Consider the following 576716-nt stretch of genomic DNA (forward strand, 5'->3'; position numbering starts at 1 on the left):
TGGTGCCTATCTTCAAGAAAGGGAGGAAAGTGGATCCGGCTAACTGTAGGCCCATAAGCCTGACTTCTATCCCAGGGAAGATCTTAGAAAAGTTTATTAAAGAGGCCATCCTTAATGGACTGGCCAACGCCAACATCCTAAGGGATAGCCAGCATGGGTTTGTTGTGGGTAGGTGTTGCTTGACCAATCTCATTTCCCTCTATGACCAGGTGACCTATCACCTGGACAAGGGAGAAGAGATTGATGTCATATATCTTGACTTCAAAAAAGCCTTTGATTTGGTATCCCGTGATCACCTCTTGGCAAAACTGGCCAGTTGTGGCCTTGGGTTTACCACGATCCTCTGGCTGGGCAATTGGCTCTGTGGTCGGACTCAGAGGGTAGTAATTGATGGCAGTGACTCATCATGGTGTCCTGTGACCAGTGGGATCCCCCAAGGCTCTGTCCTTGGACCCATATCGTTCAACAGCTTCATTAACGATGTGGACGTTGGAGTCAAGAGCGGACTGACCAAGGTTGCCGATGACACCAAACTTTGGGGTAAAGCATCCATGCCAGAAGACAGGCGGGTGATCCAGGCTGACCTAGACAGGCTCAGCAAATAGGCAGATGAGAACCTGATAGTGTTTAACACCGAAAAATGCAAGATTCTCCAGGTTGGGAAGAAAAACCTGCAGCATCCTTATAGGCTCGGCAGTGCTATGCTGGCTAGCACTACAGAAGAAAGAGATTTGGGGGTCATTATTGACCACAAGATGAACATGAGCCTTCAATGCGATGCTGTGGCTACTAAAGCAACCAAAATGCTGGCTTGCATCCATAGATGCTTTTCAAGCAAATCCCGGGATGTCATTCTCCCCTTTATACTCAGCCTTGGTGAAACCGTAGCTGGAGTATTGCGTCCATTTTTGGGTTCCACAATTCAAAAAGGATGTGGAGAAGCTTGAGAGAGTCCAGAGAAGAGCCACGTGCATGATCAGAGGTCAGGAAAACGGACCTTATGACCATAGGGTGGGAGCTATGGGGCTCTTTAGCCTGGAAAAGCGCAGGCTCAGGGGTGATCTGATGGCCACCTATAAATTTAACGGGGGTGAGCACCAGGATCTGGGGGAACGTTTGTTCACCAGAGTGCCCCAAGGGATGATGAGGTTGAATGGTCATAAACTACTACGAGACCGTTTCAGACTAGACATAAGGAAGAATTTCTTTACTGTCCAAGACTGCCACCGGAGGTGGTTGAAGCACCTACATTGATGCTTCAAGAGCAAATTGGCCTGCTTATCTTGCTGGGATCCTATGACCCCAGCTGACTTCCTGTCCTTTGGGTGGGGGGCTGGACTCAATGGTCTTCCGAGGTCCCTTCCTGCCCAAATGTCTATGAAATCTATGAAACCCGAGGGGTGGAAGAAATTGTAGCAGAACTCTGACAGAGATTCACAGGCAATGGCTATGCACAGTTACGTATTCAGGCAAATAGCATGGCAAACTGTTTATATTCACGAGCTATTAATTTAAACAATTTGATCCCAGAGCTGTTTTTAGAGTGGTTCAGTAACCTGTTACAAAGCCAGAGAGAAATATTGCTCGATTTGACATTTTGGCTGTTTGTGGTTGTTGTGAAAGGCTGGGGAGGCGGAAGCCATAGAGTTATAAGCTCTATCCCCTATTCCCAGATCATTACTAAAAAGAGGAAGTATTTAATTGACTTGAATACCTATGATACTAACCTGTGTTTTTCAGGCAGTCTATTGGCTGTTACAAAACATAGAGGGGCCAGAGATGTCGAGCTGCTAGATGGTGCCAAAGAATTGCATAGGAAATTAGGCATGTCTATATATCAAAAGGTTATGCTCCATCAAGTACCTTTGTTTGAAGACCTTGAACAGGTTAACATTCACATAGTGATGCATAAGAAAAAAATGGGTGGAGTTTATTTAAAACACAGGACACACCCAGATACCCTAATACCTGTTTTCTTCTGCTACATGGTGAACATTATTGTGGTATTTTGGATGTGAAAAGGGCGTTTAGCATGAGAAATTATTGCGATCTTTGTCAGACGTTGTACAGCCATAGCCACACGTGCAGATTCCAATGTCATCTTCGTCTGAGCCCAAGTTGCTCTGAAAACGTGGGCAGGACACAGAGGTGCCCTAATTGTAAGCTGTTCTGTCATTCCAAAGAGTGCTTAAAAAGGCACGTGGCTCTGGCCTCTGAAAAATGGATTGAATGTCTGACTAAAACTCTGTGCGATGAGTGTAAATCTTACGTGGACAAAAAGCACGAGTGCAAGGGGCAGCAGTGCAAACAGTGTTATGGGAAAATCACAGATTTAAACAAACACTGGTGCTTTATGCATCAGATTAAAGAGCCTGAAGAAGGCGAGGGGTACGTTTTTTATAATTTTGAATGTGTGCAGGAAACGGGGATGCATGTGCCCAACTACATTTTTGCAATGGAGCTTAAGACAGTGGAAAAAACCCGCAGAAAGCCGCAGGCAAAACCCCCAAAAAGGCTTGTAAAGCTAAGCCCAAAAAGCCAGTAATCACTTGGGAGTTGAAGGATGAAGAGTGCCTGTCTGGTTTTATTAAGGTCTTTATGGATAAAAATTTCAAGGAGTACACCTTCATAGCTCACAACATCAAAGGCTATGATGGTTACTTCATTGTCAGCCAGTTATTGAAGGAAAAAATGGGCGTGAAACTAATCACTCAAGGTGGTAAACTCATGTGTATTGAACTGATCAGGCTAGGCATCCGTTTCATAGATTCTTTAAACTTTTTGCCAATGAAACTTAGCAGGCTTCCACAAGCGATGGATGCAAAGGTTATTTCCCACATTTTTTTAACACAGCAGAAAACCAAAATTATGTGACACCTCCCCAAAGATGGAGTATTATGGCGCTGAAAATACGATGTCCGGTGAGAAAGGACAGTTTTTAGAATGGTATCAGAATAACCGTGATAAGACCTTTGACATGCAAAAGAAGCTGGCCTATTATTGCCAGCAGGACGTAAAAATTTTGAAAGAGGCCTGCTGCCTCTACAGGGATAAGATTATGAAAATGACACGGCTGGTAGACCAAGTGAAAGTAGATGGTGAACTCCAAAATGTAGTATGCTGCATAGATCCTTTCTAATACATCACGATGGCCTCCGTCTGTATGGCCATGTACAAGTTTATGTTTTTGGAACCGCAGACCGTAGCGCTTCTCTCCCCAGACAACTATCACTGCCAGAAAAAGAGGTTTTCAACCCCATCTATTCAGTGGCTAATGTCATTTCAGATAAAGAAAATATTCAAATTTGACATGCTTTACAGGGTGGGGAATTTCAGGTAGGCCCCTATTTTTTAGATGGCTATGCCAACATTGATGGGGAGCCTACAGCATTTGAATTTAAAGGGTGCTTTTCCACGATTGTGTCACTTGCTATAATGAGAAAGACCAGAACCCATTGATGGGGACCACCTTTGGGTTTTTGAATTGTCAGGCATTGCACAAGACCGATTATCTCAAGAGAGAGGGGTTTACCGTTAGGACCATTTGGGAGCATGAGTGGAGGACTCTGCTAGAAACGGATGGGGAGCTGGCAGATTTTTTAAACAGAACCCTGCTGCCTTCTCCACTGGTGCCTAGGGAGCTCTTTTGGGGGGGAGAGCTAATGCCATCTGTCTATATTACCAAACTAAACCTGGTGAACAAATACACTACTATGATTTTACCAGTCTTTACCCCTTTATAAACAAAACAGAGGAATACACAACCGGACACCCTGAAATCATTCGTGACAATTTCGAACCCCTGTTGAGCTATTTTAGACTAGCCAGGGTAAAACTGTACCCACTGCAAAACCTTTTTTCCCTGTGTTACCCACCAGGGTGAACGGGAAACTTATGTTCATGCTGTGCCGCCTCTGTGTGGAAACAAGACAACAAAAGTGCAACCACACTGATGAAGAGAGGGCCCTCCTGGGTACATGGTGCACACCAGAATTGAATAAAGGTATTGCCAAAGGGTACAGAGTAGCTCAAATCTATGAAGTCTGGCATTTTGCCAAGAAGTCTACCACTCTTTTTTCACAGTACATAAAAATGCACTTCCGACAGAAGCAGGAAGCCTTGGGCTACCCCGCCTGGTATGCCAACCAAGAAAAACAAAAGAGATTCATGGACAATTTCTTGCAAAAAGAAGGCGTAACCTTACGCCCAGAGTATATCAAATCCAACCCTGCAAAGCATCAAATAGCAAAATTGTTTGTAAATTCTTTGTGGGGTAAATTCGGTCAGAGAACCAACTTGCCCAACACCAGCATCGTTAGAGACCCCGAAGAACTCTTTGGCTAGCTCTTTTCTCCTGCCTATGAAATTTCATCTTGTGATTTTATTGATGATGAGGCAGCCTGCGTGTCTTGGAAACACACCAAAGAGCATTACATGGTCTCTGGTAACACAAACATCTTTATGTCCGAAAACCTATGGGTACAAGTTGTCCGGGGGAAAGGTTTGCTTGAGGGTCAAAGGGATTACCTGAATGTGGCCAACAGTGAAAAAGTCAACTTTGAAACTTTGAGAGATCTTGTTCTAGATTATGGGGCAAACCCTGCTGTGGACACCCCTAAAACAAATGTGATACAACAGTGCTCTATTGTCAAGAACAAAAGCAAGTGGACGATAGAAACCAAAACCTTGAGAAAAACGCAGAAAGTCTTTATGACAAAAGGGTCCTCACAGAAAACTTTAACAGCCTCCCTTATGGTTTTTAAAGATGGATATGCATTAGAAGCACCCCTTTTCTGTGATTTTGGCAGGCCCTAGCAACTGGGGTAAAAGTTACTTTATAAAAAACCTTTTGGATCATGCTGATAAAATGTTATGCCTGAGAATATTGTATGGTGCTATAGCTGTTGGCAGCCTTTGTATAAAGAACTGCTTTGTAAATATCCTTTTATCAAGTTTGTGGAGGGTCTACTGGACAGTCTCAATGACAACTGTTTTTTTTCCTCCTAATAAAATAAATATGGTTGTAGTAGATGATTTGATGGACTGCCTGTGACAGCAGCGAAATCAAGAAAGCCTTTACCAAGTACATGCACCATCGGAATCTTAGCATTATGTATATAGTTCAAAATGCTTTCGGTCAAGGGAAAAGGAACTGCACCATTGCCTTTAACACAAAATACATGGTTTTGTTTAAAAACTCCAGATAGTGTCCCTGGCATGGTAGAAGTATCCAGGTAAAGTCCAGTTCTTTCCAAAAGCTTTTGAGTATGCCACTAAAACACCTTACAGCTATCTGGTGGTTGATTTAAATGCTTCTACCCCAGATGCTTTTAGATTAAGAACAGGGCTTTTTCCTCCTGATCAACTGGTTGCTTACACTTTTAAAAAAACAGCAGGTGGGAATAAAAAGAGATGAGGTAGCGGTGGCCTCTTCTTAGCTCTTGAGATGGTGGAAGGGGAACATATCTAGCCGTGTAAATTCGGGGTAAATTCGGCTCTCTTAAAACTGCTTCTTCAATCCTCCCCACAGCAGAGAAAAGCTCTGCTTGGCCTCTGATGATTTAGTAGCAGCCATTTCAGAAATTGCTTTGAACACCTTAAAAGGTAACATCCTTTTTGACACCAGATCAAATTCATGTTAAAAAACCTAAGTAACAAAAGATTGCCTCTTAAAAAAAAAAGAAACAGGTGATGAAACAGTCTGGGAGATTTATCGGACCTCTGTTAAGTTTTGCTCTTTCTCTGATTACAGGGCTTTTGGCTAGCGGTGATGGAGCGCACAGAAAAAATGTACCTGGTGCCCAAACATGAGCTGGAACAATTAAGGGCTCCCCCACCGCCTCAGGAAAATATTAGAACTGAGGCAACCTGCTTATTGGATGTTGAAATGAGGGATATTTTCCAAAGACTGGGGTTAGCAGAATATGATAAGACTAAACTGTATGCATCCGTGCTTTAGAAATACCCGACCTATGTAAAACAGGGTGATCTGGACAGAGGGAAATTAACCCTATTTCTGCCGGAACAGACCCTGCTAGAAGCTGGATTACCCCCTAAAAACCCCAACAAAACCTGACACAGTTGTTCAGGAAGTATTGGATAACGTACATGCCCGATACAGGAAAAATGCTAAAGTACTGCTCACTCAGCTGAGCCAGCACAAGGATATTTCTTCTTAGGATGATCAAGGGAGTTTTATCTACAAAGGGAAGCTTGTCAAGGGAGCTAACATGGTCAGCTTGGTCCGGAGAACCCTTCAGACTCATGCCGGGACTACTAAAAGTCTGTCTAAAGGCTGGGACATCTTTATGAAAGCCATGACTGAGCTGAATGTACTATCTTCTGTTATGGGCAACGTCATGAATCGTGAATATCTGGAACACCTGAAAGTATCTGCCTCAGACCAACAAACACCAACAACACCGCCTAAGCGAAAAACTGTCTCTAAAAGCCATTGGCTCTCCATGTAAAGTTTTATGCTTTGAAATAAACTATTCTATACTGCTATAAAGTTTTTGTCTACAGAGGATTTTTTGAATGAAAACACATACACTCACACATTTAAATAACAACAGCTTTTTTTATACAACATCAGCCGAGTGTTTTATTTAGACAAAGCATTCATGAAAGTCATAGCAAGAAATACATGTCTGGTCATGTTGAAACAGGTTTTGAGCAGGCCCAGTCGCATGGAAATTTTTATATTTACTTTTTACAAAATGCATCACCACCCTATCATTTTATGCTAAATTGTTGGAATAATACAATTTTAAAATTTGTTCAAACAATAGCCCCTTGCTACAGTGGTGTAGGAAAAACACACAATGGTATCTGCAGGCGACAGACTGGGGGCCTTGTAACTGTTTCGTCTGAAAAACAGTGTTGGTAGCATTCTTGTTTAAAAACAACATAATGCTTTGAGGAAAGAGAGGTGACCGTACGAGTCGAAAAATTCTCTGCACTTCTGATCCTCCAAGTAAACGATGACGATGAGTTTGGGCAGCTGCCCCAGAAACAGATTCTCCTGGTTGCTGATGCGGCTGCCAGCAGGAATTCTAAACACTTTCATACCCACATGGTCTACGAGGTGTTTAGCATTGGCCATAAGCAAGGCCTCCGTGTGGCCCAGTCGGATGCCCAGTGCTACCTTCACTTTTTTCACAAAAAGTGAGGCAGATGTGACTTTTAGTTTACAGGGGCCAGCCGCTGCATTACCCATCAAACAGAAGGCATCTTTGCTGCATGTCAGCTTAATTTTCACATCCATGCCATTCAGCAACAGTTTTTCTTGAAAAACAAATCGCTACAGAGATGACCAAGCAGCTCTATCTTTTTGCTCCAGTCTGTCAGGTTTGCTGGTCTCCACAACCCCGATTATCACCATTTCATGCAACCATTTCATGATGGCCGGGGGTACCTTTGTAAAACAGGCCAGCAGAAAATTGTGCGGTGAGAGTGTCATCGCTGTAGTTGAGAATCGATTAGATGAAAGCTCGGTAGGGGTAACAGTTGTTGCTCTGACTTTTGAGACGGTCTCCCAGAGTGACATCCAGCTGACTGAAGACAGAGGCTATTGAGTAATTCACCAAACCCACCGCTGCCCCAGGATCAAGATCTGTTCCATCACCTTTTACAATCTTGCAGCAAAGGTACAGCAGCGTATTGTTCAAATCCATGTAATCTTTGCCATTCCCAGCTATGAAAAAGTCAAGGGGGCTGGACTCGGTAATAGCTGAGAGTGGGGGGATCTCAACATACAGGCTTTTCTCAATGCAGGTCTGCGTAGAGGCTATTTGAAATACATCCAATTCAGATTTGGCGCATTCTTCAGATCCGCAGTGAACATAGGCCATGGCAGTTAAAATATATTTCTGTTTCCTCCAGGACAGTGCCCCTTCTTTCTCCCAGGCTGCTTCTTGGTTTTTCATGTCTGGCTGCCTCGTCGACTTACCTTCTTCTTTTTAAGGGGTTGAGAGGTCCTGCACGTCCGTAGTCTGATGTATATTCAAAGAAAGAGCCTTAAAAGAGAGACACATGAGGCCAGACCCCTCCTGCCTTGCCGGCTTGGCCACCTTATCTAGGACAGCTCAGGAGACATGATCAATCACATCTTTGCCTACATTTTGCCCTGCATTTTTAGCTTGGGGCTTAATAATCTCCAGACCCCTTCTCAAAAGCGGAATGGCTTTTCTAAAGAGGCTGCAAAATATGCCTCCCACACCAGCCCCGTACATCATGGGCACCCCCGATATCCGGGAAGACCGTAACCGGCCTGGGCTTTATAATAATTTCTGTACAAATTAGGGTCCCCATAGTTTTTTACCATCACCATCGTACTTTTACTTATTTTAAAATCTTGAAGTCTTCTGGGGGGCGTAGGTGAAGCTTAATGATCACTGTACCAAAGTGAAATGAGACATGTTTGTTCTGATCCGTCTTTATTTCAATGCTGATTGTGTTGATCTGGTGCTGGCTGATGGGGACATAATGCAGGTTGTCGTATGTGATGGTGACAAACTCGTTGTTGCTCCCACGGATAGGGGGAAAGGTACCGAAAACTCCCCAACAAGCTGATGTTCCACAATGTCCGTGTAGACATACAGCAAATTGAACCCACCAGTAATATCAGCATGGAAGGGTGTTTTTTTAGCAGAGACTCCAGGTAGCATTCCCAAAATATAGGCTAGCTCACCATGCGTATAAAAACCGTAAGAGTTACCTTTGGATTTAAGTCTCACTTTCCCGAATGCTCGGTCATAGTGCATAACTAGTTCGGGCTGAGCAGGATTGGTGGTAATTGTATTGTTTATAAGATCCAGTAATTCTGTGATGGTTGTATAATACCCCCAAGGAAGGCTGTACCCCCATTTTTTAGTCCCAGAAATTATTTTGAAAGGCGTGTCTTCGTTGATGTTGTTCCAGCTGTGCAGGCATTGTTTTTCTATCTCCCAGTTCCCCAGCAGATCCAGAGATTTAACCAGTTGTATGGTAAAGCTCGAGTTGGTGTTCTGCGGGAAAATGCTGACACATGCGTTGCTCGGCAAAGTAACGTAAAAGTTGCCATCACACATCTTGGTCTTCTGACTGAGGTACCACTATAAGTTACAGTCACAGGGCGGGGACCCAGGAGCGGCCATGATCTCTCTTGGTGCCCCCTACAGTGCCAAGTTGGTGATCGAGCACCCTCGTTCTCGCCTGCCATGTTTTGATGACCAAAATATTATAAGGGAGGCTGCCTTTCTTTTACCCCTTGGACACGGTGCTCTTATTTATCCTGGCCCTTGTTCCACGTAGATTGATTTGGTGCACCCAGCCTTATGGGCTATGCGTGGCTCCTACCACCCCTTATACCACACCCCAAACCTCTCAGATGTACCAGACATTGGTGAGTCAGTTATTAGTGCCTGTGCCCTCGCAGACGTCCTCCGGGCTCCCCTCTGTACGATCACCTGCTCTGGGCTTCTCTCTGCCTGTGCCCTCTCCGGGCCTTCTCCCAGTACTCGCACCCCCTCTGGGGCTTCTATTCATGCACGCCTTCACTGGACTTCTATTCTTGTGCGCTCCCTTGGCTATTTGCCTGTGCACTCTCACGGGCACTCCCTAGCTTCTCCCACGGCTGCTGCCTGCCCTGGGCCTTTCCCCCATGATCTGTGTACAATTGCCACCCTGGGGCTTTTCCCGCACAACACTGCCCCACTGGGCCTTGCTCATGCTCATGCCCGCACTGGGGCCTGTCTCCGTGATCCCGCCACCCGCACTGGGGCCTTGCCTCACGGCTCCCGCAATTGAGGCTCAGGTGGCCGTAGACGTGCCTGGCCCCCAGACCCCTTCTCGGGTCCTATGCCCCACTGGAGCTTCCCACCATTGGGCTCAGGCGGCCTTGGCCTTACCTGGCCCTCTATTGACTGAACCGCCTTCTCAGAGTTGGGGTCAGTGTACCCCCTAACTACTGTACCCTCTCTGGCACCAGACTGCTGTGCCCTCGCTGGCACCAGGAACCCCCCCGCTACTGGGGAGCTCCTATGAGGCCTCCTCCAACCCCTTATAGCCTCACCCGGTCCTCCAGTGTAACAACAAACAAAATCATCAGCCGCTCAGCCCCAACTCAAACTCAAGCCTCCTGGCCAAAACATAAACCCTAAGCCCTCTGGCTAATCATCATTTCCATCCCTGCCAGGGGCTCCTCTGCCTGGTATCCTCATCCATAAGCTGCTTAGGCCATCAGGCTCCTCACCTCAGCCTGCTCCCGGAGATCTCCATCTTCCGCAACTGCCAGAGGGTAACTGCCTGCTTGGTCTCAGCTTAGGCTGTTTATATAAGCCAGGCCCTACCCGCTTCCGGTCAGCTGACCGACTGCAGTTGCCCCGGCAACCAGCACCTGTCCTTCCCTCTAGGAGCAGGCACTTCAGTTCACTGCGACACACCTCCCTTCCTAAATTCATAAACCTCACAAGGAGCGGGGCGTGTAAGTGCCCTGCGACAGTTACAAACTTGGTTGGATTCCACCCAGCTGTTAAATTTACATGGCCACCTCAAACATTTCACCAACAATAGCTTCTTTCTTCCCTTTCGTTTCGTTGCTAGAACTTTTTCCACCCAGCAAACTCTGTCCTATTTGGGGTTCACTTTTTGTAGTTCTTCAGGGTAGAAACAACCCTCGATAGGTTCGTCTTCATAATCTTTTAGGCAGTATACAGGTGTCTGCACACATCTAAGGACTTCATCCACTATGAAAATCTCATCGGTGAATGTTTGTTCATAACCTTTTTCAAACCTCCCTTTAGTCCTAGACACTCTCACGTGGTCTTCTTTCCTAAACACGGGTGCTGCTGGTTTTGTTTTGAAATAGTCCCCGTACACGGTTTTCCACACCCTTTGAGAGTTTGAGAAGTTCACGTCAACAGCCCTGGTGCGGATAGTTCTGTGAAAACTGTGGTTGTAGCTCTTTATAAAGTCTGGTAACACATCAATGTAGCGAAAGATGTTGCGGGCTGTAAAATACTTCCACATCTTTGATTTTAATGTTCTGTTAAACCTCTCTACCACTGCCGCTTTCACTTCACTATTCATCACAAAATGGTGAATATTATACTGTTTTAACAGCTTGCTTAAAGACTTATTTAAAAATTCTTTTTCCCGATCAGTCTATAATTTTCAAGGTACATGGCCCTCTGTAAAAATGGTTTTAAAGGCCCGAGCTATTTCACCACCTGAAGTCTTTTAGACCCACAGCACAAGCATACTTTGATAATATGTCTATTGCTGTTAAGATGAACTTAACCCCACCATTGTGCTTGGAAAACTGCTGCTTATCCACCAAATCTGCCTGCCATTGGGCATCAATATCTGAAATAACAGTCTTGGTTCTTTTAAAATGTCTGCTTGCCGGTTTATGTAGGGTGTAGGAATCCTGATCTGAAAGCCAGGCAGCCACCCCACTTCTGTTTAGAATCTTATTCTGCCTTTTGGTGGCTTCAAAAAGCATGTTCACCAAAACTGCCAGCTTCACCAGGAGAGTAATAAACTTCCTTTAACATAGCCTCCTGTGTAGACATGTCTGGTAACCGCTTCCTTCAACACCCACCTCCACACTAACACCCATGTGATGTATTCAAACACTTGAGGACAAATTTAAACCATGGCACAAAGATACCATCTTCCAAATTCTCAATGTCTCCTTTGGGGGCCTGGGCACTAGGTCATAACTGTACCACATGATCTAGGGTGGTTCTTGCAGCATGATGGGTTGGGCTTTGGGGGTCTGCATGGGCTGTCCTTCTGATGTCATGGACCATGTGGTGCTGATGTCACACACCATGTGACTGGGGTGGGAGCAGAGTTGCTGATGTCACATACCACGTGACTGGGGTGGGGCAGAGTTGCTGATGTTACATACCACATGACTGGGGTCAGGGGGCGGAGTCGATGATGTCACACACCACGTGACTGGGGTCAGGGGCAGGGCTGGTGATGTAATACACCACGTGACTGGGGTCAGGGGGCAGGGCTGGTGACCATACAAGGGGAAAGGGGCTGGGCTAAGGGGGGCTTCTGGTCCTGCCCACCTGTTAGAAATGGAGTGTTGTTAGAAATGCACAGTTTGCATCTCGTACCTGATAAGAAAAAAACACTGCCAAGGACTTTTTTCCTTGGCCAGCCTTGCCACAGTTCTTCTTATACTAAATCACACTCTCCCCCAGCCTCCCCCTAGCTTTTCTCATGCAGATTACAGAAGCTGGAATTCAACTGACTGTGTCCTTGAAAGGGGGGGGATTTAAACTCTTGGTAACCTAAAGAACTTTCTGAGCATGCGCAATTAGCTGATGCATATTTACTTCTCTGCCCTGCACACTTAAGTAGTTAATTATAATGTACATGCGATGGATGTAGTGATGTAACCACACATATGTTTGTATGAAACGGAAATGAGCTGTAAGAGTTCCTGTTTCTGCACACGTGCCCAGGAGGGAAAAGATAAATACAGGCTGCAAAAATTCCTCAGGGGTTCGGAGTAATCTGAGTCTTTGACTCTGCTCTGACCCTATTTGCAAATACACCTTTTGTGCTGCGAATAAGTGTGTGTCTGTGATTTTGGTGGCCTCCAAGAAACGGACCGCAATCTTTTGCAACAGAATTGGTGACTGCGGCAGGACATTCCTTGGACTACCCCAAAATTCAGTGACAAAACAGTCTCTGCTACCACGGGGAGTGCGCACCGAGCCGCCTTTTTGGGCTCGCCCAGGGGTTTGAGACGTGAGTCAGAATATTCGGGAAGTTAAAGGCTCCTGTGCAAATTTTTGGTTTCTGAGGACGCCAGACACACACTCCGGCATTCTGATCGAGATCTCTGGGTATCTGAGTGAGTATATGAATTCCCTTGCCCAATTTGGTCTGGGTCCAGGAACAAAGATGTGTACGATTACCGGAAAAAATTTTGGCCGGGTTTTTGTTATAAATTGCCTGCTGTAAGGACCTTTTGGTATTTGGTGTGCGTTGAGCTCACTCTTGTGGGCATATGGGTACGGGTCGCTCCCATGTAGAGAGCCCAGATACGCCTTTAGGATGTATATTATGGAACTTCAGTAAATTTGGAAAGCAGGCAGATTATGGAGTGAAGATGAAAAAGGGTGATTTAATTAAGTTTTGTCAACTCGAGTGGCCAACATTTGGGGTCCACTGGACCCCGAAAGGATCCTTTGTAGTAAAAGAAGTGATAGCTATCCATGAAATAGTTATGCAGAACGGATATTGGAATCAATTTCCTTATATTGATTGTTGGTTGTGGGTGGTTCAAAATCAGCTACCTTGGATTAAGAAATGCTTAGTAAAGTCTCCTGTGATGGTTGTTAAAGGAAAGACTCAAGGAGGACCGCCTGTACTCCCTGAGTCTAATGAGGGGGGGAATTCTGAATTGACTGAGTATTGGATCCGGTCGCCGGTCGCCCTGTCAGGTAGCGAGGATGAATCAGACACCTCTTCGGGATCCAGTCCCTCTGCACCACTGCTCCCTCCCTCAGGGAAACCACCACCGGCGTATCAAAGCATACCTAATGATTCAGAGCGTGAGCCTCAGCCAAGTGCCCCATCTGAATCAGGGAATAAGGGCTATTATTTGCGCAAGACTGTAGAATCACAGCCGGTGCTGAATTGCCCGATGCGAGACGTTATCGGAGAGGGGGGCAATGCAACTTTTGTCTACACCCCATTTAGTACTTCAGATTTCTTTAACTGGAAGAATCAGAGCCCCCTTTTCGTGAAGACCCTGAAAAGATGAGGGACCTGTTTCGATCTATTGGGCAAACCCATCGACCCACTTGGGCTGATGTCCAGATGATGCTCCAAACCCTCCTGACCCCGGAGGAAAGGAGATTAGTGTTGGGGACGGCAGAGCGCATTGCAGCAGCCAGGGTAGAAGCGGAGGGAGCTGCTGGTCGTACCTTGCGTGATACCTGCCCTGTTGAGGAACCGAGATGGGATAATCATACTGCAGAAGGAAGAAAGCTGAGTGCACGGTATCTGGGGATTATAGTGGAAGCAATGGGGAAGGCAGTGCCTCGGGTTACTAATCTGTCTAAATTGTATGAAGTGAGACAGGGAAGAGAAGAGGATCCCTCAGCTTTCCCCGGGAGGCTGTATGAGGCGTTCCGCAGGTTTTCGGACCTAGATCCAGAAGCCCCAGATAATCAACGCATGGTAAATCTTATGTTTATTGGTCAATCCGCTGCTGATATTCATAAGAAGTTACAGAAAACTGAGGGAGGTGCTGGGAAACTGATTTCAGAGCTGGTGGAAATTGCATATAAGGTATATGGGAATCGTGAGCAAGTGCAGGAGCGCAAGGAGGATAAAAAGGCTCAGCAACAGATGGCAGCACTAGCAGCTGCTATAACTGGAGGTAACCCTGGAAAGGCTGGGATGCAGAAAGGGAAAGGAGAAAGAGTGGGAGCAGACGTTTGTGCTTATTGCAAAGAGAAAGGACACTGGAAGAGGGAATGCCCAAAGTTGAAGGAGAAGAGAGAGGGTGAACCAAAAGGTCACCTCATGCGGGCAGAGGAAAAGGGTGAGGACACAGAATGAAGGGGACAGGGATCTAAGACCACTACCCTTCGGGTTGGAGCCCGAGAAGATCCCATGGTAACCATTAGGGTTGGTGGCAAAAACTTTGAAGCCTTGGTGGATACTGGGGCTACATTTTCAATGATTCCAGAAAAAAACCCCTGTGCAGGAACTAGTGAACAGCATGTTCTTGTGGAAGGGACTGAGGGAACGCAATCCCGACTCCCTGTTTGTAAACCACTCCTCACCAAAGTGGGGAACCATTTGCTTGAGCACTCCTTTGTATATTCTCCAAGTTGCCCGGCTGCACTACTTGGGCGGGACCTACTCACAAAATTGCAAGCTGAGATCTTTTTCAGAGACGACCAGATGGTGGTCCAGCTACCTGTCAAGCAGAGCTCGAACTATCAGATGGCTCTCCTGGAGGACTGACGCCCTGTAGTAAGTTCTGAAGATCACATGACTGGAGTAGACCCTTCGGTATGGGCTGATGGAACCCCTGCACTAGCTAAGTCGGTCTCCCCGGTAAGGATCATACTCAAGGACGGGGAGGGGCCCGTTCGGGTAAAGCAGTATCCACTCAGCCGAGCGGCCAGAGCTGGACTCAAGCCATTAATAGAGAAATACAAGAGGTGCAGATGGCTAGTGGAAGGGTCCTCACCCTATAACACCCCCATTCTTGGAGTGCCGAAAGCAGATGGGGTCACATACAGACTGGTCCAAGACCTGCGAGCAGTAAATAAGAAGGTCCTTTCAGACCATCCTGTAGTCCTGAACCCACACACGATTTTGACACAAGTGGCGGGGGAAGCTGAAATATTTTCAGTGCTAGATTTGAAAGATGCTTTCTTCTCCATTCCCCTTCACCGAGAGAGTCAAAAATTGTTTGCTTTTGAATGGGAGGATCCAGATACTTTCCATAAAGCCCAACTCATGTGGACAGTTCTTCCACAAGGATTCATAGCAGCCCCCCATATTTTCGGACTTGCCCTTCAGAAGGACTTGGAGGAGTGGAAGGGATCACACCCCGCAGTGACTCTCCTCCAGTATGTGGATGACTTGCTAGTTGCAAGCCCAAATTTGCAACTCTGCGAGGAAGCCACCAGGTCACTGTTAAACACCCTAGGGGAAAAAGGATATAAAGTCTCTAGAGAGAAAGCCCAAATATGTCAGCCTCAAGTTACATTTTTGGGATATAAGCTCTCAAAAGGAGTCAGAGCCCTGAGTGCAGATCGCATACAGGCGATCCAAGGTCTAACCCCACCTAAGTCACCCAAGGAGCTGCGGGCATTCCTAGGGCTAACTGGGTTCTGTCGACTATGGATACCAGATTATGGTGGGAAGGCTAGACCACTGTATGACTCACTGACTAAGGAGAGTCTCACTAAATAGAAATGGAATAAAGAAATGCAGCATGCCTTTGATCTGCTTAAGGCAGCATTAATCCAGCCCCTTGCCCTGGCCATCCCAAATAGTAAAAAGCCATATTGACTGTATGTTCATGAGAATAGAGGGGTTGCATTAGGGGTGCTGACACAGCCATCAGGCCCAACCTGGAGACCCATAGGATATTACTCAAAGGTTCTAGATCCAGTTGCACTCGGGTGGCCAGCCTGTCTTCAGGCTGTGGCAGCCACAGCAGTGGTTGTTGAAGAAGCCCAGAAGATAGTCATGGGTGTGGATATGGAAATACGCACCCCACATGGAGTTCCCCAGATTCTAGGAACTGAGGGAGGAAAGTTTCTCAACCCCTCCAGACAATCACAGTATGAGATATTTTTGCTCTCTAATCCAGGACTTACTTTCAAACATACTACAGCCTTGAACCCTGCAACCTTGCTGCCGGAGCCAGGGAAACCGACGCATGACTGCCTTGAGGTCCTGAATCAAACCACACAGGTGCGGCCTGATCTTGCTGAGGACCCAATTGAAGACCCAGATGCTGAATACTTCGTAGACGGCTCCAGCTCTGTCATCGATGGAAAAAGACGAACAGGATGTGCAGTGGTAACCTTGGATAAGGTAGTATGGAGGGAGTCATTGCCGAGCTCATGGTCGGCACAGGCCGCGGAACTCACTGCGCTCACCCGAGCATTCCAGCTGGGGACAGGCCAGCGGGTTAATGTATACACTGATTCTCGCTATGCTTTTTCTACGGTCCATGCGCACGGACTATTGTAGAAAGAAAGGGGTTTCATTACGGCTTCTGGGAATAAAATTGCTAACGGCCCCCAGATTATCAAGCTACTAGAGGCACTCCACCAGCCTAAAGAGGTAGCAGTCATTCATGTGCAGGCCCGTGGGAAGGCTGCTGAGGAAAAGCATAAGCTTGGAAATGCAAAGGCTGATGCGGCAGCAAAGGAAGCCGCATTTACTGGGGGAGAAGCGGAGGAAGTATCCAGGCAGGCCTTGTCCCATGCCTTATGGCCATATGTCCAGGATTTAGTCTCGCAGTATTCCCCTGAAGAAGATAAATTTGCACAGAAAGCTTGTGCAAAAAAGAACTCCCAGGGGTGGTGGATAGTACTGGGAGGAAAGGTCATGATACCCAGGCCATTGCTTCGGGAGGTGCTGCAACAGCTCCATGCAAGAACCCATATGGGAGGCTTGGCTATGGGTGATCTAGTGATCCACCAAGCAGTAGCCCCAGGGCTATATGTAGAAGCTCAGCGTATTGCTACCGGGTGCATTACATGCCAGAAAGTAAACCCTCGAAGGAAACCCCCTGTGCCAATGGGAGGTCGACCCTGGGCAGCGTACCCTGAACAAGCATGGCAGATTGATTTTGCCGAGCTCCCACGGTCCGGACATCATGGGTTTTCACTTGTCATGGTAGACCAGCTCTCTGGTTGGGTCAAGGCATGGCCCACCAGGACTGCCACTGCGGCTACAGTAGTGAAGTATTTGTTGCAGGAGATCATTCCCCGGTATTCCCTGCCTGAATCCATCGAGTCGGATCAAGGACAACACTTTGTGGGAAAAGTAGTTCAAGAAGTTGCACAAGCTCTCAAGATCACTTGGAAACTGCACACACCATGGAGACCACAGAGTTCAGGACAAGTGGAACGCATGAATAGGACCTTAAAGACTCTACTCACCAAAATCTGTATTGAAACACGCCTTAAGTGGCCTCAAGCATTGCCGCTAGCTCTTACTTGCATTCGAAACACTCCCCGATGGGGTCTTAAATTATCCCCATATGAAATTATGTTTGGCAAACCCCCTCAAGTCTTACCCCCTGGGATGCGAGAAAATGTAACTTTTGAATTAGGTAATAGCGAGCTTCATATGTACGTTATTGCTTTGCAGTCTGTCTTGTCTTCTCTTCACAGGTATGCAGCCTCCTTTCAGCGTCTGCCTTTAGACGTACCGGTACATGACTTCTGCCCGGGAGACTGGGTCTTGGTGCAGCGGTGGAAAAAGGAACCTTTGACTGAGAGGTGGAGTGGCCCTTTCCAGGTACTTCTAACAACCCACACCGCTGTAAAGATTGCTGGCCATGACCGTTGGATACACCATACCCGTGTGAAACGACATCCACGAGCGTCAGAGGACACCAACTCCCTAGACGAACTCACTCCGGAAGCTGAGTCGTCTTCAGAACAAGAAGCCAGCAAGTGGAGCTGTGAACCTACTGGTGATCTCCAAGTGCGCCTGAGATGGCTTAATCAAAGTTCAGAAAATTAGACAAGAAAGTAAAAAGGGAAAAGTTTAGGCTGTATTTGATCTCAAGAAAGGGAGAATATGGTGGGAATCTTAATATGCCTTGTTGTTATCTATTTAGTAAGAGAAGCAGGATTGAGCAGCCCTAGCCGCCAGCCTATATCCCCGCTTCCCCCAATTGCTCCCCCAGGGACAAATTTGTATGTTGACATGATGGAAAGAATTGCAGGTACCTTCAATCCTACCAACTACTGGGCCTGTGGGGGACTCTGAGAGGCCGGAGAACAGTGGCCTTGGAGGGCTTTTCCTTTGGCCCCAAAATGGTTGGTAAGTGATAAGGTGGATGTTAAGAGTACTGGTCAAGAATGGGATGAGAACCGCAGCTGGGATCTTTCCCAAGTGGCATTAGGAGAGTACTGTATTAGCAATAATGGTACAGAGAGGAGTTTGGGACATAGCCAGTGTACATGGACATTGAAATGGGTCCGAACATGCACTACTTGTTATGCCCTTAATTGCAGCAAGTATGCAGGTCAATGGAATTCTACTGCTGTTAAGCTCCCAAACTCCACGTGGATGAAATGTAACCCATCCACTCCACAATCATCCCCGTATGATGAAGAGTCCTGCTTCAAAAAGATTGGTAACCACAGTTGAAGGGATGCAAGTTGCAGCAGTCCCCCTCAAAGCGCAGACTGTAGCAAAAGTCATGGTACTCAGAAAAATTCCTCGTAATTATCTTGATTTGCCTAAATGAAAATGGGGAGCAGAAAGCATCTTGAGCGGGGAATATTGTTAGAAATGGAGTGTTGTTAGAAATGCACAGTTTGCATCTCGTACCTGATAAGAAAAAAACACTGCCAAGGACTTTTTTCCTTGGCCAGCCTTGCCACAGTTCTTCTTATACTAAATCACACTCTCCCCCAGCCTCCCCCTAGCTTTTCTCATGCAGATTACAGAAGCTGGAATTCAACTGACTGTGTCCTTGAAAGGGGGGGGATTTAAACTCTTGGTAACCTAAAGAACTTTCTGAGCATGCGCAATTAGCTGATGCATATTTACTTCTCTGCCCTGCACACTTAAGTAGTTAATTATAATGTACATGCGATGGATGTAGTGATGTAACCACACATATGTTTGTATGAAACGGAAATGAGCTGTAAGAGTTCCTGTTTCTGCACACGTGCCCAGGAGGGAAAAGATAAATACAGGCTGCAAAAATTCCTCAGGGGTTCGGAGTAATCTGAGTCTTTGACTCTGCTCTGACCCTATTTGCAAATACACCTTTTGTGCTGCGAATAAGTGTGTGTCTGTGATTTTGGTGGCCTCCAAGAAACAGACCACAATCTTTTGCAACACACCTGTCATATTTGCACTGAAGGGCAGTAGGCCTATATACTACTCCCTTGTAACTGATAATGCGAGTAACATGAAAGCTGCATGGCAAATATTAATTGCAAAATATCCTCATTTAATAGTATATGGCTGTCTTGCTCATGGTTTGAATTTTTTGGCAAAGTGTGAATACAATGAAGACAATATTGGCAAACTGCAAAGTTTTTGTGAAGGTATTCAACAATCATTATGTTGCTAATCAGACTTTGAAGAAATTACAGAAAGAGAAGCAAGAGAAGGAAAGTGTACTTTTATTGCCAAGGGAAACTAGATGGGACTTGGCTACAAAGTGTTTACATAGTTGGCTGCGCACAAATAACTGTTTGCAATGTGCTTCAATAAATGACACAGTATCCCAGATTATTCCTGTGAATATTCAGAAGCAGATTCTCAACAACAATGTGTTCTGGATTCAAGTTCAAGAACATTCAATTTGCTACTACCAGTTTAAGTGGCTATCAAGAAACTTGAAGGAGATACACCAAGCCTTTCAAATATTCCAGAGATATTCAGACAACTGAATGAAAATGTAATTGAGCTTTTGCCTTCTTCATCTCTATCCAAAAAAAGAAGAAGAAGTAAAGCACATCTTTACTAAGAGATCTGAGTTTTGCTCTCATTCAGTTCATCTCGAAGTAAACCTTTTGGATTCTCAACAGAGGAGAACATTTATCACAAGATAAATTATCTACTGCTCTCGATACAATTATGGAAGTAGCAAAGAATGTCCCCAACATTGAGGAAATACCCATGATGGCAGACATTGCTAAGTACCATGGAAAAGAAAGACTTTGGAGCTAAGACATCATTTGATAGGCAGCAAAGAATACGTCTCCTCTCACATGATGGAAGGGATACTATAACACCCGACTATTGTCCAGGATTGCTCTAAGGATCCCAAGCATTCCACCACCAGCAGCTTCTTGTGAACGGAACCGGAAGGCTTTCAGCTCAATTAAAACAAAAAAAGAGTAATTGACTAACAAATGAATGCACTGCTAAGCTTGTTTCTATTTCTCAAAATCTCTTGCTTCTGGAGAATCAGTCAGAAGCACAATTAATGAAGAAGATGCAACGTGATGATAAGTTGCCCTTGCCCATAGACTCATTGGTAAAACCATCCTTCAGTGAAAAAGAATGTGGTTCAAGTAGTTCTGAATCAGATTTGCCTCAATCTGATTTTGAAATGGAACTAATAAGTAGTGCAAGTGATTAAACAGATAGTGACTGTGAAACTGGAGGGGCCATAATGACCTCAGTGGAAGAGAGTTAAACTCTGTTGAAGTAGATGAGTGGACAACCATGGCATATCATACACAGTTCTTTGAGGGTGCTAAAATTAGTGTGTCAACAGTTTTCAGTGCCTTCAGTTTTTTCTTAAATTTAAACAAACAATGTAAGGGAAGTACATGTTCTTGTGTATTGTCTTTATATTTTTACAAGTATTCCAATAAAAGTAATTCTTTGCACATAAAGCTTTGAATGTGTGAGAATATAACATTTAAACCACATTAAGTGTGCTATATTTAATTTTTTTTCCTAATCAATTATTTCAGTTCAAATACTTGTGGCTATCAGGACATAAAATTAAAGTCGGGGTACTTTTTTAGTTTTGTTTATTAAATATAAGTCAAATAAACATGCGAAATCAGATCACGCTCTATTAAGACATTGGAAAATATTCCATAAAATTTTCCAGTTAAAAACTTTCTAGAAAGCACACATCATCATATATCAAGACTGAATGGCCCAATGTATTTTTGAACTCTTTTGACATGGGGCCAAATCCTAAGTCTTTACTCTGAGTACATTCATTCTTTATTTATTTCAGTGTGAGTTTTGTTCAAGTAATGACTGAGAACCTTATTAAATCTCCCTTCTAAATGAGGAACACATCTCTTCATTGTGAAGAGAGATTGTCAGAATCATTCATGGCAAACTATGGCAACAGCTCTACTTATTGCTTTAAACTGTGCTGTCAGCCCTCTGTGGGTACGTCCACACATGCAACCACGTGTGCTTGCAGCATCTCAAATAGAAGCGGTGCAAATTTGAGCTGGGGCTTTTCACTTCAGCACACGTGCTTGGACATGCACTTCATTGTGGAACAAATTGTGCCACTTGGGGCAAAATAACCCTGCCTGGCTCCTCCCGGAACTTCAGCCAGGGGGAACTAGAACCTGGGACCAGCACCTGTGCTGTTCCCAGCAGTATAAAAAGCTGCCCTGTGCTGTCTCCAGCAGTATAAAAAGCTGCCCTGGCAAGTAGCTCAGGGCTACTAGCCCTCAGGAGCTTCTGGAGCCCGTCAATTGGTACCTGGGGACACTACCCCTTGTGCTAGCTGGACTGCTGAAGCAGCCCTGAGAGTTCCCTGAACTCTCTACCCACTGCAGCAGTCTGGCAGTGGGGGCTGCTGCCTGGCTGTGACCTGCTGTGCACCTGCCAGACTCGGATGGGAACTGCAGAGCCAGTAGGGGCATCTGCCCTTCTAGGCTAGCTGCCAGTGGACTGTGGTTGCAGGGTTGGTCTTTGTGCGGCACTACTCCCCTGCCCGGCCAGCTGGGCAGTTATCACCCAGAAGATGTTTCGAGTGTGGGGGCCAGGAGGCCAGGCACAGCCAGATGGGTCCAAGGTGCCAGCTCTGAATAGGCAGGGTCTTGCCACTGGCTTCCCTAGCAGGAATTCTGGTGTTCCCTATTGGAAAACTGAAAAATCCTGATAAAAAAAATCCCAAAGTCACTCTCTAAAATACTCCCAAATCCGTGTTCCTCTACCAGTAAGAAAAAAAGGGCACTATAAAGAGAGAGAGAGTGTGAGACAGAGACAGCGATCAGTTGGACAATGTTTTATTGATATATCTACAGTGTTAAAGCAAGTCTCTTATCATAATAATAAAGTGTACTCTAAATACAGGTTTACCACCCCTCTTGCAAGGCCCACATGCCCCCCCCAACCCCCTTGATTGCTGCCCTACCTGGCCCCAGCCCCCACTGGCTGCTGCAGCCCCTACTATGGCTGCCCCACCCAGCCCCAACTTGCACTCCCAGGCCCCTAAGGCAACCCCCACAACCCCAGGCACCATCACTTTAAAAAAAAAAAAAACCAGAAAAGCGCTGGGGAAGGGGGAAAAAGCCTCTGCTTACCATAGAAGCATAGTTGGGGGGCTCCAGGGCCTCCTGGCAGAACCCCCCAGGCAGCACAGGGCAGCGGAGGGGCAGGAGGGCTCAGGCTGGGGCCACTGGGGCTGTCACCCTGCCCCTCACTGTGCAGGCGGGGCCACAGTCACAGTCACATGGCAGCCAGACTGCAGGTAAGTGCCTGTTTTTTGGGTTTTTTTTAAAAGTATGGGGTGGAGGCAGGGATGGGGGTCTTGGGGGGATGATGTGGGCCAGGGCAGGGGTCAGGGGCCTCAGAGAGGCTGGTGGGGGGAGGGGCTGGCCACGGCAGGGATCGGGGGTCTTGGGGCGGCTGTTGGGGGGAGAGGCCGGCTTTGGCAGGGGTCAGGGCTTCAGGGGTGCTGGTGGGGGAGGGGCCAGCCGCAGCAGGAGTAAGGGACCTCGGGGAGGCTGGCGGGATGGCCCTCACAGAAGGGGTCAGCCCTCACACAAGAGCTATGGCTTCCCAACAGTGGGTTTGTCCACCACTCAAAGGGTTCAGCCCCCAAAAGGGGATTCAACCCCCACACAAGGGGTTTGGCTCCCAACAGGGGGTTTAGACTCCCAACAGGGTGTTCATCCCCCACACAAAAGGTTTGCCCCCCCCAAAAGGGAGTTCAGCCCTCACACAAGGGGTTCAGACCCCCAACAGCGGGTTTGTCTCCCACACAAAGGGTTTGGCCCCCCCAACAGCGGATTTGGCCCCCACACAAGGGGTACAGCCCCCCAATGGGGACTAAATGGACCCTGCAGGGGTTAGCAACCCCCCTGCAAGGCCCACATGCCCCACCCCAGCCCCCCGATTGCTGCCTCACCTGGCTACAGCCCCAACCAGCTGCTGCAGCCCCCCAATGGCTGCCCCACCCAGCCCCACACCCTGCTCCCCCAGACCTCCCAATGGGTGCCCCACCCAGCCTCACCCCCCACCTTGCACCTCAGGTCCCCAAGGCAACCCCCACAACCCTGGGCACCAGCAGTTAAAAAAAAACAAAACAGAAAAAGAATAGGAAAAAAATGGAAAAAAAGGCTGCTGCTTACCTTAGGAGTAGGGGCTGGGGGAGCTTCAGGGCCCCAGTCAGCCACAGGTAAGTGCTGGGTTTTGTTGGGTTGTTTTTTAAGTATGGGGTTGGGGGGCAAGGATGGAGGGGCATGGGGGATGGGGCCAGCCAGGGCAGGAGTCAGGAGCCTCAGGGGGCTTTTGGTAGGAGGAGCTGGCCATGGCAGGGGTCGGGGCCTCAAGCGGGGCTGGTGGGGGGCAGGACCAGCCGCAGCAGGGGTTTGGAGGGCTGGGGGAGTAGGCAAAGCCATTGGGGGTCCCCCCCATGGTCCCACCCCCCCCCCTCCAGCTCTCCAACCCCTTACTCACCGGCACTGAAGCCCTGGTGCTGAAACATGCAGCCTGGCCCACCGCATGTTTCAGCACCAGTGCGAGGGGCCAAACATAGAGGTGCTCTGGCAGCCAGAGCATCTGTATGGAGGACCCAGCCTCTGGTTGCCTGAGGGCATGGCTTTTTTCAGCTTTGATTATTTTAGGCTTCTGGATATCCAGGGGTCTAATTTTTTTCCTTGCACTGCAAAATTGAAGAGGGGAAAGAGGCACATGCGTGCTCGTGTGGATGCACCCTGTAGTATCTGCACCTAAGGAGGGAAAGACTGGAGGGAGAAGCAGAATATCCAGAGGCAAAGAAGATGTATATAAGCTTCCCAACAGCCTTTAGAGACTCTCCAGAAATGTTAGTACAGCTTCCAGGCTGTGTTAATTCTCTCTATAATGTGGATCCCATGAAGGGAAACCTAGGGGCACTCACTAGTTTCACTGGAGCCACTCTACCGTGGACCAGGGGCTTTGTTTGCTGTTGAGGGCACAAACTCACTGTGTGTGGTCTCAGAGCTTCTATTTAGGACCTAGAACCTGGGTAGTTGCCTCTGCCCCCCAGAATTACTACATTTTGCATTAGATAGTCACTGTAAAAAATGCATAATTAACTCTGAAAATAGGGACCAATCCAAGGACATCCCTTCCCAGCTCAGTGATCTGACCACTAGGCAACTAACAGGCTCCTTGCTTTTTCTCCTACTTGTCCATTGGCTCATGGCACACAATGACAGCTGTTCTCTTTCTGCAACTTTGAAGGCAGTCTCCTGAGAAGGAGGAACTATATGTTTGATTTCCCTCATGCTGAGGCAAATCTGGAGTCCAGGTGTCTTACTTCCTAAGTGGTCTAAGCACTAGGCTATTATATAAAACAGGGCTGTCCAACTAGCAATCTGTAAGCCATGTGGTCCTCAAGGGTTTAAACTGTGGCCCCAGGCTGTCACCTGGCTGTCACTCCAGCATTTGCTCTATCTTCAGCAGCAACTGGGGTTTCCAGGCTCCCCCTCTTGACTTCTACTTCCTGCCCCTGCCCTCACCCCTGGCCCTGCCCTAGAGACTAAGGCTGTGTAACACAGTACAGCCTTCAGTGGTAGGGGAACCTCAATGGCATGCTTCGGGCGGGAAGTTTATAGTCAGGAAGCTAAGGATGAGTTGGGGTGCCTCAGTGTGCAATGCAGAAACAGCCTCCTGGTTGCACAGAGCAATGGGGTGTGGGAGGGGTGGGAACAGTGGCAGGGTGGTGCATGGTACAGCAGGGACTGCTGGAAGTAGCAGTGGGGTGGTACATGGTGTAGTGTGGAAGAACTGGGAGCACAGGAAGGGGATACATGGTGTAGTAGGGAGGTGTTAGAAGTAGCAGTGGGGGAGATATAAGGTACAGTGGTGGTGTCTAGGTGCCCAGTCCAGCAGGAGAACATAGGGAGCAGCGGCAGGGGTGGGGCTGGGTGTGGGTTACAACAGCAGGGGGATGTGTGGAGCAGCAGGGGAGGTGCCTAGGCACTCAGTTCAGTAGCGGGGCATGCAGCCCCCAGGGCCCATAGTATCCTGTGGTGTGACCCCTGTTATCACAGCCTGAGTGACATCTGGCCCCTGGCCACTGAGAAGTTGAACAGCCCTGATATAAGCTTGTATTGCTCCATGTTGAATGTCATCAGGTTTTGATCTGCCCACCTTGCAAGCCTTTCCAGGTCGGCCTGAATTGCGATCCTATCCTTTAGAGTGACCACACTTCCCCATAATTTGGTGTCATCCACAAATTTAGCCAGTCCACTTCTGACACCCGACTCCAGATAATTTATGAATATATTAAGTATCATTGGTTCTAGTATGCAGCCCTGGGGGATGCCACTGGTCACCATGTGCCATGTTGACTTGGTTCCATCAACTATCATTCTCTGGGTCAAACTACAGAGCCAGTTCCCCAGACGTTGGACTGTAGGTTATCGAGGTTGCAGTTCTCCAATTTTACTATGAGGACATCGTGGGAGACCAAGTCAAAGGCTTTTGAAACCTAAATATATGACATCAACCTCTTCTACTTTGTCCAGGTGATGTGTTACCTGGTCATAGAAGGAAATGAGGTTGGTCAGTCAAAACCAACCCACAATGAAGACATGTTGGCTCTCTCTCAGAACATTACATTCCATCAGCCTGTTGTTGATGGTTTCTTTGATGATTTTTTCCCAGATCTTCCTAGGGATTGAGGTCAAACTAATTGGTCTGTAGTTCCCTGGATTTTCCTTCCTTCCTTTCTTGAAGATAGGCACCACATTGGCCTTCTTCCAATCTTCAGGGACCTCTCCTGAGCACCACAAATTCTCAACTATCCTCGCCATTGATTGTGCTATGATGTCAGCCAACTCTTTTAGCACTCCTGGGTGAATTCCATCCAGGCCAACTGACTTGTGGCTATCCAGTCTCTCAAGCTGTTCCCTCATAAGATCTTCACCAATTACAGGCATATAATCGCCCTTACCCTGGTAGTCCTGTGTCCTGTCAGGCAGGGTGATCCCTTTGGGCTGGTGGAAAACCAACACAAAATAACTGCTGAGGGGATTAGTTTTTTCCTGGGTGTCAGTTGTCAGCTGCCCCATTTGGTTCAGCAAGGGTCCAATATTGCCCTTGTTTTTTTTCTGACTTCCCATGTATTTGAAGAAGGACTTTTTATTGTCCTTGATTCCTGTAGCCAGTCTGAGTTTGGTTTCAGCCCTGGCTTTTCTGGTCTGCTCCCTACAGGTTCAGGCCAGTGCTGCATAATCTTCCTTAGTGATAGTTCCTGACTTCCATCCCTTCTAAGTTTCTCTTTTCAGATGCAGGAGGTCCATGAGTTCCTTACTGAGCCAAAGGGGTCTCCCAGCCCTTTTGCTACCTTTCCTATGGGCCAGAATGGACTTCCCTTGTGCTTTTAGAATCATGTCCATCATGGGCTCCCTTCCCTGTCAGATCATGGTCTCTCAGGGCCTCAACAACCAACCTCCTGAGCTTGTGAAAGTCATCTTTCCTAAAGGTGAGGATTTCTGCATTGCTGACTAATTTGCCAGTTTTCCGATGGATAGAGAAAGTGATCAACTCGTGATCACTGTCACCAAGCTTCCCTTTCATTCTCATGATCTCTTCTTTGTCTATATTAATTTTATTAAACATATGCTTAACTTTCTCTTCATTATTAATAATATTGACTGCATGTGTTAGATTGAGCACAAGAAATAACTGAACAAAACAATGAAGAATTGTGTATTGGAAACTAGAGACCCATCAGAAGACATCACTGAATATTGGGCAGTGGGCAAGATTACACAATGTGTGTCAGGACTGGAATTCCATCCTGCACACCTTAGGACACACACGTGGCCAGGAAGTTTTACTGCTGATTTTAGGAAGCCTAAGAAAGTAACTTCCTTCAATGACCCTTATTGTCAGAGAGGTTCAGGAGAAGATGGAGAATGAGCGAAGGTCTTTTTTGATAGTTTATCTGTTAAACATATTGAATCCTTTAACAAATATGAGCTGTAAAAATATTTGTTTGAAAATGAGGGCTTTCTTCCCCAGCCTCCTTTGGTGTATATCAAAAAACAGTTACAGATATTAATAAGAACAGTGCTTTCCTTTTGCGATGACTGGTTTTAGATCTGCATGAGTAAGATACCTAATGAAGGGGGATGAATGCGCAAAGTTTGACATGTCTGAGTGTTGTGAGTCGTATGCCCTAGGGGGATCTAAGAAGACATTAGGAAATCATTCCTACCATTTGAAAGGAAGTGATTTTAAAATGTTTACAATGGGGCCAATTTAATAACATGATCATTTAAAAAAACAGTTTGCATCTGCAGAAGACATACTCTAAGTAGGGTGATAAAAAGGTGTTGATTTTCATGGGAAATAAAGAAATGAAATCCCACTTTAGGTGAAAAAATGGATGCAACCTTAACTAGGGAGTTGCTAGAAATGTCTCTACAATATATGAAATATAATAATGATAATAAAGATAATAATACCATAAAGCCTTGTTAATTCATACTAACGATGCAGAGGCTGCTTACTAATTACTGAATTCTGTTGCTAAACAAACCATAATAATGCATCAAAAATATATTTGTTTTTGTTATTTTGACAGCTTTAGTTTAGTTTTAATTATTTATGCTTCATAATATACTAGTTAGGGTACTTGGAAAGATTTTTCAAAAGTAACATAGCCTTAGTAATATGGCACCTCACTACAGCATCTGTTGAAAAGTAGAGACAGCAATTTTTTCATACATGAGAATTACAAAGTGCGCAGATTAGGAAGGGTAGAGTAATGAAGTACTTTGTAGAGTATTATACACTTCTATAGTGCCTTTTACTGAAAGATCTCAAAGCACTTTACAAACACAAAGTAAGTTTTTAAACAAGGCAGAGGTGGGGCTGAGCAGAGTATTGCCATCCATAAGCATTTAAAAACAACAAAGCAGGCCCCAAAATTATAAGATTGACAAAAAAATAGTACGTTTGAAGTTTTTTTTGTCTGCCCTGTGGATTTTAAGTCTATGGTTTGCACTTAGAACACATTTTCTAATGTTCCTCTGCAATGATTAGGGCTACTAGAAACTTACTAATTTTTTTTTTTTTTTTAATGAAAGCCGAGCTCCTCCTTGAATTATCCGATCCAGGAGCTCGGCTCATTTTCTGTGCCACCTGCAGTAATGCTAGCCACAGGAGCAGCTCCCACATACTAATGTGCAGACCCAGGCAATGGTGTATATGCAGAAGCTACTCTTCTCTGCACCATGGTAGTGCTCAGTTCAGCTTTAGATGACTCTAGTAGATATTCTCCTGTCAGTAGCTTTTTGCAGGGGAGGGAAATCAGAACATTTGGGGAGGAATGAAACAAAGAAGAGAAGAGAAAAAAGAACAGGAAAATTTATGGCAATGAGAAAATAAATAGAAATGGTAAAAGGAGAAAAAATAGTAAAATGGGAAGATGGCACTTGCTGTGTCAGAGACCAAGTGTGCCCATGTGGCAGTTCATCTCAAGTCTTGGTTTTATAAAGCGAGCCCCACTCTACATCATAGTCTGTATGCACAACCTCGCTTCCGAGGGAATAACTTGTTTATGTACAGTACATGTCCTCTATAAATGTTCCTCTCTCTCTCTCTCTTTCTGGTCTAGCTGCCTCATACGGCCCACCCCTGTAGGGCCTGAAACTTGAACAGGGTTTGAATTACATTTTGACTCTTGGCAGGGCTCTGCAAAAAATTGGACTGCCCATCATGATGCCCTAATGAAACTGGAGACCCCTCAGGTTATGATTTTCTAAGTTTACAGTGGGGCTCTCAGAACTTATTGGGGAGGGGGGTCAGCCTCCCTGAGCTCCCCTATAATTCAAACCCTGAACTTGAAGGCACTGTACAATCTTCTCTGTGAACAGTCCATTCCTGAAGGACCCATCCCTATGGTATACTAAAGGTAAGAGATGGCTCTTTCTAAAGAGGGGGAGGATTGCCAGAAAACAGGTACAAACACCTGTGATGGTTGCAGGAGACCTGCAGGATAACCTTACCTTTCTGAAAGACTGCCTCTGTCAGACAGAAATATCTAGGAACCAGTTTAATGGCTTGGAGTAAGCTGGGAGATCACATAACCATTCCTGTTCTCTGGTAAGCCAGACAAATGAGAGGTCCTCTTTCCCTCTCCCACTCTTATAAGTGGTTCCTACATTTTGAAGGGTGAGTTTAGACCAGTGGTTCCCAACCTTCTTTTGCTGCAACCCAAAATTGGCCACCAACAGTACGTCTTGACCTGGCACTGTGGGGGCTGCTGGGAGTGGAGTACAGCAGTGGTGGTGGCCTGGGGGCAGGAGCGGGGGAGCCACCATTACCCCTTTTGTGTGCAGCAGCCCCACCTGCTGCTCCCAGCCTACATGTATGAGTGTACGTGTGCGTGTGGGCCCTTCACAACCCTACTGAGGACCCCCCGTGACCCTGATTTGAGTTGCGCCCTGAGGTTGGGAACCAATGGTCTAGACACTTGTTGAGGCCTGACTTTCAGAAGATAGGGTAACACCCAGACCGAGGTGGGGGGAAAGAGGGGCAACACTGGGCCTCTGGACATCAAGCTCCTCATGGAGGTTGTTGGTGGGGCAAGAAGAAAACTGCCCCGTTGAGGGAAGTGGATAGGGCAGAGGCTCAGGGCAGTCCATGGGGCTGGAAGAAGAAACTCCAGCACCTGTTCAGGAGCTGGGGAGGAGTGAGGGCAAAAAAGTGGGAAGTGGATCCTCTACCTGGGGAGATGGCAAGCAGGGACCCTGCACCCAGGCACTCTCATGGCCCTTTCTGGGGGCAGGAGGTGGAGGAGGATTCCCACGTCCTTTGGGGGCCAGAGAAATCCAACTTTTTCACTCCAGCAGGAACGGGATGGAGGGGGGGAGACCCTGCCCCTGTGGTGCCGCCGAGGAGGGCGCTGCGGGGCGCAGGAGTGCCAGCCCCTTGCTGCGGGCTCACCCGGCCCACGGGAGACCCGACCCCCTCCCCTCTGGGCGGGGGAGTCCCAAGCCCCGCTCTCCGCTCCGAGCGGGCCCCTTGTGTAGCGGGGGGCTGCAGACGAGGCTGTCCCGCTGCCTCTCCTCCAGGGGGGCCCGGAGGTCGTCCCAGCGCGTCGGTGCGACTCGGGGGAGCTGGGGTCCCAGCCGGTCTGCAGCTGGGGGCGCCGGGGCGGGGCGGCCGGGTCCCAACCGCACTGTGCAGCCCGGACTGAGCTGCTGAGCGGGGCAGGGGCATCCCGGCCCCGCGCCCGCCCCCTCCTCTCGCGCCTGGAACAATAGAGCCGAGAGGAGCCGGCTCTGGGTTATGCTCCCTCCCTCTCCCCGCCCCCTCCCTCCCTCCCCGCCCGCACGCCCGGAGCTAGAGGCAGAGCCGCCGCCGGAGGAGCCGGTTCTATGCCCGCTAGAGCCTCCTGCCGCCGCCGCCTCGTCTCGCAGCTCAGGCATGGACGTTAGGTTTTATTCCTCCGCCCCCACCGCCGTAGGCTCCCTGCCCGGGGCCGACCCCACTTGCCTCGGCCCCCTGGACTATTACCACTGCAACAAGGTAACCGGCTGCGGGAGGGGAGGGAGGGCAGCCCGGGCACGCAGCGGGCCACACGCCCCGGGTCATCCGCAGCCCCCGGCCCGGCGGAGGCAAACTTCCCGAGCGAGCGAGCGCAGCGCTGCCAGGCTGGCGGAGCTGGGGACCTGTCAGCTGCAGCGCCGGGTGGGGTGGGGCGGGGCGGGCGCCGGGACGCGGGAGCTCCCGGCCAACAATGAGGCGGCAGCCGGCGCGCGGCGGTCCCGCGCGGAGCCCGGGCAGGGCTCGGTCCCTGCGCGCAGGGCCTTGGCCGGAGCCCCACGGCGCGCGCTCCGGTCCCGTGCCGATTCCGGCAGCTCCGAAACCGGGCGGCTCTCGCTGCAGCTCGTTGCCGCTCGAAACGCCGGAAACTTCCCTGTTTGTGGGACAAGAAGTGTTAAACCCGCGGAGGCTGCGTCCTGTGGGAGGGAATTTCAAACCGGGTTGAGGAGACGGCGCAGGCTGCGGGCACATCGGTGGCCCCTGCCAGGCAGCCGGCATCGCACGGAGGTCGGGGCAGTTCCATGGGGCGAGGAGACTTTGTGGGCTTGGCAGTGGGTCAAGTTGAAAAATGTATAGGCTAGGACACAAATGCTTTAGGGTGAGTATGTTATTCTTGTTTGTGTGATTTATTTATTTAATATTTCTCTTCCCTAATGTTTCTCCCAAAAGGATTTACATTTTCTTTTCTTTTGTCAAGGCCACACAAACCTGGCTCTGGCCTCGTGTTTACCTGCTGGGCTATGGCTATTTGTACACGTGTTTTCATTCTTCTGAACTCTGACTTTGGGTTGTTGTCCCTCCATTGGAGGGATCTACTTCATGTACTCATCCCCACAATACAGTTACTTCTGTTAAATACAGCAGGCAGCCCTGGATTATGTATATTTCATAAGATCTACAGTGCAGCGTGAAAATCTTTCTAACCTAGATTTCTCTGCTTGCTGCTGCTGAATGGAAAAACACCCTTTTTGTAATGAGAGAGGAATTCACTTGGGAATATCTGAGAGTGCCAGAGGTGTTTTAGGAAATGATATTTCATCCAAGAGCAATGAGAGGGTAAAGCCATAATATGTTCAGTAGTAAATAGTTCTTTACTGGTGCTACCCGCCTTGCATTTGAGGAACCTTTTAGTAACAAAACAGTTTGGAGTAAAACTATTTGGAGTATGATTCATTTGGTTAAGTTTGAATGCACCTGTGTCTAGGTTTCATGGTCCAAAATTCTGGTGATTTTATTTTTAAAAGTTAATGTAGGTATTGAAAGTTCTAATATTGCCAAACTATAGTTAGGATGGCCATACATTTTGCTGTTGTAACATGCTGAATATAATTTTGTGTTTAGAAAATAGAAGAAGAGAAAGAAGCATGGTTTCAGAGACTCGGTGAATTGATTTGATATATTTAAATATGATCTATGTTTGGTTCATTTACATACCTTGACTTGTATGCAACAAACTTGATGATTGATTTTTTTTAATATGGCTAGTTATTCCAAAACCGAAACTGATAAAATGGGAAATTATTGTTTTCCAAGCTCCACTTTTATTAGTTGCACTTTGCTTTATTAACATCTGGGTCACTTTATAAAGTACTGAAAAAATGACCAGGCCTTTGGAAGAGAAGAGAGAATTTTTTAATACCTATCGATCAATTGATTAAGATGTATGTATGTGTGTGTGTGTATATATATATATGTATATATATGTATATAACTATATGTATGTATATAAAATCCTTACTAGCGTCAATTGCTAAGGTACGTGAGAGCTTGAGGTAAAAGAGTCTGTAAACAGACACAGTGGAAAATTGCAGCAGTCTAAAACTCTGCTTATTTTAATTATCTTAAGTCTTGCTGCTTTTCCTAGCTTTTGATGTAAAAGATGTTCAGGTAGAGTGTCACATCCTGAGGTCTAATTGGGGTACATGCCATTTTTTTCTGTAACTTGGCTGTCATGTTTTCTCTATGACATCTTAAGAGCAGGGAGTGCCTTGCAATGGAAAGTCAAGTCACAACATAAAAGTTAACTTGTACTTCCAAAACCTTTGACATGAGAATACTTTCAGGTCCATTTTTGTGGAGTTGTCCATGGTTTGAGTCCCTGATATTAGCCCTGTTGTGACTAGTTGGCAGCTACTTGCTGTTAATCGGTTTCTGGGGGAAATGCTTGTTTGGTGCAATACACTGAAAACAGAAAGATCTGGAGGAGATGTTTGCTTCATTTTTTAATGAATAAAATAAGACAGTTTTTAATCTTCAAGCTGAAAAGGCTGTGTGGGATGTTGCAGAGGAGCATACAAGGTACTGACCACTGCCACCAGGTGCTGCTGTTGTCACTGCTACTGAAGATCTTAAGGAAGGGAGAGTAAGAAGGGAAAATACTAGCCTTTTCCCTGATGTTTAAGAATTTCTTTGTAGTATCAAACACCATTTGCTTAAGTAACATGGGTCAGATTTACTCTTGGTATGAAGCCACTTGAGGCAGGCCAGGAATAAAATTGGTTCAGTTTGTTTTAGACACTAAATGCAGATGCCGTGCGATTAATTTTAATAAAAGATTGGCAAAGTGCACAGAGGGGAATGTGCATCATCAAGTACAACCGTGGGATATATTTTAGAAGGACAGAGTCGACACTATCAGTATCTCCTACTCTGTTCAACAGGAAATTCAAGATTAGGTGTGGGCTTCTGCCCTACTCTCCTCTGCAGGTCCACTTTGTCTTGAATGAACACCATGAAAATAAATTACTTATATGGTTTTATTTCTGTGGGAACTTCTTATTTGAGGGGTCTGTGGGAAACCCTTCCTCTTCATGAGATTTTTTTTTTTTTCACTTACAGATTCTATCCCTCATCCATGCCTATTATATGTCTAATGCTGGCAATGTGTGAGATGCTGAATAAGATATAAAATAAAGACAGTCACAACAAGCTCCAAAAAGCCCAGACAAAGTTGGATGCAGTGGAAGAATCTGGAGGAGGAGGGTTGCCTTAGAAAAGTTCCCTTGACCATGTTAGGATAGATCTAAACGAGGAGAGCGCTGGTGCTTTGGGGGACCATTCCATCTGTTGTTCCTTTTGCACTGAGCTGAGACCCAGAACAGTTGAGGTGGGGAGGAGGTTTGGGTTCTTTCTTCTTCTGCCAGAGACCTTTGTCATAGTTGAAGTCAGAGAAGCTGTCAACACTTCACCCAAGGGAATACTACCAAATGCATAATACAGATAAGGAGACACTTAAAAATGAGTTTTAAACTCTTTGACTTAAAGTTTTTTCCATTTAAGATGGCTTTTTTTTCAGTAGGCAGAGAAACACCAAGATAGAAAGGTATGCACAATGTTACTGTGTATAAATAGCATGAGCTGAGAACATAACAATAGCTCTGCCTGTACTATCACTGAGCCAATAGGCACTTTTAGTACAGCCAGTGAGCTTGCTGAGGAAACACTCTTTAGCCTAAAGCATCCTGAAATGCTAATGTAATTGTTCTGTGCACTTAGTGAACATGATATTGTTATCATGAGACTTCCAATCTCATTTGTGCACCACAGTAAGTTTCAATTTCTCCTTCTAGCTACTGAGGTACCTGCCATGCATCAGCATTTCCATTTTAGGAAGAACAAGAACATTTAAAAGTATAATAAAACGGGTGTCATACGTTCAGTACTACCTGCAAAAATTTGTGAAGCTGTCCTATACGGTGTCACAGACAGGGTTTTCTGTTAGCTGTGCAAAGTGATGAATGCTGACTCAAGGTCAAATACAGTAAGATCCCTGTAATCTGGCACGAGTGGGAAATGGGGGGTGCTGGTAAGCTAAAAGTGCCAGTTACCTGAGGCACAGGGTTTCTGGCTAGATGCGGAGCAGCGGCAGGAGAGGGGGTGGTGGCAGCTGCATGCAGAGCAACGGCAGCACGGGGTGGTGGGTGGTGGTGACAGCGGTCGATGCATGTGAGCTTTCCCTCCTGTTCCCCCGCGCGGCAGGAGGCAACATGGTGCGGTGCAGCACCGTGTGCGTCCTGCCGCTTTCGGTGCAGCGCCAAAATTCCGGTTAATAAGGTATTCCAGTTGATGAAGTACCAGATAACAGAGATTTTACTGTACCAGTATTTGTCCATGGCACCTTTCTTTCCCCAACAGTGGGAGCTGAATGATTAGTGGATCTACAGCTATCTCCCTATCCAGGGTCTCTTATTGATGCTCATTATTATAGAGAGAGGTAGTTGGCTGTTTTATTAATCAGATATTAGCATATTATGAAGGAAGCTGCCCTTTATGAAAACTTAGACATGTCTGATTTAGTTAGTCTATAAGGTACAAATCTACTCTGTCTTCTACTCATTACTGTTGTTTTTGAGGGCTAGATTCCAGAAAGAACTGAGATGCCAAAAAGGCAAGAACCCATAACTTTTTTAGCTTGTCTCCCAGAGTGGAATCCAGGATCCTGAAGGAGGCAGGTGGACTCCCTATATACTGGATGTATCTACATGAGATGCTTAATGTGCAGTGGGCTAATTCTATTGAGTATTAGCGCATCAAAGCAAAAGCCATGCTAATGCGCTAATGTGCAGTAGAATTAGTCTACTGTTCATTAAGCATCATGAAAAGACCATGTTCCTTTGCTACGGTGTACAACATTTAATTAGTACCTCATATTAGAGGTACTAAATTTAATGCACAGTAGCAATGGCCCATTAATGCACATGTAGATCTGCCCAGTATATAGAGAGAATTAGGCATCTCAGTACATGATCCGCAAGAATCAGCCTGATGAGCAGGGAGCCAATAAAAATCAGCCCACTCTGCTGTCTAAAGGTATCCAAGAGAGGAAACACTGAGTGCACCTACACGTGCTATTAGTGTGACACAATAAACTCTGAGGCAGTTCGTGCTAGAGTTTATTGCTCCTGGGTGCCGTGTTTACATGTGTACTCAGGACCCCAGCACATTCAGCTGGGTCAGACCAACCCTGGCTGGTAGAGGGCCCAAGGTGGGGGGGGCTGTCGGCCTGCCAGCCTGGGGCTGCTCAGACCCAGCTCACTGTGCTGCAGAGGGGCTGGCTGGGGTGCAAGGGTCTGTGGGGCTAGCTGACTGCCAGCCCCCGCACTGAATCACCTGCATCCCCAACCACCCCTATCAGAATTTACACGAGCATTGTGGTGCACTAAACACTGCCATAGCATAGTACTTGTGTTTACAAGTCCTAACCTATGGTGGTGTTTATTAGTTTATCGTGCCCTAATAGGGGCACACGTCTAGATGCTGAGAGTTAGCTCTGCAGTGAATGTTTCCTGTAGATGTATCAACTGATTCTTAAATCCCACTCCCAAGAACCTCATTTCTTCTAAATGTCACAGTTCTGAGCCCTCTGCTGAGTGTAGGAGCCCTCTCCTATGCCCTTTCTTTGAAGTATCAAGTGGAGTCCACTGTTTCCTTTTAGGACATGGGAGGAGAAAGGTAGTGTTGGTGCCTGTGCCTGTGATATAGCATAGCTGCGATACCACCAAGATGTGGGTAAACCAGATTTAGTACCCTCCTTTAATTGCTTGAATTCAAGCCTGCATTTCTACCTCCCTGGAGCATCTGCAACCCCCATGATATTGCCCATTCTTGCTGAGTGCACATCTTCACTCCTGCTGGAGTTTTCCCCCTCTGTAGAAAAAAGGTTAAGACTCAGTGGATCAGAGACACAGAGCACAAGACCAATGTGATTCCCTGGACAAAGTGGGATTGTTCATGAGGTAGAATGGGAGGGAACAGTCTCTCCTGCTGGACTGTTTTTGAATATCAGCCAGCAACTGTTTCAATTAAAACATAGAAACAGTGCTGAGAACAAGGATTAGAATCAAGGTCTCTGCACCCTGAGATGAGTATCATAACTGCTAAGCTACAGTCCAACCCCCCTTGTGTACTCTTTTTTTCTTTGAATCTTGAATTCTTTTCTTCACAGTGGCCCACCTTCAGCAGAAGCAGTCCAAACTTCCCTCTCAATAGTATATAGTCTGGTTGTTAGAGTGCCTTTCTTAGGAAGCTGGTGATAATAAGATTCAAACTCACAGGCAGAGGAGGTACTTTAGAGTTTCCCACTTCCTGGGTGAGTACTCTAAGCACTACACTATTATGTAATAGTGGCTCCTCCTATGACCGCTTTTTTAAAGAAGCTGGTTGCCGTGGCATTTTGTGAAGAGCCTGATCTATTGGTGCGTGTTAGACAAATTCTGACAGCCAGTACTACCAGATTTACTCAAGTATAAGACAAGGGTTTTTTTCTCCCAATCAGCATTGGGAAAATGCTGTCTATCATTAAACTGATGCCAGAAGCAGCATGTGCTCAATAAAAGAAATCAACTATAAAGTTGATTTAAATGCAGCCAACAACTGAACAAGACTATAAGGCTAGGGACAGACATTCAAAAAGCCTGAGCCCGAATTGATTCAATCTTTGCAGGTTAGTCTAACCTGACTAGGATGAACTGGTTTGCAAGTGCACAGACATTCCCTCTGGACTGAGAAAATGTGAGCATGTGCCTGCAGTGGCTCAGGCTAGAAGCTGGAGTGTGCTAGAGCAGCCCTCTTACCCTTCTACAGTGCTGAGCTGAGTGGGGGTGTGACCAGGCCCTGGCAGGACACTCTGATTAGGGGGGGGTCCATTCCCACCTTCCCCCCTTCTGCTTCTCCTGACCAGCTGGGAGCCAGCAGGAACTTGATAACACAGCATTTAGCACCCCAGCAAGAAAATAAAAGCCCTTCTCATTAGTTCAAGCTCTTCTTAAACAACTTTTTCCAAGGAAGGAATGGAAGGATATTACTGGATGATCTGTTGATTAGCTCCAAAAAACCCTAAGCAGACACTGTCCTGTCTGTCTTTGTCCTGTCTGCCTCACACAGACACCTCTGAGCGTTAGCTAGCATACCACATGCTAGCTACAGTCTGTGTTTTAGGAGATGGATGGTGGGGAATCCCTGCTTAAGCAGGGAGTGGTGGAACGGTGGGACAGGGGGAAGCCAGGCAGACACTACTATGCCTGCTGTCTCTGCTGGAGCTCCAACTGTGTAGCAGAGAGGTGGGGCCAGTGCTTCTCTGGAGCAAACAGCCCATCCCAGGGCTGCAAAGCATCTGGGATGCTGGGGGACTGTGGTTTAAGTTAAACCAGGAAGGGGACATTGCATAAATCAGTTTTATCCAAATCAGTTCAGTCTGATAATACATTCAACCAGGTTTATCTCAAACCAGTTTCAGCCATTTTCAAACTAGTTTATGTGCACGGGACATCTGTTCTGTTACAGGTTTAAAACAGCTTCTCATCACTTAAACTGGTTTATGTGTAATGTCTGTCCCTAGCCCTAAGGAGCCAGTAGAGCAATATTGCACAGCCTAAGGAGACAGCTCCTGGAACATCTGAAGGTTAGGGTAGGAACTATGGGGATAGAGGTGGTTCTTTTTGGTTCTGTGCAAGACCTGAAAATGCACCCTGCTGGGGCTGGATTGTGTGGTGGGCCTGCCTGTGGCAGGGTAGTCTCCAGGAAATGCCACACCTGTGTATCCCCATTGAAAGGCAAGGGTGGGGTGCCATAAAGCCTCAGCCCCTGCTGTCTTGTGGGTACCCTGTGGAGGAGAGAGGCTAGGGGAGCACACACTGACAGAAAAGCACAGGGTCCAGGTCCACTGAGGCCTGAGGCAGGGTCCACACCCATTGAGTAGGACCTGAGGTCCAAGGGGCATAAGGCCCAGGGGACGGAGTAGTGGCCCTAGTGAGGAGGCGGAGAGGCCAAAGCGTATCTGAAGACACTTGAGGCAGGATGGACTGTCCTAAACAGGTGGGTGGGCTGATGTCATGACTGGTCTCAAGACAGCTCCCTGTCACTGACCATATTAGTCAAACATACTAATGAGAACCTACCAGAAAGTTAGATTAGTATAGCCCATCTGAATAAGATATAGGGTATTGGCTATTGAGTTCAGTCCCCCTCCATTCTGACTCTTTTTCAAGTCATGGAATATACTGCATTGTATATATTTCAACTTGATCTTCACTCCCACAGCTGACGTGTGCCTTTCTTTCCAATTATTCCTGTTTCTTTACCAGCCTTAAATGTCTGGCAAACATCACCAAATGGGGTCCCAATAATTTCACCCAGAATCAGTGACGATGTGTAGGGGGTGCATGCGGGTGCATGTGCACCCCCTGAGATTGGCGGTGCACTTCCTGAGAGAAGTACTACCAATGCTGCTGGCACTACTTGTGGGCAGTCGTCACTCGCCACCACCCCGCCTCCCACCAAGACCACCGGCGGTGTCTGTGGGTGGTCGCTGACCACCGGTTGGTGCTTGCCACCCCCTCCCCACTGCCGACACCTCTGTGGCTGCCTGCGGGAGCTCCCCACTCGCTGCCACCATTCCCTCGCCAGTGCTGCCACCTGTAGGTGGTCACTGTGCCCCGTCAGCCTCCAGGGGCCCGTTCATGCCCAGAATTCCTCTGTTGCCCCCTCTCTCAGCCTGTCACTCTCAGCCTGTCACACATGATTAGTGTGGCCCTGCTTTGAGGTGGAGCTGGATCAGGGTGCTGTGTGCCTCATCTGCATATACAGAATGCCTGGTTCCAGGCATGAATGGGGGCTACATGGATCCTTTGTGGGGGGTATCTGGAGTACACACACATATTGAGCATTGTTGAGCTATGGGGTCACTGTAGCTTGATACAGGGGTCAGCTCAATGAACTATTTGGTAAATCATGAGCTTTTTGGCTTTGGAATAACGTCATGCAGACTTAATGCTTTAGTTAAGTAGGTACAAAAGTGGTTGTGTTTATGGCATACCTATGCTAAAACTTGCAGCCATTTCAGAAAAGTTAAAGTCTATCAATTCTGGATGAACTAAGTCTATGGGTACTCATAGTAACCTGCTTATTTCAGAGTTACTGTTTTTAAATTTGCTCCTCACATCTGCGTGTTTAAAGAGTGCAGGATCTGAAAATAAGGGGAGGGGAGAAGGGACCACAGAAGAAAGAAGTTGCAGGGGGCAGAGGTCAAGAATGCCACCTGATCCCATGAAAAATTATGACAAATCTATACATTTTCCATATTATAGAATCTAATGGGGGGTCTTCTTATATTTGAGTAAACACAGTAAAGTAAATCCTTCTGGGATTTAGGAAGTGGAATGCACACTGTCCTTGGCCCCCTTTGGGCCCCAGTGAACCCTTAGTGAAGATGTGCGTTATGTTGGCTGAAATGTTAGTGTGCGATGACTCATCCAGATACTTAAAATAGGTAGTGTACAATGTAAGGGTCCAGCAAAACTGCTAGTCATGGAGTAAAATAGTGGTAAGAGTGGTGGATTAGAACTATTCTTTGTTTTAGGGGCTGAACTTGGTAGTGTAATTTGTAATGTTCTGCATGTATTGGTGGACTGCCTATGTCTTGCTCTCCTATCTGTAGAGGTAAATTGGATAATGAATTAATGTTTTTGCTTTTCCTGCATAAACAAAGTTACATACAGATCTTTCTGTGGGCATTTAAAAAGTTCTTAATACATTTTCAGGCATTCTGATCATAATCACTGATTGCAATCCAAAGTACTCAGTTAAGGATATAGTTGTAGTGTCTTAATTCAAACTACATTTCAGTCACTTATAGAGAGAAATTCTCTCTGAAACATTATGTGCATATTCTGTCCTTAATTGATATCCTCCCATTTTTAATGGGAATGATGTACAGATATCAAGGTAAGTCTGTAAACCCCTCAACATTACTAACATTTTTGGAACTCAAAAGCATGATCAAAATCTAGGCTATAAGCCTTCCTAATAGAGCTCTATTACTTTTTCACTTTAGATACATGGTAACTTCCTTGTATCTTGCATTCTCAGTTTATCAAATGGATAAAAATTATTTTACTAATGCATAAATTACTTGCATAAATCATAGACAACTAAAATCCACTAGTCATGAGACAGGTATTAATTTGTATGAAAGTTTTCTTTTTTTAAGAGCTAATCACAAATTGAATGTGACCTACTAGGATAAAGCAGGGTCAATCTTATGAATACATTTTTATGGAACATTCTATTTTGTTTTGACTTTTATTGTACATTGTAAATTGTAGTGATAAACACTGGCCTTTTTCAGTGTTTTATTGCTTTGCCATCCTGGAAGATAAAATATTTTCTTTTCCATTTTACTTTCTAAGCCAATTTTGCTTTGAAGAAACATAAATCTTTCTTTTGGGGGAGGGGGAGGGAGAGCAAGAGTGAGAGAGAGAGGGAGAAAAGGAGTAAGGAAGGGATTGAAAAAGAAAATTGAATGGGAAACAAAATGCCCAGTAAAATTATAATTTTAGGGCCTCTTTTACTCTCATTGATGCAGGAAACTCTTGTTGATAACAAATGTTGAATAATGCCCTGAAGGTGGGCAAGAACTTAGTCTTAGAAAATCTTTAAGTCACTCAATGGGCCTTCTCTGCTTCCTAAACCGTATTTTTTTGATGGTGTATGCATTCTGTCTGCATAGTACAAAGTGTTTGAAGCTCCATTTTGCCTTGGGCTTTATTAAATCAGAGATTCAAATAATGAATGATCATCCATTCATAGAAAGTGTTATCCTAGCTATATGTGCAGAGAAGAAGCTTTATTCCAGTAGCTTTTGGAATAATAGAGGTATTTTGAAGACTAGCCTGATTTATATAACAATGTGGTTGTAAAGGTCAGTTTTGATTAATTCCCTTAAAGGCCTAATCTACAAAAGTTCTTTGCACATGTGAAGAAGTTGGCAGAGTGAAGATAATGGATCAAAATCTTTCAAGTTTCTTTAACTTATTTATGATGCTTCATACTGACTATGAACATCTTCCTTGAAATCACTGGGCTGGAGCTGGAGCTGTATTATGCTGCTTTAAATGTAGCATAACTCCACTGTCCTCCATAAAGTTAGTTTTCACTGACAGGGGTGTAACAGAGATCAGGATTTGTTTAGTTCATTGACACTCTAAAAAGCATTACTGGTGACAAACTGTATTTTAGTTCATATTTATAATGGAGAGCTATATAGTGGTTTTAAATGTATAGTGCACACATTATTTCTGCTTGAAGGATTATTATATTATTAATGCAGAAAACACCTGTGACCCATGAAATGCTCTTTATTCCTGTTCTTTTAGTGTCCTACTTTTTCTGCCTTTTTAAGAAAATGACTATAGATAAAGTAGGGTTGCTTTGTTTTCAGGGGTATTTTTGCAATAAGAATCTCTGTTCCCTCTGTCTCATTATTAATCTGTATATAATGGATGGGTCACTCCAGATCTAGATACAGATATTTAAGCAGCAGCAGTTTGGAATTAATTTTTTTCCCAGTTACCTTCATATTCATCCTGTCTTTACGAATTGAGATCTAAATGCTTTTACCATAACTTGGGTTATATCTTTCAGTATAAATGAAGCATATAATTGTGTTTTCCTAACAGTTCTACATTAAAAATAAGTTATTATGCTGCTAATGTGTTTTCCTAGACAATTTTCCATCCAGTGAGTGACTATCAGGCTTCTGTTTTTACCTGCTGTGTACAACATTTTCTCTGTCTTCTTTCTGTTCTATTTTGCATTTCTAAAGTATGTGTAAAATGGGGCCATGATTCCAGTTCTGCTAACGTTGACTCCTAAGTGGATGTTTGAGCTCTGATGTTCCATTTTTGTGATTTTACATACACCTTTTTATATAATTAAGGCTTATATTTTGGGATGCATAATTTGTTTTTTGTAAGGAGGGGGAATCCCTACAACACAACTTAACGGAGACAAGCAATAATCAACTCACTGTAAAGAAGATGTAACCGAAAGTGGTTTTAAATCACGTGTTTGCTTCACTTAGATGACTAGATTTAAATATTTTAATCATGTGCATCCCCCTTTTTGTTGTTTATTTCTGGCATTTTTGTTCTGATGGATGCCATTTCAACTTTGAAAAATGGGATTTATGGCTGCTTAGCCTGAAGGCTAAATCTTTGCATTACGCCATCCTCTGTTGTAATCTTTTTCATAGATTGGTTGACCTCTGTAGATATAATTAAATCTCTTATTGTCTACTGTGTGATTTCAGTTCAGTTCTATAGCATATGTATCTATTAGGTAAGTGTTAATTTAGGGTTCTATATCAGTCATTGTTATTGTGGAAAGATTATTTGAAAATTAGTTTGTACTGGTTATTGTGAGCTGTTTCTGAGGAGTCTTATCTGAGGAAACCAGGTGACTCTTAGTCTGAGGCAGCTTCTTGACTGCTAATGATAGCATGGGTACAAGAAAGCTGGATTGTGTAAATGCATAATGTAAAATGTAGATATTTTGTATTACCTTTAAAAATTCAGTCTCTCGCTGTCAGCAATGTGATTGTTTGGAGTTCATAAGGATCTGATAACCTCTGAAGATCAAGCAAATTAAAGTGGAAAAATCAGGTGAGGTTCTTAGTAGGTGTAACTCACTGTCAGTGGAACACTGTTCATGTACACAAGATAAGGATCTGGCCCCCTCAACTTATGAGAGACAACCGTACGACCATCTCATGTACTTGCATCACTTCTACTCCATTGGAGGCATTACTCTTGCACAAATGGCTATGTTACTTCACATTTCTAAATTCATAGCTGTGCTACTTTTGTGTTTTGGGGAAACAAAAATATTCCAAAATTCCAATATAGGGCACACTTTTGGCCCTGTGTACATATCTACTGCTTACATCAGGTAAAAGTCAGCTCTGGTGAAATGTCATCGCATTCATTTATATCAGGGTTTGATATAAATCCAAAGATCTACAGGTCTCAATGGAAGTTGCACATATGTATATGAAAGCAGATTTCTGTCTCGCTTTTTATGGGCTCAAGCTTTCAGGAGGTGGCAAGCACTTTTTAATCCTATTAAATACATCACTTCAACATAGTTTTTCTTCCTACAAAATACACAAAATTGTCTGATTCACGGTTTCTGTTTGGATTGCTCAGGGAGTCTTTGTCTCTTAACTTTCATGACCTGTCCCTGTTCATAAAGATGAAGTTCTCCTTTTTCTCTTCTTTAATTACCTTTTTCTGACTTGGCTGTCAAAGCTCAGCTCTTCTATACCTTTGTGTTCCAGGTCCCTATGCTGTCAGAATTGGGAGTTGTGGATTTTATCCCTGGCCCTGCCATTTACTTGTTACATGACCTTAGCACATCTTGTAGGCCAACGTGTTTAGACGTAACAAACGACTTTTTATTGCCTCAGTTTTTTGGCTGCCCGTCTCGGATACCATCATGAGACTGGATTAGCAGGAAGCGCTAAGTATCTGGTTTTAGAAAATCAGAGTTTTTTCAAAGCTTCAGCATGAACATCTAGAAGCTGAGGGTTTTGAAATGGCTAGTCATTGATGAAAACCTCAGCTGTGCCTCTGCTTTTCTGACTGTAAAATGGAAAGAGTATTTCCCTTCCTCACTCTGAAGTTAAGAGTTTGGGAAGTCCTTTAAAAGTCTTTAAAGTAAAGTAAAGCATTATCGTTTGGTACTAACCCCTCTTTTAATCACCTTTCAAGGCTTGTTCTTTTAATCTCCACTCTCTTTTTTATGTCTTCTAGATCCTGTCTTATTACCTGTTTCTTGTACTTTCTCTTCTTCTGTAGAAACCACCTACTTGTATTCAGCAGCAATATACACCCACACTGACCCAACAGTTCAGTTTCATTCCAACTAGCATTAACCCAAAGAAAGTAGGAAGTATAACATGGGATATCTATCACACTTTTAAGAAGAAGCAGAGCCATTTAACAACTCAGCCTTCCAAAATTTAAAAAGACTAAATGTGTAGAAGATGGTGTTGAAAAGATGCTGTGAACACTACTTCCAGGTCACCCATTCAAATCCAGATCAGGCTGCTACTGACTGAAAACTGTTCCTGTTTAATGTATTCCCATTAGCTAGCCTGAAAGGAGTTAGTGGGCCTCAATCCAGTCCTCAACAAATTGGTATGTGTATTAAGACCACTATTGGTTTTAATTTGGCAGCCATTGTGGCTATCTTAGTGGAAGGGCGAGGGGCTGACTGAACTGTTCACAGCCTGAACTACCCTCTTTCCACTAAATATGGTCCCTTCAGATCAATGATTAACCTGACTTTATTCTTGCCTTGGCCCCACCTTTATTTGTCCAATTAACTAAATGTTACATTTTGTGTAATCCTAGATTGTGCAGGCTCAGTGCCTGGATCTTTGACTGGTAGGCTTTAGACACTACACCAGTACAAATAAATAAGGGGTGAGGTTCACTGGTGAGTCAGGTTTGTGTATGTGTGTGTGAGACTTGCGTTGTTATTACCTGTGCTGAACCTGTTGTCTGCATAGATATTCTCAGGTCCAGAGCTATCAGTCTAGCATGATTTGCCAGCACTTGATTAATAGACTTCACCTTTTTTATTTTTTTACATGAAATCACCACTCCTTAATTTACAGATAAAATGTTTCTCTGTCAAAAGTAAAATAATAGAGCAATATGAAGTGATTCTGTTCTTTTGCTGACATTGCATTTAAGGTGAGCCATTTTAACACAGCCAGTCAGGAGTAAAATAGTGATTTCATAGCATGTTTCATAGACTATCCCATGAGCAACTGAATTTGAAGGCCTGTTATCTAAAGGGGACAGGGTACACAAGAGTCCTTAATCAGCAGGAAAGGAACTTTATCAATGTGGAAGTTATTATAATTTTATGAAACCTTAAAAGAAAATTCTTGGTTGATAACTGGATTGGAATTTAACCAAATTATTTTGCTCTGTCTCCGTATTCAGAATGTATTGGTGAAGTATTTGGATGTAATTAAAAAAAAGTGTTACTAGTTTAAGAATGAAAAGAATAAGAAATGTGACAAAAATATGACTTGTAACAGTTCAGGGAACTAATTACCACTTCCGTTATTTCTGATAAAATCCTTCTTTATTTGCCCACGTTAAATTCAGAAAGGTAACTTTTCTTTCTCCCCCTTCTATTATCTTTTCAGTAAATATTAGAATTAAAAAAGAGAAGAATGTAATGTTAAAAATATGGTATCAAGCTTTTAAAAGTGGCTGGCAGACCTTATCACTGACAAGAATTGTTGACTGAAGATCAAACAGCCCTCAAATGCAGAAGAAATTTATTTCAATACGAGCCATGTACTAAACCCTGTAGCCAGATAGTGAGGTCACCCTAGCTTCAATCTGTGTATATTTAAGAACCTGCACTGGAATTATGGTTTTGTCTCTTCAAGCTTAGATGGACATTGGTGACATTTTTTTGTTTTAACATTACAAATCTGTTAAAACCAAAGGCAGCATTTATGGGAAGCCAAGAAAACCAAAGCAGTGTAAGCATTACAACTTTTTAAAGATAAAGAGCCTGTTCAGAAGGAAAGGTTATAGGTCAAAGTAAACTGAAGACTAATTCCATATTTATTATTAATAATTTGGTAACACATGTTTTTCCATCAAGGTGGCAAAATAATTGTGGAAGGGCATCTATTTGCATATTTGGTAGTTCTATCATTGCCTGTCGAAAGAAGGTAGTTAACTGTGTTAGTCTGAAGTCAGGCAGAAGGCAGAGCAGGGTGACACCTTAAGGCTAGGGACAGACAGTACACATAAATCAGTTTAAGTGATCAGAAACTGATTTAAACCTGTAACAGAATAGATGTTCAGTGTACATAAACCTGTTTGAAAATGGCTGAAACCGGTTTGAGATAAACCTGGTTGAATACAGTATTAGACTTAACGATTTGAGTCAAACCACTTTATGCAATGTCTGTTCCAGACCCCTTGCTGGGGTCTGAGTCTAAACCAGGCTCCCCCAGCATCCCAACATTTTTTCTGGGCTGGTTGGCGCTCTCTTATCCACAGCAGGGCTGGCCCCTCTCCTCTGCTCCTTGGCTGCAGCTCTCACAGAGACTTGCAGGCACAGAGTGTCTGCCTGACTTCTCCCTGCTAAGCAGGGATTATTCCCCCCATATGCATTATTTAGACACCCCAGCATTAGCTAGCAGATTACATGCTGGCTACAGTCTATGCTGTGGAAGGTGACATCAACAAGTAGCTTAATGTCCTTCTTTGCAAGATCTGTTTCAGAAGAGCTCCATTAGTTAATGGAGAGAGGCTTTGTTTTCTTAATGGGCTGATAAACACTGAGTTAAGAGTGATAAACATTAGGGCTGTGTGAAGCCTCTGGTGGTGATTAGATTTGGAGGAGAGTTGGCCCAATTCAGTGGCCGGATCTCCGAATCTGAATTGAATCAGGGGACCAATTTAAAGGTCTGAATCGATTCAAAGCTCTCCAAAGCTCTGGTAAAGGTTCAGAGAACTTTAATGATTTGGGCAGTCCCTGGTAACTGCAGCAGGGAGCTGCAGCCACTCCGAGCTGGTAAGTACAATGGGCGGGGGAAAGGAGACTGGGGGAGGGGACCATGTGGGGACCCCTGCCTGCTCCCCCAGATCTGCCCCATGGCTGCCCCTGCCCACGCCAGCTCCCGGTACTTTAAAGAAAAACCCCGGTGCTCACTGGGTGCTGCCAGGTAGAGGGTCATCCCCACTGTCCCCCACTGTCCCATGCTGCAGGAGGGGCTCTGCATGAGCCCCCTCAACCCACCCCCTGCTGCCCCAGACCCTCCATGGCTGCCCTGCCTGCTGGGGCTCTGGCCCTTTAAGGAAAAAAAAAAGCTGAGAGAAGCCCTGGGACTTACCGCTCCTGGTGCAGCCTCAGGGCTTTGGGGGCTCATGCAGAGCCGCCATGTGGTGCAGGGCAGCATAGATCTCCCCCACCAGCAGGAGCAGTGAGTCCTGGGGTTTCTTCAGGTTTTTTTTTTTCTTAAAGGGCTGGAGCTGGCCTATGCAGGGCACCCATGAGGGGGTTGGGGGAGAAGGGGGCAGGTCAGGGGCTTGTGCGGAGCCCCCCATGCAGCATGGGGCAGCAGGGATCACCCCCCACCCAGCAGCACCCACTGATCTGGGTTCCCCAAGTGCTAGGAGCTGGGGCAGGCTGGGCAGCAATTGCCAGGCTGAGAGAGAGGCAGGGGATAGGCCTGGGCTGGCTGATTCAGAGATTTGCCTGCTGCCAAATCTCTGAATCAGATTTAGCCGAATCAAATCAGGACAGCGATTCAGATCACCAGATTGAATCCCTGTCCCCTGAATCGGCCGAATCCGAAGCAAATACTAGCTGCTTCACACAGGCCTAATAAACATGCTTGGCTGGGCTGCTCAGGAGGAGGGCAGCAGGGAGAACATCAGAGCATCCTGCTGGGGCTTTGCCATGTCCCCCTCAGTTCAGATCAGTGGAAGGAAAGGGAAAGGAAGGGAAGGTAGGGCTCCTCTAGCACCCCCCGGCTTCTAGCCTAAGCCACATGTGCCTGCATTTTCTCAGTCCAGCGGGGATGTTTGTGTGGTTACAAAGCGGTTCAGCCTAGCCACGTAAGACTAACCTGCAAAGACTGAATCAATTCAGGCTCAGGCTTTTTTGAATGTCTGTCCCTAGCTTAGGAGACTAACTCATTTAGAAAGCCATAAGATTTCATAGGTGACAGCCTACTTCATCAGATAAGAGTAGCACCTGGTAAAGTAAGCTGATGCATATGATGAAAGCATATGCCTTTCTGAATGAGTTCGTTTCTAAGGGGTGCATCCAGACGAGCATGGATGTGCAGTATGTGGTATCACAGCCCCATTTGCAGTGCCACATTCCACATACACTGCACATGCAAGTGTCCCCCACACTACTACTTTGTCGGGGGGGAGGTGAGGGGGTTAACCCCAGGAGATCTTGGGGTCGAAAAACCCTGTACCTAAAAGAAGTGGGGTAGCACATGTGACAGCAGTGCATATTGTCCAAAACCAGAGCTCAGGCAGCTGGATCCACTCTCTGGCTTCCAACCAGGCTTCCTGCTGCAGGAGCACAGTGGCTACAGCTTCCAGAGGCCCCCAGGAACCCAGATAAGGCTGCTGGGGCCAGAACAGTTGCTGACCCCAGCCTCCTCTACCCCACCCAGGGCATCGTGCCGTGTGCCAGAGTGCATGTGGCATGGATGCTCCCTGGGGACAAGTACCAGTGGCACAAGATGTACTGCTGCTACTTGTACCTGGGGAAAGGCATGTTCCTGTTCATGGGGATGCACACTAAGGTACCATCATGCCTTGCCTTGTGCCTATCCAGAGAGTGTGTTATAATTTTTATTATTTTATTTAAATCAGATCAAAATGTGGACTTCTGAACATTATTTTCAGTCACTTTTTTACTTCAGTATTGGGCTTTGAGGCAGGAAAAATACCATCTATATAGTCTTTACAGGGCTTGGACAAAATGACCAGGAGTTGACCTGATGAACTCCCAAGGTCCCTTCCAGCTCTACTCTTCTACGATTCTTATTTTTATGATTCTTTGGATTCTGACTTTGTTGTTAGAATGACTGTTACTTGACCTTATCTTCCCCAAGGTTAATAAGAATAAAGCAGATGGAATTTTCTTTTTCATTTTAATAATTTATGAAAGCAAAGTACACAGTCATCTCCTGTGGAGGCAAACTAAACAGACATCATTATTTGATCAGAATCTTCTCTGAGCAGCATCAACCAATCCTTCATCTACTGGATCTAAAATCTCCGCTGCAGTTGATTTACCGGCAGGTTCTAGTCCGCAATTAGCTTTTCATGAGCAGATGTCTGATTCATATTTTCTTTAGTGGAGCTCAGGGTGGGTACAAGATTCTGTCTGTAGAGTCAGATATAGCTCTTACAAATGTGAGGTGGTCCAAATACTTGCATTGCTAGTACAGCTTGGCTGTTGAGTATCTCTGCTTCTGTGACATGTCTCAGTATGTGCACAACAAAGCTGCTTTTAAAATGGTTTCATTGGAACATTCTAGGTATGACACACAGGAGGGAAATTGTTATTATGCAGAGTATATTATTCATGAGTATTGAATGTGCAGTTCTGATACAATACAAGCACTGATAGTGAGGGCTTCAATCAGATGGTAGATAGGAAATTTGGTAAGAAAAATAACATGAGTTTGAATTAAAGGTAAAAAAAAAAAATCACTTTTGTGGAAAATATTCATTGTTGACTAAGATTTGCAAACATATCCTGTATATGCAGGAATACAGACTGTAGGCTCCAGATCTGGCTCAATGGTCCTCTCCCTACATATAACATTTCCTATTTTGCTTTATTTTCTTTGTGAAGTCATGGAGTGAAAGTCTGAGAAGATAATTTCAGAACTGATAATGACTGTCAGCGGTGTAAAGTTCAATGTAAAATGTTTATCAGCTTCTACAAACCTTGTAGCCTTCTAACTCCTTCCAAAGTAGTATGATGCTATTCAGAGCACATAACTTCCTTGTTCTTAAGCTCCAGTCCAAGCCAGCAGCTCACAATTTTGCCTTTCAAATACTTTTTAAAGATGTTCAGATGAACAGAAAACCTGTAGTTTATGTTTTGCTGGTGGACATAACTAAACAATGTCCCAAAATTCAGGGTACACACTTCTATACTTGCAAAAAATCAGTATTTTTATCTTTGAGACCTGTTATTTATTACTTCTTCTAAGGCCTTGCACAGGCCCTTAGTTTTTACTATCAGAGGGAATTATGTGATGGACAAATCAAAGGTTTACGTGGGAACTCCCTATGTCTCACTAAACTGATTAATTTAGATTACTTTATTTTTAGAATATTTCTCTTTGCAACCAGCGGGCCTCGAACATTAGGTCTCGTGCTGCTCAGCCTCTAGTGTATGGGCTTTTCTGTTGCCTCATCCCTGGAATTGTCTATTCCAGATAGGTCTTGGAAGTAGTCCCCGCCCCTATCTTGCCTGCCATGACTTTGCTCAAACACTTCAGTGGAGGGGCCGACTACCTAAACTTATCCAGAGTCGGGACTCTTGGGGTGATGGTGTTCTGTGAGGCTCCGTCCTCCCCTACACCTCACCCTAATACCAAGCCACACCGAGTTGCTGATGATTCCCGGGCCTGACCCTCGCCTTGCGATGCCAAGAGATTTGGGGCGAATCCGTTGGCTTGTTCTGACTCTAGACCCTGTTGGTCAGGAGTCCTTCTGAGGTTCCTCCCTGGACCTCCAAACATGGGCCACTCAGCACAAAACTCCAAAAGGAAAAAAACACTACCCGCAAGTCTCTTGGGCTTTCCAAATTAAAGTCTGGACTCCCTGTCTGGAGAGAAGCCTCTCCTTACTTAATCCTCTCCGCAGTACACCTCTGGCTGGATGCTGTGTTTCCCTAATGGCCACTCAGAACTGCTTCCCGATACTCTGGTTCCCCTTTTTCCTTGGTCCCTCGCCAAGTGGTTCCACCTGGCAGAATCCAGGACTCTGCAGCCCCTCCCGCTGCTTGTATTATGGTCCCCTGTTGGGATGGACTCTGGGGTGCTCCCCTAGCTCATGCCGCTCCCACCTGGACTCCCGGGTCTTCCTCTGATCCCTACTCTTCTGGGTGTCTCTTAGCACCAGGCTCTGTCCCTGGACCCTTGTGCCTGGCTCTGCCATTGCAAGCCCAGGCACCTGCTGTTTTTCTCTGGGCATTCTCCTTCCCACCATGGGGGAATGTGTTCCAGCCTTAGTGCTGGCTTCTGGCCTCTCCCTTGCCTCCGAGTGAGGTCTCAGGCTTGTCTCCCCTCCTGGCTGGTCTCCAGCTCTCCTTCCCTTCTTCTTATCTTGGGGCACTCTTTATGCTCCCGTGCTGGCTCCAATCGTTATTGATCGCAGCTGGCTGCAGTTTGAAAAAGACGCGGCTAATCAGCCATGTAGGTCCCACTGCTGCTTCTGGTTATCCCGTGTCGTCTGCTGCAGGTAAGGAGCTCGTTGTTTTTCTTTCTTCTCCCCTCCTCTCCCCAGCCTTGTTTTGGGTCCCGGGGTTCCCCTTTTGCCCTTCGGGGCTATCCTGTGCTGTCACCCTGTGGCACTCTGCATATGAGAATTTAAAACAAGACAATCAGTGTCCATCAGCTGGAAAGCACTACTTCAGATTGCCTTAACTATACAGGACACCTAGATCCTAACTCTTTCCTTTCCTTTAAGTTTTATAAAAATTGTTGAGTTGCTTCATTTACCTTAAGTTTGAACACATTTGACTCTTCTGCTGTGAACCTGGTCTGCATTTTAGAAAAAAACCCCAGGGCTCTAACTATATTCACCTGGAGTCTGGGGAACTGTTTTTGCAGTCATTTCATAGATTTTCATAGGTTTCATAGACATCAGGGCTGGAAGGGACCTCGGGAGATCATCGAGTCCAGCCCCCTGCCCAAAGGGCAGGAAGTCAGCTGGGGTCATAGGATCCCAGCAAGATAAGCATCCAATTTACTCTTGAAGGTGTTCAATGTAGGTGCTTGAACCACCTCCGCTGGCAGACTGTTCCAGACCTTGGGGGCTCGGACAGTAAAGAAATTCTTCCTTATGTCCAGCCTGAAACAGTCTAGATCAGTCATGGTCTAGATCAGTGTTTTTCAAACTGTTCCACAGAACCCTGGGGTTCCACAATAGGTCATCAGGGATTTCACAAAGAGGAGTAATGGTGGAGTGGGGCAGGAGTTGGTGTGTTGCCGTCGGTGGGCTGGGACACACAACTCCATAGTTATGGGTATGGGTTCCATAGCAGAAGAAGAAATATGAAAGGGTTCTGTGACTTTAGGAAGTTTGAAAACTGCTGGTCTAGGTCCTCAACATGTGTACAATGTCACAGGCCATTAACACCAGTTCCATGTGTTAGTTTGGAAATTAGCTCCACTTAGAAAAGATGGGTTCAGGAAGCCAGGTAGGTCCCCAATAAATGCAAATGTTCCAGTGTGGGCTGGAGAGGTTAGGGAGTTCTTAAGATTTATTATGGAACTCTCTGTCACTACATCATTGTTTTTAAACTTTTCCCATGTGAGCAATGATGAAATGTCATTTCTGTTTCATGGAAGCTTGGCAGCTTGTGTGAAACAACTCTGGTGGTTCTCTGTGAACAGGTATTCATGGCACAAATAAATCCCATCCCTGTGGTGCTAGTGGCATTTTTGTTAGGGCAAGGATTAAATGGGCTACATGCAATAAGCTGCCTCATCCCTATGTTGTCTCATCTGAGCCTGAACTGAAACCATTAATGACACAGTGAGGAAGCTTGCATTCGAGGCTGCCTCTGTTGCATCTGTTCTTGTATAAACAAGGTTTCCAGTTCTGTCAGTCCAGCATCTTTTGTACTCACTAAATCTGCTTAAAAATAATACGCTTGTGTGATTACACAGTTAATATTACCAGATGCTGCTCTTGTAGTTGTGTTTTTTTAAACAAATTTATCTAAGCCTGATGGTTCTCTGGCAGTTGCTGCAATTAAGTGCTATAACCTCCTAGCGCAATGTTATAAAACATTACCACTAGATCTGAACTCTTACAGGACACTCTGTCGGAGTGGTGAGCACACTCAATTAGAATGAACTTCAGTTGGAGCTGAGACTGGTTTGCATCTCACAAGACATGCTCAGTGGCCTTGAGTCCTAAAGCAAAAATTGTACTTTGTTATATTTCATGTCCCTGTTTGTAACTGACTGCTGCTTGGTTACAGTGTGTAACTAAACAGTGTGGAATTCAAAGCCTGGACCCAAATAGGTCAGGTCATCTTTCTAGCAACTTAGATTACATTTCCCTTAAAATTATTTCACACTTTTTCCTTTGTTGTCTAAGATTGCTTTTTATGTACTTAGTTCTTGCTCTGAGAGTGGTACATCAGGTTTCTTTTTGCTATGGCTGCTGTTCCTGATATTTAGTTCTTCCTTGTTAACATCAGGTGCTTCTACAGAAGTTTCTGGTGGTGTTATGTAAGCCTAGAATTGCAACCTAACACTTCACATTAGGCGCTGCTAGGTATACTTGGTCAGATTCATCCATGTACTAACTCCATTAACTTTGGTGCAATTGTGCCATGAGTGAATTTGGCTCAGATTTAATTGGGTGCAAAGAAATACTGAGAGTGTCTTTCAGAGGAAGTGGACACTGTCCTGTCTGCTTGTCCCAGTAAAATTGGAGACACACACAGAGACACCTCTCAGCATTAGCTAGCATACCGCATGCCACCCCATGGGGCTGGGATCTGTGCTGTGGGAGATAGGAGGGAGGGAGTGGGGATCCCTGCTTGAGCAATGAGGTGGCAGGGCAGGAGGAAGTTAGGCATATGCTGTTGTGCCTGCAGTCTCCTCAGGAGCTCTGGCTAGGAAGCAGAGGGATGGAGCCAGCCCTGTTCTCTGGAGCAGGCAGCTCAGCCCAGCCCAGGGCTGCAAAGCATCTGGGATGCTGGGGGACTCTAGTTTAACTTAAAGTAGAAAGGGTTCTGGGACAGACATTGAATAAATTGGTTTGACCTAAATCAGTTAACTCTGATAATACATTCAACAAGGTTTATCTTAAACCCATTTTGGCCATTTTGAAACTGGTTTATATGCACTGAACTTATCTTGTTACAGGTGTAAACCAGTTTTTGATCACTTAAACCAGTTTATGTGTAATGTCTGTCGCTAGTCACTAGGCCAGGATTTAAAGTGCTTCTGTATCACAGATGTGACTCATTAGAAATGCCAGTGCACCTATATCAGTTTGGTTATTCACATAGTACGTTTTAACCCACTCCATGAACCATGGACCTCAGTGTAAGGACTTCTGGTGCTGCTCATAAATTAAATATTCTGCCTACATACAGCCCACAGAGTGACTTCATCATATGCCATTGGGGAGGAAGAAACTCTTCTGTTGGTGTTCAGAAGCATTGTTTGATATAATGCTCAGCACCGGATTCATTTACAGAAACGAGCGACAGACTCAGAAACAAGCAAAAGAAAGTATTATCATTTTTATTTCTGCTTCTCTGTACCTTGCATAATCAAATTAAGTTCTTCAGAAGCAAAAGATTTATTGGGGGAAAATATCCAAAGTATACATTAGCTTAGTAAGGGCTTTTATAAACTAGGGACATTCACAGTGGTTTCACCTGTTGCATTGCTAACTCTTAGATAGATATATTGTGCTGGATTTATCAAGGCAGAAGTAAAAAAAAGACCTCATTTGCAGTGGCACTAATTGGGCTAGGGACAGACATGCAAAGCCAGAGCCTGATTTGATTCACTCTTTGAAGGTTAGTTTAACCTGCCTAGGTTGAACCAGTTTGTAACACCACAGACATTTCTTGTGGACTGAGGAAATGCAGGCGCATGCCTGCAGTTGCTCTGGCCAGGTGCTGGGGTGTGCTAGAGCATGCCCCCAACCACAGGGAAACTGCTGGAGGGATGTGGTCAGCTTGGCCTGAACTGGCCACAGAGGGGTTTCATTTCCCCCACCCTGTCCCACTGGCAGGGACCCAAACCAGGTCTGCCAGGCGCTCCCAGCATGGTCCCTGAGGAAAAGGGGGCAGGGAGGGGGGTTATTCCCCCCCTCTACCTCCATTGCCTCCGGAGGACCGCTGATGGGTCTGCCCACTCTGACTGCCAGCACCTGGGCTCTGCTTGGGGCAAGTGGTGCAATAAGCCCACTGCTTCCCCTTCTGTCGGATGCCAGAAGGAGGGAGAATAACCCTGTCTCTGCCCTCTGCCTAAGGGGCCCCAGTGGCTGGCCTCTGGCCATGCCCCTGCCTGGCTGCTGCAGCAGTGAGAGGGCAGGGCACTTGATGGGGGCAGCAGCCCCTGTTATAGTGTTGGGGAACATGAGGCCCTTCCCAGTGAGGGGGCCCCACTGCAGGATAGGCAGAGCTGTGGCAGACTGCGTGCAGCAGCACCAGGGCTCAGAGTGAGACAGAGCCTACCCCCAGCACCAACACCAGTGCTGCTGTGGTGCACAACAGCTTTCACAGCTCTGCAGTACAGTTCCCCCCAGAAAGAGGCTTGTGCTCAGAAAAACCATGGCAAGGGCTTCTGTACCCAACATGGTCACTACCCCCTTGTGGCTCCTGCAGCTGGGTGGGAGTGGGGCCAGATGCTGGCCAGCATAGCCCCTTAGGCAGGAGACAGTGAGTGAGGAAATATCCCCACCTCTGACTCCAGGGTACAACAGTGGGGTCTGCCTGGCCCGGCCACTCACCGCTCACTCTATGCCTGGGGAAAGCGGCAAAATAAAGCCCCTTTCACCGGATCCTGGAGGGAGGGGGGCAGAAAGGCTTGCTCCAGGCACCAAGTGAGCAGTGGTGGCAGTGGCTGGGTAGACTGCTGTGGTGCCCCACAGACAGAGGGGGACATAACTCTGATCCCTGCTCCCTCCCCCCAAGGGGCCCTTCTGGCTGGCATCTGGCCCTGTCCCCACCTGTCTGCTGGAGTGGCAAGAAGGGAGTGATCATGTTGGGGGCTGTGGCAGAATGCTACCTTTGTCTCTTCCCAAAAACTCTGCTATGTGACAACTTGGTTAACATGGTTACTGCAAAGGGTAGACTCCTCTGTCCCATCTCTTCATGTAACTCTGAGTGATAAACCTGAGTTGGATATATTCCTGAGGGATGGGGGAAACTTGCTCCCTCTGCCTGTGTGACTGGCATCACATACCTGGGTGGGGGGCTTAGGCTCCCTCTTGTTCTAAGCAGTGCTAGTCTACCTGGCAACTAGTGATGCATTTCAAATTGGTTGGCTGGCAGCCAGTAAGTGCTGGCCTTCTTTGGACCAGGTAAATGAGGTCATAAGGTCTATATAAGTTAAGGACTGCCCAGGAGAAGGGGCAGTATTCATGATGAAAAAACTCAGAGAGAGAAGCTGGACTATCTGACACTTGTTCTTTGTATTGAAACTCATGATCAATGAACTGCCTACCTCCAGAAGGAATCTCCACCTGCCTCTGGATGATACTCATGAGTAAGCTGCCTAAGATCTAACTAAATATATACCTTGCAGTAACTCATATGCATGATCAAAGGCTATCCAGCCACCCTACTTGCTCTGTGGCATTTCTCTGACATTGCTCTACCTTGTACCCTATCCCAAACCTACTCCTTGTAACCAATGAAGTTCTCCTTTTTACCTAGCGTGGGAAACTTATTGGGAGAGGGGCTAGATTATGCCTTGGGTTCCCCTTGGTTCGGCTGACCAAGGGAGACCACTATTTGTGCTTCAGACTAGGGGAAGCACCCCAAGTTCTTCAAGTGGGTCAAGTACCCTCAAGGACTACTAGGCCTGTGTTTCTCAGGGGGCACAGAGCCAGGATCTGTCCAGACCCTGGGTGGTGGTGGCGTTTCCCCCAGACTAGCAGGTGTGCTCCAGGAAAGGGGTCAGTCAGATGTGAGGCACCCCCAGGGAGACACTCAGAGCCTGGAAGGTGGTCAGGTGCAGTAAGGTGAGTGGTTCAGAGCAGGAACACCCCTAATGGCTTGCCACATGGGCAGCAACCCCTGTCGTGGTTTCCCCAAGCGCAAACCTCTTTCTGGCTGGGGGGCTGCACTGCAGGGCTAGGAAAGCTGCTGCAGACCATGCCAGTGACAGCATTAGCAGGGTTCTGGTCCCCTCCAAGCCCCAGTGCTGCCACGTCCAGTCTGCTGCAGCTCTGCTGCCCTGCAGAGGAGCCCCTTTTCTGGGAAGGGGCTCATGCTCCCCAACACTATGACAGGGCTATGTTTCCTCACTGCTGTAGTGTCTGGGCCTCTTAGGTGGGGGGCAGGGACGGAGGTTATTTCCCCTCCTCTGGCATCTGGTGGAGGGGGCTAATTCCACCACTTGCCTCAAGCAGGGAGTGAGCAGTGGCAGTCGGGTGGGCAGACCCAGCTGCAGTCTTCCGGGGATGGTGGGGGTAGATGGGAAATAACCTCTCCCCTACGCCCTCTGCCTCAGGGGCCATGCCAGCCCAATGCCACAGTGACAGAGGAGCACCTGGCAGACCCAGCTCAGGTTCTTCCCAGTGGGGCAGGGAAGGGGGAATTAAACCCCTCTCTGGCCAGACGCCTGCCCCTGCCGGTCCATGCTTCAGCTGGGGAGCAGAGAGGTGGGGCCAGCTCCACTGTGCTGGAGCAGAGTACCCAGCCCAGAGAACATGCTGGAATGCTGGGGGACTCTGGTTTAAGTTAAATCAGGAAGGGCTCTGGGACAGACGTTGAATAAGCCAGTTTGAGCTCAACCAGGTTTATCTCAAATTGGTTTTGGTCATTTTGAAACTGGTTTATGCGCACCGAACATCTGTTCTGTTACAGGTTTAAACCAGTTTGTGATCACTTAAACCGGTTTTATGTGTAATGTCTGTCCCTAGCCCTGGGGTCTTTGTTGATAGTCTCAGGAGAGGGTCCTAGGCTTGGATGAGCCATAGAGGCTGCTCCATCCATAGTGGCTTGTCTAAGTCAGGGTTAAAATACTTTTGCAAGATACTTAGTATATGTTGAATAGTCTGACCTGCTGTTGCACTTAATAATGTATCTATTCTGTGGACAAATACATATTGCTGTGACAGGCCATACAAACGAAAGGTGGGGGGCAGCAATTTAAAATGTGTATTACTCAATTTTGCACAGAAGATGTCCTCCTTCCAGAAACAAGGACAGTGGGTGGTAGTGAGTGGAAGGCAGGATTGGTATTATACAGCAGATACTGCATTTCGTGTGCCTTGGGGCAAATATACCCACCCCCACATCCACAATTGCTGAAGATTTTCTGTCAAAGAACTGGGAAGGAGTGAAGGTGACTGGCTTTTGGGGAGTTTTAAAAGGGGTGAGCTGACCCCTTAAAGGATGCTTATCTTTGCTGTGCGGAGAATCTGTGTGGCAGAGGTGGATGAAGGTGGAGACAGAGTCTTCATCTTTTGTGGCTTTGAAACACAGGAGAAGTGAAGCTGGATGCAGGACTGTCCAGAGCCACTTTACAACTAGATGATGGTTTCTCACTCTTTTGGACATTTCTCCATACCATGCCCAACTATTTTAGCCTCTCAAGAGGGGAACAGCTGCTTATGTATTGTAAAATGGTAAGTGTGGGGACATTTCAGTGGAGCAATTTTCCCACCTGTTAAGAAAGCTACACTTAAATTATTTGTAGGCAATCTTTTCCTGATCAACTTACCATGAAAAGATAAATCTTCTTGACCAAAAACAAAAGGATTCGTGGTAAAGATATGTGCTCATGCAAAAGCTTTCTTGCAAATATGAAATACCATGAAGCAAATAGAATCAGTATATCAATGCATAATTGACAGCAAACTTCTCAATAAATTTCACAATAACTCTGTAGGTACATGAAACAGCTGGTGAGTGTCTTCTCTGTTGAGTCACTTCAATGCCAGTTATATTGAAGCTGCTAAGGGAATCCGGCAAAAGTTGGCTATTGCTACTATGTTCCTTGCTTTCTATAATTTGATGACTTCTATTGCTCACAAATAAGAGAGCTAGAGCCAGGTGCAGTTATCCTGAATGTAATGTGAAATTACAGGTGCTGTAAAATAGGACTTAAATCACAGATTGCTTCAGCCTGAAGGATTCTGGCGTACTGGATTTAAAGGGCCAGTTACAAAGCTGTTACACCAGCGTATAGGTACAGTAGCACTTACTTTATTTGAGATACTTTAGATTTACACTGGTAAAACTGTATTTGCAGTTGGGTTCAGATAATTTTAGACAATTGTGGGATGGGCAGGAGGAATAAAGGGCTAGAAGTAAGAGTACTTTCAAGTACATCCTGCTTAGAAATAATTTAGAGCTATCGCTATTTTTAGAAGGCCATTAGAATGTTGCTTTTCTAGAAAATAGGGAAAGGAGAGCTTGGAATGAAGCATATCTGTGTAAAAGAGTCTTCTGTGGTTTTAAAGCAAAGGGCTTTAAAAAAACAGGTATTAAAATATTTTCAATAGACAGCATCCCATATAGAATACTTTCTATATGGCAAGAATCTGTGAATACACATAGTATATCAAAGAGAGAGAAAAAGAAAATGAATTTTTGTCAGTGAGTGTCCAGTTTCCATTTTTCATTCTTGATGCTAGTTTGTTTAAAATAAGTAAGCTTTTATTTAATTTATAAATATTAATCCCAAACAGGAAAAATAATGGATGTTTTAACATCTTTGTCAGGGAATGTTGTTTTAAAGGAGGTACATTAGTTGACTGCATAATGAATTCATTCTCTGAAGCAGCTAAACTATCAGATTGTATGCTAGAAGCTGACAGTTTGATATGAGGATGTGCATCACACATTGGTCTCCAAGGGTTAGATGAACTATTTGGTCCTTGATGTAATTTTTTATGCTTCCTTTCTTTCCTTCTCCCTTCTCCCACCTCTGAAGGGAAGAGGCATATCACCATATCAAATTGGTTAAAACACTTATATTCAATATGGGAATTAACTGGAGCATCATTACAAAGAAACTTGAAATTCTGTTTGCCTTGTTGTTGATCTTTTGTGAGAGTGGCAATGCACCCCCTACAAAAAGGTGCTGCCAATACTGTTGGTGGCACCTGTGGGCAGTCCCCCACCCCCCTGAAGGATGCAGACCCCCCCCTCAGAGCTCACTGACAGTCCCCCCACCCTGGGCAGACATTCCCCCCTGGTGCACATGTGCCCCCTTACAGGACACACATGGACAGGGCACACATGCACCCCCACAGGGTACACAGGCCTCCTGCAACAGCAGCAGTCATTGGGGCACTCGGGGTCTTCCTGGCACAGTCTCCTGTGGCACAGGGCAGTGCAGTGCAGTGCCAGCCACCTGGCACCTAGTGTCAACTGTAACACATTGTGCAGGCCCGGCCTGACTCGGCACAGGGCCCTGTGCCTTTGGGCAGGACCAGGCTGCTTGGGCTGTCACCCAGGGGCCCAGCATTGCTTGCAGGGACTACACATCATGCTGGCCCAGGTCCTGGCTTCATGTGCCACATGTGCTGTCAGGCTGGGCTGGTTCTATGGAGGCAGGACCTGGCCCAGCACCACACACGGTCCCTGTGAGTGGTGCTAGGACCCCAAGTGAGAGCCCAAACAGCCTGGCCTTGCCTGAAGGTGCATGGGCTTGGGCTGGGCTGGACTGGGCCTGCACAATGTGGCAAAGGTGGTACCAGCTGCCAGGCGGCCAGGGCCATGCCGTGTTGCCCCATTCTGTGCCACAGGGGGCTGTGCCAGGGGGGCCCTGAGTACCCTGATGGCCACTGCTGCTACAGGTGGCCTGTGGGCCATGCAGGAGGAAGGTGGGAGACTTACCCCTCTCGAGCAGCCCCGATTCATAGTCCCCTGCATCCACGCAGTCCTCCCTCTTCAGTCCCCTGCAGTCCCTACTTATGTGGGACAGAGGCCAGGTCCAGGTCACTGCAGCATTGCTCTTTGCCCCACATGGGGAGGCAGCATGCTGTTGGATCAGGGCAGGGGGCAGCTATAAAAATGCTCTGTCCGGCTACCAGAGTATCTCTTTGGAGGACCACCCTCTGGTTTCTTCAGGGGTACAAGAATGTGTGTTGCCCCATTTTTTTCCTGTGGGCTTTTTTTTATACCTGGATTTCCAGGTATCAAATTTAGAGCCCATGGTGCAAATATGTAGCGCAGGGAACATTTTTGTTTCCAGTATGCCTCTTACAGCATCTCAAACTGTAAGAGGCATGTGCACGCTCGTCTAGACATGCTCCATGGGGGCATCTACACAAGATACTTTACTACTCAATAGAGCTAATTACTCCATAGTAAGTGTCATCATTTACATGTGCTGACCCTTGCTGCTCAGTAATTTGCTCTGCTTGGCAGTTAATTTGCTACCTGCAAATGCAAGTATATCAGAACTTGTCTCTAAAACCTAATGAAAGTTGAAGTAATGCAACATCAAAGTGGTTTTCACTCTGGTTCATGTATTGGAAGAACAACTACATTCCTGGAAGAAAAGAGATGCTATGGGCTATTTTCCCTGATCCTTCAAGCACTTATGTACACACTTTGGTACTTGTAGACCTACTTGTGTGCCTGACCTACTTGTGGCTAGTTACAGACAGTCAAAAAGCTTGAGGCTGAATTGATTTAGTCATTGCAGGTTAGTCTAAACCAGGGGTGGGCAAAATGCGGTCTAGGGGTTGGATGCAGCTCACCAGGCCATTCTATCCAGTCCATGGGGCACCTAAAAAATTTAAGCAGGCCTCTGCCCAAAATAATTGCCCACCCCTGGTCTAACTGCACAGATTAAATTGAAACAGATGTGAACAGATATGTACCTTTCATTCAGGAAATGCAGCCACAAGGTTTCAGTGGCTTAAGCCAAAAACTCAGGGGCACCAAAGCATGGCTCTCTGACACAAAACCAGCATGGGCTGTGTATCTGCTTCCTCTTCCTGCTGCCCCTGAGGTCTCCAGGATTTGCAGTCCAGAATTACAGCAGCAGGACTATGCAGGGTTGCTCATGACTTCCTCTTTCTGCTTCCAGGTTCCTTTGGGATTTGTAGCCCAAAGTTGCAGCCACCAGTAAGTTTAAGTTTTTAACCCCCATCCCTGGCCCCAGACCCCAGTCAGGTTTTGCCTGGGGGGAGGGAGGGCACCCCCCCCCACACACCTTATCAGCCAGCCCTCACCGCTCCAGATAGATCTGACAGCACAGCCCAGGCCAGGGCTGGTAAGCATGCTGGGGGACTGTGATTTACTTTGAATCAGGACAGGGTCTAGGACAGAAGTTGTATAAACTGATTTGACCCAAATCAGTTAAGTCTGATCATACATTCAACAAGACTTATACCAGTTTCATTCATTTTGAAACAGGTTTAATGTGCGCTGAACTTATGTTCTGTTAGAGGCTTAAACTAGTTTCTCATCACTTAAACTGATTTATCAGTGTGGTGTAGATTTTAGATTCTCTGCAGGTGTTATGTCTCCACAGAGTAGAGCAATGACTGTATAACCCCGCTGTATTCTGGAGAAAAGGAAGAGATTGAAATTTAGATGAAAGTTCATCATGTAAATGTCTTCTATAAAATTCGTATACAATTCTATACAATTCCTGTTGGCTAGGGATAAACATTCAAAAAGCCGGAGCCTTAACTGATGTAATCTTTGCAGGTTATTCTAACCTGCAAAGCCTGAACTGATTTGGAGGTGGATAGACATTCACTTTTCATTCCAGAAATGCAGGCACATGCCTGCAGTGGCTCAGGCTAGAAGCCAGGGGGTGCTAGAGCATCCCTCCCTTCCTATCTACAGTACTGAACTGGAGGGGGGTGGGGAGAGGTGTGGCTAGGCCCCGGCTGGTTCCTCTGATTAGGGAGTGGTTTAAATACCCACCCTTCCTGCACGGTCTCCAGCCTGGGTGGGGGTGAAGGGAGTAGTAGGCTTCTCCTGCCATACCTTGCTGCTCAAGGGGTGAGGAGTGTTGCTAGACCCTGGCCCGCAGCTAGCACTCTGAGGCAAGGTGTAGGGAGGACTGCTTGTGTTGTCTGCTGATGGTACTGAGCTTTTCAATCTCCCTCTCCCTGCTTTTTCATACTGTCTGCAAATCAGGTCATTTCTAATACCTTTCTCTGTCCCCTCTTGAAGACTGACAGATTGCAGCCAGCAGGTTGCTTATCAGAACAAAGTTTATCAGCCCATCAAGCCCTACAAAAGACAGCATCTCTCTCATTACTTTCAAGCTCTTATCTGCAGGGCGCATTTGTGTTTGCAAGACACTAGCTCCAGTGAAATTGGAGACACACACAGATACCTCTCAGCATTAACTAGAATGGGTGGCGGGGAGCAGGGTATGGCCAGATGCTGGTGCATTTGCGTCCCTGCCATAGGAGATGGCCGGAAGGGGAGATCCCTGCTTCAGCAGCCAGCAGTGAGGAGGGGGGTCTGGTGCAGGGGGAAGGCTGGCAGAGCTGCAATCGCTCAGTCAGCTGGAGCAGTGATAGTGCTCCGGCTAGGGAGCCCAGGTCTGGAAAGTGTCTGGGTTGCCGGGGGGCTCTGGTTTAACTTAAACCAGGAAGGGGTCTGGGACAGACATTGCATAAATTGGTTGGCCTCAAATCAGTTAAGTTTGATACACTACATTCAACCAGGTTTATCTTAAACCTGTTTTGGCCATTTTGAAACTAGTTATGGCACTGAACTTATGTTCTGTTACAGGTTTAAACAAGTTTCTGATCACTTAAACCAGTTCATGTGTAACTTGTGTCCCTAGCCATTCTGTTTATTGTTCTAAAGTTGTTCACATTCTGTTTATCTCAGACCCCTTTGTCACACCAAAATGTAGCGTGTTCTTGAATAATTTCTTCACCAAAAATACGATGAAGGGCAGCATACTCCTGGATGTTCCTAGTGAAAAATAAATAAATAAATACAAATCAACCAGCTCTCCTCATTTATGCCCTGATCTGGATGGAGATAATATCCATATGCATAACTTTGAGGGGTCATAGTAAGATATGTCTCTTCATTAAGTATACTTCTGAATTGTTGAGACTTGTCATTTTTAGGCTGTTAGCTTTGTAAATGTTTTTATCTCTTACTTTCACTTCATCTTTCATATACTGTAGTGAAGGCATCTGTGCTACACTTAAAGCCTTCATATAAGTCTTGTTAAAACTAATAGCAGTTATGTTGATGGAGAAAGTAGAGAACAAATCCCCAAATGTTCAGAGTATCTTCTAGTTAGGTAGATTGCAAACAGGTGCAGTATGTAAAACTGGCCAAACAATTATGTTGCTTTTGGCTTGGAAGGCCCATTCTTTCATCAGCAAGAAGCAATTCAGTCAGCTTGCTCAGTTCAGCAATTATTCAGCATTAAATTATACCGATTACAGATAATGATTCTCTTTTCTCCATTTCACTCTTTGCTGGCTGAAGACTTTCTTGGCTCTGAAGACCAAGCTCCAAATATTGTCTTTAAAAGAAGAGCTACTGGGACTGGGATTGGGTGTCTCTGAAACTATGCAACTGGCTTTGAAACAGTAATTTCTAAATTGCCAGTTTGAATCTAACCCACGTAGATTGTACTGTTAAAGTTGTTACCATTTTGGTGGTCTATGTGCTTTCCTGATGGAAAGAAATCCTTCCCTCTAATCCTGAGCACCATTCTTGCATGTTGTACAGTACCTTGAATATCAAGGATCAGTACTAGCCTTTCTAATAAGTTCTCCTGATGGCTGCACAGAGCAGAAACTTGTCAGAGTAAAGAATCTAGACTGTAGTAAAAAAAAAGTGTGTGTACATGTACACCAATTAAAGTGGCTAGAAAATCAGTTTTCAACATGAATTACCCACATACGTATGTGGGTAAGAAACAGGTCCTAATTTGAAAGTCTTTGTTAAATTTAATAGTAACAGGCTTTGTTTAAAAAAATTCACAAAATAAAGCAGTAAAAAGAGTTTAAGTGCTACGAAGAGATTTCAGCTAACATACAGAGAAATGCCTGCATGTATTGATTCAGCTGAAGAGGTATTGCAGAGATTGTGGCAGCTCTAAAGACCCCCTCATTCATCTTTTTTGCAAATATACCTCCCAATGCTTGCACCAACAGGGTAGTTTACTTTGTCTAGCATTATTTGCCCTAGATTTTCTAACCTAATTATCCCACTTTTGCTAGCACTTGCTCAGTCCAAATGGCAGCAGCCATGATGAGAGTTGATTTTTATCATATAAAGTTGTTTTAAGTGGGGTTAGATGACATAAAGAAACATGCCAGCACTTGATCTGTATTAGTATTTCGTTCATTCCTGCCAGTAGTGCAGCTGCATTGTTGATAGCAGTTGTGGGGAGTGCTAAGGAGACGAAGACTAGCCTACTTTTGATTAATCAGTTGATTGGCTGTTGAGGGTGCCAGTTGGGATGGCAGTTTCTATACAGTGGAAGCATTTATATTGGGAAGTGAACTGAGAACCACTTATAGTTCATTCAGGCTACTATATAGCCAAGAATACATTTGACTATATCTGGATTTGAATCAGTGATGCAGAAGATAGAGCAATCCTGTTCCACCCTGCTCTAGGCCATGAAAAACTGTTAATATGCAAAGTGGGTGGGTCCTCCTCCTCCTCACTGCTTTTTTATGACTCAGCCTTAAGCGTAAGATGACACTGGGTGTGTCTATATGTGCACTTTAATGCACAATAGACTATTTTACTGGACTTTAAAGCATCATGTAAAAAACCATGACATTACACTAATGTGCAGTGAAGTAGTCTACTACTCATTGTCACTAAAAAGTGTGTAAATGCCCTACTGCACTTTAGCAAAGCCTAATTCACTTTAATACAGTACCTCAGGGTACCTGTACATGAGCACAGAGGCTGCTCTGATGCACTATAATTACAGCGTGTCAGACCAGACTTAATTAACTGAGTCTGCTGCACCATGGTAACTACCATGCTCCAGCCAGCCTCCGTATCTCATGTGTCAGCGTCCTCATGCTTCAAAATGGTGGTGGGGATGCTTTATCTGAAGCTCATTCAATGAGCTTCAGATAAAGCATCCCCACCACCATTTTGAACCATGGGGACAGTGATACACAGTGCTCTGGGTGCTTTAAAGTAGCTCTCAGAGCTACTCCAATTAAAGTGCCTCCCCTTCCCCTTGGAACACATGTAAAAACACCCTTACACTGGAGGTACTAAATTTAATGCCCATTAGAAAAGGTGCATTAATAAATGAATTAGAAAAGGGTCACCCTGTGAGATAGGATGCAAAACATCCAGGGGGCAGAAGATGGGCCCACAATTGACATAGATCAAGTAAGGGAACACCTCAAGGGGCTCAACATCCTCAAGGCTGTGGACTCAGATGGAATGCTCCCGAGAGTCTTGAAGGAGCTGGTGGTTATCATAGCACGCCCTATGACAAAGATATTTGAAAACTTATGGTGCTTAGGAGAGGTAGTGGAGGACTGGAAAAGAGCCAAAGTGGTCCCAATCTTTAAGAAAGGAAGGAGGGAAGACCCAGGGAATTACAGACCAATCAGCCTGACATCCATCCCTGGAAAGATCCTGGAAAAAATTATCAAGGGTTCTATTGGCAGCAGGCTAACAGAAAGCAACTTTCTGAGTGCTAGCCAACATGGCTTTATTGCTGGACGGTCCTGCCTGACCATCTTCATTTCTTTCTATGACCAGGTGACGCAGGTGATAAGGGAGACCAGATGACAAGGATGTCAAGGTTGATGTCATATATCTGGATTTCAAGAAGGCCTTAGACTTTGTCTCCTATGATGTTCTCATGGCTAAGCTGGAGAACTGTAGTCTCAACCATCTCATGGTTCGATGGCTGTGGAACTGGCTCCAGGGTCGGACCTAAAGAGTATTAGTTGATGTGATCAAATCAACTTGACGCAAGGTGACCAGTGGTGTCCCTCAGGGCTCAGTGCTTTGGCCAATACTTTCCAACATCTTCATAAATGATCTGGATTTGGGCATCAGATGCGGACTAGCAAAGTTCATGGATGACACTAAACTATGGGGGAAGGTGGTCACGCTGGAGGATAGGCTGGCGATACAGGTTGACCTGGACATGCTTGCAAGGTGGGCAGACCAAAACCTGATGGCCGTTAATGCAGAGAAATGTAGGGTGCTCCATCTTGCAAGGAAGAACCACAGTGCTACACTTGCTAACACCACAACCAAAAGATACTTGGGGGTCTTGATTGACCACAAGATTAACATGAGCCATCAACACGATGCTGTAGCTAGCAAAGTAAACCAAACTTTGGCATGCATCCATTGGTTCATCTCAAGCAAAACCTCCCACTCTACTTAGCCTTAGTAAGGCCGCTGCTAGAGTACTGTGTCCAGTTTTGGGCCCCGCTTCAGGAAGGACTTGGATTAGCTTGTGAGAGTCCAAAGGAGAGCCACCCACATGATCAAAGGCCAAGAGAGCAAGCCTTACAGGGAGAGACTCAGGGACATGGAAAAAAGAAGGCCTGGGGGGACTTGGTGGCAACCTATAAGTATACAAGAAGGGGCATGCACCAAGACCTGGGAGAACAGCTGTTCTCCAGGGCTGCTCAAGGGATAACTGAGTCTAAAAGCCACATACTTCTGGAAGGCTGATTTAGACTAGACATAAGGAAAAACTCATTTACAGTCCGAGTGTCCAGGGTCTGGAACAGACTCCCCCCAGGGTGGTGCAAGCACCTACTCTGGACTCATTCAAAAAGCATTTGGATGCATATCTTGGCCCTGCTTCTTGGAGGCGGTGGTGACAGGGGGTGCTGGTGGAGGGGGCCAGAGGGTACAATGGGGCAAGCTTTCCCCGCCTATCCCCCGATCCTGGGAGGTGGCAGCAGTGCGTGGTGGTGGGGAGTTATGGTTAGCAAACTTCTCCCCTCTTCGTCCCTGCCCCCCCATCATTCTTGATGGGCAATTTGCAGAGTATGTTATAAAAGTAGATGTATTCATGGATTTTCAGGGACTTGAACAGAGCGGACTAGAAACACGCTTAGATATCAAAGTCCACTTGGATGCCTGATAGGTGGATTAAGATCTTACTGTGCAGATAAAACAAATTAAGTTCAGAGTCAGTAATATCTGTACAGATACCAAGTAAGCAGCAAAGTAGAAAAATGATAGTTGGACAAAAGTATCAGCAGAGATCATGCTGAAACCTATGTGAGCAGAATTGGGCTTTAGGACTCCAACAAAACAGTGGTGTTTTGGTTGCTTTTTACCTGAAAACCATCTATAACTCCCATGTAAAATATTCCCGTCTTCCATTCAGATACCATAGGATAGTACTGCCCAATGCAATGCACGTATAGACACTGATGTGGGACTGGCTTTGGCACAAGGTGATTCCACAGTGCAGGGTTGCTTGCCAGCTGGTCCTGCACTATGGTACCCTTGTGCCCCAGCCAGCTCCTCTGCAACATGTTGAGCCAGGTTGGAGCAGCCCCAGGCTGGCAAGCTGATCCCAGGCTCCCTTGCCAATTAGGGCTGCTCCACTCTGACTCAATGTGCTGCGGTCCCAGGTACACGTATAAACTGCAATAAACTATGGTGTGAACTTCACTGGAGTTTATTGTGTCAAATTAATTTCACATGTAGATGCACCCAGATCCTCATAATTCCTACTCAAAGTCTCTTAAACTAGGTTAGATTTTCATCTGCTGTAAATCCAGTGAGGTCTATGGAGAATCTAGTCTAGGATTGCCTGTGCTATACTGATTTGCTTAACACTTCATCATGAAGTCTTGCCTTAGATGTTTGATTGAACCACATTATTGTTTTGATTCATTTGCCACTTCTGCCCAAATTTCTTGATTAATGTATCCCCCCTGGCATGTACTTCTTCATTTTTGATGGTGAATTAAATCATTAAATTAAAAGCTTGCAATGTTCAGTGTACAGCTTAGGCAAGTTAAAATAATAAATATCTTTTCAATCCTTTATCTTTATAAAGTATTTAGTTAATAGGTGTTGCATAACTCACAACGTTTGCCAGGTTCTGACATGCAGTATCATAATATTATGATATTAAACAGTGAAACCTATTGCATTATCAACTTACCTCTATAGCATGGAGGAAGCAACAGCTAAAGCATAAAAACTAATGCTTCAGTATGACGGAGCTAAATTAGAACTTGGCAATTACTGCATGCATGATTCACAGCATTGTGAAGTAAAGCTACTATATAAATCAGCCCCAATAATCATAGGGTTTAAAATTAGTCAGTTACTATTAACTCTGCCAGCGTTAGCATATATTGAAGAATTATAAAAGTAAGAAAGGTGTGAATCCAGGTCTAAAGTAAACCTCTTGAGTAAGCGCCCAACAGGAGAACATTAAGTTCACACAGAAATAAGGTTTTGGGTGTCTTGACAAAGGTGTATAGAACGCATTTAATTGCACACTGTAGTCCAATCTTTTGAATGTTTAATATCTTTTATAAAGCACTGTTTCTTAACATCCTGAAACTTTCATATTTTGCAGAGTCGAGGTATGATTGAATTTAATTTTTCCTCTTTACAGTAGCCTTTTTTCCAAGTGAAGCACTTTTTAAATAGTTGGCAAAGCACTTCAATGCTAGAAGTAGAGAAAAGAAAATGGCAGGAAAAATATTTTCAAATTATTATGGGAGGTAAAAGGATGGTCCTGAGCATATTGTGGAAATTAACAGCTGAGATGGTTGCTAAATACCCTTATACAATGCAAAAATAGCTCATAGAACATACTTCTGAAAGAAAATATTGAAGTCAAAGAGCATGACAAAATTCAGAAAAGGGTTGGACATGTATGTGAATAACAACATCCATTGTTAAATGAGATGGGATAAAAATGTTTTATCTGGGATATAAAACTTCATGCACTGAGGTAAAAGACATACCGACTGCCTGGGATTCAGAAAACTCCCTTGTTATCAGACGATTGCTCCCTTGACCTGCTCTGTGACACAGCAATAGGTACTGTCAGGAACAGGATGCTAGACTAGAATAATTTTTGGTTTAGTTGGTGGTAGCAATTCTTATGTCTCTACTGCTGTATGTCATGTTGCAGGGTAGTTTCTGTTGTGTCTTATGCGGGTGAATTATGGTATGAAAAAATACTCTTTGCTCTTCTTTCATTGTGTGTGAGCAAGAACACGGCAAAATATAGAGTAGGCTGAGGACATGTCTCACAACTTCAATGAGATGTGATCAGCTGGTCTGTTGGCATGGCTAGATCTCTGACCACCTGCACAGCTGCTTTTGCAGCCTGTATTCCCTGCTGATTCCCTTTGGTGTAGGGGTAAGGTGTGCTGATCAGAACAATGCCTCTTACTCTTGGGAATGTCCTGTCCTGAGCAGACAGTAAAGTTCAGGGATGTCTGCTCAGTTGAAAATGTTCCACCCCAGTTCCTGTCCTGTAGCTTATCCCACACACATAAGGTCTGAACTTAGACCTCTGCATTTAGAAGCAAAAGCCATTTTCTCAAATAAAGTTGTTTTAATCTTGGTGATGCACCAGGTTTCAAAGAGTATGTTGGTTTGGAAGCTTTTACAGCTTTCAAAGAAGGGGGAAGTGTGCCAATTGCCAGTTGCTCCTATGGACTTCTTACCTCTTCTGTAGGATGCACCGTTATTTTGGTACTTTGCATATATACTGTGTAAGGTCCTTGAGATGCATGTGGTACTTGTTACCAACAATCTAGTGCCTCTGAGTTATTTCAGCTGATTCACATACAACATTAGACTGATAGGAGTTGGAAAAACCCTATTACATCATTCAGTCTCTCTCTGGGGCCTGTGTAAAATTATGGGATAATTTCAAGAGCCTTGGGTTAGTCTAATTTGAAATGTCCCTATCAGTGGAACTTCTGTCTCTTCAGCAGAGACACTGTTTCATATTCTAGTAGAGTTTGCTATCTTCATATCTTTCCTCCTATTTAGTTAAATTTTCCCTTACTTAATTGAATCTATTACTTCCAGTTGTGCTCTCTAAAGTCCTCTCTATCCATAGCATGTTATACTATTCAAAAGTGTGTAGAAATGTTAGTATCTCTCTCTTCACTTTAAATTGAGCTAACCACTGTGATATCTGAGGACCTTGCAAATGTTAAAATAAACACATCAAAGGTGTTTTTTTCTTCACCACCCTCCTCTTTTCCCTTGTACCTATTTTGACCTTAATTACTTAATAGCCAAATTCTGTGCTGACTTACTGTTTTTGCAATCCCACTAAAGTTGGTATGGCACACAGTGGATGCATCTACACATGCAATTAGTTGCCTCCCATCGCTGCTTGCTCCCCTGGGGCCAGTGGCCCACTGGGTGCTGGCCACAGGCAGCCTCTCTTTGCTGTGTTCCCAGCTAACCAGACCGCTGTATTCCTACCCAGCCCACAGTACCTGGGTTTGGGGCACATAGGGCTCCTACACAACTGGGGTGAGGGGCTAGCTGTGCCCCCACCCTCCCTGCTGGTGGCCACTCTAGGGAGGCGCTCCAGGGCTGGCTCCCCCTTGTGCCACCACGGTGCCCTGAGTGTGCCCCTGCTGCATGTGCCCTAGGCAGTTTGTGATGAACTGTTTGTGCAGGCTGAGGGGTGCCCAAGCCACTACGCCCTGGTGCTGCTGATCCTCCTGGTGCCCCAGGCATACCTGCACTCCTGGTTTGGGGCCCTGAGCTATGATGGCATGGGGGGCAAGCCTGGGCTGCCCTGCAACCTCCATTGCTGCCTGGAGGACTACCTGTGATGGTGCTACATGTCCCTGCTTGTTGCTGCCAAGGAGGGCATCACAGCTGGTATCAATGCCTTCCTCGGGATGTGAGAGGCCTGTGCCCACCTAGAAGCAGGGCCACGGGCTGCTCAGTAAAGTTTTGAGCTGTTTCCCGTCCCTCTGCATGCTGTGGAGGTGGGAACCTGGGGTCAGGGGAGTGTGGGTGGGCTGGGTGGAGGGGCAGGTCAGGGGCCAAGGATGGGGACAGGGGCAGGAGTGGGGGGCTAGGGCTGGGATGACCCTTCCCCTAGTGCAGGACTTATCATGTGGCTGGGCCTGGGGTGGCTGATGGCTCGGTGTGGGCCTCCCTGTCACTGATGGTGTCTGGCTGCGCTTGATGTCCTTGGCCTGTGATGTACGGTAGTCTGGTGCTCAGCCAGGCCCCACCGCCCTGGGAGGAGCTGGTGATGCTGGCAGCTGGCAGTGTCATGGCCAGCTGCTCCTCATGGCTGTGTCCGGAGCTCTGGAGCTGTCAAGGCAGCCACTAGCCAGGGCTCCCCAAGCTGCTAGTGGATGCAGAAGCTGGGTTTGTGGGTAGGGCACTGAACACCTGAGGTCCCCTCCTTCAACGACATGGGTCCCAGGCTGCCAGAATTCTGGTCATTTCCCTCATAAAGGGCATATTCTTGCAGGCATAACTGAACCTATGATTGTGGTCAGTCACGGACACCCACTGTGCTTGCAAGCCCTTGATCTTTATGCAGCACTTCTGCGCTGATGAGGAGTGCCCTTGCCCCTGCATGTTGCCTAACAGAGGCTCATAAATATGGGTGTTCGAGCACCTGCCCCACATGAATTGTCTCTGCACCTCTGCATCACCCCAGAGCACCATGAGGTCTCCAATCTCCTCCTGGCTTCATTTGGGGTCCCGGTTGGGAGGCTGGGGTGTGCGCACACTGGTGGAGCCAGGCCTCAATGGGGAGGACAGTCTAGTGGTGCGTACTGCTATGGCTCCCTCGGCCCTCATACGGATGTCCCTGTGTGGCTGGCCTTGGACAGCAGCCAGCAGTGTTGAGCACAGGGGCACAGCCAGGGACTGGGAGCTGTGCAGCAGAAGCACTTCACCACAGGATCTGCAAAGACAGGACAGACACCTGGGGGTGAGCAGCAGCAGGGAGCAAGTGCTGTCACTGTTGGCAGAGACAGCCAGGCTACAGCCCTTTGCTACATTAATATTGAGAACTAGAAATCAAGGCTGCTTTGGTGCTGCACTTGATCAGTGCTCAGACTTGATTACAAGAAGTTAGTTGCTGTGTTGTTTGATTATGGTTCAAGATTTTGAAGATCATTTACACAGACATGTCTATTTGTCATTATATTAGGAACTTTGTATTTTGAAAGTGTGCCTTGCTGTTTGCATACTAGTAACAAGGCATACCTTATCAGTCAGAGATAAATGTTGCTATGTTCTGGCAAACTGTTTGAAAATGTTACTGTCTATTGGCCAAATACTGGTCCACTTGCTGCTACTCTCCCTGTCAATAACTTTAAGCAAGGTTTAAAAAAAGGTTGATCAATACATTTAACAGTATTGAAAATATCTTTTTTTGAGGTTATGGAAACAGGCTACAAATGAAAAGTTGCAACTTAAAAAGCAGGAAACATGCCTATAGTGAGGAAAAAGCTGTCACCAGCATTATGAAAAAAGAGAGGTAAAAATAGGGTATTGGTTTAGAAAGCAGGAAACCTGTGTGCTGTGGGTTTTACTTGGAATTTCTTCTGGTAGTCTAAGATAAGATTATTAACCCTTTTCTGTGTAGACAGTTGTATATGCTCATTTATAGACTCTGTTTTGACTTGTAGGACAATTTGAACAATTTCACTGTTTGAAAATGTGACTGTTCCATCAATCATTTGCTTGTTATAGTTTTCATGTTTGAGAAGGGACTTTTGTTGCAAAGAAGGTTGCATTTCCTAATATTCTCTCTATTTTATCTTTTAGCCCTGTCTACATACTGTGCATTCTGGAGGGAAAAAAATGTACAGGGTCAGTTTTATAAACAGGACCATTGTTCTTCATAGATATAATGACAGTTTATATTGTGGATGCATAGAAAAGTATGGATAATCAAAACTTAAGGGGCCATCTTATGTTTCTCCATACACAAAGAACAAATAAAGACTTTCAGTCAGAGTGAGCTTTTTATATAAGTAGTAAACATACATAATAATATAAATAGTAGAAACAACGAGGAAAATAATACATGTTTTCTATGAAAATGCACACCAAATGCATGAATCCTTAATAATGGTCTACACAGAACCAAATCCAAAATGGCTTCCAACAGTGCCCTGAGAGGCTTAAAGTGACAGTTCCATGTAAATGGAGGTATAACAGTTGGTATGTGAAAAACACAAGGGCTAGGAACAGACATTCAAAAAGCCAGAGTTTGAACTGATTCAATCTTTGCATGTTAGTCTAATCTGAAAAGATTGAACTGATTTGCAAGTGAACAGACATTCATGTTTAATTCTAGAAATGCAGGCACATGTCTGCAGTGGCTCAGGCTAGAAGCTGGTGGGGTGTTAGAGCACCCCTGCCTTCCCATTGCAGCAGCCACAAGGTTGGAAGGAGGCTGACCTGGGGAGGAGGTGGAGAGTGTGGCCAGGCCCCTGGAGGGGCTAAATATGAATAAACCCCCAGAGGAGTTTAAGCCCCTACCCTGGCCTGTAGGGACACCAGCTAGGGTGTGATTAGAGGGGGAGGGGGGAAGAAACCCTTGCTAGGCTTGTCCCTGAGGCCGGATATCACCTGTGGCAGTGCCTCAGGCAAAGGAAGGCGGGGGGCGGGGATTAAACTCTCCTGTCTCTGGGCAGGCATGGGACCTGAGTCAAGGTCTGCCTGGCTTTTCCACCTGCTGTTGCTTGGGTGGCAGGGAACCTGGACAGAGCCATCCAGCATGGCCCTGCTATCCTATCCACCCAGGTCTGGGGCTGCAGCTGGAGCTGTGGGGCTAAGTTGAGCTGGCCTGCGGATGCTGCTGAGGGTAGAGGCAGAGGGGCAGCCTGGCTGGGGCTGCGTGGCCAGATAGGTCCCAGCTCCCAATGTCTAAGCCGGGTAGGTCTGTTGTGGAGCTACAGCTGGTTGGGAAGGACCCCACAGGGCCGGCCCTTGGGGGTAGGGCCCTAACTACCCTACAGCCTGGCCTGGCAGCATGGGCAGGGGCTGGCTGGGGAGAAGGCTTCTTGGGTCAGCTCAGAAGTGCTGGTGGGCCCTGAGCCCAGCATCTGCCGCACCCTCAGCCCGGCAGCTGCCACTGGGCCCCCTGTCCTGTGCTGCACCCAAGGCTAAAGGTGCACAACCAGCTGTCGACCACCCAGGGCTGGTGGGGCTGTTCTTCTGCCTTGCCTTCAGCTGCCACGGTCACACCATGTTGCTTGGGTGCGGGAGGCAGGAAACTTCAGCCCTTCAGCTTCTGTCCAGTGCGTGGAGCTCTGGCTCCAGCTCCCAGATGCTTTGGAAGGCAGAAGGTGTCTGGGTGGAAAGCATCTGGGAGCTTCAACTGGAGCCACACGCATGGGGCAAAAGCTGTTGGGCTGAAGCTCTCACCACCTGTCCCACCACCACCCGCAATGGTGCAGCAGTGTCAGGAGTGGGAGTGGGGGGAGCCGCTGGAGGCAAAAAGAAGCTGGCTTGGCTTGGCAAGGCTGTTTTACTTCCATCACCTCCCGCTACAGCACCTGCTCCTGATGCATTGTGCCATACCGCTTGGGGTGGGGGGGAGTTGGCTTCAGTCCAGCTAATGGAGTTCCGAGTGCTTTCAAACCACTCCCTGCTTCCTTTGCCTCAGGGGCCAAATGGCCACACCCCCGCCCCTGCTTGGGCTAGAGGGAAGAGGGGAGAGGGCAGCCCTCTTCTCTTGAGCAGAGAGCACAGCTCAGCTGGGGATGCTGGAGGGCTGTAGTTTAACTTAAACAAGGAAGGGCTCTGGGACAGATGCTGCATAAACTGTTTGACACAAATCAGTTAAGTCTGATACTACATTCAGCCAGGTTTATCTTAAACCAGTTTCGGCCATTTTGAAACTGGTTTATGTGCACTGAACTCATGTTTAGGTTTAAACCAGGTTTAAACCAGTTTCTGATCACTTAAACCAATTTATGAATTACTTCTGTCCCTAACCTCAAGGAGTGTGTTACATATTAGCAAACATTCAGGTATTATTTGTTGTGCTAAAACAAAGGCCCCCTTTTTTGGCATTCTAATGGGCCTTTAGGCACACCAAATAAGGAGATACAGAAGTACTCACCTTGCATTTGCAAATCCAACATTTTTGCACATAGCCTTTGAAAACTGGGCTTGTGTGGGAAGGAGCAAAATTTGCTGAGATGCTCATTTATTGCTCCAGTGAGGAAAATGCATGTATATGAATAGAGTGCTGCAACTGGACTTGTAAATTTGTATTATGAAAAAGGAAAAACTATTCTGAAAGCATAATGTCAAATGATTTTTCTAAATATAGTTTCAGACATTTTGTTCAGAGGAGCCTACTGGTTGGTGAGATTATAATTTTTAGCTCCGTAATACTGTACTGTTTCTTGGTTGGTTTTTGCAGTGTTGCAAGCATCACAATTGTATTTGGTAATATAAAAGCAGGTTGTTTTTGGAATGACTAGTACTGCTCTTCCCTGTCATTCAGGCATCACCCTTTCCTTTAGGTTTTATGATGGTTCCCAGTTTCTAGAAGTGACACCAGCATTGCTTTGTCAATTAGCCGGTGGGGATGATAAAAAAGTGAGACATCTGGCATTGTTCCTATAATACAGGGGTTGTCAACTGGGGGTATATGTACCCCTGAGGGTACTTGGACTGGTCCTAGGGGCCATGTGCAGGTGGGCGAGGATGGAGTGCTACTATCTCCCAGGAGCAGGGTTGGGGTGGGGCGAGGGCAGTGGCTCTCCCCTCTGTGGGGTGGGGAAGCTCGCACTCAGCCACTGCCACCACACACCAGCCTAGTGAGCTTCCCCGCACCAGCCCTGGTCCTGGGAGGTGGCAGCGCTCCATCCCTCTCACCCACCTGTGCACCGACCCTGCCTCCCTGTTCCATGACTGGCCACATGCTACCTCCCTCCTTCCCTCCCCTCCGCTTGGCATCCAGCTGCACACTACCGCCCCTCTTGCTCGGTGTCTGCCCGGTTGAAAATCCTTGCTATAATGCATTATCTCTTTAATGTCCTAGCTTGCCTGGGGCTTGAGATTTCTGGTCTGCTTTCTACTAAGGCCTTCCCAGGAGGCAGTACTATGCATTGTGATTGTGCCAACTGTCCAGATAAATTAAACTGGGGATGACAACTAAACTTAATTATCCAATAATGTAATTAAAAAATGATACCACAAGATGTGTTTAGGATTTTTTTTTAAAGTAACTATTTGTTTTTTATCTTGGTTTTTAGTATGTAAGTAGTATACATTTCTGGTTAGCTTTAATAACCAAACCATCAGACAACATCTCTCTCTTGCCAAAGGAGGCAGCCCTCACTGATGTTAGTACTTTCAGTTCCTCAAGCTTCCAAATCACCCATTCAATGCTAAAATAAGTCATTGATGTGTTTGGCCTTATGGATACAGATAATATATTTGTTCTGAACTACCACATTCTGTTTTCAGTTACAGCATGTGTAAATTTGGTCTGTGGAGTTATTCCATATTTGCATAGATATAAACAAGAGCTAAATTTAGCTCAGAGTCAGAAATCGCTTAAGTTAAAAAGAAACAAAATCTACATTCTCTTTGTGTCCAGCTTGCTTTATAATAAACAAATACTAGCTAAATTTGAGGTGCTATTCACATTACCTTTGTACTGGATTAACTGAGGTATGGGAGGATGTGTGATGCCAAGGAGACTTATAGTTAAAATGCAGGAATGGGAATCAGGATACGTGTTTTGTTCCCTGCTTTGTCACTGATTCTGGCGGATGTGGTGCAGGTCACTTACCTTCTCTCTACCTCACTCCTCTTAAGTGTAAAAGGGAAAGAAGAACAATTACCTTCCTCAAGTTAATGTGTATTAAGTTGCTCTTGTAAAGTGAATTTAGATTCTTCAATGGAAAATGCTCATTATTCTTATTTTCTACTTTTGTGAGTTTTTCCCCTGCAGTGATTTTTAATCAGGGTGCTGTGACATTCTGGGGTGCTTTGAGATCCTTTCAAACATGCTGCAGAGAAGGGGTGTGCAAAATGGGCCATATTTGATTTGGATTTGGATTTGGCCCAAATCGGAGACAGTGATTTGATTCGTTGATTTGGATCGCTGTCCCTGATTCGGTTCGGCTGAATCCGAATCTGAAGATACGATGCTGATTAGGAGAATCAGCGATTCAGCCATAGAAACAGATTTAAATTTTTTTTTGTACGTATCTCAAGGTTCCCAGCATGGCTTGTGAATGCTGTGATGCTGGGGCAGATGGAGTGTCCCATGGTAGCAGAAGGGGCCTTCCCACATGCTTGACAGTGAACCTGGAAGTGGACCAGAAGTACTTCCACACTTGACAGCAGCCTCCCTCACCACGCACTCCCGGCTCGGTGATCAGCCCAGGTACCCCCCCAGACTCTCCCAGTCTGCTGGGGAGCCCTCCATGCACTCCCCAGCAGACCCAGAACTGGATCAAAAGTACTTCTGGTGCACTTCTGGGTTCACCGCCATGCATGCGGGAGGCTTCTGGTCCACTTCCAGGTGCTTCTGGTCCACTTCCAGGTCTGCTGCCAAGCATGCGTGGGGACTCCCCCACCACTGGGCTCCTGTGGGATGTTCCATCTGCCCGATCATTGCAGCATTCATGAACCACCTGGTACCTTGAGGTATACAGAAAAAACATTTAAAGCTGTGTCTATGTCCAAATTGCTGAATCTTTCTGAATCTCTCGGAATCGATACTGAGGGTTCTGATTCAAGCTGAAGAGATTAAAGGGTCTCCTGGTTTGATTTAGATTCAGAGATTTGGGCACTGAAATGGGCCGAATCTCCACTGAATCGTATCAGGGACTGAACCTTCACACAACCCTACTGCAGAGTATCATTCACTGTTAAGTGTACAAACAGGATTCATAAGATATTCACAGAGATTTCAAAGTGGAATCAATCATGTTAACAACATGCTGACTTATTGTGATCCTCCTAAATTCTGTCAACAGAAAAAAAGTTGTATTATATTTCCATAGTCAAAAAACAAGTAAAAATTAAGAGTTAGTTTTTTTTCAGGGGTAGCTTGAGTCCTCCAAAGGTTGAGGACCTCTGTCCTAGTGTAATAATGAGTAACCTGTTATTTTAGAGATTCCAAGTGGCAACTCAGAAACCTTGTAATTGGTTTATTCCAGTGAAAAGGGGTCTATGTGTGCTGCTGTTATTTTAACTCCCCCCCACCCCGAAGTTTATTCTTGAAGCTGGCATGGACCTTGGGCTATTTGCTGGGCTTCTCCCCAGTAGTTATAATAGTTTCATAGTTGGTAGGGTCGGAAGGGACCTGAGCAGATCATCAGGTCCAACCCCCTGCCATGGCAGGAAAGAGTACTGGAAGGAATGCTCAGTGCTACTGTCCTATTGACCTCTGTGGTGATACTACAACTACATAACTAGTATATCGAACAAAATTTTGAATTTACTGAAGGTTCACGAGTATTTTCTCTGTAGGCTTTGTTGAAGAACATCATTCTAATCTTACAAGTTGTTTTGTTTCCTGTGGTGTGTGTGCTGCTGTTAAGTCAGTTCTCTGAAACTTGTTTCTCTCAGGGCTGTTTGCATGCCAGGTGTTTGTTAAACATAGATGCAATACTGAAGTAGAGGAACAAATAAATTCCTCTCCTTTCCTTTCTTCCCCTTATCTCTTCTCTCTTGCAAACTAAATGTTTTTGTTTTGTTTCAGTCACAATTTTTGATATAGCAAATACAGGAAGAACAGCAGTATAGCAGATACTGAAGTTTCTTGATTCAGAATCAGCTAAGGTCAGGATGCCAGACTAGTAGAAATTGGAGAATCTGAATATTTCCAAGTATACCTTTGTTTTGAAAAAAATCACTGAGTGTCTGGATAAGCACAAAGTTACACAATTGTTATTTCATAGATTTCATAGACATTAGGGCTGGAAGGGACCTCGGGAGATCATCGAGTCCAGCCCCCTGCCCAAAGGGCAGGAAGTCAGCTGGGGTCATAGGATCCCAGCAAGATAAGCATCCAATTTACTCTTGAAGGTGTTCAATGTAGGTGCTTGAACCACCTCCAATGGCAGACTGTTCCAGACCTTGGGGGCTCGGACAGTAAAGAAATTCTTCCTTATGTCCAGCCTGAAACGGTCTTGCAGGAGTTTGTGACCGTTCAACCTCGTCATCCCTTGGGGCGCTCTGGTGAACAGATGTTCCCCCAGATCCTGGTGGTCACCCCTGATGAACTTATAGGTGGCCATCAGATCACCCCTGAGCCTGCGCTTTTCCAGGCTAAAGAGTCCCGTGGCTCTCAGCCTGTCATCGTAAGATCTGTTTTCCTGACCTCTGATCATGCGCGTGGCTCTCCTCTGGACTCTCTCAAGTCAGGTTATGGATGTCACTGATGTCAGCATTGGGTTTAGAGAGCCTAAGTCATAGGATAGAGAGGGAAAATAAGGGAAAGATGCACCAGGTACCAGGTTCGAAGAAGTACAACTTTAGACCTTCCCATTGTAGGAATGACAGAGCAGCCAGTGCAGGGCTTCTCCATAAGAGAGCGAGCTGCAGGCACAGTGCAGAACTGCCGGAATAGAAGCAGCCAGGTAGGCTGCACAGGGCTGTGCTCCTTGCCCCCAGTACAGCGCTGCCTGCCTCTATCCCCGGGGGAGCCTCTATCCCCAGTGCGGAGCTGCAGGTGTGGTGTGAAGCCCCGGAGATTGAGGCAGCTAGTGCTGTGCTGGGGTGAGGAGCACAACCCCATGCCGTCTGCCAGGCCACTTCATCTTCATAGCTCTACACTGCACCTACAGCTCGCTCTCTGATGGAGAAGTCCCACCAGTGGGGAAGCAGGGGCAGGGCTCCTTCTAGTTTCGTCAGAGTGGAGTGTAGGGGAAGCACCTGGCTCCAGTGCTGGATCTGCATGGTCAGGCTTAAGCTCAGAGCCCTGGTGGGGGACAAGGCAGGCTCCACTCTCTCTCCCAGCACAGTGCTGGCCAGAGCTGCACCTGCACTGGCCCCGAGCGCCTTGACCTCCCCGCCTGCTGTTGCTGACAGGCAGTGGGGGTTGCAGCCATGCGGGGAGTCCCCTACACCCCCACCCCCACCCTGCCCAGCTGATCTCCATGCTTCTACTGCCCCTTTGGGGGTGGGGAGGAGTGGGGGCAAAAGCCCCCCTCTAGGGCTGGGTAGCCTCACAGAGTCTCCCTCCCCACCCCATGGTGCTGGCAGGGAAGGAGGAGGGAGAAGAGCCCCCCCAGCACCAAACAGGGCCCCCCTCCTGGTCCCAAGGTGTTGGAGGAGAGGGAGAATGGGGAAGAGTTCTCCTCTGGGGCCGGGCAGCCCTGTGTGCCAGGATTTCTTCCAGCTGTCAGGGAGCCACTGGGCCTGGACGTGCCCCCCTCCTCAGCTCAGCTTCCCTGTGGAAGGGAAGGAAGGGCTGCTTTAGCACCCTCCAGCTTGTGGCTTGAGCCACTCCAGACATGTGCTGAACATCTATCCACTTGTAAACCGATACACTCTCTGCAGGTTAGACTAACCTGCAAAGACTGAATCAATTCAGGCCTGGACTTTTTGAATGTCTGTCCCTAGTCTTGAAGTCCACATGCATTTTACATTGTTTATCCTTTTCATTTCATGGTGGGTATCTGTGCCACTGTGTCCCCATTGTGGGGTTAGCTATCCATAGGAATTGGTCTTAACAATTGGCAAATTAATCTTTTTGTATAATTGAGATGAAATCATTGGAGTTACATCAAGGATGAAATTGGCAGAATATCGTTTATTGAGTTCAAAGTAACATGACTTCAGATACAAACATTATCAATTCAGTATCAGTGTAACAACAACAGAAAAATTGTAGAAGAGATTCGAATCTGATAAAATCATTATTTCTGCTGGGATCTCCCAAGTGTGACCTGTTTTCCTTTGGTTTATGCCTAGAAAGTTTTTGCTTGCTAAAACAGAGCAACAAAATCAATGCGGTTAGCTCAGCTGAACTGCTCAGCACCATACCAAACAGCATCCAGAGAACTGTAGAGAAGGAAAATAACACCACCCCCCCAATCCCAAAGGTGAAAACTGCTTTGAAAGGGCAGCTTTAAAGACACAAAAGTAGGGGGAGTGTGTGCTTGGCTCCAGTGTTTGTAGCAGTAAAGATTTGGAAAGACTATATTCACTCAAGTGGAATGGTCTTCCTTCAGATCAGTAAGTCAGCTGCATGGGCTGATTTTTTCTGAAGGCCAGTGAAACTGCAGTGGTATAAAATCAGTATGAGTTGAATATATTGTTTGGGGGTCTCCTCTGAAATGGGGAGTTTCTCTGATGAATGTTGTATCAGATACAATACCAACACAGCTTCATTAAGGGATTATATTTGGGAAGACCTGTAAATTTTATACATACTTGTTCAGTAGATAGGGCTGGACGTGCAGTGAGGTCAGTACAGTACACCTGGAATGAATCCATCTTACTATTCCTAATGTATCATCAGTATAAGTTGGTTACGGGCTTCTGTATAACATTAAGGTCAGTTGTGTAGCTCTTATTGCAGTAAGTAGTGCTTGCATAAGTAGTGCTAAGGAGGGTGGCACATGATAGACTGGCCTTCAATAATTATCCCTCCAATTTTTCATAAGGAAAGATGGGCTTTCACTTAAGAACTCATAGCCTTTAAGATTTGCAGAGCCAAATCTCTGGAGTTGCACTTCAGGGGCAGCCATGTTTATATTGCAGCTGGTAGTTGTTGAACTCACCCCCAACCTTGAAAAAATTAGCAGAACCAAGTGATCTTCATACACAAACACACATACTGCAAAAATCTAATGTTATGACTCAACTGAAACAAAAAAAAAGATGTATGCCCCAGAAACTCCACTGTGGTTTTTGTTCCTAACTAGCTGCATCTATCTGATGATCCATTTTTCTAAAGCTTAAGTTTCTATTTCATACTGGAAACCCAATTGTTGGCATAGGTGCAGTCAGTTGCATACTACTGATTTATGTGAGGTTAAATGGGATCTTTTCTCCTTGCTCTGAGGTCATCTTGTTCTCCAGCTTTTGACATTAGTGCCTAAATCTGGACTTGCTATAAGGAAACACAGCTCTACTGACTTTAAGTGGAACTGAATGTTCATACATATGCTACATCTGAATTTGCCCTGGATTGTAACTATAGAATCATTAAGAAGACTTTCTCTTTTTAGTGCACAGGAAAATAAAATTTGAGGCTGGGAAATATATTATGGGATTCTTAAGAGAAGGGTTGTTGCCGTTCTGTAATTGGAATCTAGTTACAAAGAAACTTACTTTCCAGTTATCAGATAGGAACAGTTTTCTGATCAGAATATAAATGTAACATCCTTAAATAAGACTTATCTGAAGTAAAAGACTCCTACAAAAATGCCTCATTCTTATAGATTTCCAACTGCTGGCTTGAGTCAGACCAATAACATACCAGAGGACGCAACTATGGACTCCACAAGAGCTTGCCAAAGTATCATATTTTCTTAATTAGAGTTTTATATTGAAAATTTATAAATTTGATACAATTTACCAGGTGTAGGATATAAATATTGAAGATTTGTCTTGAACTTGTCCCCCTCCCACTGTTAAAGCAGGGAAAATAAATCTGGAGGGTCAGGTAGCCTTTGCTTTCTACCCCAACAACTTCATCTGCCTACAAACCTTTCTCCTCTTCCTTACTGTCAATGGAAGTGAGGAATAAATTTGAAAAAAATGACCTTGAATTAAACATAGCTGTCTCAGTTTGTCGATAGTTATCTATAGACTTAATTCATCTAGAAGTGATGCATTTTACCATCTATGAAACTGCCGCAAGTTTTAGCACAAATAATCCATAAACACACTTTTATGCTTCATGTTTGTACCTGCTTACATGTAGTACAAACTGGGCGTGGCTACACGAGCAATTAAGGCGCAATGTGTTCTGGAGTTTATTCACACACAGCATGGTGAGCAGAGTTGGAACAGCCCCAGGGGCTGGCAAGGGGTCCTAGGGGTCAGCTTGCCAGCCTAGGGCTGCTCCCCCTGGCTCAGCGTGCTGCAGAGGTGTTGGCTAGGGCATGAGAATGCTTCAGTGAGGGGCCAGCAACCAGACAGTCCCTGCACTGAAGCACACTTGTGCCCCAGCCAGCCAGTGCAGCATCTACACGTGTGTTCCTGTGGAGTTTTTTACTGCAGAGTAAATTAGTTTACTCTGGCCTAATAGGGGTGTATAAGTAGATGCTCATTGTTTACTGTGCAGCTCATTTATCAACTGCATAGTAAACATCCCATGTAGACATGCCCACTATGTATGATATTAATCCAAAACTAAAAGGCTTATGAATTACCATATAGTTTATTGGGCTGAGCCTTAACACAGCATTTCAAGCCATGGTGACTCCACATCGCAACACTTCGCAGTATATGTGTGTATTCCAGATACCCGCAACAACGGATCAACGTACTAATAGCCCCCCACTCATGACTGGAACCAGGAGTCCTGAGATCCTCCAAAAATATATATGCAGATTGGGCATATAGCAACCTAGTCTGGCTTTACCGCATGGAGGGTGGGCCACACTAATCATAGTTTCATAGTTGGTAGGGTTGGAAGGGACCTGAGCAGATCATCAAGTCCAAGCCCCTGCCATGGCAGGACAGAGTACTGGGGTCAAACAACCCCAGTGAGGTGATTGTCAAGCCTTGTCTTAAAGACCCCCAGGGTAGGAGCCAGCACCACTTCACTTGGAAGTTAGTTCCAGATCCTAGCCCCCCTGACAGTCCTGATATGTAGCCTAAATCTACCCTCTGCCAGCTTGTGACCGTTATTTGTTGTCACTCCTGGTACTGCTCGGGGGAACAGGGACTCCCCCAATGCCTGCTAGTCCCCCCGACCACTTTGTAAACGGCCATTATATCCCCCTCAGCCTTCTCTTGCGGAGGCTGAACAGCTTCAGATCCCTTAACCTCTCCTCGTAGGGCCTGCCCTGTTGACTCCTGATCATGTGGGTGGCCCTCCTCTGGACCCTCTCCATGTTGTCCACATCCCTTCTGAAGTGCAGCACTCAGAACTGGATGCAGTACTCCAACTGCGGCCTGACCAGTGTCGCATAGAGGGGGAGGATCACCTCCTTAGACCTGCTTGAAATGCATCTGTGGATGCATGACAAGGTACGGTTAGTCTTCCTGAATGCTTCCCCACACGGTCGGCCCATGTTCATTTTGGCATCAATAATGACTCCAAAATCCTTTTCTGCCTCTGCACTGAGAAGAAGGGACTTCCCCAGCCTATAGGTATGCTGCTGGTTCTTCCCCCCCAGTGCAGCAACTTGCACTTGTCAGTGTTGAAACCCATTCTGTTCTCATCCGCCCACCCCTGTACCCTGTCCAGATCTGATTACAGCCTATTCCTCCCATCTAGCATGCCCACTTGTCCCCACATCTTAGTGTCGTCTGCGAATTTGAACAGGGTGCTTTTTACCCCCTCATTCAAGTCGCTGATGAAGATGTTGAACAGTGCAGTCCCAAGGACCATGCTCTGCAGAACCCCACTACCCCCATCCCTCCAGGCCAAAAATGACCCATCTACCACCACTCTCTGGGTGTGGACCTCCGGCCAAATAGTGACCCATTTGACTGTGTAGGTGTCGATGCCACAGTCCCGTAGTTTTTTAATGAGAATGGGGTGAGAGACACTGTCAAAGGCCTTCCTAAAGTCCAGAAAGACTGTGTCTACCGTGACACCTGCATCCAAGGATTTTGTAACCTGGTCATAGAAGGCCACCAGGTTGGTCTGACAGGACCTGCCTCTAATGAATCTGTGTTGGTTGCCCTTAAGCATAATCTACTCTGCTGGACCCTCGCAGACATGTGCCAAGATAACTCTCTCAAAAAGTTTACCCAGGGCCGATGTAAGACTAACTAGCCTATAGTTTCCTGGGTCCTCCTTCCTCCCTTTTTTGAAAATGGGAACCACATTGGCCCTTTTCCAGTCCTCTGGCACCATGCCAGAGCACCATGAGTGCTCGTAAAGCCATGCCAGGGGTCCCGCAATGACCTCTGCTAATTCCCTCAGCACTTTGGGGTGGAGATCGTCAGGACCTGCTGATTTAAATATAGCCAGTCCCTCCAGAAGTTCCCTGACTCGGTCCTCACTGACCATAGGCCTGGATGCGCCTCCCCTGGGACGTACAAGGGACCCGGTGGGGGGGGTTACCCAGTCCTTGCTTAGAAAAATGGAGGCAAAGAAATTGTTAAATAGGTTAGCTTTGCTGTCTGATGTGACAACCAGATTTCCTAGCGTGTCCTGCAGAGGCCCCACATTATGTGGTACCTTCTTTTTACCCATTATGTATTTAAAAAGGACTTCTTGTTATCCTTGATCTGGGTAGCTAGTCCCAGTTCCATCTCCACCTTGGCCTTCCTGACCGCCCCCCTACAGCCGCAAGCAACCAAGGTATAGTCCTCCCTGGTGATGGCTCCTCCCTCCCATTGGGTGTACACCTCCTTTTTAGCTAGGAGACATTCCCGTATGCTTTTGGTGAGCTATGAGGGCTTTTGTGCCCTCTTGCCCCCTTTGATCTGCAATGGGATTATCTCCCTTTGGGCTTGGAGAATCATCTCCTTAAGGAATGACCACTCTTCCTGGACATGTGACTCCCCTCCCCTCTGGGACCTCAGTGCTTCCCCAACTATTCTCCTTACTTCATTGAAATCTGCCCTCTTGAAGTCCAGGGCTGCTGCCTTGCTGCAGGCCTTTGCCACCTTGAGCTGGATGGTGAATTCCAGCAGGTGATGATCACTGTCGCCCAGGTGGTCGAGCACCCTCAGACCCCTCACCAGGTCCATCGCCTGTGCCACGACCAGATCCAACAAGGCGTTGTCTCCCCTGGTGGGGCTGTGCACCTCCTGGGTTAGATGGAGGTCCTGTATCTCAGCTAGGAACCTACGTGGGCAGTCAGACCTGGCTGACTGCTCTTCCCAGAAAATGTCTGGAAAGTTCAGGTCACCCATGATGACCACATCCTTTGACCTAACTACCTCCATGAGCTGACTTCAGAATTCCCGGTCTAGCTCTCCTCCTTGGTTGGGTGGTCTGAACTAGACCACCAATCATATACACCAGGGTGAGAGAAGGGGCAACAGAGGGATTCTAGGTGATCTCTTTGGGGCCCTGCTTGGTGATGGTTGCAAGACATTTAAGGCTGGTGAAAAGCAGAAATATTTGAAAATGGGAAAGAAGGGTTGGCTGTGAGAGTGAAATGCATTTATATGGTGACTCACCATGACTTGAAACCAAGTAGGTGCTGAGGGTGACTGCACTCAGTGGGCACTAAAATATAATCTATTCAGGTAGGTTGTACTAACCTAGCCTTATGGTACATTCCCATCAACATTTTTGCCTAATATGGGCTAGGTACTTTATAGTCAACCTCAGTGTTGGCTTCATTTAATAAGCTTCATAGTTAGTTTTCACTGCTAAGCATGTGCTGTATTCATCTGCAGTTCAAAGACAGGCAATGCATTTAATGCAGCTTTGTTGCAGGTTAATGTAAAACTCTTTTTTTCCCCCAGTGGTGATTTAAGGAAAAAAAGCCCTCATCTTCTATTCAAGCTAATATGGTATTTATTGTGAGCGCTCTTCCTTTTAAACTCTTCTTTGTTCTATTCATGAATTGTTACACACGCTTTTTTTTTTTTTTTTTAATCTCTGTGTTATGGGTAGTTGTTCAAGGTTGCAGGGGGAAGAAGTGAATCATAGAATCACAGAGAAGTAGGGTAGGAAGGGACCTTAGGAGGTAACCTAGTTCAGCCCCTTGGTCAAATAAGATCATCCCCAACTATATCACTCCAGTCAAGGCTTTGTCTACCTGGGTCTTAGAAGCCTTTAAGGACTGAGATGCCACAACCTCTCTGGGTAGCTGTTCCAGTGCGTTATTACCCTCCTTGTGAGAGAGATTTTCCTAATATCTAACTGAAGCTTCCCTTGCTGCAACTTGAGACCATTGCTCCTTATTCTGTTACTTTCCACCACTGAGAATGGTCTGGCCTCATTCTCCTTGTAACCACCCTTCAGGTAGCTGAAGGCTGTTCTTAAATCCCCTCTTCGTCTTCTCATCTCCAGACTAAATGAGCTTAGTTCTTGCAGCATCACCTCATAAGTCCTGCTCCCCAGCTCCCTAACCATTGCGGTGCCCTCTACTGGACTCTCTCCTATTTGTTCACATCCTTTAACTAGTGGGGGGCCTAAAATTGGACACAGTACTCCAGATGTGGTGTCACCTGTGCCAAATAGTAGGGAATAATCACATCCCTCGATTGACTGACAATGCTCCTACTAATGCAGCCCAGTATGCTGTTAGCCTTCTTTGCAAGAAGGGCACACAGTTATCTCATATTCATCTTATTGCCCACTGTAACTCCCAGGTATTTTTCTGAAGACCTGGGGACTGGTTAAGTCAGTCGATCACCAGCCTGTACTAGTGCATGGTATTGTTCCTTTCTAAGTGCAAGACTTTACCTTTGTCCTTATTGAACTTCATAAGCTTTCTTATGGTTCAGTCCACTAATTTGTCTAGGTCTCTCTGAATCCTATGCCTACCCTCCAGTGTATCTACTACTTCCCTTAGCTTGGTGTCAGCCACAAACTTTCTGAGGGTGCAGTCCATCCAATCATAGTTTCATAGTTTTTGTGGTCGGAAGGGACCTGAACAGATCATCAAGTTCAACCCCCTGCCCTGGGCAGGAATGAGTGCTAGGATCATAATACCCCAGCCAGATATCTATCCAACCTCCTCTTTAAGAACCCCAAGGTAGGGGAGAGTACTACCTCCCTTGGGATCCCATTCCAGAGCCTGGCAGCTGTAACCATAAAGTAATGCCTCCTGATATCAAGCCTGAACCTGTTGTCAAACAATTTGTGGCCGTTATTCCTTGCTATCCCAGGTGGTGTTTGGGGGAATGGAGCCTCACCTATCCTCCAGGTCACTGATGGAGATATTGAACGAAACCATCTCCGACTGACCCATGGGGCACTCCACCTGATGTTGAATGCCAACTAGACATTGAGACATTGATTGCTACTCTTTCAGCCCAATGATCCAGCTAATTTTCTATCTACCTTACAGGCCATTCATACAACCTGTACTTCCTTAGCTTGACTGTGAGAATGTTGTAGGAGACTGTATCAAAAGCCTTGCTGAAGTCAAGGTATATCACATCCACCGTACTCCCCACATCCACAGAGCCAGTCATCTTGTCATAGAAGTCAATCAGCTTGGTCGGGCATAACTTGCCTTTGGTGAATCCATGCTGACTGTTCCTGATTGCTTTCTTCTCTTCCAAGTATTTAAAAATCCTTGAAGACCTGCTTCATGATTTTTCCAAGGACTGAGGTGAGGCTGACCAGTCTGTAGTTCCCTGGATCCTTCTTCTTCCCTTTCTTAAAGATGGGTACTGTATTTTCCCTTTTCCAATTGTCTAGGATCTCTCCTGATCACCACAAGTTTTCAAAGCTAATGGCCAGTGGCTGTGCAATGAACTTGGCCAATGCCTTCAACAACCTTGAGTACATTGTGTCCAGACCTATGGACTTGTACACATCCAGCTTTTCTAAATAGTCTCTAAACTATTCTTTTGCCAGTTGGCTGCTCACCTCTTCCCCAAACTGTGCTGCCAGGTACAGTAGTCTGGTGGCTGACCTTGCCTGTGAACACTGAGGTGAAAAAGGCATCGAGTCTTTAGGTTGCCTCCCTCATTCAGTAAGGGACCCACACTTTCCCTGACTTTTCTCTTGTTGCTGATATACTTGTAGAAACCTTTCTTGTTACCCTTTATGTTCCTTGCTAGCTGCAACTCCGTTTGTGCATTGGCTATCCTAATCTCATCCCTGCATGTCCGGGCAATGCTCTTATACTCTTCTCTAGTTATTTGCTTAAGTTTCCACTTCTTGTAAGCTTTCTTTTTGTGTTTTAACCCACTGAAGAGTGAGCCAAGCTGGTCTTCTGCCATGCTGGCTAGTCTTCCTGCACATCAGGATGGTTCATTCTTGGGCCCTCAGTAAGATTTCTTTAAGGTACAACCATGTCTCCTGGACTCCTTTCCTGCTCAGAATAGCCTGCCAATAAGTTGTCTGAGTGAGCTGAAGTCTGCCTTGCTGCAATCCCAAGTCCTTACTCTGCTGCTCTCCTTCCTTCCTTTCCTCAGGATTCTGAACTCAATCATCTTATGGTTGCTGCTGTCCAAACTGCTATCCATTTCTACCTCCTCCACTGTAGTAGGACTGGGCCCCGGGGTGGCCATAATGCCCCCTGGTGACTGTGCAGCTCTTTAACCCACTCCAGCTTCCTGAGTTTCCTTCCTTCCCTCTTGTCTGCCACACCTTCTTAAATTGATGGAAAGGGAGGCTGCCTTAAGATCCCAGAGTAAGCACTCTGTGCTCTTAACCAGCAAGTCCCTTCCAGACTCCATGGGTCTCAAATTCACCCCTTGGGTGCTAGGAGTGCCCTTCTGGCCCATCTGTGCTCCAGCACAATAATCACCTTAATGGCTAGTTCTGTGTCCTCCAACCTCCCTCACAGCCATGGCCATGCCTCACAGGAATTACCTGTTGTTATTCAGGTGTGGCCTTTGCTCCCCTGTCAATACTTAGCCACTACAGGTCTTTATGCCCTTGTTGGAGCTTCAGCCTGCTTGGCCTCTGCCCCTTGTTTCTAATTTGTCCCTTTTTGTCTAGGCTAATGGTACAGGACCTTGCTGCTGGGTTCCAGCCCCTGTCTTGCCCTGATGGGCTCCCTTCCACCCTCCTTAGGCTTCTTGGGCTTTGGAGCCCTGGCCCTAGCTCTACCCCTTGCAGTGTTGTGGTCTGGCCCTCTTGGCCTCAGGCCTATTTTCCCCGTCACTCTGGTCCTCTTGGCCTCAGGCCTGACCACCCCGATCCCCTGCTTTGGTCAGGACTCAAAGTTGCCATGTGCCTCTTGGGCACCACTGGGACCTTCCTCCTTACCCCTCCCCTGATACTCCCTTTCAGTCCACTGGTCTAACTTAACCAAATAGCAAGCCCTTTGGCTACAAAACAAACCTTTGTGTGTGGGCAAACAAATACTACAAAAGGAAAAGCATGCTACTACTTTAAGAAGAACATCAGAGTATCCTCTGGGAGTAGCCTTTACCTGGGCTCTCACCACTCTCTGATGCTCTGTTCTGGTTCAGGTAGCTTTTCCCCTCCATGGAGCTCCTTTCCATGGAAACAGCAGGGCCAGACTGCACTTCTGGCTCTGGCCCCTGTGTTTATAAGCCTCTGTCCCTTCTAGTCAGGTGGCTCCCCAGCCACCCAAAGGGGCTTCTAATCAAAGGCTGATGGAAAGCTCTCTGAGCAGCCTGCAACCAGTGTTCTGGCACCTTTGGTAGTGTCCTTGCTGCCTGTAGCAGGGCTCTGCCCTATTACCCTATTGTAGAACAGATAGTGTATATATTGTATATTAATAGTCTCTGGCCCCACGGATGCCTGTTCCCTGCAGTCAGCTCATCAGAGCAGTGTTTTCCTCTGGATGGGGAGCGCGCTGATACAACTTTCCCCTTAAAGGGAGGGGGAACCACTGGTTCCCTGTTACACCCACTAATTCTTCTCTGTTTGAGGGTCAAGAAGAAACTAGCCCCTAATTGGCCTCTCCAACACTTGCTCCAGGAAGGTGTTCCCAACACTCTCCAAAAACTTCCAGGATTGCCTATATACTGCTGTATTGCTCTCCCAGCAGATGTCAGGGTGATTTGAACAACCTTTAAGAACTAGGGCCTGTCACCTGGAATCTTCCATTAGCTGTTTGAAGAAAACCTCATCCATCTCATCCTCCTGGTCTGGTGGTCACACACCCACCATGACATCACTCTTGTTGCTTGCCCCTCTGACCCCAACCTGGAGACTTTCAACAGGCCTATCTCCAGTTTCATACTGGAGCTCTAAACCTTCAAATAGCTATTTTACATAAAGCACAAGTCCTCATGCTGTTTTCCCCTGCCTGTCCTTCTTGAACAGTTTATCTCCCTCCATGACTACTCCAGTCATGCAAGCTATCCCACCAAATCTCTGTTACTCCAATCACATCATAATTCTGTGATTGTGCGAGGACCTCCAATTATTTTTGCTTGTTTCCCAGTCTCTGTGCATCATGTGCATACATCTGACATAAGTAGCTGATGAAAGCCCTGCTTTCTCAGGAAGAATGAGAAGGCCTCCCCTGTTGTCCCCTCCTCCTTGTGTTTCCTCCAGGTCATCCACTTCCCTACTGCTTATCTCAGGGCTTTGGTGTCCATGCCCCTGCGAACCTAGTTTAAAGCCCTCCTCACTAGGTTAGCAAGCCTGTCTGTGAAGATGCTTTTCACCAGACCCTCCCCTGGTGTAGCAGTGTGGGGAGGGGGAGGGGTGGAATTCAAGACAGCTCTCCAATACTTAGATTCTGTCCCTGGAAAATTATAAAACAATTTATAAATATTCCCTATACTGAATCTAATTATTATGGGGATTTGTATATACAGTATTTGCAGTCCTTTCAACAGTTAGGTAACAGCATTGGTGCAGCAGCTACATCACTTCAGCCTGAGGCCTGGAAGCACGCCATTGTCCTTTTAATTGTCATCTTTGTTTCTTTCCACTGTTTCCTATTAAGCTGAAATGATACATTTATGCCAGAAAGTTTTATAACCCAAGTTGCAATAACATCATTCCATTGGCCAGGTCACATATAATGTTTATAGTCTTACATATAAATATCCTTAAATCAGTGGTTCTCAACCTCATTAGACTCAAAGCACCTCCTGTTAGGTTCCAGGCACCCCTCCTTAGAGTCAAGGAGCCCCTTGGAAAGTACCTGCTTCTAATTTTCATTTTTTTTTTTAAACTATAGAATAATAATGGCAGAATTCTCCTATTGCAAAGAACTCTGAAAGACCACAACAGGTCAGATTTTTTTTCAACACTATACATTTTTATTTGAATCATATTTGTACATTGTATGGCATCCTACAGCTTACCTGAAAGGATCTCAATGCACCCTAGGGTGCCATGGCACCCTGGTTGAGTACCACTGCCCTAGCTGCCTTTTTCTGCTGCTGATGAATAAACTGACCATCTAGGGTTGTCAGTTTGCATTCTCAAAGGTCCATAAACTGTGACTAGGGAGATTGCCTCCCATGTTGTTGTGACTGTATGTTGGTATAGTTAAATAAGTACAGCATTTAGTACAGACTACTGATATACATAATACATGCTGATATTAGGGATACCATATTTCCAGTTTCAAAAAAAGGACACCTGTTGGGGGCAGTGATATGCCAGTGCCTTGCCCGTGCCATTGCCCCTCCCCAGGTCACAGTTCCTCCTTCCTTCAACTAATATATCATTTAGTTACACCTCACTATGAGTACCTTTATACTGTTGTACCTGTATCCATTCTAGGGGACTATAATTAAAGTGGTATATCCATTTCTAAATAAACAAGGTGTAAGGGGTATAAAATCTGTGTGTAGTGCATGAGCATGGAGATTCCCATTTCTGTGGGATCTGGCATTGGCTTGGTATTCTTCCTTATTGGACAGCAGGAAGCCTCCAGTCAGTCTGGCTGGACAGGGATGTCGGCAGTACCTAATAATCATTACGTTTCTAAGAGCATCCTAGCCATTAAAGCATATGAAGGCCATTTATTTTTTGTAGCCCTGATCATGGTGTGACTGACTGCTATAACTACACTATGACAATAGTGTTCACAATAATGACAAAAATGACAATACTTCTAACAACCAGGTTCTGTGGCCCTGAAGAAGGCGAAAACTGACATAGAAACCATGAGTTAAAAAGATCAACAAAGTGAAAATCATATTTGGTATTCAAAATTGGGATTTTTAACACAAAGTTATTCCTAAAGTGATGGCAATCACATTTACACCAACAAAAAGGCAACTGTAGCGTTTTTGGAATGCCATAACCAATACCTGTTTTATGTAAGAACCCAGAACTAATCCCATTTTTGTTGGCAAATGCTGCCTGCTTCCCTGATTCAGGTGGGCTATTAATACACTTAAAAACACTTACTTTCATTTCAGTGCTAACAGTTACAATATTCTCTGTGGTCTGAGATTATTGTACATCTGTCTCTTAACAACAGCAAACTACAGGATGTTATCTCCGCTCTTGGAACAACAGCTCTGAGGATAACCCACATTCTTGGTTTTAGAAATGATAGATTAAAGAGGCATTCTTTTGTATTTATAAGGCTTCTGCTTCTGTAGTGGGCTAGCTCCAGTGAACTGATGATTGAATTTTACTTTTCACTACGTGAATTTTACTTTTGACTTTTCACACTATTCCATTCCATTTATTTCAATAGGACTGCACAAGTTTAAACTGTTTTTTGAACCAGGACCTTGTATTAAGAACCCCATTTAATAATTTGAACCTAGAGTACAAAGTTCCATGGTGCAGATCTTTTAGAATGAGTACTCTTCAGGGAAGGGGCTGCCTTGATACCTATATTTTGTACAGCATTTGATACACTGTTGTTACTTCATAAATAATCATAGAAATAAAACGAGAGAAACATTTGCTAATCAAAAAGAGTTGGAAGAACCAGGCCTGTGTTTGAAGTGGGTCAAGCCTAAGGTCTATGTAGAGCATTCTGCCTGGCTGTGACCTTTGGGTGGGTAATCAGAAATGAACAGAATTCCTGTCTCCCTTGGGACACACATGAGTCTGCCTTGATTTGGAAGTATATTAAAAGTCATGTCCAAAGGCAGGGTTGGGTTGTTTGGGGGGGGGGGTTGCTACAGATCGCAGAACAACCAGCTATGGTGATTATTGGGTGAAATGAGAGGACAGAAATGGTTTTGAGAATGGATAAAAAATCTGTCTTTGGCTCCATGTGAGTTGAGAAGATTAACTGTTGCATTCACAAACAAAACTTTGACCCACACACAGCTCTGATCAATTTGCTGTTTCCAGGACAGACCATTGTATCTAGTCCAGCCTGAGAGGTCAGGGTACAGGAGAGGCCTCCATGATATTGTCTGCATAATCATAGTTAAACTATCATTCTGATGACAAACTTATTCATTGTGAAAGGCAGAAGCAGGGGATTTACAAGAATTCTCAACTAGTATTGTTGTGTACATTTATCTTTTTGCATATTAGGTTGCTGCATCTCTGTTGAGTTCTGCAGATTCTGTGAGTACTAGTGCTGGTGCTACTACTTTGGCTTATGGAAGACTGAAGACTTGGTTTGATATCTTCTTAAGCAGATATGAAAATCATGTCTTCAGGTACTAGATGCCATGTGGCTATAACTGAGCATGGAAAAAATTACAGGATTAAGTACTTATGCAGATTTGGTATTATCCTGAATTAAACTAAAATGGTATGCTCTTCCTGTGCTTTGCTGTAGTATATTTTCATGCATAAAGAAAAAATAGTCTTGTTCTAAAATCTCTAAACACCACCAGAGATTACTGATATGGCACTATCACAATTTTTGCATCTGCCACAACTTTCCAAAGCCAATATCTAGACATCTGCTTGAGTTGTTGTATTGCTATTAGCAAACTCTGGAAGAAGCAGTGCAGGTTTGCCCTTAAGTTGAATGAGTACTTGCTTCTTGTGTTCTACAGCCTGAAAAATAAGGAGAGAATTTAAACAGTTTCAAATGCCTTCTTGGTGGTTCATGTGTTGGCTTCTGCAGGAGACTCTGGAGTTTACGCATCAAAGTCAAATCAGAGTTTGTTTCTGCTAGGTATCAAAAGGAATGTTGCCTGTTTTAATGTACCCAAAGTAGAGAGACATTCAAACATGTTTACACGTGCTTTAGGAAAATATGAATGTTTACAGAAATTTCTTAGATTTTGAAGATACTTTATTTTACGGGGTCAGACAGATAGCTTTTTGACAAATGGAGATGACGTGCACTGCAGCTCTGTCATTCATAATGAGTGACTAGTGCAGTTCTGTTGAGGGTTTCCTGACTGACAAGGAAAAAGTTGAAGAGATATTAGCTCTGCTGTGCTTCTGTGGAGTCGCCGCTCACATTATATGCTAATTCTTAAGCAAACAATCATTGTCTAATAAAACATTGGAAATAGCAGATTGGAAAGCATTTTAAAGAAATAAACTATGATCACTGTCACATTGAAGAGACGAAATTGTCTCTATCATATCATATCAGCCATGAAGTATCATGCAGTCTTTGCCACTGAAGCTAGTATACCTTGGACAGCTCTAGGGAAGTTCACTGTTGAGAAGGCTACTGACACGGAAGAAACTCAGAAAGGGGCAACAGAAATGATAAAGGGCCTGAATTAATTGACTTATAAGAAAATATTAAAATAATAAGAATGCATACATGGGTGATGGAGGCAAAAGGATTGTATAATAGTTTACAAGGACTTCATGAATGTATACATGAAGGATCATTTAAATGGAACTTAATAATAGCAAATAGAGAAAAAGTCTACACTAGAAGCAGACACAGGAGATGGACAAGATTACCTGATAGGTCTTTTTCATTCTTTAAAGTTTAATGGGCCATATCCTAAAGTCTGCTTAGGCCTTATTGGAATGAGAACCCCCATAATTTTTTAACAAGAACTTTTTCTGAAAAAGGACTTAAAGATTTGTCATTTTCATTCTAGTTTCTCATAGATGAAAGTGCTTCAAATAGAGCTGATTGCATGGAGATAGCACTACCATTTTGTCTCATGTTTCATAATATGTGAACATCAAGCTAAGTTGGACGAAATCCTTGTTTCACTTCACTAGTGTTAAGTTAATAGCAAGACTTTAAAAAAATACATAAAATATGTTAAATTCCTGCAGGTTCCTGCAGGATTTTGCAAGCACAGAAGAAAGAAGTGTTTCAGAGAGAGATCCTTCTCTCCAGCCTGGCTCACAGCCCTGTGTACTGGTTTATTTTTGGTGTCATTATTCATGAATGCTTAGACAGTAGGACTGTGCGAAACAGCACTGTTTAGTTTTGACTTGTGTTTTGCCATTTTGAAGGGACAGTATTTCGTTTTGTCATTTCAAAACACTGTTTTGTTTCATTTCATTGAAACTGTTCCGCTGTTTTGATGTGTTTCAACGTTTTACCCATAGGCTTTAAAGGGGAATCATGAAAATAATTTTGTCATTTCGCCTGATTCAGATAAAAATTGCAGGGCATGAAGCATGCCAAGTTTCAAGGAGATAGGTACAGAGGTTTTTGGGAAACTGTACCTCAAGGTGCTGAAAGGAAAACTCATGTCACTTGCTGGCAGTGGCAGCCTCCTGTCATCCTGCATACAGATCTAGGGGCCTGCACCCCTGGGAGGGCTGTGAGGCTGTGCCAGACTCAGAGCTTCTCCGAGCACAGCCCTGGCTCTGAACCCACCTCCTGCCACTGGACTCAGCTCCATGAGGCTGTGGAGCCTCCTGTTGCTGGGCTGTGCTCACCAGGGCTGCACTCTGAGTGACTCCACCACTTGCTCTCCTGCCACCTCCCACCTCTGGGCTGAGCTCCATGGGGCTGGTGGAGCTGCTTGGAGCACAGCCATGGTTCCGAGTGCAGCCCTGGCAAGCACAACCCAATGGCAGGAGCTGAGCCTGGTAGCTGAAGGCAGGGCAGAGCCACTGGCCAGGGCTGCGCTCAGAGCCAGGGCTGTATTTCTAGTGGCTCCAGCACTGGCTCTCCCGTGGCCTTCCACCACCAGCCTGAGTTCCATGGGGCTGGTGAATCCACTTGGAGTGCAGCCCTGGCTCTCCCACACTTCCCGCCACTGGGCTAAGTTCTGTGGGGCTTGTGAAGCTGCTCATAGTGCAGCCCTGGTGAGTACAGCCCAGTGGCTGGAGGCTCCACAGCCCCATGGAGCAGAGCCTGGTGGCAAGAGGTGAGGGAGAGCCACTGGTCAGAGCTGCACTCCAAGCAGCTTTGCCACTGGGTCTCTGCCACTTCCCACGACCTCCTGCTGCCAGACTCAGCTCTGTGGAGCTGCAGAGCCTCCAGCCACCAGGCTGTGCTCACCAGGGCTGTGCTCAGAGCCAGGCTGTTCTCCAAGTGGCTCCACCAGCCCCATGGAGCTCAGCCTGGTGGTGGGAGAGCCAGTGGCGGAGCCACTCAGAGTGCAGCTCTGGTCACAGCCCAGTGGTAGGAGGCTCTGTAGCCCCATGGAGCTGAGTCTGGTAGCAGGAAGCAGGGGGGAGCCACTGTCCAGGGCTGTGCTCTGAACTGTTCCATGTAACAGGAGACCTTCTTGGGGCTGATCTACCATCAGTCTTCCCACCTGTTTCTGGACCAACTGCCCCCCTTCTCTCCTGACACACCTTGATGATATAATTAGGATATTAATTAGGTGGGAGGCTGCCCATTTCTTGCCCTGATGCCAGGGGGCACTATCTGTGACTCCATTCCTCCCCTACACCGCAGCCCAAGCCTCACAGATGGCATCCAGGTGGTAACCTCACTGGCCCCACACTGGGCCCCCAAATCCTCCAATCAGAATCCCAACCAGATCCTTCCAGTCAGGTGGCCTACTCCACCCTCATTCTGGGCTGCCTAGCTCCCTGAACTCTTTCCCCTCTCAGGCATGGAACCCCCGGGATCTTTGGCCACACAGGCCCTGGCCCCGCCTCTGAGGCCAGTTGGAAACCCCAGACCTTCAGCTCTGGGTGTCCCTCATGGTGGGCTCCTGGCCCTTTTGACCGTTCTGGTCCTGGCTCCAGCATTGACCAGTCAAGGGTATTCTAAGTCAGGCTTCTGAGTCTATAGTCCACTCTTTAGCCTGGGTCCACCTTTTTGGCCCTATTATGGGGTGACCTACCCAGTTGTGGGAGCTGTGGTTTCCCTGACCCACCTTTCACTGGCCTGATATCTCCTGGGAACTCCTATGGCACTGGGAGCCTCACCAGACCACCCACTCCCAGCAGGGTGCAGTTTTAGGTCATGCCCAGGACTGTCCTTAGCTCCAAGATGTTGCATGCAGCCTTGCAGCCAGGCAGTATTACTGCCTGGCCTGCCAGCAGTGAACTGCTCTGTTTATATAGGCAGCCAGAGATCTAAAATGGCCACCGCGATCAAGCACCTGCTGGCTGCTTGGCTCAGTCCTTAAAGTGGCAGGCACCAACACTGCCCTGCCACACTTTGCCACTGGCTGTCCTGCTGCCTCCCACCACCAGGCTGAGATCTGTGGGGCTGTCAGAGCTTCTCAGAGTGCAGCATGGCTCTCCCCTGCCTCCTTCCACTGAGCTACTTCAAAACTTGAAACGTTTTGAAACTTTTGAAATTTTTTGAGTGCTCTCATTTAGTTTTGAAACTGTTTTGAAGCCTTTAGTTTTGTTTTGATTTTGCTGTTTCAATCTCAAAACACACTGAAACAGCTTCAAAATGAAACACTCGTCAAAATTTCACACAGCCCTACTAGGCAGTAGCTTACTTTTACCCCCTCTGCTTTGTGAAGCTCATTGAGTGACTTGTTAGTGGTTTCAGTTAATTCTGGTGACATATTTATAGCATTGAGATCTACAGCACAGATTTGCTACAGGGCACATCATGGATTGACATCTGATTTAGTTATAGAGAACAGAGTTCCTTGGCTAAAGCAAAGAATACATTAGGCTTGTCTACCTGTAGACTTGGAGGATTAGATTTAAATCAGCAAATGCTGGTAATTGCCCACCAAGAAGAAGAGATGGGGAAAATTTCCATCATTAATAATTGAAATTTACAGAGAAAGAAAATGAAGAACATATCATATGTCACCTCTTGCTGATAACGGGTGCCCACTTTTGCTGATAATTCTGTCTGGCAGACAAGCACTGAGAAATTATGATGATTAGAGTTGTTTTTTAAATCTCTTATGAATCCTCTGCCATCATGAATTTTTTTAACAAATATTCATTGGTATCAGAGATAAAAATAATCTTGGTAATGCAAAAAATGTGTGTTGAAAAATACTGAGAAAATGCGTGGAAATGAGAATTAATATTATCTGCCAAACTCATAAAAATATAGATTTCTTGTACATCTTTCTTAAGACAGGTTGATTAGAATGAAACACTGTGGGTACATCTACACGAAATGCTTTACTGCACAGTAAAGCTAATTACTGAGCGGTAAGCAGCTGCGTCTACACATGCAGATGCTTACTGGGCACTACACAGTGACATAGCAATCGTGTGGGTCTACTCATGGTCAGCAGCTCTGTTACCATTGTGGTGTGCTCTCCCATTTTAGCATGCTACTGTGGTGATGTAGCAGTGAAATCTAATTGTGTGCCATGTACATGGCGCAGTATGGGCAGTTACTGCTCCGCGCTTTAGTACTTCCAAAAGGAAGTACTAAAGCATGGTGTCATAGCAGTGCCATGGCATGGTGCCATAGCAGTGTCATCATATGGTGACATGTAGACATACCCACCGTGCAGTAATTGGCTCTAATTGCAAGTAAATTTGCTACCTGCAAGTGCAAATAGCAAGTTTACTTGAGATTACTTACTGTGCGGTAGCACATGTGTAAACTTCTGACCAGGAGCAAATGTGCTCTTGGTCAGCTGGGCAGCAGGGGGCAAGAGATTGCTCAGGCAATGTCCCCCTGCCCTGGTAGCAGGGAACTTCCAGCCCCCACTCCACGATTGTAAGGCCCAGGCTGGGGAGATCCTTACATCCCAGCCCAAGTCCTGTGGCTGTAGGGCCTAGGCTGGGAGATCCTTCTTTCCCAGCACCACTCCATGGTTATAGAACTGGGACTGGGAGATTCTCCTACCATAACCTAGTAGTCTGCTGCTAGGAGCAGCAAATCTGGTCCCACATTTCTGCACATGAACTGCACGTGCCTGGGGGAGTTTACTCTTGAGTTCTTAATTCAAGAGTAAACTGCTTCCACATTATTTGCACATATAGGTGCACCCAATACTTTACAAAGGACAGCACCATTAGTATGGCATATAAGTGGCATGATAATATTTTACATATTATTTTCTAGTCTATATATATATATAATGATTCTGTTTGTGGTACATGCTGAGTAGCGGCTGTCACTGAGCTGTCCACAGTAATCCCCAGCACCTTTTTCTGAGCATTAACTGTTACTTTTAAACTCATCAGCAAGTATGAGCATAGTTCACATGATTTATTCTTTATGCATTCCCATGCATCTGTCAGCAGTGATTTTTTTCTAACAAAGTGCTGATCACTAGCCACACTTCTTAGGGTCCCCCAAGCTCCTTACAATCTTTCCTACTCCTGACTAATCTAACAAACTTTGAGAACTGCAAAAATTAAACATATTACTCTTAAATATGTTATACAATGCTCCTCATAATGCAGACGTTAAGGCACACTGCTATTGACCTTTAGCAATGCTGAAAATTGATGACTTGTTCCTGGATTAAAAAAAATAGAACTAAAGTAATAGAGCCCTGTGCTATCTAGGGTATGCCCTTGGAAACCCTCCTTGGCACTGCATTGTGACACAAGTATCTTCTTCTATGTCTGTTTGGCATGCCAGATTTTCTGTACTGCAAGATGAAAGACTGAATGCTTTTACTTATGTCTTTTACTTTTTAATTGTTTGCCCTTCATTTGCAGTTTTCAGGTTTTAAACATGTTGGTTCTATTCACTGGTGAATATTTGTATTCCTTCCCATTGCCACAGAAAGAGTCCCCTTGACTCCAGTTGACTTTGGATCAGGCCTTTATTTCATTTATCTTCAAAGTATTTTTATAACCATTAACTCATCAACAACTTCCCTATGTGGTAAATAAGTAGAATTATTCCTCTGCACTGGTGGGGAAGTCAAAGGAAACAGTCTTGAGATTTTATTAAACTGATTAACTGAAAAGAAGCACAGATACTAATAGAAACTTCAATTTGCATGTTCTGCTATTTTTTAAGTCTCTGCATTTCTGTGATTAAAACAGTAGACACACCACTGGCAAACATTATAAGATAAATAGAGTATGATGCTGAAAGCTATTCTACAGTATAGTGTGGCAACAGGTGCTGCTCTGCTATTATATTTATCCAAAAGAAGCTTTTAGCCATTGTTAGCATGATTCAGGCAGAAAGCAAGGTAGGTTTGCACCTTACAGCTAACTAAATCAAAGGTGTATAGCATAAGCTTTTGTAAGCAGTGGGATTACTTCATCAGAGGCTGTGAAAGGACTGTCTACATTATATTTATCGATTAGAAAAAGACAGATCCCATTGCTCAACCTAGTTCAGATCTAACGCCCATTGGGAGTCACTGGATACTCCCCATTAATTTTTCTAGGTTTTTTGGATTAGGTCCAGAATGGCAACTCATATACAAGCAAAACTCCCACAGTCAGGAATTAAAAAAAAATGCAGGAAGCTCACAATGAGGCCCTGATATAAGCTGGTAGTTTCAAGTGTTTTTGTGATGCTGTATGCAGTTTCCCAAATGGAAAAGTAAATGAACAAACAGTTTAGTTACAAATAAAAATACTTTCATTGGTAGCTGTTGTTGTAGGGATGACAGTGGGCAGCTGCAATACACAGAACCCAAATGGGCTCAAGTATCCTTGTTTGCTGTCCCACATCAATGAAGCTACTTTTCCATAAATAATCCTCTGGGAATAGCTTTTGATAAGGAGGGTCTCTTAGCAATCTGTATTACAAAGTACTGTCTTTGTTCTGTAGGTTTCTGACAGACCCTTACAACTAATTGGCTAGTTTTTAACTGTCTTCAGTCCAAACACCGAAAATATAAATTGCTATGATTGGAACATTTGCCTTAGCTTAGAGATGTGCCACTTCTGCATTTGCCATAGCCGTATTGTTTCTGAATTGTGGTGCCCTTAGACACATACTTTTCTATCTGGGGACTAACAGGCAGAAATAAGGCATATGCACTGAGGGTTGGAATTTGCCATCCTTGCTTGTGCTGTGAAACGTCTGAGTGAGTTGTGTCTTTGTTTTAGAGATGACAAATGGACAATTCTGCTTGATTCTTCCTAGGGTGACTTAGGGCTAAATTTGATCCGAGGCTAATAAAATTAAAATATTAAATCAAAATTTGCTCTTTTTAAAAGTAAAATTCAGTAGAAGCAAAGAGAACCTAGGGTCTTTCTTTGAATAAAGGAAACAAATAGACAGCATATATAGGAGGCCTCTGTTCTGGTTGCAAACAGCCAAATATGCATCAATTCCAAAACAGTGCTGGAGTTGGTTAACAGGTTTCACAGTGATTAAATGCAATGGCCCTGGGTATGGGCAAACTTATATGAGCAGTAGCTTCAAATAGGAAGGGAGTCTTGCTGTTCAGGACTGTGTGCATTATCCTGCAGCAATACAAGTATAGCAGAACTGCTCCAATTTTAACTCTGCTAACCTACAGCTGGGGAAACGTAGCTAACATGGGACACATCTATATGTGAACTTTACTGAGGAATACAGGCAGTCCTCGACTTATGACTATTTGAGCTACGACAAACGGCACTTGCAACCTTTGGAGATTATGACACTATTTCAAAGTTCTGATAGGGTTTTGACTTTACGATGCTGGACACAGCTGCCTCCAGCTGGTAAGTCTGTTGTGGTGGGGTGTGGAGGGGCAGACAAATGCTCCCCACAGCGAGGAAGGGATTGGGACTGGGGCTGGGATAGGGGCTGCCCAGCAGGTGGGGATGGGTGCGGGGAGGGGGTGGGGTGGCTCTCACTGCTGTGCACCACTGGTCCGGGAGAGCATGGGGGAGGCATGTGCTCCTGCATCTGGGCAGGGCAGGTGGGGCTCGGGCTAGGGCTGTGCCAAGCTGCTGTCTGCGGAAGCCACAGGGAGCAGGGACTATGCCCTCCTGCTGCTTGCCCAGCCAAGGTGGGCACAGGGTGGAGCCACTATGCTGCCTCCAGACAAGTGGTGCACAGCAGCCAGAGCTGCCCTGGCCTCCTCACACCTCCTGGCCCGGCCCCACTCTGCCTCAGTTGGGTGAGTGGTGGCAGGGCATGGGGGGGGGGCTGGGGCAGCATTGGGCTGCACTCCAGGCAGGTGATGGCAGCTATGGCAAAGTTTAGGGTGGCTGTAGCCCCCACATAGTCCCCAGTCTGCTGCCCACCCTGCCTCAATCCAGAGGCACACACCCCATTATGCCCTCCCAGTCCGGCAGTGGAAGCAGTGGCGAAAGCCACTGGACAAGCCACTGGATGAGCAACTCCCGGACCAGTGTCCCACACCCACCCCCTCCCTGCGTCCCCCACCCTGGCTGGGCAGTCTTTGCCCCAGCCCCTGTCTTAGCCCCAGCCCCAATCCCTCCCTCACTGCAGGGGCAGTGTTCTGCCCCCACACCACAATAGATTTACCAGCTGGAGGAAGCTATGTCCCTCATTTATAACATTGTTCCTATGGGAAAACTGGTTCCAAGTTGCAACATTTTCATTTAAGATGTGGTTTTCAGTAACCAATTACATTGTAAGTCTGAGGAGTGCCTGTAGGCCAATTAGCTGCAAAGTAAAGCATCACCATCTACACGTGTGATGGTATTAGACCATGGCAAACTAATTAACACCTTTATAAGATAGTGTGGTCCAGGACAGATAGGACTGTCCCTGACAGTACTATTTTACGGTGGAGTAATTAACTGAAATTAAATGCATGCGTAGATGCTGACAATGGGTATAAATTGTACCCAGTTAGCCCAGCCAGCAAGGGAACAGACTTCTGCCTGCCATTTAGCCACATGCCTCCACACTTTCAGCACCCTTGTGCTCCAGCCAGCCCCTCTGCTGCGTGATGCCACCACCTGGAGCCTGGGACAGAGCAGGATAGGAGCAGCCCTAGTGTAAACTACTCCACCCTGGCTCAAATTGATGCTGTCTTGGGCACATATATAGATATGTAATTTACTCCAGCTCAAAGTGCTCCAGAGTTTATTGCTTCAAATTAATTTAATGTGTAGGTGCACCCATGCATTGCTAAAGGATCATGCACATTTAATATTTCCAGCATAACAACTGCTGCACAGTTCAAGGCTGCATTCTCCTCCCCCCCGCCCCCCCAACCCCTCTTGAAGTGACTACAAATATGTTTTTACATTAGTCCCTGTCACCCACTGTGGATGTATGGAGTAGTAGCAACCACTGTTTCAGCATTTGATTCAGATAATGGCCACAGGGAGCTTGTAACAACCTCATCACCTTCCTTTGAAGGGGTAAAATTCACCCCCAGACCTTAGGCAGCCTGTGTACTTCCCTGCTGCAATAGGGTGAAATCATTGATTTAAATGATCTGGCTATATTTTTAAAGATCTACGTACTTTATTGCGTAGAGTAACTTTTTATTGTTACGTAGGTCAAGATGAATAGGTTGTAAAGGCTAAGAGGGAAATTCCTACTGCCCTTCTTGTTTTCAGCATTGCAAAATTGAGGGATGTTACCTTTTGGAAAGCTATGGAACTCAGTTGGTAGAATGACTGGCTATGGACTGAAAGAACCTGGGTCTAATCCTAGGTGAGGGTAGTGAGTTTCCACTTCTAGCATAGCTCTGAGGCCTAACCAGCCTCCTATCCACTGGGTACCGGGTGCTGCCTGGGGTAAAGTGTGGTGCTGACCATGGTACCTCCTTCTTTTGCCAAGCTTTGCCTCCACTACCCCAGTGAGCCTCAATGGCTTGCAAAGAGGACAGCTTTACATTTATATTGTCAGTTACTGCTGAAGGATGTTACTTTGAAGGATCAAATGTTGTTCTTGGCAGAAGCCAAGCTTCTGGGCTTGATACACCAATAAACATGTGATATCCAGTCTGTGTTTCTGCAGGCAGGTTGCTCAAAAAAAAATTTTGACAACTGCAGTGAAAAACCCCACACTTAAATGTAGGCAGAATTTCTCCTTCATTTTCCATCGGTAACACTGGGGCTACCATTTAGTTTCATGCAAACAATATTTTCTTCCTTGCATGGTGAGCTTAGAGGAGAACACTTTCTTATGTCAGTGAAACATTTTCATGACCCTCAGCTGGTTGCAGGATAGCTACTGAGCCTTTCTCTACACAGCAGATAATTTCTCCTGACTAAAGCATTGGAGGACTTGGTGCTGACCAGTGAAGTTCTATGTGCATGTTAAACATCTGAGGGACTCAATCCTGAGAAGTATTTAAATATGACAGCTCATATAAATCAACTGGTAAATAATACATAAAAAGAAGAGAGCATGAATGTCTAATTAACTAAATTTGCAGCTGATACACACAAATCAAAGGGCATGTGATTTATCACTTGTCGGTAAAAATATTGGTTATAGCTATTGCCTTTAGTGTTGCAGTGTGTGCAGCTGTGATACACAAGTTAAAGGGCATCTGATTTATCATCTGACTTGAACCATATTTGGGTAGAGAGATCATGCCCAAATATTGCAGAGTATGTTGTAGTTTTGTTTTAACCAAATAACTGTTGGCTCTGCTATTTTTTTTGAGGCAGAAGATAACATAAAAACAAGAACATGAGCAGTGCCTTACTAGGTCAGACCAATGAACCATCTAGCTTAGTATCTTGCCTGTGACAGTGGCAGAATTGGATGCTTTAGAGGGAGAATGGATGAATAGGGTATATCTAAAGCAGTGATTCTCAACTGGGATGCCATGGCATCCTCGGGTGCTTTGAGATCCTTTCAAGGATGATGTGGGATGCCACGTAATGTTATCACTGTTGGGTTCACAAGCAGGATTCACAAGATAAATTCATGAATTTAAAATAGGCATCCATAGTGTTAAAAACATTCTGGCTTGTTGTGGTCTTTCTGAGTTCCTTACAACAGAAGAATTGTTCTATCATTTTTCTTGGTAAAAAAAGAGTGAAAACTGATACCTGGCATTTTCCAAGTGGTGCCTCATATTTATCAGAATACCTCAAGTCGAAAAAGGTTGAGAATCATTGGTTTAGAGATGGATCTATTGTCCATGAATTTGTCTAGTCCCTTTTTGAATCTGGCTTTACTATCTACTTCTAAAACATCTTATGGCAATGAGTACTACAAGTTAACTATGCATATACAGGACTTTCTTTTGTTAGTTTTAAACCTGTCTCCCACTAATTTCAATGAGTGCCCCCTCTAGTATTCTGTGACTTGGTGAACAACAGTTCCAGATGAGCCTTTTCTAATTTTGCTGCATCCTTTTTGAGATGCTGAAACATGAACTACAGATAGGATTCAAGATGTGGACACCCCATGGATTTTTAGAGTGGCATGGTGATGTTTTCCTTTTTGTTTTCAATCCATTTCTAATGATGCTCCTGATATTTTATTAATTTGTTTTGGTCACTGCTGCACATTGAGCTGATGTTTGTAGAAAAAGTTGCCAAGAGCAGTTTGACTGCTTACAAAAGACAGGAAAAATATAATTACAGTTGCCACTCTCCCTATCTTAAGTCTGGATTAGAGGTTGGAAACAGGGATGGGAAATTAGAACTTCTGGATTTGCCTTAAGATGTTGCCTCTAACTTATATTGTACCATTAGGCCATTCACTTGAAATCTCTGTTTCATTTTTGCAGCCTGTAAAATGGGCCTGCTAATGCGTAGCTCAGTTATCAAATGTCAATTAACACAAGTCAGTTACCTACTGAATAATGTTACCTTGAGCCTTAACATAATTTAATGTTCATAGGATGCTTTGCTTTTCATCAACTGAAAGAGTGTGGTAAATAATGCAAGATTTTATTGCAGCACAGTGTGCTGTACTGTTTATACTAAAAATCTGATTTTTAAAGGTGCCTTCCCTTGTAGTACCACAGATATTTATAGGCATAATTAACATCCATTAACTGAGTACTGATTTGCAGTGGCAGCCAGGTACTCACATGACTAAATAGTATTAATGGGATCAGCAAATAATCACGGTTATAAAACTGACTTCAGAATGTGCAAACATAAGAATAATGGAGATCAGGGCTAATCTGAGACCACCTTCTTAGTTAGCCCATAAAAGTTCTTGTTAAGTATTGGGTTGATTTCCAGAGATGACAAGCCCTTGCAGCTCCCATTGACTTTTGTTGGCATGTAGGTGTTCATTGCTTCTGAAAATAAGGACCTATATTTTTGCAACTCAGCTGAAGTCTCATTTTTATGTCAGCCAGATATTGATTTCGAGTAGATTTAGTCCTGTAGTTTATCCTGTGGCCATTCAGGCAGCAATGTTACTATCTGAAATTAAAATTAGAAATGACATCCCCAAGTGATCAAACTCTTGCCGCGTGTCATGAGTTTCAAACTCAGGTTCAGGTACCTGAATATATTTGGTCAGTTTTTGAAAGGTGTGGAGTCAGTGGGAGTTGCATGTTTTCAGCATCTGTGAAAATCTGGCTGAAACAAGATCAGTCCTTAGTATGTATCTTGGTTCCAAATCTGAGACCCCAAATATGAAAATATTGGCTTGCAGATTTAAGTTACACACATTACCTCGGTTTGCAATCTGCACAGCTCTGAAGGAAAAGTAGGTTTGAGACATAAATGAGAGACCTTTGAGGAAAACCCAGCTGCAGCCCCAAGTGGTGTTCATGCTTTCATACTCTTCCTGTGAGTTGGTACTGAAATACTGCCCCTGCACATTAGGGACACTGTTATATTTCAGCTTACACAGAACTGATTTTCTCATGCCTTGTGACCATTGAAGACCTCCTGGTACTGACTGTAGCTGTGTTATCTCTATGATTCCACCAAAATTCCAGCTGGGGAAATGCAGTCTGTCTCCCTAAGTTCACCTGTGTTTCTTCCCTTCTGCCTACCCTGCCCACCCCATTATGTAGTTCATGAGATTTTGAACAGCTGCTGCTATGCCTGATAAAAACTGTACTTAACTAATGGGTGAAATGACTCTTACATATAATTCATAAAATTGATATCCTTCAGAAGGCAAGATTATTATTCTGAGTACATTTTAAGGTAGGGCTCGTAGTTGCCATTGGTAGAGTATATTGTGATGTGACAGTTTTTGTGGTACATGAAGAAACATATTCAAAACTCTACTAAAAGCATTTGCACTTGTGATTTTTGCTGTTGCTTGTATCAATAAAAAGATCAGTAAAGAATAGCTCTATGGACCACAAAAACCTCATTACATAATGTCTGGAAGTACAAGTTTATGCACTCAATTCAAGTAACCAATACAGTAAATCTTAAGACTCAGAGGAAACTGTATTCTAAAGGTATTTTAATTACCAAGTTTGAAAAATATACTCACCAATGCGTAGTAGGAAACTTTCCCTGGTGACTAGTGTGGCTGAAGTCATCATTTTCAGTAGAATTTAAGCTTTCATTAAATACATGTATATATTTTCTAGCTCTTCCTGTGATGGGAAGATAATATTGCAAATAAGCACTGAATATGAACCCATGGAGTCCTGTTTCCAAAGTCTTTAAACTAAAACCTCTGCCTTTTATTCTTCAAACATTTCCAGAGTAAAACTGATAAGATCTTAGTCAATTTCATGGCTATCTGTTTAGAACCGTGTGGACAGCATCAGCAGCAGATGTTTCACCCTGCAGTTTCTAGAGAAAGATCTGATTCACGTCAGACAATTGGGAAGGTGTGCAGGATTGTCAAAGATAAGGCCTGTGGGCTGGACCTAGCCTACAGAGCCCTATCATCTACACCCCCCGCCCCCCCCCCCCCCCCCCCAGTGTTGCCTCTGGGTCTGGAGTCAACCTGCACATGATGCATGGTGGACCATACCTGGCACCTGCTTCATCTAGCTTGGGACTTGTGCTGTACACATTGCCTACCCTAACTGGGCAGCACCCATCCAACTGGTCCAGGACCTATGCTATACATAATGTGCCCCACCTCAGACAGCTTTGGGGCCTGGGCTGTGTTCAGTGTGGGTACTGGACTTGAGCGTGCAGTACATGGGGCATGTGTCCTAAACTGGCCAGAGTGAGTGCTGTATGTACTGGAACCAGCAGGCTGGGAAAAGTGGGAGAAACATGGCAGTTGAAGTGCAGTCTGTGGATCCAGTCTGGTCTGTGGAGCCAACCATGCACCGTTCATTTGGGGCCAGATGAATATGATGCCCCTGGTGTAGACGGTCATAGTCCCCCACCTTGGCACCTCTGAGGAGGATGGTAGAGGAGCACAACAGCAGATATTGTAACCTTGGCAGTCAGGAGGCCTCAGGGTGGGGTAAGGAAGTAAATAAAAGTTATTTCCTTCTTTCTAGTGCCCAGAAGGTTCTAGGTTTACTATATATCAAATATCCAGAGGTTCTTAAGAGTATTGGACTCTCAGAGGATGTTCAAATCTCAGCGCACTGGTTGAAATCCCTTGTACAATTCACCAGATAAGTGTTTAGGAAGGCGGGGATTTACTGCTTGGCTACCATACTTGTCTGGCCTGTAGATTTAGTCTACCAGCTACGCTGTGCTGGTGATATTCAATTAGGAATAAATTTTCATAACATTTCTTCTTTCTTTTCCTGTCTTTTTTTTTTTTTCACCTGTGTTGGATACACTGTACTGGTTGGTCACTGATCGGTGGAACCAAAGGGTTCTCCTTTCAGAGAAAATACTGTAGAAACTACTTACATGGTAAGTAAAAACAGTTCCATGAGACTCGCACTGAATTTTAAAGGCAGTGGAGAATGTTGTGCCATTTTTTATTAAATTGGTGTAGGATTGGGATCAAAGTTTTGCATTCACTGGGCCTGGAATGTTGAAGTTTTTATCTTATTTATAGACATCAAAATTAAATCTTTTTCTTCTGCTCCATATAAGTGATTTTTCAGTCATCAGTGAAAAAATACAAAACATTACACTGAAAAGTACTGATCCCTTGTAAGAAAAGCAAGAAGACTATTCCCCAGCAGATATTTCTGTTTATATGAAGTTAGAAAGTAGAGGTGAGGAGGGGGTACAGGGAGAAAGGGAGCTAAGCCAAAAGTCCCCCTTTTCTATTAAAAGCATCCTAAAACCCTCAGAATAGACCAATTTTAAACTGCTGTGGTACACCAGATGGCAGCATGCTATGATTGTTGTTGAAGGGAACTGGGCGCTTTTGAGTTGACTATTTATTTGTGGTACTGGTAGTGAATTTTATGGCTGCACTTCAGTTATAATTTTAGATATGGAGGGATGGCTAGTGCATGTTAATTGGTGCCTTTGTGAGTGTGCATGTGTGAATCTAAATAAATAAATAAATAGGTTTCATCTGGGCAGGTACTGTAATTATTGTACTGCCATATGGCACCATTTGTATAAACCACTCAAATCTGGTGCACATCTGTTTGTATTATACACTGAAGTTATCCTGGCATTCAGTTCTGAAATGCGGTACAGGAACTTTGGCTTGTTGTACCACTTTAAATCTGAAAGTGCTCACATTCCCCAAAGGTTAATTTCCCTGAGGGTTTTCAGAACATTTTTGAAGCCACTAATTTAAGCCCATTTGGCATAAATTACGTCTCACAGGCAAGGTCTATTCTTCCACTCCTGTGCCAGTGTGCAACGTTGTAAGCCTTATTGATTTAAGTGGGAAACTGCAAAGATGGAGGACTCTTCCTGTGCAGTTGAGATAGTGGCAGGATCTCACTTCAGAAGCCTACAGGTTTTCTGAAATGTCACTAAGTTGTGTGTTCAGAAGGAGAGAGAAATAGATTCTTAAAACACTTTAGCATTGTATAAAAAGAAACAAACAAGATTAAGTGTGTGTGTGTGTAGGCATGTGCATGTGTTTATATGAGAGTATATAGAGTGGTAAATATTTTTTCCCAACATTTATACTTCACTGCTATGGAAAATGCTAGTTAATAACACTTAATTGATATTACGTTATGATTACAAAGAATAACTTAACAAAAACTATATTTATTTTCTTTTTTTAATTAAAAAAGAAACTGCTTTCTAGAAGGAAGCAATATTAGTCCATCAGTCAGCTTTTTCACTGTGCAGTGATATTCCCCTTCTAAGCCTATCCCCGAGGTAGGCAAAGGCTGCTGCTGTGAGACATAATTTGGAAACGTCTAGGGATAGAAGTTCCACATAAACTGGTTTAAATGATCAGAAACTGGTTTAAACCTATAACAGAACAGAAGGTAGTGCACATCAACTAGTTTCAAAATGGCTGAAACTGGTTTAATATAAACCTGGTTGAATGGAGTATCAGACTAAAATAATTTGGCTCAAAATGTTTTATGAAACTTCTGTCCCAGACCCATTCCTGGTTCAAGTTAAATCACAGTCCCCCAGCATCCCACCATGCTTTGCAGCCCTGGGCTGGGATATGATATGCTGTCTGCTCCAGCAGAACAGGGCTGGTCCCACTCCTCTGCTCTCTAGCTGGAGTAGCGAGGGCTAGCTTACAAGGGGTTGTGGGGGGCTAGCCCAGCTGGGGATGTAGCACAGTCTGCAGGGGGGCTGGGGGAAGACTGCCCCCTCTCCCCGAGGCAAATCCCAGCTGGGGCCTGGGGCCAGGGAGGGGAGCTAAACACTCCTTCCCCTGGTCAAATTTACTTCTGGCTGCAACTGTGGACTACAAATCCTAGAGGCACCTGGAAGCAGGAAGTAGAAATGATGAGCAAACCTGCAGAGTCTTGCTGCTGTAATTCTGGACTGCAAATCCCAGAGAATTTGGGGGCAGTAGGAAGAGGAAGTGAACACACAGTCCATGCTGACTACATACCAGAGAGCCATGCTTTTAGCACCCCCAGCTTCTGGACTGAGCATTTTTTGAATCAAAGGTCTGTTGAGTTTGATCTCAGTTTAATCTCTGCATTTTAGACTAACCTGCAAAGACTGAATCAATTCAGCCTCAGGATTTTTGCTGTCTGTGCTTAGCCGTAGAGTGCTGGTGTTACACAGTACACATGAACTATGCAGCAGCCCTTTACACAAGGTGACTATGGTTTGCAAGCCTGGAGTGCTCTGTGTTTTTTAATGGTTTTCTCACTGAGAGCCCCTTCGTTGCCAGTTAACACAGTACAGTTTCCTCTTGATTTCTGCTGGATTTGGTTTGGGCCTTTGGAGTGCCGTGCAACCCTTTGCAAAAGTGATGCTCCAGGTGGGAGAGTTAGCTGCAGAAGGAAACTTATTAACCTTAAATCAGTTTCGTTTTGAAGCCAACCCTGCACAGAAAGTGCTAGCTGTAAAAAGGTGAAGAGTAACCTATGACTACAGATCTTCACTTCTGACAGTTAAAGAACCATTCCTGGTATTCATTTTTGTTTGTTTGTTTGTTTGGTTTGGTTTTGCTTTTTTGCTTCCCCTACAGTGGTCATTTAGAACAGGGTCTTCCTGTATTGATTTGTGCCTTTAGTTCAAAATAACATAAGAAATGGGTAGCAAGTTTTCTTCCATGTGAAGGCACAGCATGGTATTGGAGACAGAAGTAAAGGAAAGAAAGGAACTCATGCTGATATTGAATAGCATTAGATATTGTGACCCTGCTGCAAACATTAGAAAATGTAGGGCTTTCCTGTAATGAGAGAACACAGAATATCTCCTCCATTGACACAATTTTATTTAATTGCTTTATATGCTCAAATGCCATGCCCTAAACAGTACAGAGTCCAAACTCACTCCCTTCCTAATATTTGGCTTTATTAGCAGAAAAGAAATAAGAAAAGGCCTTCTCACATCTTCACCTCACTCCCACCTTCTCCTTAGTTCCTTTACCCGCACCTTCCTTATGTCCAAGCTGGGCAACAAGCTACTTGCACCAGAGTCCACAGGAATCACTTAACATTTGCTAGCAGGAGCAACACCTGCCAATGGGGTAGGGGTGTTTCAGGCAGACATTTACACTTCATTATAAATCTTTTCCCATAGAATGTCTAATTTATGCAAATCAGATTGCTTTATTTGTCAAGGTCATTCAAACAGCTGTGGAAGGGGTGTTTCTTTTTCACTGTTACCATGTTCCTGTACCTTACCTTTGGTTTCCCTATTTTAGAAAAGTGCTTGGTAAACAGAAACACAAGCTTGAATCCAAATCCATGCTAATATCAATTAATTAATAGAATTACAGTAAAACTTAATGCTGCTAGTAAATGTGAATTCAGTTGTCATCATATCCATGACTACCCATCTCCCACCTCCGTGTGGAATAATGAGAACAAGGGCTGCAGGAAACAACAATATTTTTACACATGCTGTAATTTTAGATTCAGTTTCATATTTCATTAATTATTGTTTTGTCATGTTGGGAGCACAGGGAGGAAAATATTAATCATAGGTTCTGCTAAGTGGTGTTTCAGTAAGTAAATTAATTTTAAACAAGGATTTTATTTGTGCAGATTTTACATTTTCTTTTTTATTTTCAACCTAACTTCATAAAGATTTTTCTGACAGCCTGGGCCAAAGCTTTTGTTGGTGCAGTTCCACACCCACCATGCATTTGGTCCCTGTTTGTGTTTGTGAGAGTGCACATCCTTCCGTCTGTGGTAAGCAAAGCATGCAACTCCTTATATAAATGCCAACCCCTACAGTTGCAGGTTCCCTTTGTTTTCAGATATGTTTTCTCCATCTGCCTTTTCAGTGTAGCATGAGTCCTCCGAAGCTGAAATAAGGTGTGAAGTGTTAGTGAATGTAATGGCTTCCCAATACACTTCATTCAGCACATATAATTTGTTTTCCATTCCATTTTCCTCTTTCCTTTTCTTGTAGTCAGCTTTCCTCTCCTCTCCTCTTCTCTTTCCTGGCTACATTCTTTCTAGGTTGCAGATACTACAAGGAATAATGGTGCACTCTATATTTTAGGAGTCCCCATCCTGGCCTACCATAAGGGTCAGACGTTGGACATTATTGGTGATTCTCTAAGAATGTCTTTGAAATGAAAAAGGAGGTGCAATAACCTGATTATATCAATTTCCTTGCCTGCCAGGGTTTCTTTAACTCAGCTAGTATGATAGGCTGCCCTTTCTTGCTAAACCTAATGTTCATTGTATAAGAATAGTTTAAACAATTGATGCCTAATTCCTCTGGCCCCACAGGCTGGATGATTGGCATGGGGCTAGTCCACAGGTTGGGTGTGGCTTATGGGGCTGGGTCATGGGCCCAGTCTGGCCCAGGAGCCAGACTGTGGACCAGATCTGGCATACAGAGCCCCATTATCTGGCCCATGGGCCTCCCTTTGGGTCTGGAAATTTGGCAGCATGAGAAGTGGTAGCAGTATTAATTGTTGTGGCTCCCAGATCTACATCAATTAACACTGTCTACATTCCCCTGCTATCAGTTTCCTGGATCTTAGGGGAGCCCCAAACCAGATGACATGGTTCTGTTCACTGAATCTAGCCTGTGAGCCATATCTTAGTCACTCCTGGGTTAAATGGTAACTGTAACAGATTACCTATATTGGGAGGCAACCTATTCTGCTCTGTACATTCTTATACTCTGCTTAGTACCAAAGCATCTGAGCACATTTCAGTGGTGTCTTAAGCAATGTAACTAAGGCCCCCTCTATACGTTATACTTAAGGTGTGATTAACCAGGTCATCATGCCCTAAGCTGTAAGCCAGCTACATGTTCCAATTAATGGTGTGATAAAACAAGGAATGAGCTACAAAGCTATTCCACAAAAAACGTGTAACAACTTTTTAGGTTCTAATCATGCTATTAATTAAACTTATGGCCAAGTGCTCCCCTGTGGCTGGGAGCTCCATCAACTGAGGGGCTCCCAGTCACAAGGGTGCACCACCTGCTGCCATCCCTGCAGCTGACAGGGCTTGCAGTGGTGGCAATGTTGTCATCTGCGGGGCCTGAAGCAGGGAGAATGCTGCCCCCCCTTGAGCCTTCTTGGCTGCGGAGCTCCCAGCAGGGGCAGTGTATTTGACTGCAGGGCTTGCAGCAGAAAGAACCCTGTCACCACAGGGCACTGTCTGAGGCGTGGGGCTTTCAGCAGTGACAGCATTACCTGCGCTGCCCCTGCTGTGAGCCTTGTACCTCAGGAAGCTCAGAATGGCAGCAGGGTTCTCCTTGCCGCTGCCACTGTGAGCCCCACAGTGATGTGAGCTGTGGGGCTCAGTGGCAGCAGAATAAGGAATACTGCTGCTCTTGTGAGCCCCACACCTTACAAGGCTTGTGGTAGGGGCAGTAGTCTCCCTGCTAGTGCCACTGAGAGCCATACTGCTGGCAATGCCTGCAACAGGGGCAGCAATCCTGGTGCTGCACTTGTTGCGAGCCCCTCTGAGCCCCATCAACTGCAGGGTTTGCAGCCCTTGGGAGCTGGTGCAGGGGAAGCTCAGGATCATGATTCTAGGTTTCCCCTGCATCAGTGATAAGGCATGATGGGATGTAACATACAATCCCACAGTCACACCTCCTGCCATGCATGTATGGTATGGCAGGAGGCATGATTGAATTGTGCATTATATCCCACTGCGCCTTTATTTCCACGTGTAGAGAGGCCCTAATTCTATCCCATATGGTTTGTTTCTTTTTTCTCTCCCCAAAGGAGGAACATGTATACAATAGTGTCTTGCTTTTGGTGGGGTTTTAGATTTTGGTTTAACTGTCTGTGTTGTTATTTATGTCTGAGAAGGCCAGATCAAAGAAATGTAACTTGTACTTGGAGTGGACAGTGATGAAGTTTGTAATACTTCTGGGGGCTTCATTCCAATCTTGAACTGGCTCAAACAAAATTTCTCTCTCTTGTACAGATTAGTTTTACCCTTGCTGTAGAAAGTTCAAAGGAATATGGTTGCTGACTACAGTCATTCACCTCGTATTAGGTGGTCTTTTTAATATCTTAGGCCCAGGCCATAAAATACTTTGACAATAAACTGGCCCTTGACCTTGGTACAGTATTCTCAGGAAAGATCAGGTATGTCTACACATGCATTTAAGCATACCTAAATGTAATGCACATTAGCTTAATGTGCATTAAGCTGATTTAGGCAGGTGTCTACATGTGCAGGCATTAAAATGCATTAACAGTGTGTGTGGACTGACTTGGGACTAAAGTTAGGGAGGGAGAGAGGGGAGGGGAAGGAGTTCCATCTGGGGTTTGCTCAGGCCAAGGTGGGGGGGTTCTAATCCACCTATCCCACTCTCCAGCACAGGCTGGGCAAACCTATGTAATGAGGGTTTAGATTGTCGTGTGACTGGGCACTTTTAAAGTGTTCTGCAGCCATGCACTTCTGTCAGGGCATGGCTGTAGAGCGCTTCAGGAAGCTGACTGAGCAACAAAACGTGAGTTCTGTCAGTGCCCGTAGTGTTCCCTCATACCAACTGAGTACTTTAATATGTTGCCCAACCAATATAAGTGTGCATCCATATCTTCACTAATACCACCCCTGTGCACACTTCCCTTGTCCACTGTAATCCTACGAAGAGTAGGAATAGTTTGCAGGAGTGGGAAGGTATGACTATACATATGGGCCACAGTTAGGTTTGAGTAGCTACATGTATAGGCTAACTATTTCAGGAGTTCCTTTTTCCCCAGACTCCAGCTAGCCTTGATTTATCTTGTATGGGATATACACTGTATGGTGCCAACCGGAATATTCCCAAATACAAATCCTTACTTCCATTTACCTATTCAGAAGTGTGGGTGGGGTAGAGTCTAGTTTTCAATCAAAGCATTTGTAATCAGTGTCAGTATTAAGATATTTCAAGCACATTCTTTTTACTGTTTTCTCTTTCTCATGGAGGAACTTCTATAGTTTTGTCTAGTAATTTCCAGCCATTAAATTGACTCCTTCCCCCCTGCCTCCCCTGCACACCTCCTCTTCCCTCTGATCTATGCTTTCTGAATTATGCCAGCATGTGGGTCTCTGATTTCAATATGTATTTCAAAGGTCTTTCCAGAAGTGCAGTATCTGGAATAAAAGTTGAGTTTTTATGTGAGTATGAGTAGCTTTTAGTAGTTGTTTAAAAACCAGCCACCTGGGGGCTGTCAAGAGAGGAGGCTGGTCACTGACCCACTCCTATAATCTCATTTTGGCTCTCTTTAGCACAGAATGGGTGAGAACATTTTTGCACCTCTGTTAGAAATGTGAGGCAAGCCCATCAAGAGATGTGTGTTATTGTCTGATACACCAGCAAGTGACAGTGCATTTTTTTCCCTCTGGGAGCTGCTCTTGAGAGTGTGAGCTGCTATCTGTTGACAAGTAAAGGGGTTTTCCCTTGCTCCAAGTCTATAGCATCGGGCATTTGATACACACCTCTCTAGTACTCATTCCAGGATGGCAGTCTGTATCTCTGTGACCAAGGGCCTGGATCAACTTGGATTAGTGTAGGGGTTTCTGTAATAGTTTGTGCTTTGAAATCCCCCTTTCTCAGGCTGTAGTGCATTAGGAGAGTTGGTCTGTTGGCAGCTGTACAGACCTCTACAAGGGAAGCTGAATGGCAGATCATGGATTTGCATTTTCTTTCCCTCCCTTTGCTCATTTTCCTCCTCAAATCCTGCTGTAGTGTAGTGGTTAAAGTTGGCTGGCCATATCCTAACCCTCTCCAGTATAAGAGTACATCCTGGGGCTCTTAACTTTCAGGAGGACACAGAAGGAATTAAAAGGAGCATCCATTGTACCTTTCCAGCTCTTGCATGCTGGTCACATTCCACTAACACATTCGCATCTTGTTTGGAAATCAGAGACGGAATTTTTTTGTCAAGGAACAAATCCCTCCCGTGATTTGATTACTGGAGTGAACCATGCAACACTCACTCAAGGGAACACACTTTTTGTGTCTTTAAAAAAACCCCTCAGTGATATCTGCTGATCTGGATCAGAGCAAATACATGTCAGAAAAAAAAAGGCTCCCAGATGTTTATTTCAGGTGATGGCTTTGCATCATGTCTCAGCCTCTGAACCAAAACAAACACCATCCGGCTGCCATTGCTTCATGTTATTTCTGGCACCATCACCAAGTAACTGAACTTTAGGTTTCATGTGTGTATGTGAAAAACTGTAGATTGTATTAAGATAATCAATTATATGTGAGAGGAAACCAGAACTTTTTCCATTGGTTTTATCAGATATTGTGGTCAGTTAAGGCAATTCAAAGAAACTCAGAACCCTATTACATTCACTCTTGCTATAATCACTCCATCTCTGTTTACCATATTCAGTTAAAGTGGCTTGTTTGCTACATCCGCTCTGCTGCCAAAATAACCTCATTTACTTTTGCAAGGGCTTCTGTTGCTGCTGCAGTGTTTCTGCATTGCAAATATATTCTTGGCTACAGCACTGAGGTTTGGAATATATTGTTCTTTGAATCCTGCAGTGGAGTTCAGCGGTTGGCATTTTCATTCACTCTTAAATAGCATTTGAATGGCAGCCTTTTTGGAAATGAGTGCTTGGCAGGGATTTGCTTTAATCTGCTACAGAGTTGGATGCTCTCTTTACTTAGGGCTTCTTCATTCCGATTATTATTATTACTTTGTAAATTCAGATTCAAATAGAGCCTAATAAAAATTCAAGAAACTGCTTAAATCAAGGACTTTGTGGATCTCCAAACAAAACAAATGAGGAAGGTGACTCTTAGTACTTATTTAGCCATCCAGTTTATTTCTTGCTCTCCCAAAATGTTATTTTTCTTCTGCTTAGAGCTGTGTAAGTGTAGCTTAACTGTACATTGTACAAGGTGTTGGTGGAGGTTTTATTAGATACAGAGGGGATAGGTGTGTGTTTGATACACAGGAACGTCTGAGGGGTGATTGGGATTTTGGCTCTCAGGACCTGTTCTTGTCTTTTATCAGTAGGGCATCACTGTGTCTCCTTTTCCCTTTGGCAAGCAAAATTACTGCTATCTAGACATTTGGTTTTTAAACAGGGCTAGAATTTCTTGCTCCTCAACAACCATTGGCAGCAAGTAGCTTTCAGTGTCCTCTAATGGCCACAATAGCTGAATGTGTCTGGTAAAATGATCAGTAGCTAACAATGTTGACACTTAAATTGTCATTAGACTTCAGTATCAACTTCCCAATAAGATAAATAAGGAGGTTGCCCTTAGCTATTACTTCAAACTATCTGTAGTACTTTGCATTAGCTTACCTTTACTTCATATTTTGATGTTATCCTTTTTGGTCACAGTGACCAGTGATGCATTTTTCCATGGAAATTGATATGTTACTTCACAATACTAATCCAGTGGTGGAAAACGCTGAAGGCCAGAATACCATGATACACAAATTGGCCAATGCAAGCCTTTGTATATCATGGTATTCTGGGCTTCAGAGTTTACAGTGAAAGAAGAGTTTGTGTAAAAAATAAATAAATAAATAAATACTTCTAATAACTATAAGAAAATGATTCTCGACCTTTTGGGACTCAAGGCACTCCTAACTGTACTCAAGGTAGCCTCCATAACTGTGAATTGAGCAGCACTATAATTAAAAAACTAATTTATATATTACAGTGCTGTTTCCTTGCAGAGGGACCAGGCAGTGAGGGTGGGGCATCATTCAAGTACAGACAAATCTGAGCCTGCGCTTACCTCCTTAGCTTATCTGCTTAGCTCTTCACATTTTGCTTATCTCTTCTCACCTTGCACCCTTAAAAGGATTTGGCAGCATTGCACAGTGCCACAATGCCCTGGCTGAGACTCACTGTTATAAGACCTTTCAAATTAAGATTGAGTAATATTGGACAATACTCTGACCCCTGTCCTGCTTGCATGGTGGGGGTCATGGGAGCCAGAAAGGCCGTCAGTCCCTGCAGCATGCAGTCTATGAAATGTGTGGCCCTGGGCCAAAGTGCAGTGCAGTCTGTGGCCCCTCTGAAATTGGACAGTCCTGTTTTAGGTGATACTGTAATGCAAACAATAATATTACCTATTTCATTGGCAAAAACAAACAGGCAATACAACAAAGCAAACGGTCTGATAAAACCAGGGAAGCTTCACAAGCAGGGTTCCTAGAATAGAGCTTGTAGTTGCCCAACAGGGGAAAGTAATAGCCTATCCAAAATGAACACTGATAGCTTATACTACATTACTGAATATATTGACAGTCTCAGAAAAAAGGGATGTGTAAGACAGGCATCTCTTACTTGCTTGGTCAGTACTTAGCAGGACTGCACACTGCCCATCATCATTTTGGGTAGTCCAGGATGTGGACTTGTTGAACTTCCCCTTCCTTGAGGGGTCCCCATTATCTTTTGGAAACTCCAAACATTCCCCATTGCTTTCTAACGTAATTTTGTTTATAATAAATGGAATACTTAAAGTGCTTAGGGCTGCACTTTTCTATTTCACCATAGAACAGATAATGCTTAGCACATGGAGAATTTTTGGTTTTGTTGTTTTTCTGCCAAGAACATGGTCCATGCAGAATCCACCAGCTCATCACACAAGGCAGGGGAAAGCTGTTTTGTGAGGCACACTGGTATTTTGAGGCAAAAAGGAGGATCCCTGTTTGCTGAATTTCCAGGTGAGAGCTGTAGGTCCATAGGTCCAATGATGACTGCAGCTGGATACAAATAAGGCTTGTGATAATTAATTGTTTTACTATGTTTTGGTCCAGTGCATGTTTTTATTGTACTTATTAAAGATATTGTCTTCCTTTGAGGAAAAAGCTATGGACTAAATCCATGAATAACTGTAACAACAGAAATGAATTTGTCCTCTGATTTCCAACTGGCATTATTTTCCATTTTGAGATTTCTTAAGGTGACATAGCATTCAGTTCTGTTTTCAGTGATCAAAGCTTTGATTTGCTTCACTATCAACCAGAATGGGTTTGACCCAGCCTGGTGTGAACAAAGCATCTAAATTATTGAACTGATTATTTGGTGGTGGTGTGAAACTGAACTGGTAGGACTTCAAAGGGCATGAGTTTGTTTTCAGATGACAATTTTCAATTCAGTAGGATACATAAGCTTGTATCCTTAGATGAGAATCTCAGAGTATTTTGTATGGGTAACCAGGTATGATCATCCCTATTTTGCAGGTGGGAAAGATTGATTTAGAGAAGGTATTTGGCTTCTGTAAGGATACAGAGCATGTCCATGTCATATTTTGGAATAGATTGTAGATCTTAGGGTTTCCAGCACACTAAGATCATTATCAAATGTTATGCTGTATGTGTTATCGGCCAGTTTTGAAACATAGAGGGTTTGACAAAATGTTTGAATGGGTTTTTCACATAATGGGCAAGGAAAACATCCTGTTGATTCAGAAGAGGCAGAAATGCAAATCTTTTCATAAAAAGAAAGTGAAAGGCAAGGATTTCTCTCACTGAATTCCTAAACAATCACTGCTACAACATCTCTATAATACTACCATAAAAGGAATGACTTCTTAAATGCAATATAGAACCTCTGTCCAGTTGTGACTATTATCAAATGCTTCAGAGGATAACAAAGGGCAAGATCATAGGGAAAGTTACTTCATATTTTTGTCTGCTAATGGTGGGTTTGTGCCATGAAAAATGAAAATGTATATACCCTTATGCTATTTTAATTTTTCTATTTATAGGAAGGGTGGGCAAAACATGGCCCACGGGCCACATCCAGCCTGCCAGACACTTCCATTTGGCCTGCAGTGCCCCCCAACGAACTGTGCCCCACCTAGTCCTTCCCTGCCATGAGGCTGGGAGTGTGTATGCGCCCCCCCCCCCAAACATACCCTATTGCACCTTCTCCAACCCCTTCCGGGCTGGGCTCCTCCTGCAGCCCTCCCATGGGAACCTGCTTAGCTTCCTGGAAGTCCAACTTACTCAGGGCAGCAGGTAGGGAAGTGGCAGGGCTGATGGGTGGGGTGGAGTTGCAGCTGGGTGGAAGCACAGAGCACAGCCCAGAGCCTGCACCCAGGGGGCAGTAGAAGTGCAGAGCTTGTTTGGGCAGGGTGTGGGTGTGAGGGTGGAGAGACCCTCCCCTCCCCCCCCCCAACATTTCCCACATGGCTTACAGCCCCTGCTGCTTGGCAGAAGGAGCAGGTGGGGAGGTCAGGACTCTGGTCCCCAGTGCAGGCACCCAGTGGGGCATGACTCTGGCTGTGTGCGGGGAGAGGAGGGAGGGAAGCACAGCCTGCCTGGCTATCTCTATCAGTGGGACTTTGCTCTGCATGCCTGCGGTTCCTGCACTCACAGTGGGGAAAGCCTCATGCTGGAGCCAGCTGCCTTCCCTGCTCCATGCCGTGCAGGTCCCTGCACTTGGCCAGGAGTGGAGGGAACCCTGCCCCCCGCTTCCCCGTGGAGTCCATCGCAGGGCTTCCATGCTGCGAGTGCAGGATCTGCAGGCATACCACACTGAGCCCCTGTGATAGAGGCAGCAGGGCAGGCTGCGCTCCTCACTCCCAGTGCTTCCTGCCTCTATCTCAGGGGCTCTGCGCCGCATACCTGCAGCTCCTGTACTCACAGTGGGGAAGCCCCATTCTGGACTCCACAGGAAAGCAGGGGAAGGGGCTCTCACCACTCCTAGTGGTATGTGGGGACCTGCATCTGCCTTCCCCAGCCCCTTGTACTCAGGTCCCCACACACCACTGGGAGTGGCAGGAGCCCCTCCCCCTGCTTCCCTGCAGAGTCCAGCACAGGGCTTCCTCTCCTGCAAGTGCAGGAGTTGCAGGCACATGATGTGGAGCCCCAGCAATAGAGGCAGCTGGGAAGGCTGCATTCAACCCCCCACGGGCAGCCGGAGCAGTGCCCCACTGGGCCCCTGCACCAGGCACAACCACCCTGACCTCCCTGCCTGCTGCTACTGCTAGCAGCAGGGGCTGCATGCCTTTGAGAGAGTGTGTGGGGGTTTCCGACAACCCCCACTTCACATCCACACCCTGTCCCCATAACCCCCACTGACATACATACACCCCAACATACCCTATGTCCCCCTACACCCCCACACTCTCTCGCAACCCACCCCCACACCTCACCATACACACATACACACACCCCTATCCCTAGCCATACCCACAGCCCACCATACACACACAATATGAGTGAAACTTTTTTTGAGTTCTTATGGAATCCCTTCTATATACCGTACACAATCACAAATTATGGCAAATATTTTTTTTTTGTAATAAAATTCAAATATATTATAGTAGGTATTTGACTTCTATCGTAAGATTTGTTTTTTTTTCTCGTTCTAAGATGGCAGCCCCACTCTCCCCCCTGAAAAGGAGCGTTTGCGGGGGCACAGCAAGGTGAAGGACTTCCAGTGGCACAGGTCAGGAGTTAGGAGGACAGGACTTCCAGTCCCAATATAATGATCAGGCAGCAGGGCAACTGTCAAGGTGTGGGGCTATCTATGTGGCCCCTGACAGCTCACCAAAACTTTTTAAGCAGCCCTCCACCTGAAATACTTGCCTGCTCCTGGTTTATAGTGATAGACATTTTCATTATCCATCTAATCGTTGTTTGAATTGTCCCCTGTTATAGGCCCCAGTGAGGTTGCAGAGCAGTGAGTTCCATAGACTAAATATATATTTTTTCCTTTTTATGCAATTTTCTTTTATTATTTTTAGATATGTTAATTTTTATTTACTTTAATGTTCTCTAGTTTGGTACTGTGTGAAAAGTGGGTGAATTGGAGCTCTTGATTCGCCTTTTCTCTACCTGTTTTCTGAGCTAAAAAGCTCCGTTCTGCTTCTTTTTGCTCATATTTGTTCCGAGACTTCTAGGTCTTTTAGTGTCCTTTTCCGGACCTTCTGTATTTCTTCTATATCTTCTTGAGATGGAATTCATAGATTTCGTAGACGTTTGGGCTGGAAGGGACCCCGGAGGACCATTGAGTCCAGCCCCCTTCCTCAGGAGCAGGAAATAAGCAGGGATCAGAGGATTCCACCAAGATAAGCATCCAAACGTGTCTTGAAGGCAGCAGTCTATTCCAAACCTTGGGGGCTCGGACAGTGAAGAAGTTCTTTCTTTTGTCCAGCCTGAATCAGTCGCAGCTGAGTTTGTGACTGTTTGATCTTGTCATCCCTTTGGGGCTCTCTGGTGAACAGATATTCCCCCAGATAAACTTATAGGTGGCCACCAGATCACCCCTGAGCCTGCGCTTTTCCAGGCTGAAGAGTCCCATGGCTCTCAGCCTCTCATCATAAGGTCTGTTTTCCTGACCTCTGATCATGCTCATGGCTCTCCTCTGCACCCTCTCAAGCTTCTCCACATCTTTTTTGAATTGTGGAGCCCAAAACTGGACTCTATTCCAGCTGTGGCCTCACTAAGGCTGAATACAATAGGAGAATGATGCCCCAGGATTTGTTTGAGAAGCATCTATGGATGCAAGCCAGCATTTTGCTCGCTTTACTAGCCGCAGCATCACGTTGAAGGCTCATGTTCATCTTGCGGTCAATCATGACCCTCAAGTCCCTTTCATCTGTAGTGCTAACCAGTGTAGCCCTGCTGAGCCTATAAGCATGCTGCAGGTTTTTCCTCCCAAGGTGGAGAACCTTGCATTTTTCAGTGTTGAACACCATGAGGTTCTCATCCGCCCATTTCATGAGCCTGTCCAGATCTGCCTGGATCACCCCTCTGTCCTCAGGTGTGGATGCCTTACCCCAGAGTTTGCTGTCATTGGCAAACCTGGCCAGTCCACTTCTGACACCAATGTCCATGTCATTGATGAAGATGTTAAATAGTATAGGCCCTAGGACAGAGCCTTGAGGGATCCCGCTGGTGACTGCACACCAAGATGACTGGCTCCCATCAACCACCGCTCTCTGGGTCCTACTGCAGAGTCAATTCCCGAGCCAGTGGATTGTGGTGAGGCCAAGGCTGCTGTTAGCTAGTTTTGCCAAGAGGTGATCATGGGATACCAGATTGAAGGCTTTTTTAAAGTCAAGATATACAACGTCAATCTCTTCCCCTTTGTCCAGGTGATAGGCCACCTGGTCATAAAAGGAAATGAGATTGGTCAAGTAAGACCTACTCGCAACATACCCATGCTGGGTATCCCTCAGGATATTGCCTTCAGCTCGTTTGTTAAGAATGGCCTCTTTGATAATCTTTTCCAAGACCTTCCCCAGGATAGAGATCAGGCTGATGGGCCTGTAGTTTGCCAGATCTACTTTCCTCCCTTTCTTGAAGATAGGCATGCCATTGGCCCTCTTACAATCTTTGGGCACTTCACCAGAGTGCCAAGAGCTCTCAAAGATCCATGCCAGGGGCTGAGCTATGATGCTTGCCAGCTTCTTGAGTACCCTTGGGTGTAACCCATTAGGGCCAACTGACTTGAAGGTATCCAGCGTGTCAAGGTGTTCCTTCATGAGGTCAGCTTTGATGGAGGGCAAGGAATCTCCCTTACCCAGGCCTCCCTGACCCACAGTGGGTAGCAGCGTCCCATGGGACTGATGGAAAACTGATGCAAAGTACCTATTTAGCAAGTTCACTTTTTTCCTGGGCATCGCTTGGAATGAGCAGACCTGAAGACAGTATTTCAGGTGATAGTATTTGCAGATCAAACAACATTGTTTAAGTTAGTAGTTTCATCTGCAAACTTATTGACTAATTGCTTAGCCCTGTTTCCACGTCATTGGTAAGTGTACTAAACATCGGTTCAAACAGAGAACCTTTGAGTACCCAGCTGTTAAACTTTTTCCACCTTGAAAATCATCCACTGATTACCTCTTGCCCTATGATCAGTTTAGGCCTTGTCTAGGCTTTGTCGTGCACTGTTAAAATTGGTTTAAAAACTAATTTTGTTAAAACAATGCAAAATGTAGCATAGAAACAAGTCATTCCATTTAAATCAAGCATATATGGATAAAAAATTCAGCTGTTTTAACCAAATTACCAAACCAAATTACCTAAGCAAATTAAGCTATATCAGTAAAAAAAATTAAATTGGATTACAAGCATCCACACTTCAGTGTGAGTTGGTTTAACCAAATCAGTTCACAAATATACCCGTGTTTGTGCATATCTGGATTGAAAATGATAACACTTTTGTTGAGAGAGATTGGCAAGCTCTAAAAGAGACCATCCATAAGACTTGCATGGAATCAATTGGTTTTATCACCCGCCATCATTGGAGTGGTTTGACGAAAACAGCACTGAGATAAAAGCCTTTCACGATCAGAAGAGGAAAGCTTTCTGTCACAGGCAAAACTACCCTACATCCAGTCAGAAGCAAGGAACATTCTGATGACTGAAAGCTGAAGCTCAGAGGAAGATTTGAAAAATCAAAAACAAATGGTGGGATAAGAAGGAGAAAGAAATCTAACAATTTGTTGACAATCATAAAGTGGAGTTTCTTCAGTACAATCAAGGCTGTGTAAGGACCAAATTCTTGCAGACTCACCCCACTTAGATCTGAAGATGGCAGCATACTCCTCAAAGACCCTGGATCCATCAAAAACTGCTGGAAGGAGTAGTACCAAAAGCTCCTGAGAATTGATGGTGACTGATGAAACAGTTGAATCCATCCTGTAGCATCCAGTAAGGGAAGCACCTGCCAGTCTACCGGCCTCTGAAGAAGTCCACCAGGTGATAAGACATATGTTGAACAACAAAGCACCTGGCCCTGATGGCATACCAGCTAAGGTCTTCAGAGTTGGTGAGGAAACTATGACCAAGAAGCTCCACACAATTTCTTAAAATATGGAGCACTAAGGAAATTCAAGCTGACCTAAGAAATGCTAATATTGTCACCATTTTTTAAAAGGGAAATATGGCTGACTGGAAACTATCAAGGTATCTCCATCCTTTCCATCATTGGAAAGACCTTTGCTCGAATTCTGCTGAACTGACTGCTCCCTTTTGCTGAGGAAATCCTTCCCAACTCCATGTGGCTTCAGACCATTCAGAGGCACAAGGGACACGATTTTTGTGGCCCAGCAGATCCAGGACAAATGCTGAGAATAGCACCAGGCCTTTATCGATTTGAGCAAAGTGCTCAACACTGTTATCCTGAGACTGTGGAAAATCTTGTCAAAGTTTGACTGCCCAGGGCAATCAATCACCGTGCTAAGACTCCTTCATGACTAGATCACTGCCTCCATCCTAGGTAGTAACTCTGCTACTGAGCTCTTTGCCATTTGAACTGGCATCAAGCAGTCAAGGTGACTGCACCAGTTTTCTTTTTCATTATTCTTGCAGTCATCAAGATGCTCATCTGTGACCATCTGCCACATGGCATTGGCATCAAGTACAGAATGGATGGGAACCTTTCAATCTTTCCTGCCCTAATGCCAAAACCAAAGTTACATCAGCATTGATTGTGGAACTTCAGTATGCTGTTGTTCCACATATTGAGGAGAACCTACAGAAAGCCTTTAATTGCTTTTCTCAAGCATACCTGTGCCTGGGACTGACCCTTAACATTGCAAAAAAACAAAGATGCTTCACTGGCCTTCTCCAAGTCAATTAACTCCCCTGGCAAAAATCCTCATTGACAGACAGGAACTGGAAAATGTTGAACGCTTTGCATACTTTGGCAGCCATCTATCAAAGAAGGCTAACATCAACAAAGAGATCCAATATAGGAACTCGATGTGTCAGCTCTGCCTTCTGAAGACTTTATTATCATGTGTTCAATGATCATGAGATCAGGACTCTTACAAAACTCCTATTATATAAGGCTGTGGTAACCCCAGCTTTTCTCTATGATTGTGAAGCTTAGGGGACCTACAGGGACCACCTGAAAAGCCTAGATTGCCTTCCTCAGCATTACCTCCAGAAGATCCTTGGCATAAAGTGGGAGGATCACTGCACAAATGCCAGTGTCCTCATCAACATTAACACCATCACTATGGAAGTGTTGATTATTCAACATTAGCTGCATTGGACAGGGCATTGTGTGCACATGCCTGATGTACATTTACCAAAACACCTCCCAACTCAGCCAAGGACAAAAGACATGAGGGGACTAGAGCAAATGCATCAAGGACACCCTCAAGGCAAACATAAAGAAGTGTGGCATTGACCTCACAAACTGGGAAAAACTAGCCCAGGACAAGGCTACATGATGACGCCTTGTGAGAGAAGGTACATCTTACACTGAGGAGAACCATGCCACATGGGAGCGAGAAAATGACAGAAATGGAAGGAAGGGAAACAAGACTGAGAAAACCATGGTCCAACCTTCCCTTTAACCACAACCTGTGATATCTGCCGGAGAGTCTGTGGCTCTAGAATTTGCCTTCTTAGCCATCAATGGACTTATTTACAACCCTTTACTTGACCCATGGGAGTGATCATCCTCAACTGTGAGGGATTGCCACCACCACCAGTACCTGTGTTTAAGTAGATGCCATTCTGAATATTGATCTGTTTGGGAAGTATGTTATGAAAGATCCATTGAAAGTATCTAAAAGTTACAAGACCTAATTCACTTTTTTTTATCCAGTCTGGTACTGATTTCTAAAGACATAAAAGGTAATTTTTTCCTTTCTAGAAGCTGTGCTTTAGTTGGGACTGTAATGATCTTCCAGGTGTCTTAGTGTTCTGTTCTTAATGAACACTTCCACCAGTTTTTTTAGCATTGATATAAGGCTCAATGGGTGTTTAATTCTCAAGAATTTTGGAAATGTTGAGCCTCCCAGAGATAATTGTAACACCTGCTATCTAGAGGCTTCTACTATAGTTTCTAATTTAGTAGGAAATTGTATATCAGTTACTTTGGTCTTAAAAGATTATAAAAACCTTGGACAATAACAGTTGTATATTATAAGTCCAAAAGGAACTCATACGACCATGTGGTCTAACTCCTATAGAATGTAAGCTGTAGGACTTTCTGCATTTGTTCTTGTTTGAAGTAGAGCTTATCTTTAAGAAAAACTTACAACTTGATTTTAGAATTGCAATGATAGCAAATCCATCAAAACCCTTGGTAAAAATTTCCAAGGGTTAGGTACACTCACTGTTAAAAATGTATACCATCTTCCTCCTCTAAATTTTTTTTAGCTTCAGTTTCTAGCCACTACATAGTATTGTTCCTCATGTAGGTATATAGACTGTAATCAAATCTTCCCTTAACTTTCTCTCATTTTAAAATAAATGGATATAGCTCCTTGAGTCTTTAACTGTAAGGACTGTTTTCTAATCCCTTAATAATTCTTGAAGCTCTGTTTTTGAACTGCCTTTAATTGGTCATCAATCCTCCATGAGTTTTACACAGCATAACTGGGTGTGGGATTTAACAAATAACCACACCTGGACTGAATGCAGAGATAATATAAATTCCTCCTCTTTGCTAGATATTTGCTCTATGTGCATTCAAGGGTTTCAGGAGCTCTTTGTGCTGCAGTAATGCACTGGGGATTCATACCGAGTGCTGATTATGCACCATGAACCCGCCAAGTCCTAGTGTCTTGTTACTCTTTGTTATATGTTCCAGCACTATTACTTTTAAGGCTACATCTCTGACAGTCTCTTGTCTCTGTTACTTTGGATGAAGTGGATTGTTGGGATTCATCTCCTTAGCATCCTAAGTGCAAAGAAGTCATTTCTTTCTCCAAAAAAAACATACCCTCTTTAAATGCATGCTTTCCCCCCACTTTTTTCCCCTGGTGTCAAGAAGTCTCACCAATTTTATTTTACAGGTTTCAGGCTTTACTCTTAAAAAATTTCTGGTCTGTTTTTATCTTTGCTTTCTTACTCTTCAGATTTCTTCTTAGTCTCCCTAGTTTATGCTTACATTTTGACTGCCATAGTTTATGCTCTTTCCTGCTAACTTCATTTGAACTAATTTCTGCATTCTGCAAGATCCTGGATAGCTTGAATATTTCTTGAAATATAACCATACTGTTTTTGTCTTGCTACCTCCTCCCCTGTTCTGCTTCAGGTTATTTATGCCTTAAATGACTTGGTTCTTTACTTTTGATTTCAGGTTCTTTGGCAATATTCCTACTTTGAAGCTCCCCTTTCTGAATTTTAATGATATGGTCTTAGATTTTGGCATACAGGTTCTCCTGAAAATATTGCAATTAATTATGTCACTGTTGCTATTACTAGTTCAGGTATACTTCTATATGTTATATAGGAATAAATTGAGATTAGACTCTTCATTTGTGTACTAGAATGATTTAATATGTAGTCATTTAAAATACCGATAAATTGCTTCTTCAGATCTTATCTGGATTTGACATTTGAGTCCACTCCGTTAAGAAATTCTGCCTCATTATATTGGAAGGAGTCTATGCAAAGTGCTACTGCCCTCTTTGGGCAGAGCCTGCTGAGAACTGTGGATAGAGGCTAGGGACAGACATTCAAAAGGCCTGAGGCTGAATTGATTCAATCTTTACAGGTTAGTCTAACCTGGCTAGGGACCTCCTGGTGGGACTAGACGTGTCCAAATCAACAGGTCCTGATGATCTCCACCACAGAGTGCTGAGAGAATTAGCAGAGGTTGCTGCGGGTCCCCTGGCACGGCTTTACGAGCACTCATGGTGCTCTGGCGAGGTGCCAGAGGACTGGAAGAGGGCCAATGTCGCCCCCATTTTCAAAAAAGGGAGGAGGGAGGATGCAGGAAACTATAGGCCTGTTAGTTTTACCTTGGTCCTGGGGATGCTCTTTGAGAAAATTTATGCAGGAGCTCATCTGCGAGGGACCAGGAGGGGAGTGTATGCTTAGGGGCAACCAACATGGGTTCATCAGAGGCAGGTCCTGTCAGACCAACCTGGTGGCTTTCTATAACCAGGTCACAAAATTCTTGGACGCAGGTGTTGCGGTAGATGTAGTCTTTCTGGACTTTAGAAAAGCCTTCGACACTGTCTCTCACCCCATTCTCATTAAAAAATTAGGTGACTATGGTGTTGATCTCTACATGGTCAGATGGGTCACCAATTGGCTGGAGGGCCATACCCAGAGAGTGGTGATGGATGGGTCTTTTTCAGCCTGGAAGGTTGTGGGCAGTGGGGTTCCGCAGGGCTCGGTCCTGGGGCCTGCACTGTTCAACATCTTCATCAGTGACTTGGACAAGGGGGTGAATAGTACCTTGTTCAAATTTGCAGATGACATGAAGATGTGGGGGGAGATGGGCATGCTAGACGGAAGGGACAAGCTGCAATGAGATCTGGACAAGTTACAGGGGTGGGCGGATGAGAACAGGATGGGTTTCAACATGGACAAGTGCAAGGTGCTGCACCTGGGGAGGAAGAACCAGCAGCATACCTACAGGCTGGGAAACTCCCCTCTCACCAGCACAGAGTTAGAAAAGGATCTTGGAGTCATTATTGACTCAAAGATGAACATGGGCCGCCAATGTGGGGATGCAGTCAGAAAGGCTAACTGCACCTTGTCATGCATCCACAGATGCATCACAAGCAGGTCCAAGGAGGTGATAATCCCCCTCTATGCAACCTTGGTCAGGCTGCAGTTGGAAGACTACATCCAGTTCTGGGCACTGCACTTCAGGAGGGATGTGGACAACATGGAGAGGGTCCAGAGGAGGGCCACTCACATGATCAGGGGGCAGCAGGGCAGGTCCTATGAAGATAGGCTGTGGGATCTGAACCTGTTCAGCCTCCACAAGAGGAGGCTGAGAGGGGATCTTGTGACTGTCTATAAACTGGCCAAGGGAGACCAGCAGGCAATGGGAGATCCCTTGTTCTTCTAAGCACTACCGGGAGTAACAAGGAACAATGACCATAAGCTGACAGAGAGCATATTCAGGCTGGATATCAGGAGGCGCTACTTCACAGTCAGGGCAGCTAGGATCTGGAACCAACTTCCAAGGGAAGTGATCCTCGCTTCTACCCTGGGGGTCTTTAAGAGGAGGCTAGATAGACACCTTGCCGGGGCTGTCTTACCCCAGCATTCTTTCCTGCCTGTGGCAGGGGGTTGGACTTGATGATCTGCTCAGGTCCCTTCTCACCCTACTAACTATGAAACTATGAACTGGTTTTCAACTGAACTGACATCCTCTCTGGAGTGAGAAGATGCAGACACATGCCTGCAGTTGCTCAGGCTAGAAGCTGGGGGGTGCTACAGCAGCCCTGCCTTCCCTTCCAATGCTGAGCTGAGGGGGGGCATGGCCAGACCCTAGCAGACCTTTGATTAAGGAAGGGTTGCCCCCCCCCAAAGCAGCCCAGCAGGGAATTGATAACAGTATTTATCACCCCATGAAGAAAACAAGAGACATTACCAGCTACCTGTTGATTCTCCCTTTGTCCTCACACAGCACTGTGGTCTGCTAGCTAATTCTGAGGTGTCTATAAGCCAGAGGGGATGGGGGAGGTGCCAGATACTTGCAGTCTGTGCTGGAGCTCTGCCCAGGGAGCAGGGGAATGGGTCAGCTCTGGTGTAGAGCAGAGAGCCCCGCCCAGCCCAGAGAGCGTGCTGGGGGTCTCTAGTTTATCTTAAACCAGCAAGGGATCTGGAACAGATGTTGCATAAACTGGTTTGACCCAAATCTGTTAAGTCTGATACTACATTCAACCTGGTTTATTTCAAACCAGTTTCAGCCATTTTCAAAGTGGTTTATGTGCACTGAACATCTGTTTTGTTACTGGTTTAAACCAGTTTTTGATCACTTAAACCGGTTTATATGTAATGTCTGTCCCTAGCCAGAAAGTGCAATAGATGTGTAAACTGCTGTTAGTTGTGAAGTCACTTTTACTGCCTTATCTTTCTGCCTGACTGAAAGTACAAGGGAGAGAGTGAGTCTAATTTCAAGGTTCAGCAGATGGTAATTAAACATAGTTGCTGCTGCTTGATAGTGGTAGCCTGTCAAATACTGCCACAGGTTATTTATTATTCGGCATTTATCCTGTGTTGCATTCAGGCTCTGGGATGCTAAAAATGGAAAGCAGGGATGGATCTTGGACAGAAATGGAGGCAGAGTGAGATGAGATGATGGTTGCTGTAGTAGTTGCAGTAATTGTTTCAGCAAAAAATGTGGAACAGGAACTGAGGCTATGGTCCCAGCTGGTTTTGAAGGTAAACACAATGTGCATAGCTGGTGTTCAGTCTGGGGATGTGTGCATCAGTGCTAGTTGCATCATCCAAGCCTGAGCATAGATATTACATGTCATTTCTAGTAGAGTTCATAGGGGCTATGTTTTTTTTCAAGTAGGTGCTGCAGGCTTTCTTCTGCTTTAGAGCTTTGCTGTGTTTCATTTTTAGAACCTAACTTGCTTTCTTTTCATGTGATCACTGAAATATTCCATCTCACAGAAAAAAAGATGAAAATTAATTTTTTTGTTTTGTAGTCAACAGCACACCATAATCTGGTGGTACATAGCTCTCCTTTCAGCTTCACTTGTGCTGAATTATCAAGCATAAGGAGTTCCCAATTAGGGCTGGAGTGGATGTCCTGCATGCGTAACTTCAAAGCAGTGGCGTGCAATCTTTAGGCCTCATGGACCAGATGAGTAATGCAGAACTGGTCCATGGGCCAGATTGGGCCCCATGCCTCAAGAATCAGACCCTTGGGTTTGGTACTGCCCTAGCACTGGGATTCGCCCCTAGGAGCCTGTGAGTGTCAACTGCCACCCCTGCATGCCCAGTGCTGGAATTGGGTCTTCAGAGCCTGCTGCTACTTACGCCCAGAATGCACACTGGGGTGGGCATCTGATCTAGTGCACAGAGCCTGTGGGTCTCTGCAGGTCTGCATATTTAGCAACAGAGAAGTGGACCCATGGGAAGCCCCACAGGCCAAATAACATGGCATTGCAGGCTGGATATGGCTTGTGGGAAATAGAGTAAATACTTCATTTAGAATGAGAGAGCGCAGTCAGGCAGGAAAAATTAGGCAGCATTACCTCTCTAGGGTGCATCTACATGTGCTGCTATAGCAGCATTGTTACTCTGGTGTGATTTAGTACTTCCACACAGCACAATTATTTTTAGCACCTACTTTGCTGTAGCGGTGTGCTATACCAGGCAAGTGTGTCACTATGGCAATGTCTAGAGGTCCCTGCTAGTCACGTATAGACGCTGGTGGACTACATCGCTGTATCATGTTGCTATGGTGACATACCGTTATGTGTAGATGCATCCCAGGACACTTACTTTTTGAAAATGCAAGTTCAAATAAGAAACTTCTTTGTCCATGTGCTAGAATTTAAATGAAAGAGAGTCTAATCCTGTTGTACCATATGGCATGCACAGTTAGAATGATTTCTGCTGCTCCATCTAGATTCAGCCTGTGGGGAATTCTATCTCTTAACTGTTTATGAAAAAATTGGGAAGACAATTAGTTTTTTGAATAGGCATCATCAAAATAGAGATTTAAAAAATGCATACTGGAAGGCCCGTAATCCTGGTATAAATTCCAAAACTGGATCAGAGGGAAAAATTAAAATCTCCTTTTCCCAGAAACATTTTCAGACCATGAGAATAATCTTATTTACATGTAAATCTGATCGTTAAGGAATTGGATTGGACTTTCCAAGACACCTGACAAATATATCTGCTTTCCAGAACTTGATGGTCCAGAAGTTGTCACCTTCCTGCTATTTTTGCATACAGAATGAATTGTCCACCTGAAGCCTGAAGTCTTTGTGATGGATTTTACAGTATCCCATTCATTTTTAGTACCAAACCTGAACTTAAAACATTGCTTTAATTAAAACTACTGCTTTTTTGGGATTTCATATCTTCATCCTTTGAGCTGTGGAGCCTGGCAGTGCACCATGCGCTTCCTCTCTGTATTAAAAAGCTGTAAAATGGGCAATCAGAGATGACCTATTATACCAGTGGTCCTTGTGAGGACAGCTGCACTGGGGTCAGGGAAAGAAAGGATAGCAAGCTCTGTACATGAGTGATGGCATGGAGCAATTTTGTGCTAGAGGCAGTATAAGGAATATGGTACGTTGTTCTCCTACTGGCATGATTCTCTCTCGCGCTCTCTCTCTCTCTCTCTCTCTCTCTCTCTTCCCTCCCTCTTTCTCCCTCCCCCTCACACCTTTGGGTAAGCATGGACATAAGTCTAGCTCTTGATAACCCTTTTGACTGGCTGGCCAAATACTCAGGATAATGTGCAACATGGCAGAGAACGCCTCTCTCCCTCTACCAAGCAGGTGTATTTCCTTGTCTCCAGCAAAGGAAAGAATGTAAGGATCCATTCAATGGCACTGTTCAGAGCCAGATCACCTAGAGCAGTCCACATGCCACTGCGCATGGGGCGTATCCAAAACAGAACTCCCCACAACAACCTCTCAGTTCCTTGTGTGTGAACTAGAGCTGTGGAGAAGGAAGGAGATGGCTTCATTGTCCAGTGGCAAGTCCATAGAATGAAGGTGTTTTAGGAGCACACAAACTGCAGGAGATGAAAAGGGAAAAAATGCTGGCATGGATGAAATGTATGGGGCAGGGGAATTTAGATCATTTCTCCTTCCTACCTCCAACTCCTTTTTTTCTAGCATCCAGATTTCTAAATGAAGGCAATCTCTGTAGATTCACAGAGTCATAGATGCAAGGGTCGGAGGCGACCTCAACGAATCATCGAGTCTGACCCCCTACCCGTGGCAGGAAAAAGTGATGGGGTCATGTGACCCCAGCCAGGTGCTTGTCCAGTCTCCTCTTGAAGACCCCCAGGGTAGGGGAGAGTGCCACCTCTCTTGGAAGCCTGTTCCAGATTCTGGAAGCCCTAACTGTGAAGAAGTTCTTTCTGATATCCAACCTAAATCTAGTATGTAAACATTTTCAGTCTTGTCTTCCTCATCATTCAGCTTCTCCCTGGTCTTTCGTTAGTGAAAGCAAAATGCCTGTAGGTTACCTCCTCCCTTTCCTTACTGTAGTGGAAATGATATCGTTACAATTTTATCCTTCTTGGTTGTTTTCCCATGTGGCATCACCTTGGAGCAGAGGGTTGACTGGGCTTGACCCAGTATCACTAAAAATGATAGATAATTAGCCAAGGTAGAGAGGATCAGAATGGAAACATATAGGGCTTTGGCTTAACATTTAACAGTGATGTATTTTAAAGTGTTTAGAAATGTTGTTTTTGGAGGGAGAGAGGAGGGGAGGAGGAGGAAGTTTGAATGACCTGTCTTTCAGGTCATGATGATTTGACACTGACAGACTGAAATGAACTCTATAATTTTACTGTGTTAGATTTAGTAGGTCGGACACACAATTGCCAAGTGCAAGTGACCTAGAAAACCTTTCTAGGTCAGACTGTAGCTTTAATAGTAGCCTTTTTAATTTTTTTTTTTAAGCAAGGCCATATAATTTTATGCTTACTCTGACACATTTTCCTTCTAATAATGCAGCCCAACTCTTTAAAACATGGCAAAGAATGTGTTGTGTCTCATACTTGAAAATAACTAGGAAAACAACGAAATATTCATTTTTAATGTAATTAATTAAATGGCTGTTAATGCTGCTCCTTGTATTTTACAATCAGTATATTAGACTAATTCCATATTTAGGAACCTGGCTGATTTTTTCAAAAGTGTTAAGTACCTAAGTGATCTTGTTGACCTGGAACTGTTGGGAACTCAGCACTTTTGAAAAGTAGACAGGGGTGTGAATATAGCATAGGAGTGTAAGTCTCAGGTTCCTACTTTTGAACTTGTTAGCCTTAATTAGTTTTCTACAGTAAAATTGCTTGCATGCACAAATTCCATCAAAAGTTCAGAAAAATAGACAAGATCTACACACACTGTCCATAACAGCTCTATTCAAGGAAATGCTAACATCTGCTAACCCACTAATATCCATTAACATTGAGGCAGGAGATGAAACTAGCTTATAGCCTCTTCATCCCTGGGCTTCTTACATGCTTCCTGGAACCATGCACCTCTAGCTCAGCCACAGAGGCTTGCTCTTGCAGACTTTTCAGTTGGTTTTTCTAATAATGCACAAGTAGCCAGGATGAAAACCCAGGATGAGTATTACCTAGGCAGCTATGAAAGAAGCCTTAGAAGATGAAACCCCTTTAAAAACCTTATGTGCATCCTGCTCTTGGCTGAGTAGAGAATATTACAGTTAACATTTGAAAATAAATGCAGAGCAAGTAAAAGTGCCCAGCTGACAGTCCTGGAAACTGAAATCCTCTGTTAGAAAGGGCCTCAGATACTCAGTGCTTGGGAGGTCCATGTAAAAGCCTCTGAAAAAATACATCTTCAGAATAAAGGTCTGATCAATTAGATGGTTTAATTAAATATGGAACTATATAGACCCGTTGGCCATGTGTAGATGAAACAAGACGTGTGTGTGCACGACATTATAAAGTGGGCTAAATGCTTTTGCACGCTTACATGGTTGCATGCCTCAGTGGCATATTGCTCATTAATTCCAGCCACTCTAGGAAATTTGGCTGCGTAATGTGCCTTAAATGACTTGGGCCTCAGGAAACTAAACTGCTTTGCAGAGTTTTAGTTTGCTGCCCCTACAGCCGTGGAGTGAAGCACTGGGCTCCGTGCAGCTCTGCAGAAAGCCCTGCAGGCAACCTGGCAGCAGCCTGGGAAAGCAGGCTCTGCCCAAGAAAAGCCATGAGCCTGATCTTCTCTCCCCCCCACCCCCAGGAGCCTGCCTGCCCGCCAGAGCTGCACGGGGGCCTGGTGCTTCCCTCCACGGCTGCGGTGCCTCCTGGGACTGCCTGAGCTGGGTGCTTGCTGCTGCGGAGGGAAGCACCGGCCCTGCCCCCGCAACCCAGTGACTGATCTACCTGCCAGCAGCTTGCCCTCCCTTCTCCGCCAGAAAGGCAAGTAAGTCAGTGGGGTGTGTGCACAACATCAGGTTTTTAATCAGCCCTAAATTGAAGCAATATTTCATCTACACATGCCCATTGACTTCAGTGGCATTATTCACATGGTAAAGTCAGGCATAGGTTTGAGTGCTTTCTGTCATATAGAGAGTGCATCTATACGTGGCTGTACGGCACCTTTGTTAATGTGCTGTCATTTAATATTTCCTTTTGGAAGTACTAGAAGACAGTGCAATAACAGCCCATAGTGCGCCGTGCTGGCCATGAATGGTTATTTTTGGCTGCTACGTCACCTTAGCAACATGTTCTAATGAGGGAGTGTGTTGCTACAGCAATGCAGTGGCGGCATCACAGTTTTTGCCAACAGATGCTACGGTGCCGTAGTGTCTTATATAGATGCGCTCAGAGAGAAGCACTGTAAGGTATTCACCCCACCCTATCTATGTTACACCGTTTTGTCTAGAGGGCCCCCATGGTGAGGGCAGCCATGACCGCGGCACAGGAAGGACCACTATCTTATTTACATGGTGGTCCCTTGCTTGGTTCAGCAATATTTAGAGAGATTTGGGGGGTCTGAAAACTTTTCATGTTGCTTCTGGGTTCCTCAGATAAGGCATATATATACCTTGTCTTCTTGCCATTTAAACCTGTTATGTTAATGATCAAGCAGTTTCAATTTGTATGATTTTCCAGTCATAAAGCATGTATTCTGCTGAGGTTAAAAGCTCGTCTTTCCCATGTGGGTATCTCCTGAAGATTGTAGACATTACATGTGTTTTTATTAGTATTTCTTTCAATCTGTCCCTGTTCTTTTTTGTTAGTGTCTCCCAAGCAAAATACAAATATAGTAACCTTGGCAGTGCTGAACTTCCAAGCCTACAATGATTTTGTGGGTCTGAAAATCGGTAACTACTGTTAGGTAGAGCCAAAGTTAGAGGAAAAGCTGTGAAATAGAAATAGGCTGAAGCTGTGAAACTGTGGTGAGATGACTGTCATGGCCATTGGTTTAAATTGTGCCATTGGATTACAGCTGGACCTTGGTTTATAAGAAATGTGTACTTGTTTACTGTGGATGGTAGCCTCAAAATAGGCACAACTTCTTGTTCAGGGTTTCCATCCAGGAAACATTTGAGAGAGTTCTGCTTTCCGGGACAAAATTCCTTCCTGAGGTCCCCAGTATGTGGTAGAGGGAGTGTGAATGCTGCCACTGCTTTTATGGAGTGCGATTTGTCTTTCCTGATATGCTGGTTTAAGCTCCATAAACTGCAGAAAGGCATGTCACTGTAGTTGTTAGCAACTCCCCTGTCCCTTTCTAGGAAAGTGGAAGGCAGGGTTGACTGAAACTCACTTCATCAGATGATCTTCTAGGCAGCATAGGCTTCCAGTGGAGGAGGGAGGGGTAGGTCCTTGCAACTGGTTCTTGTGCCTTCCCCTGCCTCTTTGCATCTGTGCAAGAGCCAGAAACAGTCTGGCTCTGAAAATGGAACTCAGAGGCTAGGGACAGACATTACACATAAACCAGTTTAAGTGATTAGAAACTGGTTTAAACTTGTAACAGAACAGACATTCAGTGCACATAAACCAGTTTGAAAATGGCTGAAACTGGTTTGAGATAAACCTGGTTGTATGTAGTATCAAACTTAACTGATTTAGGTCAAACTGGTTTATGCAATCTCTGTCCCAGACCTCTTACTGGTTTAAGTTAAATCAGAGTCCGCCAGCATCTTGGCATGTTCTCTGGGCTGGTCTGGGCTCTCTGCTCCAGAGCTGGGCTGGCTCCTCCCCTCTTCTCCCTGGCAGAGACTGCACATACAGGGTGCCTGCTTGGCTTCCTCCTGCTCCCTCCTCCCCCCCGATGACTTCCTGCTGAAGCAGGGTTTCCCCCCTCCCCTCTGCCTTATATAGACACCTCAGCATTAGCTAGCAGACCGCATGCTGGCTACAGTCCGTACTATGGAAGATAGGACAAAGGCAGACAGCACAGTGGCTTAGAGCTCTTTGAAGCTAATCAACAGATAGGTGGTAATGTCCCTGCATTCCTTCTTTGGAACAAGTTGTTTAAGAAGAGCTTGAACTAATGAGAGATCCTTTTTTTTTGCTGATGAGGTAATAAATGCTGTATATATCCCTGGCTTTCTCACTGACCAGCGAGGGGGGCGATCCCTCTCTAATCAAAGCGTCCTACTGGGGCGTGACCATGCCCCCCTCAGCTCAGCTCAGCTCAGCTCTGTGGAAGGGATGGGAGGGCTGCTCTAGCACCTCCTGGGTCCTAGCCTGAGCCATTGCAGGCATGTGCCTGCATTTTTTCAGTTCAGACAGGATATCTGTTCAGTTACAAACTGATTCAGCTTAGGCAGGTTAGACTAACCTGCAAAGATTGAATCAATTTAGGCTCAGACTTTTTGAATGTCTGTCCCTAGCCAGAGGGTTGGTAGGTAACAAAATCAGAGATCTTAGTTTGCACTTTTCCAGTTCATTTAGGGAATATAGAAGTGGCTTGTCTTGATTGCCGAAGAAGATGCTTAACCAAAACTCTACAGGTTTCACATTGTTTATTCATCTAAACCATGACCTACTTCAAAGTAGCTTCTGCAGTTCCAGCAAAGTGTGTAATCTGAGGCTGCAGTGCCTTCTGAACAATTACAGCTCACAGCAGTCCAAATGAAAATGTTTGTTGAAAACAACATGTGCATAATTAAGGTTTAATGAGTCCTTGTCTGTTTGGAATCTGCAATTAGATTTATAATAGAAAATACTAGCAAATGCCAAATAGCTTTAAAAGAAGCTGAACTAAAAGATAATTTTGCTGTAAATCTATAGTAATGCCATAATTTAATGATCTGGAAGTGGTGCAGAGAAAGACTGTAAAAGCATTGGATAAGTTTGTATTGTGCGTGTTTATCTTAAAAGCTGTCAGTCTTACTTGTAACTGTTTAGAAAAAGGCATGACTTCTATGAAATCAGTGAGGATTCAATTTGTGGGTTTTTTTTCTTTAAGCCGTGAATTAGGCAAAGCTGCTTTTCCACTATCTCATCAATGTACTTTAAACTTTTTGTTGGTGGTAATAATAATAATAATAATAATAATGTAATATCTGTGGTTATTAATTATTTCAGGCAAGGCTTGTACAGTAATTATTAGAAATCAGAAGGAAACTATGTTCTTAGGTTAAGATTTGATGGGTTCACAATAGCTATTATAAGCAAGGATTAAAACCTTATATTAACCTCTTAGTTAATTCTGATGAGTCACCTTTCACAGGTAGAGCAAATCCCAAATTAATTAGCATGGGATTTCCAAAGGCATTGAAAGTCATTAGATATACAACCTCCAATAAAATTAATGGAATACAGGCCCTAAATCTCACAGGTTCCTCTGCAAATATCACTCTTAGATTCTATTTAAAATTCCTGCTAAGTCTTCATTCATAGATGTGAATCAATACTGTACAATTATCTTCACAACTGAGTTATGTAGAAATAGTAGTAGTAATAATAATGTGGATCCTTATTTTTATTAAACTAATTTATTTTGTTAACTTTAGTCAGGTTTCAGCTACCTTTTTGCCTATTTAACATCACTTTAATGCTGACACACTTTTTTAGTACTAATCTTGCTTTAAATTTTGTTGGAGTTTTCTCAAAGTAGTGAACTATATTCTTATTATCACAGAGTTAAACAACAGCTGAATCATTCCAGAATGTTACACATGAATAAATACAAACATGTATCCAGAAGAAAGTGTTCAGATTGGACGTTTTCTAAAAGAAGTACTAAAATTAGACATAAAATTGCACCAATTTTGGTAAAAAATACTGGATAATGATTTTAAAAATGAGGCAATGGAATGTTATGGTTTAAACTTTATAATGCATAAAAGTTGGGAATTTTAAAATAATGGTTTTGTTCAGCAAATTTAGCCTATCCTGTTAATGCAACCTTGTCTGTAATATTTTATATAAGTGTATATGGAGATTAACTTTCATTCTGATTCTACTGTTTGAAATATGTCTGAACTACAGCTCTGTAAGAACTGTAACTGAATTTTTGCAGCTTATATATAGAAAATCTCAAGCTTGGTGCTACATTAACAACTTTTTTGCACCTACAAGTCATCTGCAAAACTGCTGTTAGCCACATGCAACTGATAGAATTTTCTCCTCATTTTCATTTTGTATATAAATGTATGTGTACGTGTATGTTTGTATAAATACACTCAGAAGAATCACTGAGTGGTTTCACATTGAAATAAATGTGCATTGTGGGATTTTCATGGTTTCAGTGTTCTCATGTATGTGGGATCCCACATTTAAATAAATACACTGGACTTGATTCTGAAACAGACTCTCAAAATAGGTTGTTAAGGTGTGGGTGTAGTGGGACTTACCTATACTGAAGTGGTGCCAAGGCATTGTGCTGGTTCATTTAACTGGGTGAATCTCACTCTGAAGGACTCTCTCCCTTGGAGATTAAATCATTTATCTGCTTTGGACTTTGCTAGACTCAGGCAAGTCTCAACAATTTGTGGAGCAGAATAAACTGCTTCTCACACCAAACTTGCTGCAAAATATTGCTTTTCAGAGGGGTACCAAAGAATTGTATCATTCCATATGTGGCTTTCAAGTGCTCTTCAAAGTAACCATATACATTTTTCTCTGAGAAATGTCTGAATATTTATGTGCTGCCTCCTGAAAAACAAAGAGCTCTATCCATGGCTGTGTTGCTCCAGCGACATAGAACTACCTTACACCAGACTGTCTGCCCAGTGGAGGAGACCATGGGGAAATAGTTCAGTGATGTAGAGCCACCATAATCCCCTACTCCTGGTACTGGAGATGCTGGTGACTTCATAAACCCCAAGGCTAGGGACACATTCAGAAAGCCCAAGCCTGAATTTATTCAGTCTTTTCAGGTTCACCTAACCTGCATAGATTGAACCAATTTGCAAGTGAATAGACATTCACAGGCCAGAAGCTGAGGGGCCCTAGAGCAAACCCCTGGATGGAGGAAAACTAAACTGAGGGAAGGAGTGTAGCCAGGCCTGCAAGTCTGTTTGGAGAGGGAAAGTAGCCCCTGTCAGGGGTCCCCAGCCCCCCGACCTCTGCTCACTCACTGGCTGGTGGCCCGGAGTGGGGACAGGGCCAGACCTTGGCAGCTTGAAGGGAAGCAGGGATTTAATCCCTGCATTGTGTTGGGGGTGGAGTGGCAGTGCAGGCACCAATAAGCTCTGCTCGTGCACACAGGGCCGTGGTGGCCAGACACCAGTAGCCTGATGGGAAAGGGGGTTTAATTCCTCCATTGCAGGCAGCAGTGGCAGGGGCACCAATACAGCATCCTGGACTCAGTCCTTCTGAGGAGCAGCCGGTCAGCCACAGGGTAAGGGTGGAGAGGGGGGATGTGACCTGGCTGCGGGATGGGGGAGCTGGAGCTAGTTATGGAGCGTAACTCACTGCCTGACCTGGGGTGGCTCCAGGGGGCCAGAGTGAGTGCCTGCTGCCTCCTGCCTCCAACCCAGCATGGGCACTATGGTTTGCAAGTGGGATGCAGCTATATTATAGCTCCCTGCCTCCCTCCCACTCCCAGCGGCAGAGTAAACTATTGCAACAGGTGGAGGTGAAGCACCTGTCACCTGCTGCCTGCTTGCAGTGGTGCCAGGTGCTTGGGGCAGGCTGTTGTGGGCCAGGGGCAAGGGCAGTGGCAGGGGGAGGCAATGGACCGTTTCAGCCTGGTCCAGGCTCGCCCTGCGGCCAAGAGGCATAGGCAGTGACTGGCCCATGGCAGCCTATCCCAAATGCCCAGTGCTGCCACGAGCAGGAAGCAGTTAACAAGTGCCTCACTTGCACCTGCTGCAATGGTTCACTCCACCACCACTGCCAGGAGAGGGAGGGGGGTGGGAAGCAGTGCTCCAGCTGCAGCCTGCCTGCAAAACATAGCCACCATGTGGGGTTGAAGGCGGGAGACAGCAGGCACTGACTGCGGCATCCTGGGACTGTCCCACCCTGAGTGGTGCTGCTGCAGCAGGAGGCAGTGGTAGTTAGGTTCCATAACTAGCCCCAGCTCCCCCACCCTACCCTGCAGTCAGGTCATATTCCCCCTCCCTGACCCATCCCTGTGGCTGGCTGGCTGCTCCTTGGAGGAACACAGCACAGGGTGCCATGTCAGTGCCCCCACCACTGCTGCCTGCAACAGGGGAGATTGTCATGCATCCACAGATGCATCTCGAGCAGGTCCAAAGAGGTGATCCTCCCCCTCTATGCGGCACTAGTCAGGCTGCAGTTGGAGTACTGCATCCAGTTCTGGGCACCGCACTTCAGGAGGGATGTGGACAACATGGAGAGGGTCCAGAGGAGGGCCACTCGCATGATCGGGGGCAGCAGGGAAGGCCTTATGAGGAGAGGCTACGGGACCTGAACCTGTTCAGCCTCTGCAAGAGAAGGCTGAGGGGGGATCTAGTAGCCTGTTACAAACTAGTCAGGGGGATCAGCAGGCACTGGGGGAGTCCTTGTTCCCTCGAGCACTGCCAGGAGTGACCAGGAATAACGGTCAGAAGCTGGTAGAGGGAAGATTTAGGCTAGATATCAGGAGGCGCTACTTCACAGTCAGGGCGGCTAGGGTCTGGAACCAACTTCCAAGAGAAGTGGTACTGGCTCCTACCCTGAGGATCTTTAAGAGGAAGTTAGATGAACATCTTGCTGGGGTCTTTTGACCCCAGTAGTCTTTCCTGCCATGGCAGGGGGTCGAACTAGATGATATACTCAGGTCCCTTCCGACCCTAGAAACTATGAAACCCACAACTTCCCCTGAGGCTATTGGGGTCTAGCTGCTGTGGCCCTGGGTGTGTAAGCGAAGCCTATCCATGTCTGCATCCCCCCCTTGCAATGGGGCGATTAAACCACCACTTCCCCTCAGGTTACTGGGGTCAGGACCAGCCCCTGCTCCGACCACTGGAGCAGCAAGTGGGGTGAGGAGCTGGGGATGTCAGGCAAGGGCTGCTGCTCCCTTTCCAGGAAGACCTGGCAGCACTCCAGAGCAGGGTTTCCCACCCCCACTCCTTTCTTAGCCAGTCAGAGCAGTGTTAGTGCTTCAGCTAGGAAAGAGACTACCCTGCTTGGCTGAAACAGACAGCCCAGTCCAACCCAGCCCGGAGCTGCAGAGCATGCTGGGATGCTGGAGGATTCTGATTAAACCAGGAAGGGGTCTGGAACACAAGTTCTATAATGTGGTTTTACCTCAATCGGTTAGGTCTGATACTGCATTCAACCAGGTCTTTCTGAAAACAGTTTTGGCCATTTTGAAATGGGTTTATGTAACAGGACATAGGTTCAATGCACACGTTTAAACCAGTTTCTGATCACTTACATGTAAACCAATTTAATTTCTGTCCTTAGCCCAAATGCCACAATATTACCATAGGGATGTTGGTTGCAGGTACTATTTGGAGGCTGATCTATTGTCTCTTGAAGTACCAATGCAGTTGCCTGTTTTCAAGATGGTACAAATGGTGTATTTGTAGCAGCCCTTCCTGAGTGTTTCAAGGCAGTACCTAGTTTTTAAAATGAGTTTAGGCAGTTGTTCATTCTGAACACAGATGAAAAAGGTGAAGGAACCTGTGTGATGAGCTTAAGATTTGGCCAGAGAGAATAGGCTGGGGTTTTTTTTCTCTTTGCAAGAGGGGAGTAATTACCATCCTCCTTAGAAGCAGCAGACACACTGGAATAAGGAGGTTTTATGTGTTGTCATCATTGCTAGGGCCATCCCAGGGGAGGGGGGGCACGAATCGGGGTGACTGACCTGGGTCCTACACCTTAGGGGGCCCTGCGGAGCTAGGCAGAGCAGTGTGGTGACTGCTCTGCCGCCGGCTTCACATCTGGCCACTCGCCACCCCACCCCATTACTGCATCTGCCGCTGAATCCGGCACCTCCCGCCACTCGCCACCCCCTCCTTCCCCCCAGTGAATCTGCTGCCAGCTTCCTTGTGTCCTGGGATGGGGCCCCGCACATCCTGACTTGCCCCGGTCCTTGCACCCTGCTGGGATTGTCTCTGACCATGGCACATGGAACTGTAACATGAAACTCTGAATTCTGTGCACTTACTTTCAGATTAGGTGCAGGGAAGTGTTTCATAAAAAAGCAATCTTGACAATGTCCATAACATTGCCTCTGCTTCTTGATAGTTATGGCATGTTGTTCTCATCTCCCATATCCATCTTTTACAGGTGTGTGTATGAAAGAGCGAGAGAGAGATTACAACCACAGAATTTATCACTGGCATCACACTTATTTAAAAATACACGTTTGGATTATGATGTCTAGAAGTGCAGTCTAAGTGGTCTTGAAAAAAAATGGATATGTGAAATTACATTTCAGCATTACTCATGTTTATTTCTTAGAAACATCCAACTCTTTTCTTTCTTTCGTTTGGTCAGAATGGCTCTTTTGAAAATATGCTTCAAGAGTTGTAGTGTAAAATTTTCCAAGTAATTTTGTTCAGTGTGTTTTGTGCCTATAAAAGCCTCATTTGCATGCAGAAGTGAGTGAAATCTAGATTACATAAACTTTTCACACATGCTTATGATCATTTCTATGTGCAGCAACACAAAAGTTGTCAATGCAAATGACATGTAAACAAATTTTTTCAAATGTGAAAAAGAAGCTGCTGGGCTGTTGCTTCATTAACACTTCAGTATTTAAAATTAAAGGTCAGCTCTGAACCTTCTGCAACTTTTGTTTTGTTTTGTTTTTGTTTTATACTTTGTTAGAAAGAGGTTTTGTAGAATATTTACCGTTCTGATTAAACTTATTCTAAAATCATGTGTTAACTTGAGCTAGCCATAGGAACTACTGTTTTTACTAACCATGACAGAACCCTGATAGAAGAACATTTGCAAAATAATTTATAGAAAAGTATTTTATTCTGCCGTGTGCTCACTAATTCTATGTAACACCATTGTCTTTCAAGTTTGGGGATGGAATTGTGGTTTTCTTATGCTGCCTGGTACAATCTTCAAATACCATAAGCATTAGGCAGTGTTTGGCTGTGCATGTTATGTGGATAGAATGTGCTTAAAGTTCCAGACTTTAAGACTGATTAACAGATAGTCAGAAAGTAGCCCCAATTTTTGCCAAAAAATGCTAGTGGCTATAGGCAAACCATTAATGGCTAGAGGGTGATTACTTACAAAGTATATAGCACCCATGTGGGCTAGAGTCCATAAACTTAAATAAATGGACAAAGTTCTTATCCTGAACAATTTACAATATCAAAACTCAACAAGCCAACAAAATAGAAGGCTTAATCTGTTTTAAGAATCTACTCATTTTAGTGCTTTTGCTTTCCTAATTCCAGAGTTCCAGTTCTCTTAGAATTAGAATTTGGAATGCTGATTTTCAATATGCATTACTAAAATTATAACTTAATCTTTCAGTTTGTATCTGTAAAAAAACACAGCAGATTTTCAGCATAGTATGCATGTAAAAATAGTATGCCAAAGTCATGTGGAATCCTACATGATGGTGGCTAGTTAGTCATAAAATGGGTGATTTGCTTTTGCAGTCAGCACAGTTTTGCATAGAATTACATTCTCCAATCAAGCGTGCAAAATGCACATATTTTAAGGCACATAATTTTGAAAAATTGGGCCTGTATAGGTGCACACATCTATCATTAAACATTCTAACAAATTATTTTGTCTTGGCAAGCTTTTTGGAACAGGGCACAGTTCTTTTATTTGTACGTAACATCCAGTGAGTGCTCAGTGAAGAACTTCAACAAATGCACCAAAAAATGAGGCAAGTGAACCTTGTAGACTCAGAAGTACTTTTTTTTTCTTGCACTCTCTCTGATGTTCAGTCTGAGTATTTGGCTCCGGTGGCTACATTCAGTATATATTGTATATTTGGTTGCAGTGAGAGCTCTTGTTTTTGTATCAAAACCAGCATCTCCTTGAAAGACTTCCACAGTAGAACCACACTTGTAGCAGGTTAGAATTGGACAGATATAGTCTCTATTTTTATCTCAAACCCAAGGTTTTATCTTACAAAAAATAAGGTTTCTAGATATGTTTGACTCATATAAACTCTGTGGGTTCTTTTAAAACATTGCACATTTTCTGTCTCTCTAGTTTCCTGTGAATTACAAAATGTGTTACTGGTTAAATAGGAAACACAGTTATTCTCATTATCACTTACTGTATTTCTTTCAGCTTGCATACATGCTAACCCAGTGCCAGTAAATGTGCTGCATCAGTGTGCAGGGCACAAGACATTTAGAATGCAAGCTTAGGTCCACAAACCTTATGGTTATTTGCTTCCTGGCTGCTTGATGGGAGAAGGAGCAATTTACCAGGAGCACTCTTGTTGCAGATAAACTCTTTTAGCACGTATGTAAGTGTGATAAACAATGTGGATGCGTTTGTTGCTTGGTAGCAAAAAGGAAACAGTGCAAGTAAGACTTATAGGTATATCAGTTTGTGCTATGATCAGGTCTTGCAAGTTAAACAGTGTCTAGTCCCATTAATGGCCTAACTGGAGGTCCCTAAAGCAAACTTGCAGTGCTTTTGGAAGATACGTTGTTAGTAGAAGGTGCTCTTCCCTGTAGTCAGTAGCAAACCAATACGGCATGGCTTGTGAGGGTGTGGGGCTGCTGAAAATAATGGCTCTTGGAGAAGACAATCTTATTCTTTATGGTCATTGCAGATCCGTATGTCCAAAGGTGAAAGTGTCAACCCTGCTATGCTGGCCAGATTGCAGTTGGGTAATCATATTCTGCCTGTTATTATCTGACTGTCGTTTCAGTTGGATAAACAGTTTTCATTCACTTGCTATTCTAAGGTAATGAAGAGTTGCTATGTCCTCTCACCAGTGTTTCAGAGATGATTGCATGTCAGTGGCAGATGAAGTGATTCCTCTACAGATATTAAGTCTAATTGTATTTCCATTGTCCATTCCCAGACTCCCAGAAAATAGCTTGAGCTTGGATTTAAATTTAAAACTGAAGTAATAGTATTAACTTTCCTGTAACTGTGCTAGATGATACTTGTATAGGCAAAGACAGAATCACAGTCATAGTTTGCAAAGTACCGCATGATCTGCATAAGCTCCTGTCTTGACAGTGTCACACTAGAATGTTGTGCTGGAGTGTTTGGCAGACTGAAAACAGGAATACAAACTTGATCATGTAAAGTGTATTTTAATATATTTGACCACAGTCTGGCCTCAGTGACAACCTTGCAATCTTCCCCAGTCTGGTAAGAGGAAAGGCAAATTCTGGGTTGGGCAAAAGAAGATGCAATTATTTGATTCACCACTTTGTTTTTTTGCCATTTTCTTTTCTCCTCACAGTTGGGCAAGAAAGGGTTAGCTCAGAATTTTGATCTCTGCAATATTTTCATTCTTATGCATTCTGTTTCTCATTTCCATGACAAAGATTGTAGGAAGAGCAGAATAAAGTACAACATTCACAGAGCAATTTTAAGACTGTAATGAGAACAGAAAAGGCGGGGGGGAGAAGGATTGTAATTAGAATATAAAATGGGAAAAAAAATAATCTATTTCCATGTCAGTCTTAAGACTAAATTCTCTTGCTGCCTATAGCTTTGAGTGGACAGGTTTTATTTGTGAAGAACTCAAACTCCTTTGCAGATTTTGAAAGATCCATGTAAATGAATTTCAGTTATCCTTCCTGCCAAGTAATGTAATAAACACAATAAAAATAGTGTACAGCAAAAACCCTGAAAAACTTACCACTTTACCTAGATAACTAAAACTGTTGTTTGAGTATTTGCTGCATTCAAAATTGTTTTAAGCAATAAGAGAGAGTACTGTAGATTATGAAAAGTGTAATTCTACCACCACAGCATTTAGTGCTGAATCTAAGGTAAAACAAGGAAGTCTGTAAAAAGGTTGCTGGGATTTTTTTTTTTTTTGATGCTTTTGTGGCCTTATAAAAAATGCAACATCAGAAACTACTGAAAAATCAATCCTCATCTATACATACATCCCATTTTTACCTTTTGCCCACTGTCTGGTTTTTCCTATGCTCTTTCAGCCCCTCAACCATACTATATGGCTCCTATATGCTACCATAACCTGGTCTCAGATCATAATTTCTATTACAGTTCCAGTCCTTGTGAACAGGGACCTCTCAATCCTGGCAAGGTCCCAGAAAAAAGCAGGAAGAAGATAGGACCACAATACTCCCCCTTTCTTACAGCTAAACAGGTACCGTTCACACCCTTGTCCCTACCTGTTTAGCAGCCTACGCCATCTTCTTTTCTGGTTCATGCTGTTTCCTCCGTTGGACTCTGTAAGAGTTATATAACTGACATATGGTCATGCAGTTGTGAGCCAATGATACACACACAATTTTTGGTCAAAATTGTGTCCTGTTCTCTCTTCATTGCAAACAATATGAGTGTTCTAGACTTAAACAGTCTCAGTGTATGGCTGCAATTGTCCCTCTGATTTCTGACTCCCAAACTCCTCCTCTAAACTGAACATTATAAATTTTCTAAAAAATGCTAATATCAGATACCCTTGGTAATGCTGTACCAAGGCAGTCCTGTGCTTCAGGTGCTGTACATATAGTCCTCAGACTTACAATGCAACTGGTTCCTGAAAACTACGTCTTAAGTCAAAATGTTCTAACTTGGAACTAATTTTCCTCATAGGAACAGTGTTACAAATGGAGGACTGGTTCCTTTACAGTGGCCAATACAGCTGTGTGAAGCTGGTATGTGTGTTATAGTGGAAGGGAAAGGGAAGGGACGTGGAGGGGCAGATCAACACCCCCCGTGGTGAGGGAGGGACTGGGACTGGTGTTGTAGCTGGAGCAAGTCTCCCCCGCCATGTCCTCCCAGACCAGCGGTGGAAGCAGTGGTGGGAATCGCCATTCAAGCTGCCAGACAAGGAGCAGTGCACAGTGACGGGAGCTACTGGCCCCACCTCCCCGCACCCACCCAAGTGCTTGACCCAGCCCCAACCCTAGTTCCTCCCTCACTGTGGGGGGTGGTGATCTGCTCCTGCCATGCCCCTTCTCTTCCTCCTCCCCTTCCACCACAATACCCTTACCAGCTGCATGCAGCTGTATCGACTGTCGTAAAGATGAAACCCACATCAGAACATTGAAACAGGATGTCAGTTTATAAACGTTGTAAGTGATGTTCATTGCAACTCAAAAAGTCATGACTCAAGGACTGTCTGTATTCACAACAGGGTAGGCATGATTATAATGATTATTTTCATGTTCTTCTCCACATTAAAAGTAAAAACCCAGTCATGCATTTGTCATCCAGCTCCTCCCCATCCTCTCTGCCCCTTACAGTCATTATGGAATTCAGCTCCTCTGTGGATGTGTTCAACTTTGTCTCCATGCCTTGGTGCAAGTCATTGGGCACATTCATTAATCAGATATCTAAGACCACTCTCAAGCCACAGGACTTCAATTGCTTTTTCATTTAGGTCTTCAGCTTTATACCTTCAATGTAACATAAGTTCAACATAATAGTCATGCCCCTTGCAAGTAACCCAGGGTCTTCTCCCTGATCCCAACTACTCCTTGTGGAATTCCATGGAATAGGTTATCTGCGCCCCATCTCTTAGCTTGCTCTCTGCAGACCATCTGTCTGATACTTGTATAAAAACTGAGTTTTCTTCCCTGGCCCAGGGCCTCTTGTAGGAACCTTCCTTCTTCTTGAACTTGGAATGCCCTTTTGAGGCCAGATAATTTCCAACTATCATCTGATCTCTGACATCACAGACTTAGCTGGAGAGCTGCTGATTGGTCACAGATGATGCTAGACCCACCTCCCTTGAGAGCCAGCCACCCTAGAACATGCATTGAGATACCAGAGCATGTGTCCTCACTTTACTGAAGCTGGTCCCAAAAAATTTGTTCGGTGCAGTGAAGAGTTAAGGGCAGGGGGGCGGGGATGGGTATGCAGTTTAAATAGGTAAACACTAGATGTTTTAAAAGAGGTTAAAAATAAAAGATCTTGAATCATCATTCCCCTTGGTTGTTAACATGATTTAAAATACTGAGTCCTGGTTTTTCCATGTATTTTGAATCTAAAATGATAATTCTTCCCTTCTGAGCCACTTTCAATTTAATCCCCCCCCCCCCCCCGTAGGACCAACAATCGGTCTTAGATCTGCATTTTAAGACAAGAAAAACTGAAAATTGGACCCAGATAGTCCTACAAGTCCATACGTGTGATATCTTAAAAAATATGTTCTCAGAGTTTTGATCCTTTCTAAGGATGGGTTTGTAATCTGGTGTCTTTTAGACCATAATGATCAAAAGTTATTTTAAAATCATACATAGTATTTTTTATTTTTTTTTACAGCTGTGAGTAAAATTCTCTATAAATAAAAGCCAAATTACTTTTGTAGCAGCTTGGTTTGTATAACCATGTGAGGAACATGTGACTTCTAATACATGATGTACTATTAGACACTGATTCACAGTATTTCTCTAACAGCATATTTGTAGGTGGCGAGGCTGTGGGTGGATGTGCTGTAGATACAGATGGAAGTGTCATTGCTTCCTTGTAGGAGTATTCTGGAGGCTTAAGTAAATCTGTTTCTGAACTTTTGACCCCATTTAAGAGGACCAACTGAGGGGAAGTCCAAGTATTTATGTGGAAAAATAAATAATGCTAAGTAGATCATTGTGGGCCAGAGGCTGTGTAAAGACTTTAATGGAGAAATTGCAGTTAAAGAGATTAAGCTAATCCCAGTGGTATATTCCCTGAAGAAGTCAGATGCAAAATTATTCCTGTAGGAAATCACACTAGTGGTTCTGCATATAGCAGAGTCTAGTGGGGGTAGGGAAGAAGCAAATATTTCGCATTCCTGTGACTTGACAGAAATCTGTGTTGACAATATGGATTCTTGAAAACATTTTGAGATATTTGTTTTTTGTGTTAGCATTCCAGCATATCCATAAGACTTTAGCCTCTATGTCCTCCTGTAAGATGACTTCCATAGTATGGGATATAAATATTATGGCAGAAATTGCATCTGAGGAAGAAAAAAGTTTTGCACTGCATAAAAGGTTTTGATTTTTAGATAGAAACAGCTTTACTTAATATACCATCAGCAAAAATAATCTGGATTAGAGGTGTGATCTGATTGGATACAGCCAAGTAAACCTCAACAGCAGTTACGCTGAAATGTTAAGTAATTGTAACCATGATGGTCCAGAAATGATGAGAGATAGTAATTTCTTAGGGTGATATCTTATTGGGCCAACTGTGTAGTTGGGATAAAGTTAGGCATTACATTTGATAGTTCATCTGACTTTATTCCAACTATATAATTGATCCACTAAAAGATATCACCCTAAGAAGTCCTTACCTCTGACATGATCTGATCAATTTTTGTTAAGCAACAGAAGGGTTTTTTAATGGGCTATTATGGACCATGGGCTATTATGTATATAGGGTTTCTCATGTATATGCTTAATCATAGATGTTTAAAGGAATTCACTGCAGTATTACTTTTATTCATTCTTTTAGTGATGGTAATGTAGTTAGGTTGGCCTTGCTGGAAAAAGAAGCTCAGGGGCAACTCGAAGAATTGTAATTCAAGATTCTTTCACCAATACCCTCCATTTTGTCTCAGGGCAACGAGGAAAATTCACTACCTGCCCTTCTCTCCTAAGACAGACAGAGTTGTGATGCTGGTTCTTATGATGCTGATACCAGGATTTTATAAACTACCTGAACCACACAGCTTATTCCTCAGGAAGTACTAAGCAGCTGCCTAATAATGATAACTTTTAGTCAGTGAAGACCTGGGCAGGGTGTACTTCGGTGGTCTAGTTGTGAAAGGCTCTGTATCCCTGGTTATTTTGTAGTCAGAGGCTGCGTCTACATGAGTGGCGGACTGCACAGCTGTTACTGCGCAGTCATTTAGTACTTGCTTATGTAACTGGTGTTACTGCACAGTATTGTCCCTGCACAGTTTATTTCAGACGCTGTTGCACAGTAGCGGTGTGTCATGGTTAGTGTCCGCCAGTGTTATTGCACAGTAGTGTCTCATGTAGATGCACCCAGACTGTTTTTAGACTTTTCATGCTAAGTATTAAAAAAGCATAAGTCAGGCTGCAAAGAACTGTGACATTTTTAAACATGTGGAATTCTGTTGAGTTTTTAGATATCATGTTTTGATTCATTTATCTGAAAGCCTGAGAGTTAGAAACTTCTTTTCTTATAAATGAAAGATGTCACCCATGACTCCAGGACCTGGAGCTTGAAAAACATCAGCTGTAGCTTGAAAAACATCAATAATATGATGAAACTCGCAATAAAATTGTGAGAGCTGACAACACTGTCTACTGGAAGTTAACACCTTCCCACAAACTTGAACAAATACTATTTCTTACTTTTCTGCCTTTTATAGTCAACAAATATTTATATACTATTTACATGGAACAAAAGTTCTATACTTGCTTTGGTTTAGTTTCTGCTTCAGTGTGAAAGCAACATTTCTGAGCATTTGAATTCACTTGTGTCTTATTATCCATGCACATTTTACAAGTAAAAAATAATCACCTTCCAAACAACAAGGACAAAAACAACAACACAAAAAAATAAACAAAATCCAGCTTTTAAAAAGAAAGATTAAAATAAAGTCTCTTTTAAAAAGTCAGCAGTGTCTGGTGCATGATGTGTTAATTAACATGTTCCCTTTGCCTTTTTCTACTGTAAGAATTGAATTGTAGAATCAGCATTTTTAGAAATTCTCCCTGACAAAGGGAAATTTGAAAAAGCTTGGAGGTCATTTCTCAATAGTCTGGAACATTTCTCAATAGTCTGGAACAGGGTTGTCCAACTAGTGGCCAGTGGACTGCATGCACCCTGCAAGTGCTTGAACTTGCAGCCAGTGGGCATCTGCTGCCTTTATATCCTCAGCTCCCTGTACGTTCCCCATGGGTACTGGTGCCATTTCCTCCAGCCATTGCCACCACACTTCATTGCCTATTTTTGCTTGTTCTATTATCACTACCTCTGCCTCTGAATTATTCTGGTCTCTGGATTCACTCTCTGTCCTCCAGCTTCTATTTCCTGCCATTAATCTGGAGGAAGTGTTGGGGAGGCAGCAATGGGGCAGTGCAATTCAGGGCAGAGGTAGTGATGTGGCAGTGTGGCCTGTGAGAGAAGTGATGATGAAGCAGTGTGCCCTGCAGCTGCTCAGAACTTAGACAGTGCTGGTCTACAACTGTTCTCAGTTGTGTTGAGTTCTGCCCCTCCTTCCCTGGGAAGGTGGAAAGCAGTAGGAGATGGAGGCAAAGCTCCAGACACTGGGCAGAAGTTGCTAGGCTGAAGCTCCCACCACCCCGAGTGGTGCTGCATGGCAGGGCAGGAGCAAGAGTACAAGACATACCGGACGTGAGGGGAGCAGAACAGGTCTGCTGGGCCTAGGCAGTACTCAGCTTCCCCTCACCTCCAGGAACTACTCCTCCTTCTACTCCTGCCACTGCTGTGCTGCTCCAGGAGGTGAGGGGGAGAGGGGTTGCTTCAGCCCAGAGCATGGAGCTCTAGCTTCAGCTCCGGCTCCTTTCCTCTGCCTGCCCAGCATGATGAGCAGTTCCTGTGGGTGGAGTGGGTGGAAAGCAGCTGGAGCAGAAGCCAGATCTGCATGCTCTGAGAAGAAGCTGTTGGGCTAAAGCTATGCCCTCCCACCATCCCCCACCACCTGGAACAGTGCAGCAATGGCAGGAGGGGGAGGGGGAGAAGGAGGGGAGGTGGGACGAGAAGTAGCTGCTGAAGGCAAGGGGAAGCTGAGTGCTCGGTGGGCTTGGCAGGGCTTTTCTGCTCCTTTCACCTCCAGCTGTGGCTCTTGGTTCTGATCCACCATGCAGTACTGCTTGAAGCAGGGGGAGCTTCAGCCTGGTGGCTTCTGCCCAGTGCCTGGAGCTCTGGCTCCAGCTCTGCCTGCTTGGCAGAGCTCTGTGAGCTGGGTAGAAGCTGTGGGGCTAAAGCTTCCAACCAACCCCTTAAAAGATGCATGGCAGCAACAAAAGCTGGAGGTTAGAGAGGCAGAAGAACCCCACTGGCCCTGGCCAGCTCACACTCTGGCAAGGACAGGGTTGCAGTGGGGACTGCTGGGCTCTGGACCCACCAGCAGCTCTGAGCTGGCTGAGGCAGCCTGATGCTCAGCCAGCTGCAGCCCATGCCCCCCAGACCAGGCCAAAGGCCATGCCCTCATGGGCTGGCACCTCTGTGTCTGTCCTCAGCAGCACCTGCGGGTCAACCCAGCTCAGTCCTACAGCCCCAGCCCCGCAGCTGCAGGTGAGGCAAGTGGATGGCAGTGGGCTCTGGCCATGCCCCTGCCCCCACTGCTGGAGTGGGGAGGGAGGCTAATGATTGATGGGCTGCTACACCCTTTGCCTGAGGGGACCATTGCAGCTGGCATCTGAATGCACCCCCACCCCTAGCTAGAGAGAAGAGGGGTGGAGCCAGCCCAGCCCAGGGCTGAAAAGCATGCTGGGATGGTGGGGGACTCTGGTTTAACTTAAATCAGGAAGGGGTCTGGGACAGAAGTTGCATAAACCGGTTGGACATGAATCAGTTAAGTCTGATATTATTTTCATAGATTGTAAGGGGCTGGAAGGGACCTCAGAAGATCATTGGGTCTACCCTCCTGCACCAAGCAGGGAAGACAACCCGGGTCAGGTGACCCCAGCAAGGTGATGGTCCAGTCTCCTCTTGAAGATTTCTATGGTAGATGATTGCACCACTTCTGGAGGAAGTTTATTCCACAGTCTGGGCACCCTGACTGAAGTTTTCCTAGTGTTAAGCCTGAAATGGTCTTCCAGGTGTTTGTGGTTATTACTCCTGGTTTTCCCCAGGGGTGCCCTGGTGAACAGCTGTTTACCAAGCCCTTGATGTATTCGCTTGATGTAGCAGTAGGCAGCTGCCAAGTCCTCTCTCAACCTTCTCTTTTTTTGGCTGAAGAGGCCCAAGTCCCTCAGCCTTTCCTTGTATGGTTTGCCTTGCAAGTCTCTGATCATGTGGGTGGCTCTTCTCTGGACTCTCTCACGCTCAACCAGCTTTACCTTAAATCAGTTTCAGCCTTTTTGAAATTGGGTTATGTGTACTCAATGTCTGTTCTGTTACAGGTTTAAACCAGTTTCTGATCACATAAACCGGTTTATGTGCAACTTCTGGCCCTAGCCGTGGAGTCAATGTGGGCAGTGTAACTATGGTACCTGCTAGATGTTCATTTATTTGTGTATGTTTTATTTCAGAGCTCATGGGTATCTGGACTTTCTTCTGAATTTTTTTATTGGGTTTGTGTAGAAGTGGGGAGATTGAGTTGTGTTGATGTAGGGGCCCTGTTTCTGATCTCACTGGGACTAGTATAGTCCCATTCATTTCCATGGAGTCACTCCTAATTTAATTGAGACTAAAAATCAGACCCATAGTATTTTAAAAAGAAAGAAAGAGAAACACTCGTCCAAGTTTAGAGATATATAGCTTTACACTCTGCAGCTAGGGACAGACATTCAACAAGCCTGAGCTAACCTGCAGGGTAATCTAACGTGGCTAGACTGAATTGGTTTGAAACTGGACAGATTCTCTCAGGACTGAGGAAATTCAAGCACATGACTGCCGTGGCTTAAGCTAGAAGCTAGGGGGTGCTAGAGCAGACCTCCCTTCCCTTCTGCAGAGAGCTGAGCTGAGGGGGGCATGGCCAGGCCAGGCCCCGACAGGACATTTTTATTAGGGAGGTCTGCCTGCACAGTCGCAGACTTTTCCCTGCTGGCTGCTCAAGGGGCGGGAGTGTTGCCAGTCCTCCTTGCTGGGCTAGCACTTTGAGGCAAGTAGGGATGTGCAGTGTTTGCATCTGTTGATGATACAGAGCTTTTCAGTCTCCCTCCCTGCTTTGTCATACTGTCTGCAGCAAACTGACAGGCGAGCAAGCCAGCCAGGGCGGGGTGGGGGTAGGGAGGGTTATAACAGTTTTTATTACCCGATTAGAAAAACAATAGCCTCTCTCCATATTATTTCAAACTTGTTAAACAGCTCACTGGCTGACCTGTTGATTAGCTCCAAAAGCCCTAAGCGGTCACTGTTCTGTCTGCTTGCCTCAGTGAAACTGGAGAGAGACACCCACACCGGCACCTGTTGACCTTAGCTTCCATACCACATGCTGGCTACAGTCCCTGCTGTGGCAGAGAGGAGGAAGGGATCTCTGCTTAAGCAGGGAGTGGTGAGATGGGGGAGAGGGGGGAATAGGGAAGCCAGCAGATCCTGCTGTGCCTGTAAGTCTGTGCCAAACTCCAGCCGGGGAGCAGAGGCAAAGGGTCAGTCCTGCTGTGGAGTAGAGAGCCCTGCCCAGCCTAGAGCGTGCCGGGATGCTGGGGGACTCTGATTTAACTTAAACCAACAAGGGGTCTGGGACAGACATTGCATAAACTGGTTCGACCCAAATCACTTAATTCTGATACTACATTCAACCAGGTTTATCTTACACCAGTTTCATTAATTTTGAAACTGGTTTAATGTGCACTGAACATCCTATTACAGGTTTAAACTAATTTCTGATCAGTTAAGCCAGTCTGTCCCTGCATCTTAATCTGTATCTTTGGCGTGAAATATTTCTTAACCACAATGGCAACCATTTTGTCTCCTTTATAGTTTATTCAGAAGTAAAAAACCAAAGAAGGTAAGAATCAGATCAGACCACAGATTTATTAAATAGTTTTTTCCAAAGTATGACTAAAATGAAATAATTTCAAAAGAGCAGAAGAATGATTAAGACAACAGCACAAGACTAAATTTCTTTCAAATTAAAGAGGACTAAAAGAAAATTATATCCTCTACTCAGCATGCCCAAATCATTAAAAATGAGCCAGATCAATTTTTATCGGAGATGGAATATGATGAATATATGCTCTCAGATCTGGAAATGGATTTGAATACTGACATGCATGAGGAGTTACACAAAAGCGAAAAGGATGAAAACCACTATAACAATAGGGAAATATTAAAATGTTTGTTTCTGCTGTAAATCAATGTAGACTGATGGGACTGGTTGTTTTGAAGAGCATTCTGTAGTAAAATGATAATAAGAATAGAGAGAGAAAGAGAGCACACATTACTTATCTACTGTACCTGGCTAGTGTATAAGTGCCAAACATCTAATTGAAAAAAAAAACTCCTGATGGGAAAATATCTTGACAAATTTTTAATAATTTTTTTTGCACCCTTATAGCCTGGAGGAAGAAAAAAAAACTAGCAGTGAGGAAGTTCTGAAGTTTCTGCTGCATTTTGAGGGTTGATTTTCAGCCTGGCTGCTCAGGTTGGCAGTCAGTGGCACAGTAATTTGGAGGACAGGATTCATTAGAGTTGTTATGAAGGAGTGAGGGGAATGTTTTCGTGTGAGGGAGAAATGATAGGAAGCAATAAAACAAATTTGTTTTGACAAATAAAATGATCCAAAAGCCTTTGCTGTTTTGATTTTGCTCCAACGGAAGACTTTTTAAAACTATGCCCTTCTAGACGAGCTCATTTGGTATAGCAGAGAGCAGACTTTGTCTTCAGCATTCTGAGAGCTGACTTCAGCCATGCTGTGAATGGGTCCTATTCTAGTAGGACAGACCCTGCTGTTAGTTGCAGTACTGTAAGTTAGTTGTGAATGGTGCATGCCCCCAGCAACTGTGGGGGCACGGCAGCGGTGGCATGAGCCCAGCGGTGGTGACATGGGAGTTCCTGCAGATGTCGCTGGCAGTGGCGGGTGGCAAGCTCTGTCCATAGGTCGGCAACCACCCACAGGTGCTGTTGACAGTGGCCAGGGGCGATTGTGGAGCAGGGTGGCGAATGGCGACTGCCCTCAGGTGCCACCAACAGTTTTGGTGGTGCCTTTTTGCAGGGGGTACATCGTCACATGCACCCCCTAAGTATCACCCCTGAAGTTAGTGTTACTAAACCAGATGTACACTTGTGGGATGGAAATTCATAGAATCAGAGAATCAATGAGTTGGACGGGACCTAGACAGATCATCTAGTCTGATCTCCTGCCATGGGCAGGAAGGAGCACTGGGGGTGGGAGGGGTCATAAGATTCCAGCCAGGTGCCCATCCAGTCTCCTCTTGAAATTGGAATATGGTCCAGTGACTTCAGTGAGGTTTTTCGCGTTAAACCTAAACTCATCCTGCAGTCAGTAGCAGTCAGACATGGCCAGACCTGGGAGCTATTAGCCCTGTGACTGTGGCAGTGTACACAGAGCAGAAGAAGGTGGGTGGGCGACACTCTCATGTGAGTGAAAATCTAGGTAAAATTTTGCATTGTGCTTTGTTTTCTCTAAATGATTGAGGAATTCAGTATTATTCACTTCAAAAACTTTGGATCTCTGAACAATGGTTGTTCTGGTGATAACAGTGAAAGTAGCTTAGCAGCCCAGGGCAGTGACTCTCAAACATCTACAAGCTGCTCCAGCCTTTGGGAAAATTAAGCCAGTTACAGTTGCATGTAAATCGAATGAATGAATAGTCCCAGCACTTTTGTTACAGTCTCACTAAAATGAGTAGTCCCTCAGTGCAGATTGCATGGAACTCCCTAATATTATTTCCTTTTTTTCCTATGCTTAGAGAAACAGTGAAGATTGTTGGCATTTAAGATAGCAAGGATTTGTGGGATCTCTTTTATTGGACAAACTGTATAGCTGGGAGAGCTTGTTGAACAGGTTTTTGGGCAACAAGTGCCCTTCCTCAGGTTGTACTTGATTCCAGAAAGCTTGTCCAACAGCTCTTCCAACTATAAATATGGTCCAATAAAAGAGATTGCAAAGAAGCCTTGCCTCTTGGACACTTCTTGAACCATCATAGCTACAACAACACTGCAACCCTCCTATGACGTTTAAAACATCATAATTGGCATTGGAGTTTGGCACCATAGAAGCAAATTAGTTATTTTTCACCTGTGGATTATTATTTCAGGCTCTCTTCAAGTTCAGGCAGATGTCATTACATGTATTTGATTTTGGTTATATTTGCAAGGTTTACTTTGCAACCATAAAATCTAGAAATGAAAATTCTTTCTTTAAAATGCCATCTGGAGGGCAGTTGAAGATATACCCCTTCATATCCCTTGTGAATTGTTTCTCTTGAAGGTATACCAACACTCATTTAGGAAGTTATTGCAGGCGTGATGTACAGGAAATACTTGTAGGTAGTGATTTCCAGAGGTGTTTAAATGATTCAGAAAGGATAAAACTATCCCTAGGCTGAGGCAACTCAGAACCATGCACTAAAATTCTCAAAGTGGGGTTTGAGTGGAACTGCAGAATTCCATAGGTGCTGCCACTTACCACAGGGGGAGTCTCACTGAAAGATATCTCATTACCTGGGCAATCAATAGTCTGTAGCTGTGCTACTGTTCTCATACTTGTGCAAATTGAAACAAACACTGTGTTAAATGTTATGTAAATGAGCATAGTCTTCAGCCCAAGAGCAGACTGCATTTCCTCTGAGAAATGTTTGGCACTTGTTCAGTGCTTTTCATCTGCAGGACTTGCTTTACAAGAGGTGTGAGATCCCTATTTTATAGATGAGGCACAGAATTGAAAAGTGACTGTATTACGAACTGAACCTAGCTCTCCAAATTCCAAGACCAATGATCAGCCCAATGAAGAAGTCACCTCTGATAGTCTCTTCTCATGAGTATTAAGAATTGCCAGCCTTATAGTCTGCACCCTCTGAGAGAGGCCCACTGTTGCTTTCCATTAATTAAATATTCTCTGCCAGGTTTGACACTTGTCCTACAGAATTTTTTTCTGTCTGCCTATTAATGGCCCACTGTAGTAGGGGGAGGATGGAATATTTGGGCAACATGGTTGCTTGGCAGCCCTCGTATTTGGGAATTGTAACTCCTTTTAATCTGAATCATACTAAAAGTAGAAGGATATGAAGCTGAGTGCTTTACAAATGTTCATAGTGGTACCAATTAAACAGTAAAAGGCCAGCTTCTGAGAAGCGCTGAATACCCACAACTCCAATGGAAATCTCATTGCCTGCTGTGACTGACCATAGGGCATAGCCATAGTTAATCTGGGAAACACTCAGTCATGCCCATGGTGCCTGTACTCCAGGGGTGGGCAGTTATTTCTGACAGAGGGCCACTTATTGAGTTTTAGCAAGCTGTCAAGGGCCGCATGGGTAGTCCCACCCCCTGGTCACCCGCCCCTTAGTCACCAACTTGGGACCAGATGTCCTGCCCCCTAACCCCCGACCCTTGCCATCTGAAGTCTCTCCCCTTGCCCCCAGAAACACTCTTTTCAGAAAGGGGTTTTGCCATCTCAGAACCAGAAAAATACCAAATTATATTCTAAAAAGTAAACATCTACAACATTCATTAATTTGATTAAAAAATATTTTTGCCTTGATTTACATGTATTTGTATAGTGTATATAAAGGTGATTGCACAATAGCTTAAAATGAAGTCTTACTCTTGTATATTATAGGGGGCATGGAGGGTGGGTATAGATTTGTGGGAGCCTGTGGGTATGTGGCTACATGGGGGAGGGTGTGGGTGTGTCTATGGAGGGGCGGATAGGTGTGGAAGGGTGGGTTTGGAGTTAGGGAGCATGTGGGGGGGGTGTGGGGGGGGTGGGTAAGGGGATTATGGGGGAAGGGTGCCTGAGGTATGTGAGGGGGTGTGGGTGTGGGGGTCTGCATGTATGGCAGTGTGAGGGGGGGTGCATTTGTATGGTGGGTATGCTTGTGGGACTTGCCCTATGAACACATATACACACACACACACTCCCTCTCCCTCCATTCCTCATTGCACACACATTCTGTGCATTTCTCACTACACACACACGCTCTGTGACTCCCTCACTACACACATGCGCGCACACACACACACACACACTGTGCTTCCCTTACTACACACACATATTCTCTGTGCTTCCCTCACTACACACTCACTCACTCACTCTCTCTCTCTCCCCCCCCCCCCCCCACCCCCGCTGGGTCCTACTGCTCCTGGCTCTTGCCAGCTTTAACAGGCAGTCAGGAGCAGATAAATATTTATCTTCTCAACTTTTTAGGTGCCCCGCTGGCCAGATAGGATGGCCTGGTGGACCGAATGCAGCCTGTGGGCCGTATTTTGCCCACCCCTGCTGTACTCCAACATTAGGTCTAAAGTCCTTCCCAAGTTTGCCCAGAGATTACCTTTTAGCTGTGAGGAATCTGTTTCAGTTGGACTTAATATTAGTTAACAGTTGTCACACAATCTAGTGAAATTTGGCTTCTTTTAATTGGTTTGTTCTCCTATCCCAGAGGATAATTTGGCAATTAGAAAGTGTTTCTCCATTCTGAAACTGAGCTGTGGTATGACTTCACTACTCCCACTGGCTTTATGAACTCCATTGACTTTAATGGCTAAATCCTGTGAGAAACTAAAGTGTAATTAATAGTGTGTGGTGAGAATGAAAATCTTCATCTGGCTTTGTGTATATTCATTTTTTATTGTTCTTATGTGAGCCATTCACTAGGTTTTTGCCAATCTGTTAATGCACAAGTGGTATTGTTTTCATGTCAGGGAGCAGAAGAAACACACAAGGGGTGGAGAATCTCTAATTCATCAGCTGACTTGTAAGGGCAATAGGGCATTATCTTCCTCTTGTTAAATATACAACGTAGTTTACACCTGGTACCTCTGTCCCTATCTCAGAAGTGTTTATGGCATATTCCATTTTATTGCTACAATTAATTTGTGAACTTAGCTTCAAGAACTGCCCTAGCTATATACTTTGAGCCAGAAACAGTTTTGGAGGGGGTTTTTCCCCCCATTCTCATTCTGAGAATATAAAGCTCCCATTCTATGTACTTAACAGTAAGAGTTTTCTGGCTCTCCACAGAGGTTTTGTAGTCTAATAACTGGATTAGTAGTCTGAAAATGGCTGGAAAGGAGGCCAGGAGGAGACATGTAAATTCTGTTTGATTTGATTGTACAGGCTTACCTGTTCTCAAGCTGTCTCTGCACTAGATTTGTTCTTCACCAGCAGTTGCCTGCAGCCACAGACAGGACACCTGCTGCAGCCAGAGCTGAGAATGGGAAGAGAATGGCTTCTTGAGCCAGAGTTTCCAAACGCTATAGGAAAAAGGCTTTCTGTAGTTCTGGGATCTGATTTTTCACTGGACTGTACTAGTGTGAAATTGAAGTAGCACAGAGGTGAGTCAGTTTCAGAGCTGTTTCAACAGAAAAGGAGAGAGAAGTTCTTCATGCCATTAAGAGCTTTTCTTACTCTAGGATAATTGAGGTTTCTTCCAGCCAAATAGGCTGAGAGAACATAGGCCTATCTAGGGCTTCTTCCATGTTTCATGAAAACACTCTTCCATGTGCTGGCTACTTTGCCCCATCACCAGTCCCATTGCCTCTTGGCTAGCTTCCTTAGAAGCCCAGAAGTGAACGCAGAGATGTGTGGTAACATTTCTGTTTAGGACTCATTTGTTAATCTCCCTCTGTTCTGTAGGGTTTTCCCATTACAGTCAGGATTTTAAACAAGGATCTTACCAGGGATCTCTTCATTACACAGAAGAGTAGGTAAAGGTTGCACACATTCATTCAGACAAGGATCAGTATGGTTAAATAACTGTTCAGACTGGGTTCAAGGGAGAGTAGCACTTCCTTTGCCGCATGCTCTGCACTAGGAGGTGTTGGTGGTATAAATTGTGTGGCTGAGCCTATGCAGAGCTAAGGGATAAGCCTAGAGGGAATGGTCCTCTTCCAGCCATTGTCCTTGGGGAAGCCAATGAAGATTAATTTATTTATCATGTTGACCAAATTAACTGTATTTTACAGTGATGGAGCTCTGCGGTAAATGTAAACAGGAAAGGTACAGCAGCATGGTACCAGCAGGAATTACTGCTGAGTTCCTTACCCCCACTGTGAGTCTTCAAATATACAAGATTCCCTGGTCTGTTTGGAGCTGAGTAGGCTGAACCCTTTGTTTCCTGAGCAGATCAGAGGAAAGCGTTTGTCACGGTGGAGCAGCTTGAAAAATGTGTGTGTAACTGTGTAGCTTGATGTCCCCGGCAAGGGCCTTTCCTGCCTAAGGATGAGAGGGTCAAGTGTAAGTCCAATTAAGGACTGGAGTAGGCCCGGCTGGCCTTTTAGCTCCTGTTTTGTTAATTTGTTTAAGCAAACCTAGCGTGCCCTGTGATTTGCATGGCATGTCAAATCTTCCAACTTAAAGAACCTTTGAATACTGTTCTCTTGCAAACTTTCAAACTGAATACTCCATAAATACTCCTTTAAACAGCTATTCTTACAGTTGTGTTTCTAGCAGTTATTTATTCCTGGATTTATATTTTACATGACAGCCTTCATTACTGATGCACCGATACATTGGTCCGATATTGGATCGGCATTGATATAAAGAAAATAGTTCATATCAGAAATTGCCCTGATGTGGCCGATAATTTGGCCAATAAATGCCCTCCTGGTCAAGTGGTGGGAGCAGCTACAGGAGCCGCCAGACCAGTGGCTTCCAGACCAGCGGCATGCAGCGGTGAGAGCCATGCACCCCAGACAAGCGGCTGCTCCATCCTGCTCCTGCCCCACCCAGGTTGGGCAGCACTTGCTCTAGCCCCAGGCCCAGCCCCGCTCCTCCCTCACTGCAGGGGGCCTTGATCTGTCCCACCCCCCCTTCCACCACACCAGGCCTACTAGCTGCATGCAGCTCTTCAAGCTGCTGAGCTGGTATGGAAATCAGATCAGTATCAGCTGATATGCCTCCTTAAAAATTGTCTCTTGGTATCGGCCTCAAAAATCTCTATCGCTGCACTTCTAGTCTTCATTCATGCCATGTGTATTTTCTGCATTCCTTTCCCCTTCATTGTGGGCTACAGTTTGTCAGTGATAAAATGTATTGTTCCCTTTATAACCTACCTTTTTCTGGATTGCTTCCTACATAGTGATGATGGTCTCCCAGTCTACAAACATGGGGTCAAGTGTGACAACAAGAGTTACTGATTATGATGTTGCAAGTAATTCAAACAGCCCCCAAAGTGCAAGGAATTTACTTAAATAATGCACATATAGTACAGTGGTTTAGTGTACATGCTCCTGAGTAGCAGGTCCTTGCAACTTATATTCCACTAAAGAAACTCCCCTTTAACTCAAGTAGCAGAGGCCTGTAATATTGCCACTCAGGAGACTGTGTTCCCTGCTAGTGACAAGTGTCTGTACATGCGTGGTCTTGTAATGGAGGGGTCATCAAGGAAAATACAGGAATCAAATATAGCCCTTGCATACTCTTGCATGCATGATCCTTGTATCAACATGCCTCGTTGATGCAGTTTTGCCAGAAAAAGGAATGTGAAGAAGTTGACTGGGAAACAGTGACTTTGACCTACTCCTCTCAGAAACTAGCAGTGATAGTGAAAAAGGATGAAACAAAAGGGCCTTATAGTTTGGTGGAATTGGTTAAAATTTTGCTTCAGGGGGTATATTTATGGTTTTGAATGGTTTGTTTTATATGGTGATGATTGGAATGGGTAATTAATGATTTTGCTGAAAAATTAGTACAGCAGTTTTGGTAGGGTTGGAGTGTTATTGTAGCTTGTTGGACCAGGGAATTTATAAGAGGCAAGGACTTTTTCTGATGTCTTTTATTGGACCCGTTCAGTATAGATGGACAAGCTGTTGGACAAGCTTGTGGACATCAAAGCCACATCCAGACGAGTGAGGTTGTGCAGTATGTGGTGTCCTAGACATGTCTGCGGTGCCACATACCACACATTCAGCTGCTCTCCACACTGCAAGGTAGCATCAGGGGTTGGGGGGTTGACTCCAGGAGATCCCAGGGTCAAAAAAACCCAATGCAAAAAAAAAACGGGCAGTGCATGCAGGGACATCACACGCTGCCCAAAACTGTAGCCTGGCTGGCCTGGCTCTGAGTGGCAGGATTGTTACTGCTGTAGCCCCAGGAGTCCCACAAGAGGCACCCAGGATCCCAGGTAAGGCTGCTGGAGCCAGGCCAGTGTTGGCCCAAGCCTTCCCTACCCCACCTGGGGTAATCTGCACACAAGTTAGGGTGTGTGGCACAGGCCTTCCCCAGGGACAAGTAACTGTGGCACAAGGTATGCTATTGCTGCTTGTCTGCAGGAAAACAAATGTTCACACTCATGTGGATGCAGCCCAAGTGGAGTTAGCACATGACCTGAAGAAGGGCACTAGATGCCTGTAAGCTTGTCCAGCTGCTTTTCCAGACACACAGTTTGTCCAGTAAAACAAATCACAAAATCCTTGCCTCTCACAGCAGTTTTATTATGTTAATGTATCTCTCTATACTAATATTGTTTGTACAGTCTGCAGCTGGACTAGCAGCTCCACATTATGGGTAGAACTGTCCTTTCACTATGTTATAAATACAATTTTTATCCTTTTATTTTCCTTCCTACAAAACCAAACCATTCTGCCTCAAATTTTCTTGTGTTCCCTTTCTGGAGGACATTTTATGAGTGTTGGGGAGTTGTGGGGGAGGGGGTAACTGAACAGCACAAGATAAGAGATTTGGAAAAGTGAGTACTTTTCTGTACATTTAAATATTATAGACTAGTCTTGATTACTTTTGGAGTGGTCATTTTGGGTGATTCTCAGGTAGCTGATTGTGTAACCTGTTATGAGCCTCAGGCACCTCTGATTATTAAAACTGAGTAGACAGTTATTATAAACTGCTAACTGTTTTGTTCCTGAGACTGTGCTTCTCTGATATTGAAGGGTAAGAAAATATGTGGGATCCAAAATGGTCCTCAGTGGCAGAGGAAGGCAACACATTCTGTCTTTCATTTGCCATTGTTTCTTTCTGCCTTTGCAGTTTGATGGGGAGAACATGTATATGGGAATGAATGACAATAACCAGGAATTCCTATCAGCAAATCAGGTAAGTGTCACTTTACTTATTTGGGCTGCGCCTAAGTGGAGGCCTGAGTGATTTAAGAGCACAAATACTGTTGACTTCCTGTTAGCTTATGCTTCTCAATAATGTAGATGCTTTCAAAAGGTTCTAACACAAGATCAGATTTACATATGCATCACACTCTTGATGCCAACGTGTTAACATGAGTGCAACAAAGGACAGACTGAGCCAGGTTATGATAAAATGGAAATATTGTGGGTGGAGGCTGAAGGGGAGGTGGTGGCAAATGGAAAGTAGGTAAACAAAAATGTATTTCAGAGCCCATTTCACCTTAAAGAAAGATTTCATGGTCTTTTCCATTCAGCAAGTGCTTGTCACAGAGATTAAGAATAGGACCATATTGTGTGTTAGCTCAGATCTCATAGTTACTCTCCTTTATGCACTTGGATATGTTTTGAAAATAAATATATGGACCTGTAGGTGTTGGTGGGAGAAAATGGAATTAAGCATTTTCTGTTTTGGAATTATTAATCCCCTAATAAGCAACCAGAATAGAGGAGTTCATAAAATCATAGAAAATTAGAGTTGGAAATAACCTCAGGGCTAGGGACAGCCATTACACATAAACCAGTTTAACTGATCAGAAACTGGTTTAAACCTGTAACAGAACAGATGTTCAGTACACATAAACCAGTTTGAAAATAGCTGAAACTGGTTTGGGATAAACCTGGTCGAATATAGTATCAGACTTAACTGATTCAGGTCAAACTAGATGGGAACTAATGGGAAAGACTTTTGTTTTCTTCATGGGGTGCTAAATGCTGTGTTATCAACTCCCTGTTGGCTCCCTTACTGGTGAGGAGCAGTGAGAGGGGAATGGAATCCCTCCCTAATCAGAGTATCCTGCGAGGGCCTGACCACACCCCTCCTCAGCTTAGCACTGTGGAAGGTAAGGGAGGGCTGCTCTAGCATCCTGCTCCCCATCCCATCTTCTAGCCACTGCAAGCATGTACCCGCATTTCTTCAGTCCGGAGGGAATGTCTATGCTGTTGCAAACCAGTTCAGTGTAGCCAGATTTGACTAACCTGCAAAGAGTGAATCCGTTTGAGCTCCAGCTTTTTGAATGTCTGTCCCTAGCCCAGGAGGTCATCTAATCCAACCCCATGCTCCAAGTAGGACAGTCCCCAGCTAAATCATCCCAGCCAAGGCTTTGTCTAGCCAGGTCTTAGAGAGTCCACACCTCTCTGAGTAACCTGTTCCAGTGTCTAACTAGCCCCCTAGTAAGAAAAAATGTCCTAATATCTAACCTAAACTTCCCTTTGTTACAACTTGAGACCATTGGTCCTTGTTCTATCATCTGTCACTACTGAGAACAGTCTAGCTCCATCTTTTTGAGCCAGCGGTGCAACACTGTAGCCAGCAGGGCTAACAATACCCTGGCATGCATCAATTGATGCATCTCCAGCAAAACCAACAAAGTGATTCTCCCACTCTACTCAGCATTGGTGAGACCACAGCTGTAATACTGCATCCAGTTTTGGGCACCATGCTTTAACAGGGATGTAGTAAAGCTTGAGAGAGTCAGGAGAAGGGCTACTTGTATGATCAGAGACTTGCATGGCAAGCCATATGAGGAAAGGCTGAGGGAACTGGGACTCTTCAACCTGACAAAAAAAAGGCTGAGAGGGGACTTGGTAGCAGCTTACCGCTACATCACAGGCGTACATCAAGGGCTCGGTGAACAACTGTTTACTAGGGCACCCTTGGGCAAAACTAGGAGTAATGGTCAAAAACTGCTGGAAGACCATTTCAGGCTCAACATTAGGAAAAACAACTTCGCAACTAGAGTGTCCAGACTGTGGTACAGTAGCCTACCCTGGAAATCTTCAAGAGGAGACTGAACAGTCACCTTGCTGGGGTCACTTGACCCCAATTGTCTTTCCTGCTTAGTGCAGGGGGACGCACCTGATGATCTTGTGAGGTTCCTTCCAGCCTTACAATCTATGAATCTATTAATCTTTCAAACCCCCCTTCAGGTAGTTGAACGCTGCTATTAAATCCCCTTTCAGTCTTCTCTTCTCTAGACTAAATAATCCCAGTTCCCTCAGCCTCTCCTCAGGAGTCATGTGCCCCAGCCTCCTCACCATTTTTGTTGCCCTCCACTGGACTGTCTCCAATTTGTACACATTCTGTCTGTGCTGGGGCTCAAAACTGAACTTGGTACTCCATATGTGGCCTCACCAGTGCTGAATAGAGAGGAACAATCACTTCTTTTGCCCTGCTGGCAACACTAAGTGCAGGACTTTGCACTTGTCCTTGTTGAACCTCATTAGATTTCTTTTGGCCCAATCTTCCAATTTGTATAGGGCTCATGCCGTGTAGCAAGGAATGTCTGGGCCTTCAAAACTCCATCTGACCTTAGACATGAAGGGATGGACACTGATTCAGCAGAGGAGGAGAAAGGAGAAGTAAGAGGAGAAGAAAACAGGAGGTTCCATTTGCATAACTTGTAGGCTAGAGACCTAAATCACACACAAACTGGTATAAGTGATGAGAAACTGGTTCAAATCTGTAACACAACAGAAGTTCAGTGCACATAACCCACTTCCAAAATGGCCAAAGCAGATTTAAGATAAGCCTGCATGGATATAGTATCAGACTTAACTGATTTAGGTTAAATCAATTTATTGAGCTTCTGTCCCAGATCCCCTCCAGATTCAAGTTAACTCACAGTCCACCAGGATACCAGGATGCTTTGCACCTCCCCCGCCCCACAGGGTGGAGAGGGTATCCTTTACCCAAGCTGTCTGCCCCAGCTGAGTGGGAGGTGTTCTCTAGTCCCCGCAGATTCTGGCCTGAGCCACTGCAGGCATGTGGCTGCATTTCTGGAATCAAAAGTGAATGTCTGTTCACTTATTCCTCGGTTCAATCTATGCATCTTAGACTAACTTGAAAAGGTTGAAACAATTCAGCCTTGGGATTTTGACTGTTTGTACTTAACCCTATAGATCCTGTCTCTAATAAACTAAGGTCTTGGGGCAGTGCAACAATGGTTCTCAATGCTTCTGGAAAGGTGGCTGACACTATATTCTTATTGCTGAAAATGTATCATTAGATCCTGTTAACTTTTGAGAAAAAATACAAGTCTGTTAATAGTATTTCTGAAATTTAAAAAACCTTCATCAACATATCACTTTATTGGCCTAGCAAAATGAACCCATGTCCATTTTGAATTACATGTATTATGTTGCTGCATCACAAATATGAGGTTACAGTCTTGAGAAGATTTTTATCCAGGCACAAAATATTATGATTTTTTTATATTTCTGGAAACTGGTGTCTGCTCTCTGGAGTGATGTTACAATATATTCCTGCTACTGAGGCTTGTCAGGTACCTTACCACCAGTATAAATTCTGAGGTTAGTGAATCATTTGTTTCATATATAAATCAGATATTGAAAATAATGTAGAACAAATGTTAAACTGGAGACAAGCAAAACTGTTGTTTACCTTCTTGGAAATAGAGTACACGAGCTTGCTGGATCTTTGCCAGCCAAGACAGACATTTTTCTATAAGTTCTCAGAGATGACAGTGGATGTGTCTACGTGTTAATTAATGTGCCGTAGTTACTGTGTGTTAAGTGTAGTGCTTGTACATCAAGTACTAAATCAATGTGCAGTAACCAGCATTACTCCACAATAGTGCCAGCACATGCCTTTTTAGTGATGCTACTGCACAGTAACTTAATAATACTGCACGGTAATGTATTAGTACCATTTGTGCTGTGACGCATTACTATGCAGTATTATTAGACTACTGCATAGTTAGCATCTGGTGTAGATGCACCCCAGTGTACCATCAAAGCAAAGCACTGAAGGAGAGGGATGCTTTTCACCTGAGATTTCTGAGAAGTTTATATTGTGAACCTCCAGTTGTAGAATGATTCAGAAGTTATAAATGCACAGGCAGTCACAGAGCAAACAGGAGCAAATTGTTTAGAGCAAATAGGCAGAAACAATTTAAGAAACAAAACACAAAAAAAGTTGAACTAGTAACCCAGAACTTGGTATATACAGTGTGAGCTCCCTAAAAGTATTCTTCCACCTTAGGCTTCCAAGTACTTCTTACTGGGTGTGACTGCACAAGATGCTTTACTGTGGAGTAGAGCTAATTACTGTGCAGTAAGCATCTGCATCTACATGTACAGATGCTTACTGCACAGTAATTGGCATTAATCACAAGTAAATTTGCTACCTGAAAATGCAAGTAGCAAATTTACTCATGATTAGTGACTGCACATATGTAGGCCTCTGACGGGGAGCACATGTGCTGCTGGTCAGCTGGGAAGCAGGGAGAGGGAAAATGCTCCCTGGCCTGGGAGCTGCCTGCTGCTGGGATGCAGGGGCAATATTCCCCTGCTCTGGCAGCAGGGAGCTCCCAGCCCCCACTCTGTGATCCTGAAGCCAGGGCTAGGAGATCCTTATCTCCCAGCCCAAGTCCCATGGTCATGGGACCTGGGCTGGGACATCCTTATCTCTCAGCCCCAGTTTTGCAGTTAAGGGGCCAATACTGGGAGATCCTTTTCTCTCAGCCCGAGTCCTGCAGTTGTGGTACCGAGACTGAGGGATCCTTCTTTCCCAGTACCAGCTCCTTTCAGATCCATGATCACAGAGCTGGGTGAGGAACAGGTTCTCCAGCCTGTTCCCTGCAGAGCTGGGCAGTCAACGGGTTCTCCAGCCCCAGGGAGTCTGGGAACTGTCCCAGGGAGGGACAGGTCCCAGTTCCAGTCCCATGCCCCGATTTGACTAGATGGGGAATTCCCAACCAGCTGGGGGCTCACTGCTAGCTGCCCCACTGGTGGATCGAGGCAGGGCACTGGGACTAGCCCGTCCCCTGCATCTCTTTCCACTCTTTCCAAGTCCCCTGCTCCTAGTCGGGGAGCTGGGGCCAGGAGCTGCCTGCTGCCAGGGCAGGGGGACATTGCCCCTGCCCCAATAGGCAGTTCCCTGGGGGCAAGAAGCAATGTCTTAGCCCCTACCAGGAGTCAGCTGTCTCCTGGCCAGGTACTCCCTGTCAGCCCCTGGGATAGCACCTAGGGAGAGCGTAGATCTCCCCCTAGCTGCTGCAAGGGGTTGGTGCAGGGCCGGCAGGGGCAGGAGCATATTTCTGGCATGAGCAGCAAATCTGCTCCCAAGACCCTGCACACATAGACATTTGCCTGGGAGCATTTACTTGTGAGTAGTTTACTCATAAGTTATTGACTCCTAGATGAAATGCACACCCACTGCATGGGCAAGGGGCAGAGAGAACTGAATTTAACTTCATAGTTTCATAGTTTCTAGGGTCGGAAGGGACCTGAGCAGATCATCAAGTCCAGCCCCCTGCCATGGCAGGAAAGAGTACTGGGGTTAAACGACCCCAGCAAGGTGTACATCTAGCCTCCTCTTAAAGACCCCCAGGGTAGGAGCCAACACCACGTCTCTTGGAAGTTGGTTCCAGATCCTAGCCACCCTGACCGTGAAGTAGTGCCTCCTGATATCTAACCTAAATCTACCCTCCACCAGCTTGTGACCATTATTCCTGGTCACTCCTGGTAGTGCTCGGGGGAACAGGGACTCCCCCAATGCCTGCTGGTCCCCTCTGACTAGTTTGTAACAGGCCACTAGATCCCCCCTCAGCCTACTCTTGTGGAGGCTGAACAGGTTCAGGTCCCATAGCCTCTCCACATAGGGCCTGCCCTGCTACCCCCTGATCATACGAGTGGCCCTCCTCTGGATGCTCTCCATGTTTTCCACATCCCTCTTGAAGTGTGGCGCCCAGAACTGGACGCAGTACTCCAGCTGCAGCCTGACCAGTGCTGCATAGAGGGGGAGGATCACATCCTTGGACCTGCTTGAGATGCATCTGTGGCTGCCTTCCCACACTGCCAGCCCATGTTCATCTTGAAGTCAATGATGACTCCAAGATCCTTTTCTGCCTCTGTACTGACAAGAGGGGAGTTCCCCAACCTGTAGGTATGGTGCTGGTTGTTCCTCCCCAGGTGCATCACTTTGTACTTGTCTGTGTTAAATCCCATCCTATTCTCATCCGCCCACCCCTGTAACATGTCTAGGTCCAATTGCAGCTTATTCCTCCTTTCTAGTGTGCCCACATCCACCCACATCTTAGTGTCATCAGCAAATTTGAACAGGGTGCTTTTTACCCCCTTGTCCAAGTCATTGATGAAGATGTTGAACAGTGCGGGCCCGAGGACCGAGCCCTGCGGAACCCCACTGCCCACGTCCTTCCAGGTCAAAAATGACCCATCCACCACCACTCTCTGGGTGCGGCCCTCCAGCCACTTGGTGACCCATTTGACTGTGTGGGTGTCGACACCACAGTCCCCCAGTTTCTTAATGAGAACAGGGTGAGAGACAGTGTCAAAGGCCTTTCGAAAGTCCAGGAAAACTATGTCCACTGCTACCCTTGCATCTAAGGATTTGGTGATCTGGTCATAGAAGGCCACCAGGTTGGTCTGACAGGACCTGCTGCTAATGAACTCGTGTTGATTGCCCCTAAGCATAATCTCCCCTGCTGGCCCCTCGTGGATATGCACCAGAATAATTTTCTCAAAAAGCTTGCCCAGGATCGAGGTAAGACTAACTGACCTATAGTTTCCAAGGTCCTTCTTCCTCCCCTTTTTGAAGAGTGGTGCCTTATTGTCTAGGTGGTGGCTTTAGGTGGTGCCTCTGATGCAGGTCAGATTTTCTAGATACCTTTTCTAAAAAAGCTTGATCCTGCCAGGCACTGAGTATTTGTGCTCCAATTCAACAATATAATTTGAAATATATTTAACATGTGCAAGATCATGTTGACTTCAGTCAGATCTTAATTGCACTGCAGCTGGCAGGTTAGCTGCCCAACACCAGAGTGTAACTGTGGAGAGAGAGGTAGTTAGCCACCTTACTCTGAAGTTAGGCAGAAGGCAGGGTAGAGATATATCTTATCAGTAGATGAGCTGGGGGCAAGCCTTTAAAAAAATCACTTGATTTTATTAGAAATTACAAAATAATTTCTACAATGAGGACCTGATCAAGAATTGCTAAGCACCCGCAATGCCACCCATGGGCAATTATTTGTTGCTTATCAAGGTTAGTGCAGAAGAATCAATGATTTTGAAGTGTGTAAACTGAAGCCATCATGGTCAATAGGACTGCTGGTACTCAGCATCTTTCAGGATTAAGGCCAAAGCACATGAACTAATGCTGAATGCTAAGAGGGGCTAAGAATGCTTGATAATCTATGCTATAAAAATTCAGCAGGAGTAGTAATTTTACTTAGTAGTAATTTAATCAACAGTGGTCTGAAGGTCTAATTGTTGTGGGTAATCTGACTCACCTCGCCATTTTTTTAATATAAATTCTAATGCATTGGAATGGGTTATATTAGGACCTGTAATCCAGCCAAAAGGAACAATTTATATTTCCTGTTTTATATAGATGCAGTCATCTCTCAGACCCTGTGACATCTTGCTTCCTTATTGTGTGAGCAGCTTGAGGGAAACCAGAATAAGAACCATTGCTAGGAGGTGACAAGTAGATTTCTGTTCCAGGGTTCAGGAGGAGATGACTTTTTAACAAGAAAATGAAACAACATGCACTTGGGGATTAATATGAAATTTTTATCTGGATGTAGGTTAAATTAAAAACCATATAAAAGTCTAGTAACTGATTAATGCAAGTAGAGATTGATTCCTGGTTATTAAGCATAAAATATTAAAAAAATAAAATTATCAATAAAAGGAGGAAGTAATTATTATGAGGCAGAGAGTCTTCTGAGGATAACAAATATGTGAAATTTACAAAACATCCCAGTCTGGGACATAACCGTCTTTGTAACTTAAAGGGAGTTGTGCTTCTAAGTCAATTAAATTATTTTGAAAATCTTGCTTTATGTGGATACATGTTTATAATAAAAGTAGTAGGCTGCGTGCCTTACATCATCCCTTATCACACTGGTCATGTTAGTTCTTTGATGCATCCTTTTCCATTGCCAATCACCACTCTTTATCTGTTTTATCTATAAGCTCTTTAAACATGTATCCTCTTATGTTTCTGACATACCTACCACTTCCTTGGATGCCACTGCAGTCTAACAATGGCAAAGTACTTCCCAGTGTACCTTTTAAATTTTATGTTGTATTTAATTACATTGTAAATTTCCAAAAACCATAATCGATGCATGGAAGGATCCACACAATATCTATTAAAGTCTTCCCTTAATCTCTTATGAAAAGAACCTTGAGGAGGCAACAAGCTTAATCTTAATAAGGGAGACCTTAGAGTTCCAGCCCTCTCTGATCCTACCTTGCCACTCAGTATGTTGTTTTTCAAGGGTAGAGATACCTTTTAAAGCTGTTTGATGCTGAAGGTTGCAGAAGACTAGGAATGATTGAAAACATCACAGAAATTATCAAAATAGACATGTTGGTTGGGAGAGCTTTGAGGAGACCAGTATAAGAAGAAGGACTACTGTACACAAGGTGAAGTTAATGGATGTTCAGTTATGGAAGCAGGAAAGAAACTGCCAATTCTTGGGATCCTCTAGCTGTTTTCTTCTCCTTCCTCTGTGCCATGCTGTATGCATATTTTACCACTCTGTATTGCTTTCTGTCAGCCCAGTCCTAGGCCTCACAGTCTGACTTGCATGACAGTTTAGCTGCCTTCTCTACTCTCCATTCTTTTTTTGTGGGAATATTTCTGCTGTCTGGGACCCTCTGGCTGTTAATTAATCTGTGAGAAAGCTCAGGGTTTCTTTTTCTCTTCACTTCTTGTTTTGCCAGCAGTCCTCTGTCAGCTGCCCTACCTGTACACCTGCTGGGACAGTTTTGTGGTTTTTATTTGCTTTCCTGTTATTGCTTCTTATCTTTGCTTCTTTTTATTGCAGTCCTATAAACTATCTTTATAGTCAATTTTACATGGAAAGGTGGGGGCCATGTTTGGTGCCTCTACTGAATGAATATGCAGTATCATTTTGTGCTCCTACTCCGTGATGTCTAGAACAGTAGTTCTCAAATACTTTTTTTGCAGACCACTTGAAAATTGTGAAGGGTCTTGGCAGACCACTTAATAAACGTTTTTTGTTCTGCAAATCAAAGTACACAACTCATATTTTAATATCAGTAGTCTTACCTTTCTAATGCGATGGATGTGCCTGGTTTTTTGAGCAAAGTTCTGGGAAGCCAGGTGAAATGTTAGTCAGCTTTAGCCTTAGGTCACCTTTCTGTGAACCACCTGAATGGAACTCGTGGACCAGTGGTGCTCTGTGGACCACAGTTTGAGAACCTCTGATCTAGAGGGTAGCATATTGTCTGCAAAGCACACTCTTGTGTTATAGCATCCTGTTGGGGCCTCCTCTACTGTTTATTACGTGCGGGCCTCAGCACAAAGGATTTGAGGAAGCTTGGAAGTACCTTATTGAGATAATGAGAGGCAAACAGAGACAACAGGGAAAGAGTGAGTGAAGGGAGACAAAGTGGAAAAAAAAGAAAATATTCTGGGAGACAAAAGATGGAAATTGAAGGAATGGCAGAGTGCTGCAGGGCTTACCTTTTGACCAGACAATCGGATCAACTGGAGGCTTGAATAGAATCTGGTAAAGCTACATCAGGGAACGTGTAAACTATATTGGGTCCAATGTAATTGTCACTGCTCATCCATAACTCGCATCTGACCAGGGTTCTGCAGCTCATGGCCCAGAAGTCATATTCCAGATTGTATAAACTCAATACAAAACCTGGGATGGGTTACTGTATTTTCTTCTGGATACTTCAAAATCCTGGTTGACCATCTAGAATTTAAGGATTTATATCCTCCATGAGAGAACAGTTCATGCATGAGACAGTATGCAGATCTCTGCAGTTGGGGACATTGTGAGAAGTATTCCCTAGAAAAGGAAAGTATGGCTTCTTGAGGAGAGTGTGAACATTTGCTGGATAGGAAAATGGTAAGAAGCTGTTTGGAGATCAAGAGGCAACATGAGAAAATGTGGAGGAGCTAGGGGAAGACACAAAGGTCTTATTTTGATAAGCATCTCAAGGAGCATTGTTTAGTGATGCTAGCTAGTTAACTTCATTTGATGCCAAATCTTTACATTCTTATAGTTTCATAGTTTCTAGGGCCGGAAGGGACCTGAGTAGATCATCTAGTCCGACCCCCTGCCATGGCAGGAAAGAGTACTGGGGTCAAACGACCCCAGCAAGGTGTTCATCTAACCTCCTCTTAAAAACCCCCAGGGTAGGAGCCTGCACCACTTCTCTTGGAAGTTGGTTCCAGATCCTAGCCACCCTGACCGTGAAGTAACGCCTCCTGATATCCAGCCTAAATCTACCCTCCACCAGCTTGTGACCATTATTCCTGGTCACTCCTGGCGGTGCTCGGGGGAACAGGGACTCCCCCAATGCCCACTGATCCCCTCTGACTAATTTGTAACAGGCCACTAGATCCCCCCTCAGCCTTCTCTTTTGGAGGCTGAACAGGTTCAGGTCCTGTAGCCTCTCCTCATAGGGCCTGCCCTGCTGCCCCCTGATTATATGAGTGGCCCTCCTCTGGACCCTCTCCATGCTGTCCACATCCCTCCTGAAGTGCAGCACCCAGAACTGGACGCAGTACTCCAGCTGCGGCCTGACCAGTGCCGCATAGAGGGGGAGAATCACCTCCTTGGACCTGCTCGAGATGCATCTATGGATGCATGACAAGGTACGGTTGGCCTTCCTGACTGCCTCCCCACACTGCCGGCCCATGTTCATCTTGGAGTCAATGATGACCCCCAGATCCCTTTCCACCTCTGTACTGACAAGAGGGGAGTTCCCCAACCTGTAGGTATGGTACTGGTTGTTCCTCCCGAGGTGTATCACTTTGTACTTGTCTGTGTTGAATCCCATCCTATTCTCGTCCGCCCACCCTTGTAACTTGTCTAGGTCTGATTGTAGTCTGTTGCTTCCTTCTAGCGTGCCCACATCCCCCCACATCTTAGTGTCATTCTTGTCTATGTATACTGAAGGGATGGGGTTAGGAATGTAGATGTGGAGAGAGGAAAGGCTTTTTACATATGCAAGCTCAAGATATGAAGTGAAAGGCACCATGCTAATGTTGGCATTATGCCTCTTATATGCCCATTTACAGCCTACATATTTCCAGCCTCATGAATGGACTTAGGCTGACTTGGATACCCATCCAGGCACAGAACTGTGATTCTCTCCTGCCTAACCTGGCATTCAGTACATAACTAATTGTAACTAAGGGAGAGATGAGATCACTGGTTCCAGCAGGAAGGAAGAGCAGAGAGCTCTGAAGGGAGTATGAGGAATTCACTGCATGCCCTGAGAGGATACCAGTAGTATCATTAGATTTTGTAACATATTTCATACCTAGGATTGCCAGAAGGAGGTTTACCTGATGTAATGACAGTAGTCTGTGGGGGTGTTTGGTTTGTATTACCAGCTTCCTCACCCTCACTAGTCTGTAACCCTGCCACTGTTTACTTTCATGTTATTGCTTGTTTACGAAAGAGCATTTTATTGCACTGGTCATGACTTCATTGCTAATAACACAACTGTTGTATTAAAATGAGTGCTTCAGACATTATTTATTGTTTGCTAACCCTTGTTTAGCTCTAAATGAGTATATTAAATGGCAGCAGCACAGCTTCAGAATCTCATTTGAGAGACAGGTAGATCACCAGAACAAATATGCCTTTAAAGTACACCTTGGGATCCATTAAAAACTCTGTTCCATAGCAGTAAATACAAATCATATGTACTAATTATAATAGCCATTATAAGTAATAGATGTGGTATTCCGCAGTTTTTGTCCTAAACTGATACATTGGGCCACTGCATTGTTACATCTTTGGGGACAGTGTTTCACTCCAGAGATGAGCACATTTCAGTGGTGGGCAGAGTATGTATTTTGAGTCAAACAGCATTAATGGCTGAGAAGTTTAAACTTGTTAATGGGTAATCAGCTTTACAGCTCACAAGCTGTTTAAAGCAATCTAAAAATCCATAGTAAAACTTTAGTTAAGAAATATTGTGTGGATTTTTCATGAGTCACATGAATTTGATGTTGATATCACTCTGGGTACAGACAAACAGTTATACTGATGTCAGGGGATACAGTACTGATAACAGCTGTTACAATGAACTCTTATATCCACGTAGTATGTGTGGTTTAGGAAAACTGCTCCAACCTTAACCCTGCTTCACTGAAGGTTAAAGTTATGGTGATTTTAGCTCATTTGACTCACTAATAGATCATGCAGTAGCTGTTGTGTGGTCCCCTAGCAGCACCCCTTTTCCTTTTATAGCATCTAAAATGTACATTTGTCTGTACCTTCAAATGTGTGTTTATCCACACCCTCTGTTAACTTCTTTAAACTTAGGTAAATTACACCAATGTGTGACTACAGTCGTGTAATGCCTAGGAGAATCTGCCCTTATCTCTCTATAAGATTTAAGAAATAACTGTCTTACTTATCCCTTGGAGCTGTTTATCTCCCAGAGCTGATGTTTATAAGTGCAATGCTGCATTTGCTTGCATTTTTGTTTCAAACTACCAAAAGGGGATTAGATTGACTGAATCAAAGTGTTTTATGTAATGGCTTTTACCCTTTTGGATTTAAATGGCTGCCTTGAATCTTGTGTGTAACTGAAATTTGATGATAACAATACTTTGCACGTTCTTAGCACCTTCTATCCAGGGATTTGTGAGTACTTTACCAACAATTAATTAAGTTTCTTGACCCTTCCACTTTCTGTCAGGAAAATAAAGATTATCTTTATTTTACAAATGCGGTTGTTGAGGCACAGGAGGTTAAATCTTTATGTACCTAAGTGACACTTGCATAGCTGTTTAAGCACAGTTCTGGGAACTTCTGCACAGTTTGCATTCTGTTTCTACCAGTGATGGATTAGGATCACTGAACATATTTGCCAGGAGGAAGGCAGCCCTTCCTGCTGCATAGCCCAGTAGTCTGGTGGTTAGGACACTTGCCCAAGGAGAAGGAGACTCAGGTTTTAGGTCTTTGTTTTGCCAAGAGGGGCTTTGAACCTATATCACCTGCTTCCCAGGTGCAAACCCCAGCTGGTTAGGGCTGTGTACTTATAGAATTCCAGAAAACTAGGGGTCACCTAGTTCAACTCCCATTCAAGGCAAGGTCATTTCTATCTAAGCTATCCTAGACAAGTGTTTGTTTGTAATGTTCTTAAAAACTCTGGGAACAACCTTCATACAAAACTACCATAATGCCAGAAACATCAAAAACATGCTTTAATTTGCCACAGGTAAAGTAGGAGGACAAGGGCATGGTTCATGTCCTTTTCTTCTGTTGTCCTCTTGAAGTTGTCCATTGGGCAGCCAAGAGGGGAAGATATTTGTGTTCAGCATGTTAGGAAGACAATGGGAGGATTCTCCCCCAGAAAGAAGGCGGCTCTAGACAAACCTCCAGTGAGGTAGAACAGAGGTTCCCAGTCACTGACCTGTGGCCTGGTACCGAGCTGCAAAGGGTTGGCTGCCAGGTTGTGGCACAAGCCCCCTGCTCAGACCCTGGTTTGTCCACCTGGGAGCGTGGCTTCCACCGCTGGCAGTTGTGTGGGATTAAAGCTGGGCAATGGGGCAGCCCCAGGAGGGTGACAGCTGGCTCTGTGCATCCCATCCTGCTCTCATGCCGGTCTGCAGTATAAAAAAGGTTGGGAACCACTGAGGTAAAGAGTATCTTACTGCTGTTTGTCCCTTTTATAAATATAAAATTCAAGGGGTAGAAAATCCACTAGGCCCAGGAACTAGGGCAGTCCTCCCTTCCAAATAGCATTAGTTTCATTGAACTGCCCTTCTAGCTTGCCCACATTCTTCTGGCTCCACACGTCTTCCCCTCCTGACTGCCCAGCTTTCAAGAGGAGAGCTGGAAAGTGCTCTAGGTAATGCCTAGCTAACAGTATGGTGATTAGGAAGCTTTGCTTTGCAACTCCATCTGCTGCTTTTAACCCCTCTAGTTAAGAGCACCCAGGAATGGGGGGCTCCCATTCCCTGGACATGAGCATAACCTACAAGGCTATTGGGCTAAGAAGTGGTCAGGCTGCAGTTGCTCCTTTTTCCTGCTGGTTGGAACTTGCACAGCATCACATATATGCCAAGATGATTCTGTTCTGCCTTAGAACCTGCATGGCCACTGTCTTCTGACATTGCTCAGGTGAAAGCAAGTAGAATTCAAACTTTCTGTAACTGCCAAAAAATGTCACTTACATGGATATCTGAGTGACACATAGAGGTTAAATTGGATTTAGCCCAGGCTGATGGAGAGCCTGATCCTGCAATAAGCATCCCTTCCAAACAAGCCTTCAACTTATAGTTTCATAGTTAGTAGAGTTGGAAGGGACATGAGCAGATCATCAAGTCTGACCCCCTGCCATGGCAGGAAAGATTACTGGGGTCAAATGACCCTAGCAAAGTGATTGTCAAGCTTTGTCTTAAAGACCCCCAGGGTAGGAGCCAGCACCACTTCACTTGGAAGTTGGTTCCAGATCCTAGCCGCCCTGACAGTGAAGTAGCACCTCCCGATATCTAGCCTAAATCTACCCTCTGCTAGCTTGTGAACGTTATTTCTAGTCACTCCTGGTAGTGCTCCAGGGAACAGGGACTCCCCCAATGCCTACTAGTCCCCTCTAACTAGTTTTGGTTTCCTTGACAACGACCCGCACATCACAATGAGAGACATGCTCAAGACACCATTCCTGAAGCCTCCAGTTGGTCTCTGTGATGCACATCTCATGCCGTCTACCATGTCTGCTCACTGGTAGAACAGAAGAATACCACCTGTGCACCTATCCTCAGCATGCCCCTCCTGAGCGCAGTAGTCTGCCATCAGGTGATCAGGGCTTCTCCTGACCGCATCGTTAGTACCCACATGGATTAGGACCATGGGGCAGTAATCGGTGGGCTGGATCACAGCCTGGATCATCCCCGTCATGTCATGAATCTTTGCTCTGGGTAGGCAGTAGACCTCACGTGTCGAGGGGTCCTGGCGACAGATGGGGCCCTCTGTACCTCTCAGGATGGAGTTGCCTATGACGATCACTTGACACTTTCTCCTCTGGGACTGCTTAGCTCCTTCAGCCTGTTCGGAGTGTGGAGTTGCCTCCTCTCTGGTTGCCTCCTCTCCCTCCTTCTCCTCCAGTGTTGCCAGGGCCTCGTACCTGTTCTCCAGCTGGATTGGAGGAACTGGTACTGCTGTGTTACGAGAAGCCCTAGTTCTGGAGGTGACCATCTGCCACTCTGCAGTGGAGGGAACTTCCCGAGGTGCTTCTTCCTTGGGTGTGTGGCCCTGCAGGGAAAGGAAATAGTCATCAATTTCTTCCTCCACCTGCCTGATTCCCCTCAGCCTGCTAACCTCCTCCTGGAGCTCCCTCACATGCACCTCCAGAGCCCTAAGGCAGGCGCCTGCAGGACAGGTGTGGGGGTCCCCAATCCCTGGCCCCCGGGCCTTGCTGGGCAACCCCAGCATGCCAGAGGGTGGGGGGATGCCAGCTCCCCCATGGGCTCTGTCTGGGTGGAGGCCTCAGACAAGCCCTGGGTAGGCTGCTCCCCCTGGGCAGGGGCCCTGGCAGCACTCCATGTCAACACCATCCATCATAGGAGTTGCTGCTTGTTTTTAGCTTAGTGCAATGCCTTTGCCCTGCCCTAGTAGGAGTCTTCCTCCTGGCCCTTCCTGCTCACCCGCTGGCGCGAACGCCGACTCAAATGCCGACGCGCTCTTCCTGCTCTGTTCATGCAGCGTGGCTTGGGAGTGCGGCTCCCTACTGGCTCAGCTAAGAGGGATCTGGGGGGCTTCCTGTCCAGATCCAGCTCAACTGCGTCTGGTCCCTCTGCCCACTTACCTTAGGGGGATCAGCTGCTGCTGCCCCCGTTGCTGGCTCTGCTGCTGCTCATTCGCCTCCACCTCAGGTCTGGTAAGGGGGCACAAGTGTGTGTGGGACACCTGTGTGCCTGGATCCCTCTTCTCCCCGCTGCTCCTGGCTCCCGAGTGCTGGCTCAACTCCCTTGATGTCAGCCCATCATAGCACCTTGCATAATTATGTCCTAAGCAGCTTTTGCAGGATCTTACTCTGAAACAGAGGACCTCATTGAACCTGCTTTCTTTCTCTTATTGCATACACTTAACTCCTTATGTAATAGAGCTGTTACTGTATATAAAAAACAAAAATAACAATATAACTTGTAAAGCCAGACAGTCTGACATTTCTCCTGATCTTGCTTTAAACAGTTTTGGTCCTGGCTATACGTTGTGTCATGCTTTGTCAGAAAGAGTCTGTCACAACTGAGGACTAAACCTCTGAATATAGAAGCCTAGAATATAATGAAAATGCTGACAGATGCTTAACCACAGTGGCATAAACTTCTTTCTGAAAATAATTCCTGTTGTTCAATCAAATAAGAGAGACATTTGACCCCAGAAATGAGTCAGATGTGCAATGTAATTCAACCCTTAACAGGAGCCATGGTATTAATACAGTTTGACATTTGATTAAATGACTGTGGACATTTGACCCCCAGAATGAGTGAGGGATTTGTTGTGTCTAATAAAATTGGCAGAATGCCTTCTTCACCTTTGTCATTTTTTAAAAAACAATGATAAGGAGTTAAATAATGTAAAATCCTGATGAATATAGATTCAGTGTCTGGTATAACATCAGACAGATGTGGGACTGTACCTTCAAAAAATATTACTCTCTTCTGAATAAGAAAGGTCTTTAATGAAGATCTAGTCCCATTAACATTCAGCAATTCAAAACATGCAGCAACATGAATTTCTGTGAAGGAAAAGTTAAGAAAATTGAGAGTGTAATCTGAAATGCATAGTAGACTGTTATATTTTCCATTTAAAGTGAGAATGTAAATGTACTTTACAAACATTAATTAACTAAGCCTCACAGTACCCTTTAAGTAGTTATTATTCCTATGTTAGAGATGAGTAAACACGCACAGAGAATAACTTGCCAACTATCACAAGGCGAGGCATGGTATTCAAGCAGGGATCAGTCATGACTCCTAGACCTTCCTGTATCCACAGAGGCAGTGCCTTCCCACTTAGGTACTGTAGTCAGAGCAGTACAATGTAATTTGTACAGTGAATGAGATACACAGTGCAGAACAATGGAAAGGGTCATTTAAGACATCCTACTAGAGAGGTTATAGCTGTTTTATGAAGAGGACTGTTGGGTGCGGTAATGCTGTTGCTTTTGTCTATACTTAGCTCTTCCATCAGTGAAGTATGTGTGAGAGCAAGGCAAAAGTTAAAATACTGAAACCATTGCTATAGGTGAATTGACAGTTCAGCCAGGCCCTTTCTAAGCAGTTTGTGTTTCCCTGACAGCTAACTAGGCACTGAATGGTGAGAAAATTATATGGAGAAATGGGCTGATAGATTGGTAGTAGGCATACAAATCATACCTTTAGGTAATAAAAAAGCCTCTCTATACACAGTTCATACTAACAGAGTGATATTGGTTTCTATATCAACACAATTAAATAGCATTTCACACATCTCTGTGTAGGGGTGGGTTCCCTTAACCCAGCAGGCTAAGGCACTTAAAGGAACCCACTCCCACCCCAGCCCCAGAGCGATCTTTAGGAAAGGCAAGGGCCCCCAATGGGACACTTACATGTCTGTATACCAATGCCAGGAGCCTGAGGAACAAACAGGAGGAACTGGTCCTCCTGCTAAACCAAAAGGATTATGATCTCATAGGGTAATGGAGACCTGGTGGAACTTCACCAATGACTGGGCCACAGGTATAGATGACTATACCTTGTACAAGAGAGATCATGTGGACAAAAGGGGTGGGGCAGGGGGATAGCTCTCTATGTCAAGGAAGGCTATGCATCCCTGGAAGCTGACATTGGCACCGAGGGGGGATGATTGGAGACTCTCTGGGTCAAAATCCATGGTGAACAAGGTACAGGGGACACAATAGTGGGGGTCTACTACAGACCTCCCAGCCAGGATCAAGAGCTTGACAAGGAATTCACCAGAGAACTGGCTGAGGCTGCACACTCCAGGTGCATGGTTGTCATGGGAGATTTCAAATACCTTGACATCTTGTGGGAAGAGCACTCAGCTACATCCGAACAGTAACAAAGTTTTCTCATGTGCATGGATAAGCTCTATCTGACTCAAGAAGTATATGGACTGGTGAGAGGCAAAGCACTGCTCGACCTGGTACTGGCAATGGGGGATGACTTAATCAGTGACCTAATGATCAAAGGGAAGCTGGGAGACAGCGACCATGAGCTGATCACCTTCACCATTCACCGTAAAGCTGGCAGGTCACTCAGCAAAGCAGAAGTCCTCGACTTCAGGAAAGCTGACTTTGACAAGCTCAGGAAGCTTGCTGACAAGGCCCTAAGGGACCACGACCCAAAGGGGAGGGGAGTTCAGGAAGAGTGGTTGCTCCTCAATGGAGTGATCCTGAAAGCACAAGCAATGTCTATCCCATCTTGGAGGAAAGGCAGCAAAAGGGCACAGCAACCCTCTTGCCTCTGCAGGGAATTAGTGGACCTCCTGTGCCTAATAATAAAGGCCTCTAAAGGATGAAAGACTGGATCCACCCCAAAGGAGGAGTACTCTGTACTGGTCCACACCTGTAGGGAGTGAACCAGGAAAGCCAAGGCTGCAACTGAATTCTAACTGGCTACACATATCAAGGACAATAAAAAGTCCTTTTTTAGATATGTGGGGAGACAGAGGAAAAGCAAGAGTAACATTGGACCCCTGCTAAACCATATGGGTCAACTGATAACCAACGCCCAGGAAAAAGCCAACCTGCTCAATGGGTATTTTGCGTCAGTTTTTCACCATCCCCAAGGGATGACCCTGCTCAATATGGTATGGGATGTCCAGGGTGAAGGAGAACTGTTACCCTTCATCAAGGTTGACCATGTGAAGGAACACCTTGAGAGGCTGGACACCTTCAAGTCAGCTGGCCCAGACAACTTACACCCCAGGGTACTTAAGGAGCTGGCAAGCATCATAGCTCGACCACTTGCATGGATCTTCGAGAACTCGTGGCACTCAGGTGATGTGCCAGAAGATTGGCAGAAGGCCAATGTGGTACCTATATTCAAGAAAGGGAGGAAAGTAGATCTGGGGAACTACAGGCCCATCAGCCTGACCTCTATCCCCAGGAAGATCTTGGAAAAAATCATCAAAGAGACCATTCTTGACAAACTGGATGAAGGCAACTGCTTGAGGGGTAGCCAGCATGGGTTTGTTGGTGGTAGGTCTTGCCTGACCAATCTCATCTCCTTCTACGACCAGGTGACATATCATCTGGACAAAGGAGAAGAGATTTACATTATATATCTCGATTTAAAAAAAGCTTTTGATGTGGTATGCCATGATTGTCTTATTGAAAAACTGGCCAATTGCAGCCTCAGCTACATCACAGTCTGCTGGCTGGGGAATTGGCTTTGAGGTTGGACCCAGAGAGTGGTAGTTGATGGCAGTCAATCATTGTGGTGTGCCATGACCAGTGGAGTTCCCCAAGGCTCCATCCTTGGGCCTATCCTTTTCAACATCATCATTAATGATGTGGAGATTGGTGTCAGAAGCAGACTGGCCAAGTTCTCCAATGACACCAAACTTTGGGGAAATGTGTCCACACCTGAGGACAGGACCTTGACAGGCTCAGAAAATGGGTGGACAAAAACCTGATGGCCTTCAATGCTGAAAAATGCAAGGTACTCCACCTTAGGAAGAAAAACCCAAACCCAAAAACCCAAAGGCTCGGCAGCTTGCTAGCATCACAGCCAAAAGGGACTTGGGGGTGATGATTGACCACAAGATGAATATGAGCCACCAATGTGATGTTGCAGTTGGCAAAGCGAGCAAAACTCTGGCTTGCATCCATATGTGCTTCTCTAGCAAATCCCAGGATATCATCCTCCTGCTGTACTTGACTTTGGTGAGGTCACAGCTCGAGTACTATATCCAATTCTGGGATCCACAATTTAAAAAAGATGTGGAGAAGCTTGAGAGAGTCCAGAGAAGAGCCATGCACATGATCAGAGGGAAGGAAAACAGGCAGTATGATGAGAGGTTGAGAGCTACAGGACGCTTCAGCCTGGAAAAGTGCAGGCTCCGTGGGGACTTGGTGGCTGCCTATAAGTATATAAGGGGTGTACATCAGGATCTGCGGGAATGCCTGTTCACCAGAGCACCCCATGGGATAACAAAGTCAAACTGTCACAAACTTCTCCAGGACTGTTTCAGGCTGGACATAAGGAAGAACTTCTTTACAGTTCAAGCCCCAAGATCTGGGACAGACTACTGCCAGAGGTGGCGCAAGCACCTACTTTGGACTCCTTTAAGAGTCAATTGTACGTTTATCTTGCTGGGATCCTGTGACCCCAGCTGACTTCCTACCTGTGGGACAGGGAACTGGACTCAATTTTCCGAGGTCCCTTCCAGCCCTAATGTCTTTGAAATCTATGAAATATAAATCTTTCTTCATGTATGTATGCGTATATAAATATAAATGTGTATATTTGTGTATATACATACACAAATAAATATAATCGATCTGTATGTTTGTATTTATACACTGTGGGCATGTCTACACATACACCGTTACTGTGCAGTAACCTAATTTACTGTGCAGTAAGCTAAAAATTACTATGCACTAAAGGCAGCATCGACATGTACATGGCCATACTGCACAGCAACTATGGCAGTGTAAACTGAGTAGTATTTGATGCAGGTATCAGATTTACACCTGATTAGTTACTGTGCAATAAGTCATGTGTAGATGCCTTACTACGCAGTAACACTGGGCATGTCTATACCTGCACTCTTAAGTGGACATAGGGCTATTAACATTGCATGAGTTGCTGCTTTTATGTGGATTGAGTGGGTTGGAGCTGAGCCACCATGAGGATGCTGTCTGTGAGAGAAGCGGCATGTGCTGATGGGGGCTCTGCATGGCTCGGCCTCTGCTCGCACTGCACCCTGCACCCAGCTTCTTGCCACCAGGATGCTGCCTGTGAGAGGAAGCTTGGTGCATGCCTGGGACAGAGGTAGTTGTTGCAGGGAAAATGGCACTGGGAACTGGGAGGAGATACAGCTCCAACGCTGCCCAGGCTAAGCCAAGCAGAGTAGCTCACTTTGCAAGGCAGGGAAAACAGTGCTGGATGTTGCAGGCAGACAACACAGTTCCAGGCCTGCCCATCCTGCTCTTCCCTCTTTTCTGCAAGGAGTCACTGGAGGGCCTTTCCCTACTGCTCCGTGGCTCCAGCGTCTGTAGAAGCACATGCCATGGCACCCACCAACAGCATGCTGCCCTGCTTGCTAGGCTCTGGTTTGCTCTCAGATGGGAGGCAGGAACACCACGGGGAGGAGGTTAGAGTTGGGAACAGGGCTGTGTGCGACTGCTGAGCTTCAGCCAGCCGCTCTCGGGTGACTCTGATCTCCTTGTGGTTGTCCCCACCCCTTCTGAGCCGGTTCGTCGCCGGGGTACTTCTTCCTCCCGCGTTGCCAACCCCATTCACCCTACACCCCGGCCTCACGCCACCTCTGGTGCACCACCACCTTGTAGTTATCTGTGGTCTTCCCCGCAGACCCTGACTGCTGCTCTGTGTCCCAGAGCCAATGACGGGAGACTCTGCTTGCCCTGGTGATGCTACATGCCCTAACCCTGTCCTGTGAGGAACCTTTCCCACTGTTGCCTCTATTGAGGTTTCCCTACGATCCCCACCAAGGGCACACCTCTGGCCTCTGTTCCCCTAGCCTGGGGACTCAGGAACACTCACTGCACCACCAGCGACCCACCACCTATTCCCTGTCCCCGGAACCATAAAGGGGGAGGGACGGCACTCCCCTCTATCTGCCACTTCCTGACCAGTTCCAATCCCTTGTTCAATGTCCTAGGTCCCGGCGGCAATCCCTGCCCCGATTACCCTCCTTCAGGGTTGTCCCTGGCTCTTCGCCTCTCGGCTCAGCGTCCTCCAAGCCCACCATCTTGGCACTCACTTCTGAATCCCACGGCACTCCCGGGGTTGCTTCTGCCTTCCCTCACTTGGTCATCCAGTCGCTTCTTTGGTGATCAGCAGGGGTCTTCGTCATGGTGCCTCCCTCCTCGGCCACTGTCACCTTCTACTCACTAGAACCCCGGAGGCTTTCGTGCGGAGCCCACTCTGCGGCCGGCATCGGCTGCAGTTTGTTCTCCGGGCTATCCGCCCCCCTCCACAGCAGCGGCTGCCATTTTTAACTTTGCTGGCCGGTGTCTGATGCTGACGTCACTGCCCAGCCGCAGCTGTACAAAGAGGCGGCTAACAAGCGGCGCGGGTTCCTCCCTCCGCTCCACACATGTTCCGTCCCGGGCTGCAGGTAAGTGTCCCGCAGTACTTTGGCTCCCAGGACACTGTGCTTTAAGGCATTAACGGCTACATGTGTAGACGCCGGCCTAAAAACCTCTTACTGCTCAGTAAGTTACTGCGCACTAAATGCACGTGTAGACATACCCTGTGTGGATGTGAAAAAACAGCATATAGCTATTCAATATACAATGTCTTTCTATCTTCAAACATCTTCTCCTGGTCTGTATTAACCATAGTAGATACCTATCTTCCTTATCTTGAGGGTCAAATGGTATGGGGTCTCTGATCAGCTGTCAAGATGCATGACCACCAAGGCCTCTTTTGAATGTTGTATTACAAGGCCTTCTTTGAATGTTGTACTGCATTTAACTCATTTCTAGGGTCAAAATATCCCTCTTATTTGATCAAATGACAAAAATTGTATAATTTGTATATATCTCTCAGCCATATGGGCTCTGAGTGCTGCTCTAATGTGTTTTATAAAGGCACAGCTGTCTTGGTGACTTATTTAAAATGGGATTTTGAAGTAGTATTCTTGCCATATAATGTTTTCATTCGGGGTTGTACCAGGTTTATCAAATAATAAATAACATTTACAATACTCATTTTAACATTACAATAGATAGTTATGAAGAATTGGCCATTACAATAAAACTGTGGTAAACAAGCAATAATATAAAAATAAAAAAATAGCATAATTAGAGACTAATGAGGGTGTTGGGAACTAGAGAATGACTTCCCTTTATACTGCTGACATTACAGACTTGAGAAAGCTCATCCTGGTAACCCAAGATTATAAAATATTCCATAAAAACATGTGATAACAGTGTAGATGTACTGTGTTCCCACCCCCTGAAGATCCAATCTCAGCTGAGTTTCAACATGTTAACAGAAGTACTGTATATAATATAAAACCATATTGACTTTAAAGCTGGTCACCCTCTTCATAAGCCAAGAATACAGTAGCAGTATTTATAACATGCTCCCAGTGTGACAATTAAGGGACATAAGCACAATGGGACAGATAATATAAAGAAGCATAATGGAAGGAAAACCAGGAACTTTTAATACTTTGTGCTGTTAATGAAGAGGATGGAATACAATTATTTCTCCCTTTCTCCTCTCCAAAACAGAGAAGTTTGACAAACAGGGATCTAAACAGTGCAAGGATCCTGTGGTGTTTCACTTAAGCTGGCTTAATTGATGAAGTACACCTGTGACTGACTAGTGCCAAAGAAATAAAGGGGTGGAGATTCCATTCATTAAATGTTGATGGAGCTTGGGGTGAAGTATGGAAAGAGAGAAAGGACAGGGAAAGGATGAGGGGAAGAGACAGTGAAAAACAAGAGAAAATATCAAACTCTGACACCAAGAGCCTAGGTATTCAGCCAGTAGAACAGAAGTCCTAGACTTCAGAAGGGCAAACTTTGGTAAACTCAGGAGTCTAGTTAGAAAGGCCCTCTGCAACCAGCAACTGGATGATTTGGGAGTTCCGGATCGGCGGAGCTTCCTTAAGGTGCTCCATATGAAGAGCACAGTCATATGGCCAGGGTCTTGCACGTATGAGATGCAAAAAGCCACGGCAAGCATGGAGATCAAAATGGCAACTGAAATAAAGGACAAAAATAAGTCCTTCTATAGGTACATAGGGAACACTGTGGGACCCCTACTGAATTTGGAGGGGCAGCCCACAGTTGATCCCTGTGAAAAGGCATAGCTCCTAAATACTTACTTCACATCAGTGTGAAGTAATGAGATGTGAACTGTTCACCTGTCCAGAGGTCCAGGGAATATGAGGAAGACAACAGTCCACATGAAATCAGTCCCAAACGGGTGAGGATACTTTTAGAACATTTGGATGTGTTCAGGTCTGCTAGGCCAGGTGACCTGCATCTGAGAGTCCTGAAAGAACTGGCTGAGCTTATAGCAGGGCCTCTGGCAAAGCTGTTCAAAGAGTTGTGGAACTCAGGAGTGGTCCCAAATGACTGGAAGAGTGCTAACATGGTACCCATTTTTAAGAAAGGGAAGACGGACGGCCCTGCAAGCTACAGACTGGTCAGTCTAATCTCAATCCTGGGAAAAATCTTTGAAAAAATTGTCAAGGAGGCCATCAACCACAAGGCCATAACTGGTGGGGTATTAAGAAGCAGCCAGCATGGCTTTGTCAGTGGTAGGTCATACCTAACAAAACTGGTGTCCTTTTATGACCAGGTAACTAACCAGCTGGACAAGGGACATGAGGTTGACACAATTTACCTAGACTTCAGCAAGGCCTTTGATACTGTCTCCCTTGAGATCCTTTCAATTAAACTGGAGGGTACTAGTGTATACCACTCTACAGTGAAGTGGGTTCACAATTGATTCAGAGGTCAATCCCAGATAGTTGTAATCAATGGAACAGCCTCCTTCTGGAGGGCCATCTCCAGTGTTGTCCTCCAGGGATCAGTGCTTGGGTCCATGCTCTTTAACATCTTTATCAATTACTTGTATGAGGGAGTGGAAAGTGCAATAATTAAGTTTGTGGATGACGCCAAGCTGTGGGGAAATGCATACACATCTGAGGACAGGGTAAGACTCCAAGGTGACCTTGAGAGACTGGTCCTATGGGCTGACCACAGTCAGATGAGGTTCAGTAGGGACAAGTGCCAGATCATTCATCTGGATAGAAAGAACCACTGGCTGGCACTGCACCTGAAAGGAACCTAGGGGTGACAATGAACCAGAAGATGAATATGAGCAATGGTGCAATGAAGTCACCAGCAAGGCAAATAGAACTCTGGTGTGTATCAGATGTTTTGCGAATAGAGCAAGAGAGGTACTTCTCCCCCTCTGTTTGGCATTAGTGAGGCCACAGCTGGAGTACTGTGTCCAGTTCTGGGCACCACACTTCAGGAAGGATGTGAATAAGGGTACAGAGAATGGCCACCCAGATGATTAGGGGCGTGGAGGATAGGTTCTATGAGGAGAGACTCCATGAACTGTGTTTGTTCAGTCTGAGCAAGAGAAGACTGAGAGGTGATAAGAGAAGACTGATAGCCATCTACAAGTGTCGAGGGTGAACACCAACGTCTAGGGGAGCAACTCTTCAGAAAGGCACCCCATAGGGAGGACAAGGACAATGGGCACATGCTAATTGAGGAAAAATTTAGGTTGGACATTAGGAAAAAAAAAATTCTGTATGGGTATTTAGAATCTGGAACACACTCCCAATAGAGATGGTGCTGTCAACATTCTTGGAAGTGTTCAATATGAGGCAGGAGAAGTACCTTGTTGAGCTCATTTGAGCCCAATAACCTCTTGTCCATGGCAGAGGACTAGACTTAATGATCTTACAGGTCCCTTCCAGTCCTTTGATTCTATGACTCCATTCTTCCATTATATAACTTGCCTTCCACCCTTAATCCATTGTTTTTCCTCCATTACATCACTATTCCTTCATTCATTGCTCTTTGCTATGCTTAAAAAGAAATTAAGCCAAGATCTACACATTTGTGGGTACTTTCCCACTCTTCAGGCCAGGTGTGTATGTCATGTGTTAATGGTTCTGTGAGATGTTCCCTGGTCTCATGGTATGCTAAGGATGTACTTTACCTAGCCTATCTCATGGCATGGCTTTTCTCTTGTAGTGATATTTGTTGGGCTTGTCTGTGGCCTTCCAGGTATTGGATTCCCTCCAAATAGTTCCTTTGGCCATCAGGGATGTACTGCCACCCTTCTACATACTGTTTAGTTTTTCAGGTGTTACTTCCTGTGCATGGCTTGTGTGCTCAAAAAATATTGTAGCATATAAACAACAAGCCACAGAGATGTGGATTTTTCCTGTTCCATTACAGAACCTGAAAATCAAGTTAATTGAAGAAGCATTTAGGTGTAGGGTGTTCATGACTCTAAGAATTTGGAAATGAGCAGAACAGTATGTTTAACAAACCTCAGTCCTATATAGCTGAATGCCCTGCCATGTGCAAGATTTGTGCAGTGATTGCACTAGGATGTCAAAGGTGGGGCAGACCCTGGATTCTTTCATTCTGTGTTCATGTGTATGGAAAAGAGAGTGGTACATGCAGAGAGACCCATGAATGGCAGGTCTGCTCTGAAATGGAAGGGGAGGGGTCAGTGAGTTTCAGAATGCCTTCTACATGGGCATTGGGCTTGGATGTCAGGACAGTTCCTACATGGACACTCGTTCTGGGTAGCTTCTGGGAAAGGAACAGAGACAGAGAGACTGATCCAGTGTGTGTTTAAGGAGAGAATGGAGCTTGAGCTACATCAACACTTAGCCCAGAAGGGTAGAGTTGAGGAGAGGCTTCACTGTTGCAAAGAGAGGAACCAACAAAGAATGATCTTTCAATGCACTGCTTTAGGGTTGATGTAGTCTTAGGCTGGTTAGAGGGTAAGAAAAATGATAGCACATATAAAGAAAAGTATGTACAATAAAATATCATTCTTCTGGGTAGCAAGACTACTGCTACCCACACTGTAGTATCACCACCTGGACGATGAGCAGGGAAGAGCTGTACCAGGCCAGGCAGCTTGTCAGTATCAGAGATTTTCTGTTTCCTATGGCTACAGTTTACAGTGCTGTACTTGTACCTGTCTTCCTTGCTGTCCTGGGATCTGGGCAACTTAAAATATCTTATTGTTTTCAAATATGTCAGGCCCACAAATGCAGACCCAAATTCTTACTGCAGGAAAATGTGCATGTACACAACAAATACCAATAGTTCATTTATTAAGATATAAGTATAGTAAATAAAATGAAGTATCCTTGGGAAGGCTTCATTGCTGATGTAGCACAGGGGTATCCTTCAGCACTTTCAAAGTTAGATTGCCCATTGCCATAGAAATTTTCATTATATAGTAATATTGTAAAAAATCAGAGGACTATAAACATGTTTGCATGGCATCTATTATGACCTTTACTTTGAATCTTGCCAAAGGCACCAAAAGAGCACAGCAGCCCCCCTGACTCAGCAGGGAACTAGCTGCATCTAAAACGAAAGACCTACAAAGGATGGAGGATGGGATCCACCTCCAAGGAGGAATATTCTTCAATTGTCAGGACCCCTCGGGAGCAAACCAGGAAAGCCAAGGCTGCGACGGAACTCCAACCGGCTACAAGTATCAAGGACAATAAAAAGTCCTTTTTTAGGTATGTGGGGAGCCAGAGTAAAAGCAAGGGCAACACTGGACCCTGGATAAACCAGATGGGAAAGCTGACACCCAATGCCCAGAAAAAAGCCAACTTGCTAAATGGGTACTTTGCATCTGTCTTTCACCAGTCCCATGGGACGCCCCTGCCCATTACAGGACAGGGAGGCTCAGGTGAGGGAGATTCCTTGCCCTCTATCAGTGCTGACCTCGTGAAGAAACACCTTGAGAGGCTAGACACCTTCAAGTCAGCTGGACCTGAGAGTCTACACCACAGGGTACTCAACGAGCTGGCTAGCATCATAGCTCAGCCCCTGGCACAGATCTTTGAGAACTCCTGGCACTCTGGTGAAGTGCCCGAAGATTAGAACAAGGCCAATGTGGTGCCGATCTTCAAGAAAGGGAGGAAAGTGGATCCGGAAACTACAGGCCCATCAGCTTGACCTCTGTCCCATGGAAGGTCTTAGAAAAGATTGTCAAAGAGGCCATTCTTAACAGACTAGCTGAGGGCTAGCCAGCATGGGTTTGTTGTGGGTAGGTCTTGCTTGACCAATCTTATTTCCTTTTACGATCAGTGACCTATCACCTGGACAAGGGAGAAGAGATTGATGTTGTATATCTTGACTTTAAAAAAGCCTTTGATCTGGTAACCCATGATCACCTCCTGGCAAAACTGGCTAACTGCAGCCTTGGGTCCACCATGATCTGCTGGCTGGGGAATTGGCTCCATGGTCAGACCCACAGGGTGCTGGTTGATGGAAGTCAATTGTTGTGGGGTGCTGTGACCAGTGGGGTCCCTCAAGGCTCTGTCCTTGGACCTATATTATTCAACATCTGCATTAATGATGTGGACATTGGAGTCAGAAGCGGACTGGCCAAGTTTGCCGATGACACCAAACTTTAGGGTAAAGCATCCACACCTGAGGACAGGAGGGTAATCCAGGCAGACCTTGATAAGCTCAGGAAATGGGTGGACAAGAACCTGATGGTGTTTAACACTAAAAATGTAAGGTATTCCACCTGGGGAAGAAAAACCCACAGCATGCATATAGGCTCAACAGTGTTATGCTGGATAGCACTATGGACGAAAGGGCCTTGGGGGTCATGACCACAAGATGAACATGTGCCTTCAATGTGATGCTGCATCTAGTAAAGCGAGCAAAACACTGGCTTGCATTCATACATACTTCTCTAGCAAATCCTAGGATGTCATCCTCCTGCTGTACTTGGTGAGGTTGCAGCTGGAGTACTGTATCCAATTCTGGGGTCCACAATTTAAAAAGGATGTGGAGAAGCTTGAGAGAGTCCAGAGAAGAGCCACACACATGATCAGAGGTCAGGAAAACAGACCTTATGATGAGAGGCTGAGAAATATGGAACTCTTTAGCCTGGAAAGGCGCAGGCTCTGGGGTGATCTGTTGACTGCCTATAAGTTTATAAGGGGTGCTCACCAGGATCTAGGGGAATGTTTGTTCAACAGCACTCCCCAAGGGATGACAAGGTTGAATGGTCATAAACTCCTCTGTGACCGTTTCAGGCTGGACATAAGCAAGAACTTCTTTACTGTCCAAGCCCCCAAGGTCTGGAATAGCCTGCCATCGGAGGTGGTTCAAGCACCTATTTTGAATGCCTTCAAGAGAAATATGGACATTTATCTTGGTGGGATCCTCTGACCCCTTCTGACTTCTTGGCCCTGGGGCAGGGGGCTGGACTCAATGTCCTTGTGAGGTTCCTTCCAGCCCTAATGTCTCTGAATCTATGAAATCTATAAAATATTAAAGTGTAAACAGCAGATTAGTGCAGAAAAAATTGAATTCCCTAATATGCCAAGAAATCACATAGCATTGTTTTCTGTTCAAGGCTCCTGGTGGATTTCCAAGTAATCTAATGAATCTTCAGGATTAATATTCACCCATGCTAGTTCACCCTTTCAGGAGAAGATTCAATATTTCAGGGTCTTTATAGTCCAATGATCTTGGTTTATTTAGGTAATCGTGCATCAGAGGATCATTAATCAGGTTAGTAAAAAAACTACTGATGTTATCATAGAAAGCTTTAAAAAGCAGCAAATCTCTCTCCTGGCTTCATAATTTCATGGTGAGTCCAAATGGAAGCCAATATTTCATCTTTTTTACTTGACTTTTTGGACATCAACAAGAAAGTGTGTGAATTAAATGATTGGCCTAGTTTCATCCTCATTCTTTTCTACTCTGCGCAGGTTTTATACTTTTGAGCTGCATAGTCAAGAGCAGGTTGGGTATAATGCGTCTTAGGGGGAAAAATGATGACTTCCTAAAACCTTTTACAAAAAAAGGGTCAACTATCTTTACAATAAAAAGAGATGATATGTAAAGGCCCTGACTGAAAAAAGTGAAAATATTATTTCATAGATGATTCATAGATGCTAGGGTCGGAAGGGACCTCAATAAATCATCGAGTCCGACCCCCAGATTTAAATTGATTAGAAAATATTTTTTTAATTCTATTATGAATGATAGTTGACAGTAAAGTTACACGAGGCATGTCTATACATGATGCTATGTTGCTGTAGCAGCGTGTTACGGCGACATAACATCCGGAGTATCTGCACATGACCAACAGCTACTTTGCCATAGCGATGCACTCCCCTGGTATAGTGCACAACTACGGCAAAGTTGCTGCTAAAAATAACTGTGTGCCTTGTGTACAGCACAGCACAGCACAGGCTCTTACTGTGCATGATTTAGTACTTTAGGAAGTACTAAATCACGGTGAAGTAACAACATCACCATAGTGACAAGTGTAAATGCATCTGTGAATTCATAATGAAACAGAAGACAAGAAATGCAAAGTTAAGGTTGCACTTTCAGCCTTATGCTCTTCCCTGTTAACATGCAAGTCTTCAAATATTGCTATATAACTTTGTTCTGTGTAGGTGGAGAAAAATCAGGATGGGCTTTGTTATCAGCAGATTACAGGATTACATCAATAAATATAAAATGCTTTTCTCTGCAGGTTATGGAGCAACAATATCATGTACTAGTTTAAAATTGAGAAATATAATGTTTAATTTAGCAGAATAAGCAGCTAGTGTAACCCTTCCAAACAGGAGTAATATTGAGGTGAACACTAGTATAAGTGAAAATCTAAGCTGCTGAATTTTGTATGATCTTCTTTCTGACAATGATTTTTTTTAAAATGAGCCAGAAAGGTATTACTGTAATTTAGCATGAAAGTAATGAAGGTCATGGCAATAGAAATATCCATGTCTGGGTATAAGATTGGCTATATTGTTTAAATGGGAAAAAAATACCTTGGTATTATAATAGAATGAACATCATCGTCAACCCATGTGTCTCAAAGGATTCCTAAGTTGCTAACAATAGGGCTGAGTTTGAAAGAACAGCCACCAAGCATCACAGAGTGAAAAGATAATGTAACTGAACAGCTCCTGGAGCCAAAATGAATAGTCTCTGTTTCTACTGCATTTACCTGGAGGAAAAAAATAGCATCTTATACAACTGTAGATATCTGAGAAGCAGTCAGATGGTACAGAGAGTGCCTTGTAGGCAAAGAAATGAAAAAATTGTAGATCTCTTGGTTCAGAGATGATACTTTTCATTAGACCAACTAAGAAAGAAGACTGAAGAACAATATACTGAGTTCGAATTTCATACATGCACCAGTGGAAACATACATTTCACCAGAGAACGAGCTTTCCTAAATAGCATCAACTGGAGCAGAAGCACACAGAATAGGAAGAGTGAAACCCTCAGGTATATCTAATTTAGTCTCCCATGCTTGTCCTTCAAGGACTGGGGGGGACCTTTTGTCTGGAGAAGGTGTCTCTGTTCTCTGGCGTGTAGAGAGTTTGCTGGTTTGGGTGCCTATGTGGGTGCTGGAAGTTCTTTCCTGTGACATCTTTGAGTTTACAGTAGATAGAGAGGCTAGTTTTCCATGCCTTCATATAGCCCTGACACAGACACCATGGGTCCTGCATGTCAGGGCTCCACCTCCCCTACACCCTGCCTAGCACCTCCCTGATGACAATATGGATAAAGAGTGACCAGACCCAAAATGTAGCTGATGTTGTCTGATGTTGTGGCACAAGAGTACTGAAATCTTCTAAGCTGATATGTTTCCTCTGCTCAGGAGGTCAAAGTGCACATCCAAACTCTGTCTGTATGGCGAGGCTAGGGGAAGTTAGCTCTCTTTCCCCACTGCTTAGTTCCTGTACTCATGACTAGGCTGTTCCATCCGCAGGCTGTCCTGGTCTGCCTCTGGCTGTTGTCATTGTCCAAGCCCAGTCCCTGCTTCCAGGGACTAAGCTGGCTCTGGTGGGAGTCGCTGGCTGCCGCACTTCCCACCACTTGCTCTTGCTGGGCATTCCCTCTGGCGAGTGGCTGTTCCAGTGCTGCCACAGCCTCTTCTGGTCTCCCTGCACTGCTGGTCCAGGCTGCTTGTGGACTCTGCAACCACGTTCCACCCCTCCCTATGGGCCTGGTGGGTCGTTATCAGCTGGGCTTAACCTGGGACCAGCATCCCTGGACGTGCTTGTTGTACTTCCAGGTCACCCCTAGAGAGGTTCAGTCTGTCTGTGGCCATGCCCGTGGGCTCCACTGTCACACTGAGGAGAATCACAGAGTGTAATACCCTAGAATTTGAGACCTAAATAAGACCATGGCTGTATCTGTAACATAAGCTAACCATTATAGTTGACCCCAAGAAAGACCCGTTCTCCATTGTTCAAGAGAATAGTTGTTTTAATTTTTTTATTCCTCCCCCCCAACTTGCCAAAGGTGTTTGAATTGGAACAGGGAGACATTTAGATCCAATTCTAAATAGCATCAATGCCATATGACAGCTAAAACCAAAGCTGAATATGCTCACTGGTGAACTCTATCAAAAAGTGATCACACCATGGCATGATCAAAACATGCTGTAGGATTTTGAAGTGAAGGTTTGAAATGAATCTGTTACAATGGAAATCTGCTGTCTGAGAATGAACAATGATCTGTGTTATCACCAGGACATACCCTGGTATTGGAGAGGCTGGGTTCAGGTTCAGAAGGAGTTGAACATTGATCTCAGACAGGTAGGAAAAACATTTGACATGCTGTCACCACAAGAGTATATGAAACATTTTAGCAACATGATTAAGGGAGGGTGAAGGACTAAGAAATAGTTTGCTGGAGGGAAAAGAGAACATGAAATATTTTGTTTTTCACAATTATTTTTAATTAAAGCAGCAAACTGTAGAGATTGTTGTAGCTCCACTGCTGTGAGTGGTTAAACCAAATCAGATGTTGAAGATTCAAACTCAAAGAGATGCAGTTGCTTTGGTATGAGACTAAACCTCCTTGGATTGCTTATTCTTGAGGAACAGCTGGGAGAAGAAAAATGGAAAGTTCACGATACTTTGGGTAGTATGTGAGGTAAATGGGTTTGGGTGCCCCTATACTTCATGTAAAATCTTGGTAACAGGAATGTCAAGAAGAGTCAACAAAACTGAGAAAAATCTCTGTGCATGACAAGTGAATGATTTTCTCTGAGGGCAGCTGAAATGTAGGGGCACTAAGAAAACCTGGGAACCAGATTTTTTTTTTGCGGGGGGGGAGTGGTACAGCAGTATGAACCAGGAGTAACTCCATTGCATTCCATGTCATTACCCTGACATAAAACCAACGTAAGTAAAAAGAAAATATGCCCCTAGAGGTGAGAAATTAAGAGACAACAGACCAAATGCACCATTGCCATAAATGTGTTCCCTTTAACTTACTTGGAGTTCAGTCTATCACTATGAAATACAACTGAGTAAATGCCATAGTTAGAGATCCATTGGTGTTTGAGGAGGTTGTGGATTCTTAACTTTGCTCAGAGATGAACTCGTTCTGTCCAGCAGTTGATGGTCTAGAAAACTTCAAAACTGATGAAGTGACTGTAAAATACACAGATGTGCAGTAACATTAATTCAATAGAAGATGTTTACTATAGATGTCCTGTAATATCCAACACCTCTAGTAGTTTTGTTGCTTTGAAACTACTACATTCCCTGTGAGTACAGCTGATACATTTAGTGGTCAGTAGGGAGGGTACAGAACTGGAAGGTTCAGTGAGCTTTGGAAAAATGGCAGCCTCCAAGGGAATAGATGACCTGAGAACTACTGAAGTACTGTCACTGATACAGAATCTTTTCTCCACGTTAAATTCACTCTCTGTGGTCAGTTATAGCTGATTCTAGGATCACACTAATTCTTTCTTTAATGGCAACTGTCACTTCAAACAAAGGTAATTCAGTAGCATTTATGTTAAGGCTATTTTCGTCTCCAGATTTTCCAAAGCTATTCGTTGTGCTAATTCCTCACTGCTTGTCTTCTGAATTACCCACTGTGACACAGTTTGATTGGAAGTCAGGTCTTTACATGTAACGATTGATGCTGAGCTCTGATAATGTGATAACATAGTTATCAGTTATCTGTAACAAGCAAGATTTTCTACTTTGGCCTATTGTGAGTTTTAGTTTTTGGTTGTTTTTGTTCATTTGTTTCCTTCTGAAATATACCAGTGAGGAGTTGTTTTGTATAAAAGTAATTGTAGTTACTGGTTTCATTGCTGTGTCATAGGTAGTATGAGAATGCACAAATTACTGAACTACTCCATGGGGTTTCCTTTTCAAAAAGATTGATTACTTCTCCTCCTCATATCTGAGCACCATGACCAAGTTTGTGTTTGGGTCTTCCGTCATAACAGGGTGATTAACTGTCAGGAGGTTACTTGGGAGCCATTTACTTCAAGCAGGAAAGCATTATTTTCCACTTCAGTGTTTGGATGGAGGCCTGTGCAAACAGGAAGATTCCATGATCCAAACTGCCTTGGAGAGAGACATTTACATTCCATGACAGCTTTCTACTTTAAGTGTGGATTTGGGCTCTATTCCAGCTTCCCTAGGTCCCAGCTAAAATCTCACTGAAGTCTACCAAAAAAACTTGATGCTTTAAGAGGCTTCACATTTGGCCCTAATAACACCCACTGCTATGGGTTCTTTAGCATTAGTACAGGTCCAGAGGCCCTGTTAATTTTCTAGTCCCCAAAAGCTTCTAATTGATGACTGTTGAGGAATTAATCCTAATCTCATGTGTTTGGGAGCAAGATTGGTCTCAAAGAGCATGTCCAGATGAGTGTGCATGTAGTTTACAGCATCACAGACCAGTCTTGACACTGGAGATCCTTGTGTCAAAAAACCTGCATCAGAAAAAAGCAGGGTAGCATACGTGGTGACAGCATGTGCTGCCCAAAACCAGAGCCTATCTGGCCAGAACCATACTCTGGCTTCCAGCCAGTAGGGCTGTGCGAAACAGCACCATTTTGTTTCAACTTCCATTTCACCATTTCAAAGAAACAGTGTTTTGTTTTGAAGCACTATTCCGTTTTGTTTCATCAAAACTGTTTGGCTGTTTCAATGTGTTTTGACATTTCACCCATAGGCTAAAATGGGGAATCATGAAAATGCCTATAACTCTGTCATTTCTTGCCTGATTCAAATGGAAACAGCAGGGATGGTAGCCCCTGCTGAAGCCACAAAGCCTGTCAAGTTTCAAGGAGAAAGGTACAGGGGTTTCTGGGAAACTGCACCTCAAGCTGCTGACAAGCAAAGCTCGTGATGTGTGACTTTGTGTGTGTGTTAAATCATGCCCTAACTGGTGCTGGGGCCTCTACATGACATGGTAATGTGCCCCAATGAGGCTGCCTCCTCCCCTACAGCCTCAGCCTGCTCCACCACTTCAAATAACAACAGGTAAGTAGCACTAGCATCTCAGGCAGCCAAACTGTGACAGAGCCTTTCTTTCCTTTCCTGCAGGAGCTGCTTCTCCAGCAGCTGCCAGAGAACTCTCCCTGCCAGCCCTGGGGCTTAGATGTGCTCAGGGCCCTGCCTCCTTCCAGTCAGCTGACTGGGGACAGGTGCTAGGAGTGCTGGCCTAAGGACATGGCACTGGCAGACAAGGTTCTTTGGGTCAATCTGATATCTTTTAGTGGGCCAACTGAATACTTAGTTACAGAAATTTATTTTAGCAAGCTTTAGGGTTGAAAAACCCTTAGCCAGGCTGAGGATGCACCTCCAGTTGATGTGTGTGCTGTTCCTGGATGGAAGGAATAGTCAAGAAGTCAGACTGGCATACAATGCAGGCAAGAAAGCCAGTCAGTTAAAATGGAAATAGAGGTATCAGGGTGTGAGGTACAGGCCGAAGTGGGGGGATAAGGCGGGTGTAGCAGCGCAGGTAAAAGTGGGGAGGTACCTGGGGAGTCAGATGTCTGGCAGATTGTAGTGTGTCAAAATTCCAAAATACATAGGAGACACCAAGCAACAACTGCACACCAAAATGAGCACACACCAAAAATCTATCAAAGACAAGAACACCCAACTACCTGTCTCCAGTCTCTCAAGCCTGATTGTTAAAGGGAATTTACAAACCACTTTTCACAGACAAGCCTATGAACTGCACTTCATCAAACTCCTAGGTACAGAAACTCGTGGACTCAGTGTAGTTATTGGAATTCTGACACACTACAACCTGCCGGACATCTGACTCCCCTGGGACCCCTCCACTTCCTTGCTATATCCTCCTTCCCCTTCCCCGCCCCTGCCCTCACCCCCACCCCCATCCATGCCTGTCCGTCACCCCGATGCCTCCATTTCCATTTTCACTGACTGGCTTTCTTGCCTGCATTGCATGCCTGCCTCTGACTTCTTTACTATTCCTTCCATCCAGGAACAGCACACACACACCAACTGCATGTGCTTCCTTAGCCTGACAAAGGGTTTTTCAACCTGAAAGCTAGCATCCCAGGCAGCTAAGCTGAGCTCACCTGGAGCCTCACAACTCCACTGCAACCAGCAAGGAAATAGGTATGGATGGAGTAAGGAGGCTGGCACTCCTCTGTCTGCACTTGGAGCTTGGGGAACCCCAGCAGCAGGAGGTTCACCTTGAGCAACACCAACTGCTCCACCAAACCAGGATCCAAGGAGGCACAGTAGGGTGTCACTACATCACCAGCAATGCTGAACACTGATCAGTGGACAGGACAGGTGATCCCAGGCAACTGTGGTCAGATCTGGCCACATCTGTCTGCGGCTTGCCCAGTAGCCCAAGGGGTCACAGAGCAGTGGCTACATGTCCTCGGTGACAGGCAGCCAGCAAGGCCTGAGCACTGCCTGCTTGATAGTGGGATCTAGTGCCTCTGAACCCCACCATGGAAGACATGCCCTTGGCCCATATTGGCAGCACCTGTGATGGAGGAGGATACTGGCTGGTGGATGGCATGCTGACACGGGATAGTGGATCCCCCTACTCCACATCCCCCCACCTCCACTGTTCTGCCTCCCTAACTCTCTTCACCAGCATCTCCATCCAGTGATTCAGGGTTTTGCTGCCGTATACACTCTCCTTCACCCTCAGGTCACACATGGTGGCCAGCATATGGACCGTACTGGGCCACAAGGGATCAAGCCATTTCAATGCCCTCCTTCAGCCGGCTCACCAGTGTCTGCACATTTGGTGACAGTGGCTTGCCCCAGCCATGAACATTGATCCCCTGGAACTTCTCCATTTGGTTCTGAAGTTCCCTCACTACAGGGATCACCTGGCTAAGAAGGACATCACCAACGCTGAGGCTCTTGGTGTCCTCAAGGAAGGACTTTAGGACCACCAAGATCTGAGAGATGGTATCTCACTCAGGTCTGTTAAGGGGGCTGCTGATTCCAATCTCCCTGAGGAAGGCCATCTCACAGATGACCTTCTGTTGCTCCACCAGCCTCTTGACCATCAAGTATGTGGAGTTCCACTGAGTCTCCACATCCTGCATGATTTTGTGTTGCATCATGTTCAGCTCTGCCTGTTTGTCCTGCAGCATCTTAACCCCCTTGATGCTCTGCTGGAAGTAGCCTGCCACCTTCCTGCATTTGGAAATGAGCTTGCTGGTGGTGCTGGCACCATCACCGGCAGCCCTGTCCCCCTCCAAGGCATCCCTGACAATGAGGTGCAACTTGTGTGCCACACAGTAGATGCCAATGAAGTTGGCATCACGGACCACATTGACCATAGTGGCCCCATTGTCAGTGACCATGACCCTGCAGGTGAGCTCACCCTCCCCAGTGAGCCACCCCTGCACCATGTGGTTCATGGCCCCCATGATCTCCGTTGCCATGTGGGACTCGTCCATCACCTTGGCTTGAAGAAGAGCCCACTGATGGTCTGACTGGTTGCACCAGTGCCCTGTGAGGAAGAGTTATGCATGATCTCCACCCTAGCTGCTCCAGATGTCTGAGGTGAAGTGTAAGGCTACCTGTGGACCTGCCTTGCACAGCTCATCCCTTAAGTACTCCCTGCATGCCTCATACAGGGAGGGCACCACCATTGTGCTGAAGGTGGTGTATGCAGGCACTTGGTAAGATGGGGCCACGAGCGCCATGAGCCACCTAAGCCCTGGCCACTCAACTATGGAGCAAGACTGGCCATCCACAACAAGCATCTCCCCAGTGATCTCATTCACCTTTGCCTTTCGCCCACTGTTCCAGAGTGGCCTGCCTCTGCTTCTGGGGGATGGGAACTTTAGAGCAAGAGGGGGACTTCTTTTTGGGCATTCTCTCACTGGTGCCAAGCTGAGGAGGAGGAAGGGCAAGGGGCTGGTGCCTGCAGAGATGCATTAGCATCCATGTGGTATTCATGTGTTTTGTTCCCTTGCCCTGGCTGGTTTTGGCTCGACAGTGCAGGCAGATAGCATATGTGGGATCATCTGCCAGCTCAGAATGATCCCAGACCACAGTACCTGCTCAAAGGACCCAAAAACTACCAGCACCCAAAGTAAGGCTGCTGGGGCTAGCTGGGTGCTGGCCCCAGCCTCCCCTACCCCACCCTGGGTAACCTGCTGTGCGTCAGAGGGTGTATAGCACAGGCATTCCCCAGGGACAAGTAGCAGCGGCACAAGGTGTGCCATTGCTTCTTGTCCCCAGGGAAACAAATGCCCATGCCCATGTGGACACAGCCAAAAAGAGCTAAATTAAAGAAAAAGATAACTAAAATGAGAGTGTTCTCATGGCTTGACTGTTGGTGTGAGCTCCTGTTCTTTCTTTGTTGGAGATGACGCATCTTGTACTATCCTTTGAGCATTATGAAGATCAGATTAATGATTTATTATTGCCCATGCAAAAGTATACAGCAATGTCAGTGCTCCCATGCACCATCATATTCCCATATGGCTAATCTACTGAGTACTGACAAAGACCTTTTATGGAAATTTTTCCAAAAACTGCATGAAGAGTGATCAGGCTGACTTGGTTTATGCTGCTGTGCTCATTGTAATAACAGACCTAGGATCTTTCTTTTTCCCCCTGAGCATGGCCATCTAGCTCTTAAACTGGGGTTAATTATTCCATTTTTCCTGTTTCGTTCTTGCAGCCTTTTTGCTGTGCATTGTATCACGCTGGTACGCTAAATCTTTGTTCGGCCAAGAGATATACTGGCAGCTTGCTAAATGATGTGTGCAACCTAAATAATGATAACTCCTCAGAACTAATGTGGTGTAAAACATGCCAACCTTGAGGATGACTGGGGCCTATATACATGATTCTTAGTTGACTTAGAATTCAAAATTCTACTTTGGATTTACTTCATGAATCTCATTGTCTTTCAATTTTGAAGATGTTCTTGAGGAATCCAGTACTAACACAAAGTGAATAAGACCACATTATGTAATTTCAGGGTGCACTGCAGAAATTTCCTGCAGGTCCTTCAGGGGCCGTGAACATGCTTTAGTCATCTCTAAGGTAGTGTATGGTTCTCTTAGTGGAACCTGTTAATTTTTTCACTTGTTTGAGTAATTTTGAATTGCATTTATCAGAAACAAAGAAATCCATCAGCTATCATCAAAAGTGTTTGAACTGATGCCTTATAATTTAGGTCTGTATGTCTGTGTACATTGTAAAGGGCAAAATATGACTTGGCTTTTATTACTTTAATTAAAACATGAGTGAAGAGTAGGGGATTCATTTTAAATTGTATTTTCCTGGCTGCTGTGTGAAGGAGCTAACTGATCTGATTACCATGAAGATTACAAATGATCAAAGTGAAAAAGAGCTTTTTGCAAGTATTTCATATTAAACCTTCAAACATAACACTTTAAGAATAATTATAGTTGTATTACTGGAAAATGATTCATGAATTCTGAATAAATATAAGACCCTTAAAGGGAAATGTTCCAAGTCTGTAGTTTTATTCCAATCTGATGAAATTTAGAATCATTTTGCAGCTGTAGAATAAAATGAAAAAAAAAAATGTACATATACTGTATTGAGTATATGTCAGACTGAACTAATGAGATTTTTTTTCATCAATTCTAAGCACGTACAGATAAATGGAATAGCCATTCTCATTTTTGGTAATAGAAAACAGAAAAGGAGAAGGCAAAAAGGATCTTACTGTGCACAGGTCTTTTTCTGTCCTTGAATGTTAAATAATATATTTTAAGTTTTCATATCTAGGTTGCAGACTGTTTGAACTGACATTAATGGATACATAAGAGAAAAGGGCGAACTAAAAAAAATGTAAGGAAGGGCTTGGATTGGGAATTTTATTAGTATTCCCAGTGGGCTGTAATAAAGATACTTTTCACACAATACAGTGAATGTTTACAACAGACAATTTAGTTTCCTTCCAACAATTATGAGAGAAATTGAATCTCAGGAAATGTTAGTTTTCTCTAAAATTAGACATAACAATAAAGATATCCCTGAAAGTTTATTAAGGAGAAAGAAATTCATTACTCTTTGGAAGACAGTTCTGTAAATTTATTTAAAGAACTCCAGATTATTTATAAACAAAACAAATATAAATGTGACTGTTAAGGTTTGAACATGCCCCTCTCCTCAGAGCTGTGCCTGGGAAGCTTAGAAGTGGGGTGCTGTGTGTTCTGCAATGTTCCTGGCTACAGTCCAAGAACTGCTGTGTGGTTTGATTTTGTAATTGCTCATTAAAGGCAGTGTTAGGTGTTCTGTTTGAATAATGTAAGGCTTTTAGCCAACTGTTGTGAAAAAAGCAGGTTGCTTTCACTCCTGTAATGCCGAGAACCCACCTTTGACCCACAAAGAAGGTGCTGTCATTCTTGGTCTGCTCCCAGAGAGCAGAGGTTCTGAGGTAGGGGTACAGCCCTGCTCAGAAAAAATGAGAAAATTAAATAACAGTAGAATAAATTTTCTTTCATCTCAATTCTCTTCACCATACATTCACAGCAGGTAACTTAATAAGACTGCTCTTCCACTTAACAGCTCTAGGGCAGGCAGTTGGGCCTCAGGTGCTGCAGGAGGGTTATAACAGAGAGTTCCAAAGGCACAGTAGAACAGGATTTTAGACTATGCTGTAAAGCAGGGGTGGCCAAGCTGTGACATGTGCCATAAGTTGCATAAGCAGCCTTCAAGTGGCCTATGACAAACTGGGGAGAGCAGAGGCAGTACTGTGACAGATAGGGCAGGGAGCAGAAAGCAGAGCAGTAGATTTGGCAAAGGAAGGGAATCAGATTGGTATTTGGACTAGGTGCAGGGCTAATTTGTGGCATGCCTGCCAAAGAGTTTGGGCCCTGTTAGACCTCGACTCCATGGACACCCAACGACTAGGGAGACAATGGATTGATGCCATCACATCACCTGCACACATTGCTCACCAACAGCTTTATTCAAAATGGAGACAGCTTTGGACTAGCTCCAACAAACTGGGGAGCCATCCCGAATATTAGTTCTTTCCACATTTATAAACCTTGGTTCATGCTCATTAACACTGACTCCACCTTTGTCCCTCCTTTGTTCCACCCATATTCCCTCCTTTCTCAAGCTCTGCCTCTGTTTACTGTTTGTTTCATTAGCATGGAATTACCTATGAATTTCACTTAATTACATGTCTTTTTGCCATGAGAACATGCGTAAGACCCTGACCCTGGCTTCTTTTGGTCAATTGTGGTTTCTTGCTGATTTCTTCACTGTCTCCAAGGTCTTGCTTCTGCTCATCTCCTAACGATAGCTGGTGAGCTGCATCCTGTTCTCCTTATACAATGAGCTATATGCCCTATACACATTGTTAGAAAAATGCTTGCCTAAGCATCTTGCAGTGTTACTTTTAATATATTATTCTCCCTTGTGGTTAGTGAACCACAGGCTACATCCTTGTATTCAGCTGGAAATTCAGTGTTCCCTAAGATCCAAATACTGTCGCCCTAACAGGCCCCACTGCTATAAAGTGTGCTGACACGGTTGGTTCAGCTAGGAGTTTGAAAAGAAGACATCTTCTAGCCAATGCTATGCCAGCAAACCCTAGCATGGATGCAACCATGTCTACAGAAATGTATTGTTGTTGGCTTAACCTGTGTCATTTGAGGTGATGGGATAGGTGTAACAAGAAGCGAACTCCCTTCTATGGCTCTATGCTATGTCTACACTATGGGGCTTTGTCAGTATAGCTAATAATACGACGTTATAGTATAGACAACCCTGAGAAGAGAATTTACCATGCACAGAACATTCTGACAACAGAGATTGAGGGGCACTTGTACAGGCAGTGGCAGTTAGAAACCCCAACATCACTGGGGGGGTGGGTTCATGAAGAACTGTCACTTTTTACAGAGATTGCCCTGATAATCGGGTGCTTGATATGTGCTGTATGTTATAGGCCATTGGATGTTCCAGTTCTAGTGCACTGGCTTTTCTCTAGGTCCCTAAACCATTGGGACACAAGGTTTTTGCTAGGACATTGGCATTATTAGTGTACCTGCTGATCACCATTGGAGACCTGAGTTCATTCCAGCCAGAACAGCAGGTAAGACGTGTCAAAAGCCACTTATTTTATGCTTTAGTGGCTGTTTGTCTCTTACCTATTTCTGTTCAAAAGGGCCCACAGCTACCCCTGGGGCTTGGATAGAGTTGGTGACATGCAGGGTTCACAGGTCCCACTTGTTCATAAAAACCACAGGCAACATCTTGCCCCCACTATTCATAGACATGCTAAGAGTGTCGACAGCAACAAAGAGGTAGATACTCCAGTAAGTGAATCTTAAGTTCACTTCTAGGAAACAGTAGGACAGCACAGGGCAGTGTTCTCTGTAATATATCTATAGGGTGCCTTGAAAAGCACTTTTGTTGCAGGATGCTGACTTTAAGGAGCAGGTAGGAGCCACGGGCATGTCCAGATGAGCACACATGTGAAATTTGTGGTGCCTCAAAGCTGTTTGAGGCACTGCAAATCACACACTGTGCATGTGCAACATTTTACCATGCCGCAAATTTGCAGCACAGCACCAAAATCTGACACTGGCAGATCCTGGTGCCAAAAAATCCGCCACAAAAAAGTGCTAAAAAAACCATGTTCCATTATTGTTTGTGCTACGGCAAACACATGCCCATGCATGTACATGTGCTTCTGGATGCACCCCAGGGGTCCAACCAGCTTTGAACCAGATATTTCTTATTCCCTTGAGGCACTGATCTGGGTTCTCTGTGTTTGGAATGCTGCCCTGCTGAAAAAGAAGAGAGATGTTCTCTGTGCCCTCAATATTTGTGACCCCTGGAAAATGAAAAAGAAACTCTATTGCTATTAAGAAAAGCCAAATCCAGAGACATAACAAAACAGCTGTGTAGCTGGGGCAACTGCCATACATGAGGATAGCAGTGACTTCCAGTTGCTGCCATGGCACTGATGCCTTTATGCTATTGTGGTGACAGCGGTTTTTTGCTGTCCCCATCCAGCCCCCAGTTGGCATCCAGGGTGGCTACCTCAGTTGTCCCACCCTAGTTACATATTATCTCCAATTCAGAAACTCAAGTTATAGAAGGCTGGTTTTACAAAATGTTAGGAAGTTGAGCCTTAAGGTCAGTGCATATTTTTACATGTATATTTGCATGCCTATTTTGCAAGTGCAGTTAACTGGAGATGATTGTACAACAAGGGTATTTTATTCATCGCCATGCACCACAGCCAATCGGCATCTGCAGTCGCATGTGTTCATGTATGCACACATAACTAGGCAGACAAACTCTGTAAGTACAGATCAATAAGATTTTTCTGGGAAAATAGGCCCATCAGTGTCAAATGGAAACCTGCATATAAAGGATGGAAATTATCATGTACTTGAATGCAACTTAGGGAATGAATTTATCGTACTTGTGTAGGGATGATATGAATCAAAAACAGGAAGCAAATGTGTAAAATGCAGAAAGCTCTCCAGAGCTCTTCAGGCAGATCATGCTATGGTGTTTAATTTTTGAACATTGAACACTGGGATTTGAATATACTGCATAATGCTCCTGCTTGCCCTTTATTTGAAATTTCAATATCAAGCACATACAGAAATACATGAGTTAAAAGCACCTACACTTTTTCAGGTGTTCTCCTTCTTAGCGATCCATGATTGCTAAATTCTGTTTCATTCTGCTTCAAGGCTTATAAAGGGTTAGTATTCTTCCTTTACTGATCTAGCTAGCTATCACAAAATAAAAAATGGGTTTTTTTCCGTGTCGGTAGTTGGGGGTGGGGGGGATAGAACTAGATGAGTGACCAAGGAGAGTGGCTCAAGTGCATCTGGAAGAATCTGTTGCATTCTTATAAGATTTGGGGCTGAGCTGGGTACTTTAATATATGTGTTTTTAGTAGAGTTTAGTATACATCCAGGAGGCAAGATGGCTAGAAAGGGGGATTGGCACTTTTATAAACAGTATGAACAGTTGCTCTGCCTGAGTCTGTTTAGGGTTAAGGAAATGTTAAGGCCTTTTCCAAACTAATCTTGGGTAGATTTGAGGTGTGACCCCAGAACACAAAGGGGAAAATCAAGTCCCTTAGCACATATCATAACCCTTGACTTCATTACTAACTTTATGTGATTTAATTTGCATAGCCATTCTGTAGCTTGTAGTTTAATACTTCTTCTTATAGTCTTCTACCTCCTTTCCGGCTACTTTATCTCCTCTAGGTATACTCTTTTGACTTCAAAGGGACACATCACACCTGGTGAAAACAACAGAAAACATTCCCCCTACTGGAAAACAGATAAAATAATTGTAGTAGGTAATAATATTTAATGGACAGCTATATATCTTTCTTCCTAATGTATTTGTAAATCTGGTATTTGATCATTTTTTTTAGCTTCTGAAGTTTTGTTGCAAGTAAAAATCCTTGTCTGTTTTCCCATTCTTTTATGTTTTATACTGAGAGAGTCAGTCAGAGTAACAATAAACAGCATTCTGGCAATTCTGTAGCTCTGAACTACTGAGTGTTTGAGCTGATATAACATAGTGAGGACTCCAGGTTGATATATTTTCTGCTTTTTGATGTTCTGGGTCCAGAATTAGAAAACAGTAATATCGTTTAGAGCCACTCTTTCTCCACTCACTCAGTAATACTGAGGATCTAGAACTTCACCCTTGTATTATCAGATTAATGTAGTACATTTTAGGTTATATAAAGCCCAAATCTTCAAAAATCTTCCAAGTGACTCAGAAATTTCTGTTGACTTACAGAAACTAATTACTATTTTTTAAACAATTGAACCTGTATCCATTAATGACCTAGAATGTTCACCTCCCTCACCATTGCCAGAAACAAGCTTTACTTCTGTTTTCTATCATTTTCTTTAGTTGTATTACTGCACATTTCTTTTGTAATAATGCTGCATTATGTAGTTTGAATTGTAGGACTCTACCATGTGTTTGACCATCAGGTCATTTGCTCTGTATCACTGCTGTGTTGAACTCCAAGTATGTAGACACACTTGGATTTGATTGTGCAGTATGCCTTTGGAAATGTTTTTCCCCCCTACTATATATACAGCACATGGGAATTTGATGATTAGTTTTTTGGCTCTTTAACTAACTGGTGCATTTACAGTTCTACCCCATGGAAAATATCTCCTCGCTATTTGTATTGTTGTTTCTGTTTCTTTCTTTTCTACTCTTTCTCCTCTTGGAATGATGACACTCATTCTAACTGCTCATTCATCCCAGGTCACTTAGAACCAAACAAACATTTGACTAATATTTGTGTTTTAGGACAAAGTTAAAATAGCTACCTGCAACAGCCTGGAATGCTACTCGTTCTTTTTATGTATCATGCATAAGCCTATTTTTATTAAGGAACCCAAATTCACCTATTGTGGCTTTAGGCTGAAATTCTTACACCTACACAGAGAGTTTAGATACTGAGCTTTACATGATGTTACCAGCAGGCCTGTGTGAACCAGCTAGTATTTGCTTTGGATTCAGCCAATTTGAGGGACAGTGATTCAATTCGGTAATTCGAATCACTGTCCCTAATCAATTCAGCTGAATCTGGTTCGGCCCTGTCAATAGCTGCCCCACCCAGCCCCAGCGTCCTGGCTCTTTAAAAAAAAAAAAAAAAAAAGCCTAGCACTTACCGGCTGCTGCCAGGTGGGGGGCGGGCTGCCCCCTTCTGCCCTGCGCTGCATGTGGGGGGCTCTTTCATGCGGCCCCATCCCCTGCCCATTCTCCCAGCTCCAGCTCTTTAAAAAAAAAAAAACAAACCAAACCTCCCACTCACTGGGTGCTTCCAGGCAGGGGGGTGATCCCCACTGCACCCTGCTGCCCCCATGCTGCATGTGGGGCTCTGCCACAAGCCCCCCATCTTATAGCCCCACCAAATCTCTCAGCCCCACCCCACCCAGCTTCCAGCTCTTAAAAAAACAAAACAAAAAAAAAAGCCGTGCACTCACCAGATCATTCGGAGAGCTTCGAATCAATTCAGACCTTTTTATTGGTCTCCAGATTCAATTCGAATTTGGAGATTTGGCCACTGAACTGGGCTGAATCTCCTCCAAATTGAATCAGCACCCGAAGCTTCACACAGCCCTAATTACCAGCTATCACAGTTTTATTATTGTCTCATGATACCTAGTGCTTGTCCTAATGGCCTGCGCCTGAAATTTTGTGATTACATATCAATCTCAGTTTTTGTTCTTAATTTTTTCCTGTCTCTTACAGTTGCTGAGGAAAGTTGAGAATGGGGCTGCTAAAGGCTCAAAAACCCAAAGTCAAATACAGAATCAAATCAAATCTCATGAACTTTTGGGTTGGCTTCTTTGTGGACTTTGACAATTTTGAACACAGTTAGCAATGCTATGGACATGTGAATCTTTTAGGTAGACAGCCTTTGAATTCATCTCTAACCTCACATAAGCAGTGTGTACTTCATTACAAACACAGTCCAAATTTCCCATTGCCTGAGACAGCTTCTCACCCAAACCCAATTACAGCATCACAGATCAGCTAGGAGGCTCCTCTTAACTGTTCATAGGATTTAGCTTTGCCAGACAGGCACAGAGGACCCCCATTATTGGTAGTTCCCCCTCTTATAAAAGGCTTGAGTCTGAATTTGGTGATCTTCAGGGCAACATGAAAAGCAAATTTATTCCTGTGAGTGATTTGCTTAACTTGTTTTTCTCGACTTTATGACATTCTGAAGATGTTCTTGCAGTGGATAGATTGGGAAAGGATTTCAGGCTACTCTTCAGCAAATGCTTAGGGGAACATTTTAAGTATCGCTTGTATGCTTTTAATTTTTTTTTTAAAAGAAGCACTTAGCTGCTGGGGAGACAGTCACTTAAGAAGTATTGGATAAATACATAAAACATAGTTGTTGAAAGCATTTGTCATTGGAAGTTTAAACTTTAAACATGGCTGCTTTGTATGATAATAAAATAAAGCAGAGGTATTCAAAGACACATTAGTGGTGCAATGTGACTACAGTTTTAATGTTCTAAGGAGCCTGAATGGCATCAGTGCTGCTTCAGTGATTTTGCCCCCAAGAAGAGAGGATGTAAGTGAATTCTGTAAGAGATTTGAATATGGACTCAGACTTTTTTAAAGTGCATTTACTCTTCCATATTGATTGAATATGGTTTCATTCTGTAGTAAGTGCCACAAATTTATATACTTACCATGGGGAATCTACCTAAGCATTTCTTCCCCTTTTCTCAGCCCTGGTTACCCTGGTGTAGTAAGTGCTGCCACATAGTAATGCAAGGCTGATGATGCAAGCAAACAGCCATGTGTTCAGCTTTGTATATTTGGTTTCTTAAATTATGAGATAAGGAGAAATACATATATTCAATCCATTAAGAAGTAACTAGGTGCGTGATTCAGTACAGTTTGCATAAATGGCACTAATTCTGGGCTGCCTGCACAATTTATTAATATTTCATGGAAGGAAAAAAAATTAATCTCATAATGGATGATGAGCTGTGAAATTGCTTCTGCAGCAGCTGGGCACCCTGGGGGAGGTGCTAGATTGCACCGTATTATACAAGCTTTCCCTGAGATCACTATGTTCCTTGTGCTAATCAGATGTGTCAAATTTTGGAACGAGGGGGAGGGGAACAGTCACTTTCCCCCAGTGTATTTCATTAGACTTTGTTTGTTTAGATGTTGGAAAGAAGAATGGTTTGCTTTTTAGACACAGACCTTACTTTTGAAAGAAGTGGCTTTGAACTCTGGCCGTGCATTCATAGCAGTTGATGCCGGAGTTCAAAGCTTCAAAGGGAGCTTCCAAAGTCATGTAGGTATGTATACACCCAGTGGGACCCTGGCTCATGAAAGGGCCACTGTAGCACAAACAGTAGATACCTTCCGTGGGAGCAGAAACCCAAAGTCCTTCAGACTTCTTTGGAAATCCCTACCCTAACTTGTAGTTACTTGGCCCTACTACAGGAGTGCTTGAAATAATGCCTGGAATATTCTGTTCACATGGGTTCCATACATATGCTATAAGATACCAAGTTCAGCTGAGTTACTGGGGAAAAGAATCCAGGTATAGGATGATAGGACTGCTGCTCCTCTGTCTATGTTAACACGTTCTGCTTCTGCCAAGACAAAGCTTAGCTTGCTATGTTGTGGTTATGTTTCAGCTTTAATTCAGCAGTTTCATATATATTTATATTTCTATGCCCCCCTCCCTCAAAAAAGCTCAGCATGGCTTAAAATTAAAAGTCATAAGAAACAGATAAAATAATAAAGTAATTCCCCCAAATCCCCACAAGGCTTAGCCCCACCTCAGGCTAGAAGCCAGCCCAAATGAAAAGGTCTTACTTCTGAAAGACATAGGTTTATTATAAGCCTAAAACCTGGTCCTGCTGAACTCAGTTGAGGACTTGGTAAGTATAAACAGAAAAGATAGGAACAGTGTGGAGGTAAAATGTGGCAACAGGAAGAATAATGGGATGGCAGTGAAAAGCATGGGAAGTTTGTGTATGTTCATATTATTATTATTTGTATAATGCATTTATTTTAAAATAAAAATAATGTTGTTATATATTCTATTATATTAAATCATTCAATAATTACATTATAACAACCATTATTCGTTTTTTATAAAATACACTATTTTGCATAGACATATATACCCATATGTATATATGATCATTGATAAATATGGTTTATATAATGCATAAATGACCATATGTTTGCATATGCATGTAATTAATTTAATATATAATATATGTGGCTAAGTTGTACCTTATATACTGGTGGGGTATTTACTTAGGAAGTCACTTTATACTTAATATAGAACTTAAGGGGCGTGTCCAGACAAGCACGCATGTGTGCTTTGTAGTACATGTTAGAAGGTTCTCCACACTGTAATTTGCAGCGTGGAGCCAAAATTAGATACCAGGAAATCCCGGTATCTAAAAAAAAAAAAAAAAAGGTTTAAAAAAAAGTGGGGTGATGGATGTGACTGCAGTATGCACTGCCCAAAACTGGAGCCTGGCCAGCCAAAGCCACACTTCGGCTGCCAACCAGGTTCTGCATGGCTGGATCACCACTGCTTCAGCCCCCCCAGGAAGGCCCCAGAACCCCTGGTAAGGCACAGGACAACTATGTGCTGCTGCTATTTGTCCCCAGGGAAATGCGTGTGCATGCTCATCTGGATGGGCCTATGATATCTTATTTTTTGAATATACCCTCAAAAATTAACATGCTCCTGTGAATGGACCTTAAGTCACACATCACGGTCTACATATAAATCAGCCTTTTCTCATGTACGTGCCATGTTTTAATGGCTACAGTGAATATTTACAGGTTTTGGTGGGTGAATCCGTCATGGTTTCTTTTTAAAATTTGATTCCTTTAGGTCTTGGATCTTTACTGATGATTTAAAAAGAAAAGTAAAGGGAGGAACATGGGTGCATCATGTTTGTCTGTAGCCCTCATTATAGCAGTGCTTATAGGTTGTGATTCTTCTGAAACCTAGATAAAGCAGTTTTCTAAAATGTCTGTTATCCCTCAGTGTTGTATGTTGGCCATGTGCAATGGGATATCAGCAGCATGTACTTTGAAATATGGCTCCTTAAAAAGTATTCTAAGGTATCCATTAAAATTGTGGCACAATTTTTTTAGAACTACTCATATTTGGCAGACTAGGGAAATATTATGTAAGACAGAAATGGGCAGAGAACATTCATAGAGCAAAACAATGTTATTCTTGCTTTGGATACTTTATTTTCCTGCTCCACTGGAGCCAGGATGAATTAATTTCTTAGAGTGTTGTTATTTATTCTTTCCTGCATGAACTCCACTACTGTTTTCAAGCAGCCTTATCTTTTTGATCTGCGTGTTGTATATTATATATAATTATATACTGTAGCATTTGTTGAGTGCAAAATACCAAACCAGCATGGTTCAATAATGATTTTCTATGTAGTACAGTGATCTCATCATGCATGTGCTGTATGCCATAAAACCAAAAGAAAAGGCAATTATGTAATATTTGTATTTGTGAAATCATTCCTTAAAATGCATACATTGGTGATATTCTTGAGCATAATATTTTAATATTTCTTACGCGCCACAATACAAAGAACCTTGGCATGATACTAAGATTCATAGATTGTAGAGTCGGGAGGGACCACAAAGGATCATCATGTCTGACCCCCTGTACCTGGCAGGAAAGAGGACTGAGGTCAGATGACCCCAGCCAGTGACTATCAAGCCTCCTCTTGAAGACCTCCAAGTTAGGTGATAGTACCACCTCTCTTGGAAGCTCATTCCAGATTGTTGCTACTCTTACTGTAAAAAATTTCTTTCTAATATCTAAACTGAATCTACTCTCCACTAGTTTGTACCCATTATTCCTAGTCACTCCTAGGGGTGCTCTGGTAAATAGCGCTTCTCCAATTCCCTGTTGTCCCCCTTAATGAACTTATAGGTGGCTACAAGGTCTCCCCTCTGCCATCTCTTGTGAAGGATGAAGAGTTCCAGATCCTTCAACCTCCCTTCATAGGGTCTTTCATGGACATCGCTAATCATGTGAGTGGCCCTCCTCTGAACCCTCTCCAGATTCTCCGTGTCCCTCTTGAAGTGCGGCACCCAAAACTGGACACAGTACTCCAGTTGCAGCCTGACCAATGCCACATAGAGGGGGGTTATCACCTCCCTCGATCTGTTGGTTATGCACCTGCTAATGCACGACAAGGTGCAATTGGCCTTGTTGATGACCTCATCTTGGAGTCAACTATGACTCCAAGATCCCTCTCAGCCTCTGAGCTGCTGAGGAGGTCTTCCCCCAACCTATAGGTGTGCCGGGGTTCCTCCTCCCTAGGTGGAGTACCTTACATTTATCTTAATTGAATTGCATCCTATTTCATTCTGTCCATTTATTCAACCTGTCCAGATGGGCCTGTATCTGCTCTCTGCCCTCCGGTGTGTTAACTTTGGCCCATAACTTGATATCATCTGTGAACTTGGAGAGGGTGCTTCAAGATTTTGAGGGAGAAAGTGCTTATGCAAGTTTGACAGACTCCTGGCATATGCTAATGTTAGGGGTGGAACCCTCAGCTAGTGTAGATTGGTGTCATTCCATTGATTTAAATGGAACTCCGCCAGGTTTTAGCATACTTAATTCTGGCACCGGATGTGTAATCCATTATGTTCAAACATCGTAAGAGAAATGCTAAGGGGTCTAATAATTCCCATGTGACAAACAAAATATACAGGCTGTGCCAAAGGGCATGCCTAAATCACACAAGAGTGAACATTTTACATCCAACAGTATTCTCTAAAGTGGTTCCAGATGTGGTAAACAGAGAGCCCTAGAGTTGTACAGCATGACCAAAAAGCTTCAAAGACAGTAAAGATAGGGAGAGGACCAAGACAGATCATTTAAAGAAATAGTTATAGTCTTCTCAGTAATGGGTAGGGAACATCACTCTTTGGCTATGGACAGACATTCAAAAACCCCGAGCCTGAATTGATTCAATATTTGCAGCTTAGCCTAACCTGACTAGGCTAAACAGGTTTTTATCTGTACAGACATCCCTTCTGGACTAAAAAAATGCAGGCGCATGTCTGAGGCTAGAAGCCAGGAGGCACTAGAGAAGCTCTCCCTTCCCTTCCATTAGTGCTGACTTGAGGCGGGGTGTGGTCAGGCCCCCCCAGCAGGATGCTTTGATTAGGGAGGCCACCCCTCCAGAAGCCCAGGAGGAAGTTGCTAACAGTGTTTATCACCCCTAATTCAGTGTTTATCACCTCATTAAGAAAACAAATAGCCTTTCTCCATTAGTTTAAGCTCTTCTTTAACAGCTTTTCGAAGGAAGGCATGGAGGCACATTACCAGCTACCTGTTGATTAGCTCCAAAAAGCCCTAAGCTGACACAGTCCTGTTTGCCTTTGTCCTGTCTGGCACAGCACGGGCCATAGCCAGCATATGGTATGCTACCTAATGCTGAGAGGTGTCTGTGTAAGGCAGAGGGGAAGGGAGGAATCCCTGCTTAATCAGGGGGTGGTGAGGGTGTGGGGGGGAAGTAGGAGGAAGCCAGGCAGACCCAGTTGTATGTACAGTCTCTACCGGAGCTGCAGTCAGGGAGCAGAGGGGAGAGGCCAGCCCTGCTCTCTGGAGCAGAGAGCCCTGCCCTGCCCTGCCCAGCCCAGAGAGCATGGCAGGATGCTGGGGGACTCTGATTTAACTTAAGCCAGGAAGGGGTCTGAGACAAGCATTGCATAAACTGGTTTGACCTCAGTTGGTTAAGTCTGATACTACATTCAACTAGGTTTATCTCAAACCATTTACAGCCATTTCCAAACTGGTTTATGTGCACTGAACTTCTGTTCTGTTATAGGTTTAAACCAGTTTCTGATCACTTAAACTGGTTTATGTGTAATATGTCTTTAGCTTGGGTCACAGAGGCTACTTAGGAATTCAGGAACAGCCAAGCATGTAATATGAATCAGAATCCCAAACTTGGCTACAGAGACCCAGTGTGGGTTACACAGGAATGCACAAGAGTTGCTCACAATAATGTATACAATAAAAAAGACAAATCAACTGCTTAAACTTACCCTCTCTCAAAAAGGGATACTTCAAGGAAATGGAAACAGAAATGCATTTAAAACTACTGAAGGAAATATTTTTTCACATATCTTATAAAAATTCAGTGCAACTCATCACCCCAAGATTTCAAAGCCAGGAATTGAAAAGAAATTTTAAGATATTACATATGCATATGAGAAAATTTAATATTAAATTATATTTGATAAATAGATTTACTAGTAAAAGGGAAGGTTAAACTTCATGCCCCTAGATATAATCCAACCGCTGGCTGAAAAATGGTAGAACAAAATTTTCCCTAAGGAGAGGTTATTCTGCAATTGCTCATTATGGTTTTGCACTTTCTGCAGAAACATTTGGTACTAGTGAATTCCAAAGACAGGCTACTCAACTATATTTAGTCTGATTCATTATGGCAGTTTCTGTGTTCCTACAAGAAGAATCATATGTTGTGTGTGGTTTCCATTCTTTCCTCCAGTTCTTTTTTTTATGCTGTTCTCCCTTTACATAAAAGTCAGTGGGTTTGAGAACACAACTCTGGAGGGAGAATATGTCTCCTCATCTTTATGTAGGTTGGTATTTTTGAGCATTCTGCAACTCTGCTGGGCACTGCTCCTGTGTAGCCTTTTACCAAAACAATGTTGTACTCGAAAATGTCTAGTGATAAAAGCAGAGCAGGTTGGGATCTGCGATGGATTACAATTTTTCCCCTCTTTATTCCTAAGGTGTAACTACTTTCAAAACTCATTTCTACTTTTGTCAGCAGGGAATTCTAGGTCTCTAGCCTCACTCAAAAGGATAAAAGTAGCTTTACTAATCCTTTCTATACTATTCCATGCTGCATTGCTGTTTCTATGTATGTATATCTACCTTTATGGTAACTGTAACCTTTTCTTGAACCAGAATTCTTTCTGAAGCAGAGCCCTTCGGGAATTGTGTGGGCTTTCCAGGATACATTTTTTAATAAACACAATAATTTGACTGCAAACCCATTACCTGTTTATTCTGTGAGATATCATTTCCATGCCCACAGAAACACTAGCTCATAGAGCAATCAAAGGAAAAATGACAACCAACACCAAATTGGTGTGTGTTGCAATAAACCAGCCCATCTTCAGCATCATGTATTGTAGGTTTATATATTGTGTGTAAATAATGATCTCAAAAAACTTTTAAAAAATCTGATAAAAATTCAAGTGTAATTGTATCTATATTTTTGTTTTTCATTTTGGTTTATGTACAACATGTGACTTGTGCAGAGACATTTTTATTCCAGGAAAATGGAAAGCCAACAAGCAAGCATAATTGCACTGATTTTTAGAAGTGCTGCATTACTACAGATCTGATGTACTGCAAATCATGAATCAGAAAAATTCTATTAAAAATCTCTTGAATGGCTGACACAGGAGTATTATCCACAATGATTAATTTGACTTGGTCATTATGAACACAGACAAGTCTGACAAAATTGCATTCATTCCCTGCTGAATTCATAAAATCACAATACACATAATAAGAAGTTACAGTTCTGTGTTATCCAGTATATTTGACAGGATTTCAGTTTTGGATAAGATACTGTTTACAAAAAAGGAGGGAGCTGGGAGACTGTTTAAAAGCCTACAATAAGGTTGGTGTCTTTTGCTATAAATTGCATATTGGACCACATAATTTTTAACTTTCTGGTTAAGGTTGTGATTTAAATCACCCAGAGCTTGGGTAATCAAAGGCGAGAGAGAGTGAATGTAAGCTCTTATTTATATTGTAAGCTCTTACTTATGGCTCAGTTCTGCAGAAATTAATACACATGTGTTTAACTTTATGCTTAATGAGTTGTCCCATGCAGTTTAGGGGCATAGTAGCAGAGGAGTTAAGGCATTTTATTATGATTCCAAAGCTGTGAGTTTAAGCTCTGCTCTGGATTCATGCCAAAGGCTGCCCCACTTGATCTAGCTGTGAATGGCTACCTAGTCATTTGGGCTGAGGAATCAGAGGTGACTGAATGTGACGCTAGTCATGTCACTCTCTCTTGTCATTGGCTATGGAGACAGATGTGCCAGAATGGTTCTAGCATCATTTGACTTTGCAGTTTCAAGATCTTTGGGCAGAAGTTGTCTCCTATACAAAGATTGTACTTGCTTCCAGCCCAGTGGGATCCTGATCTTGATGTGGTCTTTGAATGCACCTAATAGAGAGATTTATAATTTCTTGTGCTCCCTATTTCACACCAATATGTGCAGGGTACAAATATACATGTTCAGCCCAGGATGTTTTAACAACACACTTTCTTAGTCTACTACTATTTAAATGAACCTTTAGAGGGGAAAAAAAAAGAAGCATAAACTTGTGGATATTTAAAAACACATTACTTGAACGAAGTAGGTGTTCTGTTCTGTTCGGAGACAAATATATTCAGAGGAACCATAGTTAAGTATGAGACTTACTTTCCACTGCAAGCTTGATATTAGTCTTCAAAGCCTTCAGAAAAGCCATTTCGCCATCTTATTTTGGAAGTGTAGCGCATGACTGGCACACAGACATTTTGCCCATATTTGATAAGTTTTGAAGATGCTGTTTTGAAGATGCAGGATTATAGGGCTCATCAAACTTTGGACATTTTTACCGCATTTCTCACTACTTCTCTTCTCAGTAACAACTTGTACAAGAACTATATAGAAGATCTTTAAAAAGTCTAGGACTTGGTGGTAAGGCAGGAAGAAGCATCCTTGGGAATTCATCTGTGAATTAGGAATGTCAGAATAGTTTAAATTTGAAATGGGTGGCAAGTTTTCAAGTTGCCACCTCATTTAAAAAAACAAAGCAAAACTCTAGTCCTTTTACTAGCCACAAGAATGAGACCTTATAGTATCTCCCTCTCTAATTGTTGCATTTTTTTCCTAAAGATAAACCTAGGATGACACACTTATCCATCCCCTGCTTCACAGTCATTTCTATCTAATCTCTAAACCCTGCCAGTCCCTGGTCCTGGTCCTTTACCTTCTTCCCAATGCCTCACAAAGCAGAGCAAGCACCAGCAAAATCTCATGCCTCATGCAGACTTCTCAGCTGTCTAGTCTTGACTTTTCCAGCAGTATTACTCGGGACAAATTGTTCCTTCCCTAGTAACTGAACCACTTCTACTTTCTTACATTTATTACTGGGGGGAAATGCAACCCCACAGAGGGTGATGGCACTTCTGGGAATGGTCCAGAAATGAGAAAGCAGGGTTCTAACAGAAACAGAATCACAAATGGAAACTTCTTGGTAGACATGAAGTCCCATAGTTTCCATGACACATTTACTTGATTTCTATTCAGGCAAGATAAGACATCTTTGAGACTTGCAACACTGTGACAAGAAGCCAGGGCCTCCCTGTTACTATAGAGAAGGTGATGGCAGTGGGAAAGAATCCAGATGGGCTAGGCTGTTCACTAAAGAGTAGCAGGTAGTCAGACTGCCAGAATCCTAGGCTGAAAGATGTGGTTATTGCTGAGTTAATAGCACTGCAATAGTCCAGTAGGGCAGAGAATAGGGAGGGCTGTGACGTGCCTACTTCAAAGTTAGGTGCACCACAATAGTATTGGGAAAGCAGGGCAAATAGCTGATATCACCAGCATCTGGGAGTGGTTCTGACAGCCAGCTAATTAACCTAAAGAAAGACATCTATGGTGGCTGGGAAATCACAAGCCCTGGAGGGGCAGAACCTAGGCCTTATATAAGACCAGGACTTGAAACCAGAAGGTAGCCTATCTCTGGGGCTACCAGGGAAGAAGCTCTTCCATGATGACTGTGGCTGGGAGACTGCCTGAGGAACCCTAGCTGCTTCACTGCCAAAGAGGTGGCTCTACCCTGCACTTAAGCTGAGAAACCACCAAAGACCTCATTAATAAGGAACTTCAAATTGCCTGTGAGCTGAACTTTCTTACACAGCCAGAGTGCTTGATTTTGATTATAGCTGGAGGGCTGAACTTTTTTGATTTGTAGACTGAGTGTGGAACTGGTCAAGGAAGGAGGAGGCCCCAACAGTTCCCAGGGGACATGACCAACCTTGAGCCTGTCAAGGATGGGACCCAAGCAACAGTATACCCTAAGAGAGGGACAGCCAGAACCAAGCACCCAGTATGAGGAGAAGTGGGGAAGAGACCAAGACTAGACCAGAGGCCCAGTGCCAGAGTGAGGCAGAGCTAGGGTCAGGAACCTGTGGCCCCAAAAAGGGCACAGACTAGGGCCTGGAGCATGCAGCCCAAGAAGGGTGAAGGCAAGGGCCAAGCTTCCATGGCCTGAGGAAGGATAGATACTGATCATAGACTTATGTTCCTGGCAAGATGGAGGAAAAGTCTGGGGCTGAAGGCCTGCTGAACTAATACCTGTGAGGCATGAGCGTGTCCAGAGGAGAGGTAGGAGGTCACAGATAATCAATAGGACATGGCATGACTAGAGATGTTCTGTAGATGAGTAGGCCAGACCAGCGATACTCTGGGACACTGGCAGCTCTCCCAACTCCTTTTTCTCCTAAAGTGTTTTCAGAGGTGTGGCAGATGAATAAAAAAGGAGATACCCAAGAGCCAGAGGCAGAGACTGAAAGATCATCAGGGGTATATCCTGCCACCTGTGGTACCTAGCTCCACTAAAAATATGCTACACATGTATGAATGAATATCAGGGAGATAGGTGCAGAGGTCTAAACAGACAGCAGGCCTCCAACTTGCACTAGCTTTCATGACTCCTGCAGCTGGATTAGGTTCATCTCCCTTTAATTGTTATTTAAAACTTCAAGTGCAAACAGCATGTATTTGTGATACCCAGACCTATTTTACATACAGTGGTCTATGCACATTAAAGTTTGCAGGAAGTGAGTAAAGCATCTGTGAATACTGTCAAAGACCACTTATGGTTTGTATGCAATCACACAAATGCTTCTGTACACTATTCACCAGTTCTACCCCATGTAAGTCATAGGTCTTGCAGTTTGTTTGTTAGACCTCCACATGATAAAATGAAGCAAAACAATTTCCATTTGCAATACATAGAGAACTGCTGGTGCATAAAATCAGTGCTGCTTCAGTTCTTTGGCTGAAGGCTTGGAAATCACAAGTGTAGATTACCTTCTCCATTGATACCGTCTAGACATCATACAAAAGGGACATGAATGTTTGGGCCTTGTTATATGTTAATTTTTGAGGAGCTCCTGGAGCTCTTAACCCATGGATTGTCTGTGCATTAACACCTTTCAGTGGCTTAAAGTACGCATTATGTGACTCCAATTTCCACAGCTCCAGAGCACAGTGATCTCTGATCCACACTCCCCAGTTCCTGTTCCATTAACACATTGTCACTCCCCACAGATGTGCTGCTCAAGTTTGAAGTCCTCCAGTATCACAGGATGCAATGGTTCCTCCTTCACCCTCCTGTTCTGTGGGCTTTCACACTGCTGGCTGCTTAGCAGAGTGGCTCTGAGACTGGAGCCACGGCTTTTCTTTTTCCCCCGAGTCTCCAGCCCTGGGGTCCAGAAATGGAGGCACAGGGCACCTTACCTCACCAACACTGAGCTTGTCTAGGTGGTGGCTATTGCTAGACTCCATGTCCTGGGAGTGGAAGAAAGTGTGACCAGTGACAGAGAGCCTGCAGACCTGGCTGGGCTCTGGTGAGCCCAAGCTCCAGCCCTGCAGCTTCAGCAGCATGCTGCTCCATGCACCTGATCCATATGCAGCCTGGCAAGAGCTGGTGGCAGCTGCTGTGAGATGGGGGACAGCTAGCTGCCAGAGAAGCTGCTGCTCTGGGGTGAGACAGCTGTGGATGGATTTGGATTTCAGGCGCAGAACTCTGCTGCTGCCCATGTGGACACAGAAGCTGGCTGCAGGCAGACCTCACGCTAACCTGTGGAAGTGAATTGCGGGGGGAACTCGTTGCATCAGCTGCTGCTGCCCCAGCCCTGGCCCCACACCCACTGCCAATGGCTCCCCAGGACTGTTGTCTGGACCACCCCCCAGCCTGGGACCTGAGGGTGTGTGTCCACTCACCTTGTGTGCTGCTGGCCTGCCCCTGCTGGACCTGGAGGCACCAAGGAAGTGGGAGGGATACAGGGCAGAGCTGGGGGTGGGGGGTGATGGGGAGTGGGGAGAGATGCAGGGGAACAGTTGAGCTTCCTCAGGCTGAAGTTTCCCAGGAAGAGCCTGAGGGACACGTGTGGCTGAGAGACGCGCCAGGATGTTTCTGACTGAGCTTGTGGGCATTGGCAGCTGGGTAGGCAGCGAGCTCCCCACACAGCCCCCTGCCAAGTGCTTCAGCCTCACTCTTGAGGGACCCCATTGGCTTGTTCCCCTCCCTGCAGTCTAGAACATGGCTGCTTACAGTGGGTGAGGAATGGCCGAAGCATAGAGAAGTGGGGCTGGAAAAGACCCCCCTGCTCACCAGGTTTTTAGTGGCAAGTCACAGCTGTGCAGGTGGAGGACAGTCACAAAAGGTTTCTAAACTAAAGGTGTGACTGCTCCAAGGTAGCACTAACATGGATCAACATTTGTGACAAATGTACAAGGTGTCACAAGGCTCTTCACGTGTCAGTTACTTTCCTTCAGCATAGTAGTTTCATAGTTTCTAGGGTCGGAAGGGACCTGAGCAGATTTCATAGATTTCATAGACATTAGGGCTGGAAGGGACCTTGGGAGATCATCGAGTCCAGCCCCCTGCCCAAAGGGCAGGAAGTCAGCTGGGGTCATAGGATCCCAGCAAGATAAGCATCCAATATACTCTTGAAGATGTTCAATGTAGGTGCTTGAACCACCTCCGCTGGCAGACTGTTCCAGACCTTGGGGGCTCGGACAGTAAAGAAATTCTTCCCTATGTCCAGCCTGAAACGGTCTTGCAGGAGTTTGTGACCGTTCGACCTCGTCATCCCTTGGGGCGCTCTAGTGAACAGATGTTCCCCCAGATCCTGGTGTTCACCCCTGATAAACTTATAGGTGGCCATCAGATCACCCCTAAGCCTGCGCCTTTCCAGGCTAAAGAGTCCCATGGCTCTCAGCCTGTCATCATAAGATCTGTTTTCCTGACCTCTGATCATGCACGTGGCTCTCCTCTGGACTCTCTCAAGCTTCTCCACATCCTTTTTGAATTGTGGAGCCCAAAACTGGACGCAGTACTCCAGCTGCGGCCTCACCAAGGCCGAGTACAAAGGGAGGATGATGTCCTGGGATTTGCTCGAGAAGCATCTATGGATGCACACCAGCATTTTGGTCACTTTACTAGCTGCAGCATCGCATTGCAGGCTCATGTTCATCTTGTGCTCAATGATGACCCCCAAGTGTCTTTCTTCTGTAGTGCTAACCAATGTAGCACTGCCGAGCCTATAAGGGTGCTGCAGGTTTTTCCTCCCAAGGTGGAGAACCTTACATTTATCGGTGTTGAACACCATGAGGTTCTCGTCTGCCCATTTGCTGAGCTTGTCCAGGTCAGCCTGGATCACCCGCCTATCTTCTGGCGTGGATGCTTTGCCCCAAAGTTTGGTGTCATCGGCGAACTTGGCCAGTCCACTCCTGACTCCAATGTCCACATCGTTAATGAAGATGTTGAACAGTATGGGTCCTAGGACAGAGCCTTGAGGGACCCCACTGGTCACAGGGCACCATGATGAGTGACTGCCATCAATCACAGCCCTCTGGGTCCGACCACGAAGCCAATTTCCCAGCCAGCGGATCATGGTGGAGCCAAGGCCACAACTGGGCAGTTTGGCCAAGAGGTGATCGTGGGATACCAGATCAGAAGCTTTTTTGAAGTCAAGATATATGACATCAATCTCTTCTCCCTTGTCCAGGTGATAGGTCACCTGGTCATAGAAGAAAATGAGATTGGTCAAACAAGACTTACCCGCAACAAACCCGTGCTGGCTGTCCCTTAGAGTGTTAGCCTGGGCCAGTCCATCAAGGATGGCCTCCTTAATAAACTTTTCTAGGATCTTCCCCAGGATAGAAGTCAGGCTAATGGGCCTGTAGTTAGCCAGATCCACTCTCCTCCCTTTCTTGAAGATCGGCACCACATTGGCCTTCTTCCAGTCTTCGGGCACTACACCAGAGCGCCAGGAGTTTTCAAAGATCCGTGCCAGGGGCTAGATCATCTAGTCTGACCCCCTGCCATGGCAGGAAAGAGTACTGGGGTCAAACGACCCCAGCAAGGTGTTCATCTAACCTCCTCTTAAAAACCCCCAGGGTAGGAGCCTGCACTACTTCTCTTGGTTCCAGACCCTAGCCGCCCTGACCGTGAAGTAGCGCCTCCTGATACCTAGCCTGAACCTACCCTCTGCCAGCTTGTGACTGTTATTCCTGGTCACTCCTGGTGGTGCTTGGGGGAACAGTGACTCCCCCAGTGCCCACTGATCCCCCCTGACTAGTTTATAACAGGCCACTAGATCACCCCTCAGCCTTCTCTTGTGGAGGCTGAACAGGTTCAGGTCCCGTAGCCTCTCCTCATAGGGCCTGCCCTGCTGTCCCCTGATCATGCGAGTGGCCTCCTCTGGACCTTTTCCATGCTGTCCACATCCCTCTTGAAGTGCGGCACCCAGAACTGGACGCAGTACTCCAGCTGCGGTCTGACCAGTGCCGCATAGAGGGGGAGAATCACCTCTTTGGACGTGCTTGAGATACATCTCTGGATGCATGACGAGGTGCGGTTGGCCTTCCTAACTGCCTCCCCCACTGGCAGCCCATGTTCATCTTGGAGTCAATGATGACTCCAAGATCCTTTTCTGCCTCCGTGCTGACAAGAGGGGAGCTCCCTAACCTGTAGGTATGGTGCCGGTTGTTCCTCCCCAGGTGCATCACCTTGCACTTGCTTGTGTTGAATCCCATCCTATTCTCATCCGCCCACCCTTGTAACCTGTCTAGGTCTGATTGTAGCCTGTTGCTTCCTTCTGGTGTGCCCACGTCCCCCCACATCTTAGTGTCATCAGCAGATTTGAAAAGGGTGCTTTTTACCCCCTCATCCAAATCACTGGTGAAGAGGTTGAACAGTGCGGGCCCGAGGACCAAGCCCTGCGGAACCCCACTGCCCACGTCCTTCCAGGTTGAGAAGGACCCATCCACTACCACCCTCTGGGTGCGGCCCTCCAGCCAGTTGGCGACCCATTTGACTGTGTGGGTGTCTAAACCACAGCCCCCCAGTTTCTTAATGAGAACGGGGTGAGAGACAGTGTCTAAAGCCTTCCTAAAGTCCAGGAAAACTATGTCCACTGCTACCCCTGCATCTAACGATTTTGTAACCTGGTCATAGAAGGCCACCAGGTTCGTCTGACAGGACCTGCCTCTAATGAACCTGTGTTGGTTTCCCCTAAGCATAACCTCTGCTGCTGGCCCCTCGTGAACATGCGCCAGGATGATTCTCTCAAAAAGCTTACCCAGGACGGAGGTAAGACTAACTGGCCTATAGTTTCGAGGTCCTCTTTCCTCCCTTTTTTGAAGATGGGAACCACGTTGGCCTTCTTCCAGTCCTCCAGCACCAGTCCAGAGCACCACGAGCGCTCGTAAAGCCATGCCACGGGTCTTGCAATGACCTCGGCTACTTCCTTTAGAACTCTAGGGTGGAGATCATCCGGACTGGCTGACTTGAATACATCCAGCCCCTCCAGAAGCTTCCTAACTAAATCCTCACTAACCTTTGGCCCAGGTGTGCCTCCCCCGGGGCCCGAGGGGTCCCAGTAGGGAGGTGGCTTTTCTAGTCCCTACTTAGGAAGACGGAGGCAAAGAAATCGTTAAACATGTTAGCTTTGACGTCTGGTGTGATGACCAAATTTCCCAACGCGTCCTGCAAGGGCCCCACATTACGCGGGACCTTCTTTTTACCACCTATGTATTTAAAAAACGACTTCTTATCGTCCTTAATCTGGGAAGCTAGCCCCAGTTCCATCTCTGCCTTGGCCTTCCTAACTGCCCCCCTACATCCCTGAGCAACTGCAGAATAGTCCTCCCTGGTGATGACCCTTTCTTTCCATTGGGTGTAAGCCTCCTTTTTAGCAAGGAGACATTCCAGGATGCTTTTGGTGAGCCATGGAGGCTTGTGCGCTCTCCTCCTCCCTTTGAGCCTCATTGGGATTACCTTCCTTTGGGCTTGGAGGATCGTCTCCTTAAGGAGCGACCACTCTCCTTGGACACCTGGCTCCCCTCCCTCCCAGGACCTCAGCGCTTCTCCAACTATCCTCCTTAGCTCGCTGAAGTTTGCCCTCCTAAAATCTAGGGCCGCTGCCTTACTGCATGCCTTTGCCACCTTGCGCTGGATGATGAATTCCAGCAGGCAATGATTGCTGTCGCCCAGGTGGTCGAGCACCCGCAGCCCCCTCACCAGGTCATCACCCGTGGCCAGCACTAGGTCCAACAAGGCGTCTCCCCTGGTGGGGCTGTGTACCTCCTGGGTTAGATGTAGGTCCTGCACTCTGTCTAAGAACCTATGTGAGGGTTCAGACCTGGCTGACTGCTCTTCCCAGCAGATGTCCGGAAAGTTCAGGTACCCCATGACTACCACATACTTAGCCTTCACTACCTCTGTGAGCTGACCCAAGAATTCCTGGTCAAGCTCTTCTCCCTGGTTGGGAGGTCTGTAGTAGACTCCCACCGTTAAGTCTCTTTCCCCTTGACTGCCTTGTACTCTAACCCAAAGCACTTCAGAGTGCCCCTCCCCTGACTCTTTGCTAATTGACGAGGATGCGTATTCCTCCTTAATATAGAGTGCCACACCTCCACCTCTCTTTCCTATCCTGTCCCTCCTGTACAGCCTATAGCCCTTGACATTCACCGCCCAATCATCTCTGAGTTGACTTTATTTCAACAATGTATCATTTCCACTGCTATACACAGAGCCTGTTCTACTGTTTTTCATTTCTCCTGAATCTGTTATATCCATAGACAATGTGTAGGGTGGGCACAGGAGGGGGGGCATGTGCCCCCCCGAAATTAACTGCCACTGATGCTGCTGCCAGCATCTGTGGGCAGTTGCCACTTGCCACCCCCCCATCGCCACTGACACCATCATGGCGACCTATGGGCGGTCCCTGCTCAGCTTGCCCTCACTGTTGATGTCACCGCAGCCACCAATGGGCATTCCCCACTTGCTGCCACCACTGCCTGCAAGCGGTTGCCATGCCCACCCAGCCTCAGGAGGCATGAGTTCATGGTTATATCCAAATGTTTTCTACCTTTTGCTGCTACCATTACTAGTATTTCTGTCTGGTATCCTTGGTTCATTGCTGTATCCTTTGCAATGCTTCATCTGGCATTCCCTTGAATTGTGGGTTGACCTATGAAAAGGGAAGAAAGATACTTCAGAGGACAAGCCATAAGTTTGGCTGGGGATGGATGGAGGTGAAATAGGAAGGAGGTAGTTGGCAACTCTCATCTCACTATATTCTTTGCATGTTGCTTATTTATTGTCCAGTTCCATAAAGACAACATAAATGAGGGAATTACCATTATAATTTGCAAGGGGATGAGTAAGATTTCTCCTTCATTGCTTACAGTAAATATATTTGAATAAAAAACAAGAGCTCTTCATGGTAAAAGTTGTTTTTCATGGTATGGTGTTTGTGTTTAAGGTGATGGAGAAATTCCTGTCAAAGTTATGAGCAATCAGTATTCATCGTAGAGGTGATATCTTTTATTATACCAACTAGATTTTGCAAAAAGAATTTCTTTAATTGCAAGCTTTCAGGCACAAACACCCTTAACAAGGCATAGGGAAAAAGAATGTAAAAGTTGAAATGTACTTGAAAGTTGAAAGATGAAGATTGTAAAAGTTGGGAATAACACATAGGACAGCAAGGTAGGAAGAGAAATTTTACAAAGATGCCTTTCTACAAGCACATAACGTCAACAGGTATCCAGTAGGGGTGAGCAAAATAGGCCATCTTCAATTTGGCCCAAATCAGAGACAGTGATTCAATTCGTTGATTTGGATCACTGTCCTGATTTGATTCAGCCAAATCTGAATCTGAAGATTCAATGCTGATTCAGAGAATCAGTGATTTGGCCACAGACACAGCCTTATATGTTCTTTTCTACATCCCTTGAGGTACCAGGTGCAGCTCATGAATGCTGAGATGGGTGGATGGGGCATCCCACAGGAGCACGAGAGGGTCCCTGCATGCTTGGCAGTGGACGTGGAAATGGACCAGAAGTACTTCCAATCCACTTCTGGGTCTACTGCTGAGTGCATGGGGGAACCCCTGGCTTGGTGATTGGCTGTGGGGGGACCCCGAGTGCCCCCCCCAAACTCAGGAGGCACCAGTCACTGAGTGCGAGGGTGGGAGGGATCCCCTTCATGCTCTGCAGCGGACCCGGAAGTGGACCAGAACTGCTGGTCCACTTCTGGGTCTGCTGCTGAATGTACTGGGGACCTCCCCCACCTGCACTCCTATGGGACCCTCTCCTCCCCACCCATCTCAGCATTCACAAACCGCCTGGTATCTTGAGGTATGTAGAAAAAACTTTTAAAGCTGTGTCTATGTCCAAATCATCGAATCTCTCCGAATTGATTTGGAGGGTTCTGATTCAATTCAGAAAGATTGAAGTGTCTCCTGATTTGATTTGGATTCAGAGATTCGGTTGCCGAAAGAGGCTGAATCTCAGCCAAATCAAATCAGAGACCAAAGCTTTGCACAGCCCTAGTATCCAGGTTGTAGCTGTATTGGTCTAGAGGCAAAAGCAATGAGGACTCATGGTAGAGGTGACACTTTTTATTAGACCAAGTAGAATTTTACAAAAACATGTCTTTAATTGCAAGCTTTTGGGCACAAAAGTGTTTATCAGGCTTAGGAGAACTTTTACATTGAACTTTTACAATCTTTTCTCCTATGCCTGTTCCATTTCCTTTCATTGAAACTGTTTTGCTGTTCCAATGCTGTTTCAACGTTTCACCCATAGGCTATAATGAGGAAGCACAAAACTGCCTATAACTGTCATTTCTTGCCGGATTTAGATGAAACTTGCAAGGATGGTAGCCCCTGCTGAGGCCACAAAGCCTGCCAAGTTTCATGGAGATAGGTGGAGGGATTTCTCCGGTGGGGTGTCACTACATCCCAGCAATGCTGAACACCCTCTTGCTTGGAATACTGGTCGGTGGACAGGATAAGTGTCCACAGGCAACTGTGGCCAGATCCAGCCACATCTGGCTGTGGCTTGCCCAGTAGGCCAAGGGGTCACAAAGCAGCAGTTTCATGTCCTCAGCAAGAGAGGCAGCCACCAGGGCCTGAGTGCTACCTGCCTAGTGGTGGGGTCTGGTGCCTCTGGACCCCATCATGAAAGTCATACCCTTGGCCCACACCTGTCTCAGGAGGGCATCGCTAGCACTGAGGGTCTCAGTGGCCTTGGGGAAGGGCATGAGGACCACCAAGATCAGAGAGATGGTATCCCATTCAGCTCTGTTAAGGGGCTACCGATCCCAATCTCCCCGAGGAGATTGCTCCACCAGCCTCTTGAGCATCAGGAATGTAGAGTTCCACTGAGTCTCCACATCATGCATGATTTTGTGCTGTGGGTTGTTCAGCTCTGCTTGTTTGTCCCACAACATCCTGACCCCTTGATGCTCTGCTGGAAGTATCCGACCACCTTCCTGCATTTGGAAATGAGCTTGCTGGTGGTGCTGGCATTGTCAGTGGCAGCCCTGTCCCCCTCCAAGGCATCCCTGACAATGAGGTGCAACTTATGTGCCACACAGAAGATGCCAACAAAGTTGGCATCATGGACCGCTTTGACTATACAGGCCCCATTGTCAGTGACCATGAACCCACAGGTGAGCTCACCCTCCCCAACAAGCCACCCCTGCACCATGAAGTTCATGGCCCCCATGATCTCGGTTGCCATGTGGGACTCATCCATCACCTTGACTTGAAGGAGAGCCCTTGACAGCCTGACTGGTTACACCAGTGCCCTGTGAGGGAGAGGTAGGTGTGATCTCAACCCTGGCTGCTCCAGATGTCTGAGGTGAAGTGTAAGGCTACCTACAGACTTGCTTTGCACAGCTCTTCCCTCAAGTACTTCCTGCATGTCTGATACAGGGAGGACACCACCATCCTGCTGAAGATGGTGCATGTGGGCACTTGGTAGGATGGGGCCATGAGTGCCATGAGCCACCTGAACCCTGGTCACTCAGCTAAGTAGAAGGGCTGGCCATCAATAGCAAGTGTCTCCCCAGTGCTCTGGGTGATCTTGCTTGCCCTTGCAATGCGCCCCGCTTTTTGTCCGCATTTCTCTCACTGCTCCAGGGTGGCCTGCCTCTGTTTTGGAGAGATGGGGGCTTCAGAGCGAAAGGGGACCTTCCCTTTGGGCATCCTCCTGCTTGTTCCAGGCTAAGGAGGAGCAAGGGCAAGGTGATGGTGCCTGTAGAGATGCATCAGCATCCCTGTGATGCTCATATATATTATTCGCTTGCCCTGGGTGGTTTTGGCTCAGCAGTGCAGGCAGATAGTGTATGTGGGATCACCTGCCAGCTCAAAATGATCCAAGAATATACCACCTGCTCATTTCTGGGGTGCAGGTGCATGTGCAATGCTGCCTTTCCCACCTCCTCAGCAGGCAGAGGCACAGGAACAGGAGGACTGGATTCAGCTGAGCCACTTGCCTCCGCAACCTCTACCTCGGCCACCTCTGAAGTGCCTTCTGGGGAAGGAGACCTGGCTCTAGGGGAAACTTGAGGGGTGTAGAGAACAAACTCAGCTGATTTCCCCTCATTCCCCAGGATTGCCCTTGCTATGGCACTCAGATCCAGCTCCAGCTCCAGCTCTTCCTCTGGCACTGGAAGGCTCAGCATGAGAAATGAAATGGGGCTGGAGGAAACTGTCATGCTTGTGCTGGTGCTGCTGCTTGTTGTCGTGGTGGTGGGGGTGGGGGTGGTTATGGCTGGTTCTACTGGAGGGGATGCTGTCTCAGGCACAGGAACTGGCACTGGCACTGCTCCTTTCCCCTTGCTGCTTGTGGAAACCTCATCCCTGCTAGTTATAGGAAAGAGGCTGCATCTCAGTTTGGGGTGGGGGGAGCTTACACCTTTCCATCTACCCTCTCTTCCGCCCCTCCCTGAATGCTTGCCAGCTGCCTTTCCACCATGCTTCATGGTGTGTTTCATAGTGTCTTGCTTTTATACAAATATATAAATGTATCTGCATTCCTATGTAAATTCTATAAGGTGTGTAGTCTTCTATGCTGCAAAGTATAAACGTATCCATGTTTCTATATAAATAGTTTAAGGTGTGTAGTCTTCTATGCTGCAAAGTATAAATGTATCTGAATTCCTATATAAATTCTATAAGGTGTGTAGTCTATGCAGCAAGGTATAAATGTATAGAAATAAAATATAAATGGATCTCCCTTCCTATATAAATTAAATTCTACAGTGTAATATCCAATATAATTATACCATTGGAAAGAATAAATCAATGCATATAATAACAGAATAAAAGCATCTAGAAGAAAGCAAAAGGTATTCTGGAACCCCCCTTGCTAGTCTAGAATAGCAAGTAGGAAATCATTCAAATCAATGCTAGCAGTAACCTTTGTTTTCTAATGCTCCTGAGCTGCTGGAAGATAGCTCAGTAACTGTCAGGCCCCAAGGCAGAAAGCAGGCCAGTTTAAACAATACTGCCTTTCATGCTGTTTTTCCATCCCTCCCCCAGAGCACTGGGATTGGAAGGGACCTCAGGGAAAGGACCACAGTCACTGGCCAACTACACAGTCACTATGAGAGCAGTCCTTCCCCCCTCTTCCCTACTCTTCCCCCTCCCTCTGCTTACTTTCTGTTTTCTTGCAGGTAAGCCCAGCTTCAACTTCAAAACTCAAAATGTTTCAAAACTTCTGAAACATTTTGACTGCTCTCATTTCATTTAGAGGCTGTTTTGAAGCCCTTTGTTCCATTTCAGTGTCAGTTTCGAGCTCAAAACAAGTTGAAGCAGTGTTGAAATGAAACAGCCAGCAAAATCTCGCACAGCCCTAATGCAAAAGTGATGGTGCAGTCCAAAGTGACAGTTATAGCACTCAGTGAAGGTCATAACCTACAAGTGTGAAGGTCATAACCCTTAAGGAGACAATCCTCCAAGCCCAAAAGGAGGTAATCCCAACGCGGATCAAAGGGGGCAAGAGGGTGCAAAAGCCCCCTTGGCTCATTAGAAGCTTATGAGAACATCTCCTAGCTAAAAGGGAGGCGTACACCCAATGGCAGGGAGGGGCCATCCCAGGGAAGACTATACCTCTGTTGCTCGGGACTGTAGGGGGGTGGTCAGGAACACCAAGGGAACTGGGACTACCTACCTGGATCAAAGACAACAAGATGTCCTTTTTTAAATACATAGTGGGCAAAAAGAAGGTACCGGGTAACGTGGGGCCTCTGCAAGACACGCTAGGAAATCTAGTTGTCACACCAGATGACAAAGCTAACCTATTTAGCAGTTTCTTTGCCTGCATTTTTCTGAGCAGGAACTGGATCAGCACCCCCACCGGGACCCCCGCAACCCACAGGGGAGGCACACCCAGGCCTAGGGTCAGTGAGGATCTAGTCAGGGAACTTCTGGAGGGAATGGATGTATTTAAATCGGCTGGTCCGGACGATCTCCACCCCAGAGTGCTGAGGAAATTAGCAGAGGTCACTGTGGGACCGCCAACACGGCTTTACGAGCACTCGTGGTGCTCTGGTTTGGTGCCAGAGGACTGGAAAAGGGCCAATGTGATTCCCATTTTCAAAAAAGGGAGGAAGGAGGACCCAGGAAACTATAAGCCAGTTAGTCTTACCTCGATCCTGGGTAAGCTTTTTGAGAGAATCATCCTGGCGCATGTTCACAAGGGGCCAGCGGCGGAAGTTATGCTTAGGGGCAGCCAACACAGGTTCATTAGAGGCAGGTCCTGTCAGACGAACCTGGTGGCCTTCTATGACCAGGTTACAAAATCGTTAGATGCAGGGGTAGCAGTGGACGTAGTCTTTTTGGACTTTAGGAAGGCCTTTGACACTGTCTCTCACCCCATTCTTATTTAAAAACTAGGGGATTGTGACTACACAATCACATGGGTCACTAACTGGCTGGAGGGCTGCACCCAGAGAGTGGTGGTGGATGGGTCATTTTCAACCTGGAGGGATGTGGGCAGTGGGGTCCTCCAGGGTTCTGTCCTTGGGCCCGCACTGTTCAACATCTTCATCAGCAACCCGGACAAGGGGGTAAAATGCACCCTGTTCAGATTTTCAGTTGACACTAAGATGTGTGTGTGTGTGGCAGGGGGGCATGCTAGAAGGGAGGAATAGGCTGCAATTGGACCTAGACAGGTTACAGGGGTGGGCAGATGAGAACGGGATGGGGTTCAACACTGACAAGTGCAAGGTGCTGCACCTGGGGAGGAAGAACCAGCACCATACCTACAGGCTGGGGAACTCCCTTCTCATCAGTACAGAGGCAGAAAAGGATATTGGAATCATTATGATGCCAAAATGAACATAGGTCGGCAGTGTGGGGACGTGGTCAGAAAAGCCAACCATACCTTGTCATGCTTCCACAGATGCATCTCGAACAGGTCCAAGGATGTGATCCTCCCCCTCTATGCGATATTGGTCAGGCTGCAGTTGGAGTACTGCGTCCAGTTCTGAGCTCTGGACTTCAAGAGGGATGTAGACTACATGGAGAGGGTCCAGAGGAGGGCCACTCACATGATCGGGGGCAGCAGGGCAGGCCCTACAAGGAGGGGCTAAGGGACCTGAACCTGTTCAGCCTCCACAAGAGAAGGCTGAGGGGGGATCTAGTGGCCTGTTACAAACTAGTCAGGGGGGATCAGCAGGCATTTGGGGAGTCTCTGTTCCCCCGAGCACTGCCAGGAGTGACTAGAAATAATGGTCACAAGCTGGCAGAGGGTAGATTTAGACTAGACTTCAGGAGGCGCTACTTCACTGTCAGGGCACCTAGGATCTGAAACCAACTTCCAAGAGAAGTGGTGCTCACTCCTACCCTGGGGGTCTTTAAGACAAGGCTAGACAATCACTTTGCTGGGGTCGTTTGACCCCAGTACTTTTTCCTGACAAGGCAGGGGGTCGGACTTGATGATCTGATGTCCCTTGATGATCTCATGTCCCTTCCGACCCTACCAACTATGAAACCATAACCAAGCTTATATTTGGTGTTTGGCTTCACAAAATTTGACTGTGGGGACCCACATATCATGGTGTGAGTTAATGACAAAGCCACACCTCTCAATTATCTGTCATGTCAAGGGACAAATTGAGGTCCAAAGTTTCCTACATTCTACACAAATTTGGTATCTCCACACCTGTATTTCTGGCATGTGCTGGCAGAGCAGCTAACGCATCTTGCTATGGCTCCAGAGGTTGCTCATGAGTCATGCTGAAGGCTGCTCTCAAACTCACCTCACTGTAAGAGGGTACTAATTCTGTAAGACTGAAGAGTCAAAGCCAGCTGGATGTGATGCTATCCTCATCACTCCTGTTTGTGCAATGGCTAAAGAAACTGTCATATCTTATCTGCACTACCCTGATATGCCACCTAGGCTTGGGTCAACTTTTGACACTTTTAACGTTGAAAAATGTCTATCTCAATTAAGATTTATGTCGGTGAGGTACTAGAGCCATTCGCACTGAAGGAAGAAAATCCACAGCATGTCAAGTTTCCTGTGAAAACGGCATTTTCATGTTCCTTATTTGGGGGTCACCCAATGCGGATAGACTTTAGCAGGATGAGAGGGTTCTGTAAACCTGAGAATGAAACAAGGCTTTCCTAATTTACAAGCCAGAGCCCTACACAGATCCCTTATCTCTGCTATTGAGATGCTGGTGTGTGAGAGAAGCCTGATTTATGCTTTGGAGTTTGCTACTGAGAGTCACAGAGGCAGACAGTGCTGCTGCTAGTAGAGGACTGAGTGGGAACTAACAATGCCTGACCTTTTCTGAAAATCAAAAAGAGGTGCAGCATAAGAGAGAAAACTGAGGAAGCAGAGTGTTATACAAAGACGATGGCATAGTTTAGAATTTGACCACATGTACTCCAGGGTAGTGCAGGCCTTTAAATTGTGAACCCTGCCTATAGTTGATCCATTATCACAAATTTACTATATACTAAAAGCTACTTCATAGCAAGCACCAATACATTATATTGCCTGTGACAGCATCCACCCCCGTAATATTGTATATTGCTTGGACATTGCTTGACAACTTGCCTAAAAGCAACAGATTGAGAAACACAGAGGAAAAGGAGAAGAGCTAAGGTTATGTATCTTGGACTATGGAAACGCCTTGTGTGTAAGCCAAATTAGCATAGCCAAACTCATCCAAAGGAGGGGCCCTGATAAGAGAGAGAAGATTTAGTTCTGGGACCTAATGCATGATCCCACCATCCCGCCACCTGCCATGCACGTGTAGCATGCAGAAGGTGAGACTGTGTGGCTTGCGCATTAGATCCCATTGCGCTTTTACCTGAATGTGTAGAGGGGACCTCTGAGATCACATTGCTTTGGAAATCTTAGGACTGGAGATCAAGGGAGGTAGGGAAATTCCATCATAATTTTTCCATTTAAACTTGTTTCAACCCCTTCCCCCCTGCCCCCCCCCCCAATTTTCACAGTCAAATTAATATGTGGAAAAAATGTTTTATTTTTCTGGTTTTTTTCTAACCTAAGACTTAAACGTTTTTGGCTTTGGGGTTTTTTTGGGGGGGGGGCTTGGAGGGGTTCTATTGAAAAAAGGGAGGGGGGAATCAGCAAAAATATTGAGTTTCTGTCAATTTTTTTCCTTTTAAAATTTTTATGGGAAATTCCTTCTATTTATCAATCTGCTCTAAGGAAGCAAGATTTGCCTGACAATGGAGAAGTTTTAAAATCTTATGCATAATGCTGCTCTGATGTAGCAATTTTCCACATATTGTTAATTGTGCCCAAGTTTGGTAGGCGAGCTGCTGATACACCAGCAACCTAGAATGTTCTCTTCTCAGTTTTTCCTACTTGAACCGCTTGGCAAGATAGGTCTTTGCTTCCCTCACTCCCATGTATGGAGGTGTATAAGATGTGTGGAAGTATATGAAGAACCTGCAGGGGCCTGAGGCCCTCAAAAGAATGGATCTCTGAAAAGCCGTGTGTATCTTGGAGAATCTTCAGAGGGACAAGCTATCCACAGACCATCTCTTTCTGTGGTGTGTTGGGGTCCCCAAAAGATTGCTGGACTCAGTGCCTCTTATTGAAAGGGTTGTAAGTTCCACAGCATGGAGGTTAAAAAGACCTAAGTTAGATTTAAGGTACCCACTACAGTCCTGTTCAGTGGAGTGCTTTGAGTTTAGTAGGAGGGAGACAGATCTCTTTCTTGGTTCCAGCTCCACAGTGTTCTCTGTAAGCTGCATGTGATGATGATTTCAGTTGGCAAAAGCAAGCAAACCCAGGGTTAACATGTGGGGAAAAGCCGCCCGGCAGAATTGAGCTGTGTGAAAAAGTGAGTTATGTGTTTGAAAGGGACAAGACCAAGCAATTGTTTTATGGCATAAGTTCCTCCTACTTCTCCTGTAGCCTTCACCCAGAAATGTCCTATGTGCAACGATCTTGCAGTAGCTGAATGTCTAGTCTGCACTGCTGAAGAGGAGATCTAATTCCAGCATCCCTCCTATATAACCTCACTAAGAAGCTGCCTTGTGCAGCTCACTGATAAGAACACAACAAAACTGCAATTGTTTCACTCCAGCACTAGAAGCAGCAGCAGAAACATGTTCCTTTGTCAGGTATGCTTACACTGTGTAACAGCAATGGCAGATGTTTGCATTGAAAATGCTTAGTGCTGCTCCTAAATCCCTCAGCTCAAAAGTATCTTAAATAAAATATGTTGACTTCTCTCCTTGACTTGCACTGATTTGCAGAAACAATTTAAGGTCGTCTGGAGTAGATGCCCACCTACTCTTTCATTGGGTGCTTAGATGTCTACATACCCTAAATCAGGGCAGTCTAACTTCTGGGGAGGTAGGCAGGGGGTGGTAGTGAATGCAATGCAGGCTGCCAACCCGTAAGCTAGGGCTGCAAGCTGCAATGGTCAGCTGCCCTCCAGCTCCAGCCCCTGTCACCACATGCAGTCAGATCCTTTCTCACCTGCTGTACATATACCTCAGATCCTGCTGCCTTGCCCTGACCCCGGCAGTGGATGAATGAACCAGAAGCTGGAGGAGGGAAGGGAGACCAGAAGAAATCCCAGCTGCCACAGCTGCCAAACTAGTGGATAGAATGGTGGCCAAGGGGAGGCAGTGTGTTTGCATATTAGCCCCTTGTGAGTTGGCCAGCCCTACCCTAACCCAGTGATTCTCAACCAAGGTGCTGTGGCTCACAAGGCATTCACAAGATAAACCCAGAGAGTTCAAAAAGGAATCCATTTTGTCAAAAATATTCTACCCTGCTATAGGCTTTTTGAGTTCTTTGCAAAAGAAAAACTGCTCTATTATTTTTCTGTAGTAAAAAAAATCAAATGAAAACAAAGAGCTGACATTTGCCAAGGGATGCCTTGAGTCTGATAAGCTTGAGAACCACTGATCTAAACTGTTATAACAGAAATGGAGATATATATCAGGTGAAAGTCAGGCCTTTGACCTCTGGGACACTGAAAAAGAGTAGGCTGCATCCAAACAAACAGGGGCATAAGGTTTGTGGAGATGCAAACCTCTTTGTGGCACCACAGACTGCATGCGGTAAACATGAAATGTGCAACCAGGCTGCAGATTTGCAGCACGGCAGCACAATTTGCTATCAGGATTTTCCAGTACCCCTCCCCACCCCCGAAACCAAAGCAGTGCAAAGCACACAAAACAAGTGTGCTCTGGCACAAATGGAGGCCAGGCTGTCCAGAGCAATGCTCTGGCTGGCCGCCACACCTCCATTCTGCCTCTGCTGCTCCAGCATGTGCAACCAGGCCACCAGGTATGACTGCTGGGGCCAGCACAGGTCCTCAGTGATCAGGATGGTGTCAGAGGAGGGGCAAAATGAGGTGCTATGGGTAAGAATGCACAGGGAGTGTGGGCAAAGGGACTTGATAGTGGGCGTTAAGATTTGTGGAGGTGTACACTAAGGCAATTTGTGCTCCTGCAAGTGCATGCCCCTGCTCATCTGGAGGCGGCCATAGTGTCCTCATTGGCATTTTTCACTGAGTCACTCAGGATACCATCTTTCTTTAGCACTAGTTTGCATCCTCTTCACATTTCAGGTAAAAATCTCAACCTTTCAGGTATCCCCTAGCAACTACTTGCAGGAACCAGAAGAGCCTCTCCTCAAGTTTTTGTGCCATGCACTGCCTTCTCCTTTGGAATCTCCTCTCCACCTCCCTGAATCCAGTGATGAGCCTGATTTTTTTCATTACCACTTCTGCTGTTCTACCCAGAATGCTTTTTCAAGGAAAAAAGTTTATTCCAATTTAGAAGCCAGATTGGGAGTCAAGCAGTACTCCCTGTTGATTCAATTCTGTCTTCCCTGTGACTCTCCACCTCTACAGCATTGATGGTTCTCTTAGCCATGAGCCTTCTTTCTTTTCCATCTGTGAATAGACTCATCGTAATGTGGGCAGGCCCTTCTCCCAGGGATACCTCCACTAAATCTTGTAAGCTTTCACATCCTTCCCTTATCAATCACAGGCCTCTACCCTTGGATCTCCCCATGACACAGTTCTCCAGTAGGGGTATGTGAAATGGGCCCTATTCAATTTGGATTTAACTTGAATAGGGGACAGTGATTCAATTCATTGATTCGGAGCACTGCCCCAATTTAATTCAGCCAAATGTGAATCTGAAGATTTTATGCTGATTCAAAGAATCAGCGATTCAGCCACGGACACAGCTTTAAATGTTTTTTCTACATACCTTGAGGTATCAGGCACAGCTCCTAAATGCTGAGTTGGTGGGGTGGATGAAGCATGCCCCCTCAGACCCAGAAGACACCAGTCACTGAGCCCCATGTGCCTTCCTCCCCCCAGCTTTTGTGGGACATTCCATGCGCCCCAGCATTACAGCATTCACAAGCCCCCTGGTACCTTGATGTACGTAGAAGAAATATTTAAAGCTGTGTCTATGTCTGAATCGCCGAATCTTTCAAAATCTCTCTGAATCGATTTGGAGGGTTCCAATTCGAGTCAGAGAGATTAAAGGGTCTCCTGATTTGATTCAGATTCAGAGATTTGGCTGCCAAATCAGGTCAAATCTCCACCAAATTGAATCAGGGACCAAAGCGTCGCACAACCCTACTCTCCAGGTCTCTGCCTGAACAGAATTTTGCTCTCTTACTATCTATGAAAGAAGCTTGACCTCTTGGCTTCTTGGCTTAAACCACTGCTCCCGTGCAGTTCCCAATCCTCCTCCATGTTTATAAATCACCATTAATGGACTTTTACTCTAACCAACTGCTTTCCCTCCAATTAATTTAGATCAAAACTATAGTTTGGGTTTTGTATGCATATAACTCTGTGTTTGGGAATAGAGGAAAAAGCCCTGCATCGGAACTCTTTATCATCTCAGGAGGGAATGAAGGGCATGTTCTCTTTACCAAGATTCTGCTGTGCTACTTATGTCAAAGGGGGCTGAACAAGTGAGGATGAGTATATGGTCATGGCTGAACTGGCCCAGTGTGGAAAAAAGGTGCTTCTGAGGGAAAGATATCAGAGAAGCTGCAACTATATGAGTACCTCAAATAAATCTGAGCTGAATCATTCAGAATCCTCTCTGTACTCCTGTGAGCACCACACTCTTCTGCTTCACACTCAACTTCAGATTAAAAGCTGGATATGCCCCGAAGTAACCATGGTCTTTGAGACTCAGGACTATAGATGCAAAAAAAAAATTTTTTACTTTAATTGCGCCGTTGAGAGTATACATTAAAAATAATCCAACAGTGCCCTCTAATGCCTAGAAATCAGACACTGTCCCAGTAACATCCATGGGTGTGTCCAGACAAGTGTGGTCATGTGGTATGTGGCAATGAAAACATGTTTGCAGTGCCATATACCTCACAGTCCAGTGTTCTCTGTGCTGCAAGTGATATCCAGCGGTCAAAACAAAAAAAAACCCACAGAAAAAACCCCAAAGCAACTCATGTTCAGCCAGTGTGTACTGCTGAAAAGCAGAGCCAGGCTGCCCAGAGCTGCACTCCACTGCCAGCCATGCTCTGCACAGTAGAATCACCATGGCTGCATCCCTGGGAGGCCTCCAGCACCCCAAGTAAGGATGCTGGGGCCATCCCAGTGCTGGTCATAGCCTCCTCTACCCCACCAAGGGCAACTTGCTCCCTGCCAAAGCACATGTGGCATGGGCATTCCCTGGGGACAAGTAGCAGCGGTGCAAGGTGCGCCACTGCTACTTGTTCCTGGGGAACCAAATGTCCATGTATATTTGTGGATATGCCCTATTTGGGTAATAGCTTGTTTCCTATAAATTAAGCTTATCATTCCTGATCCTGTAACTCTAGCCCTAAAGGGTCTGAGTACAATATAGAGATAAGTATGAGGGAAGAATAGATACAACCAGAGATGTTCCTTTATTTTTATCCTTCAGCAGAGATATTGCAAAGATGCATGGAATCCCTATCACCTATTTTAAAGTACTTTGGTTGCTATCATTACTCCTCTTTAAAATGGGCCCAGAACAACCTCTGCATGGAAGTCAGCAGGAAGTTTGCAGAGATCAAGACCCTCATTTCATTTGAACTTTTTACACTGGGGAGGAAGAATCCATGAACACAGTCATCATCATCATATGTTTGATAGTGGAAAACTGGTTCCTTTCGTTATCTGTAAAGTAGCAAGCAGCCTTTTAAGATGAATACCTTTTGTTGTTGTTTATCAGTCCTTGTTGGGATGCATAAGTTTGGTGGAGTGGAGGGAGGGACTAGGAAAAATTATGTGCTTAAATATTTAAAACGTAATCTATTCCATAAACTAATCTGGAATGTATATTATAGCACATCATTTACTGTGCAATTTATGCTAACATTAACATACAAAGTGTAATCTTTAACATACCACTAATGGGGAAAATGGCAATTGGTTGTTATTGGTACAAGAGGTTGAGATGGCAGGATTTCTTCAGTCATGTCACTGAAGACCACCACTGGTGAGTAAGGATGCTATTGTCTAAGGCACGTGACAATAAACAGTGTATACTACAAAGCATCATCATCATAGATTCCACCAATAGTCAGTATCTGTTGGATCTCTTGTCCCATATCTTTTTGGTGATCTATTTAAATCATACAGAGCAATCATAGCCTGCCTTGGAAAATGGTTCTGAGTGATATGGTGTGAATGCATGCAGGCATGAAGTCTGATTATGTTGATTGGATATTGTCTAATCTCATTTTTATTGTGTACAGCTTTGATCCTGTTTTTGATATGTCTGCATAATACAATGATGATACAGTGGTGGTTTGGAAAGCGTTGTGATTTAAACAATTACTTCCCCCTCCCTGCCCCCTTCTCCCCCCACCAAGCTGAATAGAACAAGGAGGCAAAAATGTGTATGGGATGTACAGGAGTGACAGATTTTTCATACTCCTTCCAACACCATCTCAATGTCTGTTAGTGACCTCTGATTCAGTAAACAATACACTTTTTTATTTTTGAAGAGAGCTTTAGGAAACTTTGAGTTGGTTTTACATAATTTAGCTAAGCGCAGCAAAGCTACTTGTTATATACCTTATACAAAAATGAGCCAGTTGGAGGAATAAGTTTGCTTTGCAATGATTTATTTAAATCTCTCTCTGTATATCACAGAATGGAATTCTCTTAATAAGTGGGAAAGAATCAGTGCACCCCTAACAGTGTAACCTGGATAAAAACTACCACACATATTAAATGGGAATCAGCTGGTGTATATTGTTTATGTAAAACCTCTCATTTCTGAGTGCTTCCAGTATAGGAGATGAGATAGACAAAAGCTATCTGGGAAAAAAAAAATAAAAACAGGATAAGAATTTAAACTTATCAGAATCTGTGTTGATAATATATAGTAGTATAGAGTGTTATCCTACATTCCTTGTGTACTCAGTATTCCTCCTGAAACCAATGGGAATTTTTGAGTGAGTATAAATGGCAGAAATGACTCAGAGTGAATGTTCCTGTCATTGTCACAATGAGGCCACATGAACAATTTTAGAAAAACAAAAAAGATAGGGGTATTGACTTAGTTAATGAAAGTGAACCACTTTAAATTCCCTGCATCCTTTCTGAACTGAAAATGGGTTGGCACATTTGCAGTCAATGCCTTTCTCCAAACAACATGCCAGAACACTCCAGCAGACACTCTCTATGATCAGGAGACATTTCAAAACACCTGTTCTTCACTTGGACCCTATTGTGCTTCATAATAACTTTTGAATACAGGTTAAATAAATCTTTCATTTTTATTACATTTTTAAAAAATCTTGGGAGACAGAGGGTGAAGGTTTAAGTGTGAGATTGGTGGACAATGGAGTAATAAAACCTAAAGTATTTAACTGGCTTTGTACACATATGGATTTTTGCTCTTAAGTCAAATATTAAGTTAAAATCCAACCATGAAACTAGGCAATGTGAAAAATGTACCTTAAATGCTTTGTGTCTAGTACTAGGAGTAATCAGAATTTAATATGCTATGGCCAATTCTGAAATAGTAGAAATTTAAAATAAACTTTCTTTTTAAAATAGAACCCATTATATCCTACTTTGACAATTAACAATCTTTTTGTAAGATTCATGTTTATTCCAAACATGCTTTAATATGAACATATTTTATCTTAGTAGAATTGCACAGGTGCGATGCCAGATTAATCTGTAACACAAATTAGGGCAATTTTTAAAAAATAAATCCCACCAAGCAGGAAATAATCATGGTAAAATTATCTGTTCACTTTTGTGGTCTTGAGATTTACTGGAAAAAGAGCTCGTTCTCTGCTATTCTCATTCTTAAGTACCCTAGCATAAAATAGTACATATCAACTGGTCTCCATGTCTGAAACTGTGAAATGAGCCCTTTGCCTTTTTTTTTTTTTTTTTTTTTTTTTTTTGAAGTAAGGGATGTCCTGAGCCACATTTCTGACTAGGGTTCTCAACTAGACTTTTGGTGCTGTGTTTCAAAAGAACCTAAGGGAATTAGATTCCCAAACACCACTGACTTTCCATGAAAGTTAGACGTTTGGCTGCCTTAACTGCCCTTGAAAATCTCAGCATAAGTACTGCACAAGCACTCAGTTGTGCATCCAGACAGGCACTTGCACTCACTAATGCAATAACTATGACTATCAGATGCCTGCATACAAGTGCCAATTAATAATTAATGGTAAGATACTTTTGCAGATTTTGCTCTGTTGGTCCTATCTTGACATTGGTATATGTTCAGGATATTCTGTTGAAGCCAGTAACTGTTCTACAAAGCAGAAGAAGGCAGGATGCTATATCCAGTGGTAAAAAACTGAGGCTGAGTATGGTAGGCAGAGAAGAATGCCCTTGGTTTTGGCTAGTTGTGATATTAATAAGCACAGCATGCTGTGATAATCTGATGCTGAACTATGACTTAGAACAGGGGTGGGCAAAATGCAGCCTGCAGGCCAGATCCAGCCTGCCAGCTGATTGGATCCAGCTCGCAGGCAGGCACCCACCAATTGACTGTATCCGGCCCTACCTGCGACTGCCTGTGCTGTGCTCTGCCTGTGGCTGAGTCCCACCCGAGGCAGAGTGTGCTGTGCTCCCAGCCTTCCCCACCAGCAGGTACAGGTTCTGAGCAGGACTTCTGCTGCTGCCGCATCCCAGGGAACTGCTGGGCTACCCCAGCCTCCAGCAACTCAGGAAAGGGCAGGAAAACAGCTGCCACCAGGGGCAGTAACAGAAGCCTGTGCTAGAGGGGACAGGGAGCTGAGACTGGCATCACAAGTTCATTTAGTCTCTGTCCCACACCTGCCCGGTGGGCTGCAGGCAAACACGCTCTGGCTCCTGCTGCTGTTGCTTCTCTCACTTGCCTGCCTAGCAGGGCTGCACCATGTACACCCTGGCTTCTGCTGCTGCTCCCCCCTCCTGTCTGTCCCTGCCTGTCCTGCAGGGCTTTGTGAGTGACCAAGCTGCTTCACACCCCCGACCCTGCCCCCCACTCCCCTCAATGCTTCCATTCCCTACCTGCTTCCCCATCAACACATCCCACACCTCAACTGCATACCCACCCCACATCCCCTACACACATCCCACACCCACACATATACCCACATCCCACACATACACCTACACCTCCCCACACATGCACCCACACCCCCTCACACACTTTAACCCCTCATCATACCCACACACATATCCAACAATCCCACATACCCCACACAAATCCACGTGATACCCCAAACACACCCCACCCACACACATCCAGAAGTCCTACACATCCCATACCTCAGCCACACCCACATCCCCCCACACATTCTACATGCACTCATACCCCACTCCCCCCACACGCACACCCCTCCTACAACCCCACATACAGCACCTGCACCATACCCACACTCTACACATCCTCCCAACCACATACTACCCCAACCACACCCCTCCCCTACCCCTCCACACACAATATACAAACAACTGTCCCCTGCCCCCAAAGGAGTACTTCCTGGGCAAGGGGAAAGACTCCCAGTGGCAACTGGTCAGGGGCCAGGACTTCTGGTCACAAAATGGTGACCAGGGGGCAGGGCACATGCCAAGGGGTGGAGCTATCCTTGCAACCCTCGATGTCTCACCAAAACTCATTAAGCAACCCTCCACCTGAAATAATTGCCCACCCCTGATTTAGAATCATAGAAAAATGTGGCTAGAAGGGACCTCTGGAGGTCATCTACTTCAACACCCTGCCTGCAGGATCATCCCTGTCCAAGCCATCCCATACAAATATTTACCTAACCTATTACTAAAAACTAAGTCAGTCCTGTCACACCTGTTAGGTGCCTATTAGGGGGCACAGCACCCTAAACCTGCCATGAGAAAATCATAGGGACAGTAGTAGGCAGTATCCTGCTGCTGCAAGGATTGTTAAAATGTACTACAGAAATCCAAGGTGGGGGAGGCATGTCTCCCACTTTAGAGGAAGGCAGACCCCCTCAGAGTCTGTAGCAGTACTGTTCAAAACTTTGCTCAACCTTCCTGGACCCTTACGGCAGCCAACAAAACCCAGAAACACAAGAAATACCCATAGCATAGCACAGGCATAACTACTTCTAGATCACCCCTTAACAATAATTATTCAATCTTTTCTTGAACAATAATTATTCAATCTCAATGATGGACAGTCCATAACTTCCATGGCCAGTCTGTTCCACTGCCTCACTCTTCTAAACAGTGAAGACATTTTTCCTGGCACCCAATCTAAGCCTACTTTGCTGCAACCTCAAGCTACGTTCATCTCTTCAGCAAAAGAGAAAAGGTGTTCTCCTTCTTCTTGCCTACATCTGTAACTGGGATTGTCATTCTGACAATTACTTTATGATGGGGGTGTTCTTTGAAATTTCTTTATGTAAATTGTTGGGGGGTTGCTGTAGCAGGAGAGTGATATACTGTATTGTGAAAATATCCTTTTAATATTTTAGACATATAATGGTCAAAGTGAGAATAATGAAGACTATGAAATCCCTCCTATAACTCCTCCTAATCTCCCGGACCCCTCACTTCTTCACTTGGTGGATCATGAAACTGGATATCACTCACTGTGCCACAGCCTCCCTCCAAATAGCCTGATACCAGCATACTCCTATCAAAACATGGACCTTCCAGCCATCATGGTATCAAATATGTTGAGTCAGGATGGACATCTTCTCTCTAGCCAACTACCTACTGTAAGTATTTTTTCTTCTTTCACCTGTTTCCCTGTTTGATTTGATGCATACAATGCACTGTAGGTCATCAACATTGTGATAAGGTAGATTTGAGAAGGATATTCATACATAGACTTTATGAACTGGGGATCAAATTAGTCAGTTAGCTTAGGCCCAAGCTGCTTTGGATTCAATGGGGAATGCATTTCAAAGATATAGATATAGATGGTATGATTGACTCCACTGCAATCATTTGCAAGGCTATGTTCAGCATGACTTTTTATTTTATTTTACTTTAGTTTGTGACTTCCTAGATCCTGTTAATATTCTAGTAGTATTCAAAGGGCTAGTTTTGTATTTTGTACTTGGTGCATGTCTTACACATGCATTCTGGATGTGAAGGTTGTGAAGTGCACATGCTTTATTTTTCCTACATACTTTGGTTTGATCACCAGCAATGAAACTCCCAAAAAGACCCCAGGCCACTGCAGTGCCAAAAATCTTTTGAATAATACATGTAACATTAGCTTCATTCCTAATATTGTGTAATGAGAAGGCACATCTCACTGCCCGCTACTTTGGGGGTGTGCTCATTTATTAGGGCTAGAGTCTTGGTAATTCTGTTAATGTGCTGCTTGTGTTACTGGTGTTTCTATACAGAGCTGTATCTCTCCCCCTGCAAGCCTTCACCCCCAATTGAGCTATCTTGCAGGACTCAGTTCAGTGGGGCTGAGTTTCTCCAGTCCCCAAATTAGTCATACACACACACAGATTAATGTGACATGCCTGACCTGGCTGGGTTGATCAGCATGGACAGGCTGACACCCTCATATGCCAAGAATCAGTTCATCAGAACAACAATAACTACAGTCAGACACAAGCATACAGTTAAACAGAATACCTGTGAATCGGGCTGGGTGTCCAGATGACATCCTAATGGGCCAGCATTCAGTTCATTAGGGCACGTCTGAGCCAAACTGGGTCAATCAGCCTGTACAAGCTGATCCCCTTATGTGTTTCAAACTCAGCACATCCCAATCTTTTAGCCTCTTGATGAGCAGACCCCACAGTATTTCTGGGCTTCACAGGGATCTTTAGCTTAGGTAAAAGGAGTGTTGCTGCAGAGCAAGTGGGGAAGGAGAAGTAAAGAAGGAAAAATATACCCAGTTACCACCAATTTGACTATAAAAGTTATTTATTGCTAAGTAGATGAAATATATAATGACACTAGTAGTAATAGACATGCAAAGGAAAAACAAACACAAATAGTCACAGTATATCCTGGTTTCACTAAGTATTTGGGGATACTTAGCACAAGCTTAATTAATACAGTTCAGGTTCAGAAATCTATGCTTAGAGAGAGAGAAGAGAGAGAGAGAGCTGGGCTCTCACCAGTCCAAGGCACTCAGGTTGCAAAGCTGACAGGTTAAAGTTCTCAGCACAGTCCTTGAAGGGAGATGATCTGCCTCCTTCAGCCTCTCCAGAAGAAAGCGAGTGGTGTCAGCACACACACTGGTGCTGCTTTTACAGAGTTTTATACCCTCAGTTCAGCTTCTTTCAAGCATTCTCAATAGTGTAAATCAAATTGTCGTTTCCATTGACAAGGGGTTATCTGGTTGGAACATCTCAGGAAACTGATTGATACTCAGGAAACACATACTTAGGAGCCAGCTTGACATTCCTATGGATAGCAGATATACTTGATGGGATATCTCCTGGTGTTTTCAGAAACAATAGATAGCTTGCAGCATCAGGGTTTTGGATTTTTACTTGCTGTGAACAAGCCTCAGCTTAGCATGACTTTTCCAGATCTTACTGTAGTCTTTTAACAGACTTAAGGCAATTATTGGACTGTTCATAACCTGTTGTGGAGAGGACTTCCACCAGTTGTCTCGGGAAAAGTATGACAACACTTGTGGACAGGGCTACAACGGGCTGGACGCTGTGATGAACCCTGTACCATTGTTCAAATGTTGCCCATACCCCCCTCTGACTCGGTCTGTTGCCTCAGCATTCCCTAACCCGGCAACCGAGTTTTAGCTAATTAAGTTTACATAGGCCTCCCATAGTGGGACTGGGGAATGTACGGCCCGAGATGCCTATTAAACTTACTTCTGCTTAGAGGTGTGTGTGTGGCGGGGGAGGAAAAGTCCTTTGTAAATCCAGATTAGAACTTGTGCTGAGCTGGGTGTGTGGGTTGATTAGCGTTTGGAGCATAGCTTCCCCATCATGCAGTGCTCCCCTGCTTTGCTGATCCCAGAATTCACTGCAGTCTCTGCTTCAGGCTTTCTGTTCTCCATCTTTCATGTAAATGAATGGTCATCTGGTTCTATCTCAGATGCAAATGAGACCTAGGGCAGTTGTTTCACTCTTGTCACCCTTATCTGGAGGGTTTTAGGTGTATCTCTCACTGCATTTTAATCAGTTTCTGTTTAGGTGGGGGGCGGGGATTCTTTGTGAGTCAGACAGTCTACGTTCTGTGTCAGGGTTCCCCAAGAACATGGAGCTGAGATGTAACAACGGCCAGTTGCATACATTAAGCTGTACTTTATGGTATGGTTTCACAGGTGACTGGTGCCTCCCAAGTCTGGGGGGGCGGTACCAGATTGCCCATGGGGGTGAGGTTTCCCAGCGGCCAATCAAGAAGCCAGCAGCAAAACCAGAAGTGCACTTTGGGTTTTGCGGCTGGCACTTCCAAGGGGTGCACGACCAACCTCAGGGGGTTCAAGTGCACCGCGTACACCCCTTACACATTGCCAATGTATGTATAGTAAAGCCCACTTAGCAAAAGAAAATGGTCTATCTACAGGCCAACTTTTGCTCCCTAACATTCATTGAAGCTTTGTAGTTTAGTGGAAATGGAGTAGAATCCATCCCCATACCTTCATATTTAAATTAACTTTTGGATTACTGGGGAGTATGGTCATACCATCTGAAGTTTCATATTATTTTAGGTCAGGAAGGAATAACATGTGGATAATGAATTAAAAATGTAGATCTGAGAAAAAGCCAATGGATTGATTTAGTGCAGGGCTAAGATGTGTTCAGCATTGAATCAATGATGTTATGTAGGGTTTTGCCTTTATTTCAACAGCAGCATTGAATTCTTAATGAAGTTGTTAAACAGTGTTTTCTTTCTTAGCAGGTTTAAGTACTAGTAGGTTTCCTATATTGTTTGCTTCTAAGATCATTGATTTCAATGGGTGTCACTGGAATACATCAATATCAAACAGAGATAATTTTGCTTAATTAACATGCTAACAACTCCATAGCAATCCTGGCTAAAGAACATTTGCTTTTGCTTGTCTTAATAGATAAGATTCTAGGAAGAAATAGTATTCAAAAGGGCTATTGTCACCAGAGTTCCCCTAATTCTTGACATGTGTTCACTTTTCTTTTTTCTTCCTTCCTTTCTTTCTTTGTTTTAAAATTGGTATGCTTAAGAAAAAGATCATGTTTTGCCTATCAACACTGAAAATAAACATATTTTTTAAACTAAATTTTACATAAAGCCCCTCTTTAGCTTGTAGGTTCTTAGGTGATTAAAACATTCATTTCTGAGACAAAAAGAGTCAATTTTATATGAAAGATTTTTCCATAGTTGAATTTAAAGTGCAGCCCCTGTGCCTGACCCCTATTTTCATAACATGATAATTTTATCCTTGTTGATTGTCTCATTTTTAAGAGGTGATATTGCACTTACAAATCAGTTTCTAAAATACGCAAAGAAACAAAAATAGTGGGATTTATTAAGCAGCTTCTGTATGTTTGAAATAATTTATTTTGGAGTAGTCCTTGGAAAATGTTCTCTTTCTTATTTTATGGTTCTGTTTTACAAATGCAACATTGTGACAATAAATCAGGATTGAGCCACAGAAGATAAGAAGGGGGCTTAGTGTGCTGTAAGCACAGAATAGAAAGACTAAGATTTGTTTCCTCCTTACAACTAAAATAAAAAATCCAGTGAACCCTGAATTTTCCAGTTGATAGTGAATTGAAAGTGTTTGGTTTTAAACCAAAGCTTTTGGAGGTACAATATATCTTCAAAGGTCCTAACAGATGAAGGTAGATGAGGGAATGAACTGTGCTGCAATTTTAGGTCAAAATGAAATCCTCTCTTGCCCTGCTGCCAAATGCTTTTTTCTCTGCCATCAAACTTTTTATTGAAGGCAAAAGAGGCTTTCTATCCTTCTCCACAACAGAGATAGGCCAAATTGTGTTTTTGGATTAATAGAAAGGGTCCCCACTCATTGTAGTTCATGCACATGACAGGGTATCATTTGTCCCAATGTACATTTGTAATTCCTGTTAGCATTAATTGGACTTCTGTGCAAACATGAAGGAACAATAACATCCAAGAGACAAGACAGATTTTAACATTTCTGTTATAATATCTTCTGCCCACATGTCCATCAACAGAGCTGGCCTTAGGGAAAATGGCACCCTGGGTGAATTTATATTTTGCTGCCCCCAGGGCAGAGCAGCATGGTGCACCATACAGGAAAGTACCCTGCTGCATGTTCCTGGCTGTCTCCTCCTGTGCAGTGGCTGGAAGCAGGAGATGAGCTGGACTGAGCTGGGCAGTACTCCTCTTGCCTGTGGCATGGATCAGCCAGAGCAGGGAAGGGAGAGAGTGCTGCTGTGAGTGTGGGCTGGTCACATGTGCATGTTTGTGTGCACATGTGTGTGTATGTGGGTGTGTCCTCGTGTGTGTGTTTGGCACCCCCTTGGCCATGATGCCCATGTTGCCCACCCTTAAGGCTGGCTCTGACCATCAAGCTCTATCCTGGTTGGTAATGGTCTAATGAAGTAAGCTGTGCTTCAGATATCACTTGCGTTACATTTCAGGGCATTTGAACTGTGGCAGTCCTACCTGAAATCTAACTACAATCAGATAGATATTTGCCACAGGAAGCATTCATCCATAGGAGGAATGTATTTATTAACATTTCAGAACCAAAGCATTTATTGTTGTGTATGCACTGATGAAAAGCCAATCTGGAAAATGAGTCTTGATTGAGAATTAAGCAAGTAGTATGATTCTGCTTGCAATAGCTTATGTTGTTTGGGGCCACATGTGGTAAATCTGTATGTTTTCTGCCATTTGTTTTATTTTTATTTCTAAGGTAAGAGTACTTTCTATAAAAACCATAAAAAACATTGAGAGAAATTCAGGGTAAAAAGTATAAATATTGGTTAGGGCTTGTTTCTAGTAGTAAACGTTTCTTCATGTATTCTGAGAATCCAAGACCACTAAAATGACATGAGGTAGGCATCACTGAGAGCAACAGGAAGTTTCATTTTACTCCATAGCTTAAAAAATTAATAAGAAAAGTATGAACATAGAATTTTTTGCCTCTGATTCAAGAACATCATAACGCTCCACGTGTATTTAAACAAACCCCACAACTCCCCACTGAGATATAAAAATTATTCCCATCTTGCAGGGCAACTGAAACAGAGAGGTGAAACAGTCTGTAGGAAGTACCACAGTGAGTCGATAACAAGCTAAAATAGAACATAGGTGTTCTGACTCCTGGTGCCATACAGTCATGTTTCAAAGGCATGTCAAAATGGGAATGATTTCTTGGTGACACTGGGGATTTCCTAAAGCCATGGCATTAGGGTCCCCAAAGCTGTATCTTAACAGAAAAGGTTTTGCAAAACCAAAACCAGAGTCACCTCCAAATTTGTTTATTCCTCACCATCCTCACATCCTCTCAAAAGCCTCCTCTCCTCTTCACCTCCTCTTCACCCTGTCTTTTTTTTGTTTAATCAAATGCCCCTGAGGGGCATGTCCAGATGAGCGTGCATGTGCCTCTTGCAGCATCTCAAAGCCCTTTGAGACACTGCAAGAGGCACATGCAGGAGCAAAAAAATGTTCAGCACAGGGGCAAAATTAGACCCCTGGATATCCAGGGTCAAAAAATACACCAGGCAAAAAAAGTGGGGTGGGGCATGCTCCAAGACTGTGCCCTGAGGCAATTGGAAGCTTGGGTCCTCCACAGAGATGGTCTGGTAGCCAGTCAGAGCATCTCTGTGGCTGGTCCTCACCCCAGTGCTGAAGCTGAAGCTGCAGGGAGCTGGACCCGGGCTCCGTGCCAAAAAGTGGGGGGGGTTCTGGAGACTGGGGCTCGGTGGGGCAGCCATTGGGAGCCTGGGGGCACAAATGGGGGCTGGGGCTGGGTGGGGAAGCATTTGGGGAGTCTGGGGATATAACCGGGGGATGGAGCCAGGTGGGGCAGCCATCAGAGGGGCTGCAGATGCTGTTGGGGGATGGGGCCAGACAAGGCAGCAATCCAGGGGGCTGAGGGAGCAAGCGAGGGTGGGGCACATGGACCCTGCTGGGGGAGGTGTTAGCCCCTGTGGGGGCCATGTGGCACCTGTTGGGGGGCTGTAGTCGTGTGGGGGGACAGTCCGTGAACTATGCGGGATGACTGCAATCTGCAGGGCGCAGGGGACCCATCCCTCCTGAGCAGCTCCCCCCCACATGATCCACACACCCCACAGCTCCCCACATCCCTCCACAGCCACTCACATCCCCTCCCCCCTCTTTCCACCCCCATCCTGCAAACCCCACATCCCCCCAGCACACACCCTGACTGCCCAGCTGCCAGACAGGATTAAACCTGCTGGCCAGAGCTGTGGCTGCAGGGGCAGTTGTGCCCACATTCTGGTTAGTGAAGTGGTCAAGGGGAGCACTAACTGCTCTATGGTAAGAAAACCAAAGGCAAACAGAAAAACACATAGATATTTAGAATTCATTTTATTATGATCATAGAGATGCTGGTGGGCTTCCAAATTGTTTTAACACTGTAGATCTATCAATAAAACATTTCCCAACTGATCACTGTCTTTCTGTCTGTCTGTCTGTCTCTCTCTGTAAATATGGTGGTCTTTTGTTTTAATTGTGGAGAAACATGGATTTTGGGATGTTTTACAGAGTGACTGGGATTTGTTTTTATCATGGATTTTTCAGTTTTCAAGTAGGGAACACCAGAATTCCTGCAAGGGAGGTAAGTGGCAGGACCCAGGCAGAAGAGCCTGCTTAGATCTGGCACCTTGGACCCAGCTGGAGGTGGCTGACCTCCTGGCCAGCTGGGGCTAGAAGGACATGTTTTGACAGTTCAAAGCAGGCCGCCACACCCAGAACATCTTCCTGCTTTTAGCTGCTCAGATGACAGGGCAGGGGCACACATGGCACTAGTGCCACACAAAGGCAATTCTGCAGCCACAGCCTGGTGGCAGCTGGCCCAAAGAGGCAGATGCCTCTACTGGCTGTGCAGTCCCCATCTGGGTCTGGCAGGTATGCCGCCTTGGGACCGCGTGCTGTCGCATGCTGTCACAGATGGCAGCAGGTCACAGCCAGGCAGCAGCCCCCACTGCCAGACTGCTGCAGTGGGTAGAGGGTGCAGGGAACTCTCCGGGCTCTTTCAGCAGTCCATCTGGCACAAGGGGTAGTGTCCCCAGGTACCAATTGTCTGGGCCTCAGAAGCTCCTGAGAGTGAGTAGCCTTGAGTTACTTGCCAGGGCAGCTTTTTGTACCAATGGGGCCAGGACAGGGCAGCTTTTTACACTGCTGGGACCAGCACAGGTGCTGGCCCCAGGCTTTAGCTCCTCCTGGCTGCAGATCTAGGAGGAGCCAGGCAGGGTTATTTTGCCCCAAGTGGCACAATTTGCACCACACCAAAGTGCATGCCCAGGCACATGCACTGAGGCAAAAAGCCCCGGCTCAAATTTGCACTGCTTCTATTTGAGCTCCTGCAAGCCCATGTGCCTGCATGTGTGGATGCACCTGGGGAGGAAGTACAAGGGTTACAGAAAAGGATCATGTGTAAAATCTTTCCGTGTTGAAGTCCACAGAAATTTTGTTCTAACTCTGGTGTGATAAGGATGGTGAAAAGAAGGAAATTGATGGAGAATGTTTGAGTCACAGGTGAGGGAAGAGCAGGGAAGGTGGCAAATGAAATAGTGTAGAAAAGGCAGAAAGAATAGAGGAGAACAGACTGTATTGAACTGGCAAAGGGCCCAGAAAAATTAGAAGGTGATTTAGTAGGAGAGGCAAACAAGGATTTTTTTTTTATTGGTGGGGAAAAAAAAAATTGTGGTTTTAACAGCTCCCTTCCCGCCCTCCCCAATCATAACCCTCAAAATGCCAGGGGAGAGAGCAGGAAAAAAAGGAGGGGGGAGGGGACTGAATAACATATTCTGTTGTTACAAAATTAAATGGTTTGAAAAAAGAAATCTTCCCAGTAGAAATTTTAACTAAGGGGAAAGAAGCTATCTCCTGACAGAAAAAAAAATGTAGTTTTGGCAGAATACTATGAAGAAGCTGTAATCAGCACTTTTTCTGGCTGGAGTGAGCCACTGCTCATCCTGCTGTACAGTCAAAAGGAGGAAGTGATAGGGAAAGCATAGAACACATCCTGGGCTTTGGTGTCTTAGATGAGGATCATGTCCAAATTGAGATTATTACAGGTAATAAATAGCATGTCACAAACTTTGTAGCTTAGAAGAAAGTGACTGGAGGTAGCACAGAACCAGACTGCACCCAGTGGCCTTCAAACAACTGGTCCTGTGCTGCCCGGCTTTGGGTGTGTAAGATTGTTCGTTGCTCCGTCCCTGTGGTTGTACAGCACAGATGTCTCGCCCCAGGGTAGCCTTCACCCCAATCTTTCCTGCCACAACTTGTTTGTTCCTTCAGTGGTGGGGTCCAACTACTGGGGCTTATCTGGAATCTTGGGACGGCGGTCTTTTGCGAGGCTCCAACTTCCCCTACACCTCGCCCTCATACCCAGCCTCGCCGAGCTGCTGACATCTCCCGGCCTGACCCTCGCCTCTTGATGTAATAGGCACTCTGATACAGATGTAAAGATATAACCCGACCCCGAATCAAGCCAATTATAAGGACCACTGCGGCCTTCCTTCCTACCCCTCCAAAAGTGGGAAACAAAACAACAAAATTAAGGAAAACACTGCCAGGAAAAATCCCTGGCTTCACACAAAATGGGCTACCCTAGCCCTGAGAATTCCTCTCCCAATTAACCCTGTCTTGGGTACCCCTATGTCCAGCTGATATCCCTCCTGAGTGCTGAACGGGACTACTGCTGGTCCCTCCAGTTCAGCCCATTCTGTCCCTCGCCGAGCTGCTCTGGCTGGTAGGAGCTTGTTTCCTGCAGCCCCTCCTGCTGCTTAGGCTCTCTGGTCCCTGTCGGGGTTGACTCCGGGAGCCTTCCCAATCCCGTGCCGATCCCACCTGGATTGCTGATTCGACTTCGGTCACCCTCTCTTCGGGGCCATCCCTGCTTCTTCATTTGGAGCCCTTGGATCTTCTCCCTTGACTCCTTCACCAAGAAGAGAGGCATCTGCCAACCCGCCGTTGGCATCCTCCCTCTGGCAGCCTCAGATGCAGCCTCTTGCCTCGTGAAGGGTCGTCGAGACCCTTCTCACCCCCGATCAGGGTTCCAAAGACACCTCTGCTCCTGCCCCTCTTCTTCATCTGGACTGCCTTTTATTTTCCCGTGCCGGCTTCGCTCATTCCTCCCCACAGCTGGCCGCAGTTTCAAAAAGACATGGTTAATCAGCTGCGTGGGTCCTGCCGCCACTTCTGGTCTTGCTGCGGCGTCAGCTGCAGGTAAGGGAATCTCCGTTTCTCTTTTCCTTTCCTCGCCTTCCCTGTTGTGTTTTGGGTCCCGGGATTCCACCTTGGCCCCTCGGGGTCTGTTCTCTGTACTTTCCCTGCGACACAGACCTAAGAAAACCCAAGGTAAAATGGCTAAGATAGCTAGTGAAGTCAGGAGCATGCTGGGTTAAAGAGCTGTTGTGAATAAATGAGTTTTCAGAAGGGATTTGGCAGAACATATTTGACAGAAACAAAGGGTGATAAAGGTCAGATCCAAAGAATTTCCAGTGCAATGCAAACATATTTCCATAAATATTATATCGCAGGCTGAACAAGTCTCAAACTATCTGTGTTTCTCATTGTACGTGACTATTCTCTGAGTCACTAAGCATTTGACCATGCCCTATCCATAAAGGTACTCTCTATTGCACCCAGAGCACATGAGAGGGTGGGCTCTGTGGGGAACTTGGGAAAAATGTCATTGAACACAGACTAGAACTGTCATTCATGTTTGTTCCTCCTGAGACTTCCAGCATTGCCTTGGGCTGGTTTTCCCTCTCAGTATGCAGAACCACCCAGACCCCTTTTGTACTGGGTTTCTCTTCTTCCCCCACAGTTCACACAGCAAAGGGGAGAAAGCTCAAGGCCTGTTGAATGGTTCAAATCCCATACCTCTCATGCTCTTCAGAGTAACCCTGCTGGTCAGCTGAGGGGATCGGATCCCAGGTACAACATTTCTTGGGCCCAATTTGGGAGTGCATCCCTGACTGTTACTTTCCCTGAGAATCAAACAGGGTAGCACTGTTTGAAACCTGTTCTTAGAAGATTAATGTCCCTGAACACAGGAAGAGAAACGCCAGTCCCATGACACTGGCTCCTTGTTCTACAACCCAGTGCTAACACAATCTCAGGCGAAGAATATTACAACACTGGGGGTGGGTAAGCTTACTGTACAGTAAGTTTTCCCTGGGAGCTCATCTACACATGTGCCCACCAAGAACAAATTTGCTCCTGAATGGAGCAGTTCAGTGCAGGGCTACTCCTGCCCTGCTTTGCTCTGCCCCCCTACAACAGCCAGGGGGAGCTCCATGCTCCCCTGCTGCTAGCCCCCAGCTGGCAGGGAGCACTAGGGTCAGGCCTGGGTTCCAGGGGGCAGGGGGCACTGTCTCACCTCAAGGGAAGCTGCCTCTCAGCCCCACACCCCAATCAGCAGATCAGGGTGTGGGGCTGGGAAGCAGATGCTGGGAGACAACAGTTTCCATGCCTGCTGCCTGGGATGACTGGGAGCTATTAGTTTCCAGTCAGCTGTCTACATGTGTGCTACTGCACAGTAGCTACTGCATGGATAATCTACTACAGCAAAATATGTGTTATCCAGGACTTTATCAACTGGAAAGCTCCAATAACTGGCATCCAAGGGATGCTGGAAAAGGAAAACCAGAAGTCCCACTTCTGTTTTTGCTGCCATGAGCTGAGTTCTTCTCCTTCACTTTTTTGGCCCACAGCCTGGAGCAAAGGAGCCTGTGTGGGGCAAAGGAGCCTGTGCAGGGCCCTCTCCCTGTCCTCTGGCACACTGACACCAGGGAGTGCGCCAGACGGTCCACATTTGATTAACTGGTATCCCTCATTCCCGGGGGATGCCGGATAACAGAGCTTTTGCTGTACCTGTATCTACAGATAGAAGCCAACTGCATAGTAGACTCATTTACTGCTCAGTAAATTCTGTGACCATGTCTACTGCCCAATGAAGCATCTCGTGTAGACGTTCCCAGCAAGCGTGAAATAAATAGGGCTTTCTTGCCTTGGATTATGGCAGACAACATGTTACACTGAGTGGGTTTAAATATTGCAGGTAACATTGCTGAAATATCTCCCCTTTGCTCCTCTCCTGCAGGTTCTACTATGGAAAACATTAGCATAAGGGCATTGCTATTCCATATGTTATTGTGTAGAGGAGAACATCAGCATTTGGGAAGCTTCGGAATGATAATTTTTGCAAGTGCTGGCATTTAAGTGATAATTGCTGTCTGATAAAAGTGGCTAGTGAAGACATCTGTATCTAGGTTGTCTAATACTTTTCCTGATAAATGATTCTTCTGACTGTATTTGAGAAGTTCTAATATCTCCACTGATTGTAGCAGGTAGAGGTGCACCGATACTTTGGTCTGACATTGGATCAGTACTGATATAAAGAAAATTGGCTGTATTAGAAATCAACCCAGCCGGGGTGGGGCAGGTGTGGGATGGAGGCATGGCTCATAGGAAGGAGGTGGCTCCTGCCATTGTTTGCACACCAGGAGGACACGGGAGCCTGTGCCCCTGGATCTGCGTAGGGCGGATGGGATGCAGTTGCGGGCTGGAGCCGGAGCTGCACGGGACTCTTCTTGCCAGAGCCTGGGCTTGGAGTTGGTGCTGGCAGCGCTGGGAGGGGGCTGCAGCCACCCCAAAATACACTTCAGCTCCACTCCCTCCCTCTGCCCCTCCCCCACTGTAGGGGGGCATTGATCTCTCCACCCATACCCCTTCCCTCCCTCCTCCCCTTCCACCACATGGATTTACCAGCTGGAGGCAGCTGCATCAGAAATCTGATCAGTATTGGCCGATATGCCTCCTTAAATATTGGGTATTGGTATTGGCACCCAAATTCTCTATTGGTGCACCCCTAGTAGCAGGTATTTGAAATGTGGACAGGGCAAAGCCTTTTCACTAAACAAGTGCCCGTTCTTTATCCCATGAAATTCTGTTCAGGTTTTCCTGAGATACAAACTATTGAAAATCAGCAGTCACTTACTTCCGTTGTGTTCCTTGGGGAAATGTTGGTAGTCTGCTGAAGTGATTGTGCAGGTTCTAAGGCTCGGCCTACACTGTTGCCAAAGTAGCAGTAACAGGGGCAGTAGCCACTGTACGGACAATGCCCAGAAACTAGCAGAGCAGCTGTAGTGATGAATGCAATGAAAAGTTAAGTTGGATTAGGTACTCTCTTCCAAGAGTGCAGCACTCAGCCATGACACATACCCTCAGTTACCCGACACTCCCCCAATCCTTTATGGGGTACATGGAATGGAAATTTCCTTAATTTAATGGGGAAAGAATACCAACCTTGGTCTTTTTTTACCCCTTCCTTGGGCTCCATGCTTCGTACCACTGGGATCATAGCCTTCTTCTGTTAGTAGATCTGCAGCTCAGATGGTACGAGTCTGGTCTGCAATGCAGAGGGTTCTGGGCTTAAACCTGCTTCGTGAAGGAGGGAGTTCCTTCACTTGCAAAGAATAGGATTACCTTTTCCCTTTAAAAAATGGAAGGTACATTAAGAAGCCCATTCTGTTCAAAGACCATAAATGTTGTGAAATCAGGCATTCACAAATTAATATAAATTTCTGGTTGCTTCTGAAATATTAATTGAGTCTCCTTGTATAAATGCACTGTGATGACATGCTGTTTTATCTATATGACCCTGCCTCATCTGGCACAAAGGCAGAACTAAGATTGCAAAGGTAATTGTAAGTTCGGAATTTCCTGAGAATGAACTGCTTGACTTTGCAAGCTAAATAACCTTTTAATATTGCAGCAGGGTCTAAGAAATACAAATGAAAGAACCCAAATCTAAATGTAGCAGGCTTGCCTTTTGGAGTTTGGGGTGAGTCTCAGGCTTGAAATCTTGCTGTTTGGATTGGTGGAGCTCATCCCCCAATCAGGAGGCAGCAAAAGGAGTTCAGTCACACCCTTCTTCTGAGGGGAGGAGGAGAGAAGTCCCCCCCCCCCCCCCCCCGGACGTGATTGAAGACTGCAGCACTCAGGTCCGGAATACTTCAGGGGCGGAGCCCTGGAACATATAAAAGGAGCTGTTTGCCCAGCATGAGGGGAGCACATCAGGGAGCAAGAAAAAAGAAGAGAGGGGCTTAGAAGAGCTGAGGATAGCTTCTCAGCAGGGTGAAGCAATAGCCCAGAAGTGCCCCTGAAGACTTCCATCAGCAGGGAATGGCAGATGTCTCCAGCAGCTAGGTTCTTGGTGTGCTGCACAGCACACGGCATCCAGACCCTGGGAGCTGCATGAGGCGGCTCAGGTCTACAACCTCTGGTCTGTGACCAGAGACACGGTGCACAGGCTAGTGCATGGAGTAGGACCTTTGGAGCACTTGGGCAGCTCAGGTCCTCAACCCCCCGAACGAGGCTGGGAGCTCAGTGCACGAGGCACTGAATGGAGGGTCCAGGAGTGGACCGAGCCTGGTGCTACACAAGGCAGCCCAGGCCTCCGACCCATAGCAAAAGGTTGAGTCCAAAGAGCCAGACAGTGATTGGGCTACTGAGCCAGCTGACAGGGCCAAGCCAGAGGCCCCAGAAGCCCTGAATTGTGGAGCCCTGTTCCAGGGGACAGCGACCCCATGAAGCCCATTGCAGGCGAGAGAGCAGCCTGGTGCAGAGGATGAGGACCACCCTCCAGGCCTGGAAGCCATGAGTTGCAGGGAAAAGAGGATTCCCACAGGCGAGAGGAGTTCTGCCCCATCCTGTTTAGTTAACAGCTCTTGAAAGGGGAGGTCCCACTGAGAGAGCCCCCCTAAAGTTACTAGCTTCTTTGTATGGCTTGGGAAAAGCCCAAGGGCATTGGGGTTTCCCCTCAGGATTGAGTTTATCTTTGGGGTTTATTTGTTTCAAATCAGATACTTATTTGTGACTTACCTGCATCTGGAGCACTGGTTTAAGGTTTACTGTCATTTACCTAGAGGGTATTGTTTGTGTTACTGGTTTACATATCTTATAAATATATATATACACATTGCACATATGTTTGCATCCATGTTTCTTTCTCTTGTGATAAGTTAATATAAATAAATGTGTATGTAGTTAAGTCCCCTAACTGTCCTGGCCTGGATCAATAGGGACGGAGGGAAACTAAGCAGTCTGCAGTTCCCACCCCACAGCACACCTGCCAGCTAACAATCCCATTCAACTGGATAAGGAGAGTATATACCCAAGTTACCTGGGCTACATAAACAATATTCCTATCTCCTACTGAGAAATGGAAACTAAACATAGCCACTTCCTCTGGTTGGGGTTGGTGTCTTACAAAGGCATGAACAAAAATTGGGAGCAGGAAATTAGAGCTCTCCCAGGAAGAGTCCTTCTTTCAAATCCTAGGGCCATTCACATGTAAAGGATTATCAAGGTTTGTGAACTCACTGGGGCAGGGTTCCTTATGCTTTGCCAAGCATAAGCCTGACTAAATTCTGGATAATAAATAGGACCATTTGTAGACGTACTTACTGTTTGCATCACATAGTTCAAATCAAATTTCAATCTAAATTAAGGGTTAATAGACTATCAAGGGGGTTTGCCCTCTTCTTCACAGACCCATAGCCCATGTGCTTGGGGAGCCACGTGGGATCAGTCAGGGTCAGTATCCTGTTTGACATGTGATATCAGTCAGTATTCTGGCTGATATTTAGTCACTGTGAGGCGCTGTTGGCACATTTGACTTTGTAAAGGTGTTACTTTGAGCCTGATAGCCTCTGTTGTGTTACAGAAGCCGAATTGAATTTCCCTTGACAGGACTGATATTTGCAATACTTATCTGCATCCCTGAGGAATGCTTATCTGAGTTTCTAAGGACGGTTTTTTCCTAAAAGCAACACCATATATACATGTTAATTAATACAGTTTAAATTTAATTTGGACTGCTGTAGCCTGCATTAACTTTAATCCTCACTCAATGAGGATTAGTTCATTTGGATTGGAGATCATTTTAATTCAGACTATGGACATCCATGTGTATATAGTGATGGCTGTAGTTTGGATTAAACCTAGAAAAACATAGAGCATTTGTACACATGCATGCGCCACAGCTCTGGGTGCTTTTAAAAGCACCTGGCGTTGTGGTACGTGCATGTGTATGAATGGTGAAATGTGCGCCAGCACTGAGAAAATGGCAGTGGCCCACTTTTGAACTAAAAGACATAAACAGTGTTTTAATTCAAAAGCGCACCATCACCATTTTCTGCATACTGATACCCATTTTGCCATTTATACAAATGCACATGATGCAGCACCAGGCACATCAGCTTGCATGCTCTGCAGACATGATTAATCGAATCTGCTCCAATGCCCTGGATTTCTGGCATGCCTGAGCACACACAGGTACGTGTATAAATGCTCATAATGTCTATAAATAGCTTACATTATTAGCAGCACCTGATACAGCACCTGATAATAGCTATTTGTAACCTTCAGAGGGCCTTGCCAGTGTGTGTGTCTGTTGTCTCTCATTCTCCATCTTCTCTTGCATTGCTGAATATGCCATTGCTCTGTGTCTCTCTTTCCAGCTCTCTCTCATTGTTGCTTCCTTTCATTTCTTTTGCCCTTTTTCCAAAGTGCTGCAGTTTCGAGCCCCTTTGGTTCCAGCAATTAGTATCTTGTGGCCCAATCCTAAAAATAACTATTTTCCATGAATACAGCTATTCCTCCACATTGTCAGCAGGACTGGATAGATATAACTTTTTGCAGGGTCAGGCCTTTCCTCATCTCTGTTGCTTTTCCCAGAACTCCTTACATACTCCATTCTACATCCTTGCCCTCCTGCGTCCGATGTATAGTGCATATAATGTTATGTTTTTGTCAGGCCTGATCCAAATGTCAATGGGAGTTTTAATACTTTACTTTTAATGACTGTTTGTTTCCTGTTGTGTTGTGTTGCATTGGCCAACATTCTCAGTCATAGACAGGGATGGTGCCAGCCTCTTTCTGGTGAGGGGGCTGAGTGGGGGCTGAGGCTCTCCAGACTGCAGGTGGCAGTGAGCCAGACTCAGCTGTACAGGGTGGGCAGTGGTGACCTGGGGATGGGGGTGGGTGGGGAGGTGGTGCTGGGGTGGTGCTGGTATGGGTGGCTATAGGGAGGCTAAGGCAAATTTTAGGGTGGCTATAACCCTCCCAAGCCCCTCCCTCCTCCGCCCCCAGTGCCACACCAGATCTGATCCATTTTCCTTGCTCAGCCGTAGGAACAGCACCACACCCAGAAGTGCATTAGGGGCAGGAAGAGAGTGGAATGCTCTCTCCCAGGGAGTTTCTCACAAAGCAAGTGCAGTCCTGTGCCCAGCAGTATATCTGGGGATATGGGTAGTGTCCAGAGAGCCCATACCCGACCATTGCTACTGCCTAGGTTCTTCATACAGTGAAGGCAGCAACAGCAGTAGCAGCTGTGTTCCTTGTGCAGAGCCAGGGAAAGTAAGACTTCCCCTGCTCTCCATTCTGAAATGGTTAGCCAACCCTCCCCCACGCTGAGTGTTGAATGAACTTGCTATGTCTCTGGAACATAGACCAAAACTGTCCTTCCTCCCAGCACTTACAATCTTACTGTAATTGATTTTGATGAGTGCTGGGAACTGAGGAGAAAATAACTAGAAAGCAAGTGATACAAGTCAGTCTTTTCCTGGAGATGTGAAAATTGTTAAAGTAGTTTCTAGCATGATAGCATAATTTGTGCATTGTTAATAAATGCTTTAAATATATAAATATTCAACTGCATATTTTAAACCATCATCTATTTAAATGTTATCTACTTAAAATACACTAAAATATTATTTACAGTGTAATACCATCCCTTTAGAAGAAGATTTAAAGGAACAACGTCATTAATATTTTTATTATTGTTATTGCTGTTGGAATGACAGCACCTAAAGATCAAGGTGCTGTACAAACAGATAATAAGCAACATTTCCTTCCCCACAGTCTAAATAGGAAAGGTAGGCAGAGGGTGGAAGGACAAATAAAAAATAATTTATTTAAACAGCATTTATTTAAAATACATACTTTTAATTTAAATATCTGTTTAATTTACAGCAGTGTGTGAATCTGAGGCCAGAACCCTTCCTTTTCCAGGTATACATCATTGTGGCATCCCATAGTTCAAGTTTGAATTTACCCAAATAGCTTAGATTAGTAAAACTAAACTATTTTCATTGAACAACAAACTCTATCTTTCCCTGTCTCTCTCTCTATCTTTCCTTTTTGCATTTCATGCATCAAGAGAATAAGCTGGTCGTCAGCCTTGCTCTCTTTGTCTGCCCTACAATGTGTAGCATGTGCGTGAAAGTTGTGGCAACGTACTTTCATTTCTAGTTCTTTTCCACTGTACAAGTTTTTATCCTACATTGATCACCACAGTATATGAGTGCCTTCTAGAAGTACATGAAGCAACATAAGTAATGTGTCACATGTTTAGTTCTCTGATTCTCTGCCATGAGAAGCATGTGCAGTAGTGATTTTTGTCTTTGTGGAGATTTTTGTAGCTGTTTTTTTTTTAACTATATATATGGCTATGTATTTATGTTAGAGAAGGCAGGTCAAACAAATATACATTGCACTTAAGAATGGAAGGTGCTGAGGTTTGATGGTTTTGAGTTACTGAAGGAGCCAAATAGGCTCAGAAGGGTGTCCAAGAAGGGACATCATATCCATTTAAAACCTAGAAAATGCTATAGAATGGGACTGACTGCTTTGTTCAGTAGAAGACAGCTCTTGTGTTCCCCATGGTCAAAATAATGGGTCAGATCTTAGCTGTACCCCAGACAGGATTTCAGACATGGAAGAAGTGAAATTAACATCCTCCGTGTCATTGCATCTTCTTAGCCTGGATGTTGTAGAAGGCCCTTGATGAAGCCAAGATTCTGCTGGTGAGTTATGAAAAGTCATAAGGGAGAAGGGAGAGGGCTAATGTTCAGGGGAAACGTATAGCTCCCACTGGTTGTTCTGTTACTGTAGTATGACTGAAATCGTGCATGTATGTGTGTGTGCACACATGCACATATATGCAGGCACCAAAGAAGTCAGGGACAGAACTCCAACTTATTTCAATGGAGCCAAGATTTCACATCATGCCTGTCTATTTTTTTTAATTGAAACTCAATATTATTCAATGGATCTGTGCCTGGTATGCAAGAAAGCCTTTGGCGAGCAGATGGAATGATAGTATCAGGACTATATGTCTTAATCTTCTCTACAGTGGTCAAACAGACATGTTTCCCTTACAAAGTTTAGAAACATTTGTGATGTACAAGTAAATGAGCATGTAAACACAGTGTCATTGCTACCAGGTGGATTGCTGAGGATGAATGCCATAAAACAGAAAATGAAACTGCACAAAATAGTGTGCACAAGAAATTAAATTCTAAATCAACAGTCTTAAAAAGAAAATAAATAGTAGCAATATAGGGGCAGTTCAATGTAGTTACAGGCTTTGTCAACACTGGCAGTGTAACCAGTGGCAAAAATATGTTCAACGGAGTGAATGAAACCTCCTACATTTCCATCAGAGATGGCTTTGTTCCCCTCTCAAGTTGGCTGCCATAAGTTTTAACTAATTTGTAGTTCTTCTCATTAATGACTCAGTACGTAAAGCCTAAATTCCTTAACATAAACCCTTGGTGGAAAACAGTAATAATACAATCATACATGAAGGTTTCTTTGTATTAAATGGGGCCCTGTTTGCAATACCCTGCTAGTGTTTTTCTCAAAGGCAATAAATGAAAGAAATATGTCTTTTTAAATTTTATAAAACTCAGAAAAATGGTTTTAAACAGCTTTTCTTCACCTCCTATAATTATTTATTTTCAAACAGTCCTTCAGGGTAATGTTCCGTTTTCTTATTTCACACTCCTTTTTCTCATAAATGAACCATCACTTCAATAAATCATTATGAAAACAGAGACTAACACAAACCCTGAAAGGTTGAAAGATTTATGTAACACATTTATGTTTTCCATTTTCTCATTCTGGTACTCTGCTGCTAAAGCTAAGCTAATAAAAGCTGCTATTAATATTTCTTGTTGCCTAGCAACCTCAGAGAGGGAGTAATAGCTTTAGCTAGAAAAATAGATGACCGATAAGGAAAAATTCAATTCTTTTATTATCTCAAGGGAAAATGGGCTTTTACTGGAACATTATGATGTACGAGTGTGAAGTTGAATACAAAGGATATTTTTTCAGATATTTTTCTATTTTTAATGAACATTAATTTACCTTCACTAACTCTTTTAAGTCATTTGCCCCACCTACTTGCAAGCTTAATTTGGCATCACCCACACATACTCCTTTCATTAAGAATCCAGTGGCATTTTCATCTGAAAATCTCTTCATCACTTACTTCACCATAAAACTTCACTCCAGTTTGGACCCTGGACAATGAAATTCCCAATCCAGGAGTAAATTGTTTTTATAGATATTTTAAAAAGCATATACTTTACTCTTTCTAGTTTATAAAGACATGCTTTTTTAAGAAGTTAGTTACAGAATTCAGCTTTGCACTCATGCTTCATCTTTTTTGCATTAAGGAAGATAAAGGCAAAACTCTGTAGCTAATGGTCATATTTTCCCAGCAACTAGTGCACATTTGGAGTTTATAGGTGCATGGGCTGGTGTGTGTATTCAAAGATTTATCACATGCCTAGGCAGGCTGAAAATCAGACCAGAGCTGCACAGTGAAAGTTTGTGCATTAGCATGGATTCTGTTCAGCTCAGTTTGTGCAGAGGGCCTTCTCTGTGCCATCCAACAATCCTCTACACACTATAACCTCCACTGAAGCAGCTGCAACTCAGAGTAGTACTTCATCTATGTCAATAGTTGGTGTAAGGCACACTAGAAGGGGGCTTGACAGTTTGCCAGTTGGACACATGGAAGACACCAGGGTGATATTAATGGCAGATGCTGACAATGGATGCTAAGACAATAAGCAGATATTACTAAAATTGGACTGCTGAGAACAGACTGACTGGGGCAACTTTATGAGATCTTTTTTTTCATAAATCTTTATGTTCACTTATAGATAAGACTTTTGTTTCAACGAAGTGGCAACATGACGTCGCTAAAACACAGGGGAGCTCAGTCCAAGCAAACGATGGAGAATGTGCCTGTGCAAGAAGCTACTGGTAGTCTTTATGGCACTGAGTGACCCCTGCTGCACATATCAGCTTCTCCACAACATAGCTTAATGTATCCAAAGCACTGGACAGTCCTACTGTCCCCAGGCACCTTAGATCCTGGGATAGGCTGAATCATCTTCAGCTGTGACTGAGGTTGCTTTGAGACCCCCTATTGTAGCTACAAGAGTGGCTGGCACAGCATTTCAGTGTCCTTCTGGCATCAAATGGAGGAAGATGTAATTCAAGAGATTTTATATGCATTAGCTATCTAAGTCCCACCTCTGCTACCATGGCCAATGGGTCCTTCTGTCCAAGGAGTAATGTTATCTTCAGCGTAGCTTTTTCTTTGCACTAAACTGACTTGCTTTTTCATTCATTTAAAATCCTCTTTCTGTCTCTTATTGTAAGCTGTCTTAATTTTGCTGGGCCTCCTGGTTGCACTTGTCTGTACTGTGCCTTCTGAAAAGTCAGAGGAGGGAATGGGGTCCCAGAAGCTGGCTGGCAGTAGCTCTTGTTAAGTGTGCATTTAAAAACATGATGAGCCACAGGATAAGTAGGTACCCAATTTACATTCAGACCCATGGCACCCATTTTGTTTTTGAAAAATTTCTCCTCTATGTTTTATAAATGTGGTAACTCCCTGATCAGACAACCTCATCCTGTCATCTGATCCTTCCAAGGAAATGGGTTTGACCACAACCCCCAGCATGTGCCATAGGTGGTTTCCAGCTACTGGGGTGGATCAATTCTGCTCTCCCTTTTAATGTGCATACTTCAGGGAAGACCAGAGGTCCATGTATATGAGATACATATAGTTTTTCCCACAATCACAGAAGGCAGAACCAGAAAAGGTCTCTGCTGGGCCTTTGAAGTCTTCCAGCAGTCACTGCACAATTCTGGTCTGCAGTATATTTTGCAGCGCTTCAGCATTTATCTGATATGTCTGGAAGAATGAACTTGTACCACATGAGAGAAATTATTTCACTGTCAAATAGAGCTCTATTTCTTAGGAAATTTTCCTGGATATACAGATGTAAGTCACTTTGCCCCATTCATCTCATCACTATCGTTATCATTATTGCTGTCATTTCCATTACAGTAGCATTAAGGATCACAGTCTGTTGTACTAGGGAGTGTGTAGACATATAGTAGGAAATAGTCTCTGCCTTGAAAATGTACACTCTAAACACACGACAGAAAAGCGAAACCGGTGGTTACTAAATAATAAGCAGTTTTTTTCTCTTATGCCCACATTTCCTTATTCATTTATTTTCCCCAAGCCTAATTCCCTGGCTTCTGCTGTGCTACATGGCACAGCCAACTTGAATTGCTCATCATTCGTTATACCCATCCCACAAACAAGGCAGCTTCAGGCTTCCTGAAGTAGAGACAAAAGGAAACTTCACAGAAACAGGCTAAAATGGTGCTTCTCATTAGAAGGACTGCATCTTTCTGTTTATGTAAAGAGTCTTGCACATGGGGGTCCAATATGTAAACTAGTCTTCATAGAAAATGACAAGGCTTTATCTCAGACTGTCCTGATCAGTTGCTCAATTTTGTTTTCCACCCATGAAATGTAAACTCTAATCATACATCTCCATATTCAATAATTAACTGAAAAACTCTCTTTGGACTAAATGCTCAACTAGTATAAAGCAGTGTAGCTCTTTGTCTTCAACAAACCAAGCATGTTTGTATCAGATGAGGCTTTCACTCAACTGTGTCTTTAAACCATTCTACACAAATCCCTCCAAGCCCCCAAGTCATCCTCTGAATTCCCTCAGGTTTGACTACATGTTCTGGTAAGCCAGTGATCCAGGGGCAGTCCTGCCAGCTAGAGAGAGTCATCTAATCAGCTGTAAAATAACCATGCTGTAAATATGGAGAGCATTGTGAGCATCATCCACAGAACATATGTCAAGTGAGACAGTCGTTCCTGTTTGTATTGTACTATGTATTGCTTGCCATTAGGAATTTGCAGAACAATTTGGTTCATTTTTATAGCAATTTATAATATTACCAATTTAAATGCAAACTTCTTTGGAACAATAATCAGAGCTGTAAATAAGCTGTTTGTCTAACACCAATGAAGAGGTTCATTGTGAGTAGCAGCATGTATGTATTAGTAGTGTAATTAAAATATCAATTACACTGTGTTGACAGTTTGCCAAATAGCTGGCTTTTGTGCACAATAAACTTAATCACTCCTAAATCTACTCACAAGGCCTGATGGAACCCTGAAGCTGAACTAGTACAAAATTACAACAGCATTTGTTAAAGCACAGTTTCAGTATTACTCTGCATAATGGAGTTGTACTTCAAGTATACATTTGGTGTTGTGTTTTGAAACCTATCTTTTAACTGTACAATTTGTATTGCTGAGAAATGTCACTTCCTCTGTGAAATGCCTCACCAACATAAAATCCAAGATTTATTTCAGTCTTTTTTTTTTTTGTTTTCTATGCCAGGTTGATAGTAAGAAGCCTATTTTATATGTGTAATACTCATATCAATTTTGACATTTCGATTTAATAAAAGTCAGTAGTATACATAAACTGTGATATAAATTAAAAATATTGTGGAAACTAAAAGCTATGAATTACTGTAATAGAGAAGATGAATGCAGATTGAAGGAGATTTTCAGGCATAATGTAAAATGGCCAGAAACATGCATAGGAAATATGGTTAGGAAATCAGTGTTCCATTTCTAGTGCAATAATGGTTGTAAAATGTCTTTGTATGTTTGTATGTATACTCAAATATGAATATTTATGCATATGCATGCATACACAGCTCTTTGGGTGTAACTTTCTTATGTCAGGTATCTCCTTGAGCTGATTTTTTTTCATTTCAGCAAAAGGTTGGCTATACCTCAGCATGAGATGAGAAAAAATATTTTGCTCACATGAAAAATCCTTCCAGTGAGAATGTGAAAATAGACAACTCCATGCTTTGAAACAGGGATTTCAGTTAATGCTACCTGAAGGGCATATTTGTGGGTTTTAGAAGCTACATTGTCCAAAGATTTTGCTTAGGAAAAGACGAATGAAGAATTTGCTTAGGAAAAGATGGCAATTTCTCAAAGGTGACCGGTTTTAGTTTCAGGATCTGGAACTTGCATGCACTAGTGTTTGAACAGCAGGGCTAAACACAGACAGTCTAAAAGTCTGAGACTGAATCATTTCAGTCTTTGTAGGGTAGTGTAAGCTGTGTAAATTGAACCAATAAGCAAGGGAACAGACATTCAGTTTGATTCCAGAAATGCAACCACATGCCTGCAGTGGGCCAAACTAGAAGCTAGGGGGTGCTAGGGTGTAATTCCCTGCTTGGCTGAAGCAGACAGCTTGGTCCAGGGATAACCCACCCTGCAAGGAGGGGTTTCCTGGGGAGGTGCAAAGCATTTTAGGATGCTAGGAGACTGTGAGCTAATTTGAATCTGGAGGGGATCTGGGACAGAAGTTTAATAAACCAATTTAACCTAAATCAGTTAAGTCTGATACGTCATCCGTACAAATTTATCTTAAACCAGTGTCAGCCATTTTGAAAGTAGTTTATGTATAGAAGTAATTTCTGTAATTTAAAAGTAAATTCTATAAAAATATTTGTGTAGCAGATTTAAACCAGTTTCCAATAACTTATACTGGTTTATGTGTAATTTCTGTCCCTAGCACAAGTCTAAAATCTACAGTTTGGGGCAGAGGAGGGTGGCAAAATGAGGTTGCTGCCCTTATCAATGGGGTCAGACTTCACAGAGACTCACTTACCTTGGATGGCCTTGGGCCAGTGCAAGGTCATGGTTCCATAACGTTGGGAATCACTGTAACCCCTTCAGGAATAATAAATAAAGATAATAATTGTCAGTGTTTACAAAGGCAAGAACAAAAAAGAGACATTTAATCAGAAGTTAACTGCCTATAGGTGGGAGCAAAAGATATTTCTAAAGTGTTTAACTTTTATAGACACAGATATTTACTTCCTCTCTGCTCAGATGTTCTTTGGCTGCAGTGATAATTGCCACATGACAATAATTCCCAAGGCTGGTGGCTCTGAGCACTATACTGTATCTCACTTTCATTCATTACACATTGAGAAAGGGGCAGAGCTGGCTATTCTGAATAAATGGCCCTTCCCCACTTTCTCAAAGCCTGTTTGTGCCACCTGTTTTGTGGGTTTGTTGTCCTTTTGGCTATGTATAGACAGTCAAAAAGCCTGCGGCTGAATTGATTCAGTTTTTGCAGGTTAGTCTAAGCTGCATAGATTAAATTGATAAGCAAGTGAACAGACATTCACTTTTGCTTCCAGAAATGCAGCCACATGCCTGTAGTGGCCCAGGCTACAAGCTAGGGGGTATTAGAGCACACCTCCCTGCTGGGCTGGAGCAGATAGTTTGGGACGAAGCTAGCCCACCCACCCTCTGAGGTGGAGTTTGTGCGGAGGTACAAAATATCCTGGGATACTGGGGGACTGTGAGTTAATTTGAATCTGGAGGGGATCTGGGACAGAAGTTCAATAAACTGATTTAACTAAATCAGTTAAGTCTGATACTACACCTATCCAGGTTTATCTTAAACCAGTTTCTGCCATTTTGAAAGCAGTTTATATTTGCTGAACTTCTGTTATGTTTCAGATTTGAACTGGTTTCTGATCACCTATACCAATTCATGTGTAATTTCTGTTCCCTTTTGATGTATATTAGCTACCACAGAAATAACATTATTACTTTATTGGTATAGTTTTGTGGTATATTCTAGTGCTATGGAAAAATAGTATAAATAATGGTGTTAAGTTGTATCTTGTTTTCCTAATGTCTTTATATGTCTATACGCTTGTGTACACAATATGGTAATTCAGCCAACTCCTGTGTTAAGTGCAGTAGGTTGTTGGACTAAAATAATGTTTTTGCAAATTTTAAACAGCATCATCTCATAGGTTGAGAAGTACTTTGTAAATAACCCCACACTGTAATCGTTCATGGTCTTTGTTGTTGTTCCCAGAACCCTTAACAAATTGTTTTGCCAGTTTTTAAATTGTTTCAGCTGAAGATTATTTATCTCATTGCTTACAGTTGCCTCTTATTAGTATCTTAGCAAGTTGGAGTCAACTGTTCACAATATTTATGCATAGCTGCTAAAGATGGTCTGAGTGTACACACTGAGAAGTGGGCTTAAACCAACTTCTTGAACCTGTTTTTAATCAAAATATATGTTAAATTGCTTTCTTTTAACTGCTTTTAAGAAAGTTTTAGGAAAGTTTTATAAAGAAATCTTCAAGTTGTTTGCTTATACAGCATATGGAATCTCATAGCCTGCATGCCATCCCTATGGTTGAACTGCTGCAAAGATATACTCTAGGCAAATAACACAGCGGAATGGAGAATTGCAAGGCTTTTGTTTCAGATGTAGGGGTTATGATGACTATACACTGGTGTAGGTGTATGTACTTTGAACAAGTCTTTTTTATTTAAATGTGAACCATTTTTAGAGGCAGTAATAGAAAATACTTACAAGAAAAATAATAGGCTCTAAAATGCTTTGTTATGCAATGAGTAGATCAAAGAGCTAGATCAGCCACTCTGCATATGCTCTGAGTGAACTAAGAAATAGGCTCTAATTGAGTAAGAAGTTCCTAGCTGATAAATACCAATGGCAAGCCTAACCTCTTTACACTGTTTTATCCTGTCCATGGACTTATGGACATAGGTACATTTTTTAATGCGGGGCAAGGTTAAAAATGCTGTTGCATTGGCAAGAAAACTAACAGCACAAATCTGAATATTGCAGACATAATGAGGTACCTGGTTGCAGGTGCAAAATCTGCCAGCCTCGAAAAGAGATTCTAAACCACCACCATCCAGAAATGTACCCAGTGTAGATAGTTACTGAAACTTCTTCTCTATGCCTCAGTGGCATAGGTTGAAACAGTTTAAATTTACATGGACCAGCCACCATTTAAATAAAGAATCCTGCTTGAGTCCTGCCACCATAAAAAGGTGTATGTAATATCAAGATAAATTATGATGACTGCTAGAGATATAGCTCATCAGAGAGAGAGAGGGGGAGAAAAATGTTTCCATAATATCTGATTCATGGCAGTAAACCGGTTGGTAATGTTATGTGTCTGAATATTCCACTCTGGCTCTGTTGTTTATAAAGTGTCCTGTTATGCTGTATGTGGCTATAATATTTGTCTCTCAGCTCTACAGAATCCCATTACTAACCTTCTTTTTACACTATGGAAATGGTTTGGTTTCTCAGAACTGTCTTGCAAAGAAGGGGAAATTGTATTGCTGCAATTCTTCAACATCCATAAAAATTGCCAGTGTCATCCTTCTCACTTATCTCTTCCTCCAAATCTGCATTTCTCTTTATAGATCAAGATGTCAAGCAACCTGTTCTAGGCAACTGTTAAAACACGTTTGTGCTGTTAGAGACTAACAATCTGCACTTACTTTCCTTTACTGAAAGTAGTGATGTAGTTCCAGAGCTCTTCCTGTTAGTGTTGCTGAATGCTGTTGTACATGTGAAATGGTTAGACGAAATGGGTGCCAGGGTTGCTCTATGCAAAAGCAGAATCTCCTGCCAGCAACTGGCACTGGCAATGAAGTCCTAAAGGAAGATCCTTGTCTTCAAAAAGCATGTTGCAGCTCTGCCCATAAGGAAGAGACATGAAAGCTTGAAGACTCAGGTGAGAGAGCTCTGTAGCGGCCCAGCATGGTCAAGTGGGACATACCTTTCGATTCTAGGCAACTCATCCTCTTTCTCATGCATCAGATACTCCCATACCGTCCTGCCTATCAGCCTCACCTAGGCTGACACTAATCTTGCAAACCTCATTCACAGAGATTGGGCCCTGATCTGTAGCAGTTATCATGGAGATCTGGATTCTATAGAATTTAAATCTCCAAACTTCCACCTATCTTAACCCTAAATGCTAGCTAGTAACTACAGAAACTGCCATGGCATGCAGCTGCAACATTCCTGCAGGTGGGATCTGTGGCTAACTAGCATTATAGATAGGGACCTACCCAAATTACGACTGCATGGATTTTATGGAAATTGCAAAATCAGGGAATCTCTGCAAAATCCACAGGAAAAAAAGTACTGAAAATAAATGCTGACTCCCCAGGGGGAGCCAGTAGTCTTCCCAGCTGTGCAGCCCACCGGGGGGAGGAGAAAGGGGGGCTGCCAGCATGAAGGTGAGCAGGCAAGATGCCTGCCACCCCCTCCACCCCTCTCACTTCTGATTGGATGAAAGGACTCCCTGTTGTGTGGCTCCACCCCTCTTCATCAATCAGCAGTAAGGAGCAAGGCTGGATGATAGACAGCCCTCTCAGGCAATCAGTGGTGAGGAGGACAGGCTCACCGAGGCCCCAAGGCCAATCAGAGGTGTGGTGGGAGGCTGGTCAGAATGAACCCTTGAAAATGGGAGCCAGCCCTGGAATCTTTCTGCAAAATTGGTCAGCCAGCTGCTTGAGTTGGGTAGACCCCTAATTATAGATAATGATGCTCTGCCTTCCAGTAGCACTAGGGCCTTGGTTCTCCTGTTTCTCAGATCTTGCTGCCTTACATGTAGGAGTCCCTTATGTGTTCAGGGAAGATAACAGCCCTTACCAGGTTTAGTCTTCTCTCCATGTATTCTGGTGAAGGGAAGGTCAAGGATGACTAAGTATATCTGAAACAGTGGGACCAGTCTCTAACCATTAATGCAAGAGATGCCAAAAGGCTCAGAGGCTTAAGGGAGGTATGTAAATTGTATTTTGTGCAGCCCACTGCATGTTTGCAGGCTTGGGATGGTGTTCATCAGTTTGAATAAAATCTAAATTCTAGGAAAACATTTCACACAAGCCTTCTTTCATGCTTGGCCTAGAGAGTGACCATATGGTTCCCTCACCATGTCCATTTAGGCTTTTGTCTCAAGGCAAGCAAGTAAGGATGTGTGCTGAGATGTTGGTAACTAGTTTATGAGCACTTCATATAGTCTGCCTGGGAGCTGTGAGTGGTCTAAGGTCACTTCAGTTGCAGCCCATCCCTTTGTTTCTGGATTTAGCTATTTAAATGTGTACTCTCTCTTGTTTAATACTTTCAGTTATCTTGAGATTTGAGCCCAGCATTCTGAATATGTAACAACTGAAACCACAGATTATCTTTACACTCAAATATTCTGGGGTTGCTCATATTTTCTCTGAGTTTTATATTCTATTAAAAAAATCTTTTTAAAGTATGTTTTTCCTTTACTAAAAAGTTTTAGTGAAAAGTCTGCTGCAGTATGTTTTTGACTGCTTTGTAGACAAAATACTCCCCTGATATGGAAACATGAAACTTAATTTCCAGGACTAGAGTCCAGTGGTCCCTTTAGAAATAGGTGCAATCAACAAAAAGGTTATGGAACTTTGTGTGTTCATCCAAGGGTATAATTTAGGCCCAAGAGTGTGAGGCACTACTTCTAGAATTTCACATTCTCATACTGGGTCTTCTGATCTCCTGCTGATATCTCCAGAGGCTGATATTGTCGAGAATGGCTTCCAGAATTGAGGGAGAAAATTCTTCCTCAGCACTAGAAGCTTTTAGATATAACCTCAGAAATGATCCTGTTTCTCCATCCAGAATCCTAACATCTTTTTTATTTGTAAGGGAGGCAAAAGTGGAAATAAATATTCTAACTTTCAAGCAGTAGCCAATTTATGCTGAATAGTAACCTTTACTAAGCAATGCTGTTGCAGTCAGGAGCTATATTAGCAAGGAGGTCATTTGCTAAAACTTCATGGTGAAAGCTAATATGTCTGTAGTCTTATTGAGTAAGAGACTGAAAAGGATGGAATAAGTATCTTAATAAGGAGAAAAATAAGAGTGAACATGATAATAGATTATAAAATGATGAAAACCAGGAATTTATTTTCTCCCTGTTTCATTACATCAGAAGAAGGAAACTTCAATGAAATTAAAAGTTGGGAATTTCAAAACAGTGATTAGAATACAACACTGTGGAATTGAACTGTGGAACTTTCAGCTACAGAAAATACTTGAGGTCATGAGCTTAATGAGATTGAAAAGGGCAAGGGCATTTATATGGATATCTAGAATTAATTTTGTCAAAATAGTATAACAAGGATAGTAAACTTCATAATTCAGGGTTTAAATCAGCCTTGAGCTACTAGAGATCAAGCTGAGACCTCTGAGATAGGTACAGATATTCAAAAAGACTGAGGCAGAATCAATCCAAGTTATGTGGTTTTCTCTAAGCAGCATCGTTTAGACAGGCAGGGCACGTACACACATGCAGGCATGTGTGCTTGCAGCAACTCAAACAGAAGTGAAGCAAATTTGAGCCGGGACTTTTTGTCTCAGCACAGGTTCCTGGGCATGCACTTTGGTGTGGGGCAAAATAACCCTGCCTGGCTTCTCCCAGATCTGCAGCCATGGGGAGCTAGAGGATGGGGTCAGCTCCTGTGCTGGCCCCAGCAGTATAAAAAGCTGCCCTGGCAAGTAGCTCAGGGCTACTTGCTCTCAGGAACTTCTGGAGATGTCTCTCCCTGCATAGGAGAGTGCTGGTGCTGAACCAGCTGGTCCTTTCCATGCTCTGGCACCAATTACACACGCTACCTGTGCCCCCTGAGGTCCTGGCAGGACTCCAGAGATGGATGCTGCAGTTTTCCTGGCCGGGATGGCACTGGGTCACTGCAGAGGTCCTGAGCCTCCCGTTGCAGGAGGGTGGCCAGGGCCTTGTTTGCCTGTGCAGCCTGGTCCTGGTGTTCTGCCTTCAGGCCCTGAAGTGACTGCTGTACGGTGTTGGTAGCTATGTGGCATGAAGCCACCTGGGGCGTACTTTATCTGCCACTTCTGGGGGATCCAATACAATTGGCAGCTCCTCAGCCTGAAGGGTTTCTCCCTGCAGGACCTGTGAGAGCTGCCAGATTTCTACTAGGACCTCCTCTGGACCTGGAGGCTGGTCTGTGCATCCAGGTCCCCCGCCACAGTCACCCAGGGTGCTGACCTGCTCATCAAAGCCCTCCTCTGGAACCCCCAGCTAGAGGGGCTGACGACAGAGATGTCCCAGTTGCAACTGGGTGAGGTTGATCCTGGCTGGTGTCATGCATATTGGAGATGTCCTGAACTACAATGTGCAGGAGTGGGTGGGCCCACTGCGCTGGCCTGGTGCATGGGTCTGCCCACAACATGTGCAACCTTCCGTCTGGTCCAGGAGGTGAAATCTGCCATGCCACCTGATGTCCTTGCCTTTGTTGACCATTTTCTACATGGAAGCAGTCCCTACCCCCTGCCTCCATGTCCTCCAGCCCACCAGAGTTTGTTGTGGGGTCAGCGCCTCGCCTGGCCTCATGGCATTCCCTGCTCCAACACCTGAGCTGGCTGAAGGACACCAGACCGGTCCACTCTTCCACTGTCCATTGCCCCTACCTCTACATGCTTGTATGCCGCCCTGATGTCCTGCCCAGACACCAAGTGGCGGGACCTGCTCAGCGAAGGCATATCTGGGGCAACCCAATGGCTGAGTCTGTACTCCATCCTCATCCCACAAGCCACTGGGGACTTCAGCTGGTGGATCCTCCATGGATGCGCTGCCACGGGTGTGTATGAGGTGAGTTTCACGGACATCCCGGTCTCCTGCCCCTTCTGCAGTCAGAGGGAGACCCTGGCCCACATAACACTTGAGTGTGCCAGGCTGCAGCCCCTCCACCTCCACCTCCAGAACCTCCTCTTGAAGTTCTGGTTGAATTTCACCCCCCACCTTTTGGTTTTGGTCACCCTACCTGCGGCCCCACCAAGTCCCAGGATCTCCTGGTCAACCTTCTCCTGGCCCTTGCCAAGTGGGACGTCTACTTGACCAGGAAGGAGGATGTGGCCAGGAAGGTACCCGGAGATTGCGGGGCCGCTTTCCTCTCATTTGTTTCAGGCAGACCACCAGTGGGTGGTGTTCACCAGCTCTTTGGATGCCTTTGAGGATTGGTTGGTATAGCCCAGGGGGCTCTGCTTGGTGTCCCCCTCAGATGCACTTATTTTCACATTTTGTCCCTTTGACCCACATGACACTTCTATCCTGGTTTTTTTCATTAGTTGTCCCAAGAATTTAGTTGTACCACTCACTAATTAGCCCCACAAGGAGTTACTAGTTAGCCAGGTAGGCCTTAGGGTCCACAGTATGAGTATTACAAATAGACAGGAGCTTCTGAGGCCCAGCAGTATAAAAAGCTTCCCTGGCAAGTAGTTCAGAGCTACTAGCTCTCAGGAGCTTCTGGGATCCGGCCAATTGGTACCTGGGGACACTACCCCTTGTGCCAGCTGGACTGCTGAAGCAGCCCTGAGAGTTCCCTGCACCCTCTACCCACTGCAGCAGTCTGGCTGTGGGGGCTGCTGCCTGGCTGTGACCTGCTGCCACCTGCAACAGCATGTGGCCCCAAGGTTGCGTGCCTGGCAGACCCAGATGGGGACTGCATGGCCATTAGAGGCATCTGCCCCTCTGGGCCAGCTGCCAGTGGGCTGTGGCTGCACAGCTGGCCTCTGTGCAGCACTACTGCCATGTGCGCCACTGCCCAGCCATCTGGGCAGCTTTCGCCCAGATGTTCTCAATGCAGGAGCCTGCTTTGAACTGTCAAAGCAAGCATGTCCTCCTAGCCCTAATTGGCCTAACCCTTCATCTGGGTTCCAGTTGCCAGCTCTGAGCAGGCTCATCTGCCTGGGTCCTGCCACTTTCCTCACTAACAGGAATTCTCGTGTTTCCTATTTAAAAACTGCAAAATCCCTGATAAAAAAAATCCCACAGTCACTTTAAAATACCTGATAATCCATGTTCTTCCACAATTAAAACAAAAGACCACTATATATGTAGAAAGAGAGAGAGAGAGAGAGATCAAATCAGTTGAGCAATGATTTATTGATATATTTACAATTTTAAAGCAATTTGTAAGTCTACCAGTGCCTCTATCTTCATAACAAAAATTCAAAATATCTCTATAGCTTAGCATTTACTTTTGGCTTTTTTGTCATAGAAAAATCAGAGTTGCCACTACCCCTTTCATTAACCAGGATGTGAAGCATTGAGCAGCACTAATATCCCAGTGCCTAGGGTTGTGCAAAGCTTCAGTCTCTGATTCGATTCAGCAGAGATTCGGCCCGATTCAATGGCTGAATCTCCAAATCTGAATTGAATCAGAGGACCTTTTAATCTCTCTGAATCAAATCGGAACCCTCCAGACTGATTTGGAGAGATTTCAGAAAGATCTGGTGATTCAGACATAGACACAGCTTTAAATGTTTTTTCTATATACCTCTAGATAGCAGGCAAATCATGAATGCTGTGATGGAGCATTCCCACAGAAGCATGGGGGGCTCCCCAGCATGCTTGGCAGCAGACCTGGAAGTGGACCAGAAGCACTTCTGGGTCCACCAGGGAGTGCACTATGGAGCACTGGCTTGCTGACTGGTGCCTCCTGGATCTGGGGGTTGCACCTGGGGTCCCCCCGTGGCCAATTGCTGAGCCAGGGACCACAGAGGGGTCCCCCATGACACTCCTCAGCAGACCCACAAGCAGATCAGAAGTATTTCCGGTTCACTTCCGGGTTCATTGCTGAGCATATGGAGGGCCCTCCTCTGGGATGGTATGTCCAAATAGCTGACTCTCCAAATCAGCATTGAATCTTCAGATTCAGATTTGGACAAATCAGATCAGGGACAGGGTTCTGAATCAACAAATCGAATTACTGTCCCTGATTCGGGTTGAATCCAAATTGAATAGGGCCCACTTCACAAACCCCTACCAGTGCCCAGCCCCAGCCCCTGCCCCTGCCCCTCACTCTCAACCCACAGCCTGCCCCCCGCCCCATTCCCCTCACTCCTGACCCACAGAGCCAGGTATGTGGGTGAGGGGTTTGTTAGGATGGCTTGGGGGTGTGGGGTTTGTGCGTGAATTGTGGGGGGACTGTGGGTATGGGAGGGCATGTGGAGGGACTGTTCAGGAGGTGTCGGTCTCCTGCCTTTGCAGGACACAGTCCCCCCACACAGCTCATAGACTGTTCCCCAACAGGGGCCACAGCTCCCCCCACAGGGACTACAGCTCCCCAACAGCGGTCTAAGTCCCCCAACAGTGGCTACAGCCCCCCAACAGGGGCCCAAGTCCATGAACAGCAGCTACAGTTCCCCCTGAAGAGCCCACATGCCCTCCACCCACCCCCAGGCCCCCCCCGCTCACTGTCCTACCTGGCCTTTGCTCCCCACTCACTCCCCCATCCCCCCACTCGCTCTTTCAGCCGGTCCCAGGTCCCGCTTGCCCCCCAGCATCCCCACTCATCAGCTGCAGCAGCAGGGCCACTCGTGTCCTCATGGCACAGCTCTCCTGCACAGCACGGGGCAGCAGGGTTCAGCCCCAGCTGCCTTGCTTCCGTGCTGCCACTGCTGCATTGTGTGGGTGCAGCCCAGGTCAGCAGGGCACCACATGGCACCACATGCTCTCTGGCAGCTCAGAGTTGCTGGGGCTGTCACCCGGAGCCTGGCATTGCTCAGGCCGAGTGGCCCGAAGCTGGCTGCACCCACGTAATGCGGCAGCAACAGCACAGATGCCAGGCAGATGGGACTGAGCCCTGATTCCCCACACTGCTTCTCGCTGTACAGAGGGGTGTGGCATGAGGTCCCAAGTGGCCCCAGTGGCCGCTTCTGCAACCGGTGAGTACGGGGATGCTGGGGCTGGTGGGGGGGAGCAGGGGAATGATCATGGGCCTGGCAGAGTGAGCTAGAGGGTTGGGGGAGTGATTGGGGGCTGGGAGAGCAATCCAGAGGGGTGGGGGCTGGAGCTGGGCAAGGGAGTGATTGTGGGAGTGATTGGGGCAGGGGCCGGGCAGGGGGGTGATCAGGAAGTTGGGGGAGTGAGTGGGGAAGCTGGGGCTGGGTTGGCGAGTGGTCAGAGGCTGGGACAGTGATTGGAGGGCTGGGGGAGCAAGCGGGGGCTGGGGGAACAATGGGAAGGCTGGGCAGGGGAACGATTAGAGGACTGGGGGAGCGAGTAGGGGGCTGAGGCCAGTTGGGGACTCCTCCCATGGTCCTTTCCACCCTCCTCCAGCCCTCCCCCCAATGCTTAGTTACTTAGCACAGAGCCCGGGTCCCTGTAGGCCACAAGCTGCTTGGCCTGCATGGGCAGGCAGCGTGCTTCAGCAGCAGAGCAAGGGCCGGCCATAGAGATGCTCTGGCTGGCTACCATAGCATCTCTGTGGAGGGCCCAAGCCTCCAGTTGTCTCAGGGCACGGTCCCAGACCATGCCATGCCCCCCTTTTTTTGCCCAGGTTTTATTTTGGTACCTGGATGTCCAGGTACCAAGTTTTGAGTCCACTCTGCAAATATGCAATGCAGGGAATTCTTTTTTGTTCCCGCACATGTGTCTTGCAGTGTCTGAAAGGGGTTTGAGACGCTGCAAGAGGCACGTGTGTGCTCTTGTGAACATGCCTAGGTGGATAGAAAACCCATCCCCCCTTTGGTGGTGTGAGGCCAATTTTAGACTAGGTTCCACCATTTTTAAACCAGTCTGTGTATGCCAAATTTCTGTTCAGTTACAGGTATAAACCAGTTTATGATCACTTATACTGATAAAAGTGTAATGTCTGTAAACTGGCCCTGGTGACAAGTTGTTTTTCCTACTCCTGCCTATAGTGGGGTTCCTGCCATTGTCAGTGACTGGTACTTGACCAGCCACACCTTGCACCTGATCCAGCCTAACAATGCCTATGTTCCTCTGTTGCAATTTAATGATGACTTTTAGCAGAACAGAACGGGGTGTATACAAAATATATCTATGAGTCCGTACCTTTTCTCAGCCATTGAATGCTTTGAATATATTCATTTGCCCTAGACCATTGTTGGATAATGTGGCTGACACAGTATTGGCTGTAGTTTGCTACTGAGGTTTACTAACCAAATACAAACCTGTCTCCTCTTTACCCTGAAGAAGACAGGAGAGGAAGAAACATGGGCACACATCAAGTTAAAACCTTGTAAATATCAATAATTTCAACAATTCTTCCCTATGTCCTATCAATATTATTCTTTCTAATGCAAAGGGAAGGCCAGTATCATGCCTCTTTTTTAATTTGTAATAATAACAACCAATTAGCATGCGTCCTAAGTCATAACCTTGGTCTTCAGAAGGTATAGTTTTATGTTCACCTGGCTTGCATTCACAAACCTGATCATTTGAAGATCTAAGCTTGTACTACGAATATATTGCAGGTTTCATATTCTCTTTGGGGACAGCAACCATATCTGGTTTTGTCAGCTAAGTGTTTTATTGCAAAACAGTTCTGCTCATTTGATATACTGCCTTTAGTTGTTTGGGTTTTTTTATTTATACTTTCCGTGGCATTTCCTATTGTGAAATTAGTTCAGTCATGGCCTATATTGGTTTTCTGTGACTGTCCTAGATTTTTCCTGAATAGTTCAGCACTGTATTTAGTGGGAACAAAATAGGAACAGGCTGGTAAGCAAGAACTTGTATTATGAGGTGGATTACCCACTTACAGTAGAATCACTTTCCTTTTCAAGAAGACTCCTGTATGTTTGTATAGTAATGTTGAGTTGGGTTGAACATATGTCAGACTGAGCAAAGAGCTGGAGGATGGTGCTGGAATGGGGAGTGGAGCAAAAAGAGCCTTATAAAGACAGATTTTGAACCCACATAACTGAGGCAATCCAGTGAGGTATAAGATCTCCCTGATCTTACTCCAAGAATGAGCACTATAAGAAGGAAAAAAAACTTCTTTAGTCTTCCCCATGGTAGGGAATGGTGCAGTTTAGGCTTTAATGACTGGGCTATGGTCAGTATTACCTGCTTAATGCAAAAGCTGAGTCATCCCTTTTAGAAACTCATTTTCTGCAAGGAATGAGATTTGGAATAATAAAATTCCATCAGATTTTGAGTAATAAAATTATTTTCCACGTGCGAAAACCCTTCTACTGTTGGGTAGTAGGCTCCTGTTTGAGGTTCTTTCCTTTCCCGAAGTGGCCTTCTACTTTTCATATAATAAAAACTGAGAATAGAACTCACCCTTTCCAAAGAATTCAGCAGATCAGGAGGGTGTACAGGCAGAATCTTGTTTTACTTTATGTGCCAAAATAGGACCTACCCAACTGAATACCCACTGTTTGGCACTTAAACTTAGCAGTCCTGTTGCATGTATGGTGCAGACCTGCAAGCACCGCATGGCTGTGAACATGTTCAGAAGGCTGTTTTCTGGATGATCAGCTACACAGAACAAAGCATGTCATATACCCTGCCAGAGTAGCTTTCCTGGAAAATATACTTACCAGAGAAAGAATCCTCTTCATAGTCCAAAAACTAGCTGTGGATTTTTGGGAAGCTTTGAGGATTTCTTAGATCAGAGGGGGCCAACCTGTAGTACAAGTGCCACAAATGATGCAGGCATCCTGTGCATGTGGCAGATCAGGGAAGAGATGCACAGCATAGCAGCAGTTAGGGTAAGAAGCAGACAGAGCAGCAGATCAAGCAGGAAGCATAGGACAGGGAGAAGAAAGCAGAGCAGTGGATCAAACCAGGGGAAGGGGATCACAGCAGTACTTGGGGAATATGCAGGGCTAATTTGTGATCTGCCAGCCAAAAGGATTCCCTCCCCCCGCTGTCTTTAGTACAACAGCTGCCCTTTGTACTTTGCATCCATACCAGAAAGTGAGGATAGGGACAGAAGTTAAATATAAACTGGTTTAAGTGATCAGCAACTGGTTTAAACCTGTAACAAAACTTAAGTTCAGTGAACATAAAGTAAACTTGGTTGAATGTAGTATCAGACTTAACTGATTTGGGTCAAACCTGTTTATGAAACTTCTGTCCCAGACCACTTCCTGGTTCAAGTTAAATCACAGTCCCCCAGCATCCCAGCATGCTTTCTAGGCCCAGAGTAGGCTGTGCTGTCTGGTCCAGAGAGCAAGACTGGGCCCACCCCTCTGATCCCTAGCTGAAGCAGTGATGGCTGACTGTTAAGAGGGTGTGTTGGGGTGCAAGTCTGGCTAGGGATGCAGCCTAGTCTTCAGGGAAGGGATTCACCTTCTCCCCAGCAGGCAAACCCCATGTGGGATCTGTAGCCTGGGAGGGGGGTTAGACACCCCTTCCCCCACTCAAACTTGCCCCGGCTGCAACTATGGAATACAAATCCCAGAGGCACCTGGAATCAGGGAGAGGAAATGATGAGCAATCCTGCAGAGTCTGGACTGCATATCTCAGAGACCTAGTGGGCAGCAGGAAGAGGAAGCGAACACACAAACAGAGAGCCATGCTCTAGCACCCCTGGCTTCTGGCCTGAGCCACTGCAGTTTTCTACAGATTCATGTCCCATGCAGGCATGAACAATGCATGCCCCCAGTGGCTGGGGGGACATGGCAGTGGTGGGAGCATGGTGGCAGTAAGCAGAAGAGCTTCTGGAGATGCCGCTGGCTCTGTCAGCAGTAGGAGGGGGCATGGCAAGTGCCAACCAAAAGTCAGCGACCACCCACAGGCACTGCCAGCAGCATTGACAGGTGACACATAGGGGCCTCACGTATGTGACAGAACCATAACTACCTAAATAATAGGAAAGTTTATATCAAACATGCTGTTCAGATGCAAGAGAAGTAGCAAAGTCCTGCATGCAGGAGCAACACGTAGGGGGTGCACACAGGTGCATGTGAACCCCCTGAGCATGGTGGTGCACCCCCTGGCCACCAGCAAGGATCGCAGACAGCCCACAGATGCTGCCAGCAGCATCAGCGGTGGAGTGGTGAGAGGCAGCTGTCTGCAGCACCACCAACACTGTCAGCAGCACCTTTTTGTAGGGCATGCACTGCACTCAAGGGGTACACAGACACCTGTGTGCACCCCCTATGTGTTGCTCCTGCATGCAGGACATTGCTGCTTCTCTTGTGTCTGAACAGCATGTTTGCTATCTACTTTCCTATTATTTAGGTAGGTATGGTTCTGTCACATGCCTCTATGAGTAACTGAGTTCCTGAGTGGACAAAATCCAAAGCCAAAGGCAGAGTAGTATGTCCTGACTAGAGAACAGCAGTAATACCATGTGAGATGAACATGTCACAGCTACTTTCTGACACTTGTGTGCTGCTAAACCTCACAGTCCAGTAAACATATCCTTTACTAGTCTAGACAATATTTGTTCTGAAGTAAAAAATATTTATTTCCTGGCTACCTGTGAGACAGTCTTTCATGGGAAACAATGGAAGCTCTAATGACTGGGAAATTTAAAACTAGCTTGAACATTCTCATGGAGAAGCAGCAGTAATACCACTTAGGCCCCTAGAACTTTAAGGGCATTGACTGGCTAAGATCTTCTGGTCTCTTTCAACTTTAATTTCTGTGAAATGTATGAAATTGGGAAGGAATTGGTACATTCATACAGGACCACATTTTTCAGAGCACTGCATCTAATGAAAGGGTTGCACATGTGACCATTTGCCAGTGACAGAATTGACACAGGAAAATTATTTGTCCATGCAAATCCTGTCTTTGATTTTATGCTTTGGATCATATGACTTCAGAATCAAAGACTGGAGTGAGGCCCCTTTGAAAATCTGGATCTCATCATCTGTAATGGTGGACTGAAGCTGGAATTCTCTTGAGTGACAGCTTTCTTCATTGCCTCTTGTTTTGCTTTTTCACTGATGTAGAAAAGCCATATACAGTACAATGAATTTTGTTCAGTCAGTAGCAACTCAGCCATGAAGATTTATTTTGAGCCATTCAAAGAAGAGAAATACATTGAAGTGGTAGTGCCCATCTGAATTTCATGTTGATTTTCCCTGTTACCTACAAGCGGCCCAAAGGCACTAGTTAGCACAGCTAGGTTTCCGCTGTCACAGCCTCAGAGCAGAGCTGGACTCCACTATTCAGCAGTCCCTGGAAGATCTGTACACATACATTCAGCAGAACGTGCAACTTGAGATTCACTGTGCAGATGCAAGAGCAGAATTTTTACAATAAATGTTTTATAATTATGTGGCAGGTTTGCATTTTTTAACTGATCATCTTCCAGGGGAGTTTAACAGTATGATTAGGAGAACCAGAAGGTTTGATGTGTTGTGGGGGAGTGCCCATACAGTGACACCTTTACAGTCAATCATCCATGCATTTTGCAGCTGTACAAATAAAAAATAATAATAATTGAATTGCAATTACAGCTCTGATGCTGTGGTGCAGTTGAGTATATGAGTATAAGGGCATGTCTGTACTGGGCCAGTGTACATACCAAACATGGAAATACAACAGTGTACCTGCTTCAGAGGCTCCTCCTACAGCTGCTGTCAAAACCTCAGATTTTGAGTGTGCAAGAAGAAAAGAGTGGGTAGGGGACACTCAGGAGCATCCCTATGGGGACATGCTGGGAATATAGTATATGGTAAATGTAACTGATTCCCATGTTAAGGTCCTTTTACACAGCCAGAGTGATTAGTAGTGGTAAATGAAAACCTGACCTAATATTTAACTTAAACATTTACTTACTCATTTATCCCTGGTAAATATCAATCTTTGTATATTTAATTATATAACACAAGTATACCAGGCCTCTCAAGCAGTAAGGTTTCAACATAAGAATAATTGTAGTTAATGATGAAACAATTTAGATAGTAATTTGAGCATTTTTCCTGTTTAGATGATTGCAGTGGCATGTTATGTGAATAAACTCAGGTTTCTGGCTTCAGAGATTATAACACAGGATGCTGTTGTTACCAAATTCACAGGAGCAATCCTTGCTTGCTGATTACATTCAAGCCTCTACTGCTGTCTGCTCGGAAAGGGTCTCTGAGCTCTCTTCAAATGGCCACAAGAAAACTTACCCATCAGAGCACCTCATTCAGATGGGGTGAGTTGCTCTGAATGAGGAGCTCTGAATACTTTACATTTCCTGCTGAGATCTGTCCATATAAAGTTGGTCCTGAAGGACATTTTGCACTGCCACAGTTTGTCTTGATTCTTACAGCTTCAGTTGCTTATGAAACTAACTTAAGAATAGGACAGAGAGGGCAGGTAGGTTAAATCACAGGACCATCAGTGCTCTTTCAGACCCACAGTACTGTGAATCTTGGAAAAGAGCAGCCAAATTATCTGTCTGAGCACAGCTATGCCAATGTCAGCCAGAAAAAAACATAAACTAAAAATGACTGCTGCAAAGTGTGTGTGGCTGCACGTATAGAGCTATGTGGCATGCTAAGGAAACATGGTATGGTTACAAGCAAAAATTTGAACGGAATATAAAGGCCATAGTGGGTAGGAAAATAAAAAATGAGAATGGACTTGTCTTATGGTATGATGTTCTATTAAGAGGAAAAGGTTGTCCTGTGGTACCATACAAGATCTGGTTGTGCGAGAACACAGGACCTTTTTATATCCCACAGACCTTGTAAAGGAACCTAGAAGAAGAGCTGTAAAATATTGCAGCTGATGGCATCCTTTGCATGAGAATTAACAAATTGGACATACTCCTGTAGAAGACATGAAATGGAAACTGAGACTTTATATTGACCTCAGGAAGCTGAACAAGGACATATAAAGGAAATATTTTGACTTGCCCACAAGGAACAAGATGTCTACCGAGATGGCAGTAACCAAATTCTTACAAAAATCAGAATGACTTAGTAGGGTTTTGGTAGAATCCCACTGAGACAGAATGCTTCAACATTTGCTCTTTCATTACACCATTCATTAGACACTGATTCTGGAGACTGCCTTCAGAAATATAGTCAGTAGCAGAAGTGTTCAGTGTTCCTGAAGGTAGAACATGTTGAAGGAGTGAAAGTGTACTGGGCCAACAAAGTTCTCAGGTACCAGGCACAATCTTGGGGAGCACTCATTCAAAACTGCAGAAAGAAAAATGCTTTAGTTGCCCAGGGCACTATCAGTTTCTAATGAATAAAATCCCCTGCATAGGAGAGAAAGTGACCTCAATGAGAATAATGGCTGATAATTCTAAGAGTTGAGGTGTAGAGATCAAGTAGAGACCAAAAGATTCACTGGGGATTCAGAAACTGCTGTGCATGTTATATCAGTGGTGTATTGGTAAGTTCATACTCATCTATGTAGCTCAAACAACTTACTCCTTAGAGACAGAATGGGCAGAGATCCCAATGCCTGAAAGTGGTTTGAATTCTTTGAAGCATGCATTGATACTATCAATAGTGCTGGAGTTCTTTGACTCATTGTCAGAGTTGTATTGGAACAGCAACAAGGGACTGGGTTGCTTTAAATGTATGCTGTGAGTGGTATGACAGTGGTATAGGAAATAATTCACAGAGCAAAACCCACGAAAATGTGGCAGTGCAGAACATCATAATTTTCTCTGTGGCTTAGCTGGAAAACTACAACTGTCCATAAGCTGCTGAAAGAAGCACAGAGGGTAATGCTTGAAGATGCATCAATAAAGAGATTCAGCAATTACTTGGAAGGATCTGTGAAGTTCAAGCTGGGACAACACCTAGTAATGCAGCAGCAGCATCAAGATTGTGTAGCCTACTGTTGACCCACAACCAGATGATTTAGAACAACCAATACTAATGCATAACAGCCTAGTCTTGTGAGATATTTTACCAGAAATTGGGAGTGACTGGAAATAGACACAGCTGAATATAAAACAAAATAAATCAATTGACACCTGTTTTATTTCTCATGTAAAAAGCAATATTAATTCAGAAGTAGTCATAGTAGTCGTTTCTGCAGGGGCTAGAACATTGGTACTGGAAAGAGCATATGAAGGCTACCTGAGACTGGCTGGAGACCTGGTAAAGTTGTGTGTTGACTAGAGATGAATACTGTAGTAATATTGAGAAAGTAATGAACAAGTATAGGATCTCTGTACAGAGATGGGTAGCCAGAAGACCATATGATATGACATGAACAACCTGCCATCCCATGGGACAGCATCCTAATTAATATATGCCATGTGACCACATAATTCTAATGAACTTTGATCACTAATAGTGGCACTGGAAGATAAAATTCTGGTTATGATTAAGTTTGTAAATTCTTTGTTTGTATGCCTGAGAATTCCAAAGACTATAAAAATAGACAAAAGGACAACAGTTCAAAATTAAAGAAATCTTAGGCGTTGTTAAAACTTATTAATTTAATCATGAGGTGTTTAGTCATGAATATGCACAAGCAAGCGGTACCTATGAAATATTAGGGTCAAAAAAAGGGGAAAAAAACAAGTGAAAACGACTTACCCTTAGCAATAATGGTGCAACACAGCTGCAACATGGAAAATCACCAGCAGTGCTTCAGTGTGACAGATGTGTACAAGTTTGATTACCAGATATAAAGCAAAAGAGAAAGATGTGATCTTGGCAAAAGGGATTAGAGAAAGCAGAGGCAGAATTATAACATAGACTTCAGACTTTTATCCTGCCTAAAAACACAAAAACTTTCTTGTGAAGTTTTGGTGTTAGATTTTGGCAAGATGATTGCTGGGCAGTGCCTATGGAGAGTAAAGAAACGGTGTTTCCTTTGTGTTAATCATTAACTTGTAAGTAGAAACATTTTAGAAATGAATTGTAAATGTCTCCTAGGGGTACCAGTTAAAGGCCTATATAGGAAGAACATAAGCAGACTGTAAAGTCCTGAACATACCTAAAAGTCACCGTGCTTTATACCAGAAGGCTTTAAAACTCTCCAACAGGATTGACTTACACTTTTGATACAAAAACAATATTACTGACACTTTTGTTGGTTCTCTGTTTGAATGCAAAGATATCAGTGAACTGACTAATTTTTACAGGTGAAAGTTTTGAAGCCTCTGTAAGCATATGGTCCCTTCAGCACAGCATTTAGCTACTTTGCAAGTAGTAATTAGCTTTCCCCCAGTCACAGCATCCCCCAGGAGGCAGGACTATAATTATTATCCTTTTTTTATACTGAGAAATTGGCATTCAGAGAAGTAAAGTAATCTGCCTAGGACCACTTGGCAAGTCTGTGGTAGAGCTGGGTATTTGACTCAGGTCTCCTGAGTTCTAGTCTAGTGACCTACTATTGTGTTACATACCCTTACTTTAAAATAGCAGGTACGTTGTAGAGTCTCTGATTATCTCAGCAATTAACCAAAATCCCTTGTTGTCCTAAACTGCTTGGCTTTTGACTTAGTTTATCCACTTGCTCATTGGATTACTTCATAAAACAGAGGGACAGTGATGATATCACTCAAACAAACAAACCCCCTCTTCTGTGTGAGACTGTGGCAATGGAGTGTTTGGTGTGAAATTTCTTTTTATTTCTCTGGAAAAGGACCATTTGGAGTGCAGTTATAGGCTGGAAATGCAGTTATGGGCTGGAAATTACTGTAAAATCAGCACCTTCTTACTCCATAGCTCTGTTCCTTATAAATAGAAATCATCCTGTACAGGAAACAGCACAAGAACTAAGCCGGAACCTATAGGCCAGATCCAAGGAACACTTAAATCTGCCTGGGTTCAAAAATGTGGAACAAAAAATCCCTGTTCAGGAAGCTCTTAACCCTGGAGACATCTAAACTCACTAAACACCTTTCTTTCTGATCTGAAGGTTCCCAAGGCACTTCCCGTTCTGCTTCTGCACAAGCCTGGAACTGTCACAGTCCGAGCTGTCTGGCACCTTGCCTGAGGAAGGTATGGTGCATTGGGTTCCAGAAGCAAGGCAGCAGTGAGCATATTCCTGAGTGGCCCTCAGAGCACTGAACTGAGATGAAAACAGAACAGCAGCTTTCATTCAGTAGTGGCCTTTTGTACATAGTTTCATAGATGTTAGGAGTAGGAAGTGGTACAGTCACCCACCGTGGTGATCTTCAAAAAAAAATCTTGATGCCCACCTTGCTGGGGTCTTCTGACCCTAGCAGTTTTTCCTCCCCAAGTGCAGGGGGGCTGGACCCGATGATCTTGTAAGGTCACACATGAAGTAGGACTCATTGAGAAATGGGAGAACCAGATTCTAGGCCCACCTCAGCCTAAGGGGATTCAAACCCACATCTCCCACCTCCAAGAAAAGTGCCATAATCACCAGGCTATAGCAGATCCTCAGCTAAAGCTATGTTATTGGGCAGAAAGGAATGCAAGAGTCCTGGATCCAGACGGTGAGCAAACAAAGAAGAAGCTTTTGTAGTTTTGGATTAGGATGCTCCCCTGGAAATAGGAGTACTGGTCCCAAAACTCTTTCTTTTTTCATCCAATGACTCTTAAATATAAAATGCATAAACAATCTTTTAATTGTTTGTTGAAAGTAATGGAGCTTAATTATGAGCCTAAGTACTTTATTTAATATAGTTTCCTGAACCTTTCTTAATAAGGGCAGCAACTAAGTCTGAAATAACCCAGCCTGATTCTCAGTTCCCAAGTTGAGTTTTCAGGAGTGACAGGTAATGGGAAAATCTTTTAATTTATTAACTGAGCAAATGTTATATGGTGCCACTGAAAAGCAACCAAAAAATTCCTATGATGCCATTTTTTGCTGTCACTTCTCAGAGCAGAACCAGACTTTCAGTCTTGAAATAGAAATACATATTGAATTATACAACACGTGATAATTATTTGTTAGTGCTGCTGCTAAAAATGGCCCATTAACAGGTAGCATGTCACCATAGAATTCTGTCAAGCTATTGCACACTGGGATTTCTTTTCCAGATGCATTTTATTTACTTATTTTTGCAGGCCCGGGTCTTGAGATCACGGAGTAAATATTTATATCTACAATAAAATAGCTCCTGCTGATGTCACAGCTAATTACTTTCAGTCTCACCCACCACCAAAGTGCAGAGCTAGGATTGGCAAATTCCTGGGTACTCTACTGTTTTACAAGTCAGTTTGCCAAGATCTTTCCGATACATTTCAATTTAAAGGCATGACCTTTCTCATTGCTCTCATTGTGGTTGGCAGTCTGCAGTGGGAGGCAGTGTCTCTTGCCCTTGTATCCTGCCTATCAAAAGATATAACTCCTTTATTATTAGCAAAAGCAGTTTCTGATAAGAGTCTCTTCAGAAGTGGTAAGGACCAATGACTCCAGCCAAAGAGAGCTGCCAGTACTCAGCCCTTCTAAAAATCCTGTCCTAGAATTTCACCTTCTGTTAGTGTACCATGACCCAGTCTGGTCCACAATACCGCACTTCTAGAGCCAAATCAAACCCTCTTGAGCAGTCTTAGCCAGTATGGCTAGGGATAGGCATTCAAAAAGCCGGAGCCTGAATTGATTTAGCCTTTTCAGGTTAGTCTGACCTACGTAGGTTGAGCTGGTTTGTAACAGGACAAACATTTTCTCTGGACTGAGGAACTGGGCACATGCCTGCAACTGTCACTCTAGTGCCCTCGGCTGCAGGGAAGTATGCAGGTGGGGCATGGCCAGTCCAGGATGAAATGGCCAGAGAGGGGTTTAATTCCCCCCTCCCTGTGCAACCGGAAGGGACCCACCCCGAGCCTGCCAGGCACTCCCCCACACTGCTGCAGCAGCATGGCAGAATGGCCCCTGAGGCAGAGGGGTATAGGGAGAAGGGTTAGTCTCCCCTCTACCATCACTGACAGCCGGGTCTGCCTGCCAACACCGCCACACTCACTCTCTGTGGTGAAATAAGCCCCCTGCTGTCCCCTCCGCTGGATGCCTGAGGGAGAGGGAGTAACCTCCATCCCTGCCCACTCCCTCCCTGCAAGGGGCTCTGCCCACCAGTGTCCAACTGTGTCCCAACCCCACCGCTGCAGCGGGAAGAGGAAAGGCCTTTGGTGGGGGTAGCAGCCCCTGTCATAATGTTGAGGAGTGCAAGCCCCATCCCGGCGGGGGTGCTGTGCTGTGGGGCTGGGAGAGCTGCAGTAGGCTGTGCGCAGCAGCACCAGGGTCCAGAGAGAGCCAGAGCCCTCCCAGCTGCCCTACAGCGCAACTCTCTACTGGTAAGGGTCTCACAGTCTACATTCACTGCTTGGTCTACACTTGGGGCTATCCCCCTCCCAGCAGGAGGGGGCTTATTCTGCTGGATGCTACCTCGAGTGCAGAATGAGAGATGGCTGCAGCCTGGCTGGGCAGACCCAGCTGTTGTGCCCCAGGGGCAGTGTAGGGAATAACCCCACTCCCTGCGCCCCCCCCCCCCCCCAGAGGCCCTGCAGGTGGCATCTGGCCCCGCCCCTGGTGCCGCCCAGCTGCTGGAGCAGTGAGGGGGGAGTGAGTGTGGTGGACAACAACCCCCATCATGTTTCCCCCAGTGTGAGCCCCTTCCCAATGGGAAGCCATGCTGTGGTCAAGGGAAGATACTGTGGACCATGGCAGTGCTAGGGGCCAGGGGCAGACCAGAAGGGCTCTGATGCTCTCTGGACCACGGTACTGCTGTGCACAGCCCGTCACAGCTCTGCCAGTCCTGCAATGAACCGCCTCTGCCAGGAAAGGGATCACACTCCCCATTATTATGACAGGAGCTGCTTCCCCCATCAGAGGCCCTGCCCCCTCCCACTGCAGTGGTGGGGCAGACACAGCCGGATACTGGTGGGCAGGGCCCTTTGGGTGAGGGAGGGACTGGAGTTATTCCCCCTCCCTCCGGCATGTGGCAGAGTGGACAGCAGGGGACTTATTTCGCCACAACTCTGCCCAGTTACGGTAGGCAGACCTAGCTGCCAGTGGGGCTAGAGTGGTGCTAACCCTCCTCCCTGCTCCCCCTCTGCCGCAGGGGCCATGGTGCCCCCACTGCTGCAGCAGCAAGGAGGGAGTATTTGGCAGACCCAGCTCAGGTCCCTGCCGGTGGCACAGGATGGGGGGAATTAAACCCCTCTCTGGCTAGACCTCCTGCCTATGCCTGCTCCAGCTGGGGAGCAGAAGGGCAGGACCAGTCTGGCTGGGCTGGAGCAGAGCACCCAGCTCAGAGAGCATGCCGGGATGCTGGGTGAGTCTGGTTTAAGTTAAACCAGGAAGGGGTCTGGGACAGGCATTGCATAAACTGATTTGAGCCAAATCAGTTAAATCTGATAGTACATTCAATCAGATTTATCTTAAACCGGTTGCAACCATTTTGGAATTAGTTTATGTGCACTGAATGTCTGTTCTGTTACAGGCTTAAACCAGTTTCTGATCACTTAAACTGGTTTATGAGCAATGTCTGTCCCTAGCCTGTGAGCTCAATCCTATAGGATGCTAAGGACATTGGCCCTGGTCATACAAAGCATGGCAATATACCCTTACTTTTTAAGCATGTAAGTAGGCCCAGGGAATCAGTTGGCCTAAATGTGTTACAGAAGATTTACTCTGCCAGCCAAAAGCATTTTAAGAACAGATAATTTTGATATAGTTTTTAGCAAAGCTGAGTTAGGTCAAATAAAGCACTGGAAGCTATAGAAACAAGAGAATGAGGGTTTTCAGACCTTGGAAAGTTTGCAACTGATTTTTGGTGTCCTTGAGAAATGAAAAAAATACAGATGAAGAGTTTGAAATGTACCGTGTTTTTTAAGCTGCATGACAAATTGGGGTTTTTTTCCTTTTCTTTAGTAATTCATATTTTATACATGTGTGTCAATATCTAAACTTAATATAATAAACCAAGCAGGCTTAGTAATAATGGAAGAGAAAAAAGTATTAAAAGGGTTTTTTTGAGTTTGGATCTCCAACTTCAAGCACATCCTCGTGCTCAAAAACCCCTTTATTGCAGTGGTTCTCAACATTTTTTATACAAGGACTGATTTATAAACACTGACTGCCAGTCCCTATACGGTAAATAGTTTAAGTAGAAGACAGCACCCTGGCTGTGCTGATGTCTCACACTCAACCCACAGCCCCCCTGGCCCTGACCTACAGGTCTCTTACTCCAGACTTACAGGTTCCTGGCCTTGCAGGTGCTCCTCACACCTGACCCACAGCACCCTGGTCCTGATGGTGCCTCTCACTCCCAGCCCACACCCTGAACCTTCCCAACCCTACTGGTGCTCCTCACTCCCAACGTGTTGCCTCCCACCCCCCAGTCCCTCAATGTGTGGGGCTGGGGTTGGGTGTGTGGGCCAGGGGGAGGGTGTAGGGCATGGGGAGGCACATGCCCCCCAGATTTATACACCCACTGTAGGCACGGGGCTGAAGCCTGATTGAACCAGCATGGGCAGGAGCCACCTCTATGGCCCAGTGGTTGGGTCCCAGTACAGGAGAACAGAACTGAGCAGTGAGACTTGTTGCTGCTGCTGCTGTGGCCATGAACCCAATGCCAGCTGCGGTGCTATCAGCGCAAAAAGTAATGGATGGGGGGGAGGTAGGGGGACACACTGCCCTCACCTCCTCCTGCCAGCCACTTGTGTGCTGGGCTGCAGCTCTACCCTGTGCCATGGCCCAGCTGCCACCACCACTGCTCCCCTCAAACCATGGCTCTACCCCAGAGCAGATTTGGGGTGGTAAGCAGCACTAGCAGCCTGAGGGGAGCAGTGGCAGCAGCAGCCAGGCCATGGTGGTGGGGTAGAGCCATGGCCTGGCACACAAGCTGCTGGCAGAGGGAGAAGGTGAGGGCAGTATGCCTCTCCCCACCCCCCATCCATTACTTCTTGCACTGCTAGCACTGCAGCTGGCCCAGAGTTAATGGTGGCCACAGTGGCAGCAACAAGTGTCACTGCCCTGCTCTGCTGTTCTGTGCTGGGACCCATCAGCTGGGCAAAGGAGCCAGCTCCTGCCTGTGCCAGTCTGGCCAGGCTGCAGCCCGCTGCCTGCTGCAGGTGCACAAATCTTAGGGGGCACATGCCCCCCCCCGATGTGTCACCTGTGCCCCCCTCACTCCCCTAACACATCATCTATGCCCCCCACCCAGCTTCATAGACTTATCTGCAGGGAGCTGCAAGAGCTGTTCTTCACCCTAACTGCCATGTGCATGTGTGCACATACTCATGCAGATGGTGCCCCCTGCCTGATCACCCTCCTCCTGCTCTCCACCAGCACCAAGCAGCCCCTTGCAGGCTGGGATTCTTCCAGTTTGCAAGGGGAAACCCATGGTTTCCCATGTTTTTCTGTGATGGTTGCAACCCTTCCAAATATTCTTGTGATCCACTTTTGGATTGCAACTGCTCCTCTGTTGGATTCTGCTCTTATCTATTCATTGTTTGAACTAATTAATTGTACTTCATTATGGTTATGTATAGCCCTCTATGATTTCTTAATCTTTGATTTTGTTATAACCATATAGAAATTCAAACTTAGTATTAAAAGTTATCTGATAAAGATTCTCTGAGAATTTTTTACTACCAACAGCTCTGCTCTGAACCTTTTTAGGGTCCAATAAATATAATATTTCATTTGTACCAAATCTAGCCAAACCCAATATTAAAATTAAAAAGGAAAGGGAAGACAACTGAATTGAGATCAGTTCTCTGTACATTGAAGGATCAAGTCCTAAATGAGTACTTGGGTGTTGACTTCTGAAGCCACCGTTCACATCTAGTCAAATCTTAAGCCAATGCTCACATACGAACCTTTGCAGACATGCCTAGTGTAAAATTCCATAGGGGATGTAGTGATATAATTTCTGGTCAAGGTAGAAGCTACAGCACAAGTTTCTATAGGGTGCATCCACACGTGCGGATATGTGTGCTTCCAGCAACTCAAATAGCAGGGGCACAAATTTGTGCCGGGGATTTCTGCTTCAGCACATATACCTGAGCATGCACTTTGGTGTGGGGCAAATTGTGCCACTTGGGCCAAAATGACCAGGCCCAGGTCCTCAGAGATCTTCAGCCAGAGGGATCTAGAGTCTGAGGCCAGCACCTGTGCTAGCCCCAACAGTATAAAACACCTGTCCCGTGCTGGCACCAGGAGTTTGGAAACCTGCTCTGGTGAGCAGCTCAGGGATACTTGCCTTCAGGAGCTTGTGAGACTCAGCCAGTTGGTATCTGGGGACACTACCCCTTTTGCCAGCTGATCTGCTGAAGCAGCCCTAACCTGTAGTGGCCCCTGCACCTTCTACCCACTGCAGCAGTCTGGCAACGGGGACTGCTGCCTGGCTGTGACCTGCTGCCACCGGCAATAGCATCTGTCCTCTTGGACCTGTAGCCCCATGGTTGTGCACCTGCCACACCTGGAGAGGGACTGCATGGATGTCTGGGCAGCAGTATGGGCCACTGCAGAAGAGCCTCCTGCAACTCTGGGCCAGCTGCCAGTGGGCTGTGACTAGACAGTTGGCCTTTGGGCAGCACTGCTGTCATGTCTTCTGGTGACCCCACTCTGCCTCTGGGCAGCTATAACCCAGAAGATGTGCTCCTTGCAGTGGCTCACTTTAAACTGTCAAAAGGTGTCCTTTTGGCCCCAAATGGCCAAGAGTTCAGCCACCTCATCTGCCCTGCAACTGGGATCCTGGTGCTGGCCCTGGGCAGGTTGCTCTGCCTGGATCTCTCCCCTTGCCTTGTCAGCAGATATCCTGGTATTCCCTGTTTAAAAATAGCAACTTCTCTGATAATAAATCCAAATTTTCATATTAAAAACACCGAAAAATCCATGTTCTTCTGCTATTAAAATGCAACATCACTATATACAGAGAGATTAGTTGGGTAATGTTTTATTGATTATATACCAGGCAGGGGGAACATCCTACGGTTGCCATTCTCTCCCCAAGTGCCCCCTACCATGCCAAGTTTGCATTAACACACCCTCATTCTTGCCCACCACGTCTTGATCTTATGAAAGTTAAAGGGAGGTTGCGTCTTGTCTTCCTGGTCACGGTTCCTACTACCCTGACCCTTGTCTATACAACAGGGTTCTGAACACCCCAGCCTTATGGGCTATGCGTGACTCCAACCACCCCATACCACGCCCCCAAGCCTCGCAGATGTACCAAATGTTGTTTGGTCTCTCTCGCAATTGTGCGCCCCCCCGGCACTCGGGCTCTCTGCAGCCCTTGTCTTGCAATCGTGCCCCCGGCGCTCAGGCTCTCTGCAGCCCTTGTCTCGCAATCGCACCCCCTAGGCGCTCGGGCTTTCTGCAGCCCCCTTTCTGCGGCTTCCTGCTGCCCTCCTCCGAGGCTTCTCTGGGGGTCTCCACATGGCCATGGCTCCCCTATGAGGCCTCCTCTCTCCCCTTATAGCCTCTTCCAGTCCTCCGGGCTTACAACAACAACAAAACAATAACACAAGCCCCTGGGCTATAACACAAAGCTAAACCACTTGGCTAACCTCCTTTGAGTCGCCCTCCACGTGTGCTCCATCCTTCATTAACAAAGCCAACTGCTCGTGTTCAGGCTTTTCCCCTTTGCTTAGTCAGGCAGCACTCCTTCTCCTTGGCTGCCAGTTGAGAGCCCACTCTTGGCCTCCAGCCTGTGCTTTATAGAAGTCAGCCCTTCCCCTTCCGGTCAGCCGACTCAACAGATGTGGGCCCCTAGCGCCTCCTGGTTGCCGTGGCAACCAACACCTGGTGGCCATTCCTGGTCTTCAAGTAGCAGGCACCTTAGTGCCCTGCTACAGATATATTTACAAGTTTAAAGCAATTTGGAAGCCTACCAGTGTCTCTGTCATCATAACAAATGAATTCTAAATATTTATACACTTTGGTGTTTGCTTTTGGTATTTTTGCCATAGAAAAATCAGAGCTGCCTCTGCCCTCTGTGCTCACCAGGATGTGGAGCACTGAGCAGTAATGATATGCCAGTGCTCTGGCCCTGCCCTTGCCACATCACTCTCAACCCACAGCCCACCAGTTCCCCTCACTCCTGAGCTGCAGCCCCTGTTGGCCCCCTAGCTCCCTCCCAGCCACAGCTCTGTCCCAGCACCAGGACATGATTCCAACTATAGCTGTCTCACTGGCTGCTTTGTGGCTCTGAGCAGTGCCAGCCCTTGCTTTTTTGCTCCTTGCACCTGTACCCAGGCTCCAATGATCCCTGTACTGTTCCTGGGAAGCCCTTGACTGGGGCTTAGGGACTGGACTGATCTAGGCCCTTTCCTTCCAGGCCAGAATCCCCCTGCATGGAGTAGGGGGACTCTAAGCCAAGCTCTGGTGGCCTCTCCTACCCAGAGTACTCCCCCACCCATGAACCCCATCTCTCTCACCCACACCCCTGCTGCCACCTTCACCCCTCCCCCCAGCCCATCACACACCCAAGTGGATCCTGGGACCAGGAACCACCCCAGGCTGGGGCCTTATGTCCCAGCACTGGTGAGGTTATGGGGCAGGGCTGCAGTGTGGAAGTTGCCCCTACAGGCACAGCTCCTGCCAGCAAGTCCCATCCAATCCCCTCTGGCTGGCTGGGCATGCAGGGTGTAATTTGTGTGGGGGGGCTAGATTTTGGGGGGGAAGGGGTATAGGGAATGGGTATGGGGTTTGTAGGGGGAGTAGGGAGATTAGAGGTGGGTGTAATGTTTGTTGGGGGTATGGGGTTTGTGCGGGGGCTTGGAGGGTGTGGAGTCCGTGTCTGGGTATGTGAGTGGGGAGTTTGTGGGGGTGGTTTGGGGGCAGACTGCATGGGTTGGGGGGACTGCTCAGGAGGGGTGGGTCCCCCACCTGCCCCCCACAGGGCCCACAGCCTCCCTGCAGCAGCCATGGGGGTGTTTGGGGCTCACTTCTGGCAAGGCCCCTCCATAGCACAGCATAGCACAGTGCAACCCTGGCCTTCTGGCACCCAGTACCACCTTTGCCACATTGTGCAGGCCCAGCCCGACCCACGGGCATATGCCTTTGGGGAGGACTGGGATGCTCTTGCTGTCAGCTAAGGTCATGGCACCACTCACAGGGCCTGCACACCCTCAAGCCAGATCCATGGAGGCAGGACCGAGGTTGGGTCACGGGTATGTGGCCCCTGCAAGCAGTACCAGGACCCCAGGGGACAGCAAAAGCTTCCTGGTCCTGCCCGAAGCCAATGCCAGGCAGCCAGGGCCACGCAACACTGTGAGCCATGCAGGTGGAAGGCAGGGGACCCACTCCTCCTGAGCAGTCCTCCCCCCACATGGTTCCCCCACACATACCCACACATATCCCCCATACCCTCACAGCCCCTTTCCCTCACACTTACCTGGGACAGCTCCTGGTCCCAGGTCACTGCTGTAGCTTTTCCTGGCTCCTGCTTGCCCCACCCGTTGAAGCAGTGTGCTGGAGCGTTGGGGAAAGGGGCAGCCAGAGAAACACTCTGGCCAGCTGCCAGGGTATCTCTCTGGAGAACCCAGCCTCCGGTTGCCTTATGGAACATTAAAGGACCCTGCGCTGCTTTGTTATACCATTTTTTTTTTAATACCTGGATTTCCAGATATCAAATTTAGAGCCCACACTGCAAATATGCAGTGCAGGGAACATTTTTTTATTCCCAGTGTGCCTCTTGTGGCATCTCAAACTGTTTTGAGATGCCGCAAGAGGCAAATGCTCTCTCGTCTGGATGTGCCCAACTACTGTGTTAGATTCAGGATAGAGGATACATACATTCAGGTCCCAGTTTTATTCATGATTGGCAAGAAAGCTGGCATAGACCACTCCACAGTATTAAGAGGGCATAGAGCTGTGCTTTGTGGTTTCTGTGTATAACTATGCAGTGAAACCATGGTAGTCCACCTTCAGTTTGCACCTGCTAAGGGGAGGGTGGGATTGGCAGTTTTGGTTCTAGCTGCTTAGGAAATCTGTGATGCTGCAGTTACCTTGTATGAAAATTGGACAGGTTTTGAATTTGTGCCAGTCCACACGTTCAGAGCAAAAAAGTAGAAGAATATCTGCATGATATTAATTATGACTTTTTAAGCTTTGCCTAATTACATTGCCTCTCTTAAGACAATGACACAAATATTTGAGAGTGAGATTTTTTTATACTCGCTGTAATCAGTGACATAAATAAGTAACACCTTTATAAAGAGTTAATAAAAATGTGTAAACACAGGATGGAACAGAAAATATTGAGCACTGCGCAATAAAACATTCCAATGTTTATTATATTAATTGAATATTCATGAGATGCCAATTTAAATTACAGTTCACAACTGTTGCTGTGTTTAATGAATAATTTAAACAAGTGTGGCCAAAGAGATTTCAACGCTGCATTAGCAAACTGCAAGGGATTAGCAACAGAGAATTTATAATTAGCTTTGTATATCGTATAATAAATTCATTGGAAAGATGGTTTTAATTATCTCACATGTTAATTCATAATGCAGTGCATTATTTTTCAACTGAAAAGTAACCCTTTCCTCACAGATAATGTATTTCTCTTTTTTTTTATGTTTAGTTTTTGACATTATGGGTGTGTCTACACAAGATGCTTTACTGCACATTAGACTAATCTAATGTGCACTAAAACATCACTGTGTACATGTTCACAGCAATTACTATGCAGTGGATTAGTCTTATGTACCATTTTCATTGGTGCTTGTTGTTGGATATTTGTCTGTTTGCCAAGTTAGAAGGAGCTCCAGCTGCTATGTGCCAATATCACAGAGGGGACAACCTTGCCATTTTTACATTACTTAAATATTGCCATGAAAGGAGGTCACCTCACATTTCAAGTCATATAGATTGGCCTTGGTGGCAGGTTGAAATCATAGCAGAGAACCTGAAGTACAGCTGGACAACCAGCATTGATTGTGGGTTTGAGGATTGTTCCTTCCTTTTTGTACTTAAGTGGGCTTCATGACATTCAGCAAGGTACTGAGGGCTACTGTAAAGTCCTGAGTACTGGCCATAAAGAGTGTTGATTGTTGCAGTCAAGGATACTGAGAGATGCCCAGGAGTTGAGCCTTTGATAACAAGAATGTAATAACCATGTTGGAGAGGGTAGAAAAAGCTATAGGTAACGTTTGCAATTATTCAACTTACTAAAAAAGCTGAAGAAGGTTCAGTGTATTCTAGAAGCCTCATTCTCTCCATCCTTGTGGAGGGAAGCAGAATGCAGGTTCAGGGTGAGGGTATAAGTATCAAAATAAAACTCAGTGATACAGAGATCAAAGGGAAGACATGTAAAAAGTATCAGATACAGGTTGCGCACTGGAGTTCTGTTCTTCAATGGCTGTCTGTGGATTACCAGAACATGAGCTGCTTCTGTCAATCAGGATATAAATAGAGGGAAAGGATAATCCAGGAGATGAGTGTTCTGTGATTTACAGTGCTGCTATTATATGGAACAGACTTGTGCTCATCATACTTAGCTAAATTGAAAATGTTATTTTATTATTTATTTATTTAGATTTAAAATAATGAAGTTACACCAATCTAAAGGTGTAGGCTTTCCATCACATCAATAACAGTATAGTAAAATCACAGCAGCATTAAACTCATCATTTTATGTATAACTATCCAGCCAGACACCCAAAGAAATTCCTTGCCGTCCTATCCTTGTTAGGAGGAAAATGCTCTCAGCTTTCTGTAAAACCCTATCAAAATGTATGTTTTGCAGTGCACCGATGAATTCAGGAAATGTAGGTTCTTTTTAGACTGGGGTTGGGGCGATATGCGTGTCTCACAGCCTCAGATTCCTTGTGTGTAACACCCTGTCAAACACCACCCCTCATTAAAACAAGGAGGATCTAACTGGAATGCCCATGCTAACTGCAGATGAGGTATTATGGCCCAGGTAGAAAGCTGGTCCCTTGGGTAAGCTGGTCCTAAGCCATTATAATTTCATAGGTCATAATCAACTCCTTAAACTCCAACTAGAAGTCAATAGGTAGCCCACACAACCTCTGGAGCACTAGAGTCACATACTTCCAGTGAGATTGCCTGGCTAAATAAATAAGTGTCTGCATTCTGCACCAGCTTCCATCTCCAGTGGATTTAAGGTGCAGCCTCATATGGAGAACATCATAATGGTCTACTCCTCTTGCAACAAAAGTATGAATAACAGAGGCCAGATGACAGGAGGCTGCAGCTGCTGGCAAGTGTCTCAAGTTTTGCTTTCAAGATTTTGAGATGCAGTTTCTGAGAAACCTCTGCAGATATTCTTTGTCTTTGAAAGGGAAAATCATAACCTCCTGCCAGGATGCAGACAGTATAAAGCTAATGGGGTAATTGTGGTGGTAACATTGAACAGTGTCTGTGAACTGTCAGATTCACTCTTTAAACTTAAACTGCTGATGTTACCTCAGTCTCTGCCTTTCTGGCTGCTTCCTTCAACCCACCATCATCACTTTAGCCTGGTATACCGTATTTTCGTGCATATACTCCATACATGTTTTTACAAACTTGAAGGATGGGTGCAGGCTATACCGGGGTGTGGGCTATGCAGAGTCTTTAGAACAGCATAGCCCGCTGTCCCCAGCTGCGGACTCCGGCTCCGGCGGCTGTGCCCAGCGGAGTGTGGCTGGCAGCAGTGGCAGGGAGAAGGGCTCACAGCTCCTCATCCCTCCCCTCCCCTGCAGAGCCCGCAAGCCCAGCAGAGCCCACACTTGCAGCCATGTCTTGGGGTGTGGGGAATACATGGGTGCAGGGAATACATGGAGTATTTAATGAAAATACAATTTTCCGCGGGTTATACGTGGGTGCGGGTTATACATGGGTGCGGGCTATACGTGGGTGCGGGCTATATGCACGAAAATGCGGTACTCTTTTCACCTCTAAAACAGTATTCTGTTCGTCTGCATGGAGACAGCTGAATCTCTTGAAGGGCCTTGAAAACAAGTACCGAAATTCAGTTGACAGGGAAAATTAGTAAATATTTTAAAGAACACAGAGCTTTAGGGTTAGGCAGCACATATTCAATAGGGCTGTGCGAAATTTCACTGAGTGTTTCATTTCAAAGCTCAAAACAGTAAAATTGAAACAAAACAAAAAACTTCAAAACAGCTTTGAAATGAAATGAGGGCATTCAAAATGTTTTGAAAGTTTCAAAACATTTCAAGTTTTGAAGCAGCCCAGTGGCAAGAAGCGGGGGAGAGCCAGGGCTGCACCCTGAGCAGCTCCACAGCCCCATGGAGCTCAGCCCAGTGGTGTGAGGCAGAGCGTAGCCCTTGCTCTGCCTGCCTCCCACCACCAGGCTGCACTCCATGGGGCTGGTGGACCTGATCGGAGTGCAGCCCTGGCTCTCCCCTGCCTCCTGCCACCGGGCTGGAAGGTGGGCAGAGCCAGGGCTGCGCTCTGCCTCCTGCCACCAGGGTGAACTCCATGGGGCTGTGGAACCAGTCAGAGAGCAGCCTGGCAGTGGTAGGTGGGCACAGACAGGGCTGTACTCCACCTCCCACCACTGGACTGAGCTCCATGGAGCCTGGCGCTGGGCTCAGGCTATGCCCAGCACTGGTCCCAGGCAGCAGCAGCAGCCTCCTGTCATCTGGCACAGATCCGGGGGCCTGCACCCTCAGGACAAGTCCGAGATAGCCCCACAGCCCTCCCGGGGTTGCAGGTCCCTGGATCTGTGCCTGGGGCCAATGGCAGCATCTGTCTTCCCTGGCGCTGGGTGCGGGTTGCGCCCAGCACTGATCCCAGGCTGCAGTGGCAGCCTCCCGTCATCCAGCACAGATCTGGGGGCCTGCACCCCCAGGAGGTGTCCAACACAGCCCCACAACCTTCCCTGGGGTGCGGGCCCCTGGATCTGTGCCCAGGTGACAGGTGGTTGCTGCTGCTGCCTGAGGCCAGCGGCAGCATCTGTCTTCCCTGGCACTGGGTGCAGGCTGTGCCCAGTGCTGGACTCAGGTGGCAGTGGAAGCCTCCTGTCATCCAACACAGATCCAGAAGCCTGCACACCCAGGACGAGTCCAGCACATCCTTGCAGCCCTCCCAGAGGTGTGGGCTCCCAGATCTGCACCCGGATGACAGGAGGCTGCCGCTGCTGGCAAGTTTCTCAAGTTTTGCTTTCAAGACTTGGAGGTGCAGTTTCTGAGAAACCACTGCACCTATCTCCTTGAAACCTGGCATACTTCATTCCCTCAAAAGTGGCTACCATCTCTGTAAATTGCATCTGAATCAGGCAACAAATGACAATATCTTAGACATTTTCATGATTCTCCATTATAGCCTATGGACAAAATGTTGAAACATCAAAACAGCAAAACAGAACAGTGCTTCTAAATGAAATTAAACAAAATCAAACACTGTCCCTTCAAAACAGTGAAATGGATGTTGAAATGAAATTATGGTGTTTCGCACAGTTCTTTTCAGTGCCTGACATGCAGATTTGGAAGATAGTTTTTGGCTTATAGCAATGATTCTCAACCCAAAGCCTGCGGGCTGCATGTGGCCCAATCAGCACACTGCTGCAGTCCATGTGACATCCTGTTAAAATATTTTTAAATGGATACACAGGAAGTAAATTGTGTGGGCATTGCCCACATAACACATTGAGAGCTGCAAATGTGGCCTGCTATGGCAAATAGGTTGAGAACCACTGGTTTATAGTAAATGAAAGTTCTTCCCTTGTGGGTGGTATTAATACCAGGTCACCAGGTTAATAAAATCTGTGGAATGTGTGATTTGATCTAGACTGTAAACACTGACTTGGCATGGATCCTTAATCTCTAATTGGATGGAAATACAAATACAGTGTTGTGTGTGGCACTCCGACCTGACATATGAGGCAAAAATAAGTGTCTTTTCTAAAGGGCCTAATTGAAATGTTTGCTGTTGCCTTCAAGTTTTACTGTTTCTCTTAAGTATGTAGTTCTCTGTCAAGTAGAATGTGGGCAATACCAAAATGGAAGCCTTTTTTTTGCCTCCCAAGGGCTTTGAAAAAATGCTTTGTTCTGTTCTTTAGTGCTTGTGGTAAATCAGCATCCATTTGATCACTCTGGTTCCAAAATACAAATGCAATACCACGTCGATATAGTGTTGTGTTTTGTTACATTACAGATAGAGAGAGAGAACCTTCCCTGTTACTGTGTGACTGAAGGTATGTTTATAGTACGGTCTCTGCTGTGACTGGGGCACATGAAAGTATGAGAAAACTAACTTACTAGTTTGGCTGCTGCTGACAGTTTAGTTATGGTAGCACAGAGCTCAGTACTTTCCAGCTGCCTGAATATTTACTTAGCTTCTCAAGCTGCTTTTAAAGCTAGCTTGGGTACATCTACATGAAGTCAGAGCAGTGAATAAAGGGTAGAAATACCCTCAGACTTTGACTGCTAGTTTAGCACATCTCCCTTCAGTTGCTTGGGATTATGTAGTATTAAAAGTGAATAGTGTAACTACAATGCATTATGTTGTACTTGACACTTACTGACTGGAGCTTGAAACTCCCCCAGATGTAATCCTAGTGGGAAAAACAAAACTGAGATAGGGTCACATGTTCTTCTGTGTTTTCCTCTTGGGATTAAACATTTAGAAGCAGTTAGGAGTGAGGGGTTTTGATGACCTAAGTGTAAGACCATTATCTTAATTAATTAAGGCTTGAAATTGTGTGCTGAAATACTCTTCTTATAGGAAATCCAGGGCATCCTTAGATCCAGTGAATTTCAAATGAGAAGTAAAACAGACTTGACCTTCTTGATATTAATAAGGGAGGGAAAAGAAGAAAGAAGGAAACTTTTTAGTTATTTGTTATCCCTCATAAAGATAAAAGAGCAGAAGCCCAATTTTTAACAATCCTTTTCAGGTCCCCTTTCATATATTATTACTGTCAGGATAGGTATACCAAATGCTACAAATTTTAACCATAAACATAGTATTTCCTGACAGTTTGTGTGATGTTAATATTGCAATTTTATAGTTTCTTGCTATATTGCCCAACCCCCCAGAGACTATATTCAGAGACTCTAGTCTCTGAACAGCATCTGCAATTATACTAGTTGGTAGGGGTACACCGGTAGATTTTTGGGGCTGATACTAATATCCGATTTTTAACAAGGCATATCAGCCGATACCAATCCAATTCTGATACAGCGTGGGCAGCTGCCTCCACCTGGTAAGTCTGTTGTGGTGAAAGGGGAAGGGGGAGGGAAGAGGGCTTAGGGGGGCATATCAACACCCACAGTGAGGGAGGGGGCAGGGAGAGGGGCAGGTGCTATCCAGCCAGGGCATGACAGGGCATGGGATGGAACTGTGGCTCATGTGGGTGGGGGGCATGGCTTCCACTGATGCTTAAACCCCGGGAGGGCTTGGGACAGACTGCAGCTGCTGGCTAGAGCCAGGGCTGTGCCAGGTGTGTGGCCATGCTGGGAGAGAGCTACAACAAAATTTGGGGTGGCTGCAGCCCCCTCCATTGCCCCCTCCCTGAGCCCAACCCTTCAGTGAGAAGCGCCTGGCACAGCTCTGGATCCAGCCCACAGCTGCAGCCCTCCTGCCCCACTCTGCACAGATCCAGGAGCACATGCCCCTTTCCCCGCCATGCCCTCCTAGAGTGCAAGCAGCAGTGGGATCCCCCTCTCCCCATAAGCCATGGCTCCATCCCATGCCCCACCATACCCCGGCTGGGCAATGCCTGCCCCTGCCTCCTCCTTCACCGTGGGCATTGATCTGCCCCCCCACCATGCCCCTTCCCTCCCTCTCTCCCTCCTTCCTCCCCTTCCACCACAATGGACTTACCAGCTAGAAGCATCTCTCCACACTGCCAGGCTCTCCTCCCCACTGACTGAGTGCTGCGCTGCACCTCCACACACGTACGCACTAGCATTTATTGGCCAAGTTATAGGCCCAGTCAAGCCAATTTCAGATACAGCCAATTTTCTTTATATCAGTACCAATCTGATATTGGACTGATGTATCAGTGCACCTCTACTGGCTAAGGCAAAAACTACAAGAGCATATCAATTATCATGAAATGAAAAAGAAATTGAACTGGTTAGCATCTAAGTTAAGGGGGTAATTCCCTTGTGTCTCTTCCCTCGTGGTGTTAGTACTGGACATATCAGAGCTTGACAGATGTTTCACACCCCTTTTAGAAGTAATCCATACCATATTAGATGGATTGTTGGTCTAGTCTGCTATCTACTTATATGGCTGTTGCTGCAATAATATTTGAGCACCTTCCAGGATACTGGATTTACCCCTGTGAGATGAGGAAATCCTCATTTACATTTTCAGAAGGGGAACAGGCACAGAGGGTAAGTGGCCTGTTTAAGATTTATGTGTTGCACCAGAGATTGGAAACCATGGGCTCCTATACATGTGCAGGGAGGCTGTTCCAACATGCTGTAGGTATAGCATGTCAGAGGAGACGCAATTAATCATGTCTGCTGCAGCGTGGTAATTATCACGCTGCAGCAGATTCCAGAGTCACATGTATCAGCATCCTCGCACTGAAAAATGGCAGTGGGGAGCTTTAAACTAAGGCTCATTCGACAAACTTTTAGTTCAAAGTGCCTCACTGTCATTTTTCAGCATGGGGATGCAGATACATGTGACAGTCCAGGCATTTTTAATTATTGTGGCCCTTAGAGCTGCACTAATTAAAGCCCTTCCTCCCACCTCCTGGACGGCACATATATAAATGCCCCATGTGTCTAGAGTTCCAATAGAGCATAGATTTCCTAAATTTCATAGACATTTGGGCTGGAAGGGACCCTGGAGGATCATCGAGTCCAGCCCCCCAGGGGCAGGAAGTCAGCAGGGATCATAGGATCCCAGCAAGATAAGCATCTAAATGTGTTTTGAAGGCATTCAAAGTGCGTACTTGAACCACCTCAGGTGGCAGTCTGTTCCAAACCTTGGGGGCTTGGACAGCGAAGCACATTAACCATAGAACCATCTCCCCACTCCTCACCCCCCCCCCCCCCCACCGCATAATCTTGGGTTCCTGGCAAATCAGCGGTGTTATAATAAAACGCATTGCAAAGCAACAGCCCCAGTATAGTCATAAATGGGACAAAAGTCTCCTAAATTTAATGGTAGTTTATTGAATTCTAGGAAAATCAAATGCAAGAAGGCAATATTCAGCCGTGATTTATCCCCTGTGCAGTTCTAGTGAGTTTGTTGTGCTTGTCTGGGAAGTAACAGAGGGTTCGGTTTATCCCAGGTGTGTACTACATGTGATACATTTTGGAGTGCCACGTTGCTATTTCTTTGCAGGGGCCCTATGGAGCTGTTTAATCTTCACTGGGCGCATCCACACATGCAATTAATTAGAAGCAAAAAACTCTGGAACAGTTTGAGCTGGAGTAAACTGTCTACATGGGACAGCAATTTGAGCTGGGGTAGAGTAGTTTAGGTCAGCGGGGGGCCAACCCTGGGCTCCAGTTAGCAGTGTCAGGCAATGGAGGGGCTGTCTGGGGCACAAGGATGCTGAAAGTGCAGAGCCATATGGGAAGGCGGCAGGCAGGAATCTGGCCCCCTGCTGCCTGGGCTAACCAGGCACAATTTATGTCTGAGGTCAGCGTCCACATGTGTGTTTAATCAGTTAATTACCTTGCCGTAAGATAGTACTGTCCCTCACAATACTATCTTACAGTGGCATTAATTAGTTTATTACAGCCTAGTAGCATTGAACATATACATGCTTTACTTTAGTCTACACCACAGTTAAGCGCACATGTTGACATGACCAGTGTTATGTTCCTGAATAATTTTTATGATGTTTGAAAACTGAGTTGTTCAACTTTGCAATGAAAAAGAATACTTTTAAAATTAATTCACAGAGCACAGTCCCACAGGGGTGATTTTTCTGTGTAGTCATCCCATCTTTCCTGTTGGGTTCTAAAATCACTCTTTTTTCATGCTCCATGCAATAAAACTTGGAGGCCTGTCATTACTTTTGAGCCTGTGACTTTATGGAAATGCAATATCTAAAATGTCTGGGAAAGGCCAGGAGAGACATAAAACAGGGTGGATGGAACTGAGCAAAAAAAAGTCTAATAAAATGCAAAAGCTGATGTGTGAGGGGGTGCAATGTTATTCATAGCTAAATAACCATTGCACACCCTGTCACTCCTTTTTCTCTATGATGTGGGAGAGATGGAATAGCAGAAACTATGCAACAAGTGGCCCATAAATGTTGAAGGAGCACATGTGAGCCATCTTGGTACAATTTCCTGTCCTGGCCAGATCTCTTTGGGTGAAAGAGAGTGTAACCGTGTGACAGAAAAATCAGAAATGCTCCTTAGCATCTTCTTCCATCAACCCCACCTGGTTTCCTATGGAAATCCCCATGGGAGTTTTTTTGATGTCACTGAGCACATTTACATGTGCAATTAATGCACAGAAAGCTGACTGCACAGTGAAATACTGTGCAGTAAGCTTTTCCTGGGAGCATGTCTACATGTGTGTGCATTGGCATTAAATTTGTTCCAAAAGGGAGCAGCTCAGGGCTGGCCTACTCCTGCCCTCCTCTGTACAGTAGACAGTAGACAGGGGGAGCTCTACGATCCCCCGGGTGCCAGCCCTGAGCTGGCAGGGGACACCAGGGTTAGGTCTGAGCTCTGGGTGGCTGCCCTGCCTCCCAGACAGCTGTTTTCCAGTCCTGTGTCCTAATCAGGACACTTTCCCAGCCCCCTGCCCTGATCAGCTAATTAGGGCAGGGGGCTGGAAAAGTGTCCCCTCCCTTGCAGCTGTTCCCCAGCCCCCTCTCCCAATTGGCTAATCTGGGCAGAGGGCTAGGAATGTGTTCCCTCTCTTCTAGGGGGCTGGGAAACAGCTACGAGGGAGAGGACAATTCCCCCGCTGCCTGGCCTGACTGGGAGCAATTTGCTCTCAGTCAGCTGTCTACATGAGCAGTACTGAGCAGTAGCTAATGCCCAGTTAATTGACTACCTGTATTTACAGGTAGTAGAAGACCACACATTAGACTAATTTACTGTGCAGTAGCTGCTGCGCACAGTTAAATAGTGACATCTTATTGCACAGTAGATTAGTCTTCTGTGCAGTAACATGTCTCATGTAGACACACCCACTGTTAATTCCCATAGTTTTTATGGGCTGGGCTAAAGTACAGCTTCTTGTGGAGCTTCACAAGGTAAATAACTCCCTGAGTTCCATGATATTGTTTTTAGATGTCTCTGGTCACTGTTGTTCCCACAAGCTCCAAACACCCTTAATTATGCAAACACCCTTAGTCTTAATTATGCAACCAGTGTTTCAGAGTGTTACATGATTCCTTTTTATTCTATGCAGTTAACTAAGCACTTCAACTTTCTTTTGGTTTCATTTTCACCATGTAAATATAGAATAAGGCTCTGTACTTATGGCTCCAGAAAAATAACATGTCTTGTGTCCAGCACAGCAGAGACTTAGGTATGGGCTTAACTTTTTGCACAATGGGCAACCCCAATAAAATCGACTGAGGTACTAGCAGTGCATAAAACTACATGCCTAATAGGGGTGTGAGAAACAGGCTGTATTCGATTCAGATTCAGCCCAAATTGGGGACAATGATTCAGTTTGTTGATTCAGATCACTGTCCCCGATTTGATTCAGCTGAATCCAAATGTGAAGATTTGATGCTAATTCGGAGAATCAGCAATTTGGCCATAGACACAGCTTTAAATGTTTTTTCTACATACGTCGAGGTATCAAGTGTGGCTCATGAATGCTGCCATGCTGGGGTGGATGGAGCATTCCACAGAAGTGCACCTCCCCCAGTACTTTCGGTCCACTTCTGGGTTCAGCAGGGAGTGCACAGGTGCCCCCCCATGTCCCCCTGGCTCAGCAGTCAGCTGCGAGGGGACCCTGTGTGCCCCCCCAGACCCAGGAGGCACCAGTTGCCCAGCCAGGGGATGCAGGGGGCCCCCCCATGCACTCCCTGGTGAACCCAGATGTGGACCGGAAGTGCTTCTGGTCCAGTTCTGGGTTTGCTGCTGAGCACGCTGAGGATCCCCTCCCTCCGTGATCCTATGGGATGCTCCATTCACCCCAGCATCACAGCTTTCACAAGCTGCCTGCTACCTTGAGGTATGTAGAAAAAACATTTAAAGCTGTGTCCGAATCTCCGAATCTATCTCCGAATCTCCAAAATTTTCCAAATCTCTCTGAATCGATTCAGAGAGTTATGATTTGACTTGGAGAGATTAAAGGGTCTCCTGATTTGATTTGGATTCAAAGATTCAGCCACCGAATCGGGCTGAATCTCTGCCAAATCAAATCAGGGACTAAAGCTTCGCATAGCCCTAGTGCCTAAGGCTTTTCAGGACTGAGGCCTAAATTGCTCTTTATGTATAGAGTTATATGCAATGTTCAAAGAACGTTAAGGTTATAGAGCCAAGCATTCAAACCCTGTGTTTCTCTAGATTCCTTTACCATCTTCATTCAGCCATTCAGAGGGACAGTGATTTGATTTGATTTGATTCGATTCACTGTCCCGATTCAGATTCGGAGATTTCAGCGCCAATTCAGATTCAGCCATAGACTATAATGGGGAATCACTAAAATACCTATAACTTTGTCATTTTTTTGTGATTTGGATGAAAACAGCAGGGATGGTAGCCCCTTCTGAGGGCATAAAGGCTGCCAAGTTTCAAGGAGATAGGTGTAGGGGTTTCTGTGAAAGTGCACCTCAAACTGTTGAAAGCAAAACTCATATCATTTGTGTGTGTTAAGCAGAGCGGGATGAAAACAGCAGGGATGGTAGCCCCTCATGCCTTCCAGGTTTCAGGCAGACTGGTGCAGGGGTTTCTGTGAAAGTGCACCTCAAGGTTCTGAAAGCAAATAAAAAAAGCAAATAGGTGCAGAGTGAGGAGGGTGACACTCACTCCATCTGCACATGGAGCTTGGGGAACCCCAGCAGCAGGAGGTTCACCTTCAGGAACACCAGCTGCTCCACCAAACCAGGATCCAAGGAGGTGTGGTGGGGTGTCACTACATCAGCAGCAATGCTGAATACCCTCTCACTTGGAACACTGTCAGTGGACAGGACAGGTGTTCCCAGGCAACCACAGCCAGATCCTGCCACATTTGGCTGTGGGTTGCCCAATAGGCCAAGGGGTCACAGTGCAGTGGCTCCATGTCATCAGCAAGATAGGTAGCCACCAAGGCCTCTGCACTTCCTGCCTGATGGTGGGGTCTGGTGCCTCTGAACCCAACATTGAAGCCATGCCCTTGGCCCACATTGGCAGCAGCTGTGGTAGAGAAGATTGGCTCGTGATTGGAGTGCTGGCACGGGAAACTGGATCCCCCTCTTCCACATCCCTCTACCTCTGCCCTTCTGCCTCCCTGACTCTGTTCACCAGCAACCTCTGTCCAGTGATTGAGGGTTTTGCTGCTGCAGATTCTCCCCTTCGGGTTGCACATGCCCACCAGCACGTGGACCATACTGGACTGTGCAATGGATCCAGCTGTTTTTGATGCCCTCCTTCAGCTGCTTCACCAGTGCCTGCACCTCTGGTGAAAGTGGCTTGCCCCAGCCAGGAACATCGATCCCCTGGAACTTCTCCATTTTGTTCTCAAGCTCCTTCACTACAGGGATCACCTGGCTAAGGAAGGCACAGCCAGCACTGAGGCTATTGGTGGCCTTGAGGAATGGCTTGAGGACCACCAATATCTGGGAGATGGGGGACTCAGTTTTAAGGGGGACGTTGATCCCAATCTCCCTGACCAAGGCCATCTCATGAATGGCCTTCTGTTGCTCCACCAGCCTTTTGAGCATCAGGTATGTGGAGTTCCACCAAGTCTCCATATCCTGCATGATTTTGTGCTGCAGGATGCTCAACTCTGACCCCTTTGACGCTGCAGTGGAAGTAGCCTGCCACCTTCCTGTGTTTTTAAATCAGCTGGGTGATAGTGACAGTGCCATCACCAGCAGCCCTGTCCCCCTCCAAGGCATCCCTGACTACGAGGTGGAACTTGTGTGCCACACAGCGGATGCCAACAAAGTGTGAGAGTCCTTGCTCCCACTAGCAGAAGACTCATGTGTTAGGAAAGAGGGTGCATCTATGTTTGGGCACAGGGAACTTGCCCCTCTGTCAGGGCCAGAAGACACAGCACGCTTCATTGTTTGGTGTGATGCAAAATGTGTGTGTGTAAAGTAATATATGTTGTGCTGTGCTAGTCAGGAAAAACAAATAAGACAGGAAGTTTGGGGGGAAGAATAAGTTGAAAGGAATGGATAGGGATAACAATAGGGATTGTAGGCAAGGGTAAGTAGGAAAGGACTGGATACAACTTACAAGAAGAAAGACTAGCTAGCAAGAGACTGAGGCTTTCAGATGCTGCTGCTCCAAGAGAGACACAGCTCACAAAAGGCACAGATCACTTCAGCCACTGCTTTATATGTTGTTTCTACATGGCCCTCCCCCAGAAGCACTGTGATTGGAAGGGAACTCAGAAAAAGATCATGAGTCACTGGCCAGCTACAGATGTTCATATCAGAGCAGCCTCCTCCCCCCCTCAGCCTTTTCCATATATGGAAGATCACCACCAATCCCCCTCCCTCTTCTCAGTTTCTGTTTGCTGCAAGCCTTCCGAATCTCCCTGAAAATCTCTGAAATCAATTTGGAGGCTTCCGATTCAACTTGGACCTTTTAATGGGTCTTCCCATTCAATTTGGATTTGGAGATTGATTTGGCTGCCAAATCGGGCTGAATCTTCTCCAAATCAAATCGTCCACTGAAGTTTTGCACAGCCTTACTCTGCTGGTCCCAGAGTGGGGACTTCCATACTGCAAGTGAGAACCCTCACTAAGCTGCTGTAGCAGCCATCTCTCACTCAGAAATATGTGGCTGTCATATAGCTCTTTTACATCAGTAGTGCTTAAAGCATTTTACCAAGGTCGTCCATGTCCTTATCCCCATTGTACAGATAGAGAAATTGAAGCACAAGCAGATAAAATAACTTGATCAAGGTCAACCAGCAGCCCAGTGGCTAAGCTAGAACAGAAACCGAGTCTCCTGAATCCTAGCTTAAGTCTCTATCCACTAGGGTACAAAGTAGGACATATGTTTTTGGCTACTTTGGAACTGATTCTGTAGGCCTGTGCTTAGAATACTCACCCAGGATGGAGGAAAGTAAAGTTCAAATCCTTTTTCTGTATCGGGTAGACCAATGGCTGCAGTCCACCCACATCCTGGTGAGTGCCCTAACTACTTAGCTATTAGCACTTTGAGGGTGAAATTCTTTGTCCTGGAAAACCTCCAAAAATAAGGGGTGGAGGGTCTATAGATGCAGTCCCCCAACCTCTTTTTGCCAGCTCTGAGATATATTAGAGCTCCTGAGGCATGGCCCTAGTTTATGCCACTGCTTTATGTTCTCCCTCTCACCTGATGTGAGAAAAAGATCAAGCATAGCTAGTGCATTCTGCCATTTCCCTTCATGTGTCCAACATATCCTCCAATATCTCAGGAAGATGTGTGGAGGTATCCTTTATAAGAGGCAGTTCTAATGGATAGTTGAACTGCACAGGAGACATTTTTTGCTGTGTATTTGTCCCAATGTAAGTCACTTGAGTGCTGCAAAGAAAATTGCCCTAAATTTCTCTCCCCTTCCTTTGCAGTACCAAAGCAAAATACTGTCTGGCACAGCATTTGGAGACTCTGGGGTGAAAAGCACATAGAACTGCAAAAATATTATTCTTTATTATCATAACCTCAGTGGAAGTTTCAGACTCTCTCCTTTTCTGTAAGTAAATCCAGCAGTTTGTTTGGAGACATCAGAGTTCACCCTCCCTGGATCCAGAAGATAGGGAACGGTGCTGATAGGAATGATTCGGTTGAATATGGTACCTCCTCTGGGCAGTCTGATTGCTAATTTTCCTTTCCTTCTTTCCTCATTATTAACGAGGGGCACCTGGTCTTTGTTCTGCATGTTTCAGTAATGGCATTCTTCTGGGGCAGTTTGTCATATTGCAGAGGTTTTCTTAAAACTTCTCCAAATATTTAACTGGAATATTCCATTCTGTTGTTTAAATAATTGACCTCTGCCTTTTTTGCAATTTCCCTACAAATTTGCAAACATTTTCAAAGTCTTTTGTTAGCCTTTTCTCTACAAAACATATGCCTGGGTATTACAAGCCTTGTCTCATTGATCTTATTTTCAAAGCTTTATTTGTTTCTCTCCTCTAATCTTTTTTATTTGGTTTTTTTTTTTTGGATGAGAATTTTGAGTCCCAAGGCTAGTGAAGGTCTTGCCAGAACTGAGTAAAAACCAAACTAATACACACATATTTGAAGAAAAACATTTTACTGGGCATGTCTACACAAGAAATTTAACTTTGCATTTCTGTAGTTTACTGCAAAGTAAGCATGTGTGTCTACATGAGCACATGCTTACTTCACAGAAAATTACCCTAATTCCAGGTAAATTTGTTATCTGCAAATGCAAGTAGCAAATTTACATGAGCTTAGTAATGGGGCCATAGCACTTGTGTAGATGCCTGACTGAAAGCAAAATCTGTTGCCTGTCAGCTGTCCACCAGGGAGTGGGAGATTGCTCTGTACCCCTGGGAGCTGCCTGCTGCTGGTGTGGGCTCCACCACAGGAGCTCAGGCAGGGACTATCTCCCCCTGCCCTGGCAGCAGGGAACTGCATGCCCCCAGCTCCAAGACTGTGATCAAGGAGTAGGGGCTGGGAGACCCTTATCTCCTATCCTGAGACCCCGACTGTGGAGCTGAGGTTGGGAAATAAACATCTCCCAGCAGTGGTCCGTGGCCACAGGGCCACTGCTGGGAGATAAGGGTCTCCCAGCCTGAGCCCCTGATGGCACAGCTCAGGCTGAAAGTTCCCTGTTGGCAGGGGCAGGGGAGCCTGCTCCCTGCCCAGCTCTGCAGTCACAGAGCTGGGGTTGGAAACAGCCTGGGAAATTGTTCCCAGCTCCACAATCATGGAGTGGAGACTGGGAACAAGCTCCTCAGCCCACACTCCTGGAAGCTCCCTACATGGGGGCAGTTCCCTGCCTAGTCTGGAGCTTGCTGGTACCTGACCCTGACCTGGACAGTTCCCAGCCAGCCCCAAGCTGTGAAGCAAAGCACATGCAGCCTGGAGGTGGTTGGCAACTGTCCTGTTTTGGGCAGTCCCCCTGCAGCCCAGGCCTGGATGGAAACTATCCGGGTCAGGGGCAGGTCCCAGCTCCATGCCCTGATTGGGTGACTGAGGCACAGGGCTCGGAAAGAGCTGCAGGGATGGAGTAGATCCCACTGGTGGATAGGTCCCAGTAGCTAGCTGGCCCACTGGTGGATTGGGGCAAGGGGCTGGGTCATGCCCCTCCCCTGCAGTTCTTTCCAAGCCCAATGCCCCTAACCAGGGAGCCAGGGGCAGGAGCTCCCTGCTGCTGGATCAGTGGGACACTGTCCCCACCCCTGCAGTAGGCAGTCCCCTGGGGCCAGGAGACATCTGTTTCCTGGCCCGGTGCTCCCGGCTGGGCCCTGGACTAGCACTCAGGGGAAGCCTGGAGTTTCCCCCAGTGGCCACAGGGCCCATGGCAGGGCTAAAGGGAACTGGGTGCAAATTGTTTCCCTAATCTCTGAATGTGTAGACACCTACCCAAATACCCATACTCTAGCTTTGTTTACACTAGAGTAAATCTAGACTGGAGTAAATTCATGGGTAGATGTGCCCACTGTGTACATACTGTGTGTGGCACCCCATGACTCACCCCTAAAACAAAACCTTTCTCTTTTTGCCTCTCCATCATACACAGAAGAAATATAACTTTTTAAGCTTTATTATTGCCTTCTGGGTCCATGCAGTCAGCTCAGAATCTGGCCCTAATTAATTAATTTCCTAACTGTCCATCACAGTAAAAGGAAATAATTGCAGTTATATACTTGAAAAAGAAATACTGGCTCATCAGTGTGATGCAGTGATTTTATGGTTGGGTAAGTTTCTATTGTCTTCATCTGGAGATGATTTTAAAAAGATCAAATAATGAATATAAAAATACTATGGAAATTAATTGAAAAGATTATTTGCAAATATATTTGTTGAATAATTTTTGTTATTTAGTTGGCTATAATTAAACAAATTCACCTGAATATTTTTTTAATATTACTAAGTTCACTACAATCCATTATTTGAAGAATATTAATTGACATTCTCTAGCTGAGGTCTGGAGTGATCTTAACTGGATGACTCATGCAGCCTGATTACTTAGAGTGTTCAACATGAACCTGACTCACCTCAAGTATCAGCATTTCAGTACTTTATTTCTTAATTGTCTACTATGATAATCATCTGCACTTAGAACATCAGTTTGCATGGAGAAACTTGTAGGTGGTTTTAGGCCCTCTTGTTTGAGTGGGTGTAACCAGAAATGGTTACCATTGAGTTGTTTAGGGTCTTAATCTTGCTTCTGTTAAATGAGGGGCAAAAATCGTTCTAGCATTAGTGTTCCAAGATTAAACTACTGGGATTAGGTTTGTCACATCCAGCTACAGGGTAACACTTACGGGTCACTCAAAGAATTTGACTACTGAAGACTGCAGTAACCTGTTTACTTTAGGGCAAACTTTTCCTTGGCATAACCTCATTTCCTCAGCGTGGCCCCTCACACTCCAGGTGCCTCTCACTCCCAACCCACAGCCCCCTGGCCCTGCTGGTGCTTCTCACTCCAAACCCACAGCCCCCCACCACCCAGGTTCCCCTTACTTCTGACCCACAGCTCCATGGTCCTGCTGGTGCCCCTCCCAACCTGCAACCCCCCACAACTCCCAGGTGCCCCAGAGCCAGGGACAGCACCCCCCTGATCCCCATCCCCCAGCAGCGCCCAAGCCCTGGCTGCCTCCCACAGAAGGCAGCAGTTGCTGTGGCCAGAGCAGAGTCTGCAGCCCAGTTCCTGCCCCCCTCACCCGTCCTTTCCCCTGTGGGTGGCATGGCCAGAGTAGAGCCCATCGGGGAAGGATGCACGCTGCTTGCTGTGGGCTTGAGGCCTCCTAACTTGGCGTGGGAGGGAGCACTGTGCTGCCAAAGCCACCAAGCTGAGGTGCCCCCTGCCCTCCTGGCAGCAGTGGGGGCACAACTCCATGCCGCCACTGCTGCCACACCTCACCTTAGTGGCCATGATCATGTGATGCTCCCTCCTGCACTGGGTCCTGCCCACTGGGCTGCAGAGGTGGCTCCCGCCTGGAGCTGTTTCAGCCCTGTTGCAGCCCCACATCCCACTGCAGGCATGGAAATCTCAGGGGGATGTGACCCCAACCATTGATGTGGCAACCCACAATTTAGGAACCACTTCTTTAGGGGCTTCCCAGTTGTAAAAGGACAATGCCCAAGTAGTGGCCATGACACCCCCTGGTGGCTATGTGGATCCTGCCGCAGGGTACTCTCGTTTCTCTCCCCTGCTATGCCTTGATGGAATTATTTTCCTGTTGTAAAAAGGAGGCTGCCCCAGGGTCCCTGAGTAAGCCTAGCCCAGCTCCACCTTGCCCCCGGGACACTCAGTTGTGGCCCTGTCTCAGGCACCTGTTGCCTTATGGGCTATGTATAGCCTCCATCAGCCATACACATGCCTTGAAGATATTATTCCAGCTTGTATGGGCTTCAGCCCTGTTGGCTTTAGTCTGCTGGTTACTCTTTGCTGTTGACTGCCAGCCTAGACTCACTTCTTCTGGCCGAGCTTCTGAATCTCAGCCTTGCCTAGCCCTTGCCCCATCTCACTCTGTTCATTCACTCAATCCTATCTCATTCTGTCTGGGGTTCAGGCCCTGGCCTTCACAGCTGGAGCCTGACCCTGATTGGGATGAAAATCTGAAGCACCTCTCAGGCACCCTGTGTCACCTCTTGTCCTCCTCTCCAGCCATTAGCAAACCCACAGAGTCTTCCACAGAGTTTCAAAATGCCCAGCTTTCATTCTAATATTAAACAAAACTTCAAAATATTAGGAAAATTCCATTTCAATAAGCTGTACTGGGGCCCACTCATTTATGCCAGGAGCAATTAAAGGTTTAGCTGTTTTAATGTCCTTTAGTCTTTGCTGCCAATTCCCTCTTCTTGCCATGCTCTGACATCTGAGATTAATGTAGGCGTGCAAATTATCTTTGACTGGACTTCCTTGCTGACTGAGGTCAATGTCTTCTCAGGTCAGAACTCCGAACTTTAAAGAGGTCTTAGCATTTTCTGTCCAACAGACCTCTGCCCCATGACCTTCAGTGCAAGTAGAAAAGGTGTATGCCTCATAATTCATTGCACATTAAACAGCATAGTTAGCTGAGTCAGCACTTCAACACTGGAACTTTTGCCCTAGCTATTAACATTGGTAAGCATATAGTTATAGTTTTATCTCAGTCATAACTGTGTTCAGCAGCTGTATATAGGGGGAGTATAGATAACAGGAAATAGACAACTAGATGATCTATCCATAAGTGTAACTATTGCTTCTCAGTCAAAATTTGTCTCTTGGATCAGCACATCATGCTTAACATGGACACAATATGTGCTGTAGGCCTGTGTGAATAGGGAAGTATTCGATTCAGATTCAGCCAATTCAGAGGACAGTGATTTGATTTGGAGATTTGGATTACTGTCCCAAATCAATTTGAACAAATCAGCTTTGGAAAATTCAGTGCTAATTCGGAGAGGTTTGGAGATTAGGCCATAGACTATAATGGGAAATCACTGAAATACCTATAACTTCATAATTTTTTTGGCAGATTTGGATGAAAATAGCAGGGATGGTAGCCCCTGTCTGAGGGAATGAAGCCTACCAAGTTTCAAGGAGATAAGTACAGGGGTTTCTGGGAAGCTGCACCTCAAACTGCTGAAAATAAAACTCATGACGTGTGTGTTAAGGCAGATTTGGATGAAAACAGCAGGGATGGTAGCCCCTTCTGAGGCCTTGAGGCCTGCTAAGTTACAAGGAGATAGGTGCAGGGGTTTCTGGGAAACTACACCTCAAGGGTTGACAAGCAAAACTCGTGACATGTGTGACTTTGTGTGTGTGTGTGTGTGTGTGTGTGTGTGTTAAGGCACAGCAGGATAAAAACAGCAGGTATGGTAGCCCCTGCTGACGCCATGAAGTCTGCAGCTTTCAAGGAGATAGGTACAGGGGCACCTCAGGGTGCTGACAAACAGAACTTGTGACGTGTGACTTTCTGTGTGTGTTAAGGCACAACAGGATGAAACCAGCAGGGATGGTAGCCTGTAACAGGGGGCTTCTCAGCACTCAGGCAGAAACAGTTCACAAACTGACAGAAAGGCTGCAGATAGAGGCTTATGTGCTGTTTCTACGTCCCTCCCCCAGAGCACAGTTATTGGAAGGGGACTCAGGGAAAGATCAGTCACTGGCCAGCTACAGGTGTCAGTTTGTCCCCTCCACCCCCTCAATTTCTGTTCCCCTGAAAGACTGCCTTTTAAATTTCTGAATCTTTTTCTGAATCTTTTCTACAGTGATTCAGAGGCTCCAAATTGATTCAGAGGCTCCAAATCGATTCAGAGATTTTGTTGGTCTTCTGATCCGATTTGGATTCAGTGATTCAGCCTCCAAATCAAGCCAAATCTTCTCTGAATCAAATTGGCGGCTGAAGCTTTGCACACCCCAATGCGTGTTCTATAGCTGGGCAAAAAATGTCTGCTTGTTATATAGGTGGACAAACAGAGACCCCAGAGGCTGAATAGCATATTTGTAGTCATGCCACAAACCAGAGCAGAGACAAGAGCATGATAGTAGCATACAGACACTCAATTCTGCCCTGTGACTTGAGCACTCCTTGCCATCTAGTTGGATTACAAGTAACATGGCACCATTCTACTTATACTAGTTACATTGCAAGATTCAGGGCTGGGGAGAAAATAGGCTTGGGGTGTCCTAATTCCATGTCCTGTCCTAACCACCGGACAGCCTGTCAGTTTGCTAATGACTAGAGGGGAGGACAGGAGGCAACACAGGGGTGGGAAACACTTTTTTGAAACCACTGTTTAGGGGCTTCTCAGGAGCATGTTCCCCAGTTGTAACAGGACCATGCTCCAACAGTAGCCGTGACACCTCCTGGTAGCTATATGGCTCCTGCCCCAAGGTACCCTTCTTCTTTCTGTCTCCTGCCATGCCTTAATGGAATTATTTTTCTGTTGTAGAAGGGATTCCACCACAGGGTCTCTGAGTGAGCCTCCAATCTTATAATATCCTTCTAATTCAGAGTGGTGGGTGCAGAAAGTATTATATGTTAGGAGTATAGCTCAGAACTTCTCACATCTACCTTCAGGCAGATTTAGGGGGTAGTAAGTGCAGTGATTAAGCTCCAGAATGATATCTGGTTAACAGACACTTCAGTATCCTGACATCTGAGAAGTAAACTGAATGAGATTCAGGATAATAATTAAAGCAGAATGAAGCTGGAGGAAACTTCTCTGAAACATACCCCTAAGAGAGGGAGGTCTGGGGCTGGGGTATTATCTCAAGGTAGGTATCTTACACTGCTTTTAGTAGAGGAAGATTTTAGCAGAGGAGGGGATGCTGGAGTCCTATGCAGCTCTACCCCTGACTCAAACCTGTGCTTGAAGGAGAATGAGAAAGCCTGGTTAGTTCCCTGGTTGTTCCCCAGCTCTGTCAAATGCTTTCCTTTCTCCAGAGTTCCATATGTTTCCTATAAAACCCACTCTCTGCAGGGCTCCCCATAAATCTCATAATGCTTTCTTTTCCCAGACAGCATTGTGTAATATACAATATAGTAAATTCCTGGATCTTTAATAAGACATAAGTACATAAATATGTGTGCCTAAATGTCTGTGGAAACCCACTCTTGCAGATGTGAAATAGAGAAATGGGGGAAGGAAAAGGAATAGTTAACACAGGCCAAGGTAATGCAGTGGCAACTCACAGGCATTGTAGAATTTGTCAAAGATACCTTGTTCCCTGGATTGGGATATCCAAGAGAAAATCCTTTTGTCCAAAATTCTGTTCCAGTTTACTACATTAATAAAGAGTGGACTGCAACCCTGAAAATCATTCTCTGTTATTATTTTTATTTCATTCAAATAAATATATTTTGAATGAATATAAAACACAAGGCACCTTATGGTCCTTTTCACTCCCATATTTTAAATGTCAGCTGTAAGTAGTTTAGCTGTTAACACTAAACCCAGCTGTTATGCCTCACACTCAGGTTATAATTATTATTATTGTATTCTAGTAATTTCTGTAAACCTGGGCTGAGGTTGAAGCCCATCAGGCAATGTACATAGTGAGAGGTAGACCTTCCTCCTCAAGGAATTTACAGTCTAAACAGATAAGTCATCAAAGAATGGGAAGGGACAGTTACAAAGAGGTGAAGTGACTCACCCAAGCTTGCTCAAAAGTCACTTGCAGACCTAGGTGTAGAATAACATAGTGTTGATTCTATTTGGAAGTGCATTCTGTGTGGATTACTAGAAGTCTGCAGCCTATCATGGAGTTAGAGCATACCAGCTGCTGCACAGGCTGGGGCAGCAGCAGCTCCCCACCTTCTTGTGAAACCCTCTCCTAGTGAAAATTTGTCCATTTGTTTGCATTGGCACTGGTGGAACAAGTGGGACCAGTAGACTAGATACTTTTATTTCTTTTGAATCCTCAGAAAGTTGTTTTATGAAAGATAAAATCATAATGTAATTTATGCAAGAACTCTGCTTGCCCCAAAGGTTTCCTGGTTAAAAAGAGTAAGGTACCTTCCTGGGTGTTGACATTTATCAGATTTGGTATCACTGTGGATTGTTCTGCTACTTTAGTCAACAACAATATTCATATCAGCAAATTTACACAATGGCATGTTTGTGTAATATGAAAAAATATTATTTAGTTCTCCCAACAGCCAGAAAATCCCTCTTGGTGATGCCCTTACAGTGCAGAAAGAAGTCAGCATATAAATGAAAGATGTATTCCAATTATTAAATGTTGTCTTCATCCTGTTTTCCATTGCTTTTCTTGAACAGAAGTTACAGTTTATACTCAAGTAAAGCTCCTACTGAAGTCTTTGTAAGGACTGCAAACTGAAATCCTCAATAAAGACCATAGACAATGTTTTGCCCAAGTACTTAGGCCTTATACAGCACTGATGATGTAATCTCACACGTATATCTCCTACCTTCTTCATATATAATTGCTTTTATCCTCACGATCACGACACAAAGCTGCATTATGATTTCTATGGAGACCGTTTTATGTTAGAAAATTTGGGGTACCTTTCATAAGTTACTTAAAATCTGTGATTCTGGTTATCAGAGATATTTACTTGGTCAAAGGATATTCAAATATGGAAAAAAATAAGCATGTATAAATATATGCCTCCCATACCTGTAAACTTGTTCCCATATCATTATACACAAAGCCAGATTCCCTTCTGAATTAAAGCACTCTGCTGGGAGGTGAAGTAATTCCCAAAAGGCTATGGAATTATTATACTCCTCACTGGTAGAAAAATAGGCCATTAAATTAATTTTTCCATAAGTTTATTAAGGGCTGGCTTCTGCAGATGTTTTAAGCAAGTCAGTAGTTGGTTTCCAGTCAATGGGGGTATTCACATGAGTAACTTGCATACATTCTAAAGTGTTTTGCAGGCCCATGCTCTATGGTATATTAAAAATGTCGTTTTGTTTGACACTGCTTGCAAAATACAGTACTTTTACATATCCTAATTTAAAGGTGACCTGCAAAAGGAAAAAATGATGTGCATTTTTGCTTCTTTCCTTTGGGCAAAATAATACATGGAAGCGTTTTGTTGGAGTATTCAATGTTTATTTATCTCCCCCCCTCCTTTTAATATAAAAATTATCAGATCCTATTGATTTTTTAAAGACTGAAGTGATTAGAAAACTAGTGAAATGATCAGAGATGAGCAAAAAGCTTGCTTTTGTTAACACCTATATGAGTCTGTGACTAAACAGTATTTCGGAAAAAGGAGTTTATGTTAAAATGTCCAACTATCACTCAGTCAATTAAGGCATAAAAGTACCTCTATACATCCTCTAAGAACCACCCCAAGTTCTGCAAAATTAGAAGAAACCTGAGTAGACATTCAAAACATTACAGGTGATGATGCAAAAATAAACACATCTGAGGTAAGGGAACCTTTGAGAGAAAAAAATGTCAGGGTTTAAGACCATTAACTTTTTAGTAAACCTTAAAAGCTTCATCTTCTCAAATATAGGGAGAACACAGGTAACTGTTAAAATTAGAGGATTTTAAATCTGCAGGTCTAGAAAACTTCCATTCAGGAGTCTTACAAGATCTGGTTTAGGAGCCATGTGAAATGTTATTTTCAGTAAGTCGTAGAACACTGTGGAAGTTCTAGATGACTGGAAGAGAGTTAAACTTGTACAAATATTTTAAAAAGGAAACAGAACAGCTGAGGTAATTATAAGCCTGTCAGCTTGATATTAATCCTAGGCTAAGTAATAGGATGGAAGATTCTGGCCTTAGTTAATAAAGAATTCAAGGAGTATAATATTATTAATGCCAGTCAACAGGGAGTTAGGGAAAAAATGTCTTGCCCAAGTAACTTAATATATTTTTTGATAATATTACAAGTTTGAGTGATAAAGAACAGAGAGTTAATATAATATATTTAGATAGCTATGAAGCATGACATGGTACCAAAAAGTATTTTGAATGAGAACTAAAACAATATACAAATCAATGTGGTGCAGGTTAAGTGCATTAAAAAATAAATTAAATGACGAATCACTAGTGATTGCCTATATTTCTAGGGAGTCCCTCAGGTATCAATTCTTGGCCGTAGTCTATTTAATATTTTAATAGTGACCTGGAAGAGAGCATAAAATAATTACCAATAAGAGTTTACCAATGACACAAGGAATGGAGGATGGGTAAAAAACAGAGGGAAAGTCTTGGATACAGGTGTTCTGGGTCACTGGGTAGGCTGCTGACAAACAAACACTAAGGAGTAAATCCTATTTCACTTTATGGGCTTAAGTGGCATCTACACAGCTGTGTAGCTGTTGTTTTGGGCACTTATGCAGAGTTTGTGATTGATCTCTGGTTGTGTAAATTCACACAGGCCCACTGAGCATACTCAGTGGGGCTCAACTCTGGCACACAGCTGCATGGCAAAATAGGATCCCCCAGATACGTATATAAAGCCTGGTAAGTCCCAATTTGTAGCTGCCCAACACCCATAACTAACACTTATTAGGCAGCCTTATATTACTTAGTGATCAGGGCATCTGCTAAGGGAGCTGGAGAACAAAGTTCTAGGCCCACCTCACCCACAGGGTGTTTGTATCTCCTGCTTTCCATCACAGTGGTCTAACCACTGAATCATTCTGTAACCCTCCTCTTGCAGGTGGCCTGTAGGCAATCAAGAGAGGGAGATATGTGGGGCTAGGAGGCAGAGGAGAAGCCAGAGTGTGTATGATTCAGTGAGATACATGTGGCCCTGGATAGGTGGGGTCCTTGGGTTCTAGCCTAGGGCAGAGAGATTGCCAGTGCTTCACATCAGTTTTATCCAATGAGTATCAAATGCAAGGTACAATGGGCCAGCTTCAAGAGGAAGGTTGGAAAGGCCCCTGGATAATTCCTAGTTTTATGGTCTTATGGATACAACACCCTGAAAATGTTGAGTGAAGGAGTTCTGGGGGGTCTTTCTCCCAGAGTGAGGTGAGCACTCTTGACTCTTCACTCTTAAGTTAGACTATTAGACTACATCTTACTCTTCCACTTTATTTCTGGCCTTCCACCTGCAGTGTGATTCTATTTTTGCCACAGGATGCGATAGTATTTAGCCCTAAGTGTTTATATTCATATAATGTAAAGTCACACACTAGAAACAAATAATATAGGCCACACTTACAGAAAAGAGGTATTTATCTTGGGAAGGGGTGACTCCAAAAATGGTTTAGAGATCCTAGTAGATAGCCAGGTGAATGCGAGCTCCCATTGCAATGTTCTGGACCAAAAGGTATGTGAAATACTTGGATGTATGAATAAAGAAATTTCAAGCAGGATTTGGGAGCTTATATTAACTCTGCATAAGGCTCTTAGGCAACTGCTTCTGGACCAATATGTCCAAGACAAATACCCACAGTTCAAGAAAGATAATGATAAATTGGAGAATGTTCAGAGAAAGATCACAAGAATGATTTAAAATGGGAAGTCTGCCCAGTGCAAAACTTCAGGGGCTAAATCTAGTGAATTTATCAAAGAGGCAATTGAAGGGCTATTTAATCACAGTTCGTAAGTGCATACATGGAAAACAGAAAGTTTATGAGAAGGTTCTTCAATCAGTAGATAAAGGAACAGCAATAACTGATGGGTGGAAATTGAAGCTAGGCTAATCCAGACTAAAAACAAGGTGCAGATTTTTGCCACCACTGGCAATTAAGTACTGGAACAGTTTGCCAAAATCTAAGGTTGATTCTACATCACTGAGAACTTCAAAATCAAAATTGAATGTGTTTTCTTAATTTCATGCTCTAGCTCAAGTTAGAGTTAATACAGCTTGGTACACAGGAGGCATTCTTGTTTTGTCAAAGGAAGTCCAAATATATCAAGAGTGGTGAATCAATGTATCTTCCTATCTACCTTAGCTTTGGTCAAAACCAGTGGTATGCAACTTTTTGAAGCCGCAGCCTTGAACAACCATTCTTAGGTCCAACCCAGCTGCTGCTGCTGCCATCACCACCTTCCCCTACAGCCACTTCTCCCCAGGTTAGTCTAAAATGCAGAGATTGAACTGATAAGGAAATGAACAGACATTTGATTCAGGAAATGCAGCCCCATGCATGTAGTGGCTCAAGCCAGAAGCCAGGGGGTGCTAGAGCATGCCTGCCAGCCACTACCAAAGGGAAGAGAGCCCTGCAAGGCTGCTGCAGCTTGCTGCTGCAGTGCCCCTCCCCCTCCCCTAGGTAAGAGGCAAAGAGAGGAAATGCAGAGGGGGAGAAGCAGCGCCCCAGAGCGCGCTTTGTCTTTGCCCACCCACGCATACCCCCTGTGACCTTTCTAAGTACCCCTAGGGGTATACTTATTCCCGGTTGACAACTCCTGCACTAGGGGCTCAGAAGGAAGGTCCATTCTTCAGAATCAGAGGTACAGTACAGACTCCAGGGCTAGGGACAGGCATTCAAAAAGCCAGAGCCTGAAATAATTCAATTATTTCAGATTAGTCTAACCTGGCTAGGCTAAATCACAGACATCCCAAACATGCAGGTACATGCCTGCAGTGGCTCAGGCCAGAAGCTGGGGGGCACTAGACCAACCATCCATTCCCTTCCACAATGTTGAACTGAAGGGGTCATGACCAGGCCCCGGCAGGATGGTCTTATTAGGGAGGGGTTCCCCCCTACTCCGACCAGCCCAGCAGGGAATTAATAACACAGTGTTAATCTCACCTAACTCAGTGTTTATCATCCCTTTAAGAAAACAACAGAGGGACATGACCAGCTACCTGTTGATTCTGCCTTTGTCCCGTTTGCTACAACAGGGACCATAGCCAGCATGTGGTCTTCTAGCTAATACACAGACATCTCTCAGCAAGGCAGAGGGGAGTGGAGAATTCTTGCTCATCAGGGAGTGATGAGGAGGGGGAGGGAAGTAGCCTGCAGTGTCTGCCGGAGCTCCAGCCAGGGAGCAGAGGGGACGGACCAGCTCTGTTGTGGAGCAGAGAGCCCCACCCAGCCCAGAGAATATGCCAGGATGCTGGGGGAGTCTAGTTTAACTTAAAAAGGAAGGGGTCTGGGACAGACATTGCATAAACCAGTTTGACTCAAATCAGTTAAGTCTAATATTACATACAACCAGGTTTATCTTAAACCAGTTTTAGCCATTTTCAAACTCATTTATGTGCACTGAATGTCTTTCAGCTAGCAAGATTAGCCCCTACAGCTGGGAGGAGAGTCCATTGTAGCACATGATAGATGCAGCCCCTACAAAAATAAGTTGCTTCCTTTTTAAGTCCTTCCTTACTGCTCCCCTCATATTCATAATAGGATGATCAGTGGAACCAAAGATGTGGTTGTTACTTTAAAGGATAAATTAGTTTGACTCAATAATTAAAACTGTTATAGCTATAAACCTGCAGGGATAATGTACTATGATTATAGTCATTTGTTTCAATTAAATGCTTACTGATTTTACAATAGCAACTGGGCACCTGTGTGAGATGTCTTGTTCAGAGTAATATCTATCTCAAATTCGAGCAGAAATTTGTCACTGCGCTAGAGCATTTTACATATACCATGAAAGTTTATTAGGAGCAGTTGCACATCAGGAAGAGGAGTGGTGGCAATTGGGGAAATACATATATATTATCAGCTTCTCTCTGTCTTTCTAAAGTAAATCATCTTGAAATATCTCGGCTATGGTGAGGTGTTTACATTTAAACTTCAGTACAGAAAAAGCCTGATGAAAAACAAAGCTTCAGAGCTGTTCAGTGAATTTCTCTCCCTGGTTGATTGTGATTGCAATGGCTTGTTTCCAGAAATAAGCCTGAGGAGACATGATCTACAACAGAGATGGGGATTGTCAGAGGATCCCTCAAATAATCTGCTGTTGAAATAGTCACTCTTCCCTCACGGTGATACAGTTTTTAGTTAGCCACAGACATAGAAATGTATACGTTTGTGGAGAATATTTGAAAATATAAGAATTTGCCTTTTGAGACAAGCTGCAGGAATTCCTCATAGAAGACCTGTCAAGTTGGAGTTTTCTCCTTACCTACTAGTATGTATGTTGTTTTTCGTGGAGGTTGGTTAAGGACAGACAACTTGTCTGCTTTGATATCTGTGGCTCATCTCATCTTTCATCACCTTTAAGTGTTTACATAGCAATTTTTTATCGGGTACACAGGGCTTGTTAAAGCTAGGTAGAATCATCTGTGTGAAGTCAGGGTTAGCTAACACCTTTTTGCAAACTGTAGTTTTGCCTCTTTTTGCTTAGCAAAATTAGAATCTGTTGGAGGGCAAACTTCTCTCCAGTGTTCTGTGTGGGGAACCTTCATTGACATGAAACTAGTGGCTCTACATGAAGAAGAAGAGGTAAAATATACTGTAGAGATTATTTGGAGGAAAAGTGGTTTGTGAGGAGGATGTTACCTTCTATATGGTATATATAGGGATCTGACCTCCAACCACCAAAGCATGATTGTATCTGAGGTACAAAATGACAGCAGTTATAACAGCACATGTCACATACACATCAGTTTAGGGGCAGAAAGAAAATGCCATAAAGAAAGAAACAGGGACTATAATGGGGTAACTGTCAGGGCCGGGCACCAGGCTGGCCCACCTCCCTGTCTAGGCAATCTGCCTTCCTACACTCACCTGCCACACCTTGATGTAAACAATAAATTGTTTATTTTTAAAACAAGAGGCTGCCCGTTTTAAAGCCCAATGCCAAGGGTGTATTACACAGCTCCAAACTTGCCCTTATACCATGTTCCAAGCCTCGCAGATGGCACCCAAATGTTCTGCTACTCCCCTGGCCCCTTTCTGGGCCTCTCTGGCCTCTGGCTTAAAATAGGCCTCAAGTATTTGCAGATGTGCCTGGGCCTTTAACTCATGCCCCTCACTGGAGCCTCTCCTCCAACTATCCTGGTCAGCTTCTGTGTAGCCCTTCTTCAGGACCTACTCTACACTGCTGCCAGGTGCGGTTAGTCTACTCAGCATCTGTGTAGCCCTTCAGACCATCTTAGGCCCTATGCTACAGAGCCGCCAGGTCCCTACAACTCTGCCCTTTCACTGGGGCCTCTCCTCAGGCATCTGATGACTTACAGGTTTAAACCACTAACTCAGCCTATGGCTGTTCAGGCATGTGTCAACTTACCTGAACCCTACCTCAGGTCCCATGCAGTGGGCCTGGGACCCTGTGCTTTTCTGTTGGGGTGTGCTCCCCTAGCCTTTCCCCTCCATGAGGTAACCCATAAGGCAGTGGGGGCTGAACTTTCTGGCATCCCATACTCTCCCTTCACTGGGGAGGCACAGGTGTGGCTTTTCCTGGAAGCTGCTCTGCCAAAAATGCCCCATCACACCATCCAGCCGGGTGTAGTTTTAGGTCATGCCCAGGGCCAGGAACTGCCTGCCATCCCCATAGTTCCTGCCCTGTCCTCTGGGTGTTTTGGAGCAGTAGCTTCAACTGGGCAAAGTTCTGCCTCTGGCTGCTTGCAGCAACTGCTGCTGGCTTTCCTGCTCAACCCTGCTCTTATGGCTAGCAGCTGAGCCCTCTTCCCCAGTCAGGTAGTCTCCTGCTGGCCATATGACTCCTGATTATGGAATGCTGTGACTTGCAGGCTGCCTCTGCTGCCTGCTCAGGCCGTTTGAGTGGCAGGCACCACAACAGGACTTTTAGATAGAACAAAATTACCAAGGGAAAATTCAGCCAGTGCTTGGACTATCACCTTGAGTCTTGCAAAACAAGGCCAGAAATGGTAAAACAACTGTGAAAGAATTCTTGATCCCACTCTCTGTAGTGTGATGCTGCTTAGAATAAGCAAATACTGTCTATTTGGACAGATTAGGTAGTGCTGAACTGCTTTACTGCAGGAAGGAGCTGCCTTTTACCCATGAATTTTCTGGGAGTTAACATAAAACTATGTTTGATACATTTAAAAACATTATCTTTACTGCCATTTTCCAATTCCCAAATCAGAATCTTTACTGCTTCTAATGGTGTTTTGCCACTCATAACTAGGCCCTGAATTACATGTGTGGCTTGTCAACCTATTTTTCTTTCCTTTAAGAGGATTAGCAGAACATTTATATGCCTGATATGCATATTCATTAAAAAAAACCTGAACTGCTGTGAAAAAGGAGGCTGTCTTTGAGTTAGCACAGCCTTTGGGACTCTGTTAAGTAAGATGCACTTAATTACTTTAGCAACTACTACATCACATTTTACTCATATTTCCTCTGAGATACATAACATCTTATAAGCAGAGGCAGCAAATGTGTCCTTTGGAGACTAAAATTTTGCATTTCCATAGTGCTTTGCTATTAGGATGCCAATGCCCTTAATAAATATAAAGGGCCAATTTCTCCCCTCAGATACTCACACAGAGATTCTATGTAAATCGTTGCAAACTACATGCACACTTTGGAGGCAGAATTTAAAGTATTGCCTTCATTTTGTACAGATCTAGGATTAGCACCTAACTACCTTATGACCCAAATCTGTGCTGTGTTTTACTCACTACTACTTTTCACTTTTCCATTTTTAACATCTTAGTGATGATTATTTAACTATGAATGTATTTGCAGATGGCTCCGTAGCGGCAGCCTGTGCCTCACAGTGCATACATGCATAGACCCTGCCCCAGTGAGCCTATGATGTAGATTGCATTCAACATGACAAGAAGCATGGAGGAGATTACACCAGGCAAATGAGAGAGGCTTACTCAAGAGAAGGTGAAGAGATACTTCCTGTGGCAAGACAGCCATTGTCTTTGTCATCTTGTTTTATTTTTGGTTTGTTCTTGTATCTGTATTTGCCATTTATTTAGGCTAGAAGCAAGTTAGGCTGTTTTAGGCAGGTGGACCATTTTTTGAAGAGATTAGAAAGGTTGGAGCCTCAGAATCCTGTCCCTGAGCCTTTCCTGAGTAAAGACTTCTTTACTCGCCAAATGTGGCCAGTGAATATTATTGATAAAACACCAGCTGTTAGAAAGTGCCTGGAGACCATCAAAATCATTCCTGTCCTCTAATAAAAATATCAGCAATTGTAATAAACAAAAATAAAAGTAGGTCAAGGAAAATGAAGGGAAACGGGCATGCAGGGGCAGTTTCAGGACTCATTTTAAAAACTATTTTTATAAGAAGGAAATGAATGTGAGTGACAGAGAGCAGAGCAGATCCTGCAGGCATGAATAGCCCACAGCATTTAGTACAACTGATCACTGGGTACAAGAGTGCTGACACTGCATACCCATGTAATTCAGGGGCTAGTTATAAGTGGGAACTCTCTGTTATTAACGCAGTCAATAAGGAGATTAGAAACAAAAATGTTGCCTTCTGTGTTCATTATTGTTATTCAGATAATTACTCTAGTGAGTTGTTGAAGATTGAGAGAGAAAGAAGAAAGGAGTGAAGTAGTGAGGAAATGAAAGTAAAGGAAAGAGAAAAGAAGGCAAGTGGGAAAAGGAATGTTGTGAGGAAAGAAGTACGCAAATACTCCTGTGCTGAATAGTGGAAGCTCCTGGAAACAAGAGAAATCTTTTAAATGCTTATTACCCAGAAGGGTCTTCCTGTCTTTGATTAGGACATGGAAAACCTTCTCTGCTTTTCCATGATTCTATGACTTTCACCTCCCATTACTGAAACACTTTCTACTTGAGCAGCTCCAGATAGTGTCCCCAGCCTCAGAGGTATTAGAAGTATTTGGCCCTTGGCCTCCATTGCTCATCTTTGACTAGGTGCTAGTTAAAATATTTTAATTCTGCAGATGTCAGGAGACATTTAAATAAGCTGCCTCTTGCTGTTTTACTGCAATAGTTGATGTTACCATTTGCATCTGAGATCTCTGAGCTGGGTGGCAGGACATGTTCTGTTGATAACCCACCTGTCTGTCCCTCCTTTTCCCATTTTTGGGCTCTATTCTTTCTTTTCTGTGCTCTAGGATTATTTCAAAATACATGTTTGCTTGTTTTCACATAATTCAAATATGACTCAACACAGTGACCTGAGGACAGTAGTTCTTTTCAACTGCCAGTTACCCACCACTCTGAACTATGAAACTGGAGTCCTTTCTTCTTGGAAGGGGATACATACATGGTTTGGAACAAAAGGTTGCTGCTTGGCAAGACCGCAAATGAGAGTGAGCTGTTTTAAATTTTATTATTTTTAAACTTTATTTAATTCCTTCCCTTCTATGTGATTCAATTTTCACTCATGTAAAATGGGTAATAATGAAGCTTTCTTCTGGGAGTTAGGAGGGTTACTTAGTCCTGCAAGACAGTTTGAGACCCCAGGACTTCTGATCCTCTGTTCATTGTATATATGGACTGCTCAAGGAGAATGTTATGTGATGTGGGGTGTAGTGCTATCAACATGATATGCAATGCTCTCTCCTTTTCAAGTGGTGCAGCCATAGGCGGTGGAAGACTGGGGCTGGGGGGGGGAACATAGCCCCCCACAAAACTAATTTTGCAATGGCCGGTGACTGCAGCAGTACCATAGCACCACTCAGCATACTGCCAGGCCAGCACCCCATGCGTGCTTAGCTCCACACAGCTGAGGAAGAATAGGCTAACCATGCAGAGCACAATGGAAGTTGTAGTTATGCTGACAGATGCACTCATCCTACCCAAATAATATTTTCTCCCTCCATCTGTGGGTGCAGCTGGTTCAGTTTATCAGTTTTCCAAAACCTACCTGTGGTCAGGAATTAGGTGGGAGGTTGACTGAAGTCTAATTGGAACAAAGCAGGTTAAGGAGAAGTCTGGAGGCTAAGACAGGGAATGTGCCTATTCCCTTCAAGTAGAAGCTCACTCAACCCTTGTGATGGAGGCTCACAGTTTTTGGTGTACTCCTGGAATCCCAGTTGCTCCTAGAATTCCATGGCATTTGGTGATAAAATTCATGCTCAAGACAAAGAGAAGGTGGAGCTGTTGCCATGTCCATTCTGACTGTTGAATAGGCTCTCTGAGCACCTGAGTCCATTGCAGTCAGTTGGAGTCTTCCCATTGACTTCAGTGGGCATGGGCTCAGGCCTTAACTTATTCCTGCAAATGTTCATAAAAATGTGCAGGATGTGCCCCATATCCAGGATTATGCTCTGATGCTTGTTCTGCTCTGATACATAAATAATATACACTTTAAAGAAAAAGTGTATGATTACATAGTTAATGGATAAATGGAGCCGGTATGGTCTATTGACCATATAATAAGAGTTTTAAAAAAATGTCTTAATACAGCATTTACCCAGGAGGCTGACAAGACTGTAAATGAGAATGAGCTGTTTTAAATTTTAGGATTTTTAAACCTCATTTCATAGCCTTCCTATTTATAAAAACTCCCATCTTGTAAACTTTTCTTCATTTAAATTTAAAATGAGGACAATGAATTATTCTTTTCCTTAGCAGCTAGCAGATCATCTTAAACATGAAAGGTCTGGATTAAACTGACAGAAATCAGACATATTTACCATTTTCTCCTTCACAGTTTGCAAGTGAACTCACTGCTCATGAGCCAGACAGGGTCCATACAAGCTCCTCATCTAGCTTCTCCACTCAACCTCTCTCTTTCCTGTGTCACTGAATTATTATTCCCAGCCTGTCCTACCCCTCTGCAGGGAAAGCTAACACACCCCATGTTGATATCTGTAGTAATCTCTGCTACTCTTTTCTAGGATTGCTACCCCTTTTTGTCAGTGTGTTTGCAATACAATCCTGATCTAGAGTTAGATTTTTGTAGGTTTTCCATCAAGAATGATCCATCATGATTGTCTGTGTAACACTGGTGAGAGAACTTCTCCCTGTCACCTCTCTACTGAGATCAGTAACTTGTATTTTGCTAAAGCCTTCTTTGTAAAAAGGCAGTCAGGCATAGTTTGAAGAATCCACCACTTCCCTGAGTAGTCTGTCCAGTAGTCTAATCCTCCAACTGTCAGAATGGTAAAACAGAAGACCATATGACAGACAGTCTGTATTCAGGTGGTCCAAGGCTAGGGCCTCAATTCATCAGGTACTTAAGGACATGCCTAATTTTAGAGTCAATAGAACCATTCATATGCTTACAGTGAGGCACATATTTAAATAACTTGCTGAACTGGGCCCTACTTCTGAACCTTTGTAAACAGATACTGCCTGCCATAAGGTATTTTGTTTGATACACACAGAGTGTGTCTATATGAGAAGCTGACTGTGCAGTAACCAAAAACTACTGTGCAGTAACGCGTCACAGCACAGATAGTGCTAATACACTTTTGCACAGTATTATTAGGCTACTGTGCAAGCAGCATCACCTAAAAGACATTCACTGGCACTACTGTGCAGAAACTCTGGTTACTGAGCATTTATTTAGTACTTATTGATACAAGTGCTAAATTAATTCACCGTAACAACTGTGCAGTAGCATCTTGTGTGAACACACCCACTGGAACCTACATCATTCCCAATCATCTCTTTTGTATTTGTGGCCTGAGATAGCCTTTGAGATTAGTTTGCCAAAGCAACCTGCTGTTCACAAACTCTTTCATAATGTTGACCATATTTCTATGCACAAGATTTCTCAGTTAGACTTCCCCTCCCATTTATGATTGTTCACCATTCCTGTGGTGAACTGCAGCAGTCACTTGAATAGAGAAACTCTAACAGACAAGTATTTGATGCATTTGTAAGTGTCTCTTTATGCCACTTTAGCCTTTGGAAACAAGGATGGGCTCAATGCTTGTGACCAGTCAACTTTCTAAGAAGCCCTGGTCAGAGTTAAGGACATGTAAAATGACCCAGATTCAGATAGCTCCTTACAGGTTGATAGCAAACGCCGGTTTCATCAGTGTTTCTCCTTTTATATATTTGAATTTTTCATAGCTATGTGAGCCAAATACACTGATTCAGCTTGACCTTGAAGGGTATGAATCACAGTCATTCTAAATCAAACTCTTGTTATTTCAGTGCAGGACATATTTCCTGCATTCAGGTTAAAACCCAGCATTTAGTAATTAGTACGGAAACAGGTTGCTCTGGTAAAATCTATTCCCCACCCTCTGGCCTCCTACACATGTACGAATCTGAATGTAAGAGCAGAATGTGCTGTCTAGCATTGTGGTAAAGCTCCCAATTCCTGGCCCATGGCAGTAAATCTGCTTCTACATTGAGATTTTTTTTTTTACTGAAGCCTACTGAGTCCTAACAGATCTTCCCTCTATTTCTAAGTTTATCTGCTATTAATGGAATTGGCAGGTCTCCCCTGTTAATGGGAGACTGCACCTCCATGGGCTTATTGGAAATGAAGATTATTAATAAATAAAGCCCTGGGTCTTTAAACTCATGTTAACATTAATCAGATTAATATAAAAATAAAAAGTCTGGAAAATGTTTAGGACAGTGTTTGATTTCCCTCCTGCTGGCTTCTTCTATGGCAGAATCATGTCATACAGAAGTAGTTGGCTTAACTCTGCCTCTGAAGTTAGTCAGGGAATTCTGATACGTTGATACCAACAATGACATGTGGATATACCTCATTTGTAGTGCAAAAATGTACTTTTTAGATCTGTTTGCAAGAAGGGGAAATGGACAAAGAACTTCCCTATGAACCTTGGCTGGATTTTCTCTGGCAAAGGCAGCACAGATTTAAGTTGATTAGTCTTTTCTTGGCACATCTGAAGCCACTGTTATTTGGGTAACAGTGAATTTTGACTTGACTACCTCATTCACCTAAGTAGTTCTCATTCATATGGGTAGCCCAGCTGAATGAAATATGACTGCTTGTATGTGCACAGATCCCTGATGTGTTTGTAGAATCTGGGCTATAGTGATGTTGAGCACTTGGGTCCCCTATCTCTCATGTCTGGAGAGCTGGATGCATTCCTATATCTTTTCAAAATCAGGGCTTAAGAATGCCCCAGTGAAGTGGTACTGGGTTTATTGAAGAAGAATTATACAAACTGGCATTCTTTTTCCAAAAACACCAACATTGTTTAGTAGCTGGTAGTACAGTGAGGGCTTCTGTGCCTATCTGGTTCAAGCTGTCTTTGCACAATGCAAGATACTCCTTTCCAGCCCTAGCCAGTTTAAGATTGATTTACACCATGGACCTTGATGCTTTATGTCCTTTAAAATATTTTATTCTAAAGTATTAGTAGAGGTTCTCATTACCCTTATACATCTCATTCTTTTTTTAATCATCCAAGGAGTCACTGGAGTCAATGCACGTGTGTAGAAGAAATGGGAGCTCTAAATTGAAGCAGTGAGTTTTTTAAAATACCGCTACAATTTAAGGCGAAGTAAACCCCTGTTTCATGTACACCCATCTCTTACCTGTGCCTCCAGCAGCAGGGTGGGGAGGGTGAGCTGCTGGTGGGGAGAGTGGTCCCTGGGCTGCAGGGGGGAGGGGAGGAACTGGTGCTTCCCTCTGAGGCAGTGGTAGCCCCCACCCCCAGGCAGCACCCACCCACAGGTACCAGGTCAGGCAGTCCCAAGGAACACTGCAGCCATGGAGGAGAGGGATGGGTCCCCACACAGCTCATGCAGGCAGGCAGGCTTGCCACTTATTTTTTTTAGTTCAGTGGAGCTTGCCTTCCTGGGCTGCTGCCAGTGTGCAAGCACGGAGCCCGGTGCTTCACTCCACGGCTGTAGGGCAGCAAACTAAAACTGTCCTGGAGGTGTTTTAGTTTGCTGCGCCCCAAGTCACTTAAGGTGCTAAAGTGGCTGGAACTAATGTGCAATATGCTGCCAACAGGTGCAAACACCAGCACCATAAAGCAGTGCTAAAGCATTTAACCCACCTTACAGTGTGGTGCACACGGGCCCTCATTTTGTCTACTCACGCCCAATAATATCTGGAGGCAGTGGTGCATCTGCCAATTAGTTATGCAGTATTCATGCATCCTTTTTTCTGTTTGTGGTTAATTCCCTTTCAGTCTTATCACCTGTCCCCTCATTCTTGCATTGTGAGAAACAATAAATGTAAATTTAAATTTAAAGTGGGCTGTTTATTTTTATGTTCAGCTCTGGCATTTCACCTCACCTAAATCTCATTTGAAAACTTTCCTGTTCTTTTTTACATGGAACTCTTTCCAGGCCTCTGACATGTTTTGTTATCTTAGTCTGGACACCTTTTATTTCTCCTAATCTCCTTTAAATGTGATCAGAACTGACTGCAGTTTTGAAATTCTGAAGAGCTGTCTCAAAAAAAAATTGTATCCATATTGGCCAGCGGTGCAACCATCAGGTGTGAGAAAAGCACCCCTCACCTTGAGTTATCTGAGTTACATCTTAAAACAAATTTAGATTTGTTTCTGAACTTGCTAGCTGTGAAGCCATCTTGCTTCAGAGTAATGTCACAACTTTGGCTGGTTTGGAGCCTTTGTGTAAGAGGTCCTTTTTTTTCCAATCCCTGGGGTGAAAAAAAGGAAATTATTTCAGTGTTTGATATTAAATTTTATTAAATCATTAAAGTTTCAAATGTCAGTAAATTTCAAGGCTATGATTGGACCTTCGATCTTAACTACCTCCTTGTGCCTGTTCATTATAGTATGGTATTTAATTATATGCGCACATCATTCCCAAGTATTGGAACATAATTTTCAGTATTTCTCTACAACCTTAGATCCAAACAAGGACCATCATGTAGCACTACTGCTACCGTATTTATGCCAGATAAGCAGATTCCAGAAAACTCATCCTTGAAAAGTACAAGGGCATGCAGCAAGGCAGGATAAGGATTCAGATTTGTCCTCCTGAGTTTTTCCATCTGACAATTCTGCATTTATTACAGGGCAAAGTTTTCAATAGCAGAGGAAGATTCTCCATGCAAATATGCAGTAGCAACTATGTGTGCTTCCTTTGGTGATGTTACCAATGGAAATTAGTTCAAAGAACCTCAAGATATCTATGTACAAGCATAATATTTGTGTACATGGAATGGAGTTTGAATGTTTAGCTTTTGTACATGATTCTGTACCCTGTAAACATTGTTCTGAAAGGTGTAACATCAAACAATAAAACCTGAAAATAGACTTTGAATAAAATAGATTGGACACTGCTATGGGGTTAATGGCCTTGGGTTCTCCTCGGATACAAAAAGCACAGTTTCTTAAGACTGATGCGTCTAATAGTGTTTCTCCTCTCAGTGAAAACTGCCTTCTTATCATGTGGCTTAATCTGCTCCAGATTTCTCCTTCTTGAAAAAGAATCATGTTCCTAAACCTGAGTTGAAGTCACTTGGTACTCAGATACTGTTATGACAGGCTGATTTAGTAACATCTTTAATAGGTAGGTTCACCAGCTGTAAATCAGCATAGATCTATTGATTTTGGCTGAGTTACCCTGATTTACACCACCTGAACATCTGCCCTTTATCTATCTATTTTATCTAGTCACTCTATGTGCAGCAAGTGGGTTCCCATACTCTGCCTATCACCATGGTGCTGGGGGTATCTGCAATACCTCAGTAGAAAACTTGCAGCCAGAGATCATATTCGAAGGACAGACATCTAAATGGAGGCTAGATAGATAGATAGATAAATAGAATCTATCAAGAATTTTTGAGAAATGGATGGCAGCATAATAAAACTGGAAACACCTGGACAACAAATATTTTTTAGAAGTATAAAGCATGAATTTCAGCTTCTCTACAATAAGGTTTCTCCATATAGCCACACTCCATAGCACACCTTAAGGATCATTTGGTATTTTACTAGTGCTCTATTATTTGATGGTTTATATAGCACCTTGTACAGATAAGATTTGCAGTTAAACTGATGATAAGAGTCTGTTCTATCTTCCATACAAACTTGATGTACAGATTTTCTACCCAGAAAAATGGAATTCTTCCTTTTCTTTTCTTTTTTTAGTCCTTCTTGCACAGTTTGATTTTTAATGGTTTCCAGCCCTTTCAGAGGCTCTAACTTCACATTTCCACCTGTGTTTTAAGGCAAAGGTTGCCATTAGCTCTGTGTTCCAAGGCATTGGGTAGCAGGTTTTAAACTTATGATTATAGATAGAAACTTTTCCCTTCTCTGGCAGTTCAGCAGGCTCAGACCTACCTGAATGGAGCCCCTTGTTTTAAGTACAGAGGTCTGATGTTAGTGAATGAGTTAATCAGTTGTATCTGTTATTTAAAAAATAAAAATATATTCCAGAAATCCTCTGTGAAATTGATGCTATACTCAGGGCAGTGGCAGGTAAAGAGGTTTGGAGATCAGTCTCTTGCATCATACTTAAAGCTCTCTTTTGTGTGCACCTGTCAGCCAGTGTAGCCCCTGGGAGCATACTGTCCCTGAAAGTCCACAATATGTTACTTGTAAATTGCTATAGTGCCTCCATAAACTTCACTGGAACTGCAGTGGCTGGCACTTTTGAGGATCTGGGTTTTTTGAGCTAAATGATCATTCTTTTTTAAATTCCCTTTTTTTCCTTTAGTTTTGTATTCAGACCAAAGAACACATTTTACAACAAAACTTATTTATACATTGTCTCGTGTCCCAAAGCCAAACCCAGGCATGTCTGGTGGAGGGGATGAAAGGGAGGGCTTCCACTTGTTCTGCTTCATCATTCATGTTTACTCATAGTTTTAAATTTCAGTTTAAGCCCAAGAGAAAACTAACGATCCAAATAAATAACAATACATAATAAGAAATGTTGGCAACTTTTTAAACTGAAAGCTCTTTTTTGGCGTGTCAGTTGTATTTGTTCATATGTAGCACATGTAATCAGGACTTAATAAAGCTATGTTACTGAGTGCACCAGGGCTGAGCTTTCAAACATGCAGGCCTGAACCAAGCCTGCATATCATATGAATTTGCTCACACCATTGGCCCAGTTGATTTGGCATCCAAGGACCAGAATCAGATGCTTCAGCTCAGGGTGGAAAGCCCACAGAACAGTTTTGTCCTGACACCTGGGCCACGTCCAGACAAGTGTGGCCATGCAGTATGTGGCAGCACAGACACATCTACAGTGCCATATACCACAAATTCAGCTGTTCTCCACACTATAAGGTAGCAGTGTGGGTAGGGAGGTGTTAGGTCATTATAGATCAACTAAAAAAGATATAAAGAGCATAAGTTGTAATGAACTCAAGCTCAGTTTATCAGATGCTATGAAAGGGCAGCATAGAGCAGCGTATAAAGTGAAGTGATTTGAATACAAAAGGTAGGAAGGAAGGAGGGAGTAGGAAAGGAAGGGAGACAGAGCTGGGAGAGGCATACAGGTAAAGAACTATAGGAACAATGGGGTCACATAAGCAAATCCAGGTAATGGCATAAGAATCCATAGTCCCTGTTTAAACCCTGCTTAACACAACCTGGTTTGTGGATGATTTCTTGTTCCACTGTTTCCCATTCAAACTATTTTTTGAAATAGTGCCTAAGAACAACAACCCTGAGGTCAGTGAAGGAATGACCAAGGTGGTTAAAGTGTTCTGGCACAGACCTTCAACTGCCTATATTTGTGCTTGTTCACATTCTAATTAGAATGCTCCAGTGTCACCTCACCGTCACGTGTATTAAGCCCCCGTGCACTTTAAACTGGCTGTGGGGGTGCTTTATTTAAACCTCATTGAATGAAGATTAGATAAAGTGTCCTGCAACCATTTTAAAATGTGCGGGGCCTTAATACACATGACAGTGAGCCGTTTTAATTAGAGTGCCTGTCCAGGAACTATTCTAGCATCCCACCTACCCACCCTCTGGGAACTGTTCTAGTACCCCACCTACCCACCCCCACGCACATGTATAGGGAGCCTTTGTGTCTTGTCTTTCTGCACTTGATGTCAGATTAGTGTTCATTCATGCTTACACATAGAGATCACACCGTTTGTCCAATATAAACAGCAAGTGGTTATTATAAGAAGGTGGTGGGATATATTATATATGCAACTGCAGGTGAATGAACCTTAGATGTTTACTTCTTGTTATTTGGTGCAGTGATGATGTGATCTCTAGTGATGTTGGACATAGAAGTCATTAGGGTCCATTGCAAAGCCTGACTCAGTGAGGATGGGAGTTAATTAATCTGCCACTTGAGAGATGCACTTTGAGGTTGGGGGTGCTGTCTGTAAGCCAAGACAGGTTTGTCCCCCATGACTACCTTAAGACAGTCATCCCTTTCCAGGAGGTCATTAATTATGGCTGCTTGCAGAAGTTAAAAAAAACGCAAACACATGTGCTTTACTAAAAGAAGCAGGGTGTTACTTCAGCCTGGCTCTGCAATGTCTATAAAGATCGCGTGCTTCAGCAGGGCTTTTTGGAACTTTTAACTAAAGCTGATTCAATAAGCTATTAGATAAAAGCACCAAAAATCCTCCCTAACGCACTGGACCTTTACCGAAATCCAGTGAGCTGCGTTGAAGTAATGCACTACCATTTTTGGGCATGGGCAGAGCTCGGCATAGGAAAGTGTCAAATTTAAAGTAAAGCACTGGTTTTTGTTTGGTTGGTTTTTTTGTACATGTGCAAGCACCCTTTGTGTCTAAAGTGTTCAAGCTGGGGGCTACAAATGACAACCAGAGGGATTATTTTGTCCTTGTCCTAGGGTTAGTATTGAAGCAGGTCAGAATGAGGTCTGGCTCTGGCTTTGTTGATTTGAGTCGCTATAAATTTGGGATTTTATTGTAATTGTAGGAATCCCTTCTCCAGAGCATTACGGTGTGCATCCCAGTTGGTGGCATCAGAGCAGATACAACTGTAACAAAGAACTTGGCTATAGATAATGGATCTAGTGGTGTGCTTTATAGTGAAAGCTGGTGGCATGAAGGTAGCTGTGGCAGCTGGTTGGTTTCTTATACAATGTGGTGATGATGTAACCACTGCAGACTTTACTGTAGTGTCTAGGAAATGAATCTGCTTTGTGAAGTATTTCAGAAGTAGTTTGATAGAGGGGTGGAAGGTATTAAAGTCCTAGTGAAATTGCTCTAGAGATACCTTCTGATGTGTCCATATTATGAAGAAGCTATTGATGTACCTGATGTATACCAGAGGGATGAGTGGGCAGCCATGAAGGAAACAGACTTTAAGGTCTGCCGTAAATATATTGGCATATTGTGGGGCATAGGCATGCCTGAGGCAATGCCTTTTATTTATAGGTATAGGGAGTCCCCAACCTGAAATAGTTGTGTGTGAGGACAAATCAGGAGAGTGTAATGGAAACAAAAGCAGTGTCCTTATCATGGATCGGGGTCTTTATGGCTTTTAGTCCATCCTCATGGGGGATGGTGGTTAACAGAGACATGGCATCCATAGCAGCTAATATAGTGTTTGCTGGAAGCTTGTCAATGGAGCCCAGTTTTTTTAAGAAATATGGGGTGTCTTTCAAATAGCTCATGCCCCAAGTGGTGTATCAGAATAGGACAGAGGCAGGAATAGGATAGCCAGAAACTCCCTCAATGATGGTGCCAGTGCCAGAGATAATGGGGCATCCTGGGTTGCCAGTTTTGTGGATCTTGGGTACTAAGGAAAAATTAAAAATATACCTCCCTCAAATTACCTTCAAATGTGCAGGGAAAAACTGTTATCTCAGATATATTTCACAGGTACTTAAATGAGACAATAGGCCTGTATATCTGTAGAATTTTGTAATAAAAGGCTTTGTCCTGGAAGAAATGCAGGGTCTATTTTTACCCTTAGACCCCTTCACAGATGGAAAGAAAATTCCAGGAAGTAGAAACACCGAGTTAACATTGGGCAATTTGCTTTCTTCTCTTGTTTTGGAAAAGAGCAGGAAAGATTTTTCTCAACCAGTTCTACATCAAATTTCTAAAGCAAACAATCAAATTCAACAGAAAGTAATTTTATAATAAATTTATAATATATAAATACATTTTGATTAAAAAGTAATATTCTCCTAACTCAGATCCAGGAGATGGTCCATTCGGATGCCACTTCCTATGATTCCAACCGTCAAGTTCCCCTGATCAATCGACCAGGGATGTTAGCCGGTCCCATGACTGCCCTCAGCCAGTCACAGCTGATTTCTCAGATGGGTATGCGGAGTGGTGTTACCCATGGTTCCCCATCACCCCCAGGAAGTAAATCTGCTACACCTTCTCCTTCCAGTTCTACTCAGGAAGAGGAGACAGAATCACATTATAAGGTACGTGCAGCCATGCCTGTTTTGACAGACATATTGTAAGAGAATGAGAGATGATTTTTACAGTTATAAAAATAACTTGCAGTAATAAGAGAATAAGCCTTTGTCTTTCCATTGGATACAAAAAAGAGAGACTTTCCTTGAGACAGGGAGATTGTTTACAGAGAACAATTCTTAGCTATGAAGTGGGAATCTATGACAGGTTTGCAAATCATATCAAACATCACTATGTTGTATTGGAGTTTGTAACAGCTAGCATAGTGAAGGCCCCTAATTCTGAGAGAAATCTCTTCCCTAAAAGATTTCTTATCTTCTGCAATTGCTAGATGTATCATGCTACAGTGTTTTTTTCAGATAGGATTTTGATAATAAATACATTGTTTAATGCTTGATTTTTTTTTTTTCCAATTGCAAGACTGCTCTGCAGACACATATCAGTTTTTTTTTTGGGGGGGGGAGAATGGGGGGAGGGAGAATAAGGGGCAAAAGGCAAAAATCGAGCCAGGAGCTTAGCTAGCCCACTGGAAGTTGTATGTGTTAGCTAATCATAGCAGCACAAATGTCAAATAACACAGAAACATCCTCTATCTTTTAATTCACCTGGGTAGCTTTTTAGCCAAAAGTTTTTAGCTAGAACAGTCAGTAAACTGATAATGACACAGGGCATGTCTACACAACAGTCACAACAGGCAAAAAAAGCAGAGTAAATTCAGCTTCAGTCAGCACATCTACACAAGATGTTTCCTGCAGAGCTGACTAATTAGCTCTGCAGTAAATGTCTCGCTGTCTATACGTGCACCCTTATTGGGACACAGGAAACCAATAAACTTCACAGCAGGGTAGTACTTGTAAATACCTCCCTGTAAATACAAATACTACCCTGCTGCAGAGTTTTCTCGTGCACAGCATGTAGACACTGACCTGGCTGGCTTCAGTGTGGGGGCTACCTGCCAGCTAGCTCAACCCTGAAGTACACTCATGCTCCAGCCAACCCCTTCACAGCACATTGAGCCTGGTTGCAGCAGCCCCAGGCTGGCAGGCTGACCCTCCTCAACACCCTGCCAACTAGGGTTGCTCCAACCCATCTCAATGTGTTGTGGTCCAGGGTCACATGTAAAATAGTGTGCCCAGGAACTTCCCAGGAGCAATAAACTCCAGAGTTTATTGCTGCACATTAATGGCATGAGTAGGCATGCCCAGTGAGTTTCATGTTGCATTGGTTAGAGTGTTACCAGTTCTTAAGCCAGCTATATTAAAACTAACTCAATTATGAGTATAGTACACTGTAGTCATCTCAGTGTAGGCCACAAGTGTCAGAGATATGACTTATAGGCCAGATCTGGCCTGTGAATCCCTATCATCTGGCTCCTGGGTGGGTGCCATGCATAGCATGGGTCATTGCCAGGCTGGAGTGGGTATGATGTGTGTCCTGGACTGGCTAGAGAAAGCGCTGCCTGCACTGGATCCAATGTACAGGGGTGGGGGCAGGAGGGAGTAGGTCCATGAGCCCAGTCTGTCCCATGGAGCTGGCCACATGCTGTTTATCCTTCCCATGGACCAGCCCTATACTGTTCATATGGCCCACAGAGCCAGATGAGTTTGACACCCCTAGTGCAGATAAACGCCTTGGCTTTTGTGAAATTTGCTTGCTATTACTATTAGACTGCCAATCAAAAGCTGGTAGATGTGAAGTGTCTTCAGTGGATGAAGTGAATTGGTATATGTAAGATGTTGAGAAGGCAGGATTAAATGCATAGAAGAGAATATAGAGTAAAAATCATTTGCCTCAGTGGGATTGATAGGAAAGAAGGATCAAAAGAGAACTTGGGCTAAGACTTCTAGACCACTTTAGTCATCCTACAGTCTTCTTAGGTAATACACCAGCAAAGCAAACTCCTCCTGCCCAGGCAGAGTATAGTGATGGTGATGGCACAGCTACAGTGTTCATGGGCACTCACTGATCATTCAGTACTTTGATGCCTGAAGTAGCAACTTTGTGGGATAATGCTTACCCTTCTTTTAAGACTTTCATGGCAAGACTACCCCTGGAAGTCTTTCACTTACTATTACTTTTAATGATGTAATAGTGTTGAAGTGTTGTTATTTCCTGGATAGTCTAGGAAATAAATGAAAGGTAAGGATTTTTTTGGTGATATCTTTTTATTGGACCAGCTCTATATTTGGGAGAAATGTTAGACAAGCTTTTGAGCACAAAGGCCAAGAACCCACATGCAGTTTGGCTACACAAACTGCACACGTGGAACATTAAAGTGTGCCCCACACTGCAAATTTGCAGCATGGGGTCAAAATTTGTTACCAGGATTTCCTGGCAGCAAAAAATAAAATAAAAACAGAAAAAAACCCAGCACAGAGCATGTTACAATAGCATGCTCTGGAACAAATGGAGGCTTGGTCCTCCAGGGAAATGCTCTGGCTTCTGGCCAAAGCATCTCCACTCCTCCATTCATACCCTGGCTGCTTTGGGAGGAGCTGGACAAGGGCAGTTTGCCCCAAGTGGGACACAGTGTCCTGCAACAAAGTGTATGTGCAGGGGCGTATGCTGAGTTACGAAGCGGCACAAATTTGTGCCACTACTATTTGTGCCACTGTAGGCACACACCCCTGCACATTTGGATACAGCCAAACTGTCATTCCTAAGGTCTCAAATGATTACACACTTTTACGAGGATCAGTAGTTTGTTGGCAGTGCAACCACATTTTCAAAAGAAAAACTTTCTGAAAATAAATTGTAACAAGCTCTGTGTGTATAAATGGGTTAACAAATAATACAGTGACAACTGAGATGTAGCACCAGGGCTAAACCAAAATAAGTTCTTCCTCATGAGATTTCAGGAAAAAAAATCTCTATTTTCATTTCATTTCCATAAATAGCAGTTTTCACTTCAGAACATGATATATCAGAACATTGTGTGGATGTTGATCTTCATTGGAACTAAATTGCAAGAATTGACATTTTTATCTGAAAACAAATGGATTTTCTGAAATCCTTACATTTTGCAGTGTTGGAATTTGATGGTGACTATTTGGCACAGCCCTAGCAGCTAAAATTCTCCTTGTCAATACAGTATGAGTTTGAGACTTACTCTGTGTCGGCTTCATTGTTCTCCACTATATCTCTTCCAGTTTCAGTCTAATAACGTAGCTCCGGATTGCTTCCAGCTCCCCATGCCCAGGTCTGGCCAGACTGTAAAGGAGCCAAAGCCAGCTGGGAAGAGAGCAGTCCCCACAGCCCAGCCCAGCCCAGGCCAAGCCAAGCCAGTGCCTCCACACCTATCCTCACCAGTGCCTGCTGCCAGGCAGGACTAGGACTAGGCTGTAAATCACTCTTTATTTGCTGATACATTTCTTATACATCCACTGTGTCAATGATGGATGTTAGTGATAATGAAGTATTTGGAGGAAGTGTGAGATTCTTATAAGACAGTTAAGGCAACTTTTAGGCTAAGTACAGACATTCAAAAAGCCCAAGCCTGAATTGATTCAATCTTCAGATGTTAGTCTAACCTGAATAGATAGAACCAATTTGTAAGTGACAAATAGTCTATTTTTCACTTTGGATTCTGGAAGTGCAGCCACATGTCTGCAGTGGCTTAGGCTAGAAGCCAAGTGGGGGCAGGGCACTGGAGCAGCCCTCCATTCCCTTCGGCAGCAGCTGCAAGACTGGAAGGAAGCTGACTCGGGGGGGTGGGCTTGGCCAGGTCCTTGCAGGCCACTGAGAATGAGTGGGGAGGGGTTTTAACCCCTACCCTACCCTGCAGGAACCCCAGCCAGGGTGTGCCTGGAGGGCAAAGAGGGAAGCAGCCATGCCAGGATTGTCCCCGGGTGAGGGGTAGCCAGACACCATCCAGAACAGCACCTCAGGCAAAGTGGAGACAGGGAGGGAGATTAAACTCCCCTGTCTCCCCTCTCTCCCACACACATGGGGACCCCAGCCGGGGTCTGCCTGAATTTCTGCCCCACTAGCTGCTCATGCAGGAGGGGGCGTGGCCAGGGCAGCATTCTCAGGCGAAGCCGGGGCGGGGAGCAGGGGAGGGGATTACATGTCCTTATCTCCCCCTACAGGCATGGGGACCCCAGCCAGGGTCTGCCCAGCTTTATAACCTGCTGGCTGTTCATGTGGTAGGGGGCATAGCCAGAGCTGGCCAGCATGGCCCCGTCATTTGCCTGCCTCACCCGGGGCTGAAGCTGGGGCTGGAGCTGCAGGGTTAAGCTGAGCTGTCCCACAAGTCCTGCTGAGGGTGGGCGTGGAAAGGCCAGCCTGGGCTGGGCTGCAGGAGCTCCGGATTGCTTCCAGCTCCCCACGCCCAGGTCTGGCCAGACTGTAAAGGAGCCAAAGCCAGCTGGGAAGAGAGCAGTCCCCACAGCCCAGGCCAGCCCAGGCCAAGCCAAGCCAGTGCCTCCACACCTGTCCTCACCAGTGCCTGCTGCCAGGTTGGTTCAGCCCTGGGTATGGCAGGGGAATAGTGGGCCCTCCCTTGGGGTGCTCTGGTGAACAAACGTTCCCCCAGATCCTGGTGGTCACCCCTGATAAACTTATAGGTGGCCATCAGATCACCCCTGAGCCTACGCTTTTCCAGGCTAAAGAGTCCCATGTCTCTCAGCCTATCATCGTAAGATCTGTTTTCCTGACCTCTGACCATGCTTCCCCTCTGAGCTTCTATATGTGCTCATAGCTAGGCCTGGGCACTCAAGAAGTGGGAGCAAATGTGCTTGTGGACTTGTTTCATGGGAGCACTCCCAGTCTTAGTGGCAGATAGTAGAGACATACCTTAATTGACATCACTTCCAGTGTATTTAAAGCTTAAAAGTGAATGTTAGTGCTTGCATGAAATCAGAAAATGCAGTGGTTTTGTTTTCACTCATTGTGTCCTGAAAGCTAAACAGCCTTGAATCTGTGTTCTTTCATCCAAGAGCAGTGGTCTGAAATTGCTTCCATTATATTGCCAGGGATGGGATTTTCAAAGGAAAATTTAAGAACAATTTTAGGGGATTTGGCGTGTCTAACCCCCTTGGAAATTCCAAGCCTGACTGTAGAAGTAAGATGCATTCAAAGTCATACTCTCCTGGTGTGGGGGGCCAGGACTCTCTATAGCCCCCATCATCAGTGCTTTAGAAATCTTCTTTATTTTATGAAGTCAAAAGGTAATGTAGAAGTCCAGAGGTCCAGAATATCCTTTTTATAAGTTTATAGTCCTAACCTGTGAATTGTCCCATCTTACTCCTTGGTTACATCCAGTGTTCTCCTGCCTCTCCAAGGGAAGAAAATATTTTACTACAGATTGGTTACAGTTTCATAAATAGCAAAGAGCTTTACCATGTTTAAATAAAATTGACAGTTATCTGAAAGTCAGTTGCAGCTCAGGAAACACCTTAAGATGTACATGCATCCCAAACAGTATCTTTTGGAGGCATCCCACAGCTATTATTTAGGATCTTTACCAAGAAGCATTCAGCCCTCATAGCAGTTCCCTCTGCAGCAAGCAGTAAGCTCATGTATCGTATCTGGAGAGTACAAGAGTGCTCAATGAGCCAGATTGTACCAGGAAAGCACTGGATCACTGAGGTGGAGCTAGCCTATCCAGGGAACAGTTGCAGGGATGACTTGCTAAGCTCCCCAGGCTTTGATGGGATCATGCACGATGCACCGTCTTTTTGGGTTACCATATTTCCAGGTCCAAATAAGATGACACCTGTCACCAGGGGTGGGGGCAGGTAGGGGGATTATGATGGTGGAGGGGGCAGTGACATGCTGGTGCCCTGCCCCTGCCCATTCTGTGGCCCTTCACTGACAAGCCACACCTCCACAGTCCTGCTACTGCCCCTCACTCCAGACCCACTGATCCCAGTCCTGCCAGTCCCCCTCACTCCCAAACAGCAGTACCCTGCCCCCCACCCCTTGCTGGTGCCCCTCATTCACAACCCACAGCCCCCTAATGCTGCCTGTGCCCTGCACACCCAACCCACAGTCACCCATCCTGTCCCCCATGCCCCTCACTCCTGATCCACAGCCCCTGTTCCTTAGCCCTTCTGGTGCCCCTCACTCCCAATCTGCAGTCCCTGCCCCCCCCACGCTGCCAGTGTCCCTCACCCTGGTCCTGCAGCCTCTGCCCCCAGCCCTGCTGGTGCCCCTCACTGTCGATCCTCAGACCTCTGGTGCTACCAGTGCCCTGCACACCCAAACCACCTTCACCCCTCCCATCCCCTGTGCCCTTCACTCCTGACTTGCAGCCCCTTCCCCCCCAGCCCTGCCAATGCCCCTCACTTCCAACCCACAGACCCCTGCTTCCCCAGCCCTGCTGCCCAAGCAGCTCCATCACTGCAAGCATGCGCGCTCTCTCTCTCTCTCTCTCTCCCTCCCCCCCCCCCCCCCCCCCCCCCCCCCTTGTTGGATCCCACATGGGGAGCATGTGACCCCCAACAGCCAACCTTGCTCACTGCTCCCAGCTTGGAGCAGCCAGCCCCAGAGAGCAGGAAAGCTGGACATGTGCTGTTATAAAACCTGCCAGGACACAACACAGGGGTCCAAAAAAGAGAACATGTCAAGGGAAAACCCAGTCATGTGGTAACCCTACAAAAAGAAAATGGCCAGACTTCCTTCTGTCTTCTGTGCAGTGAAGTCTACCATCCTTCCCATGCGGCTGGGAAGGAGCAGCCACTGTGTTTCTCTGATTGCAGCAGCTTGATTGTCTTTGGCACTTTTAGAAAGGGAGCAAAAGTGATGTAATAGTTCAAGGGAATTCAGCCAGTTGAAATGGACAGTCCTATGGCACTGTTTGACTAGGTCCTTCCACTTTCACCTGCTGTGATTGTAAGATGCGTCCCCTCTTCAGTTTTGACTTGGGCCAGTAATAATGTGTTAAGTTGTTTACACATTTTTAGGGAGTCCCTGTATGTGGAAAGCCTGCATGTGACCTGCTTTCAAGACACCTGCATATACTCAGACTGTCTTACTACACTGCACCACATTCATTTACCAGAATATTAATTCAAACCATAGTCTATTTTTCGGTGCACAGATTATGAAAATTATAGATACTTCAATGGTATAAGCTATACGCCCTCACGTAGTCTTTCATTTGGCTGAAAAGTATTATGAATGGTTATGGAAGTGATTGTGAAGTCATAAGAATTTCTGATAATTAATAGTTGTTCTTGGCCCTTTGGTTTAATGTCATGCTTTGGCCAGGGGTGTAGGTTGTAGCTGTGTTGGTCTAAGGACATAGGCAGACAAGGTCCTTTGGGTAAATCCAATATTTTTTATTAGACCAACTCAAATAGTTGGAAAAATTCTTCTTTGCAAGCTTTTGGGTACCCATACCCTTTGTCAGGCTGAGGAACCATCTGCAGTTGGTCTGTGCTCTTCCTGGATAGAATAGTAAAGAAGACAGAACCCGGCATGCATGTAAGAAAGCCAGCCAGTGAAAATGTAAATTGAGGTAGTCAATGGGTGAGAGACAGGTGGAGGGGTGGGGAAGGGGAATGAATATAATAACTGCAGGGTGGTTGCTCCTTCTCCCCTCCCCTCCCCCATCTTGATTTGTGCAAAAGATCAAACAAAATTAAAATTAGCTGTAACACCATATAACTCACTAGTAGGGAGAACCCTTCTTATGTTTTTTTTCCACCTAATAAGGTGGCCTTTCACCTCTAGGGACTCTAATTCAAGTCTATTTGGCAATTTTAAATTAAGTGCAATTTTTTAGTCTCCTTGCTCATTTGCTAATGGGCAACTGTCCATTTGACAAATCTCACTACACTGAAATAGGGCTTAATAACCAGTCAAGAGCTGATGAACAGAGAACATTAGTACTACTGCCCTTTAGTCCCCATGACTAGAACTGTGCCAGCTAAAATGAATCCTCTTAAAAACTCTACAGTTTCTTAGCATTGCTGGTCTTGCAATCAAATCAGCAAAACCATCATAACAAGGACCTTCTTTACCCAGACAGTCAGTCATGGTTCATTACATTTTATGCTTAATGAATCCATATTCAGGTCTGTGTCTATTTTGAATGTTTAAAACAAATCTTCCTGATCAAGTGGTAACTCTTTAATATAATTGCTTAGTAGCCTGTGCATGGCAGGGGCTTCATAAGCACAAAAACTCACTATCTTTTTGCTTCAGGGAAAGTGTTTCCAGAAGCTAGAATATGGCACTGGCAGACAGTTATCCTGTTATTTTCCTGGCTAAGCTTTTACCTTTGGACAAGTCAATCTCTCTGTCTCTCCATTTTTCCTTCTAGAAGATGGAGATAATAATATCCCCCTACTTCCAAGGGTGCAGTGAGGTTTATTCTACTTAGATCACCATTTTGATTTCCCTGACACATGAGTTGAAGTAGTTTTAAATGATCTTTTCCCTCTACATCAGCTGTTTTCAAACTTTTTAGACATGATTCCCCTAGATTTGCTCAAGGCACCCTTTGGAAAATACTAGCTCTTTGTTTTCACTTGCTTTCTGACTACAGAAAAATAGTAGAGCAGTTATTTTGTTCCAAAGAACTCAGAAAGACAACAACAGGTCAGAATGTTTTTAACGTTATAGTTTCCTATTTGAAATCTCTGGGTTTATCATGTAAATCATGTGTTAATGTAACACAGCACACTGATGCACCCTTGAAAGGATTTCAAAGTACCTTAGGCTTCATAGCACCCTGACTGAGAAGTACTTCTCTACCTGCTGGACCTGTATTTCACTCTATGGGATTTTTCTTTTACCTGCCACAAGCTGATACCTTACCCTCTGCCTGCAATAATATCCTTCACCAAGAAATGTACTTTTTGTCTTCATGTTCAACATTTTGACTATATGTCCTGTTTATTGGCTATCACAGATGTCAGACAGTCTTGTAATTATGGAATGCCTAGGGGTATAAGTACAGAACGGTCTCAGAAAAGCAGTTACAGTTAAGCAATCTGGGTTGCAGGGTTCAGCAAGGGATATTAATGCAATCTGAAGTCTAACCCTATCATCAGAAAAAGTTGGTCAGTGGCACAAGCTAAAAGGGAGCAAAAGATTCAACCTCTGAGTAAGAAGAGGGTATGGGCATGTAAATACTTTTCAGTGGGGTAAGAAGGGGCCGTGGCTTTACTGTAGTGCAGCTGCTCCTTGGTAACTGCTCTTATTCTGTGGTAAGTAAAAGCCTCTTTCATTGAGGGTGGTGGCTCTCTGGCTTAACTTCTATTTACCTATATTGAGTAAATGACAGTTTTTGTGGAGCAGTTGGTACATAATAATCCTTGCCACTTTTCACCTTTCAGTTAGTTGTTTTTATGTCTATATCTTGAGTCTAGACTTGAGTCTGGTGTGTGTGCCTGCCTGCATGTGTTCATGCAACTTGCATGGTCTGCATCAACAGGGGTAAGGCACAGTTGCCTGTGCCTGCCTGCATGTGTTCATGCAACTTGCATGGTCTGCATCAACAGGGGTAAGGCACAGTTGCCTGTCAAATGTCTCCGAAAGAAGCACAATGATCATGTGCGATTATTTTCTCTGTGCTCTACAAATGCATGTGGTTCCTTTGCCTGACTAGTGCAGGGTGAGGTTTGTACTGTATGAAGAAACACACACACAAAACATAGTCAGGATGATGGAAGTTGGGGAAGGACTTGTAAAGAGGAATGATAACTTTATTAGGCTTGAAATCAGGATTAGAGCTGGTTGAGAAAACAATGGAAGACTGAATTAATCAAGGGAATTAACAATACTGAAGCACATTTTGAAGAAAAAAAAAGGGTGTGTCCTACTGGCTAAAAACTACAGAGAAGCAAAACAAGTAGAGAATGGGGAGAATTAGGAAGAAGTAGAAGGAAATTAGCAAAAGCAAGTGAAAAAACACCTGGGACATGTTTAATGGAAAGTTGTGTAGAAGAATTGGGTAGCAGGTAGGTTATAGCAGACTACCATTTCAGTCTTGATGTTCACAGGAGTAAATAAATATGACCCCACAGAAGAAAATGCACTGCTGGAGCAACAATGAGGAGCTCATGAAACTAATATAAAGAGGGAAGATTACAGTACTATGATTGAAAGTAATGAATTTTCCAAGGCTGCATCTCACAGTTCAGGTAGATGGGATAGATACAAAATACAAGACTTGAGGCACAGTTAGAGTGAAGCAGAGTAGAAAATGGGTGAGAAGCTGGTGTGAGAGGCCCACCTATTCAAAAGAGATCAGTGAAAGAGCTGTGGAAAACTCAGACCAGGAAGTCTAGGGAATGCTCCTGAATGACTAGGAGATGTTCCTGAATGACTGATCAAGCATGCAATGGGAGACCAGGTAGAGATGACTGAGCACTATAACTCCACAGGATATCCCAAGAGAAATCATGTTTAACTAACCTGATTAATATCTTTGGAGCAGCAACAATAGAAGCAGCAATGGATAAAATATACTCCTTAATTGGACAGTGAGAAGCCATTCAAGATATTGCTACTTAAATGGCTGATCTATACTAGATTAACACCATAATAGTGTCATGAAATCCTTGAGTGACTAAGGAATAGGATGACTAGAAAAGTCATAGAGAAGTGCTAGTGAGACATCAAGTGTGAGGCAGATAGAAAACAGTCTTCTATTCCAGGTTTGTTCATTCTGTATAGAACCGATAACCTGGAGAATACACATGGAAAGCCACAGTGCAGGACAGCAGTAACAGGACAGAGCTCTGTGGGAGGCAGGTCTCGAATAGCAGTAGATGCCATAGGCATGGAATAAGATGCCTTGGAAGGGTAGGGAGGCAGTGAGAAGGAAGAATTCAGTAGGCCTGGCCGTAAGCAGTTAGATTTGCCCCTCACTCCTTTGAATTACAAGGCATTTGTATAGAAGCAAGAATGGATTCAGAGGGTATCAGCAGGTGTGATCCTTTGTCTGCAGTCTTTCAGTACCTCGGGACTATGGTGTCGACACCTACACAGTCAAATGACTCACTAACTGGCTGGAAGGCCACACCCAGAGAGTGGTGGTGGATGGGTCATTTTTGACCTGGAGGGATGTGGGCAGGGCTTGGTCTTCAGCCCGCACTGTTTAACATCTTCTTCAGTGACTTGGACAAGGAGGGTAAACAGCACCCTGTTCAAATTCGCAGACAACACTAAGATGTGGGAGGAAGTGGGCATGCTAGAAGGGAGGAATAGGCTGCAGTCAGACCTAGACAGGTTACCGGGGTGGGCAGATGAGAACAGGATGGGTTTCAACACTGACAAGTTGAAGGTACTGCACCTGGGGAGGAAGAATCAGCACCATACCTACAGGCTGGGGAACTCCCTTCTCATCAGTGCAGAGGCAGAAAAGGATCTTGGTATCATTATTGATGCCAAAATGAACATGGGCCAACAGTCAGGAAGGCCAACCATACCTTGTCATGCATCCACAGATGCATCTCGAGCAGGTCCAAGGAGGTGATCCTCCCCCTCTATGCGACACTGGTCAGGCCACAGTTGGGAGTACTGCATCCAGTTCTGGGTGCCGCACTTCAAGAGGGATGTGGACAACATGGAGAGGGTCCAGAGGAGGGCCACTCGCATGATTGGGGGCAGCAGGGCAGGCCCTACGAGGAGAGGCTAAGGGACCTGAACCTGTTCAGCCTCCACAAGAGAAGGCTGAGGGGGATCTAGTGACTGTTTACAAACTAGTCAGAGGGGACCAGCAGGCACTGGGGGAGTCCCTGTTCCCCCGAGCACTCCCAGGAGTGACTAGAAATAATGGTCACAAGTTGGCAGAGGGTAGGTTCAGACTAGACATCAGGAGGCGCTACTTCACGGTCAGGGCGGCTAGGATCTGGAACCAACTTCCAAGAGAAGTGGTGCTGGCTCCTACCCTGGGGGTCTTTTAAGAGGAGGCTAGATGAACACCTTGCCTGGGTCGTTTGACCCCAGTACTCTTTCCTGCCATGGCAGGGGGTTGGACTAGATGATCTGCTCAGGTCCCTTCCGACCCTACCAACTATAAAACTATGATGGGTGTGAATTATGCTGACAAGTGGAGAGTTGGGGGTGGAAGGAAGGAGAGGAGAGGGAGAGGAGTCTTATTTGCCAGGGTTCACCTCCTTTGAGTGGCAGTTGCTACTGCTGCTGCCATAGTAGCATGGGCTCAGGCTGCTGCTGTTGAAGCATAGGCAGCAGCATGGGCTCCCCAGGGAACCGCTTCTGATGTTCTGTTCAACCCACATCCCCTGCGGCAGGGCTCTGCCTCTTATGGGTCATTGCACCCATTTACCCCACAGGATATATTTTTGGGCATGGAGCTGTACCTGCCCAGCTCCTGTGGCTATGCTGTGCCTGCTGTGGCAAAAAATGTTTGGGGGAGGTGGCCATACCAGTGCCCCCTCTAAGTCAGGACCTAGGACTGGTGCCTACTTGTTTTACCCCAGTTATGCTATTGTGTGTCTGTGGTAAGAATTCTTCTTGTATTGCCTTCCTGCCTCATTGTTTTCCCCATACAAATTTTACTAGAATCTTTAACCTCAGTGGAAGTGAACATATCATTAACAGGTAGCTCTTGGTTTTACAGGTTACTGGAGAGAAGAGACCATCAGCAGACCTGGGCAAAAAGCCCAAAAGCCAAAAGAAGAAGAAAAAGAAGGACCCAAATGAGCCACAGAAACCTGTGTCAGCTTATGCCCTGTTTTTCAGAGACACACAAGCAGCTATCAAAGGGCAAAACCCCAATGCTACCTTTGGAGATGTATCAAAAATTGTTGCATCAATGTGGGACAGTTTGGGAGAAGAACAAAAGCAAGTGAGTTTCTGACCTGATTTATTGAAGCTGTTGAACTGGATTTTTTTCCCTGTTAAAACAATATAGAGGGCTACCTGAAGCAAGGTGTAGTAAGGTTCAGGTTCTAGGGGTGCCTGTGACACCTTCTGGTGATCACATAACCCCTGTCCTGCTCCAGCTTTAGGTTATCCGCCCCTTCTTGCTCACCTCCTACACCTTGATGTATTCTTTGGATGATCAAAAAGGAGGCTACCTAAGGGTCGTAGAGCAAGCCCCAGTCCTCCTGGCAGTCAACAGGTCTCTCCTTTTCCCCACTGGTCTCAGTTGTGCCCCTCTTGAGCTTAGTGAGCCTGCCTGACTTGTTGATACCCCACAGGGCACTTGTACCCTTAAGGGCTATTCATGGCCTCCATCTTCCCATGCAGCAATGTTACTGTATGTTACTGTACCATCACTCCCTTGTCAGGGCCTCAGCCTTCTTGGCCTTCACCCATTTGTATAGCTGGGCCTTCTAGCCCAGTCCTACTGTGCTGGACCTGGCCTTGGGGCACCAGCTCTTGCCTTGATTATTGTAGTCGTGGACATCCCTAGCCCTATCTCCATTCTACCCAAGTGGTGAGCCTGCTTCAGCTCTGCCTGGACCCCCTGGCCATGTTTCAGTACTGGTTTGGGCAATGAGCCGTTTCAGCCCTGCTTTGGGCAATGAGCCTGTTTTGACTCAGGCTGGGCCCTGTTTCCACCCTGCTCTGGGTGCTGAACCTATTTTGAGTCTGTGTGCCTGGGTCCCCTGGCTCTGCTTGGCTTCCGCCTGAGCTAAGCTACCCTCTTTCTCTTGGCTGCAACCTGTTTTTGAGCTAAAGGTCACACCATGTCCTGGGAACCTAGTGCCTGGCAGGCTTGGGACATCTGCATGCCCTCAGGCACTATTGGGATCTCTGCCAACCCCCGATAGTCCCAACCACCAGTTTAAACTGTAACAAAGGAATAAGCGCACTGACTATAACATAAATTTAGCCTGTTCTAAGTACACACATCAATAGTAGTTCATGGTCTTGCAGTAAGGCTTTCCCTTACGTTTATTCTTCTGTAAGTCACCAACCTCTTACAGGTAGCCCCCAGGGCAGCACAGAAGTGAGCCAGGTATCCTCCGCAGCCTTCCAGACAAGCTATCGCTGTGAAGGTTACTGGGCCAGACTGCCTGACTTGGCTCAGGACCTAGGCTTATATACTGCGTAAACCCTGCCCCTTCCAGTCGGGTAGAGCTCCAGTCTGGTTGGGGTTTCTCATTATCAGTCAAAAAGTGATCTGGTATTCTCCTGTGTGTTACATAGCTCACATTTACAGAAATTCACAATTCTACCTCAAAGCGTGGACTCTTGCTTTAAACACTGGCCAACAACTTAGGGCCTGATCCACCTGTCACTGAGAACTTGCTGAAAGGATTCTGAGCAGTAACTTTTAGGAAAGGTGCAGCAGATAGAACAAAACTAATGTAGAACTGACGCTTATGCTGGGGAGTAGTTTTACGTCTCATTTTGCTTTGTGTCAGATATAAAATATATATATATAAAATGGGGGTAAAAGCCATTTTGCTGAACTGCAAGGACGTTTGACTGCATATGAGTAGTGTCTATAAGGCTGCCAGATACTTCCATACTCTTTTTCATACCATTCCTACTTGTCATCCCCTGATGTATTTTGTTCTCTATAGTTCTGAAGGAAATCATTAACACGTGCAAATATCAAAATATAATATATCAATATTCACAGGCTCTTTTAGTAGAAAAGACAGGCTCTTTTGATGTAGCTCAGTGGTGCAACCCTCGTCCCCATCACTGAATGCTTCTGATGCAAAGAGTCCCACAAGATTTGGTAAGACTACAAGTAGTGTGACAAGTTGTGTTGAAGTTGAGTCAATACTTTGGTTATTATTTACAATGGGTTTAACAGGTGTTTTATTGAATGTACTCTTGCAAATTACTTTCTAACACCAGTGATCCCTTTGTTGCCTCATTTCTCTCTCTGCTGCTATGCTATAGCTTCCTATTCCCAAAACATCCAAAGACGGAAGTTCTCCCCCAAAGTAAAAACTGCCCTTTTCCAGATCTCTGATTTGGCCGTTGCTTAAAAGTCACTTCTACTTTGCTTTCACAACTAAACATCCTGGGATCTATTTGATTTGATGTTGGGTTCTTTATCCTCACACATCTTAACTGTCTCTCATGATCAACAACATCTCCTGAACATTGCTGGGTTTGACCTAACCTTGAACTTGCATCTGACTAAGTATTTAATCCTGCCATAATCTTGACTATGAATCTTGTCTTTCTAAAATGCTGCTCTCTGAAGTCTGGTGAGTCTAGGAAGCTATGTTCCTACTTAATTACAAGGCACATGATTTATTTCAGAAACTCAAGCTGCCTCGACATGTTGCAGGTATCACAAACATAACTGATTAACTGTACACTTACCTTTAGACCAGCTAGATGTGCAAAGTACCTATCATGCCATAAAAAGCTCTTCAACAAGCTATAAAGTTACGTCTTGAAAAGGTGTACTAACTTTATAGCTGGTTGCTATCAAGTAGGCCTGTGTGAAATTTCACCCAGCATTTCATTTTGGAGCTGCTTTGATGCATTTCGAGCTTGAAACAGTGAAATGGAAATGAAACAAAGGCCTTTGAAACAGCTTCAAAATGAAACAAGGGAACTCGAAGCCAGGCTTACTGGCTTCAGTGCCAGTCCCAGCCAGCAGCACCTGGCTTCTCTCATCCGGCAGGCAGATCAGGGGCTTGCCTGCACCCCTGGGAGGGCTGTGGGGGCTCTGCCAGGGTCCACCCAGGAGGGCGTGCCCCCTATCTGTGCGCAGGATGACAGGACCCACGTGCTGCTGCCTGGGGCCAGCGGCAGCACCGATCTTCCTGGTGCTGGATGTGGGCTGCGCCCAACACTGGTCTGTTATCTGGCACGCAGATCGGGGGAACACCCCCCCAGGAGGACTCTGGCACAGCCTCCGTAGCCCTCCCATGGGTGCGGGTGAGCCCCCAATCTGCCTAACAAATGAGAGGAGCCAGGTGCTGCCAGCTGGGACCGGTGCCAGGAATATGGGTGCTGCCACCGTCCCAGGCAGCAGCATCCAGCTCCTGTCATCCCATGTGCAGATTGGGGGCCTACGTGGAAGGGCTGTGGGGGTGTTCTGGAGTCCTCCCGGGCATGCATGACCATGATCTATGCACAGGATGACAGGAGCTGCGTGCTGCCGCCTGGGGCCAGCTGCAGCACTGATCTTCCTGGTACTGGGTGTGGGATGCCGCCAGTGCCAGTCTGTCATCTGGCAGTCAGATCAGGGGCATGCACCCCCAGGGGGACTCTGGTACAGCCCCCGCAGCCCTCCCAGGGGTGCGGGCAAACCCCCGATCTGCCTGCCTGCTTCATTTTATGATTCCCCATTATATCCTATGGGCAAAACAGCATCAAAACAGCGAAAAAATTTCGACAAAACGAAACAGAACAGTGATTTCAGAATGAAACGAAACTCAAAATGAAACACTAGTCCACCAAAATGTCAAAACAGAAGTCAAAACAGAACAATGCGGTTTCATACAGCCCTGCTATTGAGCTTTAATTTGCTTATGTAGCAGGGTCCCATAATGTATTTCAGCTGACAGGGTTCCCAGCTGCATGGGTGCACCATGCCCAACTGGGGCTAGAGTCCCACAACTGAGAGGACCCTCAGTCCCAGCAGCTACTGACTGAGGGTTCCAGCAGCACGATCACACAATCCCACCTCCTAACATGCATGTGTGGCATGGCAGGAGGCACGATTGTGTTCATCGCGCATTAGATCCCATCACGTCTTTACCCGCATGTGTAGAGGGGTCCTCTTTGCCACAAGATAACTTTAAAACTGAAAGCTTAGCAGCAGTCAGGAAAGTACTGGACATTTAGATGGATTAAAAGAACATCTAGGGGCACACTACTATGGTAATTTTTAAAAACAAACACTTCCTCATTTTGGAAGGTATAAACCCATCTTGCTTCAGGATATGAGCCAATTCCCAATAATGGAGTCAGAAAGAAACTTACTTTGGCTGATCTTCCCACAAATGTCTATTGCAAGGAGAACTTCTTCTGATTCATCTATGTCTAGTTACTGTTGGAGGTGAAATACTGGACACACTGATGTGGATACATTTGTCTGGTCAGGTCTGGCAGTTCCTGTGTTTTCTAAAGATGATCTCTGGGACCAGAAATTGTATTGTTCTTATCATGACTGTCACCTTGCCCTACTTCCCCATAAAAGAAATTCAGAATGGCATTTGCAAATTTCAGATCCATATAGCTTTACGATAACTGCAGTTCTATGACCTCCTACCCATCAGCGTCCCACCTGCTGGCCTCTGATTTGATCTGAGGTGCAAGGATGTAGGAGAGAAGGAATTCCACTGAGTTACTCCTGACTTGCAAAAGTTTAGCCAGAAAAAGAATATAGCCCACAGAACACTTTTCTAGCCTGGATTCCTCTCTGTCCTCCTCTTCCATGCTATCTGTTTAGGCTGCTTGAGCTGCACCTTTCCTTCCCTCCCACTTTTTCCCTTCTGCTTGGGCTGCTTGGGCTATCTGCTTAGGCTGTACCTTCCCTCTGGAAATCTCTCTTTCCCTCTCATCTCCTGAACTTCTATTTCTAAATATTCAGTTAAAACTTTTCTTTCCTCTCTACCTCATGACTGAATCTCAGAGTAAATCATCCTGTGACATCGTGCTATTTGGGACACTTTATGGAATTTAATAGGCTACGGTCACTTGTTAAATGCCATAACACAGGAGGCCAAGGGAAAGGATTATCAGACCAATGATCAGTGATGGCACAACATTGCAAAAGTTCCTCTTGCCTAGTGGCTAGGAATCTGTGCAGCATCCCATGGCAGGGGAGAACAGGAGGATCTATGTAACACTGGTTCATCCAGCCTACACCTGCTTCACTCTCATCTTTGTGGCCAGGTATTTGCACAACTCACTATACAAAGTCAAGGCACTTCTCAATAACAGAAGCACAGAAGAAACCCAGCTTAGGCTTCTGAAACAGACATTTGCTCTGCCTTTATTCCTGCCATATAACTACAACCCAAACTAACTCTTTTCTTAATCTTGTTAAAATATTAAGAACATTCTATAGACAGATGACCTAGTTTCATCTCAGTGAGCTTGAAGATTTGGTTTGCATAATGGAAACACTGGTATGACCCCTGACTTATCAAGGTGCAAACTTAGCAAGGGTACTGAGCTCTGAATAACAAAACAGATCAAACTCAACTATTTATTTTCACTGCTAATTCTCCCTTATATTCTTTTACAAAATAGGAGCAGTGCTTGCTGTTTCTTTACATGTGCTTTTAAATGTCTCAATTTCTCTATCTAATTGATATAATTAGGTCATTTGTTCCTTGTCTGAATACTTAAATATTAACTTCCTAGTTTTGTCTCCATCTGTACACATTTCTCCTAGACACAGTTACCTTTTTCACCTCTAGCCTTGGCAGTGGGGACAGTATTTACTCTGACACAGAGACTGAAACTGGTAGTTTGTTAGCTGGGACATGTTAACTCTTGAAGGGCAAGGCTGGGTTATGGCTTTAGTCCATATTTAGCTTTCTTTCTCCTGGCCATGGTGCTAGTATTCCCAGCCAATGCTAAGGCAGATAAAAAAATTATGGTATAGAAGCAAACTTCTTTAATATATGCAAATACTGACTAATGTTTAAAGTAAAGATTCTCAGCCATGATGCCAAAACGCTCAGGTGCTAAGAGATAGTTTTAAGTGTGCCATGGACGGCCACACAATTCATGGTGTCAAAAGCATTTTCATTTTTCTGAGTTCTTTGCAATGAAAGACTCACTGTATTATTTTCCCAGTCAAGAAATGAGTGAAAGCTGAGAGCTGGCATTTTCCCAGGGGTATCTTGAGTCTAACAAGGGGTGCCTTGGGTCTCAGAAGTTTATGAACCACAGAGTCAGAACATAAAGGGCATTTCTACACATGAAGGTATGTTGCAAAAACTGTGACACTGCCACTATATCTCCATAGCAAATCTCTCCCTCAGTATAACGCATTGCTATGGTGATATAGCAGCTAAAAATAACTGCACTGCTGGCACAGAGCAGTATGGAATGTTACTGCGCCATTGTTTAGTACTTCATGATCTCAAAGCATGAATCAAACAATATATTTACTCAAACACTTCTTGGTAAGCAGATACATAATGATTCTTATATATTCCTTTAATAGATGGGGGAAGTAAGGTGCAGAGAAGATATGAGTTCCTCTTACAATAATATTTCTTATTTCCTACCTGGCTTGGTGGAAATACTTCCTGAGAATGCTCAGAATGAGGACAGGAGGGGAGCAGCAAGGGAACAGGTTTAAAGCATGTTGGCTGATAAGTCCATTAATGTTGGACTATGGCTATTGCAGTATCAACTCCCCCTGCCAAGGCTGACCATTTTGCATTGGGTACCACAAACGTATTGGCCAATCTGCCTCAGTTTTGTCTTTAATTTAAAAGTATGCACAGTAGTCAATTAACCAATTCACTATCTCTGCACCAGTGAAGAATGGTCCATGAATATTATATGCCTGTACCTTTCAGCTAGGATTACAAAATAATGTATCCAGTCTGTCTAACCAGAGAGAGTAGCCAAGTGCCAGTCTCTCAGGCAGACAGAATCTAATACTGTCGTATAGCTGGCTGATCAATAGTGTTTATTATATGTGGCATTTCTACAACTGAAATGAGACTCCACCCTTTGACAAGTACCTCTGACAGCATACAATGGGTTAATCCTGTCATTTGATTTACTAATGATTTTATAGTCTGCAACATCAATGTCGTAGCCGTTTATTTGCCATTGAGCAGGTGTTGCTGCTCCCAGAGAGTAAATTTGCTTTCTCCTGCTGATAAAATAAGCAAAATAAAGGTTGCTCACATCCTCTTTGAAATATGTTTTTCCTCCATGCAGTAGCTGAAAATCAAACACAGAATAGGAAGCAGAATGCATTATGCAAGAAAACATATAATCTAGGAACATCTTTGATTTGGATGCTGCTGTCAGAGGCATGTATTTCATAAAAGGTTTTTTCCCCTTTTTTTTCTCTCTTTCCTTTTTCTGGCTTATCACTTGTGCCTTTGTCATACTATTCATTCTTTTCTTCCCAGCCTCTTCACAATGAATCTTCATTTTCCCTCTGACACACTTGTATCTAAATTCCTCATTTCCTGCCTTTTTATTTATATCTGTTGCTTGGTGATTTGATCATGCTATGGAATACAGGATTAGTAATCTCCCTGTCCTTGAGTAATACTCAAGGACACCTGTTCAGCAAGTTGCACAGTTTCCTTCCCCACCTTAACCCCTTCCAACATTGTACTTGCCACATGCTAGCAATAGTAATAATAAGAACAACAACAATGGCAACTTTAAATATCTCCAACACTGCATTTGCAAGAAATTATAATCTTCATTTTTCAACAGCTGGCATGGTCCTTCCTAAGCAGCTTACACAGGAATCTGAAGAATGTGACACTAAAAAAAATAAATACACACTCTTTGAACTTTTCAAATAGTTTAGCAGCTGTTCCTGTAGAGATAGCATATATATTACTAAAAAACAGAAATGCTAATTCATCTATTATCATTGAATAGGGTACCTGTCTGTAATAATCCTCCTTTAGCTCCCAGCTCCCTGTATTAGGTTCACACAATGTTTGCCTCAATGTAATTTTTTTTTCATTTAATGGATATATACTAGTGTTCATAATGTTAAACACAGAGGTTTAAACAAGTAGGCTGATTTGACACTAACTGTAGCAGGTTCAAAAACTAGCTTGAAATGAGCTCTGTTAATTCAGCAGAGAAGATGGTGCCTTAGAACAGACAGTTCACAGACAGACATAACACTTGTTTTTAAGAGAAGACTTGCTGCTGGAGAGCTCATGTTATCTGAAACAACATAACTGTTCCATCTGTTCACTGCTGCTGTGGTACAGTGGCTCTAATGCAGGGGTTGTCAGGGGTACTTGGGAAGGCCCTAGGGGGTACGTGCAGGCAGGCAGTGACAGAGCACTGCCACTTACCACCACGCAGCGCCACCTCTGAGGGTGGAAAGGGAGAACGAGCACCCAGCCGGCCGGATGCAGGGAGGGGGAGCTCGCATGTGGCTGCTGCCACCACCACCCACCACCCTACACTGCCACTGCTCTGCATCCAGCCACATAGCACCTCCCCCACTCTGCTCCACGTCTGTCCGTGTTCCACACCCCCAGCTCTGCATCTGGCCACTGAGGGTACACTTATTTTAAAAGGTTGAAAACCCCTGTTCTAATGGACTTTAACTTTAAACCTGAAACATGGACTAGGAGTCTGTCCACGCCCTAGTATTCTTGCCCCCTATCTAAACAGAATTGGTAAATTCCAATCTAATTAGCATAATCTACCTGAGCATGAATCATGTCCCAGCACTGTGGACATGTAAGTGTATACGCACATTATATGCACAGGCGGAGTCCACTGTGTGCATTGCACAACTAGGCATTGACTAAACATGTATGTGTGGCTATTGTGAACATGTGCAGTTATTTAAGGCCTTAAAATATAGGCAGCTCAAACCCATGACTAGCAGGTGTTAGACAGCACTGGAGAAGGAAGACCAAACACCCATGTTTTACCTCCAATACCGAGGGGTTAGGGCACTCTCCTGAGAAGAGTCAGCATGGATTCACCAAAGCAAGTCATGCATGATCAACCTGATTGCCTTCTATAATGAGATGACTGGCTCTGTGGATGTGGGAAGATCAGTGGATGTGGTATACCTTGGCTTTAGTAAGGCTTTTGATATGGTCTCACAAACAAGCCTCATAGTTCTTTGATGGCACCTATCTCCAACAAGGATGAAGCCACTTTGCCTTGGTTTAATTTTTTAATACAAGGTGGATACTATGATTCCCTTGCCAGCCACTGTAGTCTAACACTGAAAATTAGCTGTCTCCAGTCCCTGCCCGCTCCTCCTGTTTCATGTGATATATGTTTGATATTTTCATTCCTTTTCATTCCTTTTCTTGAGTGAGAAGGATCCCAGCCCTACCACCCATCTTCTGATAGCTCAGCCTGTTGATTGACTGAATTATCTTCCTTTCCTTTTCCATGGGTCAAGCCTCCCCAATTATGTTACTTGGCTTTAATCTTCCCCAGGTCCAGTGGTGCTTGTCTTATACCACCTGTTCACTAGGAGGACTCCAGGATAATCTGCTTCACCTCTGTATGTCACCTTTCATTCTCTGAGGCAAGAGCCAGGTATTCCTGTCATGGCTGTGGCAGACAGAGTGAGCTACATTAACATGAAATGTGGAGTTTTCTCAGAGGCACTGCCAGATTAAAACTGTAGCTCACATTCTACCCTTCCTCACTCCCAGTGCAACTCTGCTCAGGGCAGTGAGGTATCAGGCATAAACTCAGGCTAGATTTAGCCTTCTTTTGGTGCTATTTTGTTCATATTCAACATGAGGAATAAGGGCAGAAGATCCCAGACGATCATCACTTTCTCCTGTTCCTCAGCTTTGTATAAGTAGTCTCTACCTGACAGCATAGCTTCATAGTTTCTAGGGTTGGAAGGGACCTGATCAGATCATCAAGTCCAACCCCCTGCCCTGGGCAGGAACAAGTGCTGGGATCATAATTCCCCAGCCAGATATCTATCCAACCTCCTCTTGAAGACCCCTAAGGTAGGGGAGAGCACCACCTCCCTTGGGAGCCCATTTCAGAGCCTGGCAGCCCTAACCATTAAGTAATGTCTCCTGAGATCAAACCTGAACCTGCTCTCAATCAATTTGTGGCCATTATTCCTTGTTATCCCAGGTGGTGCCCGGGGAAAAAGAGCCTCACCTATATTTTCCACTGGTCCCCCGGTGAGTTTAGAGACGGCCACCAGATCCCCTCTCAGTCTTCTCTTTTGGAGCCTTAATAGATTCAGGTGCTTTAGTCTGTCTTTGTAGGGCCTGGCCTGCTGCCCCCTGACCATGAGAGTGGCCCTTCTCTGAACCCTCTCAAAAGCCCTCCTCTGGACCCTCTCAAGAACTAGATGCAGTACTCCAACTGTGGCCTGACCAGCACCACATAGAGGGGAAGGATCAGCTCCCTGGGCCTGCTTGTGATGCATCTGTAGATGCACGACAAGGTGTGGTTAGCCTTACTGGCTGCTTCCTTGCATTGGTAGCTCATATCCATCCCAGAGTCAACAATGACTCCAACATCCCTTTCAGCCACCGTGTTGTTGACAAGGGTGTTGCCCAGCCAATAGGTATGTTGCAGGTTCCTTCTCCCTAGATGCAGCACCTTGCACTTGTCTGCATTGAATTCCATTCTATTCTCATCCATCCACCTTTGTAACCTGTCTAGATCTAGTTAGATTCTGTCCCTCACTCCAGTGTGCCCACTTCTCCCCACATCTTTGTGTCATCAGCAAATTTGGACAGTGTGCTTTCCACGCCCACCTCCAAGTCACTGATAAAGATGTTGAATAGCACAGGCCCGAGAATCGAGCCCTGGGGAACTCCACTGCCCACATCCAGGTCGAAAATGACACATCCACCACCACTCTCTGGGTTCCACCATCAAGCCAATTTGCAACCCATCTGACTGTGTAGGCATCAAAGCCACAGTCACCTAGTTTTTTTATGAGAATGGGGTGAAAAACAGTGTCAATTGACTTCTTGAAGTCCACCTCAGCGACATCCACCTCAACACCTGCATCCAAGGACTTTGTGACCTGGTCATAAAAGGAAACAAAGTTAGTTAGGCAGGATCTGCCCGCAATCAACCCGTGTTGGTTGCCCCTGAGCATTATCTCCCATGCTAGGCCCCTGCAGATGTGTTACTTGATAATTTTTTCAAAGGTCTTCCCAAGGACCAAGGTGAGACTAACTGACCTATAGTTGGCAGTTGGCAGGTAACAATATCTGAATGTCCAGAAGCTGAGAAGTGATATTAGGTTGATAAATCTAGAAATGTTCTCATCAACATTGAAACCTTACCTAAGTTAAGACAGATGGTAAGGCACGGTGGTACCTTAGAGACTAATTATTGCAGTATCGACTCCCACTGCCAAGATTGACCATTTTACATTGGGTACCACAAATGTATCGGCCAATCTGTCCCAGTTTTGTCTTGAATTTAGAAGTATGCACAGTAGTCAAAGAACCTGTTCACTATCTCTGCACCAGTGAAGAATGATCCGTGAATATTATGTGGCTGTACCTTTCAGCTAGGATTACAAAATAATGTATCCAGTCTGTCTAACCAGAGAGAGTAGCCAAGTGCAAGTCTCCCAGGCAGACAAAATGTAATACTGTCATATAGCTGGCTGATCAATAGTGTTTATTATATGTGGCATTTCTACAAATTGAAATGAGATGCCACCCTTTGGCCGGTACCTCTGACAGCATACAGAGGGTTAATCCCTTGTCATTTAGTTTACTAATGATTATATAGACTGCAGCATCAATGCTGTAGCCATTTATTTGCCATTGGGCAGGTGTTGCTGTTCCAGAAAGTAAATTTGGCATAAACTTTCACAGGTGACAGCCTGCTTTGTTATGTATAGGAATAAGTAAGGATAGTTTCTTTGCTCTCACATTCTCTTAGCCTTTTTCTTCCCTAACTGCATTCTCTTCTTGATATTCCTAAAGGTCATGTCTGGTTCTGGGGAATAAAATCCAAATGGCTGTCTTTTAGGGACCAAGTGATAGGGACACATCAGAGAAGGAAAAGACCAGAAAATATTAGATCATCCTCTAGATAAATAACTTAGATTTATATGAATTTCATTATGGAACCTGGGAACATAGGAGCATTTTAGGTTTGGTATCTCACTAAAAGTTTGGAATTCATACCAGGATCATCAAGAGCAAGCTCTACAAGTGGACCTGGACTAATGTAGGGTTTCCTGTTATGGAACTCACCATTTGTCAGAGTTTCAATGCAAAATCAAATTAAATCCAGCCAATTTTATTACATTTTTTGTGATTTGGGATTAATTGGATTGCACAAATGACTAAGTTAACTATATCTCACTATGGCTGTTTTACACCTAGAAAGGAAGACAGTCACTATGCCGAGCAGCTGCATGTGGTATTCCTGGCAAAATGCATACGTAATGCTCCCAGTGCATGGGAATTGATCAGAGTTTACACTTGATCTGAGCCTTCAAGAGGCCAAGAAGCAGATAAATGGATAAATCACCCAAGGACAAAATTACTCAGGAGAATATAATAGATTACCCATCCAATCCAATACATCTGCTTCTTCAACCAGATGCTTCAGCTACTTCATAGACATTAGGGGCTGGAAGGGACTTCGTGAAATCATCAAGTCCAGCCCCCCTTCCATAGGCAGGAAGTCTGCTGGGGTCAAATGATCCCAGCAAAATAGACATCCAAACACCTTTTGAATTAATCCAGAGTTGGTGCTTGCAACACCAGAGCGAGTCTATTTCATACCCTGGACACTTGGACTGCAAAGAAATTTTTCCTTATGTCCAGTCTAAACCAGCCTTCCAGGAGTTTGTGGCTTTTAGACCATTTTATCCCTTGAGGGGCCCTGGTGAACAACTGTTCTCCCAGGTCCTGATGTACCCCCCCTTATATAGTTATAGGCCTCCACCAAGTCCCCCCTGAGCCTTCTCTTCTCCAGGTTGAAGAGTTCCATGTCCCTCAGCCTTTCCTCGTAAGGCTTGCTCTCTTGCCCTTTGATCATATGGGTAGCTTTCCTTTGAACTCTCTCAAGATTATCCACATCCCTTCTGAAATGGGGGCCCAAAACTGGACACAGTACTCCAGCTGCAGCCTCACCAAGACCAAATAGAGCAGGAGCATGACATCCCTGGTCTTGCTTGAGATGCAGTGGTGGATGCAGCCAGTGTTTGGTTTGCTTTCCAGCCATGACATTGCATTGGTGGTTCATGTTCATCTTGTGGTCAGTCAAGACCCCCAAGTCTCTTTCGGTCATGGTGCTAGCAAGCGAAGTGCTGCCGAGCCTATAAGTATGATGCTGACTTTTCTTCTAAAGGTGGAACACCCTGCACTTCTCTACATTGAATGCCATCAGGTTTTGGTTGGCCCACCTTGCAAGAGTATCCTGTAGGTCGGTCTATATCCCCAGCCTGTGTGACTCCCAGTGTGACCACTTTCCCCCATATTTTAGTGTTGTCTGAGAACTTTGCTAGTCCACACCTGATGTCTGAATCCAAATTATTAATGAAGATGTTGAAGAGTATTATCCCCAAATTAATCTTCAAATTAAATCCAGCCATTTTTATTACATATTTGAGATTTGGAGTTCACTGGATTGCACAAATGCTCCTTTTTGAAAAGTAACATATTTGATTTTTTTTAAAGGTGACTTTCAGAAAGAGAGACCTAGACTGACTAGGCAAAAACAATCAGGCTTGGTGGTAGTTGTGGTAAAATGAAGCCAAACTCCTAGGTGTAAAAGATTTTCCTTCCTTCCTTCCCCTCAGCCACCTAATACAGGATAGAGAGAATGTACATAGCCTCAGAGAAGTCCCAAGTCCAGCACACCAAACAGAGTGCTGAGGGAAGCTGAATTGCTGCAGATGTGGCGGGGGGGGGCGGGGGGAGGGAGGAGGGGAGTGTCCAGGAAGGCATAGAAGAGTCTCCTTCACTTTATCCTTCCAAGAATGGGAGGTCACTGACATCACTGAGTTTTAATAGTTAAGAGTTAAATGGTATTGTTGGAGTCGGCCCCTGCGAGGCTAGTTTTTGACTAATGTGCCTTTTGGCTGAAGTAAAAGCTGCCCCTCCACCCCAGATGCACTTGCTGCTCTGAAGGACCACCTTCATACATGATTAACCCTTCCCAGCAGCAGCTCACTAGTTGACAAAGGTATCTGTGGCCAGGGTCCTGTGCAGCAGTCACCACTGGTGGTCACCAGTTCCCTTGGTAATGAATAGCTTGTACAGGGTGGTCCAGGCCAAGTGGTCTTGCTCTAGTGTTGCTGTCACTAGGCACCTCCTCCAAGTCATGTCAAGGGGGGCAGTGAAGACCTGGGCATGACGTACTTTGACTGCCCATGTGTACAGTGCCTTCCCAGACAGAACTATGAAGTACGATCCCACCATGGTTCCAGTTGGGCCTGAGGAGGGACAGCAGGGTACCAGACCCACCACCCTCATCCCTGTCCCTATCTAGAGAAATAGGCAGCAATGGGTGGATCTGTCTAGTCAGCTACTGTTGAGGAGGGCTCATCACATGGGAAGATGGTTCTCCAGAGCAGCAAGTGCATCTGTGGGGTGGGCAACTTTCACTTCAGCCAAGAGCTGGCCTCACAAAGGCCAGCTCCAACAACATCCTTTAACTTTGGTTTCTTGGTAAGGGTCATTTGAGTTTGGGCATTTCACCTTGCAACATCATGTGGACCATTTTGCCTTGTGCTGAGCCACCAACAGGGCACTCTGCAAAATGGAAAATGGACAGCTATTCCTAAAAGTATAACCCCGTGAAGATCGATGAGGGAAAGTGGGTTTCAGTCTCAGGTGATATGAATGTTTTTGTTACTGGCAGATATCCAGGTTGTAGCCATATTGCTCTAGAGGCAAAAGGAATCAGAACTCATGGTAAAAGTGATATCTTTTATTAAACCAACTAGATTTTTGCAAAAACAAATTATTTAATTGCAAGCTTTCAGGCACAAGCACCCTTCATCAGGCATAGGAGAAAAGATTGTAAAAGTTATCTTAGGTAGAAATGAAAGTTCATATTTCATAGGAGGGTGAAAGGTGTGGTAAAATCATTTTACAATATTTTCTCCTATGCCCAATGAAGGGTGCTTGTTCTTGTGCCTGAAAGCTTGCAATATATGTGTGTGTGTGTGTATATATATATGTATATATGTGTGTATATATATGTATGTATATGTATATATGTGTGTGTATATATGTGTATGTATATATATGTGTGTGTGTGTGTGTGTGTGTGTTTATTTATTTCCCCCAAAAAATCTATTTGGTCTAATAAAAGATATCACCTGTACCAAGAGTTCTTATTATTTTTGTTATGGACAAGTGTTTCATGCTTGGCCCTTGGGAGGGCCACACACTTGCACTTTTACCTTTTTTTGCAATATTTTTATAACACAGGTCTAAAAAGTCTCCTTCCTTCCTTCCTTCCTTTTCTTAGAGTTTTGGTTCTTTTTCATACCTCTGCTGGAACAGGAAACTGTTTCTTTTCAGGCAGCCAGGCTGGGATTCAAAGGTTACTGATAACAGCTATTCCTGTCATTGTGTGTGTGTGCTACAGAGCAGTTCCGTGGGCGTCAGCAGGGTTTGGAATAATTGTCTCTACTAATTAACTGGTTATCAAACAAGAACATTTCATTATGGTACAATTACTAGCTGCTTTGCTGAGACACAGAGGTGTCAAGATTACAACTCCAACATATGCTTCTTACAGCTCTGATTTTTTTCATAATCAGTAACCATATTTGCTTCCCCCCTCACCACCCACCCACTCCCTTAATGACTAATGAGTCCTCCTGCTTTGAATAAGAAAAAGAAATCAGCAGGCATGGCAGGTTATAACAGAAAACATGCAAAATATTTTGAGGATCTTTAAATCTGATAAATGACTTTGAAATTAAAATCCCCAGGAAGAAATGTGATTTAATTAGAAAGTAACATGGTTCTGTCAATATTTAAATTAAAATTTTAAAAGGTCATAAATATTGCTTCAAAGCTCCATTTGCATAGCGGGTTTTGGAGTAGTTCTTGTAGGACCTGCTATTCACATTTAAGACCTGCATTTTCAAAATGAAAAGCGGTGTTTTAGCCACATGATTCCTACTAAAGTTAATGGGTCAATTCCTTGCCCAGTTCAAATCAATGGGGGTTCTGCCACTGACATTAGTTGTGCCAGGATTTCACCCAGGAAGTTAGGCCTATGCTATGAAAGGTTACTGTTTCTAAACAAGTTTACAAACGACTGTGTTAACATTCATGATACTGACTGTTTATCATCCAGAACACAGCAGGTCACTTAGCATAGTTGTTTGTAGGTATCTTCAGAAGTGGTAACATTTTGCCTTGGAGTCAAACACAACTCTTTGGAAGCTACCTTAGATAATTTTCTGCTGGAGGGTTTCCACCGTAACTTTCCTTTAATTTATTCAGCCCTAATGGTTCTAGTAGAGTAGTCTTGACAGCAGCTTCCCAGCAACACTCACCAAGAAGTCTCTCTTCCTCCCAGATGTAAGAAGTGAGCCACATAGCTGGTTTGTGCAAAAGTCTTAGAGGAGGATTTTTCAGACACAGGGAAAGGCTCTCTGAATATAATGTTCTGTGACTGCTGCAGTCTCACGGAGCTGTTTTTTTCCCTTACTGCCTTATGTTTCCTTAAGAGTTTGATGCACTTCAGTTTCAATTAAATTTAACATTAAGAACATAGGATATCAATGGCAATTCTTCTAAGATGCCACCTTTAGGAACAGGATGATTAGCTGTCAAAAGTGCATCTTTTTCCAGGAAATTACTGTTTGGAGTGTTACCCTAGTATGTGTTTCAAAAAGTTCAGAAGCAGGAGGAATTGGTTGTCTAGAGGTTGGTTCCACATTTTGCCTCAAAGCAGATTTTCTGTTTAGGGATGGCAACCTTGAGGTTTTACTAAGTGGATGGTACCTTCTATATTGCAGCATGTATTTGATGCCCAAGTGTTGCTTTGCAATGTCAGCCTAGAATATGATCACAGATTTAGCTCAACAGCAGGAGACCATTAACCTGTAACAAAGCTCTCTTCTATTATTACTGCTCCTTAATATGAGGACTCTGTGCTCAATTACCATTTAATAGATTGCTGTATCAACCACAATACACAGGAACTTTCCAAAGACAGAGGAAGGCACAGTTCCTGCCTCTCATTGCTCATATTAAGAAAGACAAAGGCAGCTGAAGCATGGGGGGAAAGGGGCATAACACACAAGCTGAGTGTCTGCTGTGATCACATAATTTATTAGTTATTTGTTTGTTTGTTTTCTAAGTTAAACACTCTAAATTCATCCCCCCCTCATTCTTGGGATTACTGCATTGATGCATTTTTGTGTGTGCAGAAGACAATACTATCCATTGTAAGTGAATACATTCCAAATATTATTTGAGCTGTGAGTATTTTTATTGCATCATACACAATACAAGTAAATCCTGCTCCAGGTATTTTGCCACTGCATAAGAAAAAAAATGAACATGTTTATAAGACATAATTTTCCAGACATGATCATTATTATACTGACTAGGTACATGCGAATGGATATTTTATTGTCATTCAGGCATCAGATTTAATGCTGAAGTATATCTGCTATAAATATAACTGGTCGAACCTTGAAATTCCTGTCTTGGGAAAATGTTAGCAGTTTGAAATATGATTTCATTCTGAATCTGAATAAATACAATATTTTCAAAATTTCTAGTTAAACAGAATTTGGGAAAAATTTTGTTTTGGAAATTAGTATTTTAAGAATTCTATGTCACAATGTTATTTTTGTTCATTACAACACACAGAAGAAATACATTCATTTAAGAGGAAAAAAGATTAGACAAATCAATTAGTCCTTAATAGTAGCTGCCCTTAAAGTCTTTAAAAATAAAATCAAATACAAATGTTTAAAAATGCCAACAATTATTTTATGACATATTATGGTATGTCGTTAGAAGAAGTGTATTGTATTTTATCACCAGCAGGCAACCCCTGCACTGAAGCACCCTTGTGCCCCAGCCAGCCAGGGCAGCATCTACATGTGTGCTGCTGCAGAATTTTTTGCAAGTACTTACAAGTACTCTCTTGCTGCTGTAGCTTACTCGAGCCTAATAGGGGCACACTTGTAGATGCTGAGACATTTACTGCACAGCTAATTAGTCTACTGTGCAATAACCATCTTGCACAGATGTGCCCAATGAGTAGCAGCTCATTGGTGATGCTGGTAGCCCAAACAGAGGTATACAAGGGAATTCTTGTATTTCTTTGCTCCCTTGGGCATGCACGCAGCAGAGTTCAACATTGAACTCTTCTTCAGTTGCATGATTTGACTCTAATGTATGATTTGACTCTAACGCATCTAAATACACTGCAGAAAATAACTGAAAATCCTCACTGGACTTCAGGATATTTATTGTAAAGCAGTGAGTGTTTTGTTTTGTTTTTCTGAGCAGAGATAAATGTAAGCAAATAAGTTCTAATTGAAATTATTTGATTTGATTTGATGAGACCTTGGGGTTTTGATGGTGTGGGGGAAGGGTTGGCAGGTATTTAAATTTCAATACTCTCCTTCTCCGTGTGAACTTCTCTTCACTTTAAAGTATTTTTTCTCAATTGATCATTTCAATCTGTTCTGATTTAAGAGCTTTCTGTTCCATCAGGGAATTATCCTATCTTATCCAGCTGTTTTTGGTGCCACTTTTCCAAGTTTGCTTTCTTGCTTACTTGTTTTTCAGTGTTTTACTTTAAACCCAGTTTCTGGAATTGTGAGATCATGAAAAATCTCAACTTGTATGTGGCAAGGAAAAGTTTATATCTCCCAACATTCCACAGGAAAACTTGAAAATGTGAATTCTAATGGCTTCAAAACTAGGAGACAAAACCCCCTGAAATTCAGGATTTAGTGTGTTACAAATTTAAGCCAGTCACATGATCTAGAGGTACTTGGTTCATGATATATTTACTTTTTAAAATAACAGGCTCAGATTGTGTTCTCATTCACATCAGATATATCAGTATGGAGGGATTTCACTGATTTCACATCTTAAGTGCAGAATCTGCTTCCTCCTAGATGCGTTTTTTCCGTGAAAGGTTTTCCCATGTGTTTCATGGGATCGACCAAAATCTCATTCATTTACATTGTTGCAGCTTGAAAGCACTTATGACTAGGAATCAGAGTGTGCTTCTTTCTCTGAAAGAGAAGCTCTCTGACTGGGCAGTGAGGGAATTTGGAATCCTGTTGGGATTATATTTTTTTAGTAGATTCACTCTATTGATAGAGCTGTTCCTTTCTGGCAAATACCAGGACAATAGAACTGTCTCAACTTCCACGTTACTTGAGAAAGAAGCTGTCTTTTCAACCCAGCTAGCCACACTCTCAGCTGTCATGGTGCTGCATATATATCTAGGTAGACACAGGAAGGCTTCAAATCCAGATCCTAACTTCCCTGAAATATGAGGCCATCCAAGTGGGCAAATTTCTCTTCTTCCCAAATTTGGTAACATATTTTAAGCCTTGTCTCTACTTGTTGTAACAAAAAATGTGGCTGCGTGGAGGTGTGGATGGTATATACAGTGGGTAAAATGTAGCAAAGTAAAACAGCACCCTATTTGGTTTATTAATTATTATTCATTGTTTGGTTCTTTCAGGCATATAAGAGGAAAACAGAAGCAGCGAAGAAGGAGTATCTAAAGGCTCTGGCAGCCTACAGGGCCAGTTTGGTTTCCAAGGTAACAGACAATGTGCTTTATACATGAGTCTCTATGGATGTGGCAATGATAAATTAGTTGCAACTCATGGAAATCTCTGGGGAGGAGCAAGTTTATAAGAAATACACTGTAACCGTGCTATCAAAACTAATATCAATGTTAACTACCTTCTGTAGAAGCTAAATGAAATGATCCACAGGCACAGCTTGAGCATACACAATGCAGCCAGTTTTTTTTCCTTAACACATCGAAATAAAATCTTGTTTATTCTGGCACATTGAAATGTTTGAAGGCCAGGCTTCTGTGATATTTCCTGCAGCTGGATTGCTTTTTTTAACCACACTGACTGCAAAATTTCATATGCAAGTTTAGATAGGTTTCCATTTTATCTTGATACCTCCATGAAATCACAGTGAAACTAAATTGTCTGCACTATGTTATCAATGCTCAAATTATTTGCATTCTGCTTCCACTTAGTATCCCAGCAATATGCTGACATGATACCCAGGAACTGGCCATGTACAGGCATTTGTTTCTTCTGGGAGAATCACTGCTCTCCTGGTAAAAAAAAATTACAATAGTACAGATGTTCACTTAGTTTCTCCTGGGGGAAATATACCCCCTCCAGAAGAAAGATCTTCCAGGTATCAACCTGGAAGATCTGTGTTGCACAAGAAACTCTCTCATAAGAATGAATGAATGAATGTACACTCCCTCCCAGTGTGATCTTGAGTGGGGAGTGGTCCAAGAGGGCACTGGAGCTCTAGTCCCTTCCCAGACTAGTCCAGAAGAGTACTGGAGCAACTCTCAAAGCTCTCTGCTTGCTCCCCAGACTGGGGAAAATTTGCTAGATGTGAATGTCTGTTCAAGGCCAGTGGGTGAAATTCACACCTGGTGTGAACTGGTGTAACACCACCCATAGTTTTATACCAGCAGAAGATCTGGGCCAGTGCTTCTATAAATCTTTGACAGTTAGGTCCCTTCCAAGTTCCCAACAGTGGTTTCATATGTATTCCAAGAAAGAAATTTGTAGGCCTCTCCCTAGATTATAGAAAAGCCCCCATGGAACTGTGCAGAATATAAATAACCCTTCCCATCCCAAGCCCAGGGTCCCCCATCTCAACTGTTAGTGTCTCCTGGAATCTAACATGGATGCTGCATTCTCCCAGACATACTTGTATAATCCCCCACTACCACTGATCAGGTACTCAATATTTGCCATCAATAGTAAGAGGAAGAAATATCCATCTGTTAGGATTCATTTCCTGAGAAGGAAGAAGGAAGTCATCTACAAACCTTCTACCCATCCCTATGGAGATATGCGTATTCTCCACTTTCCACTCCTGGCTTTTCACTGAAGAGCCTGCCATTCACCATGCATCTTCATTGGCAGGTGCCATATCACCGGTGGGGAGTAATATATCTCTGCCAGTGAGGAAGAGAGCCGGTGCCTGATGACTATGACTGCCCTCCAGTAGCTGCTTTCTTACATCTCAGAGTCCTTCTGCTAGTTCTTGAGCCAGGAAGGCCAGTGAGCACTGCAGGGGTGATACTTATGGCCCTCAGAAGGGGCTCAAAGCTCTATAAGTAGATGTACCTTATTCCAGAGCTGTGCCTTCTAGCTATCAAATTCACTGAGCCATGAAGGAAACCTGGTTGAGCCCAGCAGGCACAGAAGTGTCACACTGATCTGGCTCCACCTACACCACTATAAATGTACAGTCACAGCAGTTGCTTATCAGTTTGTACTTTGAAGTCACACTGTTGTCAGTGAATGCAGAATTGGACAGTAAGGAATACCTGACTAGGTGGAAGAAAAAACAAATCCTTTCTGTTCATTGATGGACCCACCCCTCCCCCACTCTTTTCAGCAGCACTTCCTGCATCTACCCCAAACAGATTCAAACTGAGTTCAGGTTGGACTCAGGCCAGTATCTGCTTTTGTGTTTCTTAGCCCAGTTCAGAATAGATAGCCTGCTGGGTGGATCCCTCCTGGGATTCATCATTGTCTTGTTATGTGTTGTTTATGTTTGTTCCTTTAGCAGAGGAGATCTCTGGTGACTCTCCTCTGTAGTCTGCAAAATGGGTCGCATTTCTCCTTACCTTTCTCCTATATCCCTCTTTCCTCAATCCTTCTAAACACCCAGCATTTCTTTGCTCACCACCTGACATTCCACAGCCTTCCTCATCTTTTTGTCTCCATTCCCTGACATCCCTTTTCCCATCTCATCTCCATTAGGCAGGAGTTTGCCTCCTGGTAACCTAGGTTCTCACTATAGCTCATGCTCTGGGGATGATATGACACGTTGTTGAAGGGAGTCTTGACCTGGTATCTCTTTTCTGGCTCAGAAGTGCCCAAAAATTCCTGACATCCCTTTGAGATATGGCACTGTAGGGGGCTGTCTATCTGGACTAGGGCACAACTTGTGTTTGGCAGTCCAACATGTCACAAAGCACTAGGGCTGTGCAAAGCTTTGGTAGCTGATTCAGTTCAGAGGCGATTTGGCCCAATTCGGGGATTGAATCTCTGAATCCAAAATGAATTGGAAGACCAATTAAAAGTTCTGAATCAATTTGAAGCATCTAAATCGATTCAGAAAAGATTTGGCCACTTGGAGATAGAGCCATAGACTAAGCAGGCAGCTGACACAGCTGCGTCCAGCTGGTAAGTGTGTTGTGGTGGGTGGAGTGGGAAGGGAAGGGGCGTAGGGGAGGAAGGGGCTGGGGCTGGGGCTGGGCCTGGGACAAGCTGCCCAGCTGGGGTGGTGGGGCACATTACTTGGGCAGAGGGGTGTGGGATGCGGGTGGGGAAGCGCTGGGAGCGGGAGCTCTTCCCTGCTGCCTCTTGTCCAGCTGGGGGCAGGATGCAGGCACAGTTCATTCCAGGCAGAAGGAGGCAAGTGGCAGCAGGAAGAGCCCCCAATCCCAGCACTAATGCGCCTGCATCCCACACTCCCCACGCTGCCTGGAAAGTGGCAGCAGGGGAGAGCCCCTGCTTCCAGCACTGATGTGGGTGCAGCAGTTCTGGGAGAGGGGGCTATGTCCTGCTGCCACCCAGAGCATGCTATGCCATTGTGCCCTGCCCCCCTATGGCTCCCTCTGCCAGGGCAGAGGCAGACACAGCTGGAGGAGCTGCAGAAGAATCGTCCATGGCTGTCTTGCTTGGCCACATCCCTTGCTTGGCCCAGCCTCCCAGCACATTTTAAAAAAAAAAGGTAAAAAACCACACACTCACCAGTTTTGGCAGTGGTGATTGGGGCCTCCGGGCACTCATGGCAGAACCCCCCCCCCAATGCAGCGTGGGTCAGTGAGGGGCAGCAGGGATTGCCCTCACTGTTTGGCACCCATGCTGCAGCTGCCCCATGGTTCTTGGCAGGGCACTGCACACTGCCTGGGAGCTGGGGTGGCTCTACCTGTCAGCCAGAGCCTGGCACTGCTCAGCCTCAGCCACCTCGGCCTGCCAAGCCACACTGTACAGTGACAGCTGCTGCATGGGTGCCAAGCAGGGAGGGCGATTTCCACTGCTCTGCGCTGCACAGGGGGACTGTGCCATGAGTGTCCAGAGGCCCCAATTGCTGCTCCTGCATCCAGTGAGTGTGGAGCTTTTTTTTTTTTTTTTAAATGCTGGGACTAGACTGGGGCCAGCCAGGTGGGGGATGGGATTGGGCAGGACTTCTCCCGTGGCTCCCCCCACCCAGGGAGAGGCAGGCACCCAGGGAGACGAGAGCCTGCAGCTGCCCGATTGTGCCTGCCTCTCCCTGGCCAATCAGAATCACCGAATCTCTCTGAATCAGCGCCGAATCTTCCAAAGAAGATTCAGCCAACTCTATTCAAGACAGTGATCTGAATCTCCGAATCAAATCAATGTCCTCTCAATATGCCAAATCCAAATCCTAATTGAATACTTCCCTTTTCACACAGCCCTACAAAACACACCCAGGTGCCTTCCTTCTTTTCTTTTGATATGGTCCAGGATTTGCAGAGAATTCTGGGCACAGTTTGAGATGATGGCTGTTGAAGAACCTCTAAATGGGGGCACTAGTGCAGAAAATGAAAACCCAGCAATTGCCAGATCATTGGATAATATGGAATGTGGCAACAATATAAATACATAGATAACACAGTCAGTACTACCTTACAAATATCACAGGTTCTCTTGTGCCCTGCTGTCCCACTGACAAGTGCTGGGTCAGGCAGGGGGTGTTACAGACAGGTACCACCAGGCTCATGTGGACCATCATTGTATTGGGAATTGTCAGTGAGCCTGCTGATCTGACCTCCCAACTTCCTTTCTGTTTGTTCTTCCTTCCAATAGATGTATGAAGGGTTTGGATTTACGGGTGTTTTCTCAGGGATAAGTCAGCAGTTTAGACTGACATAGGAATCTGCAGTGTGTTCAAGGAAAGGCAAAATGTGCTGTTTCCCCAAGCCAGGTGAAACACAAAGGCTATGAGAAATATGTGTGGATTAGTAGGGAATGAGAAAGTGAAATATCCCAAACAGTAAATAAATAAAAACCTAACTATTGTCATAACAGCTGAGAGCTGAGTAAACAACACATGGCAATAGTCAGAGTAAAAGCAAAACAAGCCATGCTGTAGAGCAGAGACCTAAGAAGGAAACCACTACAGGGGAATAAGGATGGAGACCAATAAGCAGCTATCAGCATCAGCATATGAGCACATATTTCAGTTTTCATTGTGGAAGAATAAGACTGAGTTGCAGTGAAGTTACAGGAAATACGTACCTCCAGTTCCAAGCTCTGCTGCTGCTGCTGCTGCTTGAGTGCCCCTGCCTTCTTTATCATCATATACATTAATTTTATTTATTTTTAGATTTATATCCCACCCTATTTAAAGGGCTCAGAGCATCTTACAATAAACAAAAAACCTCAGAACTCCAACTTCCTCCCTCCCCACAACAGCCACTTCCCTGCCCAAGCCCCTGCACAAGCAAACCCTGTTGCTAGTCTCAACCACACATCCTAGATGTCACTTACACCCAAATACAAGAAATCTTTTTCTACCCCTGTCACTTACCACACACCAACTCCCACCACCCTGCTTTAATCTTAGGGAAGATCCAACCATGCACCCCTTCTTCTACAGAAGGGCTGTGGCTGTCACCCCCTCCCCACAACAAACACACCTAACTCCCCCCCCGCCCCATTCCCTGCCTTGCCCTTCCCCTCTCCTTGGTGCCTGCCCAAGGACACCTGCCAGCTTGTAGGGCCTGCAGCCTTGCCAGATCATTCCCCCCACTTTAGGTGGCCAAGCTGGTACCCTGGTTTGGACCCTTAGTCCTTTCCCAGAAGGGAGAGGGATGGGGGGAGGGAGTGATTCCAGCAGTTCCTCTCACTATCACACCTTTTCATTCCCCCAACATCTTCTGGAGCAGAAAGTAGGGGGTAAGGAATAAAGAAGGCCCTGAGGTATTGGTTCCAAGTCAGCTGTGACCAAGTCACATAGACTCCAAAGTGTTCCTAGAAGTGCACTGTGCCTTCTGATGTACTTTGAGCTGAGTGATGACCTAAGTCAAATGCACAGTAGGGATTTAACAGACAAACTTTCTGTGACTCCGTGGGACATTCAGAATGTTGGCTAGGGACATGGGTAAAGAACATTTTTCTTTTTGCGCAATGGTGTGTGGCTCCTAGGTGCTACAATGATACAAAAAAAATGATAATAATTAATAAGAACAAAGGACAAAAGACATTGTGGCAGTGGGGAGAGAAAAGGAACCAACCAACAGGTTCTAACCAAAAGGCAGAGGTTACGAGGACTACTTAGGGACAAGTACCACTCAGCTGAGGAAGATAAGGGCAAAACTTGAAAGCAGGTTGGGAAAGGAAACCTAGTGAGGAGAAACAAGAGATAAGGACTGATGGAAAAGTTGTCAGGTAAACACCCAGGTTTTATTGCTGGAATTCCACCTTTATATTTATTTCGTTGCTAGTTCATTGCCAACAGGGACTGCCTGTCCTCACAGGGTGTTCATTCTCCTTCTCTGTATATCTCTACTCTTTCTGATATTCCAGAAGAAGCAAAGGCAGATCTATGTGCCCATGGCCCTTGTAAGCTAATGTCACAAATGCCTCTCAGACAGCTCTATAGACATGACAGTTCAGATATATGGCCAGCTGACATTATTCAGCTACTGCACATGGCTTCAGCCAATGAGATCCAAACACCCTAAGCATTTGTATCAACTTTTGCAAAGAAATCGGAAGCACAGAGACAGATCACCAATAAGTGTTTCCCTTTAATATCAATCAGCCAGGGAGAAGCCCAACTCACTTCAAAATTGCAGAAGGAATATCTAAATTAAGAAGTACCAGTTTTCAATCTCCTTTCTCTCTCTCCCATTCTCCCCTCCACCTCTGCCATCCATATCACAAGGGTATGTCTAGCACTGCACCCCCAATGCTGCCAGGAAGGGTCAGTCTTGAGCACTCCCCACTGCTCCCCACCATGTATCATCAGCAGGGAAGCAGGAGCTGTGGTTTCAAACTTGGTGCCATTTTTGTCTCCCCACTGCTGATTGGCTGGGGGGCCCCGCAGCCCTGCTGCTTGCTGCTGACAGCAGGGAAACAAAAATGGTTTCCAAGTTTAAAACCATGGCTTTTGCTTCCTTGCTGATGAGGAGCAAGCAATTGGCAGGGGCCCCTAAGCCTGGGCCCCACTAGCCCATGCATTAATCTGCCTATGCTTGTACACACCAAACCAAATAAATTGGCCAGTGTATGGCAATGGAAGTATGTTTAGCAATCTCCTCTTCCCTCAGAAAGGGTGTCACCACAGAAAATATTAGCTTTCTTTTGAGAACTGATATTAGCAAAGCCCTGGGAACCTATAAAACTTGTAAGGGTCTGACAGCCACTTGCATGATGCTGTGTCAAACTGAGACTTCAGTGATGCCAACTGCTAGTTATGCAGTTCAATCTTTAATTTTACAAATAAACCCATATCACTTGAAATTGGATTTAATTACAGCTGAAGTAAACATGTGCTTCATGCTGTGGACTGAGAACTGAGGAGCCTTGCCTAATTCAGCCACACTTTGAAGATTAAGAGCTGTGGCAAAAAGGTCAAAAAGGAAGTAATCTAAGCCCCTTTCATGTGTTTTAAGTGTTTTAAAAGATTCTTAACTGCGCTGAATGTATTTAGTACTAGCTTGGCTGGATATTTTGATATTGGTATTCTGTTCATGCCACCTATAATGTAGTGCTGCAGCAACTCTGCATACAGCAAAGAAGCAATAATCACTGTTGTGAGGTTATTTTATTTTTCAAGATAGAGTTTCAATGGGTGACTTTCATATTTAAATAAACTTGGATATGAAAGCATTTATAGGCAAAGAGATTTCCTTTTGCAAGCATCTGCCTCAGAAACCTGCATATTGGACTGACAAAAACTATTTGCAGTTAGATACATAGATTCATAGATGTTAGGGTCAGAAGGGACCTCAATAGATCATCGAGTATACTCAGAACTTGCAGTGTTCTTGTGAGCATAGAGTACTACCAGGAGCATTGGCAGTGAGGACACATTTATTCCATTTTCTTACATTGCCAGGATGCATGGAGCATTGGCAGAATGCTCCATATAGAATATACACAATGAATAGCTCCATCTTAACTTCCAGCTAGGGGAGAAGCTTTATTGGTATTTCAGATAATAACAAAATGTAAACTTGATCTTAGCTTTCTCCCCAACATAGCTGTTGCTAGTAATTCCCTACATGACCTTCTCTTTTCCACTCTGGTTTCTGCTCTCCCAAAGATACAGTTCAAACTCATTTATACCCTCATCAATACTAACAAGACCCATCCAACTGTGCTAGTCATCAGTAGTTTTTTTGAAACTTTGTGTACCTGATCCTAAGATGCTGAGCTGCATTCCTTCACTGAGTCCTAGTCACTCCTGCCCTGTTGCATGTTGATGTGAGATAAAATGACTATTTTATCTCACACAAGACTACCAGACTTTTAAAACCATCCCTAGAATGTCTGCAGTTCCTGAGTACATGCACATGTGCAGGTCTGTATGCATGTGTTTATGGGTTTGATCATCCATCCTTTGGGGTCGATAGCAAAACTTCAATGCATGGTGGAAAATCCTGCATGCATATTTTTGTGTGTGTACATGTATGTGTAAGGGTTTTTTTCCTCCCAGCCCAACTTCTTCTCCTTGGTCCTACAGCAGAGTCTTAATCCTTGGCACCATCTGCACAGTAGCTTTCAATAGTAGGCAAGCCAGGTAAGAGCAGCCAAAAAAGGATGAAACGAACGTGAATGGACATAAGGGGCTGTTTGAAGTCTGATGTAGTTAAAAGTTCTACCTAGCTTAAGAGTCCCTCTCTAAAACATCTAGAGAAACTCCAAGGATCTTGCATTGAAATGATAATATGTAGTGAACTAACCAACCTAACAAATGAAGACACTTGATCACCAGCAAGGTTTGCTTAGAACAGAGTGTTTTCTGGGGTAAAGACAGAATTTGGAGGTGCTGCTTCATTTCTGTGTCTGAGGTATGAGGTGCCAGTGTTGTGGTTGTGTTACTTGAATCTGAGAAATACAGAAGCAGATATGAGAAGACAGTAGGGGAGAGATGGGTGCTTAGTCCCTTTGAGTACATTCTTCTTTAATGAACACCATCAGTCTTCTCACCTGGCACTCCGAATTCATCACTGATGGAGCCACTGTGTATATGCAGAAATACTCACTGGAAATATCCCCACAGAGTTTTATCCATCTCCAGTACAGAGTTTCTGTAGCCAGGCATAAAGCCTGGGGCAGCAGGAATGAGGGGAAAAGGATATGTCTCAGGAACAGGAAATGAATGTGGGAAAAGAAGGATGAAAAGAATAGAAAAGAATCACTGCTCTTCACAAGGGAACCAAATCTACTGCTGTTACTACTTTGATGCCTTTGCAGAGAGGTTTTGTGAAAATATAAGAGGGGAGAAGAATTTTTTTCTTATTGTCAGTCTCTCCAAAAAACAGTTCTTTGTACAGTAGTGCTGTTGGGAATAAAAATAAGAATAGGGAGTGCGCCCTCATTGCAGGAGGAAAAAGACCAGCCATTCCATTATAGAGCCCTCAACATGAACAATCCTGGTTGTTTAAGCCTGAGAATATCCTGGTTATTCCTTTTTCCCAGAGTTGAGGATGTTATTGTATTGTGCATTATAAAACCCTATCAGGATTTGGGGAATGCACAAGATTAAAGAAGCAAAATTTTACAATCTTATTTATTTTTTTTACTGGAAAAGAAAGTGATTCTAATCATACATTTCTCTGAGCTTAAAAACAAACTGCAGCCAAGCAGCAGTTTCTGAGTTGTTCAATGCCTTAGTTGTGCTCCAGGCTGTGTTGAAGCCAGTATTGAGTTACTGGGCTGTATTTTTCCCTTCTTTGGATACTGTAGTAGTACTGCTTTTGCATAACAGGACATAGGCAGTGTACACACATAAGCTGACTAGGTCTACTGTTTTGACAGGAAAAGATGTTGCCTTTGCATATGTACCCAACATGAGGAATAAAAAGTTACAACAAGGGGTATGAAACAGAAAAACAAACTATTAGTGACCTGTTGAAAGCAGTGGGTAAGGATGCCAGTCTGTGCATGGGAAGGAGTAGGCTATATTGTGTGAGAAATAATGTAAAATGAAAGAAAAGGAATCTGGGAAATAAAAGGACTTTGCTGGAACATTTCAGGGGTGAAGAGGCATATAAGGAGAGCAGTGCAGCCTTTCCTTATTTAAATAATTGTATCTTTCCTTCCTCTGATAAGCATCATCTTCAGTGTGATTGAGAGGGTTGGGGATATGAGTAGAGGTGGATAACATGTTCATCATTTAAGGAACATTTTTTTTCATTTGACATTTCTTCCATTTTCTCACAGAGCTCTGCCGATCAGGGTGAGACGAAAAGTGCCCAAACCAATCAACCTTCCAAAATGATACCACCAAAACAGCCCATGTATACTATGCCACCTCAGGCCTCATCACCTTATCCTGGTTTAGGCTCATTCCTGTCCCCATCAGATCTTCAGAGTTACCGTGGACATCCTCATCCCAGCCTCTCCAGAACCCTTAGTTCCAAACCCATGTTGCCTAGCATCAGTGCCTCGCCACCTCCTTCTTTCCAGATCAGTCCTCCTCTCCATCAGCAACTGTCTTTGCATCACCCACAGAGCTCCATCCTCAATCAATCACTCAACATGCAGCAGGTCCCACAGCAATCCATCTTGTCTCCTTCCATGGCACTACAGGTACAGCCCCCAATGAGCTCTTCACCTCCAGGGCAGCAGGTAAGTACTCTGGGTCCTGAGAACTGGTTTGAAAAGGAGCATAGTTTCAATACTAGATGTTCCATGCAGGGGTGACGGGTGCCTCCTGCATCTGGTGTGGGGGGGGGCACAATTTGTGGGTGAGCCTGGGGGTGGGCCAGAAGCCCCATGTGATCAGAAGAGGCCAGCCTGGCAAACTGTGGACCACCACACAGAGTCCTGCAGCCAGAATTTCTGGCCAGAACACAGGTAAAGCTACCTCCACCCCCCAGGCAGGAGGGTGGGCCCAAACCTCAAATGCAGCTGCTGCAGGCACTGCAGGAGGAGCTGCGTCCTCTCCACCTGGCTCTACATGTCCACGGTCACTTCCAGTCTGGGGGTTGGCTTAGATACCCCTCATAATGTGAGGCCCTAAGCTGCAGATTTCTTAGCTTGTGCCTAAATCCAGCACTGCCTGTACTTCTATGCCAATCTTAGGGTAGGGAACGTGCCCCCCTGCCAGTCACCTGTGGTTCCATGTATCAGAACCTACGCACTTGGTTTAAGTTTCTCTTGGTCCCCCTGGAGCCCGTTACCACCTATGATTTTCCACGACATGACTGTGCTAATCTTGGTATTTGAGGCAACAACTCTGTGACCTATTGTGAATGGCTTTAGCCATGAAAAATTTCATATGAAGAGTCATTCCTTATTTAAAGACTGCTTACTCTAAGATGAACAGACTGTTCTTCGCAACGCCCAGCCTCAGCCAGCTGGCCCACGTGCAGAGGAGTTGGTCATGGGTTTCAGACAAGGGGGTTCTCTTTCAAATTTGATAGGAAGGGAATTAAAATGGGAGGGGAAATGGGCTTTTTGATCAATGGAGTAAAGCACTTCCCATGCTCTGAAGAAGGAATTTCTTTATGGGCAGGGTGATCTACAGAACTTTTCCATCTCTAACTTCTTGAGTTCTCAGATTATGCCAGCATGAGATAAGTCAGGTGAACTATTCATAGTAAAGGACTTAGGCTGTACATTTCACAGCTGAAATGCAATGAATTTGCCAAATACTCTGACTGCTTTAGTCACCCAATGGTTGAACAATTTTTTGCATCATATATTTGCTTAAATGGGTTTAATGAATAGAGCTTTTCATCTATTAATTGATTCAGTCTGTTCATGCCCAGCCTTGTGGAAATGTAAACTGTTTACTTTAACATACAGAGCAGTGGGAAAAATACAATGTGAAAAAGATCAAAGTAGCAAATATATCCCTGAGCTATTAAAAGCTGCATCGAACACAGCTGTATCCTGAAACAGAAGCCAGAATCTGGCATACTTTAAGAGTCTGATAAAACAATAATATTGGCATGGCATAGTCATATCTAAATCAGAATGACTGCTGATATGACATTTGCACTTACTCAAATCCAATAGTGTATATTATAGGAGATCACATCATGTTTATTTAAAGTGGAGATATTAGTCAATGTTGGAGACAGATTATTTGGAAGCTTAATTACAAATATTTTGTTAGCAAAAAAATAGCATACTAAAATACTTCATAATGAATGATTTGGAGAAAACTACATTCTCAATCAATTAGGTGCCTGGATTCCACTGTTAATGTATGTTGCTAATTAGGTCACACATGCAAGCAGTAGCATGATGCTTTTTCATATAATATGGTTTCCCACAGCCTGTGATAAATTGGAGGCAGTAACAGCTGGTGGAGAGAATATTGCTTGTGTAGATTTTCTTTACCTTGTTACTGTACATTATGATGGGCTAATGCATTACCGCAAAGAGAGCTGTACTTGAAGTGGAAAAAATGGCTTTGATTGCCAGAATGCTGAAGCAAAGGCTTTTGGTACTTTTAATATTCTATAGCCATTTACCAAAGCTCTTCTTTAAAAATAAGGGAGAGAAAGAGAGATGTGAAGCAGTTTGGCTGTATTGGGTACTTTGTGTACTACATTCTACAACAGTTCAGCTACAGTCCTTATTCAGATATTAAGTACGTATTAAGCATGTGCTTAAGTTCCATGAATTCTAGCAATACTATACAAATGCTTAAGAGCTCTGCTCTCCATTTGTTTTACAGCTCTCTGGATAGCATATTTGAACTTGATTACAACAAATGTTAATCAAAAGCTCTGCTGCTTCTGCTTTTTTGTATATTTGTAATTCCTGTTTTCCTTCTTTTTTTTTTCTTGGTTCCTATCCCCCACAGGACTTTTCACACATTCCACCTGAGTTTCAAAACAGTGTCAGACCTCGATCACCTGGTGCATCAAACCCCCCAGGAAATAGTGACTGGGAAAGTGATTACCCAAGCAGAGAGTGTGGAATTAACCACTGCAGGTCAGTAGACAAAATAGGGTGCTATTACCTTACTTAGGGAGCTATATGAACTGTAAACATCCACCAGGTTACAAATGAAGTAAAAGAATGGAAAATGATAAAGACATGAAAATACCATGTTCCAAAAAAATGCAGTTGCTTATAACATTATCATGCCATATTTATTTAGTAAACTTCCAGGAATGTGAGCTGCCTTGTCTCCTGGACAATCACTAGAGCCTTAGAACTAAAAAGGATGATACAATGGAGGACTGACTCTATTTAACTTTAGCTGATTTTCATTCCGAAAATGTGGAAACAATTTCTAGTGCATTTTTCATCTCCTCTAAGCAAAGGAATTTTTGATGTACAAACTCCAAAAGGGACAGGTCCTTAGCTGGTGTGAATTTTTGGAGTACTGGTAGTTTGTACCTGATGACAGTCTACTTAAACTGCTAATTAGGTAAAAGAAGCAGCAAAACTGTTCCTCCTGTGCAGGCTGTTGTCAGCCAGGCAGCATAAGCAGATGCTTTGAAAATACAGAGTTTTTTTCCACACTGTATACATTTTTGTTTTCATTTGTCAAATAAATGAACAATAATAGCAAGTGTGCTTCTAGAGCAGGACAGAGCAGCCATCTGTGTCCCTGCCCTGTGCACTGGAAACATGAGACATGTTAACACATGTTAGCAAGTTTCATCTATCTCCAACAAGTGCAGGTCAACCAAAGGGGGCTGCTTACTGTAACCAGAGGATTGCTGGTTTGTAGGGGTATGTGAAGTGGGCCCTATTCAATTCAGCCCAAACTGGGGACATTGATTTGATTCGTTGATTTGGATCACTGTCCCTGATTCAATTCAACCAAATCCAAAACTGAAGACGTGATGCTGATTCAGAGAACACAGACACAGCTTTAAATTTTTTTTTTACATACCTTAAGGTACCCACACAGCTCATGAATGCTGCAATGCTGGGGCAGATGGAGTATCCCACAGGAGCACAGGGGTCCCCCCCCACGACATGTTCAGCAGTGAACCCAGAAAGGGACCGGAAGTACTTCCAGTCCATTTCTGGGTCTGCTGGGGAACGTGCTGGGGGGCCCCCCCTTTGGCCCCCCAGCTCGGCAATCAGCCATGGGGGGACCCCAGGTGCCCCCCCCACCCAGACCCAGGAGGCATCAGTCACTGAGCTGGGGGCATGGGGGGGCCCCCTAGCACACTCCCTGGCAGACCCGGAAGTGGACCAGAAGTGCTTCTTGTCCACTTCTGGGTCTGCTTCTGAGTGTGCTGGGGAGACCCCCATTCTTCTGTGGGACACTCCACGTACCCTAGCATTTCTGCATTCATGAGCTGCCAGCTACCTACAGGTATGTTGAAAAAACATTTAAAGCTGTGTCTATGTCCGAATTGCCGGATTTTTCCGAATCTCTCCAAATTGATTCAGAGCGTTGCGATTCGATTTGGAGAGATTAAAGGGTCCTCTGATTCGATTAGGATTCAGAGATTCGGCCACTGAATCAGGCTGAATTTCTGCTGAATTGAATCAGGGACTGAAGCTTTACCCAGCCCTACTGGTTTGTAGCCCCATACCCTTCCAAAAACCAGATTTTACTTTTGCCTAGATAACTTCTGTGTTTTATAGGGATTCAGATTTCCAGGGCCTTACACAGAGATCTTTGACTTTAGTAGGAGCTGTGGTATCACCATATTATTTATGCATATGATAAAGAACTAAAGAAGAACTCAAGTTAACAGTAGTAGTCGTAATAGTAGGTCCCTTACCATTTCTGTTGTAGGGCTAATCACTAGAGGGCAGCATGTATTATACACACATGCGAAGGACATTACAGGTTTTTCTCATCTCTCAGGAGGAGACCCATAAATAATACAAGACTAGAGAAAGCTTTTTCCCATTACACCTTAAGAACTCTGATATTGACAACATGTCAATGAGAAGTTCAAATTGGTGACATTTGAACTCTAAGGGGAAAAGAAACTAAAGCTCTGGAAGGCTCTTTGTTCCCCAAATTGATAGTAGGTGGTGGTGGTAAAGCCACTCTTGCTACTGGTTAATCCACTGCTTTTGGCAATAAAATGCAGTGGTGAGCAGTTTCCAAGCCGTTATGGGTGATTGTGCACGTAATCGGCATTTACTCGCTAAAAATGTTCCTGGTTTAATTTTCCTTTCTTAGTTTATGATGACTAATTCAGTAATGTGGATGTGATTTACCATGTAATGGTTTATTATGCTATAACTAGTAAAATGAGCTCAACAATGCATGTCAGAACAATTTTACCTTCCTGCCCTTTCAGTACTACTGTACTGCCAGGTGGCATTTTAGGACAAGATTTGATATTTTGGTCGGTTTATTTTCTTGGGTTGTGCCAGGTTGCTTTTTTGTGAGGAATTTTTGGTGGAGCCATGGGCTTTTGGGGGTTTTTTTGGTGGGGGGAGTTCAATAAGCAGTGCTGCCCACCTTCCATGCAAAGCCTCCTGCATTTTTCTGGGCACTTGTTGCTTGCAGCATGGGGCGCTGCTGGTTAGGGCAGAAAATCTTTTCATTCAAAGGTCTGCAAAAGTGACCCTACCTGCCTCCCTTTCACAAGTCTGGATTGGCATTGTGAATCTGTACAGAAGGCCTCTCAAAGGGGCTACCCCCCTGCCCAAACCTGGTCCTGAAACAGTTTTACCACCACCCCCACCCCCAGCTTTTTCTGCACACTTGTTGCACCCAGGTACTGTGTGTGGGGTACACTTAGGGCTACACAAGGGTACACAGAGGGTCTGAGCTGGAGAAATGCCTGCTCCATCTCAGGTGTATAGCTGATCTTGCCTGGGGATGCATCCTTAGTTAGTTCTGACAATGGCGCGGTCATGAGAACCTGGGTACCAGGCGCTGATAGTAGCTGGCGAATCCCAAGAAGGGCATTTTTCTTTTTTTTGTCCATTGCCTTGGGTTACTCCTGTAGGGCTTGCACCTTATCTGCCAGTGGCTGAATTCGCCCTCCTCCTATGGAAACTCCTAAGTACTGGGTCTCTTTTTGCCCTAGGGCACATTTCCTCGGATTGGCCATTAGTCCCGCAGACTGTAGATCCTGGAGTATAACTTTATGGTGTCTTAGGTATTCCTCCCAGGGCTGTGAATAAACTACCACATTATCTATATAGGCCATTGCATAGCCTTAGTGTGGAGCTAACACCTTATCCATCAGTCTTTGGAACATTATGGCTGCCCCATGTACCCCAAAGGACATGCACATGAATTCATATAAAACCCAAGGGATGGCAAATGCAGTTTTCTCCCGGAAGTGTTTTTCCATAGGTATTTGCCAGTAACCTTTTGACAGATTGAGAGTGGATATGAAGCATGCTCCCTGCACCCTATTTTCTCCAGTAGGTCCTCCAAGGCATAGGGTACACATCAAATCAGGCCATATAATTAACATTGTGGAAATCAATGCAGAGGTGTATGGTCTGATTCTTTTTGGGGACCATGCCAGTAGGATTGAGCCATTCACTCTATGATTCTCTAATGAACCCATCGGCTAGCATCTGCTCTACCTCTGCCCAAGTTTTTGCGGGATCCTTTGCCATCCTTCTTGGACCACCTGCTGTGCTAGTGGTGTCTGTATCTGGTGTTCGATTAAGGTGATCTTCCCTGGGCAAGTTGTGAACACCTCCAAGAAAGACATCATTAACTGCATTAACTGCCACTGCTGGAGTGCAGTTAACTGTTGTCCCTGCTGTATGGTCTCTGGATCACCTCTCTCAGCCACATCTGGTCTAACTCCTGCTGCTGTGGGCCTGTGGCAATAAAGAGGGCTTCTCTATCAACCCATCTTTTCAGCAGATTTACCTGATAAATTTGACCAGTCTTCCACCTGCCTGGCTGCCATACCTCGTAGTCTACCAGGCCAACTCTGTGGGTTATTTCATATGGCGCTTGCCACCAGGCCAGGAATTTAGATGTCTCATCTAGCAACAAAACCAACACCCGGTCACCTTCATCAAACCACCTGTCACGTGCCCTGAGGTCATATCCGGCTGCCTATTGTTTTTGGGCCATTCATAGGTTTTCCTTGGCCATAGACCAGGCCACCTTCGATTTTTCCCTCAACTGTAAGACATGGGCCATTGGACTGCAGGCAGAACCTTATTGTCCTTTCCATCCTTCCTTAACCAAGTCAAACAGCCCCCACAGGCAGTGACTATAGCTCAAAGGGGGGGAAATAGATTCATAGATATTACGGCTCGGAAGATCATAGAGTCCAGCCCCCTTTCCCAGGGCCAGGAAGTCAGCTGGGGTCACAGGATCCGAGCAAGATAAACATCCAATTGACTCGTAAAGGAGTCCAGAGTAGGTGCTTGCACCATCTCCGGCAGCAGTCTATTCCAGGCCTTGGGGGGCTCGGACTGTAAAGAGGTTCTTCCTTATGTCCAGCGTGAAACAGTCTTGGAGAAGTTTGTGACCATTTGACCTTGTTATCCCATGGGGCTCTCTGGTGAACAGGCATTCCCCCAGATCCTGATGTACACTCCTTATATACTTATAGGCAGCCACCAGGTCCACCCTGAGCCTGTGATTTTCCAGGCTGAAGAGTCCCATAGCTTTCAGCCTCTCATCATAAGGCCTGTTTTCCTGCCCTCTAATCATGCGCGTGGATCTCCTCTGGACTCTCTCAAGCTTCTCCACACCCTTTTTGAATTGTGGACCCCAGAATTGGATACAGTACTCCAGCTGCAGCCTCACCAAGGCTGAGTACAGCAGGAGGATGACATCCTGGGATTTGCTAGAGAAGCATCTATGGATGCAAGCCAGAGTTCTCACTTTGCTGGCTGCAACATCATATTGGTGATTCATGTTCATCTTGTGGTGACCCCCAAGTCCCTTTCAGCCATGGTGCTAGCAAGCATAGCACTGCCGAGCCTATAAGCATGCTGTGGGTGTTTCTTTCCAAGGTGAAGTTCCTTGCATTTTTCAGCATTGAAGGCTATCAGGTTTTCATCTGCCCATTTTCCCAGCTTGTCAAGATCAGCCTGGATCACCATCCTGTCCTCGGGTGTGGGCACTTTACCCCAAAGTTTGGTGTCATAAGCGAACTTGGCCAGTCCACTCCTGACACCAGTATCCACATCATTAATGAAGATGTCAAAAAGGACAGGCCCAAGAACAGAGCCTTGGGGGACCCCACTGCTCACTGCACACCATGATGATTGACTTCTATCAACTACCACAGTCTGGGTCCGACCTCGAAGCCAATTCCCCAGCCAGCAGTCTGTGATGCAGCCGAGGCTGCAGTTGGCCAGTTTTTCTATAAGACAATCATGGGATACTAGATTGAAAGCTTTTTTAAAGTCAAGATATAGGACATCAATCACTTCTCCCTTGTCTAGATGATATGTCATCTGGTTGTAGAAGGAGATGAGAGTGGTCAGGAAAGACCTACCCGGAACAAACCCATGCTGGCTATCCCTCAGGAAGTTGCCTTCAGCCAATTTGTCAAGAATGGTTTCTTTGATCATTTTTTCCAACATCTTCCTGGGGATGGAGGTCAGGCTGATGGGCCTGTAGTTCCCCAGATCTACTTTTCTCCCTTTCTTGAAGATAGATACCACATTGGTCTTCTTCCAGTCTTCTGGCACTTCACCTGAGTGCCACAAGTTCTTGAAGATCTATTCCAGTGGAAGAGCTATGATGCTTGCCAGCTCCTTAACTACCCTGGGGTGTAAATTGTCTGGGCCAGCTGACTTGAAAGTGTCCAGCCTCTGAAGGTGTTCCTTCACATGGTCAACATTGATGAAGGGTAACAGTTCTCCCTCGCTCTGGCCATCCCATCCCATATTGAGCCCTTGGGGCTGGTGAAGAAACAACACAAAATACCCATTAAGCAGGTTGGCTTTTTCCTGGGCATCGGTTGTCAGTTGACCCATATGGTTTCGCAGGGGTCCAGTGTTACCCGTGCTTTTCCTCTGTTTCCCCACATATCTAAAAAATGACTTTTTATTGTCCTTGATATGTGTAGTCAGTTGGAGTTCATTCACAGCCTTGGCTTTCCTGGTTCGCTCCCTATAGGTCTGGACCAGTGAAGAGTACTCCTCCTTCGGGATGAATCCAGGCTTGCATCCTTTATAGGTCTTTCTTTTTAGATCCAGGAGATCCACTAGTTCCCTGAAGAGGAACTTTTGCTGCCTTTCCTCCAAGACGGGATAGACATTACTTGAGCTTCCCGGATCGATCTGTTGAGGAGCAACCAATCTTCCTGAACTCCTCTCCCCTTTGGGTCATGGTCCCTTAGGGCCTTGTCAGCAAGCTTCCTGAGTTTGTCAAAATCAGCTTCCCTGAAGTCAAGGACTTCTGATTTGCTGACTGACTTGCCTGCTTTAAGGTGGATGGTGAAGCTTCTCTTCAATCATTAGGTCATTTCCCTTCAATTATTAAGTCGCTGTTGCCAGTACCAGGTCAAGCAGCGCTTTGTTTCTCATAGCAGCACTTTGCCTATTGTTCTGTGGTACGTTGTGGAGCTTCATGGTATGCAAACATTAAAGGCCTGAGTAGCTTGTCCCATCTTTGGATGTCTTGCCCACCCAGCAAATTTTTATGCATGCTCTTCAAAGTGTGGTTAAACCACTCTACAAAGCCATCAGCCTGTGAATGGTAAACTGACATTCTCAGGTGTCAAATCCAGAGGGTGTCACATTTCTCTTTAAAAACCCAGGCCATAAAATTGCTTCCTTGATCTGTTAAAATCTCCTTGGGGAGGCCTACCCCAGTGATGATGTGCAACAGCTCTTCTGCTGCTTTTTCTGCACTTGCTGACTGCAGGGGTACTGCCTTTCGGTACCGGGCAGCATAGTCAACCAGTACCATAATAAATTGGTACTCAGAGGCGCTCCATGACAATGGGCCAACAATATCTACCACTGCCCTCTCAAATAGTTCCTCCATGAGCGGAATAGCCACCATGGGTGCACGCAGTGGCCATTGTGGGTGGGAAAGTTAGCACTCTGGGTAAGACTGACAAAACTGGCCTAACCCCCAGCCAAAAGAAGTGATCCTCCAGCCGCTCACAGGTCTTATATTCCCCTAACTGTCCTCCCATGGGAAGTTCATGCACTACTCGCATTGGGGCCTGTTGGTACCTTTTTGACCCTAATAGCTGTGCAGTTTCTGCCCCCAACCCTTGCCCCTTATCATTATGGTAGAACAAAGCATGTCTCACCTCAAACAACCTCATCCTTAGTCTTTGAGCTAGGTCAGGTCAAACAACCTCATCCTTAGTCTTAGCCAGGCCTCCCTCATACATGTTGCTGAATCCATCCTCATGAGTATGCTCAACTGTGAACTGGCCTGATTCCAGCTCTGGTCCAATGTCATCCTCCTCCATTCTAGGGTATCTTTCTCTACTTCGGGTTTCTTTAGCAGGGGATTCCCCCAGTAGCCTTTCCCTACTGGGCTTAGAAGTAGGCTTGGGTCTTTCAGCTAACGTGCCCAATAGCTCCTGGAGTGAGGGCCAGTCTTGCCCAAGAAGCACCAGATAAGATAGCTGTATAGCCAGGAATGCCAGTACTTGGTGGTTACAGCCTCCGATAGTAAGTTGGATCCAGGCCTATTCAAACACTAATGGTTGCCCATACAGGCACCATAGCTCAGAGCAGTCTGCAATGCGAGATGTTACATTTTTCACTAGCTCCCACTTCACTATTGTCTGGGCAGATCCCGTGTCAACCAACACAGTCACCTGCTGCCCCTCAACCCAGGCCTCCACCGTAATGCCAATATTGCCTGCTGTAAGCTTTCCCAGCCTTCTAGGGGCAGCGTCCCCAAGTCCACTCCATGCTGGGAAAGGTTCATGCCTCCTCACTGCCTCCTTCTCTCTACTCCATGTCTGAAGGAGGCCTTAGGGACAACTTAGGACATAATGCCCTGACACCAAAAACATGTAACATTAATCCCTTGGCTGGACCCCTCTTCTTGGGTTTCTGTCTGCTTTCAGGGAACTGGGGTCCCTCTTGTAGGTACAGGGTCTGTCTCCCCCCTTGATGGGGCATGCTTCCTCCTGGCTGCCCAGAAGTCTTCTGTCAACTGCTCTTCCTCCTGCACTGTCTCTGGCTGGTGCTGCTGGACCCAGGCCCTTATTCCCCCTTCCAGATCCCAGATGAACTGCTCCAGTACCACCCTCTCAACCACTTCCACAGCAGCCCTTTCTTCTGGCTTTAGCCATCGCCGAGCCTCATCCCAGAGAGTCTGTGATAGTTGACGAGGGATCATAGCTTCTGCCTTTTGCTTTTGGAATCTCTGCTGGTGTACCTCCTCTGTCACTTCTAGCCAATGTAGGATAGCCCTTTTAACCTTATCATAGTTCTGGGCCTCAAGGACAACTTGCCATAGGCTGCCTGTGCTTCACCCATCAGCAAGAGCCCCAGTTCTGGTGCCCAGACATCTTTTAGCCACTAAGCCTGGCTGGCCATCCACTTGAATGCCTCTAAAAAAATCTCAGGGTTATTATCCTTGGTTTCATAGTTTCATAGTAGTTAGGGGTCAGAAGGGACCTGAACAGATCATCTAGTCCAACCCCCCTGCCACTGGTTGGAGCACACACTGGGATCACACAAACCCAGACAGGTGTTCATCCAACCTCTTTTTGAATTTACCCAAGGTAGGAGCAAGGACCACTTCCCTAGGAAGCTGGTTCCAGATCCTAGCCACCCTGACAGTGAAATAGTGCCTCCTAATCTCTAACCTGAACCTATTCTCCAGCAGCTTCTAGCAATTGTTTCTCGTCACCCCAGGTACTGCTGGGGGGAATAGGACCCTTCCTATTTGCTGCTGATCTCCCCTAACGAGTTTGTAGGCAGCCACCAAATCCCCCCTCAGCCTCTGCTTGCTGAGGCTGAACAGGTTCAGGTCCCTCTGCCTCTCCTCAAAGGGCCTGCCCTGTTGCCCTCCAAGCAAGCAGGTGGCCCTCCTCTGAACCCTGTCAAGGCAGGCCACATCCTTCTTAAAGTGTGCTGCCCAGAACTGGATGCAGTACTCCAATTGAGGCCAGACCAATGTCGCATAGAGGGGGAGGATCACCTCTCTGGACTGGCCTCCTTCAGACATGGAGTAGAGAGAAGGAGGCAGTGAGAAGGATGCCATGCCTCTGTGGCACTGGGATGCACAACAAGGTGCGGTTGGCTTTGCTGGCTGTGGTCTAGCATTGGCAGCTCATGTTCATCTTGGAGTCAGTAATGACTCCAAGATCCCTTTCTGCCTCTGTGCTCAGAAGAGGGGAGCTCCCAAGCTTGAATGTATGTTGTGGATTCCTTCTCCCCAGGTGCAGCACCCTGCATTTATCTACACTGAAGCCCATCCTATTACCATCCGCCCACTTCTGTAGTCTGTCTAAGTCTAATTGCAGCCTCTCTCTCCCATTGAGCATGCCTACTTCTCCCCACAACTTGGTATCATCAGCAAATTTGGACAACGTGTTTTCAACCCTCTTGTCCAAGACGCTGATGAAGATGTTGAACAGTGTAGGGCCCAGGATCGAGCCCTGGGGGACCCTACTGTTCACATCCCACCAGGCTGAGTACAACCCATCCACCACCACTCTCTGGGTGCACCCCATCAGCCAATTTTTGACCCATCTAACTGTGTAGACATCAATGCTACAGTTGCTCAGTTTATTAATGAGAATGGGGTGAGAGACAGTGTCAAAGGCCTTCTTAAAGTCCAGAAAAACTATGTCCACGTGACACCATCATCCAGGAATTAGTTACCTGGTCATAAAAGGCCATCAGGTTGGTCTGGCATGACCTGGCTTTGATGAACCCATGTTGATTTCCCCTGGGCATGATCTCCCCTGCTGGCCCCTCACAGATGTGCTCCTTGATAATTTTTTCAAGAATTTTCACCAAGACCGATGTGAGGCTTATGGGACTATAGTTTCCTGGGTCCTCCTTTCTCCCTTTCTTATAGAGCGGGACCACTTTAACTAGTTTCCAATCTCCAGGCACCTGGCCCATGGACCACTATCGCTCATACAGCTGGGCAAAGGGCACAGCAATAACCCCCCGCGAGCTCCCTCGGCACCTATGGGTGAAGGGCATCAGGGTCCACAGATTTAAAAACATCCAGCCCTTCCAGAAGATCCCTAACTACTTCTGCGCAGACCCAAGGCCTGGCAGTGCTATGCTCATGATTGCCCCTACCTGTGGTGGGAGAGCTGTCCTGTTCCCTGTCCAAGAAAACAGAGGCAAAGAAATTGTTAAAGAGTTCGGCTTTCTAATCTGGCGTAGCCACAAGATTACCATTTGAGTCTAACAGGGGTCCTACATTACCTGGTGCCCGCTTCTTACTCCCAATGTATTTGAAGAAGGACTTTTTGTTGTCCTTAATCTTGGTCACTAGCTTGAGCTCCACCCCCACCTTGGCCTTCCTAATGGCCCTCCTACATTCACGGGCCAAGGAGGGGTATTCCTCCTTGGTGATAGCCCCTCTCTTCCAGCAGGTGTACGCCTCCTTTTTGGCCCTTAGGCACTCTCGAATGCCTTTGCTGAGCCATGGGCACTCTTACCCCCCTTCTTTCTCTCCGGAACTGTCACACTCTGAGCCTGGAGGATCATCCCCCTTAAGGTATGGCCGTCCCTCATGGATTAAGCATGACATCCCTCATGGTTAGGTATGACCAACCGTCATAGTTAGACATGACATTTTCCCAGATCCAGCTGCCCCCAAGAGATTCCCTATGGCAGCTTCTAGGGCCGGGGCTATCACTTGCCCGTTTTCTTCCACTACCACCTATAGCTGTTCAGTGCTCTGTATCTGCATTTGTAGCATCCCCATCATCTGGGCTCCGTGTTGCTGTACCTGCTTCTGAGCTGTTGCCTGCTGCTGGGCCAGCAGCTGCAGTATCTGTTCCATTTTTCTCCCCACCAGCCTTCCTAGCAAGCCTGCCTGTCCCTGCCCTTAAACCACAGCAGCAAAAGAAAAGGGAAGATTCCTGGTCAGAGAAATAATTTGTAGGCTGCTATGGGCAGAGTCTGGGCAGATCAGAGCAGGGTATGTTTGGTCAAGCTAGTTGAGCTGACCAGTTTTACTTTTGCTGCTGGCTTTGACCAATGACCCACTGTTCAGGGCCTGTGCCTCTGCTGCAGCCAGGCTAGTAGATAATACCCGGAGGCCACCCCAGGCTTTTTAGTGATGCAAAACAAACAAAGGAAGTTAAACAAATGAGCTAGCACTTAGCTATCTTCCAGTGGTTCTTCCAGGCTTCACCTTCTGATTACTTCTTATCTTTCAGAGGCTTTACATAGTCTGTGGGATTCTGCAACAAAGCAAATGATGGAGCAAACAAACAAATAAACAGAGAAGAGCCATGCTTTGGGCTCTCCCTGTGGCTGCTTAACCCCTGGTAACTTCATTTGAGGCAGCCTGCTCCCTGGCCTGGTGCAGCCTCTTCAGACTGCTTTCAAAGTTTTTATTCTTCCCGCTCTGAGCTCACACGGCTAACCCTCTCTCACTCCCCATACCTGTGTCAGCTCCCTGGCTGAGGGACTTCCTATATCCCAGGACCTGATTCCCCAGCCTCCGGAGAGTTCTCCCAGGTCTGGGGTGGGTCTGTAGAGGTGATTCTGGGGTGTGGGGCTGTTCAGACTGCCCTGGACCTCTAGTAACAGGACAGGGCCCTGTTACAGCCATGCCCTAGCAAGCAGTCCACAGAGACAAATCCCCATTCCTGAATTACCTTCTGGTATGCCAAAGGGCTGTTCCATGATTAATTACCCAGAGCTACCCGACCCATATCACATGCACCCAATGCTACGCATTAGGGTTCTCTCCCAGAATTGGCAAAAGCCTGCTTAGCTGTGACTTGCACTTGGCAAGCCATGCACTTTATTTCCTCTGTTTATCAGTCAGCCACCTCCCCTCCCCACACATACATACACACATATTTCTGAGGTCCCAGGAACATTTTGCTTGCAAAATTCCCTGTCGGTCTCCCTGTCAGCAGTGAGTGGCCTGCTCTCACCATCCACTATTTTGGGGCATCCCAAGCCACATGCTAGGGTTTGCTCCCTGAATTTCAAACTGCCCTTCTCTACTGAAGGTCAAGGAACATCTGCACCACATAGTCGCTGTCCTATCCCCCCTCCCCACAGTGGTGGTGTGGTGCAGGGACCCCTGCCTGGCAGTGACCGGCCTTCCAGTCCACTATTTCAAGGTGGCCAACACCAAGGCTACATGCTATGGTTCATGAGGCTGCAGTTATTCCTTTAAGTCCCAAATCCTTATTCCTGGTTCCCGGTTCCTTCTTCAAAGCTCACCTATACCCAGTAAAAGCTTCTTATTAATGAATTACACATTCTAAAGAGAGAGAATTTAATTAGCTATGCATATTTACCAAATATGTAAATTAATATCCTGCATCCACCATTGCCATGTACCATCAGGGGACTCTTGTGGACACCTCTGACCACAATCTTGCACAGCCCAAAGTGTGGCCTGATTGACAGCCCCATGTACACTGTAATAAGTATATGGGCTCGAATAAGGAATTTCTTTTGGGCTGGGATTAGAGATGGAAATCCTCCTTAGGCCCCCCCACACCATGACTCTGTGCCACTGGGGGATTCTCTCAGATATCTCTGACTAGAGTCTTGCCTGGCCCAAAGTGCTGTTTGTTCATGCCAGGCTGCCAACTCACAGCTCCCCATGCACACTAGACTAAGTATATGGGCTTAAATAAAGAACTGTTTTTTGGGCTGGGATGGCAGCTTGAAATCTTTCCTGGGCTAGCTCAGATGACCAGGGTTGTCCAGGAGAGTCACCAGTGCCAGAGGCATGGTGTGGGGTGGCCCTAGCTCTGTGATGTAATGGCCAAATATAACAGTGCATGGGAAGGACTGAGATACACTCCAGAGCTGGGAGCAATGGCCAGGTGTAACATTTCATCACAGCCCTCACCATGTCCTGGGTCGGCACAGTTGTGTCTGGAGAGATGAGAATTGTGGTTAGTTGCAGGGGCAGCTGTCCTAGCAATTAGGGAACTTCCTGGGTGACCAGTGGGGTCACCCTAAAACCAGCACCCCAGCAAGGTTGATAGACGAGATGGGAAGCCCCTGGTCCAAGAGAGTCTTCCAGTGCCACAGAGGCATGGCATGGGGTAGCCCTAGTTCTGGGGTGTAATTAACCACATAGCCACAGTGCATGGGAATGACAGATATGTGCCCAGCTCTGGGGTGTAACAGCTGCATATAACAGTGTATGGGGAGGGCTGAGAGACACCCCAGAGCTGGATGCAACAGGCACATATAACAGTTTAGCACAACCCTCACCATTCACTTCCAGGGCCCTTCACTCCTGATCTACAGCTCCCTACCCTCCTAGGAGTGGGGTGTGGTGGGTCCCAGAGGGATCAAAGCCGCAAGCTGCAGGTGGCAGCTCAGGTTCGTTCCAACCCCCTCTGACATGAAGCCAGGCAGCTTGGTGTGCAGATGGCACATAGAGGATACCATAGGTACTAGAGCCAGCTGTAGTTAATGGTTCAGGTATTGATAGCTCAGTAGCCTAGATTTTGCCTGCCGCATGTGAAACATGGGTTTGATTCCTGGCCAGGGCACCAGAGGCTTGACTTGCCTGAAGAAGGAAATCCCCACTAGAAAGGGTGCTCCCCTCACCTCTTTTACCCCACCCCACTGGGTTACCTGTGCCTCAAATTTTGTGGGCTATGCACCTCATATTTTGGGAAACCCTGAATTTCATATTTTGTGAACCCTAGCCTCAAGTCTGTTGTTGATTTGTCTCAATTACATGTTTATGTTTACCTAAAATCCCTTTGACTCCCCTCTGCTCCCCCCACCAAGTGCCAAAGTGGAGGTACTATTATCTCCCAGGGTCTCCTTGCCCCCCACATATGTGTTATATTCCACTCTGTTCTTTCCCTATTAAACCCATATATGTTTCATAGTTTCATAATTTGTTTGATACAGTTACGTTCCAACTGGTCTCGGCTGTAGGAAATAGGAGGAGAGCTGCTCCCTCATAAGTGGCTACCCCCTCCCATAGCTCACTAACATATGCTAAATCCTTTTAATTGGAGGGGGGGTACCTCATCTGAGTACCACCTGGGTTACATTTACCACCGGGGTTACCCCTATCCTCCCAGCCCCCTCACTCCTGACCTGCCCCCCCAGCCCTGCCACCCCCTCGTTTTCAAAAACCCAGTCCAACAAAAAGTAATTTTAATTAACCTGAGATTTGGACTGCCTGACCCATAACAATTTGATTTTTGCCACAAAGTGCATGCGAACACAAGGAACACTTTTTTGGAATCCAAAAAAGTTCTATTTTTCATAAATCTGAACCTTGAAATATAAATCACCAGTAAAAATTTGCAACATTAGCACCTGGAGTCTTGTTGATGTATTACAGTAGAGATTCAATGAATTTCCATGGATTATCAAGTGAATCCAAGCGGCACCTGGTGCTATAACAGTTGCACAGCAGGGAAAATCTTGTTTTCAGGCATAAGTCAGATCCACGTTGAAAATTTAGAACTATAAAAAAACCCTCATGGAAGAAACTCAGGAGCTAAAAATAAAACATGTTGGAGGTGTTTTAAATTACCACGACAAAAAAATCTTAAATGATAAAATCAGCTGACAATGTGGATACACAAACGCTATTTAACTAGCTTAATGGCAATTTTTGTCATGTGGACATGGGAAAAGTATAACGTGATAACAGGAGAGCTGTAACATGGACAAGCACCCTACGTGTACCCTGCAAGATGTACATGCAGTCCACTCTGACAGCAAGTATGGAGGGGGAAGGATGGCAGTTTTCTGAGTGCTGTTTTGATTTGACTGATGTAAAGTGCTATACTGGATCAGAGTGCTTTCACAACACTTAGAGCCCTTTCAAAATACAGAACTCATCTGTGCCAGCAATGCACTAATAATCACAGGATTGGACACAGATAATACATACATTTTATTTCTTAGGGCAGGGAATAAATAATCTGCTGAGCCAGTAGAATGCTCTCTAGAATTCTGTCTACTTGAGAGTATTCAGCTACATGGATTATTGTAGGATCTCTAAGGAAACCTTGAGGGGACCTTCTTGCTATCTGTACAAACAGAGTGAAAAGAGAAACTGCTTCCTTCATCCTGGAGTTCAGTTTATAAATCTCTATATTTATCTCTGGTGATATACCAGGATTTTGAAGCTGGGGAGAAATCACACATGCCCTTCTCACAACCAGAAACCAGACCTCATTCAGAGGACTTTGAGGGTTGGGTAGAGACGGAAGTCTCTCCATTGTGCCTCTCCATGTATCCTGATATAGCTAATTTGATAAAAAATTGTATTATGCAGAATCCTAGGGAGACTCTAGTAGCCAGTGAAGCATTAATGTAATAAGACCAGTATGAGCTTTGCGTTGCTAAAACAATCTCCCTAACATCCTAACAACATCCTGTATTATAAGCACAAGGCCTCATGTGATTCATGATCAAAGCTTATGCATTTCATGCCTTTGTCACAGTGAAAATATCAAATTTCCCGGTTTTATATCAGATTCATATTAAAACCAGTCAGATTATGCATAAACTGCCAGATAGCTATTATAGTAGTTTATAACAATGAACTGTGTAGAGCATGAGTCAGTCTGTGGACTGTGCCTCCACTCTTTCCACTACAGCAGAGGTGTTCTCTGTGCAGAAAAAATCTCTGCCAAGCAAAGAGGAAGCCTCTCAGTATAGAAAGATTCATTCTGCTGGAAGCCCATTTTTCAAAGCTGTCCTTTTATGTTTTAGAGCCAAGTTCTCATTACATTACAGCACAGTTTGTCAGGAGTAATAGTGTCCACAAAAATGACCTTGCACCCCATGCATATGCTGATCCCTAATATTTGTTGCCAGGGTGTATGTTGCAGAACCTCCAATAGGGTTACCGTGAAGGTTGTATGGTGCAAGCCATGTTTGTATGAGTTCCTGTTTTGCTTAACTTTGACTGCTTGCCCCTTGTTTCAATGAGTATAAAACTCCATTCATGTATATAGTATATATTAGGCCTGGGCAAAGTGGCTAGTATTTACTTCGGATTGGGATACAACCAGTTTGGGGGGCAGTGATTCAATTCAGTGATTCGAATCACTGTCCCAAATCAATTTGGCCAAATCACCCAGGCCCAGCCCCTGCCCACTGTCCCAGCCCAGCAACAGCTGCCTCGCCTGCCCCAGCTCCCGGCACTTAGGGAAAAAAAGCCCCAACTAAGCAGTTGGTGCCAGATGGGGGTGATCCCCACTGCCCCCCTCCCCCGCCACATGCTTTTTATTGGTCCCCTGATTTGATTCGGAGTCAGAGGTTTGGCCACCAAATCAAGCCGAATCTCCTCCGAATCGAATCAGCACCTGAAGTTTCGCATAGCCCTAGTATATATATACCTCTATTTCTTCAATAAATGTTGCAATAATTAACAGACCCCACTGAAATTTAAGATGGACACAACTTGTCCCCAGTATTCTCCCATCATTTCTATTCTTTGGTGTGTGCAGCTGAATAAATTGACCTTGCTTTGACAGAATCCTACAATGCATGCTCTGTAATAAAAAGAATCCATGTGGTATTGGTTTTGATTCATCAGCACAACAGTCAAGAAATCTCTAGAATATGTAATTCCCCTTTTCAGCCTCACGATTTTGCACAATGTAAATGTAATTAAAGCAACAATCTGAAGAATGAAATCAGCAATTGGCTGGTAAGAAAATGTTTGTTTTGTGGTGCTATGACTCAGGATTAGTTAGGATTATACCAACAACCCTTTGGAAACAGGCAGTCCTGCCTTACATTTCAGATTCATATTTCTTGTGGTTCAGTAAGTGTTCTCCCCTCCTTCTTTCGCCTTCAGTTTACTAAGAGAGAACAGGGGAGGTTTCCCTCTTTATTCCATTTATTCTCCCTTTTTGGAGCCCCCTGTAGTTTCACAGAACTGGGAAGTGCTTTTGGACTCACAGCTCAGCTTGGTGTCATGCATAGCTAGAGATTTTGATCAGATCCAGGTGCTCAGCAAGAGTTGCTGTGTAAGCTTAAAGGCACATTAAGCGCCAAAGCCACGACTTGAGTCTCAATACCCTAGCTTTCCATTTTGTATTTGGTGCATTCTTTTAGTAGGGACTGATATTACTAGAAGGTGATTGCCAGTATTCATGAGTTTCCCCCTTTAAACTTTGGTACATGTTTTGTTTCCAGTTATGCTGTATCTGTCTAGTTCTCAGATATATGGTCACATGTCCAAACCATCATGATCCACATAATTAATTACTGTGATTTACTTTAAGTAGTGATCACCCAGACCTGCAGATTTGTATATACTTGGTGTACCCAAATGAAGAATATCTTGTTAAGTGATAGTAATGATAGAGACCTATCCCAAAACTGAATTTGCTGAATCAGTGACCATAAAAATGACACGATAAAACATAATAAATGCATCTAGTTTGCACTGAATTTATGGTAATACTTTGTAATATACTTGGAAGTGTTTTTCACTGTATTGTGTAAAATTAATGAAGTTTTAGGACAAGAATACTTCACTCCTGGCCATTGGTATTGGATTTTTGCTGCAAGCAGCAGGGAAAGACTCTACATTTTAAGTGCAGATTATAAAATGTTCAAATTAGCAAAGTGTAGCATTCTGATGTTTTTTGGGCTAAGTACAGACAGTCAAAAAGCCCAAGGCTGAATTGATTCAATCTTTGCACGTTAATCTAAGCTGATTAGATTGAACCAATAAGCAAGTGAACAGACATTCACTTTTGATTCCAGAAGTGGAGCTATGTGCCTGCCATGACTCAGGCCAGAAGCTTGGGGGTGCTAAAGCCCGGCTCCCTGATCAGCTGGAGCAGACAGCTTGGGTCAAGGCTAATCTGCACACCCTGCAAGGGGGTGGAGGGGTGGGTTGCAGGAGAGGTACAAAGCATCCTGGGATGCTGGGGGACTGTGAGGTAATTTGAATTGAGGTGATCTAAGACAAAATTTCAGTAAACTTATTTAACCTAAATCAGTTAAGTCTGATATTGCATCCATCCAGGTTTATCTTAAACCAGTTTCAGACATTTTGAAACTGGTTTACCTGCACTAAACTTCTGTTGTGTTACAGATTTGAACCAGTTTCCAATCACTTGTACCAATTGATGTGTAATTTCTGTCCCTAGCCCCAGTGTTTATATTCTAACTAACAATTACACGCACCAAAATCTCCCAGAGCTATGTCATTTTCTTCATCGTTTTTACAGCCAGCCTTTTTGACAAGCTTAAATGTTTTGCATCAGCTTTGTGTGCATTCTTACAACCATTAGATTGCCTTCCAAAGATCGTATGGTTGTTTTTTTTTGGCACACTGTAGTATTTTATTTGTCTGACTTTGGACAATGGATCTGAGACAATGTAAATGTGGCTGGTAAATTTCATAGATTTCATAGATTTCATAGACATTTGGGCTGGAAGAGACTCCGGAGGATCGAGTCCAGCCCCCTGCCCCCGAGGCAGGAAGTCAGCAGGGATCATAGGATCCTAGCAAGATAAGCATCTAAATGTGTTTTAAAGGTGTTCAAAGTGGATGCTTGAACCGCCTCAGGTGGCAGCCTGTTCCAAACCTTGGGGGCCCAGCCTGAACCGGTCACAGTGCAGTTTGTGACCATTCGATCTTGTCATCCCTTGGGGGGCTCTGGTGAACAGTCATTCCCCCAGATCTTGATGAGCACCCCTAAACTTATAAGTGGCCACCAGATCACCCCTGAGCCTGCGCTTTTCCAGGCTGAACAGCCCCATTGCTCTCAGCCTATCATCATAAGGCCTGTTTTCCTGACCTCTGATCATACACGTGGCTCTCCTCTGCACCCTCTCAAGCTTCTCCACATCCTTTTTGAATTGTGGAGCCCAAAACTGGACTTAGTACTCCAGCTGTGGCCTCACCAAGGCTGAGTACAGTGGGAAAATGACATCCCGGGATCTGCTTGAGAAGCATCTATGGATGCAAACCAGTGTTTTTCTCGCTTTACTATCCTTGTGGGACCCCACTGGTCACAGCACAACAAGACAATTGACTCCCATCGACCACCACCTTCTGGGTCCTACCGCGGAGCCAGTTCCCCAGCCAGTGGATCATGGTGATGTCAAGGCCGCAGTTAGCCAGTTTAGCCAAGAGGTGACCGTGGGATACCAGATCGAAGGCTTTTTTAAAGTTGAGGCATACGACATCGATCTCTTCCGCCTTGTCCAGGTGATAAATCACCTGGTCATAAAAGGAAATTAGATTGGTCAAGCAAGACCTACCCACAACAAACCCATGCTGGGTATCCCTCAGGATATTGCCTTCAGCTAGTCTGTTAAGGATGGCCTCCTTGATAATCTTTTCCAAGATCTTCCCCAGGATAGAGGTCAGGCTGATAGGCCTGTAGTTTGCTGGATCTACTTTCCTCCCTTTCTTGAAGATAGGCATGAAGATGTGGCATTCTATGCTTTCCTAATCCACATGGTCATTTTTTGGTTGTATTCAGGGTATTTTGGGCACTTATTCTATTTATTCTATCTCTGGATATGTAGTCTTGCACATGTGGATGGCTACATAGGCATGTAGACTGAGAAGGGGGAGAAGTGAGAGTGCTTCTCCCATGTTTTCCACTAAACAGCTCAGTGGCTAGAGTACTCAGCTGAGACATTGGAGGTCTTGGTATCTCAGCCTTCCCACCAACACACCTAGCTTTCTCACCTGCACAGTGCTCTAACCACCCCATCACAGGGTAGCCACTATCCAGTCCCTTCTCTGGTATGCCTTTTAAAACTGACATCTGGACAGCCAGGAGAGGGAGGTCTGTTAAATATACATGGGGCCTGGAAATACTGGTAATAGGCTTGCCTAGCATTATGTGAGAAGTCTATTCCTGCTCCCTATGTAGTGCTGAGACTGCTCCTTTCATGCTCTGAAAGGGCAAAGTAGAGTCAATACTAAGGCTGCACTTCCCTGTACACAATCTCATAAATCAGGAACCGCAAGCAGTGGTCATGCGTCAGGAAGAGATGTAGTATCAGGTTTTTCTTCCATGGGCATTGGGCACCCAGGGTGCTTTCTTTTGTTTGCTCTCTTACACACATATACAGACACACACACACACACATATACACATTAGAAACTAACTTCAATAAAGTACTTGCTTGGAGAAAAACTTGTATGAAAACTGGGGAGGGAGAATAAAAAAAAGATAAAAAGGTGAAATGGCACATGTTCATTTTTTCTGCCATAGCAGAGTCCCTTTTAAAAGCAGATGTTGGCACCGGAGATGGTCTTGTGCTTGAGGGTTAGCAAGGTTTACTGTTAATGTTAATTAGTAATGAAAGGTGTCACTGCTTTTTTAATTGCCTTCTTGTTTCTTACATCAAACCTTAATGTTGCCCTTCCCCCACCACACCAAGCCACCTAGTGCACTTAACAGCTTGCATTAAAAACTGCTTTGTAAAAATTGTAAACCTACTCAGAAGCCATGGCTACCATCTGCATGATGGCTCATTTCCGTTGGCTTCTCCCCGCACTGCCCTTTCTTCCATAGCTGTTTATTTAAGAATTGCTTTGTTGCCCATCTATTGTACTTCTATCTTTTGTTTTCACTGCAGCATGCTGCCAAGGGATAAGTCACTCTACCTCACCTAAAACCTGACATCACTTTTAAATAAGCGTCAAATGAAGGACACTTGAGAGGGTCTTGAACATGGACCACCTAGAGGGACATCAAGCAAGTCAGATAGGCAAGAGAGTTGATCTAATGCACCTCATCGCTGGCTTCATTTCCAGGCTCTAAGAGAAATTTTCTTTCATTATTTTAAACTCTAAAGTCTCCTTTTTGTGGAAGCCCAAACCTCATAAATCATGAAAAAGAAAAAAAAGTACAAAAAACAAAACAAACAAAAATGTATAAGGACACAGTTTTTCTGCTTGCCATTAGCTTAGCTATGGACTCTTTTCCTAGTGAACTGCTTTTAGTTGCAGCATAGACAAGGATCTGGTGTCTTGAAACATTAGGCCAGCTCAATAGGAGGATGCACTCTTGACTTGCTAACAGCACTAAACTCTGTGCAAAAAAAATGTGAAATTTGTGTGAATATTGTACATGCAAAGGCCTTGGATGTCTGACAAAAAAAGTAAAATAAAATAAAAAATTAAAATTATTCCTAGGTATGTGGGTGGACAGAGCAACTGGCAAAATACAAGAAGGAAAATGAGAAAAAGATAATGACAAATATAATTTGATGGATAGTTGTAAGTAGTTTACTAAGTGTTTTAGAACTGTGCTAAAGACATCTTTAAGATTTTTTTGTGAAAAGAATTAGTAGTTTACTTTATAGTAAAAGCATTTTATATTAATTGTAGCACATTTTTTAGTTATACATAGAAGGGAGATGTGTATAAAAAGAAAACAACAACAAAGCCTGCCAAACTTGTTTCTATTATTTGTACAGCAAGAAATGGACAATTTATATCTATGTTGTATGGCATTATTATATTTTTTTCAGCCATATGTCCATCTATTTAAAATTGCTGACAATGATTTTGTCTATTTATGAAGAATTAGAAAGCATAATTACAGCTTATCATAAGGTGCATTTTGGGGGTTTTTTTTAATTTTTTCAGTGGTGCTGTTTTCTCAGCACCTGCACACTCAGTTCACAATGCTTATTTTAACTTTCTTTATAATAAAATATATGAAAAGTAGAAATAAACCAGTCTCTTCCTTTATTTTGCGGGCAGCACCAATATGTACTCATAAAGACCCACATTGACTCACTGTGGCAAAGGTTTTACTTTTACACACAGTCCTATTTGACTTCAATATAGGACTAAATTATGACCAGTGTGACAAGGATTCACTTCAGAATGAGCTGAGCTATTGGCCTGACCCTGTCTGTAGCTTATTTCCAGAAAAACAAGCTCAGCTAAAAGGAAACAAAAGGTGAAAATGCAAAGCAGTTTTAGGGCCTGTTACAGATTTATTTTGGGCAGCTTCTGGAGCTCTTAACCCCCAAATTGTCCACATGTTAACACCTTTAAGTGGTTTAAAGCACTTGTTTTGTAGCTCAAAGTTATGCCACTCAAGGGCAGAATTATCTGTGATCCACACAACCCAGCTCCTGTTTCATTCATGTATGGCCCTTCCCCATAGATGTGCCACTCAAGTTGAAGTCCTCCAATATCCCAGGATACAGTGGTCCCGTCATCCACCCTCCTGTTCTGTGGGCTTTCACACACCCGGCTGTTTAGTGGAGTGGCCCTGAGATTGGAGCTGCAGCTTTTCTAGTGCCTCCAGCCCCCCAGTCCAGGAATAGTGGCCTGGGGTACCTTTCCTGACCAGCACTGAGTCCAGTGCTGGACCCAGTACCCTCCCCACCCCTGCCTAGCCCTGGGTAGTGGAGAAGAGCGAGGCCATCCCCAAAGAGCCCTCAGACCTGACTGGGCATCAGCAAACCCCAATCTCCAGCCCTATGGCTCCAGAAGCAACCTGCTCCATGCACCTGATTCACATGCAGCATGGTGAGAGGTAGCACTGGCTGCTGTGGGGTCAGGGGCAGCTTGCTGATGGAGAAGCCACTGCTCTAGGATGGAGCAGCTGCAGGTGGATCTGGTTTGTGAGCACAGGGCTCTGCCACCGCCTGTGTGGATGCGGAAGCTGGCTTCTGGCAGACACTACTCTCAGCTGTGGAGTGAAGCCAACTTGGGAGGGGAGGGGGTAGGGAGCTGGCTGCACCAGCCACTGCTGTAGTCCCCAGCCCTGTGCTTACCACTCTGACCTCTGCCACCACCACAGGCTTTCCAGTGCCACTGCCTGGGCCTCCCCCTACCCTGTGGCCGCTGCTGTGTCTGTCTACTCTCTCTATACACTGCTGGGCTGCCCCACTGGGCCCCGAGGCACCAAGGAAGGGTAGAGGGGGCGGGGGGGGGGGCGGTAGATACAGGCCAGAGTTGAGGTTGAAAACCACAGTGTCTTTCCACTTGATGGATCTTCATACGTTCCTGCAGAGATACAAGAAGGTTTTAAAGAACCAAATTCCAAATTGGGGTGCAGCCACAAAATGGGTCAGAGTGGCAGGACAGCTAAGCAAAGGTGATGATTGATCATGTTTAATATTACAATGGCTTCATTTAAGAATAGTCTGAATAGTTGGCCCAGCCATGTCTATAATCCATAACAAACATAAGAATTCTAGGTGTGTCTACAAGTGCAAATGCCATATGATGCAGTAAGAAATCATGAGTATATTTCCTGCTTGTAATTTACACGTAGCACATTTGCTCATGCTTAGAGCAAATTACTGGGCAGTAAGCATATGAACATATAGACAGAGATGCTTACTTGGCAGTAATTTTTTCTAATCTCTAGTAAGGCATCTTGGGTAAATGTACCCTCTGTTGTGAAATAATGCAGTCACACTCCAAAGAAAACCAGAAAAGCAAGGGCTGCCTGTTGGGCCTGTGCGAATAGGCAGCTATTCGATTTGGCTACAGATCCAGCCACGATCAGCTCGGTTTCCTGCTTTGATTCAGCCGAAGTGGCTCAAAAGCTTGCTAGAGCTGGAGAACCTCTCCTGCTGGCCTCACCCTCTTGTAGGGGACCCTGGAGCCCAGCAGAGAGCCTCTACTGCTGGTCGTACGCCATACTGCTGAGGGTCCAACTGCTGCCTGCAGGTCCCACTCCTTCAGACTCTTCTGAGACAACTGCTCCCACCCCGTTGGCCCAGCTCTCGCTAGCTCTTTGAAACTCCTTCCTTGTGGTCTCTCACTGGTCTCTCCTGAGTCAGCTGCGCTGCCCTTTTTATCCCTCTCCAGATGACCCAAGGGTCCAATCATGGGACATGGAGGGTGAGTGTCTGGGGCCTGATTGGTGAGGAAAGGGAATCCCAAGCCCTCCAATCATCTTTTACCCTTTCAAAACCCCTGGGCTAAATCACTACCAACTAGCCCGCCACGCTTGATTATACAAGTTCTCAATAAATGTGCAGTAACCACTGCACAGTAGTGTCTTGTGTAGATGCTTCCAGTAGTTCTTTTTTTCCCATCACACAAGAGGCAAGGATTTGCTAAGGTGATATCTCTTGTTGGACCAACTATGTCATTTAGATAGCATTAAAAAAGCTTTTGAATGCAAGATATTCATGACATTACACCAGGAGAGCATTACGGATGTTTGGGGATGCAATCCCATTAATTACAGAACATATCTAGGTTTACTGTTTTCCACAGAGCAATCAATGCAGTTGGGTCAGCCTAATGGGATGGCATGTCCTTCCAGACCAGACAAGCTAAGGTATACCAGTGTCTTAGCCAAGAGCACACGAGGGATGTGGAGAGCATCACATCAGGCCACTTTTGGCTCCCCAGCCTGAACAATCACATCCCCATTTACAGGTGGGTCAGCTTGGGGGTAATCTGTAGTTCAAGTTGAGAACAAAGCTTAAACTCAAACCTCAGAAGGCCTAGCAAGTCACCATAACTGCTCTGCCATCCAGGCACAATGAATCCCCCTTACAGGAATATGCTCTTACTTGAATTTTTAACTGTTCCCTTTTCTTATTTATATGAATCCTTGAAATGAAAACTATTTCTATCAATCTTAGTTTTTTATATATTTATGCATTTTATGCACTGATTCGTACCACTCTTCACCTCAGTCTGGTAACTTCTTGCAATGAAAACAAACAAGAACTCTTTACCTTTTATCTCTGGCCACCAATGTCAGTGCGTCTGATGTTCTCTGTGAAACACAATAACCCATTTCAGTAAAAATTTAGCAGCCTTTTCTGATGGGCCAGCCTCTACTTACAAATATTACCTTCTAGGTAGGATGTTGCTTCCTTGAGCCTTGCTATTGTATGTGAGCCTGACCTGGTGTTCTGGTATATCTTCAGCTATGGGGTAACCACGTACATTTTACAGAATCTATGCGGGTCAAGAATTCATCCTGCTATCAGTTTATTAGAAAAGCTATAATGTTACCAGTTTCTGTTGTTGGCATAATATTGAAAGTACAAGTTCTTTCAGCTGAAGATACTTACTTTCTCTGTGTGTGAAAGAGAGAAAACTGCGATGCAGTAAGAACTCCATCACAAAACTGTGCATTACAGTATTAATATAATTAATTCAGAAGTTCTAGTCCTCTTTTGTCTATTCCTTTCACCCACCCCACCCCTCTGTTATGAGAAATAACAAATGAGGTGTAAAGCTGTTAGGTCCTGTTATTCTTCCAATCAAACACAATGTCCATGTATTTTATTCCTGATGCTTGTATAAATTAAAATAAATCTGGCTGTCCTAGACCAGTGAAGAAAAATGTAAATGACAGTCAAGTCACTGCAGAAATCAGCATTATTTCCTTAGTGTGACTAATGGCAAGTATATTCACAGTGACTGCAGAGGTCTGGCCAAGAGGGAAGAGCTTTTGAGTAAGGCAACAAATGTAAAACTCTTTCATGATGATACTCTGTGTAACCCTGCATCCACGAATCATCCCTTTTACCACTAGTGATCTGGATCCCTTTTAAAATTGTACCTGGGAGACTGTAGCAGGACACTAAGGTGCCTGCTACTTTTGGGAGCAATGAGGAAAGAGCCCAGGTGCGGGTTGCTAGGCAACCAGAGGGAGCCAGTGACTCTCACCTGTTAGCAGTCAGCTGACCATGAGGGGGAAGGTCCTGGCTCCCATTTAAACCCCAGGGCTGAAGCCTGGTGGGCAGTTTCCTGCTGGCAGTCAAAGGCGAAGGAACTCTGCTGGAATGATAAAAAAAGAAGAGGCCTAGATGCATGAGCAGTTTGGTACAGGTGGAGGATAGAGCACCCTTGGAGTGGCTCAAGTGATGTTTTAGCCAAGTGTCATAAATTTATGTTATAACCTAGAGGCTTGAGTTTTGTGTTTGTTGTTCAACCAGAGGTTTGGGTGAGGCTCTTAGGGGTTGGAGGGGGCCTCATACAGGACCCACGGCAGTGTGGAAATCCCAGCCCCAGAGAAGGGGGCAGCGAGAAGCCCCAGAGAGTGGGCAGCAACTGACGAAAGTCAGAAAGGCCACATTAGGAGTGTGCTGACCCCAAGTGCCAAGAAGGGTGCAGTATTTGCTAATGTGCTGACCCTGAACGCCAAAGGGGCGCAGGATTGGGACCATGCCAACTCCCGAGTGCCAGAGTAGATGTAGTATCGGTGGTGTGCCAACTCCGAGTGCCTAGTAAGGCAAAGGGCAACAAGGTCACAGAGAACCCGAGCATCCAGTGAGGTGCAGTGCAAGAGGCAGGGGCCACGGAGAGCCCAAATGCGAGAGGCAGGGGCCACGGAGAGCCCGAGTGAAAGTGAAGAGTAGAGCGAAACTAAAGAATGTCTGGTACATCTGCGAGGCTTGGGGCATGGTACGGGGTGGTTGGAGCCATGCATAGCCCATAAGGCTGGGGGTGCACAGAGACACCCCATACAGAACGAGCTAGGGTACAACAGAAAACCTGGCCAAAAGAACAGAAAGGCAGCCTCCCAATAATACATATATAACATCAAAGATGTGGAGGGTGAGAATGGAGGATGCCCATTAGGCAAATCAGGACGGTAAGAGGGTGCTAGGGGAGAGCACAGCAACCCCTAGGGAGCCACTCCTGTTACAGAGACTAATAAAATTTCCTGAAGAACATGGGAAACGATAACATCTTGACAAGTTTTTGTTTCTGGTGTCAAGCAGATAATTATTTTCCAATATCAGAGACAGTAGGTTTCCTCAAAATATGCAATTATTAGGGATGTGAGAAACGGGCCCTATTTGATTCAGATTCAGATCTGGCCCAAATTGGGGACAGTGATTTGATTTGTTGATTTGGATCACTGTCCCTGATTCAATTTGGCTGAATCTAGATCTGAAGATTTGATGCTTATTTGGAGAATCAGCAATTTGGACCTAGACACAGCTTTAAATGTTTTTCCTACATACCTCGAGGTACCAGGTGCGGCTTGTGCATTCTTCAATGCTGGGACGGATGGAGTCCCCCCCACCTGTGTCCCCCCCAGCTTGGCAGTTGGCTGCAGGGGGACCCTGGGTGCCCCCCCCCGACCCAGGAGGCACCAGTCGCTGAGCTGGGAGGGCATGGGTGGGCTGCCCAGTGCACTCCCCAGCAAACCCAGAAGTGGACCGGAAGTGCTTCTGGTTTATTTCCGGATCTGCTGCCAAGTGCACTGGGGAGCCCCCTGCACTCTTGTGGAATGCTCCATCCACCACAGCACTGCAGCATTCATGAGCTGCCTGCTACCTTGAGGTATGTGGAAAAAACATTTAAAACTGTGCCTGTGTCCAAATCAGTGAATCTATCCAAATCTGTCCGAGTTGATTCAGAAGGTTCCAATTTGATTCGGAGAGATTAAGGGGTCTTTTGATTTGCGTCAAATTTGGATATTTGGCCATGGAATCAGGGCGAATCTCCACCAAATTGAATTTGTGACTGAAGCTTTGCACAGCCTTATCAATTATTAAAATAGGAGAAAACAGACCATTCAGATGAAAATATAGTTTGAAATATCACAGCAAGAAGCTAAGATGTGTTCCAAGGAGGGTTCTTGAATGCTAATATTATTTTATGTAACATGAGTGTAGCCCTGGGAATTTTGAAAATTATAGCAGGCTGGTTCAGCAGATAGGTAATGCGACTTGGAGACTTTTACTGTTGATAACAATGGTGAGATTTCAGCTGCCTCAGATGGGGCTAAGATTTCACCCTAAATCAAAGGGTTGAAGTCTGCTTCTGTCTTTTGCATAATAAAGTTGTTCCCATTGTGTGTGCATCTAGTGACTTCTATGAAATTATTTGCTAGACAACCCAGCTCCTAGAAGACAAATTGGGCTTAATGCAGAAATTGCAGGATGACCTGGGCTGTTATGCAGGAGGCTAGTGTAGATTAAGATCAGAATAGTCCTCATCTGGCCTTGAAAATCATTAATTTAATTTAACCACATCCCAATTTAGCATGATGACTCATTTGGAGGAATAGCTGATCTTGAGGTCCACTGGATAAACATGTGTAGGCCACTGAACAAAAGTTTACACTGTGCTCATCACATTGTGAAGAATTCTTTTTTGTGAAGATTTAAGGGTCTTCTTATTCTCCACTTTCCATAAGTATGAAAAGAACAAGGATAAGAAGGAAACCATCTTGATTTACATATATAATTCCCAACCAACTTTATTTCTTTTTAATTCAAGATATCCAATTTCACAGACATTGGGTTACCAGATTTCCTAAGTACAACAAAATGCCTGGAATAATCCTGCTAGAGGGGAAGAAGCTATGAAGCATACACTCACTGGAACCCATATATCTGACTAGTTTCCATGCATTTCACTTTCTGTGAAGGAGAGTCAAACAAAGATGCCAATCCCAAACATCCCAGCAGACTGTAAGGACTTGCAGATTTCTATGTATCAACCTAGTCTTTTTACCTTTGAAACACCCAGCTGCACACTGTGGGCATGTCTACATGTGCAATTAATACACCTGAATTTCCTGTATGGAAAATTCCGGGGTATTAAACTGCCCCTGCATGCATCTGAAAGTGCACCCATTGGGAGCAAATTTGCTCCTGACAGGATCAATTTAGTCCAGAGCTGCTCCTGTCCTGTTCTGTACCCCCTGCAGCAGTGTGGAGGAGCTCCAGGCTGGCAGAGGGTATGGGGGCTGGTCCCAATCTCCACATGGTGGAAGGCAGCTACCTGGCATCTGGGACACCTCTCCCCATCCCCCGTGACCCCCTCTGCCCAGGATGAACAGGAAGCAATTTGCTTCTGGTCAGTGTCTACCCCTGGGCTTTGGCACATTAGTTTAATGCACTGATTTCTAGTATGTGTATCTACAGGTACTAGATAATGGTGCATTAATCTACTGAGCAGTAATTGATGTGCACATGTAGATGGTGATGTTTTACTGTGCATTATATTAGTCTAATGTACAGTTAAGTGTCTCAGGTAGATACGCCCACTGTTCATGATACCCACAGTCCAGAGGACATTGTGAAAACTCCTTCAAACTGGAGCCTTGTTTCATTGGTTTAATAGTGGCATTGGGGGCAGTAGTGTTGACTAATCCTGGGGCAGGCAGGAGAACATTTGTAACCTAGAGTCACATTATATTCCCAGCAAACTACCCAACTTTTGCTAGAGTATCTAAATATGTCATGGTTCTATTTCACATTCACTAGGGCAAGTCATCATTTTCAGAATCAGGTCAGCAATAGCCCTACAAACAGCCTCATAATTTCCAAAAGCCAGTCCTAGTCATCTTACCTGCCCTTTTCTAAGAACTAAAGAAGAGATTATAAAAGGTAGAAATTACAGGTAAGTATTGAGACACCAATTCCACTTCCTCCTAGTGAAAATGAAAGGATTATGAAACTCCTTCCCCAAGTACCTGACTTTCCCATCCTTCGCCTTATAACGGCAGAAGGTCATTTTGCAGTGACCTTATAGATATCACTCTCCTGGAAAAAAGCAGCATTATTCTAGAAATTATTGGCATGAGGGGGAAGGAAGACAGATGTAAGTGCAATGAGCACAAAAGGGATTAATAATCTGTGCATGAGAAGCGACAAATGTCTTGCTTCTGTGGATTTAGATGTAAGATTAACTGTACTAGAGGGAAAACAATATTAAATCATTCAACTGTTGTCCAGTACATTGCAGGCCTGCATCACTTCCTCTTCTCCACTGTCCCCTGTAGTAAGGCATTGACAAAAAGATCATTGCCTCAGTAATCTCCAAGTCTGTGGGCATAGTGACAATAATTGTGGGGAAGTCAGTTCATCAGATACAGGTCACTGGGCATGTCTACACATGTGCCTGACTGTGCAGTCATTTGGTACTTCCTTTGGCATTTACTGAAAAGTAATTTAGGACTTGCTCTAGCAAGTCCTAAATGACTCTGCAGTGCTGGTACTGCACAGGTTGTTTCCAAACCTTCTGCACAGTAGCAATGAGCTTCTGTTCAGTAGCAGCAGTGTCACTGCTTGTGCCTGCTAATGCTATGTTGCAATAGCAATGGACTATACAACTGTAGCTCATTGCTATGATGATGTAGCATCTCATGTAGACATGCCTACTGGCTATTACAGGACCACAGGAATTAGGATGGGACTATACAATATTCCAGACCAGTTTAATCCTTCATACTCTCTAAAATTTCACAATGGCAAGTTTACTGAGGCTGTATTCAGTTTGCCAGCTAAACATCATACATTGCAGTCACTCCAGAGAGGCAGGTGGAATCAACATTTCCCCTCTACCTAGAAGGCAGGGATCATGTCAGTAATTCTAAGAACTGCACAAGGGGAAGAAAGAAAAAATAAAAATGTGATGCTTAGTGGTGAACGCAAAGCACTGCTAAACACCATGTCTGTAATGACTCCAGAGCACAGTCAGGATATGAAATGGAGAGTAGTCTGAGTAGTTACATTGAAATGGTAGTACCAGAGGGTGTGGCCCTGCTAAAACATTAAGCATGCAGTCAACCTCTACTAAATTCCAGACTCTGGACAAATTGATAAATTTCCACTGTGGATGATGTTAGTCCCAAGAGTCTGATATCATCTCCTTCATGGCTGAGAGAAGACCTTGATACTGTTCCTAAACATGTTGATAGGTAGACTGCATCCACTCTAGGACCATACAAAGCAAAACTCAATTTATCTGAGGCATGTATATGGTTTTCCTTTATGATAGCATCTATTAAATGTTTGTATCCTCATAATCCATGGCAGCAGTTCCTGTCAAGGCCAGGGCAGCTCATACAACTGCTGTGCTGCTCCCCAGACACCCCTTAGGAACAGGTATGTGGCCCTGGCCCCACTGAAGGAGGAGGCAGAAGAACAGGTCCCTAGAGAAACTGAAGCTCGATCTACATCACTGGCTTAGAAGAGGCATGCCCTGAGAAGGAGACGTAAAGTTCTGGTCATCGGGGACTCCATCCTGAGGGGAACCGATGGTCCAATCTGTTGCTCAAAGCCCTCGTCATGGCAGGTCTTCTGCATGCCCGGAGTGAGGATCCACAATATCACAGAGACCATCCCTAAAATCATCAAGCCCTCTAACTACCACCCACTGGTTGTGATCCATGTGGGTACAAATGATGCATCCAAGGGTAAGCCGGATAACATCATGGAGGGCTATAGGGCCTTGGGATACCAACTGAAGAAGACAGGAGCACAGATGGTATTTTTCTCCATTCTCCCAGTAAGTGGATGGGGTAGGTGTTATGAGGCCTGCACTGATGTGGTTAACCAGTGGCTTTGGAGCTGGTGCCATGAGGCAGGCTTTGGGTTTTTTGACAATGCCTCATGTTTTTGTATGGAGGGCATACCGGGGTGGGATGGGCTTCACCTCTTCCCTAAGGGCAGAAGTATCTTTTCCTCTAGGTTGGCTGATCTCGTATGGCGGGTTTTAAACTAGCCTCACTGGGGGAAGGGGCCGCTTCAAGTGGAGAGGATGCTTCACCAGCACAGGGGGTGACAAGAGGAAGGGAAGCTGAGGTAAGCATTAATGTCTTGAGAGTAGGGGGCCACAACTGTCCTGGGAGTAGGAGGGAGGCACGTGGACCCTCAGGGGGCCTCAAGTGCCTCTACACTAATGCTTGTAGTATGGGGAGTAAGCAGGAGGAACTGTGCCTCCTGATTGTGAGTAAGAACCCAGACTTAATAGGGCTCACAGAAACCTGGTGGGACCCTACATATGACTGGGCAGGAGGCATTCAGGGATACACCCTATATAGAAGAGACAGGACAGAAAGGAAAGGTGGGGGGGTTGCACTCTATGTCAAAGAGAACCTCACATCATCAAGGATTAGCTTCGGGGTAGAGGAGGGTCGGGCAGAGACACTATGGGTCAAACTACAAGGGGGGCATGGTGAAAGGGACCTTATGGTGGGCATCTACTACAGACCACTCAACCACAGGGAAGAGCTGAACCAGGACTTCTCCAGTCAACTTATGGAGGTGGTTGGGTCAAGGGATATTATTGTCATGGGTGACCTAAACTACCCAGACATTTGCTGCGAGGAGCAGACAGCCAGGTCTGACCTCTCGTGTAGGTTCCTGGCTGTATTACAGGAGCTTTACCTTATCCAGGAAGTGCACAGCCCCACTAGGGGTAATGGCTTGCTGGACCTGGTCCTGGCCATGGGGGATGACCTGGTGAGGGGACTGCAGGTCCTTGACCACCTGGGCAATAGCAATCATCACCTACTGGATTTCACTATCCAACAGAGGGTGTCAAGGGCTTACCCCAAGGCTAATGCCCTTGACTTCAGAAGGGCCAACTTCAATGAGCTTAGGAGTCTAGTGGGGGAGGCACTGAGGGCCCAGAAGGTAGAGCAGATGGAAGTCCATGAGGGAAGGTCATACCGTAAGGGGGCAATCCCAAAGGATAACAGTCCCTGAGAGAAGCAAGGAGGGTAAGAGTGATCAGAAACCCCCTTGGCTCAGCAAGGGCATTAAGCAATGCCGGAGGACTAAAAGCGGGGTGTACAACCAGTGGAAGGGAGGAGCTATCACCACGGAGGAGTACTCCTCCTTAGCCCATGAGTGTAGGAGGGCTATTGGGAAGGCCAAGGCAGAGATGGAACTCAGGCTAGCGTCCAGGATTAAGGACGCCAAAAAGTCCTTTTTCAAGTACATTTGGAGCAAGAAGAGGGCACCAGGCAAGGTGGGGACCCTGCAAGATGCAAACAATAATCTTGTGGCTACGCCAGACAAGAACGCTGATATTTTTAACAGTTTCTTTGCCTCTGTTTTCTGGAACAGGGACCAGGACATCCCACCTACCAGAGGTAGGGACAAGCTCAGGGATAGCTAGGTCAGGCCTTCAATCAGTGCAGATGTAGTTAGGGATCTTCTGGAAGGGCTAGACATTTTTAAATCTACAGGTCCAGATGCCCTCCACCCAAGAGTGTTGAGGGAGCTGGCAAGGGTCATCGTGGAGTCCTTGGCCTGGCTGTATGAACATTTGTGGTCATCTAGACAGTGCGGGGGGATTGGAAACTGGCCAATGTGGTCCCAATTTTCAAGAAAGGGAGGAGGGAGGACCCAGGTAACTATAGATCTGTAAGTCTCACCTCAGTGCTCGGGAAGATCTTGGAGAAAATCATCAAGGAGCACATCTGTGGAGGGCCTCCAAGGGAGATCAGGCTCAGGGGCAATCAGCATGGGTTCATCAAAGGCAGGTCCTGCCTTATCAACCTGGTTGCCTTTTATGACCAGGTGACTAAATCCTTGGATGATGGTTTCGCCATGGACGTAGTCTTTCTAGACTTTAAGAAGGCCTTTGACACTGTTTCTCATCCCATCCTCATCAATAAATTAAGCGACTGTGGCATTGATGCCTAGACAGTTGGATGGGTCAAAAATTAGCTGACAGGCACACCCAGAGAGTAGTGGTGGGTGGGTCATACTTAACCTGGTGAGATATGAGCACTGGGGTAACCCAGAGCTCAGTCCTCGGGCCCACACTGTTTAACATCTTCATCAGTGACTTGAATGAGGGGGTAGAAAGCACGCTGTCCAAGTTTGCTGATGACACTAAGATGTGGGGTGAGGTGGACACACTTGAAGGGAGAGAGAGGCTGCAAATAGATTTAGACAGGCTACAAAAGTGGGCAGATGAGAATAGGAGGGGGTTCAATGTAGACAAATGCAGGGTGCTGCACCTTGAGAGAATGAATCCACAGCATACATACAGGCTGGGGAGTTCCCCTCTTGAAAGCACAGAGGTGGAATGGGATCTTGGAGTCATTATTGACTCCAAGATGAAGATGAACCACCAATGCCAGACTGCAACCAGCAAGGCCAGCCATACCTTGTCATGCATCCAAAGGTACATCTCAAGCCAGTCCAGAGAGGTGACACTCCCCCTCTATGCGACTTTGGTCAGGCCACAATTGGAGTACTACATCCAGTACTGGACGCTGCACTTCAAGAGGGCTGTGGCCAGCCTGGAGAGGGTTCAGAGGAGGGCCATCCACTTGGTGGTGAGAGGGCAGCAGGACAGGCCCTATGAGGAGAGACTGAGGGACCTGAACCTGTTCAGTCTCGGCAAGAGGAGGCTGAGGGGGGACCTGGTGGCTGCGTACAAACTCATCATGGGAGATCAACAGCAAATAGTAGAGCCCTTTTCTCCCCAGCACCACCTGGGATGATGAGGAACAATGGTAATAAACTGATGGAGAATATGTTTAGGGTAGAGATCGGAAGGCTATTTTTTACAGTTAGGGTGGCCAAAATCTGGAACCAACTTCCCAGGGAAGTGGTCCTCGCCCCTACCTTGGGAAAATTCAAGAGGAGGTTGGATGATCACCTGTCTGGGGTCTTGTGAACCCAGCATTCATTCCTGACTGTGGCAGGGGGTCAGGCTAGATGATCTGTTCAGGTCCCTCCTGACCCTAGCTTCTATGAAACTATGGAACAGCCCTATGAGATAGCACATTGGGATTATTCCTATTTTATATATCATAGAGAAGTAGGGCTGCAAGAGACCACCAGAGGTCATCTAGTCCCAACACCCTGCCTGAGGAAGAATCATCCCTATCAAAACCAACCTATACAATCTATAATCTAAACTCTACATAAAACTACCATCAATATTGACACAACACAGACCTAACATTCTAACCTGCCACAGATAAAGCAGAGAAACCATGGCAGCCAATGTCCTACTTCTATAAAATGTTATCAATATATGCTGAAGAGATTCTGGGTGAAGGGCCCTGCCCCCCATTACAAAGGAAGGCAAAAACCTACATATCCAAATAATCCAGGAGAAGTTTACTTTAGAGTAAACTACTTAAGAGTATACTCTCCTGGGCACATGTCTACACATGTAGAGATGTGTGAAAAGATTTGCTGCTCTTAGCAGCAGATTGCTTCTACTCCCCATGGCCCTGCAACCTGGGTACTAGCTCAGGGGACATTGCTCCCTGCCCCCAGGAGCTTCCTGCTGCCAGAGCTATCCCAGCACTAACCCTGTAACTGTGGAGATGGTGCTGGGAGATAAGGATTTTCTGTGATCATGAAGTGGAAGCTGGGACCTCCCTGCTGCTGGGGCAGGATGCCATTGTCCCCACCCAGGCTCTGGTGGCAGATTCCATCCTGGAAGCGGGGAGCTCCCACCCCCTGCTGCCCAGCTGACCGAGAGGCATCTACGTATGTCCTACTGTGCTGTTACTAATCATGAGTCAATTTGCTACTTGCATTTGCAGACAGCAATTTTACTCACTATTAGAGCCAATTACGGCACAGTAAGTGTCTGCACATGTAGATGTGGATGCTTACTGTGCAGCAATTAGTTCTACTTCACAGTAAAGTATCTCATGTAGATGCACCCAGTCTGTACTAACTTGTTGGGAGACGGCAACCAGCAAGACCTATAAGCATCAGAAATAACCATGGTAGAACATAGGCATAGCTTCGCCTAGATCATCCCCAACCAGTGGCTGTCCAACCTCTTCTTAAACACCTTCAGTCATGGATAGTCTACAATTTCCCTATGTAATCTATTCCACTGCCTCACTATTGTAACAGTGAAGAAGTTCCAGGTATCCATTCTAAATTTACCTTGCTGCAGCTTCAAGCCATTGGTCCATGTCCTTCTCTCTACAGCAAGAGAGAAAAGTTGCTTTTCCTCTTCTTCATGGCAGCCCTTCATATACTTGAAGACTGCTATCATGTTCCTTATTCTGCAAGCTCCTTCAGCCTCTCTTCATATGACCTTCCTTCTAAGCCTTTGATCATTTTTGTTGTCTGCCTCTGGACCCTATTTAATTTCTCCATGTCCTTTTTAAAAAATGTTTAATGGTGGAGACTAGAACTATATACAGTACTCCTGAGGAGGCCTAAACCTGTCTTGCACTTAATGCTTCTGTTGATGCATTCCAAAACCACATTTGCCTTTTTGTGCAGCTGCAATACACTGCAGACTCATATTGAGTCTCTGCTCTACCAAGACTCCCATGTCCTTTTTCACTGTGCTACCATCCAACCAGGTGTCACACATTTTATATTTGTGTTTTTAATTATTCCGCCTGAGGTGTAGCACCTTACATTTGTTCACAATGAACTTCATCTGTTAGCTCTAGACCAACATTCCAATCTGTTGAGAGAGATCAGCATTGTGCTTCCATCCTCCAATGTGTTCTCAGTCCTCCCTGGTTTAATGTCATCTGCAAACTTCTTCAAGAAGCTTTATATTCCAGCATCCAAATTGTTAATAAATGCAATGAACAGCACTGGGCCCAGGACAGACCCCTGTGGGGCTCCACTCAAAACCTTCTGCCATTCTGACATGGGCCTGTTAATAATTGCCCTTTGCTTGTGGATATTAAGCCATTTATCTATCTACCTTATAGTAGTTTTATCTAGGCCACATTTCTCCAATCTGTTTATGAGAAGGTTATGCAGAACCATGTCAAAAGCCTTATTGAAGTCCAGATACATTGTGTCCACAGCATTCCCCTTATCCACCCAAGTAGTTACTTTGTCAAAGAAGGAGATCAAGGTTGCTTGACACTATTTGTTTTTCATAAACACATACTAGCTGCTTGTGAAGAGTCTTTTTTCCTCCAGATGCTTTCAAATGGCCTTCCTTAGGATATGCTCCAGTAACTTCCCAAATATTGAGGTGAGGCTAACTGGAGTGTAATTCCCCGGGTCCTCCTTCTTACCTTTTTTAAAGACAGGACTACACTGGCCCTTTTCCAGTTCTTTGGTACCTGGCCTGTCTCCCACAACTTCATGAAGATGAGGAACTGAGACATTTAAGTATTAATTCCCATTGGTTTGGGAGCTAGGTGCCTAAGTAAAATTAAGGATCAGGGCGTAAAGACTAAATACAATAAAAGAATTAGAATCTTACAAGTTGGTATTTCAGGGTGCCTGTAGAAGTATGAGACACCTGCTCTGATGTACTGTAATTGTAGCATGCTCTATCAGCCTTGGTGTCTCAGTAGTCAGCATCCTCATGCTTCAGAATGGTGGCAGGGTGCTTTAACTAAAACTTGTTGGGAGAACTTCACTTCAGTGCCCCTTCCAACATTTTGAAGTGTGGGATGCTGAATATATGAGAAGCTGTGGGCTCTTTAATTAGAGCAGTTCCTGAGACAGCCTCTAATTAAAGCACCCCCTCCCCACCTGGAGCATATGTAAGGCCACTGGGTGCCTGTTCAGATCCGGGGGTTTAATCCCCATTAAATTAAATAGGTTTATAAAATTTAAAATTGTGTATTTTAGAGTTTTGCATCTGTGTTTGCATGTACTAGACTTCACAATTAATTAAGCCCGGTATACAATTCCCTGTAAATTCCAGCAGGAGGAGCCACATACCTATCTACTCTGCTGCTGTCTTCACTACTGAACTACAGCTGGGGGTGTATGTAGACCAGTAATACACCACTAATCCCCTCCCTCCTCACTCCTGATCCCTCCGCCCCGGGAGCCTTATGCTAACCCCACCTTAACCCGACTCTGTCAAACTGTGGGTACCCTGAAACGATGTGAACTTCCACCCCTTGTAAACTCACTTATCCCATGTGAACTTCCACCCCTCCCCCATCTCCTCCTATGCCCCCTATAGCCCCTTAAAGGCCTCCCAAAAGGCCCCCTCTCTCCAAGCAAGGGATCCTGATGATAATCCACAGTAATCATAAGCCCATCCCACCCACCGTGGGGGGAAGTGAGTGAACCTTCCAGCTTCCCCAACCTGGCCAAATAGGTGCCCTGCCACTTGCACCCCTCTAGGCTCTGATCTCCAGCAGGTGGCCTATGGCAGGGACCCCATGCCAAGCCGTGTGCAACCTTTCCAAACCACATGAACTCCCATGTAAGAAAACAAATGTAAATGTGTGTGTCTGTGTGTATGTATATATATATATATATATATATATGTATGTATGTATATATATGTGTATATAGACATAAATATAAAATATATATAATTTAAATTATAAATATATAAATATAAATTGTTATAGGGTAAGGAATGGGTGGCCCGCATGTTCATCATCCTCATCCACATTGCTAGTGGCGGTTGTGGCTGAAGTCGGGGGAGGATGTAAACCACCCATGGTAGTGGTGGCAATGGACACACCACCAGGACCACAGTTTAATACATCATGAAGGGGTTGACCAAAAACTCGTGTCCATCCAACACTTTGTTTTCTGTGTTTCAGGACTACATTTCCCAGCATCCCTCAGCAGTTAGTGCTTGGGATGGTTTCCATGGGGACCCTTGCTGCAGGTACACCTGCACTGTGATGCTGTGAATACCTGCACATATGCATGTGACTGTATCTGGCAATGTGCACGGTTCTGCAATGGTGGCTATAGCCGGCACTGCTTTCCCCCCCAGCAAAATCTTTCTTCCAGACCTAATGGCATGGCATGTACATGCATCTCAGATCAAGAAACAAGGTGTAATAAATGGACACCTTTCCTTTACTCTAAAAAGCATTCTTGGTAGTTTATTTGGATATAGTCTTAAAAGGTGGCTAAGAAGCTGGCAAATGCCCCCCTCCCCCCCCGCACACACACACACACACACACACACACACACACACACACACACGAAAAAGCTGAGGACTCCTGCAGGACGCTCATACCACCACCTGCCTCCTCTGCCTGGGCCAAGGAGAGGTTTAATTTACCCTTAACAGATCATGGTCCATCCAGGGTGGCTAGCATACCAGGTTTCAGGCACAGAGTTGTGCATGGCCTCACCCCCACCCCCACCCCCAAAATGTCAGCCTGCAAACAATAACCCCATTCCCCAGGCCAGGCAGCTGTTCCCTCCCCTCCCCCCATGTTCTGCTGAAGTCCCCAGTGGTGTCCAGCTACTCAGGTCACTGTGGGAATCCGATTCTGTCTGCAGGGAGCCCCCTGCCTGATCCTTCACCTGAGGGCCCCCCTCACCCCCACCACCCTTACTGAAACCTCCTCCCTGCCATTACAGAAAAATGTACTGAAAATATAGATGTTTTCTAGTCTAAATAGGAATTTTATTTTTATGGGAAGAACCAGTCAGTGCTAGTTGTTGGCAGCATCCATAATATGTGTGGCCAGGCAATCCCACACAAGGGCTGCCCAGCCAGCATCTCCATGCTGGTATTGCCAGGTGCGATGCATTGCCTACCCTTGTCACTGTCTGGCCACTGCTTCCAGCTCTTCATCAGCCCACGACTCACTGAAAACCTCTCCTCTGGTTTCACAAATATTGTGGAGCACACAGGCTGTCACTAAAAGGCTGTTATGTTTCCTGGCTCCAACTCGAGCCTGCAGTTCAGCATCTTCCACTGTGCTTTGAGGCAGTCAAAGGTGCATTCAACAACCAATCTGCATTTGCTGAGATGGTAGTTAAAAGCCATCTTCTGTGGATTGGTAATGTGGCCTCCATAAGGCTTCATGAGCCAGGGCATGAGGGAGTAAGCAGTGTCCACTATTATAAGCGAGGGGACAGCAACACCATGGATCACTGTGTTGAGGACTCCGGGTGCATAGTGTTCTTTCTCCATCAAGGCAGGCAGTGGACAGTTTGTAAACACATGTACATCATGTGTGTTGCCTGCCCACGTGGTATAAATGTTCATGAACCAGCCCCAGTGATCCACCATAGCTTGCAGGATCACTGAGACCATCTTCCTTCTTGTTCATGAATGACCACTTCTCCTCCTCCTCCCCCCCAGGAGGATTGCACAGGGGGGAGGTGTGCTGTCTAAAGCTCCCACTCAGGGAACCCTATGGCATTGGAGCCACCACTAACATCTTGGGGGTTACCAAGGCAAATAAAGTTGTTCTCCATGATATCCTGCAGCAGCTGGCATACTTCATGAGTTGTCAGCCTGGCCATTCAGGGAGCCATGCTAAACTGGTTCGTGATGTAGCAGAGGCTGGCAGGGGTGGCCAGTTTCATGATAGCCATGGGCGCCCTCTTGTCCAGAGCGATGGTGGGATGTGTAACAGTGTCCTGCTTCAAAATTTTTGGCCCCAGCATCAAGACAATGTAATTAAATGTCTCCCTGGTATTTTGGAGCATCTTGAGCCACCGTTGATCATTCCAAGTGGTCAGTATGATTCACTCCCATCAGTCTGTGCTGCTCACATGGGCCCAGACCCTGAAGTTATTGCTCCTGAGGGTGATCCACAAAACCCTTTCAGCATTCACTTCTGTACCTGCCTCTTGGTTATCCCACTCCACTTCACATCAAAGTGCCTTTTTTTGCGAGGCACTTCTACGCTCTGGCATCTCATCAGAAGTGTTTACAAGTAGTAACGTAGTATGCACTGCCATTATTAGCTGCACCTCTATTTTATGCAGTAAGTCCAAGGCCAGCAGCAGGATACTTAACAACAGTTCCTCCTCCTACTCCTCACCCATTTTGTCCAGATTCTCCATTTTGGCCGCCTCACTAATTTTGTTACGATTCTTCATGTCCATGTCCTCATGTATTTCATCTGGAATTTCCATTTCATCCTTCTTGCTCTCCTGTCTGGATTCCATGAAGCCAGGTTGTTTGCATGTATGCAGCAGGGCTGCTTCTCAGCACACAGCACTACCACCAACGTTCATGGGGATGGGGGGAGAGGGGGAGGTTCTGAATAGTAATGGAAGCTGAATAATTAGCACTGCAAGTGACCTCCTATCTGCATGTCCATGATTACCCTGGTCAGGTGTCTGTGTGCTGGGTGTTGGCGCAGCAGAGCCTTTGCCCTTTACCATGGTGGGTAGGTGTGGGGAAGGTGATGTAGCACCCATTCACTTTGAACTTAAATGTGGGCTTTAAGATGACCCCTGGAACCCATTCATATGCTCTGGATGCACAATACTGGTTTTTACTGGTTCAATGAATAAGCACACCCAAGAAGGGTAGATCTCAGGTGTGCCTACTCATTCTCAGGTAGTTGTCCTTAGAAAGAAGTATCTGCCCAGAAACCATCCCTGCCCTGCTAGAACCCTGATTTGAAAGAAACATCTCCCCGGAAAAGAGCCTTGCCCCACACTAGCCCAGGTTTAGTGGAAGCATATCCCCAGAAAACAGCCATGCCCTACAAGATCCCTGGTTTGAAAGCAAATTCTCCCCAGAAAAGAGCCCGGGCCTACATAAATCCTGGTTTGAAAGCAACATCTACCCAGAAAACAGCCTTCTCCCACACTAGCTAAGGTTTGAAACAGGTGTGTGATGGACATTGCTGTCTCAGTAGCTACCATTAACATGTCAGAAACTAAGGCAGGCATCAAAGAACCACAACCATCAAGTCCTCTCCCAACAAATGTCCATCCATACTTGACCCCCCCACAGCTTTGGAATGGGGATTAATTAGCAGACATGCTGTATTTGTAGTGCGGATGAGCACTGCAGCCTCCTGCACCCCACTCTTCCCTGCCCATACCCTGTTAGAATGAGTTCTGCTCCCCCGCCCCGATATAATTCAATTGTTCATTTCATTGATTGCAAAAAAATCTAGGGTTCTGGCAGTCAAGGGCACAGTGCCCTTGATTTGGGGGCACAGCAGAAATGTCATCAAGAAATGTCTTAATAATAGCCCCACCAAGTTTGCCAGTGACCTTTCATGACTCTGTTGTTGTCAGGATACCACAGTCTTGACAACTACTTGGGCACATACAGCTTCCCCAATGTCTCAGAAAACCAAGTTCAGTGGTATGCAGATGACAGAGCAGGAGGCGGACACGCCCATCAACCATGGCCCCGGTGGGACCCAGGAAGATCTGAAGGACTTGCTTAACATTTCATCAGAGGAAAAGATCATAGAGCAGCTGAAAAGTAGGAGGAATAAGCCAGTGTATACTGGAAGAGCAAAAGAAATGAAGGCACAAGGGCACAACCAGGACTGGACACAGCGTCAGAGTAAAATCAAGGCTCTGAGGTGTGTGTTTCATTGGGCCAAGGATAAGAATTCACACTCTGGGGCAAGGCACACAATTTCTCCTTTCTACTACCAGCTGTCCATCATTTCTCCAAGGAGGCTTCCTGTCTCTGGTCATTTGGGACTGGCATTGTCTTGGAGAGCACACCTAAGGAAGGAGCCTCAGAGTGTCCTGAGACAGAAACCGTGAGCATGTTGGAGCAGTGGGGTGACAGCTCCCTAGTGCTGGATAAGAAGAATGACCAAAAGGAGGTGACCCTGGTCATGACCCCAGGTTCCCCTCTGATTTTATGGAGTAAGACAGATGAGGAGCAGCATAAGGAGGACACTACTTTGGATGTGGTTATGGCATCAGAGGTTCCTTCAGAGACCCAAAGAACGAGTTTTGTTCCTGAGATACAAAAGGAAGTGTGACTGGGGACTTGTAAGTATTGGGAAATGGGCATTATATTGTTGCCCTGTGGGGTCAGGCTAATGCTCAGGATCCCAATATCATGCTGTTACACAGGAGGGCATGGTGTACAGTTGCACATGCACACACTCAAAAAATCAATTAGGCATATACACGCACACTAGGCACATATGCCTACTCTGGGTGCATACACCCCCACCAGGCGTGCGCATGTGCACACACATGTGCACACACACACACACACACACACTACCAACTCAGGCAAATACACATCCAAAATTACCAGTCTAGGCATATGCAGACCTATCACCAATTCAAGCACCTATATGCACCAAAAGTTAGACAAAAATCAATTGTCCATACCTGCACACCCAATACACATACATGGATCACTAATTCATATATCACACATGATGACATATATATGTATATTCACCAGTTTGCACACAAACCACCCACTTACACACAAACACACACTTGAGTTCCTAACTTGGATGGTACGGTGTGGGTACATGTGTGTTTGGCATACTTGGGATACCTGGGGTGGGGGAAGGTTAAGGTGAGAGAGAGAGTTAAAGTGTAGGGGGTGAAAGTTTCTGGAACCAGGATTAGAACCGGTAGACTGTTGAGAAGCCAGCTGAGGAACTGAGGCTTGGGGTTACTTTAGGTTAATTGACCTTAATTGATTAAAGGACAATGCCTAAAGCCTGCAGAACAGGGGACTGATGCCGGAAAGAAGCCGACATAGAAGCTGGGACTGAAGCCGGAGATACTGGGGAGCCAAAAGGTAAGCGGGGAGAGGAAAACTGGGACTGGGGCTTCAGGGGAGCTAGAGAAGGTGTGGAGGGAACTGGGAGCTGGCTCAGGTAACCAGGGGTTCTGGAGAGGGACTGCTGGGGAGCTCAGGAAGCTATGGGGGGAGGGGCTGCTGGTGCCAGGAGCTGGACAAGGGCTCCAGCTGCTGGGAAAACTGTGGAACAGCCCGAAAGAACTGCGCATCCACCAACCCAAGATGGCACAAACCCAAGTGGCTGCTGAGGATGGCTGGTGGGACAAAGTCTGGGTGGAGCTTAGGTAAGCTATTTAACCTCAGTCAACTCCAAGCTAAAACCAAGACCACACTAACCACAATCATTGAGCTCCAGTATGCTGATGATGCTGTAGTGTGCACTCACTTGGAAGCAAATCTTCAGGCAATGATCAACGTCTTTACTGAGGCATACAAGAAAATGGGACTGACACTTAATATTCAGAAGACTGAGGTCCTCCACCAACAAGCTCCAAATGAACAGTCTTCAGCTCCAGTAATCCATATCCATAGTGCGATTCTGGAGAACACTGAATATTTCCCATACCTGGGAAGCCATCTCTCACAGAAGGCTGACATTGACGAAGAAATCCATCATTGCCTCAAATATGCAAGTGCAGCCTTTGGATGCCTGAAGAAATGGGCATTCAAAGATCATGACATGAGAACTGAAATCAAGCTCATGGTTTATCAACAGGGATCTAGGTTTTGTATTTCCTATGGAAAAACCCCATGGATTTTCCCTTTTAACAGAAAAAATGCAGAGTTTTCATTTTAACAGAGAAACATGGATTTTCCACTTTTGCAAAGAGCTCTCTGCAGGCTGGCAGAGCTCAAGCCTGCAAGGGGCCGTGGGAAGCAGGAGAAGGGTGATCAGGCAGCGGATGGCATGTGCATGTGTGCGCTCACACATGCATATGGCCACCAGGCAGTCTGGAGAGCAGCTCCCACAGGTAAGTCTGGCAGTAGGGAGAAGCAGGGGTTGAGGCCCCCATAGGGAGAGTGGGAGAGAGTTGGGCAGGGCTGGGCTGGGGCTGCTGCCCAGCCCAAGCAAAGTGTGGAGCTTAGGGCCCAGGGCCAGAACGCACAACCGCAGGGCCCAGGTGCGGAGTGGGATGGGGCCATGGGCATCTCATCTGGGGGGTAGGGGTTAGAATTGGCTCCCTGCTGTGTGCACTCCCAGGGTGCATGGGGGGCATATGCCCCCCGACTTGTACACAGGGCGGATATGGGGTGCCTGCTATGAGCTCAGGCTCCACATCCAGCTGTTTTCCCCGTAAGGCCTCTGCCGCCCAGCGGGTGGCACCCGGCACAGCATGGCAAAGTGAGGCAGGGTAGGGAAGCTCATTGCCACCACTGCAAGATGCACGCTGCCCTGGCTAAGAACTCCCTGCCCACCTGGCAGCAGCAGGAGGTTTGGTGGCACAGAATGGTGTCCCTTGCTGCTGCTGGCAGGCAGGGGGCACCTCACCAAGGTAGCATAGAGCTCCCAGCAATGTCAATGAGCTTCCTCACCTAGTCCCACTCTGTCCTGATGCATTGAGTCCTGCCCACTGAGCCCTGGAGGCCCCAGGGGGAAAGCAGCATAGTGGGGAGCTCAAGCCTGCAGTGGGCAGGCTGCACCCATCCCTGCCCCTACCACACACTCTACTCCAGCCATGCTGCCTATGTGGTAGGGGAGCTGGGATCCACATTCCACTCCACTGCAGCAGGCACGACCTCCCATGGGCAGCAGCCAGGCTTAGGTGCTGCTGTAGGGGGCTGAAGACCCTGGTTCCTGGCCCTGTAGCCCTGGCAGCTGGAGGCCCCTCTTTGGCAGGGCTACAGGGGGTGGGGGGCTGTGAGTGAAGACTCAGGGGTACCAGCAGGGCTGGGGGGCTGTGGCTTGGGAGTAAGGGGCCTTGATCTGTGTCATGGTGTGCAAAGGGGACAGGAGGAGCTCTCATTTTCCATAATAAAAAAACCCTATGGAAGATCCTCCAAATCCAGTGGGAAGAGAGAGGCACCAGTGTCAGTGTGCTCCTGCAAGCAAATGCTATGAGTATTGAGGAAATGATCTTTTGGCATCAACGTTGTAGGGCTGGCCATGTCACCTGGATGTCTGACTCCAGACTCCCAAAGGAAACTTTATTCTCCCAGCTCATCAAGGTGCATGCTCAAGAGAAGAACAGTGAAAGCACTTCATGGACATCCTGAAGGCAGCCTGAAGGCCAATTAAAAAAACGCAACATCAATGTCAGCTCCTGGGAAACTATTGCCTAGGACTGCCCCAAATGAAGGATGAGTCTGCTGCAGGGATCTCAGTACTTTGAAACCTCACAACAACAACAGGGGATGGAAAAGTGGGAGCAGCAGAAACAATGTGGTGTGGACCAAATAAAAAAAATTCAGAGCTACCCTCCCCACACAGAAACACATGTTTGAGCTGCACAGAGTCTGTTGATGCTGGATAGGGCTCACCAGCCATCTTTGGACACAAAAATAAGACAATGATAGAAAACAATCATCCTTGACTGTAAGGGATTAGTGAAGAAGGAGAATCTCTTCTTCATGCCTTTTATGCTCCTTGCCAAGCTTGGCTTTCCTGATTTTCTCCCTGCATACTTAAGCAGTATTCTTATATTCTTTCCTAGTAATATGACCAAGTTTCCACTTTTTGTAGGACTCCTTTTTTGAGTTTCAGATCCTTGAAGAGATACTGTCTAAATAGGTCAGTTTCTGTTCCACTTACCTTTCTTCCATTGTATTGAGATGGCTTGGTGCTGCACCTATAATACAGCCCCCTTAAACTATAGCCAACTCTCCCATGCTTCTTTTCGCAACAGACTTGCCTCCTAGGGGATCCTGCCCATCAGGATCATGGGAGTTAGAAATAGTAGAACACTATCATTGTCTATTCTGTCCCATTGGCAATACAAACACTGTCCCCTGAAATACATTTCCCAGTACAGCTTAAAATAATTAAAAAGAATGCATTTCATCTAGGAGCCTATTCCATAGGAAATTTCACCTAATATTTAGCCAGAATATTCTTTTGTTTCATTCCACTACTCCTAGCTATATCTCCTTGGACCACTCGTCTTTGGCATCTTCTTTGTTAAAATGTCCACCCTTTCTGCGCTTTACATTAGGTATTTACCGTAAAGTGTATCATGAACCCTAAGTGTGTGGCATAGAGCGGTCTCCAGTGCCATACTGGTACACTGATAGAATACTATTTTTTATTTGTTAAGTTTGTGTTATTATTATTAAGATGATAAAAATTAAGTGAAAGCAATAGTGACAAGTAATATTGAAAATTTTATGCAATTAGGATCAAAGCAAAGAACATCATTTGGCAAATTTCAGGGCCATTGGGAAACAGTGAAGAGCATTACCCACTCTAAATACATGATAGTAAATCAAAGACAATAGGGTTAGAGAAGACCTCAGGAAGTCACATAGGTCATGGCTCTACCTAAATGTAGGTGTAAGAGGGGACTCTACCCTGTCACTAGAGAATCAGTATAAGAGTGAAAAATAGGGACCTCACTTTAAGGTGAACTGCTGGGATTCTGGAAAAGGTGGGTCTTGGATATATAAACCCAGCTCCAATGGCTGAGTTGGGGAGTCTGACCCAGGCAGAGCTGGAGGAAGCAGTTTTGGGACTTGGTTGATATAAGTATATCCAGGATGGTTGTGGTATGGAGGTCCACAGCAGTTTGGGGTCAAAGCTTGTAGAGAGCTGGGAAAAGACACCTTGGGTAGAACTGAGTTCAGGGAAACTGAGAATGGTGAAACTGAGTGGGGTGGCTAAGACCCATGCAATTGACTGCCTGGAGTAGGAGGTGGTGAGAAGTGGCTGAAAGGGGAAGGCAATACCTAGATAATAAGGGCAGGTGCTGGCCTGATTCAAGCTGTTTTGTTGTGTAGATTGTTTTGGGATATAGACTGGAGCCAGAGAGTCCGCAGGACTGCAGAGGACAGGGTAAAGGTGGCTCAGGGATGTGCATATACAAAGAAGCACCCAAAGTTGCTCCTCTCCTACAGAACTTAGGGCCTGCTACATAATTGCAGTATCATCAAGTTGTAGCAAGTGGAAGACAGGTAGGCACTTCAGGATGTACAAAGGGTCAACAGGCTGGGATTGACTATCAAGGGGCTGCAGACTACATCAATACACCCCAGGATGGTTACAGTAGGATAAAGTATACCTAGACCATTCCTGACAGTTGCTTGTTTAACCTGCTCTAAAAAGTCTCCAATGATGGACATTCCACAGCCTGTCTGGGTACCCTGGCTAACTTTCTGAACTTATGGCTTGAAAAATGTAATTGCTACACATTGTGTTTGTCCAAGGGCATTCAGAAATAAAATTACACCACTCACAAATGTGGACAAGAGGGGTGCCATGCTTGCCACTGAATATATTTGGAATGTAAAGCAAAGCTATGTTTTGCTATTCCTTTGATGGAATCCACCTGATGAAGAGAGGGAAGAGCATCTTTGCAGACAGGCTCGCTAACATAGTGAGGAGGGCTTTAAATTAGGTTCACTGGGGAATGGAGACCAAAGCCCTGAGGTAAGTGGGGAAGTTGAAGACCTGAAGTAAGCACAAGGAGGAGGGGGCAACAGAGGAAGCCTTCTCATTCTTTCTGAGAAAGTAGGGCAATCAGCTAGTCACCTCAGGTGTCTGTACACAAATGCACAGAGCCTGGGAAACAAGCAGGAAGGATTGGAAGTCCTCACACAGTCAAGGATCTGCGATGTGACTGGAATAACAGAGAGTTGGTGGGATAGCTCACATGGCTGGAGCACTGTCATGGATGGGTACAAACTGTTCAGGAAGGACAGCCAGGGGAGAAGAGAAGGAGGAGTTGCACTACATGTAAAAGAGCTGCATGATTGCTCAGAGCTCCCATACTAAATTGGAGATAGACCTGTTAAAAGTCTCTGGGTTAAAGTTAGAGGGGAGAGCAACAAGAGTGATGTTGTGGTTGTTGTCTGCTATAGACCACCAGACCAGGTGGATGAGGCTTTCTTTAGATGACTAGGAGAAGTTTCCAGATCATAAGCCCTGGTTCCCATGGGGGACTTCAATCACCCTGACATCTCCTGGGAAGGTAATAAAGCAGTGAACAGGCAATCCAGGGAGTTTTTTTGGAGAGTGTTGGAGACAACTTCATGTTGCAAGGGTTGGAGAAACCAACTAGGGGTCATGCTCTTCTTGACCTGCTGCTCACAAACAAGGGAGAATTTGTGGGGAATGTAGAAAAGGATGGCAAGTTGGACAGCAGTGACCACAAGATAATTGTGTTCAGGAAGAAAGGTGAGCAGCAGAATAAGGGTTTTGGACTTCAGAAAATCTGACTTTGACTCTTTCAGGGAACTGATGGGCCGGATCACCCGGGAGGCCAGTCTGAGGAGAAAAGAAGTACATAATAGCTAGCTGTATTTTAAAGAAACCTTACTGAGGGCACAAGAACAAACCATCCCAACGTGCAGAAAGAATAGCAAATGTGGCAAGAGGCCATCTTGGCTTAGTAGAGAACTGTTTAAACACAAAATGAAAGCTGGCAAGAAGTGGAAGCTTGGACAGATGACTAGGGAGGAGTATAAGAAATTTCTTGGACTTGCAGGGATGAAGTCAGGAAGGCCTAATCCCAATTAGAGATGCAGCTAGCAAGGGACATGAAGGGTAACAAGAAGGGTTTCTACAAGTATGTTAGCAACAAGAAGAAGGTTAGGGAAAGTGTGGGTCCCTTACTGAATGGGAGAGATGACAGATGGTGTGGGAAAGACTGAAGTACTCACTGCTGTTTTTACGTCAGTCTTCCCAGGTAAGGTCAGCTCCCAGACTACTGCACTGGGCAGCACAGTCTGGAGAGATGGTTAGCAGCCCTTAGCAGTGAAAGAACAGATTAGGGTTTATTTAGAAAAGCTGGACATGTACAAGTCCATGGAACAAGATGTAATACATCTGAGGGAGTTGGCTGATATGATTGCAGAGCCATTGGCCATTATATTTGAATGCCTGTGGAGATTGGGGGAGGTCCTGGATGATTTGGAAAAGGGAAAATATATTGTCCAACTTTAAGAAAGAGAAGAAGGAGGATACAGGGAACTACAGACCAGTCAGCCTCACTTCAGTCCCTGGAAAAAATCATGGAGCAGGTCCTCAAGGAATCCATTTCTAAGCACTTGAGAGAGAATAAAGTGATCAAGAACAGTCAGAATGGATTCACCAAGGGCATGTCATGCCTGCTGAACTTGATAGCCTTCTATGATAAGATGGCTGGCTCTGTGGATGCAAGGAAAGTAGTGGATGTGATATACCTGAACTTTAGCAAGGCTTTTGATACTGTCTCCCACAGCATTCTTGCAGGCAATCTGAGGATGTATGGGTTGGATGACTATAAGGTGGATAGAAACCTCGCTCAATGGGTAGTGATCAATGGCTCAAGGTCCAGTTAGCAGCCGGTATCAAGTGGAATGCCCCAGAGGTCAGTCTTTGGGCTGGTTTTATTTAGTATCTTCATTAAAGATCTGGAAGATGGGATGGATTGCATGTAATAGATATGCTGGAGAGTAGGGCTAGGTTTAAGAGTGACCTTGACAAATTGGAGGATTGGGCCAAAAGAAATCTCATGAGGTTCAGCAAGGACAAATGCAAAGTCCTACACTTAGGATGGAACAGTACAGGCTGGGGCTGACTGACTGGGCAGCAGCTCTGGAGAAAAGGACCTAGGGGTTACAGTGAGCAATAAGCTGAATATGAGCCAGTAGTGTGCCCTTGTTGCCAAGAAGCCTAATGGCATCCTGGGCTGCATAGGTAGGTTTATTACCAGCAGATCAAGGGAAGCAATTATTCCCCTCTACTTGGCACTGGTGAGGCTACATCTGGAGTACTGTGTCCAGTTTTGGAGCCCAACTACAGAAAGGAGGTGGAAAAATTGGACAGAGTCTAGCAGAGGGCAATGAAAATGGTGTGGGGGTTCAAGCACATGACTTCTGAGGAGAACCCGAGGGAATTTGGCTTATTTAGTCTGCAGAACACAAGACAGAAGGAGCTGGTGGACATCATAGCATGCCCTATAGCAAAGATATTAAAAATATCATGGCACTTGGGTGAGGACCATAAGACTGGAAAAGAGCCAATGTCATCCCAATCTTCAAGAAAGGAAGGAGGAAAGATCCAGGGAATTACAGGCCAATCAGTCTGACATCCATCCCTCAAAATATCTTGGAGGAAATCATTAAGGGATCCATCAGCAACAGGCTAATGGAAGGAAACCTTCTGAACACCAGCCAACACGGCTTTGTTACTGGCAGGTCTTGCCTGACCAACCTCATCTCCTTCTATGACCAGGTGATGCATTGCCTGGACAAGGAAGACAAGGTTGATGTCATATATCTGGATTTCAAGAAAGCCTTTCACATAGTCGCCCATAATGTTCTCCTGGTTAAGCTGAGGGGCTGGAGCCTTGACCATCTGACAAGCTGATGGCTGGGGAACTGGCTTCAGGGTCGGACCCAAAAAGTATTAGTTGATGGGAGTGACTCAACGTGGTGCGAGGTGACGAGTGTGTAGCAAAACCCCCAGCTTTTGTTTTGTTGTATTCCGTCCCCTTCCCCAACCATTTCTGACTTTTTCTCTCCCTCTCTATTCTCTATAGATAAGTATAAGTAAGCTAAGATGTAGGATAAACTTTAAGCATTTTTATTTTGGTAGCAAGTTTTTGGTTTTGGGTATCTACTGTTTTATATTGCATTATTATTAGGTTTGTATTGATTTTTATTGTTGTATATTGTATTATTACAATTTTTTGTATTGATTTTTATTGTTTCATATGGATATTGTATTGCCTATGTAAGTGAACAAAAGTAATGTCAAGTTTCCATTTTATATGTCAAGTCTCTATCTTGTGTCCTCTGCCCGGGTATCCCCTGTGTTGCAACTGTATGAGTCATGTATCCCTCCCATGTAAATTGGTTTTCCGATGAATGAGCACGATACAGTCGTAGCATGCCTCTACTGAATGGCCTGTAATGACTGGGCCATCACCTTGCATTGATTCATCCAGGAACCATGGACTTCACCCTGGAACAGAGACAAGGCCAGCATTTGAAAGACAAAAGACCCTGCAGAAGCAGCAACTCTCACCATTACAGACACCTGAAACTGCACATCCTTGCATGGAGCACACATGCTCAGTATGCCAGGGACTGACCCTTGCCTGGGCATGCCTCCTGTCACTAGGGTCACACAAGGTCTGCCCCTATAAAAAGGGGCAGTGAAGACAGACCCAGTGGAACACCCCCTCCATCTGGACCAGCACCATGCCACACCGCCTATCCACCCAGAGGCCCTGCTGGCAACCCCCATAGGGACAACATCTACTGGACAAAGACCCCTTTCCAGCCTGGATAGGTAGATATTACCTGCACACCTCCTCCTACAATGTGGACTCTCTCTTTCTCCTCTCTCTCTCTCTCTCCTCCTGGAGTTCAGTGGACTTCAGCCCCTGCACCAAGCCTCTCTAACCCCTACTGCCATTGTGTGTGTGTGTGTGTGGGTGGGTGGGTGTGGGTGTGGGTACAAGGGAACAAATAAGACATTGTGTCACCTGTTCAATAAATCCACTGTCATTTGCAACCCCGAGTTGAGTCATGTTTTACTGAATCCCAGTCCCTTCCCTATCTTAAATTCAAGCCTCATTCTCTCTCTCTCTCAGCTCCAGTTCCCACCCTTTCTGCTAGTTTCCTGATCTCCTCCCAATTCCATCTCCCCTTTTCTGCCACCTCTCAGCCTCCCCTGCTCCTATTGCCTCTCCCTGTGACTTTCTGTTGTCTTTCTCTGCTTTCCTGCTGTCCTGCTGCCTTCTGCTTTTCCTGTGATTTCCTGCTGTCTGTCTCTCTGTTTTCAGGCTTTGCCCACACCTTCTGTAATCCTCCCCGCAACTTTCTGCAGCTTCCCAGCTCCTCTTAGCTGTCCTGCAGTTTCATCCAGCAGTTGGAGCCTTTCTCCAGCTTCCAGCACCTACCACCGCCCCCTGCAACTTCTCTAGCTGCCCTGGAGCCATCCTCTGGCTCCCCACATCCAGAGCCCCTCTTTAACACCCACACTTTCCCTTAGTTCCATTTTTCCCTCTTCCTACCTACCTTTTCAGCTTCCCTGTAGCTCTGGCTCCAGTCCCAGACTCTGTGCCAGCATGCTTCCCTGTTTTGCAGGCTTGGAGCATTGTCCTTCAATCAATTAAGATCAATTAACCTAAAATTATCCCCGAGCCTCAGTTCTTCAGTGCAGGCACCTGTAGTCTACCAGTTCTAATCCTGGTCCTGGTAACTTTAACTCCCTACACTTCTACTTTCTGATCTTAACCTTTCCCTAGGTATCCCAAGTAAACCAAGCTCATACATATATACACATCACAACTTAGGCACTCACCTGTGTGTATGTGTAGGTGGGTGGTATGTGTGTAAATTAGTGAATACACATATATATATACATATATTGATATATATGTGTGTGTTGGGGGGGTATATAAATTAGTAATCCACTTATGTGTATTGGATGTGCAGGTGTTGGTAACTGGTAACTGATTCTGTCTAAATTTGGTGTGTGTAGTGTTTATGGGCTTAAACTGGTGATAGATGTGCATGAACCTAGACTAGTTATTTTAAACATGCGTGTATCTGAGTTGCTAGTGTGAGTGGTGTGTGTGTGTGCATATATATATATGGCATTGTGTGCATGGTATATGAATTAGCGATAGTATGCATGTGTATGCACCTGATTGATTTGTGTGTTTGTATACGTGCAATTGTGTTACACCCTCTGTCTAACAGTGCAATATTGAGATCCTGAGAGTTGGGCTGACCCCACAGGGCAACAAGTGGTGTCCCTCAGGGCTCAGTACTCAGGGCCAGTACTCTTCAATATTTTTATTAATGATCTGGATTCAGGTATCAGCTGCGGACTGACAAAGTTTGCAAATGACACTAAATTATGGGGTAAGGCAGTCACACTGGAAGATACAGGCTGACCTGGACACACTAGCAATGTAGGTGGACAAAAACCTGATGGCCTTTAATGTAGAGAAGTTAAGGGTGTTCCACTTTGGGAGAAAGAACCAGCATCATACTTATAGGCTCAGCTGTGCTTCGCTCACTAGCACCATGACTGAAAGAGACTTGAGGATCCTGATTGACCACAAAATGAACATGAGCCACCAAGGTGATGCCATGGTCGGCAAAGCAAACGAAACACTGGCATTCATCCATCGATGAATCTCAAGCAAAACCAGGGACATCATTCCTCCCACTCTACTCTGACTTAGTGAGGCCGCCAGTTCTGGGTGCCGCACTTCAAGAGGGATGTGGAGAACCTGGAAAGGGTCCGGAGGAGGGCCACTTATATGGTTGGGGGCCTCCGTGGCCAGCCGTATGAGAAAAAGCTGAAGGACCTGAATCTCTTCAGTCTCTGCAAGAGGAGACTGAGGGGGGATCTTGTGGCTGCCTCCAACCTTATCAGGGGCCAGCAGTAGGGACTCAGGGAAAGTCTGTTCACCAGGCCCCTCCTTGGAGTCACTAGGAACAATGGCCACAAGCTGAGGGAGGATAGGTTTAGGTTAGATATTAGGAAGGAAGAACTACTTCACGGTAAGGTGGCCAGATCCTGGAATAGGCTTTCCAGAGAGGTGGTACTCTCACCTTCCCTGGAAATCTTCAAGAGGAGACTGGATAGGCACCTAGCTGGGGTCTTATGACCCCTCCCACCCCCAGTGCTCATTCCTGCCCATGGCGGGGGGTCGGACTCGATGATCTGTCTAGGTCCCTTCCAACTCATTGATTCTATGATTCTATGGAGTACTGTGTCTAGTTTTGTGCCCCTCACTTCAGGATAGATGTGGATAAGCTTGAGAGAATCCAAAGGAGAGCCACCCATATGATCAAAGGCCAAGAGAGTAAGCCTTACGAGGAGAGGTTGAAGGACGTGGGACTCATCAGCCTGAAGAAGAGAAGGCTCAGGGGTGACTTGGTGTCTGCTTATAAGTATATAAGCGGGTACAACAGGACCTGGAAGAACAGTTGTTCACCAGGGCCCCCAAGGGATAACAAGGTCTAACAGCCACAAACTCCTGGAAGGCCAGTTTAGACTAGACATAAGGAAAAACTTCTTTACAGTCCAAGTGTCCAGGGTTTGGAACAGACTCCCCCTAGAGGTGTTGCAAGCACCTACTCTGGATTCATTCAAAGGCATTCGGATGTTATCTTGCTGGGTTCATTTGACCCCAGCAGACTTCTTGCCTATGGCAGGGGGGCTAGACTCGATGATCTCATGAAGTTCTTTCCAGCCCCTAATGTCTATGATGTCTATGTGATCACAGCCTTCAACTACTTGAAGGGTGGTTCCAAAAAGGATGAAGTTAATCAGTTCTCAGTGATGGTAGATGACAGAACAAGGAGCAATGGTCTCAAGGTGTAGTAAGGGAGGTTTACTATCCATAGTAGGAAAAACTCTCACTAGGAGGGTGGTGAAGTAGTGCAACAGGTTACCTAGAGAGGTGGTAGAATCTCCGTTCTTGTTGGTTTTTAAGACCTGGATTGAGAGAACCCTGGCTGGAATGATCTAGTTGGGGATGGTCCTGCTTTGAGTAGGAGGTTGGACTAGAAGACCTTCTGAGGTCCTATCCAACCCTAATTTTCTATGGTTCTGTGATTCTATGATTATTTGCCAGCAGTAAATTCAACTAAATGAAAAGTTAACTTGGAGTCTAATAACCACATTCAAGGCATATCTCATAGGAATGCTAATATCCTGAGCATAAACAATGAAACATGGTGCGTGGCCATAGTGAATCACGCTAAAAGATCTACAGAGATATGTTTCAGCTCATTAGAAGCAAGGGTCATATCCATCTTACTGGGCCAAACACTTTCAGGGTTGCTTGCTTCTTCCTGGCCACATATATTTTCTTCTTTTGAATACCCAGGGCCCTGGTGTCATGAGGAGGGCTAGAGAAGGTGTGTGGGTAATGCCAAAATTACGACATGTTGATTAAGACACTTTGCTAGGGAGTTTCATTTTTAGCTAGACTACCCCAGCATAAAAATCAGTTTACCATGTCACCTCAAAGATAGGCCTTTGAATGGCGCAGCAGTCCAGTCCAGGGCTGCAATACAGCAGCAGCTGAAACATATAGCCCAGGTCAACTGGGTGTAGGACTTGACCTAGTGAACTCTATTTTGCCTTCCCAGGACTGAGGTAAAATTGCTTCCAACTCACCTGCAATGACCCAAGTCTTAGGTGGCCAGAGCCTGCCTTTGGGTATAGCTAGTCAAAGCCACTGGGCGTTGCATGCCAGCACCAAGGACAGCATTTTTCTCTTTAATTTCTTGCTTCTTGTCAAGTATAAAAGTACCCATACCAGGATCTTTGTTCTGGGCAGGCACTTCCAAAATACATTAGCTTTGCTTCCATTTTCTTTTTGATCTCTTACCAAGCACAGTTTGTGTTACATTGGCATAGCACTTCCAAAGTGTCTTCTGCACTCTCAGTATCTAATTATACAACACAGAATACATGCAAAGCACTTATTTGAATATGTGAGGAGTACAAAACTATCAGCTTAAACTCTGATTTTTGAAAGGGGGAAATCAGAAAAATATTTTTTTCTGAATGAAAAAGTGTTCTGGCCAGAAAGGTAATTTTGAGTCCAATTTTAACTCAGATATTTTATCACTGTATCCTCAACTCTTCTTGACTTTCAACTGCAATTTGATAAATAAGCATAATACCTGGCAAGTAATTGCTTTGGATTTTATTCATAGGGGGGTTAGTTTATTATATTGTAAGCACATTACTGTCTCCCATTACTGTCTCTTTTCTTTTATTCTCCTGGTGTTATTTTTAAGTAGAGCGGGTCAAAGAATGTAAAAAGTGCTAAGTAAATATTTTTGCAAAAATAACTGGCCAGTTCTATGCACCCTTAGCTGCAGATCCATGTTATTTGTTGCTTCTCACTATTCATATTTTCTGTTTGAGGCACTAGTATAGCTTCCTCACCACATTATTTGAGCACTTCACAATCATTAATGGACATATTATCGCAGCACCTCATTAGGTAGGTCAGTGCTAATATCCCCTTTATACAGATGGGGAAATGTAACTCCTAGGAACTTCCATATAGGAAATCCTCAGGTCTGATTGAAGTGTCTAAGTTCCCCTTTGAAATCATTGAGAGAGTGAGGCATTTAGGGAAAGGAGGCTGAAAACTGGCCAGCTGAACAAGGGCTGTCTAAGCTAACCAGGAGTGAAATGCTAAAGAAGAGGCAGTATAACAGGGGGCCTTCTTGGGGCCAATTTTCCTGTGGCCTGCCCACCTGTTTCTGGGCTAACTGCCCCCCTTCTCTCCTGCCATGCCTTGTTGTTAATTAATTAATTGATTGATGTTAATTAAGTGGGAGGCTGCCCATTTCCTGCCCCAATGCCAGGGGGCACTATCTGCGGCTCCGTTCCTTCCCTACACCGCAGCCCAAGCCTCACAGATGGCATCCATATGTTATCAACATCACCGGCTCCACACTGGGCCCCAGAATCCTGCTCTTTGAGCCCCACCTGGATCCCTCCATTCTGGCAGCCTACTTCGCCTTCATTCCAGGCTGCATAGCTCCCTGAGCTGCTTCCCCCTTACGGGTGTGGTCCCACTGGGACCTCTGGCTCTACTGGTTCTGGCCCACTTCCAGGCCAGTCAGAACCCCAGTTCCTCAGCTCTGGGAGTCCCTGATGGTGGGCCTCTGGCCCTTTGACCTTTCCAGTCCTGGCTCCAGCATGGACCAGTCAGGGGATGTCAAGACAGGTTTGAGTCAATGGTCCCACTCTATCACTGGGGTCCACCTTCCAGACCCTACAAGGGGGTAACCCATCCAGTTGTGGGAGCTGGGTTAAGGTGCCCTGACCTGCCTTTCACCGGGGTGGTAACTGGCCTGGCATTTCCTGGGGGCTCCCACTCCACTGAGAGCCCCACCAGGCCACACACTTCCAGCAGGGTGCAGTTTTAGGGAGCCTCCTGACTATCCCCTACAGCTCATCCCTTACCTCCAGATTTATACCAGCACCCCTGCAGCCAGGCAATGTTGTTGCCTGGCCTTCCAGCAGCCAAATGCCCTGTTTATATGGGCAGCCCTGAATCCAAAATGGTTGCCCTAATCAGGCAACTGCCAGCTGCTGTCTTTAGGCCCTTAAAGTGGCAGGCACAAATAGTGCCCTGCCACAGGTAGGTAAACAGGTGGGGACCTAGGTGCCAAAATCCAAGACCACTGCTTGAACTGAGGCACCTCTGATATGGAGCTAGATTCTTCTCAGTAGTGGCAGATGACAGAAAAGGACTAATGGTCTTAAGTTGCAGCAAGGGAAGTTTAGGTTTGATATTAGGAAGAACTTCTCACTAGGAGCATAGTAAAGCACTACAACAGGTTACCCGGGGGGGGGGGCTGTGGAATCTCCATGTTTGGAGGCTTTTAAGACCTGGCTAGACAAAGCCTTTCCTGGGATGATATAGTAGGGGACGGTTCTGCTTTGAGAAGGGGGTCGGTCATACCAGGTTTTGGTAGCAGGCCAGCAGTGTAGGGCACTTTGGGACTTTGCCTTTGCCTTCAGTCATGCCAGGGTCAAGCAGCTGGGATCTGTGCCACTGCCACTGCCACTTGTCCGTCCCCCCCCCCCCACTCTCTGCCTGTGGAAAGGGTAGAGCTGGTAGAGAACTGAGCTGAGGCCAGGTAGCTGACAGCTGGGTCAGTACTGCTGCCACCACTTCTCACATGGGTGAAATTGAAAATTGCCAAGTCCCAATGCAGCTCTCCACTGGATTGAAGCTGTGCCCACACTGAAGCTGCAGAGGGAGTGACAAAAAGTTGCAGTAGCACAGAGTGCAGGTGCTGACATGGGTAAAGCTCTGCAGCTCCATGGGCTAGATTCAATGGATCCTCGGGTTAGATTTGGCCTGTGGGCCCTATGTTTCCAATCCCTGGTGTAGATAATTGACTTCTTCTTTTTAAACACATTTGGAAGAGGAAGTGCTGCAATCCCCCTTTGGTAGAATAACCTAGTGGTTAGAGCCCTAGCTTCGTGAAGTTCCACGAAGCTCTATAAATGAAAATAGTGTATAGAATCCAAATGATGCTCAGCATTATTGTTCTTAAGGAGTTCTAGGACATCATTAAAAATTCTGGAATCCCTGATAAAATGATTGAGATGGAACAGCAGTGTGTTTATGACTCAGAAAGTGCAGTCTGAATTAAGAGTGAAGCTAATGCAGGATTAAGTCTAGGAGATAACTGGTTCCTGGTACTTATTAATGTGATTATGGAAAAGTTTGTGCAATTGTCTTCAAAATTTATAGATTTATAGATGCTAGGGTTGGAAGGGATCTCAACAGATCGTTGAGTCCAACCCCTTGCCTAGGCAGAAAAGCATGCTGGGGTCACACGACCCCAGCCAGATGCCTATCCAGCCTTCTCTTAAAGACCCTGCAAGGTAGGGGAGAGTACCACCTCCCTTGGAGGCCCATTCCTAATTTTTGGCTACCTTTACCCTGAAGAAGTGTTTCCTGATATCTAGCCTAAATCTGCCCTCTGTCAGTTTGTGACCATTGTTCCTTCTCACCCCAAGAGGCACCCTGGTGAACAGAGCATCTCCCGTCCCATACTGCATCCCCCTAATGAATGTGTAGATGGCTACAAGATCATCTCTCAGCCTTTTCTTGTGGAGGCTGAAGAGGTCCCCTTAGTCTCTTCTCATAGGGCTTGTCCTGTAAGCCCCATACCATATGAGTTGCCCTCCTCTGGATTCTGGTGAGTCTATTAACATCCTTCTTGAAGTATGGAATTTGGATGCAGTACTCCAACCAGTCTGACCAATGCTGCAGAGAGGGGAAGTATCACCTCCTTGGATCTATTTGTCATGCATCTGCTGATGCATGATAAAGTGTGGCTAGCTTTGATGATGATTTCATCACATTGACAACTTATGTTCATCTTGAAGTCCACTATGACTCCGAGATCCCTTTCCACTTTTGTGCTGCTGAGAGGCTCACTTCCCAGGCAGTAGGTGTGCTGGATATTTTTGTGCCCTAGGTGCAGCATTCTGCATTTTTCCTTGCTGAACTGCATCCTATTGTGTACTGCCCACTTTTCTAACCTGTCTAGGTCTGCCTGCAATCATTCCCGACCCTCCAGAATGTGCACTTCACCCCAAAATCTAGTATCACCCACAAGCTTGCGACTGCTAAGCCAATTTGCCACCCACCACACTGTGTAAGCATCTATGTCACAGCCTCTTAATTTATTTATGAGAATAGGATGTGATACTGTATCGAAGGTCTTGCTAAAATCCAAGAAAATGACATCCACCTCTATTCTTGAATCTAAGCATTTTGTGATCCTGTCATAAAATGAAACCAGATTGGGCAGGCATGATCTACTTGCTACAAATCCATGCTGGTTTCCCATTATTTTTCCCACTGGACTCCCACAAATATGATCCCCCATAATCATTCCAAGGATGGAGGTGAGACTGGTCTATAATTACTCGGATCCTCCTTCCTTCTCTTCTTGAAAATAGGGACCACATTGGCCCTTTTCCAGTCCTTCGGGACCTCACCCAAGCATCACGAGCATTCAAACAACTGTGCCAGTGGTTCTGCTATGAGACTGGCCAATTCCTTCAGTACTCTCACATGCAGCTCAGCTGGGCCTGCTGACTTAAACACATCCAGTCCATCCAAGTGACTCTACACCAAGTCAGCATAAACCGTTGGTAGGCTGGTGTCCTCTCTGATGCCCACCTAAGAACTTCTTAGGAGACTTATCTTGACCCCTGTTCAGGAACACAGAGGCAAAAAAATAATTGAATAGCTCAGCTTTGTGCCCCCTATCTGTCACTAATTGCTCCTTCTTGTTCATTAGGGGTCCTACACTGCCCTGAGCCTTCCTTTTACTCCTTACATACCTAAAAAAAGATTTTTTGTTATCTTTAATTTGTGTTGCCAGCCTCAGATCTGTAGTTGCTTTGTCCTTTCTAACTGCCTTTCTGCAAGTGCGGGCCAAGTAGGTATACTCCTCCTTGGTAGCTTCCCCCTGTTTCCACCACCTATATGCCTTCTTTTTCCCCTTAGGCTCCCCTGGATTTCCCTGTTCAGCCAAGGAAGTTTTTTGGTTCCTTTCCCCCTTTTCCCTCTTACTGGGATAGTCTCCCTCTGCACCCGAAGGATTGCTTCCTTTAGAAATGATCACCCTTCCTGGACTCCCATCTCAGCAATACTCTTATCCTGCAGTACATCATTGACAAGATTCCTAAGCACACTGAAGTTAGCCTTCCTAAAGCCAAGCATTTCCACCCGACTAGTTATCTTATGCACCCTACGCCATATGGTGAATTAGATTGCTTGGTGGTCACTGTCTCCAAGATGACCACAAATCTGCAACTCCCCTACCAGGTCCTCCCCTATAGCCAATACCAAGTCCAGTAAGCCATTCTCCCTAATGGGACCATATACCTCCTACATTAGGTGAAGGTCTTGCACACAGCTTAAGAACCTACATGAATGGTTGGAAGAACCTATGTGAACAGTTGGAAATGAAGTCATCACAGGAAGAGATAAAGTCAAATGGTCAGCAACAATTTTTGGATGCACTGATGTTTTGGTTATAGTAGCAGGGGTGGAAAAGATGATAGGGCACTTGGAGAATGCAGAAAAAAATGGAACTTCACATCAAGGAAGACAAAACTGTAAAAATAGGTGCAAGCTGACAAAGAAATCTTTGAAAAGCCATGTCATAAGTAATCATAGATATCAAAACATTAGACAATTTAAATAGCTAGGAGTATTCATTACTTAACAGTTCAAAGAGGGATGAAATTCTGCCTGGTAATGAAATAGAGAGGCCTTTTATATTCCTCTGCAGAGAATTTTTACCTGTAAGCAAATGCTGAGAGAGCAAGCTATAGCTATACAATGCTACTATAAAGCCTATTATTTTAAACTAGGAAACTGGCCATCAAGAATGATGGGGGTGGAGGAGGGGGACAGTGGGGATGGAGCCCCACATCTGGCCCTGCACCCCCCTTCCTGCCCCGCTCATCTGGCCCCATTCTACCCCCACTCCGCCGCTGCTTTGGGTCCAACCCCACTCATTGCTTCCCACTCCCCACCACTTTGGGTCTGAACCTGCTCTCTGGCCCCTCTAACTCCGCCAATTTGGGTTTCATCCCGCTCCCCCCCTCCCCGCTGCTTCAGGTCCAACCCTATTCCTCCCCTTCCCCCTGCCACTTTGGGTCTGACCCCATTCTCCTTCCTCCCCCTGTCACTTTGTGCCCAGCCCCGCTCTGCCCCCTGCCCCCCACCACTTCAGGTCCAACCCTGCTCTCCCCCCATCCCCCTGCTGCTTTTTGTCTGATCCCGCTTGCCCCCTCTCCACTGTGGGTCCAGCCACGCTGCCCCCCTCCCCCCTGCCACTTTGGTCTGGCCCCACTCCCCCCCAACTCCCCCCATCACTTCAGGTATGACCCCACTCCCTCACACGTCCTGCTGCTTTGGGTCCAACCCCTTCTCCCTCCCCCACCTCACTGCTTCAGGCCTGCCTGGCCCACACCCACCTGTCTTCCCACTTCCCTCCCTCCCTCCCTGCCTGCCTCCTGCTCCGCTGCTTCAGGTATGACCCCACTCCCCCTCCGCCACTTTGGGTACACCTGGCCCATGTCCATCTGCCTCCCTGTTCCCTTCCCTCCCTCCCTGCTGTCTGCTTTGGGAGGCACCTCCACTATGACCCCCACCTTTGCCCTCAGGCAGGGAGGTGGGGAGAATCCCGCTGCTTGGGCAGCCAGGGTGTATTCCCCACCACTGAACTTCCCTAGCAGCTGCACAAACTTGGGCCCACACAGCCCAGGCTGCCCAGCTGGGCACATGTGCAGTTGGCCAGAAGTATTGTGGACAGATAGACAGACTAAGCATTTTATTATATTCAATATATGATTGTTAGATTGGGCACTTATTAAGGAGGACCGACAGCGTAATACCTTTTAAAATAAACTGTTTGAAGTCATTTAGAAAAACAATGTGCAGAGAAGATTTCATAAGGAACTACAGGATGTCTATGAAGAGTCAGGTATAGTAAATAATAGTAAAATCCTAACAGTTTCAGTGGGCAGTGTATGTGCTTACAAGTCAGAAGATGGATCAGTTAAGTGTCTCAGTAGGTCTTTCCAATGATGTTTGGCATCATGGCCAAAGAAAGAAGATAAGCTGATAACACAGACCAAGGCCTAGGAGCTCTTAACAAGAATTACCAGCAATGGGTAAAGTACACACTTGACAGGATAAAAAAGAAGAGAATGAACCTCTGGGGACTAAAGCACCATGGAATAGTAGCAGAAGTAAGCCCTGCTGTCTCCCTAAGTAAAATTAGTTCAGGATATCCTACCTCATGTGCAGTTCCCAGCATTCTCTTATTTGTAACCACACTTGATATGCTGAAATTTCAATCCTTCATTGTGTTGCAACATTGCCCTGGGTCAGGGATTTGGAAAGTTCATTTCTGTGCCTCAGCGCTGACTTCATCTGAAATAGTTTCCATGGTATCCATTTTCTTTTCAGCTTGAAGGGTTCACCCCTTGAGTGTAAACACTTTAATTCCTCCCTGAGAAAAATGAAAACTGACTGCAGCCTCTCTGTCTTTTCTGTCAGCTTCACCAACAATTCACATACCACTGCCATATTTTGGGGAAGGAAAAGCATCCAAAACTTGCCCAATTAAGGGTTCCATGGGTTATCTGCATCTTTAAGAATAGGGAAACATGATCTGTGAGGGACTTAGGGTGAACTACCCAGTACTTAGTGTCATTTCTTCCAACACACAGGAAAATAACAGTAAAAGAAGTTGGCTGATAAGAAATATTTTCAGTTTTTAAACCCTTTAAAATTACTTTAATTTTAGGCAACCACCGAGATCTTCCCATGCTGCTGAGTCTGATGTGTTCTTCCTGACACCAGTGGGATAAATTATTAGCAGAAATTTAGCTATTTTGATGGCCATTATAAATGTATTGGTGAAAGACCTGGACTGTTCTTCCAATTGAAAATAAAACAATGCTGATCATGAGCATTTATTTAAGTGGACTAGGTTCCTTTAGAAGGTTCCTTCTAGTACCCAGGTCTATGTACTACATGCTATATCTATAGCACATAGTCAGCAACCTGCACAGTACTGACACAATTAGCACTTTTTGTTCTCAGACTGATGGGAAATGTTCAGAAGCTGTGAAGGAATTTTGCTTTCTTCTTCTCAACTGGACATTATACCAAACACACCATTTTTAAACTACATCAGAAGCTGAGGTTGTTCAAAACTTGTTGAACAAAACATATTGTTTCTACAATACAAATCATCATTATTTCTACGTTTTTTTTACTTTTCTTTTTACAGTATAACATGAAAATAACATTTTCAGGGTAGGGTTTGTAGCATTTTGTTTCTTTCTCTTTCTTTTTTTCTTGAGGTGCTTGGTTATGGTTTTCTATCCTCCTTTTTAATGGAACAAAAGGAAAAAAGGTGTGTGTGTGAGAGAAATGAAACTGACATCTTTCAAACACAAAACTTTTGTAATATATTGCTTTCAGGGGGAGGGCATTGTGGAATGAAAATGTTTTAAAAAATGTATTACCATTTTTCAACCAACTCTAATCTAAACAGACTCTGTCTAACATCCAGGCAATAATTCTGCAACCAAAACTCCGGGAAAGAGTGAAAAAAAAATGAATGCACCCCATTTATTCATTCAGGATACTCAGGCAGAACAAATATACCCTATCAATGATGATCAGGGTAGGAATTCAATCCTTCTGCTGCTTTTTCCAGCTCCCCAAATCCCAATGCCTCCAATTTGTCTAGTTACTGGAGTAAAGAGCATGGATGATGCCTCAGGACTAACTTCAAACAGCCTTGATTTTATAGTGAGCTAGCAGTGGTTCCCTCACCTGTTTTACACCACTGATGGGAGTTAGTTGGTATAATACTGTTCCTCAGAATGTAATCACATTAAACTTTTATTATGAAGTAGAAACTTTCATGTGCAGGTCTATGCAAGAAAGCAACACTTCTACTACTTTCAATATCTAATTAATGTACATTTCATTGCTTTTCAGATGAATTTTTGTACTGGGAGATAGCTATGGCTGTAAAATGACAGTTACTTTTGATAGGATAGAGTAAAAGTCAGTTTCTACTAAGAGTTCACCCTTGTATTTACTGTGTAATCAGCATAAATTGGGCTGGCTTCACTAGAAGAAGATGGAGAAAGGCAATGCAATCCTTTTGGAGACAGAACTGAGACCACACTCACTAAATAAAAGTACAATTAGGTTAATAAATGTCCCAAAGTTCAGAGCACTTGAGAGAACTAGCCCAAACTAAGCAAATGGATTCACTCCACCTGTCTGTGACATTGCCATTTTGATGACTTTAACATCTGCATCCATTTACCCATACAAACAACCTAGCAACCTTGCCCTTCTCTCTTCAGAATGTGCCCTTGTATTATCCGCCGTATGGTATATTGTAAATAAAGCCTGATGACATTTGAATCAAAAAGAATAGTTTTGAAGAGATGAATAAAATGGCATGAACCTGTCATTGAATATATCTCTTGTAAATACAAGGATCAGGATGTTGTGTTCTAGGTCATCTCTCACCTGTAAATAATAGGCATTGCTACATGAGGACATGCTCCTTTCAGGTACATGGATGTAAATGACAAATAACTCTACTGATATCTCTGCATCCATTTAGGATTTATACTGCAGTTTATAGAGAGCAGCCCTGAAAGTACTTTTATCACATACCCTTCATGGTTATACTTTATTATGATCATTGGAATATATTTGGCATCTTTGTTCCTGCAACCTTGTCCAAAACTGTTGAAAAGGATTCTAAAATTGTACTCTTTATTTTATGCTCAAGTCTGTGTGAGCATGATTGTGTGTGTCTTCAGTGTTATACCCACACAGTTGCATATATGTATGTGTGTGCTCAAATGGCATTTCTTTGAGCAAATCAGGTAGTAATTATCTTAGGCAAGGGCAAAGAAAACAGCCTGAATGAATGCTAACTTGTTCGTATGTGAGTATGGATATAAATGCAGAGAAATGGTTGACACAGCACCTGAGGTGATCTAGGATAAGGTTTTTATAGTCATAAAGGAATTAAGTACCCGATTGGTTCATTAGTTTGGATTCATCCTGTTGATTTAGGCACCTCTCTCTCTCAGGCCCATTTCAAAGTCTGAGCCCCACGTCCAAGAAGGGGTTTGGAGTCTGTTTCTACCTCTACTACTGACTCATTGAGAGCATGGGGAACTGATTTGCTAATTCTGGATAAAAATTTCAAGAGCATCTTAATCACTTAAGAATTTAGATTGCACTGTCTTTCAGTGCAATGTAGGCTTCTGGAGTTAGATTCACAAGTGTCCCATACTCACCAAAAAGCCTAACTCCTAACTCCTGGGTGCCCTTTTGCCACCTGAATTTATACACAACATTGAGTTAAGCCATTTCCTACATATGGTATAAGGAGAGTTAGGTGCCTAAAAAAAAAGAACCTGAGTGGGGAGCTCAAGCCAAGAAATAGTAAGTATTTTGGCACCTCCTTCCACTTGGGTTTCTCAGCCAGGAATTCTCTCTTAGAGCTAGGCTGATTAAATAGTCTGTGTTCCAGGGCTTGCAATGAAACTTAAGTGTGCGGAGGATTAGGTGGCACTAGGATTAGGATCTCAATGGGTACATCTACATATTCATTAATGAGCCTTTGCTACTGAGCATTATCTCTCATTTGAGGTACTACATAAAGGTGCATTAGCTCACACTAATGCACAGTAGCAGAAGTGATTTTTTTTTTTTGCAATGCTTAATGCGCAGTAGACTAATTCTACTGTGCATTAGTGTATTAGCATGTTTTTTGCTGAGATACACTAATGCACAGTAAAATAAGCTACTGTGCATTACAGTATCTCATGTAGATGTGCCTGGGGGGGTGTTAATGTTGGTCTTAGAAACCTGAAGGGACAGTTCAATGCTTAAGGAATCTATCCCCTAAATCATTTAAACACTTCTGAAAATTTTAGCTGGTGCATTTCAGTTTCCCCATCTATAGAACAGAGAAAACAAATAACATTTCTCTAAGTCAAGAGAGATACAAGGTTCAATTTGTTAAGCTTTTAAAATGCAGTTTAGGATATTTGGAGAAAAAAAACAATTCTAAGCTGCTTGAGAAAGACCTTTGTACTCCCAGTAAAATGAGTATTTCATAACTCTGGTCCAGTTAAATGAAAATAATTGGTAGACGTGGCGTCAAAGGGTTGGATATATGGAAGCAAATAGTTGGATATTGTTATCCTAATTTACTCTGAATACAGCTTCCTGGCAGCCCCTTAAAAACCTGCAGGCACTGGGAGCCCTGGGGCACGTGAAGGTAGCCTGTGGCCACACCTGGTCACTATGTCCCCCTGCACAGGCCTCAGGCCAGCTTGGCCAGCTGGCCTGCACCCCGGCTCTGCTTCCTGGCACTGCAGTGCTGTGCAGCTGCCAGGGCTTCTCCATTCAGCCCCACAGGGTGCTACAGGAACTTGCCAGGCCTGCCAGTGCCTGGGCCCAGTTGCAGCCAGCTTGTGGTCATTATGGAGCAGGGAGTGAGGCTGCCTTTTAAAGGTGGTCTCCAGCCATAGGCAGCAGCAGCCAGAGCCTCCAGCTCCCCTGGTGGTAGCAGGGGCCATTGCAGGGCCTCAGGAAATCTATTCCTGCTTCCCTGCAGTGTAGATGCCTGCCCTGGAGTGTTTAGTTTCGAGTAGTTTACTTGAGAATAAACTGCTCCTGTTTCAGATGCACCTGTAGACACACCCAATGAGAAGCACCCATCATAAAGGCATTCTATAATACTCATTGCACCATATAATATTATTAACAGCATTTCCACATATATCCTACGTACAAGCACATAATGGTGGTGCTCTATGGCAGCAGTGGGGTTTGGCTCACAATGCATGTTCATACATTGTCTTAAAATGTCATATTCCCTATGCAATTCAGCTCATTGGCTCTGGGATTATACGGACTGAAATGGCTTGTGCCTCTGTTACATTTTCCTATCAATTCCAAGGCAGAATGTAATAACAATCTGTGGGATGCTTAGTTCTCAGTTGGATTCAGGAAAATGAGTCCTCTCCCTGGCATTACTACAGCAACCGAAAACAACAAGAACTTTGCCTATTCTTGATAATTTCCTGATTTAGGATTCCTGTCCCTTTACTTGGTGAAGTCACTTTAGAATCTAAGTGTGCTCAGTAGGTGAGTGATAGAGGGCTGAGAATGAAAAGTACTATGCTGGTGTTATAATGGAGCTCTGTGCTTGTGCATGCATGTGATTCATACTCACTGTAGTAAGAGAAAGAGTGGGGAGCACATGCATGAACCAACTTCCAAACACAAGGAAACAGTCTGTAGAGAAGAAGTGAGTCTTTCTCCTCATAGAATTTCTGAGTGAAGCATACAGTTTCCTTTGAATTTAGTTTGATTCACTCAGGCCAGGTTGTCCAAATCTTAGTCACGTGGTAAAGGTGGAGGATCTTCTCAATACTCAATTTTAACTGCATCTCTGGACCCGGAGGGAGAGAAGAAGTTATTCACAGGCTATGTCTCACTGCAAGCAAGGAGATAGAAAGGCAACTGAAAGGAATGGGGAGTTGGAATAGTTCCTCCATTCATTCATGGGTCACAGGAACTTTTTTCTAATTTGATATTTCTCTATAAAAGCTCATAAGACTAGGAGATGCTCAATAACTAAAGATTAAACTTCACCGCTCATTTGATGGGTCACATATCACATGAAATCTTTTATGTTGTCCAATGGCATGATTTTAACTTCTACAGCAAGGCTTCCCAAAGACCATCCCACAGGCCACTTGCAGCCTCTAAACAGCTTCTGTCTCCCATGAAGGGACTTCATAACAGTGGCCAACCACAACAAGATCAACTGATCAGCAAAACTGTAGCTACTGACTGTACATTACCATGAGACTGACAAACCATAGCAGCAGCCCTGTGATTCATTGTTAAGTGTGACTGATATCCCAGTGTATCTACACGTTCATTAATGTGCCTTAGGTACTGTGCATTAATTTTAGCAGCTGTAATATGAGGTACTACATAAAGGTGCATTAGCCCTGTCGCAGAGCACTCAGGTTCCCTGCGCCTGAGAGCAGAAAACAGCTTGGGAGAGACCCCGGTGACAAGAAGGGGGAAGCTCAGCTGCCAGTCACCAGGGCAGCACAGGTGCTGATTACCAGGGCAACCAGTGGAGCCAGCTGACAGGAAGGGGCAGGGCTTGGCCCTTCTTAAGCCCAGGCGTGAGGCCAGGAAGACAGTTCTCCACTAGCAGCCAAGGGAGAAGGAGCTGTGCCGGAGCAAGCAGAGTGAGAAGCCCCAGAGCAAGGGGGGCAGTGAGAAGTCCAGAGCAAGGGGGCAGTGAGAACCCCCGGAGTAAGGGGGCAAGGAGAAGCCCCAGAGCAAGGAGGGGGCTGTGAGAAACCTCAAGGAGGTAAAGGAGAGGGCCAAGGCACAACAGGGCCCAGGTCAAAACCACATCAGTACCATCTGCGAGGCTTGGGCTGTGGCGTAGCCGAGGGAAAGGAGCCACAGGTAGTGCCCCCTGGCACCAGGGCATATAAAGTTGGCGGCCTCCTGCTGATTACATCAATCAATTAATCAATTAAGATCAAGGCATAGCAGGCGAGTAAGCAGGCAGTTGGCCCATAACAGGAGGGCGGAGTCACTTCTAGAAAGGCTCTGATAGCGATACTCCTGTTACAAGCTCACACTTATGCGCAGTAGCAAAGGCGTTTTTGTTTTTTTTTTGTCATGCTTAATGTGCAGTAGACTAATTCTACTGTGCATTAGCACATTAGCATGGTTTTTGCTGTGATGTGCTAATGTGCAGTAAATAGGCTACTGTGCATTACAGCATCTTATGTACACATGCCCCCCTTGTAATTTGCTTAAGCAATGATGCGGGATTTCCCTTATTGTAATTTTGAATATAAAATGTATTATGTTACACCTATTGAGCATAGAGATATTGCTCTGCAGATTCACGTTGTTATCAAGCTTCCAGCATGATGACCTACAGACTAAGTAGTCCTCCATGAACACAAATTTAGGAATCCCTCTTCTGTAGTAAGGAGAAGGACTGACAGAAGCCACTGGGTTTAGGATTTATGAGGGAAAGAGAGCAGCTTAAGGGAAGTCAGAAGAAAGGAATAAGATGTCTTTGGAATATATTAAACTCTTCCTTTCTTGAATAGGAAGGCCTTTTCCAAAGCACCATTTTTTAATACAGTAAAATGTTACTTTCTTAGAACAGATTTTACAATGAATTTTCTCTCAGCTCACTTATAGGACTATCTGAAAAGGGTGATATCACATCCTTGTTTAACTTCTTCAATTACCCCTGTTCCAGAACTCTTGTCAGGGGGTTGAACAGCCTTGTTAGGTCAAGCAATCTCCCATTCAACTCAAATTTCTGCAGAAAACAACACTTAAAAGGAAACAAAACAAAGCAAAGCAAACTTTCATTCAACTATAGCACCTATGGTTTGAAAACAACCCTTTTCAAGGCCTTCTTGTTTCTAAAAAGATCAGAGTCAAATGGTAATGCATGATGAAGTAATGCATTGAAAGGCTTTTCCATCTTCAGGAAGCATGTAAGGGGAACTCCTGGTACTATGTTTCTGTTCACTCTCGTCACCGCATGCCAATTATTGGACAGTTACTAACAACAGAACACAGAATGCTACCTTGGCATTTCTTTTATTGAGAGGAACTATGAAGAGATTTTGTTTTAGTATGAATTAGAAAAGACTCAACCTCACCTTGATTTTATAGATCTGGAACTTCTTAACCAGAAGCCTACTCATTCTTAAGCTGCCCTCCAATGCATTGTTTGTTATAACTGTGTGAGACTCCACAGTTTCAGTTCTCATGGCTTTCTACAAGTTGGTTCTTTCTGGGACTCTTGTCTTGGATTTTCATTCTGTCTGGGACTCTGTCATTTTCCAAAGCTAAGTATTTTTTTTAAAGTTATATATCTGAAAATGAGAGAATTTTTAAAAATAAACAAAAACAATTAACATAAATTGTTTGCATTTGTGGTGGAAAAAGAATAAGGAAAAAGGAGAAAGAAATTAAAAACCTGACATTTCAGACCATACTGTTTTCCTGAAATTCAGAATGAAATGTACTTCCCAAAATTACATCAAATACTATTTTATTTTTGTTTCATTTAGAATGTTTTTCATAAAAACAATAAAAAGAAAATTTACATTTTTATCTCAACAATTTCCTAAATAGCATTAACCCCGTTTCCCCATTATTGGTAGGGAATATTTTTTACTCTAATTCCCAACATTTTCACCCTCAAATTCCTTCCCATCTAAGCCCCACCATGAAAGGTTAGTAGTTGACTAATACACAGGGTTGCAATATTGTAAGCTCTTTGGTACAACAACCCTCTTTTCATTTTGTGCCTGTATATCCCCTTTGAATGCACCCATGAATGGGGGTTCTAAGTGTTGCAAAAACACTAATAATAAATAAAGATTAGTTCCATCATGTTGGGTAGTTTTAAACAAAATATAGTGAGTTCAAAGGTACATTTCTTCCACAACTCATATTTGACTTGAGGAAGCCATTACAACATTGGAACAAATAATCTAATACTACCTCTCACGACCGGAAATAGACATGGTCTGCTGGGAATAGAAGCAGATAGGCAATTTTTTATCTGGTAAGTACAGCCTGTTCTACAAGCATGAGACAGTGCAGTACAACAGCAGTCTACCTGAGCCCAGCCAGGCATCTGACACGCACTGGAAGTCCTACTTAGAGAAATCATCTGGACAAATAGTGTTAGATCTCACATTGAGTTTCCCAGCAGCGATAACAGGGACACAATAGAGATTAGTCTCACCTAAATACCTAAAACAGGTTACATTTTACTGAGATGTGCCAAGTTCAGCTAGTATAGACAGTCCTTCCTGGGCACCTATAGCTGTCCATATTGGACTGTACAAGCTTAGCGTACATGGGGCCAGCATTAGGTGCTGTTCAAAAGAGTCAGATTCTGTGTTTCTTTTTAATACTGAATAGCTCATTAGTACTCCATGATTAGTCCCACTGACTTTATAAAGATGGGCAAGGGGATGAATAGCTACCCACCAAAGCTTCCAGATCAGTAGACACCTAATACAAAGCCCACTTAAGTCAATGGAATTTGATTAGGTAATTTTAATGTGTTCTTTGGATCAGGATTTTATTATAATTGGTCAAGTGAAGCAAGGTCTTATACGCAACACACTGTGTGTTACCCTTTGTGTCTCTTTAAAAGCATCGGGCTAAATTTTGAAAGCTAAACAATGATAATATTTACAAAAGCATACAGAAAATAGACAGCTGCAATGCAGGGAGCTGTGCAAGTCTTTCACACATGCACAGTGCCACAGGAGGTGAGATAACTAAAAACCTTCTTGTAGGTTCCAGTGCTGTTTTCTTTGCACTCACATCTCTGAAAAAGCACCAGGAATTTAGGATGGAAAAATCATAAAGGAGTTAAAATGGCTTTTGGCAGTAAACACTACCAAAGAAGCTATCTAGAGATTTGATTTCTGAGGGGTACAGACAGAAGACTGTTTATGGCTATATGCAATACAGAAAGGAATTTCCCCTGTCAGAGTCTATTTATTTGAGTATATAAGGTAAGCCATGTGCTAGGCTCAGAAATTAAAAAAGGTGTGGAGCACAGAAGATTTAGAGAAATCCAGTTACTTTCTGGTGTAAAACTAGGGCCCCTTTTAGTGAATGAATCATGACTTTGCCTGTAGCCTCCTTCAGGGGTAACGTGTTGTGGCTCTTGCTAGGGAGCAGTAGGGATCCAGGAGTCAAGGTAAGGGTTATAGTAAGGCAAGAGCCTAACTAGAGTGAAAACTAGGGGCACATCACCTATGAGGCAAGTCTTGGGGAACTGGCCTTAGTGGGCATTTATACACACACTTTTTTGTTCCGCGAAGCACCAGAGATCCACTGCATTGGAGCAGACTCAATTAATTGAGTCTGTTCCACACGCAAGCTGATGCACACTGTGCTGCGCCATGTGCAGTTGTATAAGAAGCAAAATACACAACAGCACACAGAAAATGGCAACGAATGCTTTTGAACTAAAGCATCTTCCATGTGTTTTCTTTCAAAAGTGCACTGCCACCATTTTCTCGGAGCTGACGTGCATTTTGCTGCTTATACCGCTACAAGCATTGCAGCGCTGGGTGCTTTTCAAAGCACCTGGCACTGCAGTGGCACTTGCATGTGTGAAAACATGCCCCCAGAGGCTGGGGGAGCAAGGTGACTGCCTGTAGGCAGCAGTGGCGGTTGCGGTGGCAGGGGTGTGACGGCGGCAATGGCAGTGTCGGGGAGGGGGAGGGGTGAGTGCCGACCGGCAGTCAGTAACCACAGATGCTGCTGGAAGCGGTGGTGGCAGCCAGCGGGGCTCAGCAGCCACCTGCAGATGCCGCCGGCAGTGTTGGTGAGAAGGGTGGGGTGACAAGCGGTGACCACCTGCAACGCTGCTGCTTCTCTCAGGGGGTGTGCTGCCAATCTGCATGCACCCCCTACACATCACCAATGTGTAAAAATCCCCATTTTACCTGCAGAAGAGAAGACTGAGGGGGGATTTGATAGCAGCTTTCAACTTCCTGAAGGGTGGTGCCAAAGAAGATGGAGCTAGACTGTTCTCAGTGGTGGCAGATGCCACAAAAAGGAACAACAGTCTCAAGTTGCAGCAAGAGGTTTAGGTTGGATATTAAGAAAAACTTTCTCACTAGGAGGATGATGAAGCACTGGAATAGCTTACGTACATAAGTGGTGGAATCTTTATCCTTTGAGATTTTTAAGGCCTGGCTCAACAAAGCCCTGACTGAAATGATATAGTTGGGGATGGCCCTGCTTTGAGCAGGGGGTTGGAGTAGATGGCCTTCTGAGGTCCCTTCCAACCCTAATTTTCTATGATTCTATGATTCTAGAGTTCCAGATACACTGGGCACCTAAGCTGAAGTCAGGCTGCACCAGGCATGTAAGTGAGAGTTTCTGATAAACAAGTAAAGGAACAGAAGCAAGCACCAGAGTCTTTGTCCAAACAGAGTACTGCTGGCTGGGGCCTGCATTTAAAGGCTGGAGTGAGTGGGGCCTGTTGCCTGCATTTCCCAGTTAGGACTGGCTGCCCCTAGGACACTGAGCCAATTTTGCTGCAGATGGGGGTTTTTCCCTGCAGTTTCAGGGGGTAGATTGCCCTGCTCATTTGATTGAGACTAACGGGGCCCTGAGCCTTGATCTGAACTCATTATAGTCCTGCTCTAAAAGCAATTTTAGAAACAGATTCTGCACTGCATACTTTTGCCATCAATCCTCACAGTAAGCTCTGCTGGTGTGATGGGCTGGCGGGCAGTGACCTGGCCTAGGGGCTTTGAAAGGGCAAAAGATGATTGGAGGACTTGGGATTACCTTTCCGCACCAATCAGACCCCAGAGACTCCCCCCCACCCCATGTCCTGATTGGCCCCTTGGGTCATGGAGGGGGATAAAAGGGGCAGCGTGGGCTGACTCAGGAGAGAGACCAGTGAGGGACAACAAGGAAGGAGCTTCACTGAGCTGGCAAGAGCTGAGCCAGTGGGGCAGGAGCAGTTCCCCGGAAGAGCCTGAAAGAGCAGGGCCTGTAGGCAGCAGTGGGACTCTCAGCAGCGTGGCTGTGGCTGGCAGGAGAGGCTCCCCACTGGACTCCAGGATCCCCTGGGAGAGGCTGCAGCCAGCAGGAGAGGCTCCCCCGGCTCCAGGAAGGATCTGAGCAGCGGCCTGAGGGGTTCTCAGCTCTATTTCCAGCTCCTCCAATCAGAGGTCAGGCAGCTTGATGTGAGGCAGGGGCTCTGGGAAGGTCAAGACCCCTAGCAGGCTGAAGCAGTGCAACCAGTGGTGGCTGTGTTCCTGACTACCATGTGGGAGAGTTGGGTTTGAGTCCTAGTTAAGGTGACTTGGTGAGAGCAAGGTAACAAGAAGCAAATCTTGCAGTTGAAAGGGACTACTGTGTTTTTCTCCCCCTCCAGGTACCAAGGCCCTATATTTTCTTGTCATTTGACATTCTGAATTTTTGCCTTTTTTTATATTTCACCAACTGGTACTGTTTGTTCTGCTGTTTGTGTTTTATATTTTGTTAACCCTGTTTTTTTGTCAGTGATTGTAAGTGTCTAACCTTTGTTGAATCCTGCCCCCTTGGGGCAATGTAGTGTCCACTATACCCTCTGATTTATACCTGTTATGTTCCCAGTATTAAAAGATATATGGTTAAGTCCCCATTGGTGGTCTGGCTCTGCTCTATAGGGGGAGGAGAGTCCCTACACCTCCCCAGTGCTTGTGCACCTGCTTTGATCCCTTCAATTGAAGAGGGGGTACCTCTTGGAGTACTGCCTGGGTTACATTGGTAAACCTCTGAGTGTGCCCACACTCTGCACTGACAGAACTCCTTCTGTCTGCTGGGAGAGTAGCACTATTTCTCTTCATGAAAGAAAGCCTCCAACCCAGCAGCCAGCAAAAACATGGGTATGCATATCTATGTCTTCTGCTGTTTGCCTCCCTTCAGCTGCTGACACCCACTCAGGGTGCACTGCACATCCTCTTGGTGCAGCTGCTATGTGGAAAAACCAGAAGCAGTAGCCTGGATGTGAAGGCACTCTGATGATTCTGTGTTGCAACTGCTATCCTCAGCCAGAAATTTTAGCAGAAGGAGGATCCTAGTGCAAACAAAACCTCTAAGTGAAAATTTGCCTGAGGTCCTCCTTGATCCCTGGTATATTATATCTCTATATATCTACATAGGAGTACTAGGATTGTACAGCCAGCTTTATGTCTCATGCTACTACCTGTGGCTTGAATTCCTGATGCAGGGTAGTAAGAGGGAACCCTGCACCTGTTCACAGGCTAGGCAATAATCTGGCCCTGAATATTTACCCCTGGATACCCTCTATGTTAATCAATCAATAAATAAAATTAAAAGCCACTCATCATGGAATTTGCCTGGATTTTTAGGTTCCCTCATCTTGGGATGCACTAGGACTCCAGAAAGACAGATTGCAGGCAGATAAGTGTGAAAAAAAGGCTGAGTAAAGATTCTTCTCCAAGATGAGACAATATACACTCTGAACTGCCCCACCCATGCTCAGCTGAAAGAGTTATTGGAGATTCATAGGAGCCTTTTGTTCATGCAGCTTCTCCCTGTCCTTCCTAATCACGATGTTTCTGGTCATGAAATACGCTCTGGGGTTTAAAGCTGAAGTATGGTATAAGTTATAGATGACATGCTAGCAAATTTATGCAGGGGTCTAGCTGTGCTGGGATGGGAGCAGAGAGGAGTGTGGGTGACCATAGCATAGATAGAAACTGACATTCTTGTGTTTTTCATTAAATAGGCAACTTTTTGCCTGATTCTGCTTTGTAGATTCTTGAGCTAGGTTCAGGGACCTGGTCCTGTTCTGTATATATTCAAGGCTTCTGTTTTAGCAAGCTCCATTTTACAGACTATGGACCAAAGTTAGACATAACTGCTCACTAGCTTGCACAGTCTCCACACACTTTCTACTGGGGTAATCTCAATTCTGTAGGTGTGTGTTTGTGTGGGGAGAGAAAAAGTTATTTAATGGCTGTATATGTTTATGGTCAACAGAGACTTATTTGAGCAGCACCAAAGCACTACAAAGCTTCTATGTATTACAAATGTTTCCACTGATCTGTGAAAGGCAAGAATCCTTGTGGGTGATATGTTTTATTGGACCAACTGCATGGTTAGAACAGACTATGTCTATTTTTATGCAGTTTGTCCAGTAAAAGTTATCATCCAAAAGGATTCTTGCCTTTCACATATTTCCGGGACCACCCTGGCCAGGGATCTGTGTTTTCCATTTCCCACAGAAAAACGGAGTAAACCCCAGATTTTACCTTTTACCAGAGGCAAACGTGGATGCCTCATTTTACTGGAGAAGATTTTGCAGTTTTTGCAATGAGCCCTCTGCAGGCTAACAGAGTTCCAGCCTGCAACGGATTGGGAGGGAGTGAGAGGAGGGTGGTCTGGCAGGGGCACCATGTGAATTTACATGCACATGGCTCCAGGCAGCCTGGAGAGCAGCTCCTGCAGGTAAGTAGGTGGGAGGGAGGGAATTTGAGACCCCTCAGGGAGGAAGGGAGGGACTTTGGCAGGGTTGGGGCTGGGGCTGCTGCCCAGCTGGGCAGCGAGTGGGACTTGCAGGCCAGGGCTGCAATGTGCAGTTGCATACCCTGAGCAGGGAGCGGGACAGGGCTGCTGTGGCTCATCTGGGGGACAGGCAGGTGGGGGAGTGGGGTCATCTCCCCAGTGCAGCGCACACTCCTGGGGGGCAGGTGGGACCTGCGCCACCTGATCTGGGCACGAGGCAGGGGTGGGCATGGGCACAATCTGCGGGCTCAGGCTCCCACCCTGCTGCCCAACCCTGGGGTCTCCACAGCCTGGCAGGTGCAACCCAACACAGCAGGGAACAGCGTGGCTGCATGGAGAAACTTCTTGCTGCTGTGAACTCCATGCTGCCCTGGCAATATGCCCCCTGTGTGCATAGCACCTTTGATCAGCACAACCCCACACTGCTGCCTGCACTGGTGCTGCACATGCAGGGGGCATGTCGCTAGGGCAGCATGGAGCTCACAGTGACAAGCAACTTCTCCACATGGTCCCTCTGTTCCCTGCCGCACCAGGGTTGTGCCCACTGGGCTGCAGAGGCCCCAGAGTAGGCAGGAGCCCAAGCTTGCAGCCTGTACCCACCCCCACCCCAACCCCATGCACAGATCTGGGGGGCATGAGTCCCTGCTGCCCCCCAGGAAGTGTGTGCAGCACTGGGGACCTGGCCCACTCCCCTGCCTGAGCACACAGCCTGCCCCACAGTCAAGTCTGCCACCTAGAGAGTGTGTAGAGCAGTGGGGAGCCAGGCTATCCTGCCCAAGCCCGCAGAAGGCAGGCAGCAGGGGGGAGCTGGCTTCTGCGCTGCTGCAGCAGTCATGGCCTCCTGCCAAGGGCAGGGGGCTGTGGACCCAAGACCCTGCCCCCATAGCCCAGGCAACTGGGGTGCCCTGCTGGCGGGAGGACGAGGAGCACCAGCATATCACTGACTCCAGTTATATTTGCTTTGGAAGTAACTCCAGTAGCTTCAGTGGAGATCTGACTTCACATTCACACCCAAGTGCAAACAAGAAATTTATCATCTTCTATCACTTGCTGACTTGTGCACACCTCTGCTTCTGCTAAAAATTCTGTAACTGATTGGCATTGGACAACTAACAACAGTCTTGGAGGATGTTCCAGAGATGGGCAGCTGAATAGCCAGCAGTCTCTTTGTTTTCCCAAGAGCTGTTACTTCTTCCTTGCATACTGGCTCTTGCATACACCTTACATTGTGAGGTGTACAAATGTTGATCAGCGTTAGTGCTATCTTGGGGTTTGGAGTAGTTACACCCATAATCTAGAAACCTTCTCTGACTGTCCCCCACTTGCACAGTTGTGACTTGCCAATAGAGGCCTGGGAGCTGTAACTGTTAGTTGCCATTAGAGGGCTGGTGAGCCAGGACAGGCCTCTATCCCTGTTCTACAGGCAGGGGTGTGAGAGATCCTGGGATATTGAAGGACTTCAACTTTGGCAGCACATATGTGGGAAGTGACAACACCTTTATGAAACATGAGCTAGGTATGCATCATGGATAATCCTGCCCTGGAGTGGTGTAACTTTGCATCCCATAATGACTGCTTAAAACCACTTTAAAGTGTTAATATGCAGAGAATCCAGGGATTAAGACCTCCAGGACCCCCTCCCCCACCAAATTACCATGTAATAAGGCCCTAAGAGAAAAGATGTCTCTCCAATACGTTTGCAATACTGCCACCTAGAGGCACCTAAAAATTCTCCTCCCTGCAGAGGAAACCAGAGCATGTCCTGTTAAAGGGACTGTTTACAATAGTTGTAGAGTACCATGCCAGGTGCTGAGACACTACAGATCAAACACTGCCTGTTCCCTTGTCTTTGGTTCAGTCCTTTCTAAATGTTATCAGACTCTCTTCTTCTTTGCAGTTTAGTAATTTGATTGTTTTCAGTTTCTATAGTAGGGGGACTTGATTCAACTTCTAAAAACTAGGCAGGGAGGGTTTTTCCCTGGGAGCTATAAGCCCACACATTTTTAAAAGGGGAATTTAGTAAAATGTTGGCACATGACAGATTACTGCTTACTGTATCTCCACAGTGTCAGTGTAGGCTTTGGCTTCCAGCTATGGAGGCAGCATATCAAACCACAAAGAAATGAGGAGGCAAAAAAACCCCTTGGATTGGAAGCAACATATGCAGCAGGGTGCCTGCAACTTAGCCTGGTATCATTGTTCCAAATGCTACATCTTTATTAGGTCAAGGGATTTTCCAGACTCTGTCACCTGATGTGAAATAGGCCACACAACCTAAGTGAAAGCCTTGGACAAAAGAGAGAGCTGAAACATTGACCTATCAACAGATAGCTACCTAGATAGCTACACTGAGCTACAATATTTCTATCTGCCTACACAACTTGATTCTTTTTTCCTGAGGCATTTTACACATTTAAGAAATCCCATAATATTCTCCATCTTTTTCTCAAGGTTCTTCTACTGTGTGTGTGTGTGTGTGTGTGTGTGTGTGTATTATATATATATATATATATATTACTGTAATGCCTGGACTCCTTATACTTTTTCAAAGGACTCACAAGATCTCCATCTCTGCTCAGCAGGAGAGAACTGTGTGGATCTGGTGGTGTGTGGATCTGGTGGTGTGAGGCACACCACAGAAATGATTTGTACAGTCATGGAATCGTGCTTCTGATCCAGCCAGAAGAACATTTCTGCATGTTTGGAGCTACACTACTTCCCTGCCCCTGCAGCAGCACATGGGGAACTGTAACCTCTAGGCCTATTATCAAGGAGAGACCACACATTTGGGGTCATGATGCATAAGGGAGAGGATTATCTAAGAGTTAAAAATTCCGTTTCTTATAATAGCTGCTGGTGAGAGCACTGCAAAGAGCTCATAAAGCAAACACAAAGGAGCAAGGTCCTGCAAGCGCCAAGCTGCTAACACAAAGCTGCTCTGCAACCATTGATTGTTGCAAAAGAAGTGGGGAGAGATGACCTTAAAAGGCTGGAGCTTATTGCAGTCATGTCCTGAGCCCCTACCAATTTATTGGAAACTTCTACAGTGACCTAGGCTGTGGTTATGTAACAGGCAGGCCAGTGGTTTCCTGTGATATATGCAGAAGGAGGGGGAATGCATGAAGCGTGAAGGTCCACCTCCAACCACACCAGATTGCACAGCCACAGACCTTTCCACTTGCCATTTGACAGGGCCTGTTGAAGTTCACTTATCAGTTATTTTATTTTCTTGTGGTTTGAAACAATACAGGAAGGATGTAGGTGTTTTCAAGAAGAAAGAGAAAAGGGGGGGCAGAGCCTTTAGGCCTCGGCAAGGTCTTTGTTTGTTACATGCACGAAAGTAAGGGAACTCAGTGAAAAGTATGTACATAGTTGCCACATTTATTATGAAGAAGAATAAAATGAATCTTCATCAAAAAGGAGCGGCAAGGCGTCGAATTCCCATCAGGGTAGGATCACGAGGAGAAAGCACTTTCTGCGAGTAAATCACTACTCAAGGCAGAAGCAGATTTGAGGCTTTATTACCATTTTTCCAGTTAAAATCAATGGGAAGCTTCTAATTTTCAATGGGAAGAGCAGGAGGTCTCTAAGGACTACTTTCAAGCTACAGTTTTACTGCTATAGGGATAACTAGATGCACAACAACTATTAAGGTTATACATGTTAGCATAAAAGCCACTAATCTGATGTTTCAGCTAGCAAGTGATCTAAGTGTCAAGAAAGAATTTGCCTCTTAGCTTTTTGTGCAGATCAGTAGTTTTGCCTCTGAGATGAATCGCTGCAGCATGTTCTTATTTTACTCTCAGTCCCAAGCAAATGATAGGTTTAGCTCAGTCTTTGCTTCATTCTTAAGTAGGAAATCTACATTACTTACAATACATCTTTTTTGAGTGAGCAGCCTTTCCAGTTCAGGCAAGGATTTTCTCTTATTATTGTACCCTACTCTTAACTTATCCATTGTCTATTTACTCTAGCTAGCTAGAACATTTAGCTCTGTAGGATACACTGAAAAAGATAAGATCTAGCTCCAAGGGAGTTGACATTCAGCATTAACCATGTATGACAGTTCAGAAACATGACACTCCAAATCAGGTCAATTAGTATGTTTTTCTGTTGTCCATCACCAGCATCACAAGCTTCAGAAAAAGGAAGGTGCACTTCCTCCCATGAAGCATCTAGCCACCTGTGCAGTACTGTGCCTGAGCATCCATCCTGTCCTAGCATGGACAAACACATTCAATGCAATCCTAATGGACTCCTGGGGTCAATGCACTTCTCACAGTCCTTTCACTTTTCAGATGATGTTTTTCTCTCACCTCTACATTAATTTTTTCTTGAATCTTTCTATTTTGTATGAAAACCTGAATATTGTCTGTAGACATTGACCTTTATGAATCACATTGAGCTGCAATATTTCTATCTGCCTACAAACTTTGATTCTTTTTTCTTAGATATTGTGTTTATTTAGGAAACTCCATACTTATAACATGCTACTAACTGAGCAACGTAGCATTCATAGGTTAATACTGAGGGAAAATGCCTCACAGAGATTTACAGTTTGCTTCTTGAATGATCATACAAGCACAGAAATGCATAAGAACAAGTTTGCAGGGCTTATTAACTTTAACTTGTGGTAGTGAAAAATAACAGGGGGACAGGTTGTTGTGTGTGTGTGATTGGATGTGCTCTGTCTTCACATGTAGCTGAGATGACAATTATCTCCCTCAGAAAACTTCACTAATTGTCATCAAATACTGGTGGGCTTGATGCATTACTAAATTACACAGCCATAACTGGGTAAGCTAGACTGTTCTCAGTGGTGGCAAATGATAGAACAAGGAATAATGGTGTCAAGTTGCAGCGAGGGAAGTTTAGGTTGGATATTAGGAAAAACTCTCTCGTTAGGAGGGTGGTGAAGCACTGGAACAGGTTATCCAGAGAAGTGGCAGAATCTCCATCCTTTGAGGTTTTTAATGTCCAGCTTGACAAAGCCGTGGCTGGAATGATTAGGGTTCTGCATTCTGAGATTTTACTGATTTTCACTGATCAATTCCACCCCTTTTTTTTAAGTCATTCAGTTTTTACTGATTTACACCTGTTTTTCAGTTTAAATCCCTGTTAAATAGCACAAATGGCCCATACAGAACCTGCATAAATCAAAGGAAACCTGTATACTTTTTAGTATACTGACAATACATACATGTGTTTAAATGATTTCTATGTCTGTATTACAGCAAGAAATAGTTGTACTCACCAGAAGTACCATCATCCTACTGGCATAACATTTCAGACAGCGAATCCAAGTTCTCAACAAAGAACATGACCTTGGTGTGCAGAATCTGGCGGTCACTGAAATTATTTGCCTGTTTCTTCAGAGTTTCTGCTTTAGCACTGACAAACTCAGCATGATCTAAAATATGCATTAGCACAGTCCATGCCTTATTTACATGACATGCAGCCAGGTAGAAACTCATCCACCAATGTGGCACTACAGGAGTTGATAATCCGCAGTCATGTTTGCAGTCATCTTGCACTTGATAAAACAAAGCCTTCAGCTTGAAAACAGCCCCAAATACAACTATGAAAGATTTCACATCTTTCATTTCTTCAATAGCTGTGGCTGATAATAGTGCAAAATGAATTAAATGAGCGGGGCAAGTAATTTGTAATAGCTCTGGTATGTGATTGAGTTTTTATCTCCTGTGAAAACTTAGGCCTATAGGAGGCAGAATCCGTGTTAGTAGTGGCCATATTTTCCCAAATCAGTTGGGACTCTCTACCATTGCATTTATTGCTGCCTGGATGCTTGGGGTGTCAGTAAATGGGATGAATGTCACATATGCACAAAAAAATGCAGGTTTTTTTGGCATTTAAATCGAAAAATGAAAACAAAAGGCCAAGGAACGGGTGGTTCAAGAAATCAGGGGATTCGTCAAAAATTAAAATAGACACCACATTTCCATTAATTCTTTCAGTCACTTTAGATACTAGAACTTTACCATTTTCTCTGAGGTACTTAAGAGTGAGATTGTCTGCATTAGGAACGGTTTTTTTGCTGGACAGCATTGCCGCACAAAGTCATTGATTGATCCCTCCACGAGAAACAGTGGTTTCCCAACAAAACAAACAGCACGCACAAACTCATTAACACAGTCATGTTAGGTTTTCTTTTTCATTGATGCCCTGTTAAATGCTCCAGATATGGCTTGTTCAAAATTAAAAAAGAATGTTAGGTTAGAGATAATGAGTTGCTTGCTTTCTACATGTTCTTTTACCCTGTTGGCATGAGAATTGACTTCAATGCTGCAGTACTTGCAGTGCAGTGCATCCTCTTCACCTTCCTGTTTATTCTTTTGAAAACTTCTAAACACTGATTTTCATGGACATACTCACATAGAGATTTGCACTTTCTACCCATCTTTTACTTTTTTTTCCGTGTGTATGGCAGCCGCATTTCATTAAAATAAATACAGTGAAATCCCTGTTATCTTGAATTTTACTGACCTGAAAACTCTATTAACCAGAATTTCAGTGGCAGGGAGCATATGGCACTGTGTCCTGCCTTTCTTGCCTGGCTGTGTTCTCACCCTTCCTCGCTGCTGCACCAGCCTGCTGCCAGGCTGCCCTGGTATTGGGGGGGGGGGGGTGCATTCCCGAACACAGAGGGTTGGGTGAGAACCCAACCGCAGCACCACCCACCCCACCCAGGGTGAGAGTCAGGAGCCCTGCACCCCCAGACAGTGGGGGTCAGCAGGTGTGGGGCATGGGGTGGGGGGAGGCACAGCTCTTGTTGCTTTATGCCCCCTGGGAGGGCTGCGGGTTGGGGGGCTATGCTGGGCTCTTCCTGGGGGGTGGGGTGTGCCCCCAGATCTGTGAATGGGATGAGATCTAGCTGTCGCTGCAGGCTGGGGCTGGCGGTGGCACTAGGCTCTTCCCAGTGCTCTGAGCGGGTGGCAGCATGCTCTTGTCCCATGCACAGATCCAGGGGCCCGTGCCCCCTGTGAAGAGCCTGGCATAGCCCCACAACCCTCCCAGGGGGTGCAGGTCCCCAGATCTGCACACAGAACAACAGCAGGTTGCTGCCCACCCAGAGCAGTGGGAAGAGCCTGGTGTTGCCACCAGCTCCAGTTGGCGGCAGCAGCCAGCTCTCATCTAGTGCACAGATCTGGGGGCACATGCCTTAGACGGCAGAATACTTCTCATTAATTGGTTTATATCTGCCTAGGTTGGCTCATAACAATTGATTACAGTTTCTAATTCATCTTTAAACCTCTGGAGCTCTTCCCGGATGTTGGGGAATTGCTTAACAAGGTTTAGAAGATCTCCTGGAGTCCAAGGGGCATGAACTGTGACTGTAGATTCCCCATTTGGACCCTGCCCTGGGAGTGGACATAAGGGCATTTGGAGAGCCTTTTTGAGTTTATGAGGTGGGAGTGGACCATATTGGGTGCTGGACCTTAAATAAGAGGAGGTCAGGCTTCAGGAGACAGATGCCTGGGTTCCAGTGCACGTGGGTATGCCCAGGGGGAAGGAGATGATTGTTGGGTGATAGGTTCCTGGGGTGAGCTTTTCCCACCGGAAGAGTCTATTTGGTCACTCTGGATTTCTTTGGATTTAGATTGTGCCTAGGACTGGTATAGGGGTGGCACACTAATGAAATCAATTATGTCTTTTACAGATTCATTCTCAATCAGGTGTGGATTAAGCAGTATTGGTGCTGCTGGTGCTGTTGCTAGTGGTGGGGGATCCCCTGCTGGTATCTTAGTTTTCATTTCCTTTACCTGAGATTTCAGCTTGTCTTGGGAGTCCTTAAGGCTCCAAACTTGAGATTCTTGACGTTGTTTGGAAGCTTCCTCATACCAATCAAAAAATGAATCCCACTGAGTCTGTGATGAGTTACTGCCTTTTGATTTAAGGGCTCCGCGGAGATGAATGATTTTACTTAAATCAAATGTTCCCTCCAGGGGAAACTGCAAACTAGAGTCATCTTTGGTATACCTATTCTATTTGTCTAAAAACTTAGAACTCTTATGGCTATAACATGTATACATGTACAATGCTGGAGTCCCTTCTGGTGGAGCTGGTACATCTTTAGATCCTCCGCTCCCTGTTTCCTTAATGCAATTCACACAGGTCGTTCACACAGGAATGGCTTATTGAGGGTGTCTGGTCAGGTCGTGAGATTTGCTAGTGGCACAGAAATACTGTGGCTAATGTCCAAAGACAAGACGCCACAGCAATAATGGAACACAATGCAGTTACTCATGGTTAGACATGGCTCATTTATGAGGATGGGGAAAGGGTAAAACTGTCCACTGGGTCACGTGGTTCCAGTTGGGCCCCCTTGCTTTCAAAACTGCCCTTCTGGACAGCCCCAGGGCAGCTGAACCCAACCTTAGTCCCAGATCTGGTCAGTGGCTCATATTTCTCAATTCATATTCTCAATTCAAACAAGGAAATTTCTGCATTGAGGCACGAGATTCAAGAGCATTTCTCTAGTCCCAGCTTTGGTCAACGCTTATCATGGAGAACACTCACACTCTAAGAGTTTCCACCTTGCACCCTTGCTTTCAAAGAGCACGCAGAACAAGTCTGGTGTCCTCGGGGCAGCTGCACAAGGTTTTCACTCCTAGTTCCAAAAGGAACTTAACTCAATTCACATGGGGAAACACATTTACTAACAACAGCAACACAGTCTTTAACCTTTTTCTATTCACAGTTCCTACTTACACAGTGGGTCTGAAAATTCTGGCAGGAAAAGGTCGGATAGAGCAAGCCTCAAGCAGCGAACAGGGAGACACAGAGACAGCCTTTCACTGAAAAGCCCTGCTTCTCACTGCCCCTTCGCTCTGGGGCTGGGGTCAATGCACCCCAAATTGCTGCAGCCTCTCTGGCGCCAAGGTCCTTACACTCCCATGAAGCCCCTATGAGGCCTCCTCCAACCCCTAATAGCCTCACCCGGTCCTCCAGTGTAACAATAACAACAAACAAGCTCCCAGGCTATAACATAAAAAGCTAAACTGTCTGGTCAGGACAACATTCAATCCCTAACGGGAAATACTCCAACCCATGGCAGCCAACCCTTGGAGGCCAGGAGCAGTGGGGAGAGGAGGGACACAGGCGCACGTGTGCCCTTCCCACACGTGTGCCTCCTTTCTGGACCCGGAGCGGAGGAGAGCGGAGGAGAGTGCAGCACCGGCGAGCGGAGCAGCTGAGGGGGCAGCAGCAGCTGATCCCCCTAAGGTAAGTGGGGCTGAGGGACTGAGGGGCCGGTGCAGCTGAGCCGGATCCGGAGGGGAAGCCCCCCGGGTCCCTCTTAGCCGAGCTGGTAGGGAGCCGCGCGAACAGAGCGCGCAAACAGGCGCGGTCTGTAAGAGCGCGCCGGCGTTTGCGGCGGCGTTTGCGCCGGCGGGTGAGCAGGCGGGGCCCAGAGGCTGACCCCTGCTCTGCTAGTAAGGGCAGTAACTCCTGCGATGGTGTTGACACGGAGTTCTGCCAGGGCCCCTGCCCGGGGGGCGCAGCCTTCCCGGGGCTTGTCCGAGGCCTCCACCCAGACGGAGCCTTCGGGGGGGCTGCCGTCCTCCAACCCCCTGGCCTGCGGGAACTGCCCGGCAAGGTCTGGGGGGGCAGGGACTGGGGACTCCTGCACCTGTCCTGTAGGTATCCGCCTTAGGACCCTGGAGGAATGGGTGCGGGGGCTCCTGGAGGAGGTTAGCAGGCTGAGGGGAATCCGTGAGGCAGAGGAGGAAATTGATAGGTATTTTCTTTCTCTGCAGGGTGGTACGACCGAGGAGAGGGCAGCCCGGGATGAGCCCTCCACTGCTGAGTGGCAGGCGGTCTCCCGTGCCAGGGCTATTAACCATGTTGCGGCACCAGTTCCTCCTGTCCATCTGGAGAACAGGTATGAGGCCCTGGCAGCCCTGGAGGAGGAGGGAGCAGTGGAAGATACCAGGGAGGAGACTCTGCGCACACAATGTCCTGTGCGGGCGGCGGGAGTCAAGAGGCCTAAGAGGAGGAAGCGTCGTGTCATCGTGATTGGTGACTCCATCCTGAGAGGTACGGAGGGCCCCATCTGTCGCCAGGATCCCTCAGCACATGAGGTCTACTGCCTGCCCGGAGCAAAGATTCAGGATGTGAAGGGGATGCTCCAGTCCATCATCCAGCCCACCGATTATTACCCCATGGTCCTTGTCCATGTGGGTACTAACGATGCGGCCAGGAGAACCCCGATCGCCTGATGGAGGACTACCATGCTCTGGGAGGCGTGCTGAGGGAGATGGGCGCACAGGCGGTCTTCTCTTCCATCCTGCCAGTGAGCGGTCGAGGCAGACGCCACGAGATGTGCATAGCGGAGACCAACTGGAGGCTACAGGAATGGTGCTTCGAGGCGGGCTTTGGCTTCCTCAGCCATGACTGGCACATCGTGATGAGAGACATGCTGGGATGGGATGGGCTCCACCTTTCCCCTAAAGGTAAGCGTGTGTTCTCTTCCAGGTTGGTGAACCCCCTTCGGCGGGCTTTAAACTAGGCTCGTCGGGGGAGGGGGAAGATGAGGGCGGAGGAGACGATGAACTACCAGGCCCAGCAACAGCCAGCGAGCCCAGACCAATGGTCAAAAGGGAGAAACAGGTAAGTGATGGGGGATGGGGCATTGCTGAGACTAGAGGGTCAGTGGGCACAACCGTTGGAGGCCTCAAATGCCTCTACACGAATGCTAGAAGTATGGGGAAGAAGCAGGAGGAACTCGCCCTCCTCCTAGCTGTCACCAGCCCTGACATAGTGGGGATCACAGAAACGTGGTGGGACTCATCGCATGACTGGGCGGTGAGTGTCAAGGGCTATAGGCTATACAGGAGGGACAGGATAGGAAGGAAAGGTGGAGGAGTAGCACTCTACATCAAGGAGGAATATACTTCCTCGTTAATTAGCAAGGGGGTAGAGGGGGGGCACTCTGAGGTGCTCTGAGTTAGAGTAAAAGGCAGTCCAGGGGATAGAGACTTAACGGTGGGAGTCTACTATAGACCTCCCAACCAGGGAGAAGAGCTCGACCAGGAATTCTTAGGTCAGCTCACAGAGGCAGTGAGGGCTAAGGATGTGGTCATCATGGGGGACCTGAACTTCCCAGACATCTGCTGGGAAGAGCAGTCAGCCAAGTCTGATCGCTCACGTCGGTTCTTAGACAGAGTGCAGGACCTCCATCTAACCCAGGAGGTGCACAGCCCCACCAGGGGAGATGCCTTGTTGGACCTGGTGCTGGCCATGGGTGATGACCTGGTGAGGGGGCTGCGGGTGATGGGCCACCTGGGAGACAGTGATCATCGCTTGCTGGAATTCACCATCCAGCGTAAGGTGGCAAAGGGCTGCAGTAAGGCAACAGCCCTAGACTTTAGGAGGGCTGACTTCAACAAGCTAAGGAAGATCGTTGGGGAAGCGCTGAGGACCCAGAGGGGAAGGGAACCAGATGTCGAAGGTGAGTGGTTGCTCCTTAAGGAGACAATCCTCCATGCCCAAAGGGAGGTAATCCCAACAAGGGTCAAAGGGAGCAGGAGGGCACATAAACCCCCATGGCTCACTAGGAGCATCCGGGAATGTCTCCTTGCTAAAAGGGAGGCATACACCCAATGGAGGGATGGGGTCATCACCAAGAAGGACTATGTTACAGTCGCCCGAGGATGTAGAGGGGCAGTCAGGAAGGCCAAGGCAGAGATGGAGATAGGACTAGCTTCCCGGATTAAGGACAATAAGAAGTCCTTCTTCAAATACATAGGGGGTAAAAAGAGGGTCCCGGGTAATGTGGGGCCCCTGCAGGACACGATGGGCAACTTAGTCATCACGCCAGATGACAAAGCTAACATATTTAATGATTTCTTTGCCTCTGTCTTCCTAAGTAGGGACCAGTTCAGCCACCTCCCTGCTGGGCCCCCCTCGGGCCCCGAGAGAGACACGCCTGGGCCAGGGATTAGCGAGGAGTTAGTTAGGGTACTTCTGGAGAGGCTGGACGTGTTCAAGTCCGCTGGTCCGGACGATCTTCACCCTAGGGTTCTACAGGAACTGGCCGAGGTCATTGCGGGACCCCTGGCGCGGCTCTATGAGCACTCGTGGTGCTCTGGCAAGGTGCCGGAGGACTGGAAGAGGGCCAATGTGGTCCCTATCTTCAAAAAGGGAAAAAAAGAGGACCAGGGAAATTACAGGCCAGTTAGTCTTACCTCAATCCCGGGTAAGCTCTTTGAAAAAATTCTCCTGGCACACATCCAGGAGGGCCTTGCGGGGGAATGCATGCTCAGGGGCAACCAACATGGGTTCATCAGTGGCAGGTCTTGTCAGACCAACCTGGTGGCCTTTTACGATCAGGTCACCAAATCATTAGACGCAGGGGTTGCTGTGGACGTAGTCTTTCTGGACTTCCGGAAGGCTTTCGACACTGTCTCTCACCCTGTCCTCATCAAAAAGCTGGGAGACTGTGGTGTCGATACCCACACAGTCAAATGGGTCGCCAACTGGTTGGAGGGCCGTACCCAGAGGGTGGTAGTGGATGGGTTCTTCTCGACCTGGAAGGACGTGGGCAGTGGAGTTCCGCAGGGCTCGGTCCTCGGGCCTGCGCTGTTCAACATCTTCATCAGTGACTTGAATGAGGGGGTAGAAAGCACCCTGTTCAAGTTTGCTGATGACACTAAGATGTGGGGGGATGTGGGTGCAGTAGAAGGGTGCAATAGGCTACAAGCTGACCTTGACAGGTTGCAACGGTGGGCGGATGAGAATAGGATGGGGTTTAACACTGACAAGTGCAAGGTGTTGCACATGGGGAGGAAGAACCGGCACCACACTTACAGGTTGGGGAACTCCCCTCTTGCCAGCACGGAGACGGAAAAGGATCTTGGAGTCGTCATTGACTCCACGATGAACATGGGCCGGCAGTGTGGGGAGGCAATCAAGAAGGCCAACCGTACCCTGTCATGCATCCACAGATGCATCTCGAGCAGGTCCAGGGAGGTGATCCTCCCCCTCTATGCGGCACTGGTCAGGCCGCAGCTGGAGTACTGCGTCCAGTTCTGGGCGCCACACTTCAAGAGGGACGTGGACGATATGGAAAGAGTCCAGAGGAGGGCCACTCGTATGATCAAGGGTCAGCAGGGCAGGCCTTATGAGGAGAGGCTACGGGACCTGAACCTGTTTAGCCTCCACAAGAGAAGGTTAAGGGGGGACCTTGTGGCCTGCTACAAACTGGTCAGGGGGGATCAGCAGGTATTGGGGGAGTCCCTGTTCCCCCGTGCGCTGCCAGGAGTGACCAGGAATAACGGTCACAAGCTGGCGGAGGGTAAGTTTAGATTAGATATTAGGAGGCGCTACTTCACAGTCAGGGCGGCTAGGGCCTGGAACCGGCTTCCAGGGGAAGTGGTGCAGGCTCCTAGCCTGGGGATTTTTAAAAGGAAGTTAGATGAGCACCTTGCCGGGGTCATCTGACCCCGGTGCTCTTTCCTGCCAAGGCAGGGGGTCGGACTAGATGATCTACCTAGGTCCCTTCCGACTCTAGCTACTATGAAACTATGAACCGGGGAAAGCTCATGTAGTCAGGCTTCTCCCCTTTCTCTGCACTGGCCGAGCCCCCGCTTCCTTGGCCACCAGAGGGGAACTGCCCTCCTGGCCTCCTGCCTGGGCTTATATAGGCCAGGTCCTGCCCCTTCCTGTCAGCTGGCCCCCCAGCGGTTGTCCTGGCAACCAGCACCTGTTGCTCTGGCTGCCCTGGTAACTGGCAGCTGGGCCTCCGTCTTGTCTCTCCCGAGCTGCTTTTTCTGTTGTCAGGCGCAGGGCACCTGGGTGCTCTGCAACACACCTTCCCCCTTTTAACTCCAGACTCACTGAGCCGAGTCTTCTCTCTCACCAGGTGCTCCATCCATCTGGGGCTCTCCTCTCAGCCTTCTTCTCTGGCATCCGGCCATTTAGATATAGGAGGCAGAGGTTTTTAGGCTCCTCCTTTTACCCAAGGCGCACCGTGTGGGATTTGTTGGGAGTTACCCACCACAGGTAGTTCCCCCACACTAGCCAACCTTGGTAGGGTACCGCTTAGGCCTGTCTTCTCTTCCTGTTTAAATGTCCGTGAGGATGGCTCTGGGCAGGGTGTGATCTTCTGACGGAGGTGGCAGGCTCATTATTGTCGTTGTTGGGATCTATCTCCCTGCTGCCCTCCTCTCCTTCTCCAGTCGTCCTTTTTCAGGTCTTGACCTTCCTTTTCTGGTCGCCCGACTGGCTGGCCCTGCCTGGGAGGTCCCAGACTTGGAGGGGTCACCCTGCCTCTTAGCAATGAAGTTATGGCTCCTAAATATACGCCCCCTTCTATTCTCTCTTGTTGAGGATCCTTCTGTTCCTCCTAGACCCTCTTCTTCCTTGTACTGTCTTGAAAGAAAGTCAGCATTTATATTCTGGGTTCCAGGGTGGTGTTCTACCTCAAAACGATACGGTTGCAGACTAAGGGCCCATCTCATGAGTCTTGTGTTGTCTGTCTTCATGCTCTGCAACCAGCACAGGGGTGCATGATCGGTGATCAATATGAACTGCCGCCCTAACAAATAATACCGGAGTGTCTCAATAGCCCATTTAATTGCTAAACACTCTTTCTCCACCGTGGCATAACTCCGTTCCGGCGGGTGTAATTTCCTACTTATGTAGGCTATAGGGTGCTTGTCTTCTCCTTCTCCCTGAACCAATACTGTACCGATAGCCACATTTGACGCATCTGTCTGTACCAGGAAAGGTTTATTAAAATCCGGTGTATATGAGTGGTTATAAGCATAGCACATCCTTCACTGCTTGGAACGCCTTTTCTGCCTCCGGTGTCCATCTGACTTTGGTTGGAGCCCCTGCTTTTATCACCTCCATCAATGGTACAACCAAATCCGCGACGTGAGGCACCAACTTCCTATAATAACTAGCCAGCCCCAAGAAAACCCTTACTTGCCTTTTAGTACAGGGCGCCTGATACCTCTGCAACGCCTCTACTTTGCTCAGCAGAGGTCTCACCTTCCCGCTTCCTACTAGGAACCCCAGGTATTGCATTTCTTCTTTTCCTATTGTACACTTCCTTGGATTGGGTGTCAGCCCAGCCCTTCTCAAGTCTTGCACTACTGCTCTCAGCGGGGTGAGGTGTTCATCCCAGCTCTCAGTATATATAATAATATCATCAATGTACGCTGAGGAGTAACCCCCATGGGGAGAAAATCTGTCCATTAATCGCTGGAACGTAGCCGCAGCTCCATGCAACCCAAACAGCATGCATCAGAACTGGAAGAGTCCCCATGGGGTGGTGAAAGCTGTTTTTTCCTGGTCTTTGGGTGCCACTGGGACCTGCCAGTAACCCTTTGTTAGGTCTAAAGTGGAAATGTAACGAGCTTGCCTGATGTTTTCCACCAGTTCGTCTACTCTGGGCATCAGATAGGCATCAAACTTAGCCACTGAATTTACCTTCCAATAATGGATGCAGAGACGGATATTCCCATTGGGCTTAGGTACCACTAGGATGGGGCTCTGCCAGTCGCTGTGGGATTCACATATGATACCTTTCTCTAGCATCATTGCAATCTCTGTTTTTATCTGGCCTTGGAGCCACTGGGGAATCCGTCTCCAATTCTCATGTATCACCTGGCCCAGTGGAGTTTTTATCCAGTATACCACACCCCGAGCTTCTCCAGGGGTTCCCCGGAACACACCTCCATATTCCATATTTGGCAGCCTGTCTCCTCTGTTCTTCCAACAGTCGTGGGGCCAGTTCTACATCACCTGGTCCACTTTCCTCAGTTAACGTGGGTCTCAACTCTAATGCCTTGGGATGAGGGGCTAAGTACATACACTTCTGGTCTTCCCACTTCTTCAACATATAGACATGGTATACTTGCTTCTTTTTTTGCTTATCTATCTGGTATACCTTGTAGCCCACAGGCCCCACTCGGTGTATGATTTCATAGGTCCCTGCCACCAGGCAAGTAACTTACTCTTGCTGTCCAGCAATAGAACCAACACGCGGTCCCCCAAGCCAAACTTCCTTTCCCGGGTGCCCCGGGTGTAATACCTTACTTGTTGTTGCTGGGCTTATCTGAGATTTCCTAAAACCATGCTCCGAGCTGCTTCAAGGTGTTCCCACAGTTGGATTACGTATTGGATGACGTTCTGGTCATTACTCTGCTGTTCTTCCCAATTTTCTTTAATCAGATCCAGGATTCCCCTTGGTTGCCGGCCGTATAATAATTCAAATTGTGAAAACCCGATGGAGGCCTGGGATGCCTCTCTTACTGCAAACAACAATGGGGGTATCATTTTGTCCCAATTTTGAGGGCTCTCAACCACAATTTTTTTTACCATCTGCTTCAATGTCTGATAAAAACATTCCACAAGCCCGTCTGTTTGGGGATGATACATGACTGTCTTCAGGAGTTTAATCCCCAAAACTTTACTCACTCCCTCGAATGCACATGATGTAAAGTTTATTCCCTGATCAGTCAGTAGTTCTTTAGGGAGTCCTACTTGGGAGAATATCTTCAAAAGTTCATTCGCCACCTTTGGTGCAGACACTGTCCACATTGGTACAGCTTCTGTGTACCGTGTCGCATAATCCAGTAGAACTAATATGTACTGGTTTCCAGTGCTACTTCAGGGAAGTGGCCCGATGATGTCCACCGCCAGCTTCTCAGAGGGAACCTCTACCAGAGGCATCAGAACTAAAGGAGCCTTTGGAGGCGGCCTTGGGTTTACTTTTTGGCAAATGGGACACAAAGTGCAATATCTTGCAACTTCACACACCAGGCCTGGCCAAAAAAACCTTGCCCAAATGTGCTCTTCTGTTTTGTCCCAGCCCAGATGCCCACCCATGGGGAGCTCATGAGCCACCTTCAACAAGGCCCGTCAATACCGCCATGGGACCAACAGCTAAGCGACCTCCCCTCCTTCTTACCTTGAACCCCGGGGTTGTCCTCATCAGTTCCAGCCTCAATACCTCATCTTTTCTTCAAGCAAAGTGTTCCTGCAGCACCCACCGAAAGTCTGTCTCTCGACTTTGCTCTAGCTGAAAATGTTCATCTTCCCCCAAATGGACGACATCCACCCTTTGTTCTGCTTCCTCTTCATTGGGGGGGGCTGCGCAGTTTCCTCCACAAAACTCTCCACGGTCTCCTCACCCCTCATCCCAACTATCTCTTTCAGCAACGCAGGCCAGTCGCAGCCCAGTATTACTGGGTAGGGTAAATGTTCTGTGACCCCCACTAGCATCTGGTGGATCTTGTTGCCTACTCGTAGGGTGACCCTCACCCTGTCAAAATCGAGGGGTCCCTGCACCAACACTGCACCCTCACACAATCCACTCTTCCCCTGTCCCTTGCCAGTAACACGTCGCTCCACACCACTGTCTGCACTGAGCCCGAGTCCAGCATAGCCACTACATTTTTTCCCTCTATTGTTACTTCTGTCAACAGTGCATGTGGCCCATCGCCCGCCTCGGTGTCGATGGGCTCCATAGCTGCACAGCCTACCTGCATCATTGGCCGGGGTCGGGTGCTTTCAATCACGGCGGCTAACAGGGTCTGTTGCCTCCGGCTTGCTCCAGTAGGCCTTGCACCATTCGATATAATTGATCCAAAGCTTGTTCCTTTCTCCGCAAAGCCCAAGGGCTTTCTTCTTTACATGGGTAAACCAGCATCTTATGATGCACGCTGCTGTATAAAACGTTCCTGGCCAATGCACCACTGTGACAGGAGTATTGCTACCAGAGCCTTTCTAGGGGTAACTCCACCCTCCTGTTATGGGTCAACCGCCTGCTTACTCACCTGCCATGCCTTGATCTTAATTGGTTAATTTATTGATGTAATTAGTGGGAGGCTATCCACTTTATGCATCCCGGTGCCAGGGGGCACTACCTGTGGCTCCTTTTCCTCCCCTACACCACAGCCCAAGCCTCGCAGATGGTACTGACATGGTTTTTGACCTGGGCCATGTTGTGACTTGGCCCTCTCCTTTACCCCCTTCAGGCTTCTCGCAGCCCCCCCTTGCTCCGGGGCTTCTCACTTCCCCCCTTGCTCCGGGGCTTCTCACTGTCCCCCCCTTGCTCTGGGGCTGGGATCAATGCACCCCAAAATGGTGCACCCTCTTTGGCGCCAAGGTCCCCACACTCTCATGAAGCCCCTATGAGGCCTCCTCCAACCCCTAATAGGCTCACCTGGTCCTCCAGTGTAACAACAACAACAAACAATAACAAAAGCTCCCGGGCTATAACATAAAAAGCTAAACTGTCCGGTCAGAACAACATTCAATCCCTAACAGGAAATACTCCAACCCATGGCAGCAACCAGGGGATGCTCATGCAGTTGGGCTTCTCCCCTCTCTCTACACTGGCTGAGCCCCCCCTTCCTTGGCCACCAGAGGGGAACTGCCCTTCTGGCCTCCTGCCTGGGCTTATATAGGCCAGGCCCTGCCCCTTCCTGTCAGCTGGCCCCCCAGTAGTTGTCCTGGCAACCAGCACCTGTTGCTCTGGCTGCCCTGATAACTGGCACCTGGGCCTCCCTCTTCTGGCCACTAGGGGTCTCTCCCGAGCTGCTTTTCTGTTCTCAGGCACAGGGCACCTGAGTACTCTGCCACAATAGAGATTTCAAAAGGACTCTTACCTTGGTTTGGCGCCAGGGTTTTAGTGAAGAGATGTCTGTGTCCCAACTGATCACTCCGGGCATGTCTATCCAAATCACGGCACCACAATTGTGGAAGAAATCAAACGTTGAGTTGTGTTTTGGTATTAGAATTAACAGAACCAGTCTTAGTTTACTGGAGCTTATACAAGTGATTGCAGGGAGGGTTCTAAACAGAACTCCTCCCTTCTACAAGTTAACATACCTTAAGACTGTGAAAACAGACACATGATTTAAACAAAGCAACCTTGAAAGACAGGAAGAGGTAGATCATTCAGTTGTTACGCATAACAGTTGGTTGCTCAGCAACACATTTTGTTTTGAGAACTGTTATCACCTTTGTGTTGATTTAGGAAAGAAAGAAACATTTGTTCCCAAAGAACTGTAAAAGTCGTAATAAAGCAGAAGGGTTTTTCTTATCTTAGAATATTCTTAAACATATAGCATCAGCATCTTTTTCAATTTTTTTTCTTCACTCTTTTCTTAGTCAAGTTAGAGACTTAGATAAAGTTATTTTTACAAACTCATGTGGAGAAGTGTGAACTCTTCCAGAAGGTGATTAGATCTCTCTGTCTGTCATACATTATACATAGACATACATTATACATACATTATACATAGAAACATACATTATACATAGAAAGAAAGATTGTGCATAAGTGTGTGTATGCAGGCAGTCCTTGACTTACAACATTTTGAGTTACAACATTTTGCACTTACAATGTTTATAAATTGATACCCTGTTTCAACTTTATGATGTCAGTTTCAGTTTTACAAATCTTGATACATCACCCATCTGTCCAAACTTCCTGGGACACTTTCTTTGAGAAAGCAGACAAGGCTCCAGGAAAAACCTGCAGCCAAGACTCCTAAGAAGATTCCAGCCAACAACCCTTTAGAAAGACCAACCAGGAACCCTTCAAAAAGTCCAGCCAAGTCACCTCAAAGAAGTCCTTCCAAATTAATATGATTGCTATTTACAATATAAATAGGTTAATGTAGCTATATTAGTCATCTATAATTGATTGAGTACCAAATTCTGGGTTATTTTTGGTGAAAATGGGGTATCAGGCCTTGGTTCAGGAACCAACCCCCAATTTATAACATTGTTTCCTAAAGGAAAATTGGTTCCAAGTTGCAACATTTCAACTTAAGACACGGTTCTCAGGAACCAATTGTGTCATAAGTCTGAGGACTGCCTGTTTAGATATCCATATATAGAGAGATACAGTTTTATAGAGAAAGAGACAGAGAAAGAGAGATTATATGTGTGTGTGTGTATATATCAATATAGCCACACATTTTGGTTAACTAATCATGTGAAAGTAGCACTAAAACACAGGTGTAATGGGTATATAAAAGAGAGGGCTTTACAGTATATGAAGTTTAGCACACATTTAATATTTCAGGAAAGATTAAAAAATTGAGATTTACTGTATAGGCCTACTGCTTTATTTTAATTTCAAGAATCACTAATTATAGACTTAGACTTGAACTCAAGGCTATTGGTATGGCCTGTATTTTTCTTATAGTAGTTTACCATAGTGTCGGTACAATGTAAAATGAGTATTTTTAAAAAAAAGTCAAACAAGAGTCTACATGACAACTAAACTAAAACATTCCTTTCATATCATTATATATTTATAATGTATAATAATGCAAGTGATCCCATGCATTTGAGTCATTTTCGTAAGGCAGTTGTTTATTCAGTTTTGCGTGTGGCAACACTGAGTAGCTAATTTTGAAATCGGGTGTTGTGCTTTATTTATTAATGCACCATGTAAACATTTAATGCAGGGCCAGGCAATTATTTCGGACAGAGGCCTGCTTACTGAGTTTTGGCAAGCTGTTGAAAGCTGCATGGGTATCCCCATCCCTGGACAGGTGCACTGCCCCCTGGTCACCAGCAGGGAACATCTTTACAGTAGTTCATTGCCTCATTTCTAGTTTGGTAGATGCAAGTGGGGGAAGGGAGGGGACAGAGCATGCTCCAGTATTGGCAGTGTAGATAAACCCAGAGCAACATTCCAGTCTTTCTTGACAACATAGCTACCCATTTTTAAATCATCTACAGGGAGTTATGAGCACTTACACCCCCAAAGGAAATGCATTCCTAGATACCTAGCCCTGGGCACATGGACAACTATCTGTATACCCAGACTGAACAATTTAGTCATCCACGTACACAGGAACAGAATTTTCCTGTTCAGGTAACTGCCAAAAATGTCCTGTAGGCAACCAAAATTGGCTACTTAGACCATCAGTGGTTCTTACTGGCTACTTCTGGCAGTTCCTGGCTCCAGCTGGGCATGCTGGTTATTGTGAAGCCCACACTTAACTCTGGGCTGTGAATTCCAGGGGTCAAGCACCTAAAAATTAGGTGTTGCATCTCTGGGCAGCACTGAGAGCTAAATCCATTCATTGTCTTAATCTTTTGGCTTGAATGATAGCAAACTTCATGCAGTTACTTATTTACATATGCCAACTATGCAATCTTCTGAAGCAACTGTTTTTCACTAAAACACACTGTAGTTAGCAAATGAGAGCTGACTAAAGAACACACTCCCCCAGAATGGGCACATGTTGATGTGAAGGGATTTGGCATTTCTCCACTGCTGGATTTGAAAGGTGTATTGCTGTTTCTGTGACAAGAAAGCTGCTCTCTTGAGCTGTGTTATCTCATCTATTTTGCAAATAAAAATGTGATAGAAATCTGCAAAATAAGGAATATGCGTTAAATTCTGAAAAGTTTTGACTACATATCATTATCTATAATTTCACTGCTTTGATTTGCATATTCATAAAAGAAACATACAGCACTAATGTGTCAAGGGCTTTCAAATGAATATGAACAAAACTAGCAGACTTGCAAGCTCCATTCTGGAATAATTGCCAAGAAGCTTCCATTTTCTCTAATGCTATTTTAATACTGTGTTTATGACCATGTGAGGATCTTCCTATATAATGCTTCTGGACTTGATCCCCTCATAATTGCATGCCCATTTTGTATAGCCAAGTGATGTCTGAATACACAGGAAAAAATGCCCCTGCTTACAACATGCCTCTTTCTGTGCTGCTAACAATGAACCTGTACTTTCCAGGCCAAAAATACTATCATTCCTACATAGTGGTCCTAAACACCCCTTGAAAGCAGCTGGAGCCAGTAAGCCAAGCAGCAAGAATCAGGAGACAAGTATTACAGTCCTCTCTCTGAATTCCCCTCCACAAGACACTTACCTTTCTTGGTCCAGAGTTGATTCACATTTAGCAGAAAAATTATTTTCTATTCCTTGAAATGTTGAAAACCTCAGATAAAACAGCTATACATATTTTAAATATGTGCATGGGAGACCAGGAGTGATCCCATATTTAGAACCATGGCATGTTTTTCATTTTGACAGAATTTTCAAACCTATATTTTGCATAAATTTGGTAAAACAAAGAAAAAAATAGAAATTAACCTTCGTGCAGCATTTGAATTTTGTCTGTTACTTTGGTGCAGATAGCATGGGAGTATGTAGTCAACAAAAATATAAAAAAGAATGCAAATGACTTTTCACATAACTTCTTCTTTCCAAACTCATAAGGTTGTGTGAGGGTGAGGCACTTTTTAACTGCAATTAAACCAGGTTTTTGTTTGTAGCTAATCATTATACGCATTGATATAGTAATAGATTTAAGAACTCTGAGAGTGTTTAGAATCCATTTTTTGGGTCTGGAAATAAATTACATAAATATCATTGTTTTTATAAGAGATGAGACCAAATGGTATATCCAAGCCTTTCCCCTCATAGACAGGGCACATAACAGACATCTGGATGTACACTATTACCTGTGGTTCCTCTCTTGTAACTGTATTCTGCTCTGCATTTGTGTATCTTTGACCTCTCCAGAGTATTTGCATGGATCAGTGACCATAGGCATGATGGACTTCTACTCCACACCTGGGAGAAATGTGCAAGCCCTCCCTGAGTGATACCAGTGACAGTACCCAAATTTACAAATTGGTGTGGAAAAATGCCATTTTATTTCTGAGAAGTATTTGGGGGGGAGAGGGGGAATTGTCATTTTTGGTATCCTACTGCTAATTCTCAGGTTGTTTTTTTAACAAAACTGTAAATCAGACGATATCGTGTTTTTTAAAGCTTTTTTTTTCAAAATATGAATCTTCAGGGGAAAAGGTCCCTACATTTTGAATACCAAAATCTGAAAAGACTAAAGGAAAATCCAACTCCCCCAAAATTGTATTTGAAAAAAAAATTTTTTTGAAAAAAGTTAATTTTGGGAGAAAGTTGTGTTTGTTTTTGGTTTTAACTTGTTAAAGTTTGGCCAGCTCCCCTAAGAATTTACTCAGGAGAAGGCATGTCACATTATCAGCACTCTCAGACTGCAAGGTGTGTTGGCTCTTCTGTGCCTATGGAAAGCTAAACACACTGAATCCTTATGTGGATAGACAGTGAGGAGAAAACCCACATTTGTAATGGTACAGGGGACAAAGAGGCCTTCCTCCCTTTTTTATAAATACAGGAAAAATGGCTTTCTGGAGCCCCCTGCATCTCAAGAGCAACAACAGGAGCAGAAGTGACAATAGAAAAACTGCCCAGTCCTGCGGTGTATCTTCTTGGGTGCAGGAAGAGGGCATTACATTATGAAGTATACTTTATATATCTGTATTATAGTCTGTAGTCTAATCTTGGCCTTGGCATGGAATAAAGAATGATTATATTTAGATCACCATCATCAACAGATCTCAGGATTTTATCACAGATCTTGTGATATTTTCTGTTTGAGTTGAAGCTCCAGCTCCTGGAAACAAATGATTATGTGAGAAACACAGGAATAAGGTTTTACAGCAAAAAAAGAGAAAAACCTTGGACCTGAGCATCCAATAAAAATTTAAAACCTTGAAAGCAAATAAGAAGAATCCAATGAGTAATTTAAAAAACCGAGGGTGCTTGTACACATTATCAGGTTTCTCTGGCTAAAGATACTCTCTAGGTTTATTTCAGTCTTGCAATGTACCACAGCAATTGACGTTATGCTTACATTACCTAATGTTTAAGACTCATAATCGGTTAATGTGCTATTACTAGTAAAAGATGCTAGGGGGTATCTCATAACAATTTTACCTGCTTGACCTCCTAGTACTAAATTACAGCAGGGGGCAGTTTAGGAATGTATTTTGTGATTGATTGATTTTTTTCAGGTGGCTTTCAGTTACACTCCTCCCCAACCTCCCAAATTTTCTTCTGTTCACCCAGCTATTCATTTTCAGGTGCTACATGGTATCCATTTTTTCCCCCTCCCATCACTTCGAGGACTGTTGGGGTGGCCAGTAGAGTCCCTAATTCAAAGAATGAAAGAAATTGTTGGCTGCTAGGTGGAGTGTCTTTGGATGCTTGAAGCGATCACTATGTCTACAGAAAGCCAGGTTGCATACTAGGGGGACCAGGGTGACAAAGACGGGGTGCTGTTTTTGGGAAATGTGAAAGTCTGACTTGGCCAGCCCTCACCTGTAGCTTGGAGGGGACCCCAGGCGGCCAGCATAAGCCACTATAATTGGCCAACATATGGTGTGAGATGAGATGCATTTGTTCACATAGTATGAGTGTGGGGACCTGGAGTAAGACAGGGTGTTGGTTTTTTTTAATTCAGAGTTCCATAAACACTCTCCCTGCACAGGCCACTAATCAGAACTCCACATAAGGACACCTTTTCTGTTGTCAGCAAAGCATTTTTAGGTGCTCCCCCTGAGAAATGTACTTGCATGGTTAATTTTGGGGCACACCAGCAACAGGCTTTTGGGTTTTTTTAACCTATTTATCCATGTCAGATCATTCATCATTAAAAAACAACTGTAAGGATACTTGCCATTTTGCCTCAGGAAACACAACTGGAAACCACGGAAACACTTAAGACAGCTTAGCTCTTCCTTAGTGGGTGCTGATCTGTAGCCTAACCATACCTCCACCCACCCCCCACACCAATTTTTTCACTGCCAACATTTGCAGTCACAGTCCTCTCCTCTCATCCAGGATCATTTCCAGGCAACCCCACCCACAAAATGTGATAAATCAGGGCCACTTTTTCATTTAGTAAATATTTTGTTTTCATTAAGTAAATATTTTGTTTTATTTTCATACACAGCCAGTCATCAATCCCGGGTAAGCTCTTTGAAAAAATTATCCTGGCACACATCCAGGAGGGCCTTGCGGGGGAATGCATGCTCAGGGGCAACCAACATGGGTTCATCAGTGGCAGGTCTTGTCAGACCAACCTGGTGGCCTTTTACGATCAGGTCACCAAATCATTAGACGCAGGGGTTGCTGTGGACGTAGTCTTTCTGGACTTCTGGAAGGCTTTCGACACTGTCTCTCACCCTGTCCTCATCAAAAAGCTGGGAGACTGTGGTGTCGATGCCCACACAGTCAAATGGGTCGCCAACTGGTTGGAGGGCCGTACCCAGAGGGTGGTAGTGGATGGGTTCTTCTCGACCTGGAAGGACGTGGGCAGTGGGGTTCCGCAGGGCTCGGTCCTCGGGCCCGCGCTGTTCAACATCTTCATCAGTGACTTGAATGAGGGGGTAGAAAGCACCCTGTTCAAGTTTGCTGATGACACTAAGATGTGGGGGGATGTGGGTGCAGTAGAAGGGTGCAATAGGCTACAAGCTGACCTTGACAGGTTGCAACGGTGGGCGGATGAGAATAGGATGGGGTTTAACACTGACAAGTGCAAGGTGTTGCACATGGGGAGGAAGAACCGGCACCACACTTACAGGTTGGGGAACTCCCCTCTTGCCAGCACGGAGACGGAAAAGGATCTTGGAGTCGTCATTGACTCCACGATGAACATGGGCCGGCAGTGTGGGGAGGCAATCAAGAAGGCCAACCGTACCCTGTCATGCATCCACAGATGCATCTCGAGCAGGTCCAGGGAGGTGATCCTCCCCCTCTATGCGGCACTGGTCAGGCCGCAGCTGGAGTACTGCGTCCAGTTCTGGGCGCCACACTTCAAGAGGGACGTGGACGATATGGAAAGAGTTCAGAGGAGGGCCACTCGTATGATCAAGGGTCAGCAGGGCAGGCCTTATGAGGAGAGGCTACGGGACCTGAACCTGTTTAGCCTCCGCAAGAGAAGGTTAAGGGGGGACCTTGTGGCCTGCTACAAACTGGTCAGGGGGGATCAGCAGGTATTGGGGGAGTCCCTGTTCCCCCGTGCGCTGCCAGGAGTGACCAGGAATAACGGTCACAAGCTGGCGGAGGGTAAGTTTAGATTAGATATTAGGAGGCGCTACTTCACAGTCAGGGCGGCTAGGGCCTGGAACCGGCTTCCAGGGGAAGTGGTGCAGGCTCCTAGCCTGGGGATTTTTAAAAGGAAGTTAGATGAGCACCTTGCCGGGGTCATCTGACCCCGGTGCTCTTTCCTGCCAAGGCAGGGGGTCAGACTAGATGATCTACCTAGGTCCCTTCCGACTCTAGCTACTATGAAACTATGAAACTATCATCACATCTTCAGAGTTAAATTGCAAATGGCTATGTTTTTCCTTTATCCTTTTGCAGTCTCTCTTACACAGTCCCTCATCAGCTTGCAAAGTTACTTTTTCATGATTCTGACAAGCCAGACATGGTTTTGTCTCCCCATAGCTGTCCATTGTTTCCCTCCAGGTCTAGACATAAGTCTCTGATAGTCTCCAGATGTAACATTTCCTCTTGTTCAAATGCCTCCAAAACTTCTAGGATTTCTCTCAGCACTGTCTGCCTTGAGGATAAAAAGATCTCATGGACCTCTATCAAGAGGTTTAACACTTCATATCCAGTGTTGATCAACAGGAGACTTTCAGAATGTGTGTTCTCCTTTCCAATCTGTCAAGGGCATTGAAGAGTATCCTGTCCGCACCACTGAAGTCCCTTGGAGTGGACTGTCGCGGGGCACTCCCGCGCCCCGCTCCTAAGGAGATGCCCCCGGGAAGGGGAGAGGTGTAACAGGACACCAGGGTGCCTGCTACTAGCAGGAGGAATAGGGCTGCTGAAGCACCCTGGAGCAACACAGATGGGGGTTGCTAGGGCAACCAGGCAGGTCATGTGGCCAGGAGGGGGCAGGGCCAGGCCCTTATAAATAGCTAGGCCAAAGCCTGGCTAGCAGTACCCTTCTGGATGCCACAGGAGCAGGAGCTCTGTGGCTGAGCTGAGCGGCCAGAGTCGGGGGTTGCAGCCTTACCTTACTGACCGGCTGCGATGATGCTAGGGACGAGGACACCCTGATAAGAGGTAGGGCTGAGAGCCCGAGGGGGGCTGAGAGTTTGCATTATGAGCAGGTAGGCTCTTTGTTGGTTTTGTTACAGCCGTTCGGGCTTGGCTTGAGTTATGGTTAACCGGAGGACCGGGTGAGGCTGTAGGGGAGCGAGGAGGCCTCAGCGGGGCTCCCCAGCAGCTTGGGGGCTCCGGGTGCCCAGTAGGGGCACAGTGCCAGTGGGGCACAACTGTTTGTGCCGGAGTGGCACGGAGCACGGGGTTGGACCCCGGCCCGTGAGGACGGCACTTTGCCCAGTGGGGCAAAAGACCCAGGAAAGGGTCAAGGGGGCCAGGCATGGCTAAGGCCACCTGAGCCCCAAGCCCAGAGAGGGCGCAGCGCCAAGGAGCGTGGTATAGGCCCAGGGAGGGCGAGGCCCCAGAGAGGGCGCAGCGCTGAGAGAACGCGGTACACAGGCCCCAGAGAGGGCGAGGCCCCAAGAGAGGGCGCGGCACTGAGAGAGCACGGTACACAGGCCCCAGAGAGGGCAAGGCCCCAAGAGAGGGCGCGGCGCTGAGAGAGCGCGGTACACAGGCCTCAGAGAGGGCGAGGCCCCAAGAGAGGGCGCGGCGCTGAGAGAGCGCGGTACGCAGGCCCAAGAGAGGGCGAGGCCCCAAGAGAGGGCGCGGCGCCGAGAGCGCGGTACAGGCCCAGAGAGGGCGAGGCCCGGAGAGGGCGCAGAGCAGAAAGACCCAGGAAAGGGTCAAGGGGGCCAGGCACGGCTACGGCCACCTGAGCCCCAAGCGCGGGAAACCCGCAAGCGCGGAGAGCGTGGCAGAGACCCCGAGTGGGGCCGCAAGCGCAGAGGGCGCGGCGGAGACCCCGAGAGGGGTGAGAGGAGCTAGGGAGACCCAAGGGAGTCAGTAATAGGCCGGCGGGTGAGAGCCCGGCCCAGGGGCGCCAGGTGGGTGACGAGCCCAGGGTGCCAAAGGGAGAGCACCAGAGGGGCAGGGGACCAGATAACATCCCCCGGGACAGCTGCGAGGCTTGGGGCGTGCTAGAGGGGAGGTTTGGAGGCACGCATTTGCCCAGAAGGCTGGGGTGAGAGGACCCTACTTTGGAACGGAGGGGATACCATCAAGGTGTCGTTAGGTGCGGGTAGGCAGCCTCCCATTCTGAACCTCAACAACAAAGATGTGGTGGGCGAGTAGAGGGTGCCAGACCACCCTAATTGGCACGGCAAAGGGGCACTCGCGAGCTCACGGCTGCTCGCGGGGCCATCCGTGACATGGACGAATTTGTAGGACTGTATGAAGCCATCTTAATGCAGGAGAGTCTAAGGAACCACATCCAGCTTTTTGAGGGGGAGACATTAAATCGGACTTTGCCATTGACATGATCAGTCACTGCCATTGTCCTATTAGTTACCCTATTTGCATGTCAATTCTGGTTTCGTGCATCTCTGGTTACTATGATCCAGGTGTGCCTAGAAACCACAGGCAGGTAATGAAAGCATAATTACAGTAAAAGTCACATTATCCAGCAATTTATTAACTGACATGCTCCATTAATCAGCATGCCGATCGACAAGACAAAAGCAAAACTGGAAGTCCTACTTCCAGCTTTGCCAAGTCCCACTTTGACCAACTTTGGACCACGGCCCAGGGCAAAGCAGCCTGCACAGGGCCCCCCTCCCTGTTCCCTGGCACGCTGATGCCAGGGAGGGGCAGTGGCACACCAGACATGGCGAGAGGGGTGGCATCTCAAACAGGCAAAGATGATTGTTTGTGCCTCTCATGTAACTGGCACATTTGGTTATCTGGCACCCCCCATTCCCCATGGATGCCAGATAACAGAGCTTTTGCTATATCTGCCTCTGGTTTCTAGGCACACGTGATACAGCATTAACGCCCTCTTTTTCCTTCAAATGAATATGAAATATGAAATTAAATTAACAAACCATCCAGTTACACAGTTACAGAGAACAGTTGCAGAACACATTCACCCACCTGAGCAGCCATTGTGTGTGCCACCAGGCAATTTCTGATTACAGCTCCCCTTCACTGTTTGCTTAAATGTCGAACCACCCCCTCCCACCACCCCCATCCTGCTCATCTCAGAGTAGATCTTGCAGCTGCTTTCACTTGTCTCAAGTCTTGGGCTCAAGACTCATTGGAAATTTTCCCCTCTCATTTCACAAATATTATGTACCACGCAGTCTGCCACTATGAAAGCACTGATGTTCTCTAGCTCTACCTCTAGCCTGTAGTTCAGTGACCTACAATGGCCTTTCAGGTGCTCAAAGGCACATTCTACAGTCAGGCGGCATTTGTTTATGTGGTAGTTGAAGGTCTATTTTTGTGGGTCAGTTACTTGCCTCCTGTACGGCTTCATGAGCCAAGGCAGGAGTGAGTAAACCACATCAGCAAGTATGAGGGATGGCACTGAAACACTCCAGATGACAACCTCCTCCACTCCTGGGGCATATTGGACCTTTTCCATCATCCAAGGCAGCGGTGAATTTTGAAAGACACGTGCATTGTGGGCACTTCCTTTCCATCCTGTGTAAATGTTAGTAAATCTTCCTCAGTAGTCCACTACAGCTTGGAAAATGACTGAAGGAAATACCTTCCTGTTGATGAATGACCAGTTGTTCTAGCATGGTGACAGGACAGGAATGTGTGTGCTGCCCAGCGCTTACACATAGGTTGGGAAGCCCATCACCCTGAGTCCTTCCACCACTTCCCTGGGGTTACTGAGGCAGATTAATTTGTTTGCTGCCAGCTCCTGCAGCCACTGGCAGACCTCTCTTATCACCACCCCAGCAGTGCAAGGAGCCATGCTGAACAGATTTGCCATGTGGCTCAGGCTTGTTGGAGTGGCCAGTTTCATCACAGCCATGGTAACATGCTTCTCTGGGGCTATGGGCTTCCACATGACAGTTATCTGACACTGTGACAGTATACTAACAATGTAGAAGGTGTCCCTGCTCATTCTTAATGTCTCTAGCCACTGATCATCATTCCAACTCGACATAATGCATGCCCACCAGTCCGAACTGTTTTTGTGTGCCCAGATCATTGCCATTAAGGTATGGCCAGCAAGCCGCTATAGTCTTACAAACCCTGAATTCATCTTCTTCCAAACACGTCAGCATCTCGTACAGTTCAAACATCAACCTGTGCATTGAGCCAGACATCCAAACATGTCTTTGCAGGAGTTTCAACAGACTCCAGCCCAGTTTGATAAATATTATTGTTTCCTCTTCTATAAGCAAGATTCTGCTATGGGAATCTTTTATAGCCATCAAGATTATTGTTTTCTTGTTGCTTAGTCCATTAGGAATCGAGGAAGCCATACTCTGATATTTAGCAAGCAGTCCACAGAGACAATTCTGGCTGTCCCAGGTCCTCAAAGCCTGCAACACTGGTCAGTTTCTGTGAAAACACTCCCACCATTTACATGTCAATAGCTACCCAACTCAGGTCCTGTTACAATGCTGTACTGCCTCCTGCTTTCAGTTAACACGGCTTGATACAGCTTTACTTATATGCATTCAAGTCCAAGTTACTTTATCTATCCTTCCCAGCACCACCTTTTCTTACTACCAAATCCCCATTCCTTCATTACCTTCTGGTATTTCACTTGGTCTCGGCAACACACATTTCTCACCCCCACCCACATGATGGGGCTCAGTCCCACAATTAACAACTGCCCGCCTGGACAATGAAGGACATGGAATATTTCACTTGGTCTCTGCACCACACAGTATCCACCCCCTAGCCCCAAGCCAAAAGCTAGGGTTTGTTCCCAGACCTTAAAACTCTGACCATCTGCCTGTGGACTGGCACCCAGCCACCCCCAGGGCACATGAGGAGGTCCACTTCCACAACTCCCACTGAAGGACATGGAATATTCAACTTGGTTTATGCTGTGCACCAGAATACCTTACCTGCCCCCCCCCAATTGCAATAATCATGATTGCTGTGTAATCCTCCCCCAGGGAAGGGTCCCAAGTGTCACAGTGAGACCGAACGAACAGGCTGGGTCTAGCGGCGGTGGAGTTCTGAGCGACACGGAAGCTGAGTTCTTTTAACAGAATGGATTTATTTGACTTACGCTTGGAAGAGCGCAGGTGTGGAGTCTTCAGTTACAGTATTAACTCACAACAGGGGAACCTGTTGTCCCACGGGGTTCACCGACAGGACAAGCCTGTTGGATAAGTCCCAGGGATGGTCAACAGTTTATAACGGAGGAACAACTGACAACACAGAACCGTAACTCGCTGGTGTCCGCTGAGAGCTGAATGGTCGGGTGGTCGAGATGGTTGCCGAGGTCCAGAACCAGGTAAGTAGTCGAAACCGTAGTCAGAGTCCAAGGGGTGATCCGAGGTCGTGGTTAGAAATCGATGCCAGGTAGGTCGTAAGCCAATAGATCAATATACTATAACACGAGGCGAAGGAGAAGACCGAAAAGGGCCGAAAAGCCTAAGGGCCTAACTGGAAGACAGTCCCTGAACAGATCAGGCTCTGTCTCCAGTTCCGCAGGTCTCTCTCTGAGGGAGGGGTCGTCAGACCTTTTATAGTAACTCTCATGGCCAATTAGGTTGCTAGGAAGACCGAACTTTCTAGAAAGATTACCTCATATCTCTCATATGCTGGGCATGCGTAGCAACAAGCCCTCTGTTACAACTGAGCCTGCGCTTCTCTGGAAGTAGATCACACTTGACTGACAGGCCTTCAGGTCATGAAAAGGGCGCCTGCAAGGCCCGTCGCCATGGCGCATGCTTTTATCAGCTTACAGAATTCTCCACTCCTGTGTTGGCAGCACACATGTTTTTTCCAAGACAATGATCTGTGGAAACTGCTCATGCAGGATGGTCATGGCTATGGATTTCTTGCTGATCAAATGGAAGATTTTTCCAATCGAATTCATTTCTAAAAGGGTCTGACTTTCTCGCCTGTGGTGGTTTACTACCATTTTCACCAATCACCAGCAAAATTGTTTTTTGCATATGTTTACCAATGCCAATGCCTAGACTCACAAAGGGAAAAACTGTCACAAATGTCTGGAGATTACACCAATCACACCTGTATTAGTATGCATCTCTTCCTAAAAGGTTCACAGATCTCTGCTCATAGGAAATATACAAGACCGAGGCATAAAGGAACAGGCTGGTCTGCAAACACTCTCTCTGATCTCCTCTCACCTGGCAAGGTTGGGCTATGGAGGGGACAAAGAAGAAGGAACATCTCTTGGAGGAGATGCCAAAGGCTGGGGACCAAATTCGGCTCATGCAGAAGTTGAGACACTAATTGATATTTAGGGTGAAAGAAAGGTGCTTACACAGCTAGAAAACTGAAGAAATAAGCAGGTGTTTGCAACTACCGCTGAACTATTGAAGGAACATGGCTACAATCATGACTGGGAATACTGCTGGAGTAAGATCAAGCCCCTAAAGTGTCAAAGACACTTCCATCATGTCAAAGACAATAACTATCATCCTGGAGCTGCATGCAGAATGATCTCATTCTGTGACAAGCTGGTTACCATCCCTAGAAGAGATTCTGGAGACACTTGCCTGCAGGCACTCAGCATGACAGGTGTGCTGGAGGAGACTGCCACAGAGTTACCTCCCCAGTGCCACAGCATGACGTGCTTCCCTGGCAATACCAAGGGCTGTGGTGAAGCCTCTTCAAAAACCGCAAGCAATCAGTCTCAGTCCCAGATGAACAAGGTCTTTTGGGACTTCTCATAGGACTTGTTTTGCATGAAGCCAGAAATGAGCTTGTCCTCTACTACAGTGTACCCACACATTTTCATAATCAGACACAGAGGATGATCAGCAGGAAGGGCTGACAAACAATTTTGTTGAGCAGGAAGAAGAGGGCTATGAGTCCACCAATATTCTATCACAGGAGGCTTCAGGTTCCCAAGAGAGACTATTAGGTTCTGTGCAGGGGACACCACAAGCCTCGTGACCTGTGACTTGTAAGTTAGAGCAATGGTAGGAGATATTGGGCTAAAAGATTTGGGCCGCATGCTTTTTAGTCTGGTGAGGGGATACTGCTTATGTCAACTTAGTGTCAGTTCCACACTGCACATTGCCATGCTGGTGGGGGAGTGTTTCCTGATCTCTCTCAGGCTCCACCATGTCAACCCAGGAATGACCCCAATCCCTGCAGGGTGCTCCTGCAACTCTGCACAGCTTTTTGGTGGGAAGCCGCCTTCCCTGGGGTTTTCCACTCACAGTACTCCACTTTTCTCCCCCCCACACACATTCGTTCACAGTCTGAGAATTTAAGGGTCACTGGGGTCCCCTCCTAGCTGCAGGTGATGGCTGACCAAGCCAGTCTTTCACATTTCACTGCAAGCATCACTGCAAGCATCCAAAGTCACTTCTCCCAGCAGCCAAAAATCTCTTTTGGTCTTCAAATTAGGGACTCCCCTGGCCACCCCAACAGTTCCCCAAGTACTGGATGGCACAGGTAGGCAGCCTGAGAGATGCACCCTGTGATGGCTGGACAGAAAACTATTGCCAAGCCTTGTCCTTGGGGTTTTTGTGCCTCCTCCCCCCCACCCTCTTTTGGACAGCATCTATTCTAAATCCATAAAATAGGGTTCTATCCGAGCAAGGCAATCTTGCTCCCTCACAGACTTTGGGTGTTAGTGGAGTCACTTACATGGCTGGGTGACAGGGAAGCTACCCATGCTAGCACTGCCCCTGTACCCTTAGCCACCCCCTCGGCATCATGCATCCCACTGGGCTTTCCAATGGGAGTGTGCACCAGGAGCTTTGTGCATTGACTCTAAGCCTTGCTGGAGTGCTGGTTTTAGGGTGACCCCACTGGTCACCCAAGCAGTTCTCATATTGCCAAGACAGCTCCCCCTCACACCAAGCACAGTAGTGGACCATGGTACTGTCTCCTCATCTCTCTGGGCACAAACAGGTTGACCCAGAATTGACCCCGTTCCCACCAAATATTAGGCACCAAGATACATTTTGTGCCTGTTACTTTTGTGTGCAGCCTAGCGCTGTACACTCTGTAATGGTCTGCACATTCAGGGATCCCTGGGGTCCCCATTTAAACTGCAGGTTAGGGTTGGCCAAGTCAGCTTTTCACATTTCCCCAAAGCAACACCCCACCTTTCTCTCCATGGTTCCCAACGCACTCCCAGCATGCACCCTGGCTTTCTCTGAACAGGGTGATCACTGCAAGCATCCAAAGTTGCTTCACACAGAAACCAAAATGTCTTTCAGTCCTGGAATTAGGGGCTCCCATGGCCACTCCAAGAGTTCCCCAAGTGAATGGCAAACAGGCACACCGAGGGGTTCACCCTGCCCTAGCTGGCCATGAAACCACTCCCAAGCCTGGACTTTCTCCAGTCTTTCTTGCCTTCCCTCCCCTAATTTAGCATCTATTTTAAAGCCTCCAAACAGGGTTCTATCTGAGCTAGGCACTCTTGCTCTCTCACAGACTTTGGGGGTTAATGGGGTCACCAACATGGCTGGGTGACAGGGAAGCTACCCATGCTTACACTGCCTTGCACCCTTAGCCAACCCTCAGCACCACACAACCTATCAGACTGTCCAACTGGGGTATGCACAAGAGGCTTTGTGCATTGTCTGTGAGCCTGGCTGGGGTGCTAATTTTAGGGTGACCACACTGGTCACACAGGCTGTTCATTGCCAGGACAGCTCCCCCACACACAAAGCACAGTAGCAGGCCACAGTAGTGTCTTTTCATCTCTCAGAGCACAAATGGGTCGACCCAGGACTGACCCCTCTATCCTGACTATTTGACACCACAGACCAAGATAATTTCTGCCCTCATGGGCTGCTCCTGCAATCTGCACATGGTTTTGGCAGGAAGCTGCCTTCCCCGGCACCCTACATTCTGTAACAGTCTGCAAATTCAGGGTGTCTGGGGTCCCCTACAAGCTGCAGGTGGGGGCTGGCCAAGCCAACCTTTCATGTTTCTCCAAAACAAAACCCCACCTTTGGCCCCCAAAGTCCCCCTAGCATTCACCCTAGCTTTCTCTGGACAGGGTGATCACTCCAAGCATCCAAAGTCACTTAACACATCAGCCAAAAATTTATTTTGGTCTTTGAAGTAGGGACCCCTCTGGCCACCACCACAGTTCCTCAAGTAATGCATGGCACAGGTAGGCACCCCGAGGGGTGCACCCTGCCCTTGCTGGCCACCAAACCATTGCCAAGTCTGGTCTTGGAAGGGAAGGGCAGCTGCCCATGGCAGCACTGGCCCTGGACCCTTTGCCACCCATCATCATGACACACTCAGCACAACATGCTAGATAAAGATGATCCAGCCCAAGGGCTTCACTTCTCATAGTTCATGATATTGCAGTGCAACTTTTTCTTTCTACCTTGTACTGAGAAATCAAGTCTATACTCTCAATATTTGCACAGAGCAAGCAGAGTCCCTCAAACTTAATGTTGATCAATCAGCATTTGGGTTTGCCACCAAATTTTGCTACTTATATGTGGAAAATATACTGCTTTGATAGGGGTGACCTTTTCAAGGACAAGTCACTCAGAACTCTATAAAATTGATGCATGGAGCATCCAAGAAGTTAAAAGCCTTGTGTGTGTGTACTGGCGCAACCAGAGGTGCTTCACCAATTCTTGATCAGCCCAAAAGTTAACTAGCACATATACTGCAACATCTCCAGCAGAATGATGAACCGTGGCCACAAGAAAACACCTAATCAGTGCTCTGAAGGTGAAGTTGCTGTGAACTAGGCCTGTGCAAATAGAGAACTATTCAATTTGGATTCAGATTTGGCTGATTTGGAGGCCAAAGATTTGATTCAGAGATTTGGGTAACTTTTCTGAAGCAATTCAGCCAAATTGGCTTTGGAAAATTCATTAGAGATTTGGAAATTCAGCCATAATGTATAATGGGGAATCAATGAAATATCTATAACTTTGTTATTTTGTGGCTGGTTCATATGAAACATGCAGAGATGGTAGCCTGTGCTAAGGGCATGAAGCCTTCCAATTTTCAAAAAGCACACAGTGCACAGCAGAGAGGTGCTTGTAGGGCAGGGTCAAGGGGGAAACACTGGGAAAACCCTCAGCAAGCTTGACCCTGAGACCCAAACATGTGAGACCTCGCTACAAATTATAGGGGAGGAAGCCAATAAATGCATCCAGAATGGGGGGCCTTCCACTCACTCTCCATTGCAGAATGCACAGTGGAGAGGTGCTTGCAGGTCCAGGGGTGACTTTGTAGAAGTTGCTGCAATAGAAAAGAGGGAGCAGCTTGTAAGGCTAATGTAAAAGGTGAATACAGTTGTATGTATTTCTCTGTTAAAAAAATCTGTGGAATACTCCCTAGATGCTGACAACTATGATCTTTCCATGTTGTCTCCCCCTCACAAGAATATGGAAGTTATTCTATCTTCTGAAAAGGAGTTTTCCCCTAAGTACCTCAGAAGCTGTACCTTGACTGAAAATGTAAAAAGTCTCCAACTTTCTCACCTAGGCAAATGAATCTAAAATCACAAATGATTGCAGTTATGATTAGAATTCAATTAGATTTTAATTAGAGGTGTTAATTCAGTTTAATTACACTGTAATTAGAGTTATTAATTCTAATTAGAGTATAATCAGATTTATTGATTGAGTGTACTTAGAGTGTAAATAGAATTATTGAGTTTACATAGAGTGTAATCATTCCCTTAAGTACTTCAGAAGACATACCCTCACTGAAAACTTAGAAAGTCCCCAACTTTCTCACCCAGACAGACAAATCTAAAATCACAAATGTGTTCATTGGAGTTATGATTAGAGTTCAATAGGAGTTTAGAGTTACTAATTCAGTTGAATTACAGTGTAATTAAAGTTATTACTTTTTCTTGTGCTACCTGTTCAAATATCAATATTGCATTTTGTCAGTGGCCATAGCTGGGAGAAAGGGTGCTGGATTACCTGTCACTCTTAAATTACAGGGCAACACCCATGAAACATGAATTATCCACAGCAGAAATGTTGTTTAACAGGCAACTCAAAACCAAGCAAGCGTTTTTCTAACAATGTAGTAGTGTTGTAAGATATATAGTTCATTGCATAAGGAGTGCAGACCACTGGCTGTCATTAGAGATAAGCAGAAGCAAGACCTTAGAGACAGTGAAGAAATCATCAAGAAACCACAAATGACTGAAAGAAGCCGGGGTCATGGTTTTAGGCATGCACTCATAGCAAAAAGGTATGTAAATAAGTTAAATGCATAGGTAATTCTATGCTAATGAAATAAACAGTAAACAGAGGCAGAGCTTGAGAAAGGAGGGAATATGGGTGGAACAAAGGAGGGACAAAGGTAGAGTAAATGTTAATGAGCCTGAAGCAAGGTATATAAATGTAGAAAGAACTAATGTTCGGGACTACTCCCCAGGTTTTTTTTGGGGGGGGGAACTCGCTCAAAGCCATCTCCATTTTGAATAAAGCTGTTGACAAGCAATGTGTGCAGGTGATGAGTGATGGCATCTATCTGTTGTCTCCCTAGTCGTTGGGCGTTGCATGGAGTCAGGGTCTAACAAAAACAAAAAGCACTAGTTTCCCATCAAGTAGCTCCCAGATCCTATCAGAAGGGCAGGTATTAAGGAGGAATAGATGACACTTGCAATTTGTAAAGGGGAGAAAAGAAGCAGCATCATGAGCTTCACTAAAGGAAACAGAGCTAAAAACAAAGCAGCAAGAACGGACAGAAGAAATTGAAAATGACACAGAAATAGAGACATCTGAACAAGAAACCTAAACAAGAACTGAACAAGGAAAGCAACAAGAACAATATGGACTGAGAATTCAGACAAACTGAGAAGATCACCTAAAGCTAAAAAGCCAACACAAAGCCTAATAGAGACCTGTTAAAATGTGCTTTAACTGTGAGCTGAACTAAACTGTGAATATTAGTATTATATGGGGATATGTTACATGTAAAGGGGAAAGATGTGTGGATACCAATAAGAGTGTTATGTATAAGTTGTGACATTGGCCCAGGAATTGCAGGAGGGAACAGTAGATCCATAGGCTCTCTGAATAAACAAGCTTTAACATTCTCTAAGTTTAACTCCTTGGTCTTTCGACACTAATATTTGTACCTTTCCCTAGATACCCTTACATATCTAGTAAGGGTATCTAGGGCCACCTGCCCCTCTTTGGGTACTAAAGAGTATGTAATTCTCTGGTCCTAAGTCACCCCACCCCTATATCACAGCTGTGAAGAGCTCTAGACTCCCCCAGGTGCCAGACTCTGGCTGGCAGGGGGAAGTCAGATCAGGCCTGGGCTCCAGGAGAGGCAGGGAGAGGCATGTCCTACCTCCAAGGCAGCGGTCTCCCACCCTGTATCTCTGCCCCGGCAGCTGCCTGCTTCACAACCCCCACTCTGAGATTGGAGTAGAGGCTGGAGCATTGTCCCAGCTACAAATGCCTGCTGCCAGGGCAGGGAACAATGTCCCAGCCCCCACTCTGAGTGAAGGCCCAGCAGCAGGCAGACAAAGTAAGGAGAGGGAAGGGGAAGAGGGGGGAAGGACTGCTCTCATATTGATTGTGTAGCTGGATAAATACATTTATATATTTGTAGAAAAGGAAGACATGAAACACACCACGAAGCATGGTGGAAAGACAAGTGGCCAGCCTCAGGGAGGGGTGGAAGAGGGGGTAGAGGGAGAGGTGTAAATTCTGCCCGTTCCCCAAACTGAGACGTAGCCTCTTTCCTCCAACTAGAAGGGATGAGGCTTCCACAAACAGCAAGGATAGAGGAGCAGTGCCAGTGCCACTGCCTGTGCCTGAGATGGCATGCCCTCCATGAGCACCAGCCATAACCCCCGTCACCACCATGACAACAACAAGCAGCAGCAGCATGAAAGCTTACTCCACCCCATTTTGATTTCCATGCTGAACCTTCCAGTGCCAGAGGAAGAGCAGGAGATGGATCTGTATCTCAGTGCTCTAACAAGGGAAATTCTGGGGAAGGAGGGGGAATAATCTGAGTTTGTATTTCACACCCTCCAAGTTTCCCCTAGATCCAGGTCTCCTTTCCCAGAAGGCACTTCAGAGGATGTTGAGGTGCAGGCAAGGAGGTCAGCTGAGTCTGTTCCTCCTCTTGCTGTGCCTTTGCCTGCTGAGGAAGGGGAAAGTGCAGCATCATCCATACATGCACCCACACCCCAGAAGTGAGCGGGTAGCGTGGTCTGAGATCATTTTGAGCCTGGCAGATGATCCCGTGTATGGTATCTGCCTGGACTGCAAAGCCAAAATCAATCAGGGCAAGGGAACAAAACACATGAGCATCACGGGGATGCTGAAGCATTTCTGCAGGCACCACCCCCTTGCCCTTGCTCCTCCTCAGCCTGGGCCTTGCTGTTTGCAGTGGAGTTGTGAGGTTCCAGGTAAGCTCAGTTTAGCTGCTGGGGATGCCAGCTTTTGGGTTGAAAACCCTTTCTCAGGCTGAGTAAGCAAGTAAGTAAGGTGTGTGTGCTGTTCCTGGATGGAAGGAAGAGTAAAAAAGCCAGAGGCTGGCCTGGCATGCAATGCAGGCAAGAAAGTCAGTCAGTGAAAATGGAAGTGGAGGCATCAGGGGGTGAGGGACAGGCTGGGGTGGCGCTGGGGATGTAGCAGCGCAGGTAAACGTGCAGAGGTACCTGGGAAGTTAGATGTCTGGAAGGTTGCAGTGTGTCAGAATTCTACTATGTGGCAGAGTGGGGCTCCCCACCTAGCCACAGTGCTAGGTTCTGCACTTACCTTTGGGCACACCACCCACCTGACTCTCCTGCCATGCCTTGTTCTTAATTAATTAAGATGTTAATTAAGGTTGCCCATTCGTGCCCCAATGCCAGGGGCTGCTATCTGCAGCGCCATACCTCCCACACACTGCAGCCCATGCCTCACAGATGGCATCCAGCTGTTAGTTTCACCAGCTCCACACTGGGCATCAGAATCCTCCAATCAGGACCCCTCTTTGATCCCTCCATTCAGGTGGCCTACTCCACCTTCATCCAGGCTACCTAGCTCCCTGAGGTTATTTCCCCTCTCAGTTGTGGTCCCCCCAGGACCTTTAGCTACACAGGCCCTGGCCTCACCTTTATAGATTTCATAGACATTAGGGCTGGAAGGGACCTCGGAAGATCATCGAGTCCAGCCCCCCACCCAAAGGGCAGGAAGTCAGAAGGGGTCATAGGTTCCCAGCAAGATAAGCATTCAATTTACTCTTGAAGGTGTTCAATGTAGGTGCTTGAACCACCTCTGATGGCAGGCCGTTCCAGACCTTGGGGGCTCAGACAGGAAAGAAATTCATCCTTATGTCCAGCCTGATACAGTCTTGCAGTAGTTTATGCCCGTTAGACCTCGTCACCCCTGGGGGCACTCTGGTGAACAAACGTTCCCCCAGATACTGGTGATCACCCCTGATAAACTTGTAGGTGGTCATCAGATCACCCTAGAGCCTGAGCTTTTCCAGGCTAAAAAGCCCCATGGCTCTCAGCCTGTCGTCGTCAGGTCTGTTTTCCTGACCTCTGATCATGCGCGTGGCTCTCCTCTGGACTCTCTCAAGCTTCTCCACATCATTTTTTGAATTGTGGAGCCCAAAACTGGATGCCCTACTCCAGCTGTGGCCTCACCAAGGCCAAGTACAAGGGGAGAATGATGTCCCGGGATTTCCTTGCAAAGCGTCTATGGATGCAAGCCTCTGGCCCAAATTTCAGCCTCAGGCATCTGAAGACCTACCTTGGCCTACTCCCCTAACTCAGGGTTCCACACTGCCCCCTCACTCAGGGCTCCAGCTCTCTGGCCCCCTCACTCAGGGCTACCCCCCTCACTGGGGCTCCACATCTCCACCCCCTCACTGGGGCTCCACACTGTGTCCTCACTTGGGGCTACTCACCACTGCCACCTCACTCGGGGCCACAGGGCTTCTCTCCCCGGTGGGCTCAGGTGGTTGCAGCTATGCCTGGCCTCCACTCTCCATCCTTACGGTCTCTTGGGGTCTAGCACCCCACAGGGCTCAGGTGGCCTCAGCCATACCTGGCCCCAACTGTCTCCGGTGATATGTAAACCCACCTGAAGGTGAGAGCTAGGGTTAAGGCCCCCCCTACCCACCTTTCACTGGGGTGATAACTGGCCTGGCATTTCCTGGGGGCTCCTGCAGCACTGAGAGCCCCACCAGGCCACCCAGTCCTGTCAGGGTGCAGGTTTAGGTCCTGCCCAGGACCAGGAACCTCCTAGCCATCCCCTACAGCTCCTCTCTGACCTCCAGGATGATACCAGCAGGCAGGCAATGTTGCTGCCTTACCTACCAGCAGCAAAATTCTCTGCTTACATAGGCAGCCCTGAATCTAACATGGCTGCCACAATCAGGCATCTGCCAGCTGCTTGGTTTAGGTCTTAAAGTGGCAGGTTCCAACAATGCCCTGCCACACACCTTTCCCATTAAAATGGTACCTGGGGGAGGTTTCCTGTACTGCTCCTCCAAAGCAGGCTCCCCTCGGAGCCTGCAAGAATCCTCAAGTGGCAAGCACCCCCAAAGGGTGTCTATATTGAGTCCATGAGTTTCTGTACCTAGGAGGCTGATGAAATCCTTAAAGTAACACCCCTAACACCTGACTAGAAGGACACAGGACCCTGGGTATATCTAAGCCCCAGGGCTGGGGTTGGCAGGGAGAGTTTTCTGGTAGCTGATGGAGAAGAAGCTCCTGCAGGAAAGGAAAGAAAGGCTGTGTGACAGTAGTAGTAGTAGTAGTAGTCTGTGACAGTTTGGCTGCCTGAAATGCTGCTGGTGCTACTATGCTGCTGCTTACTAAGTTATACCTGTTGTTATTTAAAGTGGTGGACCAGATTGTTGCTGTAGGGGAGGAAGAGACCTCACTGGGGCACATTACTGTGTCATGTAGAGGCCCCAGCACCAGTGAAGGTGCACCTTAACACACACACATTGTCACCCACCCATGTCATGCATTTTCCTGTCAGCAGCCTGAGGTGCAGAGTCCCAGAACCCCCTGCACCTATTTCCTTGACAGCTGGCAGGATTTGGGGCTGCAGAAGGCATAGCAGGCCTGCAATTTTCACACACACACCCCATGCACTAACATAGACACCGTCACACAATCACCCATGTCATGCATTTTGCCTGTCAGAAGCCTTAGGGGTCCCAGAAGCCAGAACCCCCTGCACCTATCTCTTCAAAACCTGGTAGGCTTCATAGCCTCAGCAGGGGCTAGCAAGCCTGTCATTTTCATCCTGTGGTGCCTTAACACACATATGACACGAGTTTTGCTTGTCAGCAGTTTCAGGTGCAGTTTCTGAGAACCCCCTGCACCTATCTCCTTGAAACTTGGCAGGATTAATGGCCTCTTAAGGGGCTACCACCCCTGCAAGTTACATCCTAATTAGGGCAGAAATGACAAAGTTGTATTATAGGTTATGGGTGAAATGTTGAAACAGCATCAAAACAGCAAAACTGTTTTGACAAAACAAAACAGTTGTTTCAAAATTAAATCAAATTCAAAATGAAACACCGTTGCATCAAAACATCAAAATGGAAGTTGAAATGGAAAGGTGCCATTTCTCACAGCCCTACTGTTTATACATTTTTTTAATGATTCTGTTACGCCAAATGAATAAATAGCTTGCAAGTAACAGCTCACCCTTTCCCTAACAACTGGAGCAGCATCCGCTTCCCTGAGCCACCACAGGCTCACTCTTTCTTGTTCTCTTTCTGTTCCTATGATGCTTTCTCTCTTAGCTGCTTATTGGCCTATTTCCAGTAGGAAGGTGCTCTCAGCCCCATGGCCTATAGATTAGTGATTAGTTTGCTGCCCTGTAACACGGAGGTCAGGATTGAAATCCTCATAGATGATTTATAACCTGAGTCTCTCCAGTTTCACATGTCCTGTAACCACTGGACAACTTGTTACTCCTGGGTATCTAGAGTTTCAGTGGTTTACACCACACTTGTGGGCATCCATGGTGAAATTGCAATGCAATGGAGTGTAGTCTTAAACAGCTTCAGAGTACTATTGAATTACTTCTGAGCTTGCATGGTAGGGTTTACATGACTAAGGTCATGTAGAGTGAAAATGTAGCTGCATAAGTACAATTCAGGCTGTTACAAGAGGCAAAGTATAATGCCACTGAGTATTTGGATCCCTGCAAACTGCACTTGTGCATCTTAGCAGTGAGGCAGAATTTTGTTCAAAGGGGATTGATCTGATGCTACCAATATCACTTTTTTGTATGCTTCAAGCACCCTAATGTGTCCAGGCTTAGGGTGAATCTTTGAACTTCTTTTGGTTGCCAACTAAAAAGGCTGAGGGCTGTCTGGGCCAACTATGGTTACATACCTGAACAAAAAGTGCTCATATTCTGCACTTGACCCTGACCGTCCAGCACAAGATGTGCAGTTTTCTATCGAGCTTTGCTAGCTTTTAATTAGTTTTCTTATTTTGCTGTCTAAACGATTGCCAAAGATATCAGGGGTATGACTTAACAAGCTGATTGTATAGGGGAAACATACAGCTGACAAAACTGTATTTGTGAGGTTTTTTTAACCATATTAAATTTTCAATGTATATCTGACTTACACCTGAAAATGGGGGTTTCCCTGCTGTGCAACAATTTCATCACCAGGTGACACTTGGGCTCACTCTTAAATCCATGAAATCCATGGAATGTCTCTTGCAATGATTCAACAAGGCACCAGGTGCTAATCTTGCAAATTTTTTTACTGGTTATTTCAGATTAACAACAACAACAACAAAAAAATCCATGTTTTCACTTTCCTTCTAGCTAGCCTTTCCCCCACTGCCGCTCCCTTCCCCCCCTGCCCCGCAGCTTATTAGAGCCAGCCAGCCTCAGCCTCTGCCATTCCAGCTAGCCCCAGAACTTTTTATCCTGCTCCTGCCAAGAATTCAGGGACCACCACCACTGTTTCCCCTTCCCGCTTCGCTGACCTGGCCAGCAGTACCACTTTCCCCCCCTGCTGCTTATCAGAGCAGACCAGCCTTAGCCATTGCCATTACAGCCACCCCCAAACCTTTTATCCAGCTCCTGCTGAAAGCCCTTTCCCCTGTTTTCTTCCCCCCACCCCACTGCTTCAATGAGCTGGCCAGCAGTGCTGCTTCTCCCACCCCCACTGTTTATTAAAGCCGACCACCCTCAGTCTCTGCCATTCCAACCAGCCCTGCTACTTTTTATCGTGCTCCCACAAACCACAAACCTCTTCCACCGCTCTTCACATTTTTTCAGATCCAGAAAGCACACAGCAGCCCATATTGTACAGATCAAAAAAAATTAATAACGTAATTTACCCTTTAATTTTACAAATGAATACTTAAATTAATAACATACTTTAACAAATGAAGAAAGAAAGAAAGAAAGATTTGACTTTTTAATTACTTTATTCAGGGGTTTAGGGATACAAAAAGGTTGGCTGCTTACAAAGCAGAGACAAACAAATTACCATCAAACCAAGAACACCATGTCATTGCATTCATCACATCATACCATGACAGACACTACATTCCACATCATGTCTTACATGCTATTATGTGGTTGGAGTGCCGGCCACATGGTCATATTTATAAACAATTCCTACTTGCTCTATCCAATCACTGTGACCAGATTTGCCTGCTACCTTGGGGTGTGCTCATTTATTAGGGCTAGGGTCTTGGTAATTCTATTAATGTGCTACTTGTGTTACTGGTTTTTCTATATGGAGCTGTATCTCTCCCCCTGCAAGCCCTCACCCCCAATGGAGCTATCTTGCAGGACTCAGTTCAGTGGGGCTGGGTTCCCCCAGGCCCCAAATCAGTCATACCCACAAACACACACAGATTAATGTGACATGCCTGACCTGGCCGGGTTGATCAGCATGGACAGGCTGACACCCTCATATGCCAAGGATCAGTTCATCAGAGCAACAATAACTACAGTCAGACACAAGCACACAGTTATACAGAATACCTCTGAATCTGGCTGGGTGTACAGATGACACCCTCATGGGCCAGCATTCAGTTCATTAGGGCATGTCTGACCCAAACTGGGTCAATCAGCCTGTACAAGCTGATCCCCTTATGTGTTTCAAACTCAGCACGTCCCAATCTTTTAGCTTCTTGATGAGCAGATCCCACAGTATTTTTGGGCTACACAGGGATGTTTAGCTTAGGTAAAAGGAGCGTTGCTGCAGAGCAAGTGGGGAAAGAGAAGTAAAGAAGGAAAAATATACCCAATTACCACCAGTTTGACTATAAAAATTATTTATTGCCAAGTAGATTAAATATATAATGACACTAGTAGTAATAGACATGCAAAGGAAAAACAAACACAAACCAGTATACCCTGGTTTCACTAAGTATTTGTGGAAACTTAGCTCAAGCTTAACTAATACAGTTCAGGTTCAGAAATCTGTTTAGAGAGAGAGGAGAGAGAAAGAGCTGGGATCTCACCAGTTCAAGGCACTTAGGTTGCAAAGCTGACAGGTCAAAGTTCTCAGCACAATCCTTGAAGGGAGATGATCTTCCTCCTTCAGCCTCTCCAGAAGAAAGCGAGTGGTGTCAGCACACACACTGGTGCTGCTTTTACAGATTTTTATACCCTCAGTTCAGCTTCTTTCAAGCATTCTCAATAGTGTAAATCAAATTGTCTTTTCTATTGACAAGGAATTATCTGATTGGAACATCTCAGGAAACTGATTGATACTCAGGAAACACATACTTAGGAGCCAGCTTGACATTCCTATGAATAGCAGATATATTTGATGGGATATCTCCTGGTGTCTTCAGAAACAATAGATAGCTTGCAGCATCAGGGTTTTGGATTTTTACTTGCTGTGAACAAGCCTCAGCTTAGCATGACTTTTCCAGATCTTACTATAGTCTTTTAACAGACTTAAGGCACTTATTGGAGTGTTCATAACCTGTTGTGGAGAGGACTTCCACCAGTCGTCTCGGGAAAAGTATGACAACACTTGTGGATAGGGCTCCAACGGGCTGGATGTTGTGATGAACCCTGTACCATTGTTCAAATGTTATCCATACCTCGTCTGACTCAGTCTGTTGCCTCAGCATTCCCTAACCCAGCAACCGAGTTGTAGCCAATTAAGTTTACATAGGCTTCCCATAGTGGGACCAGGGAATGTACGGCCCGAGATGCCTAGTAAACTTACTTCTGCTTAAAGACGTGCGTGTGTGTGTTGGGGGGGGGGAGGAAAAGTCCTTTGTAAATCCAGATTAGAACTGGTCTGATAAATGCTGAGCTGGGTGTGTGGGTTGATTAGCATTTGGAACACAGCTTCCCCATCATACAGTGCTCCCCTGCTTTGCTGATCCCAGAATTCACTGCAGTCTCTGCTTCAGGCTTTCTGTTCTCCATCTCTCATGTAAATAAATGGTCATCTGTTCCCATCTCAGATGCAAATGAGACCTAGGGTGGTTGTTTCACTTTTGTCACCCTTATCTGGAGGGTTTTAGGTGCGTCTCTCACTGCATCTTAATCAGTTTCTGTGTAGGTAGGAGGCGGGGGGAGGGGGGGATTCTTTGTGAATCAGTCTGCATCCTGTGTCAGGGTTCCCCAAGAACAGGGAGCTGAGAGGTAACGTCACACACATGGCAACACCTTCAACTTCCCACACAAAAAGAAAGCAAAAGAGCAGCTTGGTGAGAGCTCATGGCACGGCATGAGCTGAAAGTCGTGCCCAGACCAGTCATGACATCACAGCATGTATTTCAGACGGCTGTCCTCCACATGGCACAGCATTCCCTCAAGGGCCCAGTGTGTCTCAAAGGCAGGCACTGCCCGCTGGAGCACAGCATACTCAAACTCCAGTGAAAGGCAAGCCTGCACCAGGAGGCAGAAAATCAGCAGGGCATCATCTGAGCTGGTCATCAACTGAGCAAGCCAGTTTGGCAGTTCTTGAGGATGGACATCATGGCCTGACCCAGTAAAAAGTTGTCGAGGCAGATGGGCCCTTCTCAGCTGCCTGGTATGGGTAGGAGCACACATAGGTGGTCTCCAAGAGGCGCCTGCCTAGTGCTCCAGCAGTGGCTTGAGGGTGACTAAGAGCAGCTGCAGGCAGGGATAGTCAAGAAAGTCATGGAAGAGGGTCTCCTCAACACCCCCTGGGCAGAAGGGGCAGGCCACTGAGGCAGCTGGGTCAAAGTGGGACGCAAACATGCCAGTAGCTAGGATGCCACACAGCAACCACTACTGCAGGTTGCCAGTCTTCTTGGTGGTTCGTGGCTTATACAATGTGTGCCATGGCAGATGAGCCAGTGGGGAACCTGATGGCCCCAGGCACTGTCACCACGGTGTATCAGGGTGGCCTGCCAGCACTTCGGCATGGTGGATGTAAACTACCCAGGCATATAGGCTTCTACACAACAGAAAAGCAAAAGAGCAACCCGTGTCACTGTCAGAAGGCACAAGGAGCATCAGCAGGGTGTCAGGGCCACCGGCCAACTCACCTGCCACTGCCAGAGTGACAGACAGCATGGGAAAAACCTCACTCAGGACATCTGTGGTGCGGGGGACCTGGCCCACCCAGAGATGGTAGTCCAGGTTGGCTGTTGCCTCCAATGGGAGGGCAGCCTGGATGTCACACAGAAGATGACCCATGCTGCAGATGGAGCACATACCCAGGTAGGTGGTCAAGGCCTCGGGCGAGAGCCAGGGCTTCCCTCAGCAGGGCAGCCTCGAGCTCTACTACATCTTCCTCCAGCTCTCTGATATGGCAGCAGAGTTCATTTGTGGCCATCTGAGTGTACTGCTTGCAAAAAGCCTGGATCTGCACCTTGCCCATGTCCCACCATAGCTTCTAGGAGGAGTAATTCAGCCTTGTGGCCTCCCAGCCCTGCCAAAAGTTGGCAAAGCAGTCCCAGAAGTAAGAGTCTTGAAGCAAGCTGACATTGAAACACCAATAAGGCACTCGTGCACAGGTTCTCCCTGGCAGGCTGATTTTGCAGCAAGCCAGGCCTTGATCTGACAGGCCTGAGGGAATGATGCAGCCACTGCATAGGAGTGCCTGGTGACATAAAGAGGGTCGAAGCAGGCCATAGTGAGTCCACCGGCACTCATCCTAGCCCAGGAGTTCTGGTGTGCATTGGGTGCAGGGCTCTCCAGACGTCTCTAGCCTGGGATGTGACCAAGAGTTCATCAGACTCTTCTGCCACCCCCTGGGTCAGATCTCCAGAAGAGGCATTGTGCATAGTTTTTACTGCCACCCGCCTCTGGAAGCGGGGAGACAGGCAAGGGGTTGGTGACCCCCGCCTTCACCTCCCTCATCTCCAAGCCACCCCCATCCCTGGTCAACAGGGTAACTGACATGACAGCCAGAGTGGGGCCAGGCTTTCCAGCAGGGCCCCCCCCTCCAGCACCAGCTGAGGAGGGTTTCAGCAGGGATGGGGCATCCTGAGTGGTCCCTTTCACTTTCTTCTCTTTGTTCTTCTTCATCTTCGTGGCAGGTAGACTACCCTTCATAGAGGATGGGCTGGACTGCTTCTGGCCTGCCTCTCCAGGGCCATCCACCTCAAACAAGGCTGCAGTGGAGGGCAACTGGGAGGAGGCCTGAGCCTCATCGTCCAACAGGGCCTTGGTGCCACAATCTCTGACCACCCCAGCTGCCTCAATCAGGGCAGCCTGGGCAAGCACGGGGCAAGTGGAAGCATCAGCCTGTCCACCTGGTGGTTTCTCTGTACCGGTGGGGGTTGGCACTGTAGGTGGAATGGGTGGGGGGGGGGAGGGTTAAGGCCTAGTCCCAGCCCCTCCGCTGGATGGCACTCACACCAGAGACTCCAGCCCCCTCAGATGGAACAGGGGTGAAAGGAGGCCAGAAAATCTCCTGGCCTCACTGGGTGGGCCTGTGTCCTAGAGGTGGATATGCCATCCATTGCTGCCGCTGTAGTTGCCAATGTTCTGGCCGATCTCCCCCATGGGCACTGGGCTGCTAGGTGGGAAGAGCTACCACACTGAAAATATGTGGTCTCCCCAAAGGAAAAATAGATCACAAACCTCCGCCCGTTGAACATGAGGCTCAAGGACTGAGGCAGAGACCGTGGGCCCTCCCTCAGAAGCATGAAAACCTGCCTTCAAAAAGACAGGACATGCCTCAGTTTTGGGTTCTTGCTTCCTATCATCAGTCAATGAAAGGGACTTATAAGAACCCCATAGGGCTTGAGTTCCTTGCCCATCTCCCGATCGGTCACATGTGGGGGTGGATTACAAATCACCACCTTCACTGCTGGGTTGTCTAGGGGCATGACAAAATAGTCTGCACCTGCAATGTCAACAAGGGTGGAAGCGCTCAGGTACACAATGGGACCGGGTGTAGCAGGAGGGGCATCCTAGGGTTGCTGTCCTGTCCCCTAGAGCCCCTTTCTGTGTCCAGTCAGTCTACAAAGCACACTCTGTTCTCACCCGCCACGTCTTTGATGTTATAAATATTATAGGGAGGCTTCCTCTTCGCATCCCTGGACATGGTTTTCCTCCTGTACAATGGCCCCACTTCTGTAATGGGAGCTTCCGTGCACCCCAGCCTTATGGGCTATGCATGGCTCCAACCATCCCTTTACCACAGCCCAAGCCTCACTGATATACTGGATGTTGTTCGGTCTTACACTCTCTCTGACACTTGGGCTCTCTGCAGCCCTTTTCTGGCCTTCGTCGGTCACTGCCCCCTTCTCTGGCACTTGTCAAGTGTGGCCCACTCTCTGGCGCTTATCAAGCGTGGCCCACTTGACCGTGACTCCCCTATGAGGCCTCCTCCATCCCCTTATAGCCTCACCCAAGCCACTGGTACTAAAAGCAAACAAAACACAATCCCCTGGGCTATAACATAAGTTCGAACCACCCAGCTATAACAACAATTGAGCTACCCCATGGGTTCTCCATCTCTCACCAATCAAGCTGCTCATGCATTCAGGCTCATTCTCTTTCCTCACTCAGCCAGAGCTCCTTCCCCCTTGACTGGGGAAGCCTCCTGGCCTCCGGCCTGTGAAAGAAGAAAGAAAGACTTTGATTTTTACTTTTAAGAAATGTTTATTCCAGGGAGGGTGACAAATGGGGGCAGTAGAGATCATGTACGGGTTGGCCCAAAGATCTGGGCCTCAAGGACAAGGCTTGGGCTCATGGCCTACAAGGCCTGCCTGCACACTCTAGACAAAAAAAAAAGAAAAAACCCACAAAGAACAAAAGAAGTATGTACATATATACTGTTATGCCAGTGGGGATGCCCAGGGGGAACTCAGGACATCAGGGGTTGGCCTGCATGGACAAAGCCCAAGGTCTCAGCTCGCTGGATGTGCTTCTGCACCCTGAGCAGCTGGTGGCATCACAGGGCAAGGAGCAGGCATCCCACCTCAACTTGACACAGTGCCGTCTTGACAGCCCAGCGTTCCTCAAAGGTGGACACTGTCCTCTGGAGGACCACCTGCTCAAACTCAAGTAAGAGGTGGGCCCGCACCAGCAGGTGGAAGAGCTGCAGGGCGTCATCCATCCCAGTCCTGGTGAGTCGGTTTCACTAGCTCTTCAGGGTGGCCAACTTGGCCTGGTCCACCAGGAAATTGCCTAAGCTGACTGCAGCCCACTCAGCCGCCCAGTATGGGAAAGAGTAGATGTAGGTGTTCTCTGAGAAGTCCCAGCCCAGTGCCCTAAGCAACACCCCGAGGGCGGCAAAGAGTGGCTGCAGCCAGGGGCAGTTGAGGAAGGCATGGAAAAGTCCTCTTCCAGCACCCCCAGGCAGAAGGGGCAGGCCGCCAAGGCCACCAGGTCCAGATGGTGCACAAACGTGCCAGTGGCCAGGATGCCATGCACCGATTTCTACTGTAGGTCACCGATTTCTTGGTGGTGGGTGCCTTGTACAATGTGCCCCATGCTAGGGTCCCGGGCCACACCAGGCCCCACCACCACATGGTGTTGGGGCAGCTGGCCAGCATCTGGGCATGCCAGGTGCACACTGCCCATGCGTAGAGTCTCTTTCAGGGCAGGGTGTCAAAGGGGCAGTCCATATTGCTTCTGGGGGGCACAGGGAGCCTAAGCAGTGTGTTGGGCCAGTCAGCCATCTCACTGGCCACTGCTGGGATGATGGGCAGTGGTGGGAAGGCGTCATCAGTAGGGAGGGCCTGGTGAGCCTGGAGGTAGCCTTCTAGGGTGGTCACTGCTTCCATTGAGAGGAAGGTCCTAATGGCCCGCAGAAGCCAGCCCTCAGTGCGGATACAGCACAGTGCCAGCCAGTCAGTCAGGGCTTTGGCTGACAGCCAGCTTGACTGATCAGGGTCCAGGAGGTGCCCCAGGTGTGCACCTTGATGAGAGCAGCCATGAGGCTGGTGGAGGCCAGACTCAGCACAACATGCTGCGGGACCGGGTTGTGGACCAGGGATTGTTGAAGCAGTTCCAGGAAATGCAGGTGCCTGGCCTAGGGACAAAGATGGAAGGCAGCCCACCATTCCTGCACCATACTGCGGTAGAATGGGGGAAGGACGGCCTCATTCAGGAAGGTGACGTCCAACATAAACAGCTCCTGGTCAAAGCCAAGGCCTCCCACTCGGTGCAGGAACTGGCATGCCAGTTGCCATCACGGGAGGTGGCCCTCAACATACAGGAGCTGCTAGAGGGCTTGCAGGCAGTAGGCAGCCATACTACTGGCCAGATCTACCAGGCCCTGGCCCCCCTCAGTGGTGAGCAGGTAAATGGGAGCCAGTGGTGTCCATCTCAGAGGAAGCCTACTAGGATCTGTTGTAGTCTCTCGAGTAGCTCCGACAGAGGGTCCAGCAGAGTGCAGCAGTGCCACAAGGTTGTTGCCATCTGGTTGTTGGTGATGAGGATTTGGCCTGGCAGTAGGAGTGGGTGGGCAAGCACCAGCGCTTCAGGCAGGCTTCCACTCCCTCTGCCAGGTCCTCCCAGTTGCGGGCTGCAAAGGCCGGTGGCCCCAGAAACACATCCAGGGCTTTGAGGCCTTCCCATTGCCAGATGAGGTCCCCAGGCAGGTCCAGAGGTGGTTTGCTGGCCCACATCCTGAGCAGGAGTGTGTCACTCTTGTCCCAGTTGATGCAGGCTAACGCGGCGAGCTTGAAGGTGCATGGACAGTCCACCAGGGCCCACACATCCTCCTGGCTGCCCAGAAAGACTGTCCCATCATCCGTGTATGCCATCAGCCAGATGGGGGGGCTGGTGGTCGGGACCAGTGCTGGTGGCAGGGCTAAGCCAGTCAGGAGACATCACAGAGCGTACAGCAGTGGTTTGATGGCCAGGGCATACAGCATGCCCGAGAGGGGGCAGCCCTGACATATGCCGTGATGCACTGGGAACAAGGAGCACAGCACACTGTTCGCCTTGAGCAGGCTGGAGGCATCGTGGTACAGGACCCAGAGTGCTGTGATGAAAAGAGGCCTGAAGCCAAAAGCCTCGAAGGTGCTGAGCAGGTACCAGTGGTCAACACAATCGAAGGCCTTCTCCTGGTCCATGGAGACCAAGCCATCATCCATGCCAAAAAGCTCCACAGCCATGAGCAGGTCACACAGAAGAAACAGGTTGTCCTGGACGGTCCTGCCTGGGACACAGTAGCTCTGCTTGGGCCCGATGATGGAGGCCATGACGGTGCAGAGAAAGTTCGCCAGCGCCTTCACCAGGATTGTATAGTTGGCGCACAGAAAAGAGACAGGCCGTGAGTTCTTAAGGCAGCCGGGGTCCCCCTTCTTGGGCAGCAAGATGAGCACTACCTGGCGGCAGCTGGTCAGCAGGGTCAGTGAGGATCTCGCAGAAGACACGAAGGTGGCTGGGCCCTAGGAGGGGCCAGAGTGCTTTGTAAAATTCCAAGTGTAGTCCATCAAGACCTGGGACCCTGCCCGAGGCAAGCCCCCCCAAAGCACCCTTGAGCTCTGCCATGGACAATTTGTGCTCCACGGCCTCGACCTGCAAAGCACAGAGGCATGGCAGGTCCTTATGCAGCTGCTGAGTGGCCTCCAGACAAATGGGGTCACCTGCAAACAAGTCCCGATAGAAGAAGCTGGTTGGGGCGTTGACCTCTGCCAGCTCCTGGCAGTGGGCATGTACCCTCACACTGTAGGCCATGCCTTCTAACATCTCTGCAGGCATTTCTTGTGGGACTGGAGGCTCTCGAGGAGTGTTGCATCATTGCCTGCACAAAGCAGGGCTGCCTCAAGCTCCGCCATGTCCTCCTCCAGCTCCTGTGTTCAAAGGCAGAGCTCACCACTAGCTGGGAATAGTGTTAGTAGAATGCCCAAATATGGATCTTCCCCATGCCCCACCACAGCCGCCAGGAGGAGTAGACTGCTTGTGCAGCCTCCCAGCTCCTCCAGAGGTGGGCGAAGCAGTCCCTGAAGTGTGTGTCCTGTAGAAGGCTGATGTTGAGGAACCAGTAAGGGGCCCATGTGCATGCTCTGCCAGGCAGGCTCATTTCACAGCAGACCAGGGCATGGTCTGAGAGGCCTTATGGGATAATGCAGCTGCTGCACAGTAACAGCAGATGGTGCTGGGTAATGTAGAGGTGGTCAAGGCGGGTCATGGTGATCCCACTGGCACTCATCTTTGCTCAGGTATATTGGTGCATGAGCGTGGAGGACCCACTAGGCCTCGACGAGATTCACCACCTCCAGTACAGTCCACAACTTGTGGTCTGAAGGCAGGTGCGGCTCTGTCCCCATCTGGTCTAGCAAAGCATCGATGGTGCAGTTTAAATCCCCACCCACCAGGAGCAGGCCATCCTTTTCACTGGCATCACGCAGTAGGTCACCCATGGTCTCTAAGAAGGCTACTCTCTCTCTCCCTTCAGTTGGCACATAAATGTTGACGAGGAGCAAGCTTTGGTGTGCCAGGGTGATGTGGATGGTCAGCACCCAGCCGGGGACAACCTCTCATGCCACCACTGAGTCATACTGCAGCTGCGGTGAGAGGAGGGTGGTGCCATGGCTTAGAAACAAGTGGCCTCTCAAGGCAGCATGCCAGTCAGCTTGAACATGTATGTCACTGTGCATCTTCTCCAGAAGAATGCGATTGCCAGCCACTTCTGCCGCAAAGCCTCCAGGATGGCTGTCCACTTCAATGGGTCCCTGCAGCTGTTGGTGTTCAGCAAGGCAATCGTGGTAACCACCATGATCAGGAAAATAGAGAGGAAGGATAGGTAGGGTACAGGTGGGAGAGGAGGTGATATAGCAGGGCAAAACCACAGAGACAGGAGAAGGCCTATCCTTGCCCTACCCTATTCCATGGACCCACCTTGGCCCCACACCTCCCTCACCTGGGTCACCAGCTTCTCAAGCCAGGAGGCATGTTGGTGCATGCCTGGGTCCCGGCACATGAGCCTCACTACGTTACTGGCAGCACGGACAAACTGCACAGGGTCTGGGCACCATTGCTATATACGCTCTGCCACATTTCTGTGGCCCTTGGTCTGCTCTAGGAGGTTGAAGAGGCCTCCGTAGCTGGGAGACACCCAGGGTGGGTTTTCCAGCAGGAGCTGGATGTTGCTGACTGAGTACCAGTGGGCCTTCACTCTGGGAGGGGACCTACCAGTGAAGCTGGTGAAAGTGCCCTCAATGGCCAGGCTCCCTAGCAGTCCCCCCTCAGTATTTAGGTCAAGGACCATCTCCAGGAAATGATCCCCATCCGCTTTGGGGCACAAATGTCATCCTGCTCCCGGGGCCGCATATGGCACTCAGAGGGAAGGCACTCCATCTCCTCCTTATTGGCCTTGGTGGGCAGGGGAGCAGGTGGTGGGGGGGGCCCTTTGCTGTCTTCTGTGCCTGACGCTAGGGAGGCAGGCACTCTCTCTCTGCCCTGCTGCTCACAAGTCTCACAAGCTGGGATGGGGGTGAAGGGTTGCCAGACGTTGCTGAGGTGGCGGGGTTTCTTGGGGGGGCAGACAGGGTGGGGTCAGGTTCCCTGACTGCATTTTCCCTGGCACTGTCAGAGGCAGGCCCCAAAGGGGCAGGGGCTCCTTTAGAAGCTCCCTTTTGCCTCTTGCTCTTAGCTTTCTTGGGAGCAGGTGGCACTTCTCCCAAAGGGGGCAGGCCAGGCTGCTTGGGGTTCGCTACCTCCAGGTCCACCACCTTGACTGAGGCATGGGTGCAGGGAGGTGGAGAGGAGGTCTCAGTTATTCCACTTGATGGGGCTCCAGTGCCTAAAACGCTAGCCACCCTGGGTGGAACTGGGACGGGGGGGACTGGGAAGATGTCCCAGCCCCTTCACCAGGTGAAACCCCCTCACTGGTGGGGCAGCCCCATCATGTGGAGGTTGGATAATAGGAGACAGAGAGGGTGTCACGGTCGCCTCATCCAGTGGGGTGCCAGCAGTTGGGGGACCAGCTGTCCCAGAGGGGACTGGGGCAGGAGGGGGCTGGGAGGAGTCCCCAGCCCCTCCACTGGGTGGGGCATCAGCCCCAACAGGAGCAGGAGGAACCTGAAAAGACATCCCAGGCCCCCCCGGGTGGCATGCTCATGCCAGAGGGGTCAATCCCCCTGGATGGAACAGGGATGGAGCAGGGCTGGGAGGAGCCCTCAACCCCACCCTTTGATGATACTCCCATGCCAGAGGTGGATGCACTATCACCTTGTGTGGGTGTAGCAGCCAGTGCCCTGGCTGACTGCCCCATTGGGACCACAGTGTCAGCATGCATTCCCACCCTGGGAGTGGTAGACCACATAGGGCCTCCCATCCACCAGAAGGGTCATGGAGAGAAACAGGATCTGGGTGCCACCCATGTGGAGCATTAATTCCTTCCTCTGAAAGGACAGAATGTGCCTGAGCCTGGTGTCCCTGCTCCCCATGGTCAGCTTGTGCCAGGGGCTGGTGAGGACACCATAGCACTTGAGCACTTTGTTGAGGTCCCAGTCTGGCAGGTGTGAGGGGACACTGGAGGCCACCACCCACACTGCCAGGGTCTCCAGGGGTGTAAACAAGTAGTGGATGCCCAAGATCTCCAGCCCTGCTGCACACACCTCCCTCACCAGTCTGGGTGTGCTCAAGTATATGATGATGGGTACTGAGTTTACTTAGGAGGCATACCGGATGCTGCAGCATTCCAGCAGGTCTACCAGAGCTCCAACACAGGCCTCCACCTTGACATAGAAAGGGCCATGCACCTGCAGGCCATGGCTGAGGGGAAGGTCTGCAGAGACATTCCCGTGCCAAGTGCCCTGGCTGCTGGCAGCCACCCGGGGCAGGAGAGGGTTAACTCTCCCACAGAGGCTGCTACAGGATTTAAAAAAAAGCCTCAAACTGAAGCTGGGGACTGGGAGGGGGCTGAAACAGCCCCAAAATTGGCCTTAGGGAGGAAGAACAACCCTGCAGTGGCTAAAGGCACACCCTAAGGCAGGAGGAGCTGGCAGAGACCAAGTTAAGGGGTTCTGGAGGAGGAAGGCAGCTGGAATCAAAGGGAGAGCACAGGCAGCAGTGAGGGTGGGGCAGAGGCAAACGAGGATGCCAGAGCCCAAGGGGAAAAGCTCAGAAAGTGGGGAATAGGGACAGAGAGGAGGTCCTCAAGCACAAGCTGGGGAAAGGCAAGATCTGGGGGGTTGGGGAGAAGAAGGGGGGGCAGGGAGTAGGGGGGAATGCACACAAGGAACCTGAGCTGCAGGAGCAAAGAAGGGCTTCACCTGTCGGTGGCCATCTTGAAAGAAAGAAAAAAATCAGCAGCATTCCCATTGGTGCAGTGCTGGCAAGGTAGTCATGCTTCACCATGTACACTGTAGTGAGTACCAGAATCGGGGGTGGGGGAGAGTTTATCCATAGTACCTGTAGACTGCCAGTGCCAGATGAGAATGGTAGCACATTGGGTAGTGAAAGCCATCTCACAGCTTTCTGGTTTCCTGCTCTGCCCTGTGAGTAATATATGCTACATTATAGGGCTGTGCGAAGCTTCAATCCCTGATCCGATTCAGTGGAGATTTGGCCTGATCTGGTGGCCGAATCACCAAATCTGAATTGAATCAGAGGACCCTTTAATTTCTCCAAATTGAATCAGAATCCTCCAAATCAATTTGGAAAGATTCAGAAAGTTTCAGCAATTTGGACATAGACAGTTTTAAATGTTTTTTTCTACATGCCTTTAGGTAGCAGGTAGGGCTCTGTGAAGCTTCTGTTCATGCTTTGACTCAGAGAAGATTCGGTCCAATTCAGAAGCCAAATCTCTGAATCCAAATCAAATTGCTAGAAGCTTAAAACTTTCTGAATTGATTTAGAAAAGTGATCCAAATCTCCAAATCGAGTCTCTGACCTCCAAATTGGCTAAATACAAATTGAATAGCTTTCTATTTGCACTGGCCTAGTAGCAGGTGGATCATGAACACTGTAATGGACCAGAAGCACTTCCAGTCCACTTCCAGATCCACCAGGGAGCACTCAGGGGGCCCCCCCAGCATCCCTCCTGGCTTGGCGACTGGTGCCTCCTGGGTCTGGGAGGGTAACCGGGGTCCCCCTGCAGCTGATCGCTGAGCTGGGGGAGCACAGGGGCGGGGGGCAGTGCATTCCCCAGCAAACCCAGAAGTGGACTGGAAGTACTTCTGATTCACTTCCCAGTTCACCCCCAAACACATGGAGGGTACCCCCTGTGCTCCTGTGGGATTCTCCATCCACCCCAGTATCGCTGCATTCACAAGCTGCGCTGGTACCTCAAGGTATGTAGACAATTTTTTTAAAGCTGTGACTATGTCCAAATTGCTGATTCTCTGAATCAGCATTGAATCTTCAGATTTGGCCAAACTGAATCAGGGACAGGCCCACTTCATACACCCCTGCTACATTATGTCCTGTGCTTCCCTAATGCTTTTGTAAAGGGTAGTGGCTGGTGATCTACTTGATAAGTGCCTTCAGCCACAAGACACTAGCCTTGTTCATGCAGGCCCCAAGCTGGCTGTCACCAGTTTGGGAATTCATATTATGAGGTGCCTCCCTGTGTCACCCCACCCAGCATCACAAAAGATTTTCACCAAGCCTCTTCCCTCCTCCCTCTGTGGCTCTCTTGTTCTTAGTTAGGTTTTTCACAGCTTTCTTGAAAAGACAGTTAAAAAGGCAAATTTTGGCTATGGTGCTCAATCCACCCTGCAAAGAGATCTTTGTATCGTTAAAGATTTTCAAAAGCCTCCCTCTTTGTTTGTGTTTATAGTGCAGGACAGTACACAGAGTGTTATTGAAGTTTTAGTCATGTATGTGCTGTAATTCCCCTTAGCGTTAACCAGCCAGCCTTGTCAAGCACGCTGTGCTGGATTTGTGTTGCCCTGGCTTGGTGCAGCCCTTGCATTGCCTATCCATGTAATACAAGATTTGCTGAATTGTTAGGGTTGTCTTAGTGGGAGAACACATGGGCATTTCTGGTGTTAGAGCATGGGAGTTGGATTGCTACTGTGATTTTCATACTCTTTGGAGTCTGAAATATAGTTTGATTTAAAGTGGAATTTACTTGTATGGAAAATAAAAATACAGGACACTTTCCAAAGTCCTTTGTGGCACTTTGTTTGTATCACAGTCTTCTAAAAAAATTCCTAAAGTAGATAGCTAGTATTCAGTTCGGATTCAGCCGATTTGGGGGACAGCAATTCAATCTGGTGATTTGAATCACTGCCCTGAATAAATTTGGCCAAATCTGATTCAGAATCCCTGAATCAGCCCCATCTCCTGCCCACTCTCAATGGCTGCCCTGCCTGTTCACCCAACTCCCAGTTCTTTCAAAGAAAAAAAAAAGCCCACACTCACCAGTGGCTGCCAGCTGGGGAATGATCCCGCTGCCCCTCACTGCCCCACACTGCATGGGGGGCTCTGCCAAGAACCCCCTGACCCCCACCCACTCTCCCAGTAAGTGGGGACTGCCCAAATCAATCAAGCTCTCTGAATCTTTTCATAATCAATTTGGAGAACTTTGAATCAATGCGGACCTTTTAATTGGTCTCCTGATTCGATTCAGATTCAGAGATTCTGCCACCAAATTGGGCCGAATTTCCTCCAAATCAAATCAGCACCTGAACCTTCACACAGGGGGTAATACAGCATCCCATCACCCCTCTTGTATATCCTCTTGCTTTAGTCATGAGAACCTGCTCCCACACGAGATACCATCCTCTTGCACCCTCCCCAGATCTGCTCTGCATCATCCTTCTCTTTACCTCTGAAGCATCTTGGGGCTCTCCTCTTGTGGCTAGATGAGGCACAGTTTTCCTTTGGAAAAAAATTGAGAGATTTTTGGGTCGGCCTATTGTCAATGCTGCTCCCAGTACTTTTGCAATCATGAAACTCTGTTAGAAACTCCTGTGTAAACCTTCAATCCACCTGCAAAATACATTCAACCTTCTTATTGAATTCCTTAAAACATTCTACAATTTCATCACTCGTGCTTTTCATAACCTGCAAATTGGCTTTCTCACCCATTGAACATATCTCTAATTTCTGATGTCATTTGGCCAGTGGACATAGATATGTTATGGTCTGCCAGTAGCTGAAGAATATTTCCTTTGCTGCTCTTTGACTTTTTTGATAATTGCACTGATGTTGAATATTATCAGCTGCTCTTGATAATGATGGAGTTGCTGTGCACAGAGAAAAATAAAGCTCTCATCAGGTCTTTGGCTACTTTTAAACATGTCTTTCTAAAGAACAGAGTCATTCTTAAAATATGTTAACAGGACAGCCACTGCAAGAATTACAAATGACAGCCCATTAGCTAGCAACCAACTGTCTTATTAAAGCTGTACCCCAAAAATATTCTGCCTAGTCTCAAGGCATCCAGTCCCACACCTGCCTGTACCTCATAGCCCTCTGCCTGAAAAAACACATACCACCATCCACCCAGCAGGGAGTAGGTTAGATTTGTTTAAGGGCAACAGTGCCCTCCCCACCCCCCAATGTCTCGCACACAGATTTGGGGGCATGCACCCCCCAGAAAGAGCCCAGCACAGCCCCCCAGCCTCCATCCCTCCAGGGGTGCACATACAAGCAAGAGCCATGCCCCCCCACCATGCACCCTGTGCCCACTGACAGTTCCCTCCACAGCTGGCTTCAGCTTTTCCCTGAGTCACTGCAGCAGGGACTGTTGTGAATGGAAACAAGTGGAACCCTGGGGGGGCACGGGGTGCAGCACAGCTTGAACCCAATCACCCCATCCCCTGCTGCAGCAACCTGCTGCCAGGCTGTCCTGGCATTTGTGGGGAGGGGGTAGTGGTGTGCGGCTGGACACAAAGTGGGATGACCTGACCAAAACACCAGCTCCAGCACCTCCCACCCAACCTGGGGTAAGAACCTGGAGCCCCATGCCCCCAGGCAGTGGCTCCAGCCCTGGGGGTCCATGTGGAGCGGCTGGGTGCAGCACCCACCACAGGGAGTGGAACTGGGCTCTATCACCTGCTCCCTTGGTGGGGCTTACAGCTCCCAGTGCCTGGGGGGTGGGGAACACAGATGGAGCAATTAACTTCAATAAAAAACAAATTTATCAATGAAAATTGTAAAAACCGAAAATGCAGAACACTACAAATACCACTGCTGTTACCTACAAGTCACCATTTGCAAGGCTTGCAGGGTCTCCGTCTAAGGACTCTGTGGTTGGTTCTCTGACACAGCACTCACTTTGGAGCCTGAAAAGTCCTGTGAGACCATCTCAGTTGAGTTGGAGTCCTCTTCCTCATCATGAACAGGTGAGTCATTTCTGTCCCTTAGCTGCTGATCATTGTGGGAGTCTAGTACCAAAACACATGGGTTAACCTGAGTAGAGGGGGAGCTCTTTTCTGAATGCATGCTGAAGAGGTCCCTTGAGCAGTCCCAACCAAAGTTGTTGGTCTCTGACTAAGGAACCTGATTGCATGGAACTTGCAAAGTAGCTGTTGCTTGACAAGTACTTTGGAGCCAGGGCACTTCTGGTTCCTCATCCAGCAAACCTCTTTTCCCACACTCATTCACACAAGCCTCTGAAGCATCTCTTTTAAAGATGGTACACAGCTTCTCATAGAATGGAATTGTTCTACGTGAGGCACCCAACCAAGAATTATTGTCCTTTATGAGGTGGAAGGCACACTTCAAGGCCTTCATCTTACTGCAACACTGTTCCCAGTCACGTTTGATGCCATATTTGTCTAATTGTTCAGCAACAAAGATGCACACAGGTTTATTTCTACAGATTTCAAGTTATGCCATCATCTTCCATTCCTCTCAAATATCAATCAGTACCTCAACTTCTGCATAAGTCCAGTTTGGTCCCCTTCCTTGCAAAGGATCCATCATGTCTTCCAGAATATGACTTTTCTTGCTCTTCTCCATGCCCATCCAAATGTAAAGCAGAGCAGATGATACATTCTACAGTCTGCTCCTACGACCTCTTCTCAGGTATGTCCAAGGACCTGAGATGTGTGAACCTTTTATGAAGAGAGGCAGAGTACAAGTGTGATTTGTGCAAGCTCCAAACATTTGAAGCAGTTCTTCACTTTTGATAGTCTAGTCCATGGCATTCAGAAACATATTCACACAACTATTGTGCTGGAAATTCTTGAAAATGTTGGGTGATCTCTTCAGGTGAGAAAGCGTGAACATGTTAGAATGGATCAATTAAACAAATTTCCATTAGATATGTGGGCAAAAGCAAATCCTTTATGAGCAGTTTCCCCAGGGTGATCAGGATCCTTACAGTGTGGGACATGAGGCAATGGGGGGGGGGTGATCCATAACCTCTTTTTTAGGTGCAGAGCATAGAAGTTGAATATTCCATGAGCTTGAGGGGAAATTGTGGAATGGAACTAAAACAATTTTTTCATGCAAATACATTGGCAAACTGCACTCATCCATGACTTGAGTTGGGGAACTGAGAAACTCGCTTTCATGTATGGGTCATGTATAGTTTGGTCCAGAGTGTTCAAGCAGACAGGCAATTTTAACAAAAGACAGACAAGGGTAGCCTACCTTTTGTAGGGAGAAGGAAGGGGGTGTTTCATATATCAAGTGCGAAATGCTGGAAGCTTAGGAAAGATTTAGGATTTTTTTGAATGTGGTAACATTTCATCTCTTTTCAAACAAAACAGGAAAACTGCGGTTGCAGGGAGCACTTGGTTTGCATAGCTATTGACATGTAAATGATGTGAATGTTTTCATGCTAATCTAGGACGAACTTCTGCAGGCTTTTGAGCAAGAGGGAACACAACAGGCTGAAATCTTTGCTTGTCCTGCTGGCTTAAGACAATGTCTTCCTCAAATCGTGATGGACTAAGTAGAAAGCGGAGGTTAATCTTGAAGGCCATTGAACATTCACATTGCAGATGTATGGTTCTACTGATGGGCTTCAACAACTTGATATACTTGTGGTCTTGTCTTTTAAAACTCCTGAAGAGCCAACTTCGCATGTTTGCCTTGAAGAAAATTCTGTCACTTGAACTGGGGAAGCTGCTCTCATTTTGCAACCAACAAAAAATTTGGTTTCAAAAACTATAGTGGTTTCCTGGAGGGCAATCAGTGAGGTATGCCACTTGCTTCAGGAGCTCGCACCAAAAAAATTCATCTGGTGCTGGAAGGCAAATAGCGTCCCTAAGTGCATGGCACCACTTGACAGCACACACATTCCCATCCCAAACTGGTTCTAGGACAAGCGTCCATTCATAAACAGAAAGGGGTTTCCTTCCGTGATTTTGCAAGTCATCATGGACCACTGAGGCAGATTTACAAACATTTACATGGTAGTGGCAGGAAGCATCCACGATGCACGTGTATTTTGAAACTCATCATTGCCTAGGATGATGGACAAGGGCCAATATGCCCCATGACTGGAGGAGGTTGTCATCTGGGGTGTTTCAGTGCTCCCTGCCACCCCGGATAATTGCTGACATGGCTTACCTGCTCCTGCCCTCACTCATGAGGCCCTACAGCAGGCAAGTGAGTGACCCACAAAAATTACTGTCCAACAATCAGCTAAGCAAGTGCTGCATGAGTGTAGAGTGTGCTTTTGGGTGCTCAAAAGCTCATTGGAGATCACTCAACTACAGGCTAGAGGTCAATGCTGATAACATTACCGCTTTCATAGTGGCAGCATGCATGCTGCATAATACCTGTGAGACTAGGAGTGAGGTTTTCAGTGAGTTTTGGAATGAACATTTAAGCCAGAGAGGCTGAAAGACTCACTTACAGAGCAGGATGGCAAGGGGGGATGGGGTAGAGATACAGGCAAACAGCAGCAGGGGAGCTGTTATCAGAAATTGCCTGGCAGCACACATCACAGCTGCTCAGGAGGAGGAATGTGCTCTGTAATTATGTGAATTGATCATTTTTATATTTCATGTTGCATTTCATATTAATTTGTCTTTGAATAAAGTTTTTCTGAGATAGTTTTCTTCAATACTTGGTTCATAATGGGCTCTGGAGAGGTCTCTTTATAGGATGCAGGATGGAGAAGAGGGGGTGGAGGGTATGGGGGATAGTGATGCGTATGAGCCTGGGTTGTTTTGTGGTAGCAGCCAACTTGAGAAGACAGGCAGGTATAAAACCAGTTTGGGGATATGACTGCAGGGGATGATCTGCAATGCAAACTGGAATAGGATTCACAGGCAAATAGGCTTAGTGACAAGATAATAGCCTGGGCTGTTTCCTTCTTCACCTCAACCACAACATCCCCCCAGCCCATTCTCCCACTGGCCTCTGTGGTGACTGGTTGGGGAAGAGGGTGCAGCTGAATGATCTGGGGCCTGCCAACACTGATTTGGGGGCAGCTGTCATGGGCATGGGGATCCCCAGTACCCAGGGAATCTTAATCAACCTCAACAACAACCCCAGACCACTCCCACTCTGGTGCTGCTGAGGAAAAATTCCATGTTTTGATGCCAGGATACAAACAACACAGGAGGTGAGGCAAATGATTCTGTTTTATATAAAACTATGCATATCATTTACATACACTGTTTATTAATTATTTTTTCTCAGTAACAAAACCATGAGTGAATAACATTTCTATAAATGCAAGCATCCACAGTTATATTATTTTAATTCTAAGCATTCATATTAACATTTTATGCAACCCTGCAGGGCAGAGACATTTAACACAAAGATGTTTTACATTTTTATAAAAAGACATGTAAGTTAATAGATCACAGTATGAATATGAGTCCAGACTGTGGAATAAGGTCCCTCCAGAGCTGGTGCAATCACCTACCCTGGAGATCTTCAAGGGGAGACTAGACAGTTGCCTTGATGGGGTCACCTGACTCCCAGTTATCTTTCCTGCTTGCTGCAGGGGGGTGGACTCGATGATCTTCTGGGGTCCCTTTCGGCCTTACAATCTAGGAATCTGTGAAACTCACACATGCACCGTTTAAGTGTTGAAATACACAGCATAGAAATACATGCAATTCCTGAATTGTGTATTTTCTTTCATAGACACACTGTCCGGCTGCAATTTTTTATAAAAGTTACAACCAGCAGACACTGATAATAAGCAGGCATACCAACTTTGTTCTAGAGTGCCATGTGCATAACTGGAAAGCTTCTAAAGATGCCCTCAACAAAAGAACCTCAGTACTATGCACAGCAAATGTATGCATTTGGGAAGCAAGGAGGAAAGGAAATTCAAGTGCTTTCATGAATGTGTGTGTGTGTGTGTGTGTGTGTGTGTGTATGCATTTCAAAATGATTGTTGGCCTCCAAAAAGCCCAGCCCATAAAAGCACCAAGAAAGCACCAAAACATAACTCTTCTGTGCACAAAAAATAGCAAGAAAAAAATTGCTGTGGGCCACTTTGCAAAGTGGGTAGGTACAATGCTTGTACCCCTAAGGGTACCTCACACCCAGCACCCATAGCTAAAAGCATGCAGAAAAAGAGGGAGGCAGAACTGCTGTGCAACAACCACCCAGAAAAAGTGAGGGGAAGCCATGGTGCCCAAGGCCATGGCAAGGCAGAATTGCGAGGGGGAGGCAGGCAGCCTCTTGCGGTGCTTTGCACGGAAAGATTTTGCGCCCCAACACCCTGAGCACTCTGTGCAAAAAGCACCCAGAAAAAGCAACAGGCAGAAGTGCTACAGCTCCAGACTAGAGCAGGGGGTGAGCCCCTTTAGGATGACTCTCCTAGGTATTTCTTGTCCTGAAGTTCCACCTGGCAGTGAAGTACTGAAAGGGAAGGAAGGTAAAATTGTTCTGATATGCTCCCTAACACATTTTACTGGTTATAGCATATATAGGTTTCCCTCTCTTTATGCAGGTTCTGTATGTGTGAATTCACTCTTATGCAATGACACTTTTTATATTAAAAATGTGTTATATGCATGGGGGTATAGGTTGTAGCCATGTTGGTCTAAGGACATAGGCAGATAAGGTTCTTTGGGTGAATCTTGTATCTTTTATTAGACCAACTTAAATAGTTGGGGGAAAAAAATTAAGCAAGCTTTCGGGTTCAAAAGCACTTTGTCAGGCTGAGAAAGTTTCTGCAGTTAATGTGTGCTCTTCCTGGATGGAATGAAAAGTAAAGAAGCCAGAGGCTGGGCTGGTCTGCATACAAGATAGCCAGTCAGTGAAGTTATGAAGTGAAGTCAATGGGTGAGAGACAGGCTGGGTGATGGGGAGAGAAGGGGGATGGACAGTGGAGAGGTACCTGGGGAGTCACATGTCAGGCAGGTTATAATGTGTCATAAATCCAATGTCTGTATTTAGTCCCTGATTTTTAATATCCGGGAGGTTGATGAAGTGGAGTTCGTAGGCTCGTCTCTGGGAAGTGTTTTGTGAGTTTCCTTTGAGGATTAGAACTGAGAGATTGGAGAGGGAGTGGTTTTCTTGTGAGAAATGTGCTTGCACATTTGGTAATTGGGTTTCCTGTCTTTAATAGGTTTCCTGTGCGCATTCATTCTGGTGTGCAGTTGTTGTTTGGTCTCTCCTACATATTTTCCATCAGGGTATTTGGTGCATTGGATGAGATATATTACATTTCTGGAGGTGCAGCTGTAAGATCTGGGAATGCCGATGGATCTGTTGAGGGGTGTAGTGATTGTGGGGGTTGTGGAGGTGTGTTGACAAGTTTTGCATTTCTTGTCATGGCATGGTCTGGATCCATTTGGTGTGTTCTGGGCCTGAGGAAGTTGCTTCTGGTGATGAGGTTAGCGAGGTTCAGTGCTTGTTTGAAGGCTAGGATGGGTGGCTCTGGAAAGGTCTCTTTAAGAATAGGGTCTCTTTCTAGTATGGGTTGCAATTGTTTGAGGATTTTCCATATGGGTTTGAGAGAGGGGTAATATGTCATAACCAGTGGTGTGCAATTTGTGGCGGGGGTTTCTTCTGCACTGCAGCAATTCTTCACGTGGTATCCAGGTGACTCTTTCAAACATGTGATCTATCTCGCTGGACGAGTGTCCTTGTTGGGTGAAAGCCTTTTTAACACTCCTCTAGAGAGAGAAATCACTCAGCAAATTTTTTTTAAAAGTAAATATCTCATGCATTTTTACAAATGAATTATTTTACCTGGCCTGAAAAAATGGTTTCACTTATATTTTCAGCATTTTGAAATGTTTTAAATTAAAACTAATAAGTTAAAGGAAATTTTAGAATAATAAAAAGTAATTTCTTGTCAAAATGTTTCAGTCTTTTGACATTAGAAAATGTTAGGTCCCCTTTTGAAATGAACATTTCAGCAAAATTAACATGGAATTGCAAATTCTCATCACATCCATGTTTTTCACTGGTTGAGAACTGGTGCTCAGTTTTACTTCTTGGTGACAGTAATACAAAAACAGGGAACAGGCAAGTATATCAAGATAGAACTGGCTCCCGATATCAACCTCAAATTGATAATTACATGAGTCAAGTGAGATGAGTCAAGACACAAACCTCTCCTTACCCGTAGAACAAGAGTGGCCATTACATGTCACAAATGTGGCTTCCAAGTGCCTGCTTGTGCTTAGAGCAAGTGTGCGCGTTTAACAGAGCAGGTCACAGTCAGCTCCTCCAGGTCTTGTCTGCAGCCAACATTAATAGAGAAGCCAACATCAATCAAGGCAAGCTTATGCTCTGTAACTTTACTTGTGTTACCAATTTATATTCACAGCTGCAACCCACCAGCAGAAATGTTTTTGCAGGAGATCATCAAACTGGCAGTTATTACAATCAAAATTGTCATTTAAAAATTATATTTAATTTATTTCCTTCCCTATGCAAGAAATAGTGTCAGACAGGAGTTCAACTGCTTTTATTGCATTGCTTTGGAGTACAAAACATGTCTGCTTTCCTCTCTGTGGCACTGGAAAAAGCCCATGAAACTTGCTTAAAAAACAAAAATAGGAATATGGAACATTGCTTAGACACCCAGAAATAGGAAAAAATACTGGTTTGGAGGATCACCAGGCAATCATAAGAGAGAAGGGAATGCAAACTGTCAGAGGACCCAGACAGAAATCAGAGAGGGTGCAATGGTCATCTGGCAGCAATACCATGGCCAACGGGGCTTCAAATAACAGACTGAGTCTGAGCAGCAGCCATCATTTCAGAGTCACTCAGAATATAGTACTAAATTTCTAAGGATTAGAAGGTCACAGAGGAATGCAGTGCTTGAGCAGCCCCATATCCACCATAAAAGTAAATACATGTTTTAAAATGTCATTGAGCATCCTGAAAGAAATGCAAATTCTAAAATGCTTGGTTGAGAGGTAATACCTTTTATTAGGTCAACTAAGAAATCACAAAAAATAATATCTTTATTTGCAAGCCTTCAGGCACATGCACCCTTCTTCAGACTGAAGGAAAATTAAAGATGGTAAAAGTCCCTATAGGTAGAAAATATACTTAATTTTGCACAAAGGAAGCTGAAGGTGGATGTCTGTTCCTCTCATGAACCCAGAGAGAGAATTTCTTAGTTGGTCTATGTGACAGGGCAACAAGTCTGCCCCATCACAGAACTCCAGGGGAGTGAAGGAAAACAGATAACTTACCCTGGCAATGAGCCCAAGGAGAGAAAGGGCAGGGATACCTGGATGGAGGAGAGAGGGACCCAGATGAAAACAAAAACAAAGCAGCATGTGCAGAGGGAGCAAGGGGGAAAAGCCGGCTGTGAAAGAGGCAGGAGGCAGCCGGAAGCATTTAAAAGGGAATGGAGCCCAAAACTGGCTCCTGAAAAAAAGAAGAAAGAAAGCCAAAAGAAATATGGAGAGACTACAAGAGAGACAACAGATGAAAGAAAGAAGGGAATAGAAGAAGAGTGCTGAAGAGAAACTTACCTGGGAAGCTGAAGTGTGGTGACAATGGAGACCTCTGAATTGGTGAATCTGATACCTGAAGACATCTGGTACCATCCCAGGGACCTAAAAAAGACAAAGAAACAAGAGTGGATGAAGATTAACAAAGAGAAGAGATGCCCACATTTTGATATCAGTAGAAAATACAAGGTGACATAGGATTGCCATTTGCTTGGGACCCATGCGGAGAAGAATGAGGGAAGCAACCAAGAAATTGAGAGCTCCCAAAAAGAGACAAAACTAAATATATTTAAGATGTTAGTTGTCAAAAAGAGACATAATAACTATGCAGAGTAGCTATTTTTGTTGAACCGCAGGCACAATATCTTCTTCTTCTTCAGGACTGTGCTTAGTTCCCTACCTTATTCCATCAAAGTCGCGGCGGGCGAGAAATAAAGAAAATTAACCAGTTCATATTAATATGAGAGATTGTGATTTATTTTGGGGGCGTAACTTAACTCTTGCAGTCCAATAAAAAGTACCATCTCTGAACAGAGAGTTCTATAGTTTTGCATTTCTTTTTGTCTCAGACCAACACGGCTATCAAATGTATCCATTGAAAATCCTGCACATTTTGTTCTATTCTATTTTTCAACCAAGGGAAACTGTACTGTGGCTATGTACTCGCAAAATACTTCTCTTCTACCCACCATCACCTTTGTCTTGCTCAAGTTCAGCATCGACTATTTATTCATCATCAATTAATTTGCGTAGCCTGCTGGTTGTGGTGTTGTGATAAATGTAAGAAGATAGAGCTGTGTGTCATCTGCAGACCGCTGGTAGATGTGTCCATGTCAATCTGACTGGGAGCTGCATGTAAAAACGGGAAGTTTGAAAATGAGTTAACTGAAACCAGTATATAGAATGGATTTTCAATATTGTTTAACCCTTCTGCCAGGCACGGGGTGGCAGTAACAAGGGCCAGATTCAAATTTAGGGGTTCAACACTAATGAAGCCTTCTCCCCCTTCTGCGGGTAAGTGTCTCCTTTTTATCCTCCCGCGCTGATCCCGCGTGGGCGCGGTTCAGGTTCCGGCACCCGTTAAGTTCCCCGCCGCGTTTCCGGGTCCTAGCCCGGAAACGGGGCGGATTTCCGGGGTTCTTCCCTCGGGCCGGGGCCCGCGGGGTCCTGTACCCCTCACACCAGTATATAGAATGGATTTTCAATATTGTTTAACCCTTCTGCCAGGCACGGGGTGGCAAGCCCCCACCCAAAAACAAAGTTTAACTTGGTGTTCTAAAATCAACAAATGTCCCCACTCAAAAGCAACATTAAACTAAAACAGAGTTTATTATTGGGGAAAAGGGGGTGAGTACACAACCTTAAAGAAACAACTTTATCTATTAAACATTAACTGAAACCCAAAACAGGTAAGTCTCAGTGGCCATGTCTATATGAGTTGCTGACTGTGCAGTTGTTACATCATAGTCATACACAACTACTAAATGATTGCGCAGTAACCAGCATTACTATGCAGTAGGGCTGTATGAAATTTTATCCGGTCTTTTATTTTGAAGCTGTTTTAATGCTTTTCGAGCTCGAAACAGTGAAATCAAAATGAAACAAAAGCCTTTGAAACAGCTTCAAAACAAAACAAGGACATTTGAAATGTTTTGAAAGTTTCAAAACTTTTCAAGTTTCAAAGCCAGGCTTACTTGGCTTCACTATTGGTCCCAACCAGCAGCGGCAGTCTCCTGTCATATGGCAGGCAGACTGGGGAAGTCTGCGGGGTTGTGCCCTCCTCCCAGGGGGGTGAGCCTCATTTTGCTTGTCTGCCAGATGACAGGAGGCTGGTGCTGCCAGCTGCACACAGCCCGTGCTAACACCTGGCCCCTTTTGGCAGCTCCAGCCTTCTGTCATCTGGCAGGCAGGCAGATTGGGGGCCTGCACCCTGGGAAGGAGTCCATCACAGCCCCTGCAGCCCTCCCGGGGGTGCAGGCAAGCCCCCAGTCTGCCTGCTGGATGATAGAAGGCTTGTGCCACTGGATGGGGCAAGGTGTTAGCACGGGCTGCATGCAGCTGGCAGCACCAGCTTCCTGTCATCCAGCAGGCAGATCAGAGCCTCTGCAGCCCTGGGGAGAGTTGGCAGAGCCCTGCAGCCTGCCTGGAGGTGCAGGGGTGGGGGGGTGGGGGGTGCTGATCAGCCCGCTGGATGACTGGAGTGTGCTCCTGCCACTTGGGATTGCGCTGGGCACAGCCTGCACCCAGTGCTGGGAAGTTCAATGCTGCCATTGGCCCCAGTCAGTAGCACCAGCCTCCCGTCATGTGGCAGGCAGATCATGACTGCCCACACCCCTGGGAGAGTGACAGGATGCTGGTGCTGCTGGCTGGGCACAGCCCATGCCAGGAAGATTGGTGCTGCCACTGGTCTTATCCAGCAGGCAGATCGGAGGCTCACCCACACCCCCAGGAGGGTTGCGGGGCTGTGCCGGACTCCTCCCGGGGGTGCGGGCCCCTGATCTGCCTGTCAGATGACAGGAGGCTCGTGCTGCTGGCTGGGGCCAGTCGCAGCACTGATCTTCCAGGTGCTGGCTGGGCAAAATGTCCAAACAGCTATGAAACAGCAAAACAGTTTCAATGAAATGAAATGAAAAGGAACAGTGCTTTCGAAACAAAACATTGAAATGGAAGTCAAAGCAGAATGATGCTGTTTCACACAGCCTTACTACATGGCTTTGTGATGTTGCTGACTGCATAGTAGCTAATTGCTACCGCTCAGTAGTTCATTACTACTGCACAGTAGCATCACATCAAGGTTTGTTCCCCACAACACTACGATGCAGTAGTAACAAGCTGCTGCACAGTATGTCTCATGTAGATGCAGCCAGTCACTGGTAAACTAACCCAGGCTACCTAGTCTACTCTACTGGGAAGGAACCCATCCAGGGCTGCTGCCTAAGGGCTCAACTACCTAGGTTAGCCAACAGTGACAGGTGCTGGGGAGGAGGGCCCGCCCCAAAGAACCCTGATGCTCTTGCTGCTGGGGGTTGCTGTTTTATTCTGTGGCCTCCTCCACTATTCTTCATCTTGGCCCTGACCTTCTCAACAGCAGGCCCAGGAATTACAGTTCTTTAAGCAAAAGTAAATATGACCCTTCTGTCTAAACTCACTTTAGGGATGTGCACTCACAAGCACTTTTATTCTGGGTTGTTAAACTACAAGACCATCTGGGGAACAACTTCCCTGTCCAAAGTCTCGTATGTTCCTTGCATACTATTTATGCACTAAAACTGAAGGCTGACCCCCTGCAGATTTCTGTGTCTTATGCTGAGTTCTGACCTTTCATTGACCTATTGTGTAAATTTCCATTAACAATATTTGTGACTACAAACTTCATGGTTTTGGAAGGGAAGGCTGGTGAATACAAAAACTCATTATTTCAGTCACAAGTGGCACCAATTGTTTAAGCCTCAATGCCTCAAAACAAAAAGGGCACAAGCCAGTTGCAAGGCTTAGATCAAGGATTCTTTAAGGTATCCAGAACTTCTTGATGAGTGAACCCACTATATAGTAGGACTGCAGGTTGGCTTTGGTTGGTAGGTGCAGATGGAACAGATCCATTCTGCTGAAAAAGGCTTCCTAAGTGTTTTTGACAGGGTAGGATTATAGCTCTTTACAGGTCTTGCTGCTCTGTTCTACTATGTCATAGCATTCAAGATTGATGAAACCTTTACCTCAGTGGTTCTACACCTTTCTAGACTTAAAGAACTAGTTGTCAGACTCAAGGCACCCCTTGGAAAATGCTAGGTCTTAGATTTGACTTGTTTTTTGACCATGGAAAAATAGTCAAGTAATTCTTCTGTTGCAAAGAACTCAGAAAGACTACACCAAGCCAGGAAGTTTTTGACAATACACATTCCTATTTGAGATCAATGGATGCATCCACACATGCAGGCATGTGCACTTGCAGCAGGCCAAATAAAAGTGGCACAAATTTGTGCCAGGGATTTTTACCTCAGCACATATGCCTGAACATACACTTTGGTGTGGGGCAAGTTGTGCCACCTGGGGTTAACCTGACCTGCCCAGCTGCTCCTGGATCTTCAGCCAGAAGTAGCTAGAGCCTGGGACCAGCACTTTGTGGCACCCCCCCCAACAAACCCCACATCCCCCCACACACCCCAAATCCCCCCACACTCCACCACTCCCTACACACCCCACATCCCCCCCACACCCTACATGCAAAACCCCCTACCCAAAAACCACACAGCACCCCACCCCCGCCCCTGCTTACCTGGGACAGCACCTGGGCTGGGTCATGCTGCAGCCTTACCCCATTTCTGTTTGCCCTGCATGCTAACTCAGTGTGCTAGAGAAGCAGGAGCACCATAGAGATGCTCTGGCCAGATGCCAGAGCTTCTCTGGAGGTTCAAGCCCTGGATTGCCTCAAGGCATGTTGCAAAACTGTGCCCTGTGCCACTTTTTCTGGGATTTTTTTTTGATACATGGATATTCAAGTATCAAATTTAGAGCCCATGCTGCAAATATGAAGTGCAGAAAACATGTTTTCATTCTCAGCGTGTCTCTTGTGGCATCTCAAACTGGTTTGAGAAGCTGCAACAGGCATGTGTGTGCTTGTCTGGATGCACCCTGTGGATTTATCTTGTGAGTTGTGTAGGTGTTTGTACATGTAACAACACTAACCTGGAGTGGCACCATGCAGTGGTGTTAAAAGCATCCTGTGGCACCCCAGGGTGTTTTACTACAGTGGCTGAGAATCACTGCTATAACCCATTTGGACAGATCTTAGGAAGAGGCCTTGGTTGCTTCACTGGAGGTTGACAGGAAGTTCTTCTAGGCCTGTAATAGACTCACTTAATAAGTATGGAGGAAATTAATTTATACTGTTTATATTGGTCTGTTTTTCACTGTTAACATTCACATTTATGTCTCTGTCACTTCATATAGCATAGGATTTTGCTAATCCAAGGAGATTAATCCAAGGCATGGGGGAGGAAAGGACCATTTTGAGGTCCAGTATATTGAAGATCCAAACTAGGGTATAATTTTGATTATTCAGACCTTTGAATCATTGTGTGCTGGGGAGAGGGCTATTGTCCAAAAGATTCCTGAAGCGGTTTGGAGCTTCTGAAGAGCTTCAGAGCTGCCTCGAAGGTCTGACCATAAGGTATAATGGGGAAACAATAAAATATCTATAACTTTGTTGTTTTTTGTCCAATTTGGATGACGTTTTCAGAGATGGTAGACTCTGCAGGAAGAATGAACCTTGCCAGGTTTCAAGAAGATCAGTGCTGGTATTTTGGGGGAACAGCACCCCAAATTCTTGAAAGCAAAACTCATGTTATGTCTAGGCATCACAACATAGAAGGGTGAAAACTGCAGTGGTGGTGGCTCTTAATGAGACCACAAAGCCTGCCAAGTTTCAAGAAGATCAGTGCAGGGGTTTGGGGGGAACTTCCCCTCAAGCTGCAGATGAGCAAAATTCGTGCCATGGGTGCTTGTGGGACTGACTGTGTCTGTCTTGGGCCAGGGAGGGGAGACACTACTGCAGGCCTGGCTGCTAAGCTGCTGTGTTCCCAGTTACCAATCAATCAATCATGATTCACTCAAGGACCTATATACAGGACCTAGCTATAGAAGGCTCAATATACAGGACCTAGCTACTACATAAAGACTTAACGAGCATGAATTAATTAGCACCTACAAAACAAGGATAAGAAAAGGAAAGACTCAATGCAGACAATCAACTGCCCCAAGACAGACACAGTCTTGGCATGAGTTTTGCTTGTCAGCAGCTAGGGGTGCAGGGCCCCAGAACCCCCCTGCACAGATCTCCTCAACAGCTGGTAGGCATCACAGCAGGGGCCACCATCGCTGCAGCTGTCACCCTGCTGCACCTTAACACATGCAGTGTCACCCATGGCATGAATTTTGCTTGTCTGCAGCTTGTGGTGCAGTTCCCCCCAAACCCCTGAACCAATCTTCGTGAAACTTGGCAGGCTTTGTGGCCTCAGTAAGAGCTACCACCCCCTGTTTTGTAACACACAGCTGTCACGAGTTTGGCTTTCAAGAATTTGGGGTACATTTAGCCCCAAACTCCTTCACCGATCTTCTTGAAACTTGTCATTTTCATGCCCTCAGTGGAGGCTATGATATCTGCAAGTTTCATCAAAATCAGACAGAAAACAAAAAAGTTATAGATATTTCATTGATTCCCCATTGTACCCTATGGCCGGATCTCTGAGATGGCTCCAAAGCTTCACAGCCAGTTCAGCTGGATTGAGGCAGAAACCTGGTCCAGAGCTCTGGATCAGATGATGGCCATCTGAAGTGGCCAGACCCAAAGACAGCTCGGATTGCTGCTGACTTGCACAGACCTAGTTATTAAGGGTACTATCAAAGGTGGAACTTTGAAGTGTGTAAACTAGGGTTGTGCAAAGCTTTGGATCGTGATTCAGATTCAGAGATGATTCAGATAATTTGGAGGCTGAATCTACAAATCCAAACTGAATTGCTAGAAGCTTCAGGCTTTCTAAAATGATTTGGAAAAGATTCAGAAAAGATTCGGTGAGTCAGCCATAGAGTATAATGGGGAATCAATGAAATATCTATCACTTTGTTGTTTTTTTGGCTGATTTGGCTGAAACTTGCAGAAGTGATAACCTTAAAGCAAAACTCATGTCACATGTATGTATTAAGCTACAGCAGGGTCAAAACTGCAAGCATGCTAGCCCCTGCTGAGACCACAAAGCCTGCCAAGTTTAAAGGAGATAAGTGCAGGGGTTTGGGGGAAATTGCATCTCAAGCTGCAGACAAGCAAAACTGATGACATGGGTGACACTGTGTGTTAAGGCACAGCAGGGTGAAAGCTGCAGGGATGGTGGCCCCTGCTGTGGCCACGAAGCCTGCCAGCTGTTGAGGAGATTGGTGCAGGGGAGTTCTGGGGCCCTGCACCCCTAGCTGCTGACAGACAAAACTCGTGACATGGGTGCTTGTGCAACTGACTGTGTCTGTCTTGGGGCTGTTGATTGTCTGTATTATTTCCTCTCCTTAGTTGTGATTTTGTAGGTGGCTTTAATCCATGCTTGTTAAGTCATTATGTAGTAGCCAGGTACTGTGTATTGAGCTGGTCCGTGAGTGAATCATGATTAATTGGTAACTGGTAACACAGTAGCTTAGCAGCCAGGCCTGCAGTATCCCGCCCCACACACACTGCAGTGCCCCAAGACAGACACAGTTGCACAAGCACCTGTAACAAGTTTTGCTTGTCTGCAGCTTGAGGTGCAGTTCCCCCCAAAACCCCTGCACCTTGTGGCCTCAGTTTTGACCCCATCCCTGCAGTTTTGACCCCACTGTGGCTTAACTCATACACATGACATGAGCTTTGTTTTCAAGAATTTGGGGTGCAGTTCCCCCCATACCCCATGCACCTATCTCCTTGGAACTTAAGAGGCTTTGTGGCCTCAGCAGGGGCTAGCATGCCTGCAGTTTTGACCCCACTGTGTCTTAACACGTACACGTGACACAAGTTTTCCTTTCAGTATTTTGGGGTGCAGTTTCTCTGAACCACCTGCATCTATTTCCTTGAAACATAGCAGGCTTTGTGGCCTCAGTAGGGGCTAGCCTCCCTGCAGTTTTGACCTTCCTGTGGCTTAAACACATACACGTGACATGAGTTTTGCTCTCAAGATTTTGGGGTGCAGTTTCTCTGAACTCCCTAAATCTATCTTCTTGAGGCTTGGCATGCATCATGCCCTCAGAAGATGCTACCAATTCTGAAAGTTTCATCCAAACCTAGCCAGAAATGAAAAAGTTATATCCTGTTTCAACCTTCCTCATTATATCCTATGGGTGAAACATCAAAACAGGGTCAAAACGGCAAAATGTTTTGATGGAACAAAATGGAACAACCATTTTGACTCGAAACAAAAGTTGAAACAACACTGTTCTGTTGACATGTCAAAATGCTCGTCAAAATGAAATGCTTTGGTTTCACACAGCCCTACTAAAAATGCTCAGTTCTTTCACTGTGGAGAGCAGCTTACTTTTTGGTTATTTTGGGTAAAATCTAAAACAATGTTTTCCCTAAAAATCAAGACCAAGATTACATGCAGGTTTGAACAGTGTTGGTTGAAAGTAAACTTTCTGATATAATGTTATTCTTTTCACCAAAGAAAAAAAAGATTTTCAGCCAGTTTTTCACTACTAAGGGCATCCCAGTTTCCCCACTCCTCCAAATACAACCAAGCACTCCAAATACAACCAAGCACCCACATACCTACCTACACACACTCAGCCAGTCCCATTGATGTAGGAGTTCAAGCTGGGCAGCTTGTTCTGACTCATCTTCTCCAGAAGATAGTTTATTAACATTCCTGGGACCAGTTGGCAAGCTCTCTCCTGGCCTCTTGCCTCCTGGCTGGGGCTCTGTCTGGGGCAAACTAACCTCCTCGGGGGGGGGGGGGGGTTGTGATATAATATACTATAACAATGTTGTGATATATTTGTGATATATATAGATTCATAGATTTCTAGGGTTGGAAGGGACCTCATAGATCATTGGATCTGACCCCCTGCTCCAGGCAGGGAAGAGTGCTGGGTTTAAGTAACCCCAGCCAGATACCTGTCTAATGTTTTTCTGAACACCTCCAAGGTAGGGGAAAGCACCACCTCCCTTGGAAGCCCATTCCATATTTTGGCAACCCTTACCATAAAGAATTTCTTCCTTATGTCCAATCTAAATCTATTCTCCTTCAGTTTGTGGCCATTATTTCTGGCAATCTCAAAGGGTGCCCAGGTAAACAGAGTGTTCCCTATTCCCTGGTGACCCCCCCCACCCCCAATGAGCTTATAGGCAGCCACAAGATCGCCTTTCAGCCTTCTCTTGCAGAGGCTGAAGAGATTCAGGTCCCTCAGTCTGTCTTCATAGCATCTTACCTGCAGGCCCTCAACCGTACGAGTAGCTCTCCTCTGAACCCTCTCAAGATTATCCACATCCCTCTTGAAGTGTGGCACCCAAAACTGGATGCGGTACTTCTTCTGTGGTCTCACCAATGCCACAGTGAATTATCACTTCCCTAGACCTGCTTGTGATGCACCTGCTGATGAAAGAAAGAGTGCAGTTAGCCTTGCTTATTACCTCATCACACTGGTGACTCATGTTTATTTTTGCATCATGCAGAACTCCTAGATCTCTTTCCACTGTTGTGGCACTCAGAATCTCCAACACACCTATAGCCTGGGGGGTACCATTCTTTCTCCCCAGGTGCAGCACCTTGCATTTATCCTTGTTGAATTGCATCCTATCCTGACCCACCCACTTCCCCAGTCTATCCAAATACACCTGAATTCACTCTCTGCCCTTCAGTGTGTTTACTATACCCCATAGTCTAGTGTCATCAGCAAATTTGGACAAGGTGCTTTCAACACCTTAATCCAAATTGCTGATAAAGATATTAAATAGTGTTGGTCCCAGGACAGAGCCTTGGGGGACACCACTCCCCACATCCCTCCAGGGAGAAAATGACCCATCCACCACCACTCTCTGGGTGTGTCCCATAAGCCAGTTTTTTACCCACCTTACTGTGAGAAAATCCACATCACAGCGACTCAGTTTGCTTATAAGAATTGAGTGCAACACTGTGTCAAAAGCCTTTTTAAAATCCAGGTAAATAATGTCTACTTCTGCTCCTTCATCTAAGCACTTTGAGACCTGGTCATAAAAAGAGACCAGGTTAGTCAGGCAGGGTCTGCCTGCTATAAACCTATGCTGGTTGCCCCTTACCATTGAGTTACCCACTGGCCCCCTGCAAGTGAGATCCTTAATTATTTTTTCTAAGTTCTTGCCGAGAATAGAGGTGAGGCTAACTGGCCTATACTTACCCAGTTCCTCCTTCCTCCCTTTCTTGAAAATAGGGACTACTTGGGCCCTTTTCCAGTCCACTTGGGACCTGCCCCAAGTGCCATGAATGCTCAAACAGTTCTGCAAGTGGTTTTGCTATGTCATTGGCCAATTCCTTTAGTACCCTTGGGTGAAGATCATCGGGGCCTGCCAACTTAAATATGTCCAACCCTTCCAAGTTCCCCTTCACTAGGTCAGTGCTAACTGTTGGTGGATTGGTTATACTCTCACTCCAGACTAAAGACTCATTGGGAGGTGTATTTGTATCCATATATATAATATAACAGCTTTGTGATATAATGTTATTCTTTTCACAAATAAAAAATTTTTTCAGCCAGATTCAGCACTTGAATACCAACAGCTGCTTCCCCCATGGCTGGGGGCTTGCTCTTAGCACTCCTAGTTGGTGCTGGCCTACATGCCCTCCCCTCCCTGGACAGGCCATCCTAGCCTCTTCCCCCCTGCTGGTTCCCCCATGTATGTAAAAAACATAACTGTCAATACTTGGACTTATAAAAATGTAATGCAAAAATGTAAATGTAAAAATGTAACTCAGTGGAAACTACTGCATAAATTTATAAGTAAAACAGAAAGAATCCTGTGTCTTCTCTCATTTGGATCATGTCAAACTGTAAAGAATTTTTGCAGTGGTTGGACAGTGGTTGTTATCAAGGATCATTAAGGTTCCTTGATTACCAGAGGTCCCCTTGCCCAGGACAGCTGCCCCAAATGTGGTGTTGGGGGGCCATGATCAGCATACTCCAAATCCCCCTCCCTCCCGTGATCAACAGAAATGGCCAGCATGAACTAACACCCCCACCGAGGTGAAGAAAGAAAAGACTGACCAGGCTGAATGAGTTCCCCCCTACCACCACCACCAATCACCACATGCGCAATGGCCACAATAGAGAGGCTGCACTGTGGGGGAAGGGGGTAGTGATTACCAGCCTATTGTCAAATCAATTAGTCTATTTGCATGTGAATCTTATTACAGTTTGTAGTCATGTCCCCAAACCAGTTTTAGACCTGCTTGTCACCTCAAGTTGCCTGCCACCGCAAACCCATCCACCCTGCCACCCGCCCAAAACACACCCTCCCCTCCATCCTGCATCCCACACAGAGACCTCCCTGACACCGTGTTATGAAATCATTGTACAAGACAACTTTTTATAAGATGGACTTTATTCAATGAGAAATTAATATGAAATGGAACATTAATGATAAAAAGGATCAGTTCACACAATTACAGAGCGTGCCTCCAGACAATTTCTGATCACAGCACCCCACCTGCTATTTGCCTGCGTCTCTAGCCCCCCATGCTCAACTGCTTCTCTGCTAGTGAAGGTCATGGCTTGTGTCAATTCTCTTAACTGATCTCTCCAAGCATCACTGAAGACCTCGCCCCTAGTTTTACAGATATTATGCAGGACACATGCTGCCTCTATGTAAGGGATAACGTTATCAGCATCAACTTCTAGCCTATAGTTGAGTGATCACCAACAGGCTTTCAAGCACCCAAATGCACACTCTACACTCATGTGGCACTTGCTTAGCTACTTGTTGAACATCAATTTATGTGGGTCCTTCACTTGCCCCACACATGACTTCATGAGCCAGGATAGGATCAGGAAGGCTGTGTCGGCTAGTATCGGGGGGGTGGACACTGAAACACCCTGTATGACAGCTTCCACCAGTCCTGGGGCATGTTGGCCCTTGTCTATCATCTCAGGCAGTGGTGAGTTTTGAAACACACGAGCATCATGTGCACTTCCTGCTCATCCTGTGTAAATGTTTGTAAATTAGCCTCTGTGGTCCATGATGGCTTGCAGAGTCACAGAAGGAAACCCTTTTTTGTTTATGAATGAACGGTTGTTCTAGGAGTGGTTTAGGATGGGAATGTGTCTGGTGTCAAGTGGTCCCATGCAGTTAGGGAAGCTCATTTTGTGGTATCCTTCTACCACTTTGTGGGGGTTACTTAGGCATATGAATTTCATAGTTTCATAGTTGATAGGGTTGGAAGGGACCTGAGCATATCAATCAAACTCAACCCCTTGCCATGGGCAGGAAAGAATGCTGGGGTCAAACAACCCCAGCTAGGTGATTATCTAGCTTCCTTTTGAAGATCCCCAGGGTAGGAGCAAGCACCATTTCCCTTGGAAGTTGGTTCCAGCTCCTAGCCACCCTGACTGTGAAGCAGTGCCTCCTGGTGTCTAGCCTGAATCTACTCTTAGTCAACTTATGGCAGTTATTCCTTGTTACTCTTGATAGTGCTTGGGGGAACAGAGACTCTCCCATTGCCTGCTGGTCCCCCTTGGCCAGTTTATAGATGGCTACCAGATCACCTCTCAGCCTTCTCTTGTGGAGGCTGAACAGGTTTGGGTCCTGTAGCCTCTCCTTATAGGGCCTGCCCTGCTGCCCCCTGATCATGTGAGTGGCCCTCCTCTGGACCCTCTCGATGCTGGCCACATCCCTCCTGAAGTGCAGCACCCAGAACTGGACACTGTACTCCAACTGCAGCGTGACCAATGTTGCATAGAGGGGGAGAATCACCTCCTTGGACCTGCTCGTGATGCAGCTCTGAATGCATGACAAGGCGCGGTTAGCCTTCCTGACAACGTCCTCACATTGGTGGCCAATGTTCATCTTGGAATCAATAGTGACTCCAAGATCCTTTTCTGCCTCTGTGCTGATGAGAAGGGAGTTCCCCAGCCTGTAAGTATGTTGCTGGTTCCTCCTCCCCAGGTGCAGTACCTTGCACTTGTCAGTATTCTCATCCACCCTCCCCTGTAACCTATCCAGATCTAGTGGTAGCCTGTTCCTCTCTTCTAGTGTGCCCACTTCTCCCTGCATCTTAGTGTCATCTGTGAATTTGAACAGGGTGCTTTTCACTCCCTCATGCAAGTCTCTGATGAAGATGTTGAACAGTGCAGGTCTGAGGACTAAGCCCTGGGGAACCCCACTGCTCACATCCCTCCAGGTCAAAAATGACCTGTCTACCAACACACTCTGGGTACAACCCTCCGGGCAATTTGTGACCCATCTGATTGTGTAGGCATCAACACCACAGTTGCCTAATTTTTTATGAGAATGGGGTGAGAGACAGTGTTGAAGACCTTCCTAAAGTCCAGAAAGTCTACATCCACTGCGACACCTGCATCTAAGGTTTTTGTGACCTGGTCATAGAAGGCAACCAGGTTGGTCTGACAGGACCTGCCTCTAATGAACCCATGTTGATTGCCCCTAAGCATAATCTCCCCTGCTAGTCCCTTGCAGATGTGCTACTGGATAATTTTCTCAAAGAGCTTTCCCAGGACCGAGGTAAGACTCACGGGCCTATAGTTTCCTGGGTCCTCCTTCCTCCATTTTTTCAAAATTCATTTTCTGCCAGGTCTTGTAGCAGTTGTCAAACCTCACTGATGGTCCTCCCAGTGGTTCAGGGAGTTACGCTGAACTGATTTGCACCATGGCACAGGCTTGTTGGAGTGGCCAATTTCATGATGGCCATGGCAACACACTTCTCTGGGCTTATGGGCTGCTGCATGACAGTCCTCTGATGCTGGATATATGGGTTCAACAAGCTGACAATGTGCAAGAACATCTCTTTTCTCATTCTGAATGTTTCCATCCACTGGTCATCATTCCACATTGACATGACTATTCTTTCCCACCAGTCTGAGATGCTTTCATGTACCCATATCTCATGAGGCTTGCCCTGAATGCATGGCCAGGAAGCAGCTATAGTCTTTGGCAACCATGCTTTCTGTTTGTTGGAATGCGAGAGCAGCTTCCCCACTTCAAATAACAGCATCCTCCTCATGGCAAACCTGCAAAGTTGGCTCTTCCTATAAGTTTTAAAATACCAGACCAGCGGTACATCAAGTTGCTGAATCTCATCCGTAGAACCATACATCTGTGATGTGAATGTTTGATAGCCTTCAAGATTAACCTCTGCTTTCTCTTTAGTCCCTCAGGATTCAAGGAAGACATTGCCTTTAGCAATATTTTGGCCTGTGGAGTGACCTCTATCTCAAATGTTTGCAAAAAGTCACTCTCCTAGATTAGCATGAAACCACTTCTGTCATTTACACGTCAGTAGCTACTGAAACAATGTGCTTCCTGAAACTGAAGGTTGCCTGTGTTTCTTGAAAAGAGCTGAATTGTTACCACATACCAAAATTGGTAGCCTGTGTGCGTGAACACTCTTGAACAAACCATACATGTCCCATACATGAGAAAGCTCTTCTGGACTACCACCCCCATTCCCCTCCCCCTCACACACACACTGTACAAGTGAGCCCTGATCACCCTTGTGGAAGATGCACAGAAAGGATTTGTTTTGGTCCACATATCTAAAGAAAATGAGTGTCATGGAGCCTTTCAAACAGCTTCATGGTTTCTCACCTAAAGTGATCAAGAATTTCCAGCACAATCGTAGTGTGAGTATGCTTCTCAATGCCATTAGCTAGACTATCAAAAGTGAAGAATTGCCCAAAATGTCTGGAGATTGGACAAATCGCACTTCTTTTATGCATCTCTTGATAAAAGGTTCACACATCCCAGAACAGGTCTTAGAACAGGTCCTAACATCAGGCACAGGCTGTAGTGTGTATCATCCGCTCTGCTTTATGGTTTGTTGCCCATGGAGGGGAACAAAAAAAGTCAAATTTTGGAAGACATGATGGATCCTTCACAAGGACAGGGACCAAACTGGACTTATGCAGAAGTTGAGGCACTGATTGACATTTGGAGTGAAGGGAGCATCATGACACAACTGGGAAGCCGCAGAAATAAACCTGCTTACATCTCTATTTTTGAACAATTAGGTCAATTTGGCATCAAATGCAACTGGGAACAGTGTCACAGTAAGATGAAGGCCTTAAAGTGTGCCTTCCATCGTGTAAAGGACAATAATTCTTGGTCCGGTGCCTCACATAGAATGATTCCATTTTATCTATCATCCTTAAAAGAGATGCTTCAGAGGCTTGCATGACAGAGTTTGGGACAAGAGGTATGCATCTCAAAGAACCAGAAATTCCCCGGTGCCAAAGTACTTGTCAAGCCACAGCTACCCTGCAAGTTCCACACAATCAGCCTCCTCCTCAAAAACAGAATCAGTCCCAAACCAATGACTTCACTTGGGACTGCTTGAGGGACCTCTTTGGCATGCAGCCAGAAATGAGCTCCCCCTCTACTCTAGCAAACCCACCCGTTTTGGTACCAGATACCCAGGAGGCTCAACAGATGCTCAAAAGAAATAACCCACCTGTCGTTGTGCCACAGGACTCACTGGGTTCCAAAGGGAGGCAATGGCAGAGTCCTGGGACAGAAACTCCACTATTCTCATGAAGGGTGACTTGTAAGTATTAGTAACAGTAGTAGTAGTGTTCTGGATTTTTGGTTTTACAGATTTATACTCATATAAATTTGGGGTGGGAGGGCAGAGGGAGAACATGGTGCCACTCTCTGTGGTGGACGCTGCACCTGGGCACTCCGCATGTGCCCACAGAGCTGTAGCTGCTTCCAGGAGAGCAGAGCTCCAGGTTCTCACCCTCAGTGGGGCCTCTGCAGCAGGGGCTGGCTGCTGCAGTCACCTATAAGTAGCTGATGTTTGGTGTGGGGTGGGCACGCAGCTGGGGTGGGGCATGGATCTTGCTTCAACGCGCACCCCAGGAAGAAGGGTGCATGCTGTGGTTCTGGGACAAACATTTTTGGGGTACAACCTTAAGAAGATGGTTAGGTGACAGATAGTAGGCTGTCAGTGGTAATTCTTGAACTGGCAGTCCTGTTAAAATAATTTAAGAATGACTCACTTTCCTTTACAAATATTAAAGAACTGATGAGAGCTTTCTTTTTGTCAGTGGACAGGTGCTCCTTCATCTTCATCTTCAAGAGCAGCTGCTAACACTCAATATCAACATAATTATCAAAAAAAAATCAAACAAAAGCTAAGGAAATTATTCTTCATCTACTGACAGACAGGTCTGAAAGCATGGCTACGTCCAATGCTGAAATGATTTCAAACCTGAAAGATGTGTTCAATGTGTTAAAGCATAGCGAGCAAGCCAATTTGAAGGTTATGAAATGCACTAGTAATGACATGGTACAATGTTTTAAGGTATTTAAGGTTGATCTCATTTTGAGGGGAGATTAAAAGTTCAGGCAGGAGTTTGTAACAGAGTTTCACGAATGCCAATATACTGGGAGCAGCACTGAGAGTAGCCCACCCAAAAAAACTCTCCAATCTCTTGCAAAGGAGAGCCATGCCTCATGTAGCCACAAGAGGAGAGCTCCAAGGTACTTCAGAGTTGAGGAAGAGGAGGAGGAGGAAGAGGATGCTGATGTGACCCAGGGAGGGTCAGGAGGAGGGCATCTTGTGTGGGAACAGGTTCTTGTGACTAGAGTTTTCTATGACCCCTCCAGGATTGGTGCGCTTCTCCCTCCCTCATGTACTGCCTACCCGTATTTGCAAAGCAGATTGCACGCCAATATACCAGGGGTTTCATGGGGGCTGTGCAAACCAGGTTAGGTTCACAATCTATATCTCTCCTTTCTCTCTACCTACTTTAGGATTTGTTTTAAAATCTCTGATAGAAATAAAGTATTGCAAAAGGACTTTGAAAACTGTCCTGTATATTTTCCATACAAGAGGCTGGGTGAAAGTCTTTTGTGATGCTGGGTGAGGTGACACAGGGAGGCACCCAATAATATGAATCCCAAAGATGGTGACAGCCAGCTTGAGGCCAGCATGACCAAGGCTAGTGTCTTGTGGCTGACAACACTTATCAAGTAGAGCACCAGCCATTAGACCTTTACAAAGGCATTAGGGCAAATACCTCACATAATGTAGCATACATTAGGTATGGGGCACAGCAGGAAGACAGACAGTTGCAAAATGCCTTTGTGCTGCCCAATGTGCCAACCTTCTCATGAGGCATGGGAAGCCACTTGGGGTACTTCCCTACCCACTTCATGGGTAATATGGATCCCACCCTTACCCCCAACCAAACTGTAGTACACACTACTGTGTACATGCTGTGGTACAACCACCTTCCCAGAACAGGACCAGTGGGAATGCCAGTGGGAATGTTGCAGACACCTGTGCTTTGGGGACAAAGGTAAAGCAAAGGTAAGTTGATGGATAGTGGGGTAGCTTGCAAAAGGACAGTGATTTGGAGTTGAATTTTTGGAATGGGGTAACTGCTCAATGTCATGTCCCCTGACAGCTCTTTGAAGGCCTGACAGAAGAGATGCAGCAACACGGACAAAGAAGGACTGGTATCAGTGGGGATACAGATTTATTACTTAGGTATGTATGTAATGGAAAGAATTGTTAAATACAGTTATTCCTTTGATAAGAAAGTCCAAGTACTTGGATTCTCATAATTAGCAATCAGAGGCACCATACCTTGTACAATACAAATTTCAGTTGTGCCTCTCTACCCCTTTTCCCCACTTTCTGAGCTTTTTTCTCTGTGCTCTGGTGTCTTCACTTGCCTCTGCCTCTCCCCCACTCCTGCCTGAGCTCTCCTTTTGAGAGCCCCTGCTGCCTCCCTCCCCGAGAGCCCCTTACCCTGGTCTCTGCCACCAACTCCTGCCTTAGGGTTTGCCTTCAGCCCCTGCAGGGCTGTTCTGCCCCCCCTCCGGGGCTGATTTTGGGGTTGTTTTAGCACCCTCCCAGTCCCCAGCTTCAGTCCTAGACTTTTTTTTTCCTTCCCTGCAGCAGCATCTGTGGTAGAGTTAACCTTCTCCTGCCCATGATGGCTGCAGACCATGGTCTGCAGGTGCACACCCTTCTCCACATCAGGGTGGAGGCCTGGTGGAATGCTGGAACATCCAGTATGCCTCCCGGATGAACTGAGTGCCTGTCATCTACCCGAGCTCCCCCGGCTTGGTGAGGGAGATGTGTGCAGCAGGGCTGGAGGTTTTGAGAATCCACTACCTGGCCATGCCCCTGGAGACCCTGGCAGCGCAGGTGGTGGCCTCCAACATCCCCCCACTCCTGCCAGACCTGGACCTCACCAAAACGCTCAAGCACTATGGCATCCTCACTAGCCCTGGCACAGGGTGAGCATGGAGAGCAGGGACCCCAGGATCAGGCACATCCTGTCCTTCTGGAGACAGGCATTCATGTTTCTTAAGGGGAACTCCCAGACCCTGCCTCTCTCCATGACCTTTGTGGTAGACGAGAGGCGGTATGTGGTCTACTTCTCCCAAAGCAAGACTGCATGCTACCACTGCAGCAGAGGCTCCCACCTGACTGCCCAATGGCCACTGGAGCAGTCAGCCAGGACATTGGCTACTGCACCCATGCAAGAATATGGTGCACCCACCACTGGCATGGGAGCCTCATCAAAGGGTGGGGCTAGAGGCTTCTCCCAGTCCCTCTCCACCCTGCTCCGTCTGGGGGGGATCTACATGTCTGGTGCAAGCATGCCACCTAGGGGAAGCCTGGGACATCCTCCCAGGCTCCTCCTGCTTCTGTCAGGGCTAAGGCCCCACCCAGTGGAGGGGCTGGGGACTCCTAACTCCCTCCTTCCCCCCTCTGGAGTGACTGATGCCTCAGGTGCCGATGCCCCACTGGGTGCGGTGACCATGGCCTCCTCTCAGCCTCCTTCCACCCTCCACCCACCTGGTGGGGCTTCTCCCACCACCCCTCCAGTGCAGGGGTCTCATGTGGTGGAGGACCAGAGGAATGGGAGAGTACCCATAAGTGGTGCCTGGACCCTGCACAGTTTGCCCACAACACCAGTGATGCAGCAAGGCTCAGGCACCTGGATCCAGGCACGCTTCAACATGCCTTCTGACCTGAGAAGCTGGTGACATGGGTGAGAGAGCTGTGGGGCTGGGGCAGGTCCACAGAATAGAATAAGGCATGATAGGCTTTCCCCTCTCTCTGTGGCCTTGCTCTGCTCTGTTACCTGCTCTCCCACCTATACGTTGCCTATCCTTCTTCTCTATTATCCTGCTCATGGCTGCTACCACAATTGCTTCACTGAATACCAATGGCTGCAAGGACCCAGTGAAGTGGATGGCTGTCCTGCAGGGTCTGTGGCAGAAGTGACTGGTGATCACCTTACTCCAGGAGATGCACAGTGATGTGTACGATCAATCCGACTGGCACACTGCCTAGAGAGGTCGCTTGTTTCTAAGCCATGGTACCAACTTCAGTGCTGAGGTGGCAACCCTCTTGTCACTGCAGCTGCAGTATGACTTAGTGGTGGCACACCAGGTCATCCCCAGCCAGCTGTTGACCATCCACATCACTCTAGCACACTATGTGCCCAGTGAGGGGAGAGAGAGGGTAGCCTTCTTAGAGACTCTGGGTGACCTCCTGCATGATGTTGGGGAGAGCGATGACCTGCTCCTCATGGGCAGAGACTTCAACTCTACCATTGACACACAACTAGACTGAACAGGGCCAGAACCACACCTGCCTTTGGTCCGCAAGGTGCAGGCCGTACTGGAGGCAGTAGACTTCATTGATGCCTGGTGAGTCCTCAATGCCAAGGTACACCAATACACCTGGGCCAAGGTAAGTGCAAGTGGGATCACCGTGGCCTGCCTCAACCACTGCTACATCACCCAGCACTATCTGCCGCTACCATCAGCCCTTTTGGACCATGCCCTGGTCTGCTGTGAACTCAGCCTGCCCAGCAGGGCGCACCATACTGGTGCCTCAACATCAGCCTGCTACAGGATGCCCATTTCCGGGACTGCTTTACCCATGTCTGGAGGAGCTGGGAGGCCACGCAAGTAGACTGTTCCTCCTGGTGACTATGGTGGGACATGGGGAAATCCAGGTTTGGGCGTTCTGCCAGCAGCATTCCCAGCTGGCAGCAAGCAAGATCTGCCATTATACCTAGGAGCTGGAGGAGGATGTGGCAGAGCACAAGGTGGCCCTGCTTCATGCTAGCAATGATGTGGCACTCCTTGAAAGCCTCCAGTCCCACAAGAAATGCCTGTGGGAGCTGGCAGAGGGCATGGTGACCCCAGTGCAAGGGTGCATGCTCGCTGCCTGGAGCTGGCAGAGCCTGATGCCCTGACCCAGTTCTTCTTTAGCTTTGAGAGGTGGTGCACTGTGGTGAAAACCTTGGACCATCTCAAAATCCCAGAGGGGTGGCTGCTCACAGATTCAGGCGAGGTGTGGGGGGCATGCCATTGCCTTCTACTGGGACTTGTCTGTGGCTGGCCCCACCTGCCCGGGGGCCACTCAGCAGCTTCATGAGGACCTGTTGTGCCTTTGCACTTCTAAGGCCGAGGCCCTGGAGCATGAACTCTCTCTGGCAGATGTTGAGACTGCTGTTGCAGAGCTCACCTGGGGTAGGGCCCTGGGCCTTGATGGACTGCCCATGGAGTTTTACAAAGCCTTCTGGCCCCTCCTTGGGCCCGGCCTCCTCCATGTCTTCCATGAGAGCCTTGCCAGCAGGACCCTGCTGACCAGCTGCCAGTGAGCAGTGCTCCCCTTGCTGCCCAAGAAGGGGGACCTTGGCTCCCTTAATAACTGGTGGTGAGTCTCCTTTCTGTGTGCTGACTATAACATTTTGGTGAAGGTACTGGTGAACCGGACTGCACCATCATGGCCTCAGTCATCGGGCCTAAGCAGAGTCACTGCGTACCAGGCAGGACCATCCAGGACAACCTGTCCCTGATGTGCAACCTGCTCCTGACTGCAAAGCTCTTTGGCCTGGATATCGGCCTGGTCTCTCTGGACCAGGAGAAGGCCTTTGATTGGGTCAACCTCCAGTACCTGCTCGGCACCCTCAAGGCTTTTGACTTCGGGCCCCTTTTCATCATGGAGCTCTGGGTCCTATATCATGATGCCTCCAGCCTGCTGAAGGTGAACAGTGTGCTGTGCACCCTATTCCCGGTGTGTCAAGACATCCACCAGGGCTGCCCCCTGTCAGGAATGCTGTATGCCCTGGCCATCAAACAGCTGCTGCACATTGTGCAATGCCACCTGACCAGCTTAGCCTTGCTGTTACCTGTTAGCTCTGTGTTCCTGAGGGAGCCCTGGCAGCCAGGTTGTTGGTACAAAGGACTTTTTCTATCCCCTCCCTGCCATCTGCCCAGAACTAAGCAGAAGAAAATTGAATAGGCATCTCAGGACAGTATCTCAGGGAATGCTGAGGCAAGAGACTGAGTCAGAGGGGGTATTGGTGACATTTGAACAATGGTTAAGGGTTCATCACAGCGTCCAGCCCATTGGAACCCTGACCACAGATGCTGTCATCATTTTCCTGGGATGACTGGTGGAAGTGCTCCCCACAAAGTTTATGAACACTCCCAGTAATCCCCTTAAGTCTGTTAAAAGACTACAGTAAAATCTGAACATCATGCTAAGCTGAAGCTTATTCACAAAAGGTAAAATACAAAACACTGATGCTGACTTCACAGTGCAAGCATGGCTAGGCCGTCTGAGAAGACACAATGTGGTATCCCTTCCAGTACATCTTCTATATTCATAATAATTTCAATCTGGCTCCTAGGTGTCTGGTTACTCCTTAAAACTTGATGTTTTGTTGGTTGCTTATCAGTTTCTTGAGATGTTCCATGCCAGATAACCCCTTGTCACTGAGAAAGGCAATTCATTTCAATTTAAACTGATTGTATAACAGGATTTTCCCCATCAATTGTGGCTTGGGACCCTCTTGATTTACACAATTTAAAAAATGTTTTGAATAGGCTGGACTAAGGGTATAAGAAAGCTGTAAAGCAGCAAACACTGTGCTTCAAGAGTGAAAAATCTCTCTGACACCATCCACAGTTGTTCTGAAGAAGCTGGGAAAAACAGATCAACAGCCTTCAATGATCATGTTAGAAACTTTGCTTGTCAACAAATCACCCGAGCTCTCGCTTTCTCTCTGTTTTTCTCCCTTTCTCTCTTTTTCTTTTTCTCTCTAGGCATAGCTTTCTGTACCTAAATTGTATTAGTTAAGCTTGAGCTAGGTTTTGCCAAATACTCAATTAAACTAGGGTAATATTGTAATTGTTTTGTTTGTTTTCCCTTGCATGTCTATTACTACTAGTACCATTATAAATTTCATATACTTAGCAATAAATAACTTTTATAGTCAAACTGGTGGTAACCGGGTGTATTTTTCCTTCTCTACTTCCCCTTCCCCACTTTCTCTGTAGCAATATTTCTTTTACCCAAGCCAAAGATCCCTGTGAAGCCCAGAAATACTGTGGGGTCCACTCATCAAGAGGCTACCACTACTAGGACAGTTAGGGCAAAAGATTGGGACATGCTGAGTTTGAGACACATAAGGGGATCATCTTGTATAGGCTTATTAACCCAGTTTGGCTCAGACGTGCCCTAATGAACTGAATGCTGGCCCATGAAGGTGTCAGCTGGACACCCAGCTGGATTCAGAGGTATTCTGTGTGCTTGTGTCTGACTGCATTTTATTGTTACCTTAATGAACTGATTCCTGGCATATGAGGGTTTCAGCCTGTCCATGCTGATCAACCCAGCTGGGTCAGACGTTTCACATTAATCTGTGTGTGTGTGTGTATGTATTCGACTGATTTGTTGGCTGGAGAAACCCAGCCCCAGTGAAACTGAGTCCTGCAAGATAGCTCCATTGGGGCTGAGGACTTGAAGAAGGGAGAGATACAGGTCCAAAGAGAAACACAAATAACACAAGCAACACATTGATAGAATTACAAAGATCCTAGAAAAGTATCCCTAATAAATGAGCATACCCCAAAGTGATGGTAACACTGCCACTGGCACCAGCACCGGGCCCGACCACCAGCCCTTAATCTGACTGATGGAGTACATGGATGGCGTAACAGTCTTCCTCGGCAGCCAGGAAGACGTGCGGGCCCTGGTGGACTGCCAGTGCACCTACGAGCTTGCCTCATCAGTCTGCATCAACTGGGGCAAGAGCAACACCCTGCATTGGTATTCTGCATCGTTTGCAACCACTGAAGCGGTGCATGATCTGCCAGGACAATGAACTGCTGCCCCCACAAGTAGGGCCGCAGTTTGTTCAGCACCCAGACGATGGCCAGGCACTCCTTCTTGATGGATGACAGGCTCTGCTCCCACGGGATCAACTTCCTGCTCAAGTAAACCACGGGGTGTTGGTTTCCCTCATGTTCCTGTAGAAGGATGGCTCCCAGACCCGTGTCAGAAGCATCCATGGCCATGGAGAATGGTTTCTTGTCGAATGGCACTTTCAGGATTGGTTGCTTGATCAGGGCAGCCTTTAGGGTATCAAATGCCTCTTGGCACTCCTGTTTCTAGGTCACTGGGTCAGGACTGCCCTTCTTGGTCAGCTCATGAAGCACAGCTGCTGTTGCTCCAAATCCAGGGACAAATCTCCAGTAGTAGCCTGCCAGGCCAAGGAAGGCTCTGACCTGCTTCTTGGTTCGCAGGGGTGGCCAGTCTCTAACAGCCTTGAACTTGTCCCCCAAGAGAGCTATATCACCTCTGCCCACGTGATGTCCCTGATAAATCACCTCAGGTAGTACCAGCTGGCACTTCTTGGCCTTCACGGTGAGACCAGCTTGCTGTATCTTACCTAACACAGTGGCCAGATGAGTCAGGTGTGATTCAAAGTCCTGAATACAGACAGCAATGTCATCAAAGTACACCATGGCGAACTGTTCACAACCACACAGCAAATTATTAATCAGTCTTCAGAAAGAGGCAGGGGAGTTGTACATCCCAAAAGGCAAGATGTAAACTCATAAAGTCCCACAGGTGTGGTAAAGGCGGACTTGGCCACAGCATCCGGGTCCAGTGCCATATGCCAGAACCCCTTAGACAGGTCGAGGGTCAAGATGATGTTGGCTGGGCCCAGGCAATCAAACAAAGAGTCCATCCTGGACATAGGTAAGCATCAGGGGTGGTGATGGCATTCAGCTTTCTGTAGGCCACACAGAACCAAATGGTGCCATCCTGCTTCTGGAAGAGTACCACCAGGCTGGGCTAGGGACTCATTGAAGGCCAAATCACCCCTAACTCCCTAACTTCCTCATCTCTGCAAGTTCCTACTTTATCTCCTCCATCACCCTTGCATTGACTGCGTAGGGTTGGGATTGGATAGGGCGATGACTACCCATGTAGTCATGTGCACATGTAGTCATGTGCACGGCCAAGTTCATTTTACCTGGTTTGTTGGAGAACACCATCTTCTAGTCCTTGAGTACGGTGAGCAGCTTGTCTTTGTCCTAGGATGGCAGGTGATCCAGCAGGTGGAGTTCTTCTATCCTTGTCTCTCTGTCCCAATCACCATACATGACCGGCTCCTCCGGGTCCTTGGGTGAGCTGTCAGCTGGGAAACCCAGAACACTGTCTCCCCTCGGTCAATGTAGGGTTTCAGCATGTTCACATGCACTACCTTAGGCTTCTTGTGTGATCTGCTCTTGCTCACCACATAAGTTACATCATCCAGCCTGTCCAGGATGAGCCGGGGACCCTGCCAGGCCACTTGCAGCTCGTCTATTTTTAGTGGCAGGAACACCATGACCTTGTCGCCTCAAAGGTACATAAGTGGGCCTTTTTGTCATACCAAACACTCTGCTTCTCCTGCACCTGGGCTAGGGAGTCTTGTGCCACTTTCATCATGTTGGTCAGTTTCTGATGAAAGTTAAACACATACTCCACCACAGAGGTCTTTGTGGAAGGGGTTTTCCCTTCCCTCTCCTCTCTCACCAAATCAAGAGGACTTTGAACTCACCTCCCAAAAATCAACTCAAATGGCGAGAACCCTGTGGACTCCTGGGGGACCTCCCGATAGGCAAAAAGCAAATGTGGCAGTTTCTTATCCCATTCATTGGGGATTAGAGTCCACATAGGCCTTTAGCATCCCTTTCAAGGTCTCATTGAACCTTTCCACCAGCCCATTTGTTTGAGAATGGTAGGCTGTGGTCCTAAGGTGTTTCACCCCACAGCACTCCCACAAGCACTTCATCACCTCAGCCAGGAAGTTCCCACCACTGTCAGTCAAGATTTCAGAGGGGAAACCCAGCTGGAAGAAGATCTTAGTCAGGGCATCCATAACTATGGGTGCGTCGGTGGAGGTTAAGGCAACTGCCACCGGGTACCGTGTTGCAAAGTCCACCAGAGTCAGGATATATTTCTTCCCTCTGCAGGTCTGATGTCTCAGCGGGCCCACAATGTCTATACCCACTCTGTAGAAAGGTTGTTCAATGATCGGGAGGGACGGTAGGGGAGCTCTTTGTTTGTCCCCACTCTTGCCCTTCTGCTGACACGTCTCACAACATTTGCAGTAGGTCATCACATTCTGGGCAATCCTGAGCCAATAGAAGTTCACCTGCAGCCACTGGTGAGTCTGTTCCCTGCCCATATGACCAGCACAAGGTAAGCCATGAGCCATGGAGAACAATTGTTATCTGAACTTTCAAGATACTACAAGCTGGCGACAGGGCTCTGAGGTCTCAGCCTGGTTCTTCGGTATCCACAACAGATAAAGGAGTCCCTTGTCCCAGACCACCTGTTCCCTCCTTTCTGGGGTGAACGCCATCTCTGACTCCCAAGCCCTCTACTGGAGTTCTTCCAAGCTGGGGTCTGCTAGAACCTCCTGCTTGAACTTTGTTTGTCCCGCTAGGCAATTGATAGGGAGCTCAGGTGCTCCTGCAAGGAGTGCACCCCCACCCTCAGGGATTTCCTCGGACTCCTCCCTAAGAGTCTCAACTTCCTTTGCCACAGACGGACTACACACCTCCCTGGGACTGTCACTTAACCCACCCTCGGGGTCGCTAGTTCCCTCAGGGACTGGTGTACAACCATCATCCGCAGGAGTCTCTCTGACTGACACCGATGGTATGGCTGTCTCTTGGGGAGTTTCTAACCTTCCTCCTTTAGACTTTTGGCTCTGCTGGTGGGTCAACGCATTCACACAGCAGGATGCCATAAGCTCATCTCCACCCCCCCCCGTTTGTAGGAGTTCAAGGCCCAGAATATCTCACCCTACCAGAATGGGTACAGGGGCCTCTTCCAGCACCCCCAGGTCTACACACATCCTGCAACCTCTCCACTCAACAGGGAGGCAGGCCACAGGTACCTCAAAGGTCTGGGACCCCACCCCTTTGATGGTGAGCATCCTCCCAGGGACCATCTCTGCAGGTGCAACCAGACTGGCACTGATTAGTGACACAGCGGTCCCCGAGTCCAGCTCCCCCACAAGGGTTCTTCCCTTCACCACTATTTCAGTTCATTGAAAGACCGTCACCTCCTCTGGGTTTGTGATATTGAAGCAACAAGTACACCCCTCAGAGTGGCTTGGGTCCTCTAAATTGAACACCTTCAAGAGTAGATTGGATGCTTATCTTGCTGGGGTCCTATGACCCCAGATGACTTCCTGCTCTTCGGGCAGGGGGCTGGATTCGATGATCTGAGGTCCCTTCCAGCCCTAATGTCTATGAAATCTATGAGAGATATATTACTCCAACTATTCAGTTTGTCTAATAAAGATATCAGATTGACCCAAAGAACTTTGTCTGCCTTGTGTGTTGACGCCATAGGCAACATGTAGGGGAGTCACAGGTGGCACATTCACCCCTTGAGGTTGGCTGCTGCTGAAGCCACCACCAGCTTCTGTGGGTGGTTCCTGCCCCCCCACTGATGATGCAGCTGCCAGTGGCTGTGAGCAATCCATGTTTACCACCCACCACTCGCCACACCCCCCCCTCCATCACCAACACCACTGGCAGTGACTGCAGGCAGTCCCTACTCACTGCTTGCCACCACCGACAGTGCAGGGGGTGGCTGCGGGCAGTCCCCATTAACCGCCATGGTGCCCCCCCCCCCGTTGCAGAAGGCATGAGTCATTCATGGTTAAGGCAGAGTGGGATTAATACAGCAGAGATGGTAACCTGTCACAGGGGGCCTTCCCGGTGCCAGTTAGATCTCGGCCCACCCACTTCTTTTTGGGCCAACCGCCTGCCCTTTTTTCTCCTGCCACACCTTGATGGAAAACTGATTCAGATGTTACCGAGTTGGTAGGCTAGCCCTTTAGACCCCTGATGTCTAGGGGATCCATCCCACAGCACTGTATCTTTCCTACACTGCAGCCCATGCCTTGCAGCTTGCATCTTTCACTCCCTCCAGCTGTGGTCCCCTCTCTCTGGGACCTTTGTCTCCCCCTTGGGCCCTGGACCCATCTTCAGGCCAGCTCGAATCCTGAGCTTCTTGCTCTAGGCATTCCTTGAGGTGGACCCTGGCCCTTCAACCCCCTCTCCCATTTGGTCCTGGCCCCAGCATGAACCAATCAAGGGTACTTTAGGTCAGATCTGAGCTACCTGCCTTTTCTCACCCTCACAACTCCACAGCAACCAGTAAGCCTCAGGCTTCTCAAAGATCTTACAGGCCTGGGCTTTCCTTAGCCAGGACTGTGCATGCGTGCGTGTGTGCGTGCATGTGTGCAGTGCCTGGAGGTTATCAGGCACCTCCTCCCCACTTTTCACCAGGGAGGTTCATGGTCCTGGCATTTCCTGGAGCTGCTGCACCACCAGCAGTCCCGCCAGGCCTCCCTACCATGGCAGAGTTCAGTTTTAGGTCATGCCAAGGACCTAGGGTCTTGTTCTTCCTTACATCTGTAGTCCATACCTCTAAGTTCATCCTGGCATGGGTGTTCAGCAGGAAGATGTTCTTCCCCTGCTGGCTGGTGATAAACTAAACTGCCACCTCCAGCTCTAAGAGTGGGGCATTAAATGGTTGTGAAATAGGAAATAGGTGTGGATTTGCGAGGGTGGCACTCACTCCATCTGCATGTGGAACTTAGGGAACCCCAGCCAGGGGAGATTCACCTCCAGGAACACCAGCTGCTCCACCAAACCAGGATCCATGAAGGTGCAGTGGGGTGTCACAATATCCCCAGCAATGTTGAACACCCTCTCACTTGGAACACTGGTCAGTGGGCAGGACAGGTGTTCCCAAGCAACTGTGGCCAGATCTAGGCACATCTGGCTTTGTGTTGCCCAAAAGGTCAAGGGTTTACATTGCAGGAGCTCCACCTCCTCCATCAGATAGGTAGCCACCAACACCACCATACTACCTGCTGGATGGAGCATTGTGCCTCTGGACCCCAACATTGAAGCCATGCCCTTGGCCCACATTGGCAGCAGCTGTGATGGAGAAGATTGGCTGGTGCTTGGAGTGCTGGCACAGGACAGTAGATCCCCTCTTCCACTTCCCTCCATCTCTGCCATTCTGCCTCCATGACTCTGTTCACCAGCACCTCTGTCCAGTGATCGAGAGTTTTGCTAATGCAGATGCTCCCTTTCACCCTTGGATCGCACATGCCTGCCAGCATATAGACCATACTGGACCACAACAGATCTAGCCATTTTTTAATGCCCTCCTTTGGCTGCTTCACCAGTGCCTGCACCTGTGGTGAAAGCTTCTTGCCCCAGACAGGAACACTGATCCCCTGTAACTTCTCCATTTGATTCTTAAGTTCCTTCATTATGAGGATCACCTGGCTAAGGAGGGCCAGTGCTGAGGCTCTTGGTGGCCTTGAGGAATAGCTTGAGGACCACCAAGATCTGGGACATGGTATCCCACTCAGTTTTGTTAAGGGGGATGATGATCCCAATCTCTCTGACCAAGGCCATCTCATGGATGGCCTTTAGTTGCTCAACCACACTTTTCAGGATCAGGTAAGTGGAGTTTCACTGATTCTCCACATCCTGCATGACTTTCTGCTGTGGAATAATAAGCTCTGCCTGTTTCTCCCACAGCATCTTGCCCCCTTGATGCTCCGGTGGAAGTAGCCCACCACCTTCTTGCATTTTGAAACAAAGTTGGCATCATGCACCACCTTGGCCATATTGGCCCCATCGTCACTGACCATAAACCCATGAGTGAGCTCGGCCTTCCCAAAGAGCCACCATGCAGCTCATGGCCACCATGATCTCCCTTGCCATGTGGGACTCACCCATCACCTCCACTTGAAGGAGAGCCCACCCATGCCCTGACTGATTGCACCAGTGCCCGGTGAGGGAGAGGTAGGCATGATCTCCACACCGGCTGTTCCAGATGTCTGAGGTGAAGTGCAAGGCTACCTGCAGCCCTGCTTTCTGCAGCCCCTCCCTCAAGTACTCCCTACATGCCTTATACAGGGAGGACACCACCATCCTGCTAAAGGTGTTGCATATGGGCACTTGGTAGGATGGGGCCATGAGAACCATGAGCCACTTTAACCCTAGATGCTCAACAAAGGAGAAGGGATGGCCATCCAGAGCAAGCATTTCCCCAATGCTCTGGGTGATCTCACTCACCTTGGGAATGTGCTCCCCTTTGTCCCTGCTTTTCCTCCACTGGTCCAGGGTGGCCTGCCTCTGCTTCTTGGGGACGGGGGGGCTTTGGAGCGAGAGGGAGACTTCTTTTTGGGTATGCTCCCACTGGTGCCAAGCTGAGAAGGACAAGGGCAAGCGGGTGCTGCCTCTTGAGATGCAGCAGCATTACCGGGGTGGTGAAGTTTCTCATCCTTGCCCCAGCTGATCTGTTTTTGGCAGTAGTAGAAGGTAGCATACCTGGAATCATCTGCCACCTCAAAATAATCCCACAATATACTACCCACCCACTTCTGGCTTGAGGCTGGGGATCCTGACTTATCCCCCTCCTCAGCAGGCAGACGCACAGCAGGAGGAGGAGCTGAGCCACCTGCCCACACAACCTCCTCTGAGGTGCCTTCCAGAGAAGGAGACCTGCCTCTAGGGGAACTTTGAAGGGTGTGGAACACAAATTCACATTCTCCATCCTTCTCCAGCATTTCCTTGGCTATGGCACTCAGTTCCCCTGCCTCCAGATCCAGCTCCTCCTCTGGCACTGAAAGGCTCATGTTAGCAACTGAAATTGGACTGCAGAATGTCATGCTGCTGGTGGTTGTGGCTACTGGTGCTCCTGCAAGTGCAGGCACAGCTCCCACCTCCTTGCTCCCACTAGCAGCAGAAGACTTCTCGCTGCCAGGAAAGAGGGTGCATCTATGGTTGGGTCAGGGGACATCGGGGACTTGCAACTCTCCCTCTGCCTCCTCTCTCTCCCCTGCCAGAAGACCTGGAACCTACCTTTCCAGCACTCTTCATGATGTTTGGTATGCTGCAAAATGTGTGTGTATCTCTGTGTAATATATGTAATATATGTTGTGCTTTCCTGCACAGTGATGACACATGGTCAGGGAAAATGAAAATTTCTTTTTGGGGGGGGAGGGGAAAGACAGGCTAACAAGAACAAATAAGCATATTTTGGGGGAAGAATAAGCTAAAAGGAATGGATAACAATAGGGATTGTAGGCAAGGGTAAATAGGAAAGGATTGGATAGAGCTTGGTGGCAAGAGACTACCTACTACTAAGCCAGAGCACTGTGACTGGAAGGGAACTCAGGGAAAGGTCACAGTCACTGGCTAGCTACAGATGTCATTATCAGAGCAGTTTTCCTCCCCCCCCCTTAGTTTCTGTTTCCTGCATATCTGCCTTCTGAATCTTTTCTGAACTGATTTCCAGCTTTTAATAAGTTCCATGCACCATTCAATTCAGATTCAGAGGTTTGGCCACTGAATCAGGTTGAATCTCCTCCTAATCATGTCAGCTACCAAAGCTTTGCACAGCCCTAGTGGCTAGTGCCCCAATCACTCAATGGTCTGTGCACAGCATTTTTGGGTGCACCCAGCACCTCAAGCTACTGTGGGTTACATCAGTTCTCACAGACAGGCCAGACGGAGACCTACTGGTTGACCTAAAGTCAGCTAAACACAATACCTAACCTCAGGCCCAAACTTCTGCTCCAACATATGCTCTTCTTACCAGCAGGCTAGAAGAGCTTCTGGCTGCTGTATTAGGCAGAAGTGCTTTATGGGATAAACTTCTTGCAGAATTTTGGCCATTGTATTCTTCATCTTGGCTTGATAAGGATGTGCAATGACAGGTAAAAATAAAAATAAACAAACACTACAAGTTAACTAATAACTGAATCCATTTTATAAATTCTGGCTTATTTCATGCTTTGTGCAAACCAAGCTTGGATGTCTTTATGAAAGAGATGCTCTAACTCAAATGAACAGTATGGGCTTACTGCAGACACTACTGTAGAGGACCCCTGACTTGTAGTAAGCTACAGTCATATTAGATGATCAGAATGATCCCTCCTGGCCACAGAATCTATGGATCTATAAAATTTGGATGGTTGGCATTGGCTTTTGATGAACTTGTCCATCCTATGAATAATCATGACTCTAAAAGCAGACTGGTCTGAACAGCAATTGTCAACACTTTTCTTCTTTACAGCTCCCAATAGAATAAATTCTATCCTCCTCTTGATTTTTTTTGGGGGCTGCACCTATTGACTCCAGGCCTAAATGTTACCCCAGTTCCTCTGTGTTTCTGTCTCCCTACATCCTTCTTCTTTCTCTCAGGTTCATCTTTCATTCTTTGCAAGTGAGCTCCCTGCATCAAGGTGTGAATGTGACTACTTGCATAGGCTTGCACTCTTATTCTTTGAGCATCAGCCATCAGCAGGTTTTTCAAATGGCACATGAAGAGCAAAACTATTTCACTGGAAAATGTAGGTTTGTGAAGAGGAAGGTATTGGGGCTGGAGGGGATCCCAGGGAGAAGAATAATTTCCCTGTACTCGCCTCAGGAGAGAGAAGGATTGCCGTGGGAGCACGGAGTGGTGCACTGCATTCCCTCAGGATTGGGGGCTGGCAAGTGCAGAAGGATACTTCCAGCCCAGAGAGGGCAGTGCAGCAGCAAGAATCATGATGCCCACCTTAAAGAGGCTACAGAGACCAAGAAGAAGGTCCACAAAGAGTATGAGGTAGGCTGGAGAGGCTGCTCCAAGCACAAATACTTACCTGGTGACAGACACGAAGAAATGAAAGAATGAGAAGCAGGAAAATCAGAAGCACGGAAATTCATTAGGTCCTGTTGGTTCTGGTTGGCTGGGCATTAGATGGAGAAAAGTTGAAAAAAAACATGCCTAGCAAGAATTGGAAGTGAGAGGAAGAGAGAAAGACAAGAGGAGAGAACAGACAGAGCATTGAGGAAAATGAAAGCAGAGACAATGCCCCAGGAGGGGTAGAGGAGAGTAGGAAATTCTCTCAGAGACTCAGAGCAGTCTCCATACTTACCTGTACTTGGTAAGAAGAGAACACAATCAGTGAGATCCAGCGTGGCAACAAGGATTTCAGCCTAGGAACCTGAAGAGATCGGAAACTACCAACCATGAGTGGCGGTGCTTCAGGACAGGTGTACCTGTGGAAAATCTAGGGATCCATAGTCTTGCAGCCTGCCAAAAAAATAATGATAAGGATAATATAACTGGGAGCACCATGGGGATAATGTACTAGCAGCTTACGTATAACAGTGCCCCACAAAAGTAGAATAGAATATAAAAAAAAGTCCTTATTAGCGCAAAGGTCAACAGTAATAAAGAACAGCAATTCTTCCTCTTTTTTATTTGATCCAGCAAGTCATGGCAGGTGAGATAGGGTGAACGTGCTGAACAAAAAAACCCAAACCACCTGAATTAGAAGAGCAGCTGTGACCTAGGGGCTAGTACGCACCTTATCCAAATCATCAAGTAAGTGAACGAATGAATTAAGTTAAGAATCCCACTTACCGGCAGCCATGGAGAGATCTTGGTGTCTGGGAAGCAGAGCCACCATGGGAACTCTCCTTCCAGCATCTACCTGCAGCCGTCAGCTGCACAGAAGCACTCAGCAAGAGGTACTGGTGGCCAGAGGGACACTGCAGAGGGAAGCACTGCTGCTGGAGCATGGTGATTGTGCACCTGAAGCCGGTCGGAGCTGCCACCAAGTAGGTGCCAGGGAATTGTAGGCTGGCAGAAGGCTGATCCCTTGAAGATTGGAGGGAAGTATAATAGATCCTCAGAAAAAATGTTTCTTTCTTTCTTTTTTCTGTTGCTCTTGATTCAGATATAATTTGACTTCCTGATTTTGGGCAGGGACAGTAAAGGCCCTGACTTAAAGGGGAAGGTAGGGTGAAGCACATTAATAAAATACTTTTCTTTGGGACTGACCCTGGGCCTCAGTTTTGGGGACATTGAAACATGAACTCTCCTTTTGTAGCTGTTAATTGAATTGTGACTTGGCTACTGGGACTGCTAGGGAGCAAAGACTAGGACAATACCCATTCCCCACTCCCAGGAGTTTGAATACCAATTCTGTGGGTTTTCCTGGCCCCTGGCTATCATGGAACTATCTCATACTGGCTACAGGAGGGTCCATCCCACGAAGAAATCAGTCAGAACCAACATCCAGGGTATGATAAGGGTAGGGTGTAGGGGAGGCAGAGCCCTACAAAGGGATTCTTCCTACATGACTGGAATGATCTCCCCGTGGAATCCACTCCCAAACAGAGAAAAATCAAAGTCATGGCGAATGAGAAAATTAATTTTGGAGAGCAGGTGAGGAGGTAGCATAAACTCCTTCTTAGCCAGATGGCATACACAGGGAAGGCATAAGCCTGAAAGGGCCCAGGCCCTATAGCACCTCCTTGCAACTAAGCAATACATGTTTTCCTTTTGGAAGGAACAGAGAACGGGGAGAAGTTCATTGCTGTCTTCTAATGGTCTGCATGCAGCTCCTCTTATGAGAAGAATGTCTTCCTCTAGTTTCTCATATGAAGATTCCCTATGGATTTCAAGAGAGTTTCACAGACTTCCTGGGACTGAACTCAATGCCTGCTCATTGAAACACGATGCTGAGTTCCATGGGGCTTATTCTGGCCTCATTCAAAGAGCAGGACTGGAGGAGTAACTCCAGTGAGGTATCAATCGATCTTGCTAAGCATATGTTCATAGACTGCTCATTACCTGAAGGAGAGAAGGAATGGTCTAATGGTTACAACATCAACCTGGGCTCAGGAAATAGAGGACTAATGAGTTCCTGCTCTGCTTCCAGACCCTGGACAAGTCATTCAGGGTATGTCCATGCTGCCTTCCCCCCCTCCCCCCTCCCCCCCCACATGCTCCAAATCTGCCCATGCCAACCCCCAAAATAAGTCAGTAAACCCTAATTTGTGTCACTATCCCTAATGATGTCCTTAAACACTCTGGTTCTTGTGCACTTGCAAGCAGCAATAGAGGTTCCTGGGCATGAGACATGCAGAGTGAGTTTGCGTGGGTGGAAACATGCCTTTTGAGAGTTCTGTGGAAGTACATAGATATACCCTCAGTCTCCAAGTTGTGCATCTCTAAAACAGGGAATAACTGTATTTTCCTGCCTGAGAGAAGATGCAAAGTACATTAGACACTGAAGTGTTAAGATACTTAGATAATGCAATCTGTATAAGTGCCTTAGGTAATTACAAACACAATAAGAACTTGTCCACCTGTGTCTCTGTGAGTCACAGTTTTAAAACTATTGATCTCATCCTATGTTTTCAAGGGAGTTTTCAAGAAAACAAAGCTATTTCTGGGAGATGTTTTTTTCTATAATGAACATAAATATTTGTTGGATGAATGACACTCTACCAGTGGTATGCACCTAAAGGATTTCAAGGAGATCCAGCCTTTCTGTTGATGCTTTACACAAAAGCTCAGCTGTTCAACAACTGAAGGAATACAACTAGAGAATTAATAAAGGAACATTTCCAATATACAAAAGTTAATGAATTTGTACCACATCCTGGCTATAAGACACATTGATTTAGATAGACAGCACTCAAGGTTTTAAGAGATGGCACTAGAGAAGATGGACAGAAGGAAAGCAAGGGAGAGTAAACATAGAAGAGATTTCTAAGTGCTCAAGGCATTTCTTCAAATACTTTATTTCAATCTGCCTAAAAAAGAAACACAAAGCTTGGGTCAGTCCTAGAAAAGGAAATGAAATTGAAAAACAGGTTATGTGCTCACTACAATTCAAATGAAATGGAGAGGCAAGCATCTTTCACAGACAGCCTGTAAAAATAGCCAATCCTAGGCTCAGCTTGTGTTTTGCCTAATTATATATATATATATATATATATATATATAATTTCACATTTTGACTTACATGCACAAGAGAAAAGCCGTCCTGTGCAATCATAGAGCCATTGATAATGGGGGATTTCTTGTAACACAAAATAAAGAATTTATTATTCCATTTACAGGAGAGTTAAAAGGGCCTGTTCAGGAACAGAGCTAGAGCAGGTCAAATGTGAAATTTTCATTTCCTGAGAGATTTCAACATTTGAAATGTATTTTCCTTTTGAACTGGAACAAAAACCATATTTTAGAAAACTTGCATGAAATGGCAATTTTCTTCAAATAATTTTGTTTCATTTTGGAAACCTTTTAAAATTTCATTCCAAAATTAAATGCTTTGTTTCAGCATTCTTTTTCATTTTTGTATCATTTTATCACATTTTATTTCATGACATGTCAATAGTAAGAAGCCCAAAATTTGGTTGATTATATTATTGACATATGAGAACATCTTATTGTTCTGTTTACTTGCACTTGATGCGTTGGTGCTATCTTTCAAATTTTCAAAGTGAAGCAAAGCTGTTGAGTGAGTTTATGCTCCACCCACCAAACAAAAAGGAGCGGGGGAAGGGGCAGGAGAGGTTATAAAACTTCCGGTGTGTAAAAATTATTGCTTTTAGAACAAAAATGCAAGGGGGTGGGGGGTGGGGGGAACTTTTTCTGACATTTAAATCAAGCCACAGAACTATTGTGCTAGTATATGAGAACGAGAATGAAGAAATGAAACTGACCAGAAACTGAGTCTGTCACATAGAGGAACTTTCCAGTTGTTTTCACTTTTTAAGAAGATTTAAATGTAAAAAGTTAATAAAAATGAAATAACAATAGCACCAATTGCAATGACTAGGAATATCTGCAAATTATCCATCAAACCTTTTTTTTTTTGGAAAATTGTGTTTAAGGCAAAAAGAACACCATTATGTTTGCTTTCCATGGAAAATATTGACTTTCGGATGAAAACTTGAAAATCCACAAACCCTAAATCTTTGGTTTTCAGTTTTATAATAGTTTGTTTTTAAATGAAAAATGAACATTTTCCATGTAGGAAAAAAGCATTTCTGTTCATATATTACAGCAAAGCAAGCTAAACTTTAAGAAATGCATTTAATTTACTTATGATGGGTGACATTACTAGCACAAACAATATTTCTTTGTTTCTTTATTTGCATACTGGATTTTTCATCTTGGAACTGTCTCTTTTAATGATTGCATATATTGTGACATTCTGTCGGTATATATGCATAGCTGCATGTGACTGTGCATGTGCATGCATGCACATTTGGCTCCCAAAGAGTACTTTTTATGTCTCTCATATTTACTCCTAGTTGATGTCATTATTATATTCATTTTATATTCATATGAAATGACATTTATTAGGAAAACATATAAAAGATATAAAGGACTCTTTAGAGGACAATTATATAATAATGCCTTCATTTCTTTTTACTTGAATTTTAGAGCAAACAGTGAAATATGCATAACTTGGTCTTTAAAAAATCTATTTAACCTTCTTGTTCAGTTGTTTGTTTTTTTCTGGGATTTGCTTTATAAATATTTGAACTGGTGCTGTGACTAGAAATAGATTCCCCTAGAAACTATTCTGTCACTTGTGCTTTATTTGTGCTGGTTCAAAGCAAAGTTTGGAATTACAAGTACAGAATATTTTCATTCCAACAAAGGAATTAAAGCTGTAAAACAGGAAAACCTTCCAAAAGACCCAGGAGAAGGTCTGATTTTTCCAAGATGCAAAAGACAAATGGTGAATTTTCAACCCTAAGTTACACAGAGCAATTTGCTCCCATGTTTCAGTATAGATGAACACATGCACTCATATAAGCCAAGGCAAATGCATTTTCAGAGAAACTTAGCTGCAGAACTGACTTTCACAAACAGCAGTGACTCCCTCATTGCATGAGTATATTTCATTGGCCTTCCTGAAATTTCCCCTTCCAGTGCTGTACATAAATTAGCAGTGGTAAAGCTAGATGAAAGAGTTGATGGACTATTGATCTCTAAACTCCTTTTGGTAAAAAGTGATATGCAAATCTGAACTCTCAGTCAGAGTCCATGAGATGTCGGGGTCTGCTAGGCACCCTGCCATAGCCACCTTAGCACGCCCTTGCACAGCACTGAATGAGAACTGAAGTTCAAAGAATGATCCTGTTTTGTAATCCATGGAGCCAAATGTCTCACTTCACTGAAGTATATAGTTCATAGAGGCATCATAAGCTTTTTCAGTACTGGGGGACTGGGGTCAGGAAGCTTTTTCATACTAGGGGGCAGAGGCCAGACCTGCTCCTGACCACTAGAGAGTGGGGTGGTGGGGAGTGACAGAGACATGGAGAGGGAGAAGTGTCTTGCCTGAACTCTACTCACTTGAGCAGCAGCTACTGCTGCTTTATCAGCATGCACTGGACTACTGCTGCTTCTGAAGGATATACAATAGTGCCCTGGTCCCCACCACTCCCTGAGGCAGGGTGACCCTCCCATGGCAAAGCCCCTGAGGGAAAGGGGCATCATTCCACCTTCTTTCCCTCCCACCAGATACACTGCTGGGCATGCTGCTGCCGCTGCCCAGCTGTGGCTGCCTGACTCCCAATGGCGAGGTTGTGCCGGGCTGTATGTGCCATGGAACGACTCCTGGTAACAGGCACCCCCTCTAAGTCAGCACCCAGGATTCACGCCCTTCTTGCCCTCCCTAGTTACACTATTGATAGTTCACATGCTGGAGATGGACTCAGGGTGTTGCAAAGATGAGGGCTAAAAAAATCCCCTCTTTTAAAAGAAACCATGGCATCCTCCTTTAGGAAGTCAAGAGCAGCTTGTTCAACAAGTGACTTGTGTGAGTTCTCCTCAGTTCATGATGGTCCTTGCTCAGTCAGACCTCCTTTGGTCTCAGCCTATCTCAGAGTTTTGCTTGAGCAAGGATTACTGGATGACTGGGTTTGGCTGGATGATTTGGCCCAGGCCTGGGTTATTTCATGAACATTATCAAGATGAGGTAAAAAGGGCCAAATACTGTGTTTAATTACACTGGTGTAGATTTTGAAAAGAGCTAATGAAGGCAGTAGCACTTTTCCAGGTTTATACAAGAGGAAGGTACAGCAGAAAGTGATCCAAAGTCTGTGTTTCTTCCTGGCTGATCTCAGTGAAAAAATTACCCACCCAGTAGAACCCCCAAGAGTTTCTGGCTTGCTTTTCATAATCAGTGAGGGCAGG

The 576716-nt window shown here is 45.7% G+C and overlaps 1 protein-coding gene across 4 annotated transcripts; it reads left to right on the top strand.

Moving 5' to 3' along the window:
* Window positions 1-30990: 30990 nt before the first annotated feature.
* On the top strand, window positions 30991-415817 carry TOX2 (TOX high mobility group box family member 2). Of its 4 annotated transcripts, none has more exons than XM_090020462.1 (9): window positions 30992-31209; window positions 168680-168745; window positions 251160-251405; window positions 348953-349192; window positions 361723-361950; window positions 381387-381467; window positions 391351-391758; window positions 393950-394080; window positions 414715-415816. In XM_090020462.1, the coding sequence occupies exons 1-9, from the start codon at window positions 31108-31110 to the stop codon at window positions 414749-414751; spliced, it is 1539 nt and encodes a 512-aa protein (XP_089876588.1). In that variant the 5' UTR covers window positions 30992-31107; the 3' UTR covers window positions 414752-415816. The 4 variants fall into 4 exon arrangements, with proteins under 4 accessions (XP_089876592.1, XP_089876588.1, XP_089876590.1 ...); XM_090020465.1 differs by lacking the exon at window positions 30992-31209 and adding an exon at window positions 31423-31825; XM_090020466.1 differs by lacking the exon at window positions 348953-349192 and having other exon boundaries at window positions 30991-31209; window positions 414715-415817.
* The last annotated feature ends 160899 nt before the right edge of the window (window positions 415818-576716 follow it).

This window comes from Crocodylus siamensis, chromosome 10 (assembly GCF_052110815.1).
Source record: "Crocodylus siamensis isolate JL-2025a chromosome 10, ASM5211081v1, whole genome shotgun sequence".
In the NCBI taxonomy this organism is placed as follows: domain Eukaryota; kingdom Metazoa; phylum Chordata; order Crocodylia; family Crocodylidae; genus Crocodylus; species Crocodylus siamensis.

Coding starts and splice junctions, on each gene's coding strand:
- TOX2 (XM_090020462.1), top strand. CDS start 31,108: ATGGACGTTAGGTTTTATTCCTCCGCCCCCACCGCCGTAGGCTCCCTG. Junction 349,193..361,722: donor AGACAGAATCACATTATAAG/GTACGTGCAGCC, acceptor TTGGTTTTACAG/GTTACTGGAGAGAAGAGACC. Junction 381,468..391,350: donor GGGCCAGTTTGGTTTCCAAG/GTAACAGACAAT, acceptor ATTTTCTCACAG/AGCTCTGCCGATCAGGGTGA.